Consider the following 576,716-nt stretch of genomic DNA (forward strand, 5'->3'; position numbering starts at 1 on the left):
GGGATTGTAGGCAGTGGCCAGTAGGCGCAGCATTCTACTAACTTTCTGTACAATTCTGTGGATAGACTATACCACCACTAGTCGTCTCAACAGGCGCTCTTCTTTTCTGGACCAATCTACCCCTCCTGGAAATAGTGAGTTTGCGGCACAGTGTATCCAAGAGCTCCCTAGAGGTTAGCCAGGTTGGCCAGACTGCCCCTCAGAGCACTTCTTCAGCTTTTTGTGTCTCAAGGGAGTCCAGAAGGCCATTCAAATGTGGCTTGGGGACCACTTTCAATCCCTGGTTTCAAGTAGACAGCAGGAGACACCTCAGTTTTCTTCAGAAACAAGTCCTACAGGATCCTTCCTTCCATCTAATTCTAGCAGTTCAGGTCTCCACCAGTTACAGATTACATTTTCTGGGCAAGCTCTACAGAATTCTCACCATCAGCTGTCATGGATTGGCACAATTTTTTACATGTATACCTATACTATTACAGACATCACTGCTCAAAATGGCAGAAGTCATCCCTTGTTGTAGGGGCAGAGCACACACGCTGTGAAATGTAATGGCAGTGTAACTGTGCAGGGTCAAAATACAACCAGAAAGCAATCCCAAAAAGTAGGGCAACCATTCAAAACTATTCCTTTGCTCACACTCTCATAGCACAATTCTATATCAAATTATATCACAAGTAAAAAAGACCAAATTAGGGAGAGGTAGAAGGTTTTATTTGCCACAAGTTATGTAGGTTTTTAGTCTGAGTGGGAAAGTTTGACATGTATAGTGTCATTTTTTCAAGAGGTGCAGACATTCCACACTGAACATGAGTACAAAGTGTGGAGTGATAAGAAACAGTTATAGTACAGAAAATAAATATTAAAACAAAAAAAACATTAAATAAGTTTACAAGTAAGAAAGTCAAATTTCAATGGCTTATGAGTACAATATGAGATGGGAATATTGGATTTTTTTTTTCTAATGAATAATGCTGGAGTGAGCCAGGAAATATTCAGTCATCATGATGTACAAAGCAATTAGCCCAGGAAAGATTCATATAGTGGAGAAGTGTGGCTCAATGATTAGAGCGGCAGACCCTGATGCAGAGGTCTAGCCCGGGACCAGGGTTCAATTCCCCGCCTCGGCGGGTCTTGGGCTCAAAAATTCCACGGACCTGATAATTCTCGCCTCTGTGCCATTCCAATCATGGAGTCCCACTCTACAACTCTGGGCAATAGCTTGCTTAATCTCCACAACGGCCCCCACAACGCTAAGGATGCCTGGCCTCCACCTTGGGGGTGCCCAGGAGTGGATGCCTCCCAGGGAAAGCCAGGAAGGGTTCCACAGCGGTATTCGTACAAGCGCCTTGAGACCCTTGCGGGTGAGTAGTGCGCTATACAAGTATCAATTTACATATGTGGTGTTACATGAAGCAAACGAGGAGCAAGGTTAACCTCACGCAGCAACATATACAACATGCTGAAAACCAATCAAGGCCAATTTAGCATAGCTCCTGCAAACTTTTTCACAGTAGTGTAGTGGTGAACTGGAGCTATACCCTCAGTGGACAGGCACGCCTTACTGTATAGGCGATTCAAGCATGCCAAAATTAGACATATGGCTTTAAGTCATCACTGCACATCACTAGCATAGCTACAGCTTCTGAAATGCTCAAGTTCAGAAAACATTTCTGATTAGTTTGGCTGTAGTTAAGCAGGGGTACTAACCTAACAGATCTCAGAATAGTCCAATGAGTGCAAAATGTACCTGAAAACACTCCATATAGATATAAAAAGGAGAAGTGACCCAGACCTGAGAGGTTAGACTGAAAATTAGAAAACGTTCGCCAGACACACCGCTCCAGAAAGGTTACTCTGATGAGAAGTTTCCCAAACATCCCTGATTATTTAGACTGAGAATTAAGTGAATGCCCAAATATACATACTCCTGACATGTTAGACTGAAAAGTAAATGGTTGCCCATATGCCAGGGTCTTGACGGGTTAGACGGAGGAGAAAGATACTGTGGAGAAAACTTCTTGCTAGTGTCACCAAAGGGAGCATTTTTCAAACAATGTCATGATAGGTTTAGCAAGAGGCAAAGATCACAAGCTAGAATGGATTTGTTCATGCAGACAAAGAGGAAGATTGTGATTTTCTGCTGGCTTTTTCACCTTGCCTACGTACAACTGTAGTCAACAAGGATTTCAATGATCGAGGCTTTTAGAAGCGACTCATTCACATCGGGTTTGCAATAGTCACATATTTTACACCTTGGACGATGAGCGGCTTACGGAAAGGCCAGTAGAGTTAACATATCCCCTACTTCCCCTTAAACAGGCATTAGCTCTCAAGCAAACATGAGGTTGTACATCAAAATAAAGGGAAAATACTGGGATGTACACCTTATATGCAGAATTTGTGGGCCTCAGTCACTGGAACTGCTTCCTGCATCCTACATGCTGCCCAAAGCTCACTGTAAAACACCATTTACGCCAAAGGAGGCAAAGTCTCTATTTTCATCCAGCACGGTATGTGACTGACTCTGCCGCAGCCTTACTTGATTATCAGGGTTCAAGGGAGTTCAGCAAACCTTTGATTCTTTCATAACCCTTGCTGTTTCTTTACAGATAAGATGAAATATAGGATTGTTAGAAAATATTCATGATTCTAAAAACAAAAAAAGCATTGCAGCATAAAAAATCTTAAACTTGATTCCATTCTTTCTTGTGCTTTCACAGCTTGAAAATTGAAAGAGAATATTACCCCGGATTCGATGGAACAAGTTGTGCTAAACGTAGAAAGAGGCACAATGGGCACAGCTGCTTTGGTGGCAAAGCCTGCAGACGGAATAGGGGCACCCTGCATTCCAGTCACGCAGGACGTGGTCAGTCAATTCTGTGTTTTGTCAATAGGGATTTAATGATTTTCAATTCTTACATAGTGAAGGACATTTCCTCAAGCCTCCATTTTGCAAATAAAACATCAGGGTCGTATAGCACAGGTTAGTCTCCATCCTCCTGTTCATCCTTTGCTTCTTCTCTCAGGCCATCGCTGTGACGTGTTACTCCAGCCATGTCTAGCAGTGCCCGTGCGTCAGGATCTGTATCCAAGATGCTCTTCTTAATCTTTTCCTAAAAACAATTTAATAAAACACAAAATGCAATTAGACACACAAATGAAAAACTCAAAAAATAATAAATAAAGCAGACAAATGAATGAAGACGTTGTTCACGTAAGCATTTAAGAGCAATTAAAAAGAAAACCCACCAACATCAAACATGTTAAAAATAGCTAAAAACTAATCGGGATACTCCAAATATTAAGTAACAGGAGGGGTACAGCTTTCATGAAGATAGTAAACTCTATATTGTGACCCAAAAACCATGAAATCAAAAAAAAATATGCTCTGTAGAAACTAGGTAAACAAGCTCAGCATGAAGTTACTTTTAGAAGGACAATGCCGTCATAGAAACATTACTTACCAGAATGAGTAGTTTTGAAGCTTTAAGAGTTTCTAGATTCACGATGTACATTATTTTGCCATCCAGCTGATAGGTCCGGAAAACTGTCTAGTTTATCTTTTCTCCATTTTGATTTGCATCATTGATGTCTATTATTTGACTTTAGAACCCACCTTGGTGACGTCAGACCTACCTCCTAGAATCCTCTGTACATGGTAGCCATCTGCAGATTCTTTATTTTTTTCCCCTCCTGCCCCTGTTACAAAGTCTCTCATCACGAGAAGTAGGGTGAATCACATGTGAATCCAGAAACTCTTCAGGCTGCAAAATTAATCCTAGTGTTAAGTAACCATTTCGTTTTGGAGAGTGAATCTTCTGGATTCCCATGCTGTGCATTGATTTAATAGCAGTTTGTATGTCCTCATTGGAATTTGGCTGATGACGAGTTTGTATTTGCAATACGAAGATGAAGCACACGATTGTATCCAATAATTGTGGCGAATTTGGGAGAAATCCAAATATACACCCATGTAACGATGCAATCAATTTTAGTGCTGCTTCTATTGATACACGTTTTCAATATGATGCGAGAGTAAACCGCAAGTGGGAATCAATGCCTTAATAGAGGAGTGGTTCCGCATGAAAACATATTTGTGTCATGCTAACCCGACAGCAATGTGCAAATCAATAGCCTAATATATCGTATCATTATATGGGTGTATATTTCGATTTCTCCCAAATCTGCTGCAATTTTTGGATACAACAGTGCACTACCTTGAGCTTTATCTTTGTATGAAATTTATGAAAAGGCACAAATTGTGTTGAATTAGACTGTTTGCTTAATTACAGAATGTTGAAAAATCAGGTGCTTAGTGTAATATATTAATTGATACCATGTCAGGCAGCTGATCCTCAGTCCTGATGATGATCCCATATTTTTACGGGATCGAAATGTCGTCGACATACACTATGACCCGTTACACTATGATTTGTAGTATTTTTGGTTTGGGTGCAGTAGTGCTTTGCTTTCAATATGAAGTGACCCAAAGGTGTTATATTAATGTTGGTCACTGTTTGCTTGCCTGTATTCCCCTCTTCTTGAATAACATGTCCCAAACCTCATGCTTCAGCTCCCACTCATGGGAAACACTTGCCGGTCTGCTGTGCCTGACAGGCTCTGTGTTCTGCCCTCCTGGTAGGTACATCATGTTCAGAGTGATGTGCCCCTGAACGGCACTAGTCCATATCCCCTGTGCTAGAGTGGATAGTTTGTGGGATCCTCTTGCCCCTTGTATGTTGAGGTAGAACATGGCTGTCGTGCAGTCCATCTGCAACTGCACAGTTTTCCCCATGAGCTGTGCCAGAAAGGCATTTACTCCCATAAAAACTGGCTTGAGTTCCAGCATGTTTATGTGCTTTACTCCTGAGGGCTCCATAAGCCACTGATCCAGAGCCTGTTCATGTGAGCTCCCCATCCAGAGTGTGAGGTATCAGTTTTGATCATAACTGAGGAAGTTGGGTTTTGAAAGGGTCTGCCCATCGTGATGTTGGATATGCTCCACCAGTGTATTTCCTGGTGCACCTTGTCCAACTTCTAGATATTCCCAACTCCTTCTTGACTGCGACCATTGTCTCTATAGCCATGCCTGTAGTGGTCTCATGTGTAGTCTTGCGCTGGGGATGATGGGAATAGAAGAGATCATCACAGCCAACAGTTTCCCTACTGTCCTTTCTGTCAGACCTTGCCCCTTTTGGTTAAGGCCAATCTGTTAGTGCATAATTCTTTTCTGAACGGCAAATACTTTTGCTTGTATGAAGCTTAGTCGTGCTCCCTGAAAAGTATTTTCCTTTCGTGGGGTTGGTGCTGACTTGTCTTGATTTATGGAGAACCATAGGTTGTATAGGGTGTGAATTGTGATTCTTATGCTCTCCTAGAATCTATCGGATTATCCTGCTATTACTAATAAGTGGTACAAATAAGGGTGCATATGTACTCCCCTTCTACTTAGATGTGCCTCCACTGAGACTAGGCATTTTGTAAATCCCCTTAGCGCGGTTTATTCAAAAGGATAGAAGCTTTAATTGGTAGTGCACTGTGTCTGCTAGGAATCTCAGGAGTATTTTGTGTTTGCTATTCATTGGAATGTGAAGGTATGTATCCTTGAGATGTAGGTTTGCCATATTGTCTACTTTCCTCAGGCGTATGACCTCTTGAAGAGTTGTGATCATCAATATTTGTGTTTTGAAATATCTGCTTAAGGACCTGGGGTCTATGATGCGTTTTAGAGTTTTGTCTGGTTTTGGGACAAGGAAGTAGACAGAGTAAACACCCTGTCCCCTCTCTTCTGATGGAATCCTCTATTTTGCTTGCTTTAGAAATAGGTCCTTGACCTCCTCTTTGGAGATGACTCTTCCAGGTTTGATGTCTCACGGTTGTTTTAGCAGTTTGATACAATATCAATGATGCATAATGTTTAAGATCCACTTGTCTGAGGTGATAGAACTCCATTGCTGGAGAAAATCTCCAATCCTTCTCCCCGTTGTTAGATGTGATGAGATCCCTAGTGCGGAGTCATTGTTGGAGGGCCCTGCCCCGCTTGGGGCTGATCCTCTGCCTCGTGTTCTCTACCTTGACATATGCAAAAAGAACAATTGATGGACAGAATGCAGAACAATGTCATATATTCACCCCAGTACAGAGATCTGGGCCTAAATCCATCATTTTTTTGCTCGCCATTCCAGTTTGGACCAAGCCATATGCAAATCAGTCTTTACCCTGCACCCAATGGGAACAGTTCAGCCCGAACTGCCCGACCAGGTCCTCCCTGGACTGGAAATAAGCATCCTAGGACCGGTTTCGGGCTTTCAGCCCTCATCAGCCAGTATAGCTTTACTCCAGTGGCATGGAGAGCACGGACCCACGTCTGGGCATACCTGTCCCACTCGGGGTGACAATTGTGTGTCTTTTCCTTTCTCTACCTTGACATGGCTGCCTTTGCATGCTAATGTATTGGCCCCTTGCAGTGGGGACAGAGTGTCTGGTTGTTGTCTGGGATTCCTCTTCTGCTGGTTGGTCTTCTCCTTTGTGCAGAGGTTCCCCTGGAACTTCCCCTGACTTGAAGTGTTCCCAGCACCTTTGCTGACTTGTCTTTGGTGTTCTACAGTGTCTCATCTACAGAGGTTCCAAATGGTATATTGATGACAGCTGCATGCACCTCAGCTTTAAATCCAGACACGCTCAACCAGGCACGCCTTCGCAGGGTGAAACCTATTACTAACCGCCTGCTGGCAATGTGCGTTGCAACCACAGTTGACTTCAAGCAAGTGTTGCTGATATTATTGCCTGAGCGATGACACTCCTTGCCTCCTCAAACTGATCTGGTAGATGTTGCATCAGATCCTCCATTTCTCCCCACTGCTGGGACAATGGGGGTCACAACTTTGCCACGACTGGTTCTCTAAATGCTTCTATTCCTTGGTCAAGGATGCTCTGCAGCATGGGGAGGTACTGATTTTTCCTTTCTGATGGTATAAGTCTTTCCAGCAAGGAACAGGACTGAGTCTGATCATCTTCCAGCTTTACTCCAAGCATGTATGCCACCCTCTTGATGACCGTGTTGTATGTCGCGATGTCATCTGGTGGAGAAGGCCTTAAAAGTGTATGTTTCAATACCCTCCTCCAGGGAACCTATCTTGAGGTCTTGCCTCACCTCATCCATCGGGCTTTCGGCACCAAACATTTTGGTGTTGCATTGCTCCTCATTGCCCTCTTCATACATGCTAATTTTCTCCTCTGGCTTCTCTGCTCGCTGTCGGGTTAGCGGTGGATCCAAGTCTGCCTGTTATGGTTCTGTCTGTTGGGGGATCTTTCCCTCAAATAAGAAGAATAGGCATTCAGTACCCCTTCTGGACCACTTTGAATTCCTGCTTTCTTTGAAGTAGTGCCTCCATCTTGGACTCAAGCCTCTTATCTCTCAATGTCAAGAGTTTTCGGTTTGGTGGGAACCATCAACAGCCATCTTTTTTGGCGTTGAAGTGTCCGACTATCGGGACTCTTTCTCCCTTCTGCGTTCGCAATTATCTTGAACTTTTGAGGCTGGTTTCGAGGATCTACCTTCATTTGTGTACTTTTGTTTGGACCCATGATGCTATTTTATGTTCTTTTTTCCCACAATCGTCAAAACCTTCCGCGATGGGGTGGAGTTGGAGTGTTTCAACTTCATGACTTTTGATTCTGTACCTGCAGCAAGTGTACTCGTGGGTGGGCCTTTTCTGCATCTGAGCTCTCTCAAGCTCAACACTCTCCTTGACATCAGAGAATTTCCCTTGTGCCAGTTCAATACCCTCCAGGGCCTCCTTGTTGCTGCAGAGTTGATCTGTAGGATCCGTATCCAGCGACTACACCATGTCATAGTTTGTCTGTTTCTACCTAGATTTTAGGGTTTTGGGCAGGAATTCGGTGCAGGTTCTGCAGTCCTACGTTCAATGTTCTCTCAGCAGGCCTAGGTGGCAGACTGCGTGGCTGTCTTTCTGTGCAAATTTGTGGTGGCACTTGGAGTAAAAACGGACCGGGGATGCTCCATCCCCACTTAACATTCTTCAACCCACATGGCCATTGCCCACACATGTTGTCCGGGTAAGAACACCCGCAGGTTTTTTTTCAGTGTAATTTTTATGTTGTTTATCCTCCTCTCTGTCTCCTGTCGGAAGGTTTTCCATCCCAAAAACTTTTCTTCCTCTTGCTTGTGTGGGTGCATCCAGAAGCAGTGGCAGAAAAAAATAACCTGAAGATGGATAACACATACAAAGGATTCTGGGAGTTATGCCTGACTTTACTAAGGTCGGACCTAAAGCCAAATGATCAATGATGCAAAAAAAAAAAAAAAAGACAAAAAAAAACACAAATCAGACCTAATCACCAGATGGCATAATAACTCACAGCAAATGAATCCAGAAAATATTCACACTGCAAAAAAAAGAAGAGTTTAAGTAAAGTGAACCGCTACTTATCATGATATTTTTGTCCTCAATATTTTGTCCACAATATATTTGGAGCACGTTATTCTATATTGAATATTAAGATGGACACCACATACACAAAGTGCAATATGTTTGTCTTGAATGGGAGGGAAGGAACAAATAAGGTCCAACTTTTTTACACCACAAAAACCTAGGGGAACATACGGAAGCTACTGAGCCAGTGGTGTGAGTAAAGGATCACAGATCTGAATAACAAGCATTCGATGATAAACCCTTCATTCTGCCACTGGGCAATGTTTTTATTTGACTTTAGAGTTATACTCTGTGGTGATGGTGAACAGTTAGGTAAAACGCAAATGTGTCTGTTAAACCAGGTAGGGGAATGATAAGAGTTTCAGACAAGAGTAAAAGGGAAGTATGTTATATTTCGGCCCTGCCACCGTTGAGCCTGTCAGAAGTGCTGCAAGAATTGTATCAGGTGGAAAGGGTAGAAGGGCTGCAACTACATTTGGTGTGTTATATACACAGTCCACGTTACGCCTTATTTCTGAGGAGAACATTGTGGAACAGGAGCGATCTACTCCAATTGGCAAGTAACCGACTTTGAGCTAATGGTATCTTTCAGGTGTCGTAAATACCTCACCCCCATCCGAACCACTTCTAATCGGAGCCTAAAAGGGATGTAACAATAAGGCAGTTCATTGAAGGCCTAGAGAAAAAGCCACAGTGAATAGAGAGGTACTATTAAATTAGATAATAATATCAGTCACTTACCTGCACTTAGAAATTGAAGTAGTGTGGCATAAAGCACAACATATTAGCAAGGTATTTTATGTCATCTGAACCAGTTAAATGTTTCGTTTGATATGTTTAAACAAAGAAAAGCAAGCATTAGTTTGGCTAAATTGCATCTAGGCCATGATCCACACAAATTGGCATTGTCAAACAGCCATTGCTACCAGACTGTTACTCTATAAAACCTACAACAAAGTGACTTATGACCAAAGTCCTACAACACTAAGTTGTTATCAAATCATGTCTTACGCTACATTTATCATCCATGGCATGTCCAATTAAAGAGTTTTAAAAAGGCAGCTCACTGCTTTTACCAGTACATCCCCTGAATTATCCTTCATTTCTTCTTGAAGACGTTCACATATGAAGTCCTCCTGTCCAGAGTGGACCTGTGGCCAGTCTGATCACCCAGAAGTATCCCTAACTAGCTTTGCCACCACCAAGATTCAGAAATGTTTAAAATTTGCAAATCAAGTTTCTCAAATTAGTTCATAGGAGAGACAAAGTCAAAACCAGGGTACGTTCTGCTTATCTCCAAATCCTATTAGTCAACTGCTATTGACCAAATCGACTAGGACGGACCATCTGGCGGAATATGAATGTTCCACAAACTTCCTTCTCCAGGGACATCCACATACAAACTTCTTTATAAAAATATCATTGCATTTCTGAAAAATGTGCTCTTCAGTATCTCATTCTGATTAGTGTTCCTTTCATACTATGTATATTCTCTTCACAGTATTTGGCACATATCCTGGAATCAAAATCCTGTAGTTCTGGGCAAATTACTTAATTTCTCCGAGCCTAAAAATGCATGCAACTTTGTGTAATGTAACTGGTCCTTATATAATGTGATCCAGTACCATTAGGGCGAGTTCGCACTATTTAAAACTGCAAAAACAAGCAAAACAAATCAGCTTGTATGTAGGGGATTTACATTGCACAAAAACAGCTGCAAAGGGAGAGTACACGTACCAGCATTTGATGTTCTGATCTTTTCCAAAGAACTAACTTAAGTCTATTTATTTGGAGTAAAGATTCAAACATCCTCTGATTACAACTCCCAGGAAAACAGTTGCCACTATAAAGTAAAGGGATGGGTCCATTATTTACATATGGAAACTTCACTAGCTCCTCACTGAAACGCACCTTGCCTCATTCAACAAGTTAGTCATAAGAACAAGTCTGCTTAATAGATCAACTATTCGATAGTGCTCCTCTAGCCGGTCAGTGTTTAAAATAAATGTCTAAAAATAATGAAAAAACACTTTGGGGAGGTGTGGGGTGAATTAGGACTGTGAAATTCACACTTTTTAGATCTGGTCCAAATGAGGATTTTACTCTCTCCCAACAGGAACTAACCAGTGCAATATATTTAATTAGAGAAATATTGGAGATTTTGGTGTAGGTAGCACCCCAAATAGCTTGCAAAATAAAAATTCTTAAAGCTTCATATATATCGTAAAGATATTGAAAAAAAAAAAAAGAATCGATTCACTAGCAGGTGGCCCCCTGCTTCCTCTACCTTACAACCACCACCCTGATTGAGAATCTGCTTGCACCATCAGAAGTAGTTCAGATTCTAGGACACCAAGTTATAGTCTTATTGTCTGTATTATTCAGCACTAAGGTTTAAAGCAGATTAGCACTTTCAGAGCTATGTTGCAAGCAAGACATAATGCAGATGTGGAATATCTGTGCAGCACAAATGATCCAAAGGTTTCAAGGGAAACAAAAAGGCACAAAGAAAGGAAAGCTATAAACACAGACTCTCATCCACCAACCTACAATGGGACTTACATCACTTTCTTTATGGTGTCCTACTCCCCACACTTCCAGCACGTCGATCTTAAAGTTCTCAGTCGAGGAAAGTTGACGACTGTTGTATGTGGTACACCTGGGCTTTGCTTTGCTGTGCCCGTGCCCAAAGTCACTGTCTATCCAAAGTCCAAAGTAATTATGCTGTCCTCCCATGCCCTGTTAGGGAAGAGGAATGGAAGACAAGCTACATAATCAAGTTACAGAATCAAGCTGAAGGAAACATGGCATGCCATAGAACATAGGATTTTAGGAAATTATTTAAAGCATGTCCAAATACAATGAAGTACTTTTGTGCAACTTAGCACATCTACAAAGTCTTGCAAACAAATAAGTAAACAGTTATATAACATTGCAGTGATAGGTTAACAGGGGCATTGAAGCATCAAGCTAACCTAACAAGTGGTGGAAAGAAGAGGAGCAGTCCCCGCTAGACACTGTTGTTACCAATGATGTCATGTCAGATGTTGCAGTGATGACATCAATAATGTCATAGAACATGTCATGAGTGATGCAATATGTGAGGTAATTAGCAGAGCATGGCGAGGGCAGGTGTTCTAGTTACTTTAGGGCATGAGTTATAGTTACTGAGATAACTATAACTGGTGAATTCAGTGGTTTTGTTTGTTTAAATTGGAGCTAAGGAAGATCAGTCATTTCAAACTTTTCTAGCTAAGAGGGCTAACAAATCTACCACAAGACGATTACACAATCTACAATTTCTAATACATTGTCCCAAAATGTATACGATTTTGGTGTATTCTCCATAACTAAAAAAAAAGCATAAGATGTCTATTTTCCTCTTGGTTTGCTTGCAACCGACTTAATAACAAGTTTTAATTACATTTTCTGCAATTAGCAATTGCACAAAATGCTGATAACTACCTAGAGAATCAGGTTCATGGTTGCTTTTCCTATTAGGGGCTTGGTTAATGTTCTGTTTTTTTATCGAAGGGGTGGTATTTGATCTTCCTGACATATTTGTTTAGAATACCTGTAACAAATGGGGAGAAGCTTGTAGACATGTTTTTTTATCTTCTAGAAAGACACTGACAAGAGTTTTGGTGGGTTCTAGAAATGAGACAACGGACACATTATTTGGTGCACTGTTTTTAGGTGAAATACAGTATTTCCAATGAGGAGTCTTTCAAGGGAAAAGATGGGGATGGAATTAGGGGAGGGTTTAAACTAAAGATTTCTGAATGCCATCTCCTACATTCTGTAAATTTGGTTTGAAGATGGCAACCATATCATTGAACCTCAAGTAGTGGCAGTAGGAAGTGAGAAGGCAGGGGTATCAAGCATAGAACTGAATTTCTTAAACAAATGCTCGTATTAGCACTACTGATTTTAAGGTCCAACTTGAGTGTGCATTTTTTCACTTGGGATTTTTTTTCTTTTTTTAAGATAAAGGGTATATCATGATGGAATATTTTGGATTGGAGTGGGGCAGACTGGAGTGGTGCACATTGTTTTGGATTGGGGTGGGGAAGATTGTTTTGGAGTGGGGTGGGGGCAGGTTGTTTTGGACTGAATGGGGCAGATTGTTGTGGGGTAGATTGGAGTGGGGTGGATGGAGAGGGAGTGGGTGGTTTGGACTGGGGTGAGGTGGATTGGTGTGGATTGGAGTGGGGTGAATTTGGATAGATTGCTATCAGGTGGATTGGACTGGAGTGGGGCAGTATGGAATGAGGCAGATTGTTTTGGATTGCAGTGGGGCAGATTGGAGTGGGGACGATTGTTTTGGATTGAGTGAGGCAGATTATTTGGATTAGAGTGGGGCAGATTGAAGTGGGGCAAATTGTTTTGGAATGGAATGGGGCAGATTGGAGTGGGCCAGACTGTTTTGGATTGGAGTGGGGTGAATTGGAGTGCAGCAGACTGGAGTGGGGTGGGTTGGGAGGACTGGAGTGGGGTGGGGTGGATTGGAGTGGACTGGATTGGGGTGAGTGGGTTGGACTGGAGTGGGGTGGATTGGATTGAGGGGGCGGGTTGGTGTGGGGTGAGGTGGCATGGATTGGTGTGGACCAGAGTGGGAGGTTTGGAGTGGTGTGTATTGTTGTGTACAGCATGATTAAGTGTTAAAGCAGCATTTTAGAAATTACACAGAAGAAACAATGTCGCTTTGCCATAAAATAATCCTCATCTTTTCAGAACAGCGCCCAAGAGCAAAAACAAAAGAAAACATGAGTGCAAAGTGAGAAAAGAGAACTTGAAAATATAAAAAAACTTAACTATAGAAAATAAATCTTTGCAATTTTATTTGTCCTGCTGGGCACACACTTTCTGTTTGCATGGCACTAAAAGTTAAACAGAGCAAAATAGTACTTCAATCACATTGGGAGCAGCGGGCAGACACTGATTAAGTTGAATCAATCAGTGCTTGGTCCCTGCTCCACAGAGAGGAAGGAAATTATGTTAGGCCTGCCTTGATGAATTATGAGGCTTGAAAGAAGAGTGCCACGCAAGTCACCAAATGTTAAGCAGTGAGTGGGCTCTAAGTCCTTTTATCTATACAACAGTGTCTCGCTAGCAAGATGCATGCGCTAGCGCATGCTCTAGCAGACTCGACCCTAAAAACAGGGTGACCCAAGATACCACTGTGTGTGGGATCACTCACTGCCAAAATCTGGCACACTAACCGCTCATGGCACTACTCCACCCATCCCGATTGTCAGCTGTAATCGCAACTGCACTTCATTGTAAACTTTGACTTTACCCATGCACACAAACGATTTGAAAGTTGATTATTCCCAGTAAACTAAATTAAATCTTTAAGTACTAGTACCTCAAAATGTATCTAAACAATACTAAAAGACACTTTTATTAAAGAAAGAAAATCTCAAAGAAACACAGCATGGTGTTGCACCCTCAGGATTCAATCCTGTGAACACCCAATAGATTTTTCTTCCAACATTAGGGGTCAATCCTAACAACAAGTAGATTTCCCTTGGAAGTAAGACAAGCACACAGCAGGTAAAATGGAAAGGTGCTGCCCCACGAATCTCTATTGAACTTACTCAGGCGAGGTTTGAGTTTGGAAATGGAAATATGCTTTACACCACAGTCAATACCACCATGTGCCTTTACACTGCCGTCACTACCACGACTGCAACGTTACCACGCGTTCCTTTACCACGCAAGTCGTTATAACTACTTGCTTTAGGGGATGCATTGTTGGACTGGTGTTGTATTTAAGTCAAACACCTTCCCTACTGATACACTGACTACAGTTGGAATAGTAATTTATACTAATCCAAAGTCCAGAGCTCCCCTAAGGCTAGTTGTTGTAATGACTTGCGTGGTAAAGGAACGAGTGGTAGCGTAGCAGTCAGGGTACTGACTGCGATGTAAAGGCATGCTTGGGAAATGCATGTGGGGTTCAATCCTACAACAGTTTGGAATGTAAAAGTAATACAATAATATCAGTCAGATCATCAGGGTTTTTTAAGTGGCTTCTCTTCAACCTTTCTTTCTATACAGCCTGCACGAAAATGATCAGGTGCACAATATGAGCACCAATAAAGTAAATACAAAACATGCGACAAGGAAAGCTCGAATTTAAGCATACACATCTATGCCCTGGCCTTTACTGTCATCAAAGCGGTGTACACGTGTAGAAGGGTCTCAGTGAGGCTCCTGGAAGAAGGCTCAAGAAACTGAAGTGCAGGCAATAGGCTAATGTCTGAGGGGCAGGGCTAGTGCTTAATTTGTATAGAAGTAAGTACTAGGGTCCTGGGAGGACACAGCTTGGCAGTTTCGGCTGGACTGTTCCCATGAGGCACAGGGTAAAGACTGATTTGCATATGGCTAGGTCTAAACTGGGGTGGCATGGTGAGCAAAAGATTGATGGATTTAACCCAGATCTCTTGACTGGTTGTGAAGGTTTTCATTTGTTCTGCATTCCGTCCACCAATTGTGTGTCTTTTGCTGTATATTTATGTTGTCATCATCATAAAAACAAAGATATAGATCCTGTGTGAGATCTCTAATCAGAATAGATTGCCTACATGGACTGGAATGTGGATCAGATTATTTCAAACTTTCCTGCTATCTCTTTTTTATCGTTAATAAATTGCAAATTCTTTATTATAATGATTCAAAGGGAGGAAACTGGTCACCTGGGATGAGCGGTATATTTGATTAGGTTATGGGCAAGCCCAATAAAGCTCAATTTGCTGAGTTTGCCTTTATAAGGCTTTTGGGTCTGTTAAAATCCATAACACTTATTTTTGACTTCTCAAGCAAATGTAACTTAGCAAGAATGCTGACAAAAGTTAATGTGATAACTGTTTTTTTTTTATTTGTGTGTTAATTAGACAAATGTGTGCCGACGGTAGGCCAGGTGTTCATGTGGCAGGCGAGCAACATTGGGTGTATAGGATACCGTTGCTCTCCATGTTGCTCTTGGCAGTCTTCTCCCATGGCCTGCCTGTTATGGTGCAGGATTCAGAGAGCAGTAATAGTCTGGGAAGCCTCAGCAACTTGGTGCCCAAGTGTCGCAGCAAAAGTGGCGCCCTGCGACAGAGTTCTCGGCCTACTAGTTGTGATGTTCATCAACTCGCACCTACAGCAGGAGGTGCAGCACGAGTGGCAGCCTTACTTCTCCACACGGGCACATGGAAAGAGCTTCTCACAGCTCTGCACTCAGATGGTCGGCCGTGGACCCCCCATTCTACTTAGAAAGGACACTGGAGGAAACATCTTTGGCAGGTTTGCTTCTCAATCTTGGGAGATGAAGCTGCAGTTTCAGGGTAAGAAGGATGGCTTGGCCATGGTGTTCTTCAATGGATTATCCCAAGCCTGAGTAGACCATTTCTGGGGTTGTGGGCTTGTGTAAAACTTGTTCAATATAAAGGGGGACCCCTGAGAAACAGATAAGTAGGCAGGAGGTATAGGGGAGAATTTAGACACACTAGTACCAGCGAAACACCACCTGTCTATATAGTACAGATATAGATAAGCCCAAAAGTTTGGGTCAGGATTCAAAGAGTAGACACACACCGAGACTGACAAGGAGAAGATAATACAAAAGAATAATAAGGTATAAAATATCAATTTATTTGAGTACAAAAATTCAGAGCGATAATCAATAAGATACAGTTATTTCATCAGCTAAAACTACAAAGGTCCCATACTAACTCAAGCATTCATACTAGCATTCATTCCCACAACATACTCAGAAAATCCACCAAAACAATAATCAACATATGTCAATTCATAAATGACTTAGGACAAATAGGTTTCCGGAAAAGATGGTTCCAAAGGGTAATAGTTCCAACAATCGTGTGCTCCAAATCGTGAGGGGAGGCAGGGTATCCGGATAAAGACAGGGCAGAGAGGCCAACGCACGTTTCGGTGTTGGGCCCACAGGGGGCTACACCTTCGTCAGGGCCGAGGATGATATGGTAGTAAGGGACACAGAGAAGTACCTAGTTCAGGATACTTGGCCTGGCTCTCACCCTCTAAAGATGGAGGGGGTCAGAGTGCCTGGAGATTCATGTGGATACATTCTGAGGCAATACCAAAGGATAAATGGCACGATGGATTCAGGGCTCATTCAGCATATAGCGATCCAGGCCATAGGTCGAGATTAAAAGGGGGGGGGGGGCGGCCTCCCAGCCAGAATTGCGGGACGAGGTTCCAAGGGGCGTGTCACGAACGCCAAAGGATGCAGGTATTGGTGAATTCCATAAGTGGTACAAGCGCGGTGGACAGGATACAGCCAGCCGGGTGTCCAAGTGGGGGCCAAGTGATGGTACTTCTCTGTGTCCCTTACTACCATATCATCCTCGGCCCTGACGAAGGTGTAGCCCCCTGTGGGCCCAACACCGAACCGTGCGTTGGCCTCTCTGCCCTGTGTTTATCTGGATACCCTGCCTCCCCTCACGATTGGGAGCACACGATTGTTGGAACTATTACCCTTTGGAACCATCTTTTCCGGAAACCTATTTGTCCTAAGTCATTTATGAATTGACATATGTTGATTATTGTTTTGTTGGATTTTCTGAGTATGTTGTGGGAATGAATGCTAGTATGAATGCTTGAGTTCGTATGGGACCTTTGTAGTTTTAGCTGATGAAATAACTGTATCTTATTGATTATCACTCTGACTTTTTGTACTCAAATAAATTGATATTTTGTACCTTATTCTTCTTTTGTATTATCTTCTCCTTGTCAGTCTCGGTGTGTGTCTACTCTTTGAATCCTGACCCAAACTTTTGGGCTTATCTATATCTGTACTATGTAGACAGGTGGTGTTTCGCTGGTACTTGTGTAAAACTTGCACAGGTCAGTGTAGTAAATGGTAACTTCAAAGGCCTCTGGCTGAGCTCGTCCACCCTGGTGTTTAAAGATCCCACCATGTGGTTCACAATCAAGGAGATGCCCTGACCGTAGCTAACTTCAGGGGCACGAGTCTATTGGCACAGTACCAAGGACACCACCCTGCCCAGCTTGTTGTGGTACGTACCACATAGCAGTGCAGTTGTCCATGAGAACCTGTACTAGCCTCCTCTTGATGGACAGTGGTAAGGTCATCAATGTGAGGCTAATGGCCCACAAATTCCAACAAACTGATGTGGGGTTGGGCTTCTGCCAGAGACCGGAGTTCTTCGATCTCCATCTCTCCTAGATGATGACTCTAACCTCAGTGACACATCCGTCAGCACCATCAGTTCTGGGTGGGGTAGGGAAAGGGGTCTACCACTCTCCAATTTCAGTGGACTCGGAGACATGAATGCAATAAAACCGGTTTCCTTGGTGCTGGGCCCATTGAGTATTCAGATTTCTCTGCAGAGCCCGCATATGCAGACTGGCATGTTCGACAACCAGGATGCAAGTAGGTCGAGAAGTCTCACAGCCACTCTCACCGAGACCCAGGAATGGGGCTGAAAAATCGGGTAACGTCTGTTCAGGCGCGTAGCTAGGGGGGGGCGGTGGGGGCGGACCGCCCCAGGCGGCACTATATTTAGGGCGGCTGCGGCGGCCTTTATAATTTATTTAGGGACACTGCACAAGTGCACAGTGTCACTAAATAAATTATAAAGTCCGCCGCAACGGCGCGCGCTGGCCCAGTTTTGAGAGCAAGGCAAGCAGCGCGCTGCGCACTGCACGCACTGACCTACTTGGTTGTAGTGTGCGCCAGTGCGTCAGCGCCTGCTGCTGCAATTGATGATTGATGCATTGACCGTTAATCTGCCCGCGCAGCGCCGCCCGCGTATACTGGTCCCAACCCAGCCTGCTCCAGGGCCGTCAATCTTGGAGAGCGCGCGCCAGCGCTACCAATGACGGCCCTGGGCTACATTTTTGCCCGGCCCTCGCGTCTCACGATGAGAACGTAGCGGTGACGCATCACGCACTTCACCACTACGCACTCTCCTGAGGACCTTGTGGCCTGGGGTAGTCTGCTCTGCTGCATCCGTACTCCGTGGATAATTCGTTTTAGTGCAGTACTAGTAGGTAAGAGAATGTGTTTCTTTTCTTTTGAAAAATATGCGCAGGCCCAGCAGGACACGTACTTCGTGTGCGCTTAATTTAAAATGTATCATTATGGCCGATGCAGGACAACAATAAGACAATAAAAGATGCCCCAATAACGCTGGTGATTAATGATCCGCTGGCGAGCAATTATTTGTCTGTTAGTAGATTTTAAATGCAGATGAACTGTATTTTCTGTGGAAGCTCAGTGGGTTGCTGCCTTTGCCACAGAGATACTTGTGTTACTTGCAGTTCAGAAGTTACAATCCTAACATAGGACAGTGACCAATTAACTGTCAACCCGGCTCGTTTGATTTAAGCCCTTGATTCTGAGGCCTGCCGGAGCGTAGGTCCACTCCTCTTTCTTGATGAACCTGGGCTTCCCAAAACTGTGAGTCAATCAGCAAGGGTTTCAGTTTGTAGGCAGTGCATGTGATAGGCGTCATCACGGATGCCGGGTCACATGCTTTAAAGAGATACAGCGCGTATGTTTCACTTTTGTGGAAACATGCACGCTGTAGAGATGTTGTGTGGAGTACTGCCTGTGAGATTTCCCCACTAATGTCAGCACAGAGTAGCATGGCGGGCCAGGTTGGCACCAGTTATGTGCCGTTTGGTAGCAGCAAGTGTAAGTCCTTTTGCTGTTGCGTTCGCTCCGTTTTTGTTGTGCGCCGTGTTGCCAGTAAATGAGTAAAACATATAACTTCCTTGATCATGCCGCCGCCCGTGCGAGATCATGGTGCCTGCAGTAGCTACCTCATGAGAATGCTGCGTGAATTCGACCTTACCGGACCTCGGACCCTGCGGGAGCAGTCATGGTGGCTCAGCTCTGTCCCATAATGGTCCTCGCTCTGTGATGTAAATTAGTGTCAATATATGTACCTCCTTTGACAAACTTCTTAAATCTCAATTTCTAGTCCGCCCGACCCCCAAAAGTTATTTGCGCCCTGTGTCGTGTTTAATTATTACAGGAGGAGGCCGGTGTTTGGCCTGTCACCTCCAGACCTCGACACTTCCTGCCTGCTTAGCCCCTGTCCTGGAGGATCGCCGAAGGTTGTGTCTCGTCACAGCGTGAGTCTTTGAGCAGGTGCTGTGTCTTTAAAAGGCACAAGCACTGTTCTCAAGACAGCGGTGCCACATAGCAGCTTTTCTCACGGTCATACCTGAAATATATCCCGATTGCCAGCAGCAAGAAGGGTGAGAAACTCCAAGAAACTACAGAGGCCCATGGCCAACAGTCTTTATATCTCCAGCTGCAGCACTGTGACTCAGAGTCTTGGTAAGTGTGAAAAATGAAGCTGCTGACATTATAAATGTTCCTGCTATGGTCGGAGTTGTAGTTTTAATATCATGGTTAGATATTTATTTTACGGTATGATCAGGTTACAAGGGCACCGGGTTAGTGCCCAAAGAGCTGCATACAAACATGAATGGTATAGATTTGTTTTGTGATATAGTTAGAACTTCCTCAGTCTTTCATCATTCTAATGTTGCTAAAATGAGTATGTTTGGGCAGAGATACATTTTTATCAGTAAAGCTGACCCCCATGGAATACTCTTTTAAATCCTAAGGTTGTGTTTCCCCAGACCAAACCCTCTCAAAATATACTGCCCACCAGTATGGATGACATGTGATTCCTACACCTTGTAATCCTCATTGGCTTATGTGACATTCCCTGTAGACTGATTTACATACTTGTATGATTCATTGTCTCTGTATAATGTGTTCGTGGTGTAAAGTGCTGACACACTACACTGATATGAGTAGCGCTAAACAACAAATGCATATGAGAGAGGGGCTACGGAGCGATGAGGGGCACTGGTGGAGGGTGGCAGTGAGGGAATCTGAGGAGGAGGTAGTTGGAGGGGCTGTGGAGCGATGAGGGGCACTGGTGGAGGGTGACTGCAGGGTTTGAGTCGGGGTACCAGGCGGGTGGATGGCGTCCCCTCACTTATTTTAACGGGAGCTCGATTACTGGAGCAAATGGAGCCACACATTTACTCTTTGGCCTCTCTGGGGCGAGATCGGAGCTCATTCAGAACGCAGCTCACGCGCTGGCTTCTCTGATGCAATGGCATCTAAGGGGTGAGCGAGGGGAGGCAAAGAGTCTGATGGTGCAAGCCACCTTTCGTGACATCACTTGCTGTTGTGACGTCAGCGTCCCCCCACTTCTTTTTTTAGGACTTGTGCCCTGGGTGACAGTGAGGGAATCCGAGGAAGAGGTCATGGTGTGGAGGGGGAGCTAGGGTGAGATGAGGAGCACTGGTGGAGGGTGGTAGTGAGGGAGTCTGAGGAGGAGGTCATGAGGGGGAGAGGCTACAGAGAGATAAGGGGCACTGGTGGATGGTGGCAGTGAGGGAGTCCAAGAAGGAGGTCATGAGGGGGAGGGGCTATGGGGAGATGAGGGGCACTTGTGGCGTGAGGCAATCTGAGGAGGAGGTCACTAGGGGGGCCATGGAGGGATGAGGGGCACTGTTGGAAGGTGGTAGTAAAGGTATTTACGGAGAAAGAGGTTATTAGTGTGGTGCCAAAAATTCGCATCAGCGCTAAAGCCGGCCCTGTCATGGCCTTTCTGTTTTTGTTTATTTAATTAGCAGTCGGGTCATAAGGGCTACTGTGGAACATACTTTAAAGTGCATGCTCATTATATTTACTGCTATATTCAATGTTTTAAGTTTGAAGGTGATTTTACTAATGTTTTTACCGGGAAAAAGCAAAGTGGAGTCCGATGGTGCCTGATATGGGGCTGGGGCCCAAGGTCAGCTGTGAGATAAGGTGCACTGGAGAGAGGAGTAGTGGATAATCAAGCCTTTAAGGGAGAGCGTTGCCGAGTCCGGGATCAGGCGGAGGTAGTAATGAAGAGAGATTCTCCCTGAAGACACGCACAGAGGGAGCCTGTAAGGGAGTGCGTTGCAGAGTCAGGGGTCAGGTGGAGGTAGTAATGAAGAGGGATTCTCCCTGAAGGCTCGCACAGAGGGAGCCTGTAAGGGAGAGCGTTGCTGAGTCCTGGGTCAGGTGGAGGTAGTAATGAAGAGGGATTCTCCCTGAAGGCTTGCACAGAGGGAGCCTGTAAGGGAGTGCGTTGCAGAGTCCGGAGTCAGGTAGAGGTAGTAATGAAGAGGGGTTCTCCCTGAAGGCTCGCACAGAAGGAGCCTGTAAGGGAGTGCGTTGCAGAGTCCGGGGTCAGGTGGAGGTAGTAATGAAGAGGGATTCTCCCTGAAGGCTTGCACAGAAGGAGCCTGTAAGGGAGTGTGTTGCAGAGTCCGGGGTCAGGTGGAGGTAGTAATGAAGAGGGATTCTCCCTGAAGGCTCACACTGAGGGAGCGTGTAAGGGAGTGCGTTGCAGAGTCCGGGGTCAGGTGGAGGTAGTAATGAAGAGGGATTCTCCGTGAAGGCTCGCACAGAGGGAGCCTGTAAGGGAGTGCGTTGCAGAGTCCGGGGTCAGGTGGAGGTAGTAATGAAGAGGGATTCTCCGTGAAGGCTCGCACAGAGGGAGCCTGTAAGGGAGTGCGTTGCAGAGTCCGGGGTCAGGTGGAGGTAATAATGAAGAGGCATTCTCCCTGAAGGGACGCACGGAGGGAGTCTGTAAGGGAGTGCAGGGCAGAGTGCGGGGTCAGGTGGAGGTAGTAATGAAGAGGGATCCTCCATGAAGGCTCGAACAGATGGAGCCTGAGTAGTATCACTTGCCTGATACTCCCACCTCAGAAACCTCCTCTTCCCATCAAAGGAACATTACATGGAAAGTGATAATATTTAGAAAGAGATTTGGAAAAGAGTGAGTTTTACTGGTCCTTATAAGACTAAGAAGAGATGTATGGTCATTTAATGTCAGCTGTAGATGAAGGTTACATGAACAGTGTCATGTTTGCATTGTGTTGAGGGGATTACCAGGTAATTGTTCACGCAGCTCTCTGATGGATGTCACATGCGGTTTTTCTGAGTCCCCAGATGGATCATGCAGTCTGTGTGTTCTCTTTTGTACTGCCAGTCACCGCTGTATTCAACTGTGTAGCCTTGGACCGTGTCATGTATGTGCATGTAAGCTGCATGATCAAGGTAACTATTAGCGGCGATACTACGTGTCTCTCGGACCTCTTTGAAGTGCATGCCCTCCCCCCCCCTCCCCCCGGGGGGGGGGGGGGGGCGGCAATCTGAGGGATAGCCCCGAGTGCCACATGCTCTAGCTACGCCACTGCGTCTGTTGGACTGCAAAGATAGGTATATGAAAATATATGTATTGCAAGTCCAAGTCTACCATCTAGTAGACTGGATCTAGGCCTGAGAGAACCTGTCCTTCTAGAGGAAGGCATTCAAAGGGGGAATATCTTAAGATAGGTCAGAGGCCTCTATCCTTCAGCACAAGAATATATTTGGAGTTTAGAACCTGGCCCTATTTTTTAAACCGGAACCAATGAATGTGACCTTTGGACAGTAGAGTTTGCACCACTTGAAACAAGATAGATATGTGCACCTTTGAAATTCGCTCTAATGTGGGTTGGAAATGTGATTGATTGGACATAAATGGAAGGGCACAGCCCTGCCGGACAATCTGGATGACTTATTAGTTGGATGTCACAGACTGCCACCCTAGGAAGAAATATTGGCTCCTTCATCCCACAGGGTGGTTGTGTACCGCTAAACGTGAACTGAAGCGCCTTGGAGGCTGATGCTGCAGGGAAGAGGGACTGTGAAGATCACTGTGCCTGGTGAACTGCAGATTGCCTGCTTGATCCCTATCCTGGACCATGAAAGGGCTGAGGTGGCTACAGCAGGGGAGCCTAATGCTGCCTATTTGCTAAACCTCAGGTGTAGCCTCGGAAGAGACAAAACTAATGTAGAAATATGCCTTTCTTTTATTTTTAAGCTTTCCAGGGTAGAATCAGCTTTTTTGCCAAAAGGTTGGGCTCCATCATAAGGCATATGCTTAAGGGGGGAAACTGTCTTTACAATACAATTTTTACATCGCAGTACCTTTACCACTCATTTATTGCCATACACATTTTTACCACGTATAGGCCTTTACCATGTATGTAAGGTAGTATGGTGGTTTGGGGGGTCTACCCCCAAAAGATAAAAATGTATGTGAGGTAAAAGCATATGCGTGCTAAAATAATGCGGGGTAAAAATGCTTTAGAAAGGCATGTGATGTTTTTACCTGCGTTGTTCCATTATACAACCCCATAAGGGATGCCTGCATATCTCCAGGAAAGTCTGTGAATCTCATCCACACGTCTTGACGGAGCACCACACTAGTGCCAACTCCTTGCCCCAAACAATCAGCAATATCCAGACCAGCCTGAGTCATATATATGGCCGTACCTTGACCATTTTGAATGATTTGAGCCAAGGAGGCATTAGACTACTGCGGGACCGCCGGCAAGATCTTGCTGGCCATGTCTCAGGGCGAATTCCTATAACGACCTAATAATTCCTGAACACCTATATCCTTTTTGACTCCCAATCAGGGGTCTTGGGGAATGAGTTAGGATTCAGCTTGCTGGTGGAAGCTTGGATGACCAAATTCTCTGGAGCAGGAGGCTGTGGAAGAAAATTGGGGTTGCCAGGCGCCGGCCTATTCAATGGTGGGTAAGAGCAAAGTTTAGACCAAATGCCATCAAGAGTATCAGTTAGGGCTTCGCTGAAAGGTAATAAGTGCTCAGAAGAACCCGCCCCAGGCTTCTGAACATTAGTAATCACATTTGTTTAAGCTTTAAAAGAAAAAAAGCTGTATATCCAGGACCTCAGCAGCACATCTGATGACTATAGCAAAGAAAGCACTCTAAGGGAAGGGAAAAATCAACCCTGTATCAACTGAAATACCAAGCCCACTACCCTCTTAGACTGTCATGATCATTAAATGGGGGTAAATTATCTCCATTGTCATCTCCTAGTGGTGGCAAGCGCTGGCCAGAATCGTAAACGAAAAGCTGGTGGAGTAACTGAGGACGGATCTGTGGTAAAAGGAGTGTGTTGACTGAATCTGACTGAATGGGAATCTGGTGTGCTAGCGTGAAGTCAGAGCACAACCTTGTAGGGGTCGAAACAGATTTGGTTCGGGGTCAAACACCAGAGCCAACAGAGGATACCCCTTAAGTGCTGGCGACATTGGGACTGGTGCTGAAGAGGAAGGGACTGGCCCAAGTCTTGGAGCAGGAATGGAAGTCGACACCAGAGTCAGTATAGAACCCAAAGTGGGTTCCAGGTGTTAAGACAGCATTGGGGACAGCTCCAATGTCAGTAACCCTACTAGAAGTCCCTAGGGCCCGAAAGCACTCTAGAGGGAGCCATAAGTATTTAAAAAGTGTGCAGCATGGCCTCCCTACACGTCTCGACCTGCTGAGGCATCACAGATGACGCAGGGAGCTTGGAGCATATCAACATCAAGTGTGGGATCGGCTTCTCAAATCAAGATCGAAGGGAGATCGCGTCTACCCTTATGACTCATTTAGATAGAGAGTGGCAGTATGGGGTCGAGTACCACCTCACCTTCTTGTGTTTCCGCTTTGATTTGGATTTTGACTTATTGGATGACCTAGAGTGTGAAGAGGACCTGTTCCTGGATCTTCTTCAAAAACAGGAATGGGTCTGCACCTTCTACTTAGAGCATAAGTGGGACTTGCATGGCTTCTTTCAATGTTCGACAAAATACAACTTCATTTCACCAACCTGGATCGCCTTCGAGTGCATGAGGGCACATTCCTCTCACGACTTGGAGCTGTGTCCCGAGCCCAAAGAACAGAGGCACACCTCGTACGGGCTCATCACTGACAGTAAAGGCATGATGTGAACACTCTAATTGTAGCTGAGGACATCGTTCCACTGCACACTGAAATATAATTTGAAAAACTCAAACCGACAAAAAAATGGAGCAGCACTCCGGATCTGCCTTTGAAGGGATGTAAAGAAAGGCACGGACGTTGTGCACAGTGGTGGGACCTATATACAGGTCCATGATGTCACTTCTGGGGTAGATTAAAACCAAGGAGGAGTGGCACAGAGCCACCAAGTGGCACCTGGAGCACTGCTGAGAAAATTGCCAGATCCAGTCTGGTGCCTGTTTCTAAAGGGGAGAATTATGCTGTTGGAAGTATCCATCAAAAATAGGAGTATTAAATTACCCCATTAAGGACTATAAGGAGGCTAACTGGTAAACAAATATCTAAAATGGGTGTCCTCTTTGAATACCTGAACTTTATAATATCTCCACCTACCTTTTGGATTCGAGAGTGCATTTCAATCTATAACCTTTTAATTTTTGTAACTAATGATTTCCATGTTATCGCAGCATGTCTGTTCTTTTCTTTAAAATGAGCCAATTAGAAATGTAATTTTAATACTATAAATCTTAGGCTGAAAAGCTCACTTTACCAGCCCCCATAAAAAAAAAAATAAACAAAGCCATAAATAGTGCACGTAGGAATCGCCTTTTATACACTGACATTTTTGACTTTGCTTCAATAAGGAATACATGTCACCACTGTTTAAAACTACACAGTAGTGGCAGGTAGCCAGTTAATGTTCACCAGAAGGTCTGAATAAGGATTTAATCAAGTCAATGTCAACCAAACTAATGTGAGTGGGAGAGCTGATTATTATTTGAAAGAACAGAATAGCGATGAGATGCAGCTCACTGTCACCTTTCCTACCGCATTTACTAAGGTGATTCTTTAAGCTCTCTGGGTGCAGCAAAAGACGGGCTAGTCTGCATTGATGGCCGATTACCCCAGTATCAAAATTTAAAAATCACTGCAACACTGCCCAGCCCCTCTTCTGCTGCACCCAAGGGGGCTGAAGAGCCGGCAAGCATTTTACATTTTGATAAGGGGGTAATCAAAGTAAAAAAAGCCAGAGGCTCTGGTCAACCTTTAGCAAAACTGGGATGGCCTGGCTTCCATGATTGAAAGGAGAACAAAAACAAAGAGGAAATTGGAGAATGAAACTAGTACAAAGCAAAGGGGAAAGAAGTATACAATATAGCCCACTGCTGAGCAGCAGATGAGGTCTATCATGGAGGAGAGGACCTTCAATAACGGGTATAGCCAGAAGCAGAAGGGCTCTAGGGCTACCCTGCTGAGGGTAGAATGTTCCAAATTAAAAAAGGGAGAAACAGAAAGATAAATATCGGAATCTTGGAGCAAAAGACAAATACAAGCCATTATTAGCCCAGACCCCTTTGATTGTCTTCAATGTACTCCCAACATTCTATTTGTGCCTGTGAAATTAATCGCCTCAGGAAGTAAGTGCCACACCAGAAACAACTTCATTAAACAGAAAAATCTGCAAAAAGAGAATACAGAATGCCGGGTTTCTTCATCCACATTTTACATTCCCTCAATATCAGAACTGACCCAACCCCCTGCAAATCAGAAAAGAGTTGAAGACTCACCCCTCCAAACGCCACCACATTTTTAAAGGTGAAGCAACCAGTATGTGGTCCATGCTCCACACAAAAGAAGAAGTAAAGTCAGAATGCGCTGGACAATCACGAGTCAGAAACGAAGAGTGAGAATGGAGGCAACAAATGGTAAGCAGTGGAAAGACACCAAGCCCCTTGTAGAAAGCAATATTTCTTGCAGTGAGAGTGCATGCGCTTTCGCTGGCACGACCTAAATATATACTGTATTTTAGCTCTTGGAACTTGCCATTTGTAGGGTCTGTTGCTCTTTAGCTAGGGTTGCACTTTTCAAATACCCATAATTTCCTAAGTATATAGAAATAAGTACACAACACATGCATTGCTTGGCCTAAACCAGTTAAGAGAAGAATGTAAATAAAAGATCATCTCTTTTTCATATAATTCTAACTTTTGCTGAGAGTTTGTTAATTATGTGCAAGTCATTTTGAGTAGCCATACTGCTAAGCAACTCAAACATTCATAGACAGCTTGGGACACTGGCCATGTCATAAATATACTGAAATGCTATCTAAATACATGTATGCAAAGCAGACAGGGCTTCTGTTCGAGAAATAAATCAGCATTCCCATTTCCACACTACATACGTTTCAAACACTCCCACTACAAATATCAGGGACTGATGCACAGAGCGAGAGCAATCTGACCAAGATCATAGTCACGCTAACTGAACATAAGCACCAGCCTGCATCACTAATAGAGTCATACACTACTCTGCTAAAGCGAACACAAAGGGGAGTAGGTAGAAGGAAAAATGCATGGATGCAGCCGAATGTGGGTGTAAAAAGACAACACAACAAGATTTACAAACTTAAGGACTGCATCACCAGAGCACAGACTGGCAAAATCACTGTTTCATGCAGGCACCGCATTGAGATACACAAGCACTACACTGCATCACACCAGCATTACATGAGTACCACATAGCTGTCACACAGAAGCAAACTGCTTCACATAAGGAACAAACCAGCATTACATTATCACCACACAAATGCCTTCTAAAAGCATCACACGAGCACCACATTAATAGCACTCACAGCCGTACAAGCACCATACAGGCATCACACGGTGTTGTTACTCTTCTTGTAGTACTTACTAGTCCATTTGGCAAGGTTTGCTGTCCAGAATTCAAGTACATGTAGTGGTCATTGTATCCGGAATACATGTACACTTCCATGCGTGGCACAATGGAGAACAGGAAACACGTGCTGTCCCCTAGGAGTAATGGCAACAGAGAACTAGGTCAACAGTGGCCAATGTCAACACAGCAGTTGCATGGATTTATTCAACATAAAAAGATCTCTGTGAGTTTCATTAGGAAAAAAAAATCAATGTTAAGAAAAGGGAGGTTATGTTCGGACTCACTGAAGCTAAACAGAGTTTCTTACAGAGTGCAAACTTTAAGGTTATTTGTAAATGTTCTGCTGCCCTTAAGTGGCTTTAAAGCTCATTGAGTGACCTAAACAGATGCAGAGTCATAGCTACATACCCGTGTAAGTACTCGCACTGAATGTGTAAATACTAACAGCTTCTGCCTGTATCCTGTGCTGAAGTTCTTGAATGAGGGCTGATGAGGTGACTTGAGAGGTTTGGGGGCAGTAAGTAGCTGTGTGTGTATGTCTTTTCCTGCATCTTAGAGTGGAGTTTTTATTTGTTTAGGTCAGTCTACCGAAATCCATAGCTGTCAGACAAACTCTTTATTACAAATTCTTAAATTTGCATACAATTGGTACAGAGGAGTAATGCTGTTTGGTGCAATATTCCACCTCTAATGAAGAGCTTGTTATGCAATGCAGGAGAGATTATTTTACCGCTAAAAAAATAAATACACTCAATTGTCACACATTCAAATTTTTATCTCATATACGGTTTGCATACAGAAAACAATTCCATTTTTAAAAAACAATGTATCACAGCTAAATCAAACAGATAAACATATACGTGGTATCTGTAGTATCCTGAGGTCATGTTATTATGTTCCCTTCATTCTGTACCTAGCTGCTCAGCCAGTGTCAGTGTTCCGCGTAGAATGTTAGTGTGGGTGGAATGCTTAGATACTGTGTGGGACTGAGACAGTTGGGAAGATGGGCTGAGCAGCTAGGAGGCTGCTCCTGGTGGGGCTAATGCTGGGGTCTATACTGGGGCCTATTGTGGAGCCTGATCTGGGGCATGTTCTGGGTTTACTACTTCTGCACCTAAGATATCAATAAACTTCATCTACTCCTACCTGGCCACGTCTACAGCGTCTACTTGTCATCCTGCACACGTGGGCCAACCCACTACATTTATGGCGACGATCTGGAGAAAATCTCACGCTAAAGGCATCATGAAGACAACTAAGAATGAGGAGTGGACCAAGAGAACGTGTAGAAAAGAAAAATGAAAAAAAAAACAAGCATCAAGAAATTTAAAGTAAAGAAAAGAAACCTGTTTAGCGACGCAGCTGAAGTCAAAGAAATATGTCAAGCATGCCTGTCTGCCCCACCAGCGTCCACTACATCGGACAGCCCAGCCCAGGCATGTTGTGTCTTCAACTTATCATCAGGAAAATACAGTTACAAGCCAGTTTACATTTGGAGAAGAAATTATGCCACAAAAACGTCTATTGTGCCACTACCAAGGAACTTTGAGCAACTAGTTACAAGGTAATATGTGGCTGTATGTGACTTTGCCAACCATTTTGTGGTTAAAATATTCTTTTTGTCGAAAGGAAACCAGTTTAAAATTTGTGACTGTCCAGAAGCTTTAGACTGTAGTTTTCCATGGGCTCTTAAAGAGTGCTCTATTTGGACTTGTTGACTAAATTTTCGTGTGCCTAAATCTGCTGTTAATGCAGTTTTTGTTCATTGACTGGAACTGTGTCATGGAAGTGGATGTGAAAATGCTATCTGTCAAAATTTATGGAAGCGGGCGATGTACGGGAAGAAAATGTGATCTCAAGCCATCTGTGTGAGGAAATGACATTTTTTTTTCTTAATAGTGAAAAGTTGTCACGTATTCTGCTTGGATGGTGATATTGCAGTTGCGCTCATTTTTTTAAACATTCAAACGCGCACCTTACCGTGTTTTTGGTGTCGCGTGGAGCCGATCGAGAACTCTTCGTGACGTGACGTGCCAAGCTCTGCATCGTTGCCCATGACGTTCTTGCAGCTGGAGCGTGCCGTGAGCCATTTGGCATGCGTCTCCACTGCGTGCAGCCATTTTAGAGTTGGCGGATACACCAATACCAATCTTTTGTCATTTACATCGATGCATTAGTTGCCAACCACGTTTAAAGTTTTTCCTCTACATCAAAGACCACGGCAGTTTTGTGACGTGCGGATCTCTTTCGCTTGCTGTTCATTTTTCAGTCTCTCTTGTTGGGTCGTGCTGTCCCACAAGTCCTCTGCTGTCTCGATGTTTGAGCAGTAAGTCAGTTCGTGAAGTGTGCAGTTTTATACGTCCGGCATTTTTACATTTTGTCAACCACGTTCAGCGTCTTCTATTAAAAAATAATGACATGAATGCCGCAAAGAGAAATTTTCATCTGTCGAGCATGTTCGTGTGGAAGAGAGAGTAAACAAGTATGGTTTAAAAATTCTCTCTAGTTCAGGCACTGGACACAGCTATTATTTACATTTATTAGTCCTAATTTGTTTTTTGGAATGCCTGTCGCGGTGACAGGCACACCATTGACTTTAGAAATTCGAGTTGTAGGTTATGATTTAATGATTTCACGCAAAAAATTGGTTTTTTTTTTCCAAGTGAAAGAATTTTGTTTCACAAGAAAATTCATTTATCGCAAAAATGTTAATTTTTTTCTACAAAGTCTTGTGATTGAATTATGCCAACGTTGTTTATCGCTATGTTAAAGATCTTGTGTTGTTGGCATGGGAGTGGGTACTAGTCCCATGTCTCTAATTTACGCAGTTTCTGGTTACAAAAATTATATCCTTGTCTAAGGGATAGGGGTGGGTTTTTAGTCCCATGACCCTTGTTTCAAAAGTTTTATCCCTGCCTGCCTAAGGGATAGGAGTGGGTTTTAGTCCCATTTCCTCTTTAGACAGTTTTATCCCTGCTTAGGGATGGGAGTGGGTTTTTAGTCCCATCACCCCACGGTCACAGTAATTTATATGGGAATGGGTTTTAGCCCCATTTTTACAGGGGGTTTTAGTCCCACCTTTGTCACTTTGAGTTTGGGTGTTAGTCCCATTTACTCCGTTATAGGGGGTTAGAGTCCTACCTATTTATAGGGGGTTAGAGTCCCACCTATGCAATTAGTAATGGGTGCCAGTCCTATTTACTAAATTAAAGGGGGTTTTAGTCCTACCTTTACGTGTATGTTGGGTATCAGTCCTTTCATTTACGTTTTTGCTGTTTTCTGTGTGTGTAGCCATCTTTTGATGCCACACTGTGCTGCTTGTCGGTTTTACATGCTTCACGTGTCAGTGGGTTTCAGTCCCATGTGACGTATTATTTACATTTGAATGTTAGTCCCAAACACGTGGGTTTTAGTCCCATAGTGTCCCTTACATGAGGGGTGGCGTTTTGAGTTGTCGTCACAGTTTTCTCACGTGAGAAGTACTTCCTTGGGTGTTGTTCTACCCATAGACATTTAACCCGTAGGATTCTACTCTGGGTATCATATTCATTTGTCGTATGTGAGCTTTTATTTCGCTTCTAAAAATCTTCTTTGTTCAGTATTAAGGGAAGGGGATGGTGTTAGTGTGTTGATCTATGCTTGCATCTTTCTTTTCTCCTTGGTGTGTCTGTTTTCCCTCTCGTGATGTATTTCTACATGCATTACTGGGTTTATGGACTATTCATATCTTGTGTACATTTCTGTATTTATTTGTTTGCTTATTAGTAGTTTGGGTTTATTTTAGGCTTTATTAATTTTCAGTGTAAAGGAAGAGGATGTGTAGTATCCTCAGGTCATGTTATTATGTTCCCTTCATTCTGTACCTAGCTGCTCAGCCAGTGTCAGTGTTCCGCGTAGAATGTTAGTGTGGGTGGAATGCTTAGATACTGTGTGGGACTGAGACAGTTGGGAAGATGGGCTGAGCAGCTAGGAGGCTGCTCCTGGTGGGGCTAATGCTGGGGTCTATACTGGGGCCTATTGTGGAGCCTGATCTGGGGCATGTTCTGGGTTTACTACTTCTGCACCTAAGATATCAATAAACTTCATCTACTCCTACCTGGCCACGTCTACAGCGTCTACTTGTCATCCTGCACACGTGGGCCAACCCACTACAGTATCCCTTTTTCTTTATGTTCTGCCTCTATAAATTTTGAAATTGCACAATATTTATTGCACTCACCATAGAACGTTTTCCTCAATAATTCCAGTTCTTATCATGGATTACTTGCCATTTAATGAAATATAACCTGTGCTACAGCCTAACAATCCAGCGTATTCTTGTCTTAGTTATAGTGATCTCAATTTACCAGCACCCATTAGTAAGTTGCATCTTTTATCATCGACGAATAGAGATTCCAACCCCTCCTCTGGCGTTTCCCCTTACGGCAACATGTGTTGCTATAGTGAAAGGACTAGGAGGGAAACCGCAATATGGTCTATGCCTTGAAAAAACAGTCTGTATAAGGGGCGAAACGTGTTGGAGTATTGTCACTGAACTTATAATTGTTCAAGAACTGTGCTGACTATTACTGTTTTCAAGATTACTAAAGAATTGTATCTGGGATAATTAAACCAAACAAAATACTGAGCTAACCTCCACTGGACTCATACACACTCATTGAGTGCGGTGATCACGGACATAATGATAATAGGGGATGTACTGTATTAGAATCCACTAATGAAGCATAATGTATTGAGAATGCTTTCAACCTAGACGGGGGTCTAAATTTAAGCACAATAAACACTATATAAGAACATCAGCTATCTAGTGTATGTTTATTATCTGTTATATATGTGTGAAAAATAGTGCCTACATGGAACTCATGTATGGTATGCCACAAAACATAGCAAGTAATCTCATGAACTCTTGTCTGGCTTAGTTAATTTCTGCTCTTTCTGGACACAGTGAGCAAGTGTGTGTGTGTACATGTGTGCACATATGCGTGTGTGTGCACGTTTGTATGTACATGGGATTGTGTGTACAAGTGGATGTATACGGGTGTGTGTGAGTACGTGTGTGTGTACGTGTGTGCACATGTTGGATGAGAGAGTAGGAATGATGGTGGTTGTTAAGGAGCAGCTGAGTGGAGTCACAGAAGAGGTCACGAGGCCACTCCTAAAACTAGAAGAGTTGCCAGGCAAATTGCACTCATCAATAAATAAAAATCTGCATTTGAAGTTACCATTTAATACACAGACCTTGTGTATGTTTTACAAAAGTCCTCAACCCAAGAAATGGTCTTCTCAGGCTCCACTGAAGAACACCATGACCAAGCCATCCTTCTTACCCTGAAACTGTGGCTTCATCTCCCAGGACTGTGAAGCAAAGCCGCCAAAGATGTTTCCTCCAGTGTCCTTTACAATCAGAACGGTGGGTCCACGGCCGATAATCTGAGCACAGAGCTGCGAGAAGCTCTCTCCATGAGCCCGTGTGGAGAAGTAAGGCTGCCACCGGTGCTGCGCCTCCTGCGGCAGGTGCGAGTTGATGAACATCACAACCAGTAGGCCGAGGACGCTGTCGCAAGGTGCTGCTTTGCTGCGACACCTGGGCACCAGGTTGCTCAGGCTTCCGAGACTATTACTGCTCTCTGAATCTGGCACCATAACAGACAGGCCGTAGGAGAAGACCGCCAAGAGAAACGTGGAGAGCAGCGGGATCCTATACACCCAGTCCCCAATGTCGCTCGCCTGCCACATGAACTCCAACATCTGGCCATCCGTCAGCACGCGTTTGTCTAATTAACACACAAATAAAAAAAACAGTTGTCACATTACGTTTAGTCAGCATTCTTGCCAAAGTTACATTTGCTTGAGAAGTCAAAGATAAGTGTTATGGATTTTTACAGACCCAGTAAGCCTGATAAAGGCCAACTCAACAAATTGAGCTTTATTGGGCTTGCCCATAACGGAATCAAATATTCCGCTCGTCCCAGATGACCAGTTTCCTCCCTTTGATCCGTAATAATATTTGTAATTTATTAAAGATAAAAAAGCGATAGAAGGAAAGTTTGAATTAATCTGATTCACATTCCAGTCCATGTAGGCTCTCTATTCTAAATAGCGAGATCACACACGGCCTATATATTTGCTTTTATGATGATGACAATATAAATATACAGAGCGCAATGCCATTGAAGAAGTCATTTCAGCGGTTGTCTGGGCTCCTCATCTTGCTCTTACTGAGGGAGAATTCCAAATGAGCCAAAGAAAATTAGAAAAACAAACAAAATAACTTGTTTGTGTATTTTTTTCTACTTCTCTGTGGCAATCAGGCTTACACTCCCTTCAGCAAAGCAAGTGGAGGAGCAACCATGTGTCAAACACCTGTTTCAGTGAAGCAGGGTGCAGGAGACTGCAAAATAGTCTTCCAAAAGTCATATTCCAGGTTTTCAATTTTGAAAAGGATACTCTGTGCCGAATTTGATAGGAGGTATACGTCAGCTGATTGTCTCTTAGCAGCCTTCCTTTCGCTTCCACAAAGAAAATCATTATGAAAGCTTAAACCCAGCATTTATTGGGAAACGTTTAGTCCCAACTCTTTTTCATCTATTTAATTATACAGTGCACAGTCACCAAAAGCATAATATTGCGAAAATGGACACAACCAATGGAGAAGGCAGACATTGAGAGAAGGACTGAGAGATGGGTCAGAGCTCAAATTAGCAGATGATTAAAGTCTTTGAAATTTTACAGACAGCAGCATACTTAGATCCTCAACGCAGCTGAAGGGGAAGAGAGTTCAAAAGTTATGGTCCCAATAGATCTACCACCACATGATGTTATCTTGAAGCAAGGGATCTTCAATGCAGCATAAGATCCAGATCTTCAGGAGAATGCATGTCAGGGACAATGGAATGAGGGGCGTGACTGGATGCCAATGGAGTGAGAGTAGCTTCATTCGGAGCTCCGCTCGGCCGATCCCCATCCATTGCCATCCTGCAATGATATAGCCAGCCTGGGGGCCCTAACTACCCCTGTGATCATCCCTACACAGAAGAGACCGACAGTGTTCCTGCCTACTCCAGTCGCAGCCGGCAACCTACAGATTGCATTGCTGAAAGATGGACCCACAAGGCAGCGATTGAAGATGGTGGCGGCCTCGTGCTGCGGAGACTCGACGAGCCTGGTGAAGGTGGCCTCTGGAGGCCTGACTGAGTAGGGTGCCCGATGGCGAGGTCATCGGTGCCCTCAGCCCCCGCAGCCTGCCAGACCCCCTGCTGACCATGCGGCAGACTGCCCAGAGCTGTAGGGAAGAGACCTGCCAAAGGCAGATGAGCGGAGCGACGGGCATGAAGCGCTGAGCCCTGCAGACCAGAAGAGGAGTCTGTAGAGGTGGGCCCACTGAGCCAAGGTGAGCTGGTGCGGCGATTACCTGTGCCCATTTCCTAGGGGGTGCAGATGCAGGAAGCCATACACCTGGCCCAGCGAGCACTGCAGCCCTGACTCCGGCCGGAAAGAATACTGCAGTGAGGTCTGGTGCCTCCCAGACAGACGTGGCTCTTCTGGGAGGGGCAGAGAAAGAGGTCCTTACTGCTGTCAGCATGGAGGAGAGGCATTGAGTGCAGGGGAGGCCAGGCCTGCATTTCGGCAGGCACCCTGGGGCGGCGTGATTGAAGGTGGTGGGCCGCCTCTGCGATGCTGGAGAAGCGCCAACAGCTGCTGATTTGGAGAAAGTGATGCTTCCTGGGCCATGGCCACATTAAAAACACATTCCTCGGCTCTGATGTGCTTCAGGGGAACTGGTGACTGCGGTGCTGATTGGGTAACAGACCGATCTCAAAATAGAGCTGCTGCAACACCTGGCCTCGTCCCACTGCAGGAGGCTACTACATGTTTGCGGGGCCCCTGGAGAGACAAGACACACAATATCTGGGCCCAGAGGGTTGCCTCTGGCTCATGAGAACATCTGGGGCCAGCTGGCTTCTGGACCTGGGGGACTATTGAGCAATGCATGTAGAGGGGCAGACCGTGTTGGTGGAACATTATGGCATACTGGCAGGATGACTTGAGGATAGCTGAGGGACGGCCTTCATTAAGACCCACAGGGTGCATGTGAGCGTCAAGTTTGACTGACCAGGAGCTGCCTGTGGCACTCTAAGGAAGGACTACTTTGCATGGACATTTGTTGCCGGAACCACCCCGTCAGCTGAGCCACTAACATTGCTTGGTATTGATCTTTAGACACTACCCGCCCTCTCTTGTTCATACACTGCGGCCTGGCCTTATCGGCTTGAGACCATCTGCGACAACCATGGGCAAATACACCCACAGGTAGGACCTAGACCCTGAGGGAGCTGCTGGGTCTGTCCCCAATGGCAAGAGAACACCTAAAATACTGGAAGCGGATAGGAACCCCTCACTGCATGACATCCTCCAGGCTATCAAAGCATCTAAGACAGCGCTGGAGACTAAAATAGACAATCTAAGCTCCAATCTGGGCCTCCAGCACGATGACCGCAGGCACACAGTAGAGAGAGTTACCAGTACTGAAAGAGCGCTGGCAGAAATACCCCCCACACAATATATCCAGAGAGTAGATATGTGGTTGTACGAGGTCAACTAGAGGGCCAAGCCATGGCCATTAAGAACATTTAAGCTCCAAACTCCGAACAGAGTGTTTTTTATTTTAAGCTTATCGCGCCCCTTAACACCACACTTAATACTTCCGACCATAATGGGGAGGGGCTGGGACTTTAATTGTGTTGCGGATATCCAACTGGATAGATCTCACACTTGACAGCGTGACTCCCAAACGGTGCAAAAGGCCTGAGCCTTTAGGGATTGGCAGCACCACTGAGGGCTTGTTGACTCCTAGAGAAGGATGCAAGAACAAGTTTATTCTTTCTTCTCTGGACACCACGACGTACACGTTCGCTTGGATACATTCCATGCAGCCCAGACATCCATACGTTAGTGCATTCTGTTGAATACCTGGTCCGTACAGTATCTGATCATAACCCAGTCCTCCTACATTTGCCGTGGACCTGTCCCAGACCGTATATTCCTACTTGAAGATTAAAGCCAGAGTCAGTGGAGGACCAGGTTTTTAGGAAAGTGATTAGGGACAAAATAATGTACAGTTTTGACGACAATGATGGCACAGTCTCCACTCCCCAAGTGGAGTGAGACGCCTTTAAGGCAGTCCTGCATGGCCAGTGCATAGCGGAGTCAAAGGGGATTTGAAACACTATATTGGAAGAGGTACTCCCAGCAGAATGAGACCTAAGGGACATAGAAATTCGGAGACAAGGACGCCCAGAATAGTAGCATCCCAGAAGGAGCGACTTTGATGCTCCGATTTTAAACAATACATGGACAGAATGCATGCAGAACAAGATAAATTGGGATCCCTCCTAGAGTGGCTGGCTAATGCGACCTAGCATGGCTGACTAATCTGACCAAGCGTGGTTGGCTACTCCGACCAAACGTGGCTCTCTTGTAGTCGAACTAGAGGGTAGGAGAGGGGAAGGGACAGAATATACTCACAGGAAGGGATTGATGACCTCTTCGCTCAATATTATTCAACCCTATATAGAAGTGTTACAGCAATTGACATCAAGGCAACACAGTCATACCTTGAGATGCTGAGCCTCCCTCGCCTCCAGGAGACGGAGGAGCTGGGGAAGGATATCACTCTGCAGGAGATACGAACGGCTATTAAAAATATGGTCTGTAATAAAACCCCGGGAATGTACAGATTACCGGCTGAATTTTAGGCTGTCTATTCAGCCGAATTGACACCAAGACTGGCTGACCTGAATGCCGCAGCTTAGGACACTAGGTCCTTGCCAGACACCACTAAGGAAGTGCTCATAATCCCAATGCTGAAACCAGAGAACGCGGTGCAAGATCACACAGCACACAGGCAGCTCCCGATGTTAAACATTGGGTATAAAATATTAAGTAGAATTCTGGCGACCAGATTGCTTCCTCTCATGCCCAAATGGATACCCGGACCAGTCGGGATTTATACCTAGCCGTAACATGGCCATAAATATCAGAAGGCTGTTGGCCATACTGGAAGCTAGGGACTATGATCGGGCGAGCACCGCAGTGTTTGCGTTCAACATAAAGAAGGCATTCGAAAGCCAAGAATGGCACTATCTCTATGAAGTGCTGTTGCATATAGGACTGGGAGGGAACTTCCTAGCATGGACAAAACTGCACACAAACCCGACTGCTAGAGTCCTCCTAGGGAAGACCATCTCTGCAAGACGTGGTGGGATGCGGAACGCAGCAGGGTTAGCCCTTGTCCCCCCTTCTTTTTGAATTTCCCATGGAGCCCTTGGACAACTATGCACGAAAAGGCCATAGCTATCAGGGCTTACGTTTTGGGAGTCACATCACTGCATAGCACAGTATGCAAGTGACCTACTGATTTTCCTCTGCAATGCTGAAGAGGACCTAGACGGAGCAAGAGGGGTTCTGGAGAGATTTGGCCTGCTATCTGGTTTAAAGGTAAATTTGCAGAAGTCCAGACTCTTACCTACAGCACCGAAGAGACACTCGGAGGGATTGGAGCACCTTCAACGGGAGCCCCGCTGTATGGCATACTTGGGGGTCAAAAACTACCATGACCGCAATGACCTATTAGAGGGCAATGTGGTACAGGCCATCCACTCCCTCCGCTTGTACGAATTTTTGGAAAACATCACAGATCTCGGTGATGGGCTGTGTTGCCCTCCTGAGGATGATGGTCCTGCCGCGTCTCCTCTACTTTTTCAGAACACTCTTGATCTGGATCTCAAGAGCGATATTTCGAGAACTGAATTCCTTAATCACCACCTTTATATGGGGATAAGCCGTAGGCAAGTGGCACTAACCACGATGCAGCGCTAAATGGTGACTGGGAGTGTGGCGGTTCCTCACTTTGAGACGTACTACCTAGCACGCCAGCTTAACGAGCTGGTCCAATGGCTGGCAACCAGGAGAGATCCAGACAGGATTCCAAGCTCATTTGTGGCGACAGTCTAGGACCTCACTAAGATGTTGATGAGAGTGAGGCCCTCTGCAGGGGATACCCAGGAGTGCCGGGTGGTTGCTCGCTGTTGGAATAGATGCTTGCAAAAAACATGTAGCAAAATACCATATTCCCCTGACTTACCTCTCTCCATGCTAAAACATCTGCCCCATGGTGGATGCTTGAGGGATCTTGATATTTGGACTGAAGCCTGAGGTGACAAAGATGAGGGACCTCTTTAGAGACTTGAAGATGTAGCCATTTGAGGAGTTTTAGGCGGAGTTTGACCTACCACCGGGCAATTTTATTTTGCACAGAACACTTATCACAGCGCTAAGGAAGCACTGGGACACCAGCTCTTCGGAGCAGCATGGCCTTATCAGTGGGCACCATTAAGACGGTTTCCTGTCTATATAAAGCAATACGCACTGATTTTCAGCAACCATGGCGCGCTTGTGGACACAATGGGAGGAAGATTTGGGGATTCCCATCACTGTCAGACTGGGACACTATTCTGGAATGAGCGCTAAAAATATCCAGGAATGCACGCTTCAAATTAATTATTATGTGCTACACAGACTATATCTTACACCATGAGAGGATTAGAAGGTATTCCCATATAGCTTAGGCAGTCTGACCCAGATACTGGGAGAGGGAAGCACATATTCTGCATATTTTCTAGACGTGCTCCTTGCTGCACGCTTTTTGGGAGGAGGTTACAGCTAGGATCGCGGTCATCAGTGAGAGGGAGGTTCCCTGTTTCTTCTAGGGTGGCTCCCACATACACCTAAAACTAAAGTCACAAGCAAATTCCAAGATTTAGCATATATTTTGGCCAAACACAAAATTGCACGAAATTGGAAGTCGCTGGGAGGGCCCTGAATATTCGCATGGAGAAGGAAAATGGAAAAGTGGGTGGACTATGAGGGGAGATTGCTACTGTGGGAGCTAGGCGCGGGATGGGCCCACTGGAGTCAGCCAGGGATTGAAAAGAAAGTTTTACCACCCCGGGAATATAACACCCCCATGGCCTCGCCTCTGGGATCACTGAACCTAGATCTTCGGCAAGGCGCATTGGCCCCTCGTTCATGCTCTGAAGGCCCCCTGCTGCTTGCAAGAACTGCCATGAACAGTTCCCTAGAGTACACAGAAATATCACTCTTTGCTAACGATTGTAAGGTGTTGTACTGATTCATGTGGGGGAGGGGGAAGGGACGGAAGTGTTTGCTACCTTCAGGTCCAGATCCACAAGTGATTTATGGTTTTATTGTCACCATCTGACTATGTATAATGCGATACAGTACTTTGATGCATGATCTGTAAAACCCTACTAAAGTTTGCTTACATAAAAAAGGAGGGACAATGGAATCTGACGTCTGAGTAAGATCTGGGTCAGTCCTTCCATAGTCTGCCAGAAGGGCTGGTATGGCACAGGTTCAGATTGAGGTAGCTCATTGAGCTTGGCCTTCTCAATCAGCCTTCAGGCCTCCCTCCTGGACATACAATGGGATCTCTTAGATTTGGGTGGCTCCTGCGGAGGAGACGGACTCCGATTATGGCACAAATGGCAGTGACAATGGTGATGTACTCGGCTTTGGCACATGTATCAGGTGCTGTAGCACCGGAGAAGGGCCTAGAGGAGCAATATAGCTAGCTAGCATCAGAGGCATTGCTTGAGGGGAAGCCCTGGGGTCCTATGGTGCAAAGGGTGGACCACTGAGAACCTATTCAAAGCCAGTCTAGTACAGGGGGATATTAAACAGGTAGACGTACCCATCAAGTATTGTGTACCTAATGCTACCAATGTCGTGCTGATTTTTCGGGGTTCACTCCCTTGGCCACAGGTGTCTGTCTTACACCCAACAACCTCCTTTTAGAAATCGCATGGCATTGCCACTTCTTGTTGATTTAAATGTCTTTAACAGGTCACCTTCAATACTACAGAATATTTAGTGACAGAGATAGGTCGCTTCTGGCAGTTCACTCTTTTTAGGTCTCGCCTACTCAGCGCGCATGCGCTACATAGGAAAGAGACCTTTAGTAATCGGCACAGCTTTCCCGACAAAAACGTGCACACGTTGCATTGCTTCCAATGGCAATGCGTGCACGTCTGGTGATTCACTTGCGGGAGCGAGCAGCTAGCGCCATATGTTATCAATTATCGCTCCTTGCTGCTCGCTCCCGCAACTGAATCGCGCAGGCCCCCTCCGCTGGTTTCTTTTATTCAACAGTGTTTGCAATCAATTAGTGAACCCTAAAGGTGTGCACAATGTGTAACGCGCATGCCGTGTATGGTATATTTCTTTTATGGAATTGTATAGTTTTATTTTGTAGTACAGTTGAATGCCTCCAGTCAATGTTTTGTTGGGTTGGTTCCATTCCAGAAATCCGCCAGACTTTAGATTAAATATATCAATATCGACTTGTGTGGCGGGCGTGCTTACAGGAGACAATCAAGTTAAGCCTTTTACTCACTATGAATGTTGTTCAAGGTTGCCTGCTTGGAGTAAGAAAAAGCACCCCCCCCCCCATTCCCCCAGGCATTTGACCAGCTAATGCTTCAACCCTGAAACTGCTGCTTTCCATTCTTGTCCAGGACCCCTCCGAGCAGTGAGATCGTGAGAGGGACGTTCTTGGCACTCTAGTGAGCCGGGAGCTCTGCCGGTGCCTGGCTTCGTTCTCTGCCTTAATCCTGATTGACCACAGGATCTTTTATGCTAAAACGTTAATGTAGAAAGTAATGTTATCATGTTTAAGTTTTCTGGATAAATTTTCACTAACACCGCGGGGGAAGACACCCTTACGATCAAGGCATGTGTCGAGTATAAGGTTGGGAATTGAAGTGTAAATATCAGTGTGTTGTTACGGTGATGTGGTTCTGTAAGCAAGGGCACTTTTAGTGCAGACAGCACTCCTCATGCTTTGGCGTAATCTATAGTCACCCTTCAGCGCAAGCGAGAAAGACTGATTTCGAAAGAATTGAGAACCATCTGCAGTCAGTGGAGCTGCTTCTGAGCGTTCAGTAACCGGTTGGCCTAGTCTGCTAGCGCTGATAAGCAAACAGCCCAAGGGCTTCGCCATATATTAGGACTGCCTAAAAACCTTGTGTTTTCAGCAAAGTACACCAGGATGTTTTCCTACCGTTAGTATCCGTGATCTGGCAAAGTGGAATGTCTTTTCTTGCACAGCTCAAATGTAACTTGGTGCTGATGAATAGCACTGACAGAAACCTGTGTGCCTAACATTGAACGCAGGGGCACTATGCATTTATTAAAGCACCACTGCTGCTGCGTGTGTTGGAGCTGCTTTTCTCCTTTTGCAGACTGTACATTACACAGTTAGTCCAGTGGCACCTTGAGGTGTCCTCACAAAAATATTCATGAGCGTTTATGGCTTTGATCAGAAATTGGAATTTTTTCTAGCTCCTATTCTAACCCCACTTAAGACTTTTTTAGGTAGGCGTAGGGAAAGCATTTTGAGGAGGAAGGCCTTTTAGCTGCATTCTTTAAATTAGGCTCTTTTGCCTTCCAGCTACTTAAAATCTGAAGTTGCTGATATCCTTAATAAAGATGTTAAAATTATGAAAGTAAAAGATGCATCTCTAATATTTTTTTACATTAAAATACCACGTGTAAACAACAGATACTCACTGCCAAATGTTTGTAAATTGGTAATAGCCTTCCAGTGAAGCCCTTTTGGGTAAACAAAATAAATTGAAGGTAGTGGTGGAGAAAAGAGTCGAACCTCGTAATACGAACAATTTACATGGGCAAAGTGATGCTGATATACAAATCAAAACAACTATGAATGAGGGGACGGCGGCGACAAGATGGCCGCAACCTGAGAAGCTCCATCGCAGCGAGCTTCACTTCTCGCCAAAGAAGCCTCTTCACCGCAACGCCGATGTTCGCGGACGAAGGCTAACGCATCGGAAACTGCCAGGAGTACGTGGGCATGTTTCCGACCGATTTCAGCAACAAGTAACTTTCTTTTTCCCCGCATTACGATCTCCTCAGCGATGGCGACCGCCATTTGTGCGCATATGATATAGCGCGCATTTAGCTCACTGACTGCTTCCTAATAGATTTGGAATCTAAAACTCTTGCTACTCTTTCTGCAAGCTAATCTATGGGTTTTTTGGGGGGTTTTTTTATCTGCAAAAAGAGACTCCTTTTTTCAGCAGATTAAAGAGCCAGTTTTCACTTAGGCAGTTTGAATTCATTTCTCCTCAGCACCATGTCAGCTTTATTTTTCTCCTTTGAGCAGTTCCTGTCATTTGGTACTTTTTTGTCATCTTATACTACCAATGTTTAACGCATTCTTCAACTGCCTGGATATATATTGCATTCTTATGCGCCAACAGTCTAGTCCAGCATTTTAGTGAGAGCCACTATTCATTCTCTTTTTTTATTTATTTTTTTATAGCAGTTTGAACACAACAGTATAAAATACATCAGCACAAATGCATATCAGACCTGGGCAGAATACAGTACATAACACACACAAAGAGACTTATTACAGCAGATCTAAAATTTAACTGCCTAGCACGACTAGCTGCTTGTCTTCTCCCTCCATATTGTGATCGGGGCCCAGAATTTTCTACCAAAGTCGCATACCTTTTTGCCCTTCTGCTCATACAAGCATATCTCGATGTTATGGATGCTTAGCAGCCTTGAAAGCCACATTTGCATTGAGGGGGCCAAAGCATCTTTCCAACTTGAAGAAATTAACATCCTTAATACCGCAACAGACATAAAAACCAGCGCTTCTACTGTTTGAACCAATTTCTGCTTATTGTCACAGCCCAACAGCATCAGGGTAGGAGATAGGTCGATCTTAAGACCTAGCAGCCCCTCCCAGAACTTACACATTTCCCTCTGTATTGAGGAAAGTGAACTGCAATAAAAAAACATATGCAAGAGGTCAGCTTGCACAGCATTACATCTAGGGCATCTATCATCCCCTCTGACCCCCCAGGCGAATAATTTGGCTGGAGTATGATACAGATTAAATAACGTTTTATAATGCTGGGCCCTCAGGTTGGTAGATCTAAAAACTTTTTTATTTAAGATAATGGCTAGATCTAGGTCAACATCAGGGTTTTCCAGTTTGCGAGCCAGAGTAGCTTCTGCTTTTTCCATATCATCTGGTATTCCCAAAATTAGCAGCTTGTATACCGCTTTAATCTTTTTACGCCCATCCATTAACAATTCAATTACGGGAACACCCTCCATATTCATTGGTTTCGGTCTCACTGCTTTTAATGACCGGACAACTTGACCATACAGGAACCAGTGATTGGCCGGGATGCCAAACCTTTGTCGGATGGTGTCAAATCCTAACGGTTCCTGGTCTCCCCATATATCACCGAAGGACCTAATACCACAATTTCTCCAGACCAACAGGTTACTATCAGCCCCAACATAAGGAAGTAAGCTCGAGTTACAAATCTGGAGATAACGATTTACCTTTGGGATTTTACAGATCTTCGAGATAGATATCCATACCTCCCAGACCCCTTCCAGGATCTTCAGGCGAGGCCTCTTATAGTATCTACGGTCCATCTCACGCCACAACAACCCAAAGGCCTGTCCCCCAATTAATAGCTCAAAGATGAAGGTACGTCCTGGGCTGGTGAATTGATACAACCAGAATACACCTCCTTTTGAAACAAGATGGACATTTGTGTCAACAGGCATGACCAATGGTACAATCTCAAATTAGGTAGGGCCAAACCACCCCTTTCCCTGGGGAGAGACATAAAGTTTGTTGATCGCCTGATCCTGCCATATTGCCAAACAAATTTAATGAAAATAGACTCCAACCTTTTAATAATTTTTTCCTCCAAAAATAAGGGTATTGATCTGAACAAATAAAGAACTCTGGGGAGGATAGACAGTTTTTAAAACATTCACCCGCCCAATCAAGGAAAGATGTAGCACGTCTATCCTTTTTAGCTCTTTTTCAATGGAATTTATCAATGGGGGATAGTTCTCAGCAATGATTTCCCCAACTGAGGCGTTGATCTTAATCCCTAGATAGGTTGCTGAGTCCACATACCTTGCATCGCTTTTAGCTATATTAGAAGAGCAGATTATTTGGGTTTTGGTCTCGTTAAGAAGATAGCCCGACCGCTTACCAAATTCCTCTGCTATTTCAACTAGGGCCGTGAGTGCCTGCTGAGGATTCACTGTGATAATTGCCAAATCGTCAGCATAGGCCAGGATTTTGCTGATGTGGCCATTGCATACCACTGGGCTGATCCTGGAGGACCCCAAAATTTTCTGGATGAGAGGGTCTATATATAAAGCAAAGAGGATCGGGGAGCAGGGGCAGCCTTGACGAGTGCCTCTCCTAATATCTATTGTCCCAGAGCTCTCACCCATAACTACCACCCTAGCAACCGGATCTACATACATTGCTTTGAGAGCTCTGATGACTTTTTCGCCGAACCCTCTTCCGACCAATACACCCCATAGGAAGTCCCAATCGACCCTATCTAACGCTTTTTCTGCGTCGAGCAGGATCATAGCGATCTCCCCTCCCCTTGCCACCTGGAAATCAAACAACGCTATTGCTCTTCTGACATGGTCTGTTGTACTGCGGCCAGGAATAAATCCATGTTGCCAAGGGGAGACAAGACCGCCGATGATCCTGCCCAACCTCTTAGCCCATACCTTGGAGTATAACTTGGTGTCCGCGTTTATAAGCGAGATCGGGCGGTAAGAGCCGAGTTTCTCCGGGGGTTTCCCCTTCTTATGAAAGACCACAATGTTGGTCTCGCGCCAGGAGGCTGGAACCACTCCCGTGCAGATTATTCCATTAAACAGATCCACTAATAATGGAATAATTACTGATTCTAACCTTTTGTAAACTTCTAGGGGGATCCCATCCGGGCCGGCGGCCTTACCAGAGGCTAATTTATGCAGAGCTTCTGAGATCTCTCCCCCACTAATCTCCCTATCAAGTTCATCCTTCTCCGAGGTGTTAAGGCGGGGACCATTGTCAACCACATCGATGTCTTGATTATCATCACAAATTTCTTCGTCATACAGGCGCTGATAGAAGTCTTTAAATGCCTGTAAGATCTCATTTGACTGTGTAAATACCTCCCCATTTTCCTCAATCAGAGAAATAATATTCCTAGCTCTCCCCTGTCTTATTTGTAAGGCTAGAACTCTTCCCGCCTGTTCCCCCGTTTCATATCGCTTAACCCTGGATGTTTGATACTCTCCTGAGGCTTTCTGGGTCATCAACTTATGAAGTTCAGCCCTACTTTTTAACAGTTCACTCTGGCTCTTCATGCTGTCCCTACCCCTAATTATATCTCTCGTATGCTGTTCTTCTGCTATAGACAAAAGCCTACTAGTCTCTCGCCTTCCCTCTTATCTTCCTTTCTTAATCTAGCCCCGAGACTTATGGATTCCCCTCTTAAAGCCGCTTTAAAAGAGTCCCAGACATCATTCCTAGAGGCGCTATATCTATTGGCAGCAAAAAACTCATCTGCCCAATTCAAAATATGACCGGTAAATCTTACATCTGCCAAGAGTTGCCTCTCAAAAGTCCACCTAGTCCTTGCCCTAGCAGAGCCAGCTATTTCATAAGATAATATAAGCGGGTTATGGTCAGATAATACCTTCGGGGATTTCGTTATTTCTACCTTATTTAATTCTTTAGTGGAAATAAAAAAAATTATCCAGTTTTGTGAATTTCTGATAAGGATTAGAAAAATAAGTATAACCCAGGTTTGATGGTTCTTTTGCATCCCACACATCCTTAAGCCCATGTGAATTAATAAGGGCCTTTTTTGCCCTAAACACTCTTGGTTTCCTGCCCAGATACTTTGCAGAATCACTCCAATCAGCGAAGATATTAAAATCGCCGCACATAATTAAGGGAGTTGGCCAGGATGCGATTTCTAATTCCAAAAAATCAAATAACTCCGGATCATCTTCATTCGAACCATAGACCACACAAAGTGTTGGACCACACTCGAGTTCCACCAAAACCCATCTACCGTTACTATCCGACTTAGTCCGTCTCGCCCCACCCAAAGTTTTTTTAACTAAAATCGCAACCCCTCTAATTGTAGATGTTTGGGTGGAACAGGCCACCAGCTCAAAGACGCTAAGGGACAGCAATTTCCTTTTAGACCAGGGGAGGTGGGTCTCCTGAAGACAAAGAATATCGACCCTATTACTCTTAGCAAAATAACCCAGCTTTAAGCGTTTCCTCCAGTCATTTAGACCACCTATATTTAGAGAACAAACCCTAATGCGAGCCATCTAGACATAGAAAATGAACAACACAATAAGCCTGTTTTTCACTCTGTTTCTGTATCACTGAAGCCATTGTTTGACCAAAAAAAAAAGATACACTATGTAACAAACTGCAATTTTAACCCTTTTACCCCCCTCAACCCCCCCACCTTGACCTCCCTCCCACCCACTCTGACCTCCCTCCCCACCCCCATCGCTAACCCTCTCCAACACCCCCCTTAGTGAAGCGCTCAGACTAAGTCTGTGCATGTGATGGAAGTACAGTGAGCGAGTGAGGACAAAGCCAAAAAGACCAAATAGCTAGAAACCCTTATAAGCTCCTAGACTTGAAAATATCTGTTTTTTTAACTATTTTAACCAGCAACGGACCAATCTAAACATACTGATCACTCAGAGACCGAACTACTTGTTAGTCAATCTACTTATCCAAAGAATCCAGGTATTCCCTTGCTTTAATTTCTGATGCGAAGAAGAGGGTTTTCCCCTCGTTAATCACTTTTAGCTGAGCCGGGTTGACAAGAAAGGCTTGCATTCTCTTCTCCTGGAATGGTTTAATCATCTCTCTCAGACGCCATCTTCTTTCCACAGTTGTATGGCAATAGTCCGGGCGAACAAAGAAGGAGAACCCGTCCCCATTCCTCTTGGCGTCAGGTCGAGCTTTTTCAGCAATAGCTTGTCTCAGAATGAAGTTTCCGAAGAATATCAGAACTGCTCGGGGTCTATCGCCTTCTTTGGCATTGGGTCGGATCTTAAAAGGGGTGCGATGAACTCGTTGAATCTCGTTGACCCAGTTCCAGCGTGAAAGTTCAGGAAAAACTTGTTCGAAGAGCTTGATCATGAATGCCTTTATGTCCGGCCCTTCCATCCCCTCCGGGACCCCCAAGACCCTCAAGTTATTTCTTCGGAGCCTGTTCTCCATTTCCTCCATTTTCCACTGTAAGTCCGAAACCTGCGAGTATTGAGCGTTAACTTTACTAGTGGCCCCGGCTACTTCAGCCTCCGTGGATACCACCCTTTCCTCGAGGTTCGAAACTCTATCAGCTGTATTGTTACAGGCTTTCGATAGCTTCCTTACCACTCCCTGCATCTTCCTCATAGCAGCCTGCACTTTGCGGTTGTCCTGGCGCGTTTCTTCTCTATGGGCCAGAATCTCCTGATGTATAGTTTCCAAGAGGGAGTGGTTCGAGCCATCTGCCGCTGATCCTCCCTGCAGTGTTAGGTCAGGAGTGTGATCTCACCTCAGTTCTCGGGAGGGGTGACCTTCTCTCAAAGATTGACTCTTGACCGCCGGAGGTCGCGCAATGGTAGATGGAAGACCATCCTCAGATTCAGAGTCTGACCCTAGAAAGGAGCTACGTTCTTCATCTTCAGACCACTCCACACCATCTGATACCGAAAAATAGTATTCACTTGGCACTTTTTCTTTATCTGACGTTGTGCCAATTGGCAATAGATCAAATTTCGCTCTTTCAGTATTTACTTCTGCTCCCAACTCTGGCCGGTTTTCCGATATAACACTGGATTCTTTCCCCATTTCTCGGAGTGCTCCGGTCATATCCACGAGGACCGGCCCGTCAGGGGCGGCCTCGGTATCTGCAGAGGTGGACCCCGGACTTGAGTCATTTGCTAAGGGCATACCGATAGGGATAGTAGGGGCGTTACACTCCTCCAAGTTCACGCAGGAGTTGCTAAGAGTAACCCCCACCGGCGGGTTTGCGCCTGCCCCCACTATCTTTGAGCCCTTCTCCTTTACCTTTTCCTTATCCCTCCCGGCCTTGGGAAAGATATCAGCGATTGACGCTGCCGCCAGCCGGGTCCTACCTGCCACCTGTTGCTTCTTTTTAGCTTGTCCCGGTAAGATTTGGTTTCCTTGTGGGTCCTCGGGTCCTTCCGACCCCATCTCATCCCTTTGAGATTTTCTCCTTAAAATCGCTGACTTGACCCCAGCAGCCACCTTAGGAGCCATAGTAATTCTCTGCACTCTCTGCTCTCTCTGCTCTCTCGACGCTCTCAGCTCTCTCAGTCTCCGAAGACAGCCTCCTCGAACGCCGCCGTCGAGCCCCTCAGACCGCGGATTACACGTCAGTACTCCCCGTCGTCTCAGGACCTGGCTCCGCCCTCTTTCACCTCCGCGGCACTCGCGGTTTCTGTGGGCGGCAGAGAGAGCAGCGGTGAACGCGGCGAGAGCTAAACGCAGGGCCTGCCTCAGCATCCGACACCCGGTGAGCGCCGTTAGCATGGTTAGCCACACTATGCGTCCTCAGTATGCGTCCTAGTGAGATAGTGAGATCGTGGCTGCCGGTACCGGTACCTATCCCCAGGGGCTTAGATCATTGCCCTCACTGCTCTGCTGCACCGGTCCGTTACGGGACAGCCATCTTGCTTCCGCCACTATTCATTCTCTACCGCATTATTATATCTAAAGATATATACGCCTGCTGGTTGCTTTGGCTCCTGCTTATATATCACTTGGTGGCGTTCTCTGTGACAGACGACTGTCTTTTCTCTTGCAGTAGCTGTTTGGAATATTATCTTTCTACGCCCCAACGCTCTGCTTATTATATTCAGAGAAACTTTTTTTGTCCTTATCCTGGTGTTTTTCATATTTTGAGCTCTTCATTCGTCACATTGATCTATACGTCATGGATCATTTGCAAACTTCCAAGTCTCAAGGTGCTGCGGGGGCTGTTTCTGGAGATACAACAATGAACTCTGGCAAGAGACTCAAGAACAACCTCTGTTCTCCGCCTAAGTCACCTCCTCCCCTCACGCTGGAGGATATTATGGAAGAATTACGCCTGATTCGTCCCTTTATGTTTGACACCACCGCTACTCTTCAAAGGATTGAGGAAAAATGGTCTGGCCTTGACTCGAGACTGATGTTGAGCAGAAGTTAAGTGATGCGCAGGACGTCATTGCTAAAGTTGACACCCTCACTAAGGAAGTTACCCAACTTAAGAAAACTGCATAGGATTTAGAAAATCGAAACCGGCGTAACAACCTACGCATTTATGGAATTCCAGAAGGTTCCGAAGTTTCTGACATGATCTCTTTCCTGAAAACCCAAGTCTTACAGATTGCTGGCCTTCCTAAATCAACAGATTTTAACATTCATAGGGCGCACAGATTAGGGCTTAAATCTGCTTCCTCTTCTACTAAACCAAGAGGCATCATCGCATATTACCTGCAGTATTCTGATCTTATGTCGATCCTCAACGCGGCCAAACAACATAAACTGATGCTATGGTCTGGACATAAATCTTCTTTAGTCAGGATGTCTCTAAACCAACAGCTAACAGACGTAAAGAATTCAGCAATCATTGATTGTTTAGTTATTTGATATATGTTTTTTTTTCTTTTCTCTCTGAGACTTAATATTTGTGGTATGTTGTGTTATTTATCTGGTTTGTGTCTATATTTTTTTCATATTTTCCAGGTTCCCCTTGTGTTGTCCTGTTGTTGAGGTATCATTCCAGCATTCTCCTTCTGTTCATCACGTCTGATTCATACCGTTGCTTTGTCATTTATTGTTTGGTAAGTCTCCTTCCTCCTTTTTTCACTCGTCTACTACTGTAAATTTTGAGTTTTTTCTCCCTTATTTTTTATTATTTTCCATATCAGTTTTTTTTCCTCTTGGTGTTTCCTTTCAGTGAAGTGGTTGTCTTGGTTCTTGCCGCCCTCCCCCCCCCCACACTATTGTTTCTTCTTCTGTGGATTGGTATGGCTAAAGCCATTTGGCTTTCTGTCATCTCTTTTTTCTTATCTTACCCCAGTCATCTTCTCTCCCCTCCTTCATCGTTTTTCTGGCAACATTTCCCATCTCCATTTCCTCCTATATCCTTTCCTCTCTTTTCTCAGCTCATGACTCTTTATTGTTCCCTTATTTTGATTTCCTCTTTTTCATCTCAGCCTATGGTTATCTACTGTTCTCCCAACCTGCTCCGGTTCCTATTCCTGTGGTGGTCATTTGGGTCCAGCCTCTTCTCTTTTTACTCTTCTTTGCTATCTGCATCTTTCCAACCTCTTCTTACCCTTATTTTCTTTTCTCCTACTCTTTTTTGACTTCTCTTCACTCTTCCACCTACTCTTATTCAAATTCCAGGGATGAGTGGTCTTCGCATTATCTCTTAGAATGTTAAAGGTATTCGCAATCCTGTTAAAAAACAACGTGTTTTATCTCAGTTAGCGAGATTGAAATGTCAAGTTGCATTGTTGCAGGAAACGCACCTTAAGCTACAAGATCTGTCTTCACTGTGTAAACAATGGGTAGGAGAAGTTGTCTGCTCTCCGGCAGTGAACAACAAGAATGGTGTTATATTGTTTCATAAGTCGTTGACTGTTCAGTTACAAAATGAGTTTCATGATACTAATGGTAGATGGTTGTTTTTAGATACTACTGTTAATAATATACAACTTTCCTTTTGTAATGTTTATGACCCTAATGGCGTTGACTTAACCTTTTTGAATGACTTTTCCACACTTCTTTCCTCACATGCGACTGATGATTTAATTGTGGGCGGTGATTGTAACCAACGCATGGATCCCTTTTTAGACCGAAAATCACTAACTAGATATGTTCCAAATAAGATGCAAAAATCTTTTTACAAAACCATCTCTTCCAGAGACCTCATAGATTCCTGGAGAATATAGCACCCAGACACACTAGAATTCTCCTTCTTTTCTCCAGTACATGCATCACACTCCCGTATTGACTATATTTTTCTCACTCAACACGTCTTCCAATTCATGACTAACTCAGAAATAGGTTCTATCCTTATTTCAGATCACGCCCCCGTTATTTTAGATATAGACTACCTCTCACCTACTCCCACCTCTCGGCGCTGGTGCTTCAATAATTCTCTACTCTTAAATTCCCAGTTTACTGAGCACTTTATGCTTTTCATGGAGGAATTCGTCCATAATAATCTTCACTCTACTTCTCAATTTCACTTTATTTGGGATGCTTTCAAGGCTGCCGCTAGAGAATTTATTATTGACTTTGTATCTCGAAAGAGGAAAAATGCCCTTTTACAGTCATCTCACATTCTTAAACAGATTAAAGAACTTGAACATCTTTATTTCACCACAAACTCCTCTGATACACTATCTTCTCTTATCAAAGTGAAAATGCAATATAACAAGCCCTCTTGGGATTCTGCATGCAATAATCTCCTCAAATTCAATGCTAAAATGTATGGAGGGCAAAACAAAGCAGGCAAATCCCTTGCAAATTATCTGAGATTCAAAAAGCAAAAATCCAAAATCATAGCTATTACTGATACACATGGAAACCGTCAGTCCACTGATGATAAAATCCTTGACTGTTTTGTTCAATATTACTCTTCCCTTTACACTCCGGAATCCAGTCCTTCTTCCGCACAAAACGACTTTCTTTCAATCTATTCCCAAATCCCCTGATAATCTTACAGATCTTTCATCCCTAGACATTCCTATCTCAGAAAAGGAAATACTCAATGCCATTACTCTTTTACCCAAGGACAAAACACCTGGCCTGGATGGCTTCACTGTTCGTTTTTATCTCCATTTTAAGAACATTTTAATACCACACTTACTTGCATTGATCAACCATTTTCTTGCCAAAGGTGAATCTAGGGGTTCCTTTACTCAGGCAATGCTATGCCTAATCCCTAAAAAAGATAAGGACCCCTCCCTTTGCAAAAATTATCGAACCATTTCCTTGATCAATACAGACTGTAAAATGTACGCCAAAATTTTAGCTATTCGTATTAACAAAGTCATTCCCGATCTTACTAATATTCATCAATCTGGGTTTGTCAAATGTAGATCCATTACAGATAATTTGAAAACTCTATTCAACATCATCCACCTTGCCTCAAAGATGGACTTCCCAGTCGCAGCTATCACATTAGATGCTGAAAAAGGGTTCAAAAGGGTCAGCTGGGACTTTGCTTGGAGCACTGAGATGGCATGGTTTTAGCCCCCCATTATTCAATACATTCAACTGTTGTATTCTGCCCCCTCTACTTCTATTTGGGTCAATGGCTCCCAATCTAATTATTTTTCTCTCCATAGAGGCACCAGACAAGGTTGTCCCCTTTCCCCTCTTCTTTTCATCCTTGCTTTAGAACCTTTCTTAGAAAAAATTCAGCGCTCACCATCTTATACCGGCTTCACATTTCAGGATATTGATATTAAATTTACTGCTTACGCAGACGATATCTTACTCTACATCTCTAATCCGTCCCCTTCTTTACCCTCCCATTTCTCTTTATTACAAGAATATTCCTTAGTCTCTGGATACAAACTGAATATAGACAAATCTGAAGTTCTAACCCTTAACAAATTTTGCCTTTCCCATATGTTTCATGGTTCTGGCTTTGAATGGAATCCCAGAAATATTAAGTGTTAAGGCATTCTTTATGCCAGCACTATTAGAGACACTATTAAACTCAACCGTAAGGACATACTTAAAAAAATCTCTTCACTCAGACGGTTGGTCTCCTCTTTTCTTATCCTGGTGGGGGAGGCTAGCAACTATTAAGATGATGCTCCTTCCTATAGTTAACTTTTATCTCTCGATGCTTCCTATTTCTCGCCCACTCTATTTCTTTAAAACCATAGATTGCCACCTAACAAAATTCTTTTGAAACAATCGCAAAGCTATGATTTCTCTCTCTCGTCTCCAACAACCCAAAGATTTAGGTGGAGTCAACTTTCCTAACCTTACTCGATTTCACTCAGCTTTCACTTTAAAACAAGTTTGGCCTTTTTTAACAGACTCACTTTGCCCCCCTTAACAGCCTGGAGTTCAATATAGTTCTCGCAACTCTCACCCTTTTAATTTCTCACAGCTACTCGCTTATCTCAGCCTCCGAAGCGATTTCTCACTCCCATATTTAAACACTCCAAAGCACTTACTCTTTCACTGTTTCGTTCCTTTCTCTCTCAAGCCGACTTTCACTCCCTTACTCCGATTTGGTACAATAAATCCTTAAAAATCAATAACAGAGCGCTTTTTTGGAAGGAATGGATTAACAAAGGCATCATCACTTATGATCATTTACTTAAAGATAACTCCTTGAGGGCTTTCCCAGATATTCGGGACACATTTCACCTTTCCAACACATACTCTTCCCAATACCCCTTGCTTAAAAATGCCCTAACCTCCATTATCTCTCAAAATAGTTCACTGACCACTATCGCCCCTACCCTCTTCCCTCCACCAGACTTTTCAACTCCTTTCAAGGCGGCTGTCATTTATAAACTATTATCTCATCCCACTGCTGATAGGTCCAAATCTAAACTTGAACTTTTATGGGAAAAGGATCTAGTTCAGGAATTCTCCCTCCAGGTTTGGGACTCTATATGGTCTAAAATACACTCTGTTTCCCGTTCTGCCAGCACCACACAGACTCTATACTTCTTTTATAACAGACTTTTTTTTACCCCTTCTGATTTACAGAAATTCAAGTTAATGGACTCCAAGAAATGTTGGTCCTGCTCATATGCTGATAGTGATTTTCTTCACATGTTTTTTCATTGCCCGTTAGTTAACTCCCTCTGGTCTCGCATCTGGTCAACACTAAATTACATTTTAACCACAGACTATCCTTTTGAGATTGTACATATCTTTTCAGGTGGTTCTTCACCTATATGAAATGTTCAATGTAATGTACGTAAATTTATAGATCTATACATAGCCATTTCCTTTCAGATTATCACAACCAACTGGAAAGATACTTCGAAGATTTCATATAGTGCTTGGTGGAACCTGTTATGTCATCACCATAGGCTTGACCGTGCCTTTGCTACTACTGTACCTTTATTGATCAAAAAAGATTTTGTTATGGTTGCCTCTAACTGATTTCTTTTCTAGACGTATTCCTTGAACTTTACCTTGTACTCTTTTACTTTTTCAATTGTGATTATTACTTAGCATTTCAGTTTTATTTGATTATGGCAATTCCAGGATATTGAATTTGTATTTCAGGTTGCCCTTCTTTTCTTTCTCCCTCTCCCCCTCTCTCTTTTTCCCGTTCTCTTCTCCCCTCCCACAAAATAAAATACCTTTAAAAAGCTTTCTTCCTTGGTATAGTATCTACATCCTTTTTGGGACTGCATTGCTTACTGTTAAATTTTAATATCCTTTTACCTCCTTTCATTGTCATATGTTACCTGTAATTATGTTTTACTTGGCCTATCTTATTCAATAAAGCTTTCTAAACTGAAAAAAAAAACTATGAATAATTGTGGTGCCACTCAGGGTAATAGCACACCCCACTACCTTGGGTGTGAATACACGACAACCAAAGGTCCTTGTGCTATAACATTATATACAAAATATACCCAGGCACTCCCAACATATAATGCTTTTTTAAAGTAGTGTATAGTTTAAGCATGTTTTATGAACATATATTTTGTTACTTTGTTTGCAGGTAACACAGATACTAGAAGAAGACATAATTGTTCAATGATTTATTAATCTCGTTGGCGTCAATTTTTTATTTTTTCAAACAAAGACTTAGTATGCAAGGACTGAACACTTTAAAAGGTGGCGTTTCCAAGTCCTGAACAGTACATCTGTTTTCAGTGAAGTGACAACAGCCAATTTTCGGTAAAAAAAACCCACAACAGCCGACATGTGTTTTGTCACAACCGTGACTTTTTCAAGGCTTATCATATGCATAAGGTGAGTCAGGTGATATATAGTGATTGAATCCCGATGCTAGCGAACGACCGTCTGGAGAGTCTCTGGATGTCAGGTCGTCATTGCTTCATTTTGAATGGGCAGGAAAGGTGTAGATTAAGCTTCAGAAAATAAAGAGGATATCAGTCCGAAATAAAAAGTAATTCGAGCAAGTTGTGGCATACTTGTTACGGTCAAAGTTTCTCAAGAAAAGTAGTGAAAATACAAGACAAAGACTTTGGAAGAGTGTTGTTACCCAAATTACAAGGACTTACCGTAGTCTGAAGCATACAATCTATTTTCTTTTGTGGCAACTACTCTTTGAAATCACAACTTTTCTTGAGAAACTTTGACCGTAAGAAGAATGCCACAACTTGCTCAAATCACTTTAATAAATCATTGAACATTTATGACTTCTTCTAATATCTGTTACCTGTGAACAAAGTAACAAAAATATGTTCATAAAACTTGCTTAAACTAATCAAAAGCATTAAATGTTGGCGGTGCCGGGTTATATTTTGTAAATAGCCCCTTTGGGTAAAGTAAACATTTACAGTTAGATATGGAATATTAAGTTGTCAGACGTGAAAAGTAGACCTCCATTTTGAGAGGTTACCTTATCTCCCTCCAGCTTTGTAAGCATTATGATGTTATTGAAGCAGGGCACTGGTTTGTTTTTTGCCATCTAAAAACCGAATAAGCTTTATTAATGCGTCTTCTCTGCTGCATTTAGTAAATTTTTGAAGTTCTTGACTGCAGTACGTTCTTGTGCCTGGATAGGGGAACAGTGTCATTGTTGATGTGATATGTGCGGTCTTAAGCATGGCATGGCAGGGGTGCAAGTTATAGTTGACATTGCTAACAATAACTGGCGAATTTCTGTATTTAGTTTTTTTAGTTCAAAACGTTAATTATGTCACTGACATTCACCTAACCATAACCTTACTTTAATTTTTGTTTTTTTCAGTGAGTTTCTAAGCTTTTTTCTTTTAATGTAATATTTTATAACCAGACATAAATCCAACCTCCGACGTACACAGCCTAAGCCAGAGTTGGCCACAGGACCTTATGTTTTTTAAAGGGGAGGGACCCATGTGCCTCCTTCCCAAGCCTTATTAGGCTTTAGGGACCCCTTCCCCCAAGGCCTTTTTTAGGTCTCGCCTACGCAGCGCATATGCGTTGCATAGGAGGGCCTTTAGCCGTCACTCTGCTCTTCTTGAAGCACACACTCGTGCTTGTGGTGGCATTTTTTTTTTACTTTCAGCGCGAGGCGCGCATGCTTGTTAATGGGTTAGGGATGAAAGCTGCCTTAACCCTCCTAGCCTCTATTATGCCATGCACCCGTGCGCTTTCGTAGTCAGCCCACTTGTACTAGGCCCTGCCAACCTAAACATCAATTTCCTCTAAAATTCCACAGATAATACAACCTCACTTGTTAAAAACATAACCTTCTAAAATCGCCTGACGAAGCTGCCAGTTGTCAAAAGCCTCTTGTCTAATCAGGGGTTAACCTCACCCTTACAGACTGCAAAGTACAACTGAGCGAATATAGTCTCTAAACTACAGAACGCCCTTTTTTCTTTACCCAAATCAAAACGCTCGATAGCCGCACTTTCGGATCATCCGAGTCTCACTGACTACTGACACCTCTCAGGCACAGCTCTGCGTCCGATTGGCCTTGTTGTAACCACACGGACATGCATCCCTGTGCTGTCCGGTACAAAGACGGCTTCACCATTCGGACATGCTTCTAAACACTAGAGGCTGCCAGGGCTGAGCATGACTCCTTCCCTGCCTGCTACGGTGTCTTACAGCGACACCAACAGCCCCACGGGCGCCTCCCTCGTGTATCCTCGGGCCCACTGCCAGACCCTCTTTCACAAGGCAACCCCTGCACTTCCACACACTTTCAAAAAGAAATTATAAATCTGTTACTGTCCAACTTAATCATGCTTCATTAAGTAGAGCCCTGTATAATACACAGCCTAACCTGAGGTTTAAACAACAAAGTATAACAAGCATTTGCAATGCAATAGGTCTCGCAGTTACACGAGTTAAAGCTATTGGCATTGTAAATGACAATGCCAATAGGCATTGTTATTTGCAATGTCAATAGCTCAAACTCGTGTAAATGCGAGACCTAATGCATTGCAAATGCTTGTTTAAAACACTTTCCCCTTTTGCCGGCAGGTCTGGTTCAAGAACCGCAGAGCCATGTGGAGGCGACAGAAGCGGTCCTCGTCGGAGGAGTCCGAAAACACGCAGAAATGGAGCAAAACCTCCAAAACTTCCCCGGAAAAGCGACAAGAGGACGTCAAGAGCGACCTGGACTCGGACAGCTGATGCCCGCCGGAGGCGCAGGATGGACTGGAAATGACTGTGCCACGCACACAGTGGATGCTGCTACCTTGCACTGGCTCTGCCTCCCGACAAGCTGTATATACTGTACATATGGTGACTTGTAAGCTCCCTGTAAATAATTGTGTCTCGCGCAGCGGTTGAACAGGCGTACACTGTATGGCCCACTTGTAATGTCCTATTTATGCCTATGTTAATGAAATCATACAATAAACCCGGGGCAATGAGTAACGTGCCTGGCCTCTCCACCTGCCGGTTTCTGCTGCTCATTTCTTTGCTCACTGCCTGCTGTCCGAGGACACCGGTGAGTACCCGCTGTCTTCGGCCCATTCGTGCACAAAGTAATGCTTGGATAGATATGTGTCTCTTGTATGACGTGACGCACAATGCGAACTTTGCGCACAAGAAGTAAATAGCCGCAAAGCGACACCCAAGGAGCTTTGACATGTAAAGGAACTGAGGAAAAAAAGGGGAATTGATTTGCTGAGGATAAAGTAATTTGGCAATGGTACAGCCGGGATTTATTCAGAGGGCTCCTGGCTCGAAGTTTGCATTTTAGCCTATTAACGTCATCTTGTCAGATTAAAGTATGTTCACCTTATAGACTAAACTAGGCCGTCCTTAAAAGGCATATAATTTCAAACAATCCCCAATTAATGTTTACACAATTTAAATTATGTTTATATTCCGACACTCTGGGTCTTTAATGATGCCTTCTATTTGAACAGGTGACAAATAAAATCCCGGTTTCCTACATGTTCCAATAGAAAATTCCAAGACCTGGAATAGTTGCGAGACGGGGGACTGGAGGTCACAACACTATGGAGCTTATTTACAAGCCCCTTGAGCCATCTTGCCTTGTTCCCATATGTAAAGTGACGTCCCAGCGGCTTGTAAATAAACCCCCTACATTTGTAGAGTCCGCGATTGTTGCTAATGCACGTAGACTTCACAACGGATGGGTCACATAGGCTAGGACAAATACACGCATTTTAAAAAATGAATTGAAATAACGGATGCTCAGATGCTCACTGCTTTCCTAACTATAATGTTGCTACACATGTCCGAAGATCACACCACGAGGTTACCGGTGAAAAGATAAAAGCAAAAAAAAAAAATCAGAACTTTTATACAGAGAATATAAATATAATCAAGCAAAAAGAAACACGACAGCGAGAAACTATATTCCTGCTTTAAGAAATCCTTCTTGTATTGTAACCGTAGGATTCAAAGCGCGCGCTTGATATTTGTGGGACGCGATTTTAAAATCTTTCCTCAGAAATGTTCATATGTAGGACACTTTGAAGACATTTAAATAAAAGTAACGATATTTGCCAGTGGAGTGTATTGAAAAAATGTCTGCCCCCTTGCAAGGTTTTATTCTTTTGCTCACCCGGGACCTTGACGCATGTTAAACAAGCATTGGCCGCGCGGCCGTAACAGGAACACCGCGCGGCCGCGAAATAAAACAAATAAAAAACAAGCATTGACAGCGCGAACGGCCGCGAGATGCGATGGGAGGGGGGGGCGGGGGTGGGGAGAAGCGGGAGTTCTGTGCAACTGGTGTGAAATAGCAGCAGGGAAGGGGGCGGAGAGGAGGCTATGAGGGAGAGCTACGTAAAGCCATATGGCTGCTTTGCGCGCGTGCACTGTAGCTCTATGCCAGCGGTAGCACTTTGAAAAATCCATTACAAAATGTCTCTCCGAGCCAGCGCAAGCGCTGGGCTCAGCGAGACCTAAAAACCTCAACTAAGCCAGATGGCTCATGCCAACTGTGAAATAACTCCTGATCCAACAATACACACTGTCCTTAGTAACCCACCCTTTCCTGTTTACTTTAATGAATCCTTCACTAACAAGCAAACGAGAGAAAGATAACCCAATGTGTCTCTTTGAACATAATCAGAGCCTCTAGGAAGGTTAAGATGTCATCGACGACTACAGATTATAGGTGGCTGTGAACTATACACTGGAAAGTGTGCAAGTTGCTTGTTTTACTACTAGGTGGTGCAATTAAATATCAGCCATAAGAAATGAAAAAGGCCCTTTCAGTGTAGACATGATTTGAAAATGTGGATCATTTTTTTCTCTTGCATATCGTGCTTTCAGAAGTAAATGACAGACTCCTTTAATACATGATTGGAAGATTCGGGCTATTAAGTTAGCCCAAGTATTTAATGTGCTTCGAGATATACAAGTTATCTCCCAGTAGTCCTTCAGGGTTTACTCCTTGTTTTTTTGTAAAGTAAACCACAAAGAAACTTACAAGAGTATATGAACACTCATGGGAAAGAAGTACTGGTATTGGCAGAGACACTTTGGGCTGAGAAAGTTTGCTTTTTTTCAACTATTTAATCTATTCATTTTTTAAATATACCTTAACGTTTAAATGGGTATTGATGTTTCACTGGCATATGTAATAATGCACTTTTAAAACTATTTTTTTTTGGAAATCATTTTATTCTTAAAAATACGACTATTTTGATTGAGTCTCACTCCTCTTATGCAAATAATTTCAAGGCCTATCTATTGTAGACAGCAATATGGTCACAACACAGTGCAATCAGCCCTTGAGGAGCTAAGGACCTGCTTCAGCGCGACACTCCCAATGCAGGCACTCTTCTCTTTAGAAACTGATCCTGGACATTTATGTGGCCTCCGCACTGCATATGCCAATGGCTTCTGTGCCATGCGCTACTCTCGTGCTAGTGACCAGCTAAGCATCAGTCAAGAGTGAGTGGGTGCCAAGCGCAGCGGCCGGATAACATTTAAAACAAGCAATGGCATAGCCAAAAGGTCTCGCCTTCGGGACCTTATAAGTGTTTAGCCATGCAACAGTTGATGTAGTTGCACCAAGGATATTGTGCTGCATAACTGAAAGCTTATAAGGTCCCAAAGGCGAGACCTATTGGCTATGCCAATGCTTGTTTAGGATTAGTGCTGGGATGCCCTATCACAGGGCAGCTATGCGCTTTACAAATTGTTTAACATAGAAATGGTGTTAAAAAAAAAAGTCAATGTGTAGGATGCCTTCTTAACTGTTAGCAAGAAAGATGACTCAGTGAGTGAAAGTCACACCACTTATATTTGCTGTGACGCAAGGTTTGGGAGAAATAAATATAATTAACTATAGTAACCTTAAGGGCTGAGCGAATCACCCACAGTTCAAGCAGGTTGATATGAAACCAAAACCCTCTTATCTCAAGTTCCTCAGTTCTGCACCCCACCCTAGGGCTGAGGCATCCATTATCATCCGGGTCACTGCTGGCAAACGATGAAAGGATAGCTCTTCAGACAGGTGCTCCTCCAGTGACCAGCAGGAGGAGCGCTTGTCGTGATGGTTTCCAACATATTTCCCTTGCACTGGAATTTGTGCTGACACCATTGTCAAAGGCTGCTGTAGCAATGCTATGAGACCGCACAAACAGTGATACGAAGCACAATATAAAAAAAGTGCTTAAAAAAAGAGGCCACATCCCCTGACCTCCAGCTTCCCTCATCAGACAAAACTTGTCAGCAGGACAAAGATAGCCAATAATTAGCAATGCACAACTGAAGACAAGATTGTTCTCACATCCCACAAACTCCTTCCTTCTACATTTCTCATAAGCATATGTCATCGATTAACCTTCCAAGGAGGGAGTCCCTGTGTTAGGTTATGTGTATTTTATAGCAAACTACTCACCCAGGAGGGGTTCCTGGCTTTCTCTCTTTGGCTGCTTGCTTCTGTACTCTAATTAAACTACAACAAAAATTCTCTGCCAGCCAGCAGTCACAAGCTGGGCTTCCACGATCAGCTTGCCTAAAGCTTCAATTAATTTCAAGCAGTGTGTTCCCCATCTCCCTCCCTTGATTTTTTGGCTTCTCCTGTGCCAAATCATGGTGAACACTCTACTAGTGAGCAATTTAAAATGACTTTACTCTTGAAATTAATCTACTATAATGGTGCTGTTTTGCCAGGCAGCCTGAATATATATATATATATATTTAAAGCCTGCTGTGCAGGCGAAACACGTCTCTCTTCTAATGCAGGGTCGTGGAAGACCTGACTTTTAATAAATAAGCCCTATTCCTACATACCTGATGTACGTGCCTCTTCTTTGACAGACACAGACACAGACACACAGACACAGACACAGACACACAGACACACACACACAGACACACACACACACAGACACACACACACACACAGACACACACGGACACACACAGACACACACACACACTTTCTCTATGTTATGTCTATGGGTATTTTTCATTTTTTGAATATGACTACAGCCAGAACTGTTATACCGAATTACACCAAATTTGGCAGAAAGCTCGAAGTTGGTCCAGAAAGCATGCAGTTTGTGATTTGGTGTAATTCCGTTCAGTAATTTCAGAGATTTTTAAGTATTAAAAAAATATAGATGTCTGGAGATGCAAGTGCTCGCAGGGGACTCGTGGTTCCTATTAAAATTGGATTGGCTGCGAACACTTCAAGCAGGAAGTGTTGGCAGCCATCTTGGGACACGGCCTGAAGCCAATTCCTACAAAAAAGTAAAAAATAAACAAAAGGGGGCAGGGTGGGAATACCCTGACCTCCGGACATATGGTTGGTCCCATCAGGGGTTAAAAGTTAAAAAAAAAAAAAAAAATTGCTGCAAATTCACGGGTGGCCCCACGGATCCGTAGCAATTTTTTTTTTAAAGACTCACGGACTCCCAATCGTCTTTTTTATGAAGGCTCCGGTTGGGGCAAATCCGGGGACAGTGTTTATTAATTATGCGGGGGTGCCCCCGTGGCACCCGGTGCCCCGGTACCGCCACCTCCCCAGGGTAAACAATAAAATGATGCAGGGCACGTATGCCCCCCCCCCCCTTCCCCCCGCAGTCCCAGGAACAGCACCTCCCTCGAGCAATGTGTAAAATTACCTCCAGGGGCATTCTTTACAATGTATGCAGGGGTTGCTTTGGGCAACCCCCATGTTCTGGGGACGACCACCTACCCCGGGCAAATGTTGTATATATGCGGGTGGGGCCCTCTAGGAACCCACACCCCAGGGGATCACCACCTCTCCGGGACAAAATATGACAAATGAGGGGGGGCACGACCCCTACAGCCCTGGGGACAGCCACCTCCCCAGGGCTAAAGCAAAAAAAAATGCAGTGGCCTTGGAGTACCCGCGCAGCCCCTGGGACTGCCACCTCCCTGGGGCAAATGTCAAAAATGAAAGTGTGGGGCTGTGTGGCCTCCTGCAGACCCAGGGACCACCACCTCCCTCGGACTGCAATAGAGGGGGGCCGCGTGGCCTCCTTGAGCCAAAGATGCCATGGGCACCATCACCCCCTAGGGCTGCCTTTTGCTATGTCCCAGGGTGCCCACCCTCGGGACATAGCTGTTTGCTATGGCTTGGCGGGAGCTTTACCGCTCCCGCCAAGCCATAGCAAACTGTGCTCTGCTTTGAGCAGGAGAAAGCATTTTGTTCTTGCATGCTTAAAGCAGAGCACAATTGCTCTGACAGAGAGGGAGCTGCATGTGTCAAAGCAATGTCAAAGTAATGACAGCTCTGACAGGAGACAGGGAGCCAGCAAGGACACAGAGGCTCTCCCCGCGGTCCCAAACACTAGAAAGTGGGTGCCTTGGGTGCAACAAGGGCACCCACACTAGAGGCCGGACCCTGCGTAGCCCTCCTCCGATTATTATAATTTTTTTCCAAAAAAAGAGGCAAGGCCTCAGGAAAAAGGGTAGCCATGGTGGAAAATGTCCCAGTAGGGGATCCAATCGCGCCCCCTCCCTTTTAGTTAAAAAATAAATAAATAAAAAATGCCGGACTCCGGGGGATGTGGCCCCCCCTCCCCTATTCAAAGTAGGCCTGAACCAGGAAGATGGCTCAGGGAAGGGGGGGCCACACGGCTGCTGCCAGGTGGTTGGAGGCCACGCTCCCTTTTCCCACCACTCTGCAAACGTGCCTTCTGGCGCACTACTACTTGGGAGATGAAGTCCCCTTGAATGCGGAGTGTCCTTGGGGGCCAACAGGCCCTCCGGTTACCTCCAGTAAGTCCCAAACAGTGGGATAGCAGAGAGGACTTCTGAGGCCACGCCCCCTTTCTCAACCACTCTGCAAACACGCCTCCTGGCGAACTGCTGGATGGAGAATGAAGTCCCCTTGGCCCCAGAGGGTCCTTTGGGGGCAACTACCCCTTCTATTACCTTCAGTAAGTCCCACAGAGCGGGATTGCGGAGAGTTTGAGGCCACGCCCCCTTTCTCCACCACTCTGCAAACACGCCTCTTGGCGCACTGCCCATTAGGGGATAAAGTCCCCTTGGATGCTGAGGGTCCTTGGGGGCCAGGAATCCCTTACCTCCAGTAAGTCCCCGACAGTGGGATTGCTGAGAGCTGGTCAAAGGCTTTCTACTGGTTAATTAGTAGGTGCTATCTCATTAGGTAATAACTAGTGCATATTCTACACTACAGCTGTGAGATGGACAATGAGGAAATGTCTCCAGTGACCTTGTAATTTCAGCAATGTGATTGTTCCTCAAGCTTTTTGATCGACAAATCTCTGATAACATGAATCCTAGTCTAGAGAAGCTAGTTTGGTAAATTGTCCATCAACGTTGGAAAAAGCGGGTAGATCTTTGCATACTTCTAACGAAAATGGGGTGGGGCCAAACGGGCAGTCCTTGCAGATGATTTTGGGCCTCTGCATACCCAGGCTAATTAACAGGATGAACCGCGGACTCCGCTCTCAAAACAGGAAAGAAACAACTCGTCACAGTCACTACAGATTAGATTGCGATCCAATAGATCAACTATGCATTCACCTCCAGTAAGGATTACAGATTGTTTTTCAATGTGGAATATGAGAGGCCTTCGTCAACCCAAGAAGTTAGGATCATTTCTGCTTTACAGAAGTGGTGCTTCAACGGGGGCACCTGCTGTGTTTATATTTGTAAATGCTTCCCGTTGAGTATTAATTTCCGTTAAATGAGCATCAAGGATAGAATGGAGTCTACAGTTTTGCCGAAGATGTCTAACCAACTGGAGTACTTTCTACTGGTTAATTAGTAAGTGCTACTTTGTTGGGTTAATGTATTGTGCTTAATCTACACTACAGCTGCTTTAAGGACCATGAGGTAATGTCTCCAGTGACCTTGCATGCATGCATGGCAATGTTATTGTTTCTGCAGTGTCTTCCTCCACAAATCTATGATAACATGAACCCTCATCAAGAGAAGATGACATGACTACAAAGAGGTGAATCTCCACCAAACAAGGGTACTTACTCCCAACTATATAGTAAAAGTACTTGTTTATTCAGTGGCGATGTCGTCGAATTCCCCTACATGAAGAAAGTGTCACCAAAATCGGCAGGAAACATGCTCAGGGGTTTTTGATAAACTGTCCATCAACATGGGAAAAGACAGGAAGAACTTTGCATACTACTATGGAAAACGGGGAGAGGCCAAATGAGCGGAGCTTGCAGATTTTTGGCAATTGCATTCTTTTTAAATGGTACAAGGGGAGGGGTGCTGCGTGGCCCCCAACACTGGGCAGATTTTGGCCACAGGGATCCTATCCTCCGGAGCTCAGCCCAAACTTAATGGGGGAGGTGGTGTAACACGGCGCAGCAGGGGGGGGAAGCACAGCCCCTCTACCCCTTTCGTTTCTATTTTGGGCCCCATGAAGGTGGTGGTCCCCTGGCTCATATGAGCCCTACAAGAGGGGGGCTGAGCGGCCCCCCACGTCCCTTAATTTTCAAAAATAAACCCCAGGTAGGTGGTGGTCCCCAGGGCTTAAACTGTCCTTGGGAGGGGGGCTGCATGCACCCCCCTCATCTTTTCTTTAATATATGCTTGCCCCTTGGTCCTGGCCCACTCGGGACCGAGCGTGGGAAGATACTTTTTGGCTCTGGTGGGGGAACCCAGCACCAGGTCTATGGGGTCAGGGTATTCCTACCCTCTTCTCTTTTTTTATGTTTTGTTTGGGACTCGGCTGAGTCAGAACCTGAAGATGGCTGCCAACACGTCCTGGTTGCAATGTTGGCAGCCAATCAGATCTCTGCATGAGATCGGGATAATTTGCAGAGGGTCTGCACCTCTGGATATACACATTTAGTTTTCCTTTAATATCTCCTAAACTACTTATCGGATTTACATTACATAACATAAAGGGCTCTTTCAGGATCAAGCGCTACCTCTCTGCCAAATTTGGTGCAATTCCATCCAGCGGTAAGGGCTGTAGTCATGTCTAAAATCTCCATGGGAATTAACATGGGACCACACACTTTTTTTAGCCCCATTTTCCTCAACCCCCGTTTGACGGATCACCCTGAAACTTTCCATACGCAACTAGACAGAGTACGGCACTTTTTTGGAAAATTTTGTATAGATTCATCAAACGGCACCAAAGTTATAAACAAGTTGAAACACGCTTTTCCTAGGGGAACTAGGTCCTAACAATAACTACCTACTGAGATATAATATAGATTTGGCTCCTGCTGGAGCTTTGGGCTGATAAGCCTGTGGGAAGCTCCTGAACTTTGCAGTAGTACTTAAACTGATAGACACCAAGAAGCATTTTAACCCATTGCGTGCGTCAGCCAACGGCCGTCGCGAGCACTACCTCGGTAGTGCTGCGCACGTCCGTTGGCCGACTCGGCCCCGCCCACTCAATAAAACTCCCACACCGCAGCGGAATATGCGCCGCGGGTAAAGAGTTAAGCACCCTAAAACCGAATTCTTATCCTCTGCTGATGACATACAAGAATCCAGAACCCATGGCCAGCGATACAATATACTGGTGGTGTTAACATATGGTGAACTCTCCACTACTTGTAAGTAATTTAAAGTGATTGTAATCTTAACTGCCTCTGGAAGAGATAGTGCCGTTATGCCAATAGGTGTGGTCTTCTCCCCCCTTACTTTTTAGGAGACTAAAGAAAAACAAAAGGTGCTTGTGATGCTTGAATATCTATAGGTAATACATTTCTTTGGTTGCCAAAGTCACATTTACAAAGAAAGTACAATACAGGTGCTGTGTACTCTTAAAATCATATCCTTTCTTCCACACACCATGCTCCTCACTGCAATCGTTTCCTACTTGGCTGTAAGATCACCATTTGATTCAAATTTCTGACCATCTGGTGGCCACAGAGGGTATCTACACATGTCTGAACCCCAGCTAGATTGTGGAGGCTGAGCTATGCATTTTAATGAGTACTGAACGATGAGAGTCTTGATGCAGCAACATTTTGTTTCCATTCAACCCTCTCAATTTTATCGCTCCATTGGTGTTGGCTGGCATGATTATGGCCGTTTACGATGCTTCTAATATACAATGGTACCACAATGACATTCCCATCCCCATCGCCCACCTAATTGCAACAGATGAAGGACTAAAGAAAATTACTGCTCAGGGCAGGTTTGATTGCATGTGGTCAGTATGAATATAGGAGGAAAAGTACCGCCTAGGCCTTCGCTTGACCTTGTGGATTGAGAATTGAATTTTCATCTGTCTCATGCATGGCCCATAGTAGTTGTCCCGATGTTAGCCTGACTGTGCATGTTGTAGGACTCATTTTCCTTTGCACACTTTACTATGTAGACACGCTTGCTTTTGTGCCACATTGCACTTTCACACGGAACCTGCATATGTTTTTGAGTTCTGTTTCTTTCCTGGGATTTAGTCTGAACACCCTCAACATGGTCAAACAACAATTTGCCTTGTTATTCTTTCTGGCCAGGCACTAGCACCTAGACTAACACAAGAATGCAGCTGTTGTTTATGTGCACACATCTTGTCATATAGATTAGCATATAAGCCAAAAACAAACACTTGGAAAGTGAGTTCCGAGATTAGAGCACTGTGTCTGCTGAGATGTAGAACATCCATTTGTGAATGCTAAGGTAAGGGGTCGGCCAGTAATCCCACATACCTTTTGATATGTAATCATATAGATCCAGTAGCAGGGAAGGGGGGTTTAGGTTACTCTGTCCTATAAAGTTACAGTGCTCTTCATGAAATACAGATTATTAACCATGCCAACAGTATTTTTAGTATGCATTTTTTTCTAATAATGCCACATATACTGCATCTCAGAGCACATAGTTTAAATAAATATTCTAAACTTCCTTCGTGTCTCCTGGTTCTTTTATTGTGGACAAGTACGAGTGAGAGAGCAAAAGGGCGTCCTGTTACTGGGATCCTTGAGAGGGTCAAGAGTGTTGTGTCCTGAGGTGCAAATTCACTTGTTTCTCTGGTAAGGTTTGGAGGGCAAGTGAGGCAGTATAGCTAGTTGGATTCAGACTTCTAGATACTGAGGTGGTATGGTGACTCAGTCCCTACATACTGATGTTCTATGGTTCCAAGCATAGTTCTGTGCTAGAGCAGAATCCCTGCAACAGAATGGAATCTGTGGCTTTGACATTAGATTCCCTGGATGCTACATAAGGTACAGCATGGTTGTTTCTTTACGATTTTGTTTGTTTCTCTCCTATATTGTGAAACTGAATATAAATATACACCAACAAAGCTCTCTTTAATTGCAGGCATATCTCGACTAATTATCCTGTCACTTTGGCTTTTTCACGATATGCTACAGTCTAGCAGACACCTTTAAGAGATGAATGGCCTGGTATGATCAAACCATGAATGCCCCCGTCCTATAATTTATTTGTGGCCTCCTGCAAAGTGGAGCTGATTTGAACTTTTATTGTCAAGGCTGATTTTGATTTGCAATTCAGCTGCGGTAGCAGAATACATTTACATTGGCTCAATGAAGGGCAGACTGGCATGAACCATACAAAATATTGCCATGGAGTATGGCGGACTTTTTTAAACGAATGCTTCCACTAGATACAACCTAAGAAAGTGGACAACAGCAGGAGAATATTTTGATCCCTACTGAAAATGCATTGATGCCATCATGTCTATGAAAAGAGATAGCAATTTTTATGGCTTTTTAGGCCCTAGTGGTCAGCTTGATAATGTACAAAACTATGCTCAGGATCCATCTATAAAGTAGGTCCTTAGAGTTGAAATGGAAGTTTCCCATAGCTGTGATATTCTGAAGCAGTGTGGTAGCTAAGCATATAAATGTAGAGTTAGCTCTGTGTAGTCATCTTTTAGCCAAGCACCACAAGTCAACGTAGCATTACAAGAAAGGTCACAATATATAATCATATTCTACATTATCACAGGGATGACTATATGTGGTTATAGGGAACCACCAACAGCAGCATCTTAGATGGTTGGTTTTGCGAACACGTACCAATTATAAGATCAAGTTGACTCTATTGCGTCTAAACTATACTTTTTTTGAGAATGCACAAAACTGCATTCAGGCACACTTGATGGTAGGCAGCAAGTTTATTGTATTAGAAAGTGTGACAAAAACTACAACTCGCAAAAAAAAAATAGATGTGTTTCGATTTCAATAGATACTGCTTACCCTTCTACACACATGCAAGCATGAAATGGGGAGACCATTAATATAATTAGTGAGGATCAAGTCAGAGTATCATGGGCTGTGCAGACCATAAATTCCTCAATAGCTAGTACAAAATCAATTGTTTACGATGCTACCTTTTGTCTCCCCATGAAATGAGACCTATTTGTATGAATAAATAAAATCAATTACACAGATTTGATAGGTGGGCTGACAACAGCACCCACAGTGCACCTACAAAACAGAAATAGAGATCAAATCTACTGCTGCTTATTTTCTACTGATATAAAATGCAAGGCTTGAATGACTAAACAGACTGAGTTTCAGGTCAAAAGCAAAATGGAGATTGTATTCATCATGCATCCATGCCTTGCACATTAAGATTAAGTTGAACTGAACTCTACTGCATGAAAAGGGAAGACACAGCCATGTGAGACATAAGAAAAATGGTTGGCGAACTAGGTTGGGAAAACAAAGGAATGGGGGGGGTTCCAGAGAAAGTTTCGTTTGAATGATAAGCAAATTAATAAAATAATGTAGTAGGAAGTGTAGTGCTAAGCATGTGGAGGTCAGCGGTGAAATATCAGGAGTTGTTAGCCTTCTCTGATCGATACTGCAGCAACAATCATGCCAATAGAATGCCTTCTGGAAAGGACCTCTGAAGCCCTTTTTTGGACCTATACTGCTAAGGGGAACAGGCTGACCCACACAGGGAAGAAGAGTTGGAACGCTGAGCGCTAGAAATGTTGATATTCCGCACAACTTCTAGAATTTAGTATCTTAGAAGTTCGGTTTTCTGAGATGTAGTTGTGACATTTTCTGCATATTCTTGGTAAGAAAAAGTGATGAAATCCACACAAGCCACACCACCCTGGACTCCCCCGGTGTTTAGCTTTCAGAAATGACTAGGGTCATATACTGAAAGTAACCACTAAACCACAAAAATCCATCTTTTTCAAAAATAATTTTCTCTCTTCACATTGTTAGGCCTTTTCCGTCGTAATCTATAGGCTCACTGGACAATTTTTAAACAGAAGGCCAGGAATGGAGAACAGCAGGATATATATATCTTTCAGTTGTAAGTCAGTGTGTACAAAAACATTTTGAAGAAGAGCCATCAGAATCAGCAGGCATTATAAGCAATCCAAAATTCAGCATGGTAACAAATACCTCTCCCCTAACTCAGATTATTGGGTATATTAATTAAAAGAAATGCATAGATTGCCTTTGTGGCCATTTTATATTCAGGAGATTTTTCCCGATGAATTGAAGCTTGGTTGGTACCGAAAGAAAAAGAACTGTAAGCTGCTGCTCTATTAATGGGTCTGGGTATCACCGGTTTTAGAACCACTGATAAACACTATGGGCCTGATTACGAGTTTGGTGGATGGGATACTTGGTCATAAACGTGAAGAATATCCCATTTGCCATATTACAAGTTCCATTGGATATAATGGAACTTATAATACGGTGGACGGGATATCCGTCAAGTTTGTGATGGAGTATCCCATCCGCCAAGCTCGGAATCAGGCCCTATATGTTTCTGTCACCAGAAGAGTTTGAAGGACATAACAGTATATTCCTTACATACATTGGCCTTCAGTACAAAAAAGGTACAGAAGAACACATTGACACCTATTTCTCTTTTTTTCCTACATACAATTTTTTTTTATTTCAACAATTCCTTTACTTGGGAAAATGTTGACCGATCTACACAAATAACCCGTTGCTGTATTCTGAATTTCCTCTAGTGTTAAGAAATGTTTAGCTTTCTGGGTTCACCAATGGGTTTCACACCTCTTTCTTCCAGAAACCGCAAGTAGGTTGAAAATGCAAAAATACAAAGTACTGACCATCACTTTGGAAATTGCAAAAAGTAAAGTGAGATTTATTTTTCTACTCTTGCTACCAAAAAAAGGTGATCTTAGCACAGCAAGCCTTTTGTTGAGGTTATTTTAAAAATGTAAACACTTTATTGAACAGCACTTTTCCCCTTTTTTTGTAAATAAGTTTTGAAGTCTTAACTACAAACCACCCCAAACGTAAACTAAAAGTTCCCAGGGGTAAGCGTTTATAAAGAGTATTTATTCTGGAATTCTGGATGGGAGAATGAATAGTGAGTATCTGAAATGTAAATATAAACAATGAGTAACGAAACAGAGAGATTTGTAACCACGCTGAGATTTGAATCAAGACACTGCTTTCCTGAGGGGGAACTTTCCTAATCCACCAGCAAGCTTTTCACCTTTAAAATCCACATATTTAAATGAGGCTAAAATTAAGAAAATGTTTATGCATGCACCAATTACCCAGAAAATGGACATAGGTATTAGAAGTGATGACTAGAGTAGGATGTGTGGAGCATTGCTACAGCATAAAGTTGACTTTGTCTTACAGTATTTCCAGCACAAGAGTATAAATAGACAATACTGCACTTGCCTTGTTTTTCCTTGTCGGACAATGAATTCTAGTGCTGTGAGAAGGAAAATTAGAAGGACTGTCCGCCTTTTGTGTGGTTTGAGCTAAAATCTACTTTTTGGGAGGTTGTTATTGAAAGAATTGAAAACGTCCTTGATCAGAATATACCCAGGTTATGAGGGATAGTCATTCCTAATGATACGTGGTCTCTCAGTCACGTTTCAATATAGCAGTGTGCATGGTTCTACAGAAGACTTCTAAGGGCAAAAAAGAAACACTATAAGCGTGGAAACTTAGCATAAAGATAAAAATAGAGGACATGGTTGAACGTTTAATGTCTGTTTCTTTTAACAAGATAATTCTTCATTAGCAAAACATGGCAGACTTAACAATGTAGATGTTTAAGAATTACTATGATACAAGTTGTAGGACTCCCTCTCTCTGTTTTTTCTCCACTTCATGTAACTGTCTGTCCTCTAGGCTTACCTGAAGTACTTAAAAAGTGACAGTACCTTACAAGGAAGACTATTATTGTGCATTAGAGTTATTTCCATCTTGTGCATAAACAGAGGAAGAATATATTTATATTTAGATAATTGTTTTATTATAAAGTTTAACTTCCTATGACACTCGTACGCCTTCTTAAGTTTGTGTGAAAAGAAATAAAGGAGAGTATTCATCAGTTCCAGTTTTCTCCGAGATAAGTCATAGAACAATTCAGGGTCTAAATTAACTGCAACTTTTATTGCTTCCCAAGTCAAACACTTGTTGTCATTAGTGGTCTAAGGTAAACAAAAAACACCCACCCTCTACCCCTCAGTTTATTAAATGTACCAATTATATTTTATGTCGCACATAAAACACTAGAGTTGTAACTGAGCCGATTCCACATAAATTTCTAAGAACGTCACACACAGCCGAAAGAGTGTTCTTTACACATATTTAGTAATCAAGTGTGAATATTTATTTACACATTTTTAGTAATCAGGCTTGAATATTACAGCCAGAATAAATCAATAATATGTAAGAAAAATACTATTGGGATACTTCAACTTTATAACAGTTTTTACACCTTAGACTGATGTGTATGCTGTGCTTCTTAAATTAATGTTTATCATTGGCCTTGTGGAGTATTTGATATGATTTTGTGTTATGAATAAACCATAACACTAAGATTTTTAAGGTCTAGCTGCTTGTGACGTGTTACTGAGATTTACTCAATAAATGAGAAAATAGGTTGGTCAAATAAAAACAAAACATAAAAAGAAGGGATCACTATGCTAGCCAAAATAGCGTAAAACGCACATAAAGGGAAACTGGTCATGACTTAAGTAAAGTCCCCAGGAAAATGCTGAACCCCTGGAGGAAAGTTCCATGGGAGTTATACAGAGGAAAGAGAAATCAGTGTTTCCCAGACTGGCAGAAAGGGACTACAGCAAGACAGATTTTAATTCAAACCTTACAAAGGTTCACCAATTCGGGGTAATCAACTTGGGATATAGAGCAGTAAAAAAAATAGGGGAGGAAGGACTATATGTGAATCTATGAAAGATATCAATGTTAATGGTTCTAGCACGGGGTAACAATTCCCTCTTCAGCACTGGATCTTTCATAAATTCTTGAATTAAAACTAAATAGCAGTTAGAAGCAGATCATTAGAATGAGGCTAACCTTAACAAACAAAAGGTCCGTAAAAACCTTGTGTCTCTCTGCTATCTCAGATAAGGATAGGAAGCCCAGACAAGTGCTGAGTAACTCCATGCTACAGATTTGCAGAAATATTTAATTAATTGACTAGCTAAATAGTATGCTGGTGCAACCGTACCACTTGCGCAATGTGCGCCACTTCCTGGAGGATAGTTCTTCTGACAGAGGGAGATATCTTTTCACATCCCATGTATGAAGCAGCCTCCCCAATGTTAGACTGTCAGAAATGCACAAATCCATACATCAGAGCTCTCTGGACCATTATGGAGCTTCCAGGGCTAGTAAGCATCTCAATCTCTTCATGCTGAAAAGCAAAAGAGGAATCCAGAAAACAGGGGGAAAGCCAGGTACAAATATCTTTTGCAAAAACAACAGTTGATGGACAGAATGTAGAACAATGTCATACATTCACCCCAGTACAGAGATCTTGGCCTAAATCCATCATTTTGTTGTTCACCATGCTGTTCTAGTTTGAACCCAGCCATATGCAAATCAGTCTTGACCCTGTGCCTCATGGGAACAGTCCAGCCCGAACTTCCAAGCCAGGTCCTCCCTGGACTGGAAACAAGCATCCTAGGACCGGTTTCAGGGTTTCACCTCTCTTCAGCCAGGATAGCTTGATTCCAGTGCCATGGAGAGCATGGGACCCACGTCTGGGCATACCCTTCCCACTCGGGGTGACAATTGCAAAAACAACAGTTGATGGACAGAACGTAGAAGAATGTCATACATTCACCCCAGTACAGAGATCTGGGCCTAAATCCATCGTTTTTTTGCTTACCTTGCAAATATCTGGCACCACAGCTTTAAGAATACTATCTGGGAAGGATCTGTCATTTGGAGCTCTCTGTAGTTACGAACAGGTGGGCGCGCACGATCAACTGAAAATCAGTACCAATCACCTGTCACAGAGTTACCAATCTTGGCATCATTTTCTAAACCAGTTAGGTGCTTGATCATCAAAGAGATGCCTACAGTTTGATCAAGTGACACAGTATAAATCGCTTGAGACAGAAAAGGTGCCCTTGCCTCTCCCGCTTCTTCATAAGGTACATGCAAGCCATGTTGTCGCTACAACTTGAACATTTGAGAAATCTGAAGGCCAGATTTATTTATATGTTTTGTTGAGCAATGGCTTGTAATGGGAGCTACTTTATATTGATGTTTGGGTAGGCGTGAAAAACCTTAAACCCTTGCTCAGCATAAATTGAGTATGGGTCATCTGTTGATTTACCAACTCACAGAACTCTTCAACAGATATTCTGAAACATATGGGCCCTGTTCCTTGATGGTGCGAGCAAGTCCTGGAGATTTAAGGAGAGACAGAAAGGCTTCTTTGAACAGCCAACTTCTAAACTTTTCCTTGAGCATAGATTGGGAAGGGTCCTGAAAATAGGCACATATTTTCCTTGACCTCTGGGTCCAAGGACAGCACTCTCCCCAGCAGCTCCGCCTAATCAGCCGACCAATCCAGCTCCAGCACTAAGCTCGCCCGGCAGGGTTCGAGCCAGCAGCCCGTCCCTGCGTCGCAGGTTTCTCCTTAGGTTTTTCTGTTGGATTGACCCCTTTTGTAGAACTTTTTGGCACGTGATTGTGATTGTTGCCTGTTTTTTCTCTGTGCATTATTACTGTTACGGGGTTTCTTCCCCCGCGTCACCGGCTTATTCCTTTTCCCGGCGCTGCTGCCTCTACGGCCCGCCCCAGATCAAGCCACGCTCCCGCCTCCCTTCCGCTGCTCCTGCCCCCCTCCCCTACATATGCCGACCGCTGTGCTGTCGCACCGCTGGCGCCCCCAAGGCAAGCCCGTCTGCGCCTGTCCACGACCTAACCGCGACCAGCGCCAGGAACCCTGTCTCTCATAGACCCTTCGCTACAACTCAACCACCCTCCACGCACTCAACTCCAGAAGACACATGGACTGCACAAGACCCTCGCCTAACACCACCCACGGGCAGTTCTCTTGCAGAACCTGCCGCAGATCCTTCACCGTCGACAAAGCGCCCACGACCGCTGACTGCCCGCCCAAAGCACGCACCACCGAGAACCTGACTTGCATCCTCCTCAACGTACGCTCCGTGCACCGACATGCCGTAGAAATCTAGGACCTGATCGACACCCTCTCACCAGACGTCGCCATTTTCACGGAGACCTGGTCCAACGCCACCTCCGGTTCTGACATCGCCACCGCCATCCCTGACAGCTACAAGATCCAAAGAAAGGACCACCCGCACCGCCCAGGAGGGGGACTCACCATCGCACACAAGACCGCCCTCCGACTCTCCACCTCGAGTGACCACCGGTTCAACACGGAACACCTCCATTTCCAGATCCAGACCAGCCCTAGGACCACACTATGCGGCACCCTCATCTACAGACCGCCAGGACCTCGCACCCAGCACGCAACGACCATCGCCGAGTTAGCGGCACCCCACGCCATCACCTCCACAGACAACATCCTACTCGGGGACCTGAACTTCCACCTCGACAACAACGACCCCGATTTCAGCACTCTCATCGACAACCTCGCCAACCTAGGACTGAAACAACTCGTCAACACACCCACCCACATAGCAGGTCACACCCTCAAACCCATCTTCGCAGGAGGAAAAAACATGCTTCAGCCACACTACCCAACATCCCTGGACGGACCACCACTGCGTCCACTTCACCTTCAACACCACCACCGCACACAAGCCCGCCCCATGCCCGCCATGACGGAACTGAAGCAAGGTCACAGAGGAACTCCTCAACGCCACACTCCGTCAAAACACCCCCGCCGCCACGACCGACGCCAACACCCAGCCAGGGAATTTCACTGCTGGATCTCCTGCTGCGTGGACAAGCTCACACCACTCCGCCTCCCCGCCAAACAACGCCCCCTGAAGGCCGCCTGGTTCACCACAGAACTCCCAAGAAGCCAGACGCTCCTGCAGACGCCTAGAAAAAACCTGAAACCAGAAAACCACGGAAGCTCGGAACAACCACATGAGTGCCCTGAAGGAATACCACCAGCTCATAAGAGACACCAAACGGACCTTCATGAGAGACAAAGTCCAGACCAACGTGACCGACGCCAGAGAACTGTTCAACGTCATACAGCATTTCTTGAGACCCGCCTGAGAAGCCTCGGACATCACACCCTTCCAGGAAATCTGCGACAAGCTCAGCTCCTACTTCCACCGGAAGATCAAGGACCTCTATGACAATTTCAGCGAACCTGCCCCAGACACCACCCCCCTACCCATCACCGCCGACAAGCCGACCATCACGTCTTGGGATCCCACTACCATTAAACTCATCACCACGACGAAAAGTCACTCAGGAGCACCTACGGACCCCTGCCCACCGCACATATTCCACAGGGCAGCCGCCACAATTGCACCTGTACTTGGTCGCGCCATCATCGCCTCCCTCACATCAGGCACCTGCCCAGATGATTGGAAATGGGCGGAGGTGAAACCCCTCCTCAAGAAACCTACGGCCGATCCCTTAGGGACCGGAAAAACTACCGGCCCATCTCTCTCCTCCTTTTTGCGACCAAAGTCACCGAGAGACTCATAAACGCTTAGCTGACCGCCTTCGTCGAAGAGAACTCCATCCTTGACTCTTCCCAGTCAGGATTCCGCAGCAACCACAGCACCGAGACCGCCCTCCTAGCCGCCACGTGTGACATCCGCATGCTACTGGACCAGGGACAAACGGCGGCCCTCATCCTGCTAGACCTCTCCGCGGCCTTCGACACAGTTTTTCATCGCACACTCACAGCCAGACTTCACGACGCAGGGATACAAGGCACCGCCCTGGACTGGATCCAATCCTTAGTCTCCGGCCAAACCCAGAGGGTCAGACTCTCTCCCTTCTGCTCCGAACCCACCGATATCAACTGCGGAGTACCACAGGGATCATCTCTCAGCCCTACACTCTTCAACATCTACATGGCCCCCCTCGCCGCCATCGTCAGACAGCACGGGCTCAGCATCGTATCCTACGCCAACGACACTCAGCTCATCCTCTCCCTCACGAAGAATCCCGAAGACACCAGACTCTGCTTCCAGGAAGGAATGAAAAATGTGGCAGACTGGATGAAGGACAGCTGTCTGAAACTCAACTCAGAGAAGACGAGGTCCTCATTCTCGGACCCTGCTCCACCTCTTGGGACAACACCTGGGGGCCGTCCGCCCTCGGGAGCCCACCCACTCCCACTGACATGCCCGGAACCTCGGCATCATCCTCGACTTCTCCCTCTCCATGAACCACCAGATCAACGCCGTCGCCTCCACCATTTTCAACAGCCTTCGCATCCTCCGTAAGACCTTCAAATGGATCCCGTCCGACTGCAGAAGGACCGTCACCCACGGACTCATAACCAGCAGATTGGACTACGGCAATGCCCTCTACGCCGGAATCAACAGAACTGTTCTACACAGACTCCAAACCATCCAGAACGCCGCAGCCAGACTCGTCCTCAGAACTCTGCGGCGCAAGCACATGACCCAACACCTACGCGGCCTCCACTAGCTCCCCGTAGAGAAGAGAGTCACTATCAAACTCCTCACCCAATGCCTACAAAGCCCTCAACATCGGACCCAAATACCTCCACGAGAGAGTCTCCTTCCACGTACCCAAGTGAAACCTCCGCTCCACCGACCTCGCCCTGGCAGGGGTCCCCCGCATTCGCAGAAACAAAACCAGAGGAAGAGCCTTCTTCTACATCGCTGCCAAGACCTGGAACAAGCTCACGGTGAACATCAGACGCTCCCCGACCCTGCGCACATTCAGGAAGGACCTCAAGACCTGGCTCTTCGACTGACCCGGAGCCGTCTCTTCCCCCCCCCCAGTGCCTTGAGACCCTCACGGGTGAGTAGCTGACTATAAAAACCCCTGATTGATTGATTGATATAGTATCACAGAGCTGGAAACAGAGTGTCCAAGTCGATCTCCCACATGCTTCTTGCATTTGCATCTGGCTGGTACGATCATATTTGTCTTGCTGGGTCTACGGTTACAAGTGAAACTATATAGTAAGAAAAAAGCTAGTAAATATTTGGACCAGACTACTTAAATGCTTATGGTCTGGTATAGGCAATTTTAATTTGATTCTCTTCACTACTGTAGAGCAACCAAATATTCTAAGAGCACCAGAGGTGAAATTCAACTTCTTTAGCTTGAAGCTGCATCAGGCTCCTTGGTTTCGTACGATGATGCTGTCCTGTTTAATTTTTTTGGTGCCGTCATAATGGATGCTGTAGTAATCAAGCCTGAAAAGTAACAACACCATGGAAAGTTCAATTCGGTGGAGAGCCTGGAGCAGAGGGAAAAATCCTTCTCAGTATCACAATGTGGTAACTGGTGTCAGCAGTATTACAATATGAGGAGCAAAGGAAAGGTGTGCATCAAACTAAAATTGTTTACTACTGGAGAAGGCATTGGTGCGACTCCCAATTTGTTAGGCCATGTGAACAATAGGCGGGAGTCGGTTGGGTGGCCCCTCTCAGTATTTCAGTCTTAACATCATTTAGACAAAGGTAGCTCTTCTTTAATCAGTGGTGAACTTGCAGCAGGCATGGAGTTATGTAGTGAATTCAGGTTCACTCAAATGTGGTGTTCTTAACTAACCACTTTTTTCAGGGATCCTCTATATTGTTCAATATTTATAAAGGACCCCACACTAAAGGAGAGGAAGGGCCTGTTAAGAAGTGTTGGCTTTTAATATTTAAAAATAAAAAAAACATTTGATAGCTGTACCAGTGATCCTGGTCCAGTTTTTCTTCAAGAGAGGGATTTGTAGCCAGGTAAAACCACTCCTGCAAATAGATTGTTGACCTTTTAGCAGTCTGTTTTCTCCCCGCCACAACTGCAGCACTTTTCTTAGTCAAGAGATAGAGCAGTGGAGCCTATTTTTCTCTCAGTACACTAAGGAATGGTGAGTGACATTCATTAAAGAACTGAGCATTATTAAATCAAGGAGTATCCTTTATGGGACAAAGCTAATTGAGCCCACTCCTACTCCGGCAACAATGTCCATATCCATATTCAAGAATGGCAAAATCATAATGTAATTGACAGGCACTTATAATCATTTGATCTTAACTTCTCCAGCCTCCTCAACTCATAGAAGATACTCTCCCCCAATTACCCATGCCATTCAATTACCCCACCCACTACTCCCTCTAACAGAATCCTCTTCATTCAGTTTCTGCGACCTATCACCCTCCCAAATCCTGCCAGCCCTACTTTCCAACATCCATCTCCCTTTTCCTCCTGCCTGCCCAGATACACCCTTAAAACTCTCTCCCTATTTTTAAGAGGAGAGTGCTTTCCATTCCCCTTGTTATTCAATGACTGTCATTATCAGGAATGAAGCATAAACCGCCGTGATTATTACTCTCATATATTTACCTATTCACTACAAATGCTTCCATCCGATCCAATAACCCCTGAATAAAAAAATCCAGAAATATTCCACTCCATTCTCCAGAAGCTGAAAACTTTCTCAGCCTGTCTTTCTCTAAGACATACCACTCTGCCTCAAATTTCACCTTCTCCCTTTTTCTCACTCCAATGGGCCCCTGCCCATACACCGATCGCAAAGAATCCAGCCCAGAGATATCTTCTCTGATGATGACAATAAAAGCTAGTTGAATCCTAGAACTTTACCATTCCACCAATCCAGTCTACTGAGTGAGAGCCCTTATCACTAGCAACAGACAGGCTCCCAGTCCCAATAGGAAAATACATCAACACAAACAATCTCATTCAAGTTCCTTTTGTTTTCAATTCTATCATAAAGAGGAGATCTATTTTACCTGCCTGTTCCACAAATGCAGATCAGTGTGGTTTGAAACTGCATAAGTGTTCATGAGCCATAACCTTGACTTTTTTCATCAAAACCTGGTTTAAAGACTCGTGCAATCAATTCTAGATCCTCTTTTCCACCTGGATAATTGTTTAGCCTCATAGATCATGTAGAACACATAAGTGGAGTTGCTGCACTAATAAACAGATCCTCCATCAGCTGTAAATGCCCGATACTTAGCCAATGTTCTGTCTTCCAACATCTATCAAGGTAAAACCTTCTGTTCCCAAGTCCATTCTATTCTATATCATCTATCACCCTTACAGTGATAATCCTTCATTCACTGAGCAACTTCTGGAAATTATGACATGAAGAAACAGGTCTACAACCAATAAAATCATTTGCAACCTCTTTTGGGGTATCACCTTTGACTCTGCTGTACTTCAGATGTTCCTCTTTTGGTACAACAATCTCAAACAATTTTGCTTCTATCCTACTCATTTGGAAAGATCCATACTTGGTTTTGGTACTTATCTACATTTTTAACAAAGATACAGTTGAACGGTGTTATCACTTGTTGGGTTCTTTTCTACTTCATTGCCTAAAAAATGACTACTTGGGGGAGGAACAAAAAAAACGGATGATCTGGGTCAGAGATTTCACAGATGTTGACTTGGATGTTGTGAAATCAACAATCTCTTCTAAACTTCAATCTATCCTGAAAGACCCAGACTCCAGCCTAATTTTAGAAACGTATAACAGTCATGATCAAAAGTGAGCATCATCTGTCTCTTCTAAAGCAAAGAAGCAACCAGGCAAAGAGATTAACATAAATCCCTTAAATCCCCTGAATGAATCTGATGTGATAAACCATTCCAAAAAGAATATCACACTTCTCCGATCTAAAAACAAGGAGCATTAAAGATTATCTTTGTGGCCAAAGCTGCTTTTTTCACATTTCAGCAGCAAAACCCCAGCGGTAGCTGCTTGACACTGTCAAAAATCTACAAAGCCCCTGTCAGATTAGACTTCAAATACAAAATTGATGACTGTGCAAAAGTCTGCCAATTCTTCAGACAAAAAAATCCAAAGGTTCAAACCCTCCTTCATGTCGCTAACTTATTTTTAAAAAAATCCAAAAGAATGGTACCCTTTCAATAAGATCTCTCAAAGGGGCCTAACCAATACTATTGAAAACCTTAAACCATCTTGCGGACCCAATCTTAGCTAAGGTAAAATTACATATTACTCCTTCATTCCCTCTTGACCAGGCCAAACAACTGATCATGATAAGATGGATCTTTCACTGACTACCTGAAAGTTGCTCAGGTCATTCTATTCCTCATTATAGGTGATACAGACCTGGACAACCTAAACAACTTTCAAATTATTTCCAACCTCCCCTTTATGGCTAAAATTCTCAAAAGCGGTTTTGCAAAATAGCTCATCACATTGATGTCAACAACTTCCAATCAGGCTTTAGTACTGAGGAACCAGTTGAGAATACACAATGCACCTACTTCACATCCAGTTGGAAATACACCTTGTTCATATTAGTCAATCAGTAGTATGGTAGGAAGTCAATGTAGAGATCCTCTAGATCTCCCAGTCACATCGCTACCTTCTTTTATTCTTAGTCAACTTTTTAGAGATATCAGACTCAGCCAACGCGTTTCGTTCTTTACGAACTTCGTCAGGGCATGAATTATATTTTAGAAACGACCTCCAGGAAAGGATAGTCAACTTCCAATTGGCATGATTGTTCAAAAGAATTGTTATGTGACCTCTCCAAGTAGCTGATAGGTGTATATACAGATAAGATCCTATGTACACCACCGATTAATTCAATTAGAGATCGGACTCTCAGTTAGTCCATAGGTAACGTAGATGAAAATAAATCAACACTGTTGTTGTATATTTAAGACCAATGTGTGGGCTCCATTTTCTTAGCAACGGGTGCTCCCTCGAATTTGCGGCGCAAATCATGCCAATTGGAAGTTGACCATCCTTTGAAATTCCTGGAGGTCGTTTCTAAAATATAATTCATGCCCTGACGAAGTTCGTAAAGAACGAAACGCGTTGGCTGAGTCTGATATCTCTAAAAAGTTGACTAAGAATAAAAGAACAATAATTGGAGTATTCGAAAAGACTTTTCTTTGGTGCACCGTCCTTCTGCAAAAAAAGTTTGTATATCTGGTTTCCAGTAGAGCACAAGTACGGCTTGCTCTGGACGTTTTTTTGCACCTACCAAGAATTTGTGTATTGATTTGGGATTTGATGTGCTCAACATTGGTCAGCCGTACCGTTCTTTTGTTCACCTTCTTTACCAGCATCATGGACAGTGCCAACCTCCACTTCAAAATATATCCTTTTCTTTTGTGGACAGGAAGTTGATGCTGCAACCGATGCAGAGACAGCGAATGTCAGTCAATTAAAGTTTTAGAAACTGTAGGTCAAGGCTTTTGTCATCAACAAGGTAGCCACTGAAGGCAAGAATTTGGTCATTGATCACCAATTCCTCACTGGCAATATCACTGGTTGTGAATAACTCATAAACAAGGTAATTGCAAGCCATTAGGTAATTGGTGGGCAGCAGCTGGGAACAGTGAATCTTCATTGACAGCACTGTGACTATCTATCTCTCCTAATAGGAAAGGCTTTATTAGTCACCAATAACTTTTGCGGTGAACTAGGCTCTGTAGGTTTTGATGAAGTCTGTTTTTACAACTCTGAAGAGAAGAATCTTCACATAAAAAGCCAGGAAAGCTCAGTGCTTCACCATTTTATACCCTACAACTTGCAACTCTAAATGTTTTCCTTTCTCTGAGGTTTCGGAGGATGGCGGTGAGCACATTGTACACTCATTCCTCCCAGGTGGAACAAGCCCATTTTAATGTATAAATCAGTTACTTATCTCCATTCTTCAAGGTCTTCATCGTGAAGTCCTTACATATGTTGCAATCCTTAAGGAACATGATTAGGATGCAAACGCTAAATGTACTGGATATGAAAATCATCAGTAAATATCTTTTTAGTGCCACAAGTTTTGAAAGGTGTTTAAAGAGGGATTTTGACTCTTTGCTAGGTTGTTCAGACTGGTCATCAAGAGTAGCTATCTTCTTTGCCTGCAATCCAGGGATGGGATAAGGCCTCAGAACCATGCACGTTGAAGGGATGAGAGAAAAAACGTTCCCATGGAGAAAGCAAGTAAGAAAGACATGCTTATCAGTAGCAGGAACTTGAAATATTCTTTTGGCCTCAACTAAAGTTGTTTTCACTGCCGATTGTATAAGAAATGTCAAAAAGCAGAGCTGTGGCTTATTCTCTCCCTCTAGCCAAGCAGTACATATTGAGTTATGCAAAGTTCTAGAGCAGCGGTCTCCAACCAGTCGATCGCGAGCTACCGGTAGCTCACCGACCCCCTGGTAGTAGCTCGCGCTGGCATGTGATAATTAAGGCTTCGTTCGGAGCCCCAGCATTTATTTATTTGCCCTTCGTTGTCTTTTTAGGTTTTTTATCCAGTTTTCCTTGTTTGCCCGCCCTAACTCAAAATAGCTGCTCAGATTGGCTGAGCTGAGTTAAGCTGGGGCGGGGCAAGCCGAAGAACATGACGTTCTTCCTGAAGTCTGGCACAAGCGGGAACCACACTACCTGCCTTTTCCAGGCTTACGGCATGATTAGAGATCTGCCTTTTGATCCTACGCCTCGCAGAGCAGCAGATCGGTAAGTGGACTACTGGTCTCATAGCTGTATACTTTGTAAATCGGCTCCATGCATGCAAGGTGCTTGATTTTACCGTTGGCTGGCACCGCGCTTTATATCTGCCTTCCATAGTAAAACGCGGTTGCAGCCGACATTAGAATCAAAAGGCCTTGTGTGCACTGAGCCGCTTTACATCTCTAGTAACCTGCAGTCAGTGAAAGCATTTCAGTGCACGTAAGGCCCTTTGATTTTAACGCTGGTTGCCACTGTGCTATACTAGATTTAAAGCACAGTTTCTAGAGATATAAAGCAACTCCGTGGTTGCAAAGTCCTTCTATTTTAACGGACTGGCACCATGCTTTATATCTGCCTTTCAATGTAAACAGCAGTGGCAGAAGACGTTAAAATGAAAGGGCATTGCGTGCCCTGTGCCATTTTCACTGACCACGCTTTGTATGTGCAGTTAGTGAAAGCGGCTCAGTGCATACAAAGTCCTTTTGATTTTAACTTCAGCTGCCACCATGCTTTATTAGAATAAAGCGTGGTTACCAGACATGTAAAGCGGCATGGCCCTCAGTGCAAGCGTCTCAGTCCCAGCATTGCCAGATGTAAAACGCGGTGGCAGCAGACTTTAAAATCAATGGGCCTTGCATGCACCGAGCCGCTTCCACTAACTCCACTGCACTTTTTATCTGCCTTCATGTAGTAGTCATTGAAAGCGGCTCGGTGCAGGCAATGCCCTTTGATTTTAGAGTCTGCTGCCACTAAGCTTTACTAAATGTAAAGCTCGGTGTTCACTATCCTCATTTCCAAGTTTAAGAATAGTGAGTGGGCTAAAGCTGGGCCTGTCAAATCTCTTTTATTTGTGAGATTGAAAAGAGTAGGAGAAACTCTTCTAAATGCACTGTCTGGCCATGTGAAAGAGGCAGAAAAGTCTTTTTTCTTCTTCTGAGAATTGGTTTATTAGTGGGGGGTGGGTGGGATTTTTAGCAGAGCGTTTTCTTTATTCAAAAAGGTGACTCGGTGCTTGCCAACTTGAAGCCAAGGTAGTGCTTTATTCTGTAGATGTGAGAGCAAAAGTGACTAAGTCTCAAAGGAATAAAAAAAAAACTTGCATACCAATTAACTAAGGATACACTTTCAAAGTGCCTTTTGTGGTACCAGGCTGAAGTTTCACACTTCTGGCACAGATTGAAGGAATCAGCACCATATAAAAAAGATGAAACCTGTCTCTGTGTCTAAATTTGGCCACTGCAAGCCCCTCGAATAAATGACATTTATTACACATTTTCCAGTATACAGATGCATGAATGAATACATGGTGACACTCATTAGGCAGAACTACCTTAGGATAAGATCCCTGATGAAGAAGAGGCACTTATTAAGCACATTTATTTATGCCGTCTCTGCATTCTGTTGTGCTCCTCTTAAGTTGCCCACACCAGCTTTAATTTTGTGAGGCCAAAAGGTAATTGGAGCTACTATGAGTATTTTGTTCAAATCACAGTTTGAGCTCCAAAGAAATTATGTTTAAAGTCAATAAAGCTGGGCATGGGAGAATCTCTTTTGAAAATACGTAAGTTGCTCAGCCTTAAGTAGCTCACGACGATTTTCATTGATCAGAAGTAGATCTCACTACAGAAAAGGTTGGAGACCCCTGTTCTAGAGGACGAGTGATTAAATGCCAGAGAAATTAAGTGAATTACCTGCATTAAGTGCCTCTACCAATGTTCCTGTGTGTTTCCTCCCATTATTGCCATTTTTGTGTGTGTTCAGGAGGCCCCATGGCAGACAGATGCTATTGGGCCACAGCCGTGGTGTTTGAGGTTATTTGCCACTGGTGTCCTGGAGTCCTTTCAACAATAGCTCTCCAAACGAAGCCAAGTGCAACCTTTTCTGCACCGAACTCTCAGGGTAGCAAGAGCGAGCAATATCAGGCTTCTCAGAGGTAGTGTGGAGGGCAAGAGCCCTGAACTGTTTAGCCAACAAAAACATAATACAGTTCAGCCCTATGCTAGCCTTTCGTAAAAAAAAAAATACTTTAATTGCATAAAGTTACTAAATACTACACAGCGCAATTAGGGGAATGCAATAAAGGTATAAACTGACAGGGACAGTTTCCTGGTTAGGCTCAACCACTCCCAGTGAAATATGCAGGCCCAACAGTTAATTTCTCTTTTCCCTCCAAGTAAACTTCACTTGGAAAAAGTATTAAGTTTATGCGACAGGCCTAGCCTGCTCCCCAGACCCATCTGCACTCAGATGTTATAACACGCAGTTACCTGCTTCTGGAAGTTGGAGACGTGGGAAGTGCAGGCAAACACGTTTCCAAGGAGATGGTCTTGAAGCTGTTGGGCCTCAGCGGCACCCTCTCCTCAAACTTGGAGACTTCTTCCTAGGTCAGATACAGAAGGGACGAGGACTTGGCAGGTGCGGCCTCGAGTCCAATCACAACCTCACAGAAGGCTTCTGCACTTTCAGTCAGGGTGAACACTTCAGCACGGATGGAGCACTCACACTTCCAACATTGCCAGTGGCAGCACCAGTCTTTCAGCTGCGGTGGGCTGCTACTCTTGCTGGATAGTTGCTCTTTTGTGGAAAACATGCTGCAGTTCACAAAAAGAAGCTAGCAGGGAGACTTGGGGATGATGTCCTGCACTTGAGTTGCAGCTGGCTTTGCTCCCCAACATTCCTGCTCTCTCTCTGGGTAGTCCCCACAAAGGGAACACACAGGGCTTCTCCTCCTGGGCAGACTTTCTTCCTCATGTGCCAAGTACACTCCTTCCCTCTCTCAGCAGACAGGCAGGCTTCTAGGGTTTAGATCCTTAGTTCCTGCAATAGAAACTGCAGACTTCAGGTGATGCCCCAGTCACTTCTGGAAGACTGGCTGTCAAGCAGATAACAGTCCAGGTCACACTGCAGTCGTTCGAGTACTCTCCTTTCTTTGGTCATGAAGTACATGACACCAAAACAAAGAGCGTAGTTTGGATCACACTTTCATATACACTTTCCAGACAGTATGTAGATTGACTTTTTGGGTCTTCGGAAAAGGTTTAGGTTGATTCTCTTTCAAGTGTCATTTCCAGGCTGTTCCCTAGACACAGCTTTTCTTTAAAGTAATGTCTCTACCAGCAGATAGCAATGGGGCTGGCTCCTAGCCGGGGCACTGCACCTGGCAGCCATCACCTCACAGGCACAGTAATCAGAGACAGCCAAAAAAGGAGCCCCTGCATAGAAACGTCCTCACCTTGAACAACATGAACTGTACTCACACCCCTCAACCCTACCATCTAACAAACAGCAGTGTTTATGAAGAATCAGCAGCCCTATGATAACAAGACCCACATGGGCCATGCTAAAATCAGCAGCTTTCAAAACAGATACCACTGGGTTCAGTACTCAAGACACACTGAACATACAGGGTCCTACTACCATACATGTGCTACACACACACACATATGCTCACTTGACATGCACAAAAAATGCACCGCAAGATTCTAGGTCTTATAACAATGGACCTTTACACACGAGGGTCAAGTAGACCATGTTCTCAGTGACAGAAAAAAAGGTCATGTCATACTTCAGATTCACTGTTCTTTACATGATGTAACAGGGCAATTACAGCAGTCCACTGCCTCATATGGGGGCATGCTTGTTGTCCCATCCAAGTCACAAAACGGGTCATGGACCTGACGTTGTTACAGCATACCCATCATACTCTGCACATGTGCTATATTAGAGTGATCTTAGGGCCAAAATAAAAATCTGGATACCAGTTTCACATGCAGTTGTTCCCTCAGGGCAGTGGTATATGGCAGTGTATCACCTAGGGGACATTCCTGTACCAACATGGAGTTACCTTATACAAATCATACAGTTGAAACTCAGAACGCCTGGTTCCACTATCAGCAACATAACCTATTTGCTAGATCTCCACCCATCAAAGGAGAAGGAGTTAAACATAAACCGCTGCAGCAATGTTATGTAAGACACAGCAAGACAGCCACTTTAGGGCATCACTGGTCGGGGAAGCAAAAGATGCTTTCATGCAGCAAGCTGGGCAAATACAGCCCTTGTGGGGAATTTCGGGACTGAATCGAGGCAAATATGTTGTTGCCAAGGGTACCTAGCATCCTCAATGTTCATGGTCACAAAATCACATCAATTGATTTGGATTGATCAGGGCTTCAGTGAACTGAGTGCCACCATGCCCTTTGCGAAGAATTTAAAACATCCCATCCAACTTTAGTCCTAAATTTAAAAAAGCCTTCAAACTGACTTTGTAGCAGTCTGGAAAAGTAGCATATCCTTCACATAGGCTGTAGCCTTCTACAAAAAATATCTCATAATACTTCAAACATAAATGTATTTCATAGTAAAGAAAATTCACCAATTAATTGCACGGGACATAGCAGAAATGAAAACATGAAAAGTTACACAAATTAAATTAAATTGGGGCAAAACTGACAAAGTGCAAAAAAAAGGGCTTAAAAAAACATTGTCATGCCCGACACTGTGCTACATAACGGCTCTATTTCATGACATCCCTTTTTTTTTTTTTTTTTTAAACACATTTTTATTAAGTTTTTCTTCCATATCTTCTTACAACACAGATTATACAATAGAGCCTTGCAAGCCTTTCATAATTATAGTGTATACAGGGTATCAATAGCTTTTACCGGTCATAGTATCATACAATTTGGCATGTATGTTAATCAGTATATTATTGTGCTATTACAACCTCAGGGATACCTGGCATAGATGACCCGTCTGTTTCACCTATACAACCATTAGCCTGGCTAGTACCATCCTTCTGTGTCACACCTTCTTGTTCTTGTAAAATCCTTCAACTACCCAACTCCCTCCCCACCCATTTTCCTCCCCGGAGGTATGCCTTAGTGTGATGTGTCTATTGAGTTCTTGCCCTATGTAGTTTTATTCCGTGAATTCGTTAAATAATTGTCTACAGTCTAATGTTGGTTGGGGTAGTATATTTGTGCTCACAATTGATCTTCTCCTGAGGTCCCTTTCTGCCCTTCCTCGTCAGCTTCGTTGAGTGGGTGCTTCAGTAGCGCCACCAATGCTTCCCATGCCCTGGCTGTTTCTAGGGATCCCCTGCCCCGTGTGGCCTCTCCCAGTCTTACCTCTCCCACGTATGTCACCTATCTCGTAAATTCCTTCTTCCACCGTTCCACCCCTGCTCCTCCCTCGGCCTTCCAATTTCTGGTGATCTCTCTTTTAGCTATTACGAGCGCCAGATCGTGGAACTTACTTGTCACTTTGACCCTGGAGGTGTTAGGAAACCAGTGTAAGAGACAGTATCCTGGTGTTACTTGTATCTCTTTCTCTGTTATCTCCGCTATCAATGTTGTCACTTCTCTCCAGAAGCTCTCTATTTTAGGGCAGTCCCAGAACATAGGTAAAATTGCAGCATTGGCATCCCCATATCGGGGGGACAGAGCTGCTTGTGTCCCAAAGTGTTTGTTGATGCGTGGTGGTGTGAGGTATGCGCTGTGCTGGTTCTGAGAGGCCCTCTCCTCAGTGTTTTCGTAATACCTTTGTGAGGGCATTACAGAGTAAAAAACGACCCCAGGGTATGTCATATTGCGCTCTAAATTTGTTGAATGGAAGTAGGGATCCGTCCTCATATAACATGCCCATGGTGGTCACTCCAGCCTCCACCCAGACCTAGCCAGTCTCCTCCGTGTGGAAGTGCCATGCAGAGGGTCAGTGGTATCTCTAGAATGTATGGTGTTTTGCTTTTAGATCTCTGGTGACTCCTAACCCAACATTTACATATTACTTTGACTTCATTGGTTTCATTCCCCCTCCATGCAGGTAATTGGAGCACTATGTTAGACAATACTCTCAGGCTAGGGACTGCATCATCTGGCTGGCTTGTACCTCTCACCAGCTATCTGTTTTGTGAACCACTGCATCTGTGTTGCAGGATAGTATTATTCGAAGTCCTGTAACGCTGGGTCTTTTGCACCCTTCGCCTACCCATCCCCCATGTAAAGGAAATCACTAGTGATTTCAGATAGCGGAACGTTCACGCTGGGATCCAGACAGGCAACACCCCAAATAGATATAGCAGTCTCTACAGTGGTACCATTTTCAGCAAAGATACCCTTACCATGACTGATTAGGGGCAGTCACCCCCAGAAGATGAGACTCGACTTCACCCTGCTGAGTGCTTTCCCTATATTATCTTCCAGTAAATCCACCCTTTCATGGTAGATGGTAACTCCCAAATAGGGGAGACATCTGTTCTTCCAGGACACCTCCACTTCCATTTGCGGCTTTACACGCCCTGCTTTAGCGGGGACAAGGCACGACTTCCTCCAATTGAGCCTAAGGCCGATACTCTTGCCAGCGATGCAAGCAGTTCAACTTCTCCGTCAAGGTCGTCCCTAGTTTTCCGAAGGAATAATAAAAAGTTGTCAACGTATAGCGCTATATGTTGGATTTGGCCCATTACCTCCAAACCCCTATAGTGAAGACCCATTCTGGCCCTGGCTGTGAGGGGCTCCATCACCAGTGCAAATAACAGCGGGAAGTGCGAGCATCCCTGTTGCGTTCCTCTCCCCACCTGATCGGCATTGGAGATCATGCTCTCAGTCTTGACTCGAGCCCTAGAGTCCGAGTATCGTTACAACAAACAAATGATGGACGGAATGCTGACAATGCAGACATTCTCCCCCAGTCAAGAGATCTGGGTTAAATCCATCGTTCTTTTGCCCACTACGCCACCCCAGTTCAGACATGGCCATATGCAAATCAGTCTTGACCCTGTGCCTCATGGGAACAGTCCAGCCCGAACTGCCAAGCCATGTCTTCCCTGGACCGGAATCAAGCATCCTAGGACCGGTTTCTGGCTATCAGCCGTCATCAGCCAGGATAGCTTGACTCCAGTGGCGTAGTGAGCATGGGTCCCACGTCTGGGAATACCCATCCCACTTAGGGCGAAAAGCTTTACAACAAACAAATGATGGACGGAATGCTGACAATGCAGACATTCTCCCCCAGTCAAGAGATCTGGGTTAAATCCATCGTTCTTTTGCCCACTACGCCACCCCAGTTCAGACATGGCCATATGCAAATCAGTCTTGACCCTGTGCCTCATGGGAACAGTCCAGCCCGAACTGCCAAGCCATGTCTTCCCTGGACCGTAATCAAGCATCCTAGGACCGGTTTCTGGCTATCAGCCGTCATCAGCCAGGATAGCTTGACTCCAGTGGCGTAGTGAGCATGGGTCCCACGTCTGGGAATACCCATCCCACTTAGGGCGAAAAGCTTTACAACAAACAAATGATGGACGGAATGCTGACAATGCAGACATTCTCCCCCAGTCAAGAGATCTGGGTTAAATCCATCGTTCTTTTGCCCACTACGCCACCCCAGTTCAGACATGGCCATATGCAAATCAGTCTTGACCCTGTGCCTCATGGGAACAGTCCAGCCCGAACTGCCAAGCCATGTCTTCCCTGGACCGGAATCAAGCATCCTAGGACCGGTTTCTGGCTATCAGCCGTCATCAACCAGGATAGCTTGACTCCAGTGGCGTAGTGAGCATGGGTCCCACGTCTGGGAATACCCATCCCACTTAGGGCGAAAAGCGTTACAACAAACAAATGATGGACGGAATGCTGACAATGCAGACATTCTCCCCCAGTTAAGAGATCTGGGTTAAATCCATCGTTCTTTTGCCCACTACGCCACCCCAGTTCAGACATGGCCATATGCAAATCAGTCTTGACCCTGTGCCTCATGGGAACAGTCCAGCCCGAACTGTCAAGCCATGTCTTCCCTGGACCGGAATCAAGCATCCCAGGACCGGTTTCTGGCTATCAGCCGTCATCGGCCAGGATAGCTTGACTCCAGTGGCGTAGTGAGCATGGGTCCCACGTCTGGGAATACCCATCCCACTTAGGGCGAAAAGCGTTACAACAAACAAATGATGGACGGAATGCTGACAATGCAGACATTCTCCCCCAGTCAAGAGATCTGGGTTAAATCCATCGTTCTTTTGCCCACTACGCCACCCCAGTTCAGACATGGCCATATGCAAATCAGTCTTGACCCTGTGCCTCATGGGAACAGTCCAGCCCGAACTGCCAAGCCATGTCTTCCCTGGACCGGAATCAAGCATCCTAGGACCGGTTTCTGGCTATCAGCCGTCATCAGCCAGGATAGCTTGACTCCAGTGGCGTAGTGAGCATGGGTCCCACGTCTGGGAATACCCATCCCACTTAGGGCGAAAAGCGTTACAACAAACAAATGATGGATGGAATGCTGACAATGCAGACATTTTCCCCCAGTCAAGAGATCTGGGTTAAATCCATCGTTCTTTTGCCCACTACGCCACCCCAGTTCAGACATGATTTGCATATGGCCATGTCTAATCATCCTTTTGTCCACCTCCAAATAAAATACCCAAAGAAATACTAACGTTTGAACAGACAATACTATCAGCCATTACACAAATTGAAAATAAAAAAGATTTTGTCAAATACAATATGTCAAAAGTTGAGAAAGAAGCTATAACCATTTTGAAATCGGATCATCATATAACAATAAAACCTGCGGACAGGGGTGGGTCAATTGTTGTTATGAACACTAGCAATTACAAGACGGAAGTGTTAATGACATTCAATGCTATCGAAGACTTAAGACTGACACTACCTCAGACATACAAGGTGAACGGTCTATCATTTTACGAAATGCTCTGGATCTTGGGATTATTGCTAATAAGTAGTTTGGTTTTCTAAATAAAAAATATCCAAAGATCTTGTTACAATATACCCTACCAAAGATCCACAAAAATGACACACATCCTCCAGGTCGCCCCATCGTGGCTGGCTGCGGGTCTATACTAGAGCCAATCTCTAACCCTTTCTAGCTGAAGTACCATCTCATCTGCAGGATACCACCGACTTTTTGAATCAGATTGGAACAGTCGAGTTTTCACCGCAAAACCAGTTATTGGTAACACTAGATGTGGTGTCTCTATACACCCAAATACAACAGGATGATGGCTTAAATGCCATTGAAATATTCCTTGAGAGACGGCCTCGACCAGTACGAGTCCCAAGTGAGTTTATTATGTAACTAGCTAAATTTGCTCTAAAAAAGACTATTTTAAATTTGATAATGAGTATTATCTAAAGATCAAAGGGACAGCTATGGGCTGTCCCTGTGTGCCGAAATTTCCCATATTGTTTATGGCACAATTTGAAGAGTTATTTATTTACAACAAAAACCCGTTCTGGCCTCAAATATCATCATTTGTTCGTTACATTGATGATATATTTCTAATCTGGACAGGTTCTGTGTCAGAATTAACTACCTTTAGCCAGTGGTTGAATCAACGCACACCAGATATTCAATGTAGTTTAAATTCAAGTCCTAGTACGATAACATTCTTAGACGTTCAGGTATACAGTTCTCAAGGTATGCTATTGACATCATTGCATAACAAACCAACTGACAGAAACAAAGCACTCCACTATACAAGCCATCAGCCACGCTGTTTGCGCGACAACCTAATGCTTGGTCAATTTTTAAGGATCAAACGTAATTGCTCAACTAAGGAACAGTATATGTTTCATGCAAATAACCTGTTAGAAAAACTTAAATCACGGGGTTACCCCAAAAAACTTTTGTAACAGGCCCTACAACGTGCCTGGAAGACACCTCGAGAAACAATTCTAGAAAAAAGAGTTCACTGATCGGGTAGTCTGCGTTACGACATTCTGCTCTCAAACTAACTTCCTCAAAAGGGTGATTAACCAAAATTGGCACCTTGTGCAAAAAATACACACAACATGGAGAAAACCCATATTTGCTTTGAAAAAGGATAAAAGTGTGGGAAATCAAATTGTACGTGCAGCAGTACAGCAGCCTATCAATAAAAACACGTTGAGATCACAACTCAATTTACCTCCTATTAGTGGCCATCACAAATGTGGGACATGCACCTGCTGCCCACAGACGACTGAAGGTTCTCTTTTTGAGGACAACAGTATTAGATGGAAGCATGATGCGTTTACCAACTGTAAGACCAAAAATGTAGTTTATGGAATTTTAGGTCCCTGCCCTAAACTATATATTGGTAAGACTACCCAAGAAGCATGACAACGGATTATGCAACACATGTCTATTCGTAGAACAGTTATCAATGCCCCTTTGGTAAGCCATTGGGTTTCGAAAAATCAGAAATGGACTATTCTGTCGAAAATTGAAATGAAATCTCGTGGATGTGACATTGAAAGGCTATTATTTCAACGTGAAGCTATGCTTATTGTGAAGTTTAATACTTCTGTTGATGGTCTCAATGAAATATCTGAAATCTACAATCTGTAAGGCAATCTACCTTCATGCCTTTTTCAACTAATGATTATAGTGCAACGTCATTACCGTTGAGCAGTAACATTTGGTGACTACTATTGTCAATAATACATATATATTCTGGTTATCTTGGGTGTCTCATTATGGACTGGAGTGTCCATAATTAGAATTTGATTGAATTGAGAGATGTTCCTACAAACATAAAATAATATAACTATAAACCCCACCCGATTAACATTGCTCTTATGAGCCCGCTCTCTGCAAAGAACTTTATAGTGCAAATTCCGTTTGCATGTACAAGTTGTTAAGGACGTATTGCTTGTCAGTTTCGCGTGGCACAATATTCTTGAACGCGCCTTCGCCGTGTCGGCGATTGTCGAATGACGTCACACGCCATCTTTTGAGAACAATTCCGGGTCTGTTATTAAAAGATCGCCCGAGCTCGGGAAGGGTACATTGCCCTTCAGGAGAGGAAGGCTTGTTGTACCGGTACCCCCGAGGAATTAAAGGTATATGCCTGTCGATTGTGCCGATTAAATAATTGGTTCGATATATGCAACGCTTATTTACAATGCCACGTTTTTCCCATTTTTTTAGACCTCGCGTTGCTGGATTATTGGTGGCAAGATAATATAAAAGACCAGAGGCATTGATCAAGGTATGCGTCTACTTTTCGCCGCTCCACGCTCTCGCCTTAGATTTGTTAAGAGCTAGTTAGATATTATCCTGGAGTAAATGTGGATTTTTGTATTTCCAGTGAAGTGCCGAAAAATGACCCTGGTTGTGGTCACCGCTTAGAGGATTGATAATGGGCCGGCTAGCCCCTCTTTGAAGGTAAACAGAATATCCCCTTTCTTAAAATTATCGTTTTGATTTTGTGTCAGAGTCAAATAGTAAATATGATTTATTTTTCCTTGTCCCTGGTAGAAAAACAAGGTTGAAATAACATCGGTTTTGCAGCACTAGATGTGCCATCACAGCAATTAAATAAGGTACTGGAGTGAGTAGAGGTGTATGAGTAGAATTGATAGAGACACGTGTGTAACACTTACACTTTTGTTTTGTTTTTACAGCTCATTCTCCCAGGTCCTGAGGATAACCCTTTGAAATATATATGTAGGGTTTGAAACGCATAGACCTTTCATGTTTGGCAGAAACAAGTGTTGTTGCTAAAGAAAGGTGTCAGGTGTATTTATAAATAATGTGTTATAGCGAGTATTTAACTATTCAACCTGAACACCATAATGTTTTGCCAATATTTGCTGGGATTTTATATACCCCCATTTTTCTTCTTTTTTTGGGTGAAATTCTCTAAGTATTCTTTGAATTCCTTTCCTACTTTTTCTTATAATTTCCTTTGATTCTTTGTGGGTTTATGGGCTATTTGTGCTTTAATCCTGAATGTTTTGTGTAATTGTATATGTATGTTATCATTTATGATTGTAAATATTATTGTCTGGTCCATTGAAAAAGTTTTCCATTGTATCTTTAAAATTTAAAAAGTTCCCCATAAGAATATTTAAAATACTTAACAAAAATAAAATATAAAACATTTCTATATCAAATGATTTCAATCACTTTGAGTGGTACAAGTGATTGGTAGATTTGAGTGTATAAGTCGCAGCACTTTCTCGTTTTTTGATTACTTAGTTGGCCTAGCCTTGCTGATTTTTTGGCCAGAACCCTGTATTGATTATTATGACGTAGTTATACAGCACTAACCTAGCAGAAGAGCAAAAAGCACTGTGTAGGGTTTAAGGCAAAGACACTGTCAGTGTGTTACTGGAGGGGTTGGTTGTTTCTCAGAGCGAAAGTACACAGAGAACTTGGCCACAGTAGCTGCACAGAAAATGCAGTCCCTTGAACAAACACATACCGCTCATTTGGTGTACAAAAGATGACATCCAACACACTCTACAGTAGCGAAGTAGACCAACACTATGGCAGCACCATGCTAACACACAACACCAGGCAAGCACAACCAATTATTTACTACCCCCCGCCCTTACCTATAGGTTTTAGTTCTGAAAGGAGATGTGCAGACAATGCAATGCCGCCTGAAACTGAATCAAAGGAGTGCTTCAAATTCCAGCCGTTTAGCAGTTTTCTGAAATGTAAGACGTGTAGCAGGGCACCAATCAAGTCATCTATAAACTAACAGAAAAAAATAGAACAGAAAGCATTTATGGTCACAGTTATAAAGCTGGTTTACAAATAGAGATTGCTACACTACAATAAAGATAAGTTTTACCCGAAAATGTCTTTAGGTCACAGAAACTTCATTGTCAGATTACTTTTTAATCAGCACACCATGAACCCGGTTGCCTCTGGTGGGGTATATATTTGGAATTCTGTTCAATACTTTCCTAAACTGGTAATGATGGTCCGATTATAAAATAGACATGAGATATTTCCAGAGTTCAAATTTGAGGGGGAAAAAATTCCCAATATTCTTTCCAAGTTCATACTAGGAGCAAAAATACAACTGATTGGCTTAACTACATCTACGAAATCTGACAAGCATAAAGGGCTGCTTATAACATAGGCTCCAAGTACTACAGTAAAGGTGTTGAGATACCGTCTTTAGGGGCCAAACCAGATTACTTGAAGCCTGTTTATTCAATGGTAAGGCTTTTGGCGATTGTTGCCCAAGGCATTGGACCAATCAATGCATTCCAAAGTGATGTAAATAGGTAAGGTTTAGGGTATTTAGCTTCATTGTACAGTCTAACTTTCTGTATTAGTACATCGATCGAGATACAAAACAATGAAAAAGTCTTTGGTATGTCAGGTAGGGGACAACTGGGTCTGGAACTCTTAAATCTATATATTAACTCTCTTTCTACGTAATCTAAGGTATTGTAAACATTCTTCAGCATACCACTGGCTTGCAGCACAGTTAAAATAGTCAGCAAACATTCAAGGTTTCCTAAAAAGTAAGCAGTTGGATTCTATGGGGGTCACATGCCACACAGCATCCTTTTCAATCAGACCTTAACAGATATATCATACCCAAATGGAGTGGGCTATATTAACTTCTTAACAAGTTTGGAGAAGATTGGTTCATACTTCTTGAGGTCTTTGTTAAATCAAAGCATGGATTTACCAAATGACTAGCATTGGTCTACAGCACAGGTACTCACAAACTTTGTAAGGGACCACACAATAAACTTTGGGGTTTTGCCAAGGACCATACTGCTGGTTTGAACACTGCCCAATGCAGACTCCTCAAAAAAAAGTATTGCACCGCAGTTTAATGACAACAAATATATATATTTTTTTAAACGTTAGTGATGAATGTGCGAACATTACGTGTGAGGATTAGGCTAGTAATCATTAGTTTAGAGTACACTTCAAGGATTAAAATCTCAAATTCCAAATGTTATGATCTCCTCAGGTACGTAGAAAAGAGTGTATTGGAGAGGCGGAGATCTTTTAGTTGTGCAAACTTCTACAATTGTCCTCAAGGTGGAAGTCAGAATGAAAGTCTTCAAAAGACGTAACTTGGCAATCATTCATGACATAATTAGGTCTATAAACTCGTTAAGACATTTTTAGACCCCCAAGCAACTTATTTTATTTAAACCAGTAGAGTCCAGCATTTTGCCATGCGGCAGCCTCTCAATGTAGGAACCACTTGGTTCATAGTTTATGATGTGTGAAACTCCAGGTGTTTAAAGTGTAGTTGGTGGACATCAAGAGTACTTATCTACACCTATATCTATATAACACAGTGAGTCTTAAACTTTATCAGCAGGTATCGGGAGTGATAATTCAAAGAGATCAATCTGCAGATTTCTGAAAATGGAACGCCAGTTGTGACAGATGCTGCAGCAGGTGAAATGCTTTCATATAAGGAAGCCGAAGTACTCCAACAGCAGTACTAGGATGGAGACTGGAGATGTTAAGTTTTAGCTTAAGTCCTGCCAAAGTATATGTGTTGATGTGCGAATACCCATCCATGGATTCCAGGCCCACTGTGCCATGGGATTCAAGCTGCACCTCACTCACTGATGAGGCCCAACAAATGTGAAACCAGTCTGGGGTGCCTTCTGTCCCTGTCTAAAGGGGACATGCCTTGCAGTTCAGGCCCACCTATTCATGCTGGAGGATGGCCAAATCTCATTTGCATATAGTCACTGTCATGAGTGGCAGAAAGCCCAGCTCTAAATATACATTTCCTCTGCATCCATTGAGAACACCACTTTACTGTCTTGATCCCATCTCGTCTGCAAGAAAAGACATACGTGTTCCACATTGTTCATAGTGGAGCAGCTGGGCATAAAAACAGTCTTGGGGTCATGAATCAGACTCAAGATGACCTAAGCCACTCCGCAAGAATGAAAGCTCAGAACTTTAAACCTGTATAAATCAAAAGGAAGCAGGTGATAGTTTGCAAGAGATGCTCCTCAAGCTTCGGAATCAGAGATAAAAACCCTGTTATATTCTGATCTCATAACCATCATGTATACCATTGCTTTAAATAAGTCATAGAGGAGGGCGGTGAAAAGTGGCCTGCATGTCTTTTTAAAGATCAATACGGAAATAGTCTTCCCTGCGAGTCTTCCTATTAGCCATATCCCTGATGGCTTTCAAGATTTCATAAAGATTAGTTCTTCCTTCCAGTGGCTGGCATGCCTTAAAGCAGGCAGGCATTTTAAGTAAGGAGATGAAGAACTCTTCCACTTGTACCTTATCACAGTGATCAAAATGGCAAAGGTTCTCAAAGATGAAACAAGGGCGCCATGATGTCTGAAATGTGCACAAGTAGTTTGGCAGCTTTAATATACATTGCCGGCATCGCACTAGCAACTTCTTTCCCTTAAATTGGTAAACCCGTATTCTACTGACTTTTCCTAGTTTGTACTTTTTTTTGTTTGAGACAGGTGAAGCACAACTCTGCTTGAGAAGTAAAGAAGGCATTCAATTTATACTTGGTAGCTTCTAGTACATGCAGTAGTGAGTCAGGACTAGTAGAATGTCAAGTCTTGGCATGTATCCGTTTTTGTGAGGGACATTTATTTATTCATCGCGGACCTTCCATCTTGATATGTCAGAAAGTCTCACAATCGCACCCTCAGGCAAACCTAGCCTGCTGCCTGTAGCATTTAGGACAAGAAAACAATCTTCATTATCTTCCAAGAACGTCTTTAGCAGCAGGCAAACTAAATACTTCTTTTAGGTGTCCTGAGTGCAGTGGAGTTCATTCTTCATTGCATATTTCTTGGACTAGTAAAGATAAGATTGATTCATATTTTAATGGGTGTATGATGAGAGATACACAATGTACAATGTGACGGAGAATCGATTTGGTGGCTATAAGTTAGCCAACTCCTAGAGCGGACTCCATGAATGTATGAGACAAATTAATATTCTCCATCTCTCAGTGAATCAGGCTCCATAGCTCCATTAGAAAATGGTCTTATAATGTCCTTAAGAATGACTTGGTCAATCCCAAAAGCAAGAGCAGCTTACTCAAAAGGAAAAGGATAGGTTCAAATGTTGAATTCCATTTTCCGCTCATGAGGTTCAGTTCCGACTACTTTGGTAACAATCTTAAATATTTTAGCGAAGAAGATATAATTTTTCACATTGATAGCATTGGCTGCGCCAGACATCAGTTTGTGGCCTTGAAAGTCCAACTTCACAGAAGCATGTCGGCCTTCCATGTTCGACAAGGCTTTCTTCACTCTGCAGAATAGATTCTACTTGCAGAATATAGCCATGTCCCATTTCTTGTTCGTTGGGTAAGGTTTCAGTTCTGCAACCTTTCATCACTCTGCTGACCAAATCTTTCTTCACTTTCTCTGACTCTTACAGGCAAGTGCGTTTCCTGTGGTAGGACAATTTTGAGACTAAGGGGCCGATTCCGATCTAGCTCGGAAGGGCTCCGAACACGATCCGGCCGGGAAAAGTCCGAGCCGTATGCGTGTTTACCGACCGACTCGTACAGCTTTACGAGTGATCAGGTACGATGCGAGAAACGTGAAATCACTGACCGACTCGTTTCCGGGTCCGACCTGCTCCGTACGTCCCGTCCGTAAGTAAACCGTGCCGTGCAATGGAGGCGATTTCCGACCGAGCCAGTACGATGCACGATTCGGACAGCCGGATCACGTCGGAGCCTCCGTCACGTAAACGCACCGGGAAGACGACTTCGGGGGACCGCGTCGGACCCCCTTCACCCGTAGCCTTACGAATCAGTCACAGGGGGAGACCCACGGGTCCCCCTGACGCATGCATGTACGGTGCGGATGGCACCAACGCGTACACACTACCACACTAGAGAGGGCGCCCTTGTTCGCAACGTACCCATTCAGTCAATGGCAGCCCGTGTACGCGTCGTACGACCGGATCCCATTGACTTCAATGGGAGTCCGAGCGAGCAGTCGGTCAGCATACGGCTGCATCGTACTCACTCGGTCGGATTCCCGGGGCACGGCTCGGTCAGAACACCCTCCGGATCCGACTCGGACGGAGGGCTTTCCCACCGAGATCGGAATCGCCCCTAAGCAGTAAAGCACTTTCTACTCCATGATATATTGATTCAGGCCATGAACGTGTCCTGAAAGCACCACAAGGTCTTTTCCACTTGTCAGATGGGAATGAAGGTAGAGCGACCTCCGTCCATGCAGTAATGGAGGACATAAGTCATGCAGGGAGGTCATGGATGAAGATTTCAGGCAGGCTGCTGGTATCAAACTGATTTCTGGGCTAATCACTTTAGGGATACAATGTCTTCTCTGGCAGCTTTGTAGACTGCCATCAGAGGTGTCAGATAGACTATAGCTCATAGGCAGAGTGTAGGGGCTGACACTGGTGACTGGCCACCAAAGCAATGTACCGAGATGAAGTGTCGCACAAGTAAGCCTTCCATATATCACTGGAGAGGAGGGAGTAGGAGCTTCATGCTTTAGGTGCAGGCCCAAATGACAGCAATAGATCATCAAACCAAGGGGAAGTCGCATACGCATGCCTCATGTCTGGAAAGGTTATTTGTCCTTGAACGTGCTGCCCCAAGTATCAGCTTATTCAGGATAGGTAGCATTATGGCAACCCCAATCTCAGTTCAACTGAGCAGCAAGAAGTACCTATGGACGACTCTATAACCATACATATGACAAAGATACAGAGGGGTGCAAACATGGTATGCCTTCTGTACCCAGGAGCTCTCATGCACACTTCATATAAATTAGGGGCAATCAGGGGTCCAGTCAGAACATACTACACAAATACATCAGGGAAAGCCAGTAGGAAGTCTCCTTAAGAGGTTCAGGTAAGAAGGTGTGCACCCTACTGCTATCATTAGCTACTAAAAAGTTAGAAGTATCATTGGTTTGTCACAAGGTGCTTACTACTCATGTTAATAGTACAATCACTTAAGGCGGGTCTCCGCCACCCAAGAGAGTTTAATATTCAGTTGGTGACCAATACACCGAAATAACGTGAGCACTTGTGAAGTAGATTGTTGACATTCTGCTACATAAAAAATAACAAGTCTACCTTAATGACAAAATGGGGAGGTCATCACATAATGTTCTTATATTGAAAATGTGATAAAGAGCAGGTTGTTGAAGCAAGGGTGGCTTGACATCAAGGCCTGTAACTAGAGAGAATACGCCATTCTTAAAAGGTTAAGTTGTTTAGTGAAAGTCTCTAGGGATCGCCTGAGGGTGATAATAGGTCTCTACTCTTAATTGAAGCGGAAGTGTGTACTATCTCTTACAGTCCTCCAGATATTTTCCTCTTGCAAAAAGAGACAAGGAGCCTGGTTGCTGGGAAAGTTTAAAGAGATCAATACAGCATATAGGGTTGAAATTTGCATATAGACTGTCACGAGCCGGCAAAATGCGCAATCAGTGATGCACAACCTCTTGAAAAGAATACTTTTGTTTATGAGTAGCCAATGATATTGGCCAAGACAGACACAATGTGCATACAAATGAGAAAGCACGCCATAATGCATGCTGCCAGGTCTGATCACTTGAAATTTAAATAACAGACCCTTTGGGGAACGCAAGTAGCACAAGAAGAGGGGTCTGCAGCAATCCAGTCTAGAAGGAATTGTGCCCTAGAAGACCACTTTTTGACAAACGTAATAGAAAATTAAGGATGTGGTCCTGTTAACTAGTCATCAATGGGCCAAGGTATTGTCCATAATAAATCCCATAATTCTTTCCATAGGAACAAGCAGGTTGGGTGGGGGGGAAGAGGAGAATCAGCAGCTAAGTTTGAGGGGCACCCGCTATTGAACTAGGGATCCTGGGAACCTCCACGACAAGGATCTCCATCTTAACCATGTTCAGTTGCCAAGCATTTTCGCTCAACCAGGAGGCAACTGCAAAGACGTAAAATGAGGTCAAAGGGTTGAATACTGAATAATAAGTGGTTTTCATTGCTTGACCCAGCACTAGACTTTCAGCCTTATAACATATAAGTAGAAAACCTGCACAATATCATAAACACAACCTATGTCCTTGAAATCAAAAATCTTTTTACGGCCATTTGCCCTACACATTTGAAAATGAACAAAGGTTGTACTGCTCATTTCTGGCATTGTAATTCATTTTAGATATATCTGGAAAATTATATTATACAGAGATTTAATTACAAATGGAACTTTTATTAAATCATTTTTAACCCTCTTACTTAATTATTTTGGGATTTTTACCAGACCTCTTTAAACGTGTTCAGTAGCTATGAATACTCTTCTGGGGGACTACTATGCAAACTGTAACCCATTCTATGCAGGTGGTGCTCACTTAAGGAGTTGTCTGCAGACATGGCTGTCAATCATTGTACATTCCTCCACTCTCAATTCTGACAGTCATTCACATAGAGGGGCATTCTAACAACCTCAGAACCTTAAAATGACCCACAGAATAATAGTGTGCATTTTATTTCGGTGGATATCCCTCTGCACCAATGAGCTGGCGGCTGAGGTCAAGCACTTGAGACAGCCATCACTCAATGTGGGAAGACGCACACTAATGCTCCTACTGCCATCCCTTGGCCTCACACACCTTCACACAACCACTTGATTTGCTGATCATTTGCTGATCATTTGCTACAGAAGTCAAGCAAACATAGGATTGCTCTTTCCCAAAACCAATCATTCTAAATAACTACAGTGTCATGAACTGACAGTGAGATATCAGCATGTAAGGCATATCACAGGATGTTATGTTGATGGCAATTAAAGTGTGGGTAACATGAAAACCCATGAAATAAAAAAAGGAAAAAGCAAACCAGATTAAATACTACTAAGGGATGTAAATCCATCATGCCACTATTCGCTTGTGAGAAGTTGGCCTGGTATATGCTGTTCACTAGTTAAAGTGGACACCTTGCACCAGTACAATTCGACTCTTATGGTAGTAGGTTTAAGACAACCTTTAAAGAAAGCTATCCTAGTGGTAGCTGTGGAGAGCAGCCTTCAGGCTAAGTATTTAGAGAAATGTAAAGCAGCTTGTTTTATCTTATATTATCTTGAATTACTAAATGAAAGGACACCACACACGTATATATATCAAATATATATGTATTTATTACTAACAACTCTCTGCTAATCTCTTTATGAGATTAGAAGTCAGGAACATATGCACAAATCAACATTTCACAATAAGTTGAGCACAAATATGGCTGGGGCCCTATAGGCGTACCAGACCATATACTAAAAAAGAGACTTCGAGATAACGACTTGCGAGGGAACAAGGCCTAGGGCCTTCAGAAGCGGTGGGGCCTCACAAAACCACCCAAGGCAGGTAAGTAAAGGACCCACGGGAGACGCATGCAGTGTGAGAACACAGCTGCGAATCCCTATTGGCTTCAATGGAGCAAGTCGCGATTGGAAATTTAGAGTTTAAGGATACTTCGGGAGAGTCTACAAGCAAGTCACTTACAGGGTAAGTAGTTCTAGAGCCAACACCCACAGGAGCACCGTAGTGCTTGAGTTACCTCACCCAGGGAAGCCAGGTGCATATGTGTCTTTTGGTGTCAGGTCACGGCGTCGTTTTCAATGGGAGCCAAAGAAGACTTGCTGCTTGTGAAGACAGGATAAGTGTCCGGTGGAATCCAAGGCTGGATTCAGAAGAAGGAAGACCTGAAAGCAGAGGGGACAGTGTTCAAAGTCACTTTGCAGTGACCCGGGGCAAGGAAGATGGATGCCCACAGTCGTCGGGTGATTTCAGGTGATCCGCGGGTGTCTTGACTCTTCAGCCACGAGGTCCAGGAGGCGTCGACGACAACCAGGAGCTGGATTCGGCGTGTCCCACGAAGTCTGCAGCTTACTGCGGTGTCGGTGACCAGATTGGAGACAACAAGCCTTGGTAACAGCAAGTCTTGTGGAAAGGATGAAAAGTCAGCGGTGCAGACCAGCAAGGTCTGAGGGACTCACCCAGCGAGGGTAAGTCAGGGCAGTTCTGGAGCAACCAGGGGAGCCCTTTGGAACTATAGAAAAGTCTTCTGGGGACCCACGAGCCAACCGGCAAGGGATCGTAAAGACGCCTCGGGAGGATTCACTCAACAGGGGCCCACGGTCACTCGGGACGGGGTAGGCCTCTGATCTTCGGAGGGATTCCTGCTGGAGGCTTGGACCATACGTGGTCCAATACACAGGTTCGTAGAACGTCGTGAAGGGGTTGCACTCGAAAATAGTGCACGGTACACAGGGATTGCGGTTCCTCATCACTCGTGGGGTCCACTTGCCTCAGCGTCGCTGGGGACTCACGATGGCCTAGGAGAAGTCAGGAAATTCTCTTCTTGGGCTGCAGGGACTTCGGACTCTGGCAGGAGCGGGAAAGTTTGTGACCGTTGATTGCAAGGTTTGGTGCCTGCCAAGCAGGGGAGTCACTCCTTGACTCCAAGGGAGATTCTTCCGTCTTCCAGAGGTAATGGAACGTCGAAAGTCCTGGATTCTTCTTCAGAGCGTCGTCCAGGGGTATCTAGTTTGCAATGGCAAGGGTTCCCTAACTTATACTGAAAGGAAGGGAGGGACTCTAGGCATTCCCCTGTTCTGTGGCGCTTCCAACTGATGCCATTGCCGAATGTATGCTTTCCATGGGGCTAGGGAACTTTGTGCAAGGATGTTGTGTTTTTCTGCCTTAACATGTTCTTGGAGGGTGCAGGCGACTTGTCTCTGTATATTTTGACTTGGTCTTTACCGTGATAACTTGAGCAGCTCTGTAGTACAATGTAATGTGTCTGACTTGAACTTCCTCAATAAAGGTTTTGGAAAATTAAAAAAAAAAGAAAAAAAAAAGAAAGGAAGGGAGGGACTAGCTCTATGACGCCACCTATGGGAGGGTCAGGGGAGTGGGTGGCTACACCCGCTTCCGTTTGTCCATTTTCGCGCCAGAGCAGGGGCAGGTAGCCCCTGAGCCGGTTTGAACTGGTGTATGCACAGAGGAGCCTACTGCTCCCCCGTGCAGGACTTCAAAGCACTCTAGGAGTGCACCCACCCAGCCCCAATACACTAAGCCCTGTCTGGGAGGTGGTCACACCTCCTTGTGAAAGGAAACCTATTGTTGGGCCTCCTCCACTGTAAGTTTCAGTCAGCAGCAGGAGGGCAACCCAGTGTCTGTGCTGGTGGCATACATTTTATGATGCCAGGGCTCTTCAGGATTCTACCTTGTTTCCACAGTAGGTACATGTCTATCCCTCTAGAAGGGTGGGATCATACTCCCACACCAGTTACTGGTGTAGGGGCATGATTCCAAAGCATTTGACACCAAACACGACATGTTTTGATGCAGCCATTCCAAAGCTAGCATTAACCGCGAGGTTATAATGCACTTAAGATTATATGGTTTGACCGCATTCACAAACAGCCCCAGAGAATAGACTCTGAGCGCTGCAGAGGGGCCCTGCTCAGGCAGAGACACTCCCTCACATGAAAACCAAGCACCCTGCTCTCAGGATTGATAGGGCATGCCTTAGGGGTGACTGATAGGTTTAAATGTGTGTGCAGGGAGAGATATAGTGAACCTTTATCTCAGTGAGGGGTGCTAGCACCACCTCACCCAGGCTGCAGTAGCAGGCCTGTGGTGTCAGATTTAGTCTGCTTCCCAGGGGTGGCATAATACATGCTTCAGCCCTTGGTAGGCCTGTGAAGTACCTATGCCCTTGGTACCTAAGGTACAATATACTAGGGACTCATAAGGCACCACAGCATCCAATCACTAGTGCACCGAATATGCACTCCAGGTTGTTTAGAGAGAACAGAGGCTGGGGCCCTGATTAGCAGGGTCCCAGCCAGACTATACAGAAACCAGTGTAAACATCAGAAAAAAAGTGGGGGCAACATAAGAGGCAGATCCTACTCTCCTACATCACTGTATTCCAATGCAATGTATTGACCCTCACACTCTCTCGCACCCCTCCCCCACGGTGTAGTTCCCCCACGCTACAGATGGCGCTCTTTGGTGTTTTTTTTTTTTTTATAGTTTACTTAAATGGGCATCGTTAATTGACTCTTGGCGCTGACATCACAAACAGAGATAATGTGAAACGTTTATGGCGTCCTGGCAGCGGAGTTCTGGTAATGCTGACATTGTAGTACATGCATCATTATGACGCGTCTTGTCTCCTGCTAGCATGACTGTCATGCTGTATGGTGATCATAATACTGTTATCACATGATTGATATGATGTGCAATACCTGAATATTGTGCCATCTATATTAAAAGTAACATTTCTTTGAGTAAAAAGATGTTTTTAAAAAAAAAGAAAAAAATCACTGCATTCCAATTTTCTGGGGTTAGAGAGTATTTTTTTCATCCAACAATGGTACCATTTGATATTTTGCAATAGATTTCTTTTAACTTCCTTGACGGTTACATTGTTCTGAAGCTAGCACTTGTTAAGCAGCCACTTTGTAGTTATCAACTTCGTAGAACAATAAGTAAACAGCAACAAATAAACATAAACGCATGTCTTGCGACGGAAGGGGGAATGACACCACAGACAAGATAATATCATGGTCACCATGCATACCTGTTGGACTTGGGATCCCTTGACTTGGTTATCATCTGTGATAGCTATTATTTGGAGGATAGCTCTACCCCTTTGGTCAACATGCCCTCTGTACAAATCTGACGTGTAGACAGTCAACTGCTCTTTCGTAAACTCTTCACTCATAGCACCGCTTTTGCTCTCAGTATCTGTTCTTCGTATTCCATGAAATAATCTGGTAATCATCGCCTCCGGCAACGCTCCAGATACAAAGGCCTATAAGGAACAATTACAAAATAATTAACTCCGGCATCTACATTTTTACTGAATTGTTTCTAGTTCCAAAAACAGTTCATATCTAGAAGGGCATCCAATTACGTAAAAGGTATTTGTAAAATGACTGGTCAATCCCAAAGCTAAACAGTCTTTAGATCTGGATCAATGAAAACATAATGGCAGGTCTGCTTTAAGAGAAGACAAACACTTTACGGAACGTAAAGAAAGCCCATCCAGGTATGCCAATAACAGGTGCCACAATGTGCCAGTATAAAAATGATGCAAAAGCTTCAGTTCTCAGAATGCGTATGTGCCATACCTTATCTTGTGGTCCAGCTTGTGAGTGTTAAGGATGTTTGTGACAAAGAACACAGTGAATGAGTACAGTGCGTTAAGACCCCAGGAGGCTTGTACATTTAAATTATCTGCAAGTCTTGGTCCTGTCTGGCAGGACCGATTTTCCACATAACATGAGGTATACTGAATGAGAATTGGGCTTCACCTTACTCTAAATGTTTCTGACCTCAGCTTGGAACATGTTCGCAAATTGTCAACTAAAGCCCTCTCTCTGGTCTTTCAGGGAAGACTGAACCAGCCAGATGTCTCTAGAGAAGGATAGAGGCCACCCTTAGTGGGGCACAGGCTGGCTGCAAAATACGTGATAAATATTTGGGAAGATGTGGGTGACCCCAAGGACTAAGGAGGCTCAGTATCTTTGTGAAGTGGCTGAGAGAGAAACAAAAAAAGTTAGAAAACCCTTCCAAAATGCCAGAGGTCTGGAAAGTAAGCCATTGTCTCATGACACAGGAAACACGCTGAAAGTAAATGTCTCAATTTAAAAAAGGTCCGATTGAAATGCCCCTTGAAGCAGGTAGACATTCCTGGTTTCCTCGGCGTGTCTTTAGCAGTCAGAGAAAGTTGGAAGTAAGGTTTCCTGTGGATAGAGCTCCACAGGTCAGAAATCCTTGACATTCAATGCAGTTTTTACATGTAGAAAGGCCACTATGCCTTCAGACAGTCCTTTCAACTGGCTCAACCCTCCCAAAAACAGAGCCAGAAGATTATGTGGGTTATACCTGCTAACCTAAAAAGGCACTGTAATCGAAAACCTTGGTCAAAATTTGTATGAAAGGAGTTCTACCACTATATTGCTGTTAAAATATCGACCTACAAAACTAAAATATCTACTGTAAAAGACCTCACCACAACATCACAAGGTAACTCTAGGCAAGTGTACGCTGGGTTAGAATAATAAATAATTTGTTATTTTGACAATGAAGTAGTAGGAAATGTGATAGACGGGATAGTTTTGTAGGAGGATATTATAACCAGTTGGGAGGGTTAGCAGGAACATAAGCACATTCCAATAGGGCAGGGTCAGCATGAACATATGAGCATTCCTGGTATCGTCCCACCATATATTGCTGATCTATCAGCAACCATGGCGCAAATCAGATTGAATGCGCCATGTTTACATTTCAGTACTTCCAAATGCAGATGAGACTACTCGGTGGATTGCAAACATAGGACTACATGGAACTCTCACATCTCCTAACAAAAGATTGTTCGAAGTTGTAAATTCAACATTCATTCGCAGTATTTAGGTGTTGAAGGCCAAATGTTTGCCATTTCTTGAGGTGAGATCCTTTGCTATTTCAGTTTTTCCTCCTTCCATTTTCTTCTTCTGTCTTCCAAATTCCCAGCTGTAGGACTTGAGGCGAAATCTGAAAGTAGTTGGCCCGAGTACAGATTTCCTACTTAAATCATATTTACACTTGTTGGTTGATGAGGTTGGTACCCATTGTAAAAAAAAGAAAAACATTTAAAAAAAACAATAAACGAATATATCATGCAATGGTGGACTGGAGAGATTGGGAGGGCTCTTTGAAGGAAATATTTAATTTTATAGTCATGAAAGTGCAAGAGGGGATTTTCTTCCTAAATAATTGGTGAGAATTTAAGATACTTTGATTAAATGTAGTTCGTAAATGATTGTTTTTTGTTCTGTAATGTTAATTGCAATTTCTATAGTACACTGCACAAATTGAATTGTTTGAAAAAAGAGATGTTTCTGCCACCTAGACCTCCTTATATCTACTATGAACGTTGAAAGTCTAAGTCGGCCTGTCATGACTCAAACCATTGACTTGCTCGTATTTCGTACATCTGTACCCCGTGTGCTTATCAGAACTTGCATTGCATTTGCCTTTTTGTTGCACCCTGTGTAAAGATCTATAATATTTCCAGGCTAGGCTATAAGAAAATAGTTGAGGAATAATTTGAAAATACTTTTACGGTAGAATGTCCTCGAATGGGCCGTAAATTGGGGAGGCAGGGATGTGTGAGTGGCATTCAGTGCCACATTTGTGTTTAGGACAGTCGGGGTAAAGCTAATGACCACGTATGTAATGGATCTTTAATCTACATATACTACTTTCCTTTATGCATCTATATGCCTTCTATGTACTTATGGATCTATATCTTTATTACTTTTGGATCTATATATTCATTACTTTTACATTACTTTTCTTCTAATTCAGCATATCCAATGCACTACCCTATTTTTCAACCTATACCGCTCTCAATATATCCTCTAGCTCAACTCTGGCTCATCTCAAACCTCTTTCTACTGCTCTTTCCGATGCACTACCCTATTTCTCACAAATTTGCCTGTATCAATATATCCATTACCTCCACTCTCTCATTCATCCCAAATTCCATACCACTACTATGATCCCCAAAATAACCCTTTCGAGACTCTCCCCTACTCCATCCCTCCTTGCATCATCTCATACCTCTTTTTACTATTTCGATCCTTCAAATCAATCCTTTTCTAAACCCTCCCTCTGACTCTTACCCTTCCACCTCCCTTTTACTCATCCCTCTCCACCTCACTTTTACTCATCCCAAACCTCCTCCTACTGCTATGAGCTACAAAACAAAAACATTCTAAATACTTCCCTTCTATCCCTCCACTATCCTTTTCAATCCAAACAACAGACTAACAGATCCACCGCTCAAATTACTTTCATATTTTTACTATACTAATTCACCATGATACATAGGGCCGGCATTTCCAGTGGTTCCAAAAGCTCGTCCCCGAGAACTGCACATAGCGCATGGCGAGCCCTGAAAAAATAGAAGCGTGTCAGTGCCGAGGGCTCCGCTATACCAGCGGTCACGTCCGCCCATGTGCGCACTCCGCCATCCTTAAATAAGTCACCCATTTCATGCACATTAAGATTACTTAACGAGCCAAGTGCCCCACGCTCAGAGCTAAGGGAAAACAACTGACACCACTCTACCCTCAAATGTGGCGAGTAGAGCTGAGCCCCATCATGCATACGAAGCAGTACATGCCAGGCATGCACCACTGAGTTGACCGAGTCTAAAACACCGCAGCGCCGGATCGGTTAACAACCGCGGTAAAGGATCCGGGCAGCAGCCACCTTTTCAATCTGAAGGTGTGGCAAGTCATGCGGGCCATGTATCCAGCTGAAGGCATGTGAAGCCTGCGCCACCATATAATAGAGTTCAAAATCTGGCACTCCCAGGCCTCCGGCAGTGTAAGGTAAAGTGAGGATGCTGAACGCGATTCGCAGAGTGTTGCCCGCCCAAACCAGCCTATTCAACAAGATACGTAATTCCCTGAACATATGTCGAGGCACCACCATGGGAATGTTGACGAAGAGAAAGAGGAAGCGAGGGAGCACCACCATCTTCATCAGAGAAACCCTCCTCACCAGGGAAAGCGGAAGCCTGATCCATCTGTCTATATCCTCACCCAACTTAGCAATAGCTCTGCCATAGTTTGATTTACTAACCTGGTCCGCGTCAGAATGAACTTGGATGCCTAGATAACGGACCGGATCAGAGGACCACTGGAGGGGAAAATCGAGAGCCATTGGCGCAGTAGACGGAGTTAGCCGAAAAATTCTGGATTTGTCCCAATTGATCTTTTGTCCCAAAAGCCCGCCAAATCGCAGCACCTCTTGGATTACCGTGGCAAGATGGACATCTGGGTCACGGATGTACAAAAGCATGTCATCAGCGTAAGCAAAAACAATGAAGTTGTATTTGGGAAAGCGAAGGCCTCTATGTCCATGGTATTCACGCAGCGCCCTCAGTAGGGGTTCAGCAGCCACCGCATACAACAGGGGGGACAAGGGACACCCCTGACGAGTGCCCCGTGATATATGAACTAGGGAGGATACCGTATCACCAGTGCGGACTCACGCCATCAGACGCTTATACAGCACCGATATTAGTTGTAAAAATACCTCACCCACTCCCATGCAGCGCAGTACAGCAAACATGAACTTCCATTCGATGGAATCGAAGTTCTTTTCCGCGTCTAAAAAGACCGCGGCCACCTTCACCTCCTGTCGGACATGTTGAAGGGCACCAAACACAGTGCTGAGATTATAGGCCAACGTGCGGCTCGGTATGAAGCCAACTTGTTCTGGACCGATCAGTGAGGGCAATATCGGAGATAGACGGTTGACCAATATTTTTGCAAATAATTTCGTGTCTACGTTGAGCAACGAAAGCGGCTGATAAGAGGAGCATTTCTGGGGATCTTTATCTGGTTTCAATAATGTAATGATCAGGGCCTCGCGCATAGAGGGCGGCATGATCCCAGCTGCTCCCATTTCCTGAAACAGGGAGTTCAGGTGTGGAATCAGAATATCACTGAAAGCTTTATAAAAGGACACCGTCAGACCGTCAAGGCCCGGTGCACTGCCCTCCCTCATAGTACTCAATGCCAACCTTATCTCCCGAGACTCTAGGGGGCGCATTAGAAACTTCTGATGCCACTCCGTCAACTACGGGAACTTAATATATTCAAGGTAATTCAATATATCGTCATCACTAGGGGCAACTTTAGAGCTTTACAGCTCTTGATAGTGTGGAAATTTAGTTTGTAACTGAACAGTATCTGCGCCATCTTGTCTCTCTCTCCCCCAGCGCCACACGCAGAAACACACGACGGCCATTTTAGGCACCATGGCCTCTCTCCCCGCTCATCGCCGATCGCCAGCGCGTCCCTCTGGCGCAGCGAACATCCCCCGCGCGCTGACCACCCCCGCTCTCTCATGCATGGGCCATAAACCCTCTCCTCCTGCGCGACCCTGCCATGGAACCACATCCCGCGCCTGACCAACACCTCCTTTCATCCCATACATGGTCATACATCCTTTTGATAACCCCCTTCCTCTGCGCCCGATTGTCCGAACCGATCCCAGGCCATCACCTAGCCCTGCGGATGCAGTTTATTGCCCCTACTGTAAGGGAAACACCTCACATCAAAGGGATTACAGTAGATCAAGGCCCCCACCCCCTGAGACCCGACCAGTCGCACACACCCCCGGGAATTGGCGGAATGTCCAGCTGTGTGATAGCCATCTCCTACTGTGGGTGGGGTGGGGACTTCCACTGTAGTTATGTGTGGGAGCGGATCCGAGCCGGGGATTCCGAGGATGTTCTTTCATGTATCAAAGCAATCTCAAGAATGTGCCATGTATGATAAACCTGCAATAAAGTCATAAACGTGTGTATAAGAGGCCAGGCCTCAGAGATGTGGTTAGAGCACCTCGAGACGATACCTTGCTGTCCGATCTGACGTGTTCTGCTCCGACGGAATAAAACTTTGTTTCCTGCCTTCCAGTCTCCGGCGCCTGCCTCTTTTGTTGGTTAATCATCGAATGGTATAAGAGGCGATTACCGCCGGGCAATACTTGAAAGGTTAGACTGAAACTGCCGCTACCATTTAACAATTGGTGTCCTAAACGTGGGGCCCATCAGCGACACGTGGATCCAATGGGAGAGGTCCCGACGACAGAGTGAACGACTGCAATGATCGGGAAGAGCTCCTGCCCGATAGACCCTCGTCTGGCAGCCGATCATCCGAACTTCACTGGTTCCGAGCAGACCTCTCTCGAGTGATCTACGGTCCTGACTGGGAACCATCAGGAGTGCCGCGGCAAATACGGAGAGTAGAGGACGATCGGGCGCTGGAGGCGGAAGACGAGAAACTGTCCATGCGGTCCGGGTAAGGTCGTGTAACACGACAAATTGCGAAACGATTGATTGATTGATTGAAAATACTAGTATTGCTTATTTGATTGTTCTTTTTGAGATATTCGCTGCCTACAAACGGGGAAGAGTAGAAATACTCCCTCCCCCTTTGCAGATAGTGAATGGTAGGTAACGCGGACCTTTGTCCCCCTTTGTAATCTGTCATGCCTATTTTTCTCCCCACTGATTGATTGTCCGAACATTGATTGTTTTTGACGAATAGTGCTTTTTGAGATATTCTCTGTTTGCAAATAACGTAGAATAGAAATATTCTGTCTAGTCTTTGCAGACAGTGAAGGATAGGTAACGCGGACATTTGTCCACCGTTGTAACCCGTCGTGCCTATCTCTTTCTCACCATTTGATTGTTTGATTGTCCGAACACTGGTTGTTCGATATTGGTTCTTTGGAGGTATTCTCTGCTTACAAATAACGTGGAATAGAGATATTCTGTCTAGTCTTTGCAAGCAGTGAAAAGATAGGTAGTGCAGACTTTTGTCCCCGTTGTAACCCGTCATGCCCATCTTCTCCCCACTGATTGGTAGTTGGTTCTGCCCGGACCGCTTATTAGAGATGAACCATCCGGCTCCACTGGAGGGCACCCCTAATAAGGACATGTTTACTAAATATGGACTAGTCGCTGTAGCTTATAGCAAACTATGGCATAAATATACAAAGAAGGACTCCGAAAGTCAGTGGCCACTGATGGGATCCTTTGATGACCATAAAATAGAAACGCTAGAAATAGCTCTACGTAGCAATAAAACGACGCCCACTATGCTCGACAGTATCGGCATGCGGCGCAAAGAAACAACACTCCAACAAAGTAGTATGATTAAAACGCTTTAAAAAACTTGTAGGTATATGCAACACTCCAACAGGGTAAACACGTTAAAACACTCTTTTTAAACAACTATTTACATGGCAGCCTGCTGCAACATCCATCCCAAAGCATTCACCGTCCGCTTGACACAGTCCCTGCCCCTCCTTCCCCGGAGTAGCAACATTGGGCTGCTTTGGTCTGTCTTTTAGTAGGCTTTGGGCTATAAAAAAGCCTACAAAATCCATCGGCCTGTGAGGCGGCATCAGTGGCGGACTGTAGTGCGAACAGGCCGGAGGCAACACGGCGCGCCGAGATCCGGACGGCACCGAGGTGGTGTCCAGCAAGTTGTTGCGCTGGTCTGGCCATCCCACAATGCTGCGCCGAAAGAAGGCGTGGAGTGCCCTAAGGGGAGGCGACGCGAACGGGCCTCCCCCGCCTCCCCAGGTGGAGGCTCCTCAGTTGCAGTAGGGCACCCCTTAGCGTTTCACTCGCCGACCAGCTGAGAGAGCACCCCTTAGCGTTTCACTCACCGACCAGCTGAGAGAGCACCCCTTAGCGTTTCACTCGCCGGCCTGCTGTAGCAGGACAGCCATTAACGTTTCACCTGCCGGACGACCACCCAGGCGGAGGTTCCTTTCTGCACCAAAGTTTCCATTAGCGTTCCACCCAAGAAGTGGGCCCCCGCAGTTGGTTGGTCAGGGGACCCACTCCGGTGGCTGTGGTGGAGAACTGCTGCTGCCACAGGACTCTCAAAATGGCGGCCGGCCCTTCGGATTCGGACCTGGTCCACTAAGATGGCTCTGGGCTACCTTGGAACTCGGAAGCTTGCCTGCTCGGGCATGGGCCCCACCCTTGAAGACGCCCTCTCAGCTTTGCAGATTCTACGGGAGCCATTGGCCCTCGACTCCCGCGGACTTCCGGTGGGGGCAACCGCCACTATTGCTCGATCATTCCACATTAACTTGTCTTTGCCCCGGGCGGCAGCCATCTTGTCCCTATTTGGTGCCGTGAGAGAGACTGATTCAGGGCGTCGGCAGAGAGACACGCCTGCTGTCCCGCTCTCCGAAAGGACCACGGCGTTGCTGTGAGATGGTGGTGCCCTCATGCTGACGCCAGCTTCTGTTTGAATTATCAGGAGACACTGTAGACTACCAACTCGAATCAGTTCCGGTGGAACCTCAGCATGACCCGGTAGGAAAAAACTCTGCTTTCCCCACCTTCGAGTCACGGTTCATGCTGTCTGTTCTTTCTGTTGGCGTTAATGAAAAATTTTTTGAACTGCCGAAAGGGATTCTGGTCCGGCCGCTAGTTAGTGGAAACATTTAGACTGTACCCTGGACCCACCCGACCTCGCCCCAAAATGGCGCCGATGTAGGAGGGACCTACAACTCCTTATGGCGTTCCGGTTACTTGGCATTGATGTTAAGGGATATGTATACGGTCTTTTTGCACATGGCGGGCGGGGGACGGGGAGGGTACTGACTGGGCATGCGAACAACCTTATTGATGCTGGTCTTCTCATTATTGATTATTTTTATTTTCGCGTTAAGGTAGTGTTGCTCATGATACTCAACGCCTCTTGCACCGTGGCCGGCCTATACGGTTGTAGGCCCGTATTTGTATAATGACATTTTCACAATAAAGGGTTTTCGAAGGAATTATGGAATCAGCGTCATAACAATCGCCTAGGTTGGTAAGGTTTTGAATAATGGCTGTCATTCCCAAACAATAGAAGACAGATAATGCAGACCCTTTGCCTGAATTTTGGATTGATGAAAATTTGTATCCATCACACCTGTCTTTTCCCAGAGTTGTTAGAAAATGGTTGACTGTAACTTAAGGTATCTGCCGAATGTAAGGTAAGGTATTTTGTCCCATAATATACGACTAAATTGAGAAACAAATGCACGAAGAGGGAACTCGAATTTAGGGACAAATAAAATGAAGCATTTTTGGTATAGTAGAAAGGAAGGATATAGTACACAGAAAAAAGAAAAAAAAATGCGAAAAGGATAGTCAAGATCTGTGGTATTATACGTTCCTGCAGCTAGTCTGGTACGTGGTAAGTAGAACTTTTTTTCGTGTTTATGCGCGCTGATGTGCTTTGAATGCTGCCCCCCCCCCCCTTCTTTTCTTTTCTGTAGGTTGCATCGGAGTTCCGACTGAAGAATGGAGTGGACATGGACCGCACCGTGCTCCATGTAGGGAAAGACATAGACAAGCGCTGTGAGTTGGTGCGTGGAGTGCAGACCATCACTGGGAACGTGAAAAACTGTATGGTATGACTGTGCCTACGTGCCCTGATTGTACGGTATGAATGTGTATGTATTGCATATGCCTGGGTCGCTGGAGAGAACGTCTTTGTATGACTGAAATGCTTGTCTATCGATCAAGGGGATGGGAAAATAAGCCCGAATATGGTAACTCCTCGTTTGAAGAAACGACTCTCCCTCTCCCGGAAGCTAGTAAATTGGAGGGTGACTTACACCAGAAACTTGAAGGGTCATTTCAGTACGACGAACCCGACTCCAACTGATAACCCAAATGTACCACCAGTGAGTCGATTCGTGTGCTGACTAAATAAGAGGAGTTAAGAATACCCCAGGTCGGGGTTCATCCAAACCCCCCCCCCCCCTCAGCCCAGAAGTTAGGGATACTGGCATGTTTTAGATTCACCACTTCTTCTTCCATCCACTTAGAAAATAAGAGTTGTACCATTGAATGTTCGACCGATACCCCTCCTCTGCCTCAGTTTGGATCACCGCCTGCCCAGGGGTTGGAAGGCTCCACCGTGAGTATAAACACGACTGGACTAATGTCCGACCGGAAAAAGAGGAGTAAGTATTTTTTTTTTTAAATGAGGCCTCCAACAAAATTGCCCAGAAAGGGAGGGGAGTAAAAAGTCCAACCCCCCCCCCCCAAAATGAATTACGGAAAATACTGAAAATACGCAGCACGCATAGAAAAAGGACAGGAAAGGAAAGGTCCCCTTACCCAAAATAGCTCTGTGTCTTCGTCTTAGGTTTCTGTGCTTGATGTATGTACTGTTACACCCTATCCGGTATTTGTGCGTACGTGAACGTTGAATTTATGTTTTCCCCCAGCTTGTGTTTTTGTACGTAAAACTGACCCGTGCTGCTCTATGTCGTACGTGTACCAAATAGCCTACTTGATGCGTGTCTCTGTCTGTCTGTCTGTCTGTCTGTGTCTCTCTCTCTCTCCCTCTCTCCCTCTCTCCCTCTCTCCCTCCCTCCCTCTCTACCTCCCTCCTCCTCCTCCTCCTCTCTCCCCCCCCCCCCCCCCCCCCTGAAGGCTCCCTTGCCCTCTTTTTGAATAGATGAGGTCACTGTACCTCCTCAGTATATGTATAATTGGCCTAAACACGACAGTGTTCGAACAAATTGACAGAAGCAAAACGACCGTATTTTGCCACACTACTACCTCTCCTTTCTGTAAAATGATGGAACTTAATTGGCTGAGAAAGAAAGGACAGGTAAGACGACTGATGTCTCCCAATCTGGCCCTTATAACGGGAACTATATGTCAGTGGTTTTTGTTGTTTTAGGACTCTAACGACTCCACCTCCATCGCTCAGAATCGCCCCGCCCATTACACAGAAATAGAGCGTTTAAGCACCCAGTCCTTCCAGAATAGTCCCAGTTCTGTACTAGCCGTCCCTGGATATTTTAAGCAATACAGCTGATGACCTTGTTTTTAAAGATACATCGCCTAAAACTGATAAAGGTTAACTATTGTCTCCAGCAAGAAAAATGTTTAGCTTGTGTTCCTCCCCGAAACAGATATTTGTGAGCCCATGACAGTAGCACATCGCACTTTTTCATAAACTTAGCAGTCCCTGGAGAAAAATATGAATAAACAGGGCTTGTGTTAGAAAGACGAGTCTCTACCAGAGAAGTCGGTTAGAATGTTGATAAGACCAGGAAGTTGATAGATGTCAGACTTCTTGCCACGTTTATAAGGTACAGGAATCAACACCTAGCAGACCTGATGATGGAAATTTGCAGGAACACTCGCAAACCTGCACCACGGCAATGATTAATGAGTTAGTAGCATACACCGACATAAGAGTTAATAGACATCCACCATAGAGTGACCGATAAACGTTTCCCCGACTACTTGGGGTTGGGAGAGAGAATGAAGTGTGTAAACGTCTTCCCTACCAGTTCTTTAAGATTTTGTTTCTTGTACTCATTCAAAGATAACATGCGGTCATCGGAGGAGAGGGGTCGGACGTGACGCACAGCCTGGCTGCGGATTATGGAACATCTATGGCCTCGACCAAGGGGGAGCCACGGAGCAAAAAGATGCGGGACGAGGCACCATTCTCAGCATGGAAAGCGATAGAAAGAAGGGCTATCCCGAAGCACCCCTGCTCACTGATCAGCTCGTGCCTGAAGTCCCAGCCCGTTGAGCCCGATTGATGGGCTCAGTGCTAAAAGATTCTGCTCTCCTTGGTCCGCTTTTTGATCCGATCCCACTCCACCCCCTCTTCCCTCGGCCTCCCAAAGCATGCCCCTATCCCCCCCCCCCTTTTTCATATGGGTTTTGAACTTGACTTGACAAAAGAAGAACGAAATGCGGGTACCCCGTCTCAAGGTACCTATGATAAGATCAGTTAGGGAACAGGACAAAACAGGACTGTGATCCGAGAGCACAGAATGGTCACACCCTGCAACGTGAAAACCTGGATTTGAGCTGGACCTTAGCTCCACCGCCGGTGCTCAACAGTGCCAACGAAAGAAGAAGAACAATGAGAGCTTACCAGTGATGGCTCGCTGTAATAGGACACTGGAAAGAAGAACTCCCTTTTGGACATTGCCCCCCCCCCCCCCTCTGACTGTAACTCATGTTGAGTTGAATTCCTCTCCCAACCACTTTCGTATTGACTATCTTCCAATCGAGTTTTCAAGATATTACATCGGTCACTTCCAACTGTACACTGATAGTTAAGAAACATTAACTTTGTATAATGACAATTGTATAACATCAGCCGTGCACATGACTATGCTGTCTAGTTTGATCAACACGAAGTCTAGGCCTTAAGTAATGTACGTAATATTCCTTGTTTTGCCAGAACATTTTTTTTACGGTATCATGTTTGTGTTCAAGCGAGCTTCCATCCTCCTATCTCCGGGTTTGACATATGACGCAGCCGATGTAATTTTGTATGCGCTACCTCCTCGCCTATCTCATCAACTACATGTAATTATGTACAATTGTGTCAGATTATTCCTGTCTGCCCTAAGACTCTGAACTTTGAAGCAGAACGTATGAAAGCTCTGTACGAGGTAGAAGTACGCGGTATTATGGGGATAGATCCGAACTAACAAGCTGGCGAGATATGTTAAAAGGGAGGACTGTGGAAATTTAGTTCGTAACTGAACAGTATCTGCGCCATCTTGTCTCTCTCTCCCCCAGCGCCACACGCAGAAACACACGACGGCCATTTTAGGCACCATGGCCTCTCTCCCCGCTCATCGCCGATCGCCAGCGCGTACCTCTGGCGCAGCGAACATCCCCCGCGCGCTGACCACCCCCGCTCTCTCATGCATGGGCCATAAACCCTCTCCTCCTGCGCGACCCTGCCATGGAACCACATCCCGCGCCTGACCAACACCTCCTTTCATCCCATACATGGTCATACATCCTTTTGATAACCCCCTTCCTCTGCGCCCGATTGTCCGAACCGATCCCAGGCCATCACCTAGCCCGGCGGATGCAGTTTATTGCCCCTACTGTAAGAGAAACACCTCACATCAAAGGGATTACAGTAGATCAAGGCCCCCACCCCCTGGGACCCGACCAGTCGCACACACCCCCGGGAATTAGCGGAATGTCCAGCTGTGTGATAGCCATCTCCTACTGTGGGTGGGGTGGGGGACTTCCACTGTAGTTATGTGTGGGAGCGGATCCGAGCCGGGGATTCGGAGGATGTTCTTTCATGTATCAAAGCAATCTCAAGAATGTGCCATGTATGATAAACCTGCAATAAAGTCATAAACGTGTGTATAAGAGGCCAGGCCTCAGAGATGTGGTTAGAGCACCTCGAGACGATACCTTGCTGTCCGATCTGACGTGTTCTGCTCCGACGGAATAAAACTTTGTTTCCTGCCTTCCAGTCTCCGGCGCCTGCCTCTTTTGTTGGTTAATCATCGAATGGTATAAGAGGCGATTACCGCCGGGCAATACTTGAAAGGTTATCGACTGAAACTGCCGCTACCATTTAACAATAGTATCCCTGAAACCTATTGTTAATATCCGCCTGCTCTGTTAGGAGGGTACCCTCCTCGTGGGCCAGCTCTGCAATGACACCAGTCTCTGATCTACACCGGGACAATGCAGCTAACACCGATCCTGGTCTATCGGTTTCTCCATACTCTCTGGCTTTGCCGTATTTACCCTTTTGTTTGACTTTGCTATCTGCCTCCTTATGAAACTCTTCAAGTGTTGTCGTTAGCAGTTCCCGCGTCTGTGTGTTGTTATTAACCACTAACTCCGCCTCAAGTTTGGCTTTTGGGATTCCAATAAAGCAAGCCTGTTCCTGATAGAACGCAATACCCCGGCATGCTTACCAATTGCCACCCCACGTATAAAGACCTTAAATGTCTCCCAGACCGTAGCAAAGGAATCCACAGAGCCAAAGTTGTGTAAAAAATTGAGTGATAGCATCTGCGAGCTTGGATTTAAATACAGCGTCAAATAAGGAGTATGGAGGGAAGCGCCACAGGAAAGGAGGAGGACCCCGCGAGGGCATCGTGAGCAATAATAAGATGGGCGAGTGGTCTGAAAAAGTCCGAGCGAGGATGGAGTAGTCCTGAACCTTGATCAGTAGTGTCTGGGAGATGAACCAATAGTCAATGCTAGTGTGGATATCATGGGGTGCCGAGTAATGCGTGAACCCACCCCTCACATTGGACCTAGCCCTCCAAGCATCTACCTAGTGCTATTATAAGGCTATATCCGCAATGGCCTTAGCACGGGGGCCAGGGAGGGCCCCTTGAGCGATCATGCGCTGGATCCAAGACATAATTAAAATCACAAACCGGTCTCCGGTTGGTCCTTACAAGGGTTCCTCAGGGGGCGGGGGGGGTGAGGTTAGGTCACAGGGGTGTAGGGGATAGGTTAAGGGTGTGGGTTGGTGTTCTTGGAAAAATTTCCTCATTTTCAGTCTGGTCTCAGATTCAGTGGTGTAAATTTATATGTAGTCACGTTTTTTCTTTTTGTGTTAGACAGGACGATTACTTTAGGAGCATGTTTAGGTTCCTGGTTCTTGAGCTTAAATTTCACCTTACTCTCTCTAATGTGAATTTGACCCATGAGTAATCTTAGGATTCTCTCTTGGAATGTCAATGGTCTGCGCACCAAACCAAGGCTAATAGAATCTTACAGTATCTTCGTGATATTGATGCGCAGATCATTGTACTCCAGGAGACTCATCTCATTGAGGAGGAGATGCTCGATTTGGTGAAAAGGAATAGGTGGATCGATCTTTCGGTATCCACCTCCCAGTCGCTTAATACGAGGGGTGTTTCTATCTTGTTCAAAAAATCCATCAATACAAGAATTTTAACTCAGCAGGTCGACCAGGGAGGTAGGTGGGCGATCACCTTGGTGGTTATTGGTGGGGTAAAACTAACATTGGCAGGTTTTTATGGCCCTAACCTGGACGATTCATCTCCCTTAGAGTCTCTCTTTTCAAGTCTGTTGCACTTTCCAGATCCCATAATTCTTACAGGGGATTTAAATATAGTGCTGGATCCAATGTTAGATAAGACCCCCCGTAGTAGACAGTTGACCCCGTCTAAAGCTAGAGCTTTTTTATTGAGTTCCATGAAGCAATACGAGTTCACCGACATTTGGCGGGCAAGAGCAGGTACAAAACCAGGTTTTTCATTTCATAATTATAAGTACCACCATCAATCTAGAATTGATTACTTCCTGATAAGTCATGCCTTGGTTGATTCTGTTAAAGATATTTCTTACTATCCATCACACCTTTCAGATCACTCTGCTGTTCTTCTTGAGATAGTCGGGGTTATTAAACCTCTTACTACTTCCTGGTCATTTGACAGATCTCTACTCTCTTGTCCCCAAGATGTCCTGTCTATTAGAGCTGACACTCTTGAGTTTATGCGTATCAATTTTGGATCCTCAGACCCTCCAGTCGTTTGGGACGCATTCAAGTGTTGTCTTCGAGAATTAATTAAAAATAAGGTAGTATATCGAAGGAGGCAATACACGCAGAAGACATCATCCATTGAAGCTGCACTTCTTCAAGTGCAAGCGGAAATTAATTTTACTAGTCAAGACTCTACAGATAGATGTCTTGCTCTCCATGAGAAACTTGCTTCCCTTAAAGCTGATCTGGCATCTGTATTAAACGAACGTATTTTGCAAAAATGGGAAGCGAGTAAATTATCGCATTTTGAATATGGAGAAGGGGCAGGCAAGCTGTTGGCCTGGAAGACCAAATCTGATAGGGCGCGTAATATAATAACCGCTGTAACATCTCCCCAGGGCACTGTCTTCTCGGATTTGGAGATTAGAACCACTTTTAAAAACTTCTTCCAGAATATCTATCAGGAGGACAATAACATAGACTCATCAGCTATTGAGAGTTGGTTAGCGGGTATCTCTCTTCCGAGATTATCGGATCTGCAATCTGAAATACTGGAAAGGGAGGTAACCAGGGAAGAGGTAGAGGAGGCTCTGCGAGCTGCCAAGGCAGGGAAAGCTGCTGGTCCGGATGGTTTACCGGTAGAGCTATATAAGATCCTAGTTGAAGAAATTCCTCCTTCTCTTACATCATTGTTTAATCAAATCTTAGTAGGAGGGGTTACACCACCAGCAACTTGGAATGACGCTTCCATTACCCTTATATTAAAACCTGGCAAACCCCCTACCGACTGTGGCTCTTACCGCCCTATATCTATATTAAATGCTGATTATAAAATTTTTGCCTCTCTGCTGGCAAGAAGGCTGGGTCGAGTCACTCCAACATTAGTACACCCCAACCAAAAGGGTTTCATTGCAGGCCGTCAGCTCTTCGAGCTAACATACGACCCAATAGGGGCTATCGACATGGCCACTTTGAGTGCAGCTCCACTGGCCATTTTAACACTCGACGCGACTAAGGCCTTCGACAGGGTCAATTGGTTGTACCTGTCGGGGGCCTTGACCAAGTTTGGTCTGGGAGGAAATTTTCGAAGGGCTGTACGTTTGCTATATAATCGCCCAACAGCTCGGGTACTTGTTAACGGAGGTCTTTCTGATGCATTTGTTATCTCCAGAAGGACCCGTCAGGGTTGTCCTCTTTCCCCCCTCCTATTTGATCTCTATATTGAGCCTCTCGCTCAAAAAATACGCGAAGAATACTCCATCATACCTTTCGCATGTAGGGGATGGGAGAAGAAGGTTGCGTTATATGCGGATGATCTCATGGTTATGACCTCTGACATCGATTCTGCCTTCCCGGCTGTCATTTATTTATTTATTTATTTAGCAATTTGTATAGCGCCTGGTGACCCGAGGGCATCCCCGCGCTGTTAATATTGAGTCCTGCTGAGGGGGAGAGAGGTGGAGGGTTTATTTAGGGAACAGAAGGGTTTTAAGTTTTTTCCTGAATGTCAGGTGGTTGGGTTCCAGTCTGAGGGAGCGTGGGAGAGAATTCCAACCAGTGGACGCTTTAACAGAGAAGCGTCGGCCTCCAGTGCGTGTTCTTTTGAATTTAGGGATGTTGGCCAGGTGCTCGTTCTCCGACCGTAGGGCCCTTGGTGCAATGTAGGGGGTGACCAGACCCCTAAGGATCGCAGGTCCCGATCCGTTGATTAGTTTATGGGCCGTGCACATGGCCTTAAACTCCACCCTTTGGCGGACTGGCAGCCAGTGCAGCGCCTTGATGGCGGGTTTAGCGGATGCTCTAGGAGGTACGCTCATGATTAGGCGGGCTGCAGCGTTCTGGGTTCTTTGCAGTCTCGCTAAGGTGGCTTCCGGCGCACCTAGGTAGACCAAGTTGCTGTAGTCTAGCCGTGACAATATGAGGCCCTGCACTATTAGTTTCCTGGACACGGGTGGTAGGAGGGGGAGAATTTTGCGAACAGTTCGCAGAAGCCCAAGACAGATTCCGGCGGTTTTAGCCGCTTGGGTCTTCATTGAGAGAGCGGGTTCTAGCCAGACTCCGAGGGTCTTGATTTCGTGTTTCGGGGTGGGGATTTCCCCGAACACGTCTGGCCAAATTGCCGGGGGGATGGTCGCCCATTGTTTGCCCATGAGCATCACCTCGGTTTTGGAACCGTTGAGTTTTAATGACGATTCACACATCCACCCGTGAATTTCGGTGAGACAGTTTGGTAATTTGTCTGGGTGGTCGTCAAGTTGGGAGAGGGAGACGACCAATTGTGTGTCGTCAGCGTAGCTCACGATTTTTATCCCGTATGGTGTTACCACATCTTCCAAGGGGGCCATGTACACATTAAAAAGTGTGGGGCTCAGGGAGGAGCCCTGAGGAACCCCGCTGGTGAGTGGGAGTGTGGCCGAGTGGAATTCGCCATCCCAAACCTGGAACGTGCGTTCAGTGAGAAAGGACTCTATCCATTTGAGTGCCATCCCGGTGAGCCCTGCTGCAGCCAGTCGGTGAAGAAGGACACGGTGATTGACCGTGTCAAAGGCGGCACTCAGATCCAGGAGGATCACTGCCACTGATCCCCCTGAGTCTAGAATGCGCCTTGCTTCCTCGATGACGGCAAGCAGGGCGGTGTCTGTGCCGTGTCCCGGACGGAACCCGGTTTGGGATTGCCGCAGGATGTTATTAGTCTCGAGAAATCTGGAGAGTTGACTATTCACCAGTTTCTCGGTGATCTTGCTAATCCCTGGAAGGAGTGATATGGGCCGGTAGTTTGCCATATCAGTAGGGTCGAGCTGAGGTTTTTTAAGGAGTGCCTTCACCACTGCCTTTTTCCAGCTGTGGGGGACTGATCCTTGAGCAAGTGAGCAGTTGATAAGCTCCGTGATTGTAGGGGTGATAGCGGGGGCCACGTTTTTGAGGAATCTCAGAGGAGCAGGGTCTAAAGGAGATCCACTTTTTATTTTATTCAATGTCGTTTCCACCTCGTTGGGCGTTGTCGGCTTGAATGTCTCGAGTTGGGGACGTGGAATTTGGAAATGTTTCTGGTTATGAGGTAAACGCAGCCAAAACAGAAACATTGGTGTGGAACGATGTCGGTAGCAGCTTTGGTAATGGCTCAAATAAGACTCTTCGTTATTTGGGCTTAAACATTACTAAGGATATCTCTCAGATCGCCCCTACCAACTTTACTAGAATTGCAAAAGAACGTCGCAAATTGATGAGAGCTTGGCTACACCTTCCCCTTACTGTAATTGGTAGAGTTCACCTGGTGAAAATGTCTATTCTCCCTAGGGTTTCTTTCTTGTTTAATACAATTCCTCTTTACTTTGAACCCGTTTTTTTGGCTAAACTCCAGAGCGAGATAAGCTCTTTTATTTGGTGTAATAAAAGCCCAAGGATAGCCTGGAAAAAGATAAGGCGTCGGAGAGAGAAGGGGGGCTTGGCCGGGCCTGACCTACAGGTTTATCTCTGGGAATTCCAGCTTTCCCACTCACGTATGCTCTTAAAAACACCTTCTGGTGTCGGGATCGGCAATTTGTTTGCCACTCTGTTGAAGTGCGAAGGAGTTGGGCAGTCTGGTTTTCTGTTTAAATTCGGAGACCCCAAATTCTTCAAAAAGGTCAAGTTGAAGATCCTACAGGGTCTGGCAAGAACTTGGGCAAAAATAAAATCCTGTATTAACTTGGGGTATTATTCTAGCAGAGCTCCTCTATGGGACCTCCCTGAGGCGCCAACCTGGCTAAATGACGCACTGGCTTTACCACTCAGGGAATCTGGGTTGGTTGTTTGGGGGGATCTCTTTGTGGAAGGGACTTTGCTCCCCTGGGAGGACCTAGTTCGCAAAGTTGGGCCCAATCTTTCGAGATTTAAATATCTACAAATAGTAATTTGGGCCCAAGCGGTAAGAATGCGACCTACACGTTCTATTAAGTTCATTCTAGGAGGAGGAAGTCAGTTGGAAATCCTCTTAGTTGATCAGCCTGCTGTAAAAAAAGAGGTCTCGCTATGGTACTCCTTAATAATGGATGAAATGGACGGCGATTTTCTTCTCCCGGAACAGCTGTGGAGTTCCCTGGTACCGACCCCCAATCTTGTAGATCTTTGGTTGTTTTCCTGTAAACTGCTGTGGGAATTAGTGAAACCAGCTAGGCTACGCAGGAATCACTTGTTTACATTACATAGGGCTTACTACTCTCCACATAGACTTTCGAAATTCGCGGCTGGTGGTCCGGTGGCTTGTCCGAGATGTGGACTTATGGAGGCTACTGATGCTCACATGTTTTTTGAATGCCCTCACTTAACTCCATTTTGGGACGCAATTAGTAGCAAACTCTCGGCCTGGCTGGGTCGTCCGCTATTAATAGATCTGAAGCTAGTAATTTTTGGAACAGCAGATTGCACACGATCAACGGCTAGTAATCTTCTATTCTACGCAATGTTGGTGGCTCGTAGAGAAATCTGTAAACGCTGGAAAGAGCCCACTGTACCATCTTTCTTTGAGTGGCGTAGATCCCTGCTTCAGTTCTCTATATTAGATATCGCCAGGGCTGGTAATCGTGACAGGAGAAACTTTTGGAGGTTGCTGGATGGCCTGGTTTGAATTTGTTGTGCTGGCTGGGTTTTTTTTTTTTTTTTTTCTTTTCCCCAGCTCCGATGATTATCCTGCCTTGGTACTATCTTGCTGTTCTTCTCTTTTTCCGATGGTCCAGGCTCGTAGGTCTCTACGGCAACAGCGCTTATAACCTTAAAGTTGGTTAACTTCTGTCTGTTGACTAGTGAGGGTTGGGCTGCTGGGGTGACCATGGCAGCTGTAGGGCTCCTGTATTTGACTTGTCACCTACTGCCCTTCCAGCATCAGCTGTGACAGCGCATTGGTACACTCGCAACTTTCGCCACCCATACAGTTGGCTCTCAGTAGTCTGGAACCATGGCAGTAAATGAGGAACAAAAAAAAAAAAATAATTAAAATCACTCACCCCAAAACCATCGGCAATGAGTCACGGTCCCTGAGAAGTGCGAACATGGATATGTAGAACTGTGGGTCGTCATAATTTGGGCCATAGGAGGTAACAATGAAAAAATTCTGCCCTTTGCCATAACATCTGGATATAACATATCTGCCGGCCTGGTCTGTCTCACAGTGTTCCAGTTGGAGCCCCGATCTAGGATTGATCCACATCAGCACCCCCCTAGAGTGTGAAGTAAATCCCGCAGCATGAAAAATACCTGCTAACCGATTACCCGCAAGCAGTGCACTACTTGGGGGTAGAGAAGTCTCCTGGACCTTCCACTTCAAATACGCCAGAATCCTACACACCTTCCTATGGTCGTTGAGGCCCCTGACATTACATGTCAGGAGGTTCAACCGCTTAATATGCCCCTGTCCCGAGCGGCGCTGCGAAATCTAGGGAATACGTGCAATTGTGTTTGCTACCCTGCATCAGCTCATGCGGAGCCCCCTGCATCATGTAAGCAATAAACCATGTGATCAACAAAGGAAAACAGAACAGAACCCCACCAATCCCTCCCACGCCTCGCACTCCCCAACTAGGCTAAGGCAACCATCACCCCTCCCTGACAACAAGGAAACAAAAAGAAACACAAACTCCCCGCCCCCCACCCCCAACTACCACCACAGACTCCCAAAGATGTAGGGAAGAGCAGCGTGTTATGCATTAGGGCGGATGTTACCCAGCAAAACCAAAGTGTTTCAACACCCCGCCAAGCCACCTGATAGCAGTGGCACCATCACATTTACATAAGTGTAGCAGCAAGACAAAGATATGAACAATTCCTGAGTCAAATATCTATCCCAGACCAGTGCACCAAGCAGGCAGCCAAGCACTCCTGCAGCCCGCTCAGTATAAAGAGGACTCCCAACAAAAAGCACATTAGAAGGAAAATTTGCTTATAAAACAACGCATTATAACACCAAGCATCCCCCCCAACCGAGACATCACAACTCCTGTAAATATAACACCAGTGCAAATGGGACCAGAAAGTCAGGAGAAACCCAGCCAGGATTAACATCCCCTCCTGCTCATCAGTCATTGTCATCAAGACTGCCAGTCGCGCCATCCGTACAAGTGCCGGCCTTCTGACCCTTCCCACCCCCGCCAACCTCGTCCCAGTGTTTGAGAGCAGTCTGAAGCAATTGCGGGTCCGAAAATAATAGCCTTCCCATCAAGCAGTACCCGGAGCCATGCCGGATACAGCATAGCATATTCAATGCTCTTATCGCATAGTTTACGTTTTTCGGGGTGCAAATTGCCGTCTGGCTTCATGGACCTTTAAGGTGAAGTCTGGGGACAGAGAAATCAATGAGCCTTCATACTGCAAGTTTCCCAGCTCTCGCGCTTTCCGCAACGCGGTATCTCTGTCACGATAGTTCAAGAGTTTTGCAATGATGGGCCGAGTGGGCGCACCAGGCTGAGGCCTAGTACCAAGCAAGTGGTGCGCTCTAACCACGACAAACATAGGTGAGAACATTTTAGCCCCCAGCAAAGTTGTGAGCAATTTTTCGACAAAGGTCTCCATTTACCCGCAGTGGATTCCACCAGGCAAGTGATGTGCAGGTTACTTCGTCGTGACCTGGCTTCCAAGTCTTCAGCTTTGTCTTGCAAGGCCTCCTCCACATGTTTCTGGGCGCCGTGGGAGTCAGTCTGGGCCTCCTCAGTTTCCGTGATGCGCCGCTCTGCCATATCCAAAGCGATACCAAAGGGGATGATGGACGGAGCGCTTGAGCAAATCAAACACTCACCCCCAGTCAACTGATCTGGGTTTAATCCATCATCATTCTTTAGCTCACTCCACCACCCCAGTTCAGACATGGACATATGCCAATCAGTCTGACCCTGTGCCTCATGGGAACAGTCCAGCCCGAACTGCCAAGCCAGGTCTTCCCTGGACCGGAAACAAGCATCCAGGGACCGGTTTCTGGCTAATCAGCCGTCTTCAGCCAGGCTAGCTTGATTCCAGTGGCAAAGTGAGCAAGGGACCCACGTCTGGGCATACCCTGCCAACTTAGGGTGAACAAAGCGATACCAAAGGGGATGATGGACGGAGCGCTTGAGCAAATCAAACACTCACCCTCAGTCAACTGATCTGGGTTTAATCCATCATCATTCTTTAGCTCACTCCACCACCCCAGTTCAGACATGGCCATATACAAATCAGTCTGACCCTGTGCCTCATGAGAACAGTCCAGCCCGAACTGCCAAGTCTGAACTGGGGTGGTGGAGTGAGCTAAAGAATGATGATGGATTAAACCCAGATCAGTTGACTGGGGGTGAGTGCTTGCAATGTTCAACATTCCGTCCATCATCCCTCTTTGGTTTTGCTTTGCTCTGCCATATGCAAGTGCTCGAAGTGCTTGTCCACTAGCTCAGACTTCCTATCCATTCTGTAGACCAGTGTATCAATCTTTGCGTCGATCGTCATCGTACCCTGCTGCATGGATGCTATTATCCGCTTAATGTCACTAATAGGGTTTTCCAAAGGGTTGTCAGGCTCCGACATCCGGGACTCCTCTGCGTCCTGACAGCGCCTGGATTTTCGCTGTTCAAAGGTTATCTTGGACTGGCGACTTGTCAGGCTTGCCCATTGCAGCGCTCACCACCCCTTGGCTGTTGGGCAAAACTGTGCAGAAAGCTATCAACGAACCCACCGGATCTGGCCCTCAGGCGTGTCGTCCAGGCCGACCCTAGTCTGGGTAGGGACCCCCCAGTGGAGGAGCCACGAATCCACCAGTAGAGCTACAGCCACGCCACGACCAGCTCCCCTCATCTCCGCCATTGACCGGGAGGGATAATCGCGTTGAACAGATAGGGTAGATCAGGCAGAGTTAAAGAATGCGCACCGAAGCAGTAGCAAGTAGAGGATACCCAGGCTCTGATAGGACACTACTGCAGGGAGCCCCCGGCGGGTAGGAAAAGGGCCCCCAGGGAGCGCTGCACCAGGGTGATCTGTCAATGTGTCAGAGGCGCGGTTATTGCCTCCCTCCAAGACCGTGTAAAGCCGCTGGCGGCCCAGTCAGTCTACTTCAATCAGGCCTATGGAGCAGAGAGCCCACCTCACGTGCACAGGATCCTAGCATGCACCTCCGCTGCAGCCCTCGGAGTTCGATGGTCTCCGGGCGGGTGGCACTCAAGTCAGGAGTCCTGCTCTCAGCAGCCATCACTCGATGTTTGCGCAAGAGCAGGGCTGCCGGGGACTATATTCACGCCGGCCACGCCACCAGGCCGCGCACCGGCATAGGTCGCCTCAGGGTGCAGTGCGAAATCCACCGGGGCATTACGCATTACGGGCCGCTGGTGGCCCGGGTGCTGTGCCCGTGGGGAGAGCAGAACAAGAGGCTGTACTGCTCCCCACACCCCGTTTTAAAAGGGGGGGGCACGGGCCAGGCCGGTCTAAACTGGCCGGACCCCCACGCGGGATGCCCGCGTGAACCGGAAGCACTAAAGTGCTTCTGGTTCACACCCTGCAGAAACGCCACCTATTGGACGCATAATGGGGGAGGTGGGAGTGCTCCCACCTCCTCCTTCCCCCGGGGACCGGTCCGACCGCCATAATGGCGGCGCACGCTAATTAGCACTCGGCCTTGTCCAGGGTCGCCGGGGACTATAGTCACGCTGGCCACGCCACCAGGCCGCGCACCGGCATTGGTCGCCTCAGGGTGGAGTGCGAAATCCACCGGGGCAATCCTCAAACTAACTACAGCATTCTGTGCACTAGACTGCGGGCAGCACTCGCCCGGCTCTCCGGTCAGGAAACTCGATCGAGGTCTTACTAAATTTTGCAGGATAGTGTCGGTGGCCGGCAGAGCTCAATGACGGAGCGGCCATCTTAAGGCCAGGCAAGCTCCGCCCCCCATGAAGCACACAGACTTCTTGAAGAATGAAGATACTTTGGAAATAAATCAATTTAATGCATTTGCATCTATCTACATGGATCAAGTTTATTACACCCGACTAAAAGCTGTGTTGTAAATTCCTATTCCTGTACAAATTGATGTTTGCACACAGATCAGGAGTTGTGCATCAGTTACCACATTCTGCAATTTTCACGTGACTGATTTCTCCTGAAAAAGCCAGAGAAAATCTATTAGGAAAAAATGCTAGGACATACATTCAAAACATCCAATAATCTGTGTGGTAATCACAGATTCATATGTAAGGCTTCATTGTGAGCTGGGGAACTCTGAAGACGTTAATTAGGTCACCCATTATATAACCCACACAAGGGTACTGGTAATTATCATGTGAACTAATTATCACACAGATTTTACATAACTTACAACCATGGCCTTTTTGTCCAAATCTGTCCTTCTGCTTCGATCATGATTATATCCATACCAGTATATAGATAACAATATATTAGTCTTAGTTCGGGGTCACCAAGCCCACCTACTTTGGCCATTTTTCTACCTGCCTCTAATAAATCTAGACCTGCGTCTTTGCCTTGGAATACTATTACTTATAATAAAGAGAGATATGGTGGAGGGAGGGTGGGTGGTGATGTAGGAATGTATATAAAGTGACAGGCCCACCTATACTGTCCATGTTCCTGCACTCACTGCTCTGTTTTTGCTCTTCCACTATGAAAACATCAGAGAGGACAGCTAAAAAGCTAATCAAGATAAAAATTAATGATAAACAAACACCACCAGAATTGCCAAGTACTCTGCCTACTATAACCTTGTAGACCATGCTTAGGGGGTCATTTAGAATCTGGCGGACAGTCAGTATATCTGCCAGGGGCGATAAGCCCATGGCAACCGCCACTCAAGCAGAAAGCCACCCACCCTATTTTTAGACCCCTGCCCCCCATCTGCCTTGCTGGGATTACTGTGCTGTAAGATTACTTTAGCTTTTAGCTTCACCTCTGGTTTTGCTCCTGGTACATTGAAGCTACCCGCACACTGTAGATAGTGCTAAAGTAAATACCAAAATGATCTGATAAATCGCAAAGCATCATTCTTTAGATATTAGAACAAGCTAGAGATAGTTTAGCGGGTTCAGGTCAGAGGAGGAGAATCAAGGTTTGTAACCGCTCCAACTTTTGTAAGTGAAACATATACAATTTTGCATTTAGCAAAACAGATCTGTATGTACACGCACACCCATCAGACTTTGAAAGCACCACATAAATATCAACAACTAAAATGGTTGTTTACTGCTACTAATACCTCTTTTATTTCAATCAGTATTTCTTAGGCCTCCAACTACTCACAGGTTCTTTTCCAGGCAGTCTCCAAGCTTACCAACCTGCTCTGTGTCAAAATGACTATTCCACCTCCCAAACTTTTTGGGATAATGTGGCCTCTTCTTTAGGAAGGTCAAGGCCATACATGATTGTATTGCCCCACTTCTGGTTTCATCCCGACTCAAAGCATGATTACAAGTATTTGCCCTTTTTTGTCACTCCTCTCACTGCTCTCACAAAGATTAAGGAAGAGGAGGAGGTTTTCTCCCTAAAAGTTGGACTGTCCAGATGATGTGTGTTCACTCTACTCTAAAATCGGTTGCGACACCTGCTTTCCCCTTCAACCTTAACATCTGTTTTCATCTGACACGGTCACTTGTGGGCAGAAAAAAGGGCTTGTCAAACCCCATTTAAAGGAGTCAAACTGGGACACCTGGGCAGAAGCGAACTTTAGGCCCATCTTTCTTTTGACAGCAGTCACATTTGTGAGCACTTCTGGCTCACCTGCTTTTTAAATATCCTGGAGAGCACCAGTTATTATATCATAGAGGGATGAATTTAAGGCTGGTCTTAGGCACGGAGACTCCCACTGTGGCTGTACTGAAGGACGTCAGACAAAATTACATTAACATTTCCACCTGCCTCATGCCACTCCTGCAGTTTTATCATCCTGTTACCTCCAAATGAGGATCTTGAAAAAATCTTTTTATTCAATGCCACTTGAAATCTTTTTTTATTAATGCTACCATCATTTCTAGAATGAACTATGCCAGCGCTTGCTGCATTGGCCATCCTGAGTCAGCTATTTACAAACATCAAAGTATTTAGAATATGGCAGTGTGACTTGTCATGAATTTCAGAACATTTTTTGAGGCTCATCATACACTGCACTGGTTGCTAGTTTCTAGAAGATTTCTTTATAAAGTGCTGTGCTTTGACATAGAGCACACTATGAAACAGGCTTTAGGTTGCTTCTGCGTTTGCTTCCAAGTCTAAGCAATCCTTTCATTTTGGCACCTCCTTCCTGCTTTCAGACTCCCGATTTAGAAAGGCTCAGTGTGGGAAATAGTAGAGGATATGCCTTCTCTTTTGTAGTTTCCACTATCTGGAATTCACTCCTTAACAGAAGATCATTCTATGTTTAGGAACGCTGTTAAAATTCATCTATTTTATTGATTATCCTCATATCTTTTTCAATGTTGTTGGGAAGTTCAGTGCCAAGATGCCTTCAACCATGCACTGCAATCCAGGTTGCCCTGCTCCTGTAGTATTTCCCCTTCTGGGCCCACTTTGGTTCTCCCTTGCTTGGTCATATTAGCAGCTTTATCTGCCTTTGCTTTGTACACCACACAACACATTTGTTTTTGTGATATGATGTTATTTTAGAAATACCCTGTGCACATTATTTGTTATTCAGATACTCTTCTTGGTATTCAGTACAAGGTTGAACAACATGGTGTGCTGTTTTCTTGGGTCCGGCCAGCAACATTGGCTAACGTTTTTAAACACAACAGAGTAGCACAGCTGCAGGTTTCTAACACAATAGTTCTTAATATATAAACCATGTCTCTGCACCTTGGAGAGCAGAGGGAAAAATTCCAGCAGAGAGACCAGTCTGGAACAGAGGCAGCAGCCCTGTGTAAACTGAGTTTGCACCTGTGATGCGGACCACCTATCTACACACACCAGGTATGTATAACTACACACACCAGGTATGGGGTCCGGTGCTAATCCCAGAGATCACTAATCCCTGTGCTCACACAGTGAGGATAATCCTAGATAGATATATTAATTGCCATGGTTGGGTTATTCATTGTTTACAGCCTGCTAGTAATGTTGATTACATTGCTTAGTTATATCTGTTTACTAGTCGCAGCACACCTGCTTCAAAATAGACTACGATAGAGTCAATAAATATATTGTAAACTTCCTTTATGTCTTTCTTCTGTTTACTATGGAGATGCACGAGTGAGAACGAAAGGTGATGATCTGTTTCCACGGTTCACTTGGGGACTAGACGTTCATGTTCTAGGTCTGCCATAATCACCTGTTACTCCGCAAAACGTTAGGAATTCAGGTGAGGCTCAGTGAGCTAGTTGGATTTGGACCTACAGGTTCTGACGTGGTAGAGAGACTCCGTGTCCACATTCTGACATCCTGTTCTCCCAAGCCATAGTTCTGTTTGCAACGCAGAGTCCCTGCCTCGCCCATCCCCAAGTAGTATCACAAGATAATAAACTCCACGGCTGTAACCTCACCACCCTCAAAGGAATGAGCTGACCCTGACCCTGTAAGACTCCCAACGCAGATGGGAACTGCTGACCAAGCCCTTCCGTCCCACAGAGACTCAGAACAAATATTGGCAAGAACCCTCCACGGCACCACCCCATAACTCCTACCATGACGAGATTTGTTGCTGGAATCCTCTAACATTAGGCTCTGTTCTGTAATGGTAATGGCTGTATTCTTTTGGTTGATGAAATTAACTGAGGAATGTTTCAGCTGCCCCTTACAGTACCTCTATTATTGTACCGGTATCTCAATGTAATAAGCCCTCTTAACAATCAGCTGCTATGGTAACCCATATACCTGTAATGTCATTGCCGTATTTTATAAGCTTCTCACCAATGGGCTCTTATAACACTTCTGCAACCGTAGATTTTACATTAACATATTATGTCTTACTAAGGCAAAAACTTTAATGAAAATATATTTGAAAAAAAGGTGCCTTAGAGAATTTGTTGCACTTTATAAGTAACAGCTCAACTCATGTCCTGAATGTATACATGCCAAATATATTTAGTGGGTGCAGTCAGGCACTAAACACAGGGCCAGTGGCAATGTTGGAAGAAATCGAGCAGAAACGAACTGTGTCTCTAGTTCATTGGTAAAGGTGCATAGCTTAGGGGCTCAACACCTCGCCCACGCCTGGACAATTAATTTTGGTCTGATGAAAACCTAAAGCAAACATCTATGATACGTTGATTGTATGACAAATGTCGAATTTGGTTTAACATGTGCGTTGTATGCTTTTTTTCCCCCAGGATGGCGTCTATGCAAACAATTACCTTGTGTAAGCACTGTGTCCTGCCTCTTCAAATTGCATGTGAAACCACATTTTGTTGTGAAACTAAGCTTGCATCTGTCAAAAGCAGCATAACCCTGACATTGTGTATAAAAGATTACCAATACAAAAGCACAGCCAAATGAAACCACTGTTTGGTGCACTACTTATTCTCATGTTACAGTAACAAACTGGTAACCATGTTGTCAGCCTGGTATTTCTCAAGCCCCATTTAAAGTTTCTCTACCAAAGACAGGCCAATTTCTATATTTAGTATAGACATTTAGAAAGAAGCATTATAGAGAATATGTATATTCTTGTCAAAGGAATGTTGAAGAAATGTGTAACAAATTATGAATTTTATAATGCACATTGTCGATGTGGATTTAAACTAGGTGTCTCCAACCACCATCACGAGCTACAAGTAGCTCAGACACCTTCAGAGTAGTACACTGCCTCCAGTTCATTTTTAAATAAACACAGGGTCAATTTTTCCTTTTAAGGTTAAGTGGAGGTTGCTGTTTATTTTACATTATTTGCAACAGGCTGCAGATGGCTGGGTCTGATAATGAGCAGGGCTCAGTCAGATTCATGCCGAGGCCGGAAAGAAACGAAGAACTGAAGCAGTGAGGTATTTAACTCTAAGATAAAAGTCCTTGTTGACTCAGTATTGGCGCTGAAAACAAATAGATTTTTCTGAATTTCTGAAAATGGGAGAAAATTATTTTAATGTTCTGCCATTTCAAAGTCTCAAACAGCAGGCCTCTTGCTTACAGTGGCCAGTAGACATTGTGCCATATTTATAACTACAAAATGGTCATTTCTTTTAATAGAAGAAGTTTTAAGTGAAGAAAAACAGATGTATTAAAGATGAAGTTATTTCTTTCCCCACTTTCAATTAAGCCAGTTATGTCTTAATGATTAAGGAAAAATGCTTCTTCACTTTAACTTTCTCCCATTTAAATACATGGCTATATTTCTTTTGGTTATAAATATGGCACCGTGTCTACAGACCACTGGGAGCAAGATGCCAGGTGTTTGTAAATATGATACTTGGAAATTTAAATGATGAGTTTTATGGAATCTATGTAAACATTAAGTTAACTCCTCAGTATAATTTTCTCCCATATCAAAGTGTTGCTTTTACACACAGCAGGCATCTCGCTTCCAGTGGCTGGCTGGTAGACACAGTGCCATATTTATAACAGAAAAATACAGCCATTATTTTAAGTATGAGAAATTTTAAGTGCAGTACAATGCTCCATATTATGAACATTTTTGCAAAACATTTTTCTGCCCTTTAACCATTTTTTTTTATGGTAGAAATTTACATGTTTGCGTTATACATGTAACGGTGCCACATATGGTGCAAGGTATGTCCTGTGCCACAAGTACATATGACAGTCTCCCAGTCACATATACCTCATTTAGATGTACACATGTTCATGCACCCCCCAAGGACCACACTCACTGACACACATGGCAGCCCTAGACTATTACCCCCTAGTCAAAGTATTATGATCAAACCATAGTATCTGGCTCTTTGAATATGAGGCATAAAGTTAATAAAGCTGAGCATGGAGATGTCTGCTAGCACTATGCGAGCTGCTTAGCCTTCAGTAGCTCACAATGATTTTCACTCATCAGAAGTAGCTCTCAGAACAGAAAAAGTTGAGGACCCCAGATTTAAACACATCATTGGACATTTTAGTGGATATGATACTATATGTGCTGGGGCTTCAGAACAGATTTGAAAGCATGATTGTTATTATAACATTTGCTATTAAGAGGCACTATTTTTGTTTTTGTTCGAGTGACATCTTTGCAGGCCATTACCCATCCTCCACACATTGTGTGTGTTCTGGAGTTTGAAGGAATATTTCTACCATTTACATGCTAGAAAACCAGTCGTTACAAGATTTGTCTTTAGGCCTGGTGGCTTAGTACAAACATATGTTGGGTGCTAGAAGCAACTATTTTATTTTGATTTAAACAAGACAGATTTTTGACACAATAATTAACAGTCAATATTTTGACAACCGATTGGCGCTCTTTAATCTCAGTAGGAATGGAAGATGCATTAAGGTTCAAAACCAAGACTTGCCATTCAAACATCCAGAAATCAGATTCACTAGCCCACTAACTCAATATTCAGAGGTCTGCACATGCATGCGTCCCCAAACAAACATTTGCTACAATATCCAGATGAGCGGACTGAAAGCATACTTTTGGTTACAGGAGCATTTTTCTGAAGATGGAAGTACAAATATTTCATGTTCTCATTGTTATGTCAAACAAACAAAAAAGATTTTGGCACAAAGTGTTGTCGTCTTGAAATACCTTTGCAAAAACTAGTTTTAAAGTGCTTTGTTTTCAAATCTGTAGAAGCTGCTTTTTAGTTGTCAAATCACTCATTCTACTTTTTAAAGCTCCGTCAGTAGACTTTAAACATTGTCAAATCCACTAAAACATGTTTGTTGTAATTATATCAGGTTTGACCTACATGTTTAAAACATACCGTTTATCACTCTATCAATGCAATCTGACTGCTTTTCTTGTATTGGTTCTAAGGGTAGCGCTGTCCCACTGTTTGAAGTGTTAGCCCCGCCTCTATTAGTTGACCTGGAAGGCCCCACTCACAAAATTCAGCTTTACTTTCGCACATGGGCAGCACAATCCAATTTTGACATTGAGGCCTACATAAGCTTAACTTAACATAAGCACACTTCCTTCAACATATTATCTTTATTTTCATATATGTTAATTGTTTTGTCATGTTAATGATAGTATACATATCATTATAAAACTCTATATCAGATGTCTCACTAGTCTAGTCCCTCAGCTGCAGCACGAGGATGCACTGTGCTACTCCTGGAGATTTTGGAAAATACTTTAAAAATATGTATTGTACATCTCTCAGACACTCAGATATGGGATGATAATAAAAATGTACATCCCAAAAGATCTCTCCACTTCTCTCTCCAACCAGGCCAGCTCAGGACCTCAACTATACATACAATCTCAGACTGGACAACAGAGTGCAGTAACCAGCCAAGTATGCTGTATATCATATGAAATTCCAGAGCTACAGAGCTATTCCAGGCTACCACCATGCTTAAAAACATAGCACTGCATGTCTATCTCTTACACTTCATTAGCCAACCCGCCTGCTATGCGCTACATCTTATAACTCTATAACCGCACATCATAGTCATCACGCACAACATTGAAACAATTCCCACATAGGATCAAAATAAAAACATCCTTGCAACCACTCACCCTACATGAAGTAGCCTGCTTCAGTGCCCCACATATGGGTAATAAGCGCTTTTGAAATGCTACAATACAACACGTCATGCACTAAAATAAACAAGGCAGACAAGCTATCCTGGCTGAAGAGGGGTGAAACCCCAAAACCGTTCCTAGGATGCTTGTTTTCAGTCCAGGGAGGACCTGGCCTGGCAGTTCGGGCTGGACTGTTCCCATTGGGCACAGGGTCAAGACTGATTTGCATATGACTGGGTCCAAACTGGAATGGCATGGTGAGCAAAAAAACTATGGATTTAGGCCCAGATCTCTGTACTGGGGTGAATGTATGACATTGTTCTGCATTCTGGCCATCAATAGTTCTTTTTGCAACTAAAATAAACAAGGGGCAGAACAAGTCGACAAGACGTCATGTCTGTTGTAATTCTAGGCTAGGCTAGGCTCCGCTAGTTCCCCACTGCATGATGATAACGATGGCCGAGAGGACACACAGAAGTGTCTGTATACCCATGTCACAATTAGTTTTCTATTCACATTCTACACCTTTTGTTGAAGTTTAAGTGTATAAGGAAGGTAATTCAACATAGTAGGCTAACAAGCACTTGGTGCAGGGCTCAGTGTGACCATTAATCAAACCACCATCTATCTAGGCAAGCTCTTCAGTGCCCCACATAGGGTAGTAAGCACTGTACAAATGTTACAGTACAATATGAAGCATGAGCAAATAAAGGGCGATACAGCAAACTTTGCAATGCTCCCTTGCCGGAGTTCTTTTTCCTCACCATCATATGCCACTGTTAGATAAAGGAAACACCGTTTCTACTCAATAGGCCTTAAAAAGAAATTCTAGACCAGACGCTCTAATAACGTTTAGTAACTTTAATTATCTGCTCAAGGTCAACAATCTTCCCTTGATCCGAGAACCGGACACAATCTTTTTTTTTTTCTTTTACTGAAAAAGGATTGAAAGCAGGAGTGCCTGGTGAACCTTTGTCCTTAACCCTGGTACGGAACAAACACTTTGCACTTAAAAACATTTCACTATGTAGATGGACAGCAAAATGTTCATTGCCAGACAGAACTGGCTTACATGGTTTGTTTCACTGTTAGCCAGACTATGTGGAAAGAACACCATATCTGTGGCCAGCCCACAGCATTTTAAGTGAAAAGGTTTCAACAAGACACTTTCTCATTGACATGGTTTGGAAATGTAAAAGCCAACATTTTCTTCAGTGTTGTGCACAGTTTACTATACCATTAATTCAAAAATTCAGTCACTTAATGGCGTGTGAATATAGCAGCTATATATTTTACAAATGTCGAACATGTTTTCACCATGTATTATAGTTTGACTCTGGACATAGCCAAACTTTTCCACCCTTAACCTGCCTCCTACCTCAAACCTTAGACATGCAGATAAGTGTAAAGTTAAACTGATGTGTAGGACATATTTGTAGGGGCAGTGCCCAGCACTTAATTTGTAAACGGATAGGTGCCAGGAACCAATGGTTTCCTCAAAATAACAAGCCCTTTGCTAGCGAAAGTCCGGGTAGCAAATACTAAACATGCCTAGACTTTATTCCACTGCATGCCTCCTCCAAGAAAACACAGGCTCAAATTAAGTACTGGCAGTGGTGGAGACACAAGCGCACAAAGCATGGACAGGATAAGGTGTGTTCTCTGAGAACAAAGAAGAATGTATTGTATTGTATTGCAGCATTAATATAGTGCTTACTACCCCTATGCGGGGCACTGAAAGGCTTTTCTACATGTGGAGCAAGCTTGTTTTGGGATCCTATGTGGGAAGTGTTTCCATGTTGTGAGTGAGGAGCTCACCTTATATGATCTGCAAAAGCCAGAAAAGGTCAGTTTCCTTCAATCATTGTTTGTTGAAAAATAAGCCCAAGGTGCACTACTTTTAGAGGGGTGACGGTAGGACGGAACGCATACTGACTAAAATGTGTGGGGTAAGACCCCATTTTATTATTTATGTCCAGCACAGGGCCTACCCTTTCAGAAGCCAGACTGCATTAGCTGCCCATCCAAGACCTTTGCTTAGTGTACCATCTCTCTGAACTGGGGACAGTGGAAATGCCACACTCTAATGAAGGTGCAGTTGGTGACAGTGCAGCAGCACAGTACCTCCCTAGACACAGACCCAGTGCATTGACTTTCCCCAGTACTGGTTGGCATGCTTTGGCTGCTCTTCCAAGCTGGTGTGTGCACCATGCTTTCCTGCCTGTTTCGTCTTTTAGAGCTATATTGGTGGTTTGGGGTGGGCTGTTCCCATGAGGAGCAGGGTCAGACTGATTGGCATAGGGCTTAGAGGGGCACAGTGGGCAAAAAACATGTGTTGGAAAGCTACTCATAGGAATTGCTAGCGCTGCACAAAGGCGTCCATGTCACACGCAGTAGTGTGCCTGCATATTGGTTGCGGTGCAGAGCCTTGCTGAGTAATATATACCATCACCAGATACTGGCGCTTAATTTGTTGGGCCAGGGTCTAACCTTTTGCTAGAAACCTGTGACTGGGGCTACTGTCAGTCGACTGCATAGTCTTGATTCCACCTTACGCCTCTTTAATCGACCAACATATAAACCTAGCACGTATCTCTCTTTTGGAGGTTACTATTTACTTCTTTTGTCACTTTTTTCATCTTTTCCTTCCAGTTTCATTTCCTTGATTGTTTCTCACTCTCTTATTCTGGGTCAAACTCTAATGAGTGCTGGGATCCAAAAATGAACGCCGATGGGACTCGCCTGCAACCACCAGCTCAAATTAAGCACTGTGAGATACTCATAAGAATATGACCACAGTAATCCACCACGGTGGATTTTTGTAACCAACTTGCAGTCTCAAAGTGTTACCAAGCCACTGAATAGGTAGCATTCCATTTTAAAATGGCCAAAAGAGTTAAAGCAGCAGTTCTTAACCTGTGGTCCAGGGCCCCTGTGGGTTTACGTCTGATTAGAAAATTAAACAATATTAACAGACGAATAAAGTGTATATACAACAAGAAGCAAATGTAAAATTGAACATTTTAAAACGTGCCATAAATGTGAAGAAATTTCAAATTGGAGGATAAAAATTAAGTTGGTGCCTATTTCATTTGTGCGAGGAGTGCAAATGCATCAAACGGAAAACAGTATGGACAATGTGTGGCCTTAGTTGAATTTAGAAAAGCCCCAACCATCCCAATAAAATGATTTTTTTTATTTTTATATTTGTTCGTGAATTTATTGATGTATTTCATCGCTTTTGTATTTGTTTGATGAATTCCTGTTTCTCTATTTTTGCTTAAGCCACAGTCCCCAGCTTCCATTAATGGTCTCAGTGGTGGTCTCCAGATTCCAATGATTCAGTGGAGGAGAGGGGGAAGGGGCTGGTGGGATGAGGGGTCCAGATTCCAGTAATGATTAAACGGAGGTCCACAGACGTCAAACGGTTAAGAACCACTGGGTCATAGCTTTCAGAGTGCCTGTCCTTCTTCCATGTCTGTGCAAACACATCCTCATCCTGATCAACCACAGAACAAGCCTCTTCGTCTTCACGCAGGCGCTGTGCTTTATATGTGAGGAACAGAAGATGCAATGGTAGTTTGATAAAGTCTGGGCCTCTATGAAATTGCTTAAAAGGTGAAGATTTTCATTCGTATTTCGACATGGCAGCTGCATGTTCTAGAGCACATATGCGCACGTACTGCTCCCTTTTCTGTTTCTATTGCAGTGATTTGCTTATTGTGAAGTTTCTGTGGCAAACACTACACTGAGTCTATTTGGAGATTGTCAACAATAGCAGAGGTAGGGAATACGAATTGTTTCCATGAGAAGAGGGGGCAGGGCAATCCCCTGCTCTGCTTCCCTATCTAATAGGCCACATGCTAGATAAAGACAAGCCTCAAAAGAGATTCTAGCATGCACTGAGCAGTATTGAAAACGTCTGTGTAATGAGCAGTCTGGTAAGTGACAGCCCAAGAGATGAATGAAGCTCGTGCAAGGTCTTTTTCCAGGAGCTGTAAGGGCATAGCAGAAGCCACTCCAGATAAACGTACAAAGTACAGTTTCAGGACAGCCACCTGCACAACACGTGTAATGGACTCTCCTCTATAGCAAAGCCACAGAGCGAGGTTTCTATGTTTACTAATTAGCTCATATGTACGGTGCTAACAAGTAAGCCAACATTAAAACGCATTTTGGACAAGTTGCTTTACTATCCGCTTGTATCTATAGATCCCCAAGTCCAACCATGCAGTGAATGTTCTTGGAAACAAATCTCAAACCGGCTGAAAGTGCCAAAGAAGGAGGCACTTAGTTACCGTTTATTTTTCTAATTTGATAATGGAAAACACAGCTGAAGACGAGCTTCTACAATATGCGTTCATCATTTTACATCCATCTGCCAATCACTCATTTATCCACCCACACCACAATCATCCAAATATCCATTCATCGCTGTTAAGACTTGCATCCTTTTGTCTATGCAATAACACCCATCCATGTACCACCCCGTCCAACTTTGCATGGACCCAGCCTTCGAACCATCAATTCAACGATGTAAACATTCTCAATTCATCCATGCACCCTCAAACATGCATCTACGTCTGCATGCACACGGATGTGTGTGGCCTGACTTCATGTGCATCTGCGTGAGACTATAGGCACTTCTGATTACTGACGGTTTGCGTATAGATGCCTTTATGTGTTGGTCACCAGTTGTGCATCCGAATAGGTCACACAAAAAGCTATGGCCATAATAACAAAGCAAGAAAATAAGACAGACTCACTGGGTTTGCCAATGCTTATTAAAAATTACACTGGAAAATCTGAAGATAACACAATGAAAAAATAAACTGTTTTCTTCAAAGTCTAATGAAATCGCTTTTAAAGTTAATGACTCATATTCAGTCAGTCAAAATACTTTATTCGGCTCTACCAAGACATAAAAGTTGTATGATAAAATACACAATGATAAAGACCGGATTAAAAAGTCAGGGAAAAGGCAATTATAAAAGTAGATCATAAATCCTTTAATAAAATCACAAAAACCCATTAAATAGTGTAATAGCAGAAGAATACTGTGAAAGTTTCAATATTAAGATCATAATCTCGAAGAATTTAAGATGTAGTTTCAAACAGCAATCCTACGTTTCATTTCCCCAGACACTGCAGATACGAAAACGCTGCTGATTGGGATCTAAAATTTAAAGCGTGCAATATGGGGCGCAGGTAATGCCTTTTTTGGTGTAAGTAAAAGGTGCAAAATAAAGAAAAGTGTAGAGTGCATAATAAAGTAAAGTGCGGAGTGCTTTGTTCGACTGGGATTTCACAGTGACGAGGGGAGGGATGAAAACCAAGCGCCTTTGGTGGGGAAGGCTAGCAAGAAGTGTATAGTTAGATGTCGGAAACTTGTGAGTGACTCATGTATTCAAACACACTGCTGTAATTGTTGTTATGAGTTTATGTGGTTAATTATTAGGGTTGGTTACCCAATATCAACGGGGCATATGCTAGTCCTGTGCTTTCATTATACAAACTGGTGAATTCTGGAAGCTATAACCTTGACTCACATTGGATGAACTTATTTTCCAAACTTAGAAAGATTAAAATGGAAGAAAGACTAGAAATGGAAAATTGAACCAGTAACCCTGAGACACGTAAAGAGAAAAAAAACGTGCTTTTAATACAGGTGTAAACGGCCCAGTGTTTCTTTTATAGGCTAGCTGGTAATTGCCTTTTAGCTAACGCTATTGTTTATTTAGGGTAATTGCGGTATCATGTTTTGCTATTCTATGTACCGACTGTCGGCATTCTGGGAGTAAACACCTTTAGATTGTCGGAGTAAAACTACTGGTGTATGGCACAGCTCCTTAAAATAACAAAATAAAAGTTACATCATAAGTTACAATCTAAAAATTCAAAAGCGTTAAAACGTTATGCGAAATCACCGTCACGTTCCAAACGATAATAAGTGTAAGCAGGACACCGCCGCCCTTACCTTAAACATCTCAAGGGACACCGATTTCCTGGAACCCTTTTCGGCGCCCGTTGCTTCAGTCATTTTGTCAAACGCGTCACTGATTTGGGCTTGTTCTTCAGGAAGCAGCCTCGAGATGCGTTTGTCATACACACCGCTGCCCCCGTTGCCCATCTTTGCAAAAAATGTACGGAAGCCCTAGGAGTAAACAAGGAGAATTGGGTAAACTTGCATGCTTTGCAAACAGAACAAAGAAATACAACTGCAGAGCGACATTGAGTGAAGGTCACAGTGTAAAGAAAACTATCCGACGTGCAGTGTTAAAGAAATAAAAAAAAACACTACACTGCATCTGAGACAATTTATTTTACAGATACACTGAATTCTACAGAACGGAGCTTCGTTCTGAAATAAAATGAAAACACATATGCCCTTAGGTAACATACCCGACCGAAGAGGTTAAGTGTCCTTTAAATGGAACTGAAGGGAAAAAAAAATCCATGCTCACCTGCACTCACTGTTTTGTAAACAAGTGGCAAGGTTTGGCTGGGACAGGAACGATGAAGGCACCCACTCAGCACAAGGTGTTGAGCAATAACTGGCAAGGGCCGGGTGGAGCAGATGACAACACAACACCCGTCTAGGCAATCATGAGGTGGCCCAGCCCAAACTTAAGAAAGTGCTCTCTCACCAAAACATAACTCTTAACATAGCAAAGCCAACAGGTCTGGGTTGGATATAGTATCACTGGCAGCATTTGCACACTACAGCGAGGCAACTGAGAACCAGCAGGAACAGACTGAGTGGTTTAGTTAAGTAATCAATCCTTCATGTAGTTTAATGAAAGCACACACTTTGCAGGCAGAAGGATACACCCAACCAGCCAATAGCATTGTGGAAGCGATGCATACACCAATGGGCGGTGCCAAGTCGTGATTGTCAAAGTCTACAGCCAATGGCTGAGAGAGGCTAGTCAAAGAAAGATCATGGTTGAAAGGAGCAAGCCTAAACCCCAATCCATATGTATTGTTAGCAATTGGTTTGCTTCACAGCCATGCTATTAAAACCCAGATCTAAAAAGCAGTGATTTGCCTCAGCCAGGAGGTCTATCCAGCCAACATACTACACAGCAAAGTTCATGTAATAAACTTTGAAGGCTAGTGAAACCTAGCCTCTGCAGTAAGGATAGTGGAGTTAAAGGGTATTTCTAATGTTAATGGGATTCATAAAGCGCACATACACCTAAAAGGCCACATGATGGACAGCTTGAGAATACGGATAAAAGTAAGTGCTTAGGCAGAGGAAAACTAGGTCCTAAGGCATTTCCTAAAAGCTAGTCTTGAGTAACACAAAGGATAAGGTGTAGGGTATTTCACAGTCATAATGCGCTCTGACGCCCCACGAAAAGACTTGCACAATCGTCAAGAGTAGGGCATTCAAAGATTTTCAAAACCAAGGACATGCAAGGGATAGTCAAGTCTATTGTGAGATTAAACCATATTATTGCAGATGCTTGCTGGACAATGGACTACTCAATAAGGAGATAGCCATTACAGATGAAGTTACACAGGCAAATGCCATAATTGAAAGTGAATGTAGATGGTGTATCCGATCACATACACCAATTAGAGACAACCATTTTCAATGCAATAGGTCTCACATTTAAGAGAGTTTGAGCTATTGGCATTGTAAATGACAATGCTTTTACTTATGTGCTGTTTTTAAAACAGATAAATAAAAGGCATTGTACTGCCAATAGCTTAACCCCTTCGATGCTGCGCAGATTCCGCCGCTGTGCTGACGGAATCTTGCGCGGGCGTGGTCATGACGGAATGGTTCCGTCATGAGCACAGCTCAACCGTGGGTCATGACGGAACCATTCCGTCATGAGCACCGAAGGGGTTAAACTCTCACAACTGCGAGACCTATTGCATTGCAAATGCATTCGTGCTATAAAATATCTTGTAAAAAGCGTTAGGAGAGAGTGTGTCCTGCCTGCAACAGCAGGTCGGACAAAGATATTTGAGAAAATAGTGCTCAGCGGCTGTAATTAAAGCCTACCGAGTAACAACAGAAGTAACGAGGGGTGTCACCATGGGAGGTTACAAAATGAGACGAGGCGGAACTAAGGAAGGACTCCTAAGCCTATTGACCAATGAGCACCCACAGTTTACCGTGCACAATAACACAAGCCAATGAAGAGTACGGGCAGAGAGTGGGCGGAGCTTCACGTCCCTACCTGAAAACAGTATGCCTCGCAGAGCAGCGCATGCGCTGCCCAGGGTCTACCTAAAAAAGGGGGTAGAGTTTTGTTAAACCATAGTGCAATTTTATATGCGATATCTCGAAAGCATAATTTTAATAAAACATGAAGCAAAGAAACCACCCTGATTGCAGCCACAGATGACATCAGATCCCTCCTTGAGCAAGGTTAAAGGGCAGTCCTGATCCTTCTCAACCTCCCAGCAGCGTTCAACACAGTTTCACACCACACCTTCATCGAAAGGCATCGCAACATCAGAATCCAACGAGATACTCTCAAGTGTATCGTCTCTTTCCTCAAAGGTCGAACCCAGAGCCTATGCCTTCCGCCCTTCACTTGGAACCCAAAAACACCATCTGCGGCATCCCTCAAGGTTCATTCCTCAGTCCGACCCTGTTCAACACCTGCATGACTCACTCAGCCAACGTCGTAAGATTGCATGGACTGAACATCATATCCTATGCTGACGATACCAAACTAATCCTCTCACAGTCAGAAGACCCCTCCGACACTCAATTTCCACAGGTGCATGATAAACATCGCCAACTGGATGAGAAAACTGCCCACAACTCCACACAGACAAGACAGAGGTGCTTACCTTCGGAAGAACTGCTCCACAACCAGGGACTAGCGTACATCAACCACTGACTGACCTTCCACCTTCCCTCCAGACACCTGTGTTCCACCTCTCTCTGCCCCATCCACACCTCTTACAGCAACTGTGGAGAATGCTCCTACTTCTACCTCGAAGCAAAGTCCTGGAACAACCTCCCTCATCACCTACGTAGCACACCCTCTCTGCTGAAATTTAGAAAAGCACTCAAGACCTGGATGTTGGATTGAGCCCCCTGCAGCAACACTCCCAGCGCCTGGATACCCTCTCGGGTGATTAGCAGCGCTATACAAATCTTGATTGATTGAGGACTCTGCGCACATGCTGGATTAATGCTATGCTAGGGTAAACAAAGTCAGGATACCAGTTTCACATTCAGTCATTCGTGCAGGAGTACACTCCCATTTACCCTGCAGGAGACATTCTGCCCCAAAATGCATGCATCTGTTAGAGCAGGTTTATTATAAAGATCAATGTTCGTCCTCAACCTTTCAACAGATAAAAGAGCCCCTTTACGCCCTTGCCTGTTAGCGATGTCCCTTTCCAACGGGTGGGAATGGACCTGGTAGGCCCCCTTTTGCCCTCAGCTAGAGTCCACCAATTCATATTGGTTTTGGTGGACTATGCCACACGTTACCCTGAGGCGATACCACTAACAAGCATGACCACCCTATCTGTAGCTCAAGCCATCGTCTCTTTTCAAGGGTTGGGTTTCCGGCAGTAATCCTAACCGACCTGGAGATGCTTTTTATGTTCCGACTGATGAAAGAAGTGTGTAGCATTCTGAAGGTTCGCCAAATCCGAACAGCTGTGTATCACCCCCAGACGGACGGTTTGGTGGAACACTACAACCGGACTATAAAGACTATATTGAAAAAGTGTATCTCTGATACAGGGAAAGACAGGGACCGCAAACTCCCTTTAGTGTTGTTTGCAATTCGAACCCATGAGCAGAAATCCACGGGGTTCAGCCCATTTGAGCTATTGTTTGGGCGTAGACCTTGCACTCTTTTAGATATGACAGCCGCACAGTGGACGGAGGAGGAGGATGAGGGGAAACCCTTGTTAGGATACTCCACTGCCTTAAAATCGACCCTAGTGACTCTGTGAAAGGAGGTACACCAGAACCTGGACAGGGCACAGCGAAAACAGAAAATGTATTACGATAAAGGCACACAACTAAGAAAACTATCAGTGGGAGACAAGGTACTCATACTCTTACCCTCCTCGGACAAGAAACTTCTGGCAACCTGGCAAGGGCCTTATTCAGTTGTGGGACAAGTGACCCCCGTTACCTATAGACTAGCAGTTCCCAGAACAGGACCCAATGGACTGGTGTACCACATCAATCTGTTAAAGAAATGGGAAGACCCCCCCCCATCATAGCAAAGACGCCATTATTTCTATTAACCACATCACATATACTATGCCTATGGAGATACCCATCCAACCCTCCTGCCTGACATCTGTAGAGCGCCCAATAACAGGGGAAACAATTAGCAGTGGTCAAAGACACCAGATGTATTACCTTTTAGACCGATTCCCAGAGCTCAGTTCTAGCAACCCAGGAAGGACCTTCCTAGTAACACACAACATCAAAACAGAAGCAGGGAAAATCATAAAACTAAAGCCTTATCGCATCCCAGCTGCCAGGCGCCAGGCCATAGAGCAAGAAGTAGAAGCAATGTTACGGGCAGATATCATAGAACCCTCACAGAGCAACTGGTGTTCCCCAGTGTTGTTAGTACCCAAACCAGCCTCTGGTTTTGCATCGACTTCCGCCAGTTGAATGCCCACTCCAAATTTGACAGTTATCCCATGCCGCGAGTCGAACAGCTCATAGAGAGACTGGGAGGGGCTCAAGTGATGTCTACCATCGACTTGACCAAGGGATACTTGCAAATACCTCTCAGTCCAGAAGCCAGAGAGAAAACAGCCTTTTCCACTCCATCCGCCCTGTATCCTTTTACGGTCATGCCCTTTGGTTTACACGGGGCCCTCGCTACCTTCCAAAGGCAAATGGACGTCATTCTACGAGCTCATCAAAAATACGCTGTGGCCTATCTTGATGATATCGTGGTATACAGTTCCGATTGGGAGACACACCTACAACACCTGCAGTGGATCTTCTCCTCTCTCCACCAGTCAGGACTGGCACTCAACCCCAAAAAGACCACTCTGGGCACCAACCGCAAAGAATATTTAGGATACTCCATCCAAGCAGGGAAACTACGACCCCAACACAATAAGTTAGAGGCTATACAAGACATACCCAAAACAACTACCAAAAAGGAAGTAGGAGCATTCCTTGGCCCGGTATGTCCATGCCTAGAGGAAAGGCAGTGTAATACCGCGCCTCTGGCAGGTGGGGATTTCAACATGGCGCCCGCGGTCGGATGCCAGGACGAGGGAGTCGGCAATCCAGCCCCTGTGCGCAACAGAGTGTCGGCCCATCCAAAGGAGGGGTGGGGAACAGAGAAAAAGAACACAGAGGAGGTCAGAGAGGCGCTCGTCGTGTTTGCTGAGAATCCGGATTACCAAAGCCAGCCAGGAGCCCCGGTGCTGCCCAAAATAAAAGAGGAGGAAGGAGCAACACAATGTGAGGAACCGCCCAGTGGCAACACCAGAGAGTCCAGCCGACACGGAGAGGAGGAGGAAGGCGGTGAGACTCCCCCTGCCATGACCCAGGAGGGTCGTGGCCACCGGCAAGTACCCTTCTTTAACTATTTCAACTGTGCACGGAAGCCCTTATTCCTTTTCACTTACCCCTATAAGCTTCACAATCCAGGTCCTGGGTGAAGGTGATGGTAGGTATTCGGTCATAAACCTGCCATACCGGATTATTATTTGTTTTCTTCCGAGGGTTCTGCCCTCATTCCCATCTTCCTGTGTCCGAGGAAAAGAAGAAGAAGAGAACCAAAAGACGTCTCCCACATCACTACGAGAGGCTGAGAGAGACAGAGACTTCCCAATGTATACTGACTGAACTATTAGGAAAAGGAGCCCTCCAGTTTGTGTTTATATTTGGCCTCTGTTTAACTCATCCCACATATAATTTTGGACTGACCATTAAAAACCCCGACAAGCCAGAACCCTGTCTCAGTGTCCTATATGTCCCAGTGACCACACTGCCCTTTCGCTTTCTGTACTGATTCTAACAACTGAAGTAAAGCTTCATGGATTGGATGTAAAATATTGTCTTGTGTAGGATTCCTTTATTTGCCTACGGCTCTTTAACTTTGGGACTCACACAGGCACAATCCATTTATTCAGCAATTTGTGTAGAAAGCTCCATCACATCCAACAACAAAAAAAGAAAGGAAAAGAAGGAATTCCTAAAGCAAAAGGGGGCAGGCCTGACATGAGGCAACCATCCACCTATTGCCAAAGCAACATCACTTCTCGTTACAACATACTAACTCCAGCCCAAATATTAAATGCAACTTTCTTTGCCCCTACACAAAACTTCTGTTAAGTAATCTCATTTTGGAAGTTGGAGGATCACTGTAGCCGCTTATTGCTTCTGTTCAGGGCGACCAGCCCTAGCTCTCGATTGGCTAAGAAGATGCCAATCAAAGGCGTTGTTAGGCAGCGCTTTACCACGGCTTCCCAAATACGTGCCCGGACGCAGGAGCACACGTACTTTGCACCTTACTGTGCGACACGGACGTTTAACTAAGTCATAGTAATATAAGCAACTTCCACACTGAAGAAACACAGCCAACGAACTGGAAAGTAGCGCCTGTGTTCCTAGTAGCAATTTAGACAGACAGTGAGGAAATGGCCTAGCCCAGGAAGGTATGGAGGGCGGGCCGGCATCCATGTGGAAACATCAAAAACAACAAGCTAAAGCCACACAAGCAGCGGGCGTGTCGCTGCTCGCTCCTGAGGCAATACTCCATGGAGTTAACTTTTAAACGAAGGTGGAACATGAAACACCCATCAGCCATTACCACACTCGCATTTTTAAATGGCACACAGATAAGCCAATCCTAAGCAAACGAGGAGTCAGACTCCACAAAGTAGATACAACAAATCGCCTACAGCGCTAGCGCTGTTTAGGCTCGACCTAAAAATGACACAAAAGGCTTTCACCAATCATGCAGGTATTTGTAGGAGGAAAGAACTATGAAGGTAGTCAGAAAAATGACAGCTTCCACGGGTGTTCTACTGTTGCAAAATGGTTCTCCTAATAGAAATGCAAAAAATCCTAGCGCAACTTGTACAGGTGTATACAACTGTTGCGGATGCTTGTAGTACAAGGAATGGCATACCCAATAGGTGTGTTTTTAATTTGGCAACACATACAGACAGTCATGCACCAATGTATTTCCAAGGGATACTAACTAATAGCCAGATGTACTGACTTTACCAGTTGATGGTAACGTTGGTGGAAGTGGTAAAACTGGTGTTGGTGGTAGTAATTTCAGTGGTAGTCTTTGAGGGCTTGTGGTATTGGTGGTGGTACACTGGTGATCGTATTGTTGTAGTATTTCTTGGTGGGGATATGGATAGTCTAGTTCTGTTATCAGTGGCATTCAGTCATATGGCCCCAGAGTCTTGGCATGAGGGTAATTGAAGGAATGATCTAGTTATGACAGGACTCCATGTGATAAGCCAATATCATTACTAATTAGTCCCTTCACCCATTTTATTCAGAGCTTTTTCCATAATTATGGGAGAGCAACATGGCCCCAGCGTTTCTGTGACGAGTAGTTGGTTGTACTCCAGTTAATTAAAAGGATCACTTAGGGAGGCCGTGTTTGCCAAAGATAGTAGTTCTAAGTTATTTTTCCATGTAGCATGTGTACATGGGCCAGGGTGTTCCACTAGGCCCTACACCGTATTTGGCCTCAATGGAGTTGCTCGCAAAATGTACAGTAGGACCCCCAAAACAAAACTGGCTCCCATGTCCCCACCACCTCTGTTAAACATTAACTCACTCAAATCAGAAGTCTTCGTTTCACTCTATATTAGGATGAGTTCAGAGGAGATCAGACCCTAGCATCAGGCTAGCTAATATGCAAGGCTTAGAGGTCTCCAATCATTTCTGTAATAAGAGATACTTTTGTTCAATGAAATTCGTTGTGACCTATTAATGTTGTAAGAGTGATCACATCAGACAACATTACCTTAGTGGCCACCATATGCAAGATTGCCAGCAATCACCTCAGTGCATCAGGTATGGTGGCCAACAGTAATGTAAAAAAAGCTTTGTAAATTTGGAATGCCTTCACATGGATAATACGCAGCCATAGCTGCATTGCCCATGGCACCAGAGTAGTACTGTTAGTAATATCTCTCCCCATAGCCACATGATTTAATAATGAAAGATCAGCTTTAAATACATTTTGGAAATTGAACCACTTTACATCAAACATCTTAGGAGCTCTGAAAATACACACATTGCGTTTAATTTTGGTATGTTTAAATATTCATTCAAACAAGCAACATCTTAAGATTTAGTATCACAGGGCTGCTTACAGCAAAGCTACTTACAGGTAGCTGGAGAGCTACCAGTAACTCACGAGCTACTACTTGGAGAAGCCTCAGCAGAATAGGGTTGTCCTGCTGCTTACGGAGGAGTGCAGGTCTCACTGTGCCACCAGAGGGCACCATGTGAAGGGCACAGTAAACCCAGTGATGGCGGAGGAAGAAGGGTAAACAAAAGGGTACGAGGAAGGATACAGAGAACTGTGAAGAAAGAACACTTCTGCTTTCCATTTAATCATGGTGGGAACAAAGATTGACTCCAACTGGTCGCCACAATATTGTGCCATCGAACGCCGCCACACTTGGGCTGCTCTGTGCTACTTTTAGTGATACGTAGTATTATTAATGGCAAGACTTGTGGTTTTAATCGGGCAACTGCTTTTGAAAGATGCGTGAAATTAATTTGATTACGAATTAGTCTGGACTTGTGCAAAACTTAGACATGGTTTAATTTAGATTTAACTAAGAACGCTAACATTTAAGTGTAAAAGCACAATGCAAAATATATAACTTTCAGCATGTTTAAAAAGCGAAGATGAAAAATCATAACTTTTAATGCGAAAAGGGACTCTGCTTACAACAAATAAATACATCGTTGCACATATTTAGTGGACGGAATGAAAAAGTTATTATTTTAAAGAAACTCATCTATTAAAGATGGAATGTGCATTATTAAAAACTGCCTTGTGTTTGACTGAATGATTGTATTTTTTCATTGTGGAGAAAACAATAAAGAAAAAAGCATTGGCAATGCCAGTAGGTCTGGCTTTAAAGGAACGTTGAATAGTAATGTGAAGCATTACAAATAAATAACATGGGAATTTGTGAGGAAGAACTGTAGGAAATTATTGGTGTAGGTTAAAAGGTGAGGTGACAATTGCACTGTCAAGCTAGACTATAAATCCATGTAGGTTAATGATGGTCCACTTCTGTGCTGCTGCCAGAGAAAGACAAACATCATAACTTATCTAGTGGTCTTAAAACACTTTAATAGCATTACAATCCTGCGCATTCCTGTTTGTTTGGAGTACTCTTTGACAAATATTTCTGCCTTATGAGAGTATCACAACTGGATGAGACTGATATGAATGAAGGAACATTTATAAAGCGCATGGTTACCCAGGGGCATCCCAGTGCAGGCACCATGTCAGATACTGCGGGAAATTAATGAAAGAGAAAGGTTTTCAATAGTTTCCTGAACTTAAGATAGTCAGGTTCCGAGCAAATATGAATAGAGATAGTGTTCCAGAGTCTGGATGCGTTGTATGTGAACAGTCGGCCTCCACTCCGTGCCCGTTTAATCTTAGGAACTGATAACAAGCCTTTATTCCCAGACCTAAGGGCTCTATTAGGTGCATAGGGTTGGATCCAGGAGCGAATCAGGGGCAGACCTTTTCCTGAGACTTTTCCTGAGACTGTCTTAGACTGTCTTATGGGTAATACATAGAGCCTTAAGCTGAATTCTTTCCTGAACTGGGAGCCAGTGCAGGGTTGCAAGGGCAGGCCTTGCGGAAGAGCGTTTGGGAATGTTCAGCAGCATACGGGCCGCGCAGTTCTGCACTATTTGTAGTTTTTTTATATTGGCCTTGGGGGCTCCAAGAGACATGGCATTAGCGTAGTCTAGCCGTGATAAGACGAGGGCCTGCACCAACAGTCGTCTTGCAGCAAAAGGAAGCATGGAGAGCACCTTTCTAAACCTTCTCAGTAAGCCGTAACACTTCCCTGACACTTCACGTGATTGCTCTCTAAAGTCGAGGTTGCAATCGATCCAAACTCCTAAACTCTTTATTCGTTTTTTAGGAGCAGTGGGGGGGACCTAGGAAGCTAGGCCAAAGATGATCTACATTTGGGGGTGCTGATTTCCCCAATAGAAGGAGTTCCGTCATGGATCCGTTAAGTTTCAAAAAGAAAACACTCATCCAATTAAAAACTTTCTCTAAGCAATTGGCAAGATCAGGGTCTCGCTGGTTGGATTGCTTCAAAGAAATAATTAACTGTGTATCGTCAGCGTATGTGACGATCTGTACCCCAAATGGGTGTACTATTTCCGCCAGAGAGCTCATTTACACGTTGAACATCGTGGGGTTTAGGGAAGATCCCTGTGGGACCCCACAAGTCAGCGGAATATGGTTCGAAGAGCTTTCCCCTTCAAAGACTGTATAGACCCTGTTTTGGAGAAAAGACTGTAACCATTTTAGTGCCACTCCGGTCACTCCGACCTCCCGCAGTCTATGTATCATGAGATGATGATTGACCATGTCGAAGGCCGCGCTGAGGTCCAATAGGATAAGAACAGCGCAGCCTCCATTGTCAAGAGTCTTCCCGATTTCCTCTACTGCAGCCAAAATAGCTGTCTCAGTGCCTTGTTGGGGTCTAAATCCAGTCTGCGTAGGGTGCAGACGGTTGTTGTCTTCCAAGAAGGCTGATAAAATCGAGTTTATATACTTCTCTGCTAGCTTACTAACTCCTGGTAGTAAAGAAATGGGCCGGTAGTTTCCCCAGTTATCTGGATCCAAGTTTTTTTTTTTTTTAAAAGTGCTTTCACCCTAGCATGTTTCTATTGCGGTGGCACGATTCCAGTTTTGAGTGAAGTGTTTATACAATCAAGTATAACTGGTGACACCACCTCCGAGATGTTATGGAGGATAGCAGGGTGCAGGATCTAAGGGGGAACCTGATTTAAGCTCTCTGAGCAGCTTTAGTAAAGTGTTAGGGTCCATTGGATCGAATTCTTCCAGGAAGATGGGGATATCGGGAGTGATTATATCCCTAGGGGCAGGCATTTGTTGGGCAGGGATAGGGAAAAAGGAATCATAAATATTTTTAATCTTTTCTGAGAAGAACTCAGCAATTTGATCACACGGCAATTGAGCATTGTAGGAGCCATTAAGGGAAGCAGGGGGAGGTAAGAAGGGAGTTGGCAATTTTTAAAATCTCACGCGGAGAATTTGCCGATAAAATGTTCCCCTGATAGTAATGTGCTTGAGTATTTTTTATTTCATTTTTATAAATTTTTATCGCTTCACTGTACTTTATTTTGCTAGCAGCGGAGAAGTCCTTCCTCCAACTTCTTGCGTGCCTTTTGCATATCTGTTTTAGCTGGCGTAGTTTTAGGGAGTACCAGGGATTTTTTTTTGCTCCCATCTTTTCAGAGATTTGCTTTTTAGGGAGAACACAATTAAGTGCATGCACAAGCCAATTATTAAGGTTATCTGTAGCGACAATGGGGTTAGGTTGGGATGTGGAAAGAGTATTTTTAAGATTGTTGGTCAGTGCATCCAAAGAAAGTTTCAACCACCTGCAAACAACTTTGGTGGTTCTGAAAGTATGCGGGTTAACATCTGGTAAGGTCCAGTTAAAAGGGAGTAAGAAGTGGTCAGACCACGAAATGGGGACAGCATCCTCTACCGCAAGGTTATTTATATTAGAAAAAATAGGGTCCAGCAAGTGGCCCTTGGTGTGGGTGGGCCTGTTTACTTTTAGCATAAATTGAAACATTGCAAGTTTGTGTCAGAGTCCTAGTACGGTGAAGTATCTCACCTGTGTTTCTGCAGAGGCGCCCAGGAACTGATGACTATGTCCACAACTTCCCTCAACCACCACCTAAGCATATCAGACTCTATACTACAGAGGTGATTAGGGGAAGAAGGGAAACAAAACAAGGGAAGAAACAAAAGGGGATGAACGTCTTGCACAGTCTCTGTCCTCAATCTCTTCACGGTAAGGTAGCTAAAAGAAAGGAGTGGTTAGCTAACAAGGGAGATGACTTATTCTATCTAACCTTCCCAAGGCAGTGCTGTACCTTATTTCTCCCTTCTTCTGGTTCATGTATAGCGAACATGTAAAAGGGGGCACCCAGGAGGCTGTAAGAACAAGGAGAGCACACTAAATATATATACCTAGCATGGAGAGAGATAGTAGTTATAGCTACTTATATTCAAGCTCACCATGAGTCCCTCCCCACTAGCGTATAGCACTGCAAGTGTAAAATCTGGATTTCAGGAAGCCACAGACGAGGTAAAAAGGGCTAGCAGCAGTTGAAGCAGCACAGGTACAGACGGGAAGAAAAACAAAGGAAAAGAGCGACCTTCAATTGTTACCGGAGTTCAGAGGCTTCTTGATGTCGTCTGCTGTCCGGTGTACTCACAGTTGTGTCGCGTAGAGGGAACAGGAAACTCTGTAGAGGGAGGCTTAAGGACACACTGCGGCGAAACCAAGGGCTCAGGCTGAGGGTTCCGGAGTCCCAAGATTGAGTGGCAAGGAGTCAAGAGACAAAGGCAAGCGGTGTTCAAATTACAGGGCCCATGGACAGTGGAAACCGTCCAGGAAGTGAAACGTTGAGTCTGCAGCCCGACCCACCGGCGGGACGCTGGGTCAGCCACAAGCTAACCACAGATCCGATCGGCAGGCGGAAGAAATCTCTCACGCCACAACACCGTAGCGGAATCCCTCCCCCTCTGCTAATACTGCCGGGCAGCCCTACCAAGTCAGGGATGACAAGGACAGCGGTGAGGTCCAACGGCGGTCGCAGACAAAGCGGGCAGGAAGAGAAACGGGACACGAAATCCAAGCAAAGTACGGGAGAGCTTCGAAAAACAGGGCTTCAGGATTTAGTACGCAAAGCGCTTCTTCCGGGGGAAGCCAGGCTCTTATTCCTGCCTGACTCCTCCGCGCATGCGTGTTCTCTAGGCGCCATCTTTGGGTTGGCGCGGCGACAGTCCTGACAGTACACTCCTCCCAACGACCCTCCCACGGGTCTGGGCTTATCGGGATGTCGTCTGTGGAAGAGGCGAAGCAGTCTGGGTGCATGCACGTTACTAGCTGGTTCCCATGACCGCTCGTCGATTCCATAACCTTTCCAGTGGATCAAGTATTGCAGTCTTTGTCTGACTCTTCTGGAGTCTATGATTCTTTCCACTTCGTATTCTGGTTCCTCGTCAATGAGAAGAGGTGCAGGAGAGGGCAGCAATTGAGTTCCTGGCTCAACAGGCTTCAACAAAGAGATGTGGAAGACAGGATGGATTTTTAGAGATGGGGGAAGAGCCAATTTCATGGCCACCGGGTTAACTACTTTGAGTATTTCATAAGGTCCTATGAACCTAGGCTTGAACTTGCAGGACCCCTTTAATGCTACATTCTTTGCAGATAACCATACCTTGTCTCCCTGTTTATACTAAGGCCCGGGTCTTCTATGAGCATCTGCTCCTTCCTTATACCAAGCCTTTGACTGTTCAAGATTACTTTTAGCTGCCTGATGCACTAATTGGAAGTCTTGTATCACATCTATGGCCTTGGGAGTAGAACAAGAAGAATAGACAGGTTGACAGATGGTTCTGGGATGATACCCGTAAGTGCACATGTAAGGTGTGGTCTTGATAGCTGTATGGTAGCTGTTGTTATAAGCTATCTCCGCCACCCAAACTAAGTCGTCCCATTCTCTAGTAGACTGCATGACCTGACACCTGATGTACTGCTCAAAGCATTGATTGACCCTTTCCGTTTGTCCATTCGTCTGAGGGTGGTGGCTGGAGGACAAACGGGCATCTATCTCTAGCAAGGTACACAATCCTTTCCAAAAATTGGAAACGAATTGAGCTCCTCTGTCCGAAATGACGACTGACGGGAGTCCATGCACTCGAACTATCTGTTGTAAAAAGATCTGAGCCAATGTTCGTGATGTGGGGAGTTTGGTTAACGGAATGAAGTGTGCCAATTTTGAAAACATGTCTACAACCACTAATAACGTAGTGTGTCCCTTTGCTGTACGTGGTAAGTCTACTATAAAATAGAGTGAAATGGTATGCCATGGGCGAGGAGGTGTGGGCAAAGGAAGTAAAAGCCCCATTGGTTTTTGAGTGGACGACTTGCCTTGAGCGCATATGCTGCATCGCTAAATATAAAGTTTGGTGTCTTTTATCATATCAGGCCACCAGAATCGTCTACGTAAGGACTCTAGCGTCTTCACATACCCTGGATGTCCTGCAAGGGGATGTGAATGGGTCCACTGTAACGCTTGTTCCTGTAGCTCGACAGTGGGAAGTACCAGACCACCTTCTATGTAAGCACAACCAGCTTCGTATGTGACTGGGTTCGAACCAATTATGTCCTTCATATCAGCAGTGATTTGTTCACTCCGGACTCTATCAAGAAAATCTTCCTCTGAACAGATTCCCCCTACTATCTTCTCGTGGGCTATGATAAGGGGTGGTTCTGGAGAGGTTTCTTCGTTTTCATAGCCTAGTCGGGATAAGGCGTCCGCCTTCCCATTCTTTTTTCCTGCCTGATAACGAATAAGGAAGTCGAATTTGTTAAAAAATTGTGACCAGCGTAACTGTATCAAAGACAGGGCTCTTGCAGATTTCAAATATTGTAAAATTCGATGATCAGTCAATACTGTGAATGTGTAATTGGCTCCTAGTAAGTATTGCCTCCATTCTTCAAACGCTTTTCTTATGGCCAACAATTCTTTGTCCCCTATAGCATAGTTTAATCCAGCGGGAGTAAGCTTACGTGAAAAGAATGCCACTGGATGTAGTATTCCAGTCTGGGGGTCGTACTGTGAGAGAACACCTCCTACAGCTACGTTGGAAGCATCTGCTTCCACTACAAATTCGTGAGCAGGGTTCGGATGTCTTAGCACTGGGGCTTGGGTAAAAGCCTATTTCAGTCTTTGAAATGCGTCTTCCGCTTCCGGGGTCCACGGGAATTTTACGACTTTTTTCAAAAGAGCAGTAATGGGGGAAACCAACTGAGAGAAATTACAAATGAACCTACGATAAAAGTTGGCAAAGCCAATGAAACTCTGTGTCTCTTTCACCGTCTGGGGAGCTGCCCAACGATGAATCGCCTCTACTTTTATCGGATCCATCCGAAGACCTTGGGGAGAAATGATGAAACCTAAGAAGGGCACTTCTTGTACATGGAAGATGCATTTCTCCAATTTACAATAGAGCTTGTTAGTTCTTAACCTCTCAAGTACACTTCTAACATGTTTCTCATGTTCAGCCATGGAGCGGGAATAAATAAGCAGGTCGTCAATATAAACGATCACATACTTATCGATCATGTCCTTGAGGGTTTCATTGATGAAAAACTGGAATGTCGAAGGGGCATTACACAATCCAAACGGCATCACTAAATATTCGTAAAGACCATATTTAGTGCAAAATGCCGTCTTCCATTCATCCCCCTCTCTAACACGGACGAGGTGGTAAGCTCCGCGTAAATCCAGCTTAGTGAACACTGTTGCACCCATTACACGGTCAAGAAGATCAGAAATCAGAGGCAACGGGTACCTGTTCTTTATGGTAACTGTATTAAGCGCTCTGTAATCAATGCAACATCTCAGACCTCCCTCTCTCTTAGGTATAAAGAAAAGAGAGGAAGAAGCCGGAGAGCGTGAGGGACGAATAAACCCCATATGTAACATCTTGTCCAGGTATTCTCGGAGATAGATGTTCTCCTTTTCGGTAAGGTTATATACACGACTGCATGGTATACGAGCCCCTGCCTGTAAATCTATCCGGCAGTCGTAAATTCTATGCGGAGGAAGACTGGTGGCCTCCTTTTCATCAAATATAGAGTGCAGATCACGGTACACCGGAGGCAATGACCCCTCTTCAACAAGACTCGAGGCTACTTGGTCACTCCCAGAGATCAATAAGGAAGACGTGTTATTCGACCTAGATACGTGCCGAAATTCCAAAGTTAAGTCTTTCCAATTAATAAGAGGGTTGTGTTGACGCAACCAGGGCAGCCCTAAAATAACTGGGAACTGGGAGCTCCGATCAGGTCAAAGACCATGATCTGCGAATGCTGGTCTTCTATGTCAACCCGTAAGGGTGCTGTCTGGTGGGTAACGGGACCTGAGGTTAGGGTACTGCCATCAATGGTCGTTACATCTTCCCAGACCGCCTTAGCTACTTGATCGATATTGTGATTCTTGGCCCATAGAAGGTCTACAAAATTCCCCGATGCTCCTGAATCGATCATCACTGGGACCACGACCTGGTGCTGACCCCATGTAATACAAGCTTTAATAAAGAAATGACGAGCTTGTTTTAAAAGCAGGTCAGAAGAGGAGACAATTAATCCTGACGTACCCGAGACTCCTGTCTCCTTAGATTTCGGGCTTCTTAGTTTTCCGAGCGTGAACCTTGTTTTGGTCGCACAGGACACTCCCTCAGGAAATGACCTGATTTTCCACAGTACAGACAGAGTTTATTATCTCTGCGTCTTTGTCTTTCTTCGTTGGTCAATGGTCCTTTCACCGTCCCTATTTGCATGGGTTCTGTTTCATCAAGACCTTTCTCTGTATCAGGTTTCTTCTCACGGTAAGGCATCCATTTATAATCCCCCTTACCCTTCTCTCTCTTTCTTTCGTTAAGACGGTGATCGATCTTTACCACTAAGTCTATTAACTCTGGACAAGTATCGGGGGGATCCACCACCTGCGCTAGGGCGTCCTTTAACTCATCCCTTAAACCCTTATAGAAAAGTGCTCTTCGCTTTTCTTCTGGCCAACCAGCCTCTACTACTAATCTTTTAAAGTTGGTTATATAAATGGCCAAATCTTTGGTACCCTGCCTTAAATTCAAGAGTTCAGTGTCAGCAGAATGTGTAAACGTGTGTTTATCAAATAGCTTCCTAAGCTCACGACGGAAAGCATTGTAGTCATATAATAAGGGGTCGTCTCTCTCTATAAGTGGTATGGTCCAATTAGCGGCTACCCCACCCAGATAGGACATAACAAAAGCTACCTTGGCTTGTTCTGTGGGAAAGCACGAGGCCTTGCACATAAAGTGCAACTGGCATTGGCTAATAAATACAGCGAATTTGGCAGAGTCCCCAAAAAACCTTTCAGGGGGAGCTAAGGGTATGGTTTGGGGCGTTGACACCTGTATCTCTGGGGTGGAGGCAGCGCTCGAACCTGGTCTACCTCCTTCACTCTCCACCCTCCGGTCTCTTTGTAGGGAATCTACCCTGGTTGCTAAAGACTGAGTCTCCACCTGGAGATAACCGATCATATGCGCCAGGTCCGCTAAAGATACCTGGCTCAGTTCCATGGCGCCTGGGCAGAAGATATTGTTTATAACTTTTTTGGCTTTGCGTTCTGTCAGAGTCCTAGGACGGTGAAGTATCTCACCTGTGTTTCTGCAGAGGCGCCCAGGAACTGATAACTATGTCCACAACTTCCCTCAACCACCACCTAAGCATATCAGACTCTATACTACGGAGGTGATTAGGGGAAGAAGGGAAACAAAACAAGGGAAGAAACAAAAGGGGATGAACGTCTTGCACAGTCTCTGTCCTCAATCTCTTCACGGTAAGGTAGCTAAAAGAAAGGAGTGGTTAGCTAACAAGGGAGATGACTTATTCTATCTAACCCTCCCAAGGCAGTGCTGTACCTTATTTCTCCCTTCTTCTGGTTCATGTATAGCGAACATGTAAAAGGGGGCACCCAGGAGGCTGTAAGAACAAGGAGAGCACACTAAATATATATACCTAGCATGGAGAGAGATAGTAGTTATAGCTACTTATATTCAAGCTCACCATGAGTCCCTCCCCACTAGCGTATAGCACTGCAAGTGTAAAATCTGGATTTCAGGAAGCCACAGACGAGGTAAAAAGGGCTAGCAGCAGTTGAAGCAGCACAGGTACAGACGGGAAGAAAAACAAAGGAAAAGAGCGACCTTCAATTGTTACCGGAGTTCAGAGGCTTCTTGATGTCGTCTGCTGTCCGGTGTACTCACAGTTGTGTCGCGTAGAGGGAACAGGGAACTCTGTAGAGGGAGGCTTAAAGACACACTGCGGCGAAACCAAGGGCTCAGGCTGAGGGTTCCGGAGTCCCAAGATTGAGTGGCAAGGATTCAAGAGACAAAGGCAAGCGGCGTTCAAATTACAGGGCCCAGGGACAGTGGAAACCGTCCGGGAAGTGAAACGTTGAGTCTACAGCCCGACCCACCGGCGGGACGCTGGGTCAGCCACAAGCTAACCACAGATCCGATCGGCAGGCAGAAGAAATGTCTCGCGCCACAACACCGTAGCGGAATCCCTCCCTCTCTGCTAATGCCGCCGGGCAGCCCTACCAAGTCAGGGATGACAAGGACAGCGGTGAGGTCCAACGGCGGTCGCAGACAAAGCGGGCAGGAAGAGAAACGGGACACGAAATCCAAGCAAAGTACGGGAGAGCTTCGAAAAACGGGGTTTCAGGATTTAGTACGCAAAGCGCTTCTTCCGGGGGAAGCCAGGCTCTTATTCCTGCCTGACTCCTCCGCGCATGCGTGTTCTCTAGGCGCCATCTTTGGGTTGGCGCGGCGACAGTCCTGACAGTTTGTCAGCTAATTCTAAGGGGGTGGTGGAGAGGTCATCATCAAAATGAAGATTAAAATCACCCAAAACTGTAAAATTAGGGGAAGCACTGGCTAGATTTGCTCCCACATCCGGTAGGACCTTCTTAAAAAGTACCAGTGGGCCTGGAGGTCGATAGACCAGAATCCCTGAAAAAGTGTATGTAGGCGATAGATCAATCACAAAAGACATACTTTCACAATCGGGCACAGGATTTGCAGTGGTTCTACACGCAAAGATATCCTTATGGATTATGGCCAAGCCGCCTCTGCGACCTATATTGCGGTCAAGCCTTTGAATGACATAGTTAGGGGGCAGAGACTGGCCAATATTAAAGTTTGTGTCTTTGTTAAGCCAAGTCTTGGTTAAAAATAAAACATCAGGATTTCTCTCTTCAAGATATGACCCAGGATCATAGGGTTTCCTTCTGTCATTATTTTCAATTGTGCTTGTTTATACTTGGACGCGTTTTGGAATACAACCTTTTATTTTTATTAATAGCCCTGATGAAGTTCTTATGGAACGAAATGCGTTGGCTGATGTCCAAAACTTTGATTATTGTGAAGAATAAAAGAAACTTTATGGACTTATTTAAGTGATTCTGACTTCTTCTCTGGTGCACCCTCTACAACGGAAATAGCATGTGTGTGACCTCAGGCTGCTGGATAAATAAACAAAATGATCAGAGCTGGAAAGAGGGCAAGTACTTTCCTTGTGGAAGCATACAATTCCGGCTCGATCAAAACATGCACTCCTGGCTCCCAACATGTGGGCGGAGCCAAAGTCCCTCTATAGTAATGCCCACATAATTGACTGGAAACAGAGCTTTGCTGTCAGGCCAGATCAGAAAAAAGTAATTAATCACATTACTTCTAGATCTTATAAAACAAAAACAGACTTAAAACACTATATACTTCCTTTTAATGTGTGAGACAAATGCTCCTCCATGTTCACTGCTCTCCCCTACTATAACAAAAGCATGCAAACATAAATTAACAAAAATATGCTAAGAGCAAAAGGACGTGAAGAGGGTATAAAACAAATGTATCTATTAAAATACTTTATGGCAAAGCAAAATACTCTTGCTCACAACAAAGTCCGAAATAGAAGGCACGTACAAGAGATACAAACAGAAGTAAGCAGGGATTTGCTAAAATGGCAACTGAAAATTATTCTGTGCAGATCACATAGCATACCCTTTTTAAGTCCAGTATTTTACATCATCAGTGTTTTTCCATAAATAGCAGGTATGGTGCAAATGAAAGTGGCTTTGCTCATCTAAAACCTATGCACAGGATTGCTGTATGTGATAAAAAATAAATGCTTTAGCACAAAATAATCAGGAAAAATCATGTTGATAAACCTAGACATTAATAAAATTACAGATAGAGGATACAAATACATCATTATAGCCAAAATAATTCACATTTTCTGAAGCAGTGACAGTACTCTTATTAATCCATCAAGTAGATTATTAGAAAGGTACACAGATTGTTTTAAAGTAACTCATGAATCATACATTTATATAAAATCATTTTGCTCCCTCTTAATGTGTCAAAGTTCTGCATCACAGCGATGTATTTAAAATACATGTTCCAGGAGAGACAGTTTTATTGAATCATTTTAGCCACAGTAGGCATTTGGGAGGTTTTTGAGCTTTCCATAAGCCTATGATCACAGATCTAGCAATTGCTACAGCTGTGAACCAACATATGTGTGTCCATTTAGATTAATTCCACAAGAGGCTAAAATTGCCCATTAATACAGAGGGAGCCTCAGCTGTAATATATAGACCTAGGCAAGTGTTTGCATAAATCACCTTGTGCCAATAATTTTGGAGTATTGGGCAGGACCATAACATATGAGTCCAGTCTCCAAAACCTTCTGTTTACATTTTTGAAGATATGCATGGGAATAACTAGTTAAGCATTGTGCACAAAACCATATTTTTCTAAAATGTGCACCCCATACTGCTTTCAGACTCCGATCACAGTCTTCATTCTAAATCATGGGGTTATTTTTCATGCCTTTTTCCTTTGCCCAGTTCTTTAAGATATTCTCCATAAAAGGGTCAGATTTATCTTTTAACCTTTCACACGTATTTTGGCACAAACCTCCTATATCGGGGGCTTTCCGCAAAGATAGTTCCTACTGGTGCCCCAGAACCTTTAATTTCACAAGAATAAAAGTTGCAAAAGGTGCTACACATCTGCCAGCATATAAAGAGGAACTATCCTGTGCGTGCGCATATTATGAAGCCAACATATTCCCAAAAGTTAACTCTTCACTACTGAACCAGTCCCAATTTTTCCCAGGTCAAGCTTCTCCTAATGATTTATCTCGCTGGGAGGGGCAGATTTGTACGGATTACACCAAATGGCTATCTCGATAGGCACAAGTAGAGTAAGTAGCTGTCTTAGTGTTACCAGACACCCCGGCGCCCAGCTTCACTTGACTTTAAGCCAAACGTCTACAGGGCAAGATACTATGGTTTGAACAAAATACTTTTGACTAGGGGCACAATGGCCAGGCTGCCATGTGGGTCAGCAAGAGCATAGTCTTTGGGAATGTTTGAACGGGTGTGTATGAATAAGATATATGTGCATGGGTGACGGAGAGCCTGTGTCGTATGCACAGGACATACCTTTCACCATATGTGGCACCGTTACGTGGATAACACAAACATACTGCCATTTTTTTTTTAATGGGAGACATTTATAGCGCCGAAAAATGTTCATAATATTAAAAAAAATTCTGCACTTGAAATTTCACACACTTGAAATAATTGCTGCATTTTTCAGTTATGCATAGGGCACCGTGTCGACCAGCTATGGGAGCAAGATGCCTACTTTGTGTAACGGCGACACTTTGAAATGAAGCTGAAGAGTTAACTTTGCGTTTATATGGATTTGATAAAACTTATTTAAATTTTCTCCCATCTTCACGTGTCACATTTACAAACACCAGGCATCTTGCTCCCTGTGGCCTGTAGACACCGTGCAATATTTAGAACAGACGAATTCAGGAATCTGTTTAAATGGGAAGAATTTAAAGTGATAAAACATGCTTCATAAAACATTAAGAAGTAATTGGCTTAATTGAAAGCGGAGAAAGACATTAAGGATTAATGTTTTATATAAATATTTTATTTCACTTTAACTATCTCTCATTTAAAAAATGACAATTTTTTAGTTATAAATCTGACACCGTGTCTACTGACCACATGGAGCAAGAAGCCTACTGCGTGTGAATGCAACACTTTGAAATGGAAGAAAATTAAAATGAAGAGTTAACTTAATCATTAGGTAGCTCTTTATTTTAATTTTCTCCCGTTCAAAAGCATTCAGAAACATCATGTTGTTCTCAAGCTCCAATATTGATTTGACAATTACTTTTATTTAGGAGTTAAATACCTCAGTGCTTCAGTTGCCCCAGCCTGGGTCATACATTTGACTGAGCACTGCTCATTATCAGGTCCTGCTATCTGCAGCCTGAGGATAATATAAAATAAACAAAAACGTCCCTTCACTTTAAAAGGTTAATGAGACCCTGTGCTGATTTGAAAATGAACTCAAGGCAACGAGGTACTCAGAAGTAGTCTGTGAGCTCATGATTGACTGGTGGGAGACACCTGGCAAAGGCAACATGGGCTGGAAATGTGGATAAAAATAATAGATTGTAACTACTCCATTGGTCTTTCTTCCCACTCCCTTTCTCAACTACTTCAGCCTGCCCCAAAGGCTCAAGGTGGAACCCTGAACAGTTTGCGCTGGTACAGTGAAGCAGCTACCTGGGTCTAGGTTAGATGACAGACGCCTGGAACATAGAAGAGCTTGGGCTGCAACCAGTTAACTGGGCTGCGAAAGCTTCCAAAAATCAGACCCAGTTTTGAATACTACTGCTCAGTTAACATTTTTGAGCATCTACGTAGCAATGGCCAGGACTCAATCGGTTCCCTCTGCGTTGCAAGGGCCCCTTATGTGCTCCAATAAGCTCTGATGGCAGCTTTGAGCCAAATTTTGATGGTGGCATGAAGTTGGATCCTCCTAAGATGTCCATCAGCAAGGGTCAATGGCCATGTAGGAGGAAAAGAAAGTGGCAGCGCAGTTATAGGATTATTGTGGGTAAAGATGATGGACTATAGTTCACTATTCACAGATACCTTGAAAATGAAGCTGGCTGCCCGAGCTACACAGCTTTCGATCATACTTTTGGCCTTCATCTTATTAAATGGTTGCCAGCAATGCCATATGGTTCCATCTTGTTTGGACTACACACAGTTAATATATACGATGCGGAACGTCTGAATACTCCGTGTCAAATGCAGAAAATAAATGTTTAAGTCAGAAATGTGCTTGCTTAGGTTAACTCCTACATTTGCCCTAACGTTCTGACTTCGCATGTATTTCAGGAGTCCCGGTGTCAAGCTTCAAATGTTGAAAGACTGCAGTAGTCACATGCTCAAGTACAATGACACCCAAAAGTGTAATGGATGTACCTTTCCACATGCATATGTACAATACTAAAGTTCTATGACAATTGATAAGTTTTTTTACTTTATTCTCTAGGGAGTAAAAACTTCTAACCTGCAAGAATTTCTTCACTTACACACCCAATGAATATGGGTCTTGAGGATGGTAGCTTGCCATCCTCACCCTGAAATGCATTTACATTTGTACTTGACTAGGAGAAAAACTAAATGCAAACGCTTGGAGTACAGCAATGTACTTGTGACCCGTCTTCAATTTCTAGAGTTATATTTAATCAACAACATCCATAAAGCCTCTCCTAGGATTAGACGTCTATCCACAAAAAGCTTACCGTCCTAGCAGAATGTTTGAGCAAATGACATTTGAAGTACTCTGTTACACTTTTACCAGTCCTTTCTCTCTCTCTCATAAGCGAGCAATATGGGGTGAAGGTAAGCATATTTTTTAGAAAGCAAAAGAGCTAGTGGTCCATTAGCTTTGGCTCCTTCTTTCAAACCAGAGGTTCTTTATTGCAGCCCACAGCAATTAAGCATATGGGAAGTTTCGATTACTACTTTTGAAAATGTAGTCACCCTAAATACAGCCTGAATTCCGGTCAGCTCTCTTATCTTCCTGGGCTAGGCCGAGAACTGAACATTTGCCCAGACTGCATGATTCTATTAGCATACATCTTGCTGTGTTCTGTGATAAACCATTAAGTCAGTCAACATCTTTAATTTGGCCTAAAAGAGCAAGATAAATACAAAATATATAAAAGCAAGAAAAAAATACAAGGCATATAAAAGAAAAGAAAATCCCACTGAATAGATTACAATAAAACCAGGATAAAATAAGTTAAAACATTAGGTACACAGCACCATTACGGGGACACCTTATTCCTGTCTTAACCTCCACATAGACATTAAATACAGACCGCAAAGACAAGGGACTAGCTTGTCTTACTTCGGAGTATTTTAAGGGCAATGCTGTCATTCCTCAGGTCCAAATTACGAAAAAGTGGCAAAATCCACTTCTGCCTTGGACCATAAGCTGGACAAAATAGACCAGATGGCACCTGGACCTGTCCTCTTTTTACCATCCAGAGAATTCAGAGGCTTGGTATGTTGGGCTGTGCTGTTGCTCACTCTTACTCCCTGCTCCAGCCATGCCACATCTGCATGCTGGATTGCAGAAAAAGAAACATATTCTGTATTTTCTTTTTTTTAGCATCATCCTCGCAAAATGAAAAACGATCTTCTTGACTGCAAGTAAAGGGTACACCTCAATTCTTATCTATAGGAGGGAGAGACTGGACAGAATGTAGTGGATCAACAGTATAAATCTTGCAAAAAATGGTTTGAACATTTGGTCCATGGATAGCCTGACTGACTTATCCCCTGCGGGATAGGTTTGATACATTAAACCATATGCCTGTAAATGGTGGTAAATCTATCACTGATTAGAAATAACGGCCAAACACCAAGATTTGATCTTAAGAGACATCTGCCCTATGTGCATATTAAAAAATGTAAATAAGATCTTGACCAATAGAAACAAAATTCTTCAAGCTACATTTAGGAAAGTTCTCTGTGATATAATTAAACCAAGGTAAGTTGATGTGGTGGAGAAATACTAAAAACAATTTTTAACCAAAATGCAACTAAGAATAAGTTTCTTGGAGCAAATGCTGTGGGGGTTGGACTGAACAACCTACACTATCTTCCCCATACCTGGATGCTATCAACAAACTGAGAGAAAACAACCTGAGGGGAAGGGAGGCTATTCTGGTAGCATACAGCTCAGAAACTACATTTATAAGGCACTGAAGAACATGAATAACCCAACCAGTTTATCCTCCTCTCACTCCCCCATTCCTAAATGAATGTGCAGCATTATGCCCCGGAAAGGTACTTACAAAACATTTTGCAATGGAGACTCAAACGCTCCAAAAAATATTAAGGGATTTCACAGCACATCATAAGTTAAAAAAAAGACAGTAAAAACACACAAAAGGAGAGAGCAATTAAATAAAGCATGCCACATTCAGAAACAGAAGCAGTAGGTAGTACTTCACAGCGCTGGACGTCATGTAAAGGATTCTGATCTTCAGGCTAATACTTCTTGATCCAGATTGCCGAAAGTAACTCTAGCTAAAGGGCGGGGTGCTTCCACGGGTGGAATATTGTAGGAACAAAAATTGGCGTAGATAATATAAAAGTGGTGCCATCGTCAAGATATGTTGCTAATATTAGATCATTTCTAAAGCCCTAAGGTTTCTTCTGCAGAATTAGGTCCACCTGTCATTGTGTACAGATTCGTGTACACTGTACAGTACATAATTGTTGACAATTCTGACCAAGTGTGAAACTTCTGATGTTAATTTCTCAATTAAGTTTGGCCTCTTTAGATCTCGCCTACAGTGTGTCACTTTTACATCGCAGGTAGTATACATCGAGAGTCATTACATTACAGGCATGTTTTGCTTCATTTACCTTGGGAGTCACTAATAACAGATAGGCATTTTAAAGAAATGTAAATGTACTTAACCTTTTCCTACATAATGCATAAATATACTTCAATACGTCGCCCAATATTGCCGGTGTTGCCAACAAGCTAGTGCAGTCAAAATCCACAGAGCTAGTGGTCACAATGCTGCACAAAAAACAGCTTGATGCTTTGAGCCAGAAATATGTACAGAATAGGGAACAATCAGTTTTGGTGTGTCTTCAACTGGTTGTTCTCATTATTAACAGTAGACTGGCGGTATAGCGTTTCGGGCAAACAATCAGTGGAAGCTCCTCCACTACGGCAGATCAGCATTACCCCTTTCTCCTCCACCCCCTCGCCAGCGGCCTCAACATTTGAAAAATAAAACAACAATAAAACGTGTTCATTATGGTTTTATTTTTCCTTTCCTGACGCAGCTTGCGGGAAGGGCATTCACGGGAGCAGTCACAGGAGGAGTGGTGGCACTGCTCTCAGTGCCAATGACGGTTTGGCCAGCTGTCTCGGGACAGCCAAACCGTCATGCGCACATACATCTCTCCAACCCGAGCTGCATTGCAGGGGAGAATAAAAGACGTAGGCTCCCAGTCCGCTTTAGAGCAGAAAACAAGCCCGCTCAGGCCAAACCAACTATTTCTCTCATGCATGAGAGAAGCCCTGGGATTGGCCGCAGGGGAGTCTGGGAGCCTCTGCAGAAAGGAGAAGAGCTGTGATCAGCGAGAAGGTATGTTTTTTTTTTTTGTCATTCCTCCCCACCTTAAACCCCTCCCCCACCCCTCTAACGTGACAGCAGCAGCAACTGCAAACAACAGACCTTTGTCAAAACTAAAATTATTCTGTAATTCTGAGATTAGAAATAGACAAATTGCAGGGTGCTGGTAAAATAACATTGAAAAAGACTGATATTAATTGCTTTCACAGAAGATTCATAATGATTCAATGTGTAACTGATCCATAACAGAACACAGCAAGCTAATTGCATCATTAATCTCAGATTGTGTTTCACAAATGATTTTTTCGTACATCACTAACAATCAAAATTGATCTTTTAACAGTTCACTCCTGAATTATATGTCTTTATCTCTTTTAAGTATAGCAACAAATTCACTTGAATGCATATAATTGACGAGGGAAAAAAACTGATGAAGCTATACTCTATACAGTCTTAAGCTGTGATATTGGACTGAGGAAACAGAGTAGTAAGGGTTTGACACAGGGCTCTGGAAATTACTAGTATGATGTATATCATGTTAAAAAGTGTGTTAAGTATGACCAAAGTGGGTTGAGATTATGTTTCACAAATCTTTGCCAGAAGGCTCCGCCCACTTAATAGTGGATCAAACTAGTGATCATAATTGACATTGGTCCAAAGCATCATGTACGTTTTCTCTCCCATATGTCGTGTGCTTATGAAGTTGCATGAAAGAAATACTCAAATGTTAACATAAAATCGGAAGAAAATACTTGCAATTACATCCAGGTGTAGCTGCGATGATTTGAGGAGATTTCTGAAAAAGAAGTGGAAATACTAATTATGAGGAGAAAGACTAATCCATAAGATTTACAATAAAATTTGCAATTCGGTCTATGACAAAATGTAACACGATCAGAGAAACATTGGGAACCACGTTCATCACAGTTCATATGATTTTAATCAGACTCAAGATGTACGCTTAGATCCTCACCATTCGATCCCAGCGGAAATTGGCTTTCGAGAGATGTAGTGTATTTCAACTCCACTCTACGTAGGATTGGAGTCCAATTCCTACCTCAGATGTTATTGGTAACTTTGTATGTGCCGAAGTAAGTGGTTCTCCATTACCATGACATTTTTGGTGGAAATGTTGTACATGTTTGATATGCAAAAGTCTTTAACAAGTATAATGGTGTTGCCAACATAACTGTCCATAAATGGACTTTTTACAATATACATCCTATATTCTATTTTACAAATTATGAAAGCATGAATTGTATACACTTTCTGCATGGAACGAAGCTTTTGTATTTAGTCAGCCACACCATCATCTGATTGGCTTTCAAAGAGCTGTACATTGGATTGTCTTTTAAGGATCTGGCGTTTTTATTAGTGATTTTTAAATTTCATCCCAGTTTGACTTTGCAGCATATCATCCGTCAGATGCAAGTGTCAATGTTTGTTGATAACATTGGTGATGTTTCTTTAATCCAAGTTGTAATACCATCTTCATGTCAAGCTTTATTTTGGTAGAAATGCCATAAAAGCACTTACAGATAAAAACAAGTGTCAATAGAAATATTCAGATTATAATAGACAATCTAAAATCTTTATCAATTTTTTATACATAATTCGTAACAGTCACATAAATTGATTAGTTCAAAGGGCGGTAAATGAAGTAAAGTCAATAAGGCTGATTTAGTACAGTACATACAACTGTGCTACCTTAGATCTCTGCGGAGCTACAGGTTTTTGTCCAACTCTCCAAACTGACATTAAATATCGGGAGAGTATGAAAGCCATCAATTGGCCAGAGTCAGATTTCATCATTCTCAGGGCCACCTTCTGTTTTCTTGCACCCAGATTGCAGCACACAGATAATATCCAGGTCTTACTACTGTTCTGATTGGCCAGGCAGAAAAATAGAACATGCTTAAGCGTTTCTCTGGGATTGTCACAAGATGGACACTGGCAATGCTTCACCCTGGTGCCACGCGCCTATCTAGAAGTAAAGGAGTGGATGGGCAAACACCCATAGCAGAACTGCAAAAACAGCCTCTTGCCTGTTACAGGCTCCATCCCATCCATAAATTGCTCTCTAAGAAAAGGAAGGCATCAGTTAGAGAACTAAGCTTTGCCTGGGAATATATCGATTCAACCTTGAGTTGCTAATAGTTGGACTTAATGAGCATATTAGAAACTGCCCTAGCCTTTTCTGAATTGCTCCTAAGACTCTTGCACCAATCTGTGCGAGGGTCGCTTTTACATATCTCAGCCAGGGTATGTTACATGAACCAGGAATATGCAATATTTCTTCTAAACCAGGCCGATAGGATCAATATTTATGGGTGGCTCAGATTCTTTTCCAAATGAGGATGGGTCTTAATCCTATCTTCTCGGAAATGGGTCTAACCCCAAGGTGTAGAGGGTGTAGTCTGGGGGGGGGGGGGGGGGGGGGGGGGGAGGTGTCGAGGGGTACTGATAAGCAACCCAGTTAGCCGGGGCATAAATCGATTTTCAGCTATTAGTAGTGAATTCACATCCCTATGTCCCCATAATTCTGTGCCATATAGAGCAGAACCAAGGGCCTGATGATTCAAGATCTGGATGGACGGTGAGAAAGGACGAAACTGAGAACTTTAGGACATTTTTTACGATTCCTTCATATACTTGTTCCAGTTTGAGCCTGTGCTGGGTTACATGGGTGAGCCAGTCTAGCTGTTCCATAAGTGTAATCCCGAATAGTCAAAAGTGTGTACATGCTCCAGAGGGATCTCATTAGAGCAGGATTGTGTCTAGTTAAATGACAAGGGTTCAGGACCATGAACCTAGTTTTCCCTACATTAATCTCCAACCCTTTGCCTACAGAAGCATTCACAACAGTCCAATACTCTCTGGAGGCCCATTGGTGATTTGGAAAAAAGTGGGGTATCATCAGTAAACATGAGATCAGGAACACTCATGTTTGCCAGGCTCGGGCATTATTGCCACGTTGCTCCAGAAATGGACCTAGACCATCAATATATACAGTGAACAGGGTGGGTGCAAGTACACAACCCTGCCGGACACCTCTATTGACAGGAATTGGATTGGTTAATTCATCCATTAGGACGCATCTAACCTGCACAACATTTTTTCATGGAGTCTAATCATAACATTCAGCAGGTACATGGAACCCCACCATTTACAAAAGCACCTGCTAGAAAGAGGATCTCGGAACCAGATCAAATGCTGAGCCCAAGTTCACAAAGACAACATAAAGATGGCTACTAACTAATGTAACAGTTTTCCAAAACAATAACTGAAACACTTGGTCAATAGTGCTTGTGTGTTCTCGGAAGCCTGCTTGCAAAAAAGTCAGAATTTTATTTGTAGATGACCACTCTTGGGGTCGGTCTAGGACTGTCCTACTAAACAATGTTTGGGAGCTATCTATAAGGCTTATGGGTATGTAGTTGATTGGTATGTAAAGGAACCCTTTTTGAAGATGGCAATGATTTCAGGCCCAGCCCAAGTTGAAAAAATGGGAGCCCCTCTCAACATGGCATTAAAGATCAGTGCAAAGTAGGAACTCCCAATGTCACTTTCATCCATGAACAAGTCCCCAGGGACCTTATCTAGCCCTGGAGCTTTGCCAGGGAGGAGTCTCTTGATGGCCATTCTAACTTCAATGGATGTTTTAGCCGAGACCTAATTTTGAACAACTGGATCAATAAGCCTATGCGTCATCAACATGGAACGGGAGAGCTGGGCCACTCTACCTTCACAGAGGAGCCAACCAGCTGATAACCTTGCCTGATCATGTGGTTATTCTCCAAGTCTCCAGGCAGGGAATATAGACTAGAAAAATGAGCAACCCAATCACTTGCTTAGGTTTTATTCTCTTTTTTAAAACATTTTTTAATGGAATCCATAGCAGCATCAATACATAATACATTACAAAACACATATATCAGGACATCCACCATTGCACATTATAAGCCCCCATCCGAACCTACGCCTCCGACACAAATTAACATAAGATATACACTATATTGTACATAATAAAGCAATTAATTACCCCACCATATAATCCCTCACCACCCCCCAAATCAATAACCCTAATTTCCTTTTTCTCTATCCTTTGACGGCATATAAACTATATTCCATATTGTATACATTTAGAAACCCAGCCTGCCACATCTCAAAAGGTGGGCCTCTTTCTGTAGCCACAATGAAGCAATTGTCAGCCGAGCAACCGCCGTGGCCATAAAAATTAAATAACGGTGTATATATAATAACTGTCTCCGACGGAGCTCCTCCCCAATACCAAGCAACATCATAGATTGAGAAAGTTTAACACAATCCCTGGTTATTTCTGATAAATAGCTCTCTATAGATTCTATCAGAGAATCCAAAACAGCACACGCAAAGAACACATGCACGATGTCTGCACTATCCGTTCCACAGCGGAAACACTTCCCATCATGTTGGCCCCCCACTTCATCATTTTAACCGGTGTATGATACAAATTAAATAACATTTTATAGTGCTGACTTTTAAGATTAGCAGAACGGAAGATCCTCCCTGCCAAGTCAATAGATTTTTCCAATGATATTTTGGGATTTCCCAACCAGGTCTTTCATATCCTACTGTATTTTTCTAGATCATCCGTTCTGCTATCTAACAGTGTTTTGTAAATTTCCCCAATGTTACCCTGCCGTCTAATTATTTCTACAATTTTAAACTTCATAACAGAGATAGAATTTTTTCCCAAAATATCCCTGACTTGTAAATATTAAAAAAATTGAGTTATGTGTAGTTGGAATTTACCCACCAACTCCAAAAACAGATAGAATAGCCCATCATCATGATACAAATCGCCAAGTCGGGAAATCCCGTTCCTTCTCCGGCCTAAAGTCACATAAGCCCCGAAAATCGGGGGTAGCAATCCCATGGCATTAATGGGGGTATATATAGAAAGTACTGGAATCTTAAAACTTTTCCGTACAGTCTGCCATACTTTGAAGACCGCATTTAATACCTTGAATCGCGTTCTTTTAAAATAACTGCCATCCACTCTTTTGAATAAAAAATTATGAATCTCCGACCCCAGAATCATCTCATAAATTGAGGGGACTTCAGCCGGATTACTAATCTCTTCTCTGGTAAGTAAAATACGTGCATTAACCAAACAACACGAATAATACAAAGCAAAATCAGGTTTAGACCATCTTCCTCTTTCACGAGGAAGGGTCATATATCGAACAGCCCTACGAGGTTTCCCCGGGGCCCACATAAACCGAGCACAGAGAGACTGTAGATATTGAATTTGTTTATAGGATACCTCCAGGGGCACTGCCCTAAAAAAATACATAACTCGCTGTAAAACATTCATTTTCAGAACATTAGCTCTGCCCAATAATGAGAGATGAAGATTCTCCCATCTTTCAAGTGAGCGTTTAACTCCCCAGATACTATCGCCCCAGTTAACCTCCACGATTTCTTTAACAGAGGTAAGGATTTTAATACCCAGATATGTAGCTTCCTTAACAGATCTAGCATCCCCATCCATAGCTTGACTTGTACATAAAATTTGGGTTTTAGCAATATTAAGCTTGTAGCCAGAAACTACCCCAAAATTCTGCGCCAAGGATTCTATTTCAAGTATAGCGAGACAAGAATTAGAAGTAGCAATCGCAATATCGTCGGCATACGCCATTACCGAATGGGCAAGATCTTTCTACTTTGTTCTAACATAAGAATAAAAGGGTTAAAATATAAAGCAAATAAAAGTGGTGAACAAGGACAGCCTTGCCGTGTGCCTCGAGATATCACGATAGTCTCTGAGTAATACGCCATTGAGCAAATTTTCGCCGAGGGGAGATGATAAAGGGCCTATACAGCGCATATATAACCCTGCCCAAAAACCATTTGTTGCAGTCCCTTCAACAGAACATTCCAAGAAACCCGGTCGCACGCCTTTTCGGCATCGAGAAAAACCAGGTCAAGTTCTCGAGATTCTGCCTGTGCAATATCACGGAGAGTAACTACTCTACGCACATGGTCAACCGTCCCTCTCCCAGGTATAAAGCCGTGTTGTTTTAATGATACTATTGATGGTATAATTTTTGCCAACCGTGTAGCCAAGATTTTTGCGTAGATTTTACCATTGGCGTTCAGGAGAGAAATTGGGCAATAAGACCCCGATAACTCAGATGGTTTCCCCTTTTTCTTAAACACACAAATATTGGCATCAGACCAGGTTCGCTGGAATCTCCTCTTTTTGTGCAGTTTGAAAAACTTTAAGCATATCATTTTTGATCTCCTGAAAAAAAGGTATTGAATACTTCCAAGGGGAGTCTGTCCGGTCGCACAGCTTTCCCTACTGCAAGAGAGATTATGGCCTGCTCTAATTCTCCCAACGAGATGGGTTCCTCAAGTATTTCAGCAACCGTTTGAGCCAATTTGCCCCATAGAGAAGCTGGAGGTCCCATATCCATCAAAGAAGAGCCCACAGTATCGTTCTCTGTATATAGTTCTGTATAAAAATCATGAAGCACTTAAAGAATTTCCTGGGGATCAGACACAATATCCCCATCCGAATTCTGAATCCCCGTTATTCTTTGTTCGGCCTCTTTTACTCGCAATTTCTGGGCTAGACATCGCCCTGTGGCCTCGCCATACTCATGACACTCTATTCTAAAAGTTTGATATTTTATAGCGATCTCCTCACTCCATTCTAAATTAATTTTAGCCTTACATCTCGCTAAATTATTCTGGAGTGCTGTTGTATTATATCCCGCAGCTAACCCATTAGCTAATCCCTCCTCGGCGATCTTAAGCTCATCATATAAAGCCTGCAATGTCTGTTTCGCTATTTTAGATTTTAAGAACCCAAAACTCTGTGTTTCCCCTATAAATCCCGCTTTAAATGTGTCCCATACAATCCCCCAGGATGCGGAAGGTCTATTAATTTGAAAACATTCTTTTATCCACACCTTCATGTGATCAATACATTTTTCATCCATCAAATGCTTCCTATCAAATGTAAACATTCTCGGGGCTACACCCCGAGCTAGCGCAGGAATTTAAACTACAACAGGTGCATGATCTGAAGTCACCCTTGGATATCGACACATTTTCACCCCACGAAAACACTAATGTAGGTGCAAAACAATAATCAAGACGTACAAGCCTATTGTGGGGATATGAAAAAAATGTGTATCCTGGCAGACTACTCCACACATCCAGTAGCCCATGGTCAGTTAATAATTGAAATAAAGCCTTGCAGACCCTGGGTTTCCTACCTTTAGAGTTCTGCCCCCAATTTTGAAAATCTTCCGAAGTCAAGTTTATATTAAAATCCCCACACAAGAATATAGTGAGCCATGTGGCAAGCTCTCCATTCAGATACTCCAATATTGGGGCCTCATCAAAGTTAGAACCATATATTGTACAAAGGCTAAAAATAGCTTCCCCTGTCCTACATTCAACAATCACCCACCGTCCGAACATATCTGCCAAATGGCCCCCAGTAGCTTGCATAAAAGGTTTTGCTAAAATCGCTACCCCTCTTACCGAACTTGACTGCCGAGAAGTTACTAGCACCATATACCCTAGTTCAGCTTAAGACCTTACGTTTTGCCCACGGGATATGCGTTTCTTGCAAACACACTACATCAGGCTGGATCACCCGGAGTTCTCTAGAAACCCTCTGCCTTTTATTATAATTATTTAGCCCGCACACATTCAGTGTGCATATTCGGAGACCTAAGTTTGACATATCTTCACGGTTGCCATGCCTACAGGCTTATAGACACATCTTTTTAACCCTCTGAACATTTCTTTGCTGCTATGAATCTTCCTTTTTCTTTTACCCCTCCCATCCCCCTCCACCCCCCTCCACCACCCCTGCCACCCCCACAAGACCCACCACCACCCCCCTACTTCGAGGCTTTAGGACTGTTAGTCCTAGCGATGACATGCTCCCTATACTCAAAAAGTGCCTCCCACACCCATGAGCCCCTCCAGCCATTGAACCTAGAAAGAAAAATAAAAAATAAATAAAAACCTACAGCTCAATAAACACCAGACAGTAATTCATACTCATTATCTTCCCCCAAACTATACCCTGCTACAACAGCTGGGGGGTATACAACTTCATCGACGAAAGTTATGCTACGATTTATACATACAAGCACAAAGGGAGCCTATAAATTAAACAGTAGTCCTATAAACCTAATCCCTCCTTATCCTCCTTTAAGGGTTTGCAAAAATTCTTTCGCCAAAATTTCAGAAGTAAAAAACCTAGTATTCCCTTTATGCACAATTTTCAGTTTAGCTGGTTGTAATAAGAAAGCTTGGGCCCCCTTATTTTGAAATGGCAAGATAAGTTGACGTAGTTGCCAGTGATTCTCTACCGTCTGATGGCAGTAGTCTGGCCTAACAAAAAATTCGCCCCCCTTACCAACTCTTTTTCTGTCATGGCGGGCCAGATCAGAAACGGCTTATCGCGCAAAAAAGTTGTTAAAAGAGATCAGTATAGCCCTTGGTTTGGACACTTCTGCTGATTGCCCTGGCCGGGCCCGAACAGAAAAAGGAAAGCGATGAGCCCTCTGCACCTCTGTCTTCCAGTCCCATTGAGTTAATTCCAGAAACGCCTCAGTAAACAATTCAACAATAAATTTACGAGGATCATGTCCCTCAGCCCCCTCAGGAATTTGAAGGTCCCGCAGATTATTCCGCTGTGCTCTGTTCACCAAGTCAGTGAGTTTCCATAACATATCGTCCTTCCCTGCACGTAAGTTTTCATTCATCATCTTTTGCAAAACTAGTTCGTTCTCCAAACTCGAAATACGTGCTTCTGCTTCTGTAATTCTTACGGTAAACTCTGAGCATGTCTTGGCAATGCGTCTCACTCAATTTTGAAGTTTGCGACAAGCATTCTGTGTCCTCTGGCTTTCTGATCGCGTTTCCTCCATGTGAGTCATAATTGTTTGATATATGAGACCCAAGGATATCTCTTCTGCCGGTTCTTCCATTCTGCGCACCATAGAGGAATCAACTGTATCCGGGGTTCTAACCCCCGTCTTTTGTACCGGTAATGAAGAGTTGGCGAAGTAGCAAGAATCCTGTCAGAGCCCTTTTCTTCCGCATTGTCTGCGGGCTTCCCTCCGATGATTCTCCTTCCCTAGCCTCAGGGGGTGTAGTACTATGCTGACTCAGCTCGTCCCCATGTTGAGCCATAGTCTTTTTCCCATTTATCATCATCTCCTCAGCAGAATGATCCGAATAGTCAGAGTGATCTAATAGTGAGAAAATCTTCTCCACAAGATCCACCAGCTCCGCCTCCTTCGTTAGTGAATCTAAACTGAGTGATTCTGTCCCACTCGGGGCTCCAGCCGCACCAACCAAGCCAGTCATGTCATTTTCACTTCTTACCACTGCACTGTTATCAGTACCCGGCTTCTGAAATACAATTAATTCGGCAAATTGACTACTCAGTTCCGTGGGTCCCCCCTCATTGTTGCTCACTCCAACTGAGTTACTTCTATCCTTTTTACCTGCGCCCTTAGCCAACTCCATATTACTACCAGATACAAGATTGTCCTGGGTAACAACGGCATTCAAGGTAATCTGTGGTGCTCCCGAGTTCTCCCTTATAACTTCCTAATGTCTGGGGGGCTCCACAACAGACTCAACATCCACTGTTCCTGGGAGCTTGTCTATTTGAGGATTCCGAATACCCCTGTTCTCCATTTTCCCACTCTTCCCACCTTTACCTTGTCAAAACATTTGCGGGATGGTGCATTTCGCAGGGCTACCGGCGCCCATAGAATTATCACTGGTACTGCTCTCGCCCTTGTTTGCTCTCCCATTGGTATTAGAGGCTTTCTTACCGCTCGGTGAGTCCGCGGTTTTCCCTGCAGTTCCGGAGTCTGCTCCGGTCGCCGCCACAGAAGCAGCAGCGATCGCGGTAGCGGTAATACCATCAGCAGGGGTCCGGGCTTTCCCTCTAGCTCCCTTAGGCGGCATTATCGGTAATCTACAGTCTCCTGTTCTCGACCCTCCTGCAGTTTTGCCTGTGACAGTTACTGTTTCCCAAATCCGCGTCAACGTCCACACCAGACCCCTTCCGGCTACAATGTATCCAAGACAAATTTTGCTGCTCCGATAACAGATAGCAGTCAAGGCAGTCCAAGACATGCCGATAATCCCTAAACTGAACTTGCATACCTCGGTAAGTACTCAGGACCCGCTCAGGATCCGCTTTCGTCCTCTTATTCTCTTGCCCATCCAAAGCATATCCTCACGGGTGTATGAGGACGGGAGCAACCAGCTCACACGTCTGAGTCGGCAGAAGCCATCTTGCCTCTACTTGGGTGTTATTCTCAATGGGGCAAAAAGCTATATTCACTTCAGGTAGACACTTTGTTCCAGAAGGATCAGTGGCCCTTCCTCCTAGCAGCAACTAGCACACACTCCAATTTCTCGCGCTCCCAAATTCTTTTTGCCACCATGACCGTTTTTCTATAGGTCCTCCTGGTGTCTTGGATCTGCAATCTGTCATACTTCTTTATTGCATTAGCCAGGGCTTTCCTAGCACCTCTGTATTGTTTGTTGTACCAAAAGGGAGGGCTCATCCTTTTAACTACCTATTTTATCTCTGTGTAAAAGAGATTCCTTAGCTTGTGGAACAGCTGGTTATGTGCCGTACATGCCCCTCCCATAGACTTCAGTAATTCCTATCTCAGATCAAACACAATAACCCTCAAAAACATTTGCTACAAGCCTATACGGCTCCCCAACAGACTCCTTGGAGTGCTTCATGGTGCTCCATTTGACTCTACACTTGTTATTGGTAATTCTAAGCCTTCTGTAAAACGGCTCCAAGTAGTTTTTAGAATTGGAATAGACTGATAACCCAATGACTGGGACAAGAGCATTACGGTCACTATTGTGTTGTGGTGTTATGGTCATGTCAATGAAGTAAGGCCGTAGCCTTACGTCCAGCAATATATAATCGGGTTTCAGACCTGGCCATAGCACTGAAACAGCCATTCTGCATATAGTTGACGTCGCCCTCCTAGCTCTTGACCGCAACAAAACATGCCTACTAGTCCTGCTCTACCTCTCCTCTGCATTCGACAGTCAATCAAGACAAAATGCTAAGCAAACTGGCAAACAGGGTGGGTTTATAGGGCACAGTCCTTAAATGGTTCAAATCCTTTCTAGAAAACAGAACGCAATCATTCATGGTGAACAAAAATCTTTCTCCCTCCTCACCGAACCCTCTAGGAGTACCACAAGGTTCTACCTTATCCCCCACCCTATTCAACCTGTATGTCAAACCACTAACTGAACTACTACAGCAGGCAAACATCACTTACCACATGTACGTGGACAACACAACTTTACATCAAGATTTCCTCCATAGAAGACATAAAGACGATGAATCTAGCACTCGAAAAGACTGTCCACTGGCTATCGACCAACTTCCTCAAGCTAAATTCGCAAAAAACTGAATTTCTTCTAATCTACCTCCCCCCCCCCCCAATAATTCCCAGGAGACAAAGGAATGGACCAAGCTGATCACTGCTCTAAACTGCAAGCCAACCTTGGTGGACTCCACAAAATCACTTGGAATTACCCTAGATAAGTACCTTAACATGCAAACACACATTAACCTGTTAGCTAAAAACACACGCTTTCACCTCAGCTATCTTAGAAAAATGAAACCTTTCATCGAGAACCCGGACCTCAAAAATGCAGTTCAGTCCTTAGTCATCTCAAGGCTGGAGTACGAATGCACCACCCTCTCGGGGCTACCCAAAATTTCAACCGCCCCATTAAAAGCCTGTCTCAACGCCACAGCAAGACTCCTAACTGGTTCCAGGAAATGACCACATATCGCCACACCTGAAAGCACTCAACTGGCTACCTTATGAAGCTCGAATCCACCTAAAAATGGAATGCATCACTCACAAATCGCTACACCACAATTCCCCCCAGTACCTATCCCAAAAACATACCCTATCTGGGGGACTTAGACACTCAAGGAGCACCGATAATCTACTCTTGAAATCCTCGTGTTTCAGCAAGAAAAAAACCTATGACAGAGCATTCTCTGAAGCAGCACCAAGAATATGGAATTTGCTTCCCGCTTACTTCAGAAAAATCTCTTCTACTCCCCTATTATAAAGGGAAGCAAAATCATTCCTGATGTGTAGATACCTCCCATAAACTCTCACATAGACCATTCCAGTTCTACACTCCAGTTCCACATCTTCAAACTTGCCTCCTCTATCCCAATAAAGATACCCTCACCTCTTGACCTGTGCCTAGGGCTCAGAACTATGCTAGGACCCTCCGAACTTTATCAAGACATGTTATGTTGATTCTTTGTATCCTTTGCTTTGCTAACTGTCTCATTCGTACTGTGCTCTCATTGTAAAGCGCTCTGATCCCCTACCCTGGGCTGGTCCGCGCTATAGAAAACTCTAAAAATAAAAATAAAATAAAATCAATGAGACTTGTGTTGGGAATATGATTGAATGTATGAGTGCTGTCTTTGTCGGAAGGCGCTCTGCCATTCCATGCTCGCAGACCCTGACTAAGTGCAAGTGTATTTATTTGCACTGCCAGTGGTAACCATTTCTTAATGGAAAGAATTTCAAGTTTCAGAATGGACCAAACACCATCCTTATATAAAGGCTTTATTCAGGCAAGAGGTCAATCTGATACATGGAATGTATGGGAAACTTCACTTGACCTCCTTAAATGCACAGGCTAAAGTGGTCCTAGCCAAAACTGTGACTACACTGGATGGCCTGCGCTACCTAGTTGATATGGCTTTTTGGCTGAAGTTCACGAAACCTGAGCGAAAGAAAGTTTTTAATGACCATTAATAAAAGCAGAGATCGAACTGGTCTATGAATACACACCACTCTCGACTAGATATTTTAGAGGCTTGGCAAGCTGAATTCCAAGAGACTAGCATGGTAGTTGGAACTGATGAGATGGAAACAGGAACTCCATCATCCAGTGAGACCGAAATTGGCCCAGAACTCCCCACTGCTTCGGAGTACTGGGAATAGATTTTGCCATCCCTAGACACACTGTAAGATATATTAATTTCTAAATGGGCATTAGCTTCCTCAGATTCAATTTGTCTATTAGATTTACTGTAAATCTGCTGGTCCATTCCTGAAGGGAATAAAGTATGGCCATTAGTAACAGTAAAAGGCAAGGGAACAGTACAAGCAATCCCCAATTTGATCAATCCTTTGTTATTAGGGACCCGCACCTAGTCGGGTGCAGTTTAGTGTTGGATTGCTGTTGTGTACAAACAACAATAATTGAAGTATTCTGTTGCCGCCACTCACTCACTAAAATAGTACCTGGAGTGCGGGATACAGGCTGGGTGTCACTAACAAGTCAATCTACCCATTAAGATATCGTAGCGATAGGAGTCCGGAACAGAAACAAATACCATTATTGTGCTTACAATTAACTTGGGCAGGAGCTGGAAGGTTACTGTAGTGCCATAGGCACTCTCATATATTGGGACCACGTGATGACATTTGACTACCATTGTTTTATTTGAATTTACCTGTTTCAATTCACTTTGCACATGCATTTTGTGTCTCCTTGTAGCTGCAGAGTGTGAGAGTTTTCACAGAGTAGAACAGCCTTGCCAGGAACAGAACATGTGGTATGTGCCTGTGAAAGCATGAGAGAAAGGTGTGGAATGTACTTTTTGGTCTCGAAGTGCAGTATTATGGGCAGTGGGGATCAAATCTGCATTATGTTGTACATTGGGAGATGAAGTGTGCAGTGCTATATGCAGTGGTGCACAACTGTGCATTGTGCTGTACATTGGGAAGTATTATGAAGTTCTAACTATTGGCTTTGACATACCCTCATGCCATCTTGAATTTTCACTCTGTCTTGCTAGAGCTTTTTGCGAGCACAGGAAGGCCCTCAGATTACTCAAGTTGTTTAAGTTATTCACGTTCAAGGTTGCTTTGTTTTTGGAGATTGTTGAATGTACTGCCGGAGACTTTCATAAGCTTCATTAAGATAAAGGCTGGAACACATGAGAATGCAGAAGGAACGTGAGAACGCCTTTGCAATGCTTGCATGGAAATTGGCCAAATCCAGTAAGTTTCCTTGGCACAGAGGGAAGGTCTCTCAGAACCGTCTAGTGTGTTTTGAGACTATAAAGCTGGGGTTTCTTGACTTAGAAACTGGGATTGGAGCCTGAACGGTGGACGCATCTTCAGTGCAGGAATCTGGCTACTGAGTCTCCTAACCCCGGCTGTGAATCCTCCAGTCTGGAATGGACCAGGATGAAGTTTGCACCAGGCGATGTGTTTTATTTTTGATTGTTGCCATTGTGATGCATTACTGTTTGTGTGCACATTCAGTTTCCAGTGGCTATAAAAGTCATAGTGATGTGTGAGTGCCTGTATGTGCATTCAGTTTCCAGTGGCTATGATAATCTGAGGTGTTTTTTTTTAGTATTGACTTTGTGATGTGGAAGTGTGTGTGCACATCCAAGTTAATCATCGGATGTATTTATGTATTTCTTGCAGGACGTCCAGCATTATCTGCTTGTGTTTCATTTCATATTATTATCCATGCATTTAACAGTTGCATTTGCCAAGTGTGTTATTGCTTGCATATGTAAATCTCTAAATACATTTGAATGTTGTTCATTTAACATCTGGGAAAGCCTTTCTGTTAGAGAGCATTGTATAAATAAAACGACAAGCCTTATTCTGAGAACAGTCTTTGATGTACTTCATTTTATAAAGTGCAATTCCTTTCCAGGTGGTTTTGTGTTTATTGCTGTGACGTGTTTGAGCCTCCGTGTGGGAGAGTGGTATTTTCGATTATTTGGGAGTGCAAAGCAACACAAAGTCTCTGCATGCAATGATATATAGAATGAATTAAGCAAACGCAGTGCAGTATCAGACAGTAACAGACACTTACCTCCTCCCCGGATCTTTATTGATGGCAGCCACCTCCACTCACAGCAGAAACAAGTACCATACCAGTACAGACTGAGCAGCCTATTGAACGCTCTCCGGACCACTGTAGTGCCCTTCAATAGCTCTAGATTCATAGCCCTCATGGTAGAAAACTCCTCTCCAGTGTCTCACAGAGGGTTTTCTCAAAAGGCCTTATTAGCTCAGGAGGATCAAAAGCCGGATTGACTACATCCGGCTCCCGGCCTTCCACACAGTCACACCCAGCTGCAAAACCGCCAGCCGCCCTGCTGTAAGCCCGTACTCACTCAGCTCCCTGAATGAGTCGGACACAGTTGCAGTGACAGGGGAGACCGTAAGATGTTAGATTGGAAGAGGAACTTAAGTGTTAAAATGCTGGAAAGTTAAGACAACCACCGTTAACGGCGTCAAAGGCAGGGGAGAGGGGTGACCCCCTACAGCAGCAGCAGCTATCCTGTGAGCTTCAGTGATCTCCGAGGCTCCAGCATGCTCGGCGATCACCTGTCCATGCTGGCGGGTGAGCCGGCATGAGCACGGCAACGGGGGAGGAAGTTCAAGTTGTAATACATTATCAAACATATCTGTTGCTTGGTTATTTCAGATCTTTGCTTTTAGTACTTATTCTAACAGCCTTAAGGCACCCCATTACAGCCTATACACAGTAGGTGATTTGGATATTTTCTAGCTCTCTCTCTCTCTCTCTCTCTCTCCCTCCCTCTCTTTCTCTCTCTGGTGTCAATGTTCCTTTTTTGCTTTTGATATCCAGGCTACAGTTCTTTCAAATATGAATCAGTTCTCCGGAGGGAAAGCTCCACTTGAGGCATCATGAGTCTGGTGTAGGTGTCAAATTAGTCTTTCCAGATGATCTACTCCTACCAAGCGATGGAGGCGGCTTACATTACTGGGCGCTAGTATTGTGGCAATGGAGATCCTGCATAACGTGTCTGTACATTTTGGTTTAGGAACAGGAAGAGGTTATTTTCTAGGTAAAATCGTGTAGCAGTTCTCTTGCTAAAGGACACCTTGTATTTTGAGCACAAATTCTGCCAATGTAGGAGGGCATGGATAAAACATGCAAAATGTGATCTACAAATTCTAAGCTAGCTTCTAAAAAGGTCCTGATGAGACAGTTGGAAGACTAAGAGGTCTGGTTGGCTTTGTATAACTCGTAGGCAATAAGGAGATTGTGGGTTTTGTTGCAAATTCTCATTTCAGATATAAATACTCTTCTGAATTAGTCCTCGATCACCCAACACCTTGATCAACCTCCTCCTGGACCCCTCTGAATCCGGATTTCGAGCCAACCAAAGCACAGAGATAGCCTTGATCGCAGCCAATGACAAAATGAGGACCCTCCTGAACTGCTGAGAAATGGCAGCCCTCATCCTTCTGGATAGGCCAGCTGCCTTTGACGCAGTCCCTCATCACATCTTGATCAACAGAATCCACCACATAGGAATTTAGGGAGACGCCCTCAAATGGGTAACCTCATACCTTACCGGAAGAAACCAGACAATCCCTCTCTTACCGTTCACTCCAGAACCCAAGAAGATAATCTGCAGTGTCCACGTAGGATCCTCCCTCGACCCTAAATCTATTTGACACCCCCACCCCGGCCAACACCATCAGTTTACACGGACTCAACATAGTCTCCTACGCCGACAGGCAGCTCAATCTCTCACTTTCAGAAGACTACTCTGCCACCAGAGCCAACTTCAACAAATGTATGATGAACGTCATCACCAACTGGATGAAAGACAACTGTCTCAAGCTAAACCTGGACAAGACAGTAGTTCTCATCTTTGGGAACAACTCCTCGCTATAGAATGACGCATGGTAGCCTGAGGAACTCAGCCCATCCCCACCCCATAGACCACGCCCATACCCTCACTACCATCCTAGACAGCAAGCTATCTAAGAAGAAACCGGTAACCGCAGTCTCACCCGCCTCTTCCATGCCCTACACATGCGCCAAAAGATCTTCAGGTGGCTCCCAGTCAACACCAGATGGTCCGTCAGGGAAGCCCTCGTCACCATCAGGCTGGACTAGGGAAACACACTCTACGTAGGAATCACTGCCCACCTCCTGAAGAGACTACAGACAATACAAAGCTCAGAGGCAAGACTCATCCTCAACATCCCTAGAAGGACCCGCGTTACAAGCCACCTCCAGAAAATACACTGGCTCCCAATCCAGAATAGATGCCAGAACAAGATGCTGACCCACGCATACAAAGCCCTGCACAACAAAGGACTAGCATACATCAACAAACACAGTGGCGCTTCCACCAACCAACTAGACCCCTATGATCGGCCTCCCTTGTCCTTGCAGAAAGCCCCAGAATCCACTGAGCCAACAGTGGAGGATGCTCCTTCTCGCACCAGGCAGCCAAAGCCTGAAACAGCCTTCCCCTGCAACTCAGGACCGCACATCGCTCCAGAAATTCAGAAAAGGACTCAAGACATGGGTGTTCAAATGAACATATCACCACGCAGAAGCTAGCAACTACAGTGCCTAGAGACCCTCACGGGTGATTTGCAGCGCTTTATAAATATCTGATTGATTTATCTTCCCAATCAAAGTGTTTCATAGGGCATTCCATGCGGATACACCATCTACCACAAACTTTTCTTTTGTCACTAAAACAATATGCCACCCTTGTCAAATGACTTAACTATGAAGTTGGTTTTTCCCTATGATAACATTACAGACATCTTTGGTTTTGTTTCAATGTCCAATGGATGTTCCTACATCCTAACGTTTGGAGTGCCATCATAACTGTATCATGAAAGACATCTTTAGCACCCATTACTTGTTTTGGCATATACTTGGATCTTTTCCAGAGTCCACTTGGTTCTGTTGCATTAAAATAATGTTGCCAGGTACTCACATTTTCTGAACTTGGCAACTCTTCCATGGTACTAAAGAGTTTTGTAAGGATATGCACTGTAATCACGGTTCTTGGTCATGAATTAGTGTCAATCATAGTACGGTCAGGAAGGTCTTCAAATTACTTTGCTAATTTCAATTTGCTATAACAGTTTAAAATGTTGTCCACATTTCAGTGTAGTCAAGATGACGTGGCATACAAAAGCGAAACGAAGTTGTAAAACTTACTTCTCGTATGAAGTCAGAATATGGTTAGATTAGTTAACAAGAGTCATTTATTAACCATTCGTACCTAGACTGAAAGGGTTTATAGCTTATTTGTAGTGGTACTTTTGCCTCCTCTTTTTGATTTTTCCATCTCCTTTTCATCTGACTAGGCACTCTTTGCCTACATTTTATTGTTTCCCATTCTGTGGGTTCTTCAGAGGGTATCCTCTTGTCTTTCATCCTGAGGTGATCACTATTTTAAGCCATATAAATTGATTTTAAATAAAAATTAGAAAACAAATTGCTGGGAATACGCTTGTTCTTGCGAAAAATTGCCAGGTTCAGGACTCACACAATAATCCATGAATGTGTTCTTAAGGGCTTCCAGAGGTAAGATGATAAAACACCTTTCGGATCTATCCAAAACTGGGAAAGATGGGTGCATGGGTAAGGCAAGATGGGACAACAACATCAACTACCACATATATCTAGCAGGAAAGGAGGCAAGACAAAAGGGGACTAATGGAGACACAAAACGTGGAAGGGAACATAACAAATGTGGGTGTTTGCATCTTCTACTTGGTCCACAATATTATCCCTATCGAATACAGATTACCCTCCTAGTAGTTTTTCTTCCCCAGTTCAGATGGCCATACTGGTTATGGTTAATGTAGTTGTGAGACATAACAAAAACTCTTAAGTCAAAATACTTTGCCCAGAGCGTCCATAAAGTTCCTCTCCCACCAGTACAAACTATTAATGAACATTTCCACAGCATATAAAAATAAAGGAAAGGAGATAATGATTCACCCAGAGGAAGTTTGCAGAGCTAGTCTGCGTCCTCCGGCCCGACCTTCAAGGAACTCCACCATCTGGCTCTGTGGCATACACTTCCACTCTTGTATTGCACTTGGTGATAACGTTTGTTAAAAAGACACAGGCAAAAACGCATTACATGCACCAACAAACGGCACATTGTTGCCAGCGTCTCAACGACCTGGTGATGCCTAGCCCTGCTTAATCCCGGTCCCCTAATATACCTCAGTAAAAACATTGCTGTCCAGAGATTTTCATTTTTGGATCATAAGAGAAGTCATTTAGCTTGGGTAGACATTGCTGATCCGGGCTGAATTTTTCTGGACGACATTTTAAAAAATGGCGGATATGATGCAAGATTTCTGGAACCATGAGAACTATATACTTCATTTTGGTGTCATAACTTAAGTTTTGGGGGTCAAGTAGACTTCTAGAGAATGAAAATAACTCCTTAGAGAAAATCCCCTTCTGCTATTTTACAAAATGGTGGCTATAATAGAGGAAGAATAAATATTTATAGAAATTAAAAGAATAATGGTTTTAATCTCTATGTATACACCAAACAACGTTTATGATCTTTCAGTGGAAAAAAATGTTTACCACTCCTGTTTTAGACACATTTTCATAGTTTACTTTATTATTTTGCAGAATGTTGAACATCTAAGGAACATCATTTTGTAGCACAGATTGTGCATGTAAGTTCTCAGGGTAGAGGCTTTAGAAATATCGTAGGTGTTAGCACCCCATCAATATCTTCCCAACCAAATTCACATGCATCTTTCTCTACATATGCATGATCCAAAACATTTACACATCTTCTGATCAAGTAGAACGCTCTTTTAATGTGTCCACGCACAGAATATGTGAAAGGTCACTTAGCGGGACTGATCTCTTCAACTTACTGTACCAAAGATCATCAAATGTGCAACAGAACTAGTTTTCCCACACACACACAAGGTATTTTTCTACGTCTTTGAAGTCACATTCTTCTGTCTCAGCAAATCCTTTTAGAAACTTCACAGGTTCAGCAGTTAAAGCTCCAGGCTTTTTTCCAATTTTACTCATAGTGTCATCAACCGTAAGAATATGTGCCTTGAAAAGAACACTGGGCATCTCTGGGTCAAGTTTCTTGTACAGAACATGAAGCCGGATTAAGTGTCTTTTCTCAGCTGTTACATAACGTATCCATAACTCTGACAATCCTTGACTTATGAACATTGTAAAAATCTAAGTAGCACAATAATAACCTCTGTGTCAGCTGACAGTAAAATGATTTTATTGGAACCATTTTAAACAGCCCACTCAACATGTGGTAAAACGCGAAGGTCAGCTTCCTCCAATTTGTAGACATTTGTCTGTTTCTCTCAATTCTTTGACAGATAGTTTAAGATAACGGTCAAAGACAATGTGCAGTTCTTGCAAGGTGCACACGGACTGTGATATCTGTAGAACAGGCTGAAGGGGCGTGGCTTGGCAGCCGACGGGCATGGACGCGTGAGCGACGAGCTCCGCATCCAGCCCAGCAATTAATCCTGCAACGAGTGTCCCCCCGGCGGTTTGAAGCTCCCGGAGGGCTCCCCCTGCCAACTCGGGACCCCTGGAGCAGTCGGGCGGGGTGGAGCGCGGCGCAGAGGGCTGACGCGGAGCCGGAGAAGCAGCGGAGGCGGGCGGCCGTCGGCCATGTTGGGCGGCCTATGAGGGGACGGGCGGCAGCGACCCACAGTGCCGGAGGAGCTGGCCGGAAGTGAGGCTGCATCGGCTGCGGGCACCGGAAGTGCCGGCCTGGCCCTGCCGATCGGAGGATAGCTGCAGAGGTCGCCTCCAATGCGGAGCCCGGGGCTGGGATGCCCGCAACAGCGTGACCTAGCTGCGGTGGCTGAGCTGAGGTGAAGCGGCGACACGGCACTGGGCTTGTGCCGGTAGCGGAGGGCCTGGAACTGGAGCGCCCGCAGTGGGACACCACGTGTTTAGTGGACCAGCGAGGTGGGTGACCGGCGCAGCGAACTCCTCGGAGGTGGCGGCTTGGCTGGCCACAGGTGGCGGACTTGAGGGCCTGGCTTCTGGGTGGTGCCCACCTTGGTGCGACAGTCCCGGCGTCCCTCGGAGGACAGCGGAGAGGGTCGGACGGGGCCCCCGGCCACGGCAGCTTTGGAGAAGGCTAGGGGCCGCTCCCGTCGGGGCGCCCGGTGAGAGGCAGGAGGGCGCTGGTTCCTTGTGGGCCGAAGGTAAGGTGGAGCAGGTCCCTGAGGCCGGTGAGGAGGCGCACTTCCCGCAGATCTGGTGAGCGGGCCTGGAGGCCGCTTGGGGAGGGCCTACCTGACGAACCGCCTGGCTGGAAGAATGGGCAAGCCGCGACTCAAGCCGGGGGGGAATCCAGTGGAGCCGGCGGGAGACCCTGCCGATGGCTGCAAGGGCGGCACCGGCGCTGACTCTGCGGCGGGCCTACAGCAGCGACAGCTCGACCAAATCTTACAGGCCATAGCGGACACAAAAACGGCGCTGCAAAATGATATCGCTCAGGTATCCTCGGACCTGGGGCTGCTCCGGGCGGACCACAGGAAGTTGGTGGACAGGGTCAAGACCACGGAGGACAGGATGGACCTGGTAGAGCCAGCGCAGAAGGTATTGGAGGGTCAGACAGCGGATCTCCTACGGCGGGTGGTGACTCTGGAAAAGAGGGCCGAGGACGCTGAAGGGCGCAACCGCCGCAATAACATTCGCGTAGTCGGGCTGCCGGAAAAGATCGAAGGGGGAGATATGCTAACCTACCTGGAGACCTGGCTGCAAGAGGTGGTGGCGCCCGAGGGACTTACGCGGTTCTTCACTTTGGAGAGGGCGCATAGGGTTCCGGCCCGTCCCCCGGACCCGGGCCGACCGCCCCGGCCGGTGGTGGCCCGCCTGCTGCATTACAAGGACCGGGATATCATCCTTCAGAGGGCCAGAACTTCGGGACCCTACCAGGTGGAGAACGCTCGGGTTTCTATTTACCCGGATTACCCCATGGAGGTTCAGCGCAGACGTACCTCATTCCTGGCGGTGAAGAGGGCACTGCGGGAAGAGGGGCTGCAATACTCTTTGTTGTTCCCGGCCCGCCTCCGAGTTGTGATGGATGGGGCGGCTTCCTTCTTCACTGACCCCGCGGCAGCCTGGAGTTGGCTGGAGTCGGCCCGGACCCGAGCGGCGGCGCATGCTGATGGAGAGGGGCCGCAGGGTACCCCGACGAAGGCCCGTCGCAACAGACGCAACAGGGTGAGGACAGCGGGGGCCCGATCACCGGGTGCGTCCCAGACGGCTCTGGAGAGGCGAGCTGCGCTGCGGGCGGTCTCTGTGATTTCCGGGGCCACAGCCTCCCAGCCCAGTGAGGATTCGGGCTCTAGGAAGGGCACAGAGGACTCCCACTCGGACGGTGCTCTCGACGAAGCGGAGGTGCTGCCAGATGTTACCCCGGGGACGGCGGATGGACTGTTGGACGCTTGAAGGTTTGGGGAGTGCTCGGGCCATGAACTGAGGGACATGGGCAGGGAGGACTGGGTACATGGGGAGAGGGAGGCTGGTCCGGACTTGATGGGGCTCAGGGAGGGACCGATACCAGGTGGGGTCCATGGCTGGAGATTATGGAGATAATTGGGGGCCCTGGGGGTAGGGGTGGGGGAGCCTGCAGGGAGTGGACCGCTGGGGGGGGATTGACGGAGTATGGGCGTGGATGCTCTGGGGAGGACTGCCGTCAAACCCGTCAGGCGTAGAGCCACCACCTCAACCTCACGGACATAGTGAGACTCTGGTGGCTACCAGAGTATTTGGTTTCGGTTTGGGGGAGTATTTGGATGGGTGACGGTGGTTTAGAGCCTGTTCTGGGGAAGGGTGGGGAATCGGGGAGTTGGGGTGTTTTAGGGTTTCAGGGGGTTGTCAGTGTGCCTTGGAGGGGTGGGAAGGGATGGTTGGTTCGACGATGGGATGGGGACCCCCCCTGAATTGAGAATTGTGACTTGGAATGTGAGGGGGCTCACCTCTATGGTGAAGAGACATAAAATCCATGCCTACTTAGTGCGGAGAGGGGTTCAGGTAGCCTTCCTTCAAGAGACCCACTTGGACAGAGAGGAGGGGAAGGCATTGCAGAGGCGCTGGCGGGGTCAATTATACTACACCACCTTTTCGAGGTTTGCCCGGGGGGCTCTGATCTGGGTGAGAGCAGGTGTTCCTTTCCAGCCCCTGATGACATTGGTAGACCCAGAGGGCAGGTTCGTAGCAGTGCAGGGGCGGCTGGACGGGAGGGACTTGAGCATGTGTAGTGTGTATGCCCGAATATGGACCAAGCTGCGTTTTTCTCCAGGCTGTCGGGGCAGTTGGCGGCGTATTTGACGGGGCCGGTGGTGCTGGGGGGGGGGGGGGACTTTAATTCGGTGACAGATGTGGAGTTGGATAGGTCCCACCCTCCCCTGGCGCAGTCGGCGGTGCGTCGGGTGGCCAATAGTCGACGTAGCTGGCAGGTCACTTGGGGTCTGGTAGACACTTGGCGCACTCATCACCCGCTGGACAGGGATTACTCCTTCTATTCTGCCCCCCATGAGCTGTATGTCCGATTGGATGGTATACTGTGTTCTCCGGACGTCCAATCGCTGATGCGACATAGTGAATATTTAGCTAAAACTCTCTCGGACCATAACCCCTGTATGGGGGTGCTGCAGTGGTCCAGGCAGCGGCAAGTTATTCCCACATGGCGTCTTAACCCCCTGCTTCTGGAGGACCCGGTCTTCCGGGCTGAGGTTAGTGACTGCATAACACAATATTTCGAGCGAAACTCGGGTACGACGGCAAGCCGGGCGACGGAATGGGACGCGTTTAAGGCGGTTGTTCGAGGGGTTTGTATATCGTCCACAGCCGGAGTACGGAAGACGTTATTGAAGGAGGTAGATGGGGCGGAGGCCCTGCTGCGGGCGGCGGAACGGGCGCATCAGACGGGGAGCGGTGAGTTGGCTGCGGTTGCTGAGGCGCGTGAGGGTGTGGCGGTGCAGGTGGAGAAGCTCCGCTGCTTTGACCATAAAAGCTACCTAATGCGAGCGCACGCGGAACGCGATAAGGTGGGATCCCTTCTGGCGTGGCTAGCGAACCCGGCGGCCCGGGGGGAACCGATACTTTCCCTGGTCGAAGCGGGGGGTGCCCCGGTTTATTCCCAGAAGGGGATAAATCAGCAGTTTGCCGGATACTACGCTGGGCTATACGATAGCAACATGGAGGGGGAGCCTGAGGGCCTAGCGGACTTCTTGCTGGAGGCCCGCCTTCCTCGACTGGACCCGGAGATTGGGAAAGATCTTGGCGGTGCCATTTCGCTGGGCGAGATTCGTGCGGCGATTAGACACATGGCACGTCGGAAAACCCCGGGGGCAGATGGGTTGCCTGTCGAGTTCTTTGCGGCGTTTCCGGATCTGTTGGCCCCGCAGCTGCAGGCCCTCTACAGCGAAGCCTGGCGGCGTGGGTGCTTACCCGCCTCTGCTCGGGAGGCGATTGTGATACCCTTATTAAAGCCCGGAGGGGAGGCCGACGCGTGCACGGCGTATCGGCCGCTCTCCATGTTGACGGTGGACTATAAAATATTGAGTAAGATACTGGCGTCGCGCCTTTTGGGTCATATGACCGCCTTAATCCACCCGGATCAGGCGGGCTTTATTCCTCGACGCAGCACGGCCACTTCAGTGCGAAGGTTGTTGCGAGTGATGGAACTGGACCGGGAGGTCTTCCCGGAGGCCTGCACGCTGTCGGTCGACATAGAAAAGGCCTTCGATAGTGTGGAATGGCCTTATTTATACCGAGTGTTGCGGGAGTTCGGCTTGGGGGAGGACTTTGTGCGCTGGACCACGTTGCTTTATAGCGAGGCTACGGCCCGAGTGAAGACGGGGGTCACCATATCGGCCTCCTACCATGTCCGGAGGGGGACAAGGCAGGGGTGTTCCCTCTCCCCCCTGCTGTTTGCGCTGGCCGTTGAACCATTGGCAGCTCATGCCCGACGAGGGGGTGCGTATGTAGGAGTTTCCCTGCGGGAGGATACGCATTATATCTCCCTCTATGCAGACGATCTGCTGATGTTCTTGGCGGATGCGGCGGGAGCACTGGAGGGAGCGGTTGCCCTCTTGGAGGAGTTTGGTCGGCTGTCTGGGCTTAAGGTCAACTGGCGTAAAACGTGTTTGTTCCCGTTGTCGCGAGGGGGACAGCCCCCGCAGGCGTTGGGTCATATCCGCTGGGAAGGCAGCTGTCTCCGTTATCTGGGGGTTAACATTTACCATACCCAGACTGATTTGCTGGAGGGGAATGTGGGTAGAGCGCTTCGAGGCCTACGGGGTAGCATGGGGTTTTGGAAAACGCTCCCGCTCTTGTGTGCTGGGAGGGTGGCGCTGCTGAAAATGGTGGCGCTGCCGCGGCTCCTTTACTATTTTCGCACCCTTCCAATATGGATCCCGGCGTCGTTCTTTGCGACGCTGCGGGTATTAACCACGAGCTTCATTTGGGGTTCGGGAAGGCGTCGAGTGGCGCTGACCACCTTGCGGCGGCCACGGGCAGAGGGGGGCTTGGCGGCTCCGGATTTTGAGTGGTACTATCTGGCGGCCCAGCTCCAGTGGCTCACGCAGGCGGTGGCCAGGGAGTACAGGGGCCCGGAAGGCCCTCAGGGCAGACTAATCCCGCGCCATGTGCTGGCCTTTATAGTCCTCCACCAGAGGTTGGACCTCGCCCAGCTCACCTTGGAGGAACGTACCCTCCGGTTATGCTGGAACAGATGCCAGAGAAGGGCCGCCATAGTTCACCCCTATGCCCCGGAGATCCCCCTGGGGATGTGTACGGCGCTCCCGCATGGAGGAGATTGGTCGGGATTAGCGGTCTGGGAGGAACTGGGGGTACAGATGGTGGGGGACTTATTTAGAGAGGGAGTACTGCTGCCTTTCCAGGACTTGCAGGACTCTTATGGGCTCCCGCGGGGAGACTTCCTGCTTCATGCGGCCTTGGTGGCGAGCCTCCAGAGGCATTGGAACGTGGGGCTGTCGGAACCGCCGACTGCCGCGGGTTGCCAATATGTAGTGATGGCGGCGGGGACGGCTAAGGCCATCACATGCCTTTATCGCCGGCTGTCGACGGAGAGCCTTCTCCCCCTGGGCGCCCTGAGGGAAAAGTGGGAGGCGGACCTAGGGAAAGAGATCCCTGAGTCTACGTGGTCCACGCTGGTGCGGAGGGCCTGGAAGGGAACGAGGAATGCCAGGTTCCAGTTAGTCCAGTTTTTTACGTTACACAGAGCATACCTGACACCGGCCAAGATACTGCGATATTTCGGGGGAGCGCACTCTCAGTGCCCGCGGTGCGGGGTGGACGGTGCGGACTTTCGACACATGTTTTGGTCCTGTATGCAGTTGGGTGACTACTGGGAAGCAGTGGTGGATTGCTTGAACCAGGTCACGGATCGCTCCATTGCTCCGGAGATGGGGACCTGCTTACTGCTTTGGTTCCCCCACACTCGCCGCACGAAGGTCACTAGCAAATTTTATGATCTAGGGCTGATAATGGCCAAGAGGGAATTGACTCTGCACTGGAAATCCCGGGGGGGACCTAACTTCCTGCGCTGGAGATCAGCATTGGCGCGTTGGGCAGGGGCTGAGGGCACGCTCCGGGTGCAACTGGCCCTCCGGCGAGATGACGAAAAGGCGCTGGCGACGGCCCGGGCATGGGAAGCGTTGGTGGTAGAACTTCAGGGGTTGATGTCCGAGACGGGGACGGAGGGGAGTGGGTCTGACGGGGAAGTGGTAGTGGGGAGCGGGGAGTAGAAGAGGCGAGACGGCGGGCCCTGACCGCCTACACTTTGGGCTGGGCTAGCTGGAAGGTCCTGTTGGTTTAGGGAGAGGCTGTATTGTATTGACCAGGGGGAGGGGACACATCGAAAGTGGGACCGGGGTAGGAGATGGGGGCACACTGACAGAGGGAGGGAGAGGGGGGGTAAGGGACCGGGTGGGAAGGTTGAGCCGTCCTTGGGAGAGTCGGGGATGCTGTTACATGTGTGGTATTTCCTGGACGGGTGGGGATTGAGAGTTGATTGTTGTCTTGTTGTGTTGGAAAACAATAAAAAATGTTTCAACAAAAAAAAAAATCTGTAGAACAGGCTGAATGACCTCTCTAAAGTTTTACATGGATGAAATCTTGACCGTTTGCAATTGTGACATATAGTCCATAACAGCACTTTTCAATGAGGACACCATTTCGAATTGAAATTCTTCAGGTGAAAGTTTTTTTTAGCTATTGTACGAGTTTGGACTTCACAGTTTTAGTTGCAGCATCTCCATCAAATAATGCGTTTGTTGGAAGTAGGTTATGCGACAGAATGTCCTTGATAAATTCACCCCTTTCTTTTGCTACATCCATGTCGCCCTGTGCTTGCGAAAGTTGTTTTTCTGCAACCTGTTTTGAAGTGACTGGTTGGACAAAACTCTTACTGTGGTAAATTAAAGCGTGGAAGTTTAGCTTTAGGGATGGTGTCAAACTGTTTTTTCTCTTCCAATACAAATCTCTCCCGTGCATATTTTGATCCATGTTCTAGGACATCTAGTAGACATGTCTTTATATCATTATCCATCTATTGTTTGATCACACAATTGTTTAGTTGCACAGGCAGTCATTTCACAGGGATTAATTGCTACTGCATGAAATGAAGAAGTCTGTCAACATGTATTATAACGTTTCCCTCTCTTTCCCACAGGTTTGTGGTGAGGAATAGTTTCATGATGGTCCATTAATATTGAATTTATCAGCTCTATGAAACCATTGAAAATAGAAAGGATTTCATGGTAAACTCTCTGCCATTGAGCAATATATTCACTTTTACGTGTTTGACCTACAATTTCCTTGGAACTTTTCTGTGATCTCCGGACCATTTGTTCCAGTTTCATATCTGGAGCCACAGCATTGGACCTTCTCTCTCCGTCTTTCACCACAAAAGGTCTTTGGATGAATTTTCTGTAGTGGTACGGTTTTTCCACCTCCAGCTTCTTCACGCTTTCCAAATACCAGGACCCATATCTCAGAAGGTTTATGCAATCAAATTCGCGAAACACAGTAATCTGTGACTCCACAGTCTTCACGTGCAGCTCCCAATCACCTTCTCAACCAGCATGTACCAAGTTTTCCACTAGAACTATTATGTGTAAAACATTTCCCCAGTACTTGCAAAGTTTTGATTTTTCCTTCACATTCTTTGACAAACTAAGAACTTGTTTTTCAGATTTTCTGACTTTGAACTGAGTGTATTGAACATTGCCTGGCTTTGCATTATGTCTTTTGAATGAAGTACACCCTATGACTTGTTCACTCCTTAGATAAGATATGCAAAACCTAATTTGTCATTCTTGATCCAGAAAGCATTCCAACCCAATGATGCTATAGCCTCAGATATGATGAGCATACCCTGTAACAAATTAACACAATGAGTTCACTCAATACTGACTGGACAGTATCGCTTCCAAAGATTTAAGCCTCAATAAGTGCATCGTCTATGCCAAACCCACTCAGATAACTTCCTGCACACTGCAACACATCTTTTATCATGTGGAAAACGCCCAACATTGGCTAAAGATAATCAAATTATACTGGATTGCTCATAAAAATGTCAGCAACAATATGGAAAAACATCTTCATCTCAGAAAATAGGCAGGATAGACTGACCTTCAACCTTTTTGAATTTTTGTAAAACTGTGTATACTATTGCATAGTGGGACGGTATTTTGGGAGATCAAAGCATGAATTCCAGCCCACGGAGTAACTGGCTTTTCTTGAGCCTTCAGTATGCACCAAATAAGAAATATGATAAATTCATTTAAATCAGCTTTGCGGACCACAGCATCAGGTAGACGAAGATCCATGTCCTCAGCCACTTTGAAACTTTCTGGTAGACTGGGACGTGTTGATGGCTTGTAGTGATTTTGCACACATTGGCAAGGCAGATGGGTTATAAGTTTGCAGCTTTGCTTGTTTATGCATAAAGCGGACATAGCTTGTTTTTCAGCAGCTACAACATTGATACAGTATTGAAAAAGCACCATGACATTATCATGTGTACTGGATATTCCAGACAAAGAAGAGCGGTCTTCAAAATCAAAATTATAAAGAGCAGCAATTGTAAATTCTTTCCTGGTAAAGTGACTTTGAAGTGGTGTGCTGTCGGCTTCACAAGATTTCACTGCATGAGCTGCTAACAAGTTCTTGCTCCGTACAATGTCATTATAACTTGTGGATACACCAATCCTATTCATTAAAGTGATTAGCACTCTACTTTTGCACTGGTCATAGATTGCATGGGCAGTCATCATGTGTAATGGAGTTTTCTTTTTGCCGTGATGCAATTCATAAAACATGATTTGTAAAAAACAAACCTTGTATATTTGCAGAGCATAAGCCTGTTGGTTCATGGGATAGTCTTCCACTTCTTCGCTTATATCTTCAAAGCCATCATCAATGTTGTCGGCTTCAGTTTAGACTCAAGAACTTTTTGTATGCAACAGTTTTGCTTTGCTGATATTAAAACTATAATGACAAAAATGTTAAGACCACATCAAGAGTTCTTGTTGACTCCCATAATTTGCGGAGCTCTGGGGCATCACAAAATGTATCATTAAGTCCAAAATCTAAAATCTTTCAGGACATTTCTTAAAATGGATCCTGCTGATTTTACTGCATCCTGATATCTTATTTTGGCAGCAAGAACTACAGGAGCCAAATCAGTTGAGAACACCACAAGCTCATTTTTGTTAGGCTGACAAAAACTAATTCTGTCATTGTACATTTCCACCAGAAAAGTTGTTCTTTTTTTTTATGGATCAATATAGTTTCAACAATATTGATTAATATTTCTCTGATCTCACAGACTGTGAAACCGTAGCCATCACTCAAGAAAGGCTTTAAAACGTTATTAGAGTGCAAAACGTTATTAGAGTGCAAAATTAACTGAAGGCTTGTGGTTATGTTGCTGTTGGGTGCTCATTTTATATTCATAATTTCAAATGTTAGCACACATGCAGTTTGGGTGGGCATACAAATGTGCTGCAAATACTTCACTTCGCAGTTTTGATCAGCTACTCAGCTGAAAACGGCATCTTGGAAGAAACTAGCTGAAGATAAAATCATGTTTGCCCTTTGAAACTCACAGACTCTGTACTTTCAGGTACATGCATCAAAGGTTTTTGCGATTGCAAACGGTGCGATTCGCAAAAATCGTCCGTTTGTGATCACAAAATGGCCTTTTGCGATGCATGAAAGTGTTTAGGAAGCGCAATTTAAGAATTCGCAAGTTCTTCCGAGTTCCTACATTGCGATTGCATTTAAGGAATCGCAATTTGCGATTCCTTAAATGCAATGCTAGAAGCACTGTGAAATAGTGATTGTGCTATTGGAACCGCAAATTACAGAGAAATCAAACTGGTCAGTAATTTGCAAAAACTTTGAAAAATGCACTAATATGCATTTTTCAAAGTTTCAGGTTACACACACCCAGCACAACATGGGGGCACATCACAATTTCAGGGGTGGAACAGGATGGCCTTTTGACACCTTTGCACCCTTAAAATTGCATGCGCAATTCGTGAGTACATATTGGTACTTGTAAATTGCGCATGCAATTTCCCACTGATTCCTATGGACCTGTAGGCCCGTAAGAATGAATGGGAAGCCATTCCTTAAGTGAGTCACAATTAAGGAATGTTCAGAAATCGCTATTTTAATAGCGATTTCTACATGCATATGCTTTTGAGATTCCCTATTTGCGATTCCTTAATAATCGCAATTAAGTTCTCACAAAAGCATTTCTTGATGTATGTGCCCCCAAGTTCTTTAGTCAATCCCTTTGGCCCTTGTTCTGGCTAAACTCAAGAAGGTTAAAACATCGAAGATCCTCTGCTTTATGATCAGTCGTTAGAGGTGGACAAGGGGTATCCATCGATCTTCTAAGTGGATGCCCCATGGGTTTGGTTGTCGCCGCTTTCTGTGATTTACTGATTCCTGCTATCTTTTTGACTAATTTTGTTCAGCCTTTTTCCATTGTATATAACGATTAGTACTTGTTGTTACGATAAAATATTTGACCCTCTTCAACCATAAATTTCAATCTTTTGTGAACCTCTTCTTGCCTTATTTCTGCAGCATCTCGAACTTTCTTCTGTCTAGCCGCTGTTGATGTTAGCTTTTCTTTCAGACTAGTTTGGCATGGCACATTTTTCTTTCTTTTTTTGTTAGCAACACCCTTATTTTTAAACAAGAGAGGGAGTGAAGAGGTTGAACAATTGGTGGACTCACCCTCCTCTGTGTATCATGAAAAACCAAAAAGAATCCACCCTAGTAAACAGAATGGTAGTAACCTTCCTAGGTCAGTTCAACACTGTCAAGAGGTGTGTGTCCCCTAAAACATGTATAGGAAAACATTGTTTTGTTAAAATAACCCTCGCCGAGCAAAAGGTCACTTGGTGGCATGCTTCATCATCGGGTTCTTCCCGCACCGGTGTGGGACGGGGCATGCTACAACCGACGGAGATGTGGGAGCACTTAGAAGTGAAATGAAACTATGTGTTATGTGAGAGTGGAGGAGTCAGAGTGAATAAAGTGGGATTAAGAAATGCCTGGCTGTGTGGAAACTAGAATGTAATACTCCCTCTAGCTGGTATTGTTAAAAATGGGGAGTGAAAGATGTATGCTGTAAGGTTCCGTCGGTTGTAACAACACCCTGTCAGGAGATAAAGATCCTCTGCTACCATTTGATTTGCTCATGTTCACAAAATTGAATCAACTGAAAGAAACAATTAAAATAAATTACCAATATGATGGCTAAAACACATCATTATAGAGCCGCCATTTTGCAAAATGGCTGAAAGGTTGCTCTGAAAAGTTATTTTCTGTCTCTATAAGACTACTTGACCCACAAAACCTATTTTTTGATACCAAGATGAAGTACATAGGTCTCATGGTTCCTGAAATATTACTTCACAACAACACATCTGCCACTTTAAAAAAAATTGCGCAGAAAAATTCGGCCCGGATTAACAATGTCTAACCAACCTAAATTGCTTCTCTAATGATACAAAAACACAAAACAAAAATACAAATATCTGGACAACAATTCTTTTACTGGAAGGAATATCAATGGGCCAGGAAAATCTGTGCAATAACACAGGCTGTTTGTTCTGAACCACAAAAATAAAGAGCATTTGGGACTGATCCATGTGAAGGAATCTTGAATTTATTGTGTTCATTATTGTACCAACACTAGACAGATGGTAACAGGTTGTGGTTCGTCAATTTCTATCTGAGAGATAAAGAGAAACTTCAGTTTTTACTAAGGTCCGCTGTTTGACTGAAATGTGTTACTTCCTATCTTCTGTTGGTACGTTATTGTGCACAATAAATTGCATATGCATCAAAACAGATAATTTCCGAGTGCTACTTATATATATATATATATTTTGTAATCGATCAGACATTTTTTGCTCATGCGTATATATTTTTATATGTGGCAAAGACATAAAAATATTAAAAGTAATATTATCATATGAATAGAATTCTAACTTTTAATGTTGTTAATAATCCTTTAAGAAAGATTATAAGTAAAATAAAGGAAACCGAGATAAAGTAAAAATAACTACATTGCATTTTGTAAGAAATTGGAGTATGTGGATGGGTGACTGACCACTTTGAGTAATAATCACAACTGTTGTCAGGGTGAACCCTCAAAGTCACTAAACAAACCAGAGTTCAACCCTCTGGTAGTTGTGGCACGGAGCAGACAGGTGTAACTTAGGCAACGTGTAAAGTATTTAGATTGTACCAACACCGTACTAGAGTCAAAGCACCAAGCAATAAAAAAAAAAAAAAAAAAAAAAAAAAAAAAAAAAAGGAAGAAAAACAGGGTAAAATTTAAGAAACAACAAACACAAAATTTACAAAAATACATTAGGGGAACTGGAGGTATGATTTTGTAAAGTTTTACCTAAATATAGCACACAAAGGCAATAATGATAATTAATTGTCGTGGTAGACCAAGACCGTGGCACAATTTCAGGCTGGCCACAATGAAGAGTGGGTCGGATATACCAACCAGGTTCATCCTGGACTAAATCCTTCTGACTTAGTCTTTTAAGTCCCAAACAACCATGGGAGTACACTTCTAAAGCTCTGGGGACCTTTAGGGGAGGATTTAGAAACTCTCCAGTGTCAGGCAGAGGCCAACAGCAAGGTCTAGTCCATGTCCAGCTGCCAAAGGTCAGCTGGGCACTTTCAGGAAAAAGCCTCTTGCAGCTTGTTGTCTCCCTGGAGCCCCACAGGAGGTCATCTGAGCCACCCTTGGTGTACACGTTTTTGTCCTGGGTACACAAGGGAGCAGGCCCAGTCTTTTAGGGCTCCTCTCAAGTGCCAAACACCAGGTCCAGTTCTCTACCGATCTTCCACAGGTCCAGAAAGTGTTCTCAAGTGGGTGTCTCATTTATGCCTGGCACTAGCTAGCTGGACGGGGTGATATGCGAGTGATGCGATATGTGAAGTTATAGTTAGCTCAGTAAAGTATAACTGGTGAATGTCAGTGTTTTATTGAGTTTAAATGTGGCATTATGACTGACATTTTCACTTAACTAGAACGTCACTTTCACCTCAGGAAAAACCTGAGGTGGGTGAACTCTATTTGGAAAGTTTTCATGAAGATTCATCAAACGGCACCAAAGTTATTAGAAAAACAATAAGCGCTATTCCTATGGAAAGTCTGACCCAACTATAACTATATAATATATGGGCATATTTAGAGTCACTGGTGTTGTAGATGCACTCCAACAGGAGCAGCTCGCCACCTAAACTTGAGAACTACCTAAAGTTCCCATCCTTGTTTTGCATAATTTAAGCAACATTCTAAGCGTGTAAGACCTATACAGTATGCTCCCTTGTGTCAAGGCAAAGCGATGCTTCTCCGATAAGCTATAATGAGAGCAAAGCACGCCAGGAGCGATTTTTATTCACTCAAGGTTGGCTCAGGTGATATTTTACCAATACAAATCTCTAATACAGATTGCTGGAAGGCTCTTGTCATTTGGAAGTTCGGAAAGATAGCATTAGCGAATCCTACCTTTAATAATCTCTGCTAGAAAAACAGATATTTGAGGTGGGTATTTTTGGAATATCACTAGTGTTGCAGAAGCGCTCTAATAGGAGAAGATCAACACCTAAACGTATAGAGGAACAAGGCAGAAGGCAGAGTTTCTTTATAAGATTATGGAACCGAGAGACGACTTGAAATATCCTTATCATGTTCAGCAGGGTGAATATTTTATCCCATATAACACATGCCCACACCATAACCTTTCCCAAAAACCACTTAAGTCACTGGTGAGCAGCTCTTTCGTATGAAGGAGAGAGGATGTGTGCAAATATAGGGTAAAAATAGAAACTCTAGTGCACAATTAAACACATAAAACATTTTTTAGGTATTTGTTACAAAAATATTAGAATAAGTTTAACACAGGTTTGTTTAAAAAAAAAAAGCTGCAATAGCTTAGAATGTGTAGAAACATACAGATAGATTTTAGCTTTTCTATAATTACTAAAGGAGTGTGTGAGAAATTGGGTTGCTGGTTGACTGGGGTGTGAGCCCTGGTCAAGCAACATTCACAATCCCTTGCAGGATGAACTACAAAAAGTCACAAAATTAACATGTGCCTAACCCTGGGTAGCTTGACACCCAAGCAGGCAGGCTTAACTTAGAAGCAATGTGTAAAGCACACAAACAGTAATAGGTGAAAACAAAACACTAGAAAAATCCCAAACCTACTTCAGAAAAATAGATTATATTTAATAAATTATTTGTCAACGAAATGACAAAAATCCAATAAGTTAAACCGGAGATATCGATTTTTAAAGTATTAGGTGAAAATAGCGCCAAAAAGCACAAATGGCCAACAGGGGATGTCTGGTCGCTCTGGACTGAGACAAAGTCAAAAGTTAAGGCTGACCCCGCTAGAGTGTGGGCCCGCTACAGGGACCAGCTTTGGACTTCTGAGCAAAAGTACCTTAGTTTGGGTTGCATCTGTGTCGAGGATCCTGTCAAAGTGGAGGATGTGAGATGCATCCGAAGCGCTGAGTCGATGTTGAAGTGATGAGTCTGTGTCAATCCTTGTAGCGGCTGCAATGCGCGGGTCCTGATCCGCGCAGCAGCAGCAATGCGTTGGCACTGATGAGCGCAGGAGTTTCAATGCAGAGTTCAATGCGTTGAGGCTACCATCGATGGAGATGCGAAGACCTTGAGCTGGGAAGAGCGTCGCAGAGTGGTGGTTCTGAAGGTGACGCGTCGGTGCGATCCACGCAGCAGAGGCGATGGGCCAGTTCTTGTCACGCAACAGGGGCAATGCGCCAGTACTGATCCACGCAACGGCACCGATGTGCCGGTTCAAGAGAGAATGCGAGGGCTTGGGCTGAAGCAAGCATCTTAGGCTCAGTTTCAAGGGTCCAGGACTGGGGTGGCACCACTTGGCATGGCAGACTCACAGATGGCAGAGTCAGGATAGTTGGAAGTCTTTTAGGTCCCTGAGGTAGACCTCTCAGTAGCAGGAAACAAATTTGGTAGTTTTGCACTACCAGGACAAGTACAACTTAAATGCACATGTCCTACCTATTAATTACACAACATGCTGCCCAATGGCCTACCTAAGGGGGTGTAATAAAATGGGAGTTTAAGGCTTCACAAGGGATTGATGTCAAGTCGACATGGCAGTGTGACACAGCATTCAGGCTGCAATGGCAGGCCTGGGACAAGTTTTAGAGGGCTACTTAGGTGGGTGGCACAATAAGTGCTGAGGCCCACCTGTAGCATTTAATTTACAAGCCCTGAGTATATGGTATACCAATCTACAAAAGGCTTACAGGTAAATTAGATATGCTAATTAGGTATATGCCAATCAAACCACGTTTACGGGATTGAGCACAAACTAAAGCTGGCAATGGTAAAGCACTAAGAGTAGTAAGGCCACCAAAAACGAACTCAGCAAAATTGGAGGCAAGCAGGCAAAATGTTTGGGGGAAACCACTTTAAGACGGACAGGTCTAACAGAGTGTAAAAAGTAAACATATTGCCATAATCACATCCTTTCTGTGTGCCACTCTAAGCTAGAAGAAGAAATAAAAGCAACTTTCTGTTTTGTTCCTTAAACAGTTGCTTTAATTATGCTCTGTGATCTTGACCAGCTTTTCGGGTGCTGGCTGTGGCAGCAGGCATTGTGATATCAGAATTCAACTGTAAATAAGTTATTATAGTTGAGCTCTGACATCATTTCTGTATTAACCCCTTCCCCGCTCATGACGGAACGGTTCCGTCATGAGCCACGGTTGCCGTGTGCTCATGACGGAACGGTTCCGTCATGACACGCCCGTTGGCGGCCGCTCCGCCTGCGCGGCGCTGTTTCATGACGGAACCGTTCCGTCATGAGCACAGCTCAACTGTGGCTCATGACGGAGCGGCTCCGTCATGAGCACAGGCCCACCGCGCTGCCCCCCTGCCCCCCCCCAGCGCTGCAGCGGAATGTCCGCAGCAGCGAAGGGGTTAAAGGCTGGGAGCATCACAAAACATCTATTATAAAGAAATTACAGACTGGTATTAATACGGGGATCACAGAATTCCATGTATTACATATAATACAGAGTGGCGGTAGCCACTCCCTGGTTATAGTTAGGATTCCTAGAGATACGATCTCCTCAGATTTTTGCTTGCTAATAATTTTGCAAAGTTTTGTTGAGATTCGTCAACGGACGCAGTATTGCTTTTCTACCTGGGCGGATGATGCAAAGTTTTGTGGGGATTAGTTAAGGGCTTGCAAAGACAAAAGTGGGGGTTACCAAAATGCCTTCTAACACCAATGCATGTTCTATAAACCTTTTCCAGTGAGGCCGGGTGAAAACGGGCAGATGTATTTCAATTCAACTTGGCAGGGATATAGTTTATGGTGTGTAGATGATCCTTTCCAGTACTAGAGGTAAGTAGCTTTAAACTTATAGGGCACTAAAACTTAGAAATATCTCGGGTCCTCAAACAGTTTTTTGCAGTAGTTGCCGAGGACAAAGCAGTATATGATTGGCTAATGGCAGCTTTTACAAAAGTAAATGTCAGCCATGTTGTTTATACCTCACTTTGCCAGTGTTTTGGGTTAGGGCCTTGGATAAAGGTAAGCAGTAGGTTTTATTCTTACCCATTACCACTTTAATAAAGTGGTAATAGGTAAGGGAAATTACAGATATGTTTTTATATGTTTAAATACAAGGTATTAGAGTACCACAGTCCTTGATTTTTTTTTTATTGCTTATGTTAAAAATGTAAAAATATACCTTACTACACTATTTTTACAAATACAGGATAGCAGTGTATTTTCAAAACAAAATGGAGTACAGCGATACTACCTAGAAAGTACTGCGCTGGTTACAAAAAGTTTTTTAAAAGTTCTTTATAAAAAATACAAACATACACTATATTCCACGGTGTATTTTAAAATGTTTTTACATTTTCCTGTAACTACTGCAGTACTTTGCAGGTACTAGCACAGTACTGTGTGAACCTTTTTATAAATATATAGAAAAATATTAATACATTTCTCTACCTATTAACACTTTAATAAAGTGGAACTAGGTAGGGAAAAACAATAAAACCTACTACTTAAATAAATAGTAGGTTTTATTGGGTAAGTCTAAGTCCCTTGCTCAGAACACAGCCAAAGTGTTGTAAAAACCATGGCTGCATTTAACTTTCATAAACGCAGCCATTAGCACATTATATATTGCCTTGTGATTAGCATGTAGCACGGTAGACAGCAAAGTATACCGCATCCCAATATATAACTGTAAAAGTGTTAAAGAGCTTCTAACTAACACTAATTAATCATTTTAGAGCTACTACCAAAAATTAAACTTTCCACCTCAATATATTTCTGCCCAATGTCTTGTACATTGGTTAAGCCACTGTCATTCTAGGTCAGTATAGACTATGCTCTCCTACAACACAAATCACCACACTATCTTATTTGACTTTGCACTCTAAGCCACTGAAGAAAAAAAAAACACAATCATGAATTTACTTCCTAACAAAAAGATTTTTTAGAAAATGTAAAAATATATAATTAATAAAAAGAGCATACAAGCCTTCTCCATGCACAGCCTATACGTTTTCATATTACATCCCTTATAATATGTTAACTCGTATCATTTGTAACAACAATTCTTGCATCTCCCAATTACATTTTTTATGAGAACATCGAGCATGGTAGAAGGGCGAGTTATAGTTTCTGTGGTGTGTGGTTAGCGACTTGACAACACTAGGTAGGAGCGTCCCACGAGGTATAGTAATTTGAAGGCAGTGCGTAATTTTAAGGGAACTGCGTGAAAAAAAGACAATAAGGGGATTTAAGATGGATCCGGGGATCCTTTTGCATATTTGCAGATTCGACACCTAAATGGTGCTGTGGTTGCTGTTACCTAGCAGATCCCGGGCGGTATTGTAGGTGTCAGCGTATCATGAATCCTGGATCTGCAAACCAGGCAAGCTTCATGCCAGAATATGCAAGATTTTCCATGCCTCACCATTCTTTGGGGTATGAGGAAGAAGGGCAACAGCCTATGCGTATAGCCTAAGACCAAGCTTTTGGGGCCAACTCCTATGCATAGCCGTGCGCAGAGGGGGTAGGCTGCACGCCCTGCAGCATACTCACTGCACATGACCAAAGGCATTTTGCTTAGAAGGGGAATAGCGGGCAGCGGCTGTTTGGGCATATGGCCTGGTCCTTCAATTAACACATTCTGCACAGAGTGATGGTATGAAATTAGGCGTGGCCTAAAAAAATAAACATTGCAGTACCCCCCACCCCTAGGTCCATAGTGGTAGAGCAGATCAGACCGGCCGTGTCGCACCACTAAGATGGCAGCTGTAACCCATTGTGAGTGACAGCGGCTGCCAAGGAATCTGCAAGGGGCCAGTGGGCCAGCGGATGTACCTGAGTGGTCGGCCTGCCACCTTCACACCTGCGCTGGATGAGACAGGGCCATGGCAATAGCTGAACCGTGGTGCTGGGCAGAGGGAGGCCCAAGACTGGAGTATGCGGATGGCCGCGCATCAAGAGCGGGAGCGATGGCCGTGGAGGTTGGTGTTATCTTCCCCCATCCTCCCGCCCTCCTTCCAGCTGGGTTGGCTCAGATTGGAGCCCTTTGATAGGTGCCTGGGGCTGGCAGACACCCTTCGGGAGTGCCCTGACAATGTAGGGGCTGACAGCTGCATATACCGTCCCCCGTCCAAGATGCCACTGATGCCCATGGATGGAGGAGGGTCTCTCCTGAAGTTGTGAAGAAGTGGTGGGGGCCCGAGATGCTCACTTTCCTGGGGGTCGTGGGCCTCCAGGCCACTGCTGTTGTTCGAGACTGGGCCCCGATTCACCAACACGGTGTGGGCGAGCTCGACCTCTCCCATTTGGAGAAACCTCAAGGCCACACCATCAGAGGGCCAAGTCAGGCACACGAGGCTAGAACTGGTGGCGAGCTCCGAGCCCCACCCCATTGGCCGAGATCTGGCTGCTTGTGAGAGAGTGGCCCAAAAGAGGCCTGGAATTCAGTGGCAGGCTCAGGGCTGGGCTCACAGCATATGCCATGGGTAATGACAAACCCTTGCTACCTGCGCAGGCCCAAACCAAAATTAACCAGTGTACAGTTGCAACCTGTGGTAGAGGGGACCAACCTCTGACCTCGCCACCATATTGCAGGCACTTCAAAATTTGTGGACCACAGAAGAAGCCAACGAGGGAGGGCACTCTCAAAGTGGATGTCTCATTCCTCCTCCAGGACCTCCGAAGTGTAGCTACCTGGGTCACAGAAGCCAAGCAGTGGGTACCCTCACTAAAAGGATGATGTGGGAATCCTGAAGAAACAAGTCTCTAGGTTGCTCTTCACCATGACAGCTCTTGAGTAACTTGCTGAAGATGTTGAAAATCGATCATGCAGGAACAAACTTAGGTTTGTTGGGTTCATGGAGGATTCAAAGGCTCCAAACGCCAAAGGCTTTCTGTAGAAGTGGTCAAGACCCTTGCTTCCAGATGGCGCACTTTCAGTGGTTCGTGGTGGAGCAAACACATAGATTCCTGGTTCAATCGCCCCCTCCTGGGGTGCAGGCGCGCCCATTGATAGCCCACATACTAAACTTCTGCGACAGAGATAACATCCTCCTGGAGGCGCAGAAGCATCCAGAACCCAACTTTCCCCAACTCTCGTATTATGATTTTCCCGGATTACACCAGAGCGATCCAATAACACAGGCGCTCCTTTGCCGACGTCAAACAAAAACTCCAACAATTCAACCTTCACTATATGAATCTTTTCCCAGCAAGATTGAAAGTGATCTTTTTATTTTTACAAACTTTAGTTCATTAAATTTTAAATCACATACAGCATGGACAAGCACAGACAGGGTTAGCTTACAATCAGTACATATGTTTTCATTTAAGAGAATGGTAACACACGGTATTATCTACTTTTTTGTTGTTACAAATTTTACAGTATTATTTATTGGACTATTAACATTATATCCTATATGAACGCAGTTTCAGCTATATTCAGGTACTGCTCAGGCCACATCACGTCTCGCTGCCACTAGTACTGGAGCCGCTATGCATATCTCCACCCTGATGGATTGAGTAGTTTCCTACACAGTTCTCGCCAACAATTAACATTTTCCTCTACCTTGTCGTCCTTTCTAATCGCCTTCATATGAATCTCCTCTGCCAAAGACCACTCCTGTACATTCTGGTCTAACAGCTGGATCCACCGCCTATACCTTCTAAAGATGTTGGTGGGATTGTTCCAGAATATGAGCTCTAGGGTACACCAGGTCACCCGTCACAGTCCGTAAGCATGCAATGGTTCTGGGTGCTTGTTCTTTACGCAAAATCCAGACCAGTAATTGACCAGATTTGTCCCCCTCCACATGCAGCCTCTGCCTGTACTGACTAAGTGTATAATTGTCTAGTCTGTCCCATGAATCGGCTAACCACTCACGCAATGTTCGTTCTCATCTTTGGACATCAATCTGCCCTTAGGCACTGGTTTGAAGAGTAGCTAATGCATCTTTGTTGTCCTGTAGCTCTCGCTGTAGCTGTCTTCGCACTGCGTATGTTAACCCCATTTCTGCCCCACGAACTACCGCCTTCATTGCCTCCCTCCCATTCTAGGCCCCGACTGCTCATAGTATTCCAATTATGTGTCAAGTAATCGTCTAGCGCACCAGAGAAAGATGCTCTGCCCTCCAGGTCTTTCAGGAGGTGCGACGGCATCCTCCAGTACAGAGGTCCCGGCTCTCTGTTATTGCAGTACAGGATACAGCTCACAGGCGCATGGTCAGATGAGAATCGAGCAAAGTGGGTTATCTCAACAGGCCAATAAAAAAATAATTGGGCGATGCAGTCATTAAGACTGTATCCAGTCTACTGTGAGTGTTGAGAGTGGGTGTAAAGCATGTATATACTTTCTGCGCAGGGTGCTGCATCCTCCAAACATCATGCAGATTCAGATTCACCATCACAGTTTGTAATTGCTTAGTCATAAGTGGCTTAGTGCCCTTTTGAGGGGAAAGTCTGTCATAACAGGGTCCATGACACAATTAAAATCACCAAGGCCTTTTGAGCGGAATCTCTAGCTCCTTCATGATCAAATCCTGCATCATAGTATTGAAGGCCGGGTCATCTGTGTTTGGAGCACAAGTATTCAAACAAGCATTTACAATGCAATGGTCTCGGCATTGTTAAAGTTAGAGCTATTGGCATTGCTCATGACATTATTTTTGTTTATGTTTCTGTTTTTAAAACATTTAAAGAAACGGCATTGTTATTTACAATGTCAATCCCATTCAGCTGACTAGATGCTAACGCGTCACCCTGTTCCGCACAATGATGCACGCATCAGGAACTATCAGGACACATACATTCCCCCATGCATTCCTATGGAAGGGCAGGCCAACCTCACTACACGCACGCACTTTACCCTGGGACACAGCGGTAAAGTGCGCAGAAACCAAAAATCACTACACCAGGTCACCAATAAAAAGCAAAAAGTTCAGGGGTGAACCTGCCAGAAGGGCCAAGTCCAACACAACCCCCTTCCAGCCAAAACGCAGGGTAGACCAATCACACCACCGTGATGGTCTTCCCTGCTTGGGGCGATAAAACACGGACGCAGGCCCGCAACGGCAGGGACACTCTCGACACTCTCCGGTTTTACGCCACTTTGAATTCACATGGTTCCCTCTGAAAAAACTCAGCGGACCAACTGGGCTACCCCCCTGGTGGTACTCAGCTGTCCGGGGCCAGGACCAGGCCCTAGCCCATCTAGGCGCCACTGGTCCTTGCCTAACCACAGAGTGGGGGGTAGTAACCCCTGGCACATAGCAGCCATTCTCCACTCTACCCCTCATCAGGGCAGTTCTAAACTGCCACTGATCCTCCAGCCTAGGGTCTGTACCCTCAAGCTGACCAAAAGTCACGGGAGAGGCTCTCCTCCCCCTACCTCTTCTTCTAGGGTTCCGCCCTCTCTTTCCCTGAGAGGCGACCCCATAACGCAACTCACCTACCAGCTCAGGACCTCTCCCTGAGAACTGGTCTCCCAACCTAATGTTTAACCCCTCAGGTCGCACCGGGGTCAGAGGTGGGCTCTCCCACCCTCTGCACCCCCTTCCAGAGTCCTGCTCCCTACCAACTGGGGCGGTACCTCTGGAAGAAGAACCGGTCAGGACACTGGTTACAGTAGTCCTACCCTTCAGGTCAGGCTGATCCTGAACCTGGCCTCCCAACCTCTGGTCGAGAACCTTTGGTGGAATAATTGCCTGGCACTCCAGGACTTCTGGGGACTTACACACCATCCCCCCGAGAGTAACATATTCCTCATATGTTACGCGACAGTCTGCCTGGCGCAGATCTCCCGTCCCCTGTCCACCTGACAGTGCGCGAAGATCCCCCAGAACAGACGTGTGGTCACCATGGTCACCTCTAGGAGACTCAGCCCTCCCGGCTGGTCCCTGACCCACTGGTTCCTCCACCGGGGAACACCGCCCCATGCCACTCCTCTCGCTGGACTTCTGTACCCTCCCTACTGGAGCGGTACTGCCAGTCATCAGAACCACTGGTGCTCTATTTACAGACGCTCCAGGTCCTCCATACAGTAGGTGATCCTCCTCAAATGGACTCACAGGACAGCCTAGGCCCCCAACCTGGTGTTCCCTGAAGAAACCATCCAGGTTCTGAGACTGGGTTTCGGGCCTCTGGGGACTCGAAGTCACCCACTCACTCCTACTCCACGGAGACAGGACGTGAGCCCCTACACCCCTCTCACTACTCTGGGACCTAGCTGGGCTACTCTGAGCCTCTTCCTCAATACTGGACTGGAAGCTACTTGAGTCACTACTGTTAGAAGTACTCTCCCATTCCTCATCATAACTTGGGGCCCCTTCCCATCGGTCTGCTTCCGTTGCAAGTTTCCATGGATCAGTGCACCCCCACGCTAACAGGTGTTGGCGCAACTCGGGATAAAAACTACTGAATAGCTGCTCTTTGATAACCAGAGCATACAGTCCGTCAAAATCCCGTTTCGTGTTTACCCTTAACCAATCATCCAGTGCATCCTCACATTCACCCACAAACGTGTCCCAAGACTGGTGAGAGAGCTTCCTACTGCCCCTGAATTTCAACCTATTCTCCTCTTCTTTGGAAATAGGTACCAGACTGGGTGAACTGGGAATGGGACGCCCTGCACTGGACTCTATTTTGCTGCCACCACTGGACTCTACCCTCCCTGGGGAATCCAGCAAACCAGAACTGCGCTCAGGGGACAACTTACCCTCCAGAGCTAATTTCTCCCTGGCGAAGGCCCTCTCAGCCTCCGCTATCCTCTCCTCCGTTAAGACCCTCTCGGTCTCAAACTTTTTCTCCTCCACATTCAGCTGCGCCATCGCATTGGCATGCTCTAACCTGAGCTTCTCCATGGCCAGCTGATGCTCCCTTTCTTCCCTCCTATCTATCCACTCCTCTGGGGACAGGGAAAGGGATGGGGTGCTGCTCCTGACACTGGACCCAGCAAGGGACTCCCTATCTATGGGGTCTTCTCTCTCTACTGGCGTCCCTGTCAGGTCACATTCTTCCTCCTCTTCAGATTCCTCAGGGCTCCCCTCAGACCCACCACCCTCTTGGCGTGCGGCCCGGGCCCTATCTTCCTCACTGCGCTCACGTTCCCATTCATCCTTCTGCCAATGGATCAAGTTTTCCCTGAGTTTTGACTGGGAGTCTGACACACTCACTGCTGTCTCTCTCCTCACAAAAGTCAACCAACTCCCCCATACTGTATCTAAACAGACCACAGAAATTAAAAGCAGACTCCATATTGGCAGGACGCTCAGGGACACGTGCAACACAAGGGACCTAGGTATCTGAGCTGAACAGGAGTACACAATTCACAAAGGTTTCAGCAAGCTCTCTATCCCAGAGAACTCACACTCACTTGCCTAGTGCCACACACCACTCATCCACACACAACCCTCCCCTCGGACTGGTAAGGCAGTTTCTACCACCCCTGATTCCTCAACCTGACCACAAGTGACACAGGTACCAAACTCTGGGCGCAGGGCGGGGAACAAATGTACTGGACACTAGTATGCTGCCACCACTGGATCCCACCCTCTGGTGAATCCAGAAAACACAATGCACTTAGGGGGAGGATCTACCCTCCCGAGCTAGGGACACCTAACTCACAGTGCACAAAAACACATTTCCAAAGAAATGACATTTAAAAAAAATCTTAGAACAATAATCCCTATACCATGTGACTATCTAAATGCAGAGTTTTGTGGTGCAGCCAGTTGCTGCTGCGGTACAGCGCAAAACGCAAGTCCAAATCCCACCGCTGATCACCAATGTTAGAAATGGCGATTTCTGGTTGGCTAAGGCTTGCGCCAAAGTCAGGCAGAAACCACCACTCTAGTCAGGGCACGGAAGTTACACGCCAAAGATAACCCCTGCTCACCCCCTTGATAGCTTGGCACGAGCAGACAGGCTTATCCCTGAGGCGATGTGTAAAGCGTTTGCGCGCGCACCCAGCAACAACACCCAAGGCCCACCACAAAGGAATCTCCACACAAGGTATTCTATAAAAATAGCCTTTGTATTATACAAAACACATTAGATAAAAACACACACTTTACAATGTGCCAACAGGCACGGGCAGAATTTACAAGGGATTATATGTACAGGGGACAGGGCCACATGGACCACTATCAGGAATTAGCACTTTTAGAATATAAAATTACTGTAGCACAAAATAACATATGGCACACAACCAGTAACCACTGGTAACATGTAAGTACCACCTACGCAACCCTAACCACTTTAGGAAAATGTCACGCAGGGAACCAGGACCTCACTAGCACCACCTGTACTAGGAGAAAACAAACAACCACCTAAGTATCACAATACCTATAGGGGTAATAGCACTTTACACATGATGCATAAAACATTCAGAGGTGTAAAACAAGGCACATGACGCATAAACCCATTCAGAGGTGCCGGGCACGGAAAACACATGATGCATAAAATACATTCAGCGGTGTAAGGAAATAAAACACATGATGCATAAAATACATTCAGAGGTGCAGGTTAGGAAGCATAGCGGGAAACTCACATAAGCCACCACCTGTGGCAGTCCCTAGGCCAACTGGCCTTGTCGGGGCTAAGACGCCCTGTCCCAGTAAGGCTGCGCCAGCTGCGCAAGCCACAAGCGTAAAGATCCCAACCTAAACGTTGCAGCTGCCCACTAAGTGCTGGGCAGCTGTAGAACTGAGCCTGGGCCCCACCGTGCCTTCTCCAACCAACATATAGTACTGGAGCCACCGAGTCTCTACGAGGAGAATGCCCCCAAAATGGCGTGGGAGCCTACTAGGCTCTTGAACAAAGAAATGCGCCCCTGGCACGTGGGCTCTCTAATCACACAAAATGCCCCCTAGAGCCTTTCAGGGCTCTATTTAAATATGACCCCCGACGTTGGAGCGTGCAACGCGCTCAAGGAATGCTGCCCCCGGGGTTGGAGTCCCTCTCAGGGCTCAAGATCAATGTGGGCCTCGTTGGAGCCTCTCGGGGCTCGGGGACACTCCCCTCGGTGGAGCCCTCACTCGGGACTTTGGGCAACGACAGAAAGGCCCCCACCGGTGGAGTCCCTCTGGGCTCGAGACGACTAATGCCCCCGCTAACGTTGGAGCGCAACTGCGCTGGGCAATCACCAGAATGGTCCAGAGTACGTGGGAGCCTCACTGGGCTCGAGGGCACACACAATGCCTCCCAGACAGGCGCAGAGTCCCCTCAGCCCTTCGCACTTACCGGGCTGCTCTCCGGGGACTCCCGCGCCGCCTCCGCTCTCCGCCGTCTGTGTTACGGGACCGGCAACACTCCCGCAGCACTTCTCTCGCGGCGGGCTTGGGCAGTCACGGCGCTGCTTCTCGTCCTCTTCGGGGAAGCACGGGGTAGGCTCCCGTCCGCTTCCCTGGGTCCCAACGCGGCTTCCTGTAGTTGCGGTCAGGCTCCGCCCACGATCAGGGCGTCCCAGACGGCTTCCGGGTCACCGCGGGCAGCGCGGCGGCCCTGGAAGCTTTTGCGCCGGCAACACGGGGTAGGCTCCCATTCTTTTAACAAATCTATAAGCGGGGTGGGTACCCGCGGCAGATGCGATGTACGGCGGGTGGGCACCCGCCGTAGGAATACTCAAATAAGCGGGGTGGGCACCCGCCAGCACACGAGGGGGAGAATCAATACGCCGGGGATTCCCTGGCCCTGCAGAGACGACACGGAGCGCTCTAGAAGCGCTGGGGCACCAGATGAAGCGCTCCTAGCGCTATATGTAAAATAAAAGTGCTTCCAGGCACTTGGAGAAAGTCCAGCCACAAAGTCCTGGTAGAGTCCTTAGGAAGGTAGGCAGGGGGCAAGGCTGGGCCCAGAGCCAGCTCACTGGGCCTCCAGGCAGGGAGGTAGTCCAAGTGGCGGTCCTCTGGCCCAGCAACAGCAGCAGCCCCCTCAGGCAGGATCCTGGAAGAGAACAGTTTCTGTGGGGACACCCCCCCATTTTTATACAGTAAAAACCCTTTGTTCTGGGTTCAGGGTGAGGGGGAAAACCAGTCACAGCTGGTTGGGGAGCACCCTTGATGTGCTCAGCCCCTCACTCTATTCACTGGCAGGGCTAGGGTCGTCAGTCGCACCACAGGGGGCGGAGCCAGCATTGTGTGGGGAAAGCCCTGCCCTATTCAGGTCCAAGGTGCACTCCTCCCCAGCCATCAGCATGCTAATCTCACACTCACCACTGGGGCAGACCCAACCAGACTCCTGGCGCCAGGCTCACCAGCCAGCTCCAGCCAATCACACGCCAGACACACTGCACACAGAAGTGCCCACTTCTAGAAGTGGCACTTCCACACTAGGTACATGCACGCCGCACACATCATCGCGCAGCATTCAATCACACGAGTCCGCACATACCAAACTCGAGCCTGCACACCCCACGCATCAGGAACTATCAGGACACATACATTCCCCCATGCATTCCTATGGAAGGGCAGGCCAACCTCACTACACGCACGCACTTTACCCTGGGACACAGCGGTAAAGTGCGCAGAAACCAAAAATCACTACACCAGGTCACCAATAAAAAGCAAAAAGTTCAGGGGTGAACCTGCCAGAAGGGCCAAGTCCAACACCCAACATGCTTCCTGTTGTCAGATATCCTTGCCTGCTTCCCATTCCTCATCACTTTGTCACCGAATATGGGGGGGGCGGGGTCACTTGACAGACATGACTAAGAGACATGGCCTCATCAGCAATTGTATGTAGGACCCTGCAACGCAATCCTTGAGCCAATGGAGACTGCTGGATGGAACCAGCGTGCTCAAATGCAGAGACGTGTTCATGAGGCAACGAGCCGGTGCTGTACAAGATATATGAATAAACAGGTCCGTATTTTACCATAAATGACTGTAAAATGAGAGCCACCCTCTCCAGAAAAAGCAGGCCAAGGTTACATTTTGGTAATGCCAGGGTGATCCTGCATATTTTTGGGCATTTCACATTATGCTTGTTGTGTAAATATCCCGAAAGTATGCCATTATGTCATGTTGCATAATTTCAAGACTGTTCGGTTAAAAATCCTACTGTGAGAGCGCGAGCATAACATGAACGAACAAAACACGAGCTGCTGCGGTTTGCGCCACTTATGGATTTGGTACTGTTTTCTGGGCGCGAAATGCATTCACAATGGACAAGAGGGTGCATTTAAAGCACTAAATGCGAGATTTCCATTTTGCATAATTTTTCTAAAATTGTGCGATTAAGCAGTCTAAATTGTGTGAATTTTGCACACCCCTTCCTGATCACACAAGTGCCCTCCGACACTGCTTCTTTCTTATTAACCCCCTTTCGCCTGTCTTTCATCTGTTGTCTCATATAATCGCACTGCCCTCAAGATGCCCCCTCCATCAGGCTTCTACAACTTATTTACCCTCAGGGCACCCGATGCCTCTCCTTACCTCTGGTAAACCCCTCGCCCACGTTTCCTGGACCAGCCAACACTCGACCCCTGGCCTGCTTAATAATCGTTGACAAGCGGCCTTGAATCATGTGAAACCTTCAGCCACTGTAAGATTTGTAATCAAGGACAGACTGCATTCTGGGACTTGTAGTTGAGCCTTTACTGTTACAACTTTGTGAGTAAATAGTCATGGTTGCAATACTGAACGACAGTGTGGCCTAACGCCAGAGATGCCTACGCTGCTGACTTTGGAATTGGGGAACCAGGATCGAGTCTCAGCGTACGTGCAACATCCTGTGATTGCGGCCAAATCCCTTTTTCTCCCATGCCTACAAAAATGAATATGTGCGTAACTGGTACTCGTGTAAAGCGCTCCAATACCTTTGCCTCAAGTTCACGCTATATAAAAACTGCAACAACAAAAAATATGTTGCAGGCTACAAAGTTATAACTATCTAATTCTGAAGGTGTAAGCAGGGCATGGGACCCCTCGAGAGCGATAGGGAGCAGGTGCCCCAGTCCCCTCCCCAGGTCGTTGTAACCCCCAACCATGTTTGTCAACTTCTCCCCCCGACTGCAGGCCGCCGCCCCTCACCTGCTCTCCATCCCATACAAGATCCTCTTCACCTCCTGCAGCTCCCGCTCAGGAAGGTGCTTCTCCAGGGGCCGTTCCACTGACTCAAGCTCTGCAGCCATGGAAAGGCACTCGGGGGGGCTCAGTAGCCCTACAGCCAAGAGTGTGAGTCGAGGGCAGGGGGCGGAGCCACAGGAGGGAAACGGAGAACCCCTGGGGGGTCACTCGGGGAGAGGCGGGCACGAGGAAGAGAGGGGTGACAACACGAGAGCTGAAGAGGGAGAGAGAGACGGGGACAAGGGTCAGAAAGCCTCGCGCTGAAAGTAAAAAAAAATGTCAACACTATTATCCGTATGCAGCGCGTTTTTTCGCTGATAATATAAGAAACAATGATAGCAGTCTGTAACCGGACCTCAAAAAAACTATTCATGGCGTTCAAGTATCCCATGTCCATGCGCTGAGCTGCTCCAGCGCTGGATTATTTCTCAGAATTTTAGAACTTGTAGTTCTGGTCTTATAATTAAATAAAGTGCAAAAGTGCCAGAAGTGAAATAAAAAAAATAAAAAAAAATTAAAAAAAAAGAGGACTGGAGCTGCTATTCATGTATGAGCATGGAAAACAGCTGGGCTGCTTGTTATTGCCACTTTTGATGTGGACCAGGCTGACTAGTCATTTCCTAAAATCGGAGCAGAATCCCATATCACCTAATATATTTCATGCACAGACATTACTATGCTATTTACCACCTTGGGAAACTATAGTTCGTACCTCTTTTAAGTGAAATTTGGTTCTCCTGTAACCCGGTTGCAATATGGCCAGAACAATAACACTTGTTCAGCAAGAAAAGCAGATCTGTCAAAATCTACTACTTCGGTCTGTTCGCACGTTTCCGGTGCATCAGCATAACATTCCCATAACTGGATAAAACAAAACATGGCGGAACCCCTAAAAACATACCTTTTTAGTAATCAAACGAAACAGAATAATAACGCACAAAGCTAAATTCAGGAAGTGAAGAAAAGAGGAATACGAATCGCAGCACAGAGTGCACGAGCGACTCCTTCTGCCTTGCCGAGACAGATCTCATGTAGGGACCTCGCCCGGACATGTTCACTTCTCTGGATCGGATCTGTGTGTACACTAACACTCGTCATTTGCTCCTCCCACATAGGGCGGAGCTTACCCCAGGCTGCAGCCGCCACATTTCAAACATTGATCAGTGACTGTGGGACAAGACAACACAACAGGTACAGTGTGTATACTAACCCCCCCCGCCCCCCCACTGCAACCCCTCCCTGCATTTATATAACATTTGTTCTCCCTCTCTCCATTCTTGATTTTAGCTCTCCGGCCCCTGGGGGGTAACAATGGTTGAGGGACCCGGCTGTACGCTTAACGGGGAGAAGATCCGGGCGAGGGTGCGGAAGGGACAGGCTGTGCGAGATGTGCCCTATTTTCTTCTCAATCAGGAACATCCTTCAAACCGAGGGAGCCGAGAGCAGGGGGAGAGGACAAGCACACCACTGCCTTTCTCCGAGGCGAAGCAGAAATGCCTAGGAGAAAGGCAGCGGCGGTTTCGAATTCGGGGGCGTGTTTTTCTTTTCTCTCCTCTTGCCATTGGCTGGAGGAGATAATGAGAAAAGTAGCAAAAAAACACGCCCCCGAATCCGAAAAGGACGGGGCCTGTTCGGAGAGACAAACCTCTTCTCCAATGGCTGGCCAGCATTCAAGAGGCCAGCCAATGGAGAAGAGGGGCGAGTTCAAGCCCCTCTTCTCCAAGTCATTAAATCTCACGAGCGAGACTGCGCAAGCGCAGCCTTCGCTAGCCGAGACCTAAAAAACGATGTCCCTGCCATCAAGTCTCCCCCTCAGTAGGACATAACGACCCCCCCACATCAGCCTCCGTGTACTGTAGTGTTAATGGCGTACTCGGGGCTACCCATATCAACGTACCTCTTGCATATGTGGAATAAGAAGAATGGAATATCTGTACCCTCCACTTTTTCGCTACTCTTTCAGCTCCTGCATCATCTAAGTGGGCTTCTTGCAGACATGCAATTGTTATCTTATGCCTTTCAAAAAGCAGAGAACTCTATGACGCTTAGTGCATGTGGCCAGCCCCCTGATGTTCCAGCTAAGAAACTTAACTTCCCGTGTCATTATGTCCCTGTAGCTTCCTTATCTCATGTGCGTCTCCGTGGTCACTTATCTGGGTCCCATCTCACCTACTGTATTAATATAGCCTAGAACAATCCACGAACAAGAACTTAAACGAAATACCCCCCCCCCACACCCACGGACAATACTCGGCAAACATCACTGTCGATACTGCCCACCACCTGCTCATGCCAGGACGTGCACAGCTACCCATTTAGCCCAACCGGGGCAATACACAACATTACATTCCCAGTCCGCCCACCCCTAAGCTTCAGGCAGGAAACTTGAAAATCTATAATACTGCAACTAAGATATCTCTCAGGTGACCACCCTTGGACCTCCCGCAAAATTCCCCATACATATTGGCATAGCTCTGGAGTCGGAGTGTGCCCCTTTCGAGCAGGTATATCAAGTAATTCGATATTACCTATTGCAGTTCACAGTTTCAGAGGACAGTGTCTTCCCATTAGTCCCCTCCATGATCAGAGGTATCTTCCATCAAAGTTGCCAGGACAATGTCAATCGTTGAGTCCAGTACCTGTGCCCTGGGTTCAGATTCTGCTAGTGCGTCCAGTTGCAGTGTTCACGTCGCCAGGACCCACCGTGACATACAACTGCGGTGAGCCATTCTTCCCCACTGTAATCCTATGGTCAGTCTGGTCTGTTGGTTCCTGCACTCTCCATTTTTAGGTCTCGTGCCTAGCGTTGCAGTGCGCAGCACTGCTCGCGCAGCGCGAGTCCTCTTGTGTGGGGTTCTGAAAGCTGACCACACGCTTGTGCATGTGGTTTTGCTTTCCTCGTCTGCCATTAGCGTTCGCGTGTTTTTTTTAAAAAATGCAGCACGCAATTGGGCAAAGGCGGGCGCATGTCCCGCCTTTGCTCCGCCCATTCCCGTGCGTGTCTAGGATGCCCATCAGCGCGCGGCACAGACGACAGGCTCCCTCGCCCCCCCAGCCCTCCTCTGTGGTGCGTGCGCACCACTGGTTTCGATTTCCGCGTCCCGGCTCCTCTGTGGTGCGCGCGCACCACAAGTTTCGATTACGTGCTTGTTGTATGTCTGTGACAAGGATCTTAATGTGTAGTTCCTTTACAAAAAACATTGTCATTCATATACCTCAACGTTTGCCTGTTAAATTTTACATGCAATGCTTGTTCCTCTTCGCCCCCTCCTCCCGTACTTGGGCGCTCTCTCTCTCTCTCCTGTGCCTGTTCCACCTTTGCTCCCTCTCCATGCTCCTGACCTGCCCCCCACCCAGTCTGTTGTACCTGTCCTCCCCTCATTGCACCTCCCGCCTGTTGTACCCGTCCCCCCCTCCTTGCACCTCATGGCTCAGGAATGGCAGGCCTTGCTGATCTGATCTGCCGCACCCGCCAGATCCTGTCCCTTCCATCCCTCACCCTGTCTCTTGCGGGCCTGGACTGCCCCTATCCCTGCCGAGGCGTGAGAGAGAGACGAGGGTGGCGTGCCCTTACTCACCCAAGACACACCTTCCCGACGTCTCAGCCACTTCCTCTGTGCACTCCCGGTCACCGAGATGACGCTGACTTGACAAGGATCACACAGCGTGTGGTGGAGCAGGCAGCGATCTGAACCGCAACCTACACTCTTACCACCCACTATCCAGCTGGCAGGGCTCTTGTCCAGGGTCTTTGATTCTGGCCAGCCCCCAACCACCTCTTTCCGTGGACTCACGTGTGGACGGAGCATTCACATCAGCAGCTCTTGGGACAAATGTGTACGTATCCCTGGGTGGCACTGCCTCGTGTGCCCCTTTCAGTGAAGAGTATTCATGTTCTTCACAGTGTTTCTCCGGAGAGATTAACACCTGGACAACAGTGGCGGATGGTGACATTTGAAAGTGGTGGGGCGTAAACTTTCTGTGGGAGTGCACCGTGGCGAGCGAGCGCAGCGAGCGAGCTCGACCTCCTTAGAGGGGGTTCGGGGGGGTTTTTCCCCCCGAGAAAATTTTGAAAAAAAAGTGGGTAAAGGGTGCATTTTCAAGCAAATTTGAGAAGCACAGAGACTAGAGCTGCAAACACACATAGAGCCCACTGCAGAGGGTATGTTCTTAGGTGAAGTCCTGCTGAAACTAAAATGCATTAACATTATAATCTCAGTTTCCCCACTTAACAAAGAGTCATCCCCAGAAAATGAGTTCCCCATCCTGTTTCTTCATTACATTTTCAGACAAAATTAGGAACATTCATAGACCATCCACACATGCATTAAGCACATTGTAAAAACAAAAAAAAGAATCACGTACAATAAAGCACAAATACACACACACAGTCGCACATACAGACATACATACCATAACACACACATACAGACATACACAGGCACATCTTGAGACACACAAAAATCAACTCTTAATGCTGCGACTGCGAGGAAATATGCTGACACCCTGATCCAACCTTGCCTCATGTGAATATTGAAAGCAAAATCGCTGGCGTGACTGCTAACATGCTCTTGATCAACGAGCGTCTGTGTCCCTAAATCTGAATCATGATTCCATCTAGAGTCGCCGAATGGTACAAACTCTTCCCAACTCCCCCCTTGTGTAACGTAATTCCCGTTTCAGATCACTTTCCTTCTTGTCTGCATAAAATAAACCATTAAATATTTATTTTAACCGAAATCCACAAAATATGAAATCTGGCCTTTAACGGAATAAAGAACAACTCTTAAAATGAAAGAGACTAAAAGTTGTTTACTCCGAGGATGTTCCCATAAAAACGTGTTTGTATATTTTTGAAACAAGAGACGCCTAATCTGCGATAAAAAGAAAGGCTTGCCTTTGTGAAGGAAACCGCTTTGTCGGTGGTAGTAACAACTATATTAAAATGCAATTTCAATGACAAAGAAATACACACAAGTTCCAGGGGAGAAAGCCGTTCGCTGGAAACAAGAAAGACGCCCAGTTCCAAACTATTTTCAAATTAAAAAAACAAAATCACAAACACATAGATGTATATGTATTTGAAATGGGAATTCCAGTACCACCTGTTTCAAAATGAGCAGAAATGTCCCATTTTTTAATTCTTCACTTTATGTGACTATATTTGGCAATGTTGCCCCCTCTAAGAGCCATGATATACAGTGCTGCAGTATGAGAGCTAGGGCATACCATACCGCTGTAGTATGAGCACAAGACACAGGACCACAATATGGGAACCATAACATCAAGTCCTGCAGCATGAGAGCCAGGACATATCGTGCCACAATAGTATCAGTACAAGACACAGGACCACAATATGAAAGCCATAATATACAGTTCTGCAGTATGAGAGCTCAGACATACCATGCCACCGCAGTATGGCCACAAGACACAGGACTAACATATAACAGCCATAATATACAGAGCAGCATTATGAGAGCTCAGCTAGGACATACTGTGCCAGAAGAGATTGAGCATAAGGCACAGAACTATGATATAAGAGCCATGATATACAGTGCTTCAGTGTGAGAGCTCGGACATACCATGCCGCTGTAATAGGAGTACATGACACAGGGCTACAATATGAGAGCCATAATATACAGTGCTGCAGTATGACAGCTCGGACAAATCGTGCCACCATAGTATGAGTGCAAGACATAGAAACACAATATTAGAGCCATAATATACAGAGCTGCAGTATGAGAGCTCAGCTAGCACATGCCACCAGAGATTGAGGATATGGCACAGGACTACAATATAAGAGCCACGATATACAGTGCTGCAGTTTGAGAGCTGGGACATACCATGCTGCTGTAGTATGAGCACAGGACACAGGACCACAAATGAGAGCCATAATATACAGTGCTTCAGTGTGAGAGCTAGGATGCCACCAAGTGGACTTGGAAATGCTTTTGCCATATTAAAAATAAATACCATCCTGCTCACTGGAAATGTTGGAACACGTCACTTCTTACTAAAATGCCCCTGCAGCGGTGGGAGGCGGTGGAACCAGTCTGAGATTCTGTGTCCCCATGTTCTGGGGACATGCAAGAAGGTATTGCCGACCGCTCTCCCTGAATTAGGTCAGGAATAAACTGACATTTACGTTGTCCCATTTTAATCTCCTGCCAAAGTTGGATGAGAAAGTCAGTTCTCCCATGTCTTTTCCTCGTGCCCTTTCTAAATCCAAATTCAATTGTAAAATCAATAAACTATGATCATTCAAGCAATTATTCCTGATAGAAAAATCACAGGTTCAAGGTCACTCGTGACTATATTAAAGTCAATTAAGTTAGTCTTGCCATTTCCATGAAAGGTGGGTGGTAGTGAGCATGCTTTAAAAAAAGTATCCGAGGCGAAGAGCAAATTATGTTTGGTAATAATCTTATTTAAGGCCTTTCCATTGGAGTATGCAAAAGGGGAGTAATTATCACACCTTTTGGAGTGATTAAGCCACAAACCAGGGAATTACTAAAATTACAAAGCTTTAAGTTAAAATTCAACTGCCCAGATAACCGAAGTTTGACTATGTGCTTTTAAGAGTGTTTTGGAGAGACCTGTCCAAATGTTCACTCACCTCAGCGAGCGGCTATTATCAAAAACTCGAAAATCTGGAACCACACTGAATTATGTAACTTCCTTATCTTAATTGATGGAAATGTTACGTGACCAGAACTGCTAACCCCCCTTTCGTTCGGCCAGCAGGTGATGGAATCCGCTGGGGAGCAGTACGTGTGGAAGCCATCTAAATGAAAGAGGGACACCATCCATGTTTCCTGTAAGAAAACTAAATCGAATGTCCTGATTAAAGCTATGTTGTCCCCGCCATCCTGCCGTATTCTAGGAAGGTACAGTAATAGATGAAAACACACTAATGGGGTTACTACCCGGCGTTTTATTGCCGAAACCTATACTTTTTACAGAAGCTGGCTTACATATCTAATTTATCTGAGCACTCAGTAACGACCCCTGGGTGACCTCCTACCCTAGTCTGGTATTTCCTCAGGTATCATTGTGTCTTGGGGGGTCGCGCGGGGGTGTTTTTATAAAAAAATAAAATCCTACCTGTCCTGAGCGGGTCCGCGCTGCCTCGCCTCAGGTCCGTTACTCAACTGCCGTTACTTCTGGCGCCTCCGCCTACACACTCACTCACTGGAACAGGCGCAGCCCATCTGACCCCTCTCAGCCAATCCTGAGCGGCTTAGAGCAGGCTTACGCTCCGCCCGCCTACCCATTACGAGACCGAGGTTTGAGCCTTGGCTCAACCTCGCTCTCCTAATGGGCATGCGCCAGACTCGGGAAACACTAGTGCGCATGACTGGGCACGGTGCAAAAATCGCCCTCCGTCCCCACTCATGCGCACTTGTGTGCTGCTGGCTGCCTGTCAGTCAACATGACGCCAGACCGCCCACCCCATTCAGACTCTGAATGGGGTGGGCGGTCCAACGTCATACTGACTGACAGTTCTCCCTCACCGTCGTCACCGAGGAAGCTGCGGGCGCGAGGCGCGGGCGGGGGGGCGACGCCCCAACGCCCACAATGGACGGACCGCCACTGCTGGACAATTCTGCCTCCTTCCAGCCCCCCCTTAATCTATAGCGTTCTGTACACTCCAGCCGGACCCGTCTTAATGTATACCATCCTCACTTTAGTCTGTACTGTACCCCCAGTCTCTCGCCTTGGGCTGTAGTGGTCTGTACCTCACCAACCCCATCTCTCAGTGAATTCTCATCAGGTGTCACCACCCCTCCTGATCCATGTGCTGCCTCACCCCCTCACCACCCACCTTCTCAGGCAGGGGGGTCCACTCTGCCACCCACCTTCTCAGGCAGGGGGGTCCACTCTGCCCCCCCACCTTCTCTCTCGGGTGGTGGTCCACTTTGCCCCCCCTCTTTCGGGCGTTTGGCTGTAGCTGTTTGTATGCTGGGGACACCTGCACTGTGGCTGTATGGAGTTCACGTGTGTGTGTGTGTGTGTACACCTGCACTGTGCCTGCATGAAGTTCACGTGTGGGTGTGTGTGTGTGTGTATACACCTGCACTGTGGCTGGATGGAGTTCACGTGTGGGTGTGTGTACACCTGCACTGTGGCTGCATGGAGTTCACATGTGGGTGTGTGTGTGTACACCTGCACTGTGGTTGTATGAGTTCACGTGTGTGTGTGTGTGTGTGTGTGTGTGTGTACACACCTGCACTGTGGCTGCATGGAGTTCACGTGTGGGGGTGTGTGTGTATACACCTGCACTGTGGCTGCATGGAGTTCACGTGTGGGGTGTGTGTGTACACCTGCACTGTGGCTGCATGGAGTTCACATGTGCGGGTGTGTGTGTGTGTGTACACCTGCACTGTGGCTGCATGGAGTTCACATGTGGGGGTGTGGGGGTGTACACCTGCACTGTGGCTGCATGGAGTTCACATGTGGGGGTGTGTGTGTACAAATAATCAAAGGAGAGGGAAAAAGAAGCTGTGGTCCATTCGGCTTCCTATATTAAACGCAAAAAATCAAAAGAGAGTGGACCACTTGTCCTGTATAGCCAGGGTCTTTCTTCTGTTAGTTCCTTCATAAAAGAACCCTCATAACTATACACAGGTACAAAAGGCGGCATGAACTGGGTTACCGCTTATGTGTATTAGTGCAGCATCATCATTGGGTCTTTTTTGAATGTACGCTGCCCTCCACCCGGAGGAAGACCTTCTGGTTCAACAGTAGTATCCAGACATGAAAAACAAAGGAGGGGGATGTGAGAGGGTTCGTATCTAGTGAGCTAAAATCTCTTGGTCATTGTTTCCATAGTAACTTTATTCTTGAAAGCTTGATCAGAGAATTAAAAGAAAGAAGTGCGGGGTGAGACGGAGTTACTGGTCTGCCGTACTTTTCATGATGTAGGGGTCAACATGTTTCAGCCTTCTGTAAAGGTCTAAAGGCTTTCATCAGGACCGACATTTGTAGGAAGGCGCATTGTCGCTCCTAAAGTGAAAAAACGTATCACTTGTTCTGAGTGAAGGGGTCAGATCAATAGTATCTGTACCTGGAAAAGGTAGAAAAAGTTACATTGACTAAATTTTCTTAATTCGAGATCATGAAATACTGTTTCATGAGATCATCTGGGGCAACTACTTGTTTGGGGGAGGTAAGTGAAGGGGAAGATAATCTTAAGCAAAAGGCGAATACCAGGGGCGGTTACGTGAGGTTAAGGGATGCTTGTCTTAGCGAGGTGAAGTTGAGGAATCACTGTGAGAGTTTTTTCACTAGTTCGAATTAGTAAGTGGAAACAAACAGTTGGTACAAAATAAAGAACACCGTGAATAATGTCATTCAAGTCGGGTAAAAGGTTCTACGATAGATTTTGTGTGTCATCATAAGTATGGAATTTGTGAGTCGCTAGAGATGCCGCTTTTAAAGACATAGGTAATATGAGCTTAGTCGCATCTTTCAAATAAATAGGTCACAAGTGTCTCAAAACATGCTACGATAATATGTCAAAGCGTGTTTACCTTAGACAGAATTATTAGCATTCATTCGGCGATGCCCGGGGGCAGGTTGAGAATTCATTACGATTCTCGCACGTTCGTTGTCTGCATCTGCCTCTTCCCGCGGTGCATCCAACCAGAGTCGTCCGTGTAGGCTTACCGTTAAGAGGTGCAACGGTAATAGAGGTTAAAGAAGGACTCTGTGTTGCACGGTAAAGATTGGCAAGTTGTCGTGGTTGGCAAAGTGCAGTCGTGTTGTTGATCTCCCAAAGACTTTACTTTATGGGATGTGAATACGTTAATCTATTGGAGACATTACTGTTAGGGATGTAAATAAATACATTGTTGTTTTACGATGATATTTTGTTAATATGTGATTATGTATATGTTCCCTAGGGAAACAGACAAAGCCAGAATATAATACTCTAATCGAGATATGGAGAAGCTATGACACCCTTGTAGGTCTGGGATCAGATGGTGGGATAATCATTTGTTATGTGTAATTAGCGTACTCTGATTAGTCATAAAAGATTAAGGTTAGTCAAGTGCTTCGATCTAGTTTGTTTCATCATTAATCTATTGTTCATGTTTTGACAAACTTATGAGGCCAAAGTGTACCAAGGGATATTATCGTTGAGGCCTTGTTTGTCCGTGGACAGACGGTCAATCCAACGTTGTTCTTTTTCAAACAAAGTACGTTCAGCATTATAGTGTGTGTGTACACCTGCACTGTGGCTGGATGTCACTACTCGACTGCCTTTCAGACGCAGTCATGCTCCTACGACTCATCTCTCTGAAGGCTGGGAGGAGGTCAGTCACCTCCGGACCTCTGCCCTCGGACTATCCCTTCCGTCAGAAAGTGGCGGGCATTTTCCCTGTAGTTGTAGACCCCTGCCGTGTCTCACATTCCCGGGCGTCCTGATCTCCACAGCCCCGTCTGTGCCTCCACCTGCCCCCGGCCAGTACTCACACTGAAGCTTAACACCCTCCCTCGTGCTGTGGTAAACACACACTGCAGACGTGCATGGCTAATACATGCCAACAACAAAGAGGGTGCCAGGCAAAGCTCGTGAATTCTGCACAACCAATGCTACGGCTCGACAGTAGCAATTATCCTGGAAACTCGCTTGAAGTTCGGAAATATGTAAGTAAGACCGTCACGAATTCCTTTCTTGCTTTGATCGAGAAGTTTTCTAAACAGGTATGCCCCGTCAGCCTTGTTTTCCCCTTTACTGTTTATTAGACAATTATCTCAATCCAGATTTGAAGTGTCTCTAAGTGCACTGTCACTTTGCTTTATAATTAGTTTGTCAAATATTTCTGCTCTCAGTTGTTGTGTCACTGCACAGCTCTTTTAGAAATAAGGTTGCACGTGATGAACGAGACAGCAGGGCAGAATGTGGCTGCATTGTTGAGAAAACTTGTCGTTCTGAATTTATAGCTATACGCAGGGCCGCTGAAATTATAAGATTGCGGTTGGCGGCGCCTTTAGACCCCTCCCGCCTCCCACCACAGCATGCCGAAGCGCCTTTTTGTGTCGCATTACTGTAAGTTTTGACTATTGGCGTTGCATTACTATTAGCAACGCCATTAGGTCAAACTTTCAGTAATGCAAGACCTATTGCATTGCAAATGCTTGTTCTGCTTGCTGACGAGTCTAGTTGCCTGGCCGAGATCCCCATCCACGCTTCTGCCCACAGGGCTCTCTAGGTGGGAGGCCATCCCCCCCGCAGCTCCAACCATTCCCAAACAGCTTGTGGTGAGTCGAAAAAATGTGCTCTTTCCCGAAAGAACCTTCAGTTTAGCCGGGTACAGCAACATGTACTGTAGCTTTAACTACTGTAACATGCGTTTGACTCCCAGATAGGATTTCTGAAGATCCTGCACCTGTCTTGTATAGTCTGAATACACTGAGGATTTATTATTTTCATGTTGCAAGTTCTGATGGTCCCTTGCCGTCCGCAAAATGCAGTCCCTGTCTCGATAATTGAGCACTTTAGTAATCAGTGCACAGTGTTGATCTAGCCTATTAGCTTTCTTATTCCGGTGTACATTTATTTACAGCCTTACTCCGGATAAGATCCAATCTGGACCTATGCCTTTTTTTTACTCTCCATTTGTGGAACAGACCAGCTCTTAATTTAGATCCCCGTACGACCAGGGTGTAGAATTAAACACACCTATGGGAGCTTTTCCGGTGTGTATGATTTATTTATTTATGCATTCAATTTCATTCTTGGTAATGGACGTGCCTTTATTTATTCCACCTCGTCTATGGATTGGATCCTTGTGGACCATTGTCTATACTGATTTATCGGTTCACAAAAGCCGGCTGGCCCTGAACGTGAAGCCCTCCACCAGTCTCCTACCGGTGGTCTTTAGGGGAGTTACTCCCTTTATTAATACCCTTCAGAGACACTCCAATGATCTGGGAATTGATTAGATCTCCCCCACCTCAATTGTTTTACAGGTTACTCTGTCCTGATGAAGACCCCCGTTCAAGGAATTAATTGGCCTGCCTTCCATGTGGGGTCGAAATGTTGACATATATAAATCACCTGTACCGGAGATACGGTCCTTGTCTTAACTTTTTTTCAACAATATAGGGTGCTAAGTAAGACGTTGAAAATGTGTATTGTGAGGGAATTCCGGCCAGGCTCTTTCTGCATGAATTTGTATATATTGGGTTTATGTATTGTATATTGGCACTCAAAATTTTGCCTTTCCCTTGATCTTATTTACAAGCACTCTCTCCAATCACTCTCTTATTCCCCTTTGAGCAACTTTATTATATAAGAAATGAATGCATAAATATGTATCAATTATCAAACTTATGATAAAGTTTAGAAAAAATGTTTCGCATTTCTTGAATGTCTGTTTTCAATGTTTTGGCATCGACAATATTATAATCCCATTAGGACCAATTGTTCCTGTACTACTTCATACCCAGGTCCTTCAGCCTTTTGGGTTTCCCCGTTCTTTAGTAACGGCAGTACAGACAGGGGCAGACGATTCGGTCTATGAACTGGAACTGGTCATTCGATATTTGCTGAACTTTCCTAGAGGGTTGGTATGAGATTCAACTGATTTCCTGCCAATTCATTATTCTGGAGTTGTTGAAGATTGCATTAATCGCTTAGCATGAGCTGAAAGCCATTTTGTACTTGGCAGCCATTTTAGTTAGCTATGTGCTGGACATTTGCTGTTTCCCTCTCCCAGAGTCTTGCACATGCGTAGATGTGCTTAGCTAGTAGAGTGCACCTGTTCCTAGTATAGAACTGTCAGGCTGTTCTAACTGATGTCAGCAACTTATTACTCCTCCTACTTGTTGACTGTGCAGTTTCTGTATGACCATCTATGTGCATAACTCTTCTCATGTGTACTTGTACCGCCTTTTTCAGCCCCTGTGTGGGTATAAAAGGACCATGCTTCTTCTGTTCAATGTGCTACTTCACTCAACACCGAAGGGTGCTGTGTGAATGTAGTTCCACCTCATGAGGTTTATTAAACTTTGTATTTTCTATTCCAGTTTCTGTGCCAACTTCTTCCTATTGGTCTGAGGACTCTGTGCAGAGAAGGGCAAACCCCTTGCACTGGTAGGCCTAGCTGAGGTCACCATCAACAAATTGGCGCCCAACTACTGGGGCTCATCGGTGACTCGGATGCCCAAAGGATTGATCGCGACGAAGGATTGGAATCTCGCTCTGGACGCGATCGCTGCCCGATGAGACCCGAGTCTTGGCAACCACGGCGTTTTTCCTTTCTTTCTGATCTGACCATCCAGGTGGTGCCGGTCCTCGACTGAGATCTCTTCTGTTGATTCGTTGTGCAGCGACCATTTGGTCGATTTTAGAACTTGGCAGTTGGAACCTGGACACCAAGTGATTGGTAAGTGTCCTTCTGTGGCGCTTGCTGTTGGTTTTGATGCCTGGGATTGGTACGGTAGTTTAGTAACACTTACTGTGGCTTTTGGATTTTGGAATTGGTGTTGGCAAACTTGGTTTGTTATGAGATTTATATATGGATTGCAATCTATATAGGCAGGTAATGAGGAGAATTTTCTCTATTTGTATTGATTTGAACGGCACATCGTACTAAAGGTACCTTAAGTGCTACTTTGATTATAATACTGCATATTCTGCACTATTTTTGGCATGCCTGTTTTTAGCACACTTCATAGGATGTGTTGCTTTTGTAGTGGTACCAATTTGAGACTAGATGAAGCACAACCGGCCCCCCGGAGGGGACGCCTAATAGGGATATGTATATTAAGTATGGTCTTTCTTCTATAATGTACAGCGCATTATGGAATAAATACACTCGTAAGGATCCTGAGTTGCGTTGGCCTATGTATGGGTCATTTGATTTACGAAAGATTGAGTATGTGGAACAATGTATGTTTAAGCGAAAGACTAGGCAAAAGATGTTTGATTGTGTACGAATGTGGGAGAAAGAAGTGTGTGAACGAATGAAGCGTGAGCAAGCCTTGATTGAAAAAGAACATTTATGTGAAAGCATTAGAGCTGAAGAACAAAGCAGTTAATTGTAAGCAAATGCGTGATAGTCTTTTTGTTTTCCCCCAGGTGAATTTATGAATGTGTTGCTTTCTTGGATGTACCATTTTTAAACTTGTATATAATTAGCCGGCTCCCCTAGAGGGGATACTTAACTAGGTTTAGGTATAAAAAAGTATTTCTTCTTTGGTGACTAGTACCCCGAGGAACTAAATATGTACATAGAAAGGATCCTGGTCTGTGCACTTAGTAACATTCATAAGTGGTGATATGCAGAGCGTTTTTTTCTTGGTGTTCTGCCAGCCAAATCTAGTGAATATGACTTACAGCTAGTATTTACAAATGGTTTGGTTTAAGTACAGTCTGTGGGCTGTCTTTTGTTTCTGTCCTAAATGTTGATCTGTGGGTTAAATGTGTGTTTAAATGTCTGTGGTTTGTCATTAGTGGGACTTGTAAGTAGCGATTGCGCTCTTGGTGCAAGAATGGCTAGCCTTAAGTGCCCTGTATTATGTGTATGACACAGTTTTGAAAATGTCTGGAATGAGCTCAATGTTTTTTTTGTCATCATTCTGTTATGCCAAATATCATTAAAATAAAATACATTTTAAAAGAATCCAGCAATGAATTATATAATATATGCTAAATAGCTGCACGCTATCATTAAATTGACAGAGTAAGACACTATACATGTGTGCAAATTGCCACAATGTTAAAGATAAAATTAGAATCCACATTTAATGGGAATAAAAAAAAGCTTCAAAAAACGAAATTGTGTGTTTTGCAATAGATAAATTAAGATACAAAATGTCACAGCATTTATCCTTCTGTATTAGGTATTAACAGGCATTCATATTATCTGAGTGAGTTGTTGCAGACCTGAATACATTACAGAACAACAGATTTGTGGAAAGGCTGACTTGAAAGGCGTGTGAATTCGACGCCTTTACGTGTCAAGCAGCTGTGTCAGCACGTGGGTATTTCTGACTCCGACCACAGAGAACAGCTGAAGTCAAACACGGTGTAAAATCCTGCATTTCAGACTGCTGTTTTAAAAGTTAGAAATATAGTTTCATTATTTTTGATAAACAGAGGACAGATTGACAGTAGGGATTTATTTTCTTAATGCCTTTTTAAATAAGGATAAGAGTGGTTTTTGATGTTAAATAATAATGACTGTCCTTCATTTAAAAGTGGCGCAGACTTTCAAGTTTGGTTTCTGTTCTTAGGGCTATAAATGAATGCGTTTAAATATGATAGGCAAGGGATGCAGCTTGCTTTTCATATGTGGACTCATCAAAATGATTGGATTTATTAAAAAAATATATATATATATATATATATATATATTATTTTGATTATATAAAAAAAATGTTATTTAAAATAGGTGCATTAAATTCGTTTTTCAGTAATACTTTTTTAAACATTATTAGCATTAATAAAATGAATAAATAAATTTGCTATGTTACTGCCCATCCTGTCTGATGAAATTTTGAAAGGATGAGTAGTCTAGATTGTGGTTTCCTTATTTGATCTTTAAGGGGAACTAGCTGTGGGTAGTTTTTGTTCTAAAATTCTCAGGTGATAACACCACTATTGTTTGTTATTCTCATGCTACATACAGTTTTGCAAGGGCATTGCTAGTTTTTATTAGCTAGTCTGTGTAAATAAACTGACAGTCCTTACTAGAGCTGATGTTGCATAGTTTGGATTGTGAAAAATAGAATGCAGAGAAGATGCCCATGTGATCCTTAGCAAACATTTTTGAGGAAAATATTGTTTTATAGGAGTCTGTTTGTCACAAGATGTTCTGCTGGAGAAAATGTACCCATTATGTTGAAGTTTTTAGTTCTTTATGTAATAGGAATCCCTGTTCAAGTAGCAGTTTTAGATTTTCATGTTGCTCCTATAACATGAGAGCATGGTCCTAAGCATACAATGTAGGTGCTTTTATTAAGAGAAATCATTTTAGAAGTGTCTGCAGTCCTGTACAAGTAATGCAAAGTCTATGAGTAAAAGTGTAGAACATTTCCTTTTTTCTTGAGGGTCTTTAGATGATTAAGATAGGAATATACAGATGTAAGGATTTGGAGTATGTCTGTATTGTTTTTCTCTTTTCCTCAGAATTTAGTAAATGAACACAGAGTTCCTTGGCTGCTTGGGATTGGGTAACGTATTACTCTTGTCAGTTCACCAAAGAGTTCCTTTTATACTTGCCAATAGGTCGAGGCTGTTGTTTTTTTACTCTCACATAGATGAAAGTGGTTCTTGGGTGCCTTGCTAATATATGGGGCGTCCCTAGACTAGGAAGTATTCTGAGACTATCCTCTCTGTTGATAGATTATTTCTGTGCCTTGTCTAAAGACCTTTTGTTCTGTCCACCAATAGATATTTGCTGCCTTACAACCATTGCCAGAGGGGCGCGGACATCAGATCCAGCTTGGAGAGTCAGCACCAGTCCAGCTTGAAGTCAAAGTGAAGGTAACCAGCACAGGCATTGCTGGCAACCAGGACCTCAGTGAAGGTAGAAGGCCGGAAGCACTGGGATGTGAAGTGTGTACCCCTGCCACTGTCTTGGGCGAAAGACGGGGTCACAAATCAGAAAGGAGAAATCATGGATCAAGTTTTGATGCCCAGCCGAGAGTCACAGACCGACCAGGAAGGCGAGAAAGTTTTTGCTTGAGGTAACCCCCTTTGAAACAAGGGTTGCTTCAGAGATCCTAGCATCAGGCCTCTGAATCCTGGTCCCAAAGTGGCTGTAAAGTTTTCACCTTTGTTGGTCAAGAGATACCTGGGCACACTGAATGCAACCTATGGCCCCAACGAAAGAGCAGTGTGCCAGCAGAGCAATACAGGAGTTAGGGAAGGACTTGAGTTCAGGGTACAGGTGCTGTGTCTCTGGTGCCTGTTAGATTGAAATGAAGAAAACTGGTGCACTGCCTGAGACACTGGACAGGATCGCTGAGAGCATTTGCCCTGGTGGGTGATTGCCCTATCCTGAAAGAAGAAACTTTTCCCTTGAAACTGGGCCGTGATTCCTGAGTTGCGAGTTGTGCAGCTCCACCATGGGAACAACAAGAGCCTGCCTGTGAGGCTCAAACGGACACAGGGAGAAGACTCCCCTCTGGTTGGTTGTACAGCGGCTTTAATTTCCCACGGACTTCTTTTTCTTTTTTGTTGAAAATGTACCCCATTGGTCGTCCCATTTTTTAGGAGGAGCAGCCCTTTGCCGCTCTTCGTCGTAATTCTCATGGTCCTGTGTGGTCCTCCTGGTCCTCTGGATCCAGGATCATTTTTGTAATAATATGTCTGACTGCTTTCATAATTGTATTAGGAATAATGTTTATTCTACGAGAGAAAAGTTCATCTGAGCAATTGACAAATGTTACTTTACCCTTTCCTTGATGGATACTCTAGCCCTCATAAAGGAAACACAGGAAAAGTCTAGTGAAAATGTTTTTATTAGATATGTGCTGTTGGCTATTTTGAAGTTGAAATTGATGGTCACTGAAATGCATAGGAGTCTTGAAAATGTTTTTACTGGATGGTTCTAGGATTTGCTTAGGACTAGAAAGCTAATAGTTCTGTTTCTGATAATAGTAATTACTCTCTCCTGCTATCTGTATGACCCAATGCTCTGTTCACTTTGTACTCCTGCTTATACCTTATACATACCAGCTTAACAATATTTAGAATGAGAAATGCCCACCAAGCAATGAATTAGGATATTGATAAATTTATGGGGAAAAAATTAATATGCATATTTCCTACTGGATTATGGGAATGTCTTTAGCTCATGCTAAAAGGACCATCTGTTGAAGATTGCATTAATCTCTTAGCATGAGCTGAAAGCCATTTTGTACTTGGCAGCCATTTTAGTTAGCTATGTGCTGGACATTTGCTGTTTCCCTCTCCCAGAGTCTTGCACATGCGTAGATGTGCTTAGCTAGTAGAGTGCACCTGTTCCTAGTATAGAACTGACAGGCTGTTCTAACTGATGTCAGCAACTTATTACTCCTCCTACTTGTTGACTGTGCAGTTTCTGTATGACCATCTATGTGCATAACTCTTCTCATGTGTACTTGTACCGCCTTTTTCAGCCCCTGTGTGGGTATAAAAGGACCATGCTTCTTCTGTTCAGTGTGCTACTTCACTCAAACCGAAGGGTGCTGTGTGAATGTAGTTCCACCTCATGAGGTTTATTAAACTTTGTATTTTCTATTCCAGTTTCTGTGCCAACTTCATCCTATTGATCTGAGGACTCTGTGCAGAGAAGGGCGAACCCCTTGCACTGGTAGGCCTAGCTGAGGTCACCATCAACAGAGTTATTACTAATTTCACTCCATCTATAAAAATATTTGCTGTCAACCAAGTTTCCTGTAAACAAAGTACCTCATAGAGCATAATAATACTTTCACAATCAGCATTTGACAATTTTCGAGCCAGACCTTAAATATTCCAAGAAGCAAATCTAGGGGCTACATTTGCTATTATTATTGGCACACTCCCTAGTAATGCCCCCCCCCCAATGTACTCTCCATTATTGGAACTGAATTTGATACAACAGGCAGTGAAAAATCATAATGGTACCCAGGCGAACTAGAGCGAATTATCTTGGTTTGAAGTCAACCCAATTGGTCTAGATGCGAAAGAGGAGAAAATCTGTTAGCAACTAGAATAGGACAGGTCACTGGAGGAAAGGTGGGCAGATTGTAGGTCTATAGAAATAGCCCTTAGGAAGCACCGCAATCCTGCTGTATGCAAACTCAGTGTGTTTGAGCCTGTCCAGAATATCTGCTCTTGCTCAATTTAACACGCCATTATTTGGGCTCTCTTACTTGCTTCACCTAGCTCTTATAAACATATACAACTTGCCCCCTCTTTTATGTTCCCGTTTCTTGTTCCCCCTTCTAGCTCTTCACTCACCTACACTTCTAAAATCCAACTGCACCCTTCTGGTCTTGTGAGACCAGGAGACAGTGGCAAAACACAAAAGTTTTAGGACACCATCAGCAGATTATGGTGAGGGTCCCCTCAACCTTCCATAGCTCACAAATATTCATAGACCTTGGTCTGAGAGCGCCCCTGCAGGGGTTGCAAGGACCTGGGTTATGTCGCTGCTAGGCACGGGGGCTGCCCTATAGTTGGCTTTCTACCAGGCTGCATTTGAGTACAGGCCGGTAAAAATGTTGTATAAACACTGAAATCCGATATTTTGCCCCTTCTCATGCAGAAACGTAAAACAGCAAGGACACATAATTACATTTTTTTTTTTTAGTATTTTAAAGTTGTCTTCATCATTTCATAATTATTAGAGGAAACAGAAAGATAAATGCCACGTTACAAAGGAATTGAGATAATTTAACACTAAATTGTTTTCACCCATGAACTCTTGACTGTTCCAGAATAGCAAAAAGTAATAATTGACTAGTATTTTTTCTACGAAAGGGGTCAACCCTAGCCAGGAGCCAAAGCTTGATGTTTTCGTGAAGGTCGCCTGTTCCTCCGCTAGACTTCTGTGAATGGGTAGCACTATCAATGGTAAGAAACTGCTTGCACAACCATCACAACTCAATCAACCTTTATTTTCGAATTTCACGAAAAAACTCATGGTATGCCGCGTCCAGATGCTTTAGAGTAAGAACTGCAAACTATTCCTGGTAGACGTTTTATATCCTCGGAATGGCTCAAGGAACTCCTGAAGGTCGCAACCTACTATGTCAGGTGAGAATAGCTTACAGGGCATGCCTTTTTTAATGCTGTCCGGTAAATGCTCTCTGTTTTTATGCTACAAAATGCCAAATGCAAAAAACTGAAAAGAGACAGGTGATGTCCTCACTCCCGTTAATTTCACAGCGCATGGCTCGAGAATTAAAAAACAGTTTTGGAGATCGCAAGACCTTACAGAGCCAGGTTTCCCATTATTAATCTTTGGTTGGGGCTGCGTGAGTTTAGACAGACCACCAGTTAGCTTCCTAACGCGTTTTACCCCAGCTACGGTCTTCATCCGCTTACCTGCCTTTTCTGTCCCTTCCAGGCTCCAGTACCTGACTGTATGCTTTTAGACCCCTCTGCACGGAAGTAGACAAGCGACACCATACATCAGCTGCGCTGTGCCTGCGCTGGAGGCGAGGCTGCTGGGGGCGGGCACAGAGCCCCAGACTCATCAAAGCCCGCCTCCTTGTCCTCCAAAGGTAACGTAACTAAGGCGGTGAGAGGCGGCCCGATCCACCAATGACGAAGTAGCATTGATCACAGTTATGCCAGTAGCCAATCATAAAGGGAAGGACACAGTCAAAGACGAGCGGATTTCAAGAACTCCAGCGAAGGAGGGATAAAGACAATATAGCTCAAAAAGTAACACGGTGTAGTCAGACATGGGGGTGAGCGGTCTACAGTAACCTGCGAAGACAATGCTTTCGCGGAACAACGAGGAAGTGCGACTACGTCCCTCCCTGGTGGACTTTAAATTATTCCGGCTAGTATGGGTCGAAAAAAAGAGTGCCTGACCTCCCCATGGCGCTGCCCAGATGCCTAGTGTTATACACAGCGTGTTCAACTACCTTAGAAATTGTTTTTATATGGATTATTGTAAATGAGCGCATGTGGTGTGTAATGGCTCGGCTTATCTTGGCTATTAGCCGTCATCGCTTTACAGTTACGTACTTGTAGTTTAGCTTTTTAGGTCTCGCCTGAGACAGCGCTTTAGCGCTGTTCTGGCGAGACTTATAGTAAGCACTTTTGGAAGTGCAAACGAGTGCTTTCAGGCCGCCAACTACTGTGCATGTGTGCCGGGCGCGCGCACCATTTGGCAGCCTGAAAGCACTCGTCTTTCACTTTCGCCTGTCACACAGCCCGCTGTTGTTTCCAACCTCCCCTTGAACAGCGTGAGCAGAAAGGCCACAACAGTCCCGAGTCAGCCTCCCCCTCCCAGATGGCATCGGCTGAGAGGACTCTGTAGCTCAGCCTTCTGCTTCCCCCTGCCCCCCTCCCATGCTGCCTTCGGACAGTATCAGCAGAGAGGCCACGCAGCACAGCCCTCTTCTGCCCCCTCAACCACCACCTTCGGACAGCATCAGCAGAGAGGCCTCGCAGCCCAGCTGTGTTCTGCCCCCCACCCCGCCTTTAGACAGCATCAGCAGAGAGGCCGCAACAGCCCCCCCCCCCCCCCCCCCCACGCCACCTTCAGACCGCATCAGCGGAGACGCATAGATGCCAAGGTTTCATATTGCTTGTGTATGACATTTTCATAACTTCACTTTAATTCTGAGTGGCATTCAGCGATTATGGGTGACACTTTGTTGCAAGCAAAATGAAGACGAGGGAAACATATACATCAGAAATTACCTGTCTTTTTCAAAAATAAATTGACTGCTAAAGGTGACATTCGACATCTTGAAATCGTAAATAATAAAAAAAAAAGGCAAGGCATACACGTGCATACGTCATCACACTGGGCCGCCACAGCAACCTTGATGATTACACGTCATCACGCAGTTTTTGCATTTTTTTTTTTGCTGCTGCTCCACAGTATTGGCAAAGCCAATAGTTAGACAAGCCTTTGCCAAAGCTTGTAGTTAAATACACTGAATAACATCATACTTAGTAATAGTGGCGGTACATATTACAGCTACAATGGAAAATACAGTGTCTTTAAACACTATGTACTAATAAATTCATCTTTATCTTCATTTGAATTCTTGGCTGCAACGCTCTGTTTAGTGAGAAGGAGCGTATAGCCTTTTGCAAGCGCCTAAGGCCTTAGTTTTAGCAACAGTTGAAATCCCTGGCTGTTAAGTGTGGGGCCTCTCAGGTTTAATGTCACTTGGGGACAGGCTATTTCCAATTTGGGGCGTGTATGTGTAATGACACTGAACAGGTGGGCAGGCGCTCTTTTTTGGGGGCCTACAGCTGTAATGACAGTGGGGTTCACTTCTAGATTGGTTTATTACAGCAGTGTGCCTGGCTGGGAGGGGCCTTTAAATATAACTCGGTGATAGTCATCCTGAGGCCACTTGCCCTTCCTGATTACCCCTCGGCACTTCAAACCTAATTCAACACAGCATGGCACTATCATCAGCACGCCCCGGGAGGTCCCATTAACAGGCACTCCTAAGAGAAGGAGCCCTTTCACATTCTGCACCACAATGGGCGCCTGCTTACCTTGTATTTTCAGAGTCAAAGGAGCAGGGCTGCTGGCTGCAGTGCACACACAACGAAAGTAAATTAAATTAGGACTGACTGGAGCACAGAGCAAGCCACGCCTCAGTTGAGAGACTCCGAGGCTGAGGCTGGAGCTGCACACACACACTCCACAGTGACACTTACTGGTCTGTGGAGCTCGATGAGCAGGCCGGCCAGCTGCATGACTGACTTACCCCTGTACGAGGTCCAGAACTATTGACTCGCTGTGGCATAATGGCACTGCACTGGCTGCCTGACTGCAGTGCAGCCTCAGTATCAGTTGAGGCACACTACTCGTGGGTGCCGGCGGTGCAATAGGAGGCACGGTGCGAGCTGCGGCAGGAGCTGCTAGCTGTTTGAAAACGTTTGCACTACAGTGCCCCACCCACTAGCGCGGCAAAGCCAGCCTATAAGGGTGTCTCTGTGTTACACACTAGCTGTGATTGGGCAAAATCAGACTGACCCGCCTAACGTCAGTGCTGGTGCCACTGGTGTGTTGGGTAAATTGGCTACATTGTGGAGCTTCAAGCTCAGCTGAGCCAGCCCCCGAACCTGCCGCAAGCAGTGCAAACCACGTGCTGCCATCAGTTTGCTCAGGCACACAGTGCTATGAGCACCCTGGCCAGTTATGGAGGTGCTATAAATGCGTGACTTCACTTTAATGTTGGCCACTTTAATGCCTGTCACGGTAATCAGCCAGAGACGGTATCAACCAGAAAGAAACAAGCATTTGCAATGCAATAGGTCTTGCATTTGCACAAGTTTAAGCTATTGGCATTGTAAATGACAATGCACTTTTTTTATGTTTTAAAAACCGAAACATAAATAAAGGCATTATCATTTACAATGCCAATAGCTGAAACTCACGTAAATGCGAGACCTATTGCATTGCAAATGCTTGTTTAGATTGTAAGTATTGTACAGTGTTACGGTATTTGTATACCGCTTACTTGGAATCGTGAAGTGCTTGCCCACGCAGGTAGTGGCACACCGTGTCTTGTGAGTGTGTGGTTAGAAGATTGTTATATTTGATTTAAGCTTATGTGGGAAGAGTTTGCACGTCGTGGGTAACAACCACTGAGGTGCAGTTATCAAGTTATGGGTCGGAGCGTTTAGCGGTGTGAGGATGAGTGAAAAGATACACAAGTATTTCTTATAATTTATGTTATGCTGACATCTCTAATTAGCTCTGTGGACTCCCTTATTGTGTTGGTAGTTAATTTTTTATATTTACAACTCGATTTCCTACCCTGGCTGTGGCAGGCAGTTGTCCACTCTGAGATCTTATTGATCGGTGAGAGGTAACAGGTGTGGGTAAAGGGTAAGGGAATGTTCAAAGATCCGCCCGAAAAGATCGTGTTACGGTCTTCCTTTATATGATTGCCATTCTGAGATGTCATGTGAAAGGATTTGCCAAGATGGATTTTATATCTTCTTTCTTGTATTTTCCCTGGGATGTCAGTACTCCGAATATGTTCTGTTTGTGACCCCCAGGGTGGACTTTGTTTAAATCCTCCAACGACCAACAATCTGCGGCAGAGCTCTTTATTCTTGATAGACCTTTGAATGGTTATTTAAGTGGGCTTGAATAGGCTGTATCTGTGCCATTCAGTTGCCAATAAGGTACTCCAACAACAGGTCCTTTCATACAGTATGTGCCTGTCCCATTGATGAGAGAGCAGGCATTGTATTGGTACATTGTGAGAAATTGGGTTGTTGATAGAGTGGGGTGTGAGCTCTGGTCAAGCAACAGCCACAAACAATCCTTTGCTGGGTGAACCACACAAATTCACAAAATAAACCCAAACTAAACCCTGGGTAGCTTGGCTCATAAGGAGTCAGTCTTAACTTAGAGGCAACGTGTGAAGCATGTATGCAGCACACAAATGGTAATAAATGTGAAACCTCAACAAAATAAAAATCCCAAACTAATTTAGAAAAATAGAATACATTTCAATACAGTTTTTGACACCAAAATGACAAAAATCTAATCAGTAGAACCAGAGTGATGCATTTTTAAGGTTCTTAGTGAAAACTAGCACCTAAAAGTTAAAAACATCAACCATGGACTTGTAGTCTAGTGAGACCTGGTTAAAGTTGAGTCTGACAACAATGGGGTGTGGTTCGGATACAAGGTGTGGATTGGGCCTGGTAAGCCCTTACTTTCAAACTTAGAGGAAATTCTGAGAAAAAGTGTCTGAGAAGGTAAAGCTCGGCAGAGCTAGGCTGCAGGAGGTGTCCAAGGAGGAAGCTTCGTCGTTGGATGGCCTTGTGACGAAGCCGCGTTGAAGATTTCTAAGTTTGGACTTAGTAGCGGAAATGGAAGTCAAAAAACTTCAGCAGGACAAGGCAGAGGGCGGTAGCCGAAGGCAGTTTCATGAGGTTGGATACCCCTTTGGCGAAAAATTGTTGCAAAGGATTTGCTGCTGCGGAGAAACATTCCACAAAAGGATGCAAAGTAATTAGGGGACAAAAAATCCCTTTCTCTTATCACCCGAACTATAAATACAAAGTGGTTAGTGCTAATATATATTAGAGTGGCATTATCCACTCTGTATTTATAATTAGGGTGACAAGAGATACGGATTTCTTTACATTTTTGTCCCTCTGTAACTTTGCAGACCTGCTACCCCTGTTTGTCAGAGTACTGAAAGTTTTGCGGCGGTTGAATCTCGGGGGTGTAAAGAAAAACATGGCATCCCAAAACAGGCGTAAAATCCAATGCATTTGACATAGACGTAGGTGGCTAAGTTCTGCGTTCAATCTTGCCAGCAGCTAAGCCTCCCGCTGTGCACAGCCTTTAGGAGTCTCCACTGTGAAGTTATAGTTAAGACCTAGTTACCATAGGAAGAATGTTTTTTCTTTGCAAATAACTTTTGCCCCGTTTGCCGGTCTCACTATAAAACACCAGTGTAAAAATGTGCTAAAAGTCCCAAAAGGTTTTACAAGCTATTACACAACAAATCGGAAGCACCATATCCACCTATAAATCCATCAAACTATATTCCCAACAAAGAAAAATCGATTGAGTGTACAAGGAGTAGCCAAAAAGCTGACTGTATACCACATTTTGCTAATTTGGTGCCCACACCACACTTCCTTATCAAATCAATAGATACATCAACTGATGCAAAGTATACCGCAGTGTCTCCTTTAGCAATGAAATCATAAAATGAGGCCCCTTCGTCTATGAAAGGAGACAGATCATCTGCACATCTTTTTAGGGACCACCCCCAATGGATATATCACCAGGTCAGGTACTGGTCAATGGTCGAAAGGGCCTGCCATTCTGTTTCGTGCCACTTCTTTAGCTATCTTATCTCTCACCATTTGTGACATATCTCTAGCTGAACTTAAATTATCTGTAAATCTTCTTCATCCAGGCCTCTGGCATCAGAGTCTGAAACCGTCTCGAAACCCCCATTCCAGAAGAACTGCCCCTTCTCTGTCCGGGTAAAAAGGCAATCACCAGACCAATTTGTCTATCTTCGTTGGTGTAAAAACCTTTCTTACCAGGCTGCTGTTGACCCCCTCTGCCCAATCTTTCTTGTTCCCCAAAACACTGCAGCACCGCATGTTTTCCCCCACATTTTGCTCACTCATGTTTACATTTGCAAAGGTTGTAGGTACAATAATTCCTTTTAAAACCCCAACACGCTTTTGGATTAAATCCATGTCCTCACCTGCTTGCAACCTTTGCTGAGCCACTGCTCACTTCACTTCCTATCTGCCTGAGCTAGTAAATCTGCTAGCTCTGTTAATGTGGAACACCGGTAAGCCCATGCCCACTCCGAATGCTGCTTGTGACTAGCCAACATCCCCAGGAAGCCATACCCTCAACTCTGTTTGCCTTCCTTGATTTAGGAAAATTGTGGTGAACAGGCCAGTACGGCTACCGCTCCCCCACATGCTGCTTCCTGACTCAGCCCATTTGCTGCCTCACATCCTGACCTTGTAAGGCCAACCCACACCTGGTCGAGTACGCTAGGTCTTATCAAATCTTCCTTGCCGGCTACTCATAGCGCCATAGAGCCTCCCTCACCGCAGCACTTTCTTCAGCCATTTCCTCTCTCCCCCTGCACTTAATACTCATAAGGCTTTATCTACAGCCTTAACTTCACCATTCTTATAATTTAAACAAGCGAAACCTAACACATGAAACCTACCCTATGCTGACTACAGGACCACAGCGTGACCTACACTGCCTTATCCCGGTGGCAAAAACTCCAACTGCCAAGAAACCCAGCGACAAACTGTGAATGATCCAATCCCCATCCTGAACTCAGGTCTGCAAGATGTGTGGGGATGGCATATCTCAGACAGTACAGAACATGGCTTCCCTTTACTGCAAAATGCCTTCTTTGCTCTAGTCACAGCACTTCAAGCGGCTCTGCTTTCCAACTGGTAAGATTGAAAAAAGTCCTGATAGAAAGTGCATCTGTCTAGAGCTCCAATGGTTTCTCAAGTTGCATTAATTTGCTTTTGTTTAAATAAATACTGAATATATGATGTACCTGAACATAGATATACATAGTCTGTTGTATGGTCAGCACACCATTTATTGCCTTGTTTTCTTTCATAAACCTGTTCAGATGACAAGTGTATTAAATTGCGTACCAGCCAATAAAGACGAAGAACTAGTCAGTAAGTAAAAGGTAGTGAAATTGTTTTTATACAATTAAAAAAAGGATGCATTTGTTGGAGAGAAAATCATATCCAAAACTTTTAACCCAAATTATGACACATTCTGAAAGACAAATAATAAACGTGCACCAGCTACACCTTTTAGAAAATATGATTAAAAACAAAAGGATTTAGTTACTGCATTGTAAAAGCATGCAGATAAAGATTTTGACTAAATTATCTTTCATACAAGTACTATAGACTGATTTATTAATTTAAAAAGTATTATTTTCATTAACGTGAATTAGAAACGTGTAAATATTGAAGTCTCACGTTATGGAGTTTATTTCTAATCATTATCATTTTCACTTATATGTATTACTAACGAGTTTATAAAATGTTATGAATAATCCGATTTATGAAGGTGAACCCTACTAAAATCTACCAATAATGTGTGGAAACATGTGCTCCGAAATAACAAAAGAAAAGTAGGTGTGACACATTCCTAATTAATGATGCTTCCTTGAAACTGTCATAGATTGTATTTTATACATCTACTAATGTTACACAACTTTAATGAAAACTTAAAACGTAATTTTGAATATGTTTACACGTTAGTACATCGAAAAGTAGTAATGCATCATACTGACAAGTATTATTTGTTACTACACTAAATGATTTTAAGTGCATCAGAGTTATGCTAGAATCATGACATCTTCATATTTCCTATGAATGTATTCTTAATAATGGGGATATTTTAATTTATATTAGCACAATTTAATGTAGGCCAAACTGCATACATGAAGTTTCTTGGCCTGCTGAATCTATTGTTCGTGAGAGAATTCCTCAATATAACAAATAGCGTGAAACAGTGTTTTCTTTTCTTAGTTCCATGTACTGAATTAAATACTTTGCCACATTTTCTGACACAATATAAACAGCTGCCTGGGAAACTGTCCTATTGAACTTGCTCATGTGCTCTTGCTAAAGAATCATTGTTCCAACGTTCCACTTATTGGATTATTTAAGGACTGCGTAATTGTACCACTTAATTATCTACATTTTGTGTCTTCTTTATGTTGCATGACACCCATCCTATATGAACTGACCAATGGACTGAGTGGTCTGACCAAATGAGGTGATTCCAGGAGGTGTCACCCCGGAACTTTAAGAATATAATATTGCTTAATGAGAGTAGGGGAGAAGAGAACCTTTGCGGACTGGTGAACTGACTGCCTAATGAACTAGCAAACACACTGCGAGTGTTGGATGAACTGCCAGTTATTCCCTTACTATCGCTGACAGAGATTTGCGGAACTTCCATTTAATCGTTGACTTGCCTGATGCAGATTCACCTGCCTTCCTTTTCTGGACTGACGCATATGCATATGGTGGTCTCTTCCCTTCTGGGAGACGGCTTGAACTGGCCTGTTCCATGTCCCTTCCTGAACTCTTGAGCTTTGGTATATCTTCTTTGACTCTGGAAATATGCTGATGCGTTTAAAAATGTACTTAACTCTGGATAAACTATAGTAAGTATTTTCATATTGCCTCAGCTAACTTAGTTATTTCTATCCAAATGAATGTGCATTCTTAATCCTGTTAATCAATGATCAGAAAGTGTTATAGTAGAGAGATTTCTGAGCATCAAATTCTAATATTATTCTGCATTGCTTGAACAGAGCTTAAAGTGTGTATTATTTTTGCTCACCTACATTTCTTTAGGAGATTTTGGCTTGCTGTAGTAATTCTTTACCTTTTTAGAATTGTATTCAGAGTAATTTACATGAGCTTAATTTCTAGTTTGTAGTTCAGGCATCCAATTTCTGGTCCGCATTGGATGACTGCTGGATCCCTTATATCCAACCCCTCTTGCCACAAAACAAGGTCCATCAGAGGACCACGGGAGTGATATGATAATATAACAACAGCAAAACCATAGTTCAATGATGTTGGGCCCAGTAAACACTACACTTATTCCGTGTACGAAGTAGAACCTACAGCTGACAATATTCAACATCATTAGAGGAATTCTTTTTTTTTACTTACAGGAAGGCCTGCTGCAGTCAGGCGTATTAAAACAAGAATCTTTGCAGAAAAACATCCTTTTTAATGAAACCCCAGCCTGCTCCTTCAAGAGCCAGAACATATACCACAACGCCAGCTGATTACGACATAATGTGCACAGAAAAGAGCTTTCATCAATCAATTGAGCAAAAGGCGTTTCACAAAGCAGCTTCTTTAAAAAAAAACGTCCTGTAGTGAGGACAGGAAGTCTTCGTTTGGCAAACAATAAGCATGTTGGTGCTATCTAGTGACCTGTGTGCAGATGCTCAACTTTAACAGTATTTTAAGAATATTTTCTTTAAACATTAAGCAATACAGTTCTAAATAGCGTAAAATGTGTCGGGCACAATCAGCTTCATCACTATAATATCCATGGCTGTCATTTAGAGGTTTCCATTATGGCTTTTATAGTATCTCATGCAAATCCTCAACCTAAAAGACTCAGCCTGGTACCTCTGCACCGTAGCTCCTGGGGAGCACCTGTTATGTCTTGTCTTGCACTGTATCCAATTTCACTGTACTCCAGTGCAAAGCGCAAGCACCAGAAGCTAATATCGCACAAAAGTAGTTTCTGGGTGGCAGGCCAAACTATGTAGTCAGCCATTGTTTTCACTATTACATACATATTACATGTTTCATTTCTGACATGAATTATTGGGTTCTAAATTAATAGGACAGGATACAACTCAATAGGTACCACTGACTTCCAATAATAAAGGCAGCATCTTCGACAGGTTACAGGGTGCACTTACAAGGTAAGAGCTAAAAGAACAATGTTCAGAAGGAAGATAGCGAGGCTCTGTCATTTTTCACACTGGGGCCAATGAGAGGGTTGAGCCTAGATGCTCTCTTTTATTCAGACTATATCAACAGCACAATTTGTTAATATATCACAATGCATGTCGTCAATAGATTCATTCCAGAAGGAGGCCAGCCAGGCACTTCCCCCTTCATAGAATGGCGTTCCAACCTGGAAAGATTCAGGCAGCATACACTGCTGGGTGTGCCACCTAAGGTGCGGCTCACTAGTGGATGGTTTATTTCGTCACATGTTCATTGGCACTATTAACTGGCAATAAATGCCTCAGCATGTCAGCTAAGAAGGGGGAGGGGGTGGTACATGAGACCCCTTGGCAAGACATCAAGGTGTGGGATTGGCTCCGGTTCGTTTTCATTTCATAGTCCAGGTTCTTAACCACCAAATATAGTCGGTCACGGGAGTCCATGAAGGCTGGAGATTATGTAATCAAGCACAACATATCGGCTCACTGGTTGAACTTTGTAGTAGCATTACTCAGCACTGGGGCACCCAACATAGCACCCTCGCAGTCTCCTATTGCCAAAAACGACAGGGAGCTACAGAAAGCATGAAATCATTGGGGTATTTATGCCCTACCTGAGAATCCTTGAAGGCCAGCAGAAATATTGACAGTCTCCGCAGCTAACCAGGGGTTGGCTTGTATTTGGTACCCCGGCAGCCAGAGGGGAAAGGCTCAAGTGGGAACAGCTGCCATTACTATGTGGGATGGCACTTGATGCTGGGAGAATCCCAGTCCTGCTTAAACTCAATATAAAGGTCGTGCTTGACTCTGTATGAGAGAAATTTTGATTTTAACCTCCTTTGCAGTTATCAAATTGTGTATTGGGCGTTGAAAGTAAACCGAGCCTGCATATTCTAATGTACTCCTCTTGGGGAGAATGAGACATGCTCCCCACCACTCCTCAAACTGTCTGGTCAAAGGCAATCATTTTCTGAGTAGAGTCCAATATTCAATCCACACACCCTTTAGCCACAATGTCTGCCCCTTTCCTAAGCTGCCCTAACATTGCAGTGCCCTTATACAGCAAATTGCTGCCAAGGGCCTTCTCATCCAGAGGATGCTGGAGTGTTTGCAATGCAAGTGGATTTTAGAACGTGTGAGGAAATGCTTACCAGTGACCTTCTCGCTCTGTGGTGGAAAGAATGCCAAATAATTTTAACTAAAAACAAATAAGAGGCAAGTATCTCATCTCTCTTCATGAGAGTTTCAAGTTGGTACGGGACAGGTTAGAGGGAGCGCTTGACCTGCTTGTGGTCCAAGCCTTCTCCACCCACCTCAGGGTTGCCCACTGTTTTACGTAATTGCAGGTGGATATAGGGCCGGTTCGAGGAAGGGCAGATCTGCTGATGGTTCAGCCCTACTAGTCCTACCTCAGGAGTAGCCCATGGTTTCTATAAAAGTAGAAATACAGCTGAACTAAGTTTATCGCTGTTAACATTAAGCCTTTTTCAAGCTATTGTACTAACTTGTCAAATTGGATTTGGCATTCAAGAAGTTCTGATTTGCGGGACTAAATACTTGTTGACTTCTCAATAGTGCTCGAGGGGAGATAAGACGAGTGGCGCCCATGTCATTTGAATAGATGCTGTCTTTTACCTGGTCTTTCTTTTTGAGGGGCCTCTTGTTCCTCCACCTTAATGACATTGTGTCCCAGCCATGCTCCCTCTTGGGTGTTCAAGTCTATTTTCTCTCCACATTTACGCCAATTGTGAATTAAAGAATGGAAATCCACAGCTGTCCCATTAGAGGTCCCTCAGCTAGCCATGATCTTGCCAGCTCCTTGGGACGCTGTCACTGATGCCTCACAATGGATGCTCCAGCTTGCATAGAAACCGTGCTGGGTCATCCTCATGTCCTGCTAGAGGAAAAGGACCATGTAGAGACCAAATCATACCATCAACTACCTTCTGTGATCATTCACCTGCACCACAGAGAACATCTGCAAGCCATTACTCTGGCCTTCCCCATGTACCATATTCATAAAATGCCATACGGCAAATTTTCAGGATTGCATCAATTAATAGAAAGCTAGGCAGATAGCTTAAATACTTACGTATGATGATGTCTGCCCTGGCCAACTTGCTTTGTAAAATAAGGACAAGTTACTTACACCTGTGCTCCTCTGGCAATTCACTTTGGCTTCATCCACTGGCACAAGACTCTACCATCCTACACTTCTGTCTGTGCCAGACCACATACTGTCAATCTTGTCACCATACAGCACAGCAGATGGGCAGTTGCCTGATACTGTTAAGGGTGCACCCAAAGACAGTGAGAGTGTGGTCATGCATCCAAGTCACACATACAACTGTAGTTCAGATCAGAACACCCCGAAAAGATACACTGCAGTCAAAAACAGGAGCAACTGCACCAGTTCTGTAGTACACTACTCCCAATGAAACTGCAGAGAACTATCTGGATCTGATGTACTTCGCAGAGGAGCAATCAGGCACAAGTTTTAGGCTCAAATAGGAGCTTCTTGGTATGCGTGATGTCTGAAGTTGATACCCAAGTCCCACTTTGCTGGTGAAAATGTCAAGAAGATGCACACAGACACTAGTCACATAATCAAAAAACAAAAAAACTGCAAAAGTTTCATGAAACCTTCTGCAAGGATGCCTTATTAGAAAAGTGCTGCAACCTACCAGAAAGGCAATTGGAGGTCCCAGATAGCATACTAAAATTCCCATCAGCAGTGCCACAAATGGCCATACTACCTAACAAGACACCATCTTTAACAACTGTTAGCTCTCTGAATGCAGAGATCCCTTCCTTCCTCCCGACTCAGTGCCTTCAACAGGCAAGTATTAGAAATTGGGTTATTAGATGCGGGGTTTGGAAGCCCCACCCAAGAAATAAACACAATCTTTCTTAGGGTGAACCACAAAAGTCACCAACTAAACCTGTGCTTAACTCTGGGAGCTTGACACAAAGCAGTCAGGTGTAACTTGAAGGCAAACCAATTTAGAAAAATTAGAGACAACAAAGCATCAAGAAACACAATGTGCCACTCAAGTTTATCTGGTCATGGTAGACCGGGGGGAAGTCACAAGTTCAGGCCGACCGCAATCGAGCACGGGTCAGATACAGGGACCAGGTTAGTCCAGCTGAAGAGTTACCTTCTCAAAGTCCACGCAAAGTGTTACGTTTGCTGGGGCTGCAAGGAGGGGGCTTGAGGAGCTGATAGAGCATCACAGAAAGGCATCACTCTAGCACGAAGAGCCGGTAGTTGGAGCTTCACTTCGTGGCTCGTCATGGATATCCCTGTCAGCGCGATGAGGCTGGCCTCTTGTCGGCCATTACGGCTGGTTGCTGTCCTCAAGAAAAGCAGATCTTGCTTGAGGTTCGCATTGCGGGCAGTTGAACCACAGCATGAAGATGTCACTTGGCTGTCTCAAGGAGCCCAAAACATATGTAACTTCACCTTTTCTTCAGGATCAGTTCTCACTGATGCCAAGGGTCCACTACCTTGTGGGCACCTTTTAGGGATCAGTACTCTCTTCAGCAGTTACAGGAAGGCCTTTGGGCCTGAACCCCCACACCCAAGTCAGACTTCCCTTCAGAATCGATAGGGTAGTCCCCTTTCAGTATGTGTCCTAACATTTATGGTGAAGGCGGAAGGGAAAACCAAATAGTGAAAATGGACTGTCGTTAGTTTGTGCAGGATGGACCAGAGGCAGCCCGGCAAACTGACAAATCAAGAAGCGAATGTGTGCCATGGACTAACCAATCCCTGCCCTTAAGAGGGGGTGAAAAGGAAAGGGAGGATGCTGAACGGGGGTATGTCAATGGAGAAGACGCAGCAGAAAGGGAATTCGCCCAGAGAAACACTGCCCAGAAAGACGCCGTCAAGAAGCACACCCACACAGGAGAAGCCGAAGACGAGGGAACCCGGGGCGAGTGGAGCAAGGAGTGGTGGTCCCCGGAAGACGCGTTGGAGCCGCCGTAACTCAGGAGAGTTGCGGCCCGTGGCGGTACATGAATACAAAGAGGGAAAACAAGTGGAGGAGGAATGGGAGGTGTGTTGCTGAACTGAGCTTTGCATAAACGTGCCAGATAAAACTTCCTTTGGGGTGGGTTTATCATTGCAGCTTTCTTTTTCCCTTTTTATTTTCCTTCACGTTTCTCCTTTGCACGGGCTGAAGCTATCCTAGGGTAGTGTGGAGTAGGGTCTGTCAACTAACATTCGAATGACGGACTGTGTGTTTTTTTAAGGAAAGACTTGATTTCTCTTGCACGAGTGCTTCCACGGTGGTGAGGTGAAGGGTTCTTACGCTAGAGCAACACAGGGCTATAACGATACTTACAGTTCCATTCTCTCCCTTGTTCCACCCCTCAACAAGCCTCCTGGGACCTTCTCCTGATACCAGAACGCCTAGAGGGAACCACCCACAAGAAGAGGAATCTCGTGCAGGAATTCTACTCACCTAGTGCCTTTACCCGAGACTGAACCCCCAAGTTTTGATATTATTTGGAGAAGAGCTCCTATTGGTATACTTTGAACTGTTAAGTTGGGAATAAAAGCCCTTCAAACATTGCACACATACGGCATCATCACTTCTGTTTCCGCCCATCCCTCACACAGGACCCTTGTATCCCTGTAATTCACACAGGGGGTCAGTCAGTCATCTGACCCTTGGTGTCAGAGGCAAGCCGGTCCAATCTTTCTTCTCCAGACAGCAAGGCAGTCCTTCCAGTAGCAGGGCAGTCCTAATTCTAAATCTTCCAAATGTTCAAGAGTGTTCAGTTCTTCCCCTTCCCCTAGGTTTGGCTCCAAACTGTCTAGGGCAACAAAAGGCTGGACAGGCCTAGTATCAGGTTCCTATGAGTAAGCTACAGGCAGAGCCCTTTGACGTGTAATCAGGGCAGGGGACAGCTCCTCCTTAGCCATCCTGTCAGGTAGACCCACTCTCTTCACACCTAGCCCTTCTTTGTTCCTATATCTGGAAGCATTAGACAAACCCCATCAGCAGAGCCATTCACAGTCTTGTACCCAAGACACTGGCAGAAAGGCACATTTGGTTTGGGGCAAAAAATTGCCAACATTCTAAAAGTGTCATTTTCAAAATTGAAACTTAAAATTCAACTTCACTATTAAAGAGGCTTTTAAATTATAATTTGTGTGAGTGTAAACATCTTATCTCTATCTGCTCTCAGTCTGCAATTTGCACGTAATAAATTTAGCAAGGTTAACCCAGTGTTAGTCAATGTAAGAGATAGGCTTTACAACAGTGAAAACGACTTTATGAGCTTCTCACTGTCAGGACATGTAAAACGTAAACTCATATGCGACACTTTTTATATGCCTTGTACCCTACCCTATGGGTGACTTGTAAGTTTTAGAAAGAACAATTTTGGCCTGGGTGATGTTGTATTTTACCAGGTCGAAAAGTCTGCATTGGCACACTTGAGACATATTTTACAGTGCTAAATCAGTGGGTGGCACAATGGGGGCTTCAGCACACTGGCAGTATTTAATTTACAGGCCATGAAGTACTATTTACTAGGGACTTAAAAGTAAATCAAATATGCCAATTAGGTCTAGGCCAATTACCATGTTCAAAGGAGAGTTAACAGTTACTGTGTTAAAAGGAGAGAGCGCAAGCACTTTAGCTGGGACAGAATGTGCAGAGTCCTAAAAGCCAACAAAATTGAATTCAGTCAGAGTGGGAGTGAAGGCAAAAAGTTTGGGAGAATACCACGCCAATTATGTCAGGTTGAACAGCACAGATCTTAATTTTAGCAACCGCAGGCCAAATGTGGGTGCTGGTGCATCAATACTTCTAATCCTAAAGTGAAAAGAAAATGGATCTTGGGATGCATTAAAAAATAAACCTCTGTCTGGCAGAAGGAAAATACCAACCAATAACCTCTTAGGACTAAGCACTTGAAAAGGTGTAAATGGATCCACTTACAATAACTGGATTAACAATAAGGCTGCATTTTCATTGGACGTTCAGAGAACAACTTGCCAAGCGAAGCATTTAGAAGGAAATTTCTCAACTCTGCAAATTACTGTGGACGCCCTGTTTTCCCTGAACTATCCAGAATACCCTTATCTCTCTCCCTAATTCCTCCATGCCTTGTTCAATACTTTCAAGCCCTGAAATACTGATGTTTACTCACTCAAGACTTTTTCCCCAAATCCTGATCTCACCTCAACATGTGAGCTGGATTCAGAAAAATGGTCTGTGCTCCGTCCACCTTCAACTGCCTATGGTGCCTTTTCCCCACCTTGCAACATTCATTCCTTACCCATCTCATCCTTTCCACTTTTAGTAGACATTATGCTGTAAGGTTATGCTTTCCTTGTTGTGATGTGCATTCTTTAATGTATTTTGTACTGTTGATGTCTTATTTCTTTTGTGTGTTTGTTGTATTTTTCTCTGATGCACCAAAGGGCCATAGCCAAAGCATGTTGAATACAAATGTTGCTCTGGAATTATGAGTGAGTGCCAGTGTGTCACCATCGAGTAACAAGAGTTTATCTGTTAGGATGCAGGCGCCTCATAGGACATTTATGCAACATGCGATGAAGGACAGCACAGACTTTGTAGATCATCACTGGCTTTGAAGGTATGACAAATGTGTGAGTAGGATAGGGGCAGGAATTGAGTGGCCATATGCTTTTTTATGTGGTATACTGGGTTAATGTTCTTTGATAGGTCATATTAATGCCCAGCCATATGTATTGCCTGGAGAACCAAGAGAGTGGCATACGAGTATGTTGTGGGGGTGCCCTGACAAGCTGAGACAGGTAACAGTGGCAGCTTACATTTATCATTCTTGGCAACCAATTGCCAAATGTTTTTGGCAGTCCACACCTGGGAATCTTGCAAGAGGAATTATGCAATCAAACAAGTCAACTTGTCCACGATCTTATCCATTTGCCCTGATCCTGCTTCTGTATAAAGCTCAAGGTTGAGATTAGTGTGTATGACCTAATGCAGTCCAATACTGTACAGGCCAAAATAATTCTGGACACTCTTCTGGGGGCATAAAAACATGCATCCAGTGTGATCCATGAACCTAAGAAGCCAGTTCACTAGTCTGAAATTCTGTCATATAGGTTGTCTTACTTGCTATGTCGAACAATTTGTAAGGTCATGTAGTGGTACATCAAAAAAGAGTCAGACGATATAGGACGAGAGGATAGACTCTGTCATCTGCTTGGAAAAGATATTCATTAATTGTTAGAAATGGAGTTACTGGTTGAGCGGGGTGAAACCCTACTCAAGCAACAACCACAGTCCTTGTCAGGATAAAGTTACAAGCAACACTAAATTAACATGTGTTCAACCCTCAAGTAGCTTGGCACGGAGCAGTCAAGCTTAACTCAGAGGCAAAGTAAAGTATTTGCTGTGACATTTCAAACAGTAACACAGTGAAAACACACCACAAATGGACCCCACACCAAATTATAAAAATAGAGCATTTTTCTTAAAGCAAGACCAGAACAACAGAATTTCAATCAGTAGGACCAAAACTATACACATTTAAAGGTTTCATTAAAAATTGCGCCATAATGCCAACTGTAGATATCTGTTTTCGCAGGACCAGGACAAAGTCACAACTTCAGGCTGATCGTGACAAAGTATGTGCCAGCTACAGGGACCCTATTAGGCTCGCTGAGCAAAGTACCTTAAATGCTGGTTTGCGGAGTATTGCGAGGGTCTGCATCAAAGATACATTGCGCAGCTGAAGCAAGGCACCGGTCTGAGATGCAGCGCGGCTATAGAGCAAGGTCCTGCATCGTCATCGTGGATCCCGTTGACGAGGACTTGTGATGTGAAATCTGACGTTGAGGACGTGTAGCACAGTTGGGGGCGATGCGTCCGTTCCGAGGAGCTGAGATGCAGAGTCTGGTGTTTTCATCGAGGCTGCCATCTATGAGGGATGCAAGGTCCTTAGCGGAGGATGCATCGCGCAGCAGCGGTTGCGATGAGGTGGAAGGCTGTTGTGATGCGGGTCTTTGTGACTGAGAAGTTCCACGCAGTGGTGCGTCAATTCTGCTTGGGGTTGCACCGAGTAGCAGAAAAGATGCATCAGTTCTGCTTGATCCACAGAGATTGTCAGAGCCTTAGGCCCACTTCTAAGAGTCCAGAACTGGGGTGGCACTAATTGGCAGGGTAGGCTCACAGATGACAGAGTCCAGGTGCCGGGGTCAAGGTTGTTGGAGCCTTCTGTCCCTGAGGCTGAAGTGAGGATGCCAGCCAACTAGCCCTTGGAGTCACTCTGGTGGTCGTCTGTTCAAGAGATGCAGGTCCAGTCCTTCTCACCCAGCCAGGAGGGCAGACAGCAGCAGTTCAGTACTACAGGGCGGCAGTCCTTCAGAGCAGCAGAGTTGCAGCACTTTCAACAGCACAGAAGCAGTGACGGCTGGCACGGATCGTGGTGGCGGGTGGGAGGAGTAAAGTAGGTGTAAGAAAAGAAAGAAAAACAGAAAGCAACTTACGTTATTGCTGTGTCTCTCCCACATCATCTCTCCTCCTCATCCGGGATGAACAGAAAGCAGGAAGCACCCAGGCTCCCCTGAGCTAATCATAACACTGCAATGCAGTGTTGTGATTGGTTCGAACACCGTGGTTCAGCGCTCAGCCTGGAAATTGGGGGCCTGGGCATGTTCTCCACCCAAGCTGTAATGCAGCCTGGGTGGAGAACAGGCTAAGTACGCATGACACTTTGGCCTGACAGGGACGGCCAGCCAAAGCGTCAATCGCACTTACAGAGTGCCCACCGCTCCTCCCCTGACCTGCTCTGTGAGAAGAGCAGACCCGTCCCGCAAAGACGCAGCAGTAGGAACAAATAAAATGATAATAACATCATGTTATAATCATTTTATTTTTCCTTTCTTTCACTCCTACTAAGCAGTGGGGGGGGGGGGGGCTTAGCGGAGGAGTCGCCACTGCACAGAAGTACTTCTTCCTGGCAGAGTATCCACAAGTTTAGAAGTGTACTGAAGAAGATGTGTCTGCAGTCCAGTATTTAAACCCAGTGCCACTTTCTGTGGAAGGAGGTGATAAGCATCAAGAGGCTTCCCTTTGAAGTCCCCAGGCAGCCTGCCTTCCCTGTCCTAGCTCCACACTAATTACAGGGGTGTGTGCAGCCCTTTGTGTGGAGGCAGGACACAACGTATTCAAGTGAAAGTAGAATTGTGGCCAGCTTCGCCCTCCGATCCTGCCAGTAATGTCCCACCTAAGCTCTGTATTGTGTGTGTCTGTGTAGAAGGAATACACAAAACCCAGCTGTCAGCTACACCCAGTCATGTGATGCAAGGACAGGCTACAGGCACTAAACGTCTAAAACAGAAAAATGCCAACTTTCTAAAAGTTGCATTTTCAAAATTGTTATTTGTTGGACCTAGCCCTTTTTGCAGGATTATGCTCAAACTTTTTGCCTTCTTTCTCCTATTTTTCTGGCCTTCTTTTTGTTGGTTTTTGTAAGTCCCTTGTAAGTGGTATCCCATATACCCAGGGCCTGTAAATTACATGCTACAAGTGGACCTGCAGTGCTGCTTGCACCACCCACAGAAGTAGCCTTACAAACCTGTCTCAGGCCTCCCACTGCAGGTTCTGTGTGTGCAGTTTACTGGCACATTGACTTAACATTTAAAACTACTTGCCAAGCCTTAAACTCCCCTTTTGCTACGTATAGGTCACCCCAAATGTTGGCCCTGGGTAACCGTATGTGCAGGGTGCTGTGTAAGTAAAAAGTAGGACATGTGTTTTTATTGTGTGACATGTCCTAATACTGACAAACAACCGATTTTGTTTTTCCTTGCTGTGACACCTACTCCTTTCATAGGCTACCATTGGGAATTCTCTTATAAGTGGTAATTCCTGATCTGAAAGGAGTAGCGTTGCCATGTTTATGTTTAGAATGTTAGTAATAAATCCTGCTTACTGGTGTATTTGGATTTTACATTACTATTATAGATATGCTACTTTTAGAAAGAGGGCATTTCTTTGTGCTTATGACTCTTTGTGCTTGGCAGCCTGACTCCAACCACGTCTGGGCCTGGTTGACAGCTACACTTCATGCATACTTTCCAGACAACCATCACACAGGAAGGGTTGGGTGTGACATGGTTACATCTGCCTACTGATAGTCATCCTGGGCTGGGGGAGAGGGAGGTGGGGCACGCTTACATTTGTATAGGCTGAATCCTGTCCTCACACAAAGGGATGATTTACCCCCTGGTGATGTCTGGAGCCAGGGCTGAGGTTGAAAGGGAGTGTTGTGTATTTCTAAGGTTTCTTTTGAAGTGCCCCCTAGATCAAAGACATTTTTTAATATAAGTACAGAGGCTTTGACCCCATGTTTTCAGAGCACTTTGGATCTGGAACTGAACCTCTAGCAGGGCTGCTGCGCTGCTTAAACGACTCAACTGGACTGCTTTTCTGCTTGTTGCCCATTTGCTTGCTGTTCTTTGATGCTGGCTCTACTTATTGCACATTACCAGAGGACTGCTGGGATTTTCAGGAAAAACTGCCGCTAAGCTATCTTCCCTTTGTGCTGGCCTGCTGCCTGCTCTCCTCCTTCATCCCAAGTGTTCTCCCAGGAGCTCCAGCGCATTTGGAGCTCTGTGTCCTACTCTTGGCTTCTCTTGAACCAGCATGTGTTGAAGCACTCCATATTTACCAAAGTCAGCACATTCAGAGCATTCTGCTGTTTCCTTACACTTAGCGTATGGTGAGCTCATTATCTTCCTCCCAAAATCAGTGCAGGTTAAATTACTGGTGTCTTCCCGGCCATTCGGACACTCTCCAGTACCTCTGGGGCTAAACCAGGGACCTGCTCTTCTCGCCTCTTTGTTTCAAGGCAGTCTCAGTCCAGCCCAGCTGAGCTGGCTAGTAGGGTGTAGCCTGGTAGCCCGCTCCCACCGACGGTGAAAGATCACCCTGTGCGGCCTTGGAGAGGTCACCATCATGGCCCGAATATCCCAAAGGAAAAAGTATTGTGTGAGGCTGCAACAGGGGCACAGCCATCCTGCGCTCCTTCGCAGGTGGCCCGACCCCTTCTGACAATGGTGGCGCTTGTCTAGCAGCTGCCTATGCATTCCAGGGTAGCTGCCATTCACCTTGTGGTGCGGAGGACCCAGTGAGGTCTCCCTGCGGCAGCCTGAAGTGTGTGCCCCTGTGTTGGCACATACCTGGGGGGGTGCCTAGATGCAGCATTTGCTTTCTCTGTCCCACTGGGGACATACCTAGAAGTCTTGTGTCCCGTCTAATTGCCTTCCCGGTCCTGAGGGGCCATAATCAGTTGTACATGGGTGCCTTCGCAGCACAAAGGGGAGCACCTGTATCATTTGAAGCACCGTGATTTATGAGCACTATGTATTTGATGTGAACATATCTTCAAAAGTATTGATGTGATTTACGATCAACGGGTCAATTTCTGGCTAATGTCCCTCGTTTCAAAAAAGCCAGGATGGGCGGCCGCTCATTTGGTGTTTTGCAGCAAGCCTTTGGAACACACTGCCTGTTAGTATTCATTCTATTCCTGATTTGCTGCCGTTCAGAAAGGCTGTGAAAACATTTTTGTTTCCTCTGGCTTAATGGTTTTTGCGGCTGGTTACCACGCGGCTTGTGTTATGTCACCTGATCCTTTATAGCGCCGGGACGCCACTTGGCTGCGGCATCTGTGCGCTTTACAAATATAAATAACATAACATAACATAACATAACAAGTCATTGGGGACTTTTTGGAAGCAGGATAACAAGTACTACCTTTACATCTACATATCTTGAAAAGTATACCTTATGGTTCATGTAATTTCAGTGCACAGTACTGATAATTCATGTTTTTGTTTCATAGCCTGATGTGATGAAATGTCATTTAGGATCTTGCATTGTAGGACAATGGGTATTAACTCAGCAATTACATAATATGCACAGTATTTATGATTCATGTCATGTTGGTCTAGGTGTTATGTACAATATACTATATTTTTATATAATCCTGTATGGAGTCTCTTTTGTGGTTCGTACATTGGGTTACTGGTCTGAGCGTGTTGCGTGAACACTTTGCACATTACCTCTAATGATAAGCCTGACTGCTCTGCGCTAAGCTACCAGAGGGTGAGCACAGGTTATCTTTGATGTGTAACTTACTTGCCCTGACTAGAGTGGGGAGTTCTGCGTGGCTTAGGTGCATACTCTTGCCAACCAGAAACTCCAACAGCAGAAGGGGGAGACTGTGTGGCAAAGGAGTTGGTACCATCATTTTGTTTGCAACGAGTATCTAGCAGAGGTGGCCAACCAAAATAGACTCCTTCCTTATATGAGAAGGAACACACAAAGAACTATATAATAGTGGTGACACAGGCAGTCAAGAATGGCTACGATAGAGATGGGGAGTTCTGAAACATATTGTCTTCATTTTTAAAGCAACTCAAGAGAAAGAGACATGAGATGTGATGAAAGGTGTGGTTAGGGTTTGAGATGGCTGATTCCCAGCAACTTGGTCATTTAATTAGGTCACGTCAGAGGAAGGCTTCTGGTGGGATGAATAAACCATGTTACCAAAAGTGGAGAACATGTATTATTTGGGAATGTACCTGGGATAGCTTCACTTTTATACTTCAATTCTCAATCACCTACTGTGTTTTAGTGTCTCCCTTAATGACACAAGTGGCATTAGAAATAGCATAACGCTGAGCACCAGTGAAGGTCTTTGTTCAGACACTAGCTGAATGTCTACTACAACAGCATTAGGCTGCACAGCAACGAAACCAGGAAGAGCATACTGACTGCCAATATTTCAGAAGCACAGTGAGTGCAAGATGCAAGGCAGATAGACTCTCAAGAACAAAAATAAGAAGCTGTAAAACAGCTCAGCGGCGTTAGGGATGGTGTAAGAGTATATACTAACATCCCACCCTCAGTCTGTAGAAGGTCAAACCAGTAGAGAACACTTTCTATCTCTACACACGGTCTACTAGATTGCAAATGTTATCAGCAATGCCTCCTGTACTGCGACGGAGACAATGATTTTGGTAAGTATGTGGATTTACAAATCGCATCAAATATAATTTTACTACGCTGTTTACTTGGAGACACATCTAAAGGTATGTTATTGTATTAACCCCTTCAGCGCGGCGCGGATTTCCGCGCGGTGCTGAAGGTTCTGAGCGCGGGCGGGGCCATGACAGAGCGGTTCCGTCATGCGCACAGCGCAACCGACGCTCATGACGGAACTGCTCCCTCATGAGCGTCGAAGGGGTTAAGGGTTCTGGAGACAAATGGGTAAAACCTTCTAAGATCATTCCTCTGAAGGAATCGCTACCGTTAGTCGCACCAAGGTGGCTACCACAAGGATTACCTTAAAGGATGCCTTGGATGTCACATCCTCCTATCAGTGCATAGGGAGCTGGAGGCCTTCATCACCAGGGATAAAGTTGCCTTTTTCTACTCATGAAACCCCCATGAACATGTCCTAGCCTAACAAAAGAAACAGATGTCTTTATGAGTGCCATTGAGCATGAGGCCCTAGGAAGTTAGGAAGAGGAATAAAAACGTGTTCTTCAGTTATGAGAATGCTTGTGTTCTGAAAAAAAAGAATGGGTATTTGCTGTGCTGGTACTCGGTTCCACCAAACGGCCCTCCCATGGATAAGTTTCAGCTCAAAAGACAACCACCACAAGCCTTAGTTGACAGTGGATGTTTACAAAGAGTGGTGATTCGGGCACAGTTTATTTCACAGAAATCGGTTTTTTTGGAAGAAGAACAAATCCATACCAGTGCACAAGAATACCCGTTGCTACTGGCTGCTATGGTCGTGGCTTAAGGGGGCAGCAAGGGAAATAAAATACCCCCTACTTTAATCTACAGGGCTGCCAGTGAGTGAGTGAGCGAAGCATGTGATCTCAATCCCTTCAACACAGGTCTGCAGGGATTGTTTTCCCAAGGAAAGTTTCTTTCTTTCCTTCTCTTTTCTCCCTATCATTTTCTTTCCATTTTCCTTTCATTGTTTGCAACCTTCTTTGTTTCCTGCTTTCTTTTTTCCTGCCATCTTTATAGCCTACCTTCTTTTACACTCACTCCATTTGCCTCTCACCGATATTTTCTTGATGGCTTTCATAATTTCTCTTTTTCTATGGGACCATGTTTGGTTCCTTTACCACCCCGTGAGCCCCACCACATAACTGGGTCATGGTATCGTCTTTCTTTCACTGTTGTTATCTTCTACTTCTGTCTTGAGAGCTAGAAGTCACATTTCCATGAAAGGAAGAGTCATGAAAAACAATCTAATCTGCCCAGTGGCAAACCCGCCCAAGTTGGTGTAGTTGGTACTTGACGTATAGTTGGTACTTCACTACGCCCTTGTGATGGCTTCGTCCAATCCTTTCACATCCACTTTATCCAGCTGTGATGGATATAGACATAAGAAGGTTTGAGCAAGCCATGCACCAGGCTTAATCTTTGGGAGACTGGTGGAGTGAGACTCTTTCTTATTTTCCAAGGAAGACCTTTTTAGTGCACCTACCTTTCCCCCAAAACTGAAAGAGAGAATGGTAAATGAAGAAAAGAAGAGGGACAAAAAATTTCTTGAGAAACGATGCTCCCAACTGAAACCCAGGAGGGGAAATTATTAGAACACAGCAAGATCCAAATTTGCAATATGTTGGCGTCTGAACAAAACCGGGAGGCTGTACTGACCCAACATGTGAAACATGGCTTGCTGTATAGCAGGCTTCTCCAACGAGCACCTCGTGAGCTACTTGTAGCTCTCCTCTGTGCAGCCCACCTAACTAAATTAGAAGCTTTTCATTGGTCGAAATTATAAGTATACCAACATTGAGCATGTGTACTTGAGACAAATATGTTTGTATTCTTAGCTGTTTGGAGAAAATGTATTTAATTTCCAAAATATATTAATCACTGATATCTGAGTGCTAAATAATGTGGCTTTCGGGAGGCTTACAATTTGTTTTATTTTGGTGCCCACGACAAATATGGCTGTTATTAACTATGTTGAGGCATACTGAATTGACAATAGCCTTTTTTACATTACTTCTTACAACCTTGCCTGATGAACTGAGGTGACCAATGCTACTAATCTTGCCCACGGTGAGCACTAATTTAATCTTGTCTGATGTGGTCACTGTTGGAACACTAATAATGTTAGGAGCTTGAGATGATTTTCATTGGACAAATGAATTTTCAATAATTGACCAACAACTAGTCTAGATGCAGATCGTCACTCATCCTTCAACTCATTCCTACCCACAATTATCATATAAGAGACAGAATATAATTGCACAAATATCCCTGCATATATGTATAAGCTGTTAGGCGTTAATGCCCAACATGCACCATGAGCTGTGGTAGAGTGCATGTGGATTGTGAATGTGCCTGTTTAGAGAAGTACATGGATATCATAGGTATCAAAGGGCTGTTGGACATCTCTAGTAGATTGCATTGATATAAATTGGTCTTGGGGTGACTATGCTACTGGACTTCCAGAGGGCTTCTAATTAAGCTGTATGTCAGGAATACAACTAGGCAACCTTCTGCTTCCTTTTATCTAGAAATGTGATTGCCATAAAAAAACATAACAGACCAGGGAAGGAAATTGGCCCAAATCTCAAAGGAAAATCTACATCTGAATATGTATGCACATCTTTAGGTATGTCTGCTATGGTGCATATATTTCCTAATAAACAGTAGTCCCAAAGAACATATGTAAATTTCTGTTTGGGTGTAGACATATATTGACATGTCCCCCTTCTAATTAATGCAGATCCATGGGGAGTATACACATATGTCTAAAATTAAACGGAATGTTACTACAAGTAACAGTATACCAAACAATTCACAATAGCAGCTGATGTATTCCATATTCCGCACTCAATGTTTGTACCCTTGTCCAATCTTGAACAAGTCCTCATACTGGCGCAATAATTACTGGGTCCACTGCTCTGAAAAACCCTACTTGGGTCAACATGTGGCCGCTCTCCAAAATATTTCCAATATAATGTGCACTCAGTAAGTCGAATCAGTAATAATTGAAATATATTTGTATCATAATATAAGCCTTGATCCTGGAGGAAGGAGATAGCACATGGATACATACATGAAAATGTTGAAAACGTTTGGCTATGACTGAAAGATATGTGGATAAGGATATACAAATATGATATATTACATTTTAAAGCAGTAAGAACGTCTCTAATGGAGATGAAACACATCAGCTCTGCTTGCAAAGTAAGATCTATGATAGTTAAAGAATGTATCTGATGGAATGCTTCAATCTTGAAAAATAAGAAGAATATAGACAATTTTTAAACTTTTAATCCCGACAGGATACTTATGTTTGGCTAAAACGATATTATGATACAGATGTATTTAAATTATTACTGATTGGATTTAATGAGTGCACATTGTATTGGATATATGGCATTTTGCTTATTCATATGCGGTGTTCCATTTTAAACGGAAAGTAACAGGAAAATATCCACACCTGACTACAATCAGACACAGGCAGTAATAACAATCAGTGAATAACTGCAAACAACACTTACAGCCCTGCCTCTTTCACTTTTTGCCACAACACAGTTTGGAGCAACAACAGTGCTGGAGATCCTGCCACCCAACTAAAGAGTAAAACAAAATTCACAGAGGAGGAGGCAGGTTTACTGTTTAACATTCTAGCTAACCACTGTGGTGGATAACATGGTCTGCCTCCACACACCCATTATGTAGCAAAGACGCAGGTCACGTGCTAGGATCTTCCACCTGGTGAATGTGTTTGGCGTTGAGATGCATACTGTGGAGGAAGTTAAGAAAAAATGACAAGACGAGCGGAGGCATGAGAACAACAAGTTTACTAAAATGAGGTGGCAGAAGTACTCCATGCTGGAGGATCTGGCTCATAACTCCAATCCTCGACAGAGAGTAGTGTATTCTCAACACCATCCACCCAAACCAGCTTCATGGCCTGCCAGTTCCTGAGACTAACCTCTTAAGACTGGGTAACATATACACAAGAGTATATTTAGCAACATAGGTCATCCCTTCCTGTGTGAAAAGATGGGTCAAAGTGTAAGCCATTGGTTCTCTCCATTTTACTATTTGGAAGACAATCTCATACACTAGTACACACTTCATTGGTTCATAAGACGCTAAACTCCAGAAGTTTCCAGCTGCCTAACACAACCACAAACAATCATCTCAAATGAGAAACTCTTGAATCTCCTCTTAAAATGATTACATTATCCTACATTTATGATGCGATTGTGGGGTTTATTCCACCACCTGGCTCCAATGACCAGCAGAGGTTTACTCCTCCCCAACGTGCTCCTGTTCATCATAGGGATTTCCAACCAACCTGCGTTGGAGGACTTGAGGAACCTGCTGGGATATAACCTTGTATCCTAGTTTTCAAATGCAGAAGTCACTCCTGAAGAATTACATTGAACATGATGGTCACTGTCTTGAACGTTGCCCGAACTGCAAATGAGAGGCTGTGGAGCCTCCCTAGTGATGGACTAACATGGTCCCAGAGATTCAGTTTGGACACCACCTGGGTAGTCTAATTAAGATTTTCTGTTTGCCCTTGCGTCAGGGCTTTCTTAGGGATCTCAGCAAAGAGGGAACTGCGTGTGGCAGGCCAAGACCCTAATGTAGTCCATGCTGTACCCACTCATTTGATAGAAAGTAACAGTGTTTCACAAGATGCAAATATAATAGCCGCAGATCTTGGTCAACAAATGTAGCTGTCCATTCATGGATCGTGAGTTGTCCAAGACATTTCCAAGTGTTTTCACTTCCAGGTACAGCCTACTTCCGAAAGTGTCAAGGGTCCCCATAAGTATCATCTCAGAGTTATCAATGTTGAATGCAAGACAATGCTGCATTAATCTTTCTCGGATTATTCCTCATGGATTACTGAGAGGCTCAGTGTCTGTTGTGAAAACATAATCATGTATTCCTATTGCTTCAAAGTAAATGTCCCTCTTCATATGTATATCACAATGTGCCCTGGTATATTTTATAATCAAATGTGGACTATTATTTTTTATTAATCTGAAGTGCTCTTAGCCACAATATGCATGCTAAATGTTATCACTCTAGTAGGTCTAATGGCCATTTTAGTCGAGATATTACATTTGCACATTTCCTGCACCTCATAGTAAAGCGTAGCCTTAACAATAATAATAATAATAATATCCACATTTGTAAAGCGCGAACAATCACCCGTAAGGGTCTCTAGGTGCTGGGGGCCGTCGGGAAGATTAAGCAAGCTATTGCCCAGCGTCACATGGTGCTGGGCTAATCTGCCAACGGGGCAGGGGATTGAACCGTGATCCCCAGAATCTGGAGTCAGTCGCCCTGGCCGCGGCGCCACACCTCTTCCCTTAACTTACCGTAGCCTTGCTTTCAATGTTGGCAACCGGAAGTGTGATTTTAGGACTTTAATGAATTTAGCTGTGTATTAATGCATATGTATTTTGGTTTCAAGGGCCTCTCACATTTTTCTCCATGAGAAGATCCTGCCACTTGCTCATTAGATACGTTTTGCTGAGGTAACAAGTTTCTGTCACATGTTTATGCTCCTTTGACTTGTTTAAAGGGGAAACGTACAAAACTGTCCAGAATTCACTGAGCTACTTGCTATTTTTGCATTAGCTACATATTAGACTTTTGAACATCCCCACCTATCGTTGTAGTAAAATTCCAGAGTGGGAAACTCACAAATAATTACAGCAAATATCAGCATCCAAGACAGTGATTACTGTGGTAATTCCCCATTTTTAAGGGCCTCTTCATCAGAAGACTGAGGTGTTCTCACTTCATGGAATTACTCCTACCCAGGTTATGTTTAATTCTGGTAGAATGGTTACCAATGCAGTATTCTTAGCCCACTTGTAATAGGGCCCTAGCAATGCTGCTATCCCTCTGTCCGCTACCTCCTGAAGTTTTTCCTGCAAGTCTAGGAATACTTTTTCTAAGCTGTGGGTAAGTCTGAATCTTAGTCATAGGTCTCCAAGGAGATCATTGTATTTCATATGATTTATCAGCTAATTAAGAACCACCTCAAATCATACTAAGAAATAGGCTCTACCTATAGATTTATAACTAGCTGTGTCCGCTGGATTCAGGAGCAGCTTATGTATTTTAAAAATAATGGAGTGATCCAGACACGCTGCAGGCAATATTGGACCATAGGAAGATGCCGTTTACACTCTTAGTGGTAATCATTACAAGGACTGGACTAGAATGCTTGTTTAATAGAGGGGATGAGGTGTTGGGGCCAGAGCTGCCGACTTTGGAACTGGGGAACCAGATTTGATTATCTGTGTTTGCTTACCATCCTGTGTTGATGAGCAAATCAATTAATCTTCCTGTGCTAAGAAAAGTAATGTAACCCTGCATAACATAACTGGTGCTCATGTAAAGCACTCCAATACCTTTGGGTCGATTTTGGGCTATGTAAAACTGTAAGGAAAGAAAGTAATGGGTCCTCTGGGCAAGCAAGCTGCCATATTCCAACTTTATGATCTTTACCTCTGAAGCTATCACCTTCATGAGAACATAGAGAAAGGAAACAGCTAGGTCCCACTAGGAGATCTGTTTCCCTGTCACTGGACAGTGGGTTAGGTGTCACTGTCCCTTGTCACTGGACAGTGGGTTAGGTGTCACTGTCCCCAGTCCAACTCATTTCCAAAGAGACCCTACTTCTCACCGGATAAAACTTTTGTACAAAAAAAAACTTGAACAACTGTGCTCTGCCATTTTTATGTGTATCCATAGGTGTTACACCTGAGTTTACAGCCACTGTGTCTGCTTCGAATTCGATTGGTTGCATTTTCCCAGTAGCACTGCGAGCTTTCATTTTCAGCTGTCTTAATTCTTTAGAATGCTGTAAGAGGAAGTTACGGATGATTGAAAGGTCGTTCTTCCTTTTGGAAGACATGAGAAACACTAACAAGCATTGGCATAGCCAATATGTCTCGCTTTTGGGACCTTATAAGTATTTAGTTATGCAGCACAATATCCTTGGTGCAACAACATCAACTGTTGCATGGCTAAACACTTATAAGGTCACAAAAGCGAGACCTATTGGCTATGCCAAGGCTTGTTTTTCAGTGGCAGATAAGACAAAGGCCAATGATAAATGGTTAAGGTGCCAGCATCAACGTAATCGTTCAGCTGAAAGCTCTCAGAAAGGCCAGAAAACATTTGCATTTCAAAGACACGCGCGCACTAGCGTCAGTGCGAGAAAAAGTACCAAAATACAGTCAACGTCAAAGGCGCTGGCGTCGGGAGTGAGAGCCTTAGAAAGAATATTTGCCGTATTTAAATTGTCCAGAGGAAGAATTTAAGAGGCATGTGAATTCTCCAATCTTCCCACCCCACCCCTGCATTTCATGTTTCAGCGATCCGCACAAGGCAATTACCTTTCAGTGTTTTGTAGTGAACTAATTTAAATAAAGCATAAATGTCCTGTGGACTTCTGTCCCACTTAAAAGGAGTCAGTCCTAATTACCCAATGTGAGCCAACTCGTGCCATACCTTGAAGATGCTCCAAACGACACCCTCATGGCGGAGTAGTGAAAGGCGCTGCAGTACCTACAATTAGCAAATTGTGCACTATGCAAATTACAATTAAAATCAGCAACTTCAGGGAAAGCTTGACTCAGAGTAAAGAAGTCTACGGGCAATCAAAACACTTTAATAAATAACAATGTTTGTTTTGCATGGTCAAGCTTGGAATGGTAGCCAGGTCAGGTGCAAAGACGCTTTATTGCTAGATGCTACGGTGAGACGTTATTCCGCACACTTCATCTTTGGAGGCTAAAAGAAAGATTGCCTATGGCACTAAACTCTCATGAAACTATTCAAGGCCCTACTTTGTCTGTGTTCTAAAATGTGTATTCATGCAAGCCCTCTAAGGTGGACGGTAATGATTCCAGAGCATCAAATCTGTATATCGTGGCGGCTCAGGAGCAACATTAAGAAATATTTCATGTCCTGTTGAAAGCATATGATGGCACGGAAAAAAAGGAAACTGACGCCGCCGCGGGAAGAAAATAAAAGTGAGCAGGTGCGCGTCTGCGAAAGTGATCGCAGGGACGCGCTTTGTGGTGGGGGAGGGGCAGAGCGAGGCGCTTGGTAGAGCTCTGTAAGGCTTTATGAGCCATGACGGCCAGACAGAGGAAAGACAGATGGCGACTGCCCACGTGCACGCACTCGTGAACGCAAGCTTGAGGCCAGGAAAAGCCTCTGGTAGCACTTTAAAAATCCACTAACTAAATTTCTTGCAGAGCAGCGCATGCGCTGGCTCAGGCGAGACCTAAAAAGGGAGGATTACATATTGAACCCAATTGATCTACCTGTTCATGGAACCCCCCCCGCGCCCCCCCCCCCGGGAAGGTAGAGTAGATTAATGATTTTAATTGGTCTAGTTTCATATCCTTATTAATTGCCAGAAGATTGAAATCAAACAAATGCTTGTTTTATAGGTAATTTCTTCCTTGACTCTCTCTCTCTCTCTTTTTTTCTATGTGTATCTACCGGGTTCTCCTAATTGTAGTCTTCATTTTGTATGATTTATTGGTGAGTTCTATTGTTTTACTGCTGGGAAAATCACAAATAAACATTTGGAAATAAATAATACAACTCCTGGGATGGGTCTTAAACTCACAGCTCTCTAAATGCTGCCAAACGGTCGCAAACTCTCATCGGGGACTTGTGTACGCTCATCACTCTTCTCACTGAGATGGTGGGGATACATTTAAAAGTTTAGCCAGATTTCGTTATAGGCCTGGTCGATTTATTTGATTTTACCCCATGTTATCGTAACCTTTTTGGAAGTCACCATGCTAGCGTGCCCTTTCACCCAATCAAAGTACAGGAGACCAAAGCATGATCAACCTGGGCCAAAAATTGAGCGCAATATTTTCTGGAGAAACATCTCAAGATCAAATTTAACACTTGATCCTTCTTCTGATGCATGAGATCAGCAACTCATTGTGTTATACCCACTGCTTCCTGGGTTTGCAAAGGATACCCCAACTGGGTAAGTCATTTGGTACAAACAGATAATAAAAACCCTGTACCAGAAAGGGGTGATTATAACCATCCATGAAATTAAACATATGAGTAATATATCCTTCAAAGTCTACTTCTGTTACTGGCAGCTTTATATACACAAATGATGATCCATGAGGTTTGTGGGAAAAGAAAGATTTGTTTAAACTACCCGTTAAAACATACATATTGGGCAGAAGGAATCTGGATGCTTCTCCATTTATTATCTATGATCAATGCCCCCCCTTCTTGTGAGCCCCAATGATTCGAAACCCATTCATCAAAATAAACTGTATTTTATAACAATGAAAAACCAGTGAGCTAGCATTTACGTAGGAGACCATTATCCGTACCCAAGAGTGATTTGCATGTTAGCGGAGGCTCTTGTCGTTCTCCCTGCCTTAACCCCTAAGGAGCTATTTTTATTAAACCTCAAGGGTATCCCTGTGTGAGATCTAGAAGCCATCTCAGGATCACGATAGGTAATTCACATTGCAATGGGGTGCCCACTGACCCTTTCCTGACAAGGGCTTACCCCCTTCCCCCCCCCCCATCACCATCCTGCATAGTTTACTAAAAGGATGGACCTCGGATCCAAGAGACTAAATTGGCCATTAGGCTCTGGGAGCAACTGCCCAAAACGCTTTCTTCCTAATACTGCTAATAGTGGGTATGTATCATATATTTTCCTCGCCATCTCAGAGGAAGGGTGGATCCCCGGATGGGAATGTCTCTCCTTTTCAACCCTGGGGATGGCAGTCAACCTGTGAACCCCCCTTCCCCACCACCTTGCCCTGCCTTGTGGCGATCTTATGATATCTTGTAGTACCTGAAGGGTCCCAAAGATGTCCATGCATAAGTGTCTAGTGCCTATGTTGTCCCTTTATGGGCGTTGTCCGTTTCTAGAGCTGAATCAGTATGGCGTCGCTTCAGCTCTGCCACAAGAGATGGAAACAGCAGCCCTCTAGAAATTGGCATCACTTGTTTATGACCTTTAGGTGATGCCGAACAGTGAACCAGGTACAATGGCTGCACAAAGAGATCAAGCGGAAATAATCATACCGTAAGTTGCCTCCTGAGATGATGTACACTAAGATACTAAATGGCCGCATATTTTCTACCAACCCTCCCCATCCCTTGCCCTTCCTTCCCCCCACCCATCCCCGCCCACTGCCCTTTTTTGTTTACCCATCCACACTTGGTTCCCAAATGAACCCATAGTTACTTGCAGGAGAGGTAGTGGGTTCCTATTTCTTATGCTATTGTTGGGTTATCACTTTGTTGCAATCAGTATTTCTAGTATAGTCACTGTCCGCTACTATCATTTATATATATGAAAATCTGAATAAAGATGCTTGGAAAAAAAATTGACCATGACAGCACAGCGGTAAAAGAAGGACTCACAAAAAGGAGTCAATTAGAATGTTTAAAAAGGCAAGTCCGTGTGGGTCCTGGCCAAAGTAAGCCAGCCCTTTGCACCAACACCAAGAACAATGAAAATAAACCAAAAAATTAAAATAACAAATAGGAGAAACTCACATAAAAGAAGAGTGCACTTTGTATATACGTTGCTAGATATGGGAACAGTGGGTACACGCGTTTTCCCTATGGCACAGCCAGTATTTGGTGTGGCTGGTATTGGGAGAAGTGTCCTGCCGTATTAAACAACCAGATGGGTAGATAAAAATCAATATCTGCCACATCAGCTTCAAATCAACTTGTTCAGCTGTCAGGTTCTCAATCTCAACATCAAATTCTGTAGTACTGAATTCTGTGCTGTGAACCAGATGTAGTTGACTGCATTCAAAGCTAGCACGTGGGAGCTGGGCTTATTCAAGTTAAGAATGGGGGTGCTCCTTTTCGTGGCTAGAAGCCACGTGTCTTGTGACTTGTTAACCAAGTAATAGAGGGACTGTTCTATGGCAGCTGTGACTAAGGCACAGCTGGGACTACATTTCCCAGGAATCCTTGGTGGGCCTACCAGGCTCTAACCACGGAAGTATTTTTTTTTTAGGCCCACACGGAAGTACTTGCAAGTTGGATTTGTTGGCAGGCGCGCACCATGTGTTATCCCTCCTGCTTCATCCACTGTATCTCGCTGTCATTTCATTCCTGTGAGCCTCCCCCACCCCCATGCGCTGCGACCTTCACCCCTTCGGTGCCGGCTTTCTCCAGGTTTGGCATGTCCTGCTCGTTATCTCTTGCTGCTGCCACTGGCCCCTGCTGTGGTGTTCAGAACCCTTCCTGCTGGTTCCTCTGCTCACCTGCCCCATACTTGCATCGGGTAGTCAGGAACTGGGTATAACTGGCACCAGTGCTTAATTTGTAAAAGGATAAGTGCCGGGGCTCTCGTCGGGAGGCCACTGCAGCTTGCACCTCACAACCCATGCCAGCGCTGCCAATGACAGTACATACACAGCTACTAACCTGCACACTCCTACAAGTGTGACAAGTAAGACTAACACACACCCCCAAAGCCAGAAGAATAACTTGGGAGGCAGTTATTAGTCATTATTAATGCAAATTGAATAAATAACACTCTGTTGTTGTGTTCATACCTAAATTTGCAGGACAACGTCACCGTGTGGCAGACTGTCATAGCCCCGGTGCTGACAATAAGGTGCCGGTGCTGAGCACCGGAAAGCACCGGCTCAAATTAAGCACTGACTGGCACGTTCTTACAAATTAAAGACATTGCTGCGTCAACTCTGAGTTTAGAGACAGGACTGCGGCTGTCTGCCGTGACAAGAGACTACAGCCGGGCGTCGTTCAGGATTCACCGGTTGCTCTGTTCCTGCTGCTGTGGGGTCTGTGAGTGAACCCATGACATTTGTCAGGTCCCCTTCTGGGGAACTAATGTCCCATGCACATTCTGCGCCACATTCCTGCGCTGCGCAGCACCCTCTGCCAATATGCCACCCACCTCCCCCCTGGCAAAGTCGCGCTGTCCTAAGAGCTCCAGACTTGGTCACAACCCAGCATACCTCTGCCCCCTTCCCATAGCCCCCAATGTGTTCCTCTCTTCTGTTTCACCGTTGCCCTTCATGGGAAGGAAAGAGATCAGGTGTGCGTGCCATGGGGAGGCGGGGCGAGGGGGAGGGATAACTTTACCTCAGCAACGTCAGCAAACTTCACCCACTTTTGATGCGTCGAAGAGCTTGATTAATTGTGACATTGTGACAAAGATTTCCCCAAGTTAAAACCCGACGTGTCTAGTGCTTGGGACTTGTGTAATATCAAGTTTGCTGCAGTACCTTCTCAGGTGCTGGAAAAGGGTTCCATATTGTTTCTGGACTATTAATTACTTCTGAGTTAACCTTAGGAGATTAGTCTCACAGAAGGCAACCCCAGTCCCTATTCTTAGGCTTCGACCTACAGGCAGCTTTAGTTTACTTTGTGTTGTCATTGACCTGTTGTTTACAATACAAACATAGAGAGGGCTTCGGGCGAGCCCCCGACTCATGACTGAATGTCTTTTTGCCTATCTCAGTCCCCTGCTCTTTATGCACTGGTCTTCCTTTCTATACTTGTGTTTATCACAGCCTTGTAAATATAGATTCCTTACATTCATTCTGATTGAAAGTCTTGTATCCTTCCACTGCTGACATAATGGGACTACATCTTCTTGTATTTCTGCACTTCTTGTATCAGTTCTTGTATCCTGTCTCTGTCTCCCCTCCACTCCCAGAACCATTACTCGTATATTGCTCCTCTCTTTCTTCCCACCGAAGTTTCCTTATTTTATCTTTTTTCAATTTCTTTTTCATTTTGAGGTCTGGTGTTAGCCAAGACGTTTTGATTTTACAAAAATGGTATTTATAATATACTTACTCAACCCCTTAACTGCTGGGTCTTTTCATCCCTCCAGTACTGAGCCCTTTTTGTCTATTTGTGGTAGTTTGCATTCAGGGCTCTATAACATTATTTTTTACTTGCCAAATTTGCATCCTTTTTTTCATGCATACTGGTGATTTTAAAGTTACCCAGGGTTTGTGGATTCCCATGGAGGGGACCGAGAAAATGGGCAAAATATAGCTAAAGCTTGAGTTTTTAGGGAAAAACAAGAAAGAAGTGCTGTGGATAAAAGTGTCTGTTTCTTCCCCTACAAATGACGGTTTGCTATGCTAAAGTCACCATCTTCTTAGCTTTCAGGGACATGCAGAGATGAATATATATATATTTTTTTTACCAGTTTTGACATTTTTCAAAGAAGATCCAGGAAACCTATAGATTTCTGAAAAGTAGTCACATTAAAAATTTAGCAAGGGGTCATATGTGTAGATCCCTCAAGGTTTTCCCAAAGAAACTAACTGTTGGAGATGAAGAAATATTGAAAATGAGTAGGAAAAAATGGCAATTTGTGACATTTTGATCTGTAACGTTATGTCACGATGCCGGTTTACAAAAGCAATGTATCATTACGTCCCCTAGACCCTTCTGGTTGGGGGGATATATAGGGTTTGGATGTTCTTCAAGAACCTGAGGTACCCAGAGCCAACAACTGAGCTGCACCATACAATGGATTTTCATTGTGTGCCGAGTAAAGACCAATTCATATGGTGAAATATTTTGAGTGAAAAATGGGTATCAAGGAAACCTACATATTTCTGAAATGGGCACAAGATATGGAGTTTAGAAGCAGTGTTTATTTGTACATCTCTGAATTTGTGGCTACCCATGTGTTCTGCTTGGGTTGTCGGATCAGATAGAACCCGCTCAACAGAGCCTTTCTAACCCAGCCAGAACGTTACCCCCTCCCTAGGGCCTATTCACAATAAGTAACCACATATATATATACCACCTAAGGACAGGGAATTCCTACTATATATATATATATCAAGACCTCTTATAATACAAGTGGCGGCCTCGCGATCCCAGACGGACCCAGGACTTCCTACCCAGACGGCAGCCTTAGCCTCGCGGTCCCAGACGGACCCAGGACTTCCTACCCAGACGGCAGCCTTAGCCTCGCGGTCCCAGACGGACCCAGGGCTTCCTACCCAGACGGCAGCCTTAGCCTCGCGGTCCCAAACGGACCCAGGACTTCCTGCCCAGACGGCAGCCTTAGCCTCGCGGTCCCAAACGGACCCAGGACTTCCTACCCAGACGGCAGCCTTAGCCTCGCGGTCCCAAGCGGACCCAGGACTCCATACCCAGACGGCAGCCTTAGCCTCGCGGTCCCAAACGGACCCAGGACTTCCTGCCCAGACGGCAGCCTTAGCCTCGCGGTCCCAAACGGACCCAGGACTTCCTACCCAGACGGCAGCCTTAGCCTCGCGGTCCCAAACGGACCCAGGACTTCCTGCCCAGACGGCAGCCTTAGCCTCGCGGTCCCAAACGGACCCAGGACTTCCTACCCAGACGGCAGCCTTAGCCTCGCGGTCCCAAACGGACCCAGGACTTCCTGCCTAGATGGCAGCCTTAGCCTCGCGGTCCCAAACGGACCCAGGACTTCCTACCCAGACGGCAGCCTTAGCCTCGCGGTCCCAAACGGACCCAGGACTTCCTGCCCAGACGGCAGCCTTAGCCTCGCGGTCCCAAACGGACCCAGGACTTCCTACCCAGACGGCAGCCTTAGCCTCGCGGTCCCAAACGGACCCAGGACTTCCTGCCTAGATGGCAGCCTTAGCACGAGTTCATCCTATGATCACCCTAACATACAACAAGGGAATCAGTGTTACTATTTATCAGATCACACAAGAACCGCCAGTTTGAGCACAACCTGTTCTCTGGTTCGAGGGGCTCCTCTCTCCCTTATTCAGTTACCACTTACCTGATCAGGGTTAACATCTGTTCATGTCAAGTCACAGCTGACTAGAAGAATAGGCTACCCTCTTATACAAGAACACGCAGCACATGTTGATTCACTACAAACTGACTTTATTATATATATCATATACGCAAGCACATAACATTACTGTGTAGCACATAACCTGTAAAGAAAAGTGAAAGATTAGGTTGTACACTCTAATAAGAAAGGGGTCGACATCACCTTAGTCGTGTGTAGCCTGCACTCAATGGTCATCTAGGTTCCCTTCTCGTCTGTGCCTCGGCTCGCCTGGAGATCACACCTCCGTAGCTCCCTTCTCCGAGTCACTGGGACCTCTTCCTCATCGGCTACTCTCTCCTCTCTGGCAATTCTGCTAGAAGAGTATCTGTCTCTTGGTCTTTCTCCGCCCTCAAGTTTGTCATCTGTCTTCCCTGGAATAAGTAGTAGCTTTTCTGCTAACGGCTAGGTGCCGCCTATGGATTGAAAGAATAAGTGCCAGTATCTGCCTCAGACTTTCACTAATATAGAGGTGCATTTTCTCATGGAAAATTCCAGCCCGTAACCTGCCGCCCACCAAATTCTTGTACCTCCCCGTGCCAAGGACACTTTCCCAGCCGGCCGGCCTGATGTAGCGTCTTCGGCATAAAGAAAAATACAATCCTTCGATAAGGGCCGGTCTGAACCGGTTCTCTCCAAGCGAATAACACCTCATAACTAAAACATCCCCTTTAACCTAGAAGCATCTCAAGCTGCTGGAGCAGAAAGAAAGATGGAGTCTCCCCCGTTTGAGGCCTACCAGGCCTGAATTCAGCACGGCTCCATGAAATACCCTCACTACAGGGCAGGCTATCCCTAAGACTAACGAATCTATCCCCTAGGATATGTGTGCAAGCCCTGATCTATGGGGAAGAACACAGGATCATGTCAAAGTGCCTAGAAAATAGACTTCATTCACTACTCTAACCCTTAGGCTTGAATGGTAGAGAGACTGAAGTCACCCTAATCACCCATCAACACAATAGGGCCGGGAAAATCGAGCAGTACATTTCACCCTTGACTTCAGTCTATTATACATTCATTAAACAGAACTAACATCTGTGGAGGAATAATATGAAACAAAGCTAACTGATCTATGTCTAGTACCAAATGTGCAAAATTGAAGTAATGAAGGAATACACTGAATAAAGCAACAAATAGAAATCAAAACAGCGATGGTAATTAGAATACCTCCTAATATTCGACGTAACAGATACAGGTCAGGTAACCAATTAAAGAGCCAGTCAAACCAGCCCTGGTCAATGTGTTTTCTAACTTCCTCCGTCAAATCATGTAACCTGTCAATGTGGGCGCGAATAGATTGTGTATGATCAGACAAGTTAAAACAACAAAGACCCTCAAAATCAGAGCAGTCATGTCCATGTTTAAGCAAAAGATAATCAATGGCCGCTCTATTTTGCAAGATGGCTCTACGTTCACCCTGGGCGTCTAACAGCATGTCAGATAGGACTGTAGAAGTATGATTAATGGATTTCACCATCCAGCAGGCCATTTTCCCAATAGATTTGGCATTATAAACTGCCAAAGCAGGAACACCAATAATTGAAATAGCTAGGCTAAGGTATTCAGACTTGGAATATAAATGTAAAGATGAGTCACAATCCTCCTGTAACATCACAGTATCTCGAATCACACGAGAGTTGGCATTCGGATGTGACAAGAACATCAGTAAACTTAGTCTAGTAATGGCACAAGGGCCTCCGGAAATGTTTGCAGGGACATATGGCCAGGAAGTATTACCACATGAGAAAAGCCATCCGGCAGGTCGTGCGATAATGACTGGGGGTAACTACCAAACTATTGCAAGTCATATTGTTCTGAACTGAAACACATGTGGTCGGTGTCCTTTGAAAGCACAAAGTCCGTTCATGAGCTGTAAATGAAGTGGCACCTTTCAATTTTAGGCGTAGACATTCAGAGATCGCACTAGGATTACACGTAAGGAAGAAACATAAGTCACCTTGTGTGATATTATAAGTAACTATTTGGGACTGGATGGGGGGTTGCTCGTCTGGCATTTCAGTACATAAGGGGCAATACACATGGGTAGCAAAATCACCCAGGAGAACATTGGGGCGAGCCTTTGAAACATTGAAAATGTGAATTAGAGTTTCCAGTGAGGCAGGGACAGCAACCAGGCAGGTCGCCAAGATGTCATGTACAGATCTCATCGGTGTCAAACAGAAGTGAGGGGCATCAGTCACCCTCTTAGCTAGTGATGTCCAAAAGTTCGATGATGAATCCCACGCAGCGAAGGAACGTAACACTCGGGTTCTCAGTTCATCCCGGGTTGACGGGATCCCTTCTCTCTCGTCGAACCATCCCAAAAGGAGTCCAGTGCCGACACATCCTGCAGCAACAGTCCAAAGAATGATCTGAAAGAGAATCAAATACAGGCATTAATCATTCTCGTAAATAACATTTGTCAGCCGGGACCGCTTCCCAGCTATCTTTCCCTGGTCTCATAACCAAAATGGTATTGTCCTGACCGGTGGCAATGACCTCTGCTTGTTCAGGGGGATTCTTAGGCGACTGCACCCAAACCCTAGCCCCAGGGTTATCCGTAGAGCCAAAACCTTTCTGGCCTCGTACAGTTAGCAAAGTTGGGGCAGCGCCTTTCATTAATGAACCACTGAAAACAGGCATAATGAGTAATTGAGCCACTCGGTCAGTGCGGTGTATCAGTAAGTCAACCTCACTGCTATTCAGCAGGAGCACCTTAATCTCTCCCTGATAATCACTGTCAATGATTCCTCCAAGCACCTGAATGCCTTTTACTGCCAGCCCCGATCTAGGGGCGATCAATCCGAAATTCCCAGGTGGTATATGAACACCAACACCGGTAGCAATGATGACCCGATCCTTACTTTTTATAACGGTGTCATCCATGGCATGCAAGTCTAAACCTGCCGACCCTGGGGTCGCTCTACATGGAGCCAAAGCTCCGGGAGTAACTTCCCAGTACATCACAGTCTCTCTGATTTCATTAGGCTGAGCCTTAACATTCGGGGGAAACAAACGCATAAGTGGAGATTCAGCATTTAGAAAAGGACGATTATTCAAAATCAATATTGCTTGGGGCAAAAAGTCTCGCCAATTTTTATACTTGTCATCTGTTAATTTACGCAGCTGATCCTTTAGCAGGCCATTCAACCTTTCCACAAGACCCGAGGCCTGTGGATAATATGGTATATGGAATATCCATTCAATATTGTTTTCCACACAGAATTCCTGTACCAATCTTCCACGAAAATGGGATGCATTATCAGATTGAATTTGGAATGGCACACCATAATACATGATAATCAATTCCAATGTTTTAATGGTATTCAATTGGGTAGCTTGCTTACAGGGAAGGGCAACCAACAAGCCACTGTATGTATCAACAATAGTGCAAACATATTGACAATTCCTGCTCATGGGAAGTGGACCAATGTAATCAATTTGCCAAATTTGAGCGGGCAGTTTCCCGCGATGTAAATGACCTTTAACAATTTGGGGCACTTTGCGCTGTCTGATATGCTGACAAATGGGACAATGTAAAATAACATTCTTGATCAAATCTAAGGGAATATAAATTCCTCGATCAGCAGCCCACCTGCTAGTGGCTTTCTCTCCAAAATGTCCTGCCTTCTGGTGGGCCCATTTCGCCAATCCCGCCATATCAGAATCTTGCCTCTCCACCACTGCCTCAGCAATTTTAGATTTCTCATCTGCAATGTTATGAAAAAATTTGTCAAGAGAATTTATAGGGGTGTGAGCATCCACATGGAAGATTGTAACAGTACTCTGTGGGAGCATCTCCCAAATCTCTTGCCATAACTCTTTTCCCCACAACTGTTTTGAATGCAATTCCCAATTATGGGAATGCCAAGTCGGTAACCAAACTGCCAGTCCATTGGCAGTAGACCAAGAGTCGGTGAAAATATGACATGTGCCGGGTAATTCTTGTTTCAGGACTTGATAAACAGCATACAATTCAGCAAATTGGCTGCTCTTACCTTCACCAGTTGTGCTCAGCAGTTTCTGTGTGATCGGATTATAGGACACCGCTTTCCAGTGCCGTTTCGGCCCTATGAACCTTGCTGAACCATCCGTAAACCAGACATGGTTCCTGTCCTCCGCGGACAAATCATCAAAGGGTCTACCCCACTTGACAGGAGACTCCTGTACTAAAGGTACGGAACATACACTCTCAGTCCCAGTCGATGGCGCTCGCGCCACCTGCTCATGTAAAGATGCAACTCCTTTCTGTCCCACACGTGCCCTGTCTTGTATATACCATTTCCATTTAATCACACTCGCCTCTTGAGCGTGTCCAATGCGGTGAGTTTTTGGCGAACTCATAACCCACTGCATAATAGGAATCTCAGGTCGCAAAACTATATCATGTCCCAAAGTCAATTGCTCGGTATCCACCAGAGCCCAATAACATGCAAGTAACTGTTTCTCAAAGGGTGTATAACGCTCACTAGCATCAGGTAACTTTTTGGTCCAGAAACCCAACGGCACTCTACTCCTGCCTTGCTTCTGCCACAAACTCCAATTCGCATAAAGGCCCTGTACAGACACATTTAAATCTACCTCCCCATCACGTACGGGCCATAAATCCAAAGCATGTTGAATTGCCTCTTTTGCTAGGTCGAACGCATCTTGCTGTGGTGTATCCCAATCAAACGCATTCTTTTTACGGGTGACACGGTACAAGGGGGCCAATATTTGACTCAAATGAGGAATATGCTGACGCCAAAAACCAAATAAACCAATGAAGCTTTGGGCTTCTTTCCTATTCCTTGGAACTGCAAAATCAAGAATTTTCTGTTTAACCTGAGGGATCACTTCACGGTGCCCTTCATGCCAATTAATACCCAAAAATTTCACAGCCTGGGACGGGCCTTGTAGTTTATCCGGATTGATTTCCCAACCTTTCTCACGCAGGCACCCAATGACTCTGTCCAATTGGGTCTGAACTTCCTCTTGTGTTTCGCCTTGGATCAAAACATCATCAATATAATGACACATCTGAACCTGTGGATGAACCGGTACCTCAGCCAAATGCTCTGCCACCAGCCGGTGACATATAGTAGGGCTATGCACATAGCCCTGAGGAAGACTCCTAAACGTCATTTGACGGCCATTCCACGTAAAACTGAACTGTTCCTGACACTCAGGGGCAATCGGAATCGAAAAGAAAGCATTAGCAATATCAATTGACGCATACCATGTACCCGGATGTTTTTGGATTCTTTCAATTAGGGTAATAACATCCGGTACTGCAACGGTCAAAGAGGGTGTGTGTTTGTTCAATTCTCGATAATCAACAGTCATACGCCAAGAATTATCACTTTTACGTACAGGCCAAACAGGATTATTCCAAGCAGAAGTAACTGGGGCTATAACACCTGCATCCACCAACTCCTGAATAGTGGTACTAATCTCCTCATGACCACCCGGAATACGATACTGCTTCTGACAAACCACTTTTGTCGCCTGAGGAACTGTTATGGGGGGCATTCGTAAACGACCAACCCGTATAGGCCTGGACGATATATAATGCGTAGTTCCAAATTGGTAACATCCATCATCTAAATGCAAAGTCATTCCTTTCAAAATATCTATTCCAATTATGAATTCCAAGAGAGGCACCACTAGTACAGAGTATTCTTTTCTAGGAATTCTACCTATTCTCATTTCAAGTAATGTTTGAATTGCGGGAGTTTCCTTTCCACCTAATCCGGTAATTGTAAAAGGCTGACCTTTAAACTTCTTTGATTTACCATGAATAAGAGTGGCCTCCGCTCCTGTATCTACCAATGCTCGGGCCCTTTGGATATTACGATGTCTCCAATAAATTTCAATATCTACATAGGGTCTATTATCTCTGTGAGCCCATCTGTGTACTGGAGCTTGACCTATTTCCTAGTCATGTTTACTGCATTCCGTGTACCAGGATAAATCAGGATAAAGACTCTCACGCTTCTTAGGTATCGGTACCTCCTGTTCAAATCCATTCCCAGTACGAAATGGATTCGTGTCTTCTGCAGTACATTGCTGGTTTCGATCGGCCAGATTATGACGATCCTCTCTCCTCCTCAACTCAGGGGATTGATCCCTATCATCTCTACGTCTGCTGTAAATATAATCATTTTTTCCCCTCTCTCTTTCCTTTTCTCTCTCTCTGTCTCTCTCTCGACGGGGGGACATATCACGTACATAACGTCGGTCATCACGACGAACAGAGCGCCCACGGCGGTCGTCATCACCGCTACCGTCAGAACCACCGCGATCACACTCAGACATCCGAACACGCCGGGCACCCTCCTTCCGATCCAAGCCACGTTTGCGAAACAACTCCCACAAACGAGCAGTTGTCTCACCGTCAATGTCCTCCCTCCGCACACCATCGGCCAGAAGACCAGAAAAGATATCACGTCTAGTAAGTTTATTTTCACCAGGAGTACGAGTGTCAGGCCGGGACTGACGTTCAGGTTTAAACCACTCGCCTAACTCACCGAGTTGGCGTACCGATTCCAGTACTGTAGATAACACGTTACCAGTTTGATTAATCAATAAAGTCATCATGACCTGCTTATAAGCAACAGGGGAAGAACGAATAATACGATTCCGCACAGAAGATGTCAACGAACCATCAAGCAACCTGTCAGCAGTACCTAGAAAAATCGCCGTTTTCATCACCTCTTCTTTGAGACGTTGTGCAGCGTCGCGCAAAGTATACCACTGTTTTTCATTCACAGGCCAATCAGACTCAGTAGGGTACTTTATATTACAACCCTCAGTCGCCAATTGAAGTAAAGAAATTTGACCACCACCATTATAGTTACGAAAATGATCCTGTACAGTAGAATCCGAGCTCAAGGAACAAAACTTCAAACAATCACCATTATCCAACATAATGCCAGCAGCGCCCAGTTCATAAAGGCGCACCATCCATGTGAGCAATGTCTCACCAGCTCGCTGCCGAAATCGCTGCAAAATATCACTAATTTCCTGTTGAGTAAAGTCCTCTAAAGAGTCTAAAGAAATACCCTGCGGAGCAGCAGGAGACTGCTGCAATTTCCGACGAAAAACTGGATGCACCGAGACCGCGGGGTGAGCATCACAAGGAGCTCGACCAGTACACGTAGAGGAACAACCAGTGGAAGAAGCATCAACCCCACTCGAAGGACGAGCGCAATCACGGGGTGCACCATCAGGGGTGCGAGAAGCAGGCGTACAATCATGGCGGGAGCGGGAGGAGTCGCACTTAACAGATTCCTCACCCGAGGAACAAGAATCACTCGAATTCCAGATATTACCATCCCATTCATCAGGATTCCAATCCAGTCCGGCTTTCGCCACGACCAGACGCACCTTTCGCGTCAAAACCCGGCCGCGCCGATTTTTGTATTTATAACGGGCAATTCGCACAGCCGCCCTCTCGGCAATAGTCTGGTAAGTCTCAAGTTTGTCAGCAAGCAACTTATTTTGACACCGCAACAAAGTATGAGAATTCTGAATCTCAACAAAGTGCGCTTCAACATCCTTAAGAGAGATCTGTAGCTTCAACAACCTCTCATGCAGAATCCTGTACGCAGACAGAACAATCCAACCTCTGCGCCCCAAAACGGGAATCTCCTCACCCTTCGATACGGGTGCCTTCTGTAAACAAGTGTACTGCTCGATTTTCCCGGCCTTTCTGTGTTAAAGGGGAACTAATGTGACTTCAGTCTCTTTACATCCAAGTCTAAGGGTTAGAGTAGTGTATAGAGCCTATTTATTAGGCACTTCGACATGATCCTGTGTTCTTCCCCATAGATCAGGGTTTGCACACATATCCTAGGGGATAGATTCGTTAGTATTAGGGGTAATTTATTCTGTAGTGAGGGTATTTCATGGAGCCGTGCTGAATTCAGGCCTGGTAGGCCTCAAACGGGAGAGACTCCATCTTTCTTCCTGCTCCGGCAGCTTGGGATGCTTCTAGGTCATAGGCAGTGTTTTAGTTAGGAGGTGTTATTCGCTTGGAGAGAACCGGTTCAGGCCGGCCCTTATCGAAGGATTGTATTTTTCTTCATGCCGAAGACACTACATCAGGCCGGCCGGCTGGGAACGTGTCCTTGGCACGGGGAGGTACAAGAATTTGGTGGGCGGCAGGTTACGGGCTGGAATTTTCCATGAGAAAATGCACCTCTATATTAGTGAAAGTCTGAGGCAGATACTGGCACTTGCTTTTAGTTCGTAGGCGGCACCTGGCCGTTAGCAGTAAAGCTACTACTTATTCCAGGGAAGACAGATGATAAACTTGAAGGTGGAGAAAAAACCGAGAGATAGATATTCTTCTAACAGAATAGCCAAAGAGAAGAGAGTAGCCGATGAGGAAGAGGTCCCAGTGACTCGGAGAAGGAGAAGGGAGTAGATCCGTGACTGCGGAGGTGTGACTTCCAGGCGAAGCCGAGGCACAGACGAGAAGGGAACCTAGATGACCATTGAGTGCAGGCTACATACGACCAAGGTGATGTCAACCCCTTTTTATTAGAGTGTACAACTTAATCTTTCACTTTTCTTTGCAGGTTATATGTCATAGTATAATGTTATGTGGTTACGTATGTAATGAGTAATAAAGTACCCAGTTTGTAGTGAATCAACATGTGCTGCGTGTTCTTGAATAAGAGGGTAGCCTATTCTTCTAGTCAGCTGTGACTTGACATGAACAGATGTTAATCCTGATCAGGTAAGTGGTAACTGAATAAGGGAGAAAGGAGCCCCTCGAACTGGGGAACAGATTGTGCTCAACTGGCGGTCCTTGTGTGATCTGATACATAGTAACACTGATTCCCTTGTTGTATGTCGTGGTAATTATAGGATGAACTCGTGCTAAGGCTGCCGTCTGGGTAGGAAGTCCTGGGTCCATCTAGGACCGCGAGGCTGAGGCTGCCGTCTGGGTAGGAAGTCCTGGGTCCATCTAAGACCGCGAGGCTGAGGCTGCCGCCTGGGTAGGAAGTCCTGGGTCCATCTAGGACCGCGAGGCTGAGGCTGCCGTCTGGGTAGGAAGTCCTGGGTCCATCTAGGACCGCGAGGCTGAGGCTGCCGTCTGGGTAGGAAGTCCTGGGTCCGTTTGGGACCGCGAGGCTAAGGCTGCCGTCTGGGCAGGAAGTCCTGGGTCCGTTTGGGACCGCGAGGCTAAGGCTGCCGTCTGGGTAGGAAGTCCTGGGTCCGTTTGGGACCGCGAGGCTAAGGCTGCCGTCTGGGCAGGAAGTCCTGGGTCCGTTTGGGACCGCGAGGCTAAGGCTGCCGTCTGGGCAGGAAGTCCTGGGTCCGTTTGGGACCGCGAGGCTAAGGCTGCCGTCTGGGTAGGAAGCCCTGGGTCCATCTGGGACCGCGAGGCTGAGGCTGCCGTCTGGGTAGGAAGTCCTGGGTCCACTTGGGACCGCGAGGCCGCCACTTGTATTATAAGAGGTCTTGGTATATATATATAGTAGGAATTCCCTGTCCTTAGGTGGTATATATATGTGGTTTTAGGTGTGAATAGGCCCTAGGGAGGGGGTAACGTTCTGGCTGGGTTAGAGAGGCTCTGTTGAGCGGGTTCTATCTGATCAGAAAAAACCCAAGCAGAACATTTGGCGTCACGAACCGTTTTCGAAACCTGTGTGCGTCGTGTTGTCTCGTGTTTGCTTTTGGCGTGTGCGTGGTTTTGTTTGTATATTATTTGTGGTATACTTGTGTGTCTAGCTTTTCTTCTTCTTTCTTTTCTTTTTCTTTCTTTTCTTCTTTCTTTTTCACGATGTTTTCTAGAAAATCTAAATCTACTTTTAAGTTGCCCGTTGATATTCCCGGATGGGATTCAACGCCTTATGAAGCCTTAGCCCGTGAGTGGGCTGATTCTACTGGTTTGAGTGAGAATTGGAATTCTTCTTTGGAGCTGGCGGAGCCGGCTAATGTGATTACTTGTTTACAGAAGGCACCCGTATCGAAGGGTGAGGAGATTCCCGTTTTGGGGCGCAGAGGTTGGATTGTTCTGTCTGCGTACAGGATTCTGCATGAGAGGTTGTTGAAGCTACAAATCTCTCTTAAGGATGTTGAAGCGCACTTTGTTGAGATTCAGAATTCTCATACTTTGTTGCGGTGTCAAAATAAGTTGCTTGCTGACAAACTTGAGACTTACCAGACTATTGCCGAGAGGGCGGCTGTGCGAATTGCCCGTTATAAATCCAAAAATCGGCGCGGCCGGGTTTCGACGCGAAAGGTGCGTCTGGTCGTGGCGAAAGCCGGACTGGATTGGAATCCTGATGAATGGGATGGTAATATCTGGAATTCGAGTGATTCTTGTTCCTCGGGTGAGGAATCTGTTAAGTGCGAGTCCTCCCGCTCCCGCCATGATTGTAAGCCTGCTTCTCGCACCCCTGATGGTGCACCCCGTGATTGCGCTCGTCCTTCGAGTGGGGTTGATGCTTCTTCCACTGGTTGTTCCTCTACGTGTACTGGTCGAGCTCCTTGTGATGCTCACCCCGCGGTCTCGGTGCATCCAGTTTTTCGTCGGAAATTGCAGCAGTCTCCTGCTGCTCCGCAGGGTATTTCTTTAGACTCTTTAGAGGACTTTACTCAACAGGAAATTAGTGATATTTTGCAGCGATTTCGGCAGCGAGCTGGTGAGACATTGCTCACATGGATGGTGCGCCTTTATGAACTGGGCGCTGCTGGCATTATGTTGGATAATGGTGATTGTTTGAAGTTTTGTTCCTTGAGCTCGGATTCTACTGTACAGGATCATTTTCGTAACTATAATGGTGGTGGTCAAATTTCTCTACTCCAATTGCCGACTGAGGGTTGTAATCAAAAATATCCTACTGAATCTGACTGGCCTGTGAATAACAAGCCGTGGTATACTTTGCGCGATGCTGCTCAACGTCTCAAAGAGGAGGTGATGAAAACGGCAATTTTTCTGGGTACTGCTGACAGGTTGCTTGATGGTTTGTTGACATCTTCTGTGCGGAACCGTATTATTCGATCTTCCCCTGTTGCCTATAAGCAGGTCATGATGACTTTATTGATTAATCAGACTGGTAATGTGTTATCTACGGTACTGGAATCGGTGCGCCAACTCGGTGAGTTGGGTGAGTGGTTTAAACCTGAACGGCAGTCCCGGCCTGACACTCGTACTCCTGGTGAAAATAAACTTACTAGACGTGATATCTTTTCTGGTCTTCTGGCTGATGGTGTGCGCAGGGAAGACATTGACGGTGAGACTACCGCTCGTTTGTGGGAGTTGTTTCGCAAACGTGGTTTGGATCGGAAGGAGGGTGCCCGGCGTGTTCGGACCACTGAGTGTGATCGTGGTGGTTCTGACGGTAGCGGTGATGACGACCGCCGTGGGCGCTCTGTTCGTCGTGATGATCGACGTTATGTACGTGATATGTCCCCCCGTCGAGAGAGAGACAGGGAGGGAGAGGGGGAAAGAGAAAGGGGGAGAAATGATTATGTTTACAGCAGACGTAGAGATGATAGGGATCAATCCCCTGAGTTGAGGAGGAGAGAGGATCGTCACAGTTTGGTCGATCGTAACCCGCAGTACAATGCTGAAGACTCGAATCCGTTCCGTACTGGGAATGGATATGAACAGGAGGTACCGATACCTAAGAAACGTGAGAGTCTTTATCCTGATTTATCCTGGTACACAGAATGCAGTAAGAATGACTAGGAAATAGGTCAAGCTCCGGTACACAGATGGGCTCACAGAGATAATAGACCCTATGTAGATATTGATATTTATTGGAGCCATCGTAATATCCAAAGGGCCCGAGCATTGGTAGATACAGGAGCGGAGGCCACTCTTATTCATGGAAAATCAAAGAAGTTTACAGGTCAGCCTTTTACAATTACCGGATTAGGTGGAAAAGAAACTCCTGCAGTTCAAACTTTGCTTGAAATGAGAATAGGTAGAATCCCTAGAAAAGAATATTCTGTACTAGTGGTGCCTCTCTTAGAATTCATAATTGGAATTGATATTTTGAAAGGAATGACGTTGCATTTAGATGATGGGTGTTACCAATTTGGAACCACGCATTATATATCGTCCAGGCCTATACGGGTTGGTCGTTTAAGAATGCCCCCCATACAAGTTCCCCAGGCGACAAAAGTGGTTTGTCAGAAGCAGTATCGTATTCCAGGTGGTCATGAAGAGATTAGTACCACTATTCAGGAGTTGGTGGATGCAGGAGTTATAACCCCAGTTACTTCTGCTTGGAATAATCCTGTTTGGCCTGTACGTAAGAGTGATAATTCTTGGCGCATGACTGTTGATTATCGAGAATTGAACAAACACACGCCCTCTTTGACTGTTGCAGTACCGGATGTTATTACCCTAATTGAAAGAATCCAAAAGCATCCAGGTACATGGTATGCATCCATTGATATTGCTAATGCTTTCTTTTCGATTCCAATTGCCCCTGAGTGTCAGGAACAATTCAGTTTTACGTGGAACGGGCGTCAGATGACGTTTAGAAGTCTTCCTCAGGGCTATGTGCATAGTCCTACGATATGTCACCGGCTGGTGGCAGAGCATTTGGCTGAGGTACCGGTTCCTCCCCAAATTCAGATATGTCATTATATTGATGATGTTTTGATCCAAGGTGAAACACGAGAGGAAGTTCAGACACAATTGGACAGGATCATTGAGTGCCTGCGTGGGAAAGGTTGGGAAATCAACCCGGATAAATTGCAAGGTCCGTCCCAGGCTGTAAAATTTTTGGGTATTAATTGGCATGAAGGGCACCGTGAAGTGATCCCTCAGGTTAAACAGAAGATTCTTGATTTTGCAGTTCCGAGGAATAGGAAGGAAGCCCAGAGCTTCATTGGTCTGTTTGGTTTTTGGCGCCAGCATATTCCTCATTTGAGTCAAATATTGGCCCCTTTGTACCGGGTCACGCGTAAAAAGAATGCATTTGAATGGGATAAACCGCAGCAAGATGCATTCAGTCTGGCAAAAGAAGCAATTCAACATGCTCTGGATTTATGGCCTGTACGTGATGGTGACGTGGATTTGAATGTGTCTGTACAGGGCCTTTATGCGAATTGGAGTTTGTGGCAGAAACAAGGCAGGAGTAGAGTACCGTTAGGTTTTTGGACCAAAAAGTTACCTGATGCTGGTGAGCGTTATACACCTTTTGAGAAACAGTTACTTGCTTGTTATTGGGCTCTGGTGGATACCGAGCAATTGACTTTGGGACATGATATAGTTTTGCGTCCTGAAATTCCTATCATGCAGTGGATTCTGAGTTCGCCGAAAACTCACCGAATTGGACATGCTCAAGAGGCGAGTGTGATTAAATGGAAATGGTATATACAAGACAGGGCACGTGTGGGCCCGAAAGGAGTTGCCTCTTTACATGAGCAGGTGGCGCGAGCGCCGTCGACTGAGACTGAGAGTGAATGTTCCGTACCTTTAGTACAGGAGTCTCCTGTCAAGTGGGGTAAGCCTTTTGATGATTTGTCCGCAGCGGACAGAAATCATGTTTGGTTCACGGATGGTTCAGCGAGGTTCATAGGGACGACACAGCACTGGAAGGCGGTGTCCTATAATCCGATCACACAAAAATTGCTGAGCACAACTGGTGAAGGTAAAAGCAGCCAATTTGCCGAACTTTATGCTGTTTATCAAGTTTTGAAACAAGAGTTACCTGGTACATGTCATATTTTCACCGATTCTTGGTCTACTGCCAATGGACTGGCTGTTTGGTTGCCGACTTGGCATTCCCATAATTGGAAGTTGCATTCCAAAGAATTGTGGGGAAAAGAGTTATGGCAAGAGATTTGGGAGATGCTCCCACAGAGTACTGTTACAATCTTCCATGTGGATGCTCATACCCCGATAGATTCTCTTGACAAATTTTTTCATAACATTGCAGATGAGAAATCTAAAATTGCTGAGGCAGTGGTGGACAGGCAAGATTCTGATATTGCGGGACTGGCGAAATGGGCACACCAGAAGGCAGGACATTTTGGAGAGAAGGCCACTAGCAGGTGGGCTGCTGATCGAGGAATTTATATTCCCCTAGATTTAATTAAAAATGTTATTTTACATTGTCCCGTTTGTCAGCATATCAGACAGCGTAAGGTGCCCCAAATTGTTAAAGGTCATTTACATCGCGGGAAACTGCCCGCTCAAATTTGGCAGATTGATTACATCGGTCCACTTCCTATGAGTAGGAATTGTCAATATGTTTGCACTATTGTTGATACATACAGTGGCCTGCTGGTAGCCCTTTCCCTGTAAGCAAGCTACCCAATTGAATACCATTAAAACATTAGAATTGATTATGATGTATTATGGTGTGCCATTCCAAATTCAATCTGATAATGCATCCCATTTTCGTGGAAGATTGGTACAGGAATTCTGTGTGGAAAACAATATTGAATGGATATTCCATATACCCTACTATCCACAGGCCTCGGGTCTTGTGGAGAGGTTGAATGGCTTGCTAAAGGATCAGCTGCGTAAGTTAACAGATGACAAGTATAAAAATTGGCGAGACTTTTTGCCCCAAGCAATATTGATTTTGAATAATCGTCCTTTTCTAAATGCTGAATCTCCACTTATGCGTTTGTTTCCCCCGAATGTTGAGGCTATGCCTAATGAAATCAGAGAGACTGTGATGTATTGGGAAATTACTCCCGGAGCTTTGGCTCCATGTAGAGCGACCCCAGGGTCGGCAGGCTTAGACTTGCATGCCATGGATGACACCGTTTTAAAAAGTAAGGATCGGGTCATCATTGCTACCGGTGTTGGTATTCATATACCACCTGGAAATTTCGGATTGATAGCCCCTAGATCGGGGCTGGCTGTAAAAGGCATTCAGGTGCTTGGAGGAATAATTGACAGTGATTATCAGGGAGAGATTAAGGTGCTCCTGCTGAATAGCAGTGAGGTTGACTTACTGATACACCGCACTGACCGAGTGGCTCAATTACTCATTATGCCTGTTTTCAGTGGTTCATTAATGAAAGGCGCTGCCCCAACTTTGCTAACTGTACGAGGCCAGAAAGGTTTTGGCTCTACGGATAACCCTGGGGCTAGGGTTTGGGTGCAGTCGCCTAAGAATCCCCCTGAACAAGCAGAGGTCATTGCCACCGGTCAGGACAATACCATTTTGGTTATGAGACCAGGGAAAGATAGCTGGGAAGCGGTCCCGGCTGACAAATGTTACTTACGAGAATGATTAATGCCTGTATTTGATTCTCTTTCAGATCATTCTTTGGACTGTTGCTGCAGGATGTGTCGGCGCTGGACTCCTTTTGGGCTGGTACGACGAGAGAGGAGGGATCCCGTCAACCCGGGATGAACTGAGAACCAGAGTGTTGCGTTCCTTCGCTGCGTGGGATTCATCATCGAACTTTTGGACATCGCTAGCTAAGAGGGTGACTGATGCCCCTCACTTCTGTTTGACACCGATGAGATCTGTACATGATATCTTGGCGACCTGTCTGGTTGCTGTCCCTGCCTCACTGGAAACTCTAACTAACATTTTCAATGTTTCAAAGGCTCGCCCCAATGTTCTCCTGGGTGATTTCGCTACCCATGTGTATTGCCCCTCATGTACTGAAATGATAGACGCGCAACCCCCCATCCAGTCCCAAATAGTTACTTATAATATCACACAAGGTGACTTATGTTTCTTTCTTACGTGTAATCCTAGTGCGATCTCTGAATGTCTACGCCTGAAACTGAAAGGTGCCACTTCATTTACAGCTCATGAACGGACTTTGTGCTTTCAAAGGACACCGACCACATGTGTTTCAGTTCAGAACAATATGACTTGCAATATTTTGGTAGTTACCCCCAGTCATTATCGCACGATGTTACTACCTGCCGGATGGCTTTTCTCATGTGGTAATACTTCCTGGCCATATGTCCCTGCAAACATTTCCGGAGGCCCTTGTGCCATTACTAGACTAAGTTTACTAATGTTCTCGTCGCATCCGAATGCCAACTCTCGTGTGATTCGAGATACTGTGATGTTACAGGAGGATTGTGACTCATCTTTACATTTATATTCCAAGTCTGAATACCTTAGCCTAGCTATTTCAATTATTGGTGTTCCTGCTTTGGCAGTTTATAATGCCAAATCTATTGGGAAAATGGCCTGCTGGATGGTGAAATCCATTAATCATACTTCTACAGTCCTGTCTGACATGCTATTAGACGCCCAGAGTGAACGTAGGGCCATTTTGCAAAATCGAGCGGCCATTGATTATCTTTTGCTTAAACATGGACACGACTGTTCTGATTTTGAGGGTCTCTGTTGTTTTAACTTGTCTGATCATACACAATCCATTCGCGCACATATTGACAAGTTACGTGACTTAACGGAAGAAGTTAGAAAACACATTGACCAGGGATGGTTTGACTGGCTCTTTAATTGGTTGCCTGATGTACATATGCTACGTCAAACATTAGGAGGTATTCTGATTACTGTTGCTATTTTGATTTCTATCTGTTGTTTTATTCAGTGTATTCCTTCACTACTTCAATTCTGTACACTCGGTACTAGACATAGATCAGTTAGCTTTGTTTCATATTATTCTTCCACCGATGTTAGTTCTGTGTAATGAATGTATAATAGACTGAAGTCAAGGGTGAAATGTACTGCTCGATTTTCCCGGCCTTTCTGTGTTAAAGGGGAACTAATGTGACTTCAGTCTCTTTACATCCAAGTCTAAGGGTTAGAGTAGTGTATAGAGCCTATTTATTAGGCACTTCGACATGATCCTGTGTTCTTCCCCATAGATCAGGGTTTGCACACATATCCTAGGGGATAGATTCGTTAGTATTAGGGGTAATTTATTCTGTAGTGAGGGTATTTCATGGAGCCGTGCTGAATTCAGGCCTGGTAGGCCTCAAACGGGAGAGACTCCATCTTTCTTCCTGCTCCGGCAGCTTGGGATGCTTCTAGGTCATAGGCAGTGTTTTAGTTAGGAGGTGTTATTCGCTTGGAGAGAACCGGTTCAGGCCGGCCCTTATCGAAGGATTGTATTTTTCTTCATGCCGAAGACACTACATCAGGCCGGCCGGCTGGGAACGTGTCCTTGGCACGGGAAGGTACAAGAATTTGGTGGGCGGCAGGTTACGGGCTGGAATTTTCCATGAGAAAATGCACCTCTATATTAGTGAAAGTCTGAGGCAGATACTGGCACTTGCTTTTAGTTCGTAGGCGGCACCTGGCCGTTAGCAGTAAAGCTACTACTTATTCCAGGGAAGACAGATGATAAACTTGAAGGTGGAGAAAAAACCGAGAGATAGATATTCTTCTAACAGAATAGCCAAAGAGAAGAGAGTAGCCGATGAGGAAGAGGTCCCAGTGACTCGGAGAAGGAGAAGGGAGTAGATCCGTGACTGCGGAGGTGTGACTTCCAGGCGAAGCCGAGGCACAGACGAGAAGGGAACCTAGATGACCATTGAGTGCAGGCTACATACGACCAAGATGATGTCAACCCCTTTTTATTAGAGTGTACAACTTAATCTTTCACTTTTCTTTGCAGGTTATATGTCATAGTATAATGTTATGTGGTTACGTATGTAATGAGTAATAAAGTACCCAGTTTGTAGTGAATCAACATGTGCTGCGTGTTCTTGTATAAGAGGGTAGCCTATTCTTCTAGTCAGCTGTGACTTGACATGAACAGATGTTAATCCTGATCAGGTAAGTGGTAACTGAATAAGGGAGAAAGGAGCCCCTCGAACTGGGGAACAGGTTGTGCTCAACTGGCGGTCCTTGTGTGATCTGATACATAGTAACACTGATTCCCTTGTTGTATGTCGTGGTAATTATAGGATGAACTCGTGCTAAGGCTGCCGTCTGGGTAGGAAGTCCTGGGTCCATCTAGGACCGCGAGGCTGAGGCTGCCGTCTGGGTAGGAAGTCCTGGGTCCATCTAAGACCGCGAGGCTGAGGCTGCCGCCTGGGTAGGAAGTCCTGGGTCCATCTAGGACCGCGAGGCTGAGGCTGCCGTCTGGGTAGGAAGTCCTGGGTCCATCTAGGACCGCGAGGCTGAGGCTGCCGTCTGGGTAGGAAGTCCTGGGTCCGTTTGGGACCGCGAGGCTAAGGCTGCCGTCTGGGCAGGAAGTCCTGGGTCCGTTTGGGACCGCGAGGCTAAGGCTGCCGTCTGGGTAGGAAGTCCTGGGTCCGTTTGGGACCGCGAGGCTAAGGCTGCCGTCTGGGCAGGAAGTCCTGGGTCCATTTGGGACCGCGAGGCTAAGGCTGCCGTCTGGGCAGGAAGTCCTGGGTCCGTTTGGGACCGCGAGGCTAAGGCTGCCGTCTGGGTAGGAAGCCCTGGGTCCATCTGGGACCGCGAGGCTGAGGCTGCCGTCTGGGTAGGAAGTCCTGGGTCCACTTGGGACCGCGAGGCCGCCACTTGTATTATAAGAGGTCTTGGTATATATATATAGTAGGAATTCCCTGTCCTTAGGTGGTATATATATGTGGTTTTAGGTGTGAATAGGCCCTAGGGAGGGGGTAACGTTCTGGCTGGGTTAGAGAGGCTCTGTTGAGCGGGTTCTATCTGATCAGAAAAACCCAAGCAGAACAACAAGTAATCACATTAGCCGGCTCCGCCAGCTCCAAGGAAGAATTCCAATTCTCACTCAAACCAGTAGAATCAGCCCACTCACGGGCTAAGGCTTCATAAGGCGTTGAATCCCATCCGGGAATATCAACGGGCAACTTAAAAGTAGATTTAGATTTTCTAGAAAACATCATGAAAAAGAAAGAAGAAAAGAAAGAAAAAGAAAAGAAAGAAGAAGAAAAGCTAGACACACAAGTATACCACAAATAATATACAAACAAAACCACACACACGCCGAAAGCAAACACGAGACAACACGACGCACACAGGTTTCGAAAACGGTTCGTGACGCCAAATGTTCTGCTTGGGTTGTCGGATCAGATAGAACCCGCTCAACAGAGACTTTCTAACCCAGCCAGAACGTTACCCCCTCCCTAGGGCCTATTCACAATAAGTAACCACATATATATATACCACCTAAGGACAGGGAATTCCTACTATATATATATATATCAAGACCTCTTATAATACAAGTGGCGGCCTCGCGATCCCAGACGGACCCAGGACTTCCTACCCAGACGGCAGCCTTAGCCTCGCGGTCCCAGACGGACCCAGGACTTCCTACCCAGACGGCAGCCTTAGCCTCGCGGTCCCAGACGGACCCAGGGCTTCCTACCCAGACGGCAGCCTTAGCCTCGCGGTCCCAAACGGACCCAGGACTTCCTGCCCAGACGGCAGCCTTAGCCTCGCGGTCCCAAACGGACCCAGGACTTCCTACCCAGACGGCAGCCTTAGCCTCGCGGTCCCAAACGGACCCAGGACTTCCTACCCAGACGGCAGCCTTAGCCTCGCGGTCCCAAACGGACCCAGGACTTCCTGCCCAGACGGCAGCCTTAGCCTCGCGGTCCCAAACGGACCCAGGACTTCCTACCCAGACGGCAGCCTTAGCCTCGCGGTCCCAAACGGACCCAGGACTTCCTGCCCAGACGGCAGCCTTAGCCTCGCGGTCCCAAACGGACCCAGGACTTCCTACCCAGACGGCAGCCTTAGCCTCGCGGTCCCAAATGGACCCAGGACTTCCTGCCTAGATGGCAGCCTTAGCCTCGCGGTCCCAAACGGACCCAGGACTTCCTACCCAGACGGCAGCCTTAGCCTCGCGGTCCCAAACGGACCCAGGACTTCCTGCCCAGACGGCAGCCTTAGCCTCGCGGTCCCAAACGGACCCAGGACTTCCTACCCAGACGGCAGCCTTAGCCTCGCGGTCCCAAACGGACCCAGGACTTCCTGCCTAGATGGCAGCCTTAGCACGAGTTCATCCTATGATCACCCTAACATACAACAAGGGAATCAGTGTTACTATTTATCAGATCACACAAGAACCGCCAGTTTGAGCACAACCTGTTCTCTGGTTCGAGGGGCTCCTCTCTCCCTTATTCAGTTACCACTTACCTGATCAGGGTTAACATCTGTTCATGTCAAGTCACAGCTGACTAGAAGAATAGGCTACCCTCTTATACAAGAACACGCAGCACATGTTGATTCACTACAAACTGACTTTATTATATATATCATATACGCAAGCACATAACATTACTGTGTAGCACATAACCTGTAAAGAAAAGTGAAAGATTAGGTTGTACACTCTAATAAGAAAGGGGTCGACATCACCTTAGTCGTGTGTAGCCTGCACTCAATGGTCATCTAGGTTCCCTTCTCGTCTGTGCCTCGGCTCGCCTGGAGATCACACCTCCGTAGCTCCCTTCTCCGAGTCACTGGGACCTCTTCCTCATCGGCTACTCTCTCCTCTCTGGCAATTCTGCTAGAAGAGTATCTGTCTCTTGGTCTTTCTCCGCCCTCAAGTTTGTCATCTGTCTTCCCTGGAATAAGTAGTAGCTTTTCTGCTAACGGCTAGGTGCCGCCTATGGATTGAAAGAATAAGTGCCAGTATCTGCCTCAGACTTTCACTAATATAGAGGTGCATTTTCTCATGGAAAATTCCAGCCCGTAACCTGCCGCCCACCAAATTCTTGTACCTCCCCGTGCCAAGGACACTTTCCCAGCCTGCCGGCCTGATGTAGCGTCTTCGGCATGAAGAAAAATACAATCCTTCGATAAGGGCCGGTCTGAACCGGTTCTCTCCAAGCGAATAACACCTCATAACTAAAACATCCCCTTTAACCTAGAAGCATCTCAAGCTGCTGGAGCAGAAAGAAAGATGGAGTCTCCCCCGTTTGAGGCCTACCAGGCCTGAATTCAGCACGGCTCCATGAAATACCCTCACTACAGGGCAGGCTATCCCTAAGACTAACAAATCTATCCCCTAGGATATGTGTGCAAGCCCTGATCTATGGGGAAGAACACAGGATCATGTCAAAGTGCCTAGAAAATAGACTTCATTCACTACTCTAACCCTTAGGCTTGAATGGTAGAGAGACTGAAGTCACCCTAATCACCCATCAACACAATAGGGCCGGGAAAATCGAGCAGTACATTTCACCCTTGACTTCAGTCTATTATACATTCATTAAACAGAACTAACATCTGTGGAGGAATAATATGAAACAAAGCTAACTGATCTATGTCTAGTACCAAATGTGCAAAATTGAAGTAATGAAGGAATACACTGAATAAAGCAACAAATAGAAATCAAAACAGCGATGGTAATTAGAATACCTCCTAATATTCGACGTAACAGATACAGGTCAGGTAACCAATTAAAGAGCCAGTCAAACCAGCCCTGGTCAATGTGTTTTCTAACTTCCTCCGTCAAATCATGTAACCTGTCAATGTGGGCGCGAATAGATTGTGTATGATCAGACAAGTTAAAACAACAAAGACCCTCAAAATCAGAGCAGTCATGTCCATGTTTAAGCAAAAGATAATCAATGGCCGCTCTATTTTGCAAGATGGCTCTACGTTCACCCTGGGCGTCTAACAGCATGTCAGATAGGACTGTAGAAGTATGATTAATGGATTTCACCATCCAGCAGGCCATTTTCCCAATAGATTTGGCATTATAAACTGCCAAAGCAGGAACACCAATAATTGAAATAGCTAGGCTAAGGTATTCAGACTTGGAATATAAATGTAAAGATGAGTCACAATCCTCCTGTAACATCACAGTATCTCGAATCACACGAGAGTTGGCATTCGGATGTGACAAGAACATCAGTAAACTTAGTCTCGTAATGGCACAAGGGCCTCCGGAAATGTTTGCAGGGACATATGGCCAGGAAGTATTACCACATGAGAAAAGCCATCCGGCAGGTCGTGCGATAATGACTGGGGGTAACTACCAAACTATTGCAAGTCATATTGTTCTGAACTGAAACACATGTGGTCGGTGTCCTTTGAAAGCACAAAGTCCGTTCATGAGCTGTAAATGAAGTGGCACCTTTCAATTTTAGGCGTAGACATTCAGAGATCGCACTAGGATTACACGTAAGGAAGAAACATAAGTCACCTTGTGTGATATTATAAGTAACTATTTGGGACTGGATGGGGGGTTGCTCGTCTGGCATTTCAGTACATAAGGGGCAATACACATGGGTAGCGAAATCACCCAGGAGAACATTGGGGCGAGCCTTTGAAACATTGAAAATGTGAATTAGAGTTTCCAGTGAGGCAGGGACAGCAACCAGGCAGGTCGCCAAGATGTCATGTACAGATCTCATCGGTGTCAAACAGAAGTGAGGGGCATCAGTCACCCTCTTAGCTAGTGATGTCCAAAAGTTCGATGATGAATCCCACGCAGCGAAGGAACGTAACACTCGGGTTCTCAGTTCATCCCGGGTTGACGGGATCCCTTCTCTCTCGTCGAACCATCCCAAAAGGAGTCCAGTGCCGACACATCCTGCAGCAACAGTCCAAAGAATGATCTGAAAGAGAATCAAATACAGGCATTAATCATTCTCGTAAATAACATTTGTCAGCCGGGACCGCTTCCCAGCTATCTTTCCCTGGTCTCATAACCAAAATGGTATTGTCCTGACCGGTGGCAATGACCTCTGCTTGTTCAGGGGGATTCTTAGGCGACTGCACCCAAACCCTAGCCCCAGGGTTATCCGTAGAGCCAAAACCTTTCTGGCCTCGTACAGTTAGCAAAGTTGGGGCAGCGCCTTTCATTAATGAACCACTGAAAACAGGCATAATGAGTAATTGAGCCACTCGGTCAGTGCGGTGTATCAGTAAGTCAACCTCACTGCTATTCAGCAGGAGCACCTTAATCTCTCCCTGATAATCACTGTCAATGATTCCTCCAAGCACCGGAATGCCTTTTACTGCCAGCCCCGATCTAGGGGCGATCAATCCGAAATTCCCAGGTGGTATATGAACACCAACACCGGTAGCAATGATGACCCGATCCTTACTTTTTATAACGGTGTCATCCATGGCATGCAAGTCTAAACCTGCCGACCCTGGGGTCGCTCTACATGGAGCCAAAGCTCCGGGAGTAACTTCCCAGTACATCACAGTCTCTCTGATTTCATTAGGCTGAGCCTTAACATTCGGGGGAAACAAACGCATAAGTGGAGATTCAGCATTTAGAAAAGGACGATTATTCAAAATCAATATTGCTTGGGGCAAAAGTCTCGCCAATTTTTATACTTGTCATCTGTTAATTTACGCAGCTGATCCTTTAGCAGGCCATTCAACCTTTCCACAAGACCCGAGGCCTGTGGATAATAGGGTATATGGAATATCCATTCAATATTGTTTTCCACACAGAATTCCTGTACCAATCTTCCACGAAAATGGGATGCATTGTCAGATTGAATTTGGAATGGCACACCATAATACATGATAATCAATTCCAATGTTTTAATGGTATTCAATTGGGTAGCTTGCTTACAGGGAAGGGCAACCAACAAGCCACTGTATGTATCAACAATAGTGCAAACATATTGACAATTCCTGCTCATGGGAAGTGGACCAATGTAATCAATTTGCCAAATTTGAGCGGGCAGTTTCCCGCGATGTAAATGACCTTTAACAATTTGGGGCACTTTGCGCTGTCTGATATGCTGACAAATGGGACAATGTAAAATAACATTCTTGATCAAATCTAAGGGAATATAAATTCCTCGATCAGCAGCCCACCTGCTAGTGGCTTTCTCTCCAAAATGTCCTGCCTTCTGGTGGGCCCATTTCGCCAATCCCGCCATATCAGAATCTTGCCTGTCCACCACTGCCTCAGCAATTTTAGATTTCTCATCTGCAATGTTATGAAAAAATTTGTCAAGAGAATTTATAGGGGTGTGAGCATCCACATGGAAGATTGTAACAGTACTCTGTGGGAGCATCTCCCAAATCTCTTGCCATAACTCTTTTCCCCACAACTGTTTTGAATGCAATTCCCAATTATGGGAATGCCAAGTCGGTAACCAAACTGCCAGTCCATTGGCAGTAGACCAAGAGTCGGTGAAAATATGACATGTGCCGGGTAATTCTTGTTTCAGGACTTGATAAACAGCATAGAGTTCAGCAAATTGGCTGCTCTTACCTTCACCAGTTGTGCTCAGCAGTTTCTGTGTGATCGGATTATAGGACACCGCTTTCCAGTGCCGTTTCGGCCCTATGAACCTTGCTGAACCATCCGTAAACCAGACATGGTTCCTGTCCTCCGCGGACAAATCATCAAAGGGTCTACCCCACTTGACAGGAGACTCCTGTACTAAAGGTACGGAACATACACTCTCAGTCTCAGTCGATGGCGCTCGCGCCACCTGCTCATGTAAAGATGCAACTCCTTTCTGTCCCACACGTGCCCTGTCTTGTATATACCATTTCCATTTAATCACACTCGCCTCTTGAGCGTGTCCAATGCGGTGAGTTTTTGGCGAACTCATAACCCACTGCATAATAGGAATCTCAGGTCGCAAAACTATATCATGTCCCAAAGTCAATTGCTCGGTATCCACCAGAGCCCAATAACATGCAAGTAACTGTTTCTCAAAGGGTGTATAACGCTCACTAGCATCAGGTAACTTTTTGGTCCAGAAACCCAACGGCACTCTACTCCTGCCTTGCTTCTGCCACAAACTCCAATTCGCATAAAGGCCCTGTACAGACACATTTAAATCTACCTCCCCATCACGTACGGGCCATAAATCCAAAGCATGTTGAATTGCCTCTTTTGCTAGGTCGAACGCATCTTGCTGTGGTGTATCCCAATCAAACGCATTCTTTTTACGGGTGACACGGTACAAGGGGGCCAATATTTGACTCAAATGAGGAATATGCTGACGCCAAAAACCAAATAAACCAATGAAGCTTTGGGCTTCTTTCCTATTCCTTGGAACTGCAAAATCAAGAATTTTCTGTTTAACCTGAGGGATCACTTCACGGTGCCCTTCATGCCAATTAATACCCAAAAATTTCACAGCCTGGGACGGGCCTTGTAGTTTATCTGGATTGATTTCCCAACCTTTCTCACGCAGGCACCCAATGACTCTGTCCAATTGGGTCTGAACTTCCTCTTGTGTTTCGCCTTGGATCAAAACATCATCAATATAATGACACATCTGAACCTGTGGATGAACCGGTACCTCAGCCAAATGCTCTGCCACCAGCCGGTGACATATAGTAGGGCTATGCACATAGCCCTGAGGAAGACTCCTAAACGTCATTTGACGGCCATTCCACGTAAAACTGAACTGTTCCTGACACTCAGGGGCAATCGGAATCGAAAAGAAAGCATTAGCAATATCAATTGACGCATACCATGTACCCGGATGTTTTTGGATTCTTTCAATTAGGGTAATAACATCCGGTACTGCAACGGTCAAAGAGGGTGTGTGTTTGTTCAATTCTCGATAATCAACAGTCATACGCCAAGAATTATCACTTTTACGTACAGGCCAAACAGGATTATTCCAAGCAGAAGTAACTGGGGCTATAACACCTGCATCCACCAACTCCTGAATAGTGGTACTAATCTCCTCATGACCACACGGAATACGATACTGCTTCTGACAAACCACTTTTGTCGCCTGAGGAACTGTTATGGGGGGCATTCGTAAACGACCAACCCGTATAGGCCTGGACGATATATAATGCGTAGTTCCAAATTGGTAACATCCATCATCTAAATGCAAAGTCATTCCTTTCAAAATATCTATTCCAATTATGAATTCCAAGAGAGGCACCACTAGTACAGAGTATTCTTTTCTAGGAATTCTACCTATTCTCATTTCAAGTAATGTTTGAATTGCGGGAGTTTCCTTTCCACCTAATCCGGTAATTGTAAAAGGCTGACCTTTAAACTTCTTTGATTTACCATGAATAAGAGTGGCCTCCGCTCCTGTATCTATCAATGCTCGGGCCCTTTGGATATTACGATGTCTCCAATAAATTTCAATATCTACATAGGGTCTATTATCTCTGTGAGCCCATCTGTGTACTGGAGCTTGACCTATTTCCTAGTCATGTTTACTGCATTCCGTGTACCAGGATAAATCAGGATAAAGACTCTCACGCTTCTTAGGTATCGGTACCTCCTGTTCAAATCCATTCCCAGTACGAAATGGATTCGTGTCTTCTGCAGTACAGTGCTGGTTTCGATCGGCCAGATTATGACGATCCTCTCTCCTCCTCAACTCAGGGGATTGATCCCTATCATCTCTACGTCTGCTGTAAATATAATCATTTTTTCCCCTCTCTCTTTCCTCTTCTCTCTCTCTGTCTCTCTCTCGACGGGGGGACATATCACGTACATAACGTCGGTCATCACGACGAACAGAGCGCCCACGGCGGTCGTCATCACCGCTACCGTCAGAACCACCGCGATCACACTCAGACATCCGAACACGCCGGGCACCCTCCTTCCGATCCAAGCCACGTTTGCGAAACAACTCCCACAAACGAGCAGTTGTCTCACCGTCAATGTCCTCCCTCCGCACACCATCGGCCAGAAGACCAGAAAAGATATCACGTCTAGTAAGTTTATTGTCACCAGGAGTACGAGTGTCAGGCCGGGACTGACGTTCAGGTTTAAACCACTCGCCTAACTCACCGAGTTGGCGTACCGATTCCAGTACTGTAGATAACACGTTACCAGTTTGATTAATCAATAAAGTCATCATGACCTGCTTATAAGCAACAGGGGAAGAACGAATAATACGATTCCGCACAGAAGATGTCAACGAACCATCAAGCAACCTGTCAGCAGTACCTAGAAAAATCGCCGTTTTCATCACCTCTTCTTTGAGACGTTGTGCAGCGTCGCGCAAAGTATACCACTGTTTGTCATTCACAGGCCAATCAGACTCAGTAGGGTACTTTATATTACAACCCTCAGTCGCCAATTGAAGTAAAGAAATTTGACCACCACCATTATAGTTACGAAAATGATCCTGTACAGTAGAATCCGAGCTCAAGGAACAAAACTTCAAACAATCACCATTATCCAACATAATGCCAGCAGCGCCCAGTTCATAAAGGCGCACCATCCATGTGAGCAATGTCTCACCAGCTCGCTGCCGAAATCGCTGCAAAATATCACTAATTTCCTGTCGAGTAAAGTCCTCTAAAGAGTCTAAAGAAATACCCTGCGGAGCAGCAGGAGACTGCTGCAATTTCCGACGAAAAACTGGATGCACCGAGACCGCGGGGTGAGCATCACAAGGAGCTCGACCAGTACACGTAGAGGAACAACCAGTGGAAGAAGCATCAACCCCACTCGAAGGACGAGCGCAATCACGGGGTGCACCATCAGGGGTGCGAGAAGCAGGCGTACAATCATGGCGGGAGCGGGAGGAGTCGCACTTAACAGATTCCTCACCCGAGGAACAAGAATCACTCGAATTCCAGATATTACCATCCCATTCATCAGGATTCCAATCCAGTCCGGCTTTCGCCACGACCAGACGCACCTTTCGCGTCAAAACCCGGCCGCGCCGATTTTTGTATTTATAACGGGCAATTCGCACAGCCGCCCTCTCGGCAATAGTCTGGTAAGTCTCAAGTTTGTCAGCAAGCAACTTATTTTGACACCGCAACAAAGTATGAGAATTCTGAATCTCAACAAAGTGCGCTTCAACATCCTTAAGAGAGATCTGTAGCTTCAACAACCTCTCATGCAGAATCCTGTACGCAGACAGAACAATCCAACCTCTGCGCCCCAAAACGGGAATCTCCTCACCCTTCGATACGGGTGCCTTCTGTAAACAAGTAATCACATTAGCCGGCTCCGCCAGCTCCAAGGAAGAATTCCAATTCTCACTCAAACCAGTAGAATCAGCCCACTCACGGGCTAAGGCTTCATAAGGCGTTGAATCCCATCCGGGAATATCAACGGGCAACTTAAAAGTAGATTTAGATTTTCTAGAAAACATCGTGAAAAAGAAAGAAGAAAAGAAAGAAAAAGAAAAGAAAGAAGAAGAAAAGCTAGACACACAAGTATACCACAAATAATATACAAACAAAACCACACACACGCCGAAAGCAAACACGAGACAACACGACGCACACAGGTTTCGAAAACGGTTCGTGACGCCAAATGTTCTGCTTGGGTTGTCAGATCAGATAGAACCCGCTCAACAGAGCCTTTCTAACCCAGCCAGAACGTTACCCCCTCCCTAGGGCCTATTCACAATAAGTAACCACATATATATATACCACCTAAGGACAGGGAATTCCTACTATATATATATATATCAAGACCTCTTATAATACAAGTGGCGGCCTCGCGATCCCAGACGGACCCAGGACTTCCTACCCAGGACTTCCTACCCAGACGGCAGCCTTAGCCTCGCGGTCCCAGACGGACCCTACCGGACCCAGGACTTCCTACCCAGACGGCAGCCTTAGCCTCGCGGTCCCAGACGGACCCAGGGCTTCCTACCCAGACGGCAGCCTTAGCCTCGCGGTCCCAAACGGACCCAGGACTTCCTACCCAGACGGCAGCCTTAGCCTCGCGGTCCCAAATGGACCCAGGACTTCCTACCCAGACGGCAGCCTTAGCCTCGCAGTCCCAAACGGACCCAGGACTTCCTACCCAGACGGCAGCCTTAGCCTCGCGGTCCCAAACGGACCCAGGACTTCCTGCCCAGACGGCAGCCTTAGCCTCGCGGTCCCAAACGGACCCAGGACTTCCTACCCAGACGGCAGCCTTAGCCTCGCGGTCCCAAACGGACCCAGGACTTCCTGCCCAGACGGCAGCCTTAGCCTCGCGGTCCCAAACGGACCCCGGACTTCCTACCCAGACGGCAGCCTTAGCCTCGCGGTCCCAAACGGACCCAGGACTTCCTGCCTAGATGGCAGCCTTAGCCTCGCGGTCCCAAACGGACCCAGGACTTCCTACCCAGACGGCAGCCTTAGCCTCGCGGTCCCAAACGGACCCAGGACTTCCTGCCCAGACGGCAGCCTTAGCCTCGCGGTCCCAAACGGACCCAGGACTTCCTACCCAGACGGCAGCCTTAGCCTCGCGGTCCCAAACGGACCCAGGACTTCCTGCCTAGATGGCAGCCTTAGCACGAGTTCATCCTATGATCACCCTAACATACAACAAGGGAATCAGTGTTACTATTTATCAGATCACACAAGAACCGCCAGTTTGAGCACAACCTGTTCTCTGGTTCGAGGGGCTCCTCTCTCCCTTATTCAGTTACCACTTACCTGATCAGGGTTAACATCTGTTCATGTCAAGTCACAGCTGACTAGAAGAATAGGCTACCCTCTTATACAAGAACACGCAGCACATGTTGATTCACTACAAACTGACTTTATTATATATATCATATACGCAAGCACATAACATTACTGTGTAGCACATAACCTGTAAAGAAAAGTTAAAGATTAGGTTGTACACTCTAATAAGAAAGGGGTCGACATCACCTTAGTCGTGTGTAGCCTGCACTCAATGGTCATCTAGGTTCCCTTCTCGTCTGTGCCTCGGCTCGCCTGGAGATCACACCTCCATAGCTCCCTTCTCCGAGTCACTGGGACCTCTTCCTCATCGGCTACTCTCTCCTCTCTGGCAATTCTGCTAGAAGAGTATCTGTCTCTTGGTCTTTCTCCGCCCTCAAGTTTGTCATCTGTCTTCCCTGGAATAAGTAGTAGCTTTTCTGCTAACGGCTAGGTGCCGCCTATGGATTGAAAGAATAAGTGCCAGTATCTGCCTCAGACTTTCACTAATATAGAGGTGCATTTTCTCATGGAAAATTCCAGCCCGTAACCTGCCGCCCACCAAATTCTTGTACCTCCCCGTGCCAAGGACACTTTCCCAGCCGGCCGGCCTGATGTAGCGTCTTCGGCATGAAGAAAAATACAATCCTTCGATAAGGGCCGGTCTGAACCGGTTCTCTCCAAGCGAATAACACCTCATAACTAAAACATCCCCTTTAACCTAGAAGCATCTCAAGCTGCTGGAGCAGAAAGAAAGATGGAGTCTCCCCCGTTTGAGGCCTACCAGGCCTGAATTCAGCACGGCTCCATGAAATACCCTCACTACAGGGCAGGCTATCCCTAAGACTAACGAATCTATCCCCTAGGATATGTGTGCAAGCCCTGATCTATGGGGAAGAACACAGGATCATGTCAAAGTGCCTAGAAAATAGACTTCATTCACTACTCTAACCCTTAGGCTTGAATGGTAGAGAGACTGAAGTCACCCTAATCACCCATCAACACAATAGGGCCGGGAAAATCGAGCAGTACACCATGGTAGCATATGATTTAGAGAGAATTTTTAAAAATGTCTTTCTTACACACTGGCTTAAATTTGGAAGGTTCAAAAGCAACCAAATCCAATTGGTAATAACAAATGTTCTACTATTCTATATCCCTACATATCTTTCCATAAAAATGGTACCTTACTTGTGTCGGTAGGCCTAATGCTCGCGACAGGAAATGGGCCAAAACACAATATGGGCACAGCATTTTTTAAAACTAGCCACCTGGGGGATTCCATGGTGGGGAGATGTGCATGGCTCTCGCTAGGTTTTTGTACCCAGAATCCCTTGCAAACTTTGACAAAAAAGTCACATTTTCCTCACATTTCTGTGATAGAAAGTTCTGAAATCTGCGGGGAGCCACAAATCTCCTTCCACACAGTATCTCCTCAAGTCTCCCTATACAAATGGTGCCTCACATGTGTGGGTAGGCTTATGCCTGCAATAGGAAACATCCCAAATGCAACATCGATCACATTTTTCCACTCAAAACTGACCTTTTTTAGGTCCAGCTCCAATCGACTTGTTATATCTCTTCTGTGGGGTTTGTCAAACCCACCGATTGCCATTGGTTACTATCTGTGGCATTCAGAAATGCTGGCTTCTTATTGGTGAATTTCTGTCAAAGTCCCTTCTTTGTGTGTTCAGCTCTCTTTCCGGTGATTTCACTCAGAGAGCATTTTGGTCAGCCATCACACAGTACAGCGTGTGATGGCCTCTCTTTCCCCCTCCCATCTGGCTACTGTAGTCAGCATTGCACCCCTCACACTCTCCCTTGTTTTATTTGCGGCCTATACTCCAACAGGTTTCCCTGGAGAGCAGCATTCTTCTCGCCACTTGTAAAACACCCATCTTTATCTCCCTTCCCCACCCGCACCGTTGCTGCTTCAACTCGCTCCCAAGAAACCAATCTGCAGCTTTTCCTGGAATTTTGCGCACAGCCTCGTTTAACCTTCTACCCTCCCCTTCCCTGTTCCTTTCTTCCCTACCTGCACTAGTTTCTTCTCACCCGCAAATGCTCCCTCTCAGCCATGCATTTTCTAAATTTGGTCAATTCAGATACGGCATCCAATGGAGAATATGTGTGGTTTATATTTTTTAAACGGATGAAACTTAAAGAAATATCAAAATCTACTTTTCTCTTCTGTACACACCCTCCGTGATGCAGAAAGTTTGCAGTTGGCCAAAATCTGCACGTTTGTAAAAACCCTGGACATTTTACAAAGCCCCGTGTATAGTTACCAAAAATACATGCCTCCTTATGTATGTATCTGCACTGCCACCTACAGGAATAAAATAATAGTTCATGCATCATCCGCGACGTGTGTTCCCTTACACTTATCTTGTGTGCAGCACGCAAGTTGATATGCTAGATCGTACGGTGTTTCTTTGCCGCAGTAAGCCTTGCTTTTCCCTCTCTGAGGGGCATATTAACAAGAGACATAACGCCGGAAAAGCGGCGATTATTTTAACTCATTATTAACAATGCGCCACTAACATGCATTAGCGCATGTTAGCAGCCGTTTCATTAACGCTTCGCATCGCTAATGAGATGCAAAGTAGGCGTTGCTTCCCAGAAACAACAGGGAAAAACTCGCTAACCAGACATCGCGGTATTTACAAGCCGGCCCCGGACACGCGAAGCGATAATAAAAGCCACGCTAACTGCGATTATCGCTGGTATATAACGTCTGCTTTATTTCCGACTTCGCTATCTGTATTATGGGAGGTGGATCGCGAGGTTAAATTCACATCTCCTTATTATCAACATTTTCATTAGCGCAGTTCTCTTATCGCAGGATTTCGCACGCTGATGATCATTATCACCGTCTATCACCGGATTTCACATCATCTGTTAGCAAAGCGTTGCAAATACGCCGCTAACACGGCGATGTAATCCGGCAATAGACGGCAATAATGAAAAACTCGCTAAACGCTTTAGCGATAATCATCGTGGGTTGCCGTTGATATGCCCCGAGTGTGTGTTAACCCACACAAGGGACTGTAGGAATAGATGTGATGGTACATACATTTTGCAATCCAACCCCTCCCAGTCAGCAGCCTATCAGTTTGCACTACACGGGCTTCCTGTGAGTACCTTACATGAATGTTCAATAACGTGGGTACACAGGTGTTAACTGTAAGTAGAAAAGGAACAAGGATTGTGCAAAGCGGTCTTCAGATAGTCAAGGGTCATTTATTGCAACAGTGAAATTATATGCCACAAATTCCAATTGTCCTACCAAGCTGGACAGGGAACCCCAAACCGCAAAGTCACTGCGATCACAAATGATGGAATGGAAGGTAAAGTTTCAGCGCATTACTGTTTTTCAGTGGCGCACCTCCAGGACAACCAGGTTTTAGGTCCTTTCTTTGAGAGTGCGGTTGCAGTGCAAAATGCACTGCACTCTCCGATGCAGAGGTTCAGTTTTCGGCGGGGGAGGCGCAGAAACATATGCTTAACTATTGAATGTTCATGAAAGTCCAGCAAAATTGCCACAAATGATACAACCGAGTGTCATAAAACATCACGTTTGCCTCAAAATTTGCTAATACATACCGCATTATACTGGAGGATTTCAACTATCGTTCGGACTATTGTTCTTCACTTGTGGAGGATGGCGGTCTACCTCTTTGATATGGAGCAAATCCTGACTTTAGTGGTAGCTAGCGGTCATCACAGGCTGATTGTATAGTGTGCTAAGCTAGTGGTTGTTTATTACCAAGATAAAACCATTGACAGCCTTAGCAGCATGTGGTTTGTGTCTGCTATTGCTAGTTAGTGTTAAGTGTCTTGTGGTAAATTTAAATTACCTAGACTTAATTTATGCGGTAAAATTCAATACGAATAACTCAGTAAAAATAAGAGGCAGAATCCGTGGTATTCGAGGGTGTAATAGGGAATTTATTCCTTACAAAGGAATGATGATGGTTCGAACCAGGCAATCGAGTTCCGTCACCACGAAGGTTCAGGAAGGGATCAGCAATACATTATTGACAGGTTATAATATTTATAGTAAAATGCATTACAGTAAAGACATATGCAGAAGGCGTAACAGCTGATAAGAATACACATACGTAATGAAAAAGGCGTTACAATAGGCGTGCATAGAGGCGTATACTAAAAACGTCATTATGATGATGACACAAGTGGGTGGATCCATAAGAGAATCCTGCAAAGTCAGCAAAAATATATGGCAGAGATGCGCGCGCAGCCGCATGACGTGTGATTGACGTGTAACTAGAGGGTGAAGGGAACTCGACATTTAGCCCTACATGAGGAGACAGAAGTCTGGGATGTCAGGACAACCTAATCCCAAACCATATCTAATATCTTGTGTTTAAGGAACTATATTATCTGGAAGGAAAGGTCTTTCGGACAGAGCCTATTCTATACTGACTGCTAGTGCGTGTACAAGCGTCTAAGTGTCTACATGAGATGCGAGGGGGCATGGGCCTACCATGGTAACGAAAGTCATGAATTACTTGCACGGAGACAGTAAGGCCGGGCCCTTTGCTCTGCAGCTGGAGGGATGTTTACCTAAGCTACTAGACAGGAATGCATTTCTTGAGGAGCGGAGCAGATAACTTGAAGGCTGAATACAGTTTTGGCAGGCAACAGGCCGGGCTAGGCACCGTTAGCCGCGCAGGAAGTAAGACAAAGTTCATGGATACAGATGCCGGTCCAGGCTGGAGCATTCAGAGGCAGAAGCAGGAAAAGCTCGATGGCAGAATTCAGGGCCTACCTTGCCAGAGCTGGAAAACGTGAAAAGTATACCATATAAAGACGGTGGCAAGGCATACTTAAGAACGGAATATCTGACTCATTCATGGCAGATCTGAAAGAGGACATATTAACGTTGGACACAATTGTATTTGCGTCTTCATAGCTTGAAGTGGAGGGAACATACATGTACTGGTAGCCTGTACATGGAGCCGTTGGGGTCAAGATAGGGGACACAATTGACCATAAAAATTCATATTTCCTCATTCCCTCCTTGTCCCCTACGGACCCTTCATGAAATATCGATCTTCAGGAATACATCAATCTGTTCATGTAACATCATTTGCTCTTCTTTCTTCTTCCGGGATCTTGAATGAAAACTTGAACGGGGAATACACGATGTGGCACACAGGCCGCAAATCGCTGGTCCACATTGTAGACACAGGCAACAACTGAATACTATGAGAAGGCCAATACCTAGGAAGGATAGGACTTTCCATCCCCAGGCTGACAACACGCTCCAGAACCAACCGGACCATGTCCAGGTGCCTGGATTCTGATGTATCTGGTTTGCAATCTTGTGAAGACGAGTTATAGCTTTATATACAGATGGCGCGTTTTCTGGGATGAAAACACAGCAACTTGATCCGATGACCCTGCAAGCTCCGCCCCTATCGGCTAGGATGACGTCAAGGACAAGACGATTTTGGAGAACAACAATCCGCATCGCAGACTGCTCCTCTGTTAAGTTGCCTAGGGCAGAGGTAGTTTCATTCACTACTGCTTCAAGGGTTCTGGTTAATCTACGTATCAGTTTACTGTTTGAGACAACACCTATGTAAGGAAAGAGACCTTTATTGAAGTCTGTATATTGTTCCCATGCTGTTTCAGTGTAGTCAACAATCGGGATATCTCTCTGGGGTCTATGGTGTACTAGATTGGTATTTCTATGATAATCAGGAGGGGCTAGGAAAACAGGTGGCAGAAGGAATGCAATGTAACAGGTACCATCCCAATCTAGAGGTAGGCGTATATATGCGGTATGACCACATATGAAGTAAGAGTGACGGGAAGCTCTAAATGTAGACTTGCCTTTATCACTGAATTCGATCACAGTAGTACATTTACTATGACCCAGGTGTACTGAACCATTCTTTCTTACACAGAATTCACCTTTGACTGGTAATACGGACATAGCGGGCAAGACTAGTGCAGCTTCAGATTCAACATTCAGAATCATGAGGTTAAGTGTAAAATTACCTAATCCATATACTTCATTTTCTAGGTCAGTTCCTGTTCTTTTGGGAAGTCCCTCCTTGTTAGGATAACAGGCTTTAAGCAAAACTAAGTTCAGGTTTCCCCATACCCAGTTGCTCTGGTAAACTACAGTGTTTGAATCTAAAGAGTTAATCAAACTAAACCATGCTCCACAGGAACCATTGTGTGTGAACGGGTACGGAAAGAGAGGCAGAACTCCTTTGTACTTCTGATAGGGAGGGAGTCGGCCACATATCCAACAATTTGTAGCATTGCTGGTCTGATGGGAATGATGTAACATACTAATGAATGTGTTGTTGCGCAGCGCAAATCTATAGGACAACTCATGTGGAGGTAGTTCACTAAAAGAATGTTCGGCAGTAACATTGTAAGCAGAATAAGCACGCTTGAAAATAGGATAGTACATGTGCAACAGTATACTTGCAGCAATAATAAAAAGACTTAGAAAAAACATAATCAACAATGTCACTATACAGTGACTATGAAGTGATTTACAGTATGCATGTTTCTTGAGCTGTTTCTGTCTATTTCTCTCTCTAATTCGGTCTAGAGGATACATGTCAAAAGACTTAATTCAACCGATTCACCTTGGAGAGGACTTAAACAATCGAATTGTCTGACTTGCTAGACCTTAGTTTCAGTTTGTATTCTTGTGATTCGGTCTTTTCAACCAGGGGGAGTTTTGAATCAGTCTCTGGAAGGGGGCAGGGCTGAGAGTTCAAATCCGATGGTAGTCCATGAAATTTCTTGATATGGCTCGAGTGTAACCAACCCTTGCGACCCTCGACCTTTACTGCTGTCCTCGTCGTTAGAAGTACCAGTTTTGGTGTTTGCCAGCGAGGCTCCAACGGGCTCCTCCTGTCGAAGTTTCATATGAAAACAAGGTCTCCAGGAACCACTTCATGGGGCTTTACCTCGGTGTTGTCGGGAAAGGCTGCAGCTACCTGTGAACGGCAAGATTGTAGTGCAGACATCAAGGAAGCAAGGTAATCTGTCAGCATATTACAATCAACATCAGTGATTTTACGAGGTATAGGCGTCCCCCACATATTTGGTGGCCTACCGAAGACCACCTCGTACGGGGATAGCCCTGTGCGAGAATGTGCTACCATTCTCATGTAAAAGAGTGCAACTGGTAAGGCTACTATCCAGTCGACGCCTTTCTCTCTACAGATTTTTGAAAGTCGTATTTTCAGGGTCTGATTATGACGTTCCACGAGACCTGCTGCCTCGGGATGTCGGACACAGTGGAATTTCCATTGATAGCCTAACAAGAGTGAAATGTGTTTCATTAGCTCGGATGAGAACGGCTGGCCATTATCCGAGTACACGATACGGGGCAAACCATACCGTGGGAAGAATTCACGAACTAATTGTTTGGCAGTAGTCGGGGCAGTGTAATCTGAGACGGGATATGCCTCTGTCCAACGGGAAAGAGCGCATACAACTACGAGGACATATTTGAATCCTCGACATCGTTCCATCTGGATATAATCCATCTGGAGGACTTCAAAAGGATGATCGGGAGGTTGAAATCCACCCTGCTCTACAGGTACGCCTTTACCTGGATTGAACTGACAACAAATCATACAAGTTCGGACTTTCTGTTTGGCTGCAGCTCGTAAGTGTTTGTTGAACCAAATGTGTTGAATACTGTCTAACATAGCTTTTTCTCCTAGATGTGCTGGACTATGTATTGTGTTAATGATAACTTGAACCATTGAGTCGGGGAGAAACCATATAGATTTTCCCTTCATCATCCATCCCTGATCTGTTTGGATCCCTCCTAATTCAGTCCATTTCTTTATTTCCTCTGGTGTAGCATGTGTCTGTATGTCAATTACATCAAGGGCGGGATCCCTAACTGTCATGCAGTGTGTCGGCGTCGGAACTATTGTCTTTGTCAAGTCAGTTGCATGAGTCCTATTCTGTGCTGTTTGCTTAGCTGTTCGGTCTGCTAGGTCGTTACCCTGGGAAATGATATCGGTGGCTTTTGTATGGGCTTTGCACTTCATGATAGATATTGAAGTAGGGAGATGTATTGCATCTAACAGAGCTTGAATGAGGGGACCGTGTTGAATGTTGGCACCGTGAGAAGTCAAATAACCTCTCTCTCGCCAAAGGACTCCGAAGTTGTGTACAACTCCGAAAGCATAACGTGAATCTGTGTATATGTTAACTTTTCTATTCTTGGCTTGAATACAGGCTTGTGTCAGAGCAATAAGTTCTGCTGCTTGAGCTGATAAGGTGTCAATACAATTTGTTTCAATGACTTCGGTGTCTGTCGTGACTGCATAAGCGGCCACTAACTCTCCTGTACTTGTTCTCATACATGAACCATCCACATAAAGTGTCAGGTCTGGGTCTGGTAATGGGACATCTGTCAAGTCTTGTCTGGGTTTCGTCGTAATAGTAATGACTTCAATACAATCATGTGCCAGTGGGTCTGTTCCACTTAATGGCAAAAGTGTGGCAGGATTTAATGTACTACAACGTCTGATTTCTATGTGTGGCTGAAACAATGTGAGTTCGTAACCTGTCAGTCGTGCTATAGTCAAGTGTTGTGTCTGTGTCCGGTTCAAGAGAACCTCTACTGCGTGTGGTACTTGTACTGTCAATTGATGTCCTAATACTATGGAATCGCTTTGTCTGATCGCTAGAGCTGTCGCTGCAACTGATTTCAGACACGCAGGAAGAGCTTGAGCTACGGGATCTAATGTGCTAGAAAAGTAAGCACATGGCTTGTGTGATCCTGCTTGCTCCTGAGTGAGTACTGACAAAGCAGTACCTTCACGTTCTGTAACAAAGAGTGTAAAAGGCTTACTGTAACATGGTGTCGCTAAAACAGGTGCTTGGCATAAAGCTTTCTTTAAGTCTTCAAAAGCTTGTGTGTGTTCTGGAGTCCAAGGGAGGACAGTCGATGTCGCTGCCTCCTGGGTTGTCAACTGAATGAGTGGTTTTGCTAAAAATGCATATTGGGGGATCCACTGCCTACAGTACGAAGTGAGGCCTATGAAGGCCCGTACCTCCTTTTGTGTCTTGGGTGGTGGCATGTTTACAATTAACTGGATGCGGTCAGGTGTGAGCTGTCTCCCCCATTTGGACAGCAAGTGCCCTAGGTACACAACTTGCTGGGCACAGAATTGCAGCTTCGAAGGGGACACCTTGTGTCCCTTGTCGGCCAGAAAATGTAAAACCGTCAGTGATGCTTTTTCACATTCGGGTTCGCTTCGGGCGGTGATCAGCAGATCATCGACATACTGAAGCAGTGCAGTGTTAACTGGCATGTGGATACTGTCAAGTTGTCTTTTCAGTGCTTGGCTGTAGATGCTAGGACTTTCTGTAAATCCTTGAGGCGCGCGTGCGAATTTAAAACTTCGTCCATTTAAACTAAATCCGAACAAATATTGACTTTCCGGATCGATTGGGACGCTAAAGAAGGCGTTCTTGAGGTCAATTACAGTAAAGAACGTTGCCTCTGAATCAATAGCTGTCAGTAATGAAGAGATATCTGGGACCACGGGATATTGTGGTACAATGCATTTATTCAATTCGCGCAGATCAATAACTAATCGATATACTGGGGGTGCTTTTGGATCAGTTCGTTTAAGAATCGGAATGATCGGAGAATTACATACATTGGAGTCCGTTTCTACAACCACTCCTTGTGCAATGAGCTCGTCAATGATTTGCAGTAAAGCCACTACAGCATCTGGAGGTAATTTGTATTGTCGCATTCGTGGTAATACCACTCCTGCTTTGAGTGTGACTCGATATGGTGTAATGTGCATACAACCTACATCAGTGGGGCCTTGTGCCCATAAATGTGCAGGTAGATTCTGTAACCGGTGATCCATGTCTCTTGACACGTAGTGACCTTTAAAGTCACGCAAAAATAGTCGTACTCCGTCCGGAGAACAACATATTATAGCTCCTAGAGCTTTCAATGTTTTTATACCTAACAAGTTTTCTGGGCAAGATTTTGTAAGCAATAGATCTGTAGTCCGTGTCAATGGACCGACTGTAAATGCAAGCGGTTGCGATACTTCGTTAATAGTAGGCTTTCCTGAGAAACCAAGGGAAATATTTTGTGAGCCTGAGAGGGGTGCCCCTGGGACTTCGTCGTGACTTATAGTTGTTCTGCTTGCCCCTGTATCAAGTAAAAACTTTCTGTCTTTCCCTAATACTTGACTCTGTACATAAGGACCCTCTTGATCTACAGGAACCTCAATAAGGGGTAAGCCAACTTCCCTCTCTAGGCTATTTCATGTGTATCGCTGATACTCTGGATAGTCATTTTGTGCATACTGGTACATCTGTTGTGTCGTGTTTTGTGTTGCGGCAATAGGTTGTGGCTGTGGTTGTGGTACCATTACGGTCTGTTGTGGAACCGGCATAGGCTGTACATGTTGAGGTGCTTGTTGTTGGATCTGATCCTGTCTAGGCGGACGTGGTCTCTCCTTGGTTTTACCCGTGGAGATATTATGTTTCAGAACTGCACAGTCGTTTATATAATGACCTGGCTGTTTACAATAGTTGCATGTCCCTTTAACGGGAACCGCTGAATTACTGGACTGTGTCGCACCCTTTTTATGACCGTCAGCCGGAACTGACTGAGCGACGAGCATTTTCATTTTCGTGTCTTTCATACGTCTTTGTTCGTGTTCTTGTTCTTCTCTAATTCTATTCTGGTGATACTGTAACATTTGTAACATTTGTGAAGGAGTGTTAGCTTTCCAAGTGCTCTCAACTTTCAATACTCTATTTTTAACCTGTGGCAGCGAATTCTCGACTAGTTTTGTTACAAAGAGATGTGGATATGAATCGCTACTTGCTTTCAGGCCGCTATTAATACCAAAACATTTTTCAAATCGGGAATAAAAATCACTAGTGTCTTCATCGGGTTTCTGTTTACAAGCTGAGATTGCTCCCCAGTCTTCCTTTTTCGTAGTTAATAAACGTGGCAATACTTGTACTAATAATCCTGGCAATGCTTTTGTTCTCTCCCCAAGCCCTACGCCTGCAGTTCGGGCGTTTTCTTCGTTTTCTAATACTGTCCAATCAATCTTTTGGTCTCCCACTTCCCACTCTTTTTCTTTGAGTTTCTCGTAAATACCGGCAGGCAATAATACTTTCAATATTTTCATAATGTCGGGATAGGTATAATCACCCATGAGTAACATGTCCTTTAGTTCACGGTGAAAACCTGCTGGATCTTTGTCATGGCTGGGCACTAATTTTTTCATTTCCAATAGTTCTATTTTAGTTATGGGCGTGTACACAAACACGCGTCTAAACGTATTATCATCATTCCTGACTGGGTGTACTTCGCGTAAGGGATTCTGTCTGTCTATGTAATACGTTTTTCTCTCCATGGAAGGAGCTGGATCATGTTCCGGACACAAAAAGGCACTATATCTATGTCGGTATTCTAGAATTACTTTAATTAGATCGGTACCTAGACCTCTCCATTTATTCATGAGTAGTTCTATCAATATATCAGGTAGGGGACCAGGATCGGAGTGTTGGCCTTTATATAATATAAGGAGATGTTGTATCATGTATATACTAGCTAACCGCTGTTCGTCTGGGGTGAGATTCAGAAACGTGTGTGCTAGCGCATCATCACTGTATTTTTCAGAGCTGTCAGCCCATTGTACTGCTGACCTGGCTAATTCTTGTTCATCCATAGAATCGAGCACATGGTACCCCCTTCGTTCTCGAAGTAATTTATCAGTAGCCTGGAGTAAGTGTTCAGGGGTCCTTGGATTTGAGATAACTGTTTGAAAAATTCTGTTACATTCTGGACGTATCGGACGTATTGTTTTATTAAAAGATCTTCCTTTTCCTACATAAGCTATAGTTTGTCTAGCTGGTAATTCTAATTGTCCTGTGTTCATTTCTGACTGTTCCTCCTCCTCTGATTCAGTTTTATCTGCTTCTAATCTTCTTTCATGTATTCGTTCTACTTCTTTTCTGATCCTTCGGCACATGACTTCTATACACTTCTGTTTATCATGTTTCCCGTCTGTTATATTCTGACCCCATCTGGTAAGTACTTGCATTTCCTCCGAATCTACCTCAGGCCTATCTCTGTTTCTGATCAAGCAGTTTATGAAAAAGCGTAACAATAATTTTTGCATGTCTACTTTCTGGTATTCCATGGCCTCGCCAATACTTTCAGGACCTTGCCCTGTTTGGACAAAGCGATATATTTTGTCTAGATGTTCAACCATTCCTGGTAACGTCATTAAATAGTTTGCAACTCGTCGTAAACGTACTGAAGATAGCAACATTCTGTCGTGTTTACCTGGCACTGGATCATATCTACAATCTGTAAGAGGCTCATTTAATATATTGTCATTAGCTCTTTGGGGTGTACGTTGGTGTGCTAAATCCCTATAAGTCAATCTAGTTGCTGGCGGTGGCGTGGAAAAACCTCCTGTCGCACCTCCTGAGGTGCCAAGTCCAAAAGGATTTGTTGGGTGTAGGGTAGAGAGTGTGGGTGCAGGAAGGACTGTAGAAACAGATGGAATGTTTAGAACGTGAGGAGGAGTTTGTTGCTGCGGAGGTGGGTGCAGCTGATCTTGGGGTTGAGCGTCGTTAACAGGTGGTGTGCGTGGCTGCGCACCATTAGCATATTCGGGGGCTGCATCATCTAAATAGGAAGAAAGGAAAATGTCCTTTGCGGTCTTGGGATGTCCTTTAATCGGGAGTAATAGAGGTGGCAGATCTTTTGGTACCTCCAAGGTGGCCTTAGGCAAACCCTCGGCCAGAAGAGGATACATACCATTCATAAGAGTGTTTCGTTGTCGGTCTACTTGTTCTGTTTTTACTCGGATACCTTCGTCAATTAATATGTTTTCTCGGGCTCTTTCTGAATCTTCCCTACTTTTCTCTTCCTTTCTGAGCGCTTTCTCTGTGCGCCTATGCGATTCTTTACGCCATAGTTCAATGGCATCTTTCTGTGACTGTCTGGCTTTCTTTTTCCATAATGCTTCTTCTACTCTCATGATGCAATCTGCATCCCATGTTCCAGTAGCGGGCCATCTCTGACTCTCTGCTAAATCCTTGGTGTAGTCCACCCATAGATCAAGATATAATACGGCATCTAGGCAATGTTTATGGTACATAAAGTACCCTGGAGTGTCCCTAGGTGGAATGGGAACAGCTTCCTCGAGTATCCCTTTTCTAGTTTTTATCTGTCTTAATTTTGAAAATAACGGCATCTTGAACCTTGCTATTTAATTCTTACTCGGTCTTGAACACAATAATTACAATAAACACAATAATGAAGATCGAACAATCACTCATACCACGACATTTAAAACATATCACAAACTTTTTAGATACGAACAATAATAATTAGAATAAAACTAGTTAACTGCATAATACTAAATATACTGTATGTACTGCTAAACAGTACAGATACACTGCTGAAACAGTGCAGACCAGGTCTGTGTACCCAAACCCGTCTTGACCGGCACAAACTAATGTGCACGTCTAGATGCGTCCCCAGCAACGGTACTCACCGGGAAGCACGGAACGGAAGGCCTCGGAAGTCTGGACTGGACTAGACCAAACTGGACTGGACTCGACTCGTGACTTAGATACTTCGGAACTTCGGAATCTGGTGGGCCTCTGTATACCTCGGATCTTGCTCTCTCAGCTAGGCTCTGGTCGGGATTCTCCGCACTCCTCACTGCCTCGTCTGGGTGTTGATCGCAGCCTCAGTCGCCCCCGTTGGCCTGAGGCAGATACAGGAAATCCTGCGGGTACGCGTAATTGTCCGTCCGGCTGTGGCAGGAGACCGGGTCTGCAACGCACCTCCGGCGCGTGGGGTGTGAGAGGTGTCCCTGTTCGGGTGCCAATTATGTGGTAAATTTAAATTACCTAGACTTAATTTATGCGGTAAAATTCAATACGAATAACTCAGTAAAAATAAGAGGCAGAATCCGTGGTATTCGAGGGTGTAATAGGGAATTTATTCCTTACAAAGGAATGATGATGGTTCGAACCAGGCAATCGAGTTCCGTCACCACGAAGGTTCAGGAAGGGATCAGCAATACATTATTGACAGGTTATAATATTTATAGTAAAATGCATTACAGTAAAGACATATGCAGAAGGCGTAACAGCTGATAAGAATACACATACGTAATGAAAAAGGCGTTACAATAGGCGTGCATAGAGGCGTATACTAAAAACGTCATTATGATGATGACACAAGTGGGTGGATCCATAAGAGAATCCTGCAAAGTCAGCAAAAATATATGGCAGAGATGCGCGCGCAGCCGCATGACGTGTGATTGACGTGTAACTAGAGGGTGAAGGGAACTCGACATTTAGCCCTACATGAGGAGACAGAAGTCTGGGATGTCAGGACAACCTAATCCCAAATCATATCTAATATCTTGTGTTTAAGGAACTATATTATCTGGAAGGAAAGGTCTTTCGGACAGAGCCTATTCTATACTGACTGCTAGTGCGTGTACAAGCGTCTAAGTGTCTACATGAGATGCGAGGGGGCATGGGCCTACCATGGTAACGAAAGTCATGAATTACTTGCACGGAGACAGTAAGGCCGGGCCCTTTGCTCTGCAGCTGGAGGGATGTTTACCTAAGCTACTAGACAGGAATGCATTTCTTGAGGAGCGGAGCAGATAACTTGAAGGCTGAATACAGTTTTGGCAGGCAACAGGCCGGGCTAGGCACCGTTAGCCGCGCAGGAAGTAAGACAAAGTTCATGGATACAGATGCCGGTCCAGGCTGGAGCATTCAGAGGCAGAAGCAGGAAAAGCTCGATGGCAGAATTCAGGGCCTACCTTGCCAGAGCTGGAAAACGTGAAAAGTATACCATATAAAGACGGTGGCAAGGCATACTTAAGAACGGAATATCTGACTCATTCATGGCAGATCTGAAAGAGGACATATTAACGTTGGACACAATTGTATTTGCGTCTTCATAGCTTGAAGTGGAGGGAACATACATGTACTGGTAGCCTGTACATGGAGCCGTTGGGGTCAAGATAGGGGACACAATTGACCATAAAAATTAATATTTCCTCAGTCTGTGTGGTTTACTTTTAAACTAGTTTTTACAGCCCACTGCTGCTATGATCATTTTGTTTATGCATTTTCACGAATGGAGCGCTCCTTTCCAGGTATAATTTCTGCAGCCAGTAATTGCTGTGGCACCACGCCCATCTATTGTGTTTACCTTTACATTGCACTGTTGTGCTTGCCAAGAATTGCAGAATGTAGTCATGTCATTGTAGAATGCTTAGAACCTCGGGATTACTAGGAGCTGGTCAGTTGGAAGAAGGAGGTCTGACTGTGCAGTCACAGTTTCTTATTTTCAAAACAAGAATAAAGTTAGAAAGACAGACCGCACATGTGCGTGTTGTGTACAGAACATAACACAATCTCAAAGACCAGGAAAGTAATCCTTGACCGACACAGCGTGTGTCGAATGTACTGATTCCACAACCTGGTTGCTGCAAGCCAAAGACATTCCCTACTCTAAAATTTGAGAAACATCTACATGTACCGCTGCTACCCACACCACGGGCCTCATGTAGGTAAATAAATTTTACCGGTTCTTAAATACCGAGCCGTACCGAATCGGTAAATTAGAATCGGTAAGTTATATGTAGGTAAAAATTCGGTAACAGTTACCGATTCGGTAACATTCGGTAAATACGAATCGGAATTCACCGATTCGGTAAATACCGAGGTGATAATTACCGATTCGGAAAATACCGAGGTGGTATCTACCGAATCCGAAAATACCGAGGTGGTATCTACCGAATCGGAAAATACCGAATCGGTATGTACGGATTCGGTAAATAACATCACATGACTTGACGAAACAGCTAATCCTGTGCAACGACAGCCCACCCAACCAGGAACTGCCCACACCCAGGCAGGTGTACACAATTAGCCGAAGTGGCCACACCCAGGCAGGTGTACATAATTAGCCGACCCTGGAGAGGCTTGGAGTGCAGAGGAGAGGCAGGGAGCAGTTGCATGTGCGAGCGGGAAACGAACAGCATGTCCAGCCAGAGAACACAGAAAGACGGAGGGGAAAGGAGGAGGAAGCTCAAATTCAGCCCCAAGGAACTCCAGGTGCTGGTGGAGGAGGTGGTGAAGCAGCACCAGAAGCTGTTTGGGAGGCAATCCCTGCAAGTGCCTGAGGCCGAAAAGCGCAACATATGGCTGGCCATCCAGGCGCAGGTCAATGCTGTGGGAGTGACCCACAGGGACATTGAGGTCCTCAAAAAGCGCTGGTATGACCTGAGGATTGTGACCAAGAGGAAGATGGGCGACATCCAGAAGGAGGCCAGCCAGACCGGAGGTGGAACCAACAGGGCACCTGCCCTCACCGAACTGGAGGAGCTGGTGGCGGCCACAATCGAGCAAGAGAGCGTCGTGGGTCTTGGGGACGCCGACAGCTCTGCCAGAGCCGCAACACACCAAGGTAAGACGAAAGCACAGCAATGTAGCCTCCCCTACCCCTATCCCACATTCCCCATTGTGAAACGAGAATCACACTGCAGTCCACACGTGTCAGTGCAGACAGGCAATGCATTCCGGGAGATGTAGTCAGGGCAACACTAACCATGACGTAAATGTTACAGGGCAACAAGGCATGTCACGCACTCGAGGCACAAGGAGACAGAGGACAGATTGGAATGTGAAATGATTTATTGTGACGCTTGCAATGCAGCCCTTCGGGGACACTGAGCCAATGTTGTTTTTCTGTCCACAGATGTGACATCATGCAGTACAGGGCATGCTGCAGGGGAGACGGCACACCGGCCACAAAAATCACCTCTAGCCAGCACGAGTTCAGACCAGGGAGCAGGCCCACTTGCAGCCGCACCACCAACACAGCCAGCCTCGCCGCACACAGAGCCAGCATCACCTCACCGAGAGCCAGCATCACCACAACCACAGCCAGCATCGCCACTCATGTTCGAATCACCGGCCACATCTCCGCTTGCAGGTGTGAGAATGAGGAGGCGTCCAGCAGCCAGGCTACGAGCCTTCGACACCTCGTCAGACGACAGCATGGGCCCAGAAGACCGCACCGGGCCCCAGGAAGGGAGCCATCCCACTGTGCCCCACACCTCACAGGCAGCACAGACGGGAGCAAGAGGGCGCCGCAGGTCGCGTGTCCAGAGTCCACCAGCACCCACTGACGGCCATGGTGTCTTCTTGGGGCTCGAGGGCCAAATGTTGAAGCAACAGCGCCTGCAATCAAAGGCAGTTATGTCAGTCCAGAGGCACATGCGGGTGATGAAGACAAGCTTAGTCAACATGGACACAAACATTGGCGGCATGGCTGCGGGCATTCGGGACATGTCCCAGTCAATCCAGCAGTTGTGCAGCAAATTAGATGCTGACATCGAAGCACGGCGCCGGGAACGCCAGAGAAGGGACACTACCAGCAGGGCACTCAACCGTCTGGCAACTGCGACTTCCCTACTTTGCCGGCGCTCTGTGACGATGCAGGAGGGCCTAACACAGTGCTGCAGCGACCTGTCTCGGGGGATGGTGCAGGTGACAAGTGCACTAGGGGTGCTATTGACTAGTCAGGCGTCGACAACTGCTGCAGGGGATGCTGCGGAGAGCATCGACACCAGCAGCAGCATCACACCTCCCGTCCCCGAAGCACGCAGGAGCAGCAGGCGGCTTGGGGTTGGCTCTAGTGAGGATGCACAGGCCGTGCAATCCACCACTGCAGCGCGTATGCGCAAACATTGATGTGGCCCTGCTTAGCCACTTCCCATTGGGTGACGTAACCCTGGACATACTCCTTGTATAGATGGTATATTGCCAGATTGGCCTGTTCATGTGTTCATGGCGTGGTGCCACATTAAACTACGTCATGACTTCTCACAACTCGCTGTGTCCCCTCACTTACTCAGAAATAGTTGCATGTGATCTCTGCCCGTCTCTCTCTCCCATCGATTGCAGTTGGCACTCTAGCTGCGCTGCCCTCTGGCTGGCCTGACTCATCCTCGTTGTCCTCAAAATATGTTAGTTCCACATCTGTACCTTTTTTCGTGGCAAGGTTGTGCAGCATTGCACAAGTGGCAATAATCTTGCAGCAGGTGATGGGTTTGTACTGGCGTGCGCCTCCGCTCTTGTGGAGGCAGCGGAACCTGCTCTTCAGTAGTCCAAACGTGCGCTCCACCACATTGCGTGTTGTTTTGTGGGCCACGTTGTATCGTCTCTCACTCTGGGTTGCTGGGTGTAGGTAGGGAGTGAGGATGAATGAACGGCATGCATATGCACTGTCGCCTGGATGAGTAAAAGGGAACCATCAGTTACATGCCTCTATACACTCTGATTTGCAGGTTTCAAGGGGCGTCACTGTTACTTACCCAGCAGGTATCCCTCTCCGAATTCTCCGGCACTCAGTCGTGTGTAGATCCCACTATTCTGGAAGATGTAAGAGTCGTGGGTGCTCCCAGGAAACTTTGCAACAATATCTGTGATGATGTTCCCTGCATCACAGATCACCTGCACATTGATGGAGTGGGTGGACTTCCTGTTCCTGTAGATGTGCTCTGTATCAGCTGGTGGACAGATTGGGATGTGTGTACCATCAATACAGCCGATGACATGGGGGAACTGTGCCATGTGATAAAAGTCTGTTTTTGTTTTCTGCAGTGCAGCCTGTGTGTTTGGGAAGCTTATGTAGTGGTGCATTCTCTGCATCATGGCATCCAGGAACTTCCTGAAGAAACGGGACAGGCAACTCTGGGATACACCACCCACCGCAGCTATCACCACCTGATAACTGCCGGATGCCAGTAGATGTAGGCTGCAGAGCACCTGCACATGTGGTGGTATGGCGTGCGCCCTTCTTGTTGGCTGGTCCAGGAGTGGGTGCAGGTCCCTTATCAGGTCCATGATGGTTTCGGGGTGTAGCCTGTACCTCTCATGTATCTCTGCATCAGTCAGCTGGAATAGTGTGATGCGCTGTCTGTAGATTTGTTCCTCCCGTCGCCACACCCTCAGTCCTGCTGCCTGTAGACGTAGGCGCCTTGCAATGACGTACATGGCGGCCATGTTGTCCACGCTGTTGCATTTTGGGATTGCTTATGTGCATTGTTGATGGTTACCACCTGCTTTCAATCCGTGTTAATTACCGACTCTTATTTACCGATTTTCCTGGATTTCTTAATTACCGACTGCTCCTACATGTCATTTTAAATTTTTACCACTTCATATTTACCACTTCATATTTACCGATTCGTTAATTATGTATTCGGTAAATATGAATCGGTATTTTAGAATTCGGTAACTATGAATCGGTATTTACCGCCTCATATTTACCGAAAAGTGGTTTTTGGACTCCTACATCTCACTTGTCTGGATACCGGTCGGTAACGGCATATTTACCGAAAATCGGCCGTTACCGACCGGTATTTAGCTACCTACATGAGGCCCCACATCTTCGTGCCTTCTTTGCCAGGATGTTTGACTAGTCAAAACTGCTATCTCTAGTATCCTGCCCTCACCTTCCCTTCCCTCACCACTGCCTGCCTTTCCTTCTCTACTTTCCCTTTCTCTTCCCTTCCCCCCCCCCCTTTGTTCTTTGCCTCTTATCTCCTGCTTTTTCCTCCCTTCCTTAGTGTCATTTTAAGGACCTTTGTGCCCCAGCAAGGTATGTTTTTGGAGCCCTCTGTTTTCAAAATATTTACATTTTGTTACCCATTTTCTTATTATTCAAGCATGATGCTAAACAATATTGGATTATATTGAAACTTTCACACAAAATAGCAATAATATGTTTTGCCCGGCCCCAAAAATCTTTGAAATGACAGAGTCTTTTTTTCTAATCGCCCTGTTATCCAACCCTGCCTGTTACCCATCCACACCCAATTGCCACAGCCAATAGCGTGTTGTTTATTCCCCTCCTCTCTCGCCCCTTCAGAAGCTGTACAGTAGCACCACCTAATACTATCCTTGTCTGCTGGCGGAGGAGTTCGAACTCTCCCTTTGTTGGTTTGGGACTAAGGCCAACATGTTTCCTTCTGCTACAATAATGTCCCCTATAAACGTCCATCGTTCAAGCCCCCCCGCAGAATTTATGAACAGCGCCACACAGTTCCACACCACATAATTCAGCTGTACACGTTTCTGTTTCAAACCAAATCATTTGACAACAAACCTCATATTTCAACCCAACAACACACTTACACAACACACTACATGCATCCAATCCACACCACGGAATTCCACATCATGCCGCACAATTCAACAGCATAGCACATACTTAAACGCAACAACTGTAGTACTAGAGGCAATCTTATGGTTTGACACCATGTGATGACCTTTGACTAAAATAATTTTAATTGACTTTGGTGTTTTACTTTACCCTAGCATGAATGTACGGCGTCCTGCTCATGCCTTGTTTCTCTTGAAGATTTCTTCTCGTAGTTTTGAAGTAGGAGCTGTCAAGGAGTAGGACAGCCTTGCCAAGAACAGAACGTGTGGAATGTGCATTTGAAAGCATATGGTCTCAAAGTGCAGTGTTATGAGCAGTGGTGCACACATGTGCATTGGGTTGTACATTGAGAGATGAAGTATGTGATGCTATAGGCAGTGGTGCACAAATGTGCCTTATGTTGTATATTGCGAGATGAAGTATGTGATGCTATAGGCAGTGGTGCACAAATGTGCTTGTGTTGTACATTGGGATGTATTATGAAGATCTTACTGTTGGCTTTGACAAGGCCTCAGGTCAACCTGAATCCTGACTCTGTCTCTCTAGAGCTTTCCGCGTGCACAAGCCTACAGAGCATTGCAAGTTGTTTGGGTTATCCACATTCAAGGTCGCTTTGTTATTGTTAAATGTACTCTCGAAGGCTTTCGTAAGCTTCGTTAAGATAAAGGCTGAAACATGTGAGAAAGTAGAGGGAGCATGGTAACTCCTTTTGCCGTGGAATGCTTGCATATAAGGTAGCCAATTCCAGTAAGTTTCTTTGGTGCAGAGGGAAAGACTCTCAAACCTTCTAGTGTGTTTTGAGACTATAAAGCTGAGGGTTGTTGACTTAGAAACCTGGATTTTGGAATCCTAATGGGGATGGACGCGTCTATTTCGGTACAGCGGAACCCTGGTTGCTGAGGCTCTTAACCCTGGCTGTAAATCTCCTGGTCTGGAGTGGGCTAAGATGCACTGTATGCGCCAGGTGAAGTGTTTGAGTTTTGATTATTGCCATTGTGATGTGTGGCTCGTGGCTATGATCATTTGAGGTGTTTTCTTTGTGATGTGTGAGTGAGTCAGAGTGCACATTCAAAGTAATCATTTGATGTATTTAGTATATATATCTTTCTGATTTCTTGCAGGACGTCCACTATTATTTGCTGCTTGTTTATTCATTATTCATATTCATGCCTTTACCTGTTACATTTGCTTGCATATAAATATATATATCTGTATATACATTTAAACACTACTCATTTGACATCTGGGAAAACTAAGTCTCAGTCTAAAAAGAGAGTCTTTGATGTGTTTCATTTTATAAAGTGAAACCCCTTTCTAGGTGTTGTGTTTTATGTCTCCTGCTTCGTCGTGTTTAGGCCATCGTGTGGGAGTAGTATTTTTTGAGGGCGGAGCAAGACAACATACCTCTCCACCACATAAAATACCATTCCACATAATTACATTCTGACGCACAATCCCACTCCACATAATTCCAATACACTCAATGCCACATAATTACTATCCATATATTTCCATTACGCACCATGCCACATAATTCCACTCCACAAATCCACCACACATAATTCCACAACTAACAATTCCAAACCAAATAATTCCACTCCACACCACATACATACACTCCAATCCAAAACACAAGAGTAAAACACATTCTCATTTACAGCGCTAATACCTCCAATTCTCACAAATACGAGACCAATTTGCATTGCAAATGCTTGTTTAGCAAGGTGGGTAGCTGCAGATATTTAGCACCTATGGAAACCTAGCAAACTATCATATTTGTGAACACTAGACACCTGAGGGAATCCAGAGTGGGGTGTCTTGTGTGGCTTTCACTGGGTTTCTGTACCCAGAATCCCTTGCACACTTAAAACTTTGACTAAGAATGCTAATTTTCCTCACATTTCAGTCATGGAAAGTTCTGGAATCTGCGGGGAGCCACAAACTTCCTCCCACCCAGAATTCCCCTAAGTCTCATGATAAGAATGGTACCTCACTTGTGCAGCTAGGCCTATTGCCTGCAAAGACGAAATGGACCAAAACGCAACATGGATACATCACATTTTTCCACTCAACATTGACTTTTGGGGGGGGGGGGGGGAATAGGGTAGCTGTGGATTTTGGGCCCTAGCTTAGGCGGCACATAAGGAAACCTAGCAAACTTGCACATTTATGAAAACTAAACACCTGGGGGAATACAGGAAGGGTTGTCTTGCAGGGCTCTCACTAGGAAATTTTACCCAGAATCCCTTGTAAACCTCAAACTTTGGTAAAACACACATATTTTCCTCGCATTTCTGTGGAAGAAAAACCTGGAATCTGTGGGGAGCCACATATTTCCTACCACTGTGAGTTCCCACTTGTCCCCGTATAAGAACAGTACCCCACTTGTGTGGGTGAGCCACAAGACCATGGCACAAAAGGCCCTAAAGTGGAAAGTTGAGACATAAGCTATCAGGGTAGCTCTGATATTTGGGGCCATGCTGTGGCACCACCCATGTAAACCTATGAACTACAGACACTTTTGAAAACACCCATCAAGGACTCTAAAAACGTATACATATACAATCTATTTTTATTAATCGATGTTGAGTTCTTTCATGTTGTGTGGCTTTCTTATTTTGTTGCATGATACTGTTAAATGCTTTGCGCTTTGCTCTCCTTTGTTCAAGCCTTGCTGCTCGAGAGCCATAGCTACGAAGGGTTGAGATTAAGGTTGTTCAAATGAGCCTGACTGGATCCAAGACAGTTTTTGCGAGTGTATACCATATAATACATCCAAATCCTCACAATGTGCTCATGTTAACAGGTGAAAAAGTATCACTAAAAGTGTGAGAGAGCCAGTGGCTGAAGTGGGCTGATCCTTTGCACCATGGGATATACTGTGGTTTGTGGAAGCAAAATGTGAATGACAGCTAAACAGACCAATGAATCAAGAGGCTGACCGAAAACCCCTCTAAGTATGGATATATGTTTGTATTTTATTTGCGATAATGTTCTTGATTGCATGAGGCGAGTGAGATAGTTAAAGCTGTTTCACGTTCAGACCCAAAAAGTAAACCTTAATTGTTTCTTTAAATAAAATGTGACCATGCTGCTCTGTCTCCTTGTGACCTGTTGTTGCTTTACTGAACAGAGCAAGAATCTCTGATCTGCCATCCATGGTCCTTTGCATACTACTGTTGGTGAATTATGTAAGAGACAATGGTGGACTCACAGCACATTTATGCAACATTAGATTAGTCTTAAATCTACTCCTTTTTCAGAGTTTCCTCGAACTACAGATGGGGCTCAACCAGGAAGGATTTTCATTCTATGTCACAAACTTTATTTGGGTTAAATGGGACACCCATATATGCCTGATCCCATCCGAAGTCAGAACAAAAGAGCATGGCAAGGAACCATTGTGAAGCCCTTTTCATTAGCACTGGTGTTGCCCAGCACTGGCAGGATGCAACCCACCCAGATTCCCCCCCATCTCCCCTTTACTTACTATTGTGCTGTTTTGCGCCATGTGCAAAAAGAACAATTGATGGACAGAATGCAAAACAATGTCATACATTCACCCCAGTACAGAGATCTGGGCCAAAATCCATAGTTTTTTTGCTCATCATGCCATTCCAGTTTGGACCAAGCCATATGCAAATCAGTCTTGACCCTGCACCCAATGGGAACAGTCCAGCCCGAACTGCCAGGCCAGGTCCTCTCTGGACTGGAAACAAGCATCCTAGGACCAGTTTCGGGGTTTCACCCCTCATCAGCCGGGATAGCTTGACTCCAGTGGCATGAAGAGCACGGGACCCACGTCTGGTCATACCCGTCCAACTCGGGGTGACAAATGCAAAAAGAACAATTGATGGACAGAATGCAGAACAATGTCATACGTTCACCCCAGTACAGAGATCTGGGCCTAAATCCATTGTTTTTTTGCACTGTGACAGATATGCCACCTACCAGATTATTCAACCCTCTTTGAGATAATGTAAACTTATAGACATTCAGAATAATTAACAAGGTCAACGACTACAGTCAATGTAATACAGAAAGTGCATCTGGGCTATGATCCATGGCCTGCATTCACCTGTGTATGCCAGGCAAACACAGAGACACACTTCTCTGAACTTCAATTGTGCTTGAGTCTTACTCTGCAGTGGAGGTCAGCAGTACACCCAGAGGCTGTGAAACCTGCACTAGATGAAATATGCAAGTGGATTCAAGACAAACAATAATTTAGTGTCAGAGAGTTCTCTCAAGACTTACAAGGGCGAAAGCCATCTTAGATATATTGGGTATAAGCTATGTGTTGTTAAGTGCTTTCCTTGCTAGGCAATCATGATACTTAATTACTGCAGCCGGGATCTTGTTGCCAGGAGATTGGAATTCATTGCACCTTCAATTTGATTTATCAACCACCTTGTTATCAGAGAGGTGCTTTAGATAATCATAAGAACCAAGGATTTAGATTTTCACTTTAGTATTGGAGTCATCCTTGCAAGGATTATGAACCCTATTCTCCTGAGTCCTTCTTTCTAGCATTACAAACTCTGTTCATGGGAAGAGCAAGTGAATCCTCCATAGTGTGCAGACTTTGTGTATATCACTCGAATCGTGCACAGCATTCATGTGTTGTCAGTGATGGGCCAGTGAAGATATATTGATGGGTGTGAAAGAAGAATACTAATGAGCATTCATCTTATTACTGATGAGGTATGTGCACTGATACTCATTTACATCATACAGAGTTGATTTCTAATTCACTGATGGTAGGTATAGATGAAAGAACATGTATGCCGCAGTTCAGATTAATTCATACATAATTTACAAAGGATGTTTATAGTTTTTGGCTCTAGGAAGTCATTGAGTTCCCAACAACCAAAGACGGTGGGTTCTGAAAAAATTGCCATAAGGAATAGCAAATGCTGTAGTAGGAATAGCTCACTCTACTAGCCTTGACCAAATACTTAAAATGATTTCTTGTTGTAGACATCAACGCTTCGGCAGTAAGAGCAGGCGAGGAGAAGATATCCACCCCACTGCCTGTTTCTCTCCCTCTTGTCCCATTATTTCCCCTGATCTACTTCCAACCTGCATATATATTCCTTCTAAGGTCAGCAGTGGGTTGAGGGAAGCGAGGGTACAAGCGTCCCTCCTGTTGAAACAGCATTGCCAGGTTAGTGCAACCGTGACAATCTGTAAGCCCCTTTCTCCAGTTGCAACGTGAACTCAAGGGCTGCTGAGCATGTGTTGTAACACGTATTGCCCCCGCCTCTGTATTAGCATATAGAACCTCTTTTTTTTAGGTTTTGCCTTTCAAATGCCAGCAAGGTCGGACAGTCGAGCTTTCTCTGCGAGGATGATGTAGAGTTGGAAAAATGAGATAAAGGAAACACAAAACAAATAGACTTCTCTGTTTTATCATTATGAAAAATAAATAAGATCTACTGCGGTAAACTCAAAGAATCTGCTCTGCTCCAATCAAGGTTTTTTTTTTTTCACTCTAAACCAGACACACAGCTTCCTGGCTTCAGTGCCCTGTGACTGGAGTGGGAAGATGAAGAAGTGCCTACAGATGCAGGGGGCAGAGGGGAGATTGGCATCTGCAAACGCTTCTGCTGTTTGAAAGGTATCCACAAACGGACTGCTTGCTTGGATCATACTTTAATAGTATGTGGCACTGTTTAGCATTCTACACGGCACGCTGTTTGCTGTCCGCAAATGAGTTTGTCCCGGTATTGCACTAAGCACTTTCTGAGCTACTGAATGAATTCTCCACGTTTTAACTAATGTTTGGATAATGTTTTAACACGTTCCTATGTTTTCCATTTTGTGTTTTTATAGAAATTTGATAGTGATGTATCATAATTTTAACATGTGAACAATGTATTTTATGTGCACTTTTATGATCTTCATGTTTAAGATCTAATAAAGTCATATTGATTGACTGCTTGCATACATGGGATCTCTCTCCTGGGGTAACCCAGTCCCTCCTGTGCTGCCCATTGCTCCTTGCTCCGCACTCATAATTTTGAAACTCAAGTGGAATGTGAAGTCTCAATTGGGACACACTACATAGATCAGCAAAGTACAAATCACGTTATAATAAATCATGACACCCGTCATATTTTTTTTCCTGAAAACTGTTTTTGTGATTCAGTGATGTTTGCAAATTGGTGTTCTGAGCAGATGCCATAAGTTATGGGCTGTGCTATATGTGTTGATAACAAAAACTGGTGAATTTCATTGGTTGTACATGTTTGAGGCAGAACTATAACTCCGTTTTAAAATTTTGGGGGGAGTGAATTTCATCGTTTTTGTATGATGTACTTAATTTCCAACCCCGCCACCTACAGCCTTGACTGGGCACAGGGCCTACCCTGTGACAAGGCCCTGCACCCACCTCACCACGGGAGGCAATGGTGCACCCTGAATGTGTGCAGCAGGGGTTGGCTGTAGGGCCTCAGATTCACAGTCCCTTGTGACTTACAAATCCCCCATCACCTACTACATCAGAGGTAACTGACTTGGAACCACGGACCCAGAAGCCATTTTTGGTGTCAGAAATTCACTAATAACAAGGGAATCATAAATCCTGCACCCTTTTAAGCATTGTTTTTTTAAATATAGGGAAAAGAGGTTGCTTTGAGCTACCTGCACTGTAACCTGGGAGTCAGGGTGAGCCTACCCTGCACCGTTATAGGGCGTTTTTGTGACAGGAACAATGGGAGAAAAGACCCCTGTTTCCAATCAGATGTGTCAGCTGGTTTAATTCCCACACTCACTTACTGTTTCGAAGTCCCCAGCAACAGAGAATTACAAATGTATTAACCCTTTAAATAGCACTCAGCAAATTTTTTAAACATTAATTTCTCAAAAATGGATTTACTCCAAACCATTGAATTGACAATTTCTTAGTAAAGTTCTTCTTTCATTCCGAGTATGGCACAAATCCTTTCAGTGATCGGGGGTGTAGGCATATGCAAAACATCCAACTAGAGCTAAAATGAGAAACCACATCTTTTTTCACCCCACTTTTTTTTGCCATGACAGATCCTCACAATTTGGCATTTCAAAGCTTAGCTGACTAAGATAGTAAATTGCCAAACATTGTGACAATTCGCAGAGTAAAGTTATAGGCAAATCAAAAAATGCATTTTCCATTGAAAGTGCATCTGCACCATAACTACACAGTGGTGATCACCACTGTGTAATATATAACAAAACATGATTGTCTGTATACAGTGCATATATGATATAAAGAATGTAATGTGTGATCATTCAGTGTACTTTTAAGATGTAAAATAGCCCCTCATGCATGTCAATTCAGGCTCTTTGTAGGTGGTGGATTGATATAGCAAACAGCCAACAGGATGTGGTGGGAAAGTAATACTCCTGTGTGGAGCCCGTGCACACTCCATTTATAGTTTAAAGAACTGGTAACATAAGGTCTGGCAGACAGCCATGTTGTCAAGTCAGTCCTAACAAGTAGAACAACATTTGATTTCTTCTTTGAAACCTATTAGCTTTGTCAATGTTTTTTTCTCCCTACAACTAGGCTGTGATTGCATGCGTGTGCGGGCTGATATCTTTGAATGATTTTTTACCGCTTCAAGAAAAATCATTACAAGTTGCGTGCTTTTTATACCAATGCATGTGTGGTGGCCATTTTTTATTGTTTGTTTTAAACCAAAAGAAAAATTATTCAAAAGTGCCTACCTTGCATGTGCATTCATATTCAGGAGCCATCTTTTTACTTTGTTTTAATTTGCTCTTTTAGTGTGGGGAACGGCCAACCGGAACAGTAAATTGAAAGAATGTTTTCATATCCCAAACAGTGGAGAAGCTGGAGTGCAGGTTTGCAGCAAGCAGTGGGAGGAAATTTCGTCATTAGGAGTGGTGGCCCAAAATCAAGTGGCCTGGCAGCTGGGTTCAGCTACTACTACCATGAAGAAATTGAAAACAAAAGGATAATGAAAAAAGCAGGCATGAGAAGGGAAGGAGAGTAATGGATGGGGAAGCAAATTGCCCAGTAGCAGTGTTTAGTTGCCGGGCTCTTGTATGAGCAATAATTGAAATATGCACTGGCAAAATCAAAAGGTCTGGCATTGTCCACAATCTTTTAGCAATTCTTATTTTTTCATGGTTTTATGCAAAACTTTATTGTTCTGGAATCTACTGGAAGATTGTCCCTCAATCTAAAAGAAACATTGAGCAAAGGCAAAAGTGTTTTTGGGTCTCAAATAAGTACACATTACCATAGTACTCCCTGGTACTGAAGGGAACTAATTTGTGTGTGGACGTGCTCGTTGTGAAAGGGTATCATGCTGTAACTCATTGTGAAATCAGCATGTGGCAGAAGTGGGCTGATGCACTGCCCCATATTGCATGCTTGAGTGAGTTGTAGAAAAATGTGAATGACACAACCACAGACAAATGGAAGAAGTGTGGCTCAAAACCCCTATAAGTAACTATGCCGTACAAATATTTTAGTAAAACCAAAAGGTTTTGGCTAGCACAGACCTAAATAGGCCAATCGTTCTTCCATTGGCTGCTAGCCTTTTGTCTTTGAGAAAGAAAGACGGAACGAAAGATGGAAGGATGGAAAGAAAGATTGAAAGGAGGAGAAACAGACAGAAAGAGGGAACAACAGAAGAAAACATGGAAAGTAGGAAAGAAAGAAAGATAATGAAACAGGGAAAGTAAGGAAAATGAAGGAAAGAAAGAAAGAAGTAAAGAAAGAAGGAAGGAAAGAAAGAAAGAAAAAAGAGAGGAAAGAAGGCAAAAAAGACAAAAAAGAATGAAGGACAAGAGAATGAAAGAGAAGGATAGAAAGACACAGCGAAAGAAGGAAATAAAGCAATGAAAGAAAGGATAGAAAGATGGAAAATAGGAAGAAAAGACAGAAAGAAGGAAAACAGAATGAAGAAAAGGAAAAAAACTTAAGGAGTAAAGAAAGAAGGAGAGAAAGACAAGAAAGAAAAAAGGCAAGAAGAAAAGAAAGATAGAAGGCAAGAAGGAAAGGAAGACAGAAATACAGAAAGAAAGATGGAAAGAAAGAGAAAAAAGAAAGAAGTCAAGAAAAAAAGAAAATAAGAAAATAAAGACAAAGAAAGGAGACAGGACAGAAAGAAAGAAAGTCAAAAAAAAGATAGAAGTGTTGAAGAAGGACTGAAAGAGGGATAAAGAATGAAAGAAAGTGGGGAAGAAAGAAAGGAAGGCAGAAATGAAGAAATGAAGGAAAGAAGTTAGGCAGGGGAGTAAGAAAGGAGGAAAAAAGAAACAAAGAAGGAAATTAAAAACAAAAGTATTACAAGTGCTACAATTTAAACAGATAAAGGCTAATGTTCTTCCTGTGCAACGTTTGTCAAATAATCATTAGTGAAATTGAGTCCAGAATAAACATGTTCAGAAGAACTGTCCATATAAAATATTCAAGATTTCAGTTTGTGTGCTGCACGCTTAGAAGAAATAGGATAACATATTACTGAACAGTTTCAAATAGACATAATCTATTATGCTGTGAAATACCAGCCGATAAATAAGGGACACTTTAAAAGGAATTTTCAACAGCAGTGGCTGGAGACATGAACTGATAATGCTTGCAATGTGGCCTGTGCTCACATCCGGTGGAAAGGTCCTGCTTTCACCTCAGGCTCTAAAGACGGAGGCAATACTAAAGTACTCACAAAGTAAACACAAAAACATTGGCTCTGAAGGGAACTACCTTTTGTTTGGATGTGCTCCTTGTGAAAGGGCTAAATGCAGTCATTCAAATTGAAGTTAACCAGTGGCTGAAGTAGTTTGACCTCTTGCCCCTTGCTGTATGCTGTAGTGGTCGGAAGCAAAATGTGAATGATACAACAACAGACAAATGGATGAAGCGAGGTGGCTGAAAGCCCCTCTAAACCCTTAAGTGTGGCTGTTGGCCAATGGGTGACGACCAACTCCCTCCTAAGTGCATCTGTCTGCCATTGGCCAAATCTAGGGAGAGTAAGGAAGGCCTCTCTGGTGCTGTCACTGACGTCATTATTGCTTTTTTTACTTTCACTGAATCATTGCTCGTGGGCACATCTCAGCCCCCCTCCCCCCGAGCACTGGTTCTGCTTGGGGATCGCGACAGGAGATTGATCCCAAGCTGGATCGACGGACTAGCCATCAGGGATAGGGGCAGCTGCCCTTTAGAAAGGGGCTTGTGCTCCCCCAAAGCCCCTTCTAAAATATTAGCCTTTTTTCCCCCCCGGGAGGTAGATGAGATTATCCCCAATCTGCCCCCAGGGGAGGCAGAAAGCCCACTAGACACCAGGGATTTAAAAAAAATATGTATGATGGGGTAGGGACTGCCCACCAGGGCATGGCCATGCCCCTACCCCCAATAGACATAGAAACAGTCTTTCAGCCCCACCTGGAGGCAGATGGAGGTGATTACCCAAATCTGTCCCCCCAAGGGACAGAAACCTCACTAGACACCAGGGATTGTTTAAAAAAAAAAAATATGGATGGGGGCTGCCCACCATGGATATGGCCACGTCCACAACGCAACAAGAAGCCAGACAGTTTTTCTGTGCCTACCAAAAAAAAAGTCAGCCAGTCTGTTTGCCATGGAGGCCCGATAGGGGTGATTACCCCCAATATAGCCCCCAGGGGTGGCAGAGAGCCTACTAGACACCAGGGAGTGTTTATTTATAAAAATATTGCGGAGGGGCCGCCCACCAAAGTATGGCCATGTCTCCACCCCAATAGACAGAGGAACAGTCTTTCTGCCCTACCCCTCCCAGGTGGATGGATGGGGGTGTTTACCCCTAATCAGTGCCTCTGGAGGGGGTAGAAAGCCCACTATAAACCAAGTTCTTATTTTGAACTAAATTTATAGCGGTGGGGGCTGCACACAAAGGGCATGGCCATGCCCCCTCCGAAAAAAGGGTGATTACCCTCAATCTTCCCCTCTTGTGGGGCAGAAACCCACTAGGCACCGGGTTATGTTTTTAAAAAAAAAAATAATGGGGTGAGGGCTGCTCACCATGGGCATGGCCATGCCTCCACCCGAAAAGGGCATGGACAGTCTTTCTTTGGCAATCACCCCAATTTGCCCCTTTGGCGCAGAAAGTCCACTAGACACTCGGGACTGTATTTATGCAATATGTCTTTGGGAGGGATGCCCCCCTCGGGCATTGGCAAGTGCCCTCCCCCACCCTACGACCCAATAAACTTTCTGGTCTCCCAGGTGGTGGAAAGGGGTATACTCCGAAGTTCTTCCTCCGTGGGGGAAAAAAGCCCACTAAACATTAGCCATTTCACAACTGTGCCAAAACAAACAAAAGGAGGGTGCGGTCTACCCTGGCATCAAGCAGTACCACCCCTCCCCACCCCCAGAAAGGGTACTGGTGTCTTTCTGCCCCCTTTGGGCAGATAGAAGGCTTATCCCAATTGGGGAGAATGTCCCAAATCTGCCCCCAAGGAGGAGGGAGGGGCAGAACGTTCAACTGACCCCATGGATTATGCCTTTGGAGCTAAAGAAACTGGTGTCAGTTTTGCACTCTGGCATCAACCACACACCCTCCCCAAAAAAGCAACAAACGAATTGTTTTTGTCCCCCACAGGGGCAAGCAGGAGATTTGCACCAGTTTCTCTCCTGGGGGCCAGAGATCACACTGTATAGCAGGAATATATATTTGTTCATAAAATAATGAGGTGGATCCGTCCCATCCCAATATCCCTCCCATCCACACCCCTAAAGCCTCAAAAGTCTTTCTATTCCCCTGCAGACAAATTCGATCCCAATGGTAAACGAAAGTACATTTGATTCCTTCGGGTGTTGTTTTTACATATGGGACAGGAGAGTGTGGCTAACTCCCAATATTGTCCCACTTGCAATAGTGAATGACTGCATTTTATGGGATTAGGTCGGCTGCCAACTGGAAAAACCTAGCAGACCCAGGCAGTTCTCAAACCTAGACACCCAGGGGAGTCCAGGGTGGTGTCCTTTGAGTGGATTCCACAGCATTGTTTTACCCACAATGCCCTGCAAACCACAAACTTTGACTAAAAACACAGACTTTGCTCACATGCCTGTGAGGAAATCGTCTGAAATCTGCAGGGAGCCATAAATGTTCTACCACCTAGCATTCCCCCAAGTCTCCTGATGACAATGATACTTCACTTGTGCAGGTGGGGCAGGAGACCTTGACACAAAAGGCCTTATAAAGCTGCTTGGAGAGTTCAGTGATATGGGGGGACTAGGGGCCATGCTCGGCTGCCATCCTTGCAAGCCTATGAACCACAGACATTTTTGGAGACTGGACAGCCAGGGGATTCCAGTGTGGTGTGCCTTGTATGGATCCCATGAGGCTTTCTAACCCTCAAACATTGCCTGAAATCTAATATTTTCTTTACGTTTCTGTGATGGAAACTTCTGGAATCTGAAGGAATCCACAAAAATTCTACCACCCAGCATTGCCCCACGTGTACTGATAAAAATGCTAGATACAGATCTTTAAAGTTTTAATCATCAAACAAGCATTGGTCAACAAAAAAGTTTGGAAAATTTTCAATAGTTTGTCAAAGTTCGATGAAGGCCTGGGTGGGCCAATACGGTAGATTTGGACAGCTACCTGGCCACCAAAGTGTATTCCAGTCCATTTCCGGACTTTTCAGCATGGCCGCCAATGGACTTTAATGGAGTGGTCCCGATGCTGGAGATAACGGATGAAAAGATGCTCAAAGATGCTCCAGTTGCTGTGTGGTTGATGGGGCTGCCTTTGTGGTGATTCCTTGGTCCACATGTGAAGTGGGTTATCTTTGGCCACAGAGGTCCCATGAAGTCTTCTTTGAGACAGTAGAAGGCCAGCTGTAGCTGGGCTACCGGTCTCCGAGCACAGCGGTTGGAGCAAAATCCTTTAGTGGTGGCTAGTGTCCCTCTCGGGTGACCAATCTAGACACTGATGGCACTCCGGTTCCTGCTGACGTGGATGCAACATTTGGCTGTAAGGATTAGTCTCTTGGGGCACCCAGTGGCAGCTAGCAGCAAATCTCTTTTGGTGGCTAACAATGTGCTGGTTTAGGCTTCTTCAGCTATTTTGCCCCGGGAGCTGATTCCAGTTGATCAGCCCACTGATCCTTGGAGTCACTGCTTTGGTCTGGGGCAGGGGTACAACTTTTCCCCATGCCAGGAGCCGCAGGCACAGTCCCAACTATGCTAGCCCAAAAGTACAACAGATGCAGTCCATCATACGATGCATCCTCTCCTTGTGCAGTACAGGGGCAGCAGGGCAGTCCTTCTTCAGTCCTTGCTCCAAATTCATCAGGATCAGGGGGACATGTGGTCACTAGCCATTGGTATAGTGACCACATATTGCTGAAAAGTCATCACCTAAAGGGAGGGAAGCTACCCTCCTTTTAGGTGATCCCTCCCTTTAGGTGATGACTTTTCAGCAATGTTTGGCACCTAACAATCCCAGAGTGCACTACTCTGCCCACTCCAAAAAATGGCACAACCTTCCTTGGCTGTTAGGAGCTTGTAGCCCAACCTAAAGGTGTGGCTACCTGGGGGCTACATATTCTCTCTCTGATCCTGTCACCAGCCTGTCTACCTGAGCAAGGGACAGCCCCTCAGGAGTGTTATTGCCATTTGCCCACCAAAGGTGGCTTCGCCTTTAAAGCTCGTCTTTTGGGCTAACACCTGAGTGGCATCCTGAAAGGGGGAGGTGACACCTCTTTCTGCAGCAGGTACCATTGTTTTTGAGCCTAGCAGTCATTCAGACAGCTCCCCAGGTGGGTGAATGCTGTTTGTGGGCTAGCGCCCATGTGAGGCTACTGGACCAGCAGGGTCATAGTGTGGCAACTTTCTAAAAGTTGCTTTACTTTAATAGTGACATTAAATTCGACCTGGGCATCAATTAATTTGATACCTTACAGTTACCAGTTAGATAGTCCCATTCAGAAGTTTGCCAGGCTGGGGTGCCAGCCTTTAACCCTGTAGGCTACTGATGTTTCCGCAGCAAAAAAACAATTTAAAGGATTTTGCTGTAAGGACATACATAAGCATACGTGACACGCTTAATAATATACAGCTGCGTGCCTTAGGGCTCTTTAGGCCTTCCTTAGGGGAGCCTTACATATATTGTTAAGGGAAATGGTGGCTTTGCCATTGGTTTGAATGGCAAAGTCGATCTGACTGTGTAAACACTGCCCTTTCAGTCTGCAGTGGCAGGATGGTAGCCATTTTGTAGTTAGTCTCAAACACAGAGAGGCACAATCAGTCCTGCAGCGTTGGGTGGACACTCAGCCTTACACGCCCTTGGCACCCTGGGTACCATATACTAGGGACTTAAAAGTGAGTCTGTACTTGCCAATTGGGGATAGCCAATTTGACGTAAACTTTATAAGGGGTTAGAACATTGAGGTCTGGTTAGCAGGCCTCAGTGCACTTTCAGAGTCAAAAAACCAGCAGCATCAGTCCAAAAATATGAGGATGAACATGCAAAAGTGTCAAGATTGCCGGTTACGCGCTAGCAACAGACGCGCGCCGGCTCTGTGCCTCTACACAAGATAAACTACTAAAATGGCTGACTCCCGCATGGACGCATGCGCAGGAGCCAGCCAGGCGAATAAAGAGGCTCCAATCTCGGCTGCTGACGCTTCGCGTTCCAGCATTGAGACTGAGCAGAGCAGTTCTGGGTCACCTACCTTCACTTCCGGGCCATCGTCTTCTCCGTCGGATTTCCTCACGGTAGCGGCGTCTCCTTCGGGGAATCCCGTCTTCGTTCCTCATTCTTCTGTAATCCGGGTAATGGGCAATCCTGATTTTCGGAGAAGTTCCGTTTTCGCCTGCTTGCAAATCTTGGTCAAGGGCATACTGTCTTCGTCCCCTGGGTCAGTACGGCTATTTCCAGAACCTAAAAGATAACAGATAAAGCTGCATAACTGTTGTCGCGGCTTCAGCGTTAGTTCGCTGTACTCTTTAGAAATTATTTGAAGTGTCCTTATACTTATCTAATTGAGTTCCAGGTCATGGAGATCGGCTCTTTCTTTTGTATAATTTTTGTTTCTTCCTGAAGTTAAGGAAACACTTTTATTAATGAACACTAAGGTGGAAGTTTTTCAAGAATTACTCTACATAGAGAAAAACATTCAGTGCACCAGCTGTACATATTTAGGTGGGTTGTTTATATTACATTTACTGCTGTACTTATGCATTTCTAAGTAGAACACATCATTTACTTGACTGTTTTCTCTTTAGATGTTCATGCCCTTTTTTTTCACACCCCAGTGGTCATAATAAATGGAAGAAGGGAATGAACCAGGTAGATAACCATGCAAATAGAAAGATATGGTATATAAACAGAGAGACTATACACATACTTACCTCTTCTTCTATTATTTCCTTTAACAGACTCTCGCTTTTGATCAACTAATCCTGCTTCAGACTGGGGTGTGACGTGGAACCTCCTCTCCTCCTTGTTTTCTTTCCCTTCTTCCCCACGTTGCTATTGATACTTTGACTCTGTTGGGTGAGATACGCATACTGGGGAAGTAGAGAACCTTTCTTCATTTCATGGCGTTCCTGCAGAAATGTGAGTAAATGAACGTTACTTGATTATTCTGACAAAAAGGAGGCATTTCCTTACACACATCTACCTCAAGAGACATGCACCTAAGTGATAAAGCTCGTTGTATGTCATCCTTGTGTATCTAAACTATGTCTTCAGGTTCATGTAATCAAAGACATTAGTACTTTAATATACCTTTTCAAAGTAAGCCCAGTGGTCAGAAAGCATCTTTACTGTTAGATTAAAATTATGTTTGAAGGTCAATTATTTTTTACGTGTAAACATGTTATTGCAAACATGTGGCTGCTAAGTTTAGGGGGTGACATTTTTTTTTTCTTCTTTTATTTTGTGGCCTATGCTTGCAACCAAAATAAATAAAACTTAATCCTTGTGCAGGCTTGCTGTGGCCAGACGTATCAACCTTGCCAGTGCTTTGTTAATTCCTCTGGACTCACTTTTTTTTTTTTTTATTTAATTTCTTTATTGAATAGAGACCACAGGGAAAAAAAAAAAAAAGACAAATAACCAAACATTCAATTATAATTAATTAAGCAATGCAGGGTCAATTCACAGAGTTTAAATTACAGTAGTATTCGGCATATTTCAGACTAAATGACAACTTATACTACTGATACATGAAACAGTTCCCTTGTATCATTCATTGCTAACATTGACGTGATCTAGTAAAAAAAAACAACATCAAAACACCTCCATTAGGTCCCACCAGATCACAAACAGATATATGACTAATCAGTTTATATTAAGTTGTCCTTAAATATTAATGAAGAAAGAAGAAAAAAGAAAAGAAAAAGAGCCGAGAAGAACAAAAGCAAAGTAGGTATGCTAAATAGCTTAACACCTCAGTCTTACGTGTCCATATATGCCCTGACAGCGCCCCATATTCGCTGCCCCAATGCCTTTTTCCACCTCCCCTTCAAGATATACAAATTGTATTCCATATTATACGTGAACAGAAAACGAGTTCTCCACACATCAAATGGGGGGGCCTCAGTTTGTAACCACGCTGAGGCAATACACATCCTTAGCACTGCTGCTGCCATGAATATCAAATAACAAACTTCATTACTGGGGTCTGTGCGCACACCACCAGTGTCTATACCCAACAAAATCTCACTAATTGACAATTGTATAGGAGTGCCAAGAATCTCGGATAAAAACCTGTTTATGTGTCTGAACAGTTCTGATAATTTAACGCAGGTACCAAAGATATATGCTACATCAGCATGTAAAGTATTACATCTGAAACACTTTCCATCTGGATCTCCACCCCACTTTGCGATTTTATCAGGCGTACGATAAAGATAGAACAGAGTCTTATAATGTTGTGTCTTAAGATTGGCAGACATGAATAAGCGGCCAGCCAATTCAATCGAGAACTCCAGCGGTATTTCAGGGCACATTAATCTTTCTTCCCATTTCATGCGATGAGCTTCCAAGTTGTTAGACATTGCCTCAATGATTATATTATATAGTACCCCTATGCGAGCGCGCTTTTTATTTGCCTCAATAAGAGGATTAGACACATTCACAATATTCAGTTTAACAAAAAAGTGCGAAGTGGACAGCTGATATTGTTCCTTCAATTGGGAGAAAGATTTTAACCCATCTGATGTATAGACATCTCCTAATGTAATTAGGCCTCTTAAACGCCAATTAACCACTATACGATCCCAGCAGATACTGGGATGCAATATCGGTGCAATTGAAGGGGTATAGATAGACACACTTCGAATATTATACTGCTTCCTTATTACCTTCCAAACCTTATACGCAGCGGCAATCACTTTGAACCTAGTGCGCTTGTAATAGTTCCAATCGATGTCAATAAAAAGACGGTTCCTAGCTTCGGCCCCTAAAAGCAAAGAATATATAGAAGGTTGTAGTGCTGGCTCCACAGGTCCCTGACCAGTTAATAAAATATTCATTCCCTGCAACATACATACATAGTAATACAAAAGAAAATCAGGGACTGCCCAGCCACCCACTGCCCTAGGAAGCATCATGTACTTCTTAGCCCGACGCGCTTTCCCCTGGGACCACATGAACCTCATGCAAATTGCTTGCAATTGTGAAATAAGTGTACAGGCAATCTCTAATGGTAGACACCGATAAAGATATAACACCTTAGGTAATACCATTATTTTCAGGATGTTGCATCTACCAACCAGTGTCAAATGTAAACATTCTAGCTGATCCAACTGCTTGCGGACCCCGTGTATCAGCTTCTGCCAATTGACTTCTACCGTATGGGGTCATTCCAGAGCCAACATACACTACGGACACAGCGTTGCTCCTACCTGGGCTCACGACAGTAGCCCGCACATTCTCCTGGTCGCCAGCTTTCCCCGCCGCCTCCCAACACCCGAGGCCGCAGTTGGGAGAAAACTACACGACCCAGCATCCCTCCCCGCCACGCCCACATCCGCCGGACATCGCGCCCGGAGGCGCTACATAGAGCGAGGCTCCCTCGGTGGAGCGGGGGGTCATTCCAGAGCCAACATACACTATGGACACAGCGTTGCTCCTACCTGGGCTCAGGACAGTAGCCCGCACATTCTCCTGGTCGCCAGCTTTCCCCGCCGCCTCCCAACACCCGAGGCCGCAGTTGGGAGAAAACTACACGACCCAGCATCCCTCCCCGCCACGCCCACATCCGCCGGACATCGCGCCCGGAGGCGCTACATAGAGCGAGGCTCCCTCGGTGGAGTGGGGGGTCATTCCAGAGCCAACATACACTACGGACACAGCGTTGCTCCTACCTGGGCTCACGACAGTAGCCCGCACATTCTCCTGGTCGCCAGCTTTCCCCGCCGCCTCCCAACACCCGAGGCCGCAGTTGGGAGAAAACTACAGGACCCAGCATCCCTCCCCGCCACGCCCACATCCGCCGGACATCGCGCCCGGAGGCGCTACATAGAGCGAGGCTCCCTCGGTGGAGCGGGGGGTCATTCCAGAGCCAACATGCACTACGGACACAGAGTTGCTCCTACCTGGGCTCACGACAGTAGCCCGCACATTCTCCTGGTCGCCAGCTTTCCCCGCCGCCTCCCAACACCCGAGGCCGCAGTTGGGAGAAAACTACAGGACCCAGCATCCCTCCCCGCCACGCCCACATCCGCCGGACATCGCGCCCGGAGGCGCTACATAGAGCGAGGCTCCCCCCGCGTCGCGGGCTGAGCCCGGGCAGAGGGCGGGCCGTCTGTGGCCGTCAGAGGCCGAAGGAGGTCGGGTCGGGCCACCCCCCTTGGATCAGCAATTGGTGGACAAAGGACATGTAACGTATTGAGTAACATTTGGGTATTAGTTCAATATTGTTTATTGTGGTAATTGGTGAAAAAAATCATCCTTCCATCCCCATCAATCATGGTTAAGCGGGGAGCTAAAGTATCAGCTGATTCAGCTTGCAACACCATTGATACTTATTTAGTAAAAGCAGTTAGTGCTCTTACCGAAGAGATAGATCGGACAGAAAAAAGACTATCCATGAGCGCAAGTACACTACTGCCAACTAATTTAGACAATCTCTGTGATAACTCCCTACATCATACCGAAACACCTTCTGCTTCAATTACTTTAGAAAGGGAGGACTTAAATGCTAGCAGTCAATCGAAACTTTCGAATACCCCCAGATTGTCTGTCACAGTAGATAGCCCTGCCCCGTCAATATCGCCATTGGTTAATCATAAAGGGGGACGGAACAAAACCACAGGACAGAGCACCATACCAAAGAAAAAGGTTAAAAAACTACCTAACATTGAGCATAAGATTATAACACGCACGAGGGCTAAACAAACTTTAATGGAAACCCCTAGTATGAAAGTAATTCTTGATAAATTAGTTGAGCTCATCAGGCCACTACATGAAAAAGTGGACAATTTAGCCAGAGAGATCCACAAATTGCAAGGATCTATTGATAAAATCGGGAAGCGAGACCTACAAACAATAGGCGCAGAAATTCACACTACCTCAGAGGGTACCGCTGTTGGGAATACCGTTGTAACTAATGTGCCCACAATTAAACCTCCCATTAGTCAACCTCGGGGTATCTTAACCACAAGTCCGCAGTCACCTTCAGAAAGGAATTTACCAGCAAACACGAAACAGAGAGGGCAGCCTAATATAACAACCTTACCAACAGAACAAACTCGCAAGGTTAAGGAAGCAAATATGTTTTCATCAAATACTAATAATCCCCCTCCCTGTATTAATCTGCCCCCAGAATGTAGCGCGTATGTAGTAGTGCTGGCTAACGTCCCCAAATTAAAAAATGGTCAAGTGGAGAATCATGATCAATTGAAGAATAAAATCCTCCACTGGTTGTCTACTAATTGTAACTCCCCTATGGAAGGGGCCAGCCAGATTAATCTAGTTCAGAGAGTGGGATGGATAGGCCCCATTAGAAAAAATTTCGAGGGAGATTGCGTTATAATTAATTTTAAAATGTGTCAGTGGGCCAAAAATACATTTTTAAACGCGTCTCCACCATCAACTCGGGAACTTAGCATCACATTATTACCACTAGGCTATTTTTATAGGCATTTATTGGAACCTATCCACTCATGTAATATTGACCCCGTAAATTCCTTGAGACCTTGTCAGAATTTCCGTATCCCTACGTATAATAGATTTCAGGTTTTTGACTCCTTGGAGGATATCGATTGACATACTCTGCCAAAAACCTCATTACAGGTTAATCATTCATCACACTCTAGATTGTGTATTGGTTCTAATATACGGAAAGGAGTAAGGAGGCACGACGAACAAGCTACTTGCCATTCACCTAGTAAAGCTGTGGCTGTTCAATTGTCCCTCTTACCTGAATTTAACACAGTGGAAGTAGATAGTGTGATTGCTGGGGTACAACGGATTTCGACCACAATTAAGCCTTCCATGGTAGATCCCCTTTTAAATCCAGAATTCTCTCCTGAAGATACACCAAACGATTGTATAGCTGTTAACTGTGACTTAAATACAGGTTACAGTGTCGTCACATGGAATGTCGCAGGTTTGAATAGAAAACTGGGCTCCCCCTTTTGGAGGGACTTTATTAATATAGGGTATGACATAATATGTCTTCAGGAAACCTGGTGCAAAGAGCCTATTTTTATCGAGGGCTATTTAGCACACAGTTTGAACGCGGTGTGCTCAACCGCTGGCAGAGCTAAAGGAGGCCTTTTGCTTCTAATATCCACTAAACTAAACTCTTGTAGAATTAAAAGTTGCGTTTCAGTGGATGTTTATTCTCAGGTATTATGTCTAGAGTTTGACAAAGGCAAAGATTTGCTATTGATTAATTTTTATAATAATGTATTCACTGCTGATAGAGGTAAAATTTTGATGCAGTTAGAAAAGGAAATTGAGAGGACCCAGGCATTATCAGGTTACCAGTCGATTATCCTTTGGTTGGGAGATTTTAATATAAGCCCCTGCCCATTTGCCACGAGTGATTTATGTGGATTAAGAAGGGAATGTGGAAACTCGGAGGATACCGACTGTCTACACTTCCCACATTGCGCTTATGGCACGGCCCTAAATACGATGTTAGCCAAGTTTGATTTGGATATGTTAAGTTGCACGAAAAATAGTGCAAATATTAACTGCCCAACTTTCACTGGAAGAGGTGCTAATTCCTACATTGACCACATTTTACTTTCTAATAATATTGCTTATTCTAATTTGTGTGTTAATGAGCAAACTTTAAGTGATCACAATAGCATTTCTTTATCATTGCATTGTTGGGGCAACAAACATACGGATGTCAATAATCGTATTAATCATGTTAAGGCTGTAAGACCTAATGGGTCAAGGATCAAATGGACAAAGATTGTTCCTCACAAATTGTTGGAGGAGGTATTAAAAAAATGTAACAAGGAGATTAATTATTGTCTTGGTGATGAGGTGCATTCGCATATTGTACTCAATCACCTACTTACAATCAATAATATAATAGATAACCTACTCACGAAAACATATAAAGGGAAAAAAGAAATCAATACGGGCTGGTTTGATAAAAGTTGTACTCAGGCTCTTCATGTCTTAAAACAAGCTTTGAGCTCTAAACCCCGAAACCCTACAAATATTAAAAACTGTCGTGTTGATTACAAAACATCACTTATTAAGAGGAAAAGAGCCCTACAAGAGGAGGCCTGGAATAACCTCAACCTTGCGGCAGACACAAACGATAGTAAACTTTATTGGGATACTATAAATAGCCCTTTTTTGAAAAACGATACAGTGCCTGAAATAACCTCTCATGTAGACTGTAATTCATGGATGCATCATTTTTTAAATATTTTTAATACGGATAGGTTAGTTTTAGATTCCCCCCTGGAAAATGATTATACTTGGCCAAGATTACCCTTGGTTACAAGTCTGGACGAGGTCTACGAGGGTTTAAGTAATAGTAAAGGTGGTAAAGCACCTGGCCCGGACGGGGTCCCGCTGGATTTATATAAATCCGAGTTACATCTGTGGGCCCCCATTCTAACCAGATTTTTTAATGCAACAGTGGAAGGCTAGATACCGATTTCTTGGGGCCAGTCTATAATTATTCCCCTTTTTAAGAAAGGCTCCAAGTCTGAGGCATGCAATTATCGCCCCATTTCCCTATTGGACGCGTCCATAAAAATCATGAGCAGAATAATTTTAAAAAGACTTGAGACTTGGGCCAAGGACAACTCGATTTTATCAAAGGCACAATATGGATTCAGAAAAGGTCTGGGGACGCTGGAGCAGTATCTTAATCTTGACCTCCTTATACATAAATATCCTGTTGCAAAGGATGGCAATCTGTTCCTTTGTTTCGCAGACCTGAGTAGTGCCTTTGATCTTGTAGATCACAACATTTTATGGGACATCCTGTTAGAACTTGGTGCCCCTAAAGAGTGCGTATATTTTTTGGCACGGCTCTATTCCGGACTATCATGTAAAGTTCGTTATGGTCCTTTGGGGAAATGCACACCCTTTTTTAAAGTTGCTAGAGGGATTCGTCAGGGTTGCGTCTTGGCACCGTTTTTATTCTCACTATTTATTAATCAAATTGACTCGATTTTAAGCAAATTGCCCTCAGATGCCCCCAGGATTGACGGAAGTGTCACCCCAATTTTACTATACGCAGACGACGCTGTTCTTTTATCACGAACACAGATTGGTTTACAACGTCTCATAGATAGATTTGTGCTATTTATTAATGACAGGAAACTGGTAGTTAACAAAGCCAAGACCTTTGCTATGATTTGTGGAAAGAAGGCGAAATCAAAATCCACCTTCTATATTGACAAAGACAAGATACAATTGGTCAACAGTTTCTGTTATCTGGGGATATCATTCTCAGGAGACGGGAAATGGACTAATGAGGACGAGAACGTGAGATTGAAGATGAACAGAAACACCAGTAGCATTTTTAGATTCGCAGCTAAACTAGGGCAAAAGAGAATAAAAGAAATGTTGGCTATTTATAAAGCTAGGTGCATTTCATCAGCATTGTATGGGGCAGGTGTATGGGGCCACCATCCTGTTAATCTTTTACAGAATGACGAAAATAAGTTTTTGAAAAAAATGTTATGTGCCCCCCCCTCAGCTCCAAATCTGCTAACTCATATGGAAGTTGGTATCGACTTCATTATGGACCTAGCTGCATTACGTCCATTACTACTCTGGCGCTCTATCTGGTCTAAAACGGAGACAATATTCACACAAACAATCATTAAAGATTGTTTGAATCTCGATAATTCATCACGCATACCATGGCTGAGCTATATCTACTACTGGTTCAATCTTCTATTTGATTGCAATATCCGTCTGAACCCAGAAGCAGCCGCACTGATACCAAAGAAAGATATAAAAATAAGGTTTCTAGCATATAAGAATGCGGCTAGAGAGAGTCAGTCCAGTAATTTACTAACTGTAGTTTCTTATCTTGGACTGAACTTAAGGAGAGGTTTTCAGACATATCTTACAACTGTGACTTATAACTCTCACCGATTTGTCCTAACCCGCTTAAGGCTGGGGATTGTTCATCACTTAGTCTCATTCCCGCACATGAAGATTAAATCCAATATACTGTGTCCTTGTGATAACATTTCAAAACAAAGCTGCTGTCACTTTTTATTGTTCTGCAAATTTTATTGTCATTTTAGGAAGTTTTATCTTAAACCTATCTTTTTAAAACACAAGGTTCGGTCCACTAAATCAGCAATGAAGCTTTTAACAACTTTGGAAAGCCCTGATACCTGTTTTTTTGTGGCATTATATGTGCTAAAATGTATAAATATAAGGAAGTCTATAGTTTGCTCTGTTTAGTTAACTGCTTTGCGTACTTTGCACATTTATGTACTGCTCGGTTCTTTTATGTCCCCTTAAAGTTCGAGATGTTCCTGGACGCATATTGCATTTTGTTATTGCCCCTTTACTTAGCACCTTTTGCATACTTGTAAACGCACTAGTCACTTTATGCGGAACCTGCACTTTGTTAAATAATACTGAAGATGTATTGTTAGTTTTTAATTTTGAGCTGTTTAGGGAAGCACATTGCACTTTAATAATGACTTTTGCACTCAGTATTACAATATGTATGTCATTTCGTGTAGATTCTGTATTTGCCAAAATAACTCTAATGGACTTCTAGTTGATGGCATTGGCTGAACAGAATACACAACTGTATAAATGCTCCGCGTACAAGACAATTTAGCGTGCTATGTATTTTATGTGTTTTATGTTGTGTTCTGCTTATATGGTTGTATTTTACATACCGAATAAAGCTTTTGAACTTGAACTTGAACTTGACTTCTACCGTAGTCAAGGCTCGAGCGCTAATCTGCACTCCCAGATAAATAACCTCGTCTGAGACTCGTGGATCATCGTAAGACTTAATATTCATACATAGTATCTGAGTCTTAGCGGTATTTAACTTGTACCCCGATACCGATCCATATGCCCTTGCAAGATTTTCGATTTCGGTCATAGCCATAGACGGTCTTGGTGAGAGCACGACTACATCATCAGCGTACGCCAATACACGATACTGCTGAGATTGTATCCTGACTTGAGGTACCCTGCTGCTCTTTTCTATCATTTTTAAAAAGGGATCTATATACAAAGCAAACAGCAGCGGAGAGCATGGGCATCCCTGCCTAGTCCCTCGTTGTATTGGTACCACTGCTGATTGAAGCCCCATTACATTGATCCGTGCACTAGATTGTTGGTAGAGCACCTGAATTGATTTAATGAAATTTGGCCCAAATCCCTGAAGTTTCATCAAATCCCATAAGAAGGCCCACGACACTTGGTCGAAGGCCTTCTCTGCATCCAGTAATATGAGACACAGTGGATTCCCAGACACATTTGCGTGATCAATTAGAGTAATCACCCGGTTAACGTGATCAGTTGTGCCGCGTTTTGGGATGAACCCATGCTGATAAATAGAAACCAAAGGGGTTATCACTTCTGAAAGTCTGGTAGCTAGAATCTTTGAATATACTTTCCCATCTGTATTTAATAATGAGATAGGCCGATATGAGCCTGGTAAATCTGACGGTTTTTCCTTTTTTCTAAACACTACTATACTCGCTTCGACCCATGTTATAGGATGCTCCCCTTTCTGCGCCATTCGGAATGTGGCTAACATGTCCTGTTTTAAAACTTGAAAAAGGGATTTATATATTTCGAGCGGAAGCTTATCAGGACCCGCAGCCTTTCCTACTGGTAATGCTTTAATAGCCGCTTCCAATTCAAACATCTCTATAGGGGCCTCCAATATATCTGCTAATCCTTCATCTAATTTTTGCCCGGCATTTTGCCCCAGAAAGGACAGAGCTCTATTGCTGTCATATTCTTCTGCTGTATATAGACGGGCGTAAAAACTTCTGAAGACTTCTAGCATTCCACTCTCGGTTTCTTCATTTTGTCCAGCTTCATTTTTCATACTTTTAATTCGCTGAGCAGCTTCCCTAGTCCTCACTCTCTGGGCCAGACACCTCCCACTTGCCTCCCCATACTCATACAGCACCTGTCTCTTAGTCTCAAAGGTCTTTGCTGCTTCCTTGCTCCAATGATTATTAACCTTGGCCTTAAATCGCGTCACCTCGGCTGATGTCTCATGGGTGTCCCTATTATGAGCGATGTCTTGAGTCAGCAACTCCTCCGCCTTGCCTAAATCCTGGTAAAGCTCCTGTAGTTTCTTTCACAGCTGTTTTTGAGCGTACAATCCATAGCTGAGCACTTCGCCCCTAAAAGCTGCTTTGAACGTATCCCAGACTATCCCAACCCCTGCACTTCCCCTATTTGAATTAAAAAACTCTCGGGCCCACTCACTCATATATTCTTGAAATTTAACATCCAACAATAACTTACGATCAAAAGAAAATTCATGGGGCTTGCAGGGTGGGTATAGTATCCGAATAGACAGCACTACTGGCCCGTGATCGGAAGTCACTGGGGGATAAACCTGTATTAGTGCATCGTGGAGCAAATTGTGTGAAACTAAGAAATAATCTAGGCGAAATAGTTTTTGGTGAGGAGCCGAGAAAAAAGTATATCCGGGATCAGTCTTCCTGAGATAGGCCCAAGCGTCTGTTAGCCCATGTGCATTCACCATAGATCTTAGCGCCCTGTATACCTTTGGTTTCCTACCTACGTACATATATTGATCACTACCTAATGTTCCAGAATGGAGATTAATATTCAAGTCCCCACAGAGAATTACGGGAGCGGGCCAGGTTGCTAATTCGACATTCAGGTGTTCCAGGACTGCAGCCTCATCAAAATTTGATCCATAGATGGAGCAAACAGTACATTTAAAAGTTCCTACATTACATTCCGTGATTGCCCACCTACCAGCACTGTCCTCTAAAACTCGTCCACCATCAACCAGATTTTTCCTTGCTAGTATAGCCACCCCACGAGTTGTAGTAGACTGCTTAGTACACACCAGCACACTATACCCTAGATCGCTTAAATACTTTCGCTTAGACCATGCTAGATGTGTCTCTTGAAGTGCAATAATATCGCAGTTAAGCCACTGCAATTCCCGAGCAACTCGTTGCCTTTTATTTAAAGCATTCAGTCCTCTCACATTTAGCGTACCTATTCTTAGCATTCTAGCTGCCATCTGACTCTAACTCTAAAAAAGAAGAAACACTCTGCTCCCTGTCCTGCATTACTTCCACATAATCAGTAAAAAATATACCTGTGATCTCTGTTTTTCCCTTTTTAACCATCCCCCTCTGGCCCCCCCAACCCCGCTGGCCCCACACCGAGACCACCCTCCCTTTCCCCCTCCCCACTTCAACCACCCCTTGTGAGCAAAAGGACATAGTCCTTAGTGATGCGAGTGTGCAAGATCCACCTCGGCAGAGGACCTGCCAGGCCGTTGCCCTCTCCTATATTTATCTGCTATCTGTTCTTACTAAAGCGACATATTTCTAATCATATTTTCTAACCTTCTGTATGAGCATCCTTCAGAGCAGCACCTTATCCCATTACTCCATATATACTTTTAATTGCATAGTCAAACTCGAGTGTCGCTCACTAAACAGACCTGCTTTTCTGCTCCAAAGAAAAAAATTAGCTAAAAAAGACAAAAAATACACAGATAGCATTGCAAAGCCAAAAATGTCCGATTGGTGCTGGCTGATGCTGCCTCTCCTCCCTCTATTATTTAATTCACCTCTAGTAAACAATACACCCCACACATTAAAGTAACACTATATCTAACTGTGATTTTTTTTTTTTTTTTTCCTTTTCCCTTTTTTTTTTCAAGGTGCTCCACCATTGGTGTCAATAGACTTCAGATATGCTTGCGCCTGAGATTCCGAGGTGAAATATTTAGGTTGCCCCTTATAAATCACCTTGAGTTTAGCAGGGTTCAAGAAGAATACCTGCGCGCCCTTAGCTTGAAATGGCTGAAATAGTTGTCGAAATTGCCATCTTAAAGACACAGTTGCTGGACAATAGTCCGGCCTGACAAAAAAGTCACATCCAGAACCCTTGCGCTGCTTGTCCGGGCGAGCAAGATCATATAGAGCTTCCCTCAGAACAAAATTATTCACACAAATTAATATCGCTCGTCGAAAAGCTTTAGTACCTGCCGGGGCCTTTGACTCCCCGTGAGTCTTGCGCAGTACAAATGGATATCTATGTGCCCTAGTAATCTCGTTATCCCACTGCCATTCAGCTAACTCTGGGAATGCTTCTGCAAAAGTCTCAATTATAAACTTTCGAACGTCTTTCCCTTCTTTCATCTCTGGAATTCCCAAAACACGCAGATTATTGCACCGAGCGCGGTTTTCCAGATCCGTCATTTTCCACTCCATATCCACTCTAGTAGCCTGCAGAGTCTCTATCGCAGATTGTTGCTTAGTGAGTATATCTTCAGTGCTCGATATACGTTCCTCTGTGTCTGTCACCCGCGTGGTAAGTTCGTTAACGGACTTAACCATCCGCCGCATAGTGTTCTGTAATTTCCGTACTGCACCCTGAGTGCGATTACTTTCAGCCTTGGTCTCAACCCGGTGAGCCATAATGCTCTTATATATTAAGTCCAGAGTTACTCCATTAACGCCTTGGTCTTGGTCCTGCTCCTGTAGTTGAGACTCATTTCACCCCGATGCCCACAGCGGTTGTACAAGAGGGGTCATTTCCTGTGAGACCCCTTCGGTTTCGGGGTTTCGCCGGACCGTGTCTTGATAATCCACCAGCCCCCTCATCTGTGTGGGTGAATGAGCCGTGTCACCGGATTCCTCCGACAAATCTTCCTCGTCTGTAAGTGCCACCTCATCATCACCCCGCTCGCCTTGCAGACTGTTACCGTCATCATCCGATACAGCGGATAGATCTGGCATTGAATAAAATTTGCCATCAAGCAATGCAGAGTCTGTATCTACCAGGTCCTCTGTAGCTGTTCGTAGCCCATTCATGGGTATCAACCCCATCACCGCCTGTCGCCCCTACAGTGGGTCTTGTGCTAGTGGCAACGCCTTTTTTTTTTTTTTCATAAAAATTGCATGTAGCACAGGTGTTTTTTTTGCAGCATCCAAATTCCCAGGTGTTATAGTAGTAATAGGGGTGTTGTTACTAGCAGTCTGCTCACCGTTATCGCTGTTACCACTGGTCAGGCCGACCCCTACTCCTCCCCCATCGCCACTCAATGCTGTGACCTTCATATCAGTTAGTTTGGAGGGGCGGGCCGCGCTCCCAGATGTATTTACATTATTACTGGCACTGGCACTGGCACTGGCACTGGCGCTGACACTGGTTGCATTATTTATGTTAGCACTGGTATTATTGGCATTATTGGCAACAGTTTTTCGTGTACCTCTACCTTTCGGCGCCATACTTGCTTACTTGTTGCTTACTTGTTTGCAAACTGTTCACTTCTTGCTGCGGTGAAAAGAAAAAAGCCTTCGGACGTTTTTTCCAGGGACTCCGGGCACTTTTCAACCTCGGAACCTCTCAACCACGGCTTAGAGCTTGCTCGAAGGAGTCCCACCGCAAGCTTGTGACAATGTGACAATAAAGAAATCTCCGCCGACCGGTGGAGCAGAGCAACAATTACAACAGTTGCAGCCTCTCTAATCGCCGGGATTACTAAATTCAATTTGTGTTCAGTTCGTGCTCATGTCCGTGTCTCCACAGTAGAAATCTCCTCCACTTTGCCTCTTAACTCCTGCTGCAGCTCCAGCTCCAACTCAACCCCCAGCTGCCTGCAATCCGATGCTGAGTTGAGGCAATGTCCGCCTCCGCCTCCGCCTCGAGGCCGCATCCGACTCCTCCGAACGCCGCTTAACCTGCGTCCTTTCCCGCGTTCAGCAAGCCCTCAACAGCAGCGGCGGGATTAAAGCCAGAAAAAGCCGAAAAAAGTCGTCCGAGGTGAATCAGAAAGCTGCTAATACCATACCCCGTCAGCGACCGGCCACACACCCTTCAGGCACGGTAATCCTGGCGTTCTCCTCAGCCGAGGTGCAGAGCTGCTCACTCACACGGCCGCGCGGCCGCCATCTTGCCCCATAAAAAAAGGTTCATGTAATCAAAGACATTAGTACTTTAATATACCTTTTCAAGGTGAGCCCAGTGGTCAGAAAGCATCTTTACTGTTAGATTAAAATTATGTTTGAAGGTCAATTATTTTTTACGTGTAAACATGTTATTGCAAACATGTGGCTGCTAAGTTTAGGGGGTGACATTTTTTTTTCTTCTTTTATTTTGTGGCCTATGCTTGCAACCAAAATAAATGAAACTTAATCCTTGTGTGGGCTTGCTGTGGCCAGACGTATCAACCTTGCCAGTGCTTTGTTAATTCCTCTGGACTCACTTGCTGCCCTTGGTTCCTAAACTTCAAGGTCTCTCTCTGTTGTTTTGCCTATTTTAATTCCTCTTGTCTGTAGTATTGCTAGCATCCTTAAAACCGCAGTATCTCCTCAGAGCGCTTATGTTGCCTTACTTTAGTGAAAAGAGAAACAAGACACAACCCTGCCTGGCCTATGTGGTTGTAACACATTGATTAAGCCCCTAGAAACTGCAGATGTGGTAGGAAGTACTATATAGAATGTTATTATTAATACCCCATGGAAAACTCGACATGCACAGACATTGGGGAACAGCCTTTACCATGCATGTCTTTACTATACAGGTCTATTTTTGTGCCTTAACCACACATGCCTTAACAACGCATGGTAAGTATTTTTAAGGTAAGTATATGTAAATAGATATAAATATAGATTTCAAATCTCCCTGCTGCAGAATACCAGTCACATCCACCCTTAATTCTGGGCCAATCGTGGGTGCAGTGCCTGTGTTATAAATTTACACACTCTGCTTCACTTTAATGAAGACAACTGGCATTCCAAAGTGGCTTTCGTGCACAGATTTATTTCACACAGTTACAGACGTAATGCGTTTCAAAACAGGTGTCTTTGTCAGACTGAACCACGCCACCACCCCATAGAAACAAATAGTCATGGTTTCATGAACATAAATAATATACTACCCATAAATACACAGCCACATTCCAAATATATAGAACGGCATTACAGAAATCACAGTTTAACACAAATAGTAATATTAATGACAACCCAATTTTCATACTAATACCTTCAATTTGAACAAATAAACAAATTGTATGTGGTGGTCACAACACTAATTTATATAGTTGGAGTCACATTAGATAATCATAATGACTGTAAATGCAGTCTCAGTTTTCTGAATGTCTCAAGATCACTTTGGGTGCACCATATAAATAAAAATATATATATATATTGTTCTGTTACATGCTTTTCGACATGAGTTGCTTATTTAAATTAGTGTGCCCCCTCATCTCCATAGAAACATAGTCTTTGTTTCAAAAACATAAAAGACAGATTCATCTTAATTGGCAGCCCCATTTCAATTGTGAGACATTTAGGTTGTACAATTACACTTACCCAAAAATTCATTATACATAATATTTTCAATTGTGATAACCTTAAAAAGCTTTATTCACATCACACAATGAAATACTCAAAATCATGAACAACTATTTGGATAATCATTCAAAGTACTGCCCCAGTGGGCTAAACATCTCAAATTCATTTTGGGTGCATATATCTAAGCTGTGAAAATAGTTTTCACTCATCATTATTTAATATGTAGATGTGTCTCTTCCTAAGTGGGGAAACACAAACAGGTAAACTCTGCTTGAAATGCAGCAGGATAAATTACAATTCAACCGCGAAAAATCAATACCATGGGCTATTGAAACAAACAAATCTCAGTTAAGGTATGATCTGAAAGAAGAATAGTCCAATATACTGTCTCACTACGACATAAGTTCATATACACCAATTCATAAGAAGACATAAGAAAACATATTAGACTTTGTGAATTGGAAGACAGTATTCCTGAATGGTTGGACCAAAAGCATGCTCTTGAAGAATGGAGTTTACAAATGGATAAGTTCTAGATCAGTCCATTTAGCCCAAGTCCACGTTTTTGCCCAGCATGGGTCACAATAACATTGGGCTTTTCCAAGATACGGTCATTATGGATTTGAAAAAATACATTTGAGCAATTATGTCTGGAGGGATGATAATTTTACAAGATCTATAAGTCTGGTCCACAGTACCACAGCACACTCATCAAAGCTCCCAGACTCGGTGCACACCTGCTCCGCCCACCTGCTCATGAACAAGTTTGCGTAGCAGGGAGCGAAGCAGGTGTCCATCGCAGTCCCCTGTGCCTGTCTGTACAGCTGGTTGTAATAAAGGAGAAATTGTTGATGAGGCAATAGCGAATCATTTCCACTTTTATTTCAGTATGTAACAGAAGGGAAATTATAATATCAGTTTAATTCTCTACCCGTGACCAAGGCTACGGCCAAGACGTGTGCTCCCCTTCTCATTTAAAATATGGCAGTGCCCCGGGGATGAGGATTCGTGGGGCCAAAATCGGCCCTGTGAAGGGGGCCATGCAGCCCCCCTCCTTAATAAATAATTGGCTATGCCTGAATGTTGGAGTCCCTGGGGCCAATATTGACCAAGGGAGGGGGACTGCATGCTCCCCCCTCTTTAATACATCCGGGTCCCATTATATGGAGTCCCTGGGGCCAGAAATCGTCCTGGGGTGGGGGGCTGTGTGCCACCCTGCCCATTTACAATATGGCCAGGGACCAGGAGATGGGATCCATGGGTCCAAAATCGGCCTGGGGAATGGGGCTGTGTGTCCCCAGTACTTATGCAATGGGCCCCAGGGGTGTGTGGTCCCCGTAGCCAAATACAGCCCGGGGAGGCGATCCACGTACCCTCTCCCCTAGAAAATTGTGGCAGGCCCCAGGGGTGGGGTATCCAGGGCCCAAATCGGCCCGGGGAGGGTAACTGCGTCCCCTCCTCCTGGGTTGGCTTCATGTGGGGAGTTGGCTGCACTGCCTTGACTCTGGTCAGGCCCTGTGCCCAACGCCATCTGTGCACGGTGCAGATTTGGCGTGGGGTTGGCTGCAGGGTGTTGGTTGCCTATCCGTGGTGACAGTTGGATTAACATATGGTAATTAAATATTACTTTACATTTAAAAAATCATAGGAATTTACACAAAAAACAAAGGTTTCAATGACAGTTAGGAAATAGAATAAAAAGAACTTAGAAATCCACTCAAAAACCAAAGGTTACAGAGACGTTATAGTTAGGTTTACATTTTACACACAAAAAAACATAGAAATTCAGAAGTTATAGTTATACTTATCTGAAGCGACTAAAACTCGTTCAGTAAGGTAACTAACTCACGCCCTCACCATGTATTGCTAATTACCCCACATATTACATCACTCATGGCATCTTCTATGAGATCATTGATAATATCACTGCAATCTTTGCTGTAAAATTTTGAATGAGAAAACTGTGCATGACGGGGGTGCAAGTCTTACTTACCTTACAGTACAAGTTATAGTTTCTTAAGACAAGTATAACTATAACTGGTGAATTTCTATGGTTTTGTGTGTCTACTCTGTAAACTTTTGTTTTTTAACTGAATATATATGTGTGTGTGTGTATATATATAATTTAGGGGTGGGCAGTTTCTCTAAAAGAAAGGCTATCCCAGATGTCAAATGAAACGGGCAAAAATAATGTGTGTGTTTGTTTGTGTGTGCGAGTGCGCACTAGCAAGGAATATTAAAACACTCATAAGTAATCCAGCTGTCAAATGCAAGAGATAAAACCTAAGCAGGTAAAACACATGCAAGTAATAATGGAGGTTCAATGCAAGGAATAAGCACTGTCAAGTGCAAGGAATAAGCACTGTCAAATGAAAGAATCAAATATAAAGAGCATGTATATATTTCATGAAAACATATGAAATATATACACATGGCAATGAAACTTATGCCATATATACACACTAGAGGGAATAGAAATACATCACAGAAAGAGTGTCTTTCAACATTCTGGTCAGCACAACCGGAGGAGCCCTTGCCAGTAGTCTTGATTGGGAAAACTGAAGATTCCCTGTGACAGTGCGTCCACCACCAGATGAGCTCCTATCTGAGAGCGAAAAGGATCCACCTTAAATACCTTTACTCAACCTAAGAAAATGTTTCAAGAAACCGCTCCCCCTTCCTTCTGTTAGGAAAACCAAGGCTGACCGTACCCGTCTGTGTCTAGTCCAGTCCCCAAAGCTGGCCAGGCTCCAGTGCTTGGCTAAGACAGAGTAGCACATTCCTCTCTCACACTTTTAAACGCACATCCCACACTTTCTGTTCTAGCAAGGCTGTTTTGCTCTGTGCTGTGAAGAAATGAAAACATCCCACTCTGAAGCTGCAAGAAGGCACAACAAGAAATCATGCAAGAGCACAAGATGGTGCTATACATACAAAATGGAGTCAATTAAAACAAAATGGAGTCAATTAAAACACATGGAGTCAATGGTCACCACATGATCTCAAAATGTATATAAATGCATTTATACACTCCACTCCTTGACCATTTACTTTCATACCATACATATCTAAAATCAACCTTTTTAGGTTAAAGTAAGGATATAAAATTAGGCACTCATTACAAACAGTAACTTAATAATATCATAACACATATTACTATGATTATTACACCTAAAATAACTCCTGAATATTTAACAATATCTCACTACGGAAATGAATGTGTGATAAATACTCCAACCATCAAACATGTTATCTTATTAATGGTCCAACCATCAAACATGTTAACTCATTAATGCTCCTAGTGTGATAAATGGCTAATCCTGGAACATCTACAATAGAAGCACCTAAGCTTATATATTTTGTTTTAGACAATAAATGAATCTCAGAATAATAATACACCAACTTCTTCAAGCTGAACTGTTTCTCTTGTATCACTGTCATGCAATGCTGGATTTAAGGGAAACACCATCAGTCCTAACCCCGTGAATGTACATGGTCTTTCTGTTATATTTAAAACAATGTCATTTTACATCTGTCATTTAAAAGTACGACCTGTTGAGGACAGTCTTATATATTTTTTCTTGGTGTCCGCACTTTCATCAAGCCAGACTCATATTTCATTTTTAGCATACATTTGAATCAATCTCATTTTAGTACATTCAATACGATATGTAGAAAACAGTTCATATATCATCTGGTTGGTTCAGTGAAGGCATCAGTTTGCGCTGTTGGGTGTTCATTTCGGGGTTGGAGGCTCCTGGTCCCTCATGGCCCCAGTCAGACACAGCCAACCACACTCTAGACCGGCACTCCGCAGTATGATCTAGGAAAGAAACATGTATGACTATTCTTGCAAGTAACATTTTTCAGAGAGCATATTTTCTCCTTTTCTGGTCTTGGTATGATGACAAAGTATTGCCTATTCCATCTGCAATGATCTCTGCTGGTTCTGGGGGATGATTTGAGGATTCTACATATGTTTTGGCCTCTGAGTTCCTTGGTAGTGGAGCCAAACCCTCCTTCCCCTTGCACAGTAAGAAGGGCTCAGGCAGTCCCTTTCTGACTATCCCTCCATACACTGCTGAATTAGTATCTACAGTTGCACATACATATTGTCACCCTCGACTATCTGGCATAGGCCCAATGTAATCAATCTACCATATTCATGCTAGTAATATTCCTCTCCCCAACTGGCACCTCACCACCTGTGGGACTGGTCTGTGTTGTGTATGCTGACAAATAGGACATTGTATGATAGCTTGATAGCAGTTTTAATTAGTTCTAGGGGAATATGCATCCCTCTATTTTCTGCCCACCTGTAAGTGGCTTTCTCTCCCAGTTGTCCAAATTTTGATGAGCCCACTTACCCATTCCCACCAAGTCAGAGTCCTGCGATGTCACCTCTGCCTCTGAGGTTTGGGCCTTTTTGTCTGCAAGGGAATTCATTCTAGCAAAGTGGTGGGACAGTGGGCATCTAAATAAACATAAGAGGGTCCCTGATATAGGGGTATGAGAAGAGGAGAGCAGGGAAAGCAACACAAATTAAACAAGGACCTCTTCTCTACAGTTAATTATACAGTGGGGAATATCTCCACAATCGTTACACAACAACAACCAAGTACCACAGAATTGGATTCACAATTTTATTAATCAAAATATATATATTATTTTTGTATTTATCATTTTATCTTTGAAGACATTCATTTATATGTACAATTAGTCATGTGTTAATTGGGTCACATCACAGTCGGAATTAAACGTGAGACAGAAACAGGACATATATTTTGGCAACAGAGGCAAGATTCATGTTTTATATCAAAACAAACAACCAAACAATACAATAACCCAAAATAACAAAAATATACATGTAAAAACAGTGATACATTTCATAAATATGTACAATAAAATAGAAATGTAGCCTAGAAGACAACAGACAATAAGCAAAAGACAAAAGCGCAGACGCGCGTTTCGGAGTAGGATCAACAGACCCTAATTTCCTTCGTCAGGGCGCAACAATCCTTTAGCAGTTGGGAAGGGTGTCAGAATAATTCACAACTGATTCCATAGTCTCTTCTCACGAGAGAAAACTTTAGGAAGGCTTTGAGAGTTTATAATAGTACTTGTATAAACAATCTGTGGAAACAAGGAAAACAACAAATATAAAATAATCTAATGATACGAACATGCCAGATGCAATCTATAGTGGAGCCAGCAACACAGTTAAAGAGCCAATAGTTCCCAAAAGTAGGAAAAAGAGTAGAATGGATCACACCAAGTGTACAAGAAAAGATGTATCAGTCTTGTACCGGAATGTGCAGATGAAGCAAGAGCTATCAACCAAATAAAAAAGAATCAGCTGAGAAAAGAAAGATTGATAGAAATAGTGGAAAGAGGAAATTAAAGAAAAAAGAAAAATAGAAAACATCATGAAATTGCACCTACTAGGCAACAAGTAGAATGAGGACACCGCTTAATGAAGGGCCAAGGGCAAATAATGCACTTAATGGGAATACCAATAGGCTGCGAATAAAAAAAGGGGGAAAAGCAAAAAATATAATATACTTAACAGACTAAATGGACAGACTTTATAACCTGCCGTGAAGGTAGGAGACTAGTAAAGTGCAGGCAAATACGAACCCAAGAACACAGCTGTTTAAATAAGTCCAGCCTATATGTAGGGTAATAGTGCTACAGGCGGTCTTGAGATCCTGACGTAGAGTGAAACAACTTGACTCGGAGCACGTATAAGCTGAAGAAAAAGAACGGAACTAATTTAAGAGAGTGAAAAGCCATAAAGACTAATAAAGTAGCACTAAAGGGGATCCGACTTACGCAAGCATATTTGATTTAAGAAATATAGGACCGGAAAGCAGATTCATAGTGCGGTCACATATCAGGTCAAGAAGTGGATGCAGCGAAGTACTAGGATAATCCTAAAATGAAGGCAAGAGCTCCAATTAACTGAGAAACAGAATAGATATGTTAGGTACAGCCATAAAAGCGTCGCTGCTATGCTAATTACCTGAAGGATGTATAACAAAACCGATATCGTAAACCAACCGGGGCGGTGTCCGTATCCAAAGACTCTCCGGCTGGAATGTCCAGGACTGGGGATATATATATTGAAGAAAGCCCGGGAAAATTACTATGAGATATGGGGCGTGAATATCGTACAGCTGAAGGACGCCAGGAAGCGCGATGAAAGAAAAAGAATACAAGCGTCAGAAGGAAGCCGCCATATGGGAGGAGGTAAAGAGCTAGGAAGCGCGGTGAAAGTGAATAGATTACAGCGTCAGAAAGAGGCCGCCATATTGGAAGAGGTGAAGAAAAATAAAAATAAATATAAATATAAACAAAGGTAGAAAAGGTACAGGTATAAATATATATATAAAGATACAAACGCCTGGAATGAACTACGTCCAGTAAACGTAAATAGGGAAAGGCAAAATACAAAAAAAGCCGCCAAGGGTAATGTTACTAGAAAATAGACACACCCGTAGAAATACGGCCGCCAAATAGAAAGAGGAAACCAAAAATGAATAAAACATACACAGATACTCGTAACATGTGAAAGCAGCATTAACAGGAATACTTACAGAATAAGAAACATAAGACTAAAGGGAGCCTGGGGATAGCAATGTAAGAGGGGGCAAAATATGAGCAAACGGGCAAAAATAATAAAAATAAATGCAGGGGATGGGGGCTAAGTATCATGAGCAGACGGCCTGATCAGGACCAATAGGGAAATAAATAAGCACAAGATTTACAAGAGCGCATTTTCCCAAGGGATGTGTTCATTAAGGCCACAGTCAGCTGTCTTGAGAGTAAACATCCAGAATACTTCTCTTTTTTTATTTCTTAATCTCTTCCTGAGTTAAGTCCTCCAGAAAATTCATTAAAACCTCCTGTGGGTATTGTGAATTAACTGGCAGCTTCCGTTGGAGCACAGGCTGTGCGTGGACAACATTCCTTTCTTCCAACTCACTCTGGCTATCTGAAAAATCTGGTAATTTATACCGCGTCACACACACGGCATCTCGCTTTTGCGCTGTCAGGTATATCTCCAGTTTATCTTGTTACAATTTATTTTGACATGCTGTTGTATTTGATCTCATTCACGTTCCAACTGAGCACATTTTCCATACATTCTATGAAAAGCACTCAAAAGAATCCATCCTTTTCTCCCTGAAGTGCTAAGCTCTTTTTCTTCTTCAAAGGAAACTTTCTGCAAACATTTAAATTCCTGTGCTTCCTCTTCATCTACTATACACAAATAAGGGGTGTCTTCCCGACACAGTATCTCATTTGGCATCTGTGAATCTGCAACTGCCTTTGACTTTTTTAAAAACATTGCCCCTTTTTCCTTTAAACTCGTACCCCACTCTGGTTACCAAAAAGTCTTGCTTTACACTCCAAAATATAAGAAATTTGGCACTCCCAAGATGGGGCACTCGTAAAGCAAGAAAGAACACTTGGAAAAGAAACTCAGCACTCACAAAATGAGGCAAATAAACCTTGAAAAGACAGTTTCAAAACGAAGCATGGGGTTTTAATAATGCAACACTCTCTAAAAGGAAAGCTTTCCCAGATGTCAAATGAAATGGGTAAAGCAACATGCAAATGTGTGGCTGATCGTACTTGTCTGTGTTTAGTCCAATCACCAAAGCTGGCCAGGCTCCAGTGCTTGGCTGATACCACACGCTCGGTTCAAGCATGGTGGTTTTGCTCTGGGCTGTGAAGAAATGAAAACGTCCCACTCTGAAGCTGCAAGAAGGCACAGAATGAAATCATGCAAGAGCACAAAATGATGTTGTACATTCAAAATGGAGTCAATCAAAACACATGGAGTCAATGGTCACCACATGATCTCACAATGTGTATAAACGCATACAGAACTACATATGGTAACGGTAGTTTTAGGATTTAAGGGTAAGCAGGTAGGTATAAAGGTTGGTAAGGGTAAATTAAGGGTTCAGGGATGAGGATCTGTAAAGGGTGGTATGGGTAATTTTAGATTGTAGCGGTGGTAAAGGTATTTTTAGGGTTAAAAATATCATCCATAGATATCCAGATTCCAGTTGCTTTTATCTTTTGTGTTTGTATGCGAATTTGACTGAAAATGCAAAACACTGTGTTCAAGTAATTGTAGAGCACTTCTTTTCCAGTAATCAATAATATGTGATGTTTTCTAGTGTTTTGTCCTTTTTCTAAAATGAAGCTGCACTCTGTATGTTCCTTTTGTATCATATTTATAGGGTAGACCTACAGCAGCACACACAGGTATAGTCAAAAAGAGAGGCACATGTAAAACCCAGAATCATACAGGACCAGGAATAGATGCACAAAGACACATATAGCAAAAGCGCAAACATGGGCAGTTTCTCCACGAGAGCTCTGGGCTGGCCCCTACTGAAATTGCTACACATACCTGCACAAATATTCAATAGGTCGATTTATTTAGAGATACAATTGTATTTAAGTCTGGGCTGTCTTTCCCAGGCTGCCTGCCCTGCTTCGCTCTGAAGCAGCAGATGGAAGCCAGGCAGTAAATCAACTTTCTGAACTATGATGTACGACTTACCATTCTAAAGCCCTTCATTGCTATTGTAGTCTATGGTAGTACCTGCTATAGACCAGTGACACTTTCAGAATCACTATTTCGGGAATTGGAGTCTTCATCCCTCATGAGGGCAGCCATCCATCATACATATGCATAGATCCCACCCTTTCTCATTCGTCACACACAGGAGTGGATGCAAGCATGTGTGACTTAGTGCCTTGTCCTTGGTAATGGACGGTGTTATAATGGTAATCTTGTGTTTATGCAGATAATACATAAAAAAAGGAGGAACTAGGGGTGCTTATAGGTCCAGCATACGTGCCCCCGGGCGATCAAGCAAGCAGATATGATATGCAGTTGCTTAGAGAGGGAAGAAGAGGAAGAGGTAGGGTCGTTCTAACACCCTAACCCTCCGGTGGAGACAGGGTGTCTCCCACTTTGGGATTTGGTGCCCTCACACACTCGGCTGGGTGCCATGCTTCATCATAGGGCATGCTTCTCATCAGGTCGGCGCTGCAATGCCTGACGACCACCCTATGAGGGGCTCTTTATCGGAGATCTTTTCGTCCCCAGCCGTTGGGTGCAGTGTGGTTATAGGGCCTCATAGTGTACATGTAGAAGCAAGGTGTGAGGGAATTGTGCAAAAAGAGCTAAAGTGAGGCACATTGGTACTCCAAATCCAATTTAATCAGCGAGCCCACTGGTCCCAATTAAAATCAGAAAAGGTGTGCCACCACTGAGATAATGGACAGTGGTGGCTGCGGAATGGTGGTCGACATGTTTCTTGCCTAATGTGTCTGGAGGATCACGAGGCAATTCACCAGGACCAAGTGTATACTATCTACACAGTGGTTGGTTCCAGTATCAGTGTCAGATGTGAACCTAACACTTAAAGCAACCTAACAATGAGGTACCTTATTAGTAGACCAACCTAAAACAAAAAAAGGAATAAAAACAACATACATCTTAATGAACAACATTAAAAGCAGCCTCTGGGGAGACAACATGCACATCTACATGCTCAGGTGGTTATTAGAACTCATAAGTGTTAAGCTCTGTGAAAAAGGAAGAAATATTGTGGCAAATGTGTAGCACATCTAAGGACTGAGGTAAATGCGGTAGTAGAATAACCACTGTGGTGCATTTGCAGCAAAACACTCACCCAATTAGGGGAGGCTCACTGGCTCCTTCGAGGAACAGGCGGAGGGTACGTTAACACTATTAACATCCTAGATATGGCATAAAATCAAGAAATTGTTACAAGCAGCCTGTTTGTCCCAGCGGAATCAGACCAGCATGGAAAAAGACCACGGGGCGCTGAGCGGTGTCCTTGTGAAATTGAAAGTGGAGAGAGTACTCACAGTTCAGCCACGGCTGCCTTCCCGAAAGACCTACCCCTTGCTCCGCCAGCTTGGTAGAGTGTGGCGGGTGAGGTGAAGCCGCCATAAGTACCGGGAGTGGATGCTGGATTTGGGCGGTTCCAGGTGTTCCAGAAGCTGCCTGTCCACATAGGGCGGTACTAGCAGTGAGCTTGCAGACGACGCAAGGAAAACTGGCGTGACGCAGGGTAAATTTGGTGCCATTTTGAATGAGGGAATCATGTGAAGCAACTCTGAAGCAGTAAATGGAAAAGCTGGTAGTGACCAGTTTAAACCAAATATTGGCACTGAAGGGAGCGGCCCGCAATTTGTGGCACACAACTCAAAAGCAGCAAAAGGAATCGCTGGTGGTGACCAGTTCAAAACAAATTATGCCAATAGAGGGGGTGGCCCGCAAATGGCAACATGGGCAGCTCTCCTAAAGAGGCACACAAGGGGGGAGGCTCACAAGTGGAGAGGTGTGTGGCTGATAGTGCCAGAGTCACACAGCACAAAACGTAGGATCGTGCCTTATTGAGGCCCTTATGATGGATGATGGTGGGCAGGACATGTCTTTCGAAAGAGTTGGGTCACATGCGAGGAGGGCAAAAACAACATTCCCCTGAAGCAAGTGATATCCTAGCCTTCAAGGGTCCAATCAGACAGACAGAAGGGGTGTGGAGAATGAGGATTGATGTCACCCTAGCTCATAATGGTACATGCATGTAGGTAGTGTACTATCTATTTATTTCGTTCCATGGGATATCTTCATTCAGACAATTCTTATCAAAGGAAAGGCAAAAAATCCAGTACTATTCCTTTCTACAAAGGGCTTGTCTGCTCATGTGTTGGTGTGCCTCTATTATTGTCCATTTAAGACTGTCAGGTGTGTGGCCCTTCTCTGCAAAATGTGAACAGAGCTTAGTGTTGAACTTGTGGCAGCGGATATTACTGCGATGTTCCATGATTTGTGTTTAGGCCATCCTAGTAGTCATGCCTATGTAACATAGATTGAAAGGACATGTCAAGGTATGAATGCAATTGCTTGTGATACTATTAGTGTGCCTTTTTTGTACCCATTTAAACACGGGGGATACCTGGATCTCCTTAGTCGACTCTGTCAGGGTACACACAGTACATGACCCACATGGTAAATGGCGCGTCACTGGAGGGAGACACCACAATGGATGTTGATCAGCCTGGGTGCAGTGTGGTGGTCTAGTATGGGTAAGGATGTCTTTTAAGTTCCTGGTGCACTTAAACGCAAACCTAGGTGGTGGTAAAGTACGTTCGCCTGTTCGCAAAATGCCCCAATGTTTCTTAATGATCTTCCTGATTCTGTTAGAGTCAGGAGTGAATGTGGTCACACACGTTAGGGATTCTCCAGTGTTTCTTTGGTTCTATTCTAGCAATGCCTCTCTGTTGTTATTACGAGCTCGCTTTTCTGCTATGTTGATGGTGTGTGGAGGGTAATTGCGTAACCTCAGATTGTGTGCCAGTTGGTCAGCCTTGATGTCATATTCCGGAACAGTACTACAGTTGCGTCGTAGCCACAGGAACTGTCCAAATGGTAGGTCGTCTCTCAATGCTTTAGGGTGGTGACTACTGTATAAGAGAAGACTATTGCAGTCCATGGGTTTCTTGTATACTGTGGTGCTAAGTTGGCCCTCCGTTAGTGTGATCATCAGGTCTAGGAAAGGGATGCATGTATTGGATATGGTATTCGTGAAGCGGTGGTAGGGATTGAGGGTGTAAACTTTTTCACTGACAAAGTCGCAAAAATTGAGCAATCCTTCTTACAAGTCTCCGCTCCTCCCTCCGTCCTTTCCACCTACACCTTCTCACCTCCCCTCGCGGTTGTTACACCTCCAGATCCCGTTGCCGACCAAACAACCACAAAGGGAACTAACAACCTCCTTAATCTCGCCAAACTGAAAAACAACGCCAACTGGTCGGATTTCAAACCCTTGACTGAAAAGGAAGTCTTCAATATAATCATGAATCTAAAGCCAACGGCCCACACCAAGGATCCCCTCCCATCGACGACGATGAAAAATCTCAACCACATCATTGCCCAGTTCTGGACTCTCATCATCAACACATCCCTCACCATGGGTTGTGTTCCATTCTCTCTCCAATTAGGACAAATGGGTATTCCCTAAAAAAATATCAGGGCTGACCCCAACGATCTCAACAACCTCAGACCTATATCCTATCTCCCGTTCCTGGCCAAGACCTTGGAAAAATGTGTCTTGCAGCAACTTAAACATCATATATTAAAATTCGCTCTCCTTGACAATTTCCAATCTGTGTTTAGAAAAGGCTGTAGTACTGAAATGGCCATGCTGAATATATCTGATGACATCCACAGAGCCTTAGACAAGGGTGAAGCTTGCCTGCTTATCCTACTTGACCTGTCGGCAGCGGCATTCGATCCAGTTAATCACCCAGCCCTACTTGAATCTTTAAAGTTACGTTTCGGTTTAAATGGCCCCGTACTAAAATGGTTCTCTTCTTACCTTCAACACCGCTCACAACAAATCAAAATCAACTCTTGCCAGTCTAAACCCACTTGGATCTATCTTGGGGTGCCTCAGGGCTCTATTCTATCTCCCTCCCTTTTCAATCTCTTTATGGAACCCTTAACAGTCATCTTTAAACAGGCAGGGATCAAATACCAGCTATATGCTGATGACACTCATCTTTACTACAAAATCAAATCGCCAAGTGACATTCGACATCTCAATGACACACGAGAACAAGTTACAATCCTGGTTCTACGCTAATCACTTACAGCTAAACCACATAAAAACAGAAGTAATTCTTTTCTCCCCCAAAAGTAACCACCTTCCAGTACACATATGGCTCATCGACCTAAATGCTTTAAACTGTTCTCTTACTCTATCCTACTCCGCTAAATCCCTTGGCTTCGTCCTAGACAACAACATGTCAATGAAAGAGCACATCAAGAATACAGCAAAAGGAGCTCTGTACACACTCAAAAACCTCAAGAAATGTAAACCTTTCATCCCAGCAGGTGATTTCAAGACTGTGGTACATTCTGTGGTCCTCTCTAAACTAGACTATGGTAATGCCATTCTCAAAGGGACGCCGCCCCCCTGAGATCAGTTCTTAACATGGCAGCCCGGCTCATCGCTGATATTAAACGGTTTGAACACATCACTCCTGCACTCAAGAGCCTCAACTGGCTTTCCATTGAAGGAAGATGCACTCACAAGACTGCATGTATCAACCACAAAGCCCTTCACTCTCATTCACCTAACTACTTAAATAACAAGCTGTCAAAAGCAGGGTCTACTAGAGCAGTGAGAAGCTCCAATGTTCTTCTGCTCCTACCTCCCATTCTAAAAAAGACAGCAACCAAGTTACTCTCTATTTCCAGAAATGCTCCAAGCATATAAAACTCCTTACCGTGTGGCCTTCAATGCAACCCTTCCTTACCTTGCTTCAAGAGAAACCTGAAACTCCTCCTCCTCAACAAATACTTTTACTTCTAGTTTATGGATCTTAATAAAATATCGCTTGATCAGACATACACCCTCTGTATGAAGCTGAAGCAGGGTACCACTAGTCTATTGAACTCTCGCCTCTTATGTTCATTGCATGACTGCGTTTCTGTATTCTTTCACGATCAATGTAGAGCACTCTGACACCTATGGGTATGGCTTGCGCTATATAAAACTTATATAATAATAATAATCCAGCCACAAAATTCCTCGCATGCCATGTTACCCTTCCAGAGTATCAGGATGTTATCGATGTATCTGCAGCAGAGAAGTATGTTACTGGTGTAGGGGTTGGAGATGTCAAAAATGGCCCTTTTCTAAAAGGCTGCCATGTTAAGGCATGCCAGGCTCGGGGCAAATGTAATCCCCATTGAAGTTCCCTGGATCTAATGATACAGCTGTTTCTCGAATTGAAAAAAGTTTTCAGTCAGGGCTATTGTGGGGCATTCCATTATGAAAGTCACTGGTGTAGGGGAGTCACATTCCTCTGCCAGGAGAGCAGCCTCTACAACCTCCAATGTCGCTGTTTGTGGGATGTTAGTGTAGAGGGCCTCCACATCTAACATTACCAGTAAATTGATTTTAGGGGCTGAGTAAATATTTTCAATGAGTCGTAGCACAACTCCAGTATCCTGTAAGAATGAGGGTGTCTTCTGAACAACTGGTTGTAAAAAGTGGTCACAGAAGCATGAGAGGGGTTCAAGAAGGGAATCAATCCCGAAAACAATGGGACTTTCAGGTGGTGGATTCTGTCCCTTATGAATTTTGGGGAGGACCTAAAAATAGGATATCCTAGGTCCTTTTTTGATCAGAAAATCCACTTCCTTTTGGCTAATCCACCCTTCTGTTTCACTAGAGAATACCATTGCTGTGATGCGAGTTGTTAGAGCACCCATGGGGTTACTATCAATGGGGGTGTAGTAGTGGCGGTATGCCAACTGGCGGTTGCATTCAGTGTCACAGTCCACTGTTGAAATTATCACAGTGGCACCACCATGTGCTACACATTTGCCACAATGTTTCTTCCTTTTTCACTGAGCTTACCACTTATGAGTCCTTACTAACCAACTGAGCATGTAGATTTGCATGTTGTCTCCCCAGAGGCTGCTTTTAATGTTGTTCATTAAGATTTATGTTGTTTTCATTCCTGTTGTTTTATGTTGGTCTACTAATAAGGTACCTCATTATTAGGTTTTAAGTGCTTGGTTCACATCTGACACTAACACTGGAACCAACCACTGTGTAGATAGTATACACTTGGTCCTGATGAATTGCCATGTGATCCTCCAGACACATTAGGCCAGAAACATGTCGACCACCATTCCGTAGCCACCACTGTCCATTGTCTCAGTGGTGGCACAACTTTTCTGATTTTCATTGGGACCAGTGGGGTCGCTGATTAAATTGGATTTGGACTGTGCCTCAATTTAGCTCTTTTTGCACAATTCCCTCACACCTTACACCCACATCTACACTATGAGGCCCTATACCCACACTGCACCCACGGCTTGGGACGAAAAAGATCTCAGATAAAGAGCCCCTCATAGGGTGCCCATCAGGCATTGCAAAAAGAACAATTGAAACTGGAATGGCATGGTGAGCAAAGAAACAATGGATTTTGGCCCAGATCTCTGTACTGGGGTGAATGTATGACATTGTTTTGCATTCTGTCCATCAATTGTTCTTTTTGCATCATGCATTGCAGCACCGGCCTGACGAGGAGCATGCCCTAAGATGAAGCATGACACCCAGCCGGGTGTGTGAGGGCCTCAAATCCCAAAGTGGGAGACACCCTGTCTCCACCAGAGGGTTAGGGTGTTAGACTGACCCAGCCTCTTCCTCTTTTTCTCTCTCCAAGGAACTGCTAACCATATCTGCTTGATATATTATACAGACCCCTCGTCATGCTAACATTCATCACAGCGAAATTCCAGACCCTAGATGCACGTCGCTGACCCTTTTAGAAGTAGAACTGTTGTATTTGCTCCCCTGTAAAATTGATCTAAAAGACGAGCAGGGTTTTTGTTCCCTTGTGAAGTTGATCCAAATATACGAGTCATGTGCAAAGGGAGGAATATGTGCTTACAGTACATACAGTTTTCTGCTCTATGGCAATAAAACTGGCCCTATCTTTATGCCCTTAACATTAATGCCAAAACCATGGATTGAGTTATGAACAAAGAATGTTAAAAACATTAAGGAAATGCATGTTAGTGATCTAGTTCATCTCTTATTTCACATGTTTTACTTAATCTAGCATTCCCCAAGAATGTTTGCAATTTATCATGTTGTGTTTTTGTATTTTTTTCAGTGCATCTTATTACTCTTGCATAGTGCATACTTTGAGCTGTGCCAGGTGTTTATGAGGGGTTTGATTGAGATCGCTGATGCTGAAGCCAAAGCAAAGTGTCTGTCAGTGGGTTGGTGTTAGAATGGGGAACCTCTGGTTGGCACAGGTAGGTACTTGTGACAAGCAGCGGTCCCTTCTTCTATTCAGGGCGAGAGAATTACCCCTTCAGAACAACCCCTGCTCACCCTATAGGTAGTGTGGCGCGAGCAGTCAGGGCTAAACTTCAGGGCGCTGTAGGTTAAGCATTTACAATAACACACAGTAAATCACAACGATCCCCCACAAACGGACACCAGGCGTAAGTTGTATCAAAAATACGGATGCTTTATATAAAAGATTCTTTGTTACGCAGGCATGTACAAGACCATCAATAACGGTTGCGAAATGGAAGCCACGAGCTGATAATTAGGCACTGTTCTTTTCTTTGGTAACTTATTCGATCACGAGCGCTTCACAGGGCTCGGTTGAGTCGGTCCAGTCACGATGATGCGCAGTGCACCCGGGGTACAGTGATACGAGGAAATCAGAACGTTGCGGACCCCGAGTCCGATAGAGAGTTCACTGTACCTGGGAACGTGCGATGTGCTTGGACGAGTCTTCGGGGGAGAAGCAGGTTCTGCACCTCGCGGGTCTCCGGATCAAGAATTCAGCGGGCGGCTCTCGGTAGACAGGTGCGGCCCAGGGCCTCCAACACGGACTGTGCGGGAGGTCACTGCGGAGGGCGGCACGGTCAGACTCCGGCTGGGAGGTGAAGCGGGGCGGCCGGATACGTTACGACGTACGGGCGGCCGTCCGAGGCTTGATTTCACTTCCCAATTAGAAATCCGGCGGGAGGGCGAGAGGGCACCAGGCACGCTCCAGTGGCAGGCAGGTGACAGGGAAGCGGGGCGGCCAGACTCGATGGGTCCAGAGCGACTCAGGCAGAGCGGGGCTCTCGGCGAGGGGAAGCGGCCAGGCTTCTGGGTGTCACGGCCCTAGGAGGGGTGGCAAGGTGCGCAGAGCACTCCGGCGGGAGAAAGCACACAGCTCGAGTTCTCAGATGAGCGGAGACACGGTGAACCCACTGGTCCTGGGGTTCAGCTCAGGGGGCAAGCTCTTCTTCCAAGCCCTTGGAGATAGTTGAAGAACAAAGTGCAAAAGTCTCTTTCAGTCTTTTTCCTCTCCTTCCTCAGCAAGGCACCTACTGCAGGCCAATCCCTCAGGTCAGGGAAAGTTACTCCTCCTTCAGCTTCTTCCAGGTCCTTCTAGTCAGGCAGAGTTCCTTCGTGGTTCAATCTGGATCTGATTTCTTAGGAGCCAGGCTCCTACTTTTATACAGTGATTCTTTTGTTCTTTAGCGCCAGGGGGCCTGGGCCTGGCTCAGTCCAGTTTTGGAGCACTCTGTTGTGGTGACTCGGCTTGTTCCTTTCAGCAGCAGGGCAGAGACATCAGCCGCTCCACGGGGGGCGGAGCCGGCTTTGTGGTGGCAGAGCACAGGTCTATTCAAGAGTCAAGGTGTACTCCTCCCACCCATCCTGGTGGAATCTCTCTACCCACCACCTGGCAGCCAACCTGTCTCCTGGAATCCCCCAGCCCTGCTCTTGTACTGTTGCTAGGCAGAACACACACCCACAGCAGAGGCGGACTGAGATGGTCAGGCACGCAAAGGCTAACTTTCTGAAAGTAGCATTTGCAAACCCAGGATATTAAAATAACCTTTACTAAAAGATGTATTTTATTACCCCGAGTTCAGGCATACTAAACATGACTTTCTACCATGCTCTCTGAGTCCACTGCGGTCACAGCGTGTAGCGATCCCAGCAGCCCATACTGGCCTATGGAGAGCAGGTAGCCTTCAATAGTGAAAAACGAAAAGGGTTGTAATTCACTATTAAGACATGCCACACACATCAGGGCATGTCCTACCTTATGCCTACAATGCACCCTGCGCTTGGGCCTACCAGAGGGGTGACTAACATGTAGTTAAGGGAAGGTTTAGGGACTGGCAAGTGGGGACACTTGCTCAGTCAGCGCAACGGTACCAGACCGCGCGCAGGTTCTGCAGTGGCAGATCCTAGACACATTTTACCCCGCTGCTTCGGTGGGTGGCACAATCCGTGCTGCAAGCCCACTAGCAGCATTTGGATATACAAGCCCTTGGCACCCCTGGTGCACTCTACTAGGGACTGACAGTAAACCAAATATGCCAAAAGTGGAAGTCAAGTCACATAATACATTTTACCATAGGGAGCACTTGCACTGTGGCACTGGATGGCAGTGGCACAGTGCCCTGAGCAGCTAACACCAACACAAAAACACATTGAGGCACAGACAAAAATGGTAGGGTGACCCACGCCAATGGTGCCAGGTCTAACAGTTGGTCTCTCTGCAGCCCACATAGAACCATCATCATGTATTCCAGTTGCAATTGATATTCTGTGGAAATGTTTGTGAAGGGTGTACACAGATTTCAAAATACTTACAAGGCAAAAGCAAAAGGAAATACATTGCTTAAAAGTGAGTGAATACAGTGCATGTTTGGAAGTGGTGTAGTGAGGGAGATGCAAGAAAGTGCATTCAGGGAAGAGAGAAAAGGGTGCTGAAAGAGCGGTGGTTGAATATGTGCTTATGGACAAGATATGCAGAGAAACAGGGGCATACATAGCTAACATAAAATGCACATAACTGAAGGCCAAAACTTCTTCTGCAGGCCTCAATACCATCTAATTCACAGGCTCCAAATTTCAGAATTGAAACATTTCCAATGGTAATAATTTATAACAAATCGTTATTACTCATTTATCTAAAACAGCGAACAACCATTGACAAAGGCAATTGTCATGACAGATTTTAGGTGAATGTCAGTTGTTGGGTTATATATGTGAATGCAATAACATCTCAGAGAGAAACTAAAATACTGTTCGGGTGGCACACTATGAAAACCACAGAAAGGTATTTTACACCTTCCATTTTAGAGAGCCCCCACTTTTTAGGTCTTGTGAGCCAAAGGCTCGAAGAGACATTTTATATGTGGGATTTTCAAAGTGCTACCCACACTTTTGGCTGGCCTAAACCTTGAGTGCACGAGATCATATGCACGTGCACAGCTGCTCCTCTGCTAATTGCATTCCCCCCTCCCTTCTCACCCAGTCCTTTGATGCTCTGCTGGATTACTTTCACTTTCGCTGCTTTGACCCTTGCATTCCCCCCTCCCTTCTCACCCAGCCCTTTGATGCTTCGCTCGCATCTCCCTCCTCCCTGGGCGTGAAGGGAGACAGAGACATCCTCCTTAATTGCTGTTTCCCCTCTGAGCGGAGAACACATTGGGTCCTGTGGACACGTTATTGATCAGCTCCAAACTCCATTGCTCTCAAGTGACCATCTGTCAGAGGAAACAAGCAGCAGGCACTTAAATGACCTCTATACATAATTATGCTTTATTATATGCCACATAATTTTACACCACTCAATGCAACACAATTCCACGCCATGCTACACAATTCTATGTCACATAATTCTACTCCACATCACATAATGCCACTCCACATCATGCCACATAATTTGACAGAACACCACATAATTCAACAAAGTGTAACATAATTCCACTCCTCCCTAAATGACTCCACTCCACACAATGGCATTCCACATCACACAATTGCAATCCAAGTTACACATCTGCCCTTCATGCCACACAATTGCTCTCCATGCTGCACAATTCCATGTCTCACAATTCGACTCCACACCACAGAATCCCACGCAACCAAGTTCCACGCAACGTAATTCAACTCCACACCACATAATTTCATGCCATATATTACCCCTCCAAGTCACATAATTCCACTCCACCTATTTTCAATCCACTCCATACCACATCATTTCACCCCATGCCACATAATTCCACACCACTCAAGGCTTCGCAGTTCCATGCAACACAATTCCACATCTCATAATTCCACTCATGCCACAAATTTCCACTCACACAATTCCATGCCACATAATTCTACTCCATACCACATAATTCCACTTCAGTGCACAACATATAATTCCACATCATGCCACATACTATGCCACATAATTTCACTCCCTACAACATAATTCCACTCTGTGTCACATAATGTCTCTTCCCTTTCGTGCCACATAATTCAGATCAACATATTTCCACTCAACTCAATTCCTTGCCATGCGACACAATTGCACATCACATAAATCCATGCCATATAATTCTACTATATGCCACACACTTTCACTCCACACCACATAATTCCACACCACGTCACATAATTCCACTCCACATCACTTAATCCCACTCCACACAATTGCACTCCATGTCACACAGTGGCACTCCTCACAATTCCATGTCTCACAATTTCACTCCATGGCACACAATTGCACGCCATACAATTTCACACCACACAATTCCATGCCAAAAAATTCTGCGCCACTTAAAGCCAATCCATGGCATGTAATGCCATGCCACACAATTCAAATCAACATAATTCGGCTCCATGCCACATAATTCCACGGCACGTAATTCCACTCAACACCACACAATTCATTACCATGTCACATAATTCCACTCCATGCTATATGATTTCCACTCCACTCAGTGACACTCCATGTCACCCAATTGCACTCCACATCACACAATTGCATTTCACGCCACACAATTCCACGTTGCACAATTCCACTCCAGTCAACACAATTACACTCCATGCAACACAATTCTGAACCACACAATTCAACTCCATGCCACCTAAGTACACTCCACCCTCATATTTCCAATCCAAGCCACATAATTCCACTCCATGTCGCATAATTCCAATCCTCTCAATGCCGCACAATACCATGCCAAACAATTCCATGCAACACAATTCTTCTCCACATAATTTCACGCCACCTAATTCTACTCTACACCACATAATTCCACTAGTCAACACCCCACAATTCCATGCCACACAATTCAACTCCATCCCACATAATTTCACTCCATGCAACATCACGACGCCACATCATGCTACATAATTCCAATCCATGAGACATAATTCCACTCCATACCACATAATTCCACATTGTACCACACTGTACCACCTAAATTTAATCTCCCCAAACCAACATAATTTCACACCACACAATTCCACACCAGACAATTCCATGCCAGACCATTCCATGTCACATCTCATAATTCTACTCCACGGAGCATAATTCCACTCCTTGCCACCTAATTCTATGCCACACCACTTGATTTCACACCATGTCACATAATTCCACTTCACGGCACTGAATTCCTCTCCACACAATTGCACACCACGTCACATAATTGTAGTTCACGCCACACAGTAACATGTCTATCTCAGTGAATGCAAAATAATTCCACTCCACATAATTCCATGCCACATAAAGTGCTCTCCACTTCTCATAAATCCACACCACATAATTCCATTCCATGGCACACAATTGCATGCCACATAATTCCATACCACACCCCATAATTCCACACCACATCACATAATTCCACTCCACCCCCATACTTCCTCTCCGCAGAATTGCACTCCATGTCACACAATTGCACACCACGCCACACAATTCCATGTCTCACAATTTCCCTCAACACCCCACAATTCTAGGCCACACCGTACAAATCCACACCAATTAATTCCATGCCATACCACATAATTACACTCCATGGAACATAATTCCATGCCACATAATTCCACTCCACTATTAATGAATCCACTCAATAACATAATTCCACTTAGCGGCACATAATTCAAGTCCACCACATAATTTCATTCCATGCCACATATTTCCACTCCATGACATATACTTATATTCCTCTCAACACAATTCCATGCCACACAATTCCATGCCACACAATTCCACTCCACACAATTCCACACCACACCATATAATCCTACTCCACGCCATGCCAACTAATTCCACACCACATCCCTTAATTCCACACCATGCCACATAATTTAACTCCAGGTAACAGAATTCATTTCCATACAATTGCAGTCTATGCCACACCACGCCAAAGAATTCCACATCTCACAATTCAGCTCCATGCCACACAGTTCCAAGCCACTCAACATACTTTCATGCCACATAATTTTACCCCACACATCATAATTTCACTCTGCATATTTCCACTCTACTTGACAACACGTAATTCTACTCCCCTCTACGTTTGCAGAACAAGCATTTGCAATGCAATAGGTCTCGCATTTACGCAAGTTTGAGCTACTCACATTACAAATAACAATGCCTTTTATTTTTGTTTTCTTTTTTAAAACTTAAATAAAAGGCAGTGTCATTTACAATGCCAATAGCTTAAACTCGCGTGAATGCGAGACCTACTGCATTGCAAATGCTTGTTTTTTTATTCACTTAAAGACCTGCCTGAACATATTTCTATATGACTGATTGCAGTCAGCAGCTGTGGGTGCTTCCCGAAGAGCATTTTCTTCCAAAGTTCATCCTGTATTCAGTCCAAGACACTGGGCAATCACACACTTTAAAGGGCTGAATTTGTCACGCTCTACAATTTGCACATTACAGTAACTGTTTCACATATTAATGCAGTAAGATATGGGACAGTTTTTAATGTGTTTATTATTTCAAAATTATACGTTCCCCCTGCTTTTAAGACTTGCTGCATCACTAAATTCATTTGCTTTAAAATGTACCATTGCCAATCTTTATTTCTCAGGAGGAGGACCCACACCGGACCCCACCTTTGAACATTAAGCTTGCTCTATACATAAAAGTCATACCCAACTTTTATACCCCACCACTTTCAAATGTCACCAGCTGGCATTAAGTGTGAGTTCAATGGTGTCATATTAAGGTTTTTGGGGGCTTTTCCCGGCAAATATTTTGGGGGCCTCTGTTTGGAGCATCTTTTAAGTGTATTACACATTTTCTGCTAATCCTAGCCCTGTTTTGTAAAATATTATTGAATTATATGTAAAAGCTTAAGATGTCGAAATACTCAGAAGTGAGTTACAGAGAAAGTTCACTTTCCAAAGGCCTCCTTGGAAGATGGAAGCCCTGGGCAATTGCCCACTTTGCCCGTGCCTTAACATTTCTATTGTGCTCAAGACTGGGTAGAAGCTTTAAAAGATGGAGATCAAATACAATATTTTCATCCCAAATATTTTCTATAATTATGTAAATTGTTATCTCAGAAACTAAGAGTCCCTGTCGATATTTGGCAACACTCATTAACCTCTAATTAAAGTACTGATCTTGGAAGGACTGTGGCCAACAACCCCATCAGTAAATGTAAAAAATACCTTGTATGTGCTGTGCTTCCTAAATTTTTAATCTGTATCTAGTCAAATTGTATTGCTAATGTTACAGTCGAAGGGTGCTATATAAGTTGTCAAATGGCTCTACTCCATAACATTAAGCTACTTCCAAAGTTACACAGGGTACTCCTCTAAACACGTTAATTGGTTGCGTTTCTTAGGGCATACCACAACCTTCTTCCTCTTACTTAAAGCATTTGTTACTGCATGTCCTCATTTAACCACTAGGTGGCACTAGCTTCTTGGTTACAAGAAGACTTGATTTAAAACAAATATAAAACTCAGCTATGTGTGTAGCTGTAAACTCAGCGATGTAGCCTGCATTAACCTGAAACAATAAAAATACCACTTAACATGGGGCCGCAATTCCTCTAAAAGCATTTCATGAGAATGTACTCCCAATTCGGAGCAGACTACATAAAAAGTTCTGGCTCTCTTGAAGAGAATGTAAGCCTCTTAGATAGGCCCGTGCAAATAGTTCCTTTTAGACTGTTTTAAACACATATTCAGGCTGATCAATTGCATACATACAGAAAGCAATTGGCCTGCCATTCAAAGAAATAATGTTTTCATGCCATTGGTTCTTTTTTTTCTTTCCAGCATGCTAGATGCCCATGCATGGCTCTAATCCAGCGTTTGCCAAACTGTGGGTGGCTACCCAGTGGTGGGTTGCAAACTTGTCACATTTGCTGTGCTTCAAACACAGAGGTCAAATGTCACGCTGTGTCTTTTGACAAATTGCTGCTTCTTCTTTAAAATGGGGATTGGTGTTTACTTCTATTTCTCTTACTGCAAAGTGAGAGGAGGTTTCGAAGTGGACTGTGTGACAAACTAGCTGGGGTACAGGGAGTGTGAAAGAAAATGCTGTGGGATGTAATTTTTCTGTAACACACAACAAAATGCTAGTATCTGTGAATGAACAGTACACATTTCAGAATATATCAGCAGAAAGGAAAGAAAAGCAAATTGTTTGTGATTCTGAAGTGTGATGGAAACAAAGATTTTAATAGAACAAAATACATCACACATTATCATTTAAGTGCTATATAATTTTATCGGTAAAACAGTATTTTTGTGAAACTTTTGTGGACATTTCAATGGAAAATGTGCTGTCTGTAATTGACAATGCATTATTGCACCATGTGGTACTAAGACATTTGCAATAGAGTGCTCCTAAATGCACCACCAGCTACATACTACACACTAAATACATTTGTTACACTTTGTGTGAAGCTAGGATGTTTCACAATCACTATGATTTTAGTGATGTAGCATTGATGTCAGGACTCCCCATTCAGTGCTTGAAGTGGAAAAATAGAGAAGTGCTGGTACTCTCCAATTATATAAGTATTACGTCTCTCTTAAGAAGTGCAGGTATTATCCGTCTCAAAATAAAAAAGTGCCGGTACTCGGTACCGGACAGTACCAGCCTATTTAAAGCACTGCCGCCACTCTGAAAAGTGCTAAACAATGTCTCTAAGTCCAGTTATTAAAAAAAAGCCCTTGGAATTATTCCTAGGCAAGACTACAGGTGAACTTTCCAGTATTTAGTGCTGCTGTTTATTTTTACTTAATGAAGCCATCAAAAAAGAGAATGTGCTGACTGTACATGACCATGCACAATCATCCCACTTGTGTATGAATTTCACACACAAATTGATAAATATGGATGTGGCTTTATGACCAGAGCTGCCGACTTTGGATCCGGGGACCCAGGTTCCAGCCCTAGTGTTGGCTCAAATAATATGAACCTCACCATATGTATTGTAATATGATCCTCGTGTAATGTGCTCCAATGCCCTTGGACAATGTTTGGGGAATCTAAAGCTGATATATATTTTTTATATATATATATATATATATATATATATATATATATATATATATATATATATATATCACAATGCACCACTGGCCTCATTTTAGCACAAAGATTGGTATGAGGCCTTGCCCCATAGTCCGCTGCTGAAGGGGTTTTTCAAATTTGCTAAAGTCACTGGTATCAACACCAAGAGATTTTTGAAGCCTTGTGATTTTAGTAAACAAATGTCACAGGCCAGCACCCCACTATCTTGGCCAAGCCCGATAAAGACCTATTGAAGATCATGGTTAAGGTCGTTAGATTTACAAACAATTGCTTTTAGAGAGGAACACAAAATTGGTAATGAGTATGTTATTTTGGTCATTCACAACATTTTGAAAGGATGTCTACTATAACGCTACAAAATTGCCCCTACCTCAGGTGCTTTAAAGCTAGGTTGGGCGGGAAAGTTTGTCATTCTAAAAATTGGGCGGTGGTTCTTAAAAGTTTGGTAAGCATTGCTTTCATCTATATTTTCTGACATTGTCTTACAATAGGCTGACACAGAGCTTTCCTTGAGATGAGGTAGTGGCTTTCCAATTCCAGCCATGTTAAGACCTACAACCAACACAAAGTGCTATTAAAACAACCTAGCTGCTTCCTCATGTAATACATCTGATTCAGTCACCCAAGCTGCACCTCAGAGATTACTGGGTACCTCAAAGTTGTTCAAATACCTCCAGATAGCCCTCCATAACCTGGAGGTAGACCACAAAGGCCAATATCTTGCCCTCATGCCTTTAACTCTCCTTCAATCACTCCAAGCTGATTCTACAACATAGCACTATTTCCAAGAGATCCTTGGCATGCCATCTACAACCCCAGCAGTCCTTATCAGATCTTCAGCCACGCCACTAGAGACCCTTATCTTCGGACACCCCAAGACAAATCTCAAGCACCTTCAGCCCACCCCCATACAACCCAGAATGGTTCCCAGAGACCATCAGCTTGCAAGCAGAGATCACAGGGCTCAGTCAGCTTTTAGACAAACCCATTTGGTAATTGGATACTTGAGACAGCTGTCAATCTCCTAAACAGTTATCACACCACCAGATGGCACCAAGCCTATCTTCAGCTAGACACCAAAGTGTGTTAGTCTCCTTTCATACAACTCTAGTGCACACATAGACACCAACAGCAATGGCCTTCACCAGACCTGAAACTTCTACAATTTGCCCCTTGTACTTACCCCTGTAAATACAACACAAAGTGCTCCCACTCATGTGCTGCAATGTTTATTTTTGTGCTTCCCAGTTAGAATGGGAATAATTCAGTGAGTTGTAATTTTTCCAGAAATCTGACCACTTAAAAGAGAACTGAATACCCAACCCAAACTGCAAAAGAAATTAATGGTTTTCAAAGGAAAATAATTAGTACTTCTAGTCTCTGGCATGTCAAGTATACCATGCCCCCTAGGCTCTTGTAATGCAGCATTCTGTTATCTGACACAGGTCATCAGCCTGTCATGTGTGTTGTGTTCAGTATTATGGGTAACTGACCACCCTTGGCAACCCATAGGCTTCAATAATGCAATTCCCATTGGGAGTTGTCCCCCTGCGCACCACATGATATTACCAGTCGGTATATCCAAATAAATACAAACTCCAAACGAAATTTTGAAGAAAATCTTTAGTACTCCATTTCAATTTAAGTTAATTGAAAATGTATTCAACTTATTTTTTTCATTCCATCCAAAGGATTAATGCAACACATCCCTATGCATTTCGGGCATCACTTGCCCTTCGTCAGGGGGACATTCTGCGGAAATGTAAAAATATGGGCTAATTAGGATAACATGTCAAGTATATCTACATCAGAGTCATATAGAACGGAAAGGGGAATGTACGAATGCCTCTACTGATAATATCTTCATAGCTTGTGAAAGGATAGTCCCAAATAACCAAAGAAAATAGTCCCAATTAACCAAGACAACAATGTCCGATTACAAACAGAACATACAAGAAGTCATAACATGTTCGCCTCACCGAAATGCGTCCGTTAGAGAAAAAAAAAAAAACCCGTATAATAGTTCTACACGACATCACCGTGAATTACACGCAATTTATCGACCTAAGTATTCAAAACATGCGGGCATGATGTGAGAGCAACCACGCTCCAAGTACTTACAATTGGATGGATAAACCACAGGACGCATACGAACACGCGTTCCGAAAACATGTGCAACTTTCACTCAGTGCTCCTCGAACAAAATCACAGTGATAGTTAAAACAAAAGATGGACTGAACGTGCTGACGCAAAGTGCCATTTTGGATAGCTTACAAAAAAAATCGTACTTCGACATTGGCATCTACTCAGTAAGGAACCTGACTTCAAAGGTCTGTTTGAAAAAAATCCCATCTTTGCACACACTAGAGGGTCCAACAAAGAACCGGAGAAGAAGAAGGGCAAGAAGAGATAAATGACACCAGTACACTGGTGATTAACATTTCATCGCAACATTTCACGCCACTGGAGTTGAAAACACTACAGAGAGATCAATCCTTTGTTCCAACCACGAATTCTAACACTCTTGAACTGGAAGTAAGTCTTTTCAAATTCCTGAGGAACATAAGGTTGAGACACTATTTTGAAAGCTATGAAGATATTATCAGTAGAGGCATTCGTACATTCCCCTTTCCGTTCTATATGACTCTGATGTAGATATACTTGACATGTTATCCTAATTAGCCCATATTTTTACATTTCCGCAGAATGTTCCCCTGACGAAGGGCAAGTGATGCCCGAAATGCATAGGGATGTGTTGCATTAATCCTTTGGATGGAATGAAAAAATAAGTTGAATACATTTTCAATGAACTTAAATTGAAATGGAGTACTAAAGATTTTCTTCAAAATTTCGTTTGGAGTTTGTATTTATTTGGATATACCGACTGGTAATATCATGTGGTGCGCAGGGGGACAACTCCCAATGGGAATTGCATTATTGATGTTCATTTGAATCGCTGAGTTGTCCAGACAGCGAAGCCCCAGCTTGCACACAACAACTGTTTGAACTGTTTAAACATTGATTGACCTAGTGGTGGTGCGTGCCCAAAACTTTATTAACCCATAGGCTTCGACAAAGGAAAGGGAAGATGGGGATTGAGGATCGTCAGTAGAGTGTACATGACCCATGACAGACACATATATGCAGAAGACAGATTATGTATTTGTAAGCCATTGTACCACCAGAGGTTTGGAACTAAAGAGCCATAGTTCTTGAAGAACAAGGCAATTGAAGATGAGAATCATGTCTGTGCCCACACACTTGGAGTATGACTCTGCTTGGCCAGCCTATATCTGCTGGAGCAGATTGCAGCTGGTGTCTCTCATCAGCTGTGCTCTGATACAATCACTCCACCATAAAAAGTAAAAAACTGGGGCCATCAAAGACTTTGACGCCGGGACACCAGCACATCCCAGGAACTGAATTGCAGTGGTCTATAGACTCTTGTGCTAGTAGAAAACTGAAAACGTGGCTGTGATCTGGCCTGTGAACACTATCAACTGCTTCTGTTTGGCAAGCTGTTTGCCATCATAGCTAGCCATCAAGCTCCTCTCACGATCTGCACTAATTCATGAGTCATAATGCCACTCCAATTTGAGCCGAGGGGCAGGCAACCCATGGATTATGATTTTAAACTTTATTGTGCACAAACCAGGAAAATATTACAATCTACCTGATTACACCCCCTCTCATCCATTGCCTGCAGAAAAATACTTCAATTTGATTCCAAAAGAAATCCTGTCTGACAGAACATTAGAATCAAAGATCATAAAAGCCATATTGGAAGATGCAATTATGCCATAGGTGAGCAAGATGAATAGATAAAACTATTGGTGTCATATTAACTGGGCCAACTGATTCCCTGTGGGAGTGGAAAAGGAGGACATGTTGGTATTCAAACAGGTCCATGAGGATGTAACTGTGTCAGGAGAGGGCTTATGACGGAGAAGCTCTACAACTGTTATCTTTTGCTCGCTATAGAGCAAGGTAATTGGTCCTACTCATTAGAGCCATCAAGGGATGGTAGCAACCAATAACTTTGTTTGAGAGAATGGACACATTAGTAGATGCCGTAAAACAGTCTTGTCATTTCTGCCAGAGCCTCGGCTAGGCTAGTTTCTCAGAGAAACCCATCATGGCTGACTTCACTGAAACTGTGTTTTCAAATGTTGCCACTGACTTTTTTGTGACGCTGGACCTTGAGCACTGCCTTCTTATTGTAATTGATAAGTATTGACAATTTCTCATAGTGAAACAAGGATTGGTGATATTGACAATGGCTTTGTTACCAATTCTTGCTGATGTCTTTGCTACTTGGGTATGATGGTCACTCGCATAATGGATAATGGACCACGGTTCATTGAGTAAGAATTCAATAGCTGTATTAGTGGAAGTCCTCATTAGAGACAAATCACACCTTTATGGCCATAGACAAACAAAATAGCTGTAAGAGTTGTGGCAACTCTTAAGAAAAAGATTCAACAAGCAAAATTGACACAAGTATCAGTGATTCAGGCTCTGTGTCAAATGATACAGAATTCTGAAGGCTGTCCTCGCGGTTAACCGAAAAATGTGCAAGCTTGTCCCACAAGGCTGCAACACAAGAACAAGAGAGAATTGCTAAAAGAGGCTAGCAAGTCAAACATTTGACAAAGGAACATGATGAGGAGATGTGGAGTCACACAGGAGGGCTTGTCTTAGTTTGGCAACATGTGACATAAAAGTCATTCACCTTTTCTCACCACACCATTGCAAATCATTTATGTAGAAGGGACCATGGTGTCGGCTGAACATGCTCAAAGGTCCATTACTCACAATGTGTCTTATTTCAATCCATTTTTAGCCATTGAATAAAACAATGTACCTTCACTTGTAAATTATGAGACACCTTTCACTGTTGCAATTCCTTTCTCGGATATGTTGAAGTATCTCGGACTAAACGGGACAGCTTTCCTTTCCTATTACTTGATGGTCCTCGAGAACTATATGTCATCCTGAAAAATTGATGTAACAGATGTAACAGATTTAACATGTAAAAAAGAAGGCGAAAAAGTCAAACGGGGTGAAAGGAGGTAAGAAAGAAGGAAAGAGAGATTGAAAGAAAGATGAACAGAAAGAAGAAAATGTGATTGAATAGGGTGGATAAAGGGAAGGCAGACAGATAGATAAAAGAAAAAACCAAAAAAGAAGGAAAGATTGAAGAAAATAAGGAAAAGTTAAAGAAGACAGAAAAAGATACAACTAGAAAGAAAGGAAAAAATAAGGATAGATAAAAAAGATAGCAAGAGAAAATAAAAGAAAGATGGAAACGAGCAAAATATGAAAGATATTTAAAGAGGAAAGAAATCACGAGAGAAGTACAAAAAATGGGGAAAATAATGAAAGAAAGAGACAGAAGGATAAAAGAGATACATAAAAAGAATTAAAGAAGAAAATAAAAAGGCGCACGCAATAGATGGAAAGGAGGAATGGAAAAATGATTAAAAGAAAAGCAAAGATAGAATGAAGGAAAGATGAAAAAGAAGTGATAAAGTAAATAAAAAAGATGAGGTGGAAACAAAGAAGGAAAGAATGATGGAATGAAGGAAAGGGGAAAACAAAAGGCAAAAAGATATAGGCAGTGAAAGATACAATCAGTAAAATAAATATGAAAAGAATGAAAGAAGGAAGGAATGACAGGTGGAATTTTGGATCAGGTCATAGAAAGGTGAAAAATGGAAAGAAGGTGGAATCTAAAGAATTAATGATAAAAAAATACGGAACAATTAGAAAGAATTATTGAAAAAAGAAAATATGGAACACCTGAAAAACTGGAAAGCGATATCAAGAAAGAGAAAAAATATGGACATTTCAACACTAAAAGAGAAAACACAAGAGCAAATGAGAAGACAAGAATCAAGCAAGAAAGAAAATAAAAGATACAAAGAAGAAAGAAAATATAGGATAGTGAAAAAGAGTAGGAAATGGGGAGAGGAAAGGGTAGATAAAGAACACAGAAAATTAAGAGAAACAGAAAAAGTGAAATAGCAGATAAATAGGAAGATTGAAGGGAAGAAAGAGGAAGATAAAATTAAGAAAAATGGTAAGATATATATATATATATGATGGAAAGATTGTGTTGGAAATTAGAGTGAAACAGAAAAAGGAAATGGAAAAAGATAACTGGGACCTTTAAAAAAGAATTCAAAAATAAAAAGAAACATACGAATGAAAATAGATAATGAGAAAAAAGAGAAAAAGTTGGAGCTGCATGAAATGTATGAATGAGACAGACCAGAATAAAAAGAAAAATGAGGAAATTAAGCAACAGAAAAAAATAGGGAAACAATAATTATCAATAAAAGAAGGAAATTAAAATAGAAGTGAAAGAATGTAACAAAGAAAAGAACAGAGGAAAGAAAGAAAGTCAGCACAGGATGAGACTAAGATAAGAGATTTAAAAAAGGTGATTGAAGAAAAAACAAAAAATTGAGACAGATTTGGAAAATAATCAAGTTAGAAAGGCAAGAAGTCTGAATGGTTAGTTGAGACAAAATAGGTGGAGTGGAGTGATGAGTGAGAGAGATAGAAGATCGCTGAGAAGGAGACAGGTGAGATGATAAATAGAGGTGGGAAAATGCTAAGCAGGAGAGCAATGAGAAGATACAATGAAGGTGGGTGAGAAATGGAGTAAAAGCTGGAGTTTGTGATCATTAGGAGACTAATAAGGCAAACAGCTAGAAGAGAGAGAGAGATTCAGTTGGGAGAGAACCTGGGAAAATGGAGGTAAGAGAAACTGAGATACAGGGGTGTTCAAATGAAAATTCAGGGGAAGAGAAGGAAAGAGGGAGGATGACACGTTAATGGTGGTTGACAATAAATTTAGTCATTCTAGGCGGCTTCATTACTTTTCTTGGAATTATGTTGACATTTACAATAATTAAGGTGTCTATGGCAGTAAGTGGCTCTCCTGGGACATCCCAGGATGGGCTTTCTGGGCATTATGGAGGCCCTTGCATAAGCTAATCCTTATTGGAATAGGTTGAGTATCTTGAGATTGATGATCGTCACCTATGGCACAATGGTGGCCTTAGTATAAGGTGGTTAGTCCTGGTATATTGTCAGTATTCTTGAATACTGTTTCAATCCAAAATAAAGTGCAGTGGTGGGCTCCCAGTGTGCCTGGAGGACATCCTGGCAGAAGAAGCTTATCCCAGACATTTGATGGTATCCATGTGAATGTGTTTCTGGGTATTCAAATATATGGGCATACAGGGCAATGTCTGTACATGTGGATCAGCAGTAAATGTGAGAATTAGATCCACTAGTATTTCAGGACCAAACTCATGGATTTACTAAAAGATGTTGTTTGTAGTGACCCATAATATTTACTCAGAAAAAAACTGCGATTTCCAAATTATATTTGAAACTCTTATTTGAGCAAGTTTTCATGACGGTTTGGGGTTGTCATTTTCTAACTGCATTAGTTCACTTACTGCTTTCAGCAGTTATTATCTAATGATTTGTGCGAAAGCATCCCATAATCTATTTTGCTGCATTTTTTTTATTGCAAGATCATCAGAGCTATGTCCAAGGCTGGAACCAGTGTGAATGGTTTAATGTTTTGGATATGTTAACTGTAGAAGTTCTGTAACCTAAGTCGTAGCTGTAGTGTCAGAGCCTGGGTGTTTGGTCTAACTTGAGGGATAGCTCTGGTGTCTACTGATTTAGCATGATTTGCCTTTTATGCTCCTTACCACCTACAAATAGATTCTGACTCAATATATGATTGCATTTCATTGACAGAGGTGGGGTGACCACATGATAGGGAGAATGTGGCTATGTACCATTTGTTGACTGAATCTTACTTGTGAACTAGAGCTCTCTATTAGGTATTAAAGGCATATGGTGCAAAGAACTGTGAGTCATTTAGTAAAGACTGAGGTGCACAGTGAGACTTGTGCACATAAGATACCTATTGAAAATTAGAGAATACTCTGCTGTTGTTTTTGTTTGAGGGTCTGCTAATCACCATTTATAATCCTCATACCAGAATAGTTTAAATTCGGGGTGAGCATAATTGGCGTAATTGTCTTTATCTTAAATTACAGCAAAATTACTCATAATTATGCGGGATTATATGAGAAGTATAATCCAGCATTTATAGCTATTTTCTTAGTGCATAATTCATCCTTGGGTCCAAAATAGGCCATAGGATGCATCTTGAACTAAGAAAACAGCACGAAATGCTACAAGGCACAAGCAGCAATAGCCAGCAGCCGCTCACTCTCTCTTAGTTTGTTATTCCTGTGCTCCTGCGGTAGGATTTTTGCCCCCAAATAATCTTAATTACTCAAACTGGCCTGTACATGCATGCTGCCATCAAAATGTTACAAAGCATTTACTGTATTCAGTGCTCTTTGGACATTGTATAGATTATGATACCAAGATACAAAATTGCCTCTGACCCTCAAAGTCAAGGCTAGCGTGAGTGTGTCATTCACCCTCTCTACTATTCCATTAGACCAGGGTCTGAAGAGCAGCGAGAATTGCATTTTTGTCTGAGAGGGCCCTAACAAGGGATTTTGATAAGAAAGGTGGATTGTTATCCAAGTTAAAAGGATGTACTCTACCAGTTTCTACTAGACACCACAGGTGTTTTTGACTTGGTGAGCCATGGTTTGAAAATTCTGGCCGAAGACACACAAATTTAGACCATGAACTGCTAGCAATTAACATGCACTTACATTCATTAAGCAGAGGAAGTGGCCCGATGTGACCTGGACAGACAACCTCAAAAGTGAGGCCTGCTTTAGTAACAGAAGTTTATTAGCAGATAGACCTAACAGTGTTAGAAAGAAGATTGCCGCCGTGCAGGAGCTCCTTAAGGAGGCTCCCGGGTTTGGGATCTACAATCTGTAAATATCCCCGTATTACCCCCACCATCAATAAGATTATCCTGATGCGCTGCATATACTTGATCAATACCTGGAAGCTGGCTACTCCCATAGACGGGATCGGAGGTCTCTTGCCACAGTGAACTCCTTGCCTGCGAAGGAAGCGCTGAGGATTCCTTGGGACACTCGACTGCAGGAGCGCATCCTGGTGACTTACAGGACATCCGCCCCTGCCGTTGGAGAGCCATCTTCTAACCGAGAGGACGTTCGGAACACGGTCCTTGGGAGGTGATTCGTGGGAGCCGGGTGAGTTGTGCCAATCTCTCCCGGACAGGGTCGCAGGCCTGCCTTATGCTCTGCTCGGCTGTTGGAGCTGCCCGATAGGATTGTCTTGGCCCGGGAGGATTGGTGATGCAGGGTGCTCGATCATTGGTTGGGGACCCGGGCAGCTCAGCGGTTGCCGGCTGGTGCGGACCCCAGCGGATGCCTTCCTACTACCCAGAATAGCTCTGAAGCCTCCCCTGCTGATCTCTACTAGACGGGAATGACCACAGATGGGATCCAATCCCTTGTCTCCCAGGACAGTCCTTTCCACTGGCAGACTCAGCCTCGTGACCCCCCCTATAAGATCAGTCACCCTACCCTGGAGGCCAAACTTGACGCCATGGATAGAGACCTCCAGCTTATCAAAGCAGATCTCCAGAAACTTATACTCACCACCTCAAAGCAGGAGAAATGCTGGAACCACACTCAGCTCCAAAGTTGACAGAACCACAGACCCTAATCATCACAGCCTAACTACTAATAGATGATCCAACGTATTGATACATATGACTTCAAACATTGAAAACCCTATTATAATACCTTTGAGATCAAGACCCCATCCCAATGCTTCTATGAGATCTTAGGGAATCACTGAACATCTTCTGGCAATGATATTTTCTCCCTACTAGGTTCCTACAACCCCATTCCTGTGGACTTGGCCTCTTCTCAGTTCACTACCCAGACCATCCCCTCCAACTCTCTCAGAGACCTTTGTCTTAACCTTGGAACTCTGAACAGGTGTAATCTTCTACAGGTTCCAACTACTCATCATGAGACACTAATGACCAAATCTCATATCAAGTCCATGCTTCTCATATGCCGTTCAGCGGTTAAACAGGCTGCAGTCATCTTTGCTCAAGACCTTGACCTCCTAATCTTAACGGAAACCTGGCTCAATGATACTTCCTCACTCATTATGGACATTCTTGTTCCACCCAACTTTGACATCATCAGACTAGCTAGACCAAGAAAAACAGGTGGCGGCTTAGCATGCATTTTCCACTCCTCGCTCACCCTGAAACAAGCTCACACTGCTCCAATGCCCTCTTGTGATTATCTAGGTATCGATAGATGGAATAACAACAAGATAGTATACACTGTACACCCTCTATAACCTCCGTGCAACAATCTTCCTTTCGTTGAACAGCTAATGGAGACCATTGTATCTATCTCAGACCAAAACACCAACCAGCTCTTTCTCTGGGATTTCAACATTCACTGGAATGACATTAATGACCATCTACTGAAGACCTTCAAAGCCTTCCTCTTTGACCTCAATCTCACCCAGTCATGTAATGGCAAAACACATAATAGAGGCACAACCCTCAACCTTAACATTTCCAAAGACAATGTCATACAAATGGAATTGATATCCTCTTGTGACTGGTCTGATCACTATCTAGTTTCCTTCCTTATCTTGGGAAACACGTTAGTTCGACAGGGGCAACCACGTAAAACCAAACAATGGACCAGAGATCTGAGAGATGTTCTCAACAATGTTGCTCCAAAACAGCTAAAAAGACTCCCTTGCAACTGAAAACCTTGTTCAACTGCAACCTTAATGAAGAAAGATGCAAGTTAAGGCTTGCCAAGAGAACTTGGAGAATCTCTTCCTCCCTCTCACACCTCAAGCATCTGAGATCGACGAGAAGTGTCTGTAATAAACACATTCAAAGATCTAGAACAGATTACTTTAAGACAACTAGATGAAGCTGAAAACAGACCCAAAAAACGATTTGAACTTATCAAGCAACAAGCAACCCACAACCCTAAATCCTACTCGGGATATAAGGTATCATCACTCTGTGGAAATGACTTCTCCACCCATTTCATAGAATAGACCAAGAAGATCAAATCAGAACTACATCTCACCTCCAAACATCCACCAAACCGTTCCCTCCCCAATCTCCTTCCCGTTCAACAATGGGGGAACACCTCCCAAACAAGCTCCTCCTGTCAAAAGAATGCTAGCTGGAATGCTTTCAAAATTCCAGGTGAAGTCGACATACTCAACATAATAACATCGCTAAAACCCTCGCAACCTTTCTTTGATCCTGTGCCCGCTAAACTTACCAAAGAACTAAAATTCTCCATTCTCAGCTCTGGACTAGAATTATTAATGCATCCCTATCTCAGGGCCTGATGCCCGATTGTCTAAAAATAGGACAGGTCACTCCTATACTCCAAAAGCCTAATGCAGATCAGTCTGATCTCAACAACTTCCATTCCATTATCAACTACACCACACTAGCAAATGTCCTAGAAAAATGTGTGTACTTACAACTCTATGACCATATCGATAAGTTCCATCTTCTGGACGATTGCCAATCTGGGTTCAGAGAGGGACTTAGCACTGAAACAGCGCTAACACATATTGTTGATTATGCCCGAGACTGCTTGATCAGAATGAATCAGGACTCCTTATACTACTGGATCTTTCCTCTGCATTCAACATGATCAAACATGACAGCATGATCATCCTTCTGGAGGCAAGGATGGGGTTATCTGGACCCCTTGCAAGCTGGTTTGCGTCATTCCTACACAACAGATCTCAAAGAATAAAAATCAAGCATACCCTCTCTGACTCCACTCCGTTCTATATCGGAGTACCTCAAGGATCCACGATCACGCCTACGCTATTTAATCTGGTTATAGAACCCCTCACAAAAATTCAAAAGTGCTCAAATATTCTTTATCATATGTATGCTGACAACACTCAATTATTCTTGAAAATCTCAACCCCCGAAGACGTCAAGACTCAAGCACAACCTGCTGCAAACCCAGCATTGGCTAACCCACAACCACCTCATGCTCAACGCCCTCAAAATGGAATTCCCCTTGCTCTGCCCCAATACATGAATGACTCAAATAACTTACAGCTCTCAACCCTGTCCCAACTATGATTGACTCCACGAGATCGCTTGGTATAACTCTGGACAAATATCTGAATATGCAAGATCATATCAGCGCAACAACCAGAGGAGCCAACTATCAGCTGAGCATTCTGAAGAAAATCAGACCTTTCTTGCCCGCTGACGACCTTCACAAGGCAGAACAATCCATTGTTATTTCCAGATTAGACTACGGGATTGCTACTCTCGCAGGCCTGCCCAAAATAAGGTTAACACCATTAAGAGCTGTGCTGAACTCAGCAGCTAGATTATTCTCAGGATCCAGGAAGTTTGATCATTCAGTCCAGACCTAAAACTTTTAAACTGGCTCCCGCTTGAAGCAAGGATCCAGCCTGCATGACTCATAAGACGTTACACCACAACACTCCCATTTACCTTACCAATAAACTTGAGCGGTCAGGGGGCAGTCGCTCCTTGAGAAGTGCCAATTCTCTATTGCTGAAACCGCCGAAGCTCAACAAAAAGACAACATACAACCGCTCATTCTCTGGCCTAGCCCCTTGAATTTGGAACTCACTGCCACCCACTATCAGAACCAATCCCTCAACTACTGCCTTCAAAATAGAAATGAAAAGATTTCTGATGAACACATATCTCTATTAACAACTTTACTGAACTCAGGATGAATCTTATGTTGACATTATTTGATCGTGATTCAACGTACTACATGTATGCTCCGCAGTTCTTGCTGCTCTCTTATATAACTATCGTTGCCATTTACTCTGTTTGTATAACCTGTCTACGATTTGTTCAGTGCTCTGATACCCGGATGGGTCACATCCACGCTTTCTAAAACTCTTTTAATAAAATGAATACAATAAAAACTGTACCACACTCTTCATCATCTATTTTGGGATTAGGGCTTCAAAAATCTCTCTTGGAGCATCACTAATGCTGCTGAAACACTGGCTGAAGCCCTCTGCTGCCTTGATGAAGTCTCCCTTCAATTAGTCATTTGGAATATGATGATTACCCACCCACTGGACAGCGACAATTGGAGTGCAATTAGGGCCCAAAGTATATGTACACTTAGATGGAGTTTGGGCCATTTGTGCTGCTTGTGTGCTAATGCTATATTTGAGTCAATTTGGGTTTGTGACCTCGTTACAGATTTGTCTAAGCTCTTCGAGATTCCTCTTCATGGTAGGATTGGGGCATTCTACCACAAGATCAGGTTTTGGGGTATTGTTATGGGTTTTCTTCTGCTCTGGTTTCTTTTCCTTCATTTTCCCCTCAGTATTAATTTTTAGTTTGTGCTGAGGTTTGGAAGAGTGAGCCCTTAAGATGCGCCTTCCCACAGGCATATATTTGAGATCTTACTTTCAGCAACATTGCTTCTTTTTGATTTTGAGGGGTCACAGCAAACATCTAGCATATGGCGAAGATGGATGTGTCATTTTTAACATTACCTAGCTTTAACTCAGTAACTATATCTTTCTTTTGTATTACCTTTTATCGAAAAATAAAACAAAACAATAACCATCATCTAGATACATTGAGCAAATCTGTAAAAGCATAACAAAAAAATGTTTTTTATTTCATCAATAGCACATTTTTGTGTCCACCTCATAGTCAACCAATGTATTCACCAAATCTTTAACTCACCAGTGATCATTTAAGTTGGGAGTGTTGTACCTAGTCAAGAATAGGACTGCATATATACTTTTCACATTTCATATCTCAGGACTTGAGGACAAAGGGACATTTTGAGATCACAGATGTCAACAAAGTGAAACCACCAAGACCTGACATGTGGAGGGTCTGCATCTAGCCAAGAGTCTGGCAGTAACTATAGCATAAACCTCTACCCCTTAGTGTAGCGATCAAACATCTGATGAAGGATGAAAGAGAATTAGTTTAGAAGGGGAAAGCTGGGTGGTGCCCTATAACTTGTTTATTGCTTCAAAAACTTGTTTCCAGTATTCTTTAATCTTGACGCTCTAGGCAATCAATTGATTCGTATCAGCACCCAAGATCCCATAGCAAAAGCAATCTAAACTTGATTGGCAACTCCACATTGATGCAACCTTTTCACTGTATAGTACATATCTTGTACTAATTTAAAATGATGAGTCAAACTAGAAGAGTTGACAGTGGTATGTCCTTATTGAATGCAGTCAACAAGCTCTTCTATCATCACAATGTTCTCTAATTTTGCCCTCCGTCTGTTTGCCTAGTGCAGCAAGTTATTTGGATCCTCAGATATGAATTGCATTGATGCTTAATTATACTCATCTGAGAGGAATACGTCAACCTGGGAAAAAGATACCAGACTAATTTCATTTGGTGATAATCTGCTGACAAATTCTCTCATTTGCAAGTACTTAAAGTAAGCTGGACACAGAAATGTGCATCCTGATATGCACCTTTCAAGTTACAGCAATTCACCTGCTTTGTAAAATTGTAAAATTGATATACCCTGCCCAGGGCAGCATTCTTCCACTGACTAATAAAAGAATTATTAAAGAAAGCAGGAAGGGAATGGTTAAACCACAGGGAGGCTTACTTAATAATCCAAGGGTTAGCAAACATTTTAGGCTGCCAAAGCTATACAGTGAAAGTCTACAATTTAGGGCTCGATTTGGAGTTTGGCGGATAGGGTACCTTGTCGCGAACATGGCAGAGTACCCTGTCCATCAAACTCTTGCCATCCACCCTATTATGAGTTGGGGGACTTCCATCTTTCTGACAATGGTGCCCTGGCTGGCTCAGCCATTAGAAAGCTTACTTCGACAGCCAGATGGGGCCTTCGAATAAGGATATCAGACCATCTGCCCTATTTAGAGAAAACTTGTATTTCTGAGAGGGGAAGAAAAATGCTTCCCCACAGCCAGGCCGTTAAGGCTAAGCACTGGCTTGGCAGCTGCTAGAGAGCTAACAAAATTAGTCAGCGTAAGTGTCTTTTGGAACAGACTCCATGGAGCACAAAGTCCTTTCTCCTTTCTCAATAGTTTTGGAAGTTTACAAAAACAAAGGACAGTTGGGTTTATCGCACTAATGCAGCACCAATATGGAGAGTACTACCAACAACGTTGTAACACAGTAATCAAAATTGTGTGCAGATTCTGAAAACACCCTCTGTCCAAAGGTGCTACCTACAAAAGGAAACAAACAATTTTTACTAGATCAGAATCGCACCACTCTTACACACACAGATCTTAAATGTCCATAAATTCTCATTAGATCCAATACATATAGGAGAGGCCACTTAATCCAATTGATGACTTTTATTATTCAAACAACCCTTCAGCCAACGCGTTTCGTCCTATTCTGGTAGGACTTCTTCAGGGCAACTATGTAATCTTGGCGACGATCCTCAAAGATGAAGAGATCATATGTCGCAAGATCAATCGTTTTCCAAGGGTATTATAATTCTTTACTATTCCACTTATTACTATATTGGAGGTAATCACCAACATCCAGGCAGGTACAAAAAGGGTGGCTTCATTCCAGTCCCAAAGAAACAATCATCTCATCCAGTATGATAGCCGGACAACCGGTAGAATAGAGTCAAGGCAATATTACTGCAGTTCTTAGTTCAGCATATTAATGGATTTCCAGCATCCCATAATGAGGGGTCCTGCATAGAGGACAATAACGGGAATCTATCCTTCCTGCCGATCTCCACGAGAGCAATAGCGAAAACTTTGGAAGTTTGTATAACAGTTCCAAGAAGAAAAAATTTGAATAAGGAGAGGCACTAGTTCACAGATTATCGGATTGATTCAGACCCATGCATAAACATCTGTTTACGCACAGGTCGGAAATACTAGTTTGGTTGTATTTAAAGCATCCTATAATTATCAGAAGTGGTAAATACCTCAACCTTTCTTAAATTCTGGCAAGTGCAACCTGCCGAAATTTAACAGGGCGAAAGCAAACAGTATTTACTGTATCATGTGGATTTTGTTGCATTAAACACCAAAATCCACATGTTATTCCCCGCAAACTCATAATAGATGCTAATTATTGCACTTGATAAATAATGTGCCTGGGGCTATTGTTATTTATCAGGTGCGATAAATAGCACCTTTACTCTGATCAGGGCCTTAGTGGAATGCCAACAAGACACCATGGGTAGGGCACACATGAGAAGTAATTGTGAGGGTTACCCATACATACGTCAATCATAGGAAGTGGCATACTTTATGAATATGGGCCTACTATGCAAGAAAGGCAGGTGATCTATTCAAACAAGGTTTGGTCAAATAAACAGTTCACAAGCACATCATGTTCCAATATACTCACATAACACATAAAAACATAATATTCTATAATAATGAGGTAATATGTATAGGTAGCAGGTACATAGGATACAGGTTATGGATCAGGGGTGGAAGGTGCAAGAAAAGTCCCCTCGGTATATACAGACACATGACAATCTGACATTTTATGACCCTGTGAGCTATTTTAGGTCTTGGGTTTCTACTTGGTTGATAGATTTGGAGAGTCTATTGCAGGAAGAGGGTACCCACAGCACATTGTTGTTTTGATATGAAACTCGAGAGTGCCTTGAATGACTACCGACTCACTTCTGGTAGAGCAGAGCGAAGTGGTCCCAAGGTCACAGATGGAGGTGGAGACGCAGCCTGCTACTCTCCTCTGAATCCACTGGAAGCAGTGTAGGAGCTAATCAGATTCCCCCGGTAAGATGCCAGAGGTGTAGTCAAATCAATAAAAGTGCTTAACCATTGGTTGCTTGGATGTGCTTGGAAAATAACAGGAAAATGGACCTCAGCATCCTGCACGATTGGAAACTGCTTGGGTTTTGCTGGTTGACTTATGTTATTGCAAGCTCATTATCCATGATGACACCAAGACTCCTAAGTTTAGCTGGTGGAGCTCCAAGTTCTTTTGGACATTGGGTACATGTCCAGATGGAAGGGACAGAGGGAAGATTGGTATAAGTTGGTTGATTTATGCAGCTTCTAGATGAGTAGCACCTCATCAGCAGGAGAGACTGAGGGTCTTAATGATGACTAGGGATGGTCTATGTTGAGGTTTGAGGAGCAGAGGCAAGAGAGTAACACATTGATATATGCCAGCTCCAATGTTGGATAGTGATGATTCATAAAGTAAGACAAATACAACAATGAACCCACGTGGAACGGTTCCTTGATTTCCAAGTTGCATGAGCCTTTGCTGTAAAGAAGTGTGACAGACTGTGTCCAATGCCACTGAGACATCAAGTATCATCAGAAGAACCACCATCATTCCCGTTTACTGTTGACTTGAGGTCCACTCAAACGAGGTGTCTGTGATTGTCCAGGGCCCAAGTTATTTTATAGGTTGACAGACCAGCAAAATCTCAAATAGTCTGGACAGAAATAAGAGTTACCTTGAAATTATTATAGTAAAAAAGTGGCAAAAAAAGCCAATCATGGGGTCGTAACACATCAATTTTTCCACTTTTGGGTTTCTTTGCTGTGGACAAGGTGATGGATAGAATGCTTGAATTAATCTCAGCCACTGCCAATCACACAGGTTGCATCCCAATCCAGTGTTTTAAGGCCACCATGCCACCTCAGTTTAGAGCCAGCCATATGCAAATCAATCTTGATCCTGCTCCTCATGGGAAAAGTTCAACCTAAATTGCCAGGCCAGGCCCTCCCTGAACCAGAACACAAACAAGCTAGGACAGTTTCACCCTAGTTAGGGCTCTCCAGCCGGGTATAGCTTGGTTCCAATGGCACAGTTTGCCCAGGACTCAAGTCTGGGCATACCCGGCACACTTAGGGTGTCAAATGCAAAAACAACAAGGTGATAAATGGAAAGGTGGTGGCCAGAAACACAAGCCAGCAGAGGTTTGTGTCTAGTGGCCCATTTGATGCTATTTTTGTCACACGCCATGGACTGGAAACCACACCTGATGCTTATGCATCACTTGGGCATCTTGCATCACTATATCCAAATAAGTCTTCATTCTTTATGGCACTGTTATACTTGTCCCACAATATTACATTATATGAAATGTCCTGATTGCAGAATCCTCAAGATACTTTACCTGTATTTGATTTTGCCATTTTATGCCATTTTGGTATAGTTATTCGTATTTGTTTTATCCTACTTTTAGCCTTCACCCCTAAAAGCTATTTGTTTTGCTATTTCTTTATACAAATGGCCTTTGACTGAGAGTGTTGCAATAAATTTGAACTTGAAATATTTGGCATTTATTGGTTTGATATTATGCCAATAAGGTATACAAAAAATACACATTTGTACCCTAACCATAAAATCTATAAATAATAGCATACATTTCATTGCTTAAAAGCTAAACCAATTAATCTAAAACATTTGATATACCTTACAACCCACAGACATTCCTAGTATGATTATTTATAATCCAAATAACCATCCACAAAATAACATTACTAAAGTCTGTAGCTTTATCTTAACAAAGTGATTGCTTGAACTATTTCATTAAACACTGTAAATGAGTCATTCAACCTGACACCAAAGCTCATGAGACTGATATATCTCTAGTTAAACCGGGGATAAAAATAGCTAACCTTATTTACAACATATAAATTAATAGAAAGCCAACTGGGGCATAATCAACATAGAAGCATACCAGAATATCCAATAATCCGATAAAACACAATGATACAAATAAAACCTTGAAAAACATTCAATTCAAAGTGACCAACCATTCAGATATCAAAGATAAAAAGTTTCCCCCATATCGTGACACAGTCTCATATTATTACATTATAAAATTACATTAATTAAATCATAAATCTGGCGCACCTGTAAAATTCAGGAAACGGGGAGAAACAAACCTCTTCTTTCTTTATCAAAATATGTGCAAAATACAATTACATGAGATAGAGACAATGGAGAATGTTTACAAAAAGGACAGCTGCAAGTGTCAGCACCATCCTGGTTGGCCAACTTCTAATGTATAAAGGCAGGCACCTCCCCAAGCTGAATCTTCAATCACCACTTTCTAGAGTTTGAGCTTTTTATATCAAACAAATACAGTTGTATATGCGCCCTCCATAATGTGTGTCCAATAAAGGAAGCAGAGTATTTCTTTTCCCCACATCTTCTAAATCAGAGATTCTAGATTTCCATTGCAGCACTGACTTGCTAACAACCCATGAGCATGTTTATTTAATTGCCTCAAAGAGCCATCTGCTGACTCCATGGGGGGGGGGGGCAATGAATATGAATCCTTTGCTTATATTCATATATTGTATTGTTAAGGCCCAACTCCAATCTCAATGCTCTATTCACTGTACCTCTGGACAGGCCAAGCCCTCTTTTCCAGATATTCATTGATATAGTCTACAACCGGTCAGTATTCTTCTCAGAGAGAACCTCACAGCCATACAAAGTAAATGTACTATTTTTGCATTGTAGGTCTTCTATAGACTTATGCCCCAATGCAAGGTCTATTCTATGTAATGCACCTGCAATAGTCTTGGATCAAGCTTCCTGATAATCGATGCAAGCTTTAAAATTCAAATTATTTTTAAAAAGGAGACTTAAATATCTATACTCATTTACCACCACTACTTGAGCACTGCTCAGCCACCACGTGTACCTTACTTTTTTAGCAATTCTCCTAGAAAATTCCATACTTTCAGTTTAGGAAACATTCATTCGTAGATCCTTTACCTTAAAATGTTATGGGAATGCTTCAAGTTGTCTCTGAAGGCCTACGGAGTGAGTTCTAGTAAAACTGTATCATCAGCGTAGTGCAATGATGAAATGGCCTCCATACCTGATTTAGGTGGAAATGCTAACAGTGCATCACGAATGTAGATTGAAAAAGGAGAGGGGCCATAAACACCCCAGCCCTAAACCTTTAGGAGTATCTATTTTCCTAGACAGTGCTACATTCTCCCTATTTCTATCCCTGTCCATGAGCCCTGGTGGAGTTGGATTATCAGTTTTGACAAACCTGGTGGAATATTCCAGTTACACATTTTTTCACAGACTGCCCAATTAATTGTGTTAAATGTTATTGACAAATCTATATCTGACACATAAGGGGCTGTTTACCTTGAAAAACATAATTCTCAGCCAATTATTTAAGTTTTAGGCAGCCATCAACTGTTGAATGCCCTTTGTGGAAACCCAATTGTACCTTAGGGATGATGCTTTCATTTACTGCTCAATTTTCAGTAAACCTAGTAGATGTTTAGCATATATTTTATTAGAGATATCCAGCAGGGATATCATGCGATAACTCATATGCACTCACAGGACTTTTTTTTTTATACAAAGGGACCCTAATACTTCCTTTTCAGGAATCTGGTCATTCTTGACCACTTATTATAGCTCCAAACACGGGGGTCAAATGTTGGGCCCACAAACTAGGATTAAGCTTTATTATGTCAGTGGATAAACCATCTATACCTTGAGCCCAGGAGCTTTTTTATCAGTTCCTCAGTTCTACTTCCTGCCGAAAACAGAGAAAACTCCTCCACCATCATGATATTGTATTCTAGATTTCTGAAATTCTCTGTGACAACCATTTTATCCTATTTTAACTTATATAGATCCCATATATACCTAAACCAGTCTTCTTAGGTCACCAGTATTTTTTCTATTTTTTTCGACAGATAAGAATTTTACTGATTTTTACTAAAAACCCTTTGTTCTTCCTCTTTGGAGAAATAATATGACCTTTGTCCAAGCTGTCTCTTTCTCCTTTCAAGTAATTTTCCTTATTTATTTTCTATAATTCTTCCTATGTTTTCTGATTGAAAAATCCTTATTAACACCACCCACTTTATAGGCCTTCCTTATATTATTATTAAGCTTGATCATTGCCCTCTCCCTGGGTGATCTTTGTGTGTCCTTACGAACCGTTCCACAGTTTAAGCTCCCCAAAGCTGCCTCCTGTTTTGAGGAAATCAGGCTATCATGCACTTTTAGAATAGTGTGGGGCTTTTGATTAAGGTAGGATTTCAGAAGCTCATTAATATTATTTACAGTGTGGGCTTTCAATTTAGCAGATCATACTATCTTACGCTCATTCCTTGTACAAATTGGTAAACTATTCTGCAGTGATACATTAAATATACAAAGCTATGCAGAGAAAATAAGAGTGGTTTATGATCACTACCTTATGATTCCCCAATTTTAAGAACTTTTACGATACTGAAATCTTCAGAATAAATTATAGCACAGTCAATCAGTGTGGCCCCCTTCTGTCACGACCATAGGTTCTCCTCAGCATCTGGGTGATGCAAAAAGGGCTCCACCTCTTGACATCCCCAACTCTGATTAAGGTACACAGAGTATTGAGGCGATCAAGCGAGGGATAGGAATTAGGGTAGTAGCAGCAGGGAAAAGGATACCTGTAAACAGAATACACAGAATTAATACAGTACTACAACACTGGCTACTCTCCAAAAGTATCGCTAGATAAACCAGTACTTGCCACACAAAAGGAAACCAAGTAGATGCTGCGAGTCCTTCTCTAACCCACGCAAGATACGTCTCTCACCCTGGACAAATAATACCTAAGAACAAAGCACAGATGTTACCAATCCGCTCCCCTATTTTGTTCTTATACCATAAGAAACAAAACAGTCACATACATACCCTTTCAATCATTCCCAAACTGAACCAGGAGAATCGAAAAGAAGGAAGGATCCCCTAGAATCTGGTTTCAAATAATATTGAATCTTAGTTCCTAAAAGAAATTTGGAGAAAGTCAATGGACCTAAATGAAAAGTTTTGCATCCGAGAAAAGGCTGTCAACCAACGGAAGTCAATGAGTGCCTTATATACAAAGTTTCTCTTTCCTCAAATGAAATGTTATAAGTTTATATCCAAAGAGGTAATCAAACAAATGGGAAGCGTGACAAAACAAAAACCAGCAGATAATCCAGTTCAGGAAAATGTCACTAAATCCTGCTCAAAGGCAACTAATGTCTTACTGTTCGCATTGCATCCCGCCGACATTATTCTCATGAAGCAGGGCGTCTCCTTCCAGAAGTCAGCACAATACCTTCTGATATCTTGCCAGGATTCCTAGAGAAGAGTTTCCCCAACAGCCGTCGAGAAAAACCAAAAATGGGAAAAGCGAAGAAATAGAATTGCTCTTAACGGCAATATTTGTCACTGTAGCCAGGTTTACCTTGCTCTTCCTTATGCTCTTTCAACTTTAATTCTAATAAAAACTGTAGAATCACTAGGTTTGTATCGACATTATGTTCAGTATCCTTCATGAGTTTAAGCAGTAGATGAACTATGGACTCCAGGATTTTATCCATTGAAGCCATCCAACTACAGTTAATTGTGAAATTTGCTCACATAATAACTGGCTTTTTTGGGCAAGTGAGGTCCTATCTTACAACAATTCGGGGATCATTGATTGTGTTTGGTTAAGTATCAAGGCACTGTCCTCGTGAAAAGAAGATAAGTCGATTACATATGGGAGCGAGTCCCCTTGCTTTAGTGATCTCCTGGGAGCTTCTTTGTACCTTTTCTTTGTGCCCTACACTGGTACTTGAGGACCGATATTTGTCCCACAACCTCATGTTGCCTGAAAGCATAGAGGCATATTTATCTTGTCCTCCATACCCCCTTCATTTTGTAGACTTTCTAAAATTGACATATCACTTGGTTGAGTCATATGATTCCCTTGGTTCCATTCACCATCCATAGGCTCTACTGCCCTGAAATTCCCAACACATTGTTTCACATCTGTGTCTTTCCCCCACAAATGGCTTACATTTATTTAAATCCATTTGTACAAAATGTTGATCAATGTAAGAGCAGGAGCTGGGGGCATTTAACAATGCATCCTCAGTTACATCTTGGCCAGGTCTTTGCTAAAAAAACAAACATTCGGTACATTTATCTGCAACAGTTTCCATAACCGTGTTACTATGCACTTCCACAGTCACTTTTAACTCCTCCTTTTTCCTTGGAGTACTGCTTAGCTGTAAATTCCCAGTATTCTCCGCAGTAATCTGGGCTCTATGATCTCAACTCACAGGGACCAAAGGTGATTGGTCCATTTTAACCCCAATTGGCCCGGTGACAAACCCATTCACAGCCCCCAGACAACTATTGGCAGATAACCCCCCTCTTCTTCGACTTAGTTTGCATAAACAACTTTATTGAGTAATTTGATAACCTAGTGCCACATCAATTTTTAACTGATTCCCTCCTTCTCACAACCAATAGGCAGTGTGAAGGGCAGCTCCTATTTTTGATCAACGTTCCGATTGCGACATGTAATAGCAAGACACCGTACATTATACAGTGACAGCATCCCTACCTGTGGTGAAAATAATCAGAGCATCAAAATCATAATCCTCTCAACCCAGATCCCAAGGGGCTCCTGTATGCCATACCGGGGCTTTCCCTCAGCCTCTTCACAACTACCCCCTCAGCCCACCCTCATCTACCCCCACAGTACTACCCCGCTCGCACATACCACGAACCCCCGGAACTACACACCAGCTGTTTTTGAAATGCCATTGGCGTGTATCCCACGTCGACGGAAACTACTGCCCTCACTCTACCAGAACTAGGGCAGAGGTAGGCAAGAGAGGGAGTGAAATGGGGGGGTACAGGCCGGGGGAAGACAGGCGGCCTGGGTCTAAAGGTGGGGCTGCAAGGCCACGGGGGCACAATCATAAATCGACCTCTTCCGCAGTCTGCCTGCCTGTGCCTCCTTGCCAGCAGATGGCATTTTGATGTTTTCGCCACCTCTCTCGGGCCTTGCTCAGGTCACTCACGGGGGGGGTGCTGCCAGGCCTTGTCTTTGGCCCCCAGACGCCCGCCTGTTCCCTAACTACTGAGCCAAGCTGGGCTACCCAAAGCCAATGCAGGCACACTAACCTATTTAACTGGAGCCCAAGCAGGACAGTGAGATGGGATGAAAGGGTCCCACGCAGCAAGCCAAAAAGATGGCACCGCTCCGACAGACAGAGCAGTGCATCCCTAATTCGGACTCTAGCTCTGACATTCTAGCTTGAAATAGAAATCTGGGCAGTGGCGGCTGATGCATATTAACAGTGGTGGGCGGGTGGAGGGGTCGCGGGGGTGGGAGGTGTAGAGGGTTTGGGGTGGGGAACACGGGGAGATTAAAAAAATTTTAAATAAAAGTTACCTAATGCAGTTTCTGCCGCCTCGGAGCGCCTCTGCTTCCTGGTCCCAGCAGACACTGGGACAGCAGCAGACTCCCTGTGCAATCCCTGTGCTGCTCACATGTTATGAGAGCAGCGCGGGGATTGGCCTGAGTAGGCTCGTTTGATGCTCCACTCAGGACAGGAAGTCTGTGCTGTTTCTCCAATCTGGATGTACAATACAGCTGGATGGAGAAACCTAACTGCGCATGTCTGTTTGGCTGGCCGAAGATGGCTGGCCAAAAAGACATTCACAGTTAGTAGTGCACATCACTCTGCCCCCTCCCATGGCCCAGTCCCACCCTGCCCATCCCCACACACACTGGCTCAGCCAGCAGCGTTAAATAAAACAACATCGTTTTATTTTTAGGCTGCTGGCTGAGCCAGTGGGGCGACGCTCCTCCACCATTGTGGAGGAGCCGCCGCTGAACCTGGGAGACTCACTCATAAATAACAAAACATAAATTGCAGTGTGCCATTGCATTGCTTTGTTGGAGAGCATAAACGGTACATCTTCTCTGTTTTTATATATGAATCAGGTATGCTTTCTTGCTCAAAATGCCAGCATCGCTGTGAGCAGCATGTGTTTTGAACATGCACATAAAGCCATGCAAGCAGTTCGCCTGGCCGACCAAACTGAGCTTGCATGCTTTATTCTCGCAGACTGCTGCTGACAGTCCTCTTCCTGTACTGTGACATAGGCAGTCAACAGAAAAGGCCTTTTAAAGTAATCAGACCTGCTGCTCATTATGGAGGAAGCACACATTTCTAAAAAAGTTTGAGTCACAGACAGAGGAACTGTAAGCCACAACTTTGCTGAAAAGGGAAGTGGTTGCTGGTAAAAGCAGTTCTGAAAATTGTTTTCACAGTTACCCTTTAATGGCCTTCTCTGTCAAGGAAGTGCAGTGCAGAGATGGAGAAATTAAATGCTGCTACATGGAGACAAAGAGCACAGAAAAGGGTCTGTGCCATAGGTATTGCGCATGAGCATGGCAATGTTCGAACATGGACTTTTGCGTCCATCCACATCATAGAAACAGATATTTAGCGCTTTTATTAGGTTTGACTTCTGAGACAGCTATAGCTGCCTCCCTATTGTTTTTCCTCAATCAAAATCATACATATAATACATACACAGTGCAGCTTTTGGTCAGAGATCTTCATATTTTGGTCTGTTAAATTGTCATTCACATTTTGCTTCCACCCACTGCAGCATACAGCATGGGGCAATGGGTCAGCCAACGCTACCCATTGGCGCCCTTCACTTTGAGCGACTGCACAAAGCCTGTGCACATTGTTCACACCCGTCTAAAGATAATTCTTTTTTTCTCTGTGACATAGCTGATTTAAAATGCCTTATTTATTTCTAAATACCTGCTTTTTATTATGCCTGCACTTAGTGTGCCACAATAGAGGGTTATTTAATTTCCATCTCCTTTTCAAGGTTGCTGTCATTAAGTGCCTGAATCACATTGCAATATTGTAGAGCCTGCAATTTGAGTATTTGAATAGGCCTTTATTTCTGTCCTTCACAAATAATATGAGAACAAGGAGTGTGCAGTTCCTGTGTGGGTATCTAGGTCTAGTAATGTGGTAAGTAAGCGAAGGGGAAGGCTCCTTTTAGGAACAAGCGCCCTCACACTCCCCAAGGGGTGTTATGCTTCATCATCAAGCAGCTCGTCGTTGGGCCGGCGATGCAATGCCCAATGGGCCCCTCGAGGGGGCTCTTTACCAGAGATCTTTTCTTTTTTACCAATGTGAATTGTGAGGGTGGGTGATGGCTTGCGAGTAGAATGGGTTAGGAAGATGTGTATTAATAAGCATTGGAAATGCAATGGGTCTCGCATTTGCTGGAGTTGGAGCTATTGGCATTATAAATGCCAATGTTTTTAACCTATGCAATTGATATCCCCTCACACCTAAATGTGGCAGCCATGTGCATGCAGTAGAACATCAAAATGTACACAATCTACCATTGTTAATAAACTATATAGATGAAGATAAAGGTCTGGCAAACAGTGTTAACATTTATGGACGATGAGCGTGCTGACATGTCTCCCAAGATGCGAGCACTACATTTATTATTTGATGACTATTTCCGACCCTCTGCACCACTTGACAAATAATAAGGGGGGAGGTGGTTTCATTGCTGATGTAGACCTTTTAGGGATTTTTTTTTAAAGATCTGGTATGGGGCGTAGGCGGGTATGCCTGGACCCCACCTAGACTGGGAGTCTAAGTGGGGATGGGGAAGGGGTGGCATTTTAAGTTGGATGTTCTGACATTCCTTACATAGACACAATTGATGTAAATGTTGAGACTCTATTAAATCAAATAACATTTATTTGAATTAAATAAATAAATAAATAAATAAATATATATATATGAACAACAAAGAATAACCATTGGCTGTATTATTTTCTGTGTCTTTAATAAGCTTTATTAGTAATAAGAAATGTCACAAATAGCCAGCGATAAACAGAGCAGATAAGGGAAAGCAAAAAATACAAGAATAAGCCAGCGATAAAAAATACAAGAGAAAGCTATTTACATTTTAAACAACAACTGGGGGGAGGAAAAGAAAAGGGGAGAGAGGGAATACAGTTAAAGAACGCAAAATATAGCATAATAGTGAACAACCTTGAAAAAAGTACCATAACCATTGAAGAAATCAGCTTACAAAAAGTTAGAAAAGAAGAGAGAAACTTGCACATTCATGGAGGTTTTTAAAATTCTCAGAACATATACGAGAAACATTTGTTTTTGAAATCTTATCCAGATATAATGTTTGTGGTAACCAATATAAGTCCCTATTGACAGATGGTTTACAGGAGGAAACAAAAGCAATAGCCAATCGATGGTAATGACATAAATTATTCTACCAATGCGAACGGAAAGGCTAGTTGAATTTTTCCAATTGAGTGCAATTTGTTGGAAGGCTAAAGCCAACATAAGTTCAACTAAACCATGATCATGTGTAGAAAGGCCTAGAGAGTCTGATAAAATGTCCGTGAAAAGGTTACAATTAGAAAGGGGGGTATGTATATTAAATATATGGGAACTGTAGGACCAAACCTTTCCCCCAAAAAAGGCAACATGAGGGCAAAGAAAAAGAAGATGGATTAAGTCTGCTGCAGGAGAGTCACAGGTCCAACAGTTTGTGTCAGTTGTGTGAGAGAAAGTAGCTGTAGACATAGGAGTGAAGTACAGTCTATGGTTTAGGAAGAAAATAGATTGAGTAACAGATGCAGATCTAGAGATTTTGAGAGATCGACTCCAAATCTTGTCCCAGAAATCGGTGCTCTAAATGCAACCCAAATCTGCCTCCCAGGCAAATTCCAACTTACTCTTGACACAAGCCGGATCAGGAGACAAAGCGTGTTTGTAAATTAAAGAAGCCTTAGGGAGAAAAGTAAGTATTTTAGGGAGAGAGTTTTGTTCAGAAAAAGAAGAGGGCACTAAAGGGAGTGAATAAAAAGTTTCTAAAATGGCTGCCAGTAAAATGGAAAATTTGTGCCAGAAGGAACGAGGACATTTAAAAGTGATTTGAAAGTGAGGGAATGAACAAGTGGTTCTACCATCAAATAGGTCATAGACCCACGTTATCCCCCGCAATCTCCAGGATTTCCAAAAGATATATCTATTATTAATGGTAATGAGACGATTATTCCATATTGGCGTATGCAAAAAGGATTCTCGTGAAGTAATCTTCAGATGGATTAGCGATCTCAACAAGGAACAAGTATGCTTGAATAAGGGGAGATTGTTTTGAACAGTCTTGGATGAGAAGGCCAGTACCACAGTTGTAGAGAAAGGCGCAAGAAGGGAGTGCTCAATAGTAAGCCATAGGTGTGTAGAAGCTTGACGAAGGCAAAAGACTTATGATAAATACAAAAGTCAGGAAAATTGACCCCCCCTGTTAGATTTTGGCATCCGGAGATGTGATAAGGATATGCTAGACTTCTTACTTTTCCAAAGTAATTTGGAAAGGAGGGAATCTATTTTCTTAAAATAATTAGAAGGAATAAGAATGGAAAGCATAGAGAAAATGTATAATCGAATAGGAGTGATCATCATTTTAATGGAATCTAGATGCCCCTACCAAGAAAGGAGTAGAGGATTCCAAAAAGAAAGGTGTCTGTCAATACGAGAAAGAGCTTCTGTTAAATTAAGTTTAACTGAAGCTGAGATGGAGTTAGTGAACCATATACCTAAATACTAACCCTTAGATCTGCTCCACAAAAACCCAGTAGAAGAAAAGAAATGAGGAGCGCAAAATTTTGTGAGAGGGAGAATTGATGTTTTATCCGAGTTAATCTTATAGCCTGAAACAAGAGAAAATGAAGACATTTCTTGTAATAGGTCGGGGATAGATATTTCGGGATTGGAAATAAAGAATAAACTGTCATCCGCATAGGCAGAAAGTTTCAAATGATGATTGCCATAGGAAAAGATAGAAATAGAATCATTATTGCCAATAGAAGATAAAAATGGTTCAAGAGCTACAATAAAGAGAAGAGGGCATCCTTAATGAACCCCATGCGGAAGAGGAAAGTAGTTGGACGTACAACCATTAACTAGTACCGACGCTCTAGGGGCAGAATATAGCAAAGAAATAAGAGAGATTATTTTAGGGCCAAAACCATGCCAAGTAAGGGTTTTAAATAAAAAGGACCAGTCCACCCTATCAAAAGCTTTTTCTGCATCAATGGAAATTGCTCTAGGGAATAAGAGAGTGAAGGTACCTTATTTAGAACATTGAGGAATAATCAAGAGTTATCCGAAGTCAATCTACCTTTAACAAGGCCACATTGTTCTTTACCAATCAAGGGCGGCATAAGGGGTCCAAATCTTAGAGCAAGTAATTTAGCAAACACTTTATAGTCCACATTGACCAAGGCAATAGGAAGATAGTTCTTAAAAAATAAAGGATCGTGACCCTCTTTATGAATCAAACAAATCGTGGCTTCTTGAAACGTACCTTCCGTTTTACCAGAGAGAAAAAAGGATTGTAAAAGGTGTAGAAGTCTAGGGAATAATAGATTGGAAAAATTCTGATAAAATTCAACCGTAAAACCATCCGGGCCTGGAGTTTTACCTTTTTTTAAGTACTTTTAAGGCACTGAAAATTTCCTTCAAGTTATAAATCAGACTGAAGTGCAGAAAAATTGAGGTGACCATTAGAAGGGGAGGGAATGTTATTAAGATAGGATTGATTGAGGGAAATATTAGGAGTAGATTCTGGAGTGTATACGTCTTTGTAGAATTTCACGAATTCATCTAGAATATCTTGATCCTTATATATAAGCTTCCCATCTGAAGAGTGTATGGAGTCGATTAAAATTCGATCTTTCTGAGATTTGAGGTAGTTGCCCAGAAGTTTACCGACTTTGTTACGTCTACCATAGTAGCGAGCGCTACTACGGAGTAGAATAGATGCTGCATTATCAGTAGTTACTTTATTAAAATACACGTACAGGTTCCTGCGTAATCGAGTCAGATGGTGAAGTGTAAAATTTGGATGTATGACGTTACAACGCACACTTTTACAACGCATGCACTTACAACGCATTTTTTACAACGCATAATCCATTACAACGCATGACATTACAACGCATGACACTACAACGCATTTTTAAATAATACCTTTACAACGCATTTCCATTACAACGCATACTACCTTTACAACGCATACCATTACAACGCATAATATTAAATTACATTTAAGGTAAGTATTAGATAGTATAGGGGTAAAAGTTACTTTTCTAACTCCAGGGGGTGCAACAGTAGGGTAAGTGTTGGATAGTATAGGGGTAAAAATTACTATTCTAACTCCAGGGGGTGCAACAGTGGGGTAAGTGTTGGATAGTATAGGGGTAAAAATTACTATTCTAACTCCAGGGGGTGCAACAGTAGGGTAAGTGTTGGATAGTATAGGGGTAAAAATTACTATTCTAACTCCAGGGGGTGCAACAGTAGGGTAAGTGTTGGATAGTATAGGGGTAAAAATTACTATTCTAACTCCAGGGGGTGCAACAGTAGGGTAAGTGTTGGATAGAATAGGGGTAAAAATTACTATTCTAACTCCAGGGGGTGCAACAGTAGGGTAAGTGTTGGATAGTATAGGGGTAAAAATTACTATTCTAACTCCAGGGGGTGCAACAGTAGGGTAAGTGTTGGATAGTATAGGGGTAAAAATTACTATTCTAACTCCAGGGGGTGCAACAGTAGGGTAAGTGTTGGATAGTATAGGGGTAAAAATTACTATTCTAACTCCAGGGGGTGCAACAGTAGGGTAAGTGTTGGATAGTATAGGGGTAAAAATTACTATTCTAACTCCAGGGGGTGCATCAGTAGGGTAAGTGTTGGATAGTATAGGGGTAAAAATTACTATTCTAACTCCAGGGGGTGCAACAGTAGGGTAAGTGTTGGATAGTGTAGTGTAATATTATGCGTTGTAATGGTATGCGTTGTAATGGTAGTATGCGTTGTAATGGAATGCGTTGTAAAGGTAGTTTTTAAAAATACGTTGTAGTGTCATGCGTTGTAATGTCATGCGTTGTAATGGATTATGCGTTGTAAAAAATGCGTTGTAAAGGTAGTGCGTTGTAAAAGTTGCGTTGTAAAGGTTGTTCCCCGTAAAATTTATGTTCCAGGGTCTTGATATGAGCTAATAAAGATCTGTACTGATGGAGAGATCATTTATTTTTTTTAGAGACATAATCTATAATAAAACCACGAGCCGTGGCTTTAAACGAGTCCCACAATATACGAGGGGAAAGTTTGTGAACATTGTTTAATACAAAAAAAAATCCTCAGCAAAAGAAATAGGAGGAAAAGAGTGGGTCCAGTAAAAGAGTATTGTTAAACTGCCAGCGAGAAGACTTGGGCTGCGGAAGGAGCAGGTCAAAATCCCCAACAATGGGCGCATGATCAGAAATTACCATTGGTTTAATAGAGGCAGGGATAAGATTTTGAATTAAGGGTTGAGAGAGAAAGATATAGTCCAATTGAGAAAAGGAGCCATGAGAAAAAAGAAAAGTCAATTGTATCTGGATGACATAGTCTCCATGCATCCACAAGGTGTGACTGAGAAATGGAATTAAGAAATTGTTTATGGGATTTGTGCGGGATGAAGCGAACCTGGGATTTGCGTTCAATAAAAGGGTCAACAATCAGATTGCAATCTCCACCTAATATAAAAAAAATCATCTCTAAATTGAGTATATTTTTTTGCAACCGTAGGCTAAAATGAAGAGCCCGGTTGAGTTGGGCCATAAACATTAAATACAGTCAAAGAAATGTTATTAATAAGTAATTTGGCTAACAACCATCTCCCCTCCGAGTCAGTTTCTTGGGATAAAACTTTACATTTCAATTTTTTATGACAAAATAATTACTTCATTTCTCTTGGTGGAAGTGGGGGACACTAAAACGGAATCTACCCAACCCCTGTTCAATTTTAATGCTTCAGCCTCCTTGAGATGTGTTTCTTGCAGGAAAACCAAATCTGGGTTATAGGAGGCAAGATGAGATAAAATTCTCCGTCTTTTGATAGGATTAATAAAACCTTTCACATTCCAAAAAATAGCTCTGAGTGCAAAATACCAAAAATATATATAAAGCAACACGTTCAACAGTAAAGTAGCGAAGAGAGTAAAAAAGAAAAGAAGGAGAAAAAGAAAGACTGCAATAATTTATTAAAAGGTAAAGAAATAGAAAAAGGAAATATACCATGTAGAACAGTAAGACCCTCAGTGTAGTAATAAAAAACATACATAGGAGAGGAAAAAGGTAAAACAAGGAAGTATTGCAGTAGTAACTGCAAATGGAGAAGGAGAGAAACACTAGAAGGGAAGAGGAGAAAGGGGAGAAAAGAGTCAATGAGAAAAAACAGTACATGTTAGAACCTGACAAATGTAATACATATCTTCACAAGGTAAAAGGAGGAAAAAAAAGAAAAGGTGGTCGTGGAGGACAAGCGAGGACAGCCCACCCAACAGGGGGTCAATGCACCACACCGGGACACCGATGAACACACATAGAAAAAGGAGCACAAGGCGGGTGAACAGTAGAATTCCAAGGAACCTGTAATAAAAATAAGGAATCAATACAATTAAAAACAAGCAGATAACCATAACAAAAAGCTTCAGTCCAAGCAAAAGAGATAAAGCATTATAAGTGAGATATGAAAGTCAGGTGTTAGCGGAAGAACCAGCAATCTCCATCGAGGATGGTAAGAGTGAATGAATTTCCTAAGATCTGCAGGATCTTCAAATAAATAATTCTTGTTCTGAAAGGTGACCTTAAACAGGCAAGGATGGAATAAGCCATAGCGAGCACCAAGAGTACGAAGAGCCGGGCGCAGGTCTAGGAATTCCTTCCTTTGTTTAGCAGTGGATGTAGAGACACCTTGAGAAATAAACAGTCTTGCGCCAGACCAAACTAGTTGTTTCTTGAGTTTAGCTGCCAGTAGGATTAATAAAAGGTCAGTAAATTAAAAAAATAAAAGAATTACTCTGCGAGGTTTTGAGGGAGCAGATGAGGAGATGGGCGTAGACCCAGTCTGTGCGCACGTTGAATGTTTAATTTGGTCGTCGAAGGAAGGTCCAGAAACTGTGGGAGGAAGGTTGTAAAGTAAGAAACAGGGTCATCTCCTTCAAGACCTTCAGGAAGGCCATATAAGCTGAGGTTATTGCGGCGATTTCTATTTTCAAGGTCTTCAGTTGACTTTTTGAGTAGCAAAACCCCCCTTTCCAGTTTTGCAATTCTAATGGATGAATCCTGTACATCACTGACCTGTTGTTCCACCAAAGATTAGCAAGAGTTCACGGACGACCATTTATTGTCCAGAGTCTGTAGACGAATGTTTGTTTCCTTAATAACGGAGCTCGTATCTCCGCAATTTCTAAGGAGACATATGCTTGGGCGGAGAGGGTGGGTCCTGTTTGATCCTTTTACTGGTAAAAGAAGGTAGCTAAACTTTAGATCCGGGAATAGGCGAAGCCGCAAGACGAGAAGACACAGATTGAGCCATTTCCTCAGAAGGGTGCAATGAATTAATGGGGAAAACAGTATGGTTAGAACTAGAGAGAGATTCGCTGAAGGAGTGTCTCTTGATAGAGTGAAGTAATTTCTTGCTCCTGCCCATGAACCAATACAGTAAAAACCAAGAATGGGCTCCGAGGCAAAAAGCAGTAATGAGGGTTAAACGCTCAATAAGCAGCAAAATCCCTCAAAACGAATGTTCCTCCCCGTAAAAAATACAGCTTAGATTTTAAAAATGTGAAGGAGACCCATAAAAATATAAAAATAGTATTCCTAAGGCAGGCAAACAAAGTTCTGAGTAGAAAGACGTAGAGACTAGAAATACAAAATGGCGGCCACTAGGGAGCCTGTAGAGACACCTGAGGAAATTAGGGTCCAGCAAATAGCATTTTGACGATTGGCAGCAGCTTCATATGGAGAAGGTGTTTATGTTCTGGGAAACACCCACTGCAGTGAGAAAACAGTGCTGAAACCGCCGTAATTACCTCCGCAGTTCCCGGTCGGCGCTGAGCTCCGTGATCAGGTGGCCATCGTGGGTCACATTGTGCACCCGTCCCAATTGGCTGTATTCTTAAAAGGACAATATGAGTGGTTCCAATTAGGCAGGTGTTCTAAGAACAGGTATAGAAACCCATATTATTTTTCATTCCCATCACAAGAAAATATGAATATTATTGGTGAAAGGAAAATATACAATTGGCTATGAATTACTCTAAATGAAGAAACAGTGTAAACGCAGAAGTATAACATAAGATAGTGCTTTTGAAAGTTACCTTTTTTATGGCTCTGGTTGCTTCTTTCTGCCCATGGTGCTATGTCAAAGAAAAGCCTACAAAAGAATTGATTTATTGTATATTAGCACACATAATATCATGGGAATATTAATGATGAGCAAACACGAAATGTCGCCACTATGATATTTAGCCCTCACAAAACCGTTCACTTTGTTGGTTTGGTTTGTCTATAGAGCCTTCTAGTGTCTTGGTCAGACTCTTCCAATTAATTCTCTGGCTGGTATTTTTCACGCAGATAATGACATGCATACTTACCTCTAAAATGGTCACTTGCTAGACACAGTAGCAGTTAATTACACTTTCTAGTTGTTAAGTTGATGTTTCGTCAGCATTGGGCGGCGGAGGGGGGAAGGCTTTCGCAGAAGGTGAAAGAAATGCTTGACCTACACCTTGCAGAGGTCCGGAATGTGGAGAGATGGGTGAGCTAAGGACTGCACAAAAGAAACCTCCATAGGAGTCTTGAGCCGCAGCCATGTTAAGATCAGGCAATAGAGTGGTTTACTGTACATATGAAACATGAAAGTATTTTCAAACTGGCTGTTCATTTCATGCAATGGCACCGCCTCAATTAAACAAGAACGCAAGACTGTCGTTCTACCCAGCATCCTTGTTGCCTGAAAACAGATGTTATGTCGTTATTTTGTGAAACAACGCTGCAAAACAGATCGGTGTTTTAAAAGGCAAATTAAAGGATTCGGTGCAAACTATAGTTAAAGGAAAAGGGGGAGCCAGATGAAAAGTTGAAACGTAAGCGGGATGGGGTCTTGTGCAACATGGGATAAATGTGATGGGAGGGGGTAAAGTGACAGTAAAATAATTGAGTGGCGTGCCCCGGGAGGTGGTAGCGGGGATGAGGGCACCGCACGGGCCAAGAGTGCCATGCCCCAGGAGGTCTACAGCCAGCCAACCCAGTCTTCAATTGTGACATCACCTGGACATTACACAGGCTACACCCACAACATTAAGATTGCCAATAGACTAAACTAATAAAGTAGTGGCCGTAAGCGTGCGCTGGGCTGTTGAGAAAGTCATTAATATCAATGAAGTTAATTCTTTGGTATTTATTGACTTTGCATATGCCAGTCTAACAAGGAAGTGGTTTGATCCATTTTAAGTTTCTGCAAATGAAAAGCACGGCGGACAGGGATGTCTCTAGGGCAGTGCGACTGGTGCCATTGCACCGAGTGCTGACTTCTGGGGGTGCCGTGTTTGCAAGTATGTTATAGTTTTAAAAGCACCTGCTGCTTTGTTACCTGCGTCCCGCAATTTTCATACAACAATAAATATGTCTAGATAACTCCGGTGATTAATGTTCTTCCTGGAGTGAAATCGGAGTTTTGTTTAGTGGAAGTTTTGACTCAACCAAAAGTAGCGCAGTGGGTGAATATGCCTGTTGCAAAGTACGTGTACGTGCAGATCACAAAGTGCATATAATACAAAGAGGTCAGTGCTTTTGTCAGAGAGATCCTTTGGTTTCTTGCAGTGTATACGTTAAAAATCCTAATATAAAACAGTGAGCTAAGAGCTGCATGCAAACTTCAAGGTTTATTATTATTATAGATTTATGCTTTCCCGCCAGCCTTTCATTATTATAACCTTGCAAAATAGGCTCATTTCTGTCAAAATATTATATATATATAGATATATATATATATTCCAACCAAATCCGACTTCGTATAAAAATCAGACACCGACACTGGAGATGCTTTCTGCCATCCGGCTTGGGTATTTATTCTTCGTGTAACGCGTTTCGGGACAACTCCCTTGATCACACAATTACATGCGAACAAATCAGTTTCTTTTAAAACCAAATGCAGACTCACATGATTAGTTACTCACTAGACATGGTAAACAGACTACTATATGTTTTTTCAACCGTCTTCATGAAAAGTTATCTTGACATAGTGCCAATAATCTCTTAACCTCAATAGTTCTAAAAAATGGATTAGATTTAAAAAGATACATATTGTCTCATATATTTACAATTTAATCGAATCATCCATATAGACAACATTTTGATTACAGAGAAAATTTGACACTATTTGATACAAAGTTAAAATACTCTAAATCATTATTCGGTAACATGTAGTCCTTATCATTCCATGTAACAAGTTATATACAAAACATCGTCAGATAATCTTTGTCCATATTTCATAGTTTTTGTATGAGACAACCCACGGTGATTATTTCATTTCAAACCGCTGTTGATAGAAAAAGGTAAAGGAGAGAATCAAAGGACAACTACTAATGTCTGTTTATAAAACATAGTTTTCCAAGGACAGTACTTAGGTCTAATTCTAAAATGATAAAGTGCTAGTGCTTAATTCAGTACTGGACTGTATGCGAACAATGCTATCATAAAGTGCAAGTGCCTCATTATGTGCAAAAACCGCAATCTTATCACAATAAAGTGCTAGTGCAATACAGTACTAATAAAAGATCCTTTAAATACTTTTTATCGAAGTCCTATCAATGTCTAAAAGCTCTCCTTATGACGATGTTTTTACAAATAAGAAACACACAAGAGGAGCAATCATTTGTGACATCATATAAGTTAAAATAACAGAGAAGATTAAAACCAAAACTAATTGATAGCGGTACCTCTATTTCAAATGTACATGTAAGTCTTCTTCAACATTCATACCGTGAGGGCTTTTCGTATTAAACATGAGTATATATTTTGACTCCAGTTTTCTTAGTTTACTTTCTCTGTCGCCCCCTCTTTGATCTTTGGGAACTTGATCAATGGCAAAGTACACCAGTTCACTCGTGTTTCCCTTGTGAACTTCATTTATGTGACGAGCAACTACATAGTTTTTATCATTGTTACTTATTGCCCTAAGATGCTGCAGGATACGCACGTGGACCATGTGGATAGTACTGCCTACATACATCTTAGGACAAGAGCATTTCAAAACGTAAACAACAAAGTCACTTTTACAATTGAGAGGTTTTCTTAGTTTCCAGGGACTGTTTAAAAGAGGGGATATTATTTGTTGCGTGTTCTTGCCATGCCTGCAAGCTTTACACTTAAAACATTTATGAAAACCAGGGCTGACTTTAAGCCAACCACCTCCTTTTTTGGTTTCCATATTCGTTTTAAACAAATCATCTCTCATTGATTTAGCACGATTGAAAGTCACCAAAGGATATCTAGAGATTTTCCCTTGAAGGATAGGGTCCTGTCTGACAAAGTGCCAATGTTTACTCAGGCTATCTCTCACTCTAGCCTGGTATGCACTGAAACCTGTAATCATGCGGATTTGACTCACAGTATGCTTCCTCTTTTGCTCCACTTTTTTACCATCTGGTTTTGATAATGCACTTCTTTCCATATTTTGTACTTTCAATTTTGCCTGATTTAATGTATCCATCCTGTATCCTCTCTGAAGGAATCTATGAGTTAAGGCTCCCTGGGCCAAGCCCAGAGCAGCCGGTTCACTGCAATTTCTTTTCATTCTTAGATTCTCTGCATAAGGGATACTCATTTTAAGTTTGGTAGGATGGAAACTAGCTGCGTGTAAGATTGAATTTCCAGCAGTTGGTTTCCTGTAAGTACAGGTTTGAATTGAATTCTGTGCAATGTATACCTCTAAGTCTAAATAAGTCACTCTCTCTGTACTTATTTCCTCAGTGAATTTTAAATTTAGCTTGTTTACGTTAATGCTTTCGATGAACTTTTGGGCTGATTCTCTAGATCCGTTCCATATGATGAATAAATCATCAATGAAACGGATCCATTTGATGATATGATCTCTCCATTCACTGATATACTCAACTCTGAGCACCTGCTCCTCCCACCAGCCCATGTGTAGGTTGGCATAGCTGGGGGCGAAGCAGGTGCCCATCGCAGTGCCTTTGAGTTGCCTGTAGGTATCACCTCCAAATAGAAAATGATTGTTAGTGAGACACAACCTACACATCTCCAACAACATATTAGTGTGTTGGTAGAGGTTGATCGGTCTCAAATTTAGGAAGTGCCTCAAAGCCCTTAACCCATCCTCATGGGCAATACTCGTATAAAGACTCACGACGTCTAGCGTTATGAGGAGATAAGATTCTTCCCATTTCACATTTTCAATTTCATTTAAAAAGTCCCTTGAATCTTGGATATATGCTGGTAGTGCTCTCACATACTGTTGTAAGAATGAATCCAGATATTTGGAGGTTGGTTCAAAAAGACTCCCTATGGCAGAAATGATGGGACGTCCAGGTGGTTTGTCCTTATTCTTGTGAATTTTTGGTATTAGGTACAATATAGGTACCACTGGTTTGTCCACCTTCAGAAACAAATATTCTGATTGCTTAATTAAACCTAATCCTCGCCATCTTGCAAGGTCCTTGTCGAATTTGAGTTTAACTTCCACTAGGTTACTGTGAGGGACTAGTGAATAACACTCCTTATCTCTCAGTTGTAAGGCTGCCTCACCATTATAAGCTTCAAGGGACCACAATACCAAATTACCTCCTTTATCTGCCTGTCTCACTACTAAATCTCGTCTACTTTGTATTTTGACCATCACAGATTGGTATTTCTTATCAAAACCTGTTTCATTCTTCAAAAATTCTTTGCTAGATTTTAAGGATATCTCCTTTAGATCTTTAATTACCAGGTCGGAGTATAAATCTAACGCATCTTCGGGGGTGTTGGGTGTAAAATTAGATTTTGGTCTAAATTTGGTGGCAGAACTGTCAAAAACATCTAGACAAAATAGATCATCAGCCTGACTGATTTCATCCACCATGATCTCACCAACCCCCTCTCTTATAAGTTGCTGACAGTCAAATAGTACCTGCATGTACCCAACATCAAGGTTACCAGGTTCTTCACTGACCTCTTGATTTCTCTCCTTCCGATTAGTAATTTTTGTATCAAAGAATTTTTTCAGCTTGAGTTTCCTCACGAATTTGAAAAAGTCAACACGCGTTTGCGTATAGTTAAAGTTGGCACGTTTACAGAAGGAGAAACCAAGTGAGAGGATTTTTATTTCTTCTTCTGATAACATGAGATCCGTTAAATTGATAACCGTTGGCGTTATTTCTTCCATCCCTTGCGCTCGAACTGCTTCTTCTTCCCTGATCGTAGTTCCATGCCTGCCCCGTCGGTTTTTTCGTTGACGTAATTTTCTTTTCTTTGATTTTGAAACGGTGGACGTAGATTTTGAGTCCGGTCCTGGTATAAAAAACCGAATTCTTCGATTACAGACGGGGGTTTGTCATCGCCAATGGTTGTGATGCTCCATCATCCGGGAGTGAGTCTACATCGGAACTAGCTACTGAACTCAGATCGGAAGTTTCACCTGGGATACTTGAAGACTGAATGTTCATACTTGGATTGCATGCTGTCGCAGTTGCCTTTGAAAGACGTTGTTTGCGGATGGAGTCAAAACGACGTGCAAAGGTGTAAATCTGACCAAGCATATAATCCTGCTTGTCCCGGTGAAACTTTGTAGCCTGCGTGCTGTTATTGATTGCTCGTATTTAGTTAAACGGATACTAAGGTCGGACTTAAATTTATTTGTATCCTCCTCTCCCAAGCATTTCAATAATTCTGCTTCCAACACTATAATTTCAGCTAGTATTCTTTCCCGGTCTTTCACAGCATATTTGATCAAGATTCTCATCATATTCTCCGAAGCATGCGCGTTGTTCGCTGCCCACTCCTTAAGCATTTCGGGATCTGGATTTTCGTACGTGGGGGCTGTCAATACTCGCAGACCTCGGGGAACCCTCCCCACATCCAGGTACCTGCTTAATGACTTCACCTCCCACCACTTGGAAATCTCACTTCGACGCGACTTTGCAATCTTTTTCTTTAGTGCTTGAATATTATTACCTGACTCCTTCTCTGCTGAGTCCACCCCAGGTTTTGGATTTACCGCTGTGGTGCTTCTGTCACTGAATACAGAGTCAGCAGTCGCCTCACGTTGCTGGATTAGGGTATCCATTACCACACATTAGTTTTACTAAAAAAAATATATATATATATCTCAATTATTAATAAATGTAAGCCCCAACTGTGGTGTTATGTTTTAAATTCTGAGTTTGTGCTTCTCCAGACCAAGAACTCTTAAACTATACTGTCTACCAGTATGATGAAATGTAACTCCTACACCTTGTATTCCTCTGTCTGATGTAACATTTACTGTACACTGATTTACACACGTGATTGATTGTCTCTGTGTAATGTGTGTGTGATGTAAAGTGCTCTGGCACACTACACTGGTATGAGCGGCGCTATAAACCTAATTGAATGCATCTCAGTGAGTGGTTAAGGAGACGTGAGGGGCTCTGTTAAAGGGTGGTAGTGAGGGAATCCGTGGTGAAGGTGGTCGGTAGGGGGGCGCCAACAAACATTGTCGCACAGGGCACCACCAGTGGAAAAGCCGGCCCTGACAGCGGACATAAAGCATGTGTGGCGCTGAGGCAGGGAAACACATGAGGAAGAAATGTAATTCTCAAACGAAGACATAAACATGTAAAGCATAATGATGTAGTACTTGGTCGGTGCTGCATGGAAAAAAATCGGAAACGAGAAGGAGGGACAAAGACGGTGGATTGCCCATTGGAAAGCAAGTATTTTTAAAGGACACTAACCAACACAAATAAAAAGCAATCGGCAAGGAATGGGTGGAGTTCAACACCTAAAGCATTCACAACAGGTCCCTAAGCGACAGCAAAAAGTGCTGTACGCTAGACCTATAAATGAATGAGGGGATCTGAACGAGAACACAGTATATTTAATAATAGGGTCCCTTTGTCATGGTTAAAAAACATGATTCAAGCTTAGAATGGTCTATTTAGCTGCAGTAAGTATAAATGAAAAGGTCAACATGTTTCATGCCTAATATAGTCCCAGAGGATCAGGACATTTTGTCAGGACCAAGAAGACCGTATTCTACTCTAACAGGGATGGATAAGTAAAGTGTGTGTACACCAGGCACTGTATACATTACATAGATATTCAGTATATCTCCTGGGGGTAGACCCAGAAATTTCAAAGTATATGGATGGCCCAATCGGACCAGTCAAAGCGTATGCTGTCAGTGAGTATCGGAGAGCAGTTCATCTTCCAACCTGCCCTTGGCCCTGCCGGTTCACAAATAATAATAATAACATGTGTAGTACAACTGAAACGCTAATTATTTAACCAAAAAAAATCATTAGTAAAACTGCCACATCAGTGAATGGGATTTTAATTTAAAATATTTGCTGCAAGCATATGGTGAACACATTAGTTTTCTATTTTTGTGGCATGTGCTTGGAGTACACATTTTTTAAAACCTGACCATTATACCAGAGAGCAAATACAATACTGTTTGTCTTTGCCAGTGCTTGTTCTCTTGTGCACCTTGTATTTAGATAGTCCAGTTGCGTGAAAGGTTTTAGCGTGAGCACTAATACTATTTTTCCATGTGTCAACACATTTTGTGTATTTCCTAACACATTTTACAGACTGGAGCATTCTAAATAGGATTCACTCATTCAAAAAAACAGAAATGAGTTTCGCATGTATGCGCAATGCTACTAATACACTAATACAGTCTTTTGCACATGCACATCGTTAATACACATGTGCATTTGAAGCATTCCTATGCAGGCAATCAGCCATTCTGGATAGTTTATATTAGAATTGCAAACTTTTTATTTTTATTTTTTTTCTTATGTTGGACCTGGCCCTTTCTACAGGGTTATCCCCAAATGTTTTGCCTTCCTTTGCCTATTTTTTTGACCTTCTTTTTGTTGACTTTAGGACTCTGGGCACTTTACCACTGCAGATCAGTGTTAAAGTGCATATGCTCTCTCCTCTTAACATGGTATGATTGGTTTACACCTGTTTGGTATATTTAATTTACTTGTAAGTCCCTTGTAAAGTGGTATCCCATATTCCCAGGGCCTGTAAATTAAAACCTATTAGTGGGCCTGCAGCACTGCTGGTGCCACCCGTAGAAGTAGTCTTTCAAACCTGTTTCAGGCCTGCCACTGCAGTGCCTGTGTGTGCAGTTTACTGCCACTTCGGCTTGGCAATTAAAACTACTTGCAAAGCCTTAAACTCCCCATTTATTACATATAAGTCACCCCTAAGGTAGGCCCTAGGTAGCACAAAGGGTAGGGTGCTATGTAAATAAAAGGTGGGACATGTACTTTTATTTTTTATGTCATGGTAGTGCAAACTACCTATTTTGTTTTTCAATACTGTGAAGCCTACTCCTCTCATAGGCTTGCATTGGGAATTCCTTAATACACTGTTAATCTGTAATTCCTGATCAGAGAGGAGTGGCTTTTGCAAGTTTTGTATCTTTGGAATGGCAATGATTACTGCTCTATGTGCCTGACAGCCTGTCTCCAATACATGTCTGGGGTGGGTGACAAACACACTTTATGCATTCCTTCTAGACAGGCACAAACCCAGGAAGATGAGGCTCATCTGCACTCTGATTGGTCTTCCTGGGCAGGGAGGAATGGAAAGAGCTGACACACTACAAAAGGTAGTGTCCTATCCACACACAAAACCCTGATTTACCCCCCATAGATAGCCAGGTAGACCGGACTGGTTGAAAGGAATTCTTGTGCAGTTCAGAGAGCTACCCCTATATCAAAGACCTCTGTCCCCGATTAAGTTCTGGCAGGCCGTTCCAGCCCTGATTCTCATTAAAAAGAAATTAAACCTCAGCACGAAGCACTTACATATATAAACATAGCAGGTACCCAAATTGAAGCTCCACTTCTGTTAAGGACAAATGATCCTGACCTCCTGGGCTTTACAAAGGCAAAGCAAGTGTGTTTTCTCGACAATTCCACATTGAAAGACGACCTGAATTGCTTGGTTGAGGTGAATGCATTGCTGATCTATTGGAGCGCAATCTGTAGTGACTGTGACTAGTGGGTTCTTTCTTATCCTTTCCTGGTAAGAGAAGAGTCATTGGTTCTCCCTTCAAATTACTACGAGTATTCAAAAGTCAAAATCACTTGGAAACTTCGTCCGTTTGGCCCCGCCCACCTTAATAGTATGCAAAGGTCTTCCTGCCTTTTGCCAGGATGATGGACAGCTTAACAAGAGTTCCCCAGCTTGTTTCGCGATGATTTTAGTGACGCGTTCTTGATGCCGAGGAAAATGAGGACATCACCAACAAAGAAAGAAGCACTAACTTCATATAGTTAAGAAGAAGGACCCTTGTTTGGTGGAGATTTCACTCTTTGAACTCTAGTCATCTTCTCTATAGGAAGACTCATGTTATCACAATTCTCTGGATAAAGACGCACGAGGAACAATCACATTGCCAAAACACACATAAGGTCACTGGTGACATTTCCTCATGCTCCAGTATACTGTTGTAGGGTAGAATATGTACTGGACATTTACTTTACCTAAGGTGATATCACTTAGTAATTAACCAGTAGAAAGTACTCTACTTGGGTAGATATTTTGTGAAAACTATGGACTCTTTTTGGATAAAGGGAAAGGTGTGATTCTGATGTGGACTAGTCACTGACACACAGACACTTAGACACCCACCCAGGCACTCACACACCCACTGACAGGCCCACTCAGACACTGATACACCCACTCACACACCCACTTGCAGACCTATCCACTCTCACATGCACTCATAGACCCACTCAGACACTCTTGCACCCACTCAAAGACACACTCAGAGACTCTCACACCCACTCACAAACCCACTCAGCACTCATGCATCCACTCATAGAACCACTCACACATGCTCACAGCCACTCACAGGCCTATTTAGACACTCATGCACCCACTTACAGACCCACCTAGACATGTACACCCACTCACAGACCCAGTCACCCAGTCACACTTACAGAACCACTCATACTTTCTCACACTCACTCACAAACCTACTCAGAGACTCATGCACTGTCTCATAGACCCATTCAGAGACTGATATACCCACTCACAGACCACTCATGCACTCACTCACAGACTGACTCACACAATCATGGAGGTGCTTGCAAACCCATTCAGAAACTCACACCTACTCACAGACCCTGTCAGACTCTCACTCAATAATGCACCCACTCAGGCACCCACTCACACACCCAGTGCGACACCTATGCACCCATTAACACACCCAGTGCGACACTTATACAGCCACTCCCAGACCAACTCAGACACTCACACCCACTCACACACCCATTGAGACACTAACACACTCATTCACACACCACTTGAGATACTCATGCACTCACTCACACACTCACTCTCAAAGTTTACAGGTAGAAAATACACTTTTAAAAAACCTTAGAAATTCACAAAACAAATCAAAGGTTACAGGGAGTTTATAGTTGGGAAATATCATTAAAAAAAAGTAGAAATTCACTAAAAATAACAAAAGTTACAGTGATGTTATAGTTAGGAAATCGAGTTTTAAAAAACCTTAGAAATTCAATGAAAAAACAAAGTTTACAGTGATGTTATAGTGAGGCTAAGATTTCAATCATACAAAACCATGGAAATTCAGCAGTTATAGTTAACTGAGCTAACTATAACTTACACTCCCGCAATGCACTGCTTATGACCTCACATATTACACCACTCATGACATGGTCAGTGACATCACTGATGACATCTCAAATGACAGTAGTAAGGGTGTAATATGAAGCTGTGGTGCATTTTGGAGCACCCTGTTGCAAATATATTACTAAAGCATCATGTGGTAATGTTCTGTCAATTAGAGACAGCACATTTTCCATTGAAATGGCCACTAAATTTACACAGAAATACAATTTTTGTACTAAAACTATTTAGCACACAAATGATATTGTGTGGAAATCGGGCTTCATGAATATGATATGTATTATTATTATCACACTTCAGAATTACAAAAATATTTCCTCATTTTTGCTTTCCTAACTGATGATATATTCTGAAATATGTGTACAGTTTATTTGCAATTACTTACATTTTGTTGTGCATAACAAAAAATGATATCCTCAGCCTTTCCTTTCACACTTCTCGTACCCCAGCAAGACTGTCACATAAGTAACTTTAAAAACTCCTCTCACTTAGCAGTTAGAGAAATAAAAGAAAAACCTATCCCCATGTTAAAAGAATAAGCAGCAATTTGGAAAGCAAAGCCTCATGTTTGCCCTCTGTTTTTGAAGCACAGCAAATGTGAGAACATAAATAGCAAATGTAAAGGGATCTTGTTTTATTGCTCTTTAGCAAGGCATCTTTATTTATTGATCTTTAGCAGCTGGTGACCCCTAGTCTGTGATACTGTATAGTAAATGTTGTTTCAGTGTGTAGCAAGGGGGATCAGGGGGCAGTGGTCCGCCCCGGGCGGCATGAGTTTTGCGAATGGCAATCGCCCTCCCCCCTTAAATTGCACCTGTCACGGGGCGGCAATCGACAGCGAATCTCGCCAGCACCCCCCGCTCTTTAATGCAGCCGCCGCGAGGCGTCAAACGCAGGGATTGTCATGGGCGCCCATAGGGCTAGCTATGCCACTGTGTTGTGGATTTGCTCTCTTCAGGGCTCGAATGCATGATGCGAATCAATACCAGATCAAAGAGAGGGTGCTATTCAGTAACCTGTATATTTCCCAATTCCCCTCCTCTCATGTCCTAGGGAGCAGCATAAAAGTCCCGACAATCCTGCAGTGGAACAGTGAGTCTGACACATGGCCTCTTCTTTTTTTTTTTATTCCGATATTTTGTACGTTTGCCATATTGCATATTTTTGCAAAAGAAATACAAAAACATTTTAAAAATGGAATGGCTTGCTTAGGGCAGGCCTTGTGACTTTGGCAATTCTTGTTTGCATTTGTGAAAATGTGATTGAAAATCAAACTGATTCAAATCCTTCTTAAGAGAAGGAAGGAAAATAGTCTGCTAGTCAGAACTGCTGAGACTGTGTGACAGAATTATTCGGAAGACGGAACCTTCTATTTGGAGTGTAAGTTTGCATTTCTTTGACCCCATATAGGCTAGAGCACTGTTCCAAGTATTGAGATGTCTGAACTTCTCAATCTGCAAAGTTCAGTGTATTTCCTTTCTTCCAAAACATAAGGTGCCCAGCCCAAGACCTGGACATAGGGAAAGACATGTCCCTTGCAAGCCACTGGTGGACTGGAATTATCAGTGACCCACTAGCCATGTTTTGCGTTCTCATTATTTACATGCTGAGGGAGACATTCATTCTTCCACTGACTGGCAAGTGGGATTTGGTTAGGTTTTAACATCTGGGTATTTTATCCAGCCCTGATAGCTGGCAGACCATTCCCAGAAAAGTTAAACCTTGTCAAGGAAAAGAAAGTGGTTATTAATTAAACAATTATATTGCAGAGGTAATTCATTTGGGGGTGAGGGGGCAAGGGCATGCACAGATGAGAGCGGTAGGACTGTTTCTTTTTGTCAGGTGTGGTTCAAGGAATTTGAGCACTTTAAGTAAAGCTGAATTTTCCCTCCTGGAGCTCTCCCCATATTTTCAGGCCTTTTTGTAGTAATTCACCACCACCTGACACATTGGCCTACTTTGCATTGTGGAAGTACCGGCCTTGCTTGCTTATGGCCTACTTGTTTTTGTTGTTAAATCATTTTAGTAGACATATTTGTTGTAATGAATTGCTCTTCGAACTAACATTCTCATGCTATCTGACATATAAAATGGAGAGCAAGATGCAGATGCTAAATGATTTTGGTCAGATATTTGTCTGAATCTAGCCAATACTAACAGCACAGTAGTTACTTCTTGGGAAAAGGGTGTCATGGCGCCTCACTAGCTCTACATGTAGCCTCATTCCTATCGGGAGAAATACACAAGGAAAACAGTTGAGCCTCTCAAATTTCTCGGCAACAGGCATAATCTCCTTTTCACAGTCAAACAATTCCTTCTTCCTGCCAGTTAAAATTCCCTGAACATGGGAAACAGTAAATACAACAACCGCTGAACAATGCTTTTGCCTTTGCAATGCGGGCGGAATAACAAATGCGTCTGAACCACACATTACATTTCCAATGCAAGTTGTTACAACGACATGCGTTAGGTCAAGTGGCGTTGGTCTTTAAAGTCCGTCCCCCCCCCCCCCGAGGTCGAGCGCCTTAACCGTTAGGCCAAATCCTCTCCCCCAAGTCATTGTAACAACTTGAGTTATGAATGGAATGCGTGGTTCAGAGGCATTCGTTGTTCTGCCCACGTTATTAATCCCTTCGCTGCTATGCCTTTTCCCCTCCTGTGCTAAGCCTTTTTTGGGCTATTTGGGGTAGTGCGCGCTTAGGCCCCTGTAACTTTTTGACCACAGTAGGTATCCACGCCAAATTTGCGTCCTTTTCTTCCAACATCATGGGGATTCTAAAGGTACCCAGGGTTTGTGGATTCTCCTAGAGAGTTACCAGAAATTAGTCAAAATACTGCAAAATTTTGTTTTTTTTGTGAAAAATGGGGAAAAGTGGCTGCAAATGAAAGCGTCTGGGTTTTTCTCTGCAAATGATATCAAAAAAGGGTTTGTGGGGCTGAAATCACCATTCCTCCAGCTTTTAGGGAATGACAGATTTTTGTCAGAAATCCAACATTTTTTACACAGTTTTGACATTTTTCTGGGACATACCCTATTTTTGCTATTTTTTGTGCTTTCAACCTCCTTCCAGATAATGATAGAAATGGGTAGAAAAGCAATAATGGATCCTGGAAAGCTATACATTTTTGAAAAGTAGACAAAATTCTGAATTCAGCAAGGGGTCATTTGTGTAGATCCATCAAGGTTTCTTTATAGAAACTAACAGTTAAATATAGGAAAAATTAAAAATTTGTTGAAAAAAGCAGCCTTTTGAGTCAACGTTTTCACCTGTAACTTCTTCTAATCATGACATCTCTTTGAAAGCAATGTACCGTTACATCCGGTGGACCTTCCTGGTTGTGGGGATATATAGGACTTGTAGGTTCACCAAGAGCCCAACGAACCCAGAGTAAAAAACTGTGCAGCATTTTGTAATGTTTTTTTTTTGTTCCGGGTATATAGCAATTATTGTGGGAAAATGTATACATGGAAAAATCGGTATGAAAGACACCTAAGTATTTCTGAAATGGGAACAAATTACAGAGTTTAGAAACAGTGCATATTTGCACATTTTCGAAATTGGGAATACTCATACTTGCATGACAATTATTGTTCATTTTTCAAAATGACTTTTTTTTTTTACACAATGTCTTTCATTTGGAAGGGAGAAATGCATCAAAAATCAATAGGTAATAACAGTTGCTTTACAAATCTGAACTACCCTAAGTCTCCCGATAAAAATGGCACCGCACTTGTGTGGGTAGGCATAGTGCCCACGACAGGAAGTGGCTCAAAACCTAAGGTGAACACACCACATTTTCACACTGAAAATTTACACTTTTTTTGCGAAGAGTCTAGCTGTAGTTTTTGAACCCTAGCCCTGCCGGCACCAAGGGAAATGTTGTAAAGAAGATACAGAGTCCATCAGTTCATGTAGGTTACCTCTTTAATGATAGCTTGGTTCCAGTACAGAAGATCAGGATGGTAGAAGAGGTTAGATAGTAGGAAGATAGCCCCACCAGGAGCAAGCTCCTTTCAGCTCAGCCTGAGTACACCAACTGACAATCTCCCCTAGAGAGGCACCCAGGCATTCCATGATGTCATGCAACATTCCAACAGAGTAGTACAGTGAAGAATAGCATACAAGTAATTTACCACACATCCTCTTTCCTTAGGGAACAAAAGAAGTAAAAGTAAGATACCCCAAAAAATCTTTGGCAAGACCTAGCAAACCTATACATTTTTGAAAAATAGACACCCAGGGGAATCCAGGACGGGGTGACTTGACTGCCTCCCACCATGGTCTGTTACCCAGAATCCCTTGCAAACGTAAAAAAATGACAAAAAAACCCACATTTTCCCCACATTTCTGGGATGGAAAGTTCTGGAATCTGCGTGGATCCACAAATTTCCACCCACCCCACGTTCCCCAAAGTCCTACGAGAAAAATGGTACCTCACTTGTGTGGGTCGGCCTAGTGCCCGCGACAGGAAACGGTGCAAAACGCAACGTGGTCACACCTCAATTTTGAAGTGAATAATGACCCCTTTTTGGCAAAGTGACTAGCTGTAGTTTTTGAACCCTAGCCCTGCCGGCACCTAGGGAAACCTAGCAAACCTATACATTTTTGAAAACTAGACACCCAGGGGAATCCAGGATGGGGTGACTTGACTGCCTCCCACCATGGTCTGTTACTCAGAATCCCTTGCAAACGTAACAAAATGACAAAAAAACACATTTTCCCCACATTTCTGTGATGTAAAGTTCTGGAATCTGCGTGGAACCACAAATTTCCACCCACCCCGCGTTCCCCAAAGTCCTACGAGAAAAATGGTACCTCACTTGTGCGGGTCGGCCTAGTGCCCGCGACAGGAAACGGCGCAAAACGCAACGTGGTCACACCTCAATTTTGCAGTGAAAAATGACCCTTTTTTGGCAAAGTGACTAGCTGTAGTTTTTGAACCCTAGCCCTGCCGGCACCTAGGGAAACCTAGCAAACCTATACATTTTTTTAAACTAGACACCCAGGGGAATCCAGGATGGGGTGACTTGACTGCCTCCCACCATGGTCTGTTACCCAGAATCCCTTGCAAACGTAAAATGACAAAAAAAAAAACATTTTCCCCACATTTCTGGGATGGAAAGTTCTGGAATTTGCGTGGATCCACAAATTTCCACCCACCCCACGTTCCCCAAAGTCCTACGAGAAAAATGGTACCTCACTTGTGTGGGTCGGCCTAGTGCCCGCGACAGGAAACGGTGCAAAACGCAACGTGGTCACACCTCAATTTTGAAGTGAAAAATGACCCCTTTTTGGCAAAGTGACTAGCTGTAGTTTTTGAACCCTAGCCCTGCCGGCACCCAGGGAAACCTAGCAAACCTATACATTTTCGAAAACTAGACACCCAGGGGAATCCAGGATGGGGTGACTTGACTGCCTCCCACCATGGTCTGTTACCCAGAATCCCTTGCAAACGTAAAAAAATGACAAAAAAAACACATTTTCCCCACATTTCTGGGATGGAAAGTTCTGGAATCTGCGTGGATCCACAAATTTCCACCCACCCCGCGTTCCCCAAAGTCCTACGAGAAAAATGGTACCTCACTTGTGCGGGTCGGCCTAGTGCCCGCGACAGGAAACGGCGCAAAACGCAACGTGGTCACACCTCAATTTTGCAGTGAAAAATGACCCTTTTTTGGCAAAGTGACTAGCTGTAGTCTTTGAACCCTAGCCCTGCCGGCACCTAGGGAAACCTAGCAAACCTATACATTTTTTAAAACTAGACACCCAGGGGAATCCAGGATGGGGTGGCTTGACTGCCTCCCACCATGGTCTGTTACCCAGAATCCCTTGCAAACGTAAAAAAATGGCAAAAAAAAACACATTTTCCCCACATTTCTGGGATGGAAAGTTCTGGAATCTGCGTGGATCCACAAATTTCCACCCACCCCGTGTTCCCCAAAGTCCTACGAGAAAAATGGTACCTCACTTGTGTGGGTCGGTCTAGTGCCCGCGACAGGAAACGGTGCAAAACGCAACGTGGTCACACCTCAATTTTGCAGTGAAAAATGACCCCTTTTTGGCAAAGTGACTAGCTGTAGTTTTTGAACCCTAGCCCTGCCGGCACCTAGGGAAACCTAGCAAACCTATACATTTTTGAAAACTAGACACCCAGGGAAATCCAGGATGGGGTGACTTGACTGCCTCCCACCATGGTCTGTTACCCAGAATCCCTTGCAAACGTAAAAAAATGACAAAAAAAAACACATTTTCCCCACATTTCTGGGATGGAAAGTTCTGGAATCTGCGTGGATCCACAAATTTCCACCCACCCCGCGTTCCCCAAAGTCCTACGAGAGAAATGGTACCTCACTTGTGTGGGTCGGCCTAGTGCCCGCGACAGGAAACGGTGCAAAACGCAACGTGGTCACACCTCAATTTTGCAGTGAAAAATGACCCCTTTTTGGCAAAGTGACTAGCTTTAGTTTTTGAACCCTAGCCCTGCCGGCACCTAGGGAAACCTAGCAAACCTATACATTTTTGAAAACTAGACACCCAGGGGATTCCAGGATGGGGTGACTTGACTGCCTCCCACCATGGTCTGTTACCCAGAATCCCTTGCAAACGTAAATAAATGACAAAAAAAACACATTTTCCCCACATTTCTGTGATGGAAAGTTCTGGAATCTGCGTGAATCCACAAATTTCCACCCACCCCGCGTTCCCCAAAGTCCTACGAGAGAAATGGTACCTCACTTGTGTGGGTCGGCCTTGTGCCCGCGACAGGAAACGGTGCAAAACGCAACGTGGTCACACCTCAATTTTGCAGTGAAAAATGACCCCTTTTTGGCAAAGTGACTAGCTTTAGTTTTTTAACCCTAGCCCTGCCGGCACCTAGGGAAACCTAGCAAACCTATACATTTTTGAAAACTAGACACCCAGGGGAATCCAGGATGGGGTGACTTGACTGCCTCCCACCATGGTCTGTTACCCAGAATCCCTTGCAAACGTAAAAAAATGACAAAAAAAACACATTTTCCCCACATTTCTGTGATGGAAAGTTCTGGAATCTGCGTGGAACCACAAAGTTCCACCCACCCAGCGTTCCCCAAAGTCCTACGTGAAAAATGGTACCTCACTTGTGTGGGTCGGCCTAGTGCCCACGACAGGAAACGGCGCAAAACGCAACGTGGTCACACCTCAATTTTGCAGTGAAAAATGACCCTTTTTTGGCAAAGTGACTAGCTGTAGTTTTTGACGAGTGAGGCGACATTTGGGATAGGCAATGTTGATGTTGCCTCAGTACGTTTTGGGCCCTTGCCTTCCGCGGGTACTTGGGCCTCCCACACAAGTGAGGCACCATTTTTACCGGGAGACCTGGGGGAACGCTGGGTGGTGGTAAATTTGTGTGAGCCCGGTGATGCCACAACTTTCCCACCCCAAAATGTGTGAAAAAAGTGATTTTTTCAGCAAAAATTGAGGTTTGCAGGGGATTCTGGGTAAGGAAACGTTGGGGGATCCATGCAAGCCATACCTCCCTGGAAGCCGCCGGGTGTCTAGTTTTCAGAAATGCGTGGGTTTGGTAGGTTTCCCTAGATGGCCGCCGAGCACCGGGTCAAAAACCAAAGTGACCCCCCTTGCAAAACCAGGTGGTTTTGCAATAGGCCATTTTGATGTCGCCTCACTACGTTTTGGGCCCTTGCCTGCCGCGGGTACTTGGGCCTCCCACACAAGTGAGGCACAATTTTTACCGGGAGGCCTGGGGGAACGCTGGGTGGTGGTAAATTTGTGTGAGCCCGGTGATGCCACAACTTTCCCACCCCAAGGTGTGTGAAAAAAGTGATTTTTTCAGCAAGAATTGAGGTTTGCAGGGGATTCTGGGTAAGGAAACGTTGGGGGATCCACGCAAGCCATACCTCCCTGGAAGCCGCCGGGTGTCTAGTTTTCAGAAATGCATGGGGTTGGTAGGTTTCCCTAGATGGCCGCCGAGCACCGGGTCAAAAACCAAAGTGACCCCCCTTGCAAAACCAAGTGGTTTTGCGATAGGCCATTTTGATGTCGCCTCACTACGTTTTGGGCCCTTGCCTGCCACGGGTCCTTGGGCCTCCCACACAAGTGAGGCACCATTTTTACCGGGAGGCCTGGGGGAACGCTGGGTGGTGGTAAATTTGTGTGAGCCTGGTGATGCCACAACTTTCCCACCCCAAAATGTGTGAAAAAAGTGATTTTTTCAGCAAAAATTGAGGTTTGCAGGGGATTCTGGGTAAGGAAACGTTGGGGGATCCACGCAAGCCATACCTCCCTGGAAGCCGCCGGGTGTCTAGTTTTCAGAAATGTGTGGGTTTGGTAGGTTTCCCTAGATGGCCGCCGAACACCGGGCCGCCGAGCACCGGGCCAAAAACCAAAGTGACCCCCCTTGCAAAACCAGATTAACTATTGTTCCTACAGCGTGAGAATTTTGGAATAATATTGCAAAGAAAATGTGGCAGACATTTTGAGGTTTGCAGGATATTGGGGATAAAAAAACTTTTTGAATTCACAAGAGAGACATCACCATGAACTCCCATGGGTTTTCGACAATATCTACAGTTGGTGGGTTATTCTTGCATGGAAAGTGTACCTTGGCAGAGAAACTAAAGACAAAGATTCCTGCACAACCATCTATTCCTCAAACACACACACATACTGGTTGGATTTGGCATGAGGGCGAGTCATGGTTCAGTGTATTACATTTTATTAACCAGAGATTTCACAAAAATGAAATGCACTGTCAATAATTAAATTCACAAAAAACCAAACCAATGACTCGCAGCTCGTGAGCTGTAAAGCCACTTCAAGGCAACAACCACTTTACAGGCCATTCACACACCTTTTATACGTGATACAAACAAGACCATTCGCACCACCAGGCACAAAAGCAACACATTACAAAATTCACCAAAAAGGGACAAGGTACACCCTGCTTCAGAAAGACAAATATTACTGCACAGCCATCTAATCTGCAAGCACATACACATACTGGTTGGATTTGGCACGAGGGTGAGTGATGGTTCAGTAGATACAATTGTATTAGCAAGTGATTTCACAGAAATGAAATGCACTGGTAATAATTGAAAGGGCGAGAAACTGAACCATTGACTCACAGCTCGTGAGCTGTAAAGCCACGACAAGGCACCAACCTCTTTACAGGCCATTCATACACCTTTCATACGTGTGAGACATACAAAACCATTCACACCGCCAGCCGCGGGCCCATCACATAACAAAACTCACACCAGCACACAGCGCCATTCAAGGGCCCATCACTTTCACACGCCCACAATCCAGACACAGCAACTACACAGGCTGATGGATTGCGTGGAGTGGCACTCAGCTAGCAGTGTGTGTAGTGACCAGCAGAAAGTCACTACTCACACACAGCCAGCCGAGCACCAGTCCACACACACCGCTAGCCAAGCGCCAGTCCACGCACACCGCTAGCCAAGCGCCAGTCCAGGCACACCGCCAGCCAATCGCCAGTCCAGGCACACCGCCAGCCAATCACCAGTCCAGGCACACCGGCAGCCAATCGCCAATCCACGCACACCGCCAGCCAAGCTCCAGTCCACGGACACCACCAGCCAAGCACCAGTCCGCACACACCACCAGTCCACGCACACCGCCAGCCAAGTACCAGTCCACGCACACCGCCAGCCAAGCACCATTCCACGCACACCGCCAGCCAAGCTCTAGTCCACGCACACCGCCAGCCAAGCTCCAGTCCACGGACACCACCAGCCAAGCACCAGTCCACACACACCACCAGTCCACGCACACCGCCAGCCAAGTACCAGTCCACGCACACCGCCAGCCAAGCACCATTCCACGCACACCGCCAGCCAAGCTCCAGTCCACGCACACCACCAGCCACGCACCAGTCCACGCACACCGCCAGTCCATGCACACCGCCAGACCACGCACACCGCCAGCCAAGCACCATTCCACGCACACCACCAACCAAGTGCCAGTCCACACACACCAACAGCCAAGCGCAAGCCTACACACACCGCCATCACATTTAGGATTTTTTTAGAAAAAAACACAAACTAATCGCAAATAGATACAAATCTTCTAACAGAAAATCAGCAACTAAATACATTGCACTAACACCAACCTTGAAACAGAATCAAATTATCCAAAGAATACAGACCAGGCAGTTCACTTTACCACTCATGAATGCTCCCAAAAATTCTTTCGCGTGTGGTACGCTCTAAAACAAGCAGGGAGACACAGTGCAGGATGAGAAGGACAGTCGGGGCAGTACATACGACTCTCCTTCCGCGAACCTCTTCGCCAACAGACTCTACATCTCCTACTGGGAAAATCTTTTGCGGGTGTGGGAGGAAAGTGGCGTTCTTTCAATCTAGCAACATCCTCCACCACTCCAACTCTAGGAACACTTGCCTGTTCCACTACAACAAGGCTGCCTATTACAGACTCCTGAAACTTAGCAAAAGTCATCTTTGACTCAGGGCAAGAATCCTGGAACACAACAAAAGCATTAAACATTGCCAAGTGGAAAAGATGGATAGCCAACTTCTTGTACCAAATGTAAGCCTTACGAAGAGCAGTGTAAGGTTCCAACCTCTGATCTACTCTGTCAACACCACCCATGTGCCTATTATAGTCTAAAATGCACACAGGTTTGCGCGCTTCAGCGACCTGACCCCAAACAGTCACAGGTGCAGTGCTTTCATCCTGGATGGTAGTCAGCATGTAGACATCTCTCCTGTCTGTAAACTTCACAGCAAGAAGCTCCTGGCAACGCAACGCACTGCACTGTCCCCGCACAAGCTTTTGACCAACAAGTTCTTTCGGGAAACCTTTACGGTTAGAGCGGATTGTGCCACAAGCAAGAGTATCCACTTTGGCCAATTCCCTGAACAACCGCACACCAGTGTAGAAGTTATCTTCATATAAATGGTGGCCTTTGTTAAAAAATCCTCTACCAAGTTCCCAAACAATTTTCTCAGTCACTCCAAAAGTGGACGGACAACCAGGGAGGTTAATCCTAGATTCCTTACCGGTGTACACCCTGAAATTAGAGACATATCCAGTCCTACTGTCACACAGCATATACAGCTTTATTCCATAGCGTGCCCTCTTACTAGGAATGTATTGCCTAAAAACCAAGCGGCCCTTGAACAACACCAAAGACTCATCCACTGCAATTTCTTTCCCAGGGGCATAAATCTCAGAAAATCGATCAACAAAGTGATCAAGGACAGGCCTAATCTTAAAAAGACGGTCACAGTCAGGGTGATCTTGTGGCAACGCTAAACCATTATCAACAAAATGCATCATCCGAAGCAGAAGCAAATACCTGTCACGACTCATGACTGCCGGAAAAATAGACGTTGCCATCAAGGGACTGCTAGACCAATATGAAGACATTGATGGCTTCCTTAGCAAGCCCATCAAAAAAGTTAAACCCAAGAACTTCTTCATCTCTTCAACATTTGTGGGAGTCCACCGGGTAGCTCTAGAGTGTGGCTTAAGACTGGCACTGTTGTCCCTCAAAAACTGTTCGGCATACAAATTAGTCTGCTCAACAATCTCTGCCAAAAACACATCGTCCATAAACAACTGAAAAAAATTTACCAGCAAAAAGTTCTCAGTATTCACTCTAGACCCTGGAACACCAGTAAACTCTGGCAATGCCGGCTGCACCATGCCAGGGGCAACCCAGAGGTCATCACTTTCAAAGGGAAGCCTTGCAGCCCCAGCCTGCAGCCCAGATGGCTCTTGCCGCACTACACCAACGGGAAGCCTTGCAGCCGCAGGCTGCAGCCCAGAAGCCTCTTGCCGCACTACACCAACGGGAAGCCTTGCAGTCCCAGGCTGCAGCCCAGATGCCTCTTGCCGCACTATCGGCACATCAGTCTCCTCCTCTAACACAGGCACTTCATCCGCACTAAGAGTATCTTCATCATCCGATGACTCCATACGGAGAGACAACTCACTGCCAGAATCGTCCCCTTCCTCCTCTCCCTCAGATGCAGAGTCAGTCTCTGAACCATGGTCAGAGGAAGACTCAAACAGCAAACCAACAACCTGCTGAGCAGTAATCCTGCGGCTAGCCATTATACTTACTAAGATAGAAGACTGCACAAACAAGTCAACAACAATCAACAATGTGCAAACCAAGTAAGTAAAGAAATGTGTACCTTTATCACAAAGATCAATGTACTCAAAAACTATACAATTCAATTACAAGAGACAGCTGCACTCACCAGAAACCAACTCTGCAGTGACACAGCAAAAACCAACGATATCCAACTAGAAAGAAGAAAAAAAAACAAATTACTCACAAGACAACAAAATACACATCGAGCACCAATGCAAAAAGTTTTTGACACTCAAAAAACAAACATACTGCTATTATTACACCATTGGCAAAAAAAAATCATGCAGAGAAATCAAACACATTTACATTGTACAAAAAAAAAGTCTCTTACCAAACTACACAAACAGCAGAACCTCCAGTAACAAAACGGCACAATGAAAAGAGCAAACGCCTTCACCTAGAACTAAAAAGTAAAAAAAAACCATTACAATTGCAATTCACAAAACATATAACAATAAACATTATAACATGCTAAGTCACTACCCAAATGGTCAATCGGGTTGTGTGCCAGGTGGGGCAGAAAACAGCAGGAAAATAAAGGCTACTCTGTCCCGGGGCGGGTGGGCCAAATACATATTATAAAAAATTGCACCCTGGAAGCAAGGGGTCAATTCGATTTTTATTTACACTAATTCCCTGGTGTCTAGTGGGCTTTTCTGCCCCCCCTGGGACCATAAACGGCTACACAAAAGACCGATCTGCCCCCAGGAGGGGGCAGAAAAGTCTTGAAAAATATTTGAGCCCCCAGGAAGCGACCCTTGCCCAAGGGGTCACTTCCTACAATATCACAAAGATCCCTGGTGTCTAGTGGGCTTTTCTGCCCCCCCTGGGAGTGGAAACGGCAACAAAATTAAACCGATCTGCCCCCAGAGGGGGCAGAAAAGTCTTCAATTACAATTGGGGGCCCAGGAAAGCGACCCTTGCCCAAGGGGTCGCTTCCTACAATATCACAATGATCCCTGGTGTCTAGTGGGCTCTTCTGCCCCTCCTGGGAGCGGAAACGGCAAGAAAATTCAACCGATCTGCCCCCAGAGGGGGCAGAAAAGTCTTCCAAAAATATTGGGGGCCCAGGAAGCGACCCTTGCCCAAGGGGTCGCTTCCTACAATATCACAATGATCCCTGGTGTCTAGTGGGCTCTTCTGCCCCTCCTGGGAGCGGAAACGTCAAGAAAATTCAACCGATCTGCCCCCAGAGGGGGCAGAAAAGTCTTGCAGACATAATGGGGCCCTAGGAAGCGACCCTTGCCCAAGGGGTCGCTTCCTTTATTGCAAAAACGCATCCCTGGTGCCTAGTGGTGGCATTCCTGCAGCACGATCGCAATGCTGTGCGTGATCGTGCTGCAGGAATTCCCTGTATTGAGACATCAGGGGAGAGGAAATACTCTTTCCTATCCCCCGATGCCTCAATACTTTGAAAATTACCGCCGCGGCCCCCGCGTCCCCACCGGAGAGCTCCACTTACCTGATGCTGCTGCTGGGACGCCCGGAAGCAAATGGCTTCCAGGCGTCCCAGCGCTTCCTGATGACGTCGGCGTGCGCTGACGTCACCAGGAAGCGTGGGGGGGCTTGGGGGTGGCAGCGGAAACTCTTCCGCAGCCATCCCCGTCTGTGGGGGCACGATCGATGCCCCAGGGGGGGAGCGCCAGCGCTTCCCCCAGGGGCTGTGCTCATGACGGAGCGGTTCCGTCATGAGCACAGCCCAACCGATGCTCATGACGGAACCGCTCCGTCATGAGCATCGAAGGGGTTAAGGAACACATGGAAAATGAATGCGTGGTTGTGTCATAAAACATCATAACATTCCTTTTAAATTCAGAGGTCTCTAAAACAGAACAAATACTTTGGAATTGATGGCGATCACAGTCACCAACTGCCCTGGTCCTCAGTTTAATGATCCATCCTTCTGGATGCACTGACGTCACCCAGTGGGAGGATGCTCCTTACAACGTCACGGACAGGTGAAGCAGGGTTGTGGCAACACCTGTGCTGGACTGTGTTTGGGAGATGATTATTTTCAGAAAATCACAAGTCGGTTAATAAATACTTACAATTGCATATCCACTAATACTATATTCACCAAATATTACGTTATCATGATATTGTAGTGTGACGGAGACTCCCTCCCTCAGGTCCTGCCACCCCTACTCACCCTGTCCGGGGTATCCCTTCCGCGCAATCCTCCCTTCCCGGGCGCGCAATCCAGGGTTCCAACCACAGCGTCTGTGACCACAGGAACCCCGCCTCTCTCTCTATTACAGGAGCCTATCCCGAACGACGACCCACCGGAAGGACTACCTCTTGCTCCCAGAAGTCCCTCCTCCCCGTTCCCCGCCGGAGACAGAAAAGAAGGAAGACGGGAGGCAGAAGACGTCGGAGGATCGTGGCAGGAGATTTCGGCAGGAGACACGACGAAAGGAGAGGACGAGAGCGGCGAACCAGAAGAGTGGTCCGAAGACTGGTGGAGTCCCCCGGAGGAGGCTGAAGAGCAGCCGTAACTCGGATGAGAGTTACGGCGGAGCCCGTGAGTACCAGCTTTCCTTCGGTATAGCACCCTAAGTGCCGTATGTACCATAGTCTCTCTGTAGATAGATATATATAGTCTCTCTCTCTTAGGCACCCCCTGCACCCTGGTAGGACCTATCAGTATCCATTGTACAGCATCTCACACCTTGTAAATAATACCCCGCACAACCCCTTTTACGAACACCCCTCTTTTCTTCAGCTTATCCCCCTTCCTCCCCGTCCCTTTTCCTCACGCTCCCTTCCTCCTTTACCACTCCCGGTGACGGTTACGGCAGAGACTTAGAGCGCCAGCAGGACTAACGGCTCCTTCTGTGTTTTGTCTTACTGCCCTCCGAGGTGCCCATCCACCCTCCTACCTGTGATCGACGTCGGCGGCCTGGACGGCAGAGGAGCTTCGGCGACGACGACCGCGACAGACGGGCCCATCATCGACTCTAAGTTATCCTCCTGCTCGGACCTGTGTACTTTCCTATTGCACGAAGTGCCCTGGGCACAATAAAGTAGACTATTGCACACTATATACGGCCTCCTTGCCTGCTTTTCCAGCCCGCCGAATCCCCACGCTCACAGGTGGTGTCAGAAGTGGGATCAGCTGGAAGCATGGAGGCCGTAATAAAGAAAATGGCTGAGTCCCAGGAGCAGTTGGGGAAACTGATGGAGCGGTTTTTGAAGACGGCCGAAGACGATCGAGGCCAACTCCACGATGTGTTACGGGGACAGGGGGACACCCATGAGCAAGCCATGGGGAAACTGACCTCTGTGTTGGAGCATCAGAGGCCAACGACCTCCCTACCGTCAGTGGTACTCCAAAAGTACGTGCCCGGGGAGGACCCCGACTTTTTCTTTACCAATTTTGAGAGATTGGCGCAGGCTGCATCGTGGCCTGCCGACCGCTGGGGTCACTACCTGGGTCCCTTACTGAACGGCGACTTACAGGCGGCGTATCAACAGGCTAACGTACAGGGTACCACACCATATGGGGACATAAAGAAATGCATCCTTGAACGGTTGGGCATCGACGACGAAACCTATCGCAGGAAACTACGCCAAATCAAGGAGGGGCCACAGGAAACCCCGAGAGCCCTATCGTTCAGAATTAAGGACCTGGCCAATAGGTGGTTGAGACCGGAATCCTCCACCATGGAGGACGTCTTACAAAAAATATATTTGGAACAATTTCTGATGTCGTTGTTGCCCGGCACCCAAAGGTGGGTACGACAACATGCCCACCTTACCCTGGACACCGCGGTGGAAATCGCGAGTGCCTATAGTCGGGCACAGGAGATACAATGAAGTAAGGAGGATCCGCCCCACAAACTACATCTCTCCATAAGCCTCCGACCCCCCCGTCCTTCTTTCCAGAGGCGACCGGAACCACTCCCTATGATTCCATACCCCATACCACCCCGACCTAATAACCCCAGACCCCAGTGTTACAGTTGTGGGGGTTTTGGTCATATCGCTCGAGTATGCCCCCACAAGGAGGAACCCATGGAGGTGGGACTCGCCAGGAACTATGTGTGTTCGGTCCCAGGTATGTCGCCTCCGTCGTTCCGCTGCCCTGTAAACATCGATGGACAACCGCTTATGGCCTTGGCTGATTCGGGGTGTCGACAGAGCGTTCTCCGGCCCCAGCTCTTGTCTAAACCTGTGGGCCCTACGTCTGGTACGGTCGCCATTCAATGCGTCCATGGAGACACAAAACAGTACCCCACTACCCAAGTACGAGTCCAACACCCCAAGGATCCCGGAACCACCCTCTCCGTTGGTCTTGTCCCTACTCTGCCGGAACAGGCTATTCTGGGAAGTGACTATATGGGTCTACCAGGACTTCTGCAAGAAACAACAGATTCCCTGACCCGTTGGTGGGGAGAAGCCCCGTACCCTCAGGAACCTTCCTCCCCTAGGATTGAACCCAAACCACCGAAAACCAAGGCCCAGAAAAAGAAGGAGAGACGGGAGTATGCCGGTGTTTTCCCAGTGACCCTCGACGAACACCCATGGCAAACCGACAGAGAATTCAGGGCAGCCCAGCAAGAGGATCCTGTGCTGCAGGAAGCCTGGGCCAAGGCAGTAGACCACGAGGATCCCCTTATAAATGTGTGTGTACTTGTAAAGCGCACTATCACTCCTGTCGGAGTATCCTGGTGCTGAAGACCGCTGGGGAACCCGTCCTGGTTTTCCCTGTGAGATGGTCCCTTACTGGGTATCTCCAAGGTGAAACCAGGCATCCCCGGCGTCTGTGGGGGGCCGTTGTAGAGATGAGGCAAGCTTAATGCCCAGAGTTGCCGAGTGTGTTCCTGGTTAGAGTAGGTACCGAGGCGAGAATTATCGAGTCCGTTTTGACCCTGGTCCACGACCCTGCCGCGTCGGGAATTGAACCCTGGTCCCTGGCCGATTCTCTGCTTACGGGTCTGCCGCCTCTAACCAGTGAGCCACACCTCTCCAAGGTCCCTACTTCTTTAAGAAACATGGGTTGCTGTATCGGAAGGGAGGGACCCAACAAAAACCACAACTGCTCATACCCGGTCCCTTTCGAGAGAAGGTACTCTTTCTTGCCCACAGCCACCTCCTGGGTGGACATTTCGGAGACGAGAAAACCAGCCAAGCGATCTTAGATAGATTCTATTGGCCAGGGGTACACCAAAACGTCAAAACCTATTGCAGAGAGTGCCCAGTCTGTCAAAAACATAGTAGGTACCAGCCTCCTAGGGTACCCCTGCAACCCCTTCCCGTTATTGACGTCCCTTTCAGCAGGGTAGGTATGGACATCATAGGGCCCTTGATACCCTCCCGAAGTGGCTGCCGATACGCCCTCGTTATCGTGGACTACACCACCCGCTTTCCCGGAGCCCTTCCCCTGCGACAACCCACTACCCAAAACGTTGCTAAAGCCCTCATCGCTGTGTTCTCAAGGGTAGGATTTCCCCGGGAGATCCTGACGGATCAGGGCACTCCCTTCGTCTCCACCCTTATGAAACAGGTCTGCTCCCAACTGGGGATTAAACAGATACGTACCTCGGCGTATCATCCACAAACCGATGGGTTGGTGGAGCGATACAATGCCACTTTAAAGCAAACCCTAAAGAAACTATTAGGTCTGGAAGCGAAGAGGTGGGAGGACATGTTACCCCTTGCCTTATTTGCAATCCGTTGTAAGACTCAGATCAGCACAGGATATTCACCCTACGAACTGTTGTATGGCCGACCCCCTCGTTCTCTGTTGGACATGGCCCAAGAAGCCTGGGAAACAGAACCAGATCGCACTCGTCCCCTCCCAGAATATATGGAGAACCTCAAAACCCACTTGTCTCTAATACGGTACATCGTACACCAGAATCTCACACAGGCCCAAGAAAGACTGAAGGATCATTACGATAGGGGCACAAAACACCGGGTCTTCTCCGTGGGGGATCTGGTTCTCTTGATGATGCCCTCCTCCGACCAAAAACTCCTAGGACAATGGCAAGGCCCCTATACCATCCTTTGACAAGTAACCCCTGTCACCTACGAAGTACAACTGGACCCCGCACGGGGTACCACCCAGATTTATCATGTCAACTTACTAAAAAAATGGGAAGGTCCTCATCCCGTCCTAGCCTGCTCTATGGGTCTGGACCCCCTTTCTTTCTCCCCTTGCATAGACCCCGTCCTACCTACGCCCCTGAGTGTAGAGCTCCAGCATCGTCTCTATCCCTTACAACAGGTGTTTTCATCTTCACCTGGTCATACCTCCATCACAGAACACTCCATACAAATGAGTCCGGGGAAGGTGGTCCGGCAAAGGCCTTATAGGGTCCCTGAAGCCCGCAGGGCGATCATACACCAAGAAATAGAACAGATGTTAAAAATGGGCATTATAGAACCCTCTGTAAGCGACTGGAATTCTCCAATAGTGCTTGTACCCAAACCCGACGGGTCTGTTAGATTTTGCATCGATTTCCGGGAAGTCAATAAGATATCTTCCTTTGACACGTACCCATTGCCCCGCGTAGACGAGATGGTCGAGCGCATAGGGAAAGCCCAGTACATATCCACTCTGGACCTCTGTAAGGGGTACTGGCAGATACCCCTCAGAAAAGAAGATCGAAAGAAAACGGCATTTTCGACCCTCGAAGGATTATATCAGTTCCTCGTCCTCCCATTTGGCCTCCATGGCGCACCCGCCACATTTCAACGGGCCATGAATCATATCTTACGGCCTCACACTCAGTATGCGGGGGCATATCTCGATGATATAGTCATCTACAGCGACACCTGGCCACAACACTTGGAACATCTTCACAACGTCATTTCCTCCTTGGGCTCCTACGGGTTTACGATTAACCCTGCCAAAACCTCCCTAGCAGCTCAAACCGTTAAATATCTAGGATACCTCCTGGGTGAGGGCCTCATCCGGCCCCAGAGAAGCAAAACAGAAGCAATACATTCCTTCCCATTTCCTCAGACCAGAAAAGACTTGCGTGCCTTTCTGGGCCTTCTTGGATACTATCGAAGGTTTGTGCCTAATTTCTCCCAAAGGGCCGCCCCGCTCACTGACCTATTGAAGAAATCCACGAAAACAGAGGCCATCCTGAAAAACCCGACGCCCTTATTGTGGCATGCTTTTACAGATCTGAAGAACGCCTTGACCTCCGATCCCGTATTAGTTAGTCCGGATTATACACAACCCTTCTTACTCCAGACAGACGCTTCAGAACAGGGATTAGGGGCAGTACTTTCGCAGAAAGACCCCGAAGGGAACGAAAAACCCATCCTCTACCTCAGCAGGAAACTGTTCCCTCGAGAAAAGAATTATGCCGTCGTGGAGAAAGAAGCCTTGGCGATTAAATGGGCGGTGGACAGCCTCCGTTACTACCTAGAAGGGCGCGACTTTACCATCTTCACATATCACGCCCCCCTTGAGTGGATGGCCCGGAACAAAGGGCACAATGACCATGTCCTGCGGTGGTTCCTGGCCCTCCAACCCTACCGCTTCAAAACGATACATTGAAAAGGTGTAGAACAGGGTAACGCAGACTTTCTCTCTCGCTATCCACTGTCCACACCAGATACAAGAAAGACAGCTAGGGAAAGGGAATGTGACGGAGACTCCCTCCCTCAGGTCCTGCCACCCCTACTCACCCTGTCCGGGGTATCCCTTCCGCGCAATCCTCCCTTCCCGGGCGCGCAATCCAGGGTTCCAACCACAGCGTCCGTGACCACAGGAACCCCGCCTCTCTCTCTATTACAGGAGCCTATCCCGAACGACAACCCACCGGAAGGACTACCTCTTGCTCCCGGAAGTCCCTCCTCCCCGTTCCCCGCCGGAGACAGAAAAGAAGGAAGACGGGAGGCAGTAGACGTCGGAGGATCGTGGCAGGAGATTTCGGCAGGAGACACGACGAAAGGAGAGGACGAGAGCGGCGAACCAGAAGGGTGGTCCGAAGACTGGTGGAGTCCCCCGGAGGAGGCTGAAGAGCGGCCGTAACTCGGATGAGAGTTACGGCGGAGCCCGTGAGTACCAGCTTTCCTTCGGTATAGCACCCTAAGTGCCCGTATGTACCATAGTCTCTCTGTAGATAGATATATATAGTCTCTCTCTCTTAGGCACCCCCTGCACCCTGGTAGGACCTATCGGTATCCGTTGTACAGCATCTCACACCTTGTAAATAATACCCCGCACAACCCCTTTTACGAACACCCCTCTTTTCTTCAGCTTATCCCCCTTCCTCCCTGTCCCTTTTCCTCACGCTCCCTTCCTCCTTTACCACTCCCGGTGACGGTTACGGCAGCGACTTAGAGCGCCAGCAGGACTAACGGCTCCTTCTGTGTTTTGTCTTACTGCCCTCCGAGGTGCCCATCCACCCTCCTACCTGTGATCGACGTCGGCGTCCTGGACGGCAGAGGAGCTTCGGCAACGACGACCGCGACAGACGGGCCCATCATCGACTCTAAGTTATCCTCCTGCTCAGACCTGTGTACTTTCCTATTGCACGAAGTGCCCTGGGCACAATAAAGTAGACTATTGCACACTATATACGGCCTCCTTGCCTGCTTTGCCAGCCCGCCGAATCCCCACGCTCACATGTAGTTAATGGGGTGTGTGTCAGTCTCAATCCGACGAGGCCGATCTGGGGAGAACGGGATGTATTCATAGAACATCCGTTATAATACTGCCAGGAGAGCCAAGCTCCCATTTAAGTTTGAAATTGCCCTCATCCCCTCATTTGATGAGTCATTGGTACATGACAATGCTAAGGTTTTAAAATGTTTAAGAAACAATTCTCCTAATTCAATTGCTTTAAATTAAACCACAATTTAGTTAACTGTTTTTTTTTTACATTTTCTTTCCAGTTTTCTGCTTTTCTGCAAAAAGGCATGTACTTTTATTTTCATTAAATTATCTATCGACTGTACCTCAATAAAGTTATAGACGTGTTACAGTTTTTACCAGATAAATACCCACATTGCTTAATTAATGGGAATTAATTAATGGTAAACAAGTACTCTATGACCCAACTGTAACTCCATCAGCCGCATCCACCCTGGCTTGTTTGAATGAATACATTTAATCTTTTTTTTTTTTTTTTTTTTAAAACCTTTATTCGGATATTTCAGATACACAGCTATTCAGCCGACAACCCGGAGGTTCGGCAGCTCGTCAATCAACATGTGTAGTCTTCTATAGCTGTCAAGCAGGAGAGGAAAGAAGGTTTCAATTTTTAAAGTAAAACATAACAAGCAAGGCAATATACATCATGTGTTCGCGTCAGTTCCCACCGATGAGGCGGCCCCATATCCAACATCAGATCAGCCCTCAAGTGTGGAGGGGAGGGAGAGGCAGAGGCACTAACTTTCTATCAGATTTCATCAGCAAAACTCAAGTCGGAAGTGGGGCTAGAGGGAAAGGTGCTCCTCTGGTGGGTCAGTGGCAGGAGGCAGGCAGATGTACCCCCTATACTGGTTCCAACCCCCCCACACCTTATGCCATTTCTTGGGCCTCCCCCGTGCACAATACACTGTTTTCTCCCGAAACATGCACCAGTCCATGTTATCCTTCCATGCATCCAGGGTGGGCGGGCTAGGGGATCCCCACAATCGTGCAATATCCCGCTTGGCCACCATATTACCAAGGGTCACCCATTGAGTCTGCGCAGCATCGTAGTCTGTAGGGCCCCACACGTTCAAAAGACAGCGCCGCGCCTCTGAGTGCAACACAATACCCGTGACCTCCTGCATCACAACGTGAATCTGCTTCCACAATTCCGCAATCACACCACACTCCCATATAATGTGCAGAAAGGTGCCCACCATCCCGCAGCCCCTCTTACACAGCCCGTCCTCTGAGAAACCCATGTGGACCAACCGGGGGCCAGTGACATAGACTCTGTGGAGTATCTTAAGCTGGACCAGCCGCAGCCTGGCGGGGATGGCAACCTCTTTCGGGGAGGAGACAGCGTACTGCCAGTCCTCATCGTCCAGCTCAAGACCGTCTCTAGTCCACTGGTCCCGCACCCCCAGGAGGAGATCGGTACGGACGTTCACCAGCTTCTTGTAAATGAGAGAGATTGTGCTCTCCGGCACATGGCCGTCCAAGATCCGGTCCTCCAGCGGAGAGGATTCAGGCACCTTCTCCCCCTCAACGAGGACCGACCGCAGAGCATGGCGTACCTGCACGTACCGGAAGTATTCCGTGCCCTCTAGCGCATATTCCGTCTGCAGCTCTTTAAACGACTTAATCCGCCCCTTGGCCAGCATGTCCCCCACCCTGGAGATACCAATCAGGTCCCATTTGTCGAAACCCTTAGAATGCCAGAGTTTCCCCAGCATGTCCGAGTCAAACAGCGGAGTGGCCAGTGTGAGTCTATCCTTCCACCCCAGGGAGTTCGTGACTGCCTTCCACACGTGCACCGCCACCCCGGTCGGCCCCGTGAGGGACCCAGCCGGGGCCCTTGAATAAAGTGCTCTATAGTAGCCACCACCCCGCAGCAACCACCGGTCCATAGCGAAGCCGGGGCTAAGCGCAGGACCGTAGACTCCGTGGTTGATCGCGCTCAGTTGGGAGGCCCAATAGTATCTCCGGATGTCGGGAAGCGCGATACCCCCGTCATACCAAGGGAGAGTTAATTTTGCTATCGCTATACGCGGGCGGCCGTCCCACAGCAGCGAACGCTGTAGACTCTCAACCTCCCGAAAGTAACTGGCCGGAACCAGCTCCTGGGTGTTCTGCAGGGCATAGAGAAAACGGGGAAGCGACATCATTTTAAATAGCGCCGCACGACCGAGGAGGGAAAGCGGCAGCCGCCTCCAGCCTGCCACGTCCCGCCGCAGGCGCGCCAACGGAGGGAGCAGGTTTCGCTCATACCGTACCGTGGGGTCGGCCGAAATATAGATCCCAAGATACAGAAAACCCTCCCGGGCGATCTGGATCGGGCAATTCCGCGGGGGAACCGGAGCGTCTCCACACAGGGCGTACAGATATGACTTACCCCAGTTGATGGTGAGCCCCGAGTTCCTCCCGAAGGAAGTCAAGATGTCGCAGACAACTATAAGGGACTTCCGGGGTGAGGTAAGATAGAGCAGAATGTCGTCGGCATAGAGGGAAATGCGGTCCTCGTGGTCGGGGGACCAGCGAATCCCCCTCACGTCTGGGTGCCACCGTATCCATGCCGCTAGCGGCTCAAGGGCGAGAGCGAACAACAGCGGCGAGAGGGGACAACCCTGCCTGGTACCCCTTCCCAAGTCGAAGGGACTGGAGGCCCTCCCGTTAACTGCAACTTTGGCGAGAGGTCCTTCGTATAAGAGCCTCACCCAGCCCACAAATCCGGGCCCGAAGCCGAACTTCGCGAGCGCGGCCCACAAATATGCCCACTCAACCGTGTCGAATGCCATCGTTGCGTCGAGCGCAGCCACCACGGCCGGTTCCCGCATCGTCCCGACCCTTGCGATCACACCATGAATGCGCCTAAGATTCAACGCAGTATTACGATGTGGGATGAATCCAGATTGGTCGGGGTGGATCAGGTCACCGACCACCCTGACTAGCCGGTTTGCGAGGATTTTAGCAAGGATCTTCGGCTCAGCATTAAGGAGCGAGATCGGCCTGTATGAACTGCACCTGTTTCTAGGCTTGCCATCTTTATGGATGACCACGATCGTTGCCAGGCGCTGGTCGAGCGGGAGGCAACCCGTCGCCCGTGCCTCCACAAACATGGCTCGTAAATGCGGAGCGATCTTGTCCGGCTGGAGTTTGTAGAGCTCAATGGGCAGACCATTCGGACCCGAGGCCTTGCCCGGACGCAAAGAACGGATCGCCCCCGCAATCTCATCGACCGTGATGTCGCCATCAAGATCGTCCCTGTCCACGTCGGAGAGGCAAGGCAGGGCGAGATCGCGCAGGAGTGCACATGAGTCCTCCACTGGCCTGTCCGACACGGATGTATAGACCGTGTGGAAGTAATCCGCAAAGCACTGGACTATGCCATCCGGCTCCGTGACCGTGACGCCATCCTCCGTCACTAGGTCCGGCACCACTCGATTGACCCTCTCCTTCTTATCCAGCCACGCGATCAATTTCCCGGCCTTGTCCCCGACGTCGTACAGACGGCCCCGCTGTTCCCTACTCAGAGCCTTGGCTGCGTCAGTCGCGAGGGCCCTGTACTCCGATTGCTTAAGGCTCAATTTGTGCAGCGCCTCCTCCGTGACCTCCCCTTCCAGGGCCAGCCCTAGGTCTGCGATCTCCGCCTCAAGCTGGGCGACCTCCGCGTCTTTCCGACGCTTGGCCGCTGTAATCAAGGAGAGGGCCTCACCCCTAATCACGGTTTTGAATGCTTCCCACAAGGACACCGCCGACGTGACCGAACCGAGGTTTTCTTGAAAATAACGGTCGATCGCCTTAAGTACCTCACTACGAGTCACAGGGTCTCTAAGATGCCACGGGTTAATTGGGGCCACCCTACCACCCACTCCTCTGGCAACATCCATACAGATCCACACCGGAGAATGGTCAGAAATACCTCGTGCCATGTGCCTGGCCTCAGAGACACGGGAAGCGTGTGCAGCCAGAGTAAGGACATAATCAATTCTGGAGAGACTGCCATGCGCACCTGAGTGGAAAGTGTACTGCCGTTGTGTGGGATGCAACATTCTCCAACAATCAACCAGCCCTAGGGTATCTATGAAATCAGGAAGCCACTTCTGAGCCCCCCCCCGAAATCCTCTGCGGGTGCCTGTCAAGCAGGCCTGAGCCGACCGCATTAAAGTCACCACCCACCACCAACACTCCCTCTGGGAGATCCAGTAATGTCCTCTCTAAGTCCGCTAGGGTAGAGGGCTGCAATGCAGGGGGGACATAAACCGACACCAGGACCAGCGTCCTGCCCTCCCACCGTCCCGCTACTGCCGCGAAGCGCCCCCTATCGTCTACAGTAGTGGAGTCAACCTCAAATGGCAGAGAGGACCTGACTAGTATTCCCGCCCCTCTGGAACCCGAGGTGAACCCGGAATGCGCAACAAATTTATAGCCTTTACGATTGAGTGCATGGCACGTGTTGCCAATCAAGTGCGTCTCTTGCAAGAGGACAATATCAGGGGCACATCTCTTCAGAAATTGCAGGACAATCCCACGCTTAATACGATCCCCCAGGCCATTCACATTCCAACTGAGTATTTTGAGGCCCCTACCCCCCATCCCAGCATGTAAGGAGACCACCACCACCCGCGTGGAACCCGACCCGAACCACAGGAGCTTGCATCTTGACGCCTTGCAGAACCAAAAACAACAACAACCCCAACAACAAACCCCACCCACCCCCCACCCTGCACCCCTGCGTAAGCTCTAAAGTGCCCCCCAACTTGCAGTGTGCCTGTCGCCCCTTATAGAACTAGTCTACGGAAAGAACCCCAGAGGAGGAAAAAGCTCCCCTACTGCCCCCGCCACCCCCCGGACTATCAACCTCCCGGAGGGACCGGAGTCATGGTACTTAAGTCCTGGTTCAATGTTCGTCACCAGCACCATCTGCGCCACCAGAGCGTTCCACGCCAGGCCGCCCTTGGGGCAGAGTGTCCAGCCAGTCTCCGACCATGTCGGGTGCCTCAAAAAAGAAAGTTCGCTCTTCGAACACCACCCGCAACCTTGCCGGAAAGAGCATGGCATATTTTAGTCCCATCTCACGCAGTCTTCTCTTGACCGCCATGAAGCCTTGCCGCTGCTTTTGCACCATCTGGGTGAAGTCCGGATAAAAGCTTACAGTAGTGTTCTGGAATGGCAGCGGGCCGGCCATCCGCGATGCTTGTAGTATGGCATCTCGATCCCTGAAATTAAAGATCCGGGCGACAATCGGCCTTGGTGGGGCCCCCACCTTGGGCCTCCCGCCAGGAACTCTATGGGCCCGTTCGACGGTAAAGAACTTGCTAAGGCCTTTGGGTGCCAGATGGTTCACCACCAGGTCCTCCACGAACAGGTCCACCGACTGCTCCTCCGAATTTTCCGGGACCCCAATGATGCGCACGTTGTTGCGCCTTGCACGGCCTTCGAAGTCTTCCAACCGGCGGGCGAAGTGATCATTTGCTGTCCGGAGAGTACGGACTTCCTGCTGGAGGCCGGAGACATCGCCCAGGAGGCCGGCAGTCTTGAGGTCCAAGGACTGAACCCGCTCATTAGTTTTGCCGAGGTCGGCCCGAACCAGATTGACATCAATCGATATGGCATCTACTTTTTGTGCCAGGGTCTCAAATTGCTGCCCAATCGAGGACTTCATCCCTTCGATGGCCCCCATGATGTCCTGCAGGGTTAATTCTGTGGAGGGGGATGCCGCGTCCTTCGAGGCTTCCGACGTCGGGCCTGATCCGCCCGGGGACCCCCTCTGATGGGCATAGCGGTCCATGTTATTAGTCTGGGTGTAGGTGCCCCGCCTGGTGTTCTTGGGCTTCTGTTTTTCGGCGTCCGATCTGGTCGACATCGCAATCTGCCGTGTAGACAATCTCCTGGCCCGTACAGGGTAAATGGGCATGCAACCAGTGGCTGGCGCCGCGCACGCCCCGTCCCGGGCGCCCTGGAGACTGGAAGGCGAAAGCGAAAGTGAAAGTGAAATCCCCTCCCCTCCGCCGACTCTTCCCCAACCAGGCCGCTGTTGTTCAATTAGGGCACGGGCACTGTGCCAACGCAAGTCCCGGGCACCGTGCGGGGAGTAGGCCCCAAACTTCCAGGCGGTATAACTTCGGTCTCCGGTGGGCGATTTCGACCCGGACAGCAGCTCCCGCCTCAGCAGCAGCTCCCCTCCAATAGTCCGGGCATCAAGTACAGGATAATAGACAGGATAGATGCCGGAGGGAGCGAGGGTCTCGGGAGCTCTAGGCTCACGCGGCCATCTTGATCACGCGCTAATCTCCTCCCCTTCTTTTTTTTTTTAACCAAATAATACAAGCACTGGCAAGGCCAACAAGTTTCGCTTTTAAGAACTACTGGCTTTACCATTGCTTTTTAGGTTTCGCCTGCACAGCTCTTGCGCTGTGCTTGAGAAATCTATTGTTTTCAATATAAACCTAAAAGGGATTTACATCCTGCCTCGTCTCTTTCCTGGCTTCTCATTGGTTCCTGTGTGTGCCACTTACCTTTCCTCCTTTTCTACTGGCTGTAGCATATGTTCCTGCATTTACCAAATGCTTGTTCCTCGTCTGCTTCTCTTATCAGTTTCCCGTTTGTGAGAACATCATTCTGTAGGCATGTGCACGCAAGACCATGCTTGTGCGGGCCTACAGAATACATGGGCGCCACTGTCGTTCATTGTTTATGAGCCAATCTATGATGGTGTGCGCCACTTAGATCGGTTAAAAAAAAAACTAAAAGAAATTGTAAATGTGATTTTGTGGAGAACCGGCTACAATTTGCTGACTGGCCTTTCAAAAAATATATATTTAATGAAACAACAGGGGACTGGGATGCAATGGCAGAGCGAGTGGCGGAAGCTGGATAGGGCAAGCAAAGGGAGGTGGGGAGGAGGCCTGAGAGAAAGAGAAACACAGGAGAGGAGGGAGGCACATGATGGAGGCAGCAACATGATTGGGGGAGAAGTACACCGGGGAGAGAGAAAGCGAGCAGCAATAAAGAAGTGAGGAAACATAATGTATTTGGCAGGGGAGGAGAGAAGAGAAACACAAGAGAGTTGGAAAACACTTGCACTCTGATGGACCGCTTAATTAAAAAGAAAAACATAGCTCCATCAAAGTGAGCAGTGGAGGGACACAAGTCAGACAGTCAAGAAAATGGTACAGAAGCTATGCTCCACCGGAGGGACAAACAAGATGGGAATGGAAAGCCATTGAATAAAAAGCATGTACATGAGAGGGTCAATAAAGTAAACCGGAAGAAGGCAACTGGCGGGGCAAAAGCCCCTGTAAAATTCTTGGTGAGCCCACAATAGGCCTTTTACAAACAAACAGCTTGTGCTGTTTGGTATGCTCGACCTAAAAAAAGAAGAAAAAATACTGTTAGTGGAATAGTTACTGCTCAAATATAGAGATTTCTTTAAATTACCATTTTGGAACGGGATGTGTTATGAAGAATATGAAAATCAAAAAGAATGCACCCAGTGGGATAATAATAGCCCCTGTGCTCCATGGGGCCCCCCACTAGCACTGTGCACGGGCAGGCCTGAGAGCTCCTGAGTGGGTCGGAGCAAAGGGGGCAGGGGCCCCCTCCAAGTTTGGTTACGCCACTGTATGTACCTACAAATGACAAGGTTTGCCTGCCTTCCCTCTAACCCGTAGGTATTATTATGTGAATTTTCAAAAGTTAGCCCACCTGTGCACCGAGTGCAGCAGCTCCTGGGTAGACATTACTGATGTCTCAAGTCTCCTGGGGCTAGAAGTAAAGAGTCCAGCAATCTTGGACTGAATGCCAGCTTTCCCTCATGAATGAACTCTGTATAACCTGGAAGCATCACTCTATGATCTGTGACCTATGACCCTTCCCTAATCTACCAAAAGGTGGATTCAGTGAGAGGATGTGGCCAGCCATCAGACTCGGGAGCCAGGGATCCGGGTTCAAGCGTCGGCGCAACATCCTGTGATTCTGGCAGATCACTTTATCTCCCGGTACCCATGGACAGCACCTGGATACCCTCATGGGTGATAAGCCACGCTATATAAATATACAAATGTGACTTATTCAGGGCGTAGTGAGTGCTGTATAAAGAAAAATAGTTAATCATTCTTAACTCCCAGATTGTGTAGATGTCAGACTTCCTCACAATGACAAAGCCTCCCATGCAGCTGAAGCAGCAGGGCAGGGTCTTAAAATGTAAAAATAATATCGACCACGAACTGAAATAGGTGCCAACTGCAGTTATACACATGCGTGAGCTAACTTTATATGATCTGAACATGGGTGAAATTTAATGTACACCTATATAATCTACTGTAATTTCTGCCATTTCACATTACGCTTGTTAATCGAAATGTCCAAGATTGTGTTGCGTCGCATCGCATAATTATGTATCATTTTTTGGGCATTTAGCGTAATTTCCACAAACGAAATTACACAAATTTCATCCAGCCCTTTACCGCCCCATTATCATAAACATGTAAATTAACTCTGTCCAGGAATGTAACAGATGGGTGGGAGAGCGAGAAGCAGTTATACCCCCATGGGGTGCAATAGAATGTTTGAAGGAACAATAGACTACACTTGGAAAATGCAGACCTACTAGTAAAAGAATGCAAACAAAAACAGGCTTGTTGGAGCTACACCTGGCAAGGTGACAAGCGAGACCAACCTGCTGCTTTTTAGGTCTCGGCTAGCGATGGCTGCGCTTGCGCAGTCTCGCTCGCGAGATTTAATGACTTTAAGAAGAGGGGCTTGCACCCGCCCCTCTTCTCTCCTGTTCTCCATTGGCTGGCCTCTTAAATGCTGGCCAGCCACTGGAGAAGAGGGCCAGTCACTCCGATTATGCCCCGTCCTTTTCGGATCGGGGGCGTGTTTTTTGCGAGAAGTCTCAGGGAGGAGACAACAGCAAAACACGCCCCGAATCCGAAAAGGACGCTCCCTTTCTCCGAGGCATTTTCTGCTGTGCCTCGGAGAAAGGCGGTGGTGTTCAGGGCGATTCCCGGCAGCATGTACACACAGGGCCAGCCGACTAACTCCGCAGCTGCACCATATGACGTTGTTTACTTTTTGTAGTAAATGCTCTCCCTTTAGCGTACTGAGAGCCACGCACAAACTACGCTTCGAGTATGGCATTGATACGTAAATATTTGACCCAGCCCGCACGAGTGTTCCATCTGACCAGTTATAAATGCTTTCTGTTGTATCTCGTTGTGCTATAAGGGTTTCTGGTTATTGGGCTAAACATAAACTCAGAAGAATAAATCCGGCGAAAACCGGCGTTATGCTAATCCGAGCTAAACCCGCCCAGCGATATTTATCAGTATTCTTTGTTGATATGCCCCATAGTCCGTCTTCCCTGTCATGGAGTGCGGTCAATGTAGTTACTAGCGCCAGTGAAATCCCGATAAACGTTGGAGAGCGGAAAGAGCTATCCTTGCACGTGCGTGTTCGGAGATTTTACCAGCAATAAATAAGCATGCCCTGCTGTACAAATACCACGAGAAAATAACCACATACTAAAAGGACGGCTACTGGTTAGATATCCTAATTAGCCAATTCCGAACTGGACACCGAGAAAATTGTAGTCCTTTCTTTATGTCTACCTCGCAGATACCTCCTTTGTTTCGTTTCGGGCGGAAGTTTTCGGACGACTACCGGAAGTAATCCGATGTTTCGTTGACCCCCCCGCCCATACACCGCAGCAGGTAGGAGGAGCATTTTTTGTAGGGGCATGTTAAGAAATGAATACCTGAGAGGTGACGGGTGTTAAAGTATGTTCAGAGTGCTTGACACGGTGATGATCCTTCCAAAATATGCGAGATCATACCAGCCCTCCTCCACGAGTTTGACCCAAGAATTGGACTCATTGAAAGAATTTCGATGCTCCTTTAAAGCCAATTCAGTGTTCCAGAATTCCAGCCTCAGTTATCTTGGAAGGTAACTATACCTAGGCCAATATAAAAGCTGATCTCAATAGATGTCCCCCAAGAAATATCCTCGTTCAAGCTCAGTGACACGACTCGCAACGCTTTATCGCAGAGTAGCTCCTTTGTGACTCATTGTCACCCGGACCCTTTTCCCACACCTGGGATTTGATACTAGTAAGCCGGTTGCACTAATACACATGAACGTGATTACTGGTAAAAGAAAAGCCCATAACTAGGAAAACAGAGTCTTGTTGACATGGAATCATCTGTTCAACCTAAGCATGAGATTTAAGTATGTGATCTAAGTCCTGCCAACACTGAATTTTGGCTGCACACAGCCGATGTTTTTTTCTTAATTGCAACGTGACTTTATTTTACCTTTCTGTCACATTTGTGTACAGGTAAAGGTGTATAATGTACAATATCCTACCTATTGAGAAGGAAAGTTTTAATTAGATTAAGGACACAGACGAGGGTTATGCCTGTCTTTCCTTAGTTTCATTTAACAGCAGTTGTTACCAAGTACATATTCCAAAGAACACGGAAATAATCATGCAGCACAGTAACCACGCATTCCACCAAACACAGTAGTCCTTGCATCATAATTCCCCTGTCCAAATCATAATGTCTTATTTTTTCTTGCGAGGAATTCTTAACCTCCCTTCGACTCAGTGTTCATTCCTCTGATCCAATCCTAGAAAAAAGATACAAATCCATAACCCAGTTCTTTCAGCACACATATATCAATTCAGTTCTCATCTTTAATAAACACATTATAAAAAAACAATTTTTTTACTCTATATAACATTTTACATAATAAAACATGATATTTTCATGGACTTATATTGCAAAAATGCTATCACAGAATTTTCATAAACGTATTTTTAATGAAGTAACTCGTGGTGGGAAAAATCTTTCACCTAAGTTTCCTGTGAGAAATAATCCTCGCCTCAGTGTCCTTTGAAACATTCCTTTTGATGGCTTGAAAATTTTACATTCTGTGTCAGGGTTGGAGGAGAAGAATATGCATGTTCAACGCCAACTTATCACTAAGGACAGCGCATTGAAAATGAGCTTGAAGTAAACATTTCTCCAAGGTTGTTTCTAACGACCAGTTTTTTGCATTAATAATAGTCTCCATTTTCCGTCCCACTGTGACAGCTTTGGAGGCCATAGCGCCTCTTAAATGTACTCAGAAGCAGACCACATCCATGCCTGCATCTGGCATAATCCACTTTACCCTCCTAGGGATGGAAGGAGATTGAAACCTTTTTGTAATTTCAATAAATAATTCATTTGTGGATTTATATAGTGCGGCTTGTCACCCGTGAGGGTATCCATGCACCGTCAATGGGCTTGGGGAGATTAAATGATTTACCCAGATTGACATAACATTGACGACAGCACAGCCACTCTGAAGATTATTCCAGCACCACTGTCCCCACCCCAACCCCGCCACCCCCTTCACATGGTGTCCATCAGCCACTTCCGTTCTGGTACACAACTGCACCAACGCATGCTTCTTTGTAATGCCTGAAGTGAAAAGCGCGGGATGGCTGAAAGTCACACACCGGACATGGGGCCAGCGGGAAAGATGTGGAAATTAAGGATACCGAGCGACTGGGTATATTCAAGGGCGTGCTGCTGCAGTCCAGGGCTTTTCTTTTACAAATCACCGTTTCCAAGTTTGTGCAGTCACTTGTATCCAGTGAACTGATCTAGGACTACAACTCCCAGAATGCAATTCAAAAGTTTTTAAATGCAAACCCAGGACAACAGCCTTGCACCCTTAACCTCTTCAGCGCTGCTCGGATTCCCGCGCAGTGCTGAAAGATCTGAGCGCGGGCGGGGCCATGACGGAACGGTTCCGTCATAAGCACAGCCCAACCGGCGTGCATGACGGAACCGTCCCGTCATCGGCATCGAAGAGGTTAATGACAGTTCATAGCAGAGGACATGACACACATAAAAACCATGTTACAGTTTGGTAAATACAGGGATTATGTGTACACAGAAACTGCCCAAATCACTGGTACAGAACAGGGTCAATTCCCTCTGCCCTGCCAAGCTTCCCATGCATGCATGATGAACTGCTCCAATCCAAGTTTTTTTCTCTGCATTGTGGGGATCATTATAACAAGCATTTACAATGCAACGGTCTCGGCATTGTTAAAGTTAGAGCTATTGGAATTGCTCATGACATTATTTTTGTTTATGTTTTTAAAACATGTAAAGAAACGGCATTGTTATTTACAATGTCAATAGCTTAATCTGTGTGTGGGTGCAAATGCAATAGGTCTCGCATTGGAGAGTGATTAAGCTATTGACATTGTAAATAACAATGACGTTTCTTTAAATGTTTTAAAAACAAAAACATAAACAAAAATAATGTCATGAGCAATGCCAATACCTCTAACTTTACCAATGCCGAGACCATTGCATTGTAAATGCTTGTTTTGACATTCTGGTACTTGTAGTTTTGAATTTACTCCTAAATGCAGATTTACAAGCAGCGTAACAGGATCCATAGTAAATAAGACTGACCGAGCTACTCGTGCCCGACATGAGGCTATTGTTGTAATCTATTAAAACAAGTTCATTTTATGCGCTTTCGCATGCTTGACTTTAGCAAGGACTTTAGCACCAAATCAAGGAACAAATAACAGTTCTGGCTGTGAACAGTTTTCCTGCAAAGCAGTATCCTCACTTTAAATTCAATCATTTCAAGCAAAAACTCCAAATAAAGTCATAACCTAAAGTCATTTCCGCTGTAAAACATCCACAAAGCCGGAGCAGTAGCTGCGGCCGGTGAGATCACATGTAGTCACCCTCTAAGGAAGCAGCATTCCCGGTGAAGGGGGCGGAGGCGGGGGGGGGGGGGCCTTCGGGGGGCCTCCCGCTGACTCCTCACCTGTGTCCTTGTGCCTTCAAGGCAAGGCCATATATGGTAAAAAGAGTCTGGCGGTGACTCACGCCTCCTAGCCTGACAGTCCGGCCTCGTGCAGGAAGTGGGATTGTGCAAAGAAAGTGCAAAGCTCTGCAGAAACTCACGCGCCCGCAGGCTGCGTTCTTCCCTGCTGCAGCCACGGCAGGGAGTGACTCGGCGGAAGTGATGCAAAGGGCAGCTGAGGGTTAGTGGCTAAACTCTCCTCCACTGCACGCCCCCTTACGCAGTGACCATAGTATGGTAAAAGTCTCCTGTTTAGACACCAGAGGCAGAGCCCTCGCATTTCCCAGATCCATGCCTCTCATCTTGTTCAGTGTTTTTATTTACATTCTGGGACACGTAGTCCGGATTTGATATTAGGATTAAAATTAAGTATAAATCAACAAAGCAAAGAAAATACCGGATTGGATTCTACGTACGCATGGGCCTGGGAATATTGAGAGCTCTGCTGAGGCCCGGTCAAAGGAGCCACACATGGCATAGGTGCTTCCTTGGAAGCCTGCCTGTTTGTTGGGAAGGCAAGGGCTTGCTGTTCAGAGATTCATCATGCAAGGGCCGAGTTACAGAGCCATCAATGTGCACCTAAGAACCTGCAAATGTCGTGCAACTGCATACAGAATAATGTAATAAAGTGAAAAGTCCTTAACATTAGAGTTCGTTTTAAGTTCACTGTGGTAAGCACGTGATGGGTTTTCAGTCCATAGATCTTAACCAGCATTGGCAAAGTCAATAGGTCTGATTTGGGTTTTTAGTTAGAACGCATTAATAAGTCTGACTTGGAAGTTTACAGACCCATTGTCTTTGCCAATGCTTTTTAGCAGAGGCTGCATGGCAGCAGGATAAGAAGGAGCCAACAGGCACACCGAACAGCAGAAGCGGTCTAAAAGCGGCTGAAAGGCAGCACATGGCTGGCCATAGGACAGGAGTATTCAAACTGTGGGGCGCGAACCCCGTGGAGTGATAGAAAGGGGGTCGGGCATTCCTGGTCACACTTCTGCCCAGGCTCATAGGACTACAAGGGCTTCAGCCCCCCTCCTCCCCAGCCGTGTGTCTCAGCCTGGGCTGCTGCAGCTTGAGCAGCTGGGGGCTGGGCAGTGTCTGGAGTTTTATCTCCAGGCCCCAGTTTTTCACAGGTCTTTAAAGACCATTTGCATATTTACATACCTTTTGTAAACTGGTTACCAAAGCTTAGTTATTTTCTGTTTACAGCAACCCCTGGGCCCCCACTCTGCCTATTCCTTACATTTGTATTTTACATTTACTTGGGTAGTGTGAGAATGCATTTCATGAAAATGAACATAAAGTAGGGTTGCCAAAAGAAAAATTCCAGCCCTGTGTTGTTTAAAGAGCCTGCAAAGACCTCCTCTTGACACAAAATAGAGTTATAAATAAAAGAAATATGTATTCATTTGTTATGTGACTTTTCTGTCTTTGTTCCCTTTAATTATCAGTGTTGGATCATTAGGCAGCCCTAGAACACAATTAAAAGTGCTTTCTATGTTCTAAGTATGCACAGCACAGGTAAGTGCTGCAAATACAGCTTTAGGTGACTGCTTATTTTTTCTACCATCTGGGACATAAAAATAATGAGCTGACAACCCTAATCATAGGACTGGGTGAGGGACAGCAGTGATAGGGGAAGAGCGGGAGTACTGGGGTGGTCGCTGAGCAGTGATTAATGTGTAATAAAACATGTGCCAGGGCCCTCACCAGTAGGCCACTGCAACTTTAACCACCCTAACCATTGCCTGGTCTGCGCGGCCAATGAAAAGACCTATGCAACTACCAACCATAACACTTGTACAAGTGTGACTATTCAGACTATTTCAAGCCCCCAAAGCTATAAGAATGGCATGGGTGTCAGGAGTTTATCATTTTTAATGTATATTGAATTAATAAACAGCTGTCTGCCCATCTCGAAATTACACAGACAGAGCCACCATGTGGAAGACTGCCATAAGTACCGGTGTGCACAATTAGGTGCCAGTGCGGAGCATCAGAAACCACCTGCTGAAATTAAGCACTGGTGCTGAGGTGACAGGGGAGAGGGACATTGGTTCAAGAAGGTGTGGAAGAACAAAGGGGAGATGTGAAAGATGAATGGGGAGACTGGACAGGTGTAAGATACAAATAGACAGAAATTTGAATGGAGAGACTTGAGGTGAATGAGAAGTGCTGAGGGGCACAGGAGGTGACGGGGCATAGAGGCCATGAGATAAATGCGAGAGACTGTTAGAGATGAGGGCAGTGAAAAGCCAGAATGGCAGAAGGTGATTAAAGGTGAAGTGAGAGATAGAATGAGGAGAGTTCAGAAATATTAAAAAGGGGTGAAAGAAATTGCCTTCAAAGTGAGAGAGGGATCCGGGATTAGGAGAGGACAGAGGGATGGAAGGGAGGGGGTGAGAGGAAAGTGGCATGGGTAAACTGCTTAACTTTAACTCTGCACAAGACCGCCAGGGTTTTAAGGGACCCCTGCTGCTCCCGACCAGGGCCACATGAGCTTCTAATGTGGCACCACGTATTCCTGCGGAGTGGAAGGCCCATCACAAAGGTTAACTAGACATCTTTCTGATGTTAATTTGCTGTATTTTGGTTATAAACTGGTACTGATCGGGTGAAATCTTTCCTCAGTGTCACTGTGTGTAAAAAATGTCAAATAATGAAGCAATGCTATCTCAAAATACTCTGCATCACATAACATTATTTACATTTTCTTCCCACACAATTTGGTCAAGCCTGTCGCGTAATTTGGTCCTCACCTGCCTCATAATTCCAGTAGCCCTGTCTACAGGTTTAGAAATTTTTGTCAAGAGGGGGTCCTTATGCCTGAAAATATTGACAGGGGGATCTCGGCATCCTAACGTTTGAAGACCTCTGCCATAGGATGAGAAAGTGCCTCGGGACATGCTGCTGCAGAATGAGTCGCAACCCAAGAGAAGGTAAGGATTCAATGGCCTGACCCCGAGAGGCATCCCGGAAGTCAGGCATGATTGCGCCTTGGCTGCTGATCCCACGAGAATATGGGCAGTATATTCATGGTCAGGCTTTCTATATCTGCAAAACGACATGGCAGTGAATGGGCCTTCTCAAGAGCAGTCTCGCATTCAGGTGCAGACATATCATGTAAAATGCCCTCTAGGGTGGAAAAATAAGACAAGCATTGCTTTATGTATAAAACATGCGTGATAGAGGATTCAGTGTGACCAAAGTGGGATAAATCAGGGTACTATAAAATGTAAAGCATTCCTTTGTGTATTGCAATATAAACACTATAGGAGGGAGGCTGATTGCTACATCACACAATCAGCTACACGGGGTGAGAGAAATATTCCTCTGGGCGGAGCATCACCTCGCTCTGTGTAACTTTTAAAAAAAACTCGTAGCAATAGGTCTTGAATACAGCTGCACTGTCAAATCAGGACCAAAACAGAACTATAAGTCTCAGAAAGCAAAGTTTGTTTGGATAAAAAGTGAGGACTGAATGAAGGTGTCCCAGATGGCATGGTGCCACTTTGCAACTATGCCCCATTAGGAGGCTGGTACTTCATGATACTGGCACCCTACCCTTTGAAAGGAACGTTTTACCTTTGATTGCAATAAACACGTGCCACTGTGAAGCCCCTTTGCAGGCAATCTGTTGCCCCTGATGGTGCTGTCCTTGCCACCACCTATATTCACTTCTTTATTGTAGAACTGGCCCTCAATTTGGTGACAGCTCCACAGACTTGGGTGTAGTGCCTAGTTGGAAAATCTGTCCCCATCAAGGTCGGTCAGACCTACTGGATAATCAGGCAGTGTCCAATGGGCTGGTTTCACAGGTCAGGGTGTGGGACTTTTTGGCTGTTAGTGGGCCTGTTTTATTGTCTGCTGGGCTGGTTTTTAGGTCTCGCCTAAGCTAGCGCATGCGCTAGCTCAAGCGAGACCTTTAGTAAGGGCTCCAGAAAATGCCAACACTGTGGTCTACAGCTTAAGTGCATGTGCACCTGCGCATGCTTCTGTCATGGCTCATTAAGTGCATTGCGCGTGGGCACCCTTCCAGCCCGCGATCGCGATCACTTTCACTTTGACGGCTGCGTCACGCGCGCGCGCACACAACTCCCGGGCTTGTACTTAAGCTTACTCCCAGCGGGCAGCAACCCTTTCATGTCCAGCTGCTCAGTCCATCAGACAAGCCTGGCTCTGCTCCCCCAACCGACACCCCCCACACACATACTGCACACATCCCCAACACACACCGACCGGCACACTGCCCCTTCCCCACTCACCATCACAAACACAGAGTTGTTGTTTCAGTTTCCTGAACTCTCTCAATTAACTTCCGGTGAAAGTCCTGCCCTGAAAAAATGAAAACACCTGATTTTGACATGTTCTATGTACGCACAGCTAGGCTGCGATTCCCTGTCACTTTGATGGCCGCTTAGCTGCACTCAAGTAGTGTGTGTGTGCCGCTGGTTGGGGGACCAGAGGCTAAAACACGCTGATAACTGGTGCTTCCGAGTTGTAGCGAGCATTCTGCAGTCATTTTCCAGAGGATACTGCAGTTGGTAAGTCAGCTCACCTACCTCAGCCCCCTTCACCTCAGAACACTCCATTGTTATACATCTCTGACCTGAGCTTAAGCCATGACGTGCATCGGAGCTGCTTTCACACACTTTTATGTGCCCCATAGCAGTAATGACTTTGCGTGTATATGCAACACATTACTTCTCCTCCAGCCAGGGGAATCCATCTTCAACTGTCAAGCGAGTGCATGTTATATACAACAGGTTCAGACAGTGTTGCCTTTTCAACAACAATACATTGCATTCTGGGATTTATAGTATTGCTTTTAACTTCCACACTCGTCAGTGGCAGGCCTGTCAATCTTGCACTCGTCCCAGTGGCAGGCCAGTATTCCTGCTTTCTTACCAGAGGACGCCTGTTCATTCTGCATTCTCCCAAAGACGAACCTATGCATCCTGCATTCTTCCCGGTGTTCTGCTTGTACATTCTACTCTCTTTTCAGTGTCAGGCCTGTGCTTTCTGCATAGGTATCCTGCAGTCTACATTGGCCTTCTTTTGCACCTTCCGCACTCCACAGTGGCAGGCCAGTCAATCCTGCCCTCTTCCTAGTGACAGGCCAGTGGATGATGGAACATTTCCAGAAGAGGCCCTTTCATCCTGCATTCTCCCAGAGACAAGCTTGCACATCCTGCCTTACCCCCTCTATCAGGTCTGTGCGTTTGCTGTCTGCCCAGTGGCAGGTCCGTGCATTCTGCACTCTCCCCGGAATAGGCACGTGCATCCCGTGCTTAAATAATTCATCCCAGCAAAAGGGTGTGCACCTGACTCAAATGGCACTGCATACTGCAGGCATAGGAAGAAAGTCGTGACCCATATTATCAAGCATTTATTCAGGGAGTTTGAAGTCCTCGGTAGTGTAGGCTGTTTCCATACTGCACACATATGTTTATTTGTTTGGTTTATTACTTAAAGCAATGCAAATGGAGATGAGCTTCAAGGCGCATACTCAGATAACAAAACAACATTTCCAATAACACAATACATTTACAATTTGAAATTGGACACCAAATTCAAATAGGTAGAACATGCATACAGAATAAATGAAAAATTTACAAAAAAACAAAATGAAACAAATCGCTAGAATAATTCAATTAAAATTTGACCGTAGACAAATGTACAGCCATACTATACCTTTGCGAGAGGACACAAAACCCATATGGACTCTCTTTGAGAAGTCTATTGATGAAGTTACCAGATGGCTTTCTGTCCTGAGTGACTCTTTTTTCCAGTGTCCCACTCCTGGACATTCATTATCTATGCAATCCAACCTGGGAGTGGTCCTTGCTCAGCTCAACTGATCCAATCATATTTTGGATTTCTCAAACTCACCTGCTCTATGGCTCCCACTGTCCCTCCCTCCACAATAACCACTTTAGCTTTGTGGGAAGATTTAAAGGCAACGATGACTCTTCAATAAGCAACTTGCATTGATTGAAGTGTATTTCTGTTGGAGAGAGAAGAAATAAAACCTCCCCCGAGCACTAAATCCTTGCTCCAGACAGGTTCCTGTCAAATGTTATTCACATATTTCAGATAATGTTAGTTTGATTCTACAAGTATAGAGTACCAGTGGTAATAAAATGTAAGAGAAAACATGACACCACTTAAATATCATATGCTTGTAATAAAAATGTTACATTGAAAACAATCCACTGATGAGGCCGACAGTGTCAGCCAGGGTCAGATTGGTAAGGCGGGCACTCGGGCAATGGGTGATGGGCCGGTATCTGAGGTGCAGCTGTGGGCTGCTTTTTTGCAAGCGTGCTGGCCAATTTGGGCTATTTCTGTGCTGTTCAGGTGTAGCCAAAGGCCCAGTGGGGGCCTGAACGGCCTTTCTGGAAGCAGTTGGGCCTCTATTACCTCCCTTTTATTAAGGAGGTAGAGTTGTCGTTCCCAGTCTCTCGTTGGACCGGCCCATTAATGTATGCATATTGGGCAGGGGGCCTGAGCAGAATTGACCTCAATTATATTCAGGCATGGTTCACAACTGTAAACTAATCTGTTCACAAAGAGTCCTGGCAACATTTGCATTTTTTTTTAAATCTCAGAGAAGTTAAGAAAACATGCCTCTTTTATTGAATGATAACCCCCCTCCCCCATCATACTCAAAACACGGAAGCAGTGTTTTGCAAAAAAGCGCAATCCACAAATGTAGGCCCGGGCCTATTTTTGATCCCAATCCAACCCTGGTGACAACCTGTGAGGCTTTGCCCCACCTCCGGCCCAGCTCTCCCAGCTGCCCCAACATTGAGTTGCTTGACTGGGCTGGCTCAGAGACACTTGGCTCCAGCTCACCTCCGTCCACCAGGTTTCATCCAGAAGCAGCTGCAGATCAAGTGGAGCTATGTCCCGTGTAATGCTTTTGCCAACTTAGATTCGTCTTATATATTTCAGATGATATGGGCTTTAGTGTCAAGTTTAGGGTTAACCTAGAATCTGTCCCTAAAGGGTTTATTTATGGCACTTTTTGTAGGAAATAGTGTCCTGTCCCATAGCATGTATATAAAGCGAGACACCAAGCGGGGATGACTATTGTCACCATTCTTCTATAAGCTAATAGAAATTGTTAAAGTTGTATTTAATGAATATAAAACTTTAATGAATGCAGATGATATGCTGCTTTTGGGGAGTAAACCCGATTCTTCCATTCCTGTGATCTCGGGAATGGTAGAAAAGTATTTGAAACTGAATGACCATAAAGTCGACTGGTCCAAGGCTATGGTCATGTGCCTGTTTCGCAGTTATCTTTTGCAATTGCAGTTTGAATGGTCATATTTTGGGATACAATTGCGAAAATGGCAGCAAATGTTGCTAGTTTTCCTCATGCAGGACATGCTATTGATCAACGTGTTAAGGATTGAGAGATGGAGCCCTCTGAAATTTAAACGAAATCTAAATTCCATATATATGTAAAGCGTGATTTATCACCCCTAAGGGTACCCAGGCACTGGGGGCTGTCTGGGAGATTGAGTGAGCTATTGCCCAAAGTCACATGATGCTGAGCTGAACAGCCGCCGGCATCTGATATCGAACTGCGGACCCTGCACTCTGGAGTCAGTTGCTCTGGCCACTGAAAAATGCCACAGTACTAAAATGCCCCTATGCCTAAAGTAATATTTTTTTTTGATAAACAAGTTTTTATTATTTTAAGTTGTACAACAGAAGAAACTTTCGGGCCCTCCGAACCACCACCACACAGTAATACAGCATAAAAAACACCGTAGTCCCACCCTCCCCCTGAAACCCCCCTCCCGCCCCGCCCCCCCCCTAAAGTAATATTTTTACTTACATCTGTCCCCTTTACTATACACAGATTGGAAACTGGTGTAATCCTTTTTTTTGTTGCTGCCTGGAAACGATTTATCAAGGAAACCCTTCTTTTTCCCCACTTTATAAGGATGGCGAATGAGCTCTGTGATTTTATCAGCAAATTTATGTTATCTGCTTCAGTTGAGGAAAGCGCTGGAAGCTGTATAGTGAATATTGATAAATAACAGGAAATCGACAATGAAATTACTGTCGAAAAAATGGATTGAGAGCATTTCACAATTGCCCAGCAATGAAAAGGTCACTTCCAAGCTAAAAGTCTGCTTTCCCTATTTGAAGATATTGATTTTTCATCTAGACTTTTACAAAAAGTTGTTGCTAGTCATACCACGAGGATGTTGCACCTATATAGTTGTGCCAGTACCTCAAATTCTGAATAGAATACCATGCATGTGTGTATAAGTTTTATACAAGGTAGCTGGGTGTCTCAGTGCATGCCATCATTTTTACATGGCTTTTACTCAAGATGATTTTTGTAATATATAGATTTGTTCTTTTGATTGGACTTACTAAGCTACTGAACAATGTTCCATGATATTGCATTCGACTGTAAAATTGAAAACATCTTTAAGTAAAAAAATAATGTCACTCTTTTTTTTTTTTAGGTACATGTAAAAAACAAGCATTGGCATAGCCAATAGGTCTCGCCTTTGGGACCTTATAAGTGTTTAGCCATGCAACAGTTGATGTTGTTGCACCAATGATATTGTGCTGCATAACTAAATACTTATAAGGTCCCAAAAGCGACACCTATTGGCTATGCCAATGTTTGTTACTGTTGATTTTCCAGTTATGAAAACAAACATTGCTGCAGCAAGATCAAATCCATGCAGTATTCCATACCTTGCAAAACACTTAGGTAGCATGTCATTACATGTTCAAAACTGCCCCAATGTGCAAACATGGACAACTTTTTTAGCTTTCTATGTGACTAATGGGGGCCACTTGACTAATGGGGCCACTTTTATTTTGGTGCCCGGGCCGATTCGCTAGCCCAGTCCGCCCCTGGTCACCACCTTTTTTTATCTAAGAGGTGCAGAAATGTATCTACTCAATATTGTGCATTGTGCTCCAACATAAGCACTCCATAGAAATAAAAATACTTGAAAAGCCTGATTTGGTTCCTTGGCGACAGCACTAAGCATAATGAGATAGGTATTGTCCCATACTTATAAATGAATAGTCCATCTACAGGTGCCACCAAAACACAGAAGTCCCTGATATCCTGTGGTTACTAGATGGCACCATGTTACTGGGGCACCACTTTTCCAGCTGTATATTTCCCTTCTGCAAATGATTGGTTTCGGGGAAGTTCATTTAATTGGTTCAATTGAACCGGTCCAAGACTGCTGCTTCCATGTTATTTATTTTTATTTATTTTATACATTTCCATAGTGCAGCTCTGTACTGAATTGTTGAATTAAATCCACGGACTCACTGAAAATACAGTGCCTTGTTGGCAGAGAATCATAGGGGGTCATTTAGAGTGTGGCGATAACAAGGGATCTACAGAAAACCTGCAGATGCCCCATTCTGGCACGGTTGTGGTTCTCCCATCTCATTAAGTGGTGCTGAACCACTCAATATACGACGTCTCAGGTGGCTCTGCCATTGGAAACTCTTGCCATTAAGCCATCTTTAGAACGTGAGAAGGCCCACCTCATTTGGGTAGGGCTTCTGACTCTATTTTTTGAAGTTTTTGTTTCCAAAAACAAAAAGAACATAGGCCCGACTTTCATGAGTTTGTACCCCATCTTGTATTGAATTTTTTCCCCAAGGTGCTTTTGCCGGGTTTGGGGGAGAACTTTTGGTGCAAATCACTCACAAGAAAAATCGAAACTTGGCAGGTGAACTGGCTCCGGCCTGGCCTCTGTCTCTCTAGCGGGTGGTCCCCTGTCCTTCAAACCTTAATTTGCCCTCGTAATCTGCTGGCCTGCTTTGTGACAAAGCGTCTGCATGTTCCGTGTTTTCAGCCAACAGTACGTTGAATTCTGGGACTTGTAGTTTTGCTTTTCACAACACAAGTACAGAATGAAAACTCCCAGCATGCAAACTGCTGTTGACTAAACAAATCTTCACTGGCTGAAAGTATCAAACATGACGGGGGACCAGTTGATAGGCTAAGCGTCCTTCAGCGCATGGGGCCAGTTGGGCAGCAATGAAGTCCTCAGTAGACGTATTTGTAATAAATGAGCGCATGTTTGTTACTACGGCGCACTAATTGCAAAACAGTGTTGTCGCGTCAGCTCAGCCGGTTGTGAAGGAAGCCTTCACTTTGAACACATCTCTTCGAGGTAATCTGAAGGAAGCAGCTGCTCCTCGCCTGCCGACTGTGCCCTCCTCGCTAGAGAAAGCCGGCAGATATCACAGGAAGTTTAACAATAGCTCGCGCCTGCTGGTAAACTTGTCAGCTGAAGATGCGGCCGTAAAGAGCTGAGCTTGTGGCTCTGTATAATGAATATTCCAGGTATTAACAATTGCACTCGAATAAGCGAAAAGAGAGTATACGTCCCTATCACTACTGGTATGAGGAAAAAGAATATATATATATATATTATCTACTGGCGGTCGCCAGTAGATAGTTATAGTTAGGAAAGTGTTTCCATAGGAAATCTGAAAATTCTATTTTGAATAACTTTGGCGCCGGTTGACGAATCCTCGCGAAATTTTCAAAACTAATGGGGCGCTCCGCTCAGCTCCTACCCTGAAAGTCTCGGGGTGATTCGTCAAGCGGGGGCTGAGAAAAAAGGGGGTCCCAAAACGCGTTTTCCCCATGCATTTTTCCATAGGACCTTTAGTCGAAGGTACAGCCCGAACGGTTGAACAGAATTACTTGAAATTTGGCAAAGAGGTAGTCCTCAGGTCAGGCATGTGCCTTTTGCATATATGGTGTCAATCTGTTCAGTAGTTCCTGAAAAAATTGCAGTTAAAAGCACATAAATATCTATAAGTGCGCACCGTGCGCGCACGGGGCGCGCACCTTAACGTGCGCGAGCGTAATTCTGATTGGTGGTTACATGTCAGTCAACGTTCGAATCGGTCGAAATCAGGAAGTGTCGGCCGCCATTTTGTGTGTTGTGTGTGTGACAGGGAAAAAGAAAGGTGGAGAATGTGAAAAGGGGGCAGGGTAGAGCGTTCCTGACCCCCTAGCCTTTGTCAGCGGGTCCCTGAAGGACCCCGAAGGGTGAAAAAAACATTTTATTTTTTTTTCAAAAAATCGCGGGGTGCGCGCATGGTGAAAAACCTTAAAAAAAAAACACATTTTAAACGAGTGTAAAATAAATATATAAAAAATATAATGAAACATACATAACTTAGCATTTAAAAAACCTTACAAATTCACTTAAAAAACCATAGGGTTCACACACGTTATAGTTAGGAATTAGCATTTAAAAAACCTTGCAAATTCACTTAAAAAACCATAGGTTTCACACATGTTATAGTTAGCTGGACATTTCACTCGTAAAAAACCATTGAAATTCCCCCGTTATAGTTAGTTCAGATAACTATAACTCGCGCGACCGCCACTCTATCACAAGGATGATGTCATCAGTGATGTCATGAGTGATGCCACTGACCATGTCATGAGTGATGTAATATGTGACGTCATCAGCAGTGGATTGCGGGCGCGCGAGTTATAGTTATCTGAACCAACTATAACGGGGGAATTTCAATGGTTTTTTACGAGTGAAATGTCCAGCTAACTATAACATGTGTGAAACCTATGGTTTTTTAAGTGAATAAATAAATATATATAAATATATATATATATATATATATATATATATATATATATATATATTCGATGAAAAAAACACAGGTTTCAGGGATGTTATAGTTAGTTGGGCATTTCACTCATGAGAGTGAATGGTTGTGAGAGTGGCTGTATGGATGAGTGTGTGCCTGTATTAGTGATTGTATAAGAGAGTAAGTATGTGCTAGTATTTGTATAAATAAGTGAGCTGGTCTGTGTATAACTGTATAGGTGAGTAAGTGGGTGTGATTGAGCCTTTGCATGATTGAGTAGGTGTGTGAGTAAGTCTCGGTGCTCAGATATCGATATATTTCTTTTTTAAATTTCTCAGGAACTACTGAACAGATTTGCACCATTTAACAAAAAGGGCACAGTCTAAACCAAGACCTACCTTTTTGCCAAATTTGGTGTAATTCCGTTCAGCAGTTCGGGCTGTAGCCTGTAATAAAGTTCCTATGGAAATGAACATGGAGAAAACGTGCTTTGTAACCCCCTTTTTTCTCGGCCCCCGCTTAACAAATCACCCTGAAACTTTCAACACACACACTGAGCAGTCCAACCCTGTTTTTTGGAAAATTTCATGAAGATTCGTCAAACAGCGCCAAAGATATTGGCAAATCAAAAAACGCTTTTCCTATGGAAACTAGGTCCTAACTATACCTACTGGCGACCGCCAGTAGAATATATATATATATATATTTCTTAACCACTCGTAAAAGAAGCTCCCTGGAAGGGAATCACGAGCGCAGACCTCTTGTAGTGCCAAACAAATTGTTTATTTATTTGCAATCCCCACGAATGATATCAGGACGCGTTTCGGCCGTCACAGCGGCCTTGATCACCTGACCACGCATCAATGCAAGCCCACTATTTAAAGTGCAAGTACAAACAGTTTTTTTCTTTTTTCAATAGACATAGAAAACATGTAAACACCAGGAATTACGATGTAAAGACAATGCGTTTGAAATGAAAATTCAATTTTCACAATTCCATACATTATATTGCATTGTAATTGACAAACTTAAAGCCTAAATGCATATATTTATATCAGTAGAATATACTTCGCATATATCTTTTTTCTCCCCCTCCTTAGCGTCAAAACACCTGATGTAATATGTCATATTGATATTTGTATAAAGTGCTCACCGTGTTAAAATAATAAAAAAAAGGAACCCAACATGTGGGTAAAATTTTTTCAAAAAGAATTAATATTATTCCACGATAGTCCAACTAAAAATTCAAACAAATAATGTGTTATGATGCATAAATGCAACAATAGTAGAAGGACATAAAGTGACTGGTGCTACTTGGAACACAATGAGGCAATCAACAAAATAAGATCAGATAAAGTGCATAATGCAACAGTACTTGATAATCTAAAGTGACAAATGCTAGTAGTGCTGGTCCAACTCTATTAGATAAGGTGCATAATGCAACAGTACTTGAAGACATGAAAGTGACAAGTGCTACTAGTGCCAAAAGACAACACATAGGCGATCAATTGATGGAGACTAAGATTGAAAGATACAAACAATTCCTATTATATAAATATATAAAAGGATAACAAATTCATAAACCATTCAGCATTGAAATAAGATTCATCAAAGTCAAAAAGACAGTAAGATATAGAGACCAGTGACATAATTAAAATGATTAATAGAAGGAAATAGGTATATAAAATAATTATTGCCTACCCTACAATGTCCTAAAACCAATCATTAAAATTAACACATAAGGTCCCAAGGTACATACTGCCTGTGATCTTCATAATAGAGCTGGGAGATGAGGAAATATCACTAGCTAAAAACGTGTAGTTGCCTAGCTGGGGTTCAAAGAAAGGTATGAAGATCCTCCGTGGCATTGAGGCCGCCTGGCCATTTCGAATCAAACTCTAGGATGTATTGAGTTTCCAAGCGGCGGAGTGTTGCCTCCCTATTGCCGCCTCGTTTTCTCAAAGGTACAGATTCGATGGCAAAGTATTTAAGGCATTTAGGGTTGCTGTTGTGTACCTTTTCAAAGTGCCTGGCCACGGGGTAATTCTGATCCTTGATATTAATGGCTCTAATATGCTGCAGGATACGTTTATGCACTGCCAACTTTGTGCTGCCAATATACTTTAAAGTGCAGTCGCATTCCAGGACATAGACACAGTAGTCCGTTTTGCACGTGAGATGTTGTTTAATTTCCCGTTGCGTATCAGGGAATGTCGTGCAATAAGTTTTGGTATTTATGCCAAATTGGCAGGCCTTGCATGTAGAGCATTTAAAAAAACCATTTCTTGTAGGCAACCACGTTTGTTTGTTAAAAGTATCTTGACTGTTGCCAGTCAACATATTACCCATACTCTTAGCTTTACGAAAGGTGATAGAGGGATTAAGTGGCATATATCCCCCTATCACTGGGTCTTCACGTATAAAATGCCAATGTTTTCTCATGATATTCCTCAGTTCCTTTTTCTGTTTGGAATATGTTAATATGAGACGTACCGGTTCATTATCAGTGTTTGATGTCTCCTTTTTGTCTCTGTTTCTATATTCCAAAATTTCCTCTCTTGGTTTCAGTTGGGATCTTTTCATGGCTGCTTCCACTACTTCAAAACTATACCCTCTATCTAAAAACCTCATCATACATTCTTTTTGTTTTGTTTCCATATCCTGAGGGTCACTGCATATGCGCCGGATACGGAGCATCTCCCCATAGGGTATGCTTCTAATAAGATGTGGGGGATGTGCACTAGTTGCATGAAGGAGTGTATTGCCCACCGTAGGTTTTCTAAAAAGGGTAGTAGTTAAAATGTTGTTATTTACTAAAACCTGTACATCTAAAAATGTCACTGTCTCTTTGTTCACATTTGATGTAAAAGAAAGGTTAAACTCATTACAATTAATATCCTCTACAAATTTCAGCACACTTTCTTTGGAACCTTGCCATATGATAAAAAGATCATCGATGTAACGAAACCACCGCATCACATTATGAGTAAAAACATGCTGATATTTTCGCCTGACCACCAGCTCCTCCCACCAGCCCATAAATAAACAGGCATAGCTGGGGGAGAAGCTGGCGCCCATCGCTACTCCTCGTAGTTGCTGATAAAAACAACCATTAAATAAAAAAAAGTTGTTCTCCAAGCAAAAGGATAGCATATTCATTAACATTTTAGTATGATCAGCATATTCAATAGGCCTGGGCGAAGCACTACGCTACGCTCGCGTAGTTTGCGAAGTTCGCGCTACTTCGCACTACGCGAACTGCACGTAGCACAGTGCGAACACGCGTAGCGTAGTGTTGCGTAGTGCTGCGGTCATTTTTTGCTTGCTCGCGGTCCTCAACGTCAAGTTGGCGACCGCGAGCAAGCAAAATGACATCCTGGCGAGACTTTTTCCTTGTTCGCGATCGCGAGCATGGAAAATAAACCTCCCGGCGAGATTCCCAACGCGAGGAGGTCAGGTTTCTCATTGCGTGGGGTCACGTATGCTCGCGACCGCTCGCGATGAGAAACTACCAGTTCGCGTTGAGAAAGCTGCCGCTCGAGTAAAAATCTACTCGAGCAGCAGAAAACTACAGCTCGCACTGTGCAAGATGCCATTTTCAATGATTGCACAGTGCCGGTTGCTTGTCTGCACTGTGCAATCATTGAAAACAACATCTTGCACAGTGCGAACATGTTACTACGCAGTTCGCGAAGTGCTACGCGTAGCTCGCGTAGTGCGAACTTCACTTTGAGTAGCTTCGCGAAGTGCTACTTCGCGAACTACGCCCACCCTTAATATTCAATAGTCCTAGTACTCAAAAAAAACTCTGCCGCCCTCAGGCCATCTTGATGTTTGATGCTAGTGTATAATGAACATACATCTAAGGTAACTAACAAATAATCCTCTTTCCAATTGAAATTATCGATCTTTTTAAGGAAGTCACCTGTATCTTGGATATATGAATCCAACTTTTTCATATGGTCTTGCAGGAAATAGTCAATGTATTTTGAAAGATTCTCAAAGGGGCCATCACAGGCAGATATAATAGGTCTACCCGGAGGTAAAGTCAAACTTTTATGGACCTTGGGGATGAAGTACATATAGGGCGTTGATGGATATTCTTTTTTGATAAATTTAAATTCTTCCCAGCTGAGGAGACCCAAACCTTTCCATGCCAATACATTTTTGAATAGAGTCTCTTGTGCATATTTGTATTTGAAAGGAGTACTTTTGCTGTAACATCCTACTTCATCCAGTTGCCTATGGGCCTCTTTGAGATAATCTGCTGTGGGCCAGAGTACAATATTTCCTCCCTTATCGGAGTTGCGAATTATTAGGTCTGCCTTCTGTAGTTTAGAAATCAATTGATTGAATTTTCTTTCTTGATTGCAATATTTCTTTTTCCTTGCTGAATTGCTCATGTACATAAGTTTTTTTAAATGAACTGTCACGTGGTCGCTGAATGTATCCAGCCCGTCGTGAGAAGATAGAGGGATAAATTTGGATTTGGGTTTGAAGGGAGTATCAAGCTTCTTTTGATTAAAAACTGAGATTGGTTCACCTGCTTCCACATGATCGCCCAATGCCAGTTGGTACATATCATTGTATAATACTGCATCAGAAACCTGTAGATTGCTGGGGCTGGTATTGTTGTTAGACCTTTTGTCGATTTCCAATACAGGTTTTTGCAGATGTAATTTTTTGAGTTTTAATTTCCTAATAAATAGGTATACATCTACCCTGGTACGAGTATAGTGAAAATTTGTTTCCGGGCAATAGCTTAGCCCCAGGCTCAGTAATTGATTTTCTGCTTTCGTGAGGTCAATCTGCCCCAGATTAATGATTGCCTTGCATTCCTGAGCCTGAAAATCACCAGTCTCTGTTTCTAATACCTTCGGGAGCGTCCGCGACCTCGTCCTCGCTTCCTTGGTTCGCCGTTGCTTGTTTGCCCGACGTCTCGCCCGTCTTCTTTGGCATTTTGTAGTGCCTTCATGTCTTGCGGTCTTGGTCTCAATGTCTCCCTTCTTCCCTGTTTTAAAACGTCCAACTCTTCCCCCACCGTCAGCTTAATTCCTGATGCATTACGGACCCCTTCATTTTCAGATTCACTTTCCATTGCTGAGCTATAGGGTGAGGAAAGCTCCACCGGTTCTTTTTGAGATCCCTTATTTCCATGTCTTTTGTTGGCTGTGGCTGCTCTGAGGGAATCATAGCGCCGTGAGAAAGTGAAAATTTGACCATTCGCGTAGTCATCACGGTCCCTTTTAAATTTCCATATCTTCCGTGCCTTTATTTTCTCCTCCTCCTTCCCCAGTCGAATATTCATCTCTTCCCTTAGTTTGGTTTGTAGTTGGGGATCATACCCTTGTTGTTGAATAAGTTCTTCATGAGCGTCTATTTTTATTTGCAGAGCCGCCCCATCTATTTCCGCATATTTCACTAGAATCTGGACTAAACGTCTAGAAGAGTCCAGATTGCATCCTCCCCATTCGGCCATCATCAAAGGATTGGGTGTCTCATAACTGGGGGCCAACATGATACGGAGCCCCCTTGGAATTCTTCCGACGTCTAGATATCTTTTAAGGGATCGGGCTTCCCACCACTTAGCAGTTTCTTGTTTTTTCATTTTTTCCAATGTTTTAAGTTGTTCTCTTAAGCCACTAGGCTCTTTATTAATCTCCTTTGATGCCTTTGTTTGTGCGATCGCCTCATTCTCCAAGGCATCAGAGAATATCTCATTAGCAGCAAGCTCACGGGCTGCACGCGTGTCAACCGACATACTTCCTTGGGGTTTTGACTTGAAACAAATTGTTCTTTACGCACTGGGGAAACACTGCTACGAACGGAGCAAAAATAACACTCTCCGAATACGTTTCTCCTCCCAGTGCGGGCACACCTCCTTCCCGGTAACCTCAAAACCAAGAGTCCGAAGCAATTTCTTACCGGAGAGATAGAGGCAGAATACAGCACTGGATGCCCCTCGCACGGTGCCAGCTCAGCCGAGTGTTCCTCACCAGCAGTTGAAAGAGCACCTTCTTGTACCTCGCATTCATCCGGATAGCGTCGTACTGGTTGCTTTGTCGGGTCCCGAGGGGCTTCGCCTGGTTCCTTTTCCTGGACTCTGTGTAGTGCCCCGGGGGTCCCCGCCATCACTCACCACAAGCCTGTGGTTGTATCCGCTCGGGAGGCCCTCAAGCGCAATCAGCTGATTTCGTAGCAAATCCTCTTGCATAGGAGGGCGTCTGCGAACCGGCAGCAGCCGTCTGCCGGTAATATTTCTTAACCACTCGTAAAAGAAGCTCCCTGGAAGGGAATCACGAGCGCAGACCTCTTGTAGTGCCAAACAAATTGTTTATTTATTTGCAATTCCCACGAAGGATATCAGGACGCGTTTCGGCCGTCACAGCGGCCTTGATCACCTGACCACGCATCAATGCAAGCCCACTATTTAAAGTGCAAGTACAAACAGTTTTTTTCTTTTTTCAATAGACATAGAAAACATGTAAACACCAGGAATTACGATGTAAAGACAATGCGTTTGAAATGAAAATTCAATTTTCACAATTCCATACATTATATTGCATTGTAATTGACAAACTTAAAGCCTAAATGCATATATTTATATCAGTAGAATATACTTCGCATATATCTTTTTTCTCCCCCTCCTTAGCGTCAAAACACCTGATGTAATATGTCATATTGAAATTTGTATAAAGTGCTCACCGTGTTAAAATAATAAAAAAAGGAACCCAACATGTGGGTAAAAATTTTTCAAAAAGAATTAATATTATTCCACGATAGTCCAACTAAAAATTCAAACAAATAATGTGTTATGATGCATATATATATATATATATATATATATATATATATATATATATATATATATATATATATATATATATCCAGGAACTCCGATAGTGTCGCTTCTGACAAACGGATACGGACCACAGAATCGTGCAAAAGTTCAGTTTATTGCAAAATCACCATGCCGCCATGACGCGTTTCAGCCCGAACATGGGCCTTGATCACATGACACGGTAACGTTACATTTCATTGGTTTATATGACGTGAGTAACAAGCAAATTGATTGGCATTTACTGCAAATAACAAATGACATAGATGACAGACTGCTAGCAAGTAGTTGGTAGTTCCATACTCGTTATAGGTTAAAATTACGTGTAAAATACAATAGGTAAAATTACATGTGATTAGCCAGAGAAGTTTATAAAAAACCTTAAAACCATAAAACATTAAATAAAATAGATTTCTGGTGTAAATACACAGGCCATGGTTTCATTGGAACAAAATGCTAGTCTGACAGTAATTAAATACATATTAATCGATCATTTGAGCTTGAACTCTGAATATTTAAGATTAAAACCAATGTAAGAAAAAAGTGTGCAAAAAGGTGCAAAAAAGTGCATGAATGCCTGTGGGGGTACATAGTAGGAAACCAAAAGATACCTCCTCGGTAAAGGTGAATAATATAGATGTCAAGTAGGACATAGTTTATAAGCATATGCCAATGTTTGATTATTTTACCAACATTACCCCCGGTTGGTGCATAATTTCTGAGTGCAAAAAGGCAAATGTAAATATATGTAATTCCGCTAGTTTAAATGCAAATAGGTAGGTTTCTTTGCGAAAACTGTCATCTGGACAGAGCAAATATAGGCGATTGTATGCATATAGATATCCATGAGGAAAATATTCCCTCACAATGGTTACTGGAGCCCCAGTGATACTGTTTGAACATGCAATTCCGGTCTGTCCAGCATAAACACAATTTCATTTACATGAGTCTAGTAATTGATAAAACAAAATTTTTTTAGATATATTTTTTGTATGTGGTCAGCTCATATTGGAGTATTAGGATGCAGATTGCCTTGGAGAAAGTAAAATGAAATATATAGGTCACAGATACGCAGATATGTAAAACATGAATGATATTTGCAAAGACAATCTAGTGATACTTTTCAGTTAAACAGAATGAGTTGCAAAATGTCTCAAGAACACAACAAATGATTGTAGATGGCCTTTCCACAGGATCAAAGTTGAAATAATCTGTTTGAGTACACGCGAGTGTCTTCCTAAGGTGAACATTAATATTGTGGACTAATGCGTGGCTGTAGATGGTATTGTTTCCTTTGAAGAGATCAGGCTTATAAAGTTTTAATGAACGATGTGTAGCCTTACATATAGTCACTAGGAGGGTAGGGTACTCGATGGTTGAATAAATAAATAAATAAATACATATATGAATCTATAAATGAATATCTTGATACATAAAGGACAAATCAGTAAATATCATAATATAGTCTAAAGTAGATAATATTATGTTTGAACAATATGTTATCATGTTTAATAAATAGGTCAATAAATAGATATATATTTAAATTTAAAAGAGTTGATGAATAAAAATCCCTAAAACCTAGTATAATGCTAGTCCAATAAATACTTATAAAATCCTAATAAAATTACAGTTACTTAAAATAAAGTTTTGATTGAAAAAGGATCTTATACAATACAACGTGTACTCCATGACATTATTGCGGAGATGGTCAAATAATGAACCCAGTAATATGTGGGTTATTTGTTTTGTGTGGAGAGGTCATAGGCATGTGTAAAGATCTTCTGTGGCATTAAGGCCTGTTGGGTGTTTGGTGTTCAATTCTAGGATGTATTTTGTTTCCAGTTGACGTAACCTATGTTCTCTGTCACCCCCTCGTCTGCTAGCTGGGATTGAGTCTATCACAAAGTATCTTAATTCACTGCTCCGAGAGCCATGTGGTCATTATAACATCTGCGTTTGACCCCCAAGGACAACAAGGAGCCCATGAAACCGGCACTGAGGAAAGCCAATCAAGGCTGAAACGCGTCTGCCAAAAGCGTTTCATGGACCTGTGACACCGCGCGCAAGAAATTCATTAAAGCCGTTTTCTGTACCCCGGAGCTGTGTCGTGCTTTCTATCTACCTGGAGAGAGCATTTGGTTCATGTTTTGCCAGCAAGCTGTCGCTGGCTTCACGACACGCCCTCTCGTTCAGGAGTAACGTGGTTAAAACAGCACCTTTGGACTCTGCATTGTACTGCAATCACACGCTACCCCCCCAGCAGTTTGATGGACTACTGAAGCTGGATTTCTGCAACGGGGAGAGAGGAGGTAAATTGATTACCTGATAAGGGATACTTTAATGGCTTTTGCATCCCCCTGGGCACTCAAGCTGGTGTGGGGCCCGATATCCAATATTCATTGGGACATCACTTGGTGTTGGGCTTGCCGTCATTACTTAAGAGGCAACCCTAGAGGACTCCAATTTCCAGCATGCAATGCGCCTGGCAGGATGAATGCGAGAGGTTTGACACACCCTTGAGATGGAGGAGGGGCAAGTAATCACCTGACAGGGAGTGGTCATTATAACATCTGCGTTTGACCCCCAAGGACAACAAGGAGCCCATGAAACCGGCACTGAGGAAAGCCAATCAAGGCTGAAACGCGTCTGCCAAAAGCGTTTCATGGACCTGTGACACCGCGCGCAAGAAATTCATTAAAGCCGTTTTCTGTACCCCGGAGCTGTGTCGGGCTTTCTATCTACCTGGAGAGAGCATTTGGTTCATATATATATATATATATTCCACAATTGTAGCTCCACAGAGATCCGTATCCACGAAGAATGGAAGCCACGCAAATCCAAAGTAAGGCACAGTTATTTTATTTTATTTAGAGCCGAGTTTCACCAATCTGACGTGTTTCGGGCATCCGCCCTTGCTCACAGACAGTCAGTTAGTAAAAATGAAGCCCATTAAGTACCCAAAGGTTTACAATTGGTTGCATTTTTTTCTTTTTCTCAGCACCATGTGACATTCAAAAAGTGATGACATACTACTCAGTTTGAAATCCGCATAGTCTGTTTTCCAAACATTTTCGCAAAACCCCAAGTGTTTATGTTTTGTATATTGGTTAAAATCCAAGAACCATAAAACATGAGCTAAATGCATGACTTTAAGTATATATAAACCAAAATATTGAAGCATGTATATATTTACATAATTTTTCGCATATAATGCTAAAATCCTACTCAATGTGTTTAAGACCGTTGTTATATTAGTATCCATATCGGATTAACTGTGCAAATAACGCAATAAAGTGCAAAAATAACAAACACTTAAAACATATATATAAATATCGCAGATTAAAATTCATTAATCCAGTTCAATTATGAATATACATGCTAAAATAAAGTGCAAAAGTTCAATGTGCAAATTACGCAATAATGTAAACACACAGAGAAAAAATGTGCAAATTCTGCAATTTTTTAGATATGGAAACCTGTCTTAGACATCACATTGAAGCCTCATTATTCTACTGCATAAAATGCAATTGTAATGTCACGCAAAATTTGTATTTGACGCTTTAACATTAATAATAATATTTATAAAGCTCTCTAAACAAAACACTCGAGATGAATTGACTATTAGTTCAGAGTCAGAGTCTAAACAGGCAAATCAATGAGTCTATGTCAATAAATGAAGTGAAAAAAATGTGTATCCCTGAATTATATATCCAACAAAAACAGGGAAAAATTAGAATAACAAAAGGGGAAAATGGGATATTAAAACATAGAAATTCTTATAGATATTCGTGAAAGCGAAAGTGACATAACACTCTACCAAGATCTAATCATTAATAATGTACGTTTCTATATCAAAGAAATACATGCAGGTCATCCGTCGTGTTTAACCCATTGGGGAATCTGCTATCTAATTCTAGAATGAATTCAGATTCTAGTCTTCTTAGCATCTTATCCCGGTCTCCACCTCTTCTGGCTTTTGGAACCGAGGCGATAACAAAATAATTGAGGCATTGCAAATTGTTGTTGTGGCAGGTCTTAAAATGCCTCGCCACCGGATATGATGCATCATTGTTTACAATAGCACGCAAGTGCTGAAGAATTCTGACATGCACTGGTTGTCGGGTACTCCCAACAGATCTAAGATCACAAGTGCATGTTAGCACATAGATAGCAAATTCAGTTTTGCAGGTAAAAGACCCACGTATGTCCAACAGATCTGGGCTAAACGGTGTACGGTATTGGGTGGTGTTCTTCCCAAATTTACACGCTCTGCATGTGGAGCAGCGTTTAAATCCCAGCCGGGATTTTAACCACTCCTCCTGCTTTCTTAACTCAGGAAAGTCATGGCAGACATGAGTTCTCAAGGAGGGTCCCTTACGATAAGTTATCGTTGGACCATCCGGTAGTCTAGGTTTTAAGACTAAATCCGTTTTAAGTACAGGCCAACGCTTCTGGACAATTGATCTAATTTGTCTTGCCTGTTTACTGTAGGCTATGATTAATCTAGGGGATTGGTCCGTATTGGTAAAATCACTGTCTAAAGATGTATTAAATGTAGACAAAAATAGTGATTCCCGAGTTCTAGCTTCTGTTTTAAGAACTGCCTGTTTCAAGACCGATTTGCTATATCCCCTCTGTCTGAATCTCTCCAGAGCTTCCATAGTACAGATTTTCAGATCCCTGTCTGTACTACATATCCGTTTAAGCCTCAGTAGTTCTCCAAACGGAATGTTGTCAACTACATGTCTAGGATGTGCACTGCTGGCATGAAGGATATAATTTCTAGCAGTGCTTTTCCGGTAAAGTTTGGTAGCCAAGTGATTATCATGTATAAACACTTTAACATCTAGAAACTCTGCTTTACAATTACTGATAGAAGAAGTGAATTTTAGATTCTCCTGATTGTTGTTGAGGGAACTAATGAAATTAGTTGCACTTTCATGATCCCCCCCGCCACAAAACAAAAACATCGTCTATAAAACGAATCCAAAGCACCACATGTTCATTGTAGATGTCACTGTGCGTTCGCCTGAGGACCTGCTCCTCCCACCAGCCTACGTGTAAACACACATAGCTAGGGGAGAAGCATGCCCCCATTGCAACGCCACGTTTCTGAATGTAAACATCACTACCAAATTAAAAGAAGTTGTTATTGAGACACCAACTAGTAAGTTCTAACAATACTTTGTTATGATTATAACAATTTATGGGTCTTTTACCAAGGAAAAATTCAAAAGCTCTGAGCCCAGATGCATGTTCAATACTAGTATAGAGCGATTCGATATCTAAGGTGATAAATAGCATATCGTCGCTCCATGAGGTATTCTTAATTCTCCTGATAAAGTCCCCAGTGTCTCTAATGTAGGTAGGTAGGCCTTTCACTAAATCTTGCAGGAAGTAGTCGATATATTCTGTCACATGTTCCGCTACTCCTGCAATCGCTGAAATAATTGGGCGGCCTGGAACTGGAACAACTTGTTTGTGGATTTTGGGTAAAAGATAAAATTTGGGTAATACAGGATGTTCAACGTGTAAAAATTCATATTCCTGTTTTGAAATCATGCCTTCCCTTTTCCATTTGTTTAATAGCTTTTTTAGTACCTCCTTGGTTTCATTAAAGTTCTTAATGGTAGTCTTAGAGTAGCATGATGGATTATTAAACTGTTTCATTGCTTCCTCAATATATGCTCCTTGAGGCCAAACCACCACGTTTCCTCCTTTGTCCGCGGTGGTAACAATGATCCTATGATCTTTACCCAATTTTTTAGTCAGCAGTAAATAATCTTTCTCATGTTGACTTTTATATCTTTTCCTATGTTTTATTTTGTGGTACAATTTTTTGAGATCCTCCACCACTACATCTTAGAAAACGTCAATTGAGTCCCTTGGCATAGTAGGGATGAATTTTTATTTCGGTTTGAATGGGCTGATGTTTGCTCCCACCTGCTCAATTGAAGCCATTCTGAGTTCCTCCTGTGTGGACGCCATGTCCCCATCATTCATGTCATTGGTCGCCAATTGGTGCAGCGCCAAAAAAGTTTTGGTGTCTCTAGCTGGTAAGGTTAAAGGGTTCACTATAACAGCAGTATTGATGGATGGATCCTTTTCGTTCAGGCCCTCCTTGATACTGAAGAACTTTTTTATTTTTAACTTTCTGATGTACAAATAGATATCAACTCTCGTTTTTGTGTAGTTGAAATCCGAAACCGGACAGTATGTCAGTCCAAGACTCAAAAGTTGTTTCTCGGCTTCGCTCAGGGTGATTGTAGATAAATATATAATTGCATTGTTATCTAGTGTTTTTTTCGCCAATATTGCTTTTTTTGTTTTTTGGGCGATTTTGTGTTTTTTCCGGCGTTCACCCCTCCTTTTGTTGCATCTTGCTCTTTTTGCTGTTGTTGACCCTTTTGTGGTGGTTTGGTCCGAGGTCGTAGTGTCTGGAGCCTGTCCGACACTAAAAAATCCACCTCTTCACCTAAATCAAGAATAATTGTATTGGGGTCCCATGTGCTGCAGCCTTCTTCATCGGATGAAGGCCCACTCGTTAGTGATTCATTGTCACTTGGCTCCTGATTTGCATTGCCCTCTTTATTTGCTATTGCAGAAGTAGACGCTGCTGTCAAACTAATTTGTTTTGTTGATTTTGCCTGCTGTGCTTGTTGCGCAAATTTCGTTCTTTTAGCGCTATCGAATTTTCGGGCAAAAGTGTAAATTCGACCCTGGGCATAGTCCTCCTTATCCCGGGCGAATTTATATACTTTGCGCGCCTTAATTTTTTCTTCCTGCTTAGCAAGTCTCTCATTTATTTCTTTTCGCGTTTTAGTAATCATATCATTGGGCTCAAATTTTGCCAGTAAATCATTGATTTCCTCGATTTCTTTCATTAGTGCCTCCCTATCAATGCTTGCATATTTGACTAAGATTTGCAATAGTTTCGCCGAGGATTCTAGATTTGTATGCCCCCATTCTTTCAGCATGTTCGGATTAGGCTTCTCATAACTCGGAGCCAATAATATACGGAGCCCACGAGGTACACGTTTCTCCTCCAAATACATTGTCAAAGATTTATGTTCCCACCACTTCGACATTTCCTGATACATGCTTTTTTCCAATCTTTTTAGCGCCGCTTGTATTTGGCTTTCATCAGTGTTCTCACCCACACTTTGTTGAATTGTATTGCTTGTTCCTGAGTTCAACGTTACTTTAGGCAGATTTGAATAGAGTGCAGCCGCCGCAGCTTCTCTGCCACGAAGAATTTCATCCGACATTGTGGCAAAACACTCAAATTGCTCTATATTATATACAGCTGTCTTAGACCTGAGCAAAACTCGCTTCAAGGCTCCTACCGCTGTGTGCCAAAACAATCCTCCCCACCGTGTCAATGACTCCGGTTCACTCACCGCAAAGGTTACTTTTGTAGCAGGACGCCATTTGATGCTGGAAAGGACGCCGCTCATTAATCACCTTCGCCTGAGCTTCACGAACCAAGCGATCATGGGGGCTGCCGGTGGAGAAATCCCTTTGAGGAAAACAAACGAGTTGATTGTACATAGCAGCCAGCTTCCATAGAGTGGAAATGCCTCGGACGCAATCACTTTCCGAAATTTGAATTCCACAATTGTAGCTCCACAGAGATCCGTATGCACAAAGAATGGAAGCCACGCAAATCCAAAGTAAGGCACAGTTATTTTATTTTATTTAGAGCCGAGTTTCTCCAATCTGACGCGTTTCGGGCATCCGCCCTTGCTCACAGACAGTCAGTTAGTAAAAATGAAGCCCATTAAGTACCCAAAGGTTTACAATTGGTTGCATTTTTTTCTTTTTCTCAGCACCATGTGACATTCAAAAAGTGATGACATACTACTCAGTTTGAAATCCGCATAGTCTGTATTCCAAACATTTTTACAAAACCCCAAGTGTTTATGTTTTGTATATTGGTTAAAATCCAAGAACCATAAAACATGAGCTAAATGCATGACTTTAAGTATATATAAACCAAAATATTGAAGCATGTATATATTTACATAATTTTTCGCATATATTGCTAAAATCCTACTCAATGTGTTTAAGACCGTTGTTATATTAGTATCCATATCGGACTAACTGTGCAAATATCGCAATAAAGTGCAAAAATTGTTATTTGTGCAAAAATAGCAAACACTTAAAACATATATATAAATATCGCAGATTAAAATTCATAAATCCAGTTCAATTATAAATATATATGCTAAAATAAAGTGCAAAAGTTCAATGTGCAAATTACGCAATAATGTAAACACACAGAGAAAAAATGTGCAAATTCTGCAATTTTTTAGATATGGAAACCTGTCTTAGACATTACATTGAAGCCTCATTATTCTACTATATATATATCAATCATCACTTCCACTCCAGGACACCAGGAATCCCCTTATGCCACTCGAACAACGGACACAGACCAAAAGGCAGTGCAAATTTAATTTATTCCTCGTATGCTGCCATCATAACGTTTCGGCTCGTCCAAGCCTTCATCACATGAACTCAACAGCCAACTCAGCTTCTACACACCAACCCGCCAGCTCCGCTCCGCTGACCGCGCCGTTGCCTCTGTCCCCTGCATCCAAAGAGTGACCGGCGGCGGCAGATCATTCTCCCACCTCGCCGCCAAGACATGAAACACCCTCCCCATCCACCTACAGCAGACCGAAGACCTCCTGACCTTCAGAAGACTCCTCAAGACCTGGCTTTTCGAACAGTAGCAGCATTCCCCACCCCTAGCGCCTTGAGACCCTCATAGGTAAGTAGTGCGCTTTACAAATGCTATAATTGATTGATTGATTGATATATATGTATATATCAGTGTATGTGTATATATGTGTATGTATATATATATATATATATATTTACTGAAAAAACTGTAGGTTTCAGGCACGTTATAGTTAGAAATTAGCAATTAAAAAACCTTAGAAATTCACAGAAAAAAACAAAGGTTTCAGGGACGTTATAGTTAGTTGGACATTTCGCTCGTACAAAACCAGAGAAATTCCACTGTTATAGTTAATTCAGCTAACTATAACTCGCGGCCCCGCAATGCGCTGCTGATGACCCCACATATTACATCATTCATGACATGGTCAGTGACATCACTGATGACATCTCAAATGACAACTGTGACCATTCTTCTTCTTCATCACATACACCCTCTATCCTACTGATTGTTTCTGAGCAGTGCCGATCAGGTCCAAGGAGGTCATCTTTACTGGGCAGTGATTTAAGTCTCGGCAGTGAAGCTCGACCCCTCCGCCGGATCGCGGCAGTTGGCCCTGCACAGGAACGCCGGCTGCGCGCCTCCATTCCGCCAAAAGCCCCGGGGAGGTGGCGGTCCCTGGGGCTGCGGAAGGGCCGCGTGTCCCCGCACATAATAAACTAAGCCCCGGGGAGGGACATGTCCAACTAAATATAAAGTCCCTGAAACCTGTGGTTTTTCCATTTAATTTCTAAGGTTTATTAAATGCTAATATCTACCTATAACGTCCTTGAAACCTATGTTTTTTCCAGTGAATATATATATATATATATATATATATATATATATATATATATATATATATATATATATATATATATATATATATATATATATATATATATATATATATATATGGAACTCCACTGCCCCTTCAGTTTAAGGACGCACTCGGACACAGACTGTCCTTGATCATTTATTGGCAAACTCACGTTCCGTATACAGATTTCTTGCAGCTTCAGAGTCAATTACGCCTGACGCGTTTCAAAGCCTGTCGCTTCTTTCTCAAAGGCTTGACGTCCGTGTGCAATATGGGACACACCTGTTTATCTACGATACCACGCCCATCATAGGCAAAGGATTCTGGTTCCCGTAGTGTGTCTCAAAAAATATTTCCCTGGATGGGTTCCCTGAATGGGTGCACTCGTTTCCGCTGCTCACTCAGTTCAAAGCCCACAGATGGGCCTCCGCATACGGACGTGCGATAAATCCAAAGTCCATGTCCCATGAGCGAGGCAAGGTTGCATACCGAGCCCCATGGCCCCCAATATTGGTGGGGTGGTGCGTCCTTCGCGGCAAGGGCTGCCGCGTCGTACATCCAACTCCACTGCCCCTTCAGTTTAAGGACGCACTCGGACACAGACTGTCCTTGATCATTTATTGGCAAACTCACGTTCCGTATACAGATTTCTTGCAGCTTCAGAGTCAATTACGCCTGACGCGTTTCAAAGCCTGTCGCTTCTTTCTCAAAGGCTTGACGTCCGTGTGCAATATGGGACACACCTGTTTATCTACGATACCACGCCCATCATAGGCAAAGGATTCTGGTTCCCGTAGTGTGTCTCAAAAAATATTTCCCTGGATGGGTTCCCTGAATGGGTGCACTCGTTTCCGCTGCTCACTCAGTTCAAAGCCCACAGATGGGCCTCCGCATACGGACGTGCGATAAATCCAAAGTCCATGTCCCATGAGCGAGGCAAGGGCTTTGAACAGTGAGCAGCGGAAACGAGTGCACCCATTCAGGGAACCCATCCAGGGAAATATTTTTTGAGACACACTACGGGAACCAGAATCCTTTGCCTATGATGGGCGTGGTATCGTAGATAAACAGGTGTGTCCCATATTGCACACGGACGTCAAGCCTTTGAGAAAGAAGCGACAGGCTTTGAAACGCGTCAGGCGTAATTGACTCTGAAGCTGCAAGAAATCTGTATACGGAACGTGAGTTTGCCAATAAATGATCAAGGACAGTCTGTGTCCGAGTGCGTCCTTAAACTGAAGGGGCAGTGGAGTTGGATGTACGACGCGGCAGCCCTTGCCGCGAAGGACGCACCACCCCACCAATATTGGGGGCCATGGGGCTCGGTATGCAACCTTGCCTCACTCATGGGACATGGACTTTGGATCTATCGCACGTCCGTATGCGGAGGCCCATCTGTGGGCTTTGAACTGAGTGAGCAGCGGAAACGAGTGCACCCATTCAGGGAACCCATCCAGGGAAATATTTTTTGAGACACACTACGGGAACCAGAATCCTTTGCCTATGATGGGCGTGGTATCGTAGATAAACAGGTGTGTCCCATATTGCACACGGACGTCAAGCCTTTGAGAAAGAAGCGACAGGCTTTGAAACGCGTCAGGCGTAATTGACTCTGAAGCTGCAAGAAATCTGTATACGGAACGTGAGTTTGCCAATAAATGATTAAGGACAGTCTGTGTCCGAGTGCGTCCTTAAACTGAAGGGGCAGTGGAGTTGGATATATATATATGGGTAAATATGTATTACCCAGTGGCAGTCGCCTCTGGATAGTTATAGTTAGGTCTGTGTTTCCATAGTAAATGCCTTTTTGCGCAGTTCAACGGATCTTCACAAAACTTTGCAAAAATATTTACTTTTTCATCTTGCTTCTTCATAGAAAGTTTCAGGGAGATCCATCACGCAGGGGGCCGAGAAAAAAGGGGGGATCAAAATGTTAAATTACCATATCACTTCCTTAGGGATTTTTTAAAAGGGCTACAGCTGACTGAACAGAATTACACTAAAAAGATAGAAGTTAGAAAGATAGATTTGGTCATGAAAGCATGCTTTTTGTGATTTGATGTAAGTTTGAGAAATAAAGATTTAATCATATTTGCATATCTCAACAGTTGGGTTCGGAAGACTCTTGTGAGAGTCTGACAAGAAAAACTTAAAAAATAGACCTTTCTGACAGGCAGAGGGAGCTTTTTATTCCTTTGGGCTACCTCAATCCCACAGGAGTGAGGCTCCTGAGGGAGCGAGAGCTCTGATTGGCTGGTTCCAGCATGAACAAAACTGTTGTGGTAGCATTTACAAGCCTCCGGGGGGCTTCGTCCCCTGTGCTGAAAATAATTTAAAAAATAAATAAATATGAGGGTAGGGTAGTGATACCCTGCCCCCAAGGCCTTGTGGGAGGGGCCAAAAATAAAAATATAGGCTTTTGCCTCATGGTCCTGTAAAAAAAATCAAAATGTCAGCTGCCATTGTTTTTAATGCAAAAAGAACAATTGAGGACAGAATGCAGAACAATGTCATACATTCACCTCAGTACAGAGATCTGGGCCTAAATCCATCGTTTTTTAGCTCACCATGCCATTCCAGTTTGGACCCAGCCATATACAAATCAGTCTTGACCCTGCGCCCAATGGGAGCACTCCAGCCCGAACTGCCAGACCAGGTCCTCCCTGGACTGGAAACAAGCATCCTAGGACCAGTTTCGGGCTTTCAGCCCTCATCAGCCAGGATAGCTTGACTCTAGTGGCATGGAGAGCATAACATCACCTCCAGGGTGGACCACAGCTCAGGGGTCAATTAAAATACTTATTGGGAAAAGGGAAGTGCGTGCGGCCTCCCTCTCCAAGCTGATTTCCTCCCCAGGAACTCCATCCCCTGGGGCCCAACATCTATAAGAAAGGGGAGGGGGGCGCCCAGCACCTCCACCCCAAGCTGATTACAGCCCCAGGATCCCCATCCCCAGGGGCCTGGCATGAATTTTAAATGGGAGGGGGAGCACAGCACTTCCTCCCTGAGCCCATCAAAGCCCTGGGGACCCCATCCCCTTGGGCCAGCGTAAATGTTAATGGGGTATGTGGCCCCCTTCCCATGCCTCTAAAGTGCCCAGGGACACCGTTCCCTGCCCGCAAGAGTGGGAGCTTCAAAAATGCTCCCACCAGGTGAGAGCAGACATTTGTTTCCCTGCCCATACAGGGAAACTCAGATTGCTCCTGCCCTGCGTGAGCAGTAAAAAACACTTGCCCTGGCCAGGCGGGAGCATTGCTGGCTCCTGATACACCAAGGTACATGCATGTGGAGAGCCGGCGGGGCAGAGGGGGTCTTGGGGCTCCCCACCTTGTTTGTTGTGGGTGCCCTGGGTGGGCACCGGGGAACCCACATTAGGGCCTGGGAGATGGAGTCCCCGGGGTCATAAAGGCTCTCAGAAGGGGAGCACGTGCCCCCTTCCCTTGATAAAAAAAAGCCCTGGGAATGGGGTTCCCATTGTACTTAGGGGGTCATAGTCTGGGGGCCGCTTACCCCCTTCCCTTTAAAAATAATACAGCCTTGGGGGATAGTGTCAGAAGGAAGGAATAATTATTCTACCAATCAAATGACATTCAATTTTTTACGATCTTTCTCTCACACCATCAGCTGGTGATCCTTGTAGCATATAATTGAAATTGTCAACTTTTTAGATGCCTGATACAACAGTCAGTAACTGATGGGAGGCCCAATACTTTTTGCGAAGTGTCAGGGTTGGTGTTGCACCCTGAATGCAATGGTTTTAATAACTTTTGACCCGTTTGAACTTGAAACAACATTTTTTTATAAATAGCTGCTACTATAAACAGCAAATTATGGATTATATGGCAAGTAAGCAAATTCATAATTACCTAACATGCAAGGGCTACAAGATTGATATTGTTTAGGGTTCCTGGTTTTGAATGCTGCTTCTTAGAGAACAGTGACAGTCGCTGTGTGCGTGTCTCATACTTTGAAGAACAGTCTCACTGTTAGCCTTGTCTTGGTAGCTCTTTTCACTTCAAAGGAAGTCCTGTCTTGGAATCACTCCTTACAGTTAATAATAACAATTTTTTCCCAATCCCTTTAAAATATGTAGCTGATGGGCTCTTGAACTGAGCCCTCTGGCAAAATGGATACTAAACAATGTAGCAAGGGCAAGAAATGATTTCAGTTTGGAATGTTCAGTGTAATCTGCGCCCAGGGAGTGACTGATGCATTTATATAGCACGTGAGGTCCTCCCTGTTCACATATGAGAACACAAGAGACAATGTATCATTTTTTTTCAGACTGACCAACCGCCCTCCAAACCAGCCTTCTAACAGAAGAAACGCCATGACCCTGAGCTACGCACAGAGCAGGAGCCATTTTGAATTTCCCGGAATTGATGTTGGAAACTTAAAGATTTGATCGCATGTCACGGTAAGGTTTTCAAAGTTTTAAAACGTTTTTGAACTGTTAAAAAGTCTTTGAGCCTTTAATTGAGTGAACTGTTTTTTCTCGCAATAAGGCGAGGTTTATTCAATAGTTTGGAGCTATTGAGCTTCGGAGTAACATGAGAATAAAATATGGGCATAAAAATGTTGGTATGTTGAGGGTTAGTCAAAATTACTTGTATATAAATTTGAACATTGGCGAGTGGACCATTGGGAGACTCAGTGCAAAAATTGGTATTAATTGTTTAATCCTTAACGAAATGTCTGATGGGGAGAAATTTGTTTTAAGTATGCATATTTGTTTGTATTTTCAGATGTCCCTGACAAAGGGAATTTTATTTCCCGAAATGCATTGGGCTTGGCAAATAAATCATGACATGGAACCCACCTCATGCTTCTGAGTTTATGGTTAACATGCATTGAGTAAAATGAATTGAAACAATCAAAAGATAGGATGAAAACGATGGAGTCAAAGGAAAAAGTGAAAAGTTGTTTAAAATGGAGGACCTTAATTCACTAGATTCAGGCGATGATGGGGCAGTGCAGCTTGATGGAACTAAAAGTCGGTTCCTTTCTTGTATAATTCCTACACGACCAAACAACAATTGCACCTGATGGGCCTTATTAGACCTGGCATCATTGGCCTGTATTTTTTGCCTTTGCCTCCTTCCATTTTGCTGTGTGCTGGACTTCAATTTTGCTGATCTAGCTGCTTTGGGCCCTTTGCCACTGCTGTTCAGCGCCAAAGTGCAAGTGCGCCCTGCAAATTGTGTTTATGGATTAGTGATTCCATGATTGGCATATTTGATTTACTAATCAGTCCCTAGTACAGTGCACAGTGTGTGCCCGGGGCCTGTAAATCAAATACTGCTAATGGGCCTGCAGCACTGATTGTGCCACTCACACAAGCAGTCTGTAAATGTAACCCAGACCTGCCACTGTAGTGTCTGTGAGCAGTTTGCTACTGCCATATCGACCTGGCAAGTGCACCTACTTGCCAGGCCCTAATCTTCCCTTTCCTTACATGTGAGTCACCCCTAAGGTTGCAGAATATGTGACAGGTAGGACTTGCCCTGATGTGAGAGGCATGCCCTGATAGTGAAATACAGCCAATTTTGTTTTTCACTATTGAAAGGCAATCTGTCCCATAGGACAGAATGGGAGTTCATTTATAACATCTTATAAATATAACTTGGGACAAGATAGAAAGTTAAGTTTAGCATGCCTGAACTCAGAATGTAAAGATGCATCTTTTAGTGAGGATGATCTTTGCATTCTGTTTTTGAAAATACCACTTTTAGAAAGTAGGTATTTTCTTCCTTAGCCATACTGTGTGCCTCTGCTAGGTTTGTTAATTGACTGTCTGGCTTTGGAGTGACAGGGGCTGGGTATGTGCATTCTGTTCAGACAGCCACTTGGGGGGGAGGGGGGGGGGAGTTGAGGTGTGTTCTGCCTTTCCAGGGTGAGTCAGGGCTGGGTGGCATAAACCTGTGTTGCATTTAGAGTAGGGGTAGGAGATTTCTTTCACACCTGAATGGGCCTTGTCTGCCTTCGCAAATTCTGTCTCCAACTCCTGCCAGTAAGCTGCAAAAGAGAGGACAGAACTGGTTTTGGCAGGCCAAAGAGCTTCTCTGCCACCAGAGAACAAAGGATGTTGTGCTATAAAAAGTGGGGCCCAGACCCCAGACTTTTAGATTACTTCTGGGATTCAAGAGGAATCGTTGCCAAGGAGAAATCTGAAGAGAAGTACTGCCCCTTTGCTGTGCGCTGTCTGGGGTTGGCTTGCAGTGGCTGTTTCTGCCAAGGAAAAGACACGGACTTTGTGGTTTGCTGTGTCCTCTGCTGGAAGGGCTTGAAGTAGAGCTTGCCTCCTGTTCTGAAGTTTCAGGGACACAAAGACTTCATCCCCTCTGTCATCCTGCAACTGGAACTGCTGTTTCAGCTGCCACAGAGGGAAATTGAAACACCGACTCAGGCGAGTGACGCCGTAACCTGCACCGAATCTAGGGGCACCACTCATGAAGCGCATGACACATTGCCCTGACTTGCACCGTAGGCCCAATGCCTGCCGATGCTGTGCCGCATCATCTCCGAAGCCATCACCAAGGCCACTTCCTGCACCAGAGCCAAGGACACCGCTGGTGACACAGCACCGACTTCACCAATGCCGGTACTCGACGTGGGTGACCCCCGAATTCATCGACACTGACCTGTCGTAAGGAACTGTCGCCTCACCGCCACCGTGACGTCACCTCCCCCGCACCAGTAAGGTACCAACGCCTCACCTCCCCGACAACAGTAAGGAACCGACTCCTCACCGTCCATAAATAGCAGTAAGGAACCGAGGCCTCATCTCCCCAGACGTTGTAAGGAACCGAAGCATCACCTACCCGACGCCGTGCACCGTCTTTGCTTCATCGATTCCAAGGTACTGTTCTTTCGGGGTCGGTGCAACTCCTGACACGGCACCGCGCACCTCGCGATCAGCGCCGTACTTTGGGATTTTCATCTGTCATGACGTCATGATAACTCCTGGCGGAGTTATTTGTTACTAAAAACTTTCTTTATGAGAATAACTTCTTTTTGAGGATCTTTAGAATATTGTATTGTGGATTTTTTAAATTTTGGTCTTGTTTGGTTTAAATAAAGATTACTTATTTTTCTAAACTGGTGTGGTGTCCATTTGTAGTGTTTTCACTGTATTACTGTATATATGCACAAATGCTTTACACACTGCCTCTGAGATAAGCCTGTCTGTTCATACCAACCTACTAAGGGGGTGAGCAGGGGTTATTTTAGAAGTGTATCCCCCTTACCCTGACTAGGAAGAAGGGTCCCTACTTAGACAAAGGTGCAAACCATGGCCAACTAGAGACCCCATTTTTAACAGGCCTGAAATTTGCTCTCCTTTTTCTTGCTAAATTGAGAATAGTGGAGAGTGAAAAATTGCACTTTTTCAAGACACCGAAGGCGGCCTGGTCCTGGCTGCATTCGAAAGGTATGGAAATTCCAATGTTCATCGACTTGTTGACAACCAGATAGCCGAACCCAAGATCGAGGTGGCAGAGACAACGAAGGCCACATGCCCCCCCCATGTATGGGCAGGCAACCAAGGAAAGTGCACAGGTGGTGGCTGAGGTTCTTCAACTTGGGAAAAACTAATTTTCTGCCTTGTTATAGGATCATGGCATGGAATCAGAGGAGGACTACACTGGGGCTTCTGGTGAGACGAAAAGACAAGGCCCAGCATTGACACCTAGACTGGCAGATGACCTGATGTGATGAACGGGCCTTGCCACGTGCTGTCAATTGCTTGCATCAGGAGTTGCTGTTTTTGACTTTTGTGGTCAGCTGGGGAGAGCATGAGAGCAGGGGGAGAAGTAGAAGATAATTCCTGCAAATAGGGGCCACCCGACAGGACTGCATATTGCACCCTACCACGCACCCTTGTTTTCTGAACTGGACATGAGTATTGGAGTAAAGACTAATGTAGCATGCATGGATATGTCATTCTTAAATGGCTTGGTGCACAACGTGCACTCAGCCAGTGGTAGGGAATTAGGTATGTTGAGGTTATTGCAAATGTTTGAGTAGTTGGAGGAGACAATATTTGTCACGCAACCATTTCATTTTATTTTTATGTACCAACAGAGGCATTAGAGTCACACAGAGGAACCTACACATTGACAATCTGGTGCTTCTGGAATTTGGGAAGGGGGCTAGTGGATTACACAGACACGCTCGATGGGAACTACTACTGACTCCTCACCACCTACTTATAATGTAATGACGTAGAATGTACAGGGCATGGCTGCCCCCAAAATGAAACACAGAATGTATGCATACCTCTGCTGCTGTTATGTACACATAGCTTACTTGCAGGACACCCACCTTTTATAAACTGAGCTATAAAAGGTGGATGATGGATGGAAAGGGCAGGTTGATGGCACCACCTTCTGATCTTATGCATGGAAGTGTTGATCTGGATCTCTCTTGGGGGACAATTTGTATAAGATTCGCCCAGAATTGATTCGGCGGGCAGATATGTGGTTGTGGAAAGTCACCTGAATGGCCTTCCACTAACATTCATAGCGGTAAATGCACCAAATACTGATCATTTCACCTTCTTGTACAGATTAACGCAGTCCCTTATGCGTAATCTGTAATCCCCCTGCTTCTGGAGGGTGACATTCATTGTGCCCCAGATGTGAATAAAGACAGATGCATCCCATTACTACTAGATGCACCCTGCTGTACAGAGACTCTCCTCTTCTAACAATGAATACATAGCAAAAGAGTCCATGACATATGCCACTTGTTGCACCCAGACCACATAGAATACTCCTTTCACTCTCTTGTTCATGATACACATAGAAGACTAGATGAATTACTTTGCAGTGAATCACTGGGTTTGTGACTGGGTGCAGTGGAGTACCTAGAACACTGTTGGACCATTGTCCGTTAAAAGTGGCGTTGAGGTAAGGTAATGCTAGGCCTACTATACCGGCCTTGAGACTGAATGCAGTTACGCTTCAGAATGCCCCGTTCCACAATGCAATAATGACACACATTATTCAATAATTTGATGTCAATGTACCCTCTTGGGCACTGGAATGGGAGGCCCTTAAAGTGATGATGCCTGGACACTGCATTGCCACTTCAAGGCGCATTAGACAGACCCTGTGCACAGACCTATTGGTCACGGAACGTGACATGCTTCATCTCAAAATCGAGATGCAGCAATAGTCCGATAGGCTCAAACAACTACAGGACCTTAGACATACCCATGCTAACCTGGAAGCGCACCTAGCAAAACTAGATTGTGCAGAATACTTGGCCAGGCAACATGGTGAGTGCAAGTGTGCAGCTAAATTGCTGGTATGGCTGCCTAGGGGCGACTCGGCATGAACCTCGATAGGAACTACTGAGTCTGCTGACAGCACTACATACCACATTCAAAGGGCCATTAATACTGCCTTTGCGCAGTACTATCATTTATTATAAGTGGTGGGTGTTCGCTCAGCTACTGGTCAAATACATGACTACCTGTCTGCAATCCCCTTCCTAGATTAGACCCACTGCAGTGGAAGGAGCTAGATGACCCCCCCTTAGATGGAGGAACTACTCTGGGCCGTAATGGAAATAGCCTGAAACAATACTCTGGGTACCTTTGGCTTCCCCATCGAAAACTATGCTACGTATGCTACACTCGTTCTCCTGAAATTACTCGAATTTTATAATGAGTTGGGGGAGGTGGATAGGCTTCCAGATTCTCTCAGAGAGGCCTTGATAGTGGTGCTCCCCAAACATGGCATGGCCCAATAGACATGAAGTCATACAGACCTCTGTCGCCTCTAAATCTGGATTATATAATACTGGTACAAACGCTGACCAATAGATCCATACCTGTCATTGGTACATTGGTTCATACGGACCAAAATGGTTTCATACCAGAGCGTGACACCTTTCTAAACATCCAATGCTTGCTGGGATTGATGAGGGCTGGTTTGGGGGAAGATGGAGGTCATCTAGTGGTATTTTTGGAAATAAAAAAAAATTGAAACCCTCGGATGGAAATACCTATTGGCAGTATGGACATGGATGGGGATAGGACTGAACTTCATCGGGTGGGTGAGAACATTATATAGCCAACCTACTGCAAGAGTTAAGACAAGGTAGATGATTTCAGACTGATTTGAAATACGCTGGGGCACTAGGCAATGCTGTCAACTTTCACCATTGATATTTTCTCTTGCAATGGAACCATTGGCGTGCCTAGTACGGAAGAAGGCCCAACAATGGGGCATACCAGCATTTGGTGAGTGGCATGTAGTGTCCCTTTACGCTGACAACGCCCTAATTTATTTACCCAATGCAGGCAACCAAAAGAGGTTCCCAATTTGCTCCCATTCCTAAAGGATACCCAGTCCTGATGAAGACCTGCTTTTGGGGCTTCTAATGGCCCTCCCCCACCACAACCTGCTGGGTAGAAATGTTGAAATTCCATACAACCTGGTTTGTAAAGTGTTTCCACAAAGGGGCTTTATGAATAATATGACTACCTGAGACTGTACTAATGCAGGATAATAAGTACACACAACCAGGCTATTGTGTACATAGGATGATACATGTAATTGGTCTATTTCCTCTTTCTTTTCTCATCTAAAATACTTCACGCATGTGCACTTCTTTCCTCAGCACCCCATCACATATTTCTTTGGAGCAACCAGATGTATATGTAATGTATTTCTATTTGGAGTTTTTCAGAATACAGAAAACTGTATACATTTAAGGGCCAGATGTACAACCATTTTTGCATGTGCAAACGGGTTTGCGAACCCTTTTGCGCATGCAAAAACAGCATGGAGAATGCACAAACCCTATTTTGCGACTTGCAAAATAGGGTTTTGCGACTCGCTGTTAGGAAGGGGCGTTCCCATCCTAATAGCGAGCGCAACCCTATGCAATTGCGGGCTCAAAACACTCGCAAATTACCACCCTCTTCAAGAGGGTGGTAATGGAGTCGCAAAAGGGATGGGGTCCCCAGGGAACCCCTTCCCCTTTGCAAACGCAGAGGAAAATATTTTTTAAGGGCAGGCAGTGGTCCCTGGGACCACTGCCTGCCCTTAAAAAAAGAAACGAAAATGTTTCTTTTTTTTCTTTTTTAACTTCATCGTATTTTCCTTTAAGGAAAGCGGGCTGCATTTAAAAAATAAAACTGCTTTATTTCAAAGCAGTCCCAGACATGGTAGTCTGCTGAGCCCAGCAGTCCACCATACCTGAGAGGGCTTGCTATTCCCAATGGAGTCGCAAATTGTGAGAGGCTCATTAATATTCATGAGGCTCTCTATTTGGGACCCCATTGGGAATCGCTGTTGTACATACAAAATAGTGCCTTGCAAATTGCGAGTCGCAAAAGACTTGCAATTTGCGAGGCGCTATTTTGGCTGTCGTACATTTGGCCCTAAATGTGTTGTCTTGGTGTGTGATGTTAAGTTTACAGCAATATAACAAACTCTCCCTTACAGTCAGTAACAGCACCTATCCCCATCTCTGAGTTATATGGGTGATGGCTGTGAAAAATCATTGGGATAAGTTTATTCATTAAAACCTTATCCTCTGAGTGGATCTTACCAAGCGCACCACTGTTGTTACGTATCACTATTAACCCAGGTCCTTCAGATTATTCTTGGGTCATCTAATTGCTATGGCATGTGTAGGCCTGGGCGGAGTTTTTGGAGTTCTGCTATACAGAACTCCACAAAGCGCTAAAAAAAACTCTGGTTTTTTTTCAAACCCCGCGCAGAGTGGGCAAAATTCTGCAAAGTCCACCGGAAGAGTAGAATTCATCGCCCATCCCTACTCATATGGAATCCCAAAGGAGAGTTGATTGTGCTTTCTTATCCCTCTCTTTTGTTGTATAGGATATGATGTATAATTGTGTTGAGTGCCACTGTGCAACCGTATTATATGTAGGTTGCACCAGACAGCACTCTGCCTGAACATTGTCTCCGTAATCGTAAATTAGCTACAATATCATTTCCACCACTTTGTCGACTGGGTCACACCACTGTGTTGGCCATGTGGATACTGTCTGCCTGTTGAGACACATCTGTGAGCAAAGTAAGTTTAGGTGCTGCACAGATGGGGTCCACAGGTGAGGAGAACGGTTTCCCATGGGTCAGCTTAGTGGGACCTGAGAGTATGGATAGAGGGATCCAACTGGGTTCAGGAAGGCGTAGCACGGTAATAGACCCCTGCTGTTGAGGGCCAGGTTCCATGTTCTATCGCCCTACGCAGGGAAGCCCATCGGGGTATGAATTGTTCTACCCTGGCTTTAGGCTGGAAGGGGTTTGTGTTGGACTTGGCCCTTTTTTCAGGGTTATCCCCAAACTTTTTGCTTCCTCCTCCTATTTTTTCCTGACCTGTTGTTGTTGATTTTAGGACTATGGGCACTTTACCACTGCTGATCAGTGCTAAGTGCACATGCTCTCTGTGTAAATTGTGAACATGATTGGTTATCCATGATTTACATATTTGATTTACTGGTCAGTCCCTAGTAAAGTGCACTTAGTGTACCAGGGCTGGTAAATCAATACTACTAGTGAGCCTGCAGCACTGATTGTGCCACCCACATGAGTAGTTCTGAAACGGTAACTCAGATCTGCCACTGCAATGTCTGCGTGCAGTTGTTAACTGCCATGCCAACTTGGCAAGTGCACTCACTTTCCAGGCCCTAACCTTCCCTTTTCTTACATGTCAGTCACCCCTAAGGTAGGCCCAAGGTACCCCTGTGGGCAGGGTGCAGTGTATGTGAAAGGTAGGAAATGCCCTAATGTGTGGCATGTCCTGATAGTGAATTTCTGCCAATTTCGTTTTTCACTATTGTAAAGCTACCTGTTCCCTTAGGACAGAATGGGGAGTTTGTTTATAACATCTTATAAACATACCTGCCCCTGGGAACAAGGTAGGAAAATAAAGTTCAGTATGCCTGAACTCAGAATGTTAAAATGTATCTTTTAGTGAGGGTGCTTGTTACATTCTGTGTTTGAAAATACTACTTTTAGAAAGAAGGTATTTTATTGTTTAGCCATCTAGTGTGCCTCTGCTAGGATGTGGATTGACTGTCTGGGTTCGGAGTGTCAGGGGCTGGGGAGGAGCAGGGGCTCCAGAGAGCCTGATGAGTCAGGGCTGGGCTGAATACACCTGGACTGCATTTAGAGTAGGGGGAGGACAGAACTGTTTTTGACTGAGCACAGGGCTTCTCTGCACAAAGGGAACAAAGTAATTTTGGGGTATAAGTATTAGGCCTAAAACCCCTGAACTTTAGACTACTTCTGGAATCATGAGGAACCTTTGCCAAGGAGAAGAGCTGGAGAAACTGAGAAGTACTGCCCTTGCTGTGTGTCTGGGGTTGGCCTGCAGTTGCTGTTTCTACCAAAGAAAGGAGAAGGACTTTGCTGTGTGCTGTGTCCCCCTGCTTGAGGAAAGTCTCCAAGGGCTTGAGTAGAGCTTGCCTCCTGTTTTGAAGTCTCAGGAACACAAAGAATTTACCCCCAGCTCCCCTGAACTTCCCTGCTAGGAGTTCTGACCTGCCAAGAAGAGCCAGTGACTGTGTGGGGCCTCTGGAGGTTTTTTCTGCTGCTGGCAGCTGGAAAGCAACGCAACAACAAGAAAATTGACATATTGCTCTTCTTGCAACAGTTTTCCGACACAACGGCATGATGCAAGAAGAATCTCCACGCAGCGCCGTGCAGCTGCTGAAACCGATGCAGCGCCTGTCGCCACTGTAAGAATCGACACATTGAGGGATCGTGGCTGAAGAAACTGACGCAGCGCCGCTCAACGCTGCTGCATCGTTTGCCGACGCGTCCCGAATTTTCACGCATCGTCCCTGTGCAGCAAGTTTTCCCCGACGCATCACCCACGGATCGGAGACGTCTCAGAATTGACGCCTCACTTACTGCTACAGACTGGACCCGATGCACCGCTCCCCTGTGCCAGCGGAACTGTCGAATCGCATCCACGAAGGTCTCAAGAACCGACGCATCTCTTTGTTTTTTGATGCTTCCCATCGCTGTGGCTGTTTGGCTTGGTGAATTTTGTCACAACTACAGGTACTTTGCAAGAAATCACGCATCTATAGTTTTCTATGGACTCAGTTGCTAAAACCCTTTGAAAGCTATTTTTCTTAATACTTGTATGTTGGATTTTTGTTGTTTTGGTCTGTTAAGTTTAGATAAAGATATTTTATTTTTCTAAACTGATGTGGTGTCCATTTGTGGTGTTATCACTGTGTCACTGTGTGTTTTGAGTACAAATACTTTACACATTCGCTTTGGGATAAGCCTGTCTGCTCGTGCCAAGCTACCAAGGGGTAGAGCAGGGGTTAGTGTGTATCTCCTTTTGCTTGACTAGAAGCAAGAGTCCCCATTTGGACAAAAGTACTTACCTCTGCCAACTAGAGACCCCCATTTCTAACACTTGGTCTCACGCAACTAGATGTCCAGGGTTGGTGCTTTAATCTTTTAGGTGCTATTCCCACAGAAGTTGTCAAAAGTGAATCTGGGTCGGGTTTTATCTCTGCATTGCGGTGCCTGTAGTGCTGCAATTAGAACAGAGAAAAATAAAAAACAAGTTCCAGAATGCAAAGGAACTAAAAACAAGTCTCTATCAATTTCCCATAATTAAAATTGGAGAACTGGAGATAAATGAGAAAGCTTTGCATTGCCTCAATGCAAATCAATTCATTCTCTTGCATTGCACACGCTTCAAACGCAGTTACTTATTGGCACACCCCTCCCTTTGCGAGTACAAAGGGATATCTTCAGTGGTATGGGCACAAACAATTGATCTGTAATCGGCCCGAGTTGAGGTGGTGACAGTTTTGGAAAGGGGAAGCTGACCCTCAGGAGAACTTCCCATTTGGAAATTGTTGTTGGTGGCCTTGGGGGTTTTAGGGAGCAGACAGTGGTCCAAGGAAACACAGCATGCCCTCATCCTATGTCTCCACTTTATATAAACATTTATTTTAAAGTAGCATCTTTGCCTTTAAGGGACAGCGGCTGCTTTAAAAAACATTTTATCCGGGGAATGTAAACACAAAGATAATTGTCTAGTGCCCCCCGCAGGCCACCATCTCTATGTTTGCTGACATTGGCTGGATTTTGCTAAATGCTTTCTGCCTAATTAATATTCATTAGGCAGGTGTTTTGCAACCTCCTGTGAATCCACATTTTTGATGCAACTGATCAGTACGTACATCAGATACATGGGAACTTGAAGCACAGGTCACAATCTACTCAGTGTCCACAAAAAACACAACTGTATTGCAACCTGGCCTTTTCTACACAGGGCCCAAAATGTTTTGCCAGATAATGGTATCAGAACACTGGTAGAAAGGAATTTGCCCAAGATCACAAAACGTGATCAAATGCTAAAATCAGGATTTCATCCTACGTCTTCAGGTCCCATAGTTTGCTATGACAGAAGACACCCCAAAGCGACCCTACAAATGAGTAGATAATGCATCCCACAGCCATACATGCTCATAATACTGCTGGGGAACATTTTGGAAATTCCCAGAGTGCAGGTTGAAGGGGAGAGCCTTGTTTTTGTTGTATTCCCTCTAGACTATTAGACATTTTTTAAACAGGTTCCGACTATGTCTGCATATACATTGCAAACCTAATATTAGCTTAACTTGAGTTATCCAATTGTTTTTCTCCAAATTTAGTCTCTAGATTTTAGTTGATTAGCTTGCAGCTTTCTTGTCAAGTGAAACACAAAAGTGTCAAAGTGCACCAGATGTAGTCAAGAGAAAGCTAGTGAGACCTGTCTGGCTGTTCGGTAACTTGACCCCTCACCCTTCGCTTTAATATCTTAAAACCCACTCACCCTGGTTCCTACCCCCATGCACTTGAAGTACAGTGGGCCCCTCTTACCCATAGATGCTATGCCAATGCACCTGTTGCATTAATGATAGTTACATCGCTTAGTACCTTCGTAGAAAGCTCCTATCCAATACAACTAATTTAAATCAGTATGTCTGTGCTATTAGGTGTACAACCATGCAAAGTATGGTCTGAGGGAAAGTGTATGATGGGGGGGGGGGGAGGTGCCCCGCCGCCTGCTCCTGTGGTTTATCCAAAAGAGAAATACAAAACCAGGCAGTGAGTGCTGTTCAATGTTTAACTGAGTTCAAGGAAATTTTTACTACAAAAGTTAAGAGTCAGCGAAAATTGTGCCCCTATTTACCATTTGAAGAATCCTCTTTACCTACGAATAATGTGCAGTAAGAGAGATGTGGACTGGTTAAACACTGACTGAAAACACCGGTAAAACAATTGCTGTGCATGAACCTGAGAAACTCAAGAGCTCTGCTTCCTTGGGTGAGGAAGGACACTGTGTGACTTCAGTTTAAGGTGGATCTCTTTTTAATTGCAGGCCATCCTTAAACCAGAGCTTCCTGTGCTAGCTACAGCTGGACCTGGGGAAAGTGCACTGTGCTATCCTGCCCTCCTGGCAGGTATCAATGGCTGGCGTAGGCAGCGGGAAACTATGGAAAGTCCTGGGGAAATGTAAATAAAGGAGCCAGGGAGAGAAGTCCTTATTAAAAATTTATGCAACCTTTGGGATTACAGGAGGGTCTTGAGCGGCCCCTTCTGAAATCCATGTTCCCCTGGTCCCTGTCAAGCTCGTCCTTTGGCAAGAGGGGAACACAACGGGAAGCATGCAATGCTCCCCCTGCTAAAACTACTCTTCCCTGTCCCTTCTTATCGTGTTACGCTTCTCCCTCCACCGCCACCCCCAGGGAAGATACTGCCCTCTTCTGATCTATCACCTGCACAGAGCAGATTGGAAATGGGAGTGTTGAACTGCTTAGAATAGGAAACACTGTACAGAATTCCCTTTGGTAATTCTGTGCCTACACAGTTATTCCTCATTCTGAAGGGTCTATCTTGTAATAGGCGGTATTCCACACAATGATCCCAATGGATTCTGGGCTCTAGGAATCTCAGCATGGAATTCTGCCTAACTCATAATCTGGCGGATGGTCAAAGGGGGCCTTGAGGTCTGCAGTTGTGCCTCAATCAAGAGGTGGTACATAGTCAAGCTTCATTCTCCTCGGCTCCAATCTGCAAGGTTCACAGGAATTGACCTTCGGTGAAAGAGTTACCCATTCTTCAGAGTTGTGCATCACACCCAAAATATCGACCTGCACATGACTGAGAAACAACACATGAACTCCGACACTATCTATCATCAATGCAAATGTAGATTTTGAAATATCAAGTCTGCTGCGATGATATTTCGGGAGTCAATATTATAGTCATAAAATATGTGTGGATCAATTTGTGGCAGAAGACTCAAGACAGTGGGTTCCTGGCCTCCTCCAAAGACAGCCGGTGGTGCAGCGCAAAGATCCTGACAGGGCAGTGAAAGCCATGCCGACGGATCCTTGTCAGGCACCTTCTTCACCCCCACGAGGCTGTGATCCAGAGCAAACCAAGACTTGCGTCTGGTTCCATCATATGGCCCTTGGTGCTCTTCATTGCGGGCTTTGCTCAGGCTCTTGACGTCCTGGGTCAGAAGGTTGTCGTGAATGACTTGGCATTCAAACAGTTGCTGCAATCTTTTCATTTAGATTGCTGAGTGCTGGGCACCATGAGTCATTTCAGTAGGTCATTGCATGCTTTATGGCCCCTTTTCTAGAACACATCATCCAAATGCAGACAGCATACAGTGATGTAACCTAGAGGCTCCATCCCCCATACCGTCCAATCATCCTCTTCACTGTTCATCTAAGCTGGTCCTGTTCTACATCCATATTTAAAATGTTCCTGGTGCCTCTCAGAGCCTGCATAGGGTCCCCCTGGACCTATGATCTGAAAAGCACTAGTGGCAACACTTTAGGGCATCAAAGCAACTGTGCAGCCTGCATGCACAGTACCTGCAGGAAACTGTAGGTGGACACAAACATGATGTTCCCCTACTAGTGGGAGACAGGCTCATCTGCTCCCTCTTAGCTACTTCACTGAATAAGTCTATATCTTATGGTGAGTTTGCTTTAGTGAGCACATGTATTGCACTAGAGTCAGCACCATTACATGCATTGCTCAGTACACCACAGGAGACAAGAAAAATGCATGCACGGCACCTACCAGAGAAAGACAGACTGCATGCCTGGTTCAGCACCCACCAGAAACAGGCAAGAGAACAGTTGCTCTTAAGTTGTCACATATAGTGGGTGCAAAAAATAGTGTTTTTAAGAACCTGGTAGATCGAATAATATTTTTTCTTAATGAAATGTGAGTGGTTCTAAAGGTCCCTGAAATGAGTACATTTGTGTGTAGAGGCATAGAAGCTAAATGTTTAGTGGAGGCCCATAGAGTAATTATTCATTGTGATCGCCTCCTATGCTCCTTGCCTTGGCTTGTCCATTTTCGCTCTTACGTGGATTGTGTTACTACAGTCAGCTCTATGTTTCCATCTATTCTCATCACGCCCAGAATCAATGAGTGTCGAAAGACACTCACAGGCATTCAGCAAAGCGTTAAAAAAAAAAATACAACTAGTAAAGCAAAACTAAGGCACAATGACAACCAGTAGTTCAACTTATAAGTGGACAGGTCGAGCATTGGGTGGAGTTGTGTTTCAGTGTTGGTGGTGCAAGAGTAAAAAGGGGCTTAAAGAAAATGAGATGCATGAACTGATCCACAGATCTGTTGGGCATCAGCAACTCGGGGATACCAATACCAGAACTGAATATTTCTGCTGTAGGTCTGCCACGGGGGGAAGTAGAGGACCTGTGTCCAGAGGAGCCATTAAACACAGACTGCTTACCCACTGGATGGTAAGAGTTGAGCTTAGAAATTCTGAGAGGGGCAAGGTGAGAACAAAGGTGGTAATGAGGGCTGCCCCCATAAAGAAGACTAAAAAGTATTTTTTGCCATAAGCTCAATATGAATGAGTAAAAGTTGGCTCGACAACTGCAGAGCAGAGGACCCCCTTTGCAAAGTTCATGATCGTGGTTCGAATCCAGTCTAAATGCTCCTGCTCTTCTCCTGATCTGCACCATCAAGAGCAGTATCCCTAGAGTGTCAGGGTCTTCGGCTAGGGGGGTTTGCTGCGTTCAAGGAAAACACTGTGGCTGCTTTTGTTACAGGGGGCCGACATTGCAGCTACTGTGCAAAACCGTCCCGGTAACAAGCCTCCCCCGGTAACAAGCCCCCCCCCCCCGCCAGCAGTCCAAAACCATCCCCCACCCTGTCGGCCAACCGGGGAAACACCCAGTGCCCGCTACGGCCAGTCCGGCCCTGATGATAACACCTAACTCTTATTAGTTTATTCTATCAAAAACAAGACTAATACCAATATCCAACAATAACCAATCACCACTGGATTAGCCACTAACCTCGGATTCCTTCTGGAGTAGCATACTACCTGTTACAAAGTGCTTCAACTCCTCTTTAGATGTAGTAAACTGTACAGAAATGCAATTACAATACAATTTACTATTTTAAAATAAACAAGCTCTTGAATTAGGGTCATATAATCTTCAATTGTCTGACCTGCTGAACCATATATTCACCAAGCGATGAAGGTCTCCAAGCCAATCGGATGTTTGGAAAAGGAAATAATCTGTGTACTAGCACCGATAGTCGATTTTCAGATTATACGCTCTGAATGGATTAATGTGGTTCTGAGGAGTGAGAAAGGAGCTTTCAATATCAAAGTGATGAGAAAGCTGCGTGTCCATTATGTTCAAATCAGATCATCCAATCCACCTTCTCTTATCGGAAGTTAACCTACAGCTGCAGAAAACAAAGGGTTAAGAGTTTCCTGGCAAAGGAATATCAGAAAGAAGCTTTGTTTGTATTGTGGCATCCCAGGGCTCTTTTCCAGGAAGGGCCAGACACGTCAAACATGATTAATTAAGGAAACTCCAGTGCTCGTCGCGCCCAAGAAATTAAACTTTCCGATAGGCTTAGCTAACTTCTTGCAGATAGCATCCACATATTTGGTAATGGTCGGCCCTGTACAGATGTTCTCATAGGAGAATGACATCCAATAAGCTATAGCGGTTTCAATCGCACTTGTGAGCAGAGTTGGCCTAATGGCTAGGGCGGTCGACCTCGAATCTGGGGAACTGGGTTAGAGTCTCGGCAATGACGCTGAACATCCTGTGTTTCTGGGCAAATTACTTAATCTCCTCGTGCCTAACAAAAACAAATGTATCCTCATGTAACGCAACTGGTGCTATGTAAGGCACTCCGATACCGGGACAAGTTTGCGCTATATAAAACTCCATAAAAAAATAATATCTTGGTTCATAAGTAAATCAGGAAGCCTTGTGGATGGTACCATTTTTACTGCTGATACAATTACTAATTGTTCAGAGAAAAAGATGCTTTCTTCTGACAGGCGCTCCAAAGGGCAAGATGTTCCTAGGCGCATCAGAAAGACAAGGAACACAACTCTGCTTTAGAACCATGTTCCATGAGATGTCTGCTTTCACCTTTAATCATGCTTAGTGTGAATATGCACAAACCCTCATTTTCACAATTTTACTTTGAGTTTACAGATGCCTCTGACAAGGGAGGAGTGGGGACTTTGCTACCACATCATTGTTTTGTTGTCTTATTGACCTTCAGTAAGGACTAACCCTCCACAAGGATAGATAAAACACTAGGTTTTCTTATATAACCCTCACCCACCATGGTTACCCCTTGGTGACATGCTTCATCATCTGGTCCATCCCATTCCGCAGCAGAACTGAAGCCTTGAGATCAAATATAAATCTTCTGTCTTTCAGGAAGACCCTGAATATGTGGCTCATCGTCCTTGATCGGGCTCTCTCTCACTCCTTCCCACTGTTGTCAAAGGCACCAGGACACTCTAGTTTGAGAAGCTGTGCGGTCGAATAATTTTTTTTAAAAAAGAACGGGGCATGCTGAGACCTACGTGCTACATGGGAGCACTTATTGGTGTATATCAAATGATGAAAAAAATAGGAGTGGGGGGGTCTAACATGGAAAGTGAGATTAAAAATGCCTACCTAGGAGGTAAAGTGCTATTTATTCAGGCCTCTAGTCAGTATGGTTAAAAAAGGGGGAAGGTAGAAAGTATAGGTAATTATGTGCCTGCCTTTCTAGAAGGTCAACATGTTTCAAGCCGTACCCCAAGGCTTTTCTTCAGGACCAAGGACCTAACTCCCTGATACTACTCCTGTTGAACTGTTTTAGCTGCACACACTCTGGTGGGTGAGCGTTATATAGGAAAACCTAAAGTTTCCTTTATTTTTATGAAAGTTTAGTCTGTATTAAAAGTTGGGCTCTTTTTGGTTTTGATATATTTGATAGGAGGACGAGCACCTTTGATTCGGTCTCCTCTTTCTTCCATTATTGTTGGAAAGTTAGACAGCTATAGTCATGTTCCAAAATACTTTATAGTTGGTTCTACACAATCACCACACAAAAACAGTAACAATGAATGGAATTTGGCAGATAGGTCTATCAGGAATTGTGGCTTCTTCCTTCATCTTATTCTTCATTCTCAAAAACAGCAGAGAATTGAGAAAACATATTGACCAATAAATGATTGAATTACAGTGAAAAAAGCTACCCTCTGACTGTTGTTGGTTCTTTTCGCAGGTGCTAGTTTTTTTGGACCAAGTCAAGGGCATGCCTACTTACATCAAGTTGGGTCTGCTTGCGGTATATCACCCAGTTTGTTTTTGAGAAGGGGTAAGTGGAAGATGGGTAATGTCGTAGATAAAATACCTTTTGGGTTTTGTAATGCTCTCAAATCTTTGTGATTTTTTTGTATATGTAAATGAGGTGTTACATGACCTCCTTCATATTTGTGATGTAGTAAATGTGGATAATATATTGATCCACACCTGATCAGTAAAAGAAAATGTGACCCCTACTGCTCTGTAATGCAGAACTTTTTAGAAAATGACTGATCCCAAAGCCTAGGATATGTGACTTTCATGTTATCGAAGAGAAAAATCTGGGGGTTTTTTAAGCTAGAGAAATCCAGGTGATCAAGAAGGTGGTAGAAGCAAACCCTGAAAAGGCCATTACATTACTCATAGAAGAAAGTGCATAGTTTTATTAACGTTGATGGCATTAAGATATGGTTTATCACTGCAATGTACAAACTTTTGTATTAAAAGGTGTCATAGTCAGAAGCAGCTATAGAAGTTTTTCAGAACTTGAAAGAAAAGGTTGTGTCTGCACCCTGATCCAGCATTGTCATTCAATCTTTGCCCAGGCTCCATTTTAATCCTCTCACCATAAGATGCCTTCATCTGGCAGCCTTCTATTCCCTAAAAAGTATTGGTATCAGAAGCTAATGATGTTTTTTAACATGACTTTATATATGATTCTGATGGAAAAGTCCTAAACATAAGTTAGCTGCCACTCTCTGAATTAGCTGTAAGTTTGCCAGTGGAAGACCTAAATAAAGCACTTTCCCACAATCCACTTGTAAGACCGGTGTGGCGTGAACCACTGTTTTGCAATATTATAAAGATAACAGAGAAAACATTTCCATAATTCTTTTAGCCACAAAGAGAACAGCTAGCTCAATTTTGCCACATTAGGTTTCTGGGTGAGAAATAGGTCCCTATGAAAATTATCAACCAAAGCAAATTGAACTGGGGTTGTTCCCAAGCTGTTAGTCCACCAGTTGTCAGACAGAGGGGGTTCCCACAATGAGGTCTAATTAGTATTGAGTATGATAACTTTCTGGGTCATCTGTTTAGACACTGCTTTCTGGTAGTTTTATATGCAAGAATGAAGATAAGGTGGTTGAACTTCCAAGTGGATGACCAGTTGGATGTCATCCGTATAGGTGTAATGTAAAGATCTCAAGGGTTAGATCATGTGCTCAGAGCAGTAACATTGATGGTTAAAGGTCTAGGGCCCATGGAACAGATCTGAGACCCTTCACGTTTTAACATTTTGAGCCCAGAGCATTAGAGCAGAATGACTATTGCTGGGGTCTGATCATCTACCAAAAGTGCCTACCATTGCAGTGCATAGCCCTACCCTCCGACAGACTGCAGAAGGTCAATTAGAATGTTATGGGCCAAGAGTGGTGAAGAAATGTAAATATATGAGGTTAACTCTAGTGTGCCACAACAAGATCATAAAAAATGGCAGCAAGTACCAATTTGATGCTATGATTAACCCCAAACTGGTTCTGTGCTGGGTTGAGCAAGTCATGGTTATCGAAACATTTTGTTAGTTCTTTGTTGACCACATTCCCTAAGATCTTAGAAGGGAACTGAAGCAGTGAAATCAGCTGACAGTTTGAAAGAACATTGCTATCAACAGAGGCTTTCTTCAATAACTTATTTCCAGAGCACAGGTACCAAAATCCAAGTATTGCACAGATCAGTAAGGACTGAAACTAACACCTCTGAAGCTCTCCTGGGGATTTAAAAAAGACATGGGTTAGTAGAAGACCCTGGCTTATATGTCAAGTGCCTATGCAAAGTATAGTGAGTGGAAATCAGGGGGAAAACAACAAAGGCACATTTGGGGCAAATGGTATCCATCAAAGATACTGACGATGCCTTCACTTCTTGGTGGGAGGTGAAGAAAGTAATATGTCAGCAGTCTTTGATAAAGAAAAACAGATAGGTCTTGACACGATGTCTCTGAGCATGTGATGGTGTTATGCTACAAAATGGAGAGGCAAGTTCAGAAACAATTGAGAAGATGTCTTTGGACATGGATGTCATTAATATATGTGTACCAAATATTAAGAAGCTTGAGTAAGTTCAATATGATTTTTGTAATTGTTGTATGCAGTGAGATAATTCTCTTTAAAATTTGAATATAATTTATTTTTAAAGTGTTTTCTTTTTTTATTACAGGTATTTCCTTTGTGTACTAAGGGGATGTCTTCTTGGAACACTTTTGAGATATTTTTTTTCAGAGGTGCTAATTTCCCTCAAGTTGGTATGATCTGACTGCTGACAGTTTCAATGTTGCTATCAATGTTATTTTTTTCAATATATTTTTATTATATGTTCAAAATAGTGTGACAAAAGCTTATGTAAACAGCATACAGCGAATCTGACTTCTGACTCCAGGAGCCGCTTATTAATGACAACTTCCTGAAACTGCCATCGCCTCCCCCATCCCCTCTCCCCTGTTGCTATCAATGTTAATACCTAAACTAGGTAAAGTTGAAAGATATATCTGTCAAGGGTTAGTCTTCTACATGATGGCTGCAGAGTCTTCTTCCTTTGCAGAAATGGCCATCTATCTCCAGGGGTAGTACCAGAACCCAGATTGGACAGAACGTCTAACACTAATCCAGAAAATAATCCGGCCTGAAGGAGAAAAAACTGAGAACCATTAAAAAATCATCTAGCAGCGCTCCCACTGGGTTTGGAGTCACCTGTGTGTGGGCCTTGGGAAGAAACATTTTTCTTTCTCCAACTATTTCCTTACACTAAACTATGAATGGGCAGGTCTCACCTCTGTCCCTTTCAAGTTAATGAGGTTCCTGGATCCACTAACTGCCCTCATCTTGCATGTCCATGTTGTCACTAGGACTAAGACATTGTTCTGCTCTGGAAGCTGTTTTCACAACTAATTAAGGTCAAGCATTTGCTGGGCAGCTGCTAGCAGGCTAATTACATTCCATGTGCTTCCAGCAGGGAAAAGGTAACTTTCTAAAAGTTACTTTTCCAAAATATCTATTAAAATCTAACTTCGCCAATGAATTAGACCTTTAATAAATGTGAAAAATAATATTTAAAATACTTTTTTAGTTATTTATTTTCAAATGTTACAGACTTAAGTTTGTAATCAGTACATTGACATTTTGTAGGGTCCAGCTTTAGCCCTGCCAGTACAAATAGTTTTTGGGGTCTAGACGCTGGTCGAACATGCCAGTTTTTATTTCACACGTATATTACTTTTAAACATCAGACACTCTATCTTGTGGGTGACAAGGTGACATATTTATAGTTAAAAGTAGGGGTTCTCACCTGTTTGACAGCAGGGTTTGAGTCAGCTGCAGACAGGCTACACATGATATGCCTGCCGCCATGTTTTATAGGTTATTCCTATGGCTGGGATGATAGCTGCTGCAGTCCACTGGTGGCATTTAACTTCCAGGCCCTGGGTGTATTTCCTTCACCATATATTAGGAATGTATAAGCAAGTTTGATATGTCAGTTAGGGGTAAAGCAATTAAGTCATGTTTAAAGGAGGAGCACAGACACTTTACTCCTTTTTAGCAGGGGTAAAGTGCACAGAGTTCAAACAAAAGCAAAAATAAGGTCCAGAAAAAGGCAACAAAGGTGCGATGACACTGCAGAAAGGCGGTTTTGCTAAATTTGAAAGAAAAATATTTCACAAACATTAGGTAGGTAACATTACTCTGTTCAGTTGTTTGGTCTTTGACTTTTGGCTGCCATTAGCAAACACATTCAGTTTAAGGCCTTATGCATAACCTTCACGCCTCTGCATGGCCTTGGCGCCGAGAAGCTATCACAACACCTTAAGCCCTACATTCCCGCAACATCCCTTAGATCAGCGACCAGCGCAAATCTTATTGTTCTTAGATTAAAAAAAGTGAGATGGGGTGGTATGAGTTTCGCCACCATGACTGCCAGGCTCTGGAACTCCATCCCGTTAACACTGAAGAAGGAATCCAATCTTTTAAGATTTAGGAAGGGACTGAAAACTTGGCTATTTAGGGCCTCATGTAGGAAGCCAAATACCGGTCGGTAACGGCCGAAATTCGGTAAATATCCCATTACCGACCGGTATTTAGGCATTTGCGATGTAGGTGGCTGATTTTCTGGATTCGGTATTTACCGAATCGGAATTTAAGAAATCGGTAAAATACTGATTCGGTAAATACCGAATCCAGAAATGCTATGTAGGGGGCACTCAGGTGAGTGCATCATTGGTGTCTGGATTCGTTATTTACCACCAACTACAAGTTGATGGTAAATGACGAATACCTTTCAAAAAGCATTTTTGTGCCATTTGAAAAGTGCAATGTGGCAGACATACATGCCCTTAGGGCATGTATGTGCACACATGCACGAATCAGGGGTGCAACAGGGTGTCAATGTGACACCCTGCCACCCATGATAATGCCTCCCCTATTACCGATTCGGTATTTACCGAATCGGTAATGGTAACTGGCTTCCCATTCATTCCTATGGGCCTCCAGGCCCATAGGAATGAATGGGAAGGGATGCATTATTACCGATTCGGTAAATACCGATTCTTAAATACCAATATTTACCGAATCGGTAATAATTACCGATTGTTTACCTACATTACATTTACCGATTCATAAATACCGAATCGGTAAAATTCGGTATTTAAGAATCAGTAAATATAATTTACCTACATATGGCCCTTAGACAATTATCCCATTCTCTTCCCTCCTACTGTTCCCATGCAGTCTTTTTCAGAACGTAGCGCCTCAGGGTATATGTCGTGCTTTATAAATCCTCATTTCATTTAATTTCATTTCATCATCAAGTATCATTTCGAAGGTTATTATATGCTAATTACTCTGCAGACAAAGTTTACTTGTAAAATCTTTGTAAAAGCTGATGGGTGCTACATCCTGTGCAGACTAAACATTAAAGTGAAATCAAAATAACTTTTTAACTTTGCTTTGCTGGTGGCCATGTTTAGAGGTTACACTGACTTAGTAAGAATTCGGGAGACTTCTGTGTGAGATGATGACTCTGAAAAAGGGTAGGACACCAGTCCTATCAGCCAATCACAGGTGCACGCCTGTCGAACTATCCCGAAATCTTCCCATATGTGAGATGTGCCTACCATTCAAAGATGTTGTTGAGTCTTTCATGAAATATCACAATTTCCCTACATTCACTGCCACTAGAATTGAGAGAGGATGTGGGGGCATTTCACAAAATTGTAAATTTACAGCCTTTGCCATAAAATCTACTGCCTACTACATTATTTATAGAATTCTTAAAAACATAATGCACGAAACGTTAAGAACTCCCCATACATATTCCAGTGGAGCTTTTAATAGTTTACCAAAGTCAAATGGACACCTTTCACCTGGTGAAAGTTGTATTGACTCACCAAAGAGGTGAGAATTTTACCAGCCTTAAGCAAAGATTTCGGAAGCACTTTTTTATGCAGTGGGGGAACAAATAGCTCAAATATTTAAACATATTTCAAACCAGCAGTTTTTAAAAAAAGATTTAGTTCCAAGGGTTTTCCATCTATTTTTAATCTGATGTCTTGAGAGTTAAAATGCCTTGAAGAGAGAAACTTGTTTAATAATTTTGCAAGGGATAATTTAGCTAAACTGGGCTAGTTAATTCTCCCCATCCTGAATTTCATGAGGTCATTTGTGAACTTGGGTTTACAAGGGCAGGACTTGTGTTACAATCAGTATGTGCGTACCTTTAGCTTTCTATAATACCAAACCAAACGTTTATGTGCTATATACTAACTATTTCACTTTGAGGGAGGAGGGAACAATATTGATAAAATGGTGTTCATGTTTTTCTATGCAGACATAATTATTTATTTTGCAATATATAACAACCTTTATATTTTCTGAAAAGCATGGATGCTTTATGTATCAGTATCTATGTATTTAAAGCTCACAATAACCAAGAAATAATTCCACAGAATGCGCTTTAAAAGTTGCTGTTAACCGTATAACCGACCGCATAATTTCGCACTCGTGCAAGTAGTGCTGGAGTAAAGTCAGTGACAGTCACATGTGAATATGTTACCTGTGACTCAGCTTCACTGCCAACCTAGAAAGTAGTTTTCCGATTTTCCTAAGTGCCACATGTGACTGATTCACCCCCTCCCCCCCCCAACACACACCGGCCAAACGAAAATACAGGTCGTTTGAGGAATGTCTGGATTTCCCTGTTTGTCGAGTATGCCATGAGTGTGCTCTACACAAGTGTCTTTTAATAGCCCTTTTGAAATGCCACACACACCCTTATGTTCCGCGGGGGATTAACGCTGCCCCCCATCCCCCACCAACGGCCTCTAGCCTCTGTAATATATAGGCCACTCTTCAGCTAATCTTTGTGAGCCCAGTCAGTGGTTTGGGCTACTGGAGCCCATGCAGCGCTTGAGCCACAGCTCTGAGACCAAAGTCCGCCTGCCCCCTTGCATCTGCATTTTAAAGTGGTCAGCAGAGCACGCTCGGCTTGTCACGCGACCAGGAGGCGGGCCTGCTAGAAAGCAGACGTGTCCATATAGGGATGAAGCCACAGACCGCTTCTGCAATGGCGCAGCTGCTTTGTGATGACTAGGCAGCATCAAGGGATTTGTGTCACTTCCTGTTAGCTTCATCCAGGGGCAGCTCAGCCATGAACCAGGCCTTGCTGTATCATATGTAATCTGTTTCCTGCTTGTTGTAAAAAACACACCCTTGCATTCTTTCACTCTGTGGACCACCTCCGAGAAGAAACAAAGGCAAAGCGGGTGTTAGTGAGGCGGCATCAGAAGCTGTCTGGCTGAAGTATCATAGCACAGGAATCCTGTACATGAACAGGATTAAAGTCTGCATGAAAATGTAAATTAAAGTTTAAGTGCACTGGTTTATCATTCACAACAGCTTCCGGCAATTACTGTTCTCTGTATATCAGCAACTACAGTCAATGCACTCACCTCAAGTCCCATCCAATGTCTACAGGCCATGCACTCACCTCAAGTCCCATCCAATGTCTACAGGCCATGCACTCACCTCAAGTCCCATCCGATGTCTACAGGCCATGCACTCACCTCAAGTCCCATCCAATGTCTATAGGCCATGCAATCACCTCAAATCCCATCCAATGTTTACAGGCCATGCACTCACCTCAAGTCCCATCCAATGTCTACAGGCCATGCACTCACTTCAAGTTCCATCCGATGTCTATAGGCCATGCACTCGCCTCAAGTCCCATCCGATGTCTATAGGCCATGCACTCACCTCAACTCCCATCCGATGTTTATAGGACATGCACTCACCTCAAGTCCCATCCAATGTCTACAGCCCATGCACTCACCTCAAGTCTCATCCAATGTGTATAGGCCATGCATTCACCTCAAGTCCCCTCAAATGTCTGTAGGCCATGCACTCACCTCAAGTCCCATCCGATGTCTATAGCCGATGCACTCACCTCAAGTCCCATCCAATGTCTACAGGCCATGCACTCACCTCAAGTCCCATCCGATGTATATAGGCCATGCACTCACCTCAAGTCCCATCCAATGTCTATAGGCCATGCAATCACCTCAAATCCCATCCAATGTCTACAGGCCATGCACTCACCTCAAGTCCCATCCAATGTATACAGGCTATGCACTCACCTCAAGTCCAATCCAATGTCTATAGGCCATGCACTCACATCAAGTCCCATCTAATGGGAGAAAGCCCTGCTGGCTACAGACAATTGTATTCAAGGGTGAAAGTCTCACCCCTTAAGTACAGTCTCTGTCTTTGGGTTCGAGCTTGCACCTTTGAGAGCAGTCTCACGTATTGTATTTCAGCATTGCACCCAGAGCAGTCTCATGTATTGTATTTCAGCATCGCACCCAGAGCAGTCTCACGTACTGTGTTTTAGCGTTGCACCCAGAGCAGTCTCACGTATTGTATTTCAGCCTTTCACTCAGAGAAGTCTCATGTATTGTATTTCAACATTCCACCCAGAGCAGTCTCACGTACTGTGTTTTAGCGTTGCACCCAGAGCAGTCCACGTATTGAATTTCAGCGTTGCACACCCAGAGCAGTCTCACGTATTGTATTTCAGCATTGCTCACCCAGAGCAGTCTCACGTATTGTATTTCAGCATTGCACCCAGAGCAGTCTCACGTATTGTATTTCAGCGTTGCACCCAGAGCAGTCTCACGTATTGTGTTTTAGCGTTGCACCCAGAGCAGTCTCACATATTGTATGTCAGCGTTGTACCCAGAGCAGTCTCACGAATTGTATGTCAGTGTTGCACCCAGAGCAGTCTCACGTATTGTGTTTCAGCGTTTCGCCCTAGAGAAGTCTCACGTATTGTATTTCAGCATTGCACCCAGAGCCGTCTCACATATTGTATTTCAGCGTTGCACCCAGAGCAGTCTCACGTACTGTGTTTTAGCGTTGCACCCAGAGCAGTCTCACGTATTGTATTTCAGCATTGCTCACCCAGAGCAGTCTCGCGTATTGTATTTCAGCGTTGCACACTCAGAGTAGTCTCACGTATTGTATTTCAGCATTGCACCCAGAGCAGTCTTACGTATTGTGTTTTAGCGTTGCACCCAGAGCAGTCTCACATATTGTATGTCAGCGTTGTACCCAGAGCAGTCTCACGAATTGTATGTCAGTGTTGAACCCAGAGCAGTCTCACGTATTGTGTTTTAGCGTTGCACCCAGAGCAGTCTCACGTGTTGTATTTCAACGTTGCACCCAGAGCAGTCTCACGTATTGTATGTCAGCGTTGCACCCAGAGCAGTCTCACGTACTGCGTTTTAGCGTTGCACCCAGAGCAGTCTCACGTGTTGTATTTCAACGTTGCACCCAGAGCAGTCTCACGTATTGCGTTTTAGCGTTGCACCCAGAGCAGTCTCACGTGTTGTATTTCAACGTTGCACCCAGAGCAGTCTCACGTATTGCGTTTTAGCGTTGCACCCAGAGCAGTCTCACGTGTTGTATTTCAACGTTGCACCCAGAGCAGTCTCACATATTGTGTTTTAGCATTGCACCCAGAGCAGTCTCACGTATTGTGTTTCAGCGTTTCGCCCTAGAGCACAGCCGCACTCCTTGAGTGTGAGCCTCTAATTGGGTGGCAACCTTTCATTCTAGACCACAGAGTGGGACTCAGAGTCACTTCCTGGCACACAGTCTCACACAGTTGGCATGAATCTCACACATTAGAGCACAATCTCACTCCTAAAATGTGTAACTTTTTTGCCCTTAATATCACTCACTGTTTTCGGCAAGTCTCAAATCTCATAGCACAAACTCACTCAGTTAGTATAGGTCGAACCTTGGTGTACTGCTTTAACTAATGTGCATGTCTCACACTTTGATATTCATCATAGCGCATTGAATCGGAGCCTGACACTATGATGCTCAGTGTCGCTTTTTGTGTGAGTTTCACAATTTGATACACATTATCATTCATTGGATGTTGGCCTCATGTCTATGTGCACAATCGTATTCATAGGATCCGAGTCACACACTTAGAACACAAACTCACTGGCTGTCCTGTAACCTTAGGGTGCTGAACAACCTTGGCCAATGTCAATGCCCCTATTGACGTTAATGGAATCACAAAGCTGCTGATTAATTGTTCTGTTAAAATATGCACTCCTCTGTGCAATACTCAGGTCTCACTCCTGTGGACTCTTGGACCTTGAGATTGATGACTCTGTCCCCTTCTATCAGATCCAAGTACCTGCTAAGAGAGAGAGGTTAAATTGCAGTGTGAATTGGTTTTTGTGAAAACCCATTATCCTAACATTCAGTTGTCTACACTCTAGTGCTATTTGACTCATAAGATTTGTTTCTTTTTATCTAATTTATAAAATATTTCTCTTTTAACAAATTCAGTTTGGAATCTTCAAGACCCTGTTTTCCCTTACTGAAATGTATTTCACCAGTGCTGCCCATAATCCACATGCATTTGTCTCTGAGGGACGCCTTGCTACTTATGCCAGCCTACCGGGGAGGAAGCAGGTATTGCTCCAGAAACCACTTACCTAACAGGAGTCAGAAAGTGTGGGCACTGTGGAATCTCTCTACAGCTCTATCTGTGATCAAACTTGTTGCCTTTTTTATTTAAATTGGGAATATTTAGGTTTTTTAGGGGTAGAACATGAAGACATTTATCTATGTAGGTTGTCGCGGTAAGAGTAGGGGAGGAGAATGTAATTGACGGAGGGTATTATATATATTTTGGTGCCATCTGCAAGCTAGTGAATAGTGACACGCGTCTTCTTAAACTTCATAAGTTAGTGCAGCCCACCTCAGTTAGAGTTTGAGCAAAACATCAGCGGCCATCAACTGAAGCTGTGGTGGAGGACTTCCAGGAGCATCATCTACTCACAGAGAAACACATGCATCTCATGTCAATAAAGGGCAGAGAAGGCATCATCTAACGGGTAAACTAGTCTTCAGAATGAATGACATACTATTGCCCTGAATCCATTGAACAGTAATCAAGCACCCCTCAAGAATGCATAAGTAAAGGGGGAGCGTACATTTAGACTAAGAATGTCAGCTATCATGGACAAGTCTACCCGGCCGCATTCCTTCCGCAGTTCGCCTACTGCCTTGGGGTAAGCCTGTTTCAGCTATAAACTCGAATTTGTGGAAAAATCGGAATTACAAATTGTGCGGGAACACTGCAAGATTCTTTCCCAAACACATATCACCAAATCACACCATTGGATTACAATGCAGTATGGGTCATTTGGAAGAGGTGTGGCGCCGTGGCCAGGGCGACTGACGCCGGAATCTGGGGATCACGGTTCGATCGCGGGCGGCAGATTAGCCCAGCACCATGTGACTCTGGGCAAAAGCTTGCTTAATCTTCCCGACGGCCCCCAGCGCCTAGAGACCCTTACAGGTGATTGTTTGCGCTTTACAAATGTGGATTATTATTATTATTTGGGGTGTGATATTAACCACGCATGCAGTTTTCTCAAAGTGATGGGGATGTGCGTGGTGTGTATCTGTGTTACACTAGGCCGACTCAATCTGGGGAGAAGTCAGAGAATTGAATGTGTATATCCAAACCAAACACCATCCATCCCCCTCCTCTGGTTTGCCCGGGATCTTCCCCGCTCCTCTTTTAGATACCCAAGCCAGGTGTCTGTTAGATGGGCCAGTGCTCTCCGAGCAGGGCGGGAAACAAGCTGGTGTATGAGTCACAGGCAGAGATCAGGGCCGGTCTGGCCGCAGCGGGCGCCGGGCGTTTCCCTGGTGAGCTGGAAGGGTGGGGGCAGGTTTTCAACTGGTGGGGGATGTTTTTGTTACTGGGTACCGTGTTTGCAGCAGGTACTTCCAAGGGCTCACTCTAGGTGCACCTTCATTGCGCCTCATTCAGGCTCTTGGAACTTATTGGCGTTACGTCATCAAGCCCTTTTATGCCCTTGCCATGGCCAGTTAATCCATACAGCTTCACTCTATATTAAGCTGTGCTGCCTTCCTGCAGCCTCAAATCTCTCGTCATTTGAGGAGTCCCCTGCTCATCACTGGTTCCTGTCCCCCACATCATCAATATTCATGTTCAGTATTCACGAGGCACAGGGTGTCAAATACATCTCAATGTTCATGAGGCACAGGACAACAAATACAGTCGAAAAACTAATTCTGTTGAGCAAGGGAGCACAGCAGAAATAAACATGGATCATCCCGGCCTTTAGCTCATTACTGGACACGGAGAGCAATCAATCGCCATCTATTATTTATCCAAATCAATACTCAGAATGATGACTTTTACTGTATTTCTGTTTATTGGCAGGGCGGGCTTGTTAAAAACAAATTATTTGCACGCTGTTATTTCTGAGTCAAGGAGAGCAGCTGGTCTTCAATGCCTATAATCCCAGGCCTGACCTATATTTTTGCTCTTATACATTTAGAGACCAACATTTGGAAACATATATGGCCCAAGGCGGTCACAACACACAAATTACTTGTGCACAGGACCATTAGCTACACTTCCTGTGCTTCTCCTCCTCACCATCTCAACATGAGCCTCCCAGGACAGACCATGTTCAGCCTCCTTAAATGAGACATTTCCTCAAAACTATAGTTTATACCATTTGGTATCATGGAGTTAGACGTGGATTTTAAAGGATTTATTTTTAGGAATGCCATCTGATCCCAGGTAAGCATCCTTCTGTATTTCAAAAGAGACTTAGCTGATATGGCTGGGAAGCCCTGCCTTCAACTTTCATCACTGGCTCTGCTCTAGGCCTGCCTCAGTTTACAATACCCATAGGGCACTATCGCAGAGCCCAGCCAGTACTAATGGAGATCTACTACCAATGGTTTCCTCCTATACTTGAAGTAGTCTACTGTAATTTTAGGAAATTACAAATCTCCTCAGAATCAGGACTGGAAATCTGCAAATGTCATAGATTTCTAGGAGAACCCTTTCTTTTAAAGGGGCACTTGTGCAGATTTCCAAACAGTGGAACATCCACATAAACAAATGAGACAGGAAAAAGTATTTACACATGTTAAACCTGGCATCCTTAGTGGGGTTTTCACCCTAACTTTTTGCCTTCCGACCTCCTTCTTCGCTGGCTTTAGCCCTTTGCGCACTTTACCACTGCTAACCAGTGCTAAAGTGCTTGTGCTCGCTCCTTAAAACAGGTTAGTTTGGCTTTTACCTAATTAGCATATTTAATTAACCTGTAAGTCCCTAGTAAAACATCACTGCTTGTGCCAAGGGCCTGTGTAAATTAAATGGTACTAGTGTGGCTGCAGCACTGATTGTGCCACCTTGTTAAGTAGCACTTTCAAACATGTCACAGGCCTGCCATTTCACCCTGTGTGTGTGCAATTTTCAACTGCTATTTTGACCTGGCATGTCCAAATCTTTCTTATTAATACATATAAGTCACCCATAGGGTAGTCCCTGGACAGTCCAGAGGACAGGGTGTGATGTATTTTAAAAGTAGGGCATGTACTTTTAAGTTTGGCATGTCCTGGTAGTGAAAAACACTTAAATTTGTTTTCCACTACTTGCAAGGCCTACGTCTCCCATAGGGTAACATTGGAGTTACCTATTTCCAAATAGGATCTTGTAACAAGTTCATGTTTGGTATCTCTGGCATTGTAATGAATTATCTTAACTTATGGTGAAGTCAGATTTTAAATTACAATTTTGAGAATGCCACTTTTAATAAGTTGACATTTTCTTGCCTTAGCCATTTAGTGTCTGCAGCATGCCTCTGGATCACATACTGGGTATAGTTGACAGGTGGACTTTCTGTATTCCCCCTAGACAGCATCACAGACAATGGGTAGCTTAGGTGTGACTGGATGGGCCTTTACTGGCAGGGTGGGATGGAGTAGCAGGACCCAGGCCCACTTACACTTGAATCGTCTGTGTCCTGTTTCCATACAAAGGGCTGCATACCCCCTGTAGTTAGTCTGGAGCCAGGGCCAGGAAGGCAGAGCCCCTGTGCACCTCAAAGGCATGCCTCTAGAAGCTTCCCCCACTTCAAAGGCACAATTAGGTATAAATAATGGATCTCAGACACCACAACTTCAGTATGCTTCTTGACCTGTGAATACTCTGCCAGGAAGAAGAACTGCTGTGCTGCTAAAAGGACTGCCACTCTGCTGGACTGCTGCTCTGAAGGACTATCGCCCTCCTGCCTGGGTGAGAAAGACTGGTCCTGCATCTCTTGAACCCAGAACCCCAGATTGACTCCAAGGGATAGTTGACTGCGGCATCTGGACTCTGCCATCTGCGAGTCTACCCTTCCCAGTGGTGCCACCACAGTCCTGGACCGTTGGAAGTGGGCTTAAGGTGCTCTGCCAGCCTCTGTGGATCCAGCGGAACCAATGCATCTCCTCTGCTGTGCGGCACAACCCGAGAGGAACCAACACATCGCCGCTGCTGCTCGGATTGGACCCATCGCAAAGACCCGCATCGCTGCCACAGCCTCATCAGCACCTCCAAAGAGCGATGCATCCTGTGCACAAGCCCTCGCATCCCTCGTCGATGGCAGCCTTGACGACAATGGACTCCATATCACAGCGTCGCAGCTCCTCAGAACCGACGCCTCGCCCTGACTGTATGCCGCATCCCCGACACTTCACAAGCCCCTTTGACAGGACCCTATACGATGACTCAGGCCCTCGCATCTCAGCCTCGCCGCATATCGGAACCAATGCATCGCTGTATCTGCACAACACATCTTCGACACGGATCCTCACAATGCTCCGCAACCCAGGATTTAAGGTCTTTGTTCAGAGGGCCTAACTGGATCAATTGCAGTCGGCCTGAAAATGTGACTTTGTCTCTGTCCATCCTGATGAGATATCCTCAGTTGGCGCTTTGTGCTTTTTGGCGCTATTTTGACTTAAATCTTTAAAATTCCTTATCTCCAATTCTACTGATTGGATTTTTGTCATTGTGCTCTTGTTTTATTTATTAAAGAAAGTTCTGTTCTTCTAAATTGGCATGGGATCCCTTTTGTGTAGTGTTTTCACTTTTCTACTGTTTGAAGTGTTGCACAAATACTTTACACATTGCCTCTAGGTTAGGCCTTTCTGCTCTGTGCCAAGCTACCAGAGGGTTGACCACAGGTTGATTTAGGGTTGGCTTGTGCCTCACCCTGACAAGGATTGTGGTTGCTGCTTCACCAGGGCTCACACCCCAGTCAACCAACAACCCAATTTCTTACAGCACATTAATATTTTTCTTTAATTTGTTCTCACATAGTTAATATTTCCAACTGTGGAAAAGAACCCATCCCCGACACTTTCTGCAAAAAATAAGTCAGGAACTTTTGCAACACATTTGCACACTTATTTCATGCTTTTAGGACAGCTTTAGCTGTCTGTCTCAAATAACCTATTGTGTACAATACTTATACTTAGAGAGAGCCTTTGGTCAGCCCATTGCTCATGATTGATTGTCTTTCTTGTCTATCTCATTTGCCTGCTTCATGCTCAATTTCTTTTCTTCTTTTTTGTAGTTTTACATAGCGCAAACTCAATCCATAGGTATTGGAGCGGTTTACAGGACCACGAGTTACATTACATAAGGTCACAATAATTTTTTAGACATGTGGAGATAAACTGCTTTGCCTAGAATCACAGGATGTCGAGCCGACACAGAGTCTCAAACTTGGTTCCCCAGTTTCAAAGTCGGCAGCTGTGGCTGTAACACAACATCCTCTCCCCCTCCATCCCTCTTCTTGTGTTTGTCCCTCTGGTGGAGCATACCGATTTTCTGATTGGATGGGTTGCATCCTTCCACTGATTACATTCAGAGAACTACGTTTGCTCTTTCTCTAAGCACCCCAAGGGAGTGCATACGTTTTCTTACTCTTTATCCTACTGGTTTTTCCCCCATACATTCCCACCCCGCGTACTATCCTTGTTGCTCCCCATCGCACCAAGTTCTTCTGTTACTAATCCACAACCCCGCTTCTCGGTTGCTACTCCATCCCTCCGCATTCCATTATTTCAATTCTTTTGTAATAGAGCCAGTAAACTGCAAATTGCTAACAGACACTTATTTCTCGATAATGCATTTTTGTGCACTATTAATTTTTTGATTTGGCCCTCCAAGATCACCATCTACCATCTGTGATCTGTGAATTAATAGTAAGAAAAACACCCTCTAGCTTCCTGAGGCATACATAGATGGTATCATACTGGATCCAGGTATTTGGGGAATTTTTTTGTTTTCCCGAGGCTGTTCAGCAACATCAACAAGCAATGGCCAAGCCAAACAGTCAGGTATTGCCTTACAAAGGTAAGACCTACTGGCTTTGTCATAGCATTTTTTACGGTCATTTAAGATACGTAGGTATGGTGGAAAACTCAATTGTAAATGTTTGCCAATATCTGCAACGTTTTAACCATGTTGGTTCTTACAACATTTTGAATGGTCACTTGTCTGCCACTCCCATATAAACACACAGGTTGATTTTGCACTATGGCACATGAACTTACCAGTTATAAAATTCCACTTATCCTGATTGAAGATGTTAAATTTTAAATCGCAAATTATTTTTGCCCACCTAAATTACACGTAAGTATGTAAATACAATTGTTATCAGCTGACTAAGGCTCTTTGATCTGCCTTCTTTAACCACCTTTTATTCAGTATGGTGGGTTACCATATACCGCATGCTAATGATAATAATCCAATCACTACATGGAGTAGCCGGCTACTCACCAAATAGCGCTTCAACACCCCATCAGGGGGTAACAGACGCTATTTAAATGCAAACCTTTTTCCCTCGTCTATCCCTCCCCTATCCTTCTCAATCCAAATAACTGACTAATGTCCACTGCTCAAATTTCTTTCATATTTTACTATACTAATTCACCACTAATCCTTCATGGGTTCCGGAGTAGCGTGCTACTCGCCAAAAAAGTGCTTCAACACTCCATCAGGGGAAACAAGCGCTATATAAATGCAAACTTTTTTCCGTCTTCTATCCCTCCACTATCCTTCTGAATCCAATTAACTGACTAACCTAGCCACCACTCAAATTACTTTCAGATTTCACTATACTAATTCAACACAATCCTTAATGGGCTGTGGATTAGCGTGCTACTCACCAAAAAAGCGCTTTGACGCCTCTGCAGGGGTAGTAAGCGCTATATAAATGCAATTACAATACAATAAAATACATTAACCTATCTATATAGCAAGATAACTGTATTTCTTCCTATTCTTAATTCCCCTAATAATTACGTCCCAAGATAAATATGGAAGGATGGAAGAAAAGTAAATATACACTTACCTTACAATGTAGTGGAAGGTCGATGTAGTCAATGCAATTCAATTGTAAGCTGATATTAAAGATTAGCAGGGGGCTGCAGCTTACCACTCTGTAGAAGGAGGTTATGGGATGCTCCGACCATCACAGGAATGCAATGTTTAAGATATGTAGCAAGCCCAGATGTGTACAGATGTGATCTGGCGTATTTCCAATATAACGTAAGTCACTGATGTGTAAAGAACCGTCACAAATGTACATATGAATCAATTAGGGCTAATGAAGGTCTTTATGTCTGGTATTGGGGTTTCAGTGTTCGCTACATCACCCTTTTTTTGCTACCGCCAGCAGTATTTTGGTGCATCAAAAGCATTGATTCTCTATTTTCCAGCCAGACAAAATGCAAACACTGACCTCGGAAAAGAGTTAATGCTGCAAAAAGCAATTATGTCAAATAGCTCACTCTTAAAATATATAATATGGTTTAAAAATGGAAATAGGACCTCAGTGCAAATTAGCACCAGGGAGGGCAGTTTATGTGATTTGTCTGCTGGTGAGGTGTTCCACAGTTCATATTTCTTTTCCATACCTTGTGCGTCCATTTGCAGCCGTGTTTGGTGCACACCTTCTGATGTCAGTGTTGTCGTAGAAGCCATCTTTAGGAACATAATAGCCTGTTTCCAATTGTTCACTTCTATGATGGCACAACATCACCCAAAGGACATTTTCCACCTTGGGTTTTCAAGTGATGTCATGACACCAGGGAGACAACTCGGGGTTCGCTCTTGTGTTCTAGGTCACTAGGAAGCCCTTTGTGAATGATAGCTTCATTCTTTATGGTTACTGAGCGACACATTCTATATACTGCTCCCGCGACCGCATCTCTGGTCCCACAATGAGACGTCATGTGTGATTTTAATTTAAGGGGTTACCATAGCTTTGTGCAATATGTCCCGGATTAAGTTCTGCTTTGCCATGCAAAGTTTTTCTTTGTAACGGAGGATAATTTTGGATGCAATGTTGGTAATAATTGAGCAGTGATACCATACGTAATCTGTTTTGTTGTAAAGATGTAATTTATTTATTTTAAATTGTGATTGGTTATATGGGCAAATATTTGTCTCAGTAAACATATTTATTATTAGTAGTAGTAGTATCAGTGGTAGTAGTATGTGAGAGGGAGGGTCGAAAGGAAAAGCGAGGAGGCCGAATTCGAGGATCAATGGTGTCAAGATTTATTAGTTTGGTGATAAGAGTAGTTTCAAAACAGGTTCAGGATGACTGGATGGTCGTCTATATCCGGGAATCGTTTCCGCGGTCTTCCCCAGGTGATGGATCCCTGACGAGGTCGGGTGTCTTCCCCAGGTTTCCTCGGAAAGAAAGAGGGAGAGAAGGCGGTAAGATCCCTGTTCAGGTTTTCCGATATGAACCCTCCACCAGTTACAACACTAACCAAAATAACACCCGTTGTGCAGCACGACAAACAGAGACAGGTAAGGCAATTGCGTGAAGGACGGGGGTGTGGGAACGCGGTTTATTCAACAGTACCCCAGAAGAGTAGCGAGGGTAGGGGTCGGTCCACAGTAAACCGGAATTAAAAATACCCCTCCGAAAGCTGACTGATTGTCGGAAGGTTTATGCTCCCAAAGGCACCGTGAAGGTTATACTAAGTAGTTGAGTAGCGCTGTACACTTTCTATCAGGCTGTGGTGAGGGGACAGAGGGTAGGGTGTGATGGGGAATTCGCTTTACCTATGCGACAACAGTACTACCCGCTAGTCCACTAGCGGGACTCCACTTATACCTCCCCCCCTTCCCGTGTCACGTACCGCGGTGGCCGCAACTCTCCGGAGCTGCGGCGGCTCATCAGCGTCCACCTGGGGCGTCCACCACTCTTCGGACCAGGTCTCGACTTCCTCGGCTTCAGGAGTGTTCTCCGGGTCGACGGTTGGCCTCGATTCTTCCTCTCCGGGATCGACGGGTAAGGGCTCCTCTCCGCTCCTCTCTTCCTCCTGGCGTGGCGATTCTCCCTGTTCCTCCGTTTCCACACCCCCTCGCTGGTCTTCCGGGTCTCTTTCGTACTCGTCAGTTCCCCATTCCTGTGGATGCCATTGGTTCTCGTCGGGTCTGGGCGGGGCTCCTCCCTGCACACAAGAGGTAGGGGAAAGGATTAACTCTTTCCTTCCCGGCCTTGTCGCCTCATTCTCTTTCTGTTCAGGGGACGACGGGAAGGGCATCCCGGCTACGGAGGCCGCCTCCTCACATCCCCCTTCCCTTACTTTCTTGCTGGCAAGAAAAGAGTCAATGGGGTATCTAGAGAGATAGTCAGCATTAGAATGGTCTTTCCCTTTCCTGTGAAATGTTGTGAATCGGTAGGGCTGTAAGGCCAAAAACCACCTCATAATTCTGTCATTGTGCCCCTTGTTGCGAGATAGCCATTGCAGGGGGGCATGATCTGTATACAGAATGAATTCTCTTCCGTCCAGGTAGTAACGTAGGGTTTCTATAGCCCATTTTATGGCTAATGCTTCCTTCTCGATGACCGCATATTTGGTTTCCCTAGGAAACAGTTTCCTGCTGAGGTACAGGACTGGTCTTTCCTGGTTTTGGGTGTCGGTTTGTGACAGGACAGCACCTAGTCCTTGATCCGACGCATCCGTCTGTAAAATGAAGGGTTTGGTATAATCAGGGCTCAGTAAAACCGGTTTGGAGGTGATAGCTGTTTTCAGGGTCTGAAAAGCTGTTAGTTGCTGGTTTGTGGGATACCGTAGTGCTTTCTCTGTGTTGATGGTCTTTTGGAGGAGGTCAGTCAAGGGGGCAGCTGTATGGGAAAAATCCGGTATGAATCTCCTATAATACCCAAGGATACCAAGAAAAGCTCGCAGATCTTTTTTTGTCTGTGGAAAAGGTATACTGGCTATGGCTGCTACTTTCTCTGTTTGGGGTTTAATGAGGCCTTCCCCGAGGAGATACCCAAGATATTTCACTGACCTTGCTGCTAGCTTACTTTTAGCAGGGTTGATCGTCAATCCACTAGTTTTCAGGTTCCTTACTACAGCCACCAGATGGTCTAGATGTTGTTCCCAGGTGTCACTAAATATGACGATATCGTCAATGTAGGCGGCAGCGTATGCTGCACATGGTTTTAATACAGTGTTCATTACTCTCTGAAAAGTGGCTGGAGCCCCATGCAATCCAAAGGGTAAGACTGTAAAGTGATACAGCCCTCCGGGGGTTGAAAAGGCGGTCTTTTCCCTGTCCTGTCTTCGAAGGGGGACTTGCCAGTATCCTTTACTTAAGTCCAGAGTGCTAATGTATTTGGCGTTACCTAGTTTCTCGATCATTTCATCGACCCTAGGTAACGGGTAGGAGTCAAACTGTGAAATCTTATTAACCTCGCGAAAATCTATACAGAATCGGATAGATCCGTCGGGTTTTGGTACTAAAACAATTGGAGAATTCCACTCACTAGTAGATGGTTCGATCACCCCCATCTGGAGCATCTGTTGTACCTCCTTCTCCACTGCCAACCGGCGAGCTTCGGGAATTCGGTAGGGACGTAATTTCACCCTCCTCCCCGGTTGAGTGTTGATAGCATGTTCGGTCACTGTGGTATGTCCGGGGAGGGTAGAGAAGACCTCCTGAAAAGGCTGTAGCCTATCATACAGGTCTTCCTTTTTTTCTTCCGTCAAGTCAGGGTCTATGCTCCCGGAAAAGGGGGCGGATTTCCGTGCGATGGCCACCAAGTGGGGTACCGGCCCTTCCCATTTCTTTAATAAATTAATATGAAAGATTTGGGTGTTGGTAGGCTTTGTGGGGTCCATTTCCAAGCGATAGGTTACCGGAGTAGGGGCCTCTAGGACTCTAAAGGGACCTTGCCATTGGCCTAGGAGCTTGTGGTCCGAGGAGGGCATCATGAGTAAAGCATAATCACCCACTGTAAGAGACCTATTTCTGGTGCCCTTATCGTAAGAACGTTTCTGGGCTTCTTGAGCTTGTTCCAAATGGACTTTACAGATATTGCGTATTTCATGGAGATGCGTTTTCAATTGTAGGACGTAGTCGTGTAGGGGCTTAGTGCCCTCGGGGATTTCTTCCCACTCCTCTCTAGCCATATCGAGTAGGGTTCGTGGGGGTCGGCCATATAACAGCTCGAATGGGGAGTACCCAGTGCTTTTCTGGGTCTTGCATCGGATGGCAAAAAGGGCAAGAGGCAACATGTCTTCCCATCGACGGGTTTCCAGCTCAAGCAGTTTTTTTAGCGTGGTCTTAAGAGTAGCGTTGTATCTTTCCACTAACCCGTCGGTTTGTGGATGATATGCAGATGTTCGGATTTGCTTGATATTTAACTGGGTACAGACCTGTTTCAGGAGTTTAGAGACAAAAGGTGTCCCTTGGTCCGTTATTATCTCTCGTGGAAAGCCTACTCTGGAAAAGATGTTAATCAGGGCTTTAGCGATTTGTAAGGCGTTTGGGTGACGTAATGCCACGGCCTCGGGATATCGAGTAGCATAATCCACCAATACTAACACGAACCTACAACCACTTCGAGAGGGGAGCAAAGGGCCCACTATGTCCATTCCTACCCGAGAAAAGGGTTCACTAATGACAGGCAGGGGACGTAAAGGGGCTCTAGAGAAGGTGTGTCTGTTGGTTTTTTGACAGATGGCACACTCTCTACAGTATCGGCGGATTTGCTGGTAAATACCCGGCCAAAAGAACTGTTTGAGTATCTCTTTTTCTGTTTTGTCCTCCCCGAAATGTCCCCCTAGTAGATGGCTGTGGGCAAGGAACATTACTTTCTCTCTATAGGTGCGTGGAACCAATAGCTGTAGGGGTTGGTTGCTTCCCCCCTTTCTATATAGCAACCCCTTCTTTACTAGGAATTGGGGACCTACTGCAGTTGGATCTTCCACCTCTGAGGCCTTGTTCCAGGCTTCTCGTAGCGTGTCGTCATCTCTTTGTGCGGCGAAGAACCCACGGTCATACTGCCACATGGCCTCTTCCTCATTCCGTGTGAGAGCTACTCGATTCCAGTCCTGTTTCTCTCTTTTCTTCTGTTTTCTGCTTTTTGGTTGTTTCTCCGGTGGTGGTGTGAGCTGAGATTCCTTTGAAAACGGGGCTGTTAGACACCAGGCTTCTTGGGTGGGGTGAGTGTCCGGTACGACTGCTGAGAGATAGGGATAGTCAGACCCCAGTACCAACGGTTCAGGCAGCCGAGGTATTAACCCAACTTTTACAGGCACCGGAGTGTGTGCGGGACTGTGTTGGACTTGTATAGTGGTAGTTGGATACCTCCTGTTGTCCCCGTGTACACACTGTATGTTTACCATACCGTTGGTTTGCGTAACGCCTCCGGGAACTGCGGAAGGCTGGATAACGCTCTGCAGGCATCCCGTGTCCATCAGGGCTTGTCTTTTCTCCCCATTGACCCTTACGGTGTGATGATAGGGAGGTCTCTCCTTCCCAGGAGTACAATAATAGGACCGGGTGAGTCCGATTTCCATAGGTTCTTCTTTTTGAGGGCACACTCGTGCTATATGTCCGAAACCACCACAGGAAAAGCACTGGGGCCCAGGGGATGAGGTAGACCGAAGGGGATTAGGTGGGGGACCAGGTAAGAGGGTGACCGTTTCTGACCTCCTGGGACCCAGTGGTCTCACTGGTTTGCTGGGTCCCCCACTAGGACGTTTCCAGGATTGTTCGTCCTTCCCTCGATGTAACTCTTGGGCGCGAGCATAGGCGCCAGCAATGTCCACGGCTCTATCAAAAGTCAGTCCTGTGTGCTGTCGCACCCATCTTTGTACAGGGGGGTGTAAGGAGGTTAAAAACTGCTCGAGATACAGTTTCTCCATGATGTCCTCCTTTGTAGCGGTTAGGGGTTTCAACCAGCGATCGGCTAGATCCCTGATCCGGAAAGAGAGGGCCCTAGGGGTCTCCTGAGGACCTTCTTTGATTTGTCTGAGACGTAGTCTGTAGGTCTCGTCGTCTATCCCCAGCCTCTCTAACATAGCTTTCTTTACATCCTCGTATGGCGTAAGGCCAAAAGGGTTAGCAGCCTGGTAGGCGGCCTGCAGATCCCCCGTCAGCAGTGGCCCTAAGTACTGACCCCATTTGTCAGCAGCCCACCCCGCCGTTCTAGCCATTCTCTCAAAATTGGAAAAGAAGAAGTCCGGATCTTCACCGTTTACATACTTCTGGAGGACAACGGAGGGTAGAGTGGTCTGATTTCTTTGTTGCCCCATCGTATCCGCTAGCCGGTTGAAAATGGCTTCTTGGGACTGGCCCTGTTCAACCAAGGTTTTATGGTGTTTCTTCCTCTCTTCTTCGGTCATAGTCAGGAATTGTTCCATAATGCTTCCCAGTTTTTCTTGGCCTTCAGCCATTTTCTTGATTGCGGCCTCCATCCCTTCTGATCCCACTTCTGACACCACGTGTGAGAGGGAGGGTCGAAAGGAAAAGCGAGGAGGCCGAATTCGAGGATCAATGGTGTCAAGATTTATTAGTTTGGTGATAAGAGTAGTTTCAAAACAGGTTCAGGATGACTGGATGGTCGTCTATATCCGGGAATCGTTTCCGCGGTCTTCCCCAGGTGATGGATCCCTGACGAGGTCGGGTGTCTTCCCCAGGTTTCCTCGGAAAGAAAGAGGGAGAGAAGGCGGTAAGATCCCTGTTCAGGTTTTCCGATATGAACCCTCCACCAGTTACAACACTAACCAAAATAACACCCGTTGTGCAGCACGACAAACAGAGACAGGTAAGGCAATTGCGTGAAGGACGGGGGTGTGGGAACGCGGTTTATTCAACAGTACCCCAGAAGAGTAGCAAGGGTAGGGGTCGGTCCACAGTAAACCGGAATTAAAAATACCCCTCCGAAAGCTGACTGATTGTCGGAAGGTTTATGCTCCCAAAGGCACCGTGAAGGTTATACTAAGTAGTTGAGTAGCGCTGTACACTTTCTATCAGGCTGTGGTGAGGGGACAGAGGGTAGGGTGTGATGGGGAATTCGCTTTACCTATGCGACAACAGTACTACCCGCTAGTCCACTAGCGGGACTCCACTTATACCTCCCCCCCTTCCCGTGTCACGTACCGCGGTGGCCGCAACTCTCCGGAGCTGCGGCGGCTCATCAGCGTCCACCTGGGGCGTCCACCACTCTTCGGACCAGGTCTCGACTTCCTCGGCTTCAGGAGTGTTCTCCGGGTCGACGGTTGGCCTCGATTCTTCCTCTCCGGGATCGACGGGTAAGGGCTCCTCTCCGCTCCTCTCTTCCTCCTGGCGTGGCGATTCTCCCTGTTCCTCCGTTTCCACACCCCCTCGCTGGTCTTCCGGGTCTCTTTCGTACTCGTCAGTTCCCCATTCCTGTGGATGCCATTGGTTCTCGTCGGGTCTGGGCGGGGCTCCTCCCTGCACACAAGAGGTAGGGGAAAGGATTAACTCTTTCCTTCCCGGCCTTGTCGCCTCATTCTCTTTCTGTTCAGGGGACGACGGGAAGGGCATCCCGGCTACGGAGGCCGCCTCCTCACATAGTAGTAGTAGTACTATCAGTGGTAGTAGTAGTAGTAGTAGTAGTAGTAGTAGTAGTAGTAGTAGTATTACAAGGGCCCGGATGACTTCCATTATCTCACTAATTGCCCTGAAACCCTTTGGGTGAAGTTTTATTTTAGCATATACATTGCTCCCTTAACTAGGACCAATGACAATAGCACATTTTGCAAGTACATTCAGACTTCACAGTACTTCGGAAAAGAAAATATGTTTCTGCTGCGGCAACACCCATATGCCTAGGTATCAGGAAACACAAATTAATGCATGAGGAGATCGCTTTAAATGCATGAGGAGATTGCTTTAAGAAGCCAAGCATTCTTAACAAATGGAATGTAAAGAATAAGGAAAAGGACATTTGGAGAAAAGTAAGAAAAAAGATGGAAGAAGAAATGGAGGCAGGAAGGAAGAGAGGAGAAAAACAACGCAAAATGCATGGATAAAAAAATTAAGAAAGAAGACCAAAAAGGAAAAAGAGGGAAAGAAAACTGAGAAGAAAAGAGGAAAAGAAAAGAACATAAGGAAGAAACATAACATAGAATGGTGAGAAGGAAGGAGAAAATGAGAGGAAAAGGTAAGAAAAAGGAAGAATGGGAAAGGAGGAAGGAAGGAAGGAAGGACTTAGCACAGCTCCTATTCCTGCAGTATTGACGGGCTCTCACATTAGCATCTTCATTCATAGTTGCAAGTTGAGTGGCAGCCTACGGCCACAAATGAAGAGGTCTAATTTATTTTTACACAAGAGTGGGCTGCATGCTCCAGCACTGTCCGCTAGTGCTTCCCCACCTCTCGGAACGTGAAACACAGTATACATAGGACCTCATTCCGAGTAGCCCGGTAAATTGCGATATGCACACGAATTACCATATCCTGCACAGATGGTAATTAGTCATGTTCAACTTGTACCTGTGATTGCACATAATCCGCAGGTTTGTCTTCTTAGGCTTGGCCCTCCACTCCAGCCTCTCTTATGTTAGCGCATTTCATTATTGCCTTTTAGCTCTTTATTTATTCATGGTATTTTTATAACACTGCAGAACTTAGGAGGGCAATGAGACACTCCACAGGCCTGACAAACACAGTGGTAAAAAAACCCATCATAATGCTACGGTATGAGGATTTTATGTCGCGCAGTGATCCACTTTCAATGGCCTCTTGAAGCTGTAAGGAGTTTGTGATGAACTGCTTGTGATGACCTATCCCTTGCTGGGGGTTGTGAAGTAGATCACATGACCCTCAGCCCATTGACCTGAGCCACAATAAAATACTCACTGCACATTGTTACCACATACATTGCCTCTGGATAGTCTGTATACAGTGAAACCTGACATAAAGGGACTGATTATGATGTCGGGCGGAAAGCCACCCGACAGCTAGTTAGAGGCTTTCCACCCGACATCGATGGTTTCCCTACGACCGCCGTGTTTCAATACTGGCAATCGGAGGGAAACCCGCTGGGAGATTTTGCTGCTCTTCCGATGAGCTCAAGGAGCCCATAGGAGGGTCGGAAGGACTGAAAATCCCAAAATGGCGGCGCTGTCTGCTCAGGCACCATTGTCAAGATTATGATGTCTGTTTCCAAAAGCCTTTCCATGTCGGCTTTTCCGGCAGGGAAAGACTGTCTGAAAGTGAGTTTGGGGGCTCCTAGCGTGGGCCCTCGTCCCCCACAGCCTCCACTAGGAGTCCTGGTGGGCAGCTGTGGTGCCCCCCTAAACATCCCTGCACTGAGTGGCAAGCACCACATGGTGCCTGCCACACAGTGCAGGGATGTTTTAAAAGTGTATATTTTCTATTGAGGCTTGTGCTGCAACCCGCAGCACAAGTCTCAATAGATAATATACACTTTGCGACTGCCGTGAAGGTGGTTGCATCCTAAGTGGAACCAACAACTCCTTGTCGGGCGGTCCGTTCCCACTACGATGTTGGTCGGATACTCGTCCAACCGACATTGTGGCCCAAAGGGGTTAAATGTGTGCAGCAAGTTACCTTCTGCTGAACCTCTGTAGCTGAATTCACTTCAAAATAGGCCCAGCCTCTAGTTGTCTCTTTATGTCCGTACTCTCTTGGTCATTATGATGTATTTGAGCGCCCAAAGCTTGCTACAGATTTTGTGCCTGATCTCTCAGGGCTACTTGTTGGTGGTGCTGTGGCGCCCCCTGCAGAGCGATCAGCAGGGGCTGCCCATAAGCCCTGTGTCACAAGCTTGCTTCTTCCTTGTCGGTGCTCTCCATTCAGTTTAGTTCAGAGCTTTAACTGGGTCGGTACCAGTGCTTTAAAGTGGCCGGTACTGTCCGGTACTGAGTACCAGCACTTTTTTATTTTGAGAGGGAGAGTACCTGCACTTCTCAAGAGAGGCATACTACTTTTAATTGGAGAGTACCAGCACTTCTCAGAAACAGTCAGATACTCTGATGCAGAGTACCTGGCCTTCTATTTTTCCATTTCAAGCACTGGTCAGTACTCAGAGGCACAGAGTACCTGCATCGCTTTAATTTGAGAGGGAGAGTACCTGCACTTCTCGGCAGGGGTTCAATACTTTTACTGGGAGAGTAGCAGCACTTGTCAATAGCCCGTAAGTAATCTTGGCCAGTGAGTTCCAACACTTCTACAATTCTGTGTCAACCACTGGTTTAATTTCTTTCATTTCTTCTCCTTGGTGATGCTCGAGGGGTACACATCTTTCCTTCTTGGAGCTCATGATCCTGTTTTGAATATAAACGTTTCAGCTATGAGTCTGGATTGGTGAGATAAAAAGACTATCTATCTATAATAGAAAATATTTTTATATAGCCCTTTATAGTACACTTCTGCAGTTTCTAAGCACAGATAACAGGGGACCCAATGAAATGCTAGTCAATCTAACAATCTGTAAAAAGTGGAAAGATCAGCTGGTAGTATTTGAATCAACTACCTTCAGATCACTGCAAATGTCAGTGGTGAGCATTTAAATTACAGAGCCATGTGGTCAACATATTTATAATTTTATGATGTAACAGACTTTTCATTTGGGACGGCTTAAACAGTTAGTCAATGCCAAATGTGCAGTTCACAGACGGTGGGGCATATGGTCCAACTACAGGGCTTTAACCCCTTCTGTGCCCCGCCCTTTCCCCGCCCTGTGCCGGGCGTTGAATTAGCGGGCGGGGTTCATGACGAGATAGTCTCGTCATGGGCACAGCGCAACCGCGCTCCATGACGAGACTATCTCGTCATGGGCACTGAAGGGGTTAAGTGAGCAGGGTCTCACCGGTGCTGAGCACGGGCAGTTTTTTAAAGGGGGCCTCGAAACGGGTTCCTATCGGGCTCTGTTTTGTGCCCTGGCACAGGCGGGCCAATTTTTTCCAGACTGCAGTGACAGTAGGCACATCGATGTGCGCATGCTCATACTGCACACTTCTCACTAGTAGAGAAGTTACGGCATGACGTCATGCCAGGTGAGCGTTGTAGGGGAAGTGAAATCCTTTAAAGAGAGTCATTTTCTCTCTGGATTTCCCTTCTCTTTTTGAAACTCAGGAGCAGCAACATTGTCGTGGTGTTCCAGGGCTTCAAGTGGAAGCTTTTTCAATATTATATACAAGCCATAGTTGCTGCTTATTTATCTTTTGCAACTGACAACCATTGACAAAGTCGATAGTCCTGACTTGTTGTAGGTATGATGTTAGTTGTTGTATCATATATCGGGATGCAATGACAGAAACAGCTAAATACAAGTCAAGCGGCACACTATACTAGGCACAGATTTTTAGTTGACGTGTTTTTAAGCCACACCCTTAATTACATTGGCCACGCCCCTTTGAGAGACCATCCAGTTTTTTCATTCTACTTAAAGCCCTGTCCAACTACATTATTCTGAAAAGGAGGTTTTCTGTTACATTTTTATATTGGCTTTTGTAGTACACAGTCTTCTACTGGTATGGCACTGATGAGCTCTCACTGTTCTAGACGTGACTTCCCAAACAGGTGTGAGGTTTCCTTTGCAGACCAGGATATCTGAGGCTCCATAGTTTGTAAATGTCATTAGAACCCTGAGAAGGTCCTATAGGACCATATTATATGTTACCGTTTTTATGTATTTTTACATGACATGTTTATTTTGGGGCAGTTATTTTGAAAATGATCTTTTTCTTTTTTTTAATTATTTTTTTAAATTTAAAATCAGAGATATCATACAGATATTATCACATCTTTTACATTCAATTGACAAAAAAAAAAAAAAAAAATCCAGTTCATATTCCTTCTATGAATAAACATATCTACCCAATCCCCAAACCTAGAAGCATCACTGTTGGGGTAATTTTAATCTCTTTATTTAGTACCTGAAACCAGAATTTTTCGATACCCTCTTTTAACAAGTTCAGCTTTTCACATAAAAAAAACATGTGTATGCTATCCGCCGGGCCCACCTGACATCTTGGGCATTTATCGTTTTGCCTCTTTCCCCACCCAAATAGTTTAGCCGGCGTATAATAAAGATCATATACAGTTTTATATTGCTGGGCTTTGAGGTTGGCTGCTATAAGTACTTTGTTCCCAATCTCTAATGCCATATCTATATCTATTTCCCGATCCTCAAGCTTACAAGCCCATTTAGATTCTATTTTGCCTATATCATCTGGTGTTTCTGCGATTAGTTCCTGATAAAAATCCTTAATCTTACTGTCTGGGTTTTTCATCATTTTCAGTATAGGGACCGGTTCCATATTGATAAGGCCTATAGAAAGCCCTCTAATTCGATTTTGAATTTGTAAATATTTAAAACAGGAGTTTTTATGTATACCAAATTTTTTAACTATTTCTAGGAAAGATTTCCTTTCCCTGTTTGAATATAAATCTGCTAATAGTATAACCCCCGCCTGTTCCCATTTCTTAGCCATTCCATCATACAGTGCTAAAGTCAAAAAATCAGAATGCCAGAGTAAAGTGTATTTGTTATACCTGCTAATTCGACAGTTTTTTCCCAAATCTTTAACATCGTCTGGATGCATTTAAATCGAGGATTTTTATATATTGGGTCTGTTTTCCGTTGCAGCAATCCCATGGCATCATTGCCCACAGCCAATTGGTATATAGTGGGTATTTGAGACTGCTCCCCCCATCCAGAAAATGAAATAGTGTTCCAAGTTGTTGCAGGGCCGTAGCGCCGTAATACAATTGAACGCTAAGGGCTCCCCACCCTCCCCGGTCTCTAGGTAGTGTCAGGTATTTATAGGCTCGGCGTACCTTTCGATACCCCCAGACAAATTTAGAAAACATTGTCTCAATTCTGTGTATTTTAGTAGCAGTAAGCTCCAATGGTATTGCCCGAATAAGATACAAAATTTTAGGAAAAATCTTCATCTTAATTACATTTATTCGACCAATGATTGTAAGATGTAAATTATTTATTGGTCTAAGGTCGTTATTTATTATTTGTAATACTGGGTCAATATTAATCGCCCAGAGTTCCTTAATATCTGCAGTAATTTTGACCCCTAAATACATTGCTGTCCTAACTACATGGGAATCTTGAAAGACGCACTTCGAGGAACAAATAATTTGCGTTTTAGTTTTGTTTAAAAGATAGATTTCTCCCCAAATTCGGCTGCCATACTTTCAATTTCTTTAATAGCAGTTCGAGGTTCGGCTGTAATAATCGCAATGTCGTCTGCATATGCTAAAAGTTTTGTCTCATAGTCACGAATTCTAACTGGTTTGATCAACTGATTATGTAAAATACGAATAATAAAAGGATCTAAATAATATGCAAATAGAATAGGAGAGCAGGGGCAGCCTTGACGGGTACCCCTAGCTATCTCTATCCTCCTAGAAGTATAACCCATAATGTGAATCTGGGCATGTGGTTTAAAATACATTGCCTGGAGAGCCTTTATAATTCCTGGATAGAATCCTCTATCTACCAGACTCCTCCATAAATATCGCCAGGCCACTCGATCGAAAGCTTTCTCCGCATCCAGGAGGACCACAGCCATTTCTACCTCATGCACTTCTGCGATATCCAGAACTGAGATAACCCACCTTGTATGGTCTGTGGTCCCCCTGCCGGGAACAAAGCCATGTTGCCATGGTGATATAAGAGCAACAATGGTCTTTTGTAGTCGAGTGGCCAATATTTTTGAATACATTTTTGCATCCGCATTCATAAGGGATATTAGTCGATAGGACAATGGTACTTCTGGAGATTTTTTTTTTTTGAGAAAGACAACCACATCTGCATCCTGCCACGAGATGGGTGGAATCCCTCTATATTGAATACTAACAAATAAATCTTGCATAATAGGAAGTATTTGTGGCAGTAATAATCTATAAATCTCTAAAGGAATTTTATCAGGGCCTGTAGCTTTTCCCAATGAAAGGGATGCCAGTGCCGCCTGCACTTCTTCTGTAGTTATCTCCCTTTCTAACTCTATGGCGGTCTCAGGATCTAATCTTGGTCGGAGAGGGTATTCATCTGCCCTTTCGTCATATTCATGATTTTCCTCTGAGCGATAAAGCTTAGTATAAAATTCATCAAATACCTCAATAATTTCTTGTGGTCCAGATACTACCTGGTTATTTCTGTCCCTCATTTTTGCTATGTTATTTCTAGTGGCTTTCTGCCTTGTTCTGAATGCTAAGAGTCGCCCCGTAGACTTCCCATATTCATACAGCTCCCCACGATAAGCTTGAAACATCTGGGCGACTTTATTCTGAAAGTATGCACTTATTTCTGACTTAGCTATGGCTAATTTTGTCATTTGTTCAGCTATTAGGCACTCCGAATCCCCCTTGTTTATTAACTGGATGTGTTCTGCCTCTAATTTAGATAACTTATTAATTAATTGATCGGTTTGCATTTTACGCTGTTTCTGGGTACGATCTACATAGCCTATTACCTGGCCTCTCAGGGCAGCTTTAAAAGCATCCCAAATTATCTCGCGGGATGCACTGTACCTGTTGCAATCGAAAAATTCCTGTGCCCACTGTTTAATATAAATACAGAATTCCTCCTCTAAGAGCAGTTTCTTGTCAAAAGACCATAGAGCCCTTTGTCTTCCTTTCATGGCCTCCCTTAGCTCTAATATCAAGGGGTTGTGATCAGAATATAATTGGGGTAGTTTTATGATGCCTGAGCTACCGATCAATAAATGAGAGACAAGGAAATAGTCCAGCCTTACAAATTTCCTGTGCGGATGGGAGAAATATGTAAATCCGGGGTCTTCTTGATGTTTTTCGGCCCAGACATCACAGAGACCATGTGTATCTTTGAATGCTCTGATTGCCCTATATACCTTCGGTTTCCTTCCTACATACTTTTGTTTCTGGACATCACTCACATCTTGGTGTACATTGAAATAACCACATACTATCAGCCGTTGAGACCAATTAGCTAATTCCATTTTTAATGTTTTCCAAATACCATCATCATCTAAGTTAGAGCCATAGATATTCACAACTGTTAGACCACTGGGCAGTTCTACTATCGCCCAGCGCCCCCACTTATCTGCGGCTAATCGTACTACCGGCCCATCCCGTTGTCTAAGATATATCGCTACCCCTCTAATCATCGTATCCTGAAAAGAACATGCCACTAAACAATAGCCCCTAATCTCTTGGAGGCTCCTGTTTCGCCATGGAATATGCGTTTCTTGTAAACATATTAGCTCTGGATTCAATGTTCTGAGTATCTCAAATACCTTTTCCCGTTTTTTTCTGTCATTTAAGCCACCCACATTAGACAAATAGATCCTGAATTTATCCATACTTTATACTGTTAGTTCCCTTATATGACCATTGCTGCTTTTGCACCCCAATTTTGTAGTTTCCAATAAAAATAGATATCTCTGATTTTTGTTTTTTATCTTGCTTATCTTTACCCTCATCCCTCCCCCCTTCTTGCCACCCCCCCTTCCCTTGTCCCCATCTACCCCTAACACTAAATCCACCTTCACCCAACCCTGGGCCCCTCCTAACCCCGACTAACCTCACCCCCCTCGCCCACCCATTTCCCTCTACATGGGCAAAAGGGCTTATGGCCCTTACGATGGAGAGAGACTTGCGCCTAAGTGTCTCCCCTTCTTCTATCTCCAATGGGTATTGGCATCCAAAGTATGCATCCATATGTTATTGCTGTTGCATAATGACATATGATATAGTCTCAAGCCGATATCGTCCGACAATACAACCATCCGGAGTCCGGAATCCAACAGTTTGTCCGTTCCATTTTTTCCCCTTTTTTTTTAAGTGGTTCCAATAGAATCCAGATATTCTTTGGTTGGATTTCTGATGTAAAAAATCTTGTTTGACCTTTGCTGACAATTTTTAATGTGGCAGGATTAAGTAGAAACACCTGTGCTCCCTTGATCTGAAGCGGGGTTATGAGTTGTCGTAGCAACCACCTCTTCTCCACCGTATAATGGCAATAATCAGGCCTTCCAAAGAACTGAAAACCCTTACCATGCCGCTTCATGTCTGGTCGGGCCAGATCATATAAGGCCTGACGCGCTAGAAAGTTATTTTAGGAGATCAAGATGGCCCTCGGCTTCATCTCTGTTTGGGATTTCTTGGCTGACGGCAATCTAAACGGGAACCTGTGGGACCTTTGAATTTCGTTAGACCGGTTCCACATTGTAAGTTCAGGGAAGGCTTCGGTAAAAAGATCGATCACAAATTTATGCACGTCTGACCCTTCAGAGCCTTCCGGAAACCTAGCACTCTAAGGTTATTGCGGCGTAGGCGATCTTCCAAGTCCACGATTTTCATCTGAGTGTCATCTTTCTTAGAGGTCATAGCATTAAGGGTGGTTTTCTGTGCTATTACCTCATCCTCTAAGATTGATATTCTCGCCTCTGCCTCATTCATTCTGTCCGTAAATTCATTGCAGGTTTTTGCAATTTTCCTGACTGTGTTCTGGAGTTTCCGGCAAGCGGTGTGCGTCTTAAGGTTTTCGGTTCGGGTTTCAAGCCTATAGTCGACGATGGATTGGTAAATTGCAGCCAACGATATTTCTCCCATCTGTTCCACCATCTGCCCCCCTACCGCACCACCATTATCCATAACTAGATCTGTCGATTCTGTAACTGGGGGTCGAGACTCAGGAGTCAGGGAGATCTCCCACATCAAACTTTTAGCTGTCCCTGAATGGGGTACCTTTGCTGTATTTATCAATCCGCTTTGTAGCATAGTGGTATCCAAATTTACCTCTTCCATGTTTGAAGTAGTCGATTCGCTCCATAAGCTCATTGCAGACCCTTCCAAAGACCCAGAACTTGGTCCCCCATCTTTCTCGTCCTGCCCATCTTGATCCTCTTCTGATAGATCCCAAGGATTCTGAAAGGGAATAGTATTTTTCCCCCGAATCGCCCTCTTTGAGGACTTTTGGTGTACTCCTGCTTTTTAAATCATGGACCGACGCGGAATCCTGTATGGGAATATCTTGAGAACATTGTGAGTCTCCAGCTGCGATGTCAGACCTTACTGCTATTATATCCTGTGGCAACTCGGAGGCAGCCTGACCTAAGCTTGATGTGGATCCCTTTTCCTTATTAGAATGTGTTTTAATCAATGCAATATCAGTGCTGTTAATCCCAGCCGGAATCTCAGCACCCGCCATTTTCTCTTTAATATCTTCATTGTCCTTTTTAGCATTTACGCACATTTGAGGGATTTTTTTCCTAATCAGCTTATGCTCACCGTCCTGTGCACTCATATCACCGATGGCGCCTTCCAAAGCGGCCTTAGCGTTAACACCTAGTTTAGATAGAGTTTCCAATCTACTTCCAGCCATAGGTTCCATCACACCACGTCTTTTGCCACCACGCATTGATTTTGGAGGCATAATGCCTGCCTCGTGCCTCAGTCTGTAGTCCTTAGCTGAGGTATAGCTTGCATCCCTGTAGAACAGAGCCCTTAGCCCTTTATATTTTCTCAAAACTGTAGTTAAAAAAATGTCTGCGTTTTTTTTTCTCCCCCTTTTAGGATCAACACATTAGTCCAGTACCAGCGTTTCATCCAAGTTACATATTCTCTGGTGAAACCGGCAATTCATGCACTTACCGGCAAGTTTTATCCTTCCCCTCGGTATAGCGCTCGTATAGATTACACTGCCGTCCTTACATCGGTTTCACCGCCGCCTCGACATGTCAGCCGGCAACCAGGCTGCCAGAGTCCCTCTTTCCCTCCTTTTTTTTTTTTTTTTTTTAAACAAACTTTATTAGGTCACAGAACAAAATGCAGTCAATCCCCGTCCCCCATAGTCCTCCCCCCAGCCAAATCAGGACATCTTGCAATAAGCACCCCAGCACATAAGCTACATCTGTACAGCATTCACCCCAATAATGTCCGTGCTACTAGGTAGTGCATCCACAGGAGTAATCCACCATGAGTGTGCGAGACAGCCAAAATACCCCCCACCCCATCTCCCAACATCCCCCCCAACGAGCCCCTCCTCCCTACCCACCCACCCAAGCATGTCGCCCGTACCTATCAGAAGTACATGTACATCAAAACCTCAGTCACCACCCGTCGAGTCCGCCTCCCGGCAATCCCAACAGACAGTACCGCAAGAGCAGAGGGGGGAAGCCCTGTATAGTGCACTCAAGGAACCGGGGTCCCGTCATCCCCCACCGGATCACCCCCATCCCCCATAACCGAACATTTGAACAAGTCCAGGAGAGCCATCCATGCCCGGGCCCATTCGTGCGATCTTTCATTGTCACTGCGTCGAGCCAAGCACAATCTATAAGTCCCCTCACTTCCCGCCCATTTCTTCATTTCCCTAGCCCACCGTAAGAAATTAGGGCCCTGCCGCGCCTTCCAATGAGAAGTAATCTCCCGCTTGGCCAGGACCAGCCCTAGATCAATAAACCTACTGGTGATCTTAGTCTTTGCTGTATGCGGAAAGCCATGTAGCAAGCAGACCCCCGGGCCTACCTCCAAGTCCCTCTCTGTCACCGTCAGGAGTAGCGTCGCCACTTCCTCCCAAAACCCTGTCACCTGCGGACAGTACCAGAGCATGTGTAGAAAAGTCGCTCCACTATAACCACATCGGGGGCAAGCATCTGGCCCACCAAAGTACTCAGCTATCTTGTGAGGGGTAAGGTATGCCCTATGAAAGATATAAAACTGTATAAGCTGGAAGCGTGCATTTCGTGTACACTTCCAAGTACTCTCCATGATTTCCTCCCAGTTTTTGTCCGTAAGAGGCGCTCCCAGATCCGCCTCCCACTTGACGCGCAGGGCAGCCAGGGGTCGCCGCATATCACCAGTAATCCGCCTATAAAGGCAAGTCACCGCCTTATAGACAGTCCCTCTTTCCCTCCTTCCCGGTCAATTACAAGCTGTTCCAGGGAGCGAGCAGCTGAAACACTGCCCCTAGCATGCTCTGATCCGATCTCCAGCTCCAGCCCGATCCGAGCTCCAGCTCCAGCCCGATCAGTAGCCCCCTGCCTCCGACTCCTCTTCCTCGCAGGCAGGCGATATACGAGCGAGCAGGAAAAAATGTTGACGTTACTTTTAATATCGGCGCGGTTAGATTTTCCTCGTAAGCTTTCCCGCCGTGATTGCTGCCACCTTGGTAATTTGCAGCAGCCTTCCTACAGCGAAGAAGGGGAGCTCAGTGAGGAGGTCATCTCTCGCATGGCTGACTAGCGGCCGCCATCTTTGCCGCGCTGAAATGGATTTTTGTTTTTCAAACAGAAATATTTATTGAAAAAAGAAAATGAAATACTAGACTAAAAGTTACATTATCTCTAAAAAACAGGCACTACACCTAACTTGTTGTTTAGTTAAGTTTGAAGAATTTTAGAAAACAAACTTTATTTTTAAAAAAACACACACATTCTGTCTGTGTAAGGGAGGGACAGGTGGAGCTGCTCTCTGCAAGGTGAAGCTAACACTGATCAGGTCTTGTTTACCTTTCATTATTAGCATGAGGATTAAACAGTGGAAAATGGTAAAACTATAGAATTGTTTTGAGCTGTCATTACTTTCAAGAAACTCATATTTACATAGACAGGTTATATTTTCTGGAAACATGGGGGCATATTATCAAGGACCGCGTTAAAATTATCACCGCTTTAGCGGCAGGAAAACTGCCGCTAACCGCGGCGATAATGGTCTTGATAATATGCCGCAGAGAATTCCAATAGAAGCCCATTTTCTGGGGTGAACATGGGCTTCTATGGGAATTCTCTGCGGCATATTATCAAGCCCATTGTCGCCGCTTTAGCGGCAGTTTCCTGCCGCTAAAGCGGCGATAATTTTAACTCCTTCCTTGATAATATGCCCCTTAGAGCCTTATGAACAAGAGACAAATCCCAAAGAGTGCAGGTAGGTTTTACAAGTGGAGATGAAAAAAAAACACGTTTTAGTAGAGGAGAAGCGAAATCCTTGGCATATCTGCTAGAATATCGATGTGGACAGAATATCGTGTCAAAAAGGTAAGTACAAATGGGTATGTATGCACTTATTATACTTAACTCCACATCTACGTATGTACTTGAATATATATTATCTACTGCCGGTCGCCAGTAGATAGTTATAGTTACAACCTAGTTTCCATAGGAAATCTCAAAATTCTATTTTGAATAACTTTGGCGCCGGTTGACGAATCCTCACGAAATTTTCAAAACTAATGGGGCACTCCGCTCAGCTCCTACCCCGAAAGTCTCGGGGTGATTCGTCAAGTGGGGGCCGAGAAAAAAGGGGGGTCCCAATACACGTTTTCCCCATGCATTTTTCCATAGGACCTTTAGACACAGCTACAGCCCGAACGGCTGAACAGAATTACTGGAAATTTGGCAGAGAGGTAGCCATATGGTCAAGGAAGTGCCTTTTGCAGGTCTGGTGTATATCTGTTCAGTATTTCCTGAGAAAATAGCATTTAAAAGCATATCAATATCTATACGCGCGCACTGTGCCGTGCGCGAGCGCAATTCTGATTGGTTGTTAGATGTCGGTAAACATTCGAATCGGTCGAAACCAGGAAGTGTCGGCCGCCATTTTGTCTCTCGCAGTCTGAGGGGGTGAAAAACAAAGGTGGAGAACGTGAAAAGGGGGCAGAGTGGACAGTTCCTGACCCCCTAGCCTTGGTCAGGGGGTCACAGAAGGACCCCCAAGGGAGAAAAAAACATTTTTTTCTTTTTTTTAAATCGCGAGGTGCGCGCACCCTGCGCGCACTGCGAACCGTGCGAAGCGCACCGAGTGCCCACAGAGCGCGCACGGTGCGCGAAGAGCACCGCGCGCGCACGTTGTGCGCACGATGAAAAACCTGAAAAAAAAATAAATTAATACATAACTTAGCATTTAAACAACCGTACAAATCCACTGAAAAAACCATAGGTTTCACACACGTTATAGTTACGAATTAGCATTTAAAAAACCTTGCAAATTCACTTAAAAAACCATAGGTTTCACACATGTTATAGTTAGCTGGACATTTCACTTGTAAAAAACCAATGAAATTCCCCGGTTATAGTTAGTGCAGGCAACTATAACTCACGCGACCGCAATCCTCTGCTGATGACGTCAGATATTACATCACTGATGACATATGTGTCTTTCTGAAAAATAAATATTTGTAATATATGTATAGCTAAAGATTAATGGAAGAAGACATGGGTAAATAAGTGTCTAAATACAGTGATGTAATATCTGACGTCCTCAGCAGAGGATTGCGGTCGCGTGAGTTATAGTTGCCTGCACTAACTATAACATGTGTGAAACCTATGGTTTTTTAAGTGAATATATATATATATATTCACTGAAAAAACCATGGGTTTCACACACGTTATAGTTAGGAATTAGCATTTAAAAAACCTTAGAAATTCAATGAAAAAACCAAAGGTTTCACACATGTTATAGTTAGCTGGACATTTCACTCGTAAAAAACCATTGAAATTCCCCCGTTATAGTTAGTTCAGCTAACTATAACTCGCGCGCCCGCAATGCACTACTGATGACGTCACATATTACATCACTCATGACATGGTCAGTGACATCACTCATGACATCACTGATGACATCTCAAATGACATCACTGATGACATCATCCAGTGAATGTGTGTTTTTCTGAAAATTAAATATGTTTAATATATGTATATCTCAAGGTCGATGGAAGAATAAATGAGTATATAAGTGTCTAAATGGATGATTTGTTTTTGAAAAATTGATTGTATTACTGACTGATTAAGTGTATCTTTATGAATACATGGCTAAGTGAGTAATGTTTAAATGTGTAAATACCTGTATCAGTCTCTCACTTTGTATAGAAGTGGCTGCATGGGTTCGTGAGTAGCTACATGAGTGTCTATATAGGTTATTAGTTGGTTTTTTGAGTATCAGTATGAGTGTCTGAGTGTCTTCATGGTTCGGTGGGGGTTATTACGTAGTGCATAGGTGCATGAATGAGTGACTCACTGTTTGTATGTGTTGAAGACAGCATGTGTGCAGGACCGTATGGGTGGATGAGTGTGTGTATGGGTGTGTTAGTGAGTGAATGACTGTCTCAATAGTGTCTTTATGAGTAACTACATATGTTTTAAACTAGTATATGTGAGTATTGGTGTTTATAAGTGAGTATATGTGAGAGTGAGAGATTGGTAGACTTCCTGTATGAATAAGTATGTGTTTCTATAAGTGATTGTTTAAAAGACTAAGTATGTGTAAGTTTCTGTAAAAGTAAGTGTGGTGGTGTGTGTATAACTGTATATGCAAGTAAATGGATGTTTGATTCTTTATTAGCATGAGTGACTATGTGTGAGTAACTCTATGAATGAGTGGCATTGTGTTACAGGATGTTTAGGTGTATGAGTACATATGATGTGTGAGTACATGTATGAGTGACTGTATAGGATTGTTGGTGGATGAGTGGATGTGTATGTGGATCTTAGAATTACTGAATAGGTTGTTGTAACTGTTATTGGTATGTCCATTTTTTTGAAAATTTCAGTCTCTATTTTTAAATGTGTGTATCAAAGGTTATATTAGGGTGAGAGGAGGTCTACCACTCTGTCACAAGGATAATGTCATCAGTGATGTCATTTGAAATGTCATCAGTGATGTCATGAGTGATGTCACTGACCATGTCATGAGTGATGTAATATGTGACGTCATCAGTAGTGCATTGCGGGCGCGCGAGTTATAGTTAGCTGAACTAACTATAACGGGGGAATTTCAATGGTTTTTTACGAGTGAAATGTCCAGCTAACTATAACATGTGTGAAACCTTTGTTTTTTTCATTGAATTTCTAAGGTTTTTTAAATGCTAATTCCTAACTATAACGTGTGTGAAACCCATGGTTTTTTCAGTGAATTTGCGAGGTTTTTTTAAATGCTAATTCCTAACTATAACGTGAGTGAAACCCATGGTTTTTTCAGTGAATTTGCAAGGTTTTTTAAATGCTAAATTTTTTTTTTTCTTCTTTTTTTTTTTTACATATTTTTATTTTAATTGTCTATCCTTTTTTAAAGACTATGGTTAAATTTTAAAAATTCTACAATATGTTTTTATTTTACAATTTTTTTAAAATAAACAGGTAAAATTTATTAGCAATACATTTTTTTTTTTTTACCGTGCGCGTACGGTAAGCGCACGTCTTGCTGTAATTATGTTAGATTTCTACGCTATTTGCGTTCATTTACGCAATTTGCGTAGATGCACGTCACGCGCGCATAGCGCGTAACGCGTACGCTGCACGCGCACGTTACGCAGAAGTGAAGGGGCGTGCCTGTTTTGCGCATGCGCGCAGGCGCGTGTCTTTTTTACGCGCATGCGTACTTTTGCCGTAAGCGCACCGTAAGCGTACCGTAAGCGTACGGTAGGTCATGTGATCATGAAACACAACTTTTGATTGGTTGAAACTACTTTCAGTTCTAGAACTCTCCTACACCACACCCATTCCCCTCATTTCTGCTTGTGATCCCTTAGGAGAAGGAGCTGGGTTGTCTTTGTGATACGATGGCAGAACAGCAGAGCTCTTCTGAGAGTGAGGCTAGCAGCACTACCTTGAGGCAGAGAGCGAGGAAACAAAAGACCTCTTACATATGGGAGTATTTTACTTTTCCAGAAGGCCAGCAAAAGGTAAATGCACCCTTAGTGACTTGTAAGCTGTGTAAGCGTGTACTTTCAAGAGGGAATCCCGACAGGAAGTATTCCTTTGGGAATCACACCATGATGAGACACCTTAAGGATGTACACAGAAGGACACATGCTCGACTTACTGAAGGTAACCCTTCAGTAAATCAACCAAGCACATCCACAGCAGCTCAGCCTGGACCATCATCTGCAGTGCTGAGTCCTTCTTCTGCAGGTCAGGTGAGCCCTTCATCTGTGGTGGGAGCATCTCCTTTTTCTGGTCCTCTGGAAATTAACCCTCGGTTTGCGAGGGTTGAAGTACGGTGCGCCACTTGTCATGATCTAATTAGTTATAGGGAGACCAGTATTTCCGTAGTGAACAATAAAATAGATCAGCACACTTGTCGTACCATCTAATATTCCCAATCTTTCTTTCCTCTGTCCCTGCATGAACACAACGGCTCTTTTAAGAGCCAACCTTACCTTTCATCTTTTTTTTATATATGTTTTTAAAAACTTTTTTTATTTTTTTTTTACCGTACGCGTACGGTACGCGTATTTTTTTTTTTTTTTTTAAAAAACACTAAAAATCAATTATCACATTACAAGGTCCTTGAGAGACTACAATTAAAAACTGAAAATGTGATTGTAGAGAAGTGGAAAAAAGGGACCATGATATTATTGACTTACCATACCCACTCAAAAAAATATTTATTCATTTAAATTTTTTTTTAATTGCTTTAAAAATGGTTCTAGTTTTCGAAAATTTTCTATCTCAATCTGAAAAAAAAGAAAAAAGTATTAATATTTAATAAAACATTTTATAATACAGTACACATATTTACATATTTTTCAAAAAATATTTTTGCCTTTTTTTTGCTGTTTTCAGAATATATTGCATTTCACTATAAATTGTGAAAGCAATTGCATTCATCATTTAACAGCGGGCAAAAAAAAAATTAACAATCTCAAAGATTGTTTTAAAAAAGCCCACAATCTCTTTTTGCATAAACATAACTTTATAGAAATGCATAATATTCTTAAAAAATATCATCTAATATCAATACTTATTTCTTTAAAATACCGTCTGATATTTTTGTTTCATAAGTATAATCACAATAATATATCTCAAATAACTCCACAATACATCTGGTTCCATTTCCTTTAGGCCAAATAGTAATTTTAAAATTCTTTTTTGGTTAAATTTCCAATGGTAATCCAATAAAAATCTAAAGTTTAAATTGTACAGATCTCACCGATTCTCTGTAACATTTTGGTTTCCGAAAGATTTATTAATAATTAAATAAGTCCACAATAGAATTGTTTACCTTTCCGCATGGCCAAATAGTAATTTTAAAAATCTTTTTTGAAAGAATTTCCAATGGCAATCCAATAACATTCCAAAATTTAAATTGTGCAGATGTTACCGATTTTTTCTAAATTTTTGGTTTTCCAAAGTTTCATTAAAAAATGGAAAAATTCCACATTACAATTGGTTACCTTTCCATTAGGCCAAATGATAATTTGTTAAATCTTTTTATTTGTAAATTCCAAATGGTAATCCAATAAAATGGTAAAATTGTTTTGTCCAGATGTTGCCAAATCTCTCTAAAATTTAGGTTTCAGGAAGATTAGATAGGAATTTGCTAAATCAAAAGGCAAAAGTTGCTTAAAAATCAATTGGGAATCATTACACAGTGTCCAGCCTTTTTCACATTTAAGATAAACTGTGTAATGACCAGAAGTTACAGTAGGTCCATCATGGAAAATTATTGCAACTGTTACAAAAGTTTTTCCTGAAATTGATAATTGCCGTCCTGTAAACTTCTTTATTAAAGTATCCAATTTTGAACCATCAGCTCTACATCGTTGCATCATTAAAATTTCATACTGTCCGTATTCCTTTAAAATTAACGTTGAAAACATGTCAGATTTACACTCACCGCATTGCATGCTATGATTAGCATCTTTAACTAATTTAGCAAAAGTGACTGTTTTACTCTCTGGCAATGTTAAATAAATAAACCTTTCATTATCAACATTAGAGCCACATATATTATAACAGTTTTCACAACTATGTTCCCATTTATAAGAGAGACCAAATACATTTTCAATGGGAACCCCTTCTTCTTCCAGTACCTGAAGAAAATACATCAAGAATTCCTGTGCGTCTTGCTGTACATTTTGAGAAAACTGTGTTCGTCCTGAACATACATCTAAAACTTTTCTAATTTCAGTAGCACTTTCTATTTGAGTTTTATCATTACTCAGCTTTTCAAAAAGGAGACTCAGCACAGAACATAATTTTTTTCCTTGATTTACTATTATCTGCTCTTGCAAACTTTCCAGATAAAATGCAACATTCAGCACTACATTAGCGTAGCAGTTGACACCAGAGCTATTTTCAAAATGACATCCTACAACCTGTTCTTCATTTTCCTTATTCTTTTTGCTTGCAATTACATCACTCCTCTTTTTTTTCCTCCTCTCTACATCTTCATTACAGATATTCTCATTTCTCCTTTTACGAGAAACTACACGTTTCTCCAACACAGGATACTGACCTAAATGAGGAGCATAGCTTCTTCTTAATCTATTATACTCCTTTACACAATTTGTATCAGCACTAACTTTTGAATCATCAAAGTCTATCATGAATAAACCTGATAATGTTTTCACTCGTGACAAAGCAACATATGCCATACCTTCTTTGAACACAGTTGAACCAATGTTCACAAATGCACAATCTACAGTCAATCCTTGAGACTTGTGAATAGTTACAGCATATGCTAGCAAAAACGGAAACTGCTTCCTACGTACATATAAGTCTTTCACAAGCATGAAACGAACTGAACAACGACAAATGTCTTTAACTTCTTCTATCTGATCAAATTTTATTTTTAAACATTCAATTCCATCTTTTTTCTGATAATTAATAAAACCCACAACTCTTCCCATAGCTCCATTAACTAAACCTTTTTCAACATCCAAATTTCTCCTTAAAAATACTCTACAGTTCATGCAAACATATAGATTTTTTTCTAATCCAGCTGTTTTGGAAATGTTCTTCTCTAGTGAATCCAATTTATTTTTCAGTGTGCCTGTTAATGTGACAGTAATTCTTCCATCCTCAATTTTGTCCACTGCTTCCAATTTCCTGATATCTTCCTTTTCCAATTTCAAAAGCTCCTCATTGAATATTGAGCATTCACGTAGAGTTGGCATTAAGCAGATGACACTTTTCTTTTCTGCAATGTTCTTGTATATCTTCTCTGCAACTATTTCTTCCTTTGGAAATAAATTATGTAGCAGCCGACTCTGTAATGCTTTTTTGCCAGCTTCAGTGAGTAGTCCAATTCTGATATCTTTCAGAATACTTCCATATTCTTCATCGTTTGCTTGCCTCATATTAGTAGTAAGTTCCTTGTACTCAAAGAAGGACCAAATATTTGTATTACCGATGCTTCCCAATGACTTCTTCGTGTCTTCATGTGTCACAGTATTAAACACTGGTTGTCCTTTAACTGGAGTAAGTTGCAAAAGATCTCCAAAAACTATGACGTGTTTTCCTCCAAATAACACGTCATAGTCTGTCTTCAGAATTTGCTGCATTCTTAAATGCACAAAGGCAAGCATTAAGTTTGATACCATGCTCACCTCATCAATAATGAGAACTTGCATCTTCTTCAATACTCTTGAAACTTCCAAGCATGCTTCTCCAGTTAGCTTGTTGTATTGTATTTTGTTCTCATGCTCCACTGGTAACATTAGCAAATGATGTAAAGTGATTCCTTTTATGTTATATGCTGCTAACCCAGTTGGAGCAGTAACCACACAAGACAAAGTAGAATCCGTTTTTTGCTGTAGGTAGCTTCTGATGACTTTTATTAGGAAACTTTTTCCAGTTCCAGCTTGTCCGCTTACATACATCCTGATTGGATGAAATTATGTGCATGAGCACTCTTTTTTTTCATGTAGAAATCCGTGATCAATTTTGTTTCTGATCTCTTCATAAATTTGTTGCTGCTCTTCGTTCAGTTGTCTTTCCAAATTTTGTAAGTCTATAAATTCTTCTTGAGCTTGATTCATAGCCGTTTCCACTTCATTCATGGCTATTGATGCTTCATTTTCAACGATTGGTTGTCCTAGGGGATCTTGACTGAGTGTTCCTGAACTTTGGCTGTCCTGAGAACTGTCTCTAGCTATTTCTGCTGCAATTGTAGTTTCCTGTTCAATTTCTTCATTTAACATTTGCAGATAACTTGAGAATGTACTGCATTGTATGCTGTCTTTGCAAGCATTAAAAGAATCTTCATAGCTTTGAAATTCTCCCAGTAGTTCATCCTCTGTACGCCATGGTTTAAACAGCTGTAAAAGAGCCAAGTAGTAAAATTCCTTTTTGTCAGTAGTGTCGCAACTCAGCTTCCTGTGATTTATCAAACTTCCTTTTGTTTGCTTCACCAAACATCCTTCTTCACCAATGACTTTATATTTTCCATTGTTGATGTCTTCTGTGGCTTTCCGTGAATAAATGTAGTTCTGCAGCACTTCATAGAGACACATGTTCTCCAGATGATGACTTCTCTTGGGATAATATGTGTCCAACATGTTTGATTTCAAAATATCTGTACTTTCTGGGTCATTCTCGGCCAAATATTCAATTTCTCCAACAGATTTCAGTACCCGATTTCTCATTGCTGCAAGGCCTAAACTTGCCCAAATTATTCTTCTTGATTTCGAGTAGAGACTTGCAGAAGATAACCTATCTGAACATTCGTAGGATCCAATTTCTCGATGCGATAACATCTTTAAACTGAAACTGTACAGCTTCTTACTGACAGTTTTCTCGTGAGAAATCTCTTCCCACATTTCTTTCAATTCAGTCTTTTCTGATTTAGTAATGTAAGACGTTACATATCGAGCAACAGCAATGGAATTGTCAGCTACATACTGTATATCCATGTTAGCGTTCCACATGGATAAAATCACTGGGTTGTAGTCATTTATATTTTTTGATTCTTCTTTTCTTTTAAGGTTGTAGGTATTCTTAGGTGATTTTCTTGTGATAGTATGTCTCACAGATGACATAAAACTGTTAACTCTTCCATTTGAAAGAACAGGTCTAGGAAATCCAAATCGACATTTAGTGTAGTATTTATCTTTGCTCTTGTATTTCCGTCGACAGTATTTTCCACACCGATGACTTTGGAAACGTAAAACTTGCTCCTTTAACTTTTTCTCTTCTGTGCTTTTTGGTATAGCACATGTTGCATATTCTTCAATGTAAGATAACACTGCTTCATCAGTATCTGTTCCAAACTTTGGGGCATCCTTGATCCACAACAGCATATGAATATGAGGAGCACCTCTTGCCTGGTACTCTTTTCTCCAAAAGAAATCCACTACTTCTCCTAGAGGTGGATTTTTTTTATTGCAGATGAAGGACATCATAGCCTCAAATCTATGATTGAAATATCTGCAAACATTAACCGGATCCAACGAGCACAGTTTTCCTGCTGTCTTGTATTCGATGTTTTTAATGTTTGAATTTGCCTCTCGTAGAAAATCCAGTAAATCATCCCAAGCGTACTCGGCACAGCTTAGGGTAACGAACCATGTTGGTGTTCCTAAATTCCGTAACATGCATTTTAATTCACCATGGCGTCGGTACCAATATTCATTTGTCCCACGCTGACAAGCCATCAGATTGATCAGTTGTGTTTCCAAATGATCATCTCGGTGCTGCACTTTCTCCATAAAATCCTTAGCAGACACATTTTGTAAATGTACTCCACTTTTTAAAATGTGATTTACTGCATAAGACAGTGCAGACAAGTCGCTTTCAAATAAAAGATGGAACAAATAAGGAATACTTTGTCGAAATCTGGGATCTTCGGCATATAGTCTTGTAGTCCGATACTCAGAAGCTGGAATCTGTTCCGGACGTTCATCGTATCGTCCTCCTTTTCCTGTAGGAAACAGCTGGGGAAAACATCGAGCTTCCAAGCTCTCCTCCCAAACACTCACGGGAGTTCCTTTTGCTTTCTTCATCTGAAACAGATCAATATTGTCTCCCATAACTTCTTTTGAATGAAGAGGATGTATGCTAAAATGTTCATAAATTTCTTCTTCCTTTGACTTGTCCACTTTTTCAATTTGTCCAGTTGGTGTTTCTGTGTCTTCTTGTAAATCTTCTTCTTCTTCTATATAAATTGATTCATACCATTTGTTATTCCTTTTCAAATACAAATTTGCTCTTTGTACTTTCCGTACATCTACCAGCTCCTGCCAAATCTTCTTATTCTTTGTAGGTACACCATTAACCAGAATAATTAATGGTTCAGTTTCCAAAGTATCCGCATCAATAGTTTCCATATTTTTTTTCAAATCCAAGGGCAAATACACCACTCTACCTTTTAAACCTCTCAGTAAATCTGAAGGAGGTAATTTACCAGTTTTGGGCTCCATACGTACTATGGTCTGGAACGGATGAACACATTGAATGAGTATAGACTCATATGTATTTAATTCAGAAAGTTCAGCAGGAATAGCATCCAATTCTAAATTATTATGTACAGCTCTGGTCGGCATTCTATTTTCCTCTAACTTGTTGTAACAGTATTTACAAATACGCTGATCTTCACCCAATTCAAAACAATTTTCAAGAAATATATATGTGGCAAAATCCTTCCACTTATAATTATCTTCATTTTCACTCTTTCTGTAGAGATCAACATTCCTAGTTTGTTTTCTATAATGAGTTCTGCGGCAACAAATACAAGTAATATTTGGTCTTTCATTAGAGATTATTGCAAATTTTGTTATGTGATCATTAAATGTCTTACTTACAGAGGGTTCTACATTCACTTCCACTTCTTCCTCATTTACTGTGTCCTTCTCTGCACTGTTTTGTTCAGGACCAAAGTAACAAAACTGAATTTCATCAACAACCTTCTCTACATCTGATACCGTTCCACGGAACAGAGCCCTATTCAATTCATCTAACTTTATTGCTGGACTTTTAGCAAAATACAACCGTCTCACAAACTTTCTCATTTCAGTATGATGAACAGCCAGCATCCTAAAATGATGGAAAACACTATTACACACTTTTCTAGATAGACAAGCCAGAGAATGACCCTGCAAACCAGTATTCTCTCTCACTCTGCATGGATCCAGACTTTGAAGCACCTTAATCTTCTGTTTTACACTTTTTTTACTATATTCTCTTAGAAACTCACGAAATTTATCAATAGATTCCTGACGCACAGTGCAAATACTACTACAATTCCAAGTGTACACTGGGGCTTTAGGACGTCTCCCCATAGCCTCATCCGCCATCACTTGTACCTCATCTCTTGGAACCATTATCTCCTTCTCCATTATGCAACCATTTTTCACTTCATAAGCACGACCTCTGGTGTCAACTGCATGCAGCAAACTATTACTTTGAAAATAACTCTCTTCATTAAAAAAAGGTTCACTACTTGAACTATGCATCCATTTTCCTAAAAACACTTTAGAAAAGTTTGTTCTGTTCACTACTCTTTTCCTTTTGCTATGTGATTTCAGTACATTAACCATTTTGTCTAATGTACGCATCCTATTCAAAATTAAAATGAATAGTTTCCTTTTTAATTCTAATGCCTTTGCTGCAATGGCTTCAATTTCTTTTTTTCTCTTATAAAACTTAGCCTTTTGCTTATATTTCTTCACATCCTTTATCAAATTGGACATAACTCTTCTCTGAAACATTTTTCTACGTATCTCTTTAAACGCTGTTTTTCTGTTTAAGTTAATCTTTTTAGTTGCAGAAGGTATATTTGCATTAACTAAATTCTCAATTTTTTCCTGTCCTTTTCTATTGAAAACATTCTTTCCAGTACAGACATTTTGTACATTTTTCCTTTTTTTGAATATGTTCTTTAGAAAATTTTTTGTCTGCTTACCAGAAGATTTTTTCTTTTTCCCAACATGAGCATCTTCAACTAACTTAGGTCCTCCAGTTGTCTTCAAATATAGGTTTTTTTTGTGGTCTTTTTTTACTCTGGATTTTGTAGGCATCTTAAATTTTGTTCACTGCTCTTCAGCAATACCTGAAAAAAACTAAAAAAAAAATCCTTTATTTTATTTAAATATATTACTACATTTGTTTTCACATTAGTCACAAAACGAAATTTCTTTGCCAATTTGAAAGCACACTTACTACTCTTTTTTTTGGCAAGTGATAATCACTTTTACAGACTGACACACTATGAATCCACTTTTCAGATTTTTTAAAAAGCACATGTCCAAACTGCTTTTTCAGACCAGCACCATTTGTAACCTGGGTGACTGCCTACACTCCAGCAAGGGCAACCAGCCTTAGTGATGCTGAATGTATTTGCATTACTGACTGAAACCTCAAACCCCACTCGCTTGTGAATACTGTGCATGATTCCACATGGTAAGCAGCTGGGTGTGTGCTAAGAGTCTGCTTCTGCACCAAAAAATGGCTCCCCCTTTCCTTCTAATGCAACTGTGAAATCACCAGAGCAATACGCAATAAATCTCTGCCTGTAATTCCTATTTGCACACAGAGTCATGTTTTCACATTAGGCCCTTTAACGAAATTTCTTTGCCAATTTGAAAGCACACTTACTACTCTTTTTTTTGGCAAGTGATAATCACTTTTACAGACTGACACATTATGAATCCACTTTTCAGATTTTTTAAAAAGCACATGTCCAAACTGCTTTTTCAGACCAGCACCATTTGTAACCTGGGTGACTGCCTACACTCCAGCAAGGGCAACCAGCCTTAGTGATGCTGAATGTATTTGCATTACTGACTGAAACCTCAAACCCCACTCGCTTGTGAATACTGTGCATGATTCCACATGGTAAGCAGCTGGGTGTGTGCTAAGAGTCTGCTTCTGCACCAAAAAATGGCTCCCCCTTTCCTTCTAATGCAACTGTGAAATCACCAGAGCAATACGCAATAAATCTCTGTCTATAATTCCTCTTTGCACACAGAGGCATGTTTTCACATTAGTCACAAAACGAAATTTCTTTGCCAATTTGAAAGCACACTTACTACTCTTTTTTTTGGCAAGTGATAAACACTTTTACAGTCTGACACATTATGAATCCACTTTTCAGATTTTTTAAAAAGCACATGTCCAAACTGCTTTTTCAGACCAGCACCATTTGTAACCTGGGTGACTGCCTACACTCCAGCAAGGGCAACCAGCCTTAGTGATGCTGAATGTATTTGCATTACTGACTGAAACCTCAAACCCCACTCGCTTGTGAATACTGTGCATGATTCCACATGGTAAGCAGCTGGGTGTGTGCTAAGAGTCGGCTTCTGCACCAAAAAATGGCTCCCCCTTTCCATCTAATGCAACTGTGAAATCACCAGAGCAATACGCAATAAATCTCTGCCTGTAATTCCTATTTGCACACAGAGTAATGTTTTCATATTAGTCACAAAACGAAATTTCTTTGCCAATTTGAAAGCACACTTACTACTCTTTTTTTTGGCAAGTGATAATCACTTTTACAGACTGACACATTATGAATCCACTTTTCAGATTTTTTAAAAAGCACATGCCCAAACTGCTTTTTCAGACCAGCACCATTTGTAACCTGGGTGACTGCCTACACTCCAGCAAGGGCAACCAGCCTTAGTGGTACTGAATGTATTTGCATTACTGACTGAAACCTCAAACCCCACTCGCTTGTGAATACTGTGCATGATTCCACATGGTAAGCAGCTGGGTGTGTGCTAAGAGTCTGCTTCTGCACCAAAAAATGGCTCCCCCTTTCCTTCTAATGCAACTGTGAAATCACCAGAGCAATACGCAATAAATCTCTGCCTGTAATTCCTATTTGCACACAGAGTCATGTTTTCACATTAGGCCCTTAAACGAAATTTCTTTGCCAATTTGAAAGCACACTTACTACTCTTTTTTTTGGCAAGTGATAATCACTTTTACAGACTGACACATTATGAATCCACTTTTCAGATTTTTTAAAAAGCACATGTCCAAACTGCTTTTTCAGACCAGCACCATTTGTAACCTGGGTGACTGCCTACACTCCAGCAAGGGCAACTAGCCTTAGTGATGCTGAATGTATTTGCATTACTGACTGAAACCTCAAACCCCACTCGCTTGTGACTACTGTGCATGATTCCACATGGTAAGCAGCTGGGTGAGTGCTAAGAGTCTGCTTCTGCACCAAAAAATGGCTCCCCCTTTCCTTCTAATGCAACTGTGAAATCACCAGAGCAACACGCAATAAATCTCTGACTGTAATTCCTCTTTGCACACAGAGTCATGTTTTCATATTAGTCAAAAAACAAAATTTCTTTGCCAATTTCAAAGCACACTTACTACTCTTTTTTTTGGAAAGTGATAAGTACTTTTACAGTCTGACACATTATGAATCCACTTTTCAGATTCTTAAAAAAGCACATGTCCAAACAGCATTTTCAGACCAGCAACATGTGTAACCTGGGTGACTGAGTACACTCCAGCAAGGGCAACCAGCCTTACTGATGCTCAATGTATTTGCATTACTGACTGCAACCTCAAACCCCACTCGGTTGTGAATACTATGCATGATTCCACATGGTAAGCAGCTGGGTATGTGCTAAGAGTCTGCTTCTGCACCAAAAAATGGCTCCCCCTTTCCATCTAATGCAACTGTGAAATCACCAGAGTAATACGCAATAAATCTCTGTCTATAATTCCTCTTTGCACACAGAGTCATGTTTTCACATTAGTCACAAAACGAAATTTCTTTGCCAATTTGAAAGCACACATACTACTCTTTTTTTTGGCAAGTGATAATCACTTTTACAGACTGACACATTATGAATCCACTTTTCAGATTCTTAAAAAAGCACATGTCCAAACTGCTTTTTCAGACCAGCACCATTTGTAACCTGGGTGACTGCCTACACTCCAGCAAGGGCAACCAGCCTTAGTGATGCTGAATGTATTTGCATTACTGACTGAAACCTCAAACCCCACTCGCTTGTAAATACTGTGCATGATTCCACATGGTAAGCAGCTGGGTGTGTGCTAAGAGTCTGCTTCTGCACCAAAAAATGGCTCCCCCTTTCCTTCTAATGCAATTGTGAAATCACCAGAGCAATACGCAATAAATCTCTGCCTGTAATTCCTATTTGCACACAGAGTCATGTTTTCACATTAGTCACAAAACGAAATTTCTTTGCCAATTTGAAAGCACACTTACTGCTCTTTTTTTTGGCAAGTGATAATCACTTTTACAGACTGACACATTATGAATCCACTTTTCAGATTTTTTAAAAAGCACATGTCCAAACTGCTTTTTCAGACCAGCACCATTTGTAACCTGGGTGACTGCCTACACTCCAGCAAGGGCAACCAGCCTTAGTGATGCTGAATGTATTTGCATTACTGAGTCCAACCTCAAACCCTTAAACTATTCTTTTTTTATACCAGTACACCTTAATTTATCGTGAAAACATAGTCCATATTATTTTACATGTTCCTCACATTTAAATTTCTCCCAAAACAGAAAATAATAAACACAACTTCAACAAAAAGAATTGCATTTCTATTATTCATTTCTTAATTTACCATATACATCCCCTCTCAAACTCTAAACTCACCTTTAAAATTAGTTAGTTGTGAAAGAAATGTGGCACTCAAACAGCAGATTATCAGAGCCAGGATCTCTGTTCTTTACACCTCTCTCCTCTCAGCAGAACCAGATAATGGCAAACTTTCCCTCTCTTTTTCCACATATATACATGTTAATTTCAAATCTCAGTGCTTCCCCCTTTTTTTCAAATGTAATCACACATTTCTATTGGTTGAAAACCAACCCTTTTCCAAAAGTACCCTTCCCACAACTTGACTTCTGCCTAGTACCCTTCCCCCAACTTGACTTCTGCCTGCTACCATAGCAACAGCTCATGGAACACTGCTGTGTGGAGTTAGGTCAGAAGTTCGCCAAACAATGTTTCAATTCCACAGAGCAAGAGTGCTTGACTTTTCTAACCTAACAGCAAATCCATAGTACTGTTCTTTGGTAACACATTTTTCTGTACCAATACAAAACATGCTTCTATAAATTTACACATACAGCCTAGTTTTTAGTGTAGAATGGTATGAAACAGCCAATCAGTTCTTTTTTTAAAAAAAAATATGTATGCCTCCATTTCCAAACTGTCTTTCATTTCTTTTTACCATTCTACTGAAATACACCTCCTGAGTGCATCCAGATCTCCTTTGAAGATGTTCACAGTGTGGATTGTAGGACACAGCTATGTCTTCTGGAGTGAAAAGTTTGCAGAGAAAACAGGTATGGTGAGAGACCTTGCTTTGCCAAATGTAGACATTAAATGGATTGGTCAGAGAGGGTTAAAGTGGCACCAATTGATGCCATTGGTGAAATCCTTCATGCAAAACCAACACCCTGACCTCATAATAGTGCACTGTGGTGGCAATGACCTAGGCACTTTGACTGGGGTAGGTCTGGAAATGCTTATGAAGGACACCTTTGCACAACTGTTTTCACTTTTCCCTAAAACTGCCTTTGTGTTTTCTAACATATGCCAAAGGCAACAATGGAACTGGTCCAATCATTTCTGTCCGCAGATTGACAAAGCAAGAAAGCACGTCAACAAATCTGTTTCTGCTTTCCTCCGTGACTATGGTATGGGTTCCATTTACCACAACAACTTGCGTTACGACATGCAAGACATTTATAGAGGAGATGGTGTGCACTTCAATGATGAAGGGAACAGAGTCTTCCTCTTGAACCTTAGACTCTGCATCGGTACTTACTTGTAGGTACCACTTAAAAATCACTTCATAAACACAACGGCTCTTTTTAGAGCCCCCTAATATCTAAACACTTAAATCTGCATTTCATTTCTTTTTTTTTTTTTTTTTTTACCGTAAGCTTACCGTACGCGTACCCCGCGATTTTTTTTAAAATCAATAAATGTTTTCTTTGTACTTTTCTGTCCTTCTTTGACCCCCTTACAAATGTTAGGGGGTCTGTAACTCTCCTCCGGTAAGCGTACCGTAAGCGCACCGTAAGCTGGCTCAGATATATATATTGATTTAAAGGCTATTTTCTCAGAATCTACTGAACAGATTTACACCAAACCTACAAAAGGCACTTCCTTGACCTGAGGACTACCTCTCTGCCAAATTTCTAGTAATTCTGTTCAGCCGTTCGGGCTGTAGCCCTGTCTAAAGGTCCTATGGAAAAATGCATGGGAAAAACGCGTTTTGGGACCCCCCTTTTATCTCAGCCCCCGCTTGACGAATCCCCCCGAGACTTTCAGGGAAGGAGCGGAGCGTAGCGCCCCACCTATTTTGAAAAATTCGCGAGGATTCGTCGACCGGCGCCAAAGTTATTCAAAATAGAATGTTGCGGATTTCCTATGGAAACGTGGTCCTAACTATAACTACCTACTGGCGACCGCCAGTAGGTAATATATATATATTATTGCTGCGACTCTCCTTCTCACATCCACCATCCAAAGAGAAAGAAAGCACTCCCGGGGGCCGTTTCCAAAGTTTATTAAATGGAAACTGTCACGTAAACAAACAGACGCGTTTCGGTAACAACCTTCATCTATGTTTACCGAAGCGCCCGCCCGCCATGTTTTTAAATCATCATAATGTACATAAACATAAATGAGGGACCAGCGTCGATAACGTGGTCTCCAACATTTCTTCCCCAATGTCGGCGCCATCTTATAGTGTATGATAACCAACAAGCCTAAATGACAAACTCTACTCGCAAATGCGTGCGGAGTAAAGGAAGAGTCTATCCATACACGTCAATCCAGCCCTGGATGGGCATACACCTGGAGAGATTCTCCAACAGAAATAAAACATGGCTAGGGCTGCCTACTACTAAATATTCTATACAATCATATTAGCAAAAAATACTGAGTGGGTGAGCAAACTACTATGTCTATACATCTGGGGATACTATATACAATACAATACAATCTACCGTACATGATGTTTCCGCAGGAAGCAACCAAGGTAAAGTAACGGGTCCTATACTTGGGTTCAAATACAAATACAAATACAGATACCAGCAAATATATACATATATACATGTACATATATACAAATATACAAACACATATGGGCCATATATATACACATGTGAATCATATGCATACACATCGAGTATATATACACACAATATGTACAATATATACAACAGCAAAATCCAGTATCATCATACTATAGTAGATTGAAGGAGGGGGAGGATAGAATATAAAATTCACTCCCCTAGGTGCACAGCTAACTCTTCACTACTATTAAGGCCCCATGGTGTTTTAGTTTGGAGATCGATGATGTACCGTGACTCCAGTCTCCGGAGTTTCAGTATCCTGTCTCCCCCTCTAGGATTCAACGGTACATGATCCAAACAAAAGTAGCTCAACTCATCTCGATTACGATTGTGAGTTTTGTCAAAATGACGTGCTACGGGGTAGGTCTCGTCACCTTTACTGATGCCTGGGGCACTTCCAACACTCAGTGGACAGAACAGGTGGTCGTGTGGTACCGTTACATTGATGATTTGTTCATCGTGTGGCAGCCAACGATAGCATCAGACGTTTCGAAGCCCGAGGTTATAGCAAAGGGGTTCTTGAGAAGGCTTTTGAAAAGGTGAAAGTCACTAAAAGGGCTGATTTGCTTAAAAGTGCCGAAACCAAGAATATGGATGTCATCAATGGGGGCAAATTCAGACTCATAACGACTTTTTCTAGGGATGCAGGGGACCTCAAAAGGATTATGCGTAAGAACTGGCATATTTTACAGACTGATGGCGTGATAGGGACAGATCTTCCACCCCACCCCCTTGTCACATTTAGAAAAGCTAGGTCCATCAAAAATGACTTAGTGTGCAGCTATCTGAGGGATGCCCCTAGATCACCTTTTGGAGCACTAGGAGGGTTTTTTCCATGTGGCAAATGCAAAGCCTGTAAAGGGAGTAAAAGAGTGCTTAGTTATGACATTCCCATCATGAGAATTAATAGGAACATCAGGAAGTTTTTAACATGCACCACTCCATATACTGTTTACTGCCTAGTATGCCCATGTGGCCTGCGCTACGTGGGCAGCACTATTCATCCTACTAAAATCAGGATCTTGGAACACATGCGGGCCATCAGTAAAGGTGACGAGACCTACCCCGTAGCACGTCATTTTGACAAAACTCACAATCGTAATCGAGATGAGTTGAGCTACTTTTGTTTGGATCATGTACCGTTGAATCCTAGAGGGGGAGACAGGATACTGAAACTCCGGAGACTGGAGTCACGGTACATCATCGATCTCCAAACTAAAACACCATGGGGCCTTAATAGTAGTGAAGAGTTAGCTGTGCACCTAGGGGAGTGAAGTTTATATTCTATCCTCCCCCTCCTTCAATCTACTATAGTATGATGATACTGGATTTTGCTGTTGTATATATTGTACATATTGTGTGTATATATACTCGATGTGTATGCATATGATTCACATGTGTATATATATGGCCCATATGTGTTTGTATATTTGTATATATGTACATGTATATATGTATATATTTGCTGGTATCTGTATTTGTATTTGTATTTGAACCCGAGTATAGGACCCGTTACTTTACCTTGGTTGCTTCCTGCGGAAACATCATGTACGGTAGATTGTATTGTATTGTATATAGTATCCCCAGATGTATAGACATAGTAGTTTGCTCACCCACTCAGTATTTTTTGCTAATATGATTGTATAGAATATTTAGTAGTAGGCAGCCCTAGCCATGCTTTATTTCTGTTGGAGAATCTCTCCAGGTGTATGCCCATCCAGGGCTGGATTGACGTGTATGGATAGACTCTTCCTTTACTCCGCACGCATTTGCGAGTAGAGTTTGTCATTTAGGCTTGTTGGTTATCATACACTATAAGATGGCGCCGACATTGGGGAAGAAATGTTGGAGACCACGTTATCGACGCTGGTCCCTCATTTATGTTTATGTACATTATGATGATTTAAAAACATGGCGGGTGGGCGCTTCGGTAAACATAGATGAAGGTTGTTACCGAAATGCGTCTGTTTGTTTACGTGACAGTTTCCATTTAATAAACTTTGGAAACGGCCCCCGGGAGTGCTTTCTTTCTCTTTGGATGGTGGATGTGAGAAGGAGAGTCGCAGCAATAATTGAATGCGGGTACACCCCCGCACGAAGAAGCACCCGCCTGTGAGTGCACCTGACTGGTGTTTCGTAGCAGCAATATATATATATATATATATATATATATATATATCTTCAAGGTACCTACATATGGAGTTAAGTATAGTAAAACTTTGCTTTACGTAGATCTGGCGTTAAGTATAGTAAAACTTTGCTTTACGTAGATGTCGCATTTAAGTATAGTAAAACTTTGCTTTAACATCGAAACTTACCTTCACAATGTTTTTGTCCTTAATATTCTTGACACGATATTTCGTCCAAACATGATTTTTTTCCTCAATATTTCGTCCAGACACCAAATCCTTGTTATCCTTCAAATGTTTCCAGGGCTTTCTGAATGTTCTACTAACCACCCATTGTGGCCTTGGTGTGGGCACTGTTACACATAATTCAATTTACAATCTATTGCAGGCAGATAGTGAATTGAGAAACACTTTTTAAAACTACCCCAATGTCTCCCATTGGATTTAAAGTGGAAGGTTTTAGGAATTTTCAATAGCTACTGCTCAGTGTTTTAGTAAACCCTCAATCTACAAGCTCATCCTCTAAGCTTCCACAGCAACAGTCATAACCTCTGCAAAAGAAGGATGTTTGGAGATTTCAGAGGGGAAGGAAAAAAATAAAGAATGCAATATTTCAGATTAGCTAGGGTTTTCAGATTGGGAAACCATGACCTTCTTGGCCAAAATGCGGCAATCAAAATGATCTCCCTCTTCTCGGTCTGAATTCTGGGCAATAATATGGGAATTAATGGGACTGGAGGAAATGCATAAAGGAGGTTTTGGGCGACGCTACTTTCAGTGCATCCACTCCCCAGGTCTCTTCCATCACATCATGGGACCAGAACCTGGGGAGTTGAGCATTGTATGCATTTGAAAATAAACCCAGGAACGATGTCATGAACTCCTAATAATCGTTTGAAAAGAAATGATTCATTCTCTTGAAATCCACAAACCACATTGGCTCCATCATGTTCCAATAAATTAATACTTTTATTGTTAATGCAAAATGTTTAACAAAAGGAATTAGCCAAGCTAACACATTTCATACCCAACTGGAAATACATCTGGCCAGAAAAAGGACATGCAAATACCTTTCAATACACCCCCCTCCCTTTTTCACAATCAGTGATCTAATATTCCAGTGATAAACATATTACAGCATAATGTCTCCCAAGCACTTCTCTCTCACCAAGTGATAGCATAACCCATAAATTTTACAGTAACTCAAAAAGCAAAGGGAAATATTCAAGTACATAATTGACTTATCCCAATACCAACATGTGTAGACACATTGTACAACATGAGATTCAGTATATCTAAACCACGCCTTGACATGATATAATACACAATTAAATTATACAAAGAATAGAGAAATATCCAGTTCAAATTAGTCATAGAATACATTATATTGCCCTATATGATCTCATGTCTATTAAAGACTAATCTAAATTTAGGAATCACCTGGAAAGAAGTATACAATATAACTTATTACTATTTTAATTTCACACAGTATAAGTTCAAGTAAGATCACAATTGTTGCTTTTTTGTAGAGCTACCCTAACTTCTTTGAGGTCTTTGTCTATGCGTAAGAGCCTGCATAGTCAAATATTCAAAATTCAAGTAATACCATTTATACCAAGTTCATAGATTTCACTATTACAATCTCCCTCCATTGATCTGTACTGGCTACTCTTAGTACACACTTATCCCAGTTCGTTTATTTAGGCCACCCATCCCAACTATAAGGTAAAGTATATTTTGTTCCGGGTTCTTGAGCCAGGATTCTGCTTTAAGGTCAGCAGACACAAAATCATTGTGTGGAACTAAAGCCCCACTCTAAATCACATAGTAAATATAGTGGGATCATGTAAGTAAGCATATTAGCACTATGAAACCACATCCTTATTGTAGCCCTAACAGGAAAAAAACATATAATAGGATTGCTGGATTGCCCCTTAGAGAATTGACAGGCACTTACCTAGTACATGATTCTTTTTAGTAGTTAATTGCTCTTCAATCAATCTCTCAATGGCATTACATATCTGGATCAGTACTGATTTTAATTGCAAATCTGAACGTGCCCCCTCTTATGCCAACCTCTCTATGAGGTGGTACAAGAGGGGGTATGCCTGGGGTGCAATCAGCAGGTGAGTATTCAAGCATTCAAGACTTGTAATGGTACCAGTGGCATAGCTTGGAGGGGGCCGCAGGGGCAGTTGCCCTGGGCGCAAAATTATTAGAAGCGGGCATTTTTAGGGGCACAACATTTTAATAGGGGCACAAACTTTAAAAAGAAAAGTGGAAGCCTACCCACGCTACGCCACTGAATGGTATTCAGTCTCACATAGCAATAGCTTTAGATGTCTTGCTAGGTTTATGTAACCAAAACAAACATCATAAATAAAAAAAAATACAGATATACATACAAAGAGGGACTCTGAGTTAGCCCTCTTCATCCATTGGTGTGCTCAACTGTCAATTACATTTTGCTTCCACCCACCACAGCATACAGCATGGTGCCCACTTCAGCCATCTTGACACCGGATCTGTGAACGATGGCCTTTACCCAGTTCACATGTACCCATTTGCCTTAAAAGACATTCAATTCTATGTCTGAGCTGGTGGGCCAATACTTTACTCTGACAATACTTTTTTTCTTCCCCTTCATCTTTTGTCCTTTTTATTCGTCCTGGTGTGTTTAATCTAAGTTTTTAAGTCACAGTAGTACAAAGCCAGCAGTGCATTTTCTTAGCTCCAATAAGATGCCGATTTTCCTGTGATACGCATGAAAACTAAAAGGTTTTTCTGTCCCTGTTCTAAGTACACCTGCCTGTTAGGAAGGGCCAATACTGTTCTATTAATATTATATGTAATTGTTAAATATTAAATGTTTTATTGGAAGCATGTTGGTGCCACGATTAGGTGCTGGCATGTTTCTTCTTTATTCGTTCTATTTTTGTGATTTATTGATTTCTGTTTTTTCATTTCAACCATCCCACTAGCTTACCAGTCCAGGCCTGTTGGCCTGCCGATAATTGTTACCATAGATATTAGCACTGCTCACTGTTTTGAGGTGGGTGTGAGAGTAAAGTGCAGTAACATATTTCTTGTGAAACATTATCCAGGAAGCTGTACAGTGTTTATTCAAATAACCAGATAAGATAACAGCAGTACATGGTGTGACGTCTAAAGAAAGGGTGTTTAAAAAAAAATGCACCTATTAAAAAATAAGTGAAGGGGCACAAGAGGTCACAAGGGCGTCTTAAAGGCCCCTGATGGGATTCCCGATGAGCCTTAAGTGTGACATCACCTGCCTATTTATCTCACACAGGGGCCCAAGTCTCAGGAAAAGGAGTAAATAGACCTCTGTTTGCGAGCTAGCATGGTAGGTTTAGACATTTTAGGGATATATAAAGATTTTCTTGAAACATCTTCTTGTAAATAAATTCTTTTTATGAATGCAAAGCTAGGTTTGTGAGTTTTAAAAGTGGTTTCGCATTTGTTAAAATTATATTAGACGTGTATACTAAACTTACATGCGTGCATGGATCTGCAAACATGCTATTGCAAACAGCTCGCCCTCTATTTTCCGCTGTTGTGGGAGGTGCTAATTACTGGGTGTGCATGTGCACCCCTTTCCAATTTTGACACCCAAGAGCATGCATGTAAACTCCTATTCCTACTTGCACAAAAAGTGCATGTGTGCTACGTACACCCACAGTTAGGTGCGCTGCTTCCATTGGTGCAGCCGGTGCAGTGGCACCAGGACCAGGACCAGAGGTCTAAGAGGCCCACTGCACCCTGATTATTGCTGTATTTTATAATTCAAACAGTGGCAGGGTCCCCATTTTCTTATTTGCACTAGGCTCCATGACACACTACCGTACAGGACGCAATAGGAAACCGTTTGCGCAAAATGGGATTTGTGGCCCCATAGGTTTATGAATCAGGCCCAGAATGCCTTGCTGGCTGCTGCTGGAGGGGTGATGGGCAGAAGAGCTATAACCATGTTATTCGGTGCATGGAGTCACGCTTCTGCTGATGAACTCCAGGTCTCGACCCTATCTGAAACACAGCTGCCAACTCATACATGATATCGGCTCCCATCACACGGTCTCCGGGTGAAGACCTGATATCACACGGTGCAGGGTGAACGAGCTGAAAACCACTGTATGTAGTGGTTTTCCTGCTTGTTTTCCGAGGCTCTGTACTGCTGATGTCCATTAAGGGGTGTGAAAACACCAGCACCCCATAACATCGCACCAGCCTCAGCAAGCTTTGTTTGGGGGGGCGAGAGGGCATGGGTACTGGGGGGGGGGGGTTCGAAAGTGCCTCATAGGTGCCTCTCCGTATGAGCCCCCTTCAAGGACCTGCCCCCTCCTCACACGGTGAGATTGTTCTACAAGTTGGCAGGTATGCTGAAAGTATCTTTTGAAATGTAAAAACTACAACAACTAAATATATGTATATAAAACATTATAAAAAGGGGCCAACCTTTCCAGGTACAAAAGGGAGTGGTGAAGTGCAGGGGTGTAGAAAAAGCAAAAGATCTTATGGCCAGCAGGGAAGGGCGCACCTCAGGTATTGCACAATTCCTCAGCGCTTTCTCTGAGCGGGAAGATAAGGTGGAATGTAAAACAAACTGTCAAAGTAGATGAGTAAAGGAGGGGCGCCTGCCGCTGCAAGTCGGTTCTTGATAACTTTGGATTCGCACTGGAGATAGAAACATGTTAGCGCGAGTCGCGACGGCTGGGGGGTGAGCGGGGGAAGTCAGGTTACAGGCTGCGGCCTCTGCCGTCTGTGGGTCTTTCCTGGATCTGTGTCTCACTGTGCAGTCACTCTGAAACTAATGGAGGTCTCCTCAGCGTCTAAGCATAGGTGCTGGAAGTTGGGGTGTGGAGGGGTGCTGCAGTTCAGAAAGTATAAGAGCTTTAAAGATGCCATGTCACATTTGCTCTGTGTTCAAAGACAGAGGTCAAAAATCAGGCTATGTCTTCTGACAAAATGTTGCTGATTCTTTTAACATGGCAATTGATGTTGACTTTTCTTTCTCTTACTGCAAAGTTACAGAATTTTGTAAAGTGGACTATCTGAAAAGCTTGATGGGGGCAGGGAGTGTCAAAGGAAAGACTGTAGGTGCAAGATGTCAGTTTTTTTCTAACACACAAAGATATTTTAATACCTGCACATGAACAGTACAAATATTTGAAAATATACCAGCAGTTAGGAAAGCACAAATAAAGCACTTTTTTATTTGCAATTGGAAGGTGTGATGGAAACAACTATTTTTTATAGGCTCAAAACAAATTAGTGCACTTTTCTTGGTAATGTGAAAATGGTAAATATTTCCTGAGACCTGATTTCCACACAGTATTGTTTGTGCTCTCTATGGTTTTATCAGTAAAACTGCACGTCAGTGCAAATTTTGTGGCCATTTCACTTAAAAATGTGCTGTCTGTAAATGAAGGTGGTCTACCACACAATGATTCAATAATACACTTGTGACTGTGTGCTCCAAAATGCACCACCAGCTACATACCACTGCCTTACCAATCTCCTGGTGAATGCTACATCCAGCCCAGTCAGGGATTAGAGCCTCCCACAGTACCCAGTCTGCCTTGGTGGAGGTTTCAGAGGCTATTAGGGAATGCTTGGATGCCGGCGGGAAAGCAGCATTAATTCTGCTTGACCCGTCGGTGGCTTCGACACTGACCCCCACTCCCTACTCCTCTCGCGTCTAACCAAGATCAAGGTGTCGGGTGCTGTTTGGGGTTGACTCAGATCCTTCTTGGAAGGACGGGCTCAGCAGATATGGCTACCACCGTCCTCTTCTTCTTCCCAGGCAGTGACTACAGGAGTACCGCAGGGGTCTTCCCTCAGCCCCCTCCTCTAACATTTATCCTACACCTTTGGTGTATCTGGCAGAGGAACTTGGGGATAAGGTCATGTTATGTTATGTTAACCTACATTTATAACGTGCACGGCTACTCGAAAGTGTCCCGGCACGATAGCCAAATGGTAGAAAAGGGAAAAAAAATGGCCTAGGAGAAGATGGCTTAAATAGCAGGGTTTTTAACTGTTTTTTAAACACCCTGAGGCTCTCAATGTTTCGTAATTCAAAGGGCAGGGCATTCCAAGCCCTGGCCGCTTTAACAGAAAGAGAGCTACCGCCTAACCATGGCCTATGCAGATGACTCCCAGCTTCTTTTCACTTGGGATAAGAATGTGGACTCTGTCTCTTCTGCTCAACACTGTCTGTCCTTCATTTTCCACTGGCTGGCTGCCGCACAACTTGAGTGCAACAAAGAAAATCGGAGATTCTCCTATATGGAAAGTTTCCCTCGAATTTTAGAGAAACTCTTTGGCCCCCGAGTTGCCTTTCCCCACCTCTATAGGGAAGCCCTCTAAGAACTTGGGGGTGTGGTTTGAGGAGAACCTCTCCTTCGCTACACAGATTAAGAAACTTGCTGGGACCTGTTTTGGCCTCCTTAAATCTTTGAGGAAGTTTCCCCCTCTCCTGCCTAGGGCAGCAAAAGAGACTGTCATTTGCGCCCTTATTCTACCTTGGCTGGATTACACCAATGCCCTCTATATGGGCATCCCGGGCTATCTGTTAAAAAAACTCCAGGTGGTCCAAAATGCGGCAGCCAGACTCCTTCTTGAAATTCCGACTAGGACTAGCATGAGACCTCATCTGAGTTCTCTGCACTAGCTTCCTGTAGCCGACTGGGTCAAGTTTAAATCCTTGGTCATTGCTCATCGCGGTCTTCATGGGCATGGTCCTATCTACCTGCAAAAATGCTTTGCCTTTTACACTCCAGCGCGCTGTTTGCGTTCCCTGTCCCAGTGCCTTGCTCAAGTTCCCCGCTCTAAATGTCAGAGGCTTGGAGGCAGCTCTCTTGCTCGGAAGGCTGCCGTTGCCTGGAAAGCTCTCCCTTTGGCCCTCCGGACCATTCAGGATCCGTTGATTTTCAAAAAGAATCTGAAAACATATTTCTTTGCATACATTTCTGATGGTTGCCCTCTATGTTCCGCGCCGGGACACTTTCGAGTACCTGTGCACGATATAAATTAAATTAAATTAACATAACATAACAATGGGCATGACTCATTTGCTATACTTGTTCTTTGTGTGACACTTGGATTTTTCACAAAACTAACATTGATGGCAGCACCCTCACCCTGAAAATATGTTCAGCACCACTGTATATAAGAAAGTCCTACTTTTGAAACTGGCATTTACAGTGTCCATCTGGCTGGCGGAGCTCCAGAAACTGTGCCTTCTAGAAGGCAAACCAGCCTGCAGAAACATTTGACCTTTCCCAGCATTCTGAAATCTCTGGAAAGCCTTGGAAGTCTGGGTCAGAGTTAATCAATTGTCAAGCTCATTGATAAAAGGCCTGGGATGGTCGTACTAGACTCAAGAACATGGAACCGCCTCCCACTCCCCATCAGAGCTGCCTCCTCTCTTCTTGAATTCTGCAAGAAGCTGAAGACATAACCAACCTACCATATGCAGGGCTGGGAAAACACATCTGCTCAGTGCCAGGATATCTTTGCGGGTGATAGTTTGCTTTACAAATACACATAACATAAGAGAATGTCAAGTTTTCCACAGAAAGTAATGGAAATGGTGCAGAGCTGTTACGTATCCAAGGACCAGGTCCAGGTTTCAGCTTTGGTTTGGGTGTAGTATTGAAGTTTTAATGGGCTAAACAGACTACATGCTCTAGAATGCAAATATAAAACCTGGACTGGATGAGACACTCACTCATGGACCTGGAAACTTGAGACCTCTGCATGCGGCACTAGGGGAGAGTCGGTCACATTTCAATAGTGCCTCTGAATCCTTCCTCACCCCAGAACTTGGTCAGAGTCTCCTCATGTCAGAGGTCACTGTAAAAGGACTGAGAGGACTGCAGCCGTGTTAGTCTTTTTCTTGGACTGGGGGTCTTCTATTTCGAGACCAGTCAGCCCCCTCATGCACAGGTGTTTGATGTTTTGCTGATTCTGCCTCAGTCAGCTCCACGGCTTTTTTCAGAGGAAAAGTCCTTCCCAGGCATAAACTGGGTTATCCATAGGCCACCCCCTCTAATCAATTATCACTTTGTGTTTCTTTTTGGATAGCTCTGTGTGAGTGAACTCTGACAGATGGCTTCTTTTCAGCCACGCCCATGATGATGTCTGCTGCGCACCACACACGGGGCGCTCACAGCGGGCTGAATTTATTTG

General features: G+C 44.3%; 1 protein-coding gene across 6 annotated transcripts; it reads right to left on the bottom strand.

Moving 5' to 3' along the window:
- Window positions 1-689: 689 nt before the first annotated feature.
- On the bottom strand, window positions 690-241,231 carry MEAK7 (MTOR associated protein MEAK7). Of its 6 annotated transcripts, none has more exons than XM_085636837.1 (9): window positions 241,079-241,231; window positions 172,665-172,704; window positions 145,525-145,701; window positions 107,716-107,949; window positions 96,732-96,876; window positions 33,338-33,784; window positions 28,026-28,144; window positions 11,019-11,195; window positions 690-3,113 (listed from the first exon to the last, which is right to left on the bottom strand). In XM_085636837.1, the coding sequence occupies exons 1-9, from the start codon at window positions 241,228-241,230 to the stop codon at window positions 2,985-2,987; spliced, it is 1,620 nt and encodes a 539-aa protein (XP_085492963.1). In that variant the 5' UTR covers window position 241,231; the 3' UTR covers window positions 690-2,984. The 6 variants fall into 6 exon arrangements, with proteins under 6 accessions (XP_085492963.1, XP_085492967.1, XP_085492965.1 ...); XM_085636841.1 differs by having other exon boundaries at window positions 172,671-172,704; window positions 241,079-241,216; XM_085636839.1 differs by having other exon boundaries at window positions 241,083-241,189.
- Window positions 241,232-576,716: the final 335,485 nt, after the last annotated feature.

This window comes from Triturus cristatus, chromosome 12 (assembly GCF_964204655.1).
Source record: "Triturus cristatus chromosome 12, aTriCri1.1, whole genome shotgun sequence".
NCBI lineage: Eukaryota > Metazoa > Chordata > Amphibia > Caudata > Salamandridae > Triturus > Triturus cristatus.

Bases quoted from the DNA above. Each gene is read 5' to 3' on its own strand.
- MEAK7 (XM_085636837.1), bottom strand. From the start codon at position 241,230: ATGAGTCTGGGGCTCTGTGCCCGCCCCCAGCAGCCTCGCCTCCAGCGC. The intron at 96,877-107,715 runs GTATGCATGGTG...TTTTTCTGTTAG, and splicing joins AGGGATCCCAAGTCCAACAG to TTTATAGATGACTTGATTGG. The intron at 3,114-11,018 runs GTAAGTCCCATT...AATTGTTTTTAG, and splicing joins GACACCATAAAGAAAGTGAT to GAAAAGATTAAGAAGAGCAT.